Source organism: Ovis aries, chromosome 26 (genome assembly GCF_016772045.2).
Source record: "Ovis aries strain OAR_USU_Benz2616 breed Rambouillet chromosome 26, ARS-UI_Ramb_v3.0, whole genome shotgun sequence".
Lineage (NCBI taxonomy): Eukaryota > Metazoa > Chordata > Mammalia > Artiodactyla > Bovidae > Ovis > Ovis aries.
The window spans coordinates 6,545,923-7,083,550 of NC_056079.1; the positions used below are offsets into that span (position 1 = coordinate 6,545,923).

Sequence of the window (537,628 nt, forward strand, 5' to 3'; positions counted from 1 at the left end):
ACGACAACATTCCCAGGCCCATGTACTTGATGGTGTTTAGTCTATTTGCAACCTTCTGTTTTTGAATTACATTTGTTTCAAGTTCACATTTCTCACAATTACACCTATCTTTGAAAGAATGACTAGTAATTTCCATATTTTACAGAAGAGAAAATAAAGTTTAGAGAAATCAATACATGGGCTAGGCATAATATTTTCTTCCTCTTAGGCTGTACCCCACACTGATTCTCTTCAACCAGACTTCTAGGAATTTGAAATCAGGCAGTTGTAGTTTTGAATAGAGTACCATCACTTAATAATAAATTAATATCTTTGTTTTCTCATATGCAAAATGGAAATAACAACAAAAATAAACTCTCAGTAGTACCTCATGATAATAAGCATTGATATATATAGAGTTATAATTTGGATGATAAAGATGATGGCTAAAAATCGGTGCTCCTATAACTGGTCTTCATATTAACACTCCGTACATATTCTGCATTGGTTCTCTCACTGTATTAAAATTAGTGGTAAAAAGGGATTGAACTCTAATGTCTTCATTGCTCATTTAAGGCTCAACTTAATACATATCTTGTTTTATGTTTTATCACCTCGAGCTGTCCAATCTGTCACATGAGTGTGTGATGACTATTTTTGTTCATCATCAGTGAATATTACCATCAACTTTTATTTGTGCTTAGTTTATCTTCTTAAAATATCAGTTCAGTTCAGTCACAGTCGTGTCCGACTCTTTGTGGCCCCATGAACCACAGCACGCCAGGCCTCCCTGTCCATCACCAACTCCTGGAGTCCACCCAAACCCATGTCCAGTGAGTCGGTGATGCCATCCAACCATCTCATCCTCTGTTGTCTCCTTCTCCTCCAGCCCTCAATCTTTCCCAGCATCAGGGTCTTTTTAAATGAGTCAGTTCTTCGCATCAGGTGGCCAAAGTATTGGAGTTTCAGCTTCAACATCAGTCCTTCCAGTGAACACCCAGGATTGATCTCCTTTAGGATGGACTGGTTGGATCTCCTTGCAGTCCAAGGGACTCTCAAGAGTCTTCTCCAACATCACAGTTCAAAAGCATCAATTGTTCAGCACTCAGCTTTCTTTATACTCCAACTTTCACATCCATACATGACCACTAGAAAAAAAATAGCCTTGACTAGATGGACCTTTGTTGGCAAAGTAGTGTCTCTGCTTTTTAATATGCTGTCTAGATTGGTCATAACTTTCCTTCTAAAGAGTAAGCATCTTTTAATTTCATGGCTGCAATCACCATCTGCAGTGATTTTGGAGCCCAGAAAAATAAAGTCAGCTACTGTTTCCACTGTTTCCCCATATATTTGCCATGAAGTGATGGGACCAGATGCCATGATCTTAGTTTTCTGAATGTTGAGCTTTAAGCCAACTTTTTCACTCTCCTCTTTCACTTTCCTCAAGAGGCTCTTTAGTTCTTCTTCACTTTCTGCCATAAGGGTGGGGTCATCCGCATATCTGAGGTTATTGATATTTCTCCCGGCAATCTTGATTCCAGCTTGTGTTTCTTCCAGTCCAGCGTTTCTCATGATGTACTCTGCATATAAGTTAAATAAGCAGGGTGACAATATACAGCCTTGATGGACTCCTTTTCCTATTTGGAACCAGTCTGTTGTTCCATGTCCAGTTCTAACTGTTGCTTCCTGACCTGCATACAGGTTTCTCAGGAAGCAGGTCAGGTGGTCTGGTATTCCCATCTCTTTCAAATTTTCCATAATTTATTGGGATCCACATAATCAAAGGCTTTGGCATAGTCAATAAAGCAGAAATAGATGTTTTTCTGGAACTCTCTTGCTTTTTCCATGATCCAGCAGATGTTGGCAGCTGGATCTCTGGTTCCTCTGCTTTTTCTAAAACCAGCTTGAACATCTGGAAGTTCATGGTTCATGTACTGCTGAAGCCTGGCTTGGAGAATTTTAAGCATCACTTTACTAGCGTGTGAGATGAGTGCAATTGTGTGGTAGTTTGAGCATTCTTTGGCATTGCCTTTCTTTGGGATTGGAATGAAAACTGACCTTTTCCAGTCCTTTGGCCACTGCTGAGTTTTCCATATCTGCTGGCATATTGAGTGCAGCACTTTCACAGCATCATCTTTTAGGATCTGAAATAGCTCAACTGGAATTCCATCACCTCCACTAGCTTTGTTCATAGTGGTGCTTCCTAAGGCCCACTTGACTTCACATTCCAGGATGTCTGGCTCTAGGTGAGTGATCACACCATCATGATTATCTCGGTCCTGATCTTTTTTGTATAGTTCTTCCGTGTATTCTTGCCACCTCTTCTTAATATCTTCTGCTTCTGTTAGGTCCCTACCATTTCCGTCGTTTATTGGGCCTATCTTTGCATGAATTGGCTTCAAATTAGCTCTTGCTTGTAGCTTAGGGATAAACATTTTGGGACTATATACTTTGATAAAGCCTGATGTAGTTACCATAGTTGCTTTTTGTTCATTAAATGGGATTTTATACTTTCAAAACTAAACTATATAGTAGTTTTGACATAACACTATTTAACAATTCGAGATGCTAGCATTGACGTGCAGCGTTTAGCCTCTGCACATATGTCATCCAGAGCCAGAAACCAAGATTTTCTTGTTTTCAAAAAGGCTTGGCACAGTCAATCTGCGGTTAAATATTTTGTGCCTGCTTAATCCTTGTGTAATCCTTGTATAATCCAATTTCTTGAGTTAATTTGTTCATTTATAAATGTTTCCACAGCATTTAAAATTAAGAGCTAATGTAGTTCTAAAATAGAATTGCACCCTTCATAAATATAAAATGACTTTATAGTGAAGGTATATTTATATATTGTTTCAAGATTTTTCTAGTTTTAATGTAAGCAGGCAGTATTCTGTATTACACAGAACTTGGCCCAGCTGAGACCTGAGTCCGTCCTGTAGTGAGTTTTGGAATCTTTGGTGATTTCTCGCAATTTTCTTTATGGTGAGACCCACAGGTGTGCACCTCGGAAGCTCACGACACCCTCGCGGGTGACTCTCCCCAGATTCTCATTCTGTTTCTCTACACAGTGCTCACCAGTTTCCCCTGGGCTCTCCTCAGTTCTCCAGCTTCTAACTGGAGGTTCCTTTGCCTCATTCTGTCTGACGTGTTTCTGTCATTGCCTCTGCATGTGAGGCAGGAGGACAGGAAATTATTTAAAGTGCAGTAGATGATCACACCATCCTCTAAAGACAATGGTCCCTTCACTCTGCAAAAGGGCCGCCTCTGTCACGGCTGTCACTGTCACTGCCCTAGGCCTGCTGGGGAGCCGAGGTGTGAGAAAGCAGAGAAAATGAAACTAACCAGGATTTTCTCTTACGGCCTTCCCTGGTGGCTCAGATGGGAAAGAATCTACCTGCAGCGCAGGAGACTGGGGTTCACTCCCTGGGTCAGGAAGATCCCCTAGAGAAGAGAATGGCTACCCACTCTGGTATTCTTGCCTGGAGAATTCCATGGACAGAGGAGCCTGGTGGTTCTACAGTCCATGGGTCGTAAAGAGTCGAACATGACTGAGCGACTAACACTTATCACTTCCCTTGTGTGTTAGGAGATCCCCATCGTGCTCCTCAAACCAGAGCTGGAGGACTCCCCTGGAGCTTTTGGTCCATGATGATGCCACTTCCAAATCTGTAGCTGCACTGAGCCAAGACCAAAGATAATAAATAGGATAAAAAATTAGGTAAAACCACCACTAATTGAAGAGTACTTCATATTCTAGTTACTTCTTTAGTAAGCCTATTACTATTTACTTTTAAAAAATTAGACTTTATTTTTTACAGTAGTTGTTGGTTCACAGCAGTATTGAGCAAAAGATAGAGAGGCTTCCCACCTACCCTCCAACACTCAGCATATACCCTCCAACAAGATGGTACATTTGTTACAACTGAAGACCTATACTGACATATCATTATCACCCAAACTCTATAGTTCATACTAAAGTTCATTTTCAGTGCCGTACATTCTGTGGGGTTAGAAAAATTTATAGTGATACTGTTTGCCATTTTAATGTAATATGGAGTGGTTTTACTGCCCTAAAAGTCCTCTCCACGTAGTAACCCTTCTCCTCACTGACCCCCTAGCAACCACTGATACTTTTACACACTCTCTCTCTCTCTCTATGTATATAAGCATGTGTGTGTGTGTGTGTGGGGGGGTGTACACCAGAGGATCCTCTCCTCTTCCCAAATATTTTTATTAGCATAATGAAAGCTGAAAGTTGTCACTGAATTCTTCCAGGTAGAAATGTTTCTCTAAAGTTACAAAGCAAAAATTAAGATGTACACAAACTGAACAATGATATTTATAGACTACATCTCTTATTAAACACGCAAACTGTTAACATGTTTTTAAAGGAAAATAGGTAAGCCAACACAGTTTCAGAAAGCTAGTAGACAAATATTCCCTTGTAGCATATTGTCATTGGCCAAGACAAAGCTCTACCAAAGAGCAGGTGCATTCCGATATCTCTGTTGTTATGAAATGGAGACCTAATCATTTTCTTAGGCAATTTATTTGCCGTCCCAGGATCAATACTTTATATCAGAGAGTGAGCTTACCGTGACCGCGTGACATTCGAGTTGGCTCTCCTTCAAGTGCTATAAAGCACACTAAAGAAAACCAACAAGCCATGGTAAACATCCCCTCAAGTACAATTTTAGTTGAAAATAATAAGACAAGATAGAAATATAACAAAATGATATATTAATTTGATACCGCAGGTTTGCATCCCCAAGTTAGTTGCAAAATTATCCTAAGGCAGGTCATTTAAAGCTACTGATGTCAGTTTCCTAGATATAAATCTTACAAAATAATGGTTCCACAGAAAAGTGATGAGAAACGTCTAAGTACCTTTAAACTGAAAAGGGTTCTAAAGTGTAGGATTTGATGACAATGCACAGACATGCTATATTATTGATCCCAGAGGTTGAGCCATGTAATGATATGACCAGGAGCAAGCCTGAGTTTATTTCAAAGTACAGGATGGTCACAGACCTACTCTGTCATCAGGTTCTGATAGTGCCATCTTAAAGTATGAAGCATGCGTGCATACTAAGTCACTTCAGTCGTGTCCACTCTTTGCGATGCTATTAACTGTAGCCCTCCAGGCTCCTCTGTCCATGGGATTCTCCAGGCAAGAATGCTGGAGTGGGTTGCTATACCCTCCTCCAGGGGATCTTCCCTACCCAGTAAATGAGCCTGTGACTCCTGTATTGCAGGCAGATTCTTTACTGTTGAGCCACTTAGGAAGCCCATGAAGAATAATAAAAGTTAAAAAAAAAAAAAAAGCTTTCATTGAAAAGTAGCTTACATTGACATCAGCTTACCTGCTAACTCATCTTCCTATTTTAATTCACTCATCACTGGAAATCTCTGTTCTGAGGTTTAAGCTATTTCTTTATCATAAAAATCTGAAATGATGAGACAATTAAGTACACAAGGTTTTTCAATCCAAAGCATGTGACTTTCCCAATTTGTGATTTTTTGGAACTAAAGGCTAAAATACAAGATACTATTTATGCAAACAAAAGTAAAGGCATACCCTTTGGTATATATAATCCAGTATTGTATTTGGATCACCTACGAATGATTATCATTTGTAAACTCCTTTACAGAATATTATTGTTGAAAGGACCACATGATGAAGGAACTCTTTCCTTCAAAATCTGATGCTCTGTTTTTTATGTAAAATAATTGTCATTTCAAACATGACTGATTTTTAAACACTGATTTTACAAAAAAGACTGCAACTGTTTTTTGGGAGGCCAACTGTTTTGCCTTTTAGCACAAGATTATAAATTATAAACACATAAATTCCCCCCATTTTTTTCATGAACAAAATGGGAAAATGGTAAACTGCTAAAATAGTCATTTGGGCAGGTGTCTGTGAAATAGTTATAATAAAGAAACAAGCTGTCATCAGATTAATCTATTTGGTTATATTGTTCCTTTAATTTTTTTACAGAATGTTACATATTCACAGTGAAATACTGAGTCCAATGTCCTGTAGAAGTCACAGGAGCAAAGAAAAGATGACATGATGCTATTCCCTTCATCTACTCCTCGCTTCATGTGAATCATAATGACAGAAAACCCGAAGTAAAATTGAAGGTGGTTTAATAAATTATTATATTTTGGGGGCAATTCATTTAATGTCTCTGAGTTTATTTATAAATGAAAAAAAATTTTTAATGGTCTCTACCGTCCTTTTCAACCTTCAAATGCAATGATTATAGTGACATAGTTAACTGTTTAAGACATAGTAATGTAATCAGATCTCATCTGTGAGCTACTTCACACACATCATTTTACAAAACGTTTTGAAGTGGGTACTATTTTATTCTGATTTCAGTTTCACAGATATGGTTCAGTTCAGTTCAGTCGCTCAGTCGTGTCTGACTCTGCGACCCCATGAACCACAGCACACCAGTCCTCCCTGTCCATCACCAATTCCCGGGGTCCACCCAAAACCATGTCCATCAGGTTGATGATGCCATCCAACCATCTCATCCTCTGTCATCCCCTTCTCCTTCTGCCCTCGGTCTTTCCCAGCATCAGGGTCTTTTCAAATGAGTCAGCTCTTCGAATCAGGTGGCCAAAGTACTGGAGTTTCAGCTTCAGCATCAGTCCTTCCAATGAACACCCAGGACTGATCTCCTTTAGGATGGACTGGTTGTATCTCCTTGCAGTCCAAGGGACTCTCAAGAGTCTTCTCCAACACCACAGTTCAAAAGCATCAATTCTTCAGCACTCAGCTTTCTTTATAGTCCAACTTTCACATCTACATATGACCACTGGAAAAACCTTAGTCTGGACTAGATGCACCTTTGTTGGCAAATTAATGTCTCTGCTTTTTAATATGCTGTCTAGGATGGTCATAACTTTCCTTTCAGGGAGTAAGCGTCTTTTAATTTCATGGCTGCAATCACCATCTGCAGTGATTTTGGAGCCCAGAAAAATAAAGTCTGACACTGTTTCAACTATTTCCCCATCTATTTCCCATGAAGTGATGGGACCAGATGCCATGATCTTAGTTTTCTGAATGTTGAGCTTTAAGCCAACTTTTTCACTCTCCTCTTTCACTTTCCTCAAGAGGCTCTTTAGTTCTTCACTTTCTGCCATAAGGGTGGTGTCATCTGCATATCTGAGGTTATTGATATTTCTCCCGGCAATCTTGATTCCAGCTTGTGTTTCTTCCAGTCCAGCGTTTCTCATGATGTACTCTGCATATAAGTTAAATAAGCAGGGTGACAATATACAGCCTTGATGGACTCCTTTTCCTATTTGGAACCAGTCTGTTGTTCCATGTCCAGTTCTAACTGTTGCTTCCTGACCTGCATACAGATTTCTCAAGAGACAGGTCAGGTGGTCTAGTATTCCCATCTCTTTCAGAATTTTCCACAGTTTATTGTGATCCACACAATCAAAGGCTTTGGCATAGTCAATAAAGCAGAAATAGATGTTTTTCTGGAACTCTCTTGCTTTTTCCATGATCCAGCAGATGTTGGCAGCTGGATCTCTGGTTCCTCTGCTTTTTCTAAAACCAGCTTGAACATCTGGAAGTTCATGGTTCATGTATTGCTAAAGCCTGGCTTGGAGAATTTTGAGCATCACTTTACTAGCGTGTGAGATGAGTGCAATTGTGTGGTAGTTTGAGCATTCTTTGGCATTGCCTTTCTTTGGGATTGGAATGAAAACTGACCTTTTCCAGTCCTTTGGCCACTGCTGAGTTTTCCAAATTTGCTGGCATATTGAGTGCAGCACTTTCACAGCATCATCTTTTAGAAACTGAAATAGCTCAACTGGAATTCCATCACCTCCACTAGCTTTGTTCGTAGTGATGCTTCCTAAGGCCCACTTGACTTCTCATTCCAGGATGTCTGGCTCTAGGTGAGTGATCACACCATTGTGAGTATCTGGGTAATGAAGATCTTTTTTGTACAGTTCTTCTGTGTATTCTTGCCACCTCTTCTTAATATCTTCTGCTTCTGTTAGGTCCCTACCATTTCTGTCATTTATTGAGCCCATCTTTGCATGAAATATTCCCTTGGTATCTCTAATTTTCTGGAAGAAATCTCTAGTCTTTCCCATTCTATTGTTTTCCTCTATTTCTTTGCATTGATTGCTGAGGAATGCTTTCTTATCTCTTCTTGCTATTCTTTGGAACTCTGCATTCAAATGGGTATATCTTTCCTTTTCTCCTTTGCTTTTCACTTCCTGTCTTTTCACAGCTATTTGTAAGGCCTCCTCAGACAGTCATTTGCTTTTTGCTTCTTGTGCCTTTCATTCAGCTTAATTTGATTTTTAATGCAAGGGAGTCATCATGTATCACATACATGAAATGAAATTGATAGACTGAAGTGTATAGGTTCATTACTTTGGACAAATGTGTCCATCCATATGGCCCCCACCCCAGTGAAGATCTGAGTACTTTCATCAACTCAGGAAGTTCCCTCCACAGCTTTTGAAAGAAATGAGATGTCCGATGACAGCCCACAAGGAACTGAATCCTGCCACAACGCTGTGGGTGAGTGAGGAAGCTACAAAGGGGCTCCATCCCAGGCAAGCCTTGAGATGGGTGAGGTCTGCTACAAAGATCCAGAGCCAGATGACCTGGATGGTCTAATAAGCTGTGCCTGGACCCGCAGAAACATAATACATGTTGCTTTAAGCCACTACCATTGGGGTAATTTGTTAGGCAGCAATAGAGAAGGACACAGCAACAACAGGCTTGTAGTGAGAGTTGCATTTGCTTTGTGGGACTCAGCTTGAAGATACAGCCTCCAGACTGGAGGCTGTCAGAGTGAAGGCAGTTCTATGGTTGAGCATCTCAATAGTTTTTACTTGAAAGGCAGGAAGAGCATGGTGCCCTTAGAGGTCAGGTGGTAAAGAAGCTGCAGTCATTTCCATTAGCAAGGAGAGAGAGAAGCAGACTTCTTGTGAGGTTGGTTTGGACAGTTTTTGTTTTGTATTGTGCCCAAATAATTCTGGAATGCTCTTTGTTTTGTCTTGCTCCATCATCATTGACTGACTTATTTTTGATTTGCTGGTCTTTAAAATTGTTTATGTTCAGCTGGAGAAAATGTCTAATAGCCAAAACAACTACCTCCCAGTTGAAAGCAGTCAGGGTTCTTTTCTCTCTCTTTCTCAATCCATAAATATGCTCCAGACATTCTTGTACAACTCTTTTTTTGTGGACCCCCCCCAAAAAGTTCATTTCTCTTGAATAATATCTAGGAGTGGAGTGTTCATAGTCTAGGCAGATGTATAACTTCATAAGTAATTGCCAACTATATTCTTTTAAAAATTTTATTTCAATTTTTAAAAATATTTTTTACAATTTTGTGTTAGTTTGTGTCATACAATTATATTCTTACCAGTAATCTATGAGAATTACAGATGCTGTACATTTCAAAACATAATGTTGAAAAATTTTCAATTTTAGCTATTCTAACGAGTATAACAGGACTGGAAAAGGTCAGTTTTCATTCTAATCTCAAAGAAAGGCAATGCCAAAGAATGCTCAAACTACCACACAATTGCACTCATCTCACACGCTAGTAAAGTAATGCTCAAAATTCTCCAAGCCAGGCTTCAGCAATACATGAACCATGAACTTCCAGATGTTCAAGCTGGTTTTAGAAAAGGCAGAGGAACCAGAGATCCAGCTGCCAGTATCCGCTGGATCATGGAAAAAGCAAGAGAGTTCCAGAAAAACATCTATTTCTGCTTTATTGACTGTGCCAAAGCCTTTGATTGTGTGGATCACAATAAACTGTGGAAAATTCTGAAAGAGATGGGAATACCAGACCACCTGACCTGTCTCTTGAGAAACCTGTATGCAGGTCAGGAAGCAATAGTTAGAACTGGACATGGAACAACAGACTGGTTCCAAATAGGAAAAGGAGTCCATCAAGGCTGTATATTGTCACCCTGCTTATTTAACTTATATGCAGAGTACATCATGAGAAACGCTGGACTGGAAGAAACACAAGCTGGAATCAAGATTGCCGGGAGAAATATCAATAACCTCAGATATGCAGATGACACCACCCTTATGGCAGAAAGTGAAGAGGAACTCAAAAGCCTCTTGATGAAAGTGAAAGAGGAGAGTGAAAAAGTTGGCTTAAAGCTCAACATTCAGAAAACTAAGATCATGGCATCTGGTCCCATCACTTCATGGGAAATAGAAGGGGAAATAGTTGAAACAGTGTCAGACTTTATTTTTCTGGGCTCCAAAATCACTGCAGATGGTGATTGCAGCCATGAAATTAAAAGATGCTTACTCCTTGGAAGAAAAGTTATGACCAACCTAGATAGCATATTCAAAAGCAGAGACATTACTTTGCCGACTAAGGTCCATCTAGTCAAGGCTATGGTTTTTCCTGGAGTCATGTATGGATGCGAGAGTTGGACTGTGAAGAAGCCTGAGTGCTGAAGAATTGATGCTTTTGAAGTGTGGTGTTGGAGAAGACTCTTGAGAGTCCCTTGGACTGCAAGGAGATCCACCCAGTCCATTCTGAAGGAGATCAGCCCTGGGATTTCTTTGGAAGGAATGATGCTGAAGCTGAAACTCCAGTACTTTGGCCACCTCATGCGAAGAGTTGACTCACTGGAAAACACTCTGATGCTGGAAGTGATTGGAGGCAGGAGGAGAAGGGGACGACAGAGGATGAGATGGCTGGATGGCATCACGGACTCGATGGACGTGAGTGTGAGTGAACTCCGGGTGTTCGTGATGGACAGGGAGGCCTGGCGTGCTGTAATTCACAGGGTTGCAAAGAGTCGGACACGACTGAGCGACTGAACTGAACTGAACTGAATGAGTATAAAGTAGCATCTTATTCTGGAAATGTAATTCCCCTGATGATTAATGATATTGAGCATCTTTTCAATGCCTATTTGGCCATCTTTACATCTTTTTTAAAATTTATTTTTTATTTGGATGATAGTTGCTTTACAATATTGTGTGTACATCTTCTTTCTCAAGTTTCTATTCAAGTCCTTTGCCCTATTTTATTGGGTTTTCCTTTCCTTATTGATTTGTAGGAGTTCTTTGTACACGTTGAATATATTTCCTTTGCATTTTATCAAATATATGCACAATGAGTTTGTATCTTTTGTTTTCATTTCTTTGTCCTTTAATAAGCTAAGGTTTTAAATTTTGATAAGAGGCTAATCCATTACTGGCTCCTTTAGACTTTCACAACCTGTCTAAAAATTTTGCTCATCCAGGGCTCAGGATCATATTCTTCTCTATTTTCTTCTAGAAGCTTTATAATTGTAACTTTTATGATTGGGTCTGTAATCCACTTCAGATTAATATTCAAGCATAGACATGGAACAATGGACTGGTTCCAAATTGGGAAAGGAGTATGTCAAGGGTGTATATTGTCATCCTACTTATTTAACTTCTATCCAGAGTACATCATGTGAAATGCCCAGCTGGGTGAAGCACAAGCTGGTATCAAGATTGTCGGGAAAAGTATCAATAACCTCAGATATGCATATGCACCTTATGGCAGAAAGCTAAGAGGAACTAAAGAGCCCCTTGATGAAAGTGAAAGAGGAGAGTGAAAAAGCTGGCTTAAAGCTCAACATTCAGAAAACTAAGATCATGGCATCTGGTCCCATTACTTCATGGCAAATAGATGGGGAAACAGTGACAGACTTTATTTTCTTGGACTCCAAAATCACCACAGATGGTGACTGCAGCCATGAAATTAAAAGATGCTTGCTCCTTGGAAGAAAAGCTATGACAAACTTAGACAGCTTATTAAAAAGTAGAGACATTACTTTGCCAACAAAGGTCCATTTAGTCAAGGCTATGGTTTTTCCAGTGGTCATCTACAGATGTGAGAGTTGGACTATAAAGAAAGCTGAGCACCAAAGAATTGATGCTTTTGAACTGTGGTGTTGGAGAGGACTCTTGAGAGTCCCTTGGACTGCAAGGAGATACAACCAGTCCATCCTAAAGGAAATCAGACCTGAATATTCATTGGAAGGACAGATGCTGAAGCTGAAACTCCAATACTTTGGACACCTGATGTGAAGAACTGACTCACTGGAAAAGACCCTGATGCTGGGAAAGAATGAAGGCAGGAGGAGAAGGGGACGACAGAGGGTTAGATGATTGGATGGCATCACTGACTCAATGGACTTGAGTTTGAGCAAGCTCCGGGAGTTGGTGCTGGACAGGGAGGCCTGGCACACTGCAGTCCATGGGGTCACCAAGGGTCCTATACAACTGAGTGACTGAACTGAACTGATGATTTTTTTTTTCCATTGGGTTACTACTTTGGCATTTTTGTCAACAATTTGTCATCTATCTACATATGTATCACTGCAGATGGTGATTACAGCCATGAAATTAAAAGACGCTTACTCCTTGGAATATTAAAAAGCAGCATATTAAAAAGCAGAGACATTACTTTGCCGACTAAGGTCCGTCTAGTCAAGGCTATGGTTTTCCAGTAGTCATGTATGGATGTGAGAGTTGGACTGTGAAGAAGGCTGAGCACCGAAGGATTGATGCTTTTGAGCTGTGGTGTTGGAGAAGACTCTTGAGAGTCCCCTTGGACTGCAAGGAGATCCAACCAGTCCATTCTAAAGGAGATCAGCCCTGGGTATTCTTTGGAAGGAATGATGCTAAAGCTGAAACTCCAGTACTTTAGCCACCTCATGCAAAGAGTTGACTCATTGGAAAAGACTCTGATGCTGGGAGGGATTAAGGGGCAGGAGGAAAAGGGGACGACAGAGGATGAGATGGCTGGGGGGCATCACCCACTTGGTGGACGTGAGTTTGAGTGAACTCCAGGAGCTGGTGATGGACAGGGAGGCCTGGCATGCTGCAATTCATGGGGTCAAGTCAGACATGACTAGGCAATTGAACTGAAGATCCCAACTCCTGTCCATTGGAATATCTGCCCATTTTTACTCCCAAATTAATTTTTATTATGAGGACTTTACAATAAATCTTGACGTCAAGTGGTATAAGTGCACCAACTTCATTTTCTGTTTTGAGTGTATTGCAATTATAGATCTATTGCATTTCTAATTTTAGAGTTGATTTTAAATTTGTTCTTATTGTTGTTTGCTTGTTTAAAGATTGGAATAAGCCATTAGAGAGTGAAAACTGATGATTCAGGAGAGACTGGGGAGAGGGAAAATTTGCTGGCGCGATCAGTACCCTTCAGTAGGTGACAGGAAGTGGGATCTAAAATACATCAAGTGCGTCTGGCCTGAGAAACGTGAGCAATTCATCCAAATTGAAAAGAGAAAAAGCAGATATTGATACAGATAGATTAAGAGATTAGTGATGGGGATTCATGGAGATGTTCTTCTGTTTCTCAGTTCTCCCTGAAATAGGAGACAATTTCTAACTAAATGAAAAGAAGGCACTGGAAGTTTGATAAGAGAAAACTGTGATGCAGGAACCATTCAGAGGATGTAAAATGGTGAATGCTCTAGGGCAGAAATCAGTAAATTATGGACCTCAGGCTAAACATGGGCCACCATTTGTCTTTGTAAACAAAGTTTTATTGGAATACAGCTATGTCCATTTATCTGGAGAAGGGAATGGCAATCCACTCCAGTATTCTTTCCTGAAGAATTCCATGGACAGAGAAGCCTGGCGGGGTATAGTCCATGGGGTCACAAAGAGTTGGACATGACTGAGTGACTAACACACATGCCCATTTATTGACACATTTCAACTGCTCTTCTTAAATTATAATGTCAGTTAAGAAGGTACCATAGAGAGTTCACGGCCCTCACATAAATCCTTAAATATTCACTATGTGGTCGTTCACAGAAAAAGTTTCCAACACCTGTTTTAGGAAAATAGAGTTGATTTCTTGACAACTCCTGGAGCTCACCTAGACTTAAGTGATGTTGGTCAGTCTGGGCATGTGATTTTCTCTAGTCATGATTAGATATATACGTTCAGATGTGGACAGAAGATGAATTAAAGCAGGGATGGCATTTTACCCTGTGAGTTTAAGGAAGAGAGAGGGTAAAGGATGCTGAGGATTTGCCAAGGGAATGGGTACAGTGATGGGTCATGCAATTATCAGTTAGTTATTGGAGGAGTTGAGGACATACAGGAGTAAAAGGCTGTAAGATTGAGATCAATAGCTATATGGTCCCAGTAGAGTAAATAAGGTGGAAAGATAGCAAACAGGAGTTAGAATGCATACAGTTTAGATTATACGGGGTTGGCAATTATTAAAAATGATGAATTTGGGGATTGAGCAGTGGCAGTGGGTCTCATTTAATCAGGAGAAAGATATTTACATTTGAACTAGCAGCATTTTATACAGACTTGCCTACACTGACTTTGAATAATCTGTCATCTAAAAACCTTGCTTATATGCATAGTACATCATGCAAAATGCCAAGCTGGATGAAATACAAGCTGGAATCAAGATTGCTGGGAGAGATATAAATAACCTCAAATATGCAGATGACACCACCCTTATGGCAGAAAGCAAAGAGGAACTAAAGAGCCTCTTGATGAAAGTGAAAGAGGAGAGTGAAAAAGCTGGCTTAAAAGTCAACATTCAAAAAGATAAGATCATGGTATCCAGTCCTGTCACTTCATGGTGAAAAGATGGGGAAACAATGGAAACAATAACAGACTATTTTCTTAGGCTCCAAAATCATTGCAGATGGTGACTGCAGCCATGAAATTAAAAGACGCTGCTCCTTGGAAGGAAAGCTATGACAAACCTAGACAGCATATTAAAAAGCAGAGACATTTCTTTGCCAACAAAGGTCTGTCTAGTCAAAGCTATGGTTTTTCCAGTAGTCATGTATGAATGTGAGAGTTGGATCATAAAGAAGGCTGAGCGCCGAAGAATTGATGTTTTCTAACTGAGGTGCTGAAGAAAACTCCTGAAAGTCCCTTGGACTGCAAGATCAAACCAGTCAATCCTAAAGGAAATCAGACCTGCCTGAATATTCATTGGAAAGACTGATGCTGAAGCTGAAGCTCCAATACTTTGGCCACCTGATGTGAAGAACTGACTCACTGGAAAAGACCCTGATGCTGGGAAAGAATGAAGGCAGGAGGAGAAGGGGACAACAGAGGATGAGATAGTTGGGTGGCATCACCGACACAATGGACATGAGTTTCAGTAAACTCCAGGAGTTGGTGATGGACAGGGAGACCTGGCGTACTGCAGTCCATGGGGTTGCAAAGAGTTGGACACGACTGAGTGACTGAACTGAACTGAAATATAAGCATATATTTTTACATAGAGAAATGAACTTTTAATTTTTCAAAGATTAAATTATTTTATAATTATCAGTTTTTGAAAAGCATATATCATGAAATTTTTGTTCATGTTAAAGTTCTTAACGTTTAGTTCTTTATTATCTGTTGCTATGCCTAGAAGGGCTTCCCATGTGGCACAGTGGTAGAAGAATCTGCCTGCCAGTGCAGGGGATGCATGAGACTTGGTTTCGATCCCTGAGTCTGGAAGATCCCCTGCAAAAGAAATATCAACCCACTCCAGTATTCTTTGCCTGGGAAAATCCCATGGACAGAGGAGCCTGGCGGGCTGCAGTCCATGGGGTCGCAGAGTGTTGGACACAAGTGAGCACAACAACAACAAAGTTAAGCATCTCATAAATCCTGGAAAGAATAAGAATTATTATTTCATAAGGTTTGAATAGGGGATAATTTTTTTTATTGTCATCAAAGTGATTTTTTAAAACAAGACATTTTCCCATGATCTACTTATAATTATTGTAGCTATTAGTAATTTAACTTTATGAAATTTTCAAATTGTCATTTACAATAATACATAAAAAAGAATAATATAATCCCTTAGGTTTTATGAAAGTTTAGGTTTTTTAGATAACTATTTTATCATTTGTAAATTGCCATTCCTTGATTTGGCCAGAAGAAATTACATCCAAAACAAATGAAGTCTGGAAAAAAAATTTTTTTCATTTCATTGGTCTCACCTTGACATTTTGAAGCAAACCAGTAAATCATGTTTTCTTTCTGAATTGCATTAGACATTTTTGTTTCTCTGCTAGTTTATGAAACACTAAAGAAAACACAAAACAATAAACATTAGGCAAGGAAACAGCATAAACTGGGAATCGTTATCGTTTGCTAAATGGAATGGCCTCCACAGCCTCCACTTCACCCTCTCCCCTCTCCCCAGCATTCCCTCGCTGTAGGTCATGCACAGACTTCTCATTAAATTGTGAAGAGTTAGGCTCAACCAAGTCAGTAAGCATCCTAAGGAAATAGCACCGACTGAATTGGAAAGAATGCACACACAGGAAAAAGGAATAAACAAAACAAGAAAGAAAAAAACAAAAGCACACGGCAGAAGCTAATCATAAGTACAGAAAGTACACAAGTGTATTTATTACATTTGCAAGCACTTTGTTCTACATTTCAAAAACGCCACCATCAAGCTGTTGGCACATTTATGTACAAAACAGATTAATTGTAATGCCTGCTACAAAGCACTCTTTGTGAAAATACAAACTCTAATACCCGAAAAAAAAAAAAAAGCCAAAAACATCAACATCATTACATAAGTTTAAAAGACAGTTTTAAAAATCATCACAAACTGTTAAGACACAGAACCGAAACACTATAAGATAGAATGTAAAGAAGCCCATTAATACTTTTGCTGAATATCTGTAATACTGCATATATCAGAAAAATGTGGAACCAGTAAGATAACCTAAGTGTAAAAAAAAGAAGCAAAACCCCAAATTAATTAAATAATACTACAGAATGCATAATCATGCCACAGATAACCCTAGTAATACACCCCCTACCTACTACAAGAATTGTAAAATTATGGATGATGCACAACTAGTCATCGTACAAAGATTGTTTCACTCAATAAATTTTATTAGAAATGCACTTACACTGAGAAAAGATTTCACAATGGTCAAATAGTGCACAATACTACCTAGTTTTTATACACTGACAAGAAAGTCTTGTCAGGCTACATCATTTTAAAAGACACTTTACAGCATTCTTGTAGCATTAGAAATAACCGGAAGAAGAGTTAAGGTTAAAACAAACACCAAATTTGGTCCAATAATACTGATTGTTTTTTTTTTTTATTCCTTTGATATAGGTACGTCTTATAAATGAATACGAATGAACATTTGGTTAAAATGACTTACTTGAAATAAAAACACAAGATATCACTACACTTTGAAAGGATACATTGTATAGTGGCCTCTGACCTCACTTTAAAAAACACTACAGGTAAACCAACATAGATTGGAAGGCTGCAAGCAAAGCTATTATATTAATGGAAGCCTTTTCAAATATATCATACACATTGGAGGGATCGTTTACAGAGGTGCAATCCATTAAAATGCTTTAAAGTAGGTAAAACAACTTCGGAGGGGTTAGTGTGCTTATTTTTAATATACCACCTTCATAAAGGTAATTCATGTTCCACATTAGCATATTAAAAGTTCCAATCCAGCCACTGCTTAAGTCACAAAGCGATCATTCACCAACAGTCCATGGTAGTTATTTCTGTTAAAGTCATCGCTATACTAAACTTTAAAAGGTAAGCCTGGTGTCACTATCTTAAAAAGGTAACTAGCCATGCATTAGCATCACTGTTTCTACATGCTCACAACAGAAACATGAGTCATCAGAGAGAAATGCTTTTAAGTACATCAAGAAAAAAATAGTGTTAACAAAGATAAGAAGCACTTTTTTTAAACCTACTCTTACAAATTTAGAAATTGCACCTTAGATTGATGAAAACATTAACCAGGGCCTATAGTGACACGGCCACTGATCTTCAGACAGGATTTTTGTGTTTCGAGTCATGATATCATTTCTGTCTATTGTCATAATGTACAGTGGTCCCTTTGAAGGTTACCTGTAGTTAAACTAGTTACTGAAATCAAAACTAAAAAGTATAAAAAGCTACTTTTCTTTTCAAAACATAAGAAAGAATGCAAAAGGGGTAATGTATAACACATGGAGGTGGTTAAAAATCAAATCTCTGCATTTGACAATGTTAGTCTCTTTGATCTTACAGAATTAAGTGAGTTTGAGAAATTTAAAAAAGAAAAAACGAAAAGGCTGGATAGGAGCTTGTAGAAGAGATCTGATTACACCAATTTAACAAATTAGGAAATGAAGTGCTACGCAACAAAGACGTGTATTCGGGTGATTCATAAGTCACCCCTCCATATCATTGATGAGAAGCACTTTCATTTTCTTTTTCAAAAGATTGATGGTTGGATGGCCCTTAGTTAAACACCAATGCATTTGAGTGATCGAACTGGAAGGTGGTGTTTATGTGTATGCATTGAGCCGCTCTTTGGAGCGAGTAGAGTGGATGTCATGAAGCTCCTGCTCCTCCTTTGACTTGATGTCTTCATACTTCTGCATCCGGCAGGCGTCTTTCACATAAGCCCAGTTGGCAGACAGAACCATAAGGTAGTGGACCTAATCAAAGACAAAGATAATTGATGCAGGAAGTCTGTTCTGTGTCTTCACTACACCTTGCTATTAGGAAAGAAATGTTCAGATTATATACGTCTGTAGAACATGTTCATTAACAAAATGGGATGAAGGTTTCTGCTGTTAACAGAATATAAATAAAATATATTCCTTCCTCACTCCCCCAATGATGACAGTATCTTCTTGGTGCACTTTTTTCAGTGTCTCTTTCTTCTTCTTCAGCTTTGAGGGATCCAAGGGTCTTAATTCAGTATTTTAAAGCTTTTATGTGATGCTTCCTGTCCTTCTGCCCTCACTCAAACCATAGACGACACATTTTATGGTTACGTATTTATGTTTTCTAATCTATTATAGGAAACAGTCTCACATACAGTGGACTCCAGTGAACTGGGACTAATGAAATGATACACTGCCCGATGTGTAATAGAAAACAGGTTTATGGAAACCCCAACACAAACCTGTGGATTTAATTACGTTGATTTTCCATTCAATGAATTTTGCACTTTACATTGCAAACTACAAGAGAGCAAGCAATGTGTCATGTGAATCTTGTATTATTTTAATTTTTAAAAAATGTTTATTTGTTTATTTGGCTGCACCATTTATTTAGTTGCAGCATGCCAGATATTCAGTCTTCATTGCACCATGAGAATTCTTAGTTGCAGCAAATGGGATCTAGTTTCCTGAGCGTGGCTGGAACCTGGACCCCCTGCTTTGGGAGAATGGAGTGTTAACCACTGGATCACCAGGGAAGTCCCTGAATCTTGCACATTTATATACATTCATAATAGCTAGAATAGTTCAAGAAGGAAGCTCCCTATTTTTCCTGATGAATAAAGTGTGAAATAATGAAGCTCCTGGTTTTATCTGAATAGACTGAGCAATGAGATCACTTATTTGTTTTTCTTTCTTTGCTTTCCTTGTAGTCTTTGAGAGAGAAAAAGACGTTTTCCAATTGGTGGATTTTGATGGATGAATAGGAAAGAGAAACTAACTTGTCAGGTATGTACTTTCTCTGAGCCTTAAAGGGTAGCATTATTTTTACTTATAATAAAGTAAAATAGAACAGGAAAAGTTTCTATTGAATTATAGTGATATTCTATATTATGGATGTTACAGGTATACAGTATAGTGATTCACAATTGCTAAAGCTTATATTCCATTTATAGTTTTTATAAAACATTGGCTATATTCCAGTGTTGTACAATATGTCCTTGTAATTTATACATACTAGCTTATATCTCTTAATACCCTGACCCTATGTTGCCCCTCTTCCGTCCCTCTCTCCACCAGTACCTACTAGTTCTTTTTTTAATTTCTGTGAGTCTGTTGCTTTTTTGTATATTCACTATCTTGTTGTACTTTTTAGATTCCACATAGAAGCCATATCATACAGTAGCTGTCTTTCTTTATCTGACTTATCTCACTTAGCATAATACTCTTCAGGTCCATCTGCGGTGTTGCAAATGGCAAAATTTCCTTCTCTTTTATGGTTGAGTAATGTTCCATTGTATATACACCTCATCTTTTTCCATTCATCTGTTGATGGACAATTAGGTTGCTTCCATGTCTTGGAAATTGTAAATAATGCTGCTATGAACACTGGGGTTCATGTATCTTTTTGAACTAGTAATTTTTCTTTTCAGATCTATACCCAGGAGTGAAGTTGCTGGGTCATATGGTAGTTCTATTTTTAGTTTTTTGAAGAACTTGAAAATTTTGATTAGTCAAGATAGGAGCTAGGCTCATTCTAGAAGAGTAGAGATGAGCATTTAGAATGCAAGGCACATTCTAAACGGTGACTACTGTAGTATGTTCATGTTCAGGCAGTCAATAGGCAGTAGAAAGGAATTTTGACAAAATAATTTTGATACAGTGATACAGTAAAACAATGAAATTCCTCTCAAATGCTGTATTTTGCTTCGTTTGTTTAGAAATTGTAAGCCACATGGAAGTAGGAGCTCTGAATTATATTTCTTGCATTTTCATAGTGAAAGCTTAATCACTATATGTATGTGGATTAAGAAAGGCTTGTACACATAGCCAAATTTGTGTTGTCGTTGTTGCTGTGAAAATATCAAGGGCCTTGGAGAGTGCTTATCAAGCAGCTGGTACTCAGAATATTTGCCATAGGAATGAGTTTATTTTTAGATGTTCAGAAACTTTCTCTTTGAAATCTGAGAAAAATATGACCCTTAAATTATTACTAAGAATCTATGAGTGAAATACTAAAAAGAATGTCAATGTTACTGAAAAGAGTGTCAGCGTTACTCTATTTTAGAGACTGGAGTTTCCCAGCAGGTTTTCAGATATTTCACCTGGCCCTAGGTTAATGCAAGCTCCAGGCTTGTTACCGGACCTCAGCAGATGAATCCTAAACACCGAAATCTAGAGATGCTAAGTTGACTACTTTTGTCAGCAGACAGACCTTCCTAATATAATAAAAAAAATTAATGGAGTAGTGCTATGCCCTGCTTAGTCTCTCAGTTGTGTCCGACTCTTTGTGACCCTATGGACTGTAGCCGCCAGGCTCCTCTGTCCATGGTGATTCTCCAGGCAAGGATACGTGAGTGGGTTGCCATGCCTCCTCCAGGGGATCTTCCCAACCCAGGGATCGAACCCAGGTGTCCCACATGCAGGTGGAGTACAGCACACATGAATCTTGGTCCAAATCCTTACAACCCTTGCCTTAAATGACAGAGGATTTTTAAATACCTTGGTAGAGTGAAATTCATCTCAATTTTCTGACATCTAATATAGAAATAATTATGGTAGTTGTCTTCTGAGATCTGAATGAGATGTGTTGAGGTTAATGACAGTTGCTCTCTTACCAGTGCTGATAAAGCATTTGATGGTAACTTCGACAAAGTATATTTTAAAGAAATGTTAGCCAATAGCAGTGCTATGGAAGGTATATTAATACTGGGAACAATAGAAGTAGTTCTATCAGTATTTTCTGTTTCCAGAAACATAAACTTGGGATGTCAATCAATATTTAGAAGTTATTTACTTCTTAAGGAATTTATGCTTTGCTTTTATTTAGTTATCTAAAAGGATGGTTAGTACTTATGAAAGTAATCTTCTAAACTCTTGCTGTTTGAAATAAAATTTATTTATAAGTTAATTCATAAATCTATGCAGATTTCTTAAGAAATACATAACATTTAAATTTTCTATCATCTTAAAATCTTTTGATAATAGAATCACTTAATAGGAAGCATTTTTAGAGTCATTTAAACACTATTTTGTTCAGACAGGTACTTTTCACTAATGTGTGCCTGAAGGCATGTGTTTTTACACAAAATTTTACACACACCTATGTTACAAATGCTCTATTATGTACTTCTTTTCATAAAATGATTTGATAGATGTTTTATACATGGGTGTGCATTGCTTGAAGATACACGACCCTAGATTTATCCATCGTGCAGAAATGTGTGGGTGGATGCAGGTGAACAGATGTTTCCTGTTATCTCACAGCCAGGCTATTTGGGATTATGGGGTCTGGGATATCACTGCCCAGAACCTATGGATGATTCTATGTTAAGAATATAAGGCCTTTGCTTATTGTTTTATTGTGACCCCTCAATTACTCAGGCAGCGAGATCTTGTTAAGCATCTCATATTCTGAAGTGAAATTCTTATGGAGACATTTATACACCAAATTTACAATGTTGAGCAATTAACATGATATTGAATTAAAATATCTGAAAATCCACCATGGCCCTGATATGGCTATTTTTGTCAGGTATTTTTGAAAATAGGGTGGTGCTAGTGGTATAGAACCTGGGGACACAGGAGATGCTGGTTCAATCCCTGGGTTGGGAAGACTCCCTAGAGGAGACCATGGCAACCCACTCCAGGATTCTTGCCTGGAGAATCCTATGGACAGAGGAGCCCCAAAGGTGGACTACAGTCCCTGGGGTTGCAAAGAGTCAGACATGACTGAAGTGACATATATACACACTTTTGAAAACAGTTTTATAAAACAGAGTCAGGTCTTAATGCAAATTGATTTATGAAGTCACTGAAAATAACTGGTTTGAAGCAGCTCACCGGCACATTGTCTCTGCTTTCCTGTTATTAGTCTTTTACAAGAGAAAAGCACTCATTTTTTTTCCGAATGTTTCTTTCACCAACACGTTGGACAATGTATTGGCACCATAAGGAAAGGAATTAGATAGTTCCAAATTAACTCATCATTTCTGGGTATTGAAGTAGCTGTTCCATAGCTGAGGTTACTGGGCACCTTCTGGAGCTCTCTGCCACGTATATTCTAGGACATGAAAGTAAGGACAGAGGAACCCGGCTGCAAAAGCTCCTACAATGTGCAGGGTCCATGTTCATCGTTGCCACTTGGCCTCCCACTAAACAAAATGGAACTCATGGTGAGTTACAGAGAAGAGACTGGATCTGGCAAAATTCAGGTCCTCAAAACTTGGTAAAACCTGACTTTCAGGACTTGTTCTTAATATTTTTTAAGAAAGTTATATACCGAAGACATGACCAGAAACTACTAAGGTTTATGTAAAGAAAAATAAATCCTTTTTTCATAAATGACTCCATAAGGAGGAAAAAAGGGTAATGTAAGATAAGGAATTGATTAAATTATTTGAATATCCCATTGATGCATATGTGCTGCTACTGCTACTGCTAAGTCGCTCCAGTCGTGTCCGACTCTGTGCGACCCCATAGACGGCAGCCCACCAGGCTCCCCTGTCCCTGGGATTCTCCAGGCAAGAACACTGGAGTGGGTTGCCATTCCCCTCTCCAATGCATGAAAGTGAAAAGTGAAAGGGAAGTCGCTCAGTCGTGTCCGACTCCCAGCAACCCCATGGACTGCAGCCCATCAGGCTCCTCTGTCCATGTGATTTTCCAGGCAAGAGTACTGGAGTGGGGTGCCATTGCCTTAGTATATGCCAAATAAATGACTTTTTATGTTAATAGTAGTCTCACATCTAAAATGCTAAGGAATTTACTTATTTTGGTTAGTGTTACTAATATTATGGAGCATTTGAATCCTTCAACTGATTACTAAATGTCAATTCTATTGTAATGAATATCTTTCTTTAGAGTAAGCCTTATTTTTCACTTAATTATTTGCTCATTCTCCCCCTTTCTTTTTTAAAATGATGCTAAAACACATATGATTCCTACAGACTTTGGATATTAGAGACAAATGATCGTCTCTACAGGCAAAGTGAAAAACCAAGCCTCAGAGCTTTGAGGTCTTACCATAGCGATGACTGCAGCCCCAGCTCCGGCAAGGGCAACAATAAACAAGTGGAAGGTCATGTTCAGCTGCAAGAGAAACCAGAGAGAAACAGACATGCATCAGGGTTACAACAGAAGAGTGATAAGGCGTCCATAGCCTCATGAGTAGGAACTCTGCTCATCTTTAACAGAAGTGCACCTCACAATATCTTTTCTTCTGCTGCTGCTGCTAAGTCGCTTCAGTCGTGTCCAACTCTGTGCGACCCCATAGATGGCAGCCCACCAGGCTCCCCCGTCCCTTGGATTCTCCAGGCAAGAACACTGGAGTGGGTTGCCATTTCCTTCTCCAATGCATGAAAGTGAAAAGTGAAAGTGAAGTCGTTCAGTCGTGTCTGACTGTTAGTGACCCCATGGACTGCAGCCTACCAGGCTCCTCCATCCATGGGATTTTTCAGGCTAGAGTACTGGAGTGGGGTGCCATTGCCTTCTCCGTGTTTCCTCCTGAAAGTTGTTTAAATCTTTGCAACTGCACTATTTTAGTATAATTTCATGTTAAAGATGAGATCATGATTAATAATGATGGTTTCCAGTCATATTAAAACCACGAAGGCTATGGCATATCTTTTAAAATATAGCCTTATGATTTTCCAACTTTCACTAAAATGATAGTTTCTAGAAAAAATTTTTATCATAATTTTTATTGAAATATGCAGAGTATCTCATTCTTATTTATTTTCTCATCCCCCTGCATAACAACATTGCAAGTGAACTTGCCTCTGAAAGAAAAAGGCAGGAATTTGATGTCACTTTAATTATATATCAAATAACAAAATGAAGCTCAAATTCTAACAAAATTAAAGGCTGTAACAACACTCACCTCAGTGGATTCACACATTCTCAGGAAGTTCTCAGAGACAGTGCAAATTTTCTTTTCCTCTCCAATTGTCACAATCCCTACAATATTCAGAAAAGTACAGTTTAACATTTTACATATTTTCAGGATCCCAGAGAGAGAGAAAAAAAACTTGAGTGGATAAAATATAAGTAAGTTTCCTTTTATGTGATATTATAATGGAAAAACTCTTCCTCAGCTCTCGTGGCTTGATAATAATCATAAAAAATAAAACTTAGAATGGAAGATCAAGACTATTCAAGCCTCAAGCAATTTAAAACATTTTCAATCTGAATTCAATGGGATCTAGCCACCAGAATCTTCAGATTCAATTGTAGCTACTTCATTGGTTTGGTCCATTAATGTCATGGTGTAGGCATCAGAATTATTTGGATAACTGTGCTCCAGATAAAGCCAGGATCTAAAAGTATTCTGCTTGTACAAAGCCTCCGTTAGTCTATAAAAGCATACTGCCCAAAGGAGCAATTTTCCTCCGCTAACGCTGAAAACAGTGTTATTAGTAAGAAGAAATAAAAAGCTGCAATTTCAGTCCTATTTATCCTTGCTCCAGTTGGTTTATGGATCAACTGCATCAGAATCTCCTGACTAGAGATCTCTTCAAGAAAATTAGAGATACCAAGGGAATATTTCATGCAAAGATGGGCTCGATAAAGGACAGAAATGGTATGGACCTGACAGAAGCAGAAGATATTAAGAAGAGGTGGCGAGAATACACAGAACTGTACAAAAAAGATCTTCATGAGCCAGATAATCACAATGGTATGATCACTCACCTAGAGTCAGACATCCTGGAATCCGAAGTCAAGTGGGCCTTAGGAAGCATCACTATGAACAAAGCTAGTGGAGGTGATGGAATTCCAGTTGAGCTATTTCAAATCCTAAAAGATGATGCTGTGAAAGTGCTGCACTCAATATGCCAGCAGATATGGAAGACTCAACAGTGGCCTCAGGACTGGAAAAGGTCAGTTTTCATTCCAATCCCAAAGAAAGGCAATGCCAAAGAATGTTCAAGCTACTGCACAATTGCACTCATCTCACATGCTAGTAAAGTAATGCTCAAAATTCTCCAAGTCAGGCTTCAAAAGTACGTGAACTTCCAGATGTTCAAGCTGGATTTAGAAAAGGCAGAGGAACCAGAGATTAAATTGCCAACATCTTGTGGATCATCGAAAAAGCAAGAGAGGTCCGGAAAAACATCTACACGACTGAGCGACTGAACTGAACTGACTGCTTTATTGACTACACCAAAGCCTTTGATTGTGTGGATCACAATAAACTGTGGAAAATTCTTAAAGAGATGGGAATACCAGACCATCTGACCTGCCTCCTGAGAAATATGTATGCAGGTCAGGAAGCAACAGTTAGGACTGGACATGGAACAACAGACTGGTTCCAAATAGAAAAAGGAGTAGGTCAAGGCTGTATATTGTCACCCTGCTTATTTAACTTATATGCAGAGTACATCATGAGAAACGCTGTGCTGGATGAAGTACAAGCTGGAATCAAGATTGCCGGGAGAAATACCAATAACCTCAGATATGCAGAGGACACCACCCCTATGGCAGAAAGTGAAGGAGAACTAAAGAGCCTCTTGAGGAAAATAAAAAGTTGGCTTAAGGCTCAACTTTAAGAAAACGAAGATCATGGCATCTGGTTCCATCACTTTATGGCAAATAGATGGGGAAACAGTGGAAACAGTGTCAGACTTTATTTGGGGGGGGCTCCAAAATCACTGAAGATGGTGACTGCAGCCATGAAATTAAAAGACACTTGCTCCTTGGAAGAAAAGTTATGACCAACCATGACAGCACATTAAAAAGTAGAGACATTACTTTGCCAACAAAGATCTATCTGGTCAAAGCTCTGGTTTTTCCAGTAGTCACGTATGGATATGAGAGGTGGACTATAAAGAAAGCTGAGTGCTGAAGAATTGATGCTTTTGAACTGTGGTGTTGGAGAAGACTCTTGAGAGTCCCTTGGACTGGAAGGAGATCCAACCAGTCCATCCTAAAGGAGATCAGTCCCGAATATTCATTGGAAGGACTGATGCTGAAGCTGAAGCACCAATACTTTGGCCACCTGATGCGAAGAACTGACTCACTGGAAAAGACCTTGATGCTGAGAAAGATTGAAGGCAGGAGGAGAAGGGGACAACAGAGGATGAGATGTTGGATGACATCATCGACTCAGTGGACATGAATTTGAGTGAACTCCAGGAGCTGGTGATGGACAGGGAGGCCTGGTGTGCTACAGTCTTTGGGGTCGCAGAGAGTCAGGCACGACTGAGTGACTGAACTGAACAGCATCAGAATCTCCTGGGGAACTATCACAAATTTGCATCTCTGGATCCACTGGAGGACTAATCCATCAGAGTTTGTGAACGTTTGCCAGGAGTATTGAATTTTTAACAAGCACATAGGTGATGCACTGCCACAGACCTCATTTTACAGAAGTGATCAAGTTCATCCTAAAATGGGTCTTTGATTTTGTTTTGAGAACTCCTGAAGTGTTAAACACATATATACATGAAAGGAAAAATTCACAACTTCTGGGCAAACTAATACCTCAGCTTTTATGCATAACAATATATGGACATATTATTTAGTTTTAATATGTACACATATACACACATTCTTAGCTTTGAGGTGCACCATCAACTCTCCATGTTTATGGATCTGCTTATACCAACCTGCTTTGCCAATGGTTTGGGCAATTATTTCAGTTTAAAAAAAAAAATCTACTTGCAATATCTTGAATTCAGAGATCCTTCTCTGGGACCTTCCTTTTTTGCCATGGGAAGTCTAAGAGGGGTTAAAAAGAACCTCTGGAAGATGTGTCTAATAAATCATCATTAGTGAGAAATCTTCTCAGGAAAGGCTATCTTTCTCCTTGCTGATCTGTTGCAGACTTCATTCATTCACATGAAACACCCTGGCTATGCATGCATTTCTCTGCCTATTTCTTTATTTGCATTTGCAGCAAAACTTCTAGGAAGTGTTGCTTAGGCTCTGTCTGCAATTCCTTTCTTTCCATTTTCACTTAAACCCCTTCCAGTCAAATTTCACCCCAATCCGCCACTGAAACTTTCCTTATGAAGACCACTCATGCGCTCCACATTGTTCAATCTGAAGGTGAATTCTCAGTTCACCTTCTATTCGCCAGTCAGCAGTACTGGAGGCAGCTGATGACTCCCGCAAGGCTTCCCCAGTGGCTCAGTGGTTAAAGAATCTGCCTGCCAATGCAGGAGACGTGGGTTTGATCCTTGGGTTGGGAAGATTCCCTGGAGAAGGAAATGGCAACCCACTCCAGTATTCTTGCCTGGGAAATCTCACGGACAGAGGAGACTTGCATCCTTCATGGTCTCTTTATTTGGATTCCAAAATCTACATCCTCCTGCTTTTGCCTTTCTGTTCTCACCGGCTTCTCCCTCTCAGTATCTTCGTCTGGTTCCTCCAGCAAGCTAGGATCTCTTTCAGTGGTGCTTCTCAGTGTCCGGTCCTCAGTTATCTGTCTCCTTTGCTGACCTCGGCTGTTCTCAGAGCTTTCAACTTTAAACATTATCAAGATTCCTAAATCCATACAGGCAGCCCCATACTTCTCTCCTGAAACCAAGACCCAAATATCCAACTTCTTACTTGACAACTCTATTGAGTCCTCTAATAAGCACCCGAAAAACAATACTGCTGAAACTGAAGTCTCATCTTCTCCCTTGCCTGCCCCACTCCTGAGCAAGCTCTTCTGGTTGGCTTTCCCATCTCATTTGATAGCTAACCAGCCTTCCCAGTTGCTTAATCAAAAAGATGAATTTCTTCCTGAATCCTCTTTTCCTGTCGACCCCCCCACACAACCCATCAGGAAATTCTGTTGCCTCTGTCTGTACCCATTGTGATCCACAATTGGGGGGTTGGTTTTTTTCTTTTCTGATGCCCTTTGTTTATAACTTGATTGCATATGAACATTAAGGATTCTTATTAAAGATGTATTATTTGGAGGGTAAATACATGCTGTCCAGGCAGTAGATTCTTCGTTAAGAGCAAACAGAAAGCCTGTACAGATGATGTGAAAGGCTGCATGACACCTCTGCACATCACTGAACAAGGCTAAACCTGAATAAATCCTGGATGAAAGTGCAAGAAGAGAGTGAATAAGTTGCCTTAAAACTCAACATTCAGAAAACATTCACGGCATCTGGTCCCATCACTTCATGGCAAATAGATGGGGAAACAGTGACACACTTTATTTTTTTGGCCTCCAAAATTACCACAGATGGTGACTGCAGCCATGAAATTAAGACACTTGCTGAATTAAAGATTTTAAAATTTAAAAAATAAAAAACTAAAAAAAATAAAAATAAAAAAATAAACTCTCTACTAATACAAAAAATAAATAAATAAATAAACTTTATGAGATTAAAAAAAAAAAAAAAGACACTTGCTCCCTGGAAGAAAAGCTATGACCAACCTAGTTCAGTTCAGTTAAGTTCAGTCGCTTAGTCATGTCCGACTTTTTGCGACCCCATGAATTGCAGTACACCAGGCCTCCCTGTCCATCACCAACTCTGAGAGTTCACTCAAACTCACATCCATCGAGTCGGTGATGCCATCCAGCCATCTCATTCTCTGTCGTCCCCTTCTCCTTCTGCCCCCAATCCCTCCCAGCATCAGAGTGTTTTCCAATGAGTCAACTCTTTGCGTGAGGTGGCCAAAGTACTAGAGTTTCAGCTTTAGCATCATTCCTTCCAAAGAACACCCAGGACTGATCTTTTCAGTTCAGTTCAGTTCATTTCAGTTGCTCAGTTGTGTCCGACTCTTTGCAACCCCATGAATCTCAGCATGCCAGGCCTCCCTGTCCACCACCAACTCTTGGAGTTCACCCAGATTCATGTCCATCGAGTCAGTGATGCCATCCAGCCATCTCATCCTCTGTCGTCCCCTTCTCCTCCTGCCCCCAATCCCTCCCAGCATCAAAGTCTTTCCAATGAGTCAACTCTTAGCATGAGGTGGCCAAAGTAGACAGCATATTAAAAAGCAGAGACATTACTTTGCCAACAAAAGTCCATCTAGTCAAAGCTATGGTTTTTCCTGTAGTCATGCATGGATGTGAGAGTTGGACTATAAAGAAAGCTGAGCACTGAAGATGCTTTTGAACTGTGGTATTGGAGAAGACTCTTGAGAGTCCCTTGGACTGCAAGGAGATCCAACCAGTCCATCCTAAAGGAAATCAGTCCTGAATATTCATTGGAAGGACTGATGCTGAAGCTGAAACTCCAATACTTTGGCCACCTGATGTGAAGAACTGACTCATCTGAGAATACCCTGATGCTGGGGAAGATTGAATGTGGGAAGAGAAGGGGACGACAGAGGATGAGATGGTTGGATGGCATCACCGACTTGATGGACATGAGTTTGATCAAGCTCCAGGAGTCGGTGATAGACAGGGAGGCCTGGTGTGCTGCAGTCCATGGGGTCGCAAAGAGTCAGACATGACTGAGTGACTGAACTGAACTATGCTGTAACAGGGCTAAGGTTCAAAGAGCAGCTTTAATCATAGTCACGCTTCACACTTACCAGATGTATGTCCCCTACAATATCTGGGATGTACTGGACTAAATATATTGCTTATCAGAAATTCAAACTTAACTGGGTGTCCTGTAATTTACCTGGCAACCCTCTCTGTGAGACTAGCCACATCTCTTCCAATTTTAATTTTTCAGATTAGAAGAATTAAAGGAAGACATTTTAGTTGGGGGCAGGGAATGCTGAAGTTAGGGCTGTGGTTTTCCGAGCAGCTATTTTCCAGTGACCTCCAGCAGCAGGTGCCAAGGTTTCCTTTTCCTGTGTTTACATGGACATGATTCCAAGGTTAAAACTTTCCCCAGAAAAGACCTGTCCACGTTCCTTCCATCATCTTCTTGCCAAGAACCCCATGCACAGAGCAGATCATCCTGATTTTCATTTGCATCATGCAATGGGGGCTGAAACTCCTTCCATCAAGAGCGTAGGTGGACACTGTTTTGGAACATTGGGCTAGCTGGTGATGGACTGGTTCGACCATACCCTGCAGTCTGTCTACAATCTAACTTCAGAGCCACAGTCTAACCTTGCGATCCCCTCTACTGAACTGTTTCCCACTTGCCTGAAGTAGGCGGACACCCGCATTACAGAAAAACATTTAGAACACTTTATTAGATTTTAAAGGTCTTCCCTGGTGGCTTGGATGGTAAAGAATTCACCTGCAATGCAAGAGACCTGGGTTCGATCCCTGGGTCAGGAAGATCCCCTGGAGAAGGGAATGGCAATCCACTAACAGTTGTGTTTTTTTTAAAAAAAAAATCAGTTTGAGCACATGACTTTGCATATCTTCTATAAATTCTGTAGCCCCTATATCATTACAAAGGATGGGATGGAATTCCAAACAGGTTAGGTGAGATTAGACTCAACTTTCCTCATTCATAGTTCAGTACTTGTTTCAACAGTGAGGCAGCTCACTTCGAGCCAAAAACAGACTCTGAAACTGGATGGAGAGAATCCAGCGCTGTCACTTACTAGCTGTGTCACCTTGGACAGGAAGTTAACCTCCTGGTACCTCAGTTTTGTCATTTTTCAAGAGGCTAACCTCAGGATCCACCACATAGAATTACTGTGAGAACTAAACAGGCAAACATATACAAACTATTGTAAGCCCTTATGCACATAAGAAATTATTATTATTACATGAGGTTTCAGCCCTAAATAAAAATAACCTAAGAGGACCTACTGATTGATTTAGTATTTTTTGATTTTTTTTAAAAATTATGAAATGGTAAAGTTAATTTTTTCCCCTGTTTCAGAAAACAATGAAGTATCTATTTCTTAGGTGAGCTTCATAGCAGACTTCACAGACTACATAGTTTATCGGGGGAGAATGAAAATACTATGCAAATACTACACAGTTCATGTCATAAGAGTGACTTGCACTCACTCTGAAATTCCCTTAGTTTGGTTTTAAAAGAATGACTTAAACATGAAGATTCAGATGCATCTCTCTCTTTGGTCGAAGTAACGATCATTCCAAAGTGGTTTATGCTCGTTTGCTCAGTTGCTCAGTCATTTCCAACCCCTTGCGACCCTTAGGACTGTAGCCTGCCAGGCTCCTGTGTCCCTGGGACTTTTCAGGCAATACTGGGGTGGGTTTCTGTTTTCTTTTCCATTACACTATTTTAAAATGAAGCAAACCATGTGAGGTGCTGTATTTACAGCCAGGGATACACCTACCAAACTGACGAAGGTCCAGGCAGAGATTCGCTCCCTCCACTAAGGTGGTGTTTCGGCAGATGGTCCACAGGTTGAAATACATGTAAACTGGCAGTGAGGTGAATGCCGTGACTCCCAGCCAGGCCAGCATGAAAAGGTATGTCAGCATAATAAACTGCAACAGAGAAAAAGTCGAGACAGAAAACATATAATCTACTGAGAAGGAGGGATTCTGTGTTTAACCTACACAGCTCAATATTTATCACAACTCCGGTAGGTCCTGCCACCAGTAAAGAAGCTGAGAGATGGTGAACACGGATCACGAGCAGAAAGGGGCTGGAAAACTGCATCACAGAGGTTCTGATGGACAAAGGAAGAGTTCCTCCATCTGCACCTTAATGCCTGTTTCATTCATGTATTGATCTCGAAAATCTCACCACACATTTTTTAAACTTTAGAAAACATTAACTGATAAATTTAAGATGTGATCCTGCACATTGAGTTAAAACTTTGCCAATAGCTTTGTATGACAACTAAATGGGCACAAATTCACATCATAAATATTTAAGCTACTTAATCATGTTTACATTTAACATTCTAAGTACGATGACTCACAGGTCATTTTGGTATATAATGATATGAGTGTGTATTTCTACTCCTCTTTTTAAATGACTTTTGTAAACTTTAAGTCTAAATCTTCTTTCATGCATCCTAATTTCACCTTTGACTGACTGGTTGATTTATCAAGCACTGACATGCCACTCATTCACTGTGTCCCCAGCCTAGATGTCACATTTGTTTAGAAATGGGGCCTTAGAACATGCTGGTTCAAGGCACAGATTTCTGAACTGGTTTGAGTCCAGGCTGCTCTTTATGCCTCTTTGTGATTAATTTAGCAGAGCATGCCTGCTAAACTGACCTGAAATTACAATGACAACTGTAATCTACAGTTGTAATCACTGCATGACTGTCGAGAGGCTGGACTGAGATGATTCGGTGGAAGCACTGAGCATCAAACCTGGTGCATACGAAGCCCAGACAAAGTATTAGTACTTTTTATTCTAGGTAGTATTATTGTAGTAATAGTAGTAGTAATAATCATTACTACTACCACCAAACATATATCTTGCCTGAATAACAGGAATGTGTAGAAGAAGGAAATTAGATTTTATTTCACGTTTGGAGAAAATTAAAAGCATGAGAAGTTCTCAAGTCTGGGAAAATTATTTAATGAGGGCTTCTGCTGGAAGAGGAAGGCTCTCAGAAGTCTGGAAACTACCCCAAACTGAAGAAATCTTGTTAATGGAACTCCTGGGAGAAAAAATAGCTCTGTTTATTAACATTTTCATTATTCAGAACTGTAGACATCAGTGCTAATTTACAATCTCAAGCATAATGAGCATGATACTGCCCCTCCAGACCCAGTCCTCGGGAGGGTAATGGCGACTCAGAGCCCACAGAAGAGTCATCAGCAGGCCTTTTGGCTCCGTTTGGCCTTGTTTTCCTTTCTGACCCAGGGGACTTTTCAAAAGCTTCTTTTGATGGTGCTGTTCACAGTATAATGGGACTTTGGATTCGATGGGATGGGATTACACTCAAACTGGCCTGGAATTCTCTGAACTGTGTTGCTGCTGTTACTTCACAAGGCAATGGAAGGAGTGAATTCTGAAACCGTATTTGCTATAATGTCACAGCATAGTAATAAAGCTGAATTTTATGGAATCAATCTTTGCTGCAAGAACATGTTTTCATGAGGACTAGTGCATTAACTTTTGTTCTAACATACAAAAGATTTTACTTCTGAGTTGGAGTACAAAACAGTTACATTTTAGGGAGTTCATAGTCACTAAAGTATCCATACTGAACATGCTAAAAATATAAGGCTATTTTCCTACTTTATGTTTTCCCTTAGAATCTGATAATTACTAAGATTGAAAAATTATTTGAATTGATAAAGTGTGATTCTAGGTAAAAATTCTCTATATGTAATAAAATATCTCGTGATTATCATATTTCTAGCTTTCCACTGCTAGTAATATGACAGGTATTTTGTTGTCTGAGCATTAAATAAATGAGCTACTCTTTTTTTCTAAACTGAGTTATAATTGATATATATCATTATATCAGTTTCAGGTGTACAACATAATGGTTTGATATTTGTATATATTGTGAAACGGTCATTGCAATAAGTCTAGTTAACATCTGTCACCATACATTGTTATTGTTATAAATATTTTGTAAACTCTTTATTCACATGTAGTGTTTATTGCCTTGAACAATATATTTTACTTTCTAAACTAAACAGCAGTGGCCCTGTTTATAGAAAGGAGAGAGGGATGGGTCTTATGGAAGTCTGATATATAAAGTGGACTCACTGGCTTTTCCTATTTCAGCCACAGTTTAATGTATCTCTCACTTATATTAAAACACTGACCATTTCCTCCTAATTCACAAAGAAAAATATCTCAGTAAAATTTCTTTGGTTTGGTTTAGATTAGTTAACTTGTTGATCTTAGATGGTAAAAACTGTCATTTTTTAATGACATTAATGTCATTTAATGCCATTAAATGATAAAGACCTGGGTGCCAGATTCATAATTAATATCCAGCAATCTTATTAGCACATCATTATTGAGTACCATTTCATCAGAAAATGCAAATGACTTTCACAATAGGTAACTTCTTGTTACCATAGTTCTTGTTTTGTGTTTTATTCAAAATACATTTGTTGAGGGTCTAATATGTGTTAGTATTACACTCAACAATCTTGCTGTGAATTCCTTCTTAGTGGCTTAAAATTTTTAAAAATATGTATTATTGTTTTGATTTCAACCTAGATGTTCTGATTATTGTTTGAAATTTAGAAGGGAGGTTGAAATACGGAACTGCAAGAAACAAGGTTTTCTTAGTCTTTGGAAGAAGGTTAAAACAGATGATTACCCCTTGATGATGCAGCTTTGAGATTACAGTGTATTTAATTTGAGAGTGACTTGTAAAAGGTAATTCATTTTTCATCTGAGTGCCTATGAATTTAAGCTTGATGTCTAAGAAAATCACACTTGGTTGAGCCATAGACTTTCTGGGGAACTTCAGCAGATGTGTACCAGTCTGGGTAAAAATAACATCTCAGACGTTAGCTGAACTGATGAAAAAGAGCCAGCTGACTCTGACTCCAAGAGTCTCTGAGTCTAAGGACTATGTAAATGCTGAAAAAATTAGCCATATATCACATTTAGTGTTATAATATAATGAATAAATTCGGGCATAACGTAAACTCAAACTTCAGTGAAATGAATTAAATGGATCTATCAGTTCAGTTCAGTTCAGTCGCTCAGTCGTGTCCGACTCTTTGTGACCCCATGAACCAGAGCACGCCAGGCCTCCCTGTGGGTATATGCAAGCATATACCAAACATGTACTGTTGGGTTCCACTCAGGAAACTGTCTATACAGTCTCTTTCTCATCAGTTTTTTACAGCACAGCTTATAAAAATACTTAGATAAAGTATTTTTTAACTCAGAGCTCCTTCATTTCATAAAAATAGTTTTCAGTGACATTTCCTCGTTGGGAATGGATTTATAGACTATCAGTTCAATCATGTCCCCACTTGAACAGCAAGAGGAAACAGCTGTAGATTTGAAGGCAGAAACATCTCTGGGCTTATAGATCTGGTCGTCCAGCAGTCTCGCTGGGTGAACGTGAGCTAAGGGTCATGCCTCTGACAGTGGTTTCCAACCACGGACACACAGTAGGATCATCTGGCAAATCTAAGAAAGAGATCATGCTTTGCCCATGACAACTATATCTGAATTTACAATATCTTTGCAGACAATTTTAATGGGCATCTAACATGAAGAACTACTGCTCTATGGGAATCAATAAAGCTCTCATGAGTACATCTGATGTGAATACTTCTCTGATATTTTCCTTAGGCTCTTTAGGGTACTACACCCGAAGTCAGAAAAAAAAAAGCACAATTGGAATGATTTGCCAGAAATCCATGCTAATGTCAACAATATAGCCAAATGCATAGATAAGTGAGGGACTGATATGAACCAAATTTGAAATCAAGATTTCCCAGATTCAGCACTACTGAAAATTTGGGCCAGAATATTCTTTGTTATGGATAGTGCCCTGTGTATTGCAACATGTTTAACAACATCCCTGATCTCTACTCAATAGACAATAGTTATATAACCAAAATTTCTGTGTCTCCTGCGGGGAGAAGGCATCTGGTTGAGAACCACAGCTCTAACATGAGAGAATACCAAGTCACAGAAAAGCAAATGGACACCTGAATATGCTGTCATTAAGAATGCAAAATGAAACAGCACTAACAATATTGAGCTCAGTAGGCTGTGAGAAGCACACAGTGTAAAGTTTACTGAAGAAAAAATTACTTACGTTATTATGTAAATTACTTGAAAATATGCAATCATCATTATTGTCAACATTATGGCCTAAAGCTATCTTGGCACAAGTGGTGATCAGAAACTTGCTTTAAAAAAAACTATTTGCCATGTTTATACCCATTTTATCCATAATTGTCAAGACGTGGAAGCAGCTAAAATGTCCTTCAGGAGCTGAATGGAGGAATAAACTGTGCTACATTCAGACGATGGAATATTATTCAGCACTAAGAGAAATGACTTATATAAAGCACAGAAGAACATGGAAGAACCTTAAATGCATATGACTAAGTGAAAAAAGTCTGAAAAGATTATGTAACGTGTGATTCCAACTATATGACATTCTGGAAAAGGCAAAACTATGGCGACAGTAAGAGGACAGGCGGCTGCCACGGGTGGAGAGAGGAGGAGGAACGGGTGGAGCACAGGCTTTCCAGGGCCGTGAAAGTATTCTGTGTTAAACCATAGAGGCAGATGCGTGTCAGACACTTGTCTAAACACACCGAATGTGCAACACCAAGCGTGAAGTCTCAGGTAAATTGTGGACTTTGGGGGATTATCATGCATCAGTGTTGGCTCATTAATTGTAGCAAATGTACCACCGGGTGCAGGAATTTGATAGTGAGGGAGGCTGTTTAGATGTTGGGGTAGGGGATATTTAGGAAATTTCTATTAATATATTTTCTGTTCAGTTTTTCTCTGAACCTAAAGTTGCTCTAAAAAATAAAATCTATTAAAATATACTAATTGTAATGCTCTTCTTTATTACCTTGCTCTGGTCTTATTCATTCAACAAATCAAACTAAAATGCTTCAGAATATAGTACTGGATTCATCATGAGTTTGCAGTTGCCCTATCTAACACTTGGATGATTGCAGTATTCTAAACAGTTCATTCTAATTTGCACCCTTCAGGTTACTTATAGAGCTTATTTCTATTTTCCAAACCCTTGATCAAAGTCCTTTACTTTTTAATTCATTAATAATTAAAATGTCCCCTGTGTCAACAATGTGTACTGTACGAGGCCTTGGGGATATACTGGTCAAAAATGTCTTTTGAAGATTTTAATCATTCTCTGAACAAACACTGTAAGCCATCCATGTTCACCAGTGTGCTCAGCATGTGTATGCTTATGCAGGCTTTACTTTTTCAAGTGAAAGCAGAATTCAAATCAAATTATATTAGAGAGAAAAGCATCGCCAGCCCTTTTCCAACAAATATTACTATAGAGGAAATTTCCCTTTCAGTTCAGTTCAGTTCAGTTCAGTTCAGTCGCTCAGTCATGTCCGACTCTTTGCGACCCCATGAATCACAGCACGCCAGGCCTCCCTGTCCATCACCAACTCAAACTCACGTCCATCAAGTCAGTGATGCCATCCAGCCATCTTATCCTCTGTCGTCCCCTTTTCCTCCTGCCCCAAATCCCTCCCAGCATCAGTCTTTTCCAGTGAGTCAACTCTTCGCATGAGGTGGCCAAAGTGCTGGAGTTTCAGCTTTAGCATCATTCCTTCCAAAGGTGAATGCTATTTTATTGTCAGTTACATTGTAAATATCTGAGAAATGGTCTTCTGACCAAGAATCCCAATATGATAATACTAGGCTTAGACATGGGCCTTCCTGGTGGCTCAGTGGTAAAGAACCACTTGCCAATGCAGGAGAAGCAAGTTCAGTCCCTGGTGGAGGGGGGGTGGCAGTTGGGGTAGGGAATATCCCTTGGAGAAGAAAATGGCAACCCACTCCAGTATTCTTGCCTGGGAAACCCCATGGACACAGGAATCTGGCAGGCCACAATTCATGTGGTCGCAAGAGCTGGACACGACTGAGCGACTAAACCACCATCACCACCACCACAACCAGGCTTATTCATTCCTAGTGAGCTTTTGATTTTATATCCTTAATATATGTCATCTCCCTATAAAGTAATTTAAAAACATAAACTATGGTAGCTAATCTTAAAATGAGAAAAAGATAAATTGAGTCTCAAAAATGTGGTAAAATTTCATGTTTTGTAAAATGTTACTGATTTAAATGCAAAGTCAGAAAAATATAATTATTTTATTTCCTAAAAGAAATGATAAAATAAAAATCTTTTGGGTGGAGATTATTCCTAGTACAGTGGGCATGAGCCTTCTGATTGGAAAAGACAGGTATCTACTAAATAACCAGTATTGCAAAAGACCATCTGTAATCCACAGTTCTCATTGAATTCCCAATCCAGTAGCCTGTTTAAATTATAACTTTTACATGTATAGAAATATTTGGCACATTAAAATCAATTGAACCAATTAAAAAAATGTATTTCTATTTGCAGTGTCACCTGAACATATAAAATCGAGGTTACTCACAGTAGAAGCAGTTACTATCAGTGAATGGATTCAGGATGCCACATTAGGATTCATAAAGCCTATGAATTGGAGGATATTTTCTATCTATCCTTAAGGTGAATTTCTAGCTTTATTATAAAATTTAATTAAAAAATCTATATGTGCAAGTGACTTCACTTAAACTAGAATATCTTTATAAGCAGAAATTGAAAATTCATTAGTTATAGATATATCTCCTTAGAACTTTTCAGTTCAGTTCAGTTCAGTCGCTCAGTCGTGTCCGACTCTTTGAGACCCCATGGACTGGACACGCCAGGCCTCCCTGTCCATCACCAACTCCCGGAGTTTACTCAAACTCATGTCCATTGAGTCAGTGATACCACCCAACCATCGCATCCTCTGTCATCCCCTTCTCCTCCCGCCTTCAATCTTTCCCAAGAACTTTTCAGTGGGCATCAAATTCTAAGATTTAATTTTATATTAATTAAATAAAAAACTGAGGGTTTTAAATATTCTGTAAAAATGAAAATGGACTATTATCCTGCTATGTACAATTAATCTGTGATAACTGTATTTTACCATATTTTTCCCCACATTTTATTTTATTTAGTTGTTTTGGTTCCACTGTGTGGCATGTGCGATCTTAATTCCCTGATCAGGGATTGAACCCTTACCCTCTGCAGTCGAAGCACAGAGTCTTAACCACTGGACCTCTAGGCAAGTCCGTCAACAGTTTATTCATTCTGTATAACTGAAAGTTTGTACCCTTTGATCACCATCTCCCCATTTCCCTACTCTCAGCCCCTGGCAACCACCATTCTACTTTCTGCCTTTATAACAGGATTGCTTTTAACAGGACTATTTCGTTTAGGAAGACATGACTCAGAGAGTGTCACTTCATGTCTCTAGCTTCCTTTTCCAACAGTTCATTAGACGTATGAGGAATGGTGTGATGAGGAAGCAGTCTCTGTGGTGTTCCTCCCCAGAGTCCAAAGCCCCGGTCCAAATCAGGAGAAATACACCAGACAGATTTCAACTCAGGTACATTCTATAAAACGCCTAACTACTCCCCCACAAAACTTTCTAGACCACCAAGGACAAGGGAAGTCTTGGAAAATGTCACAGATCAGAGCAGCCTAAGGAGGAATGACGGGCCTGTGACATGCTATCTGCACTCCCTGAGTGGGATACTAGGAGAGAAAAAGAACGCTTGATTTAGGAAAAACCACGGAAGCCGGAACACAGCGTGGACTTTAGTCAATAGTAATGTTCCTATACAGGCTCGCTAGCTGTGAGAAATGTACCAGCTCAAGTAAGAGGCTACTAGGGAAAACTGGGTTTGATGTATACGGACATTCTCTGTACCACCTTCACCGTTCTGTACGTCTAAAGCTACTGTAAGATTAAAAGCTTATTTTTGAAAAAATGATTTAGGATTTTAAAAATATGTGTGTGTTACTAAATCATGTCTGACCTTCGCGACTCCATGGACTGTAGTCCACCAAGCTCCTCTGTCCATGGGATTCTCCAGGCAAGAATACTGGAGTGGGTTGCCATTTCCTTCTCCAGGGGATCTTCTCAACCCAGGGATCAAACCTGGGTCTTCTGCATGGCAGGGAGATTCTTTATCATTTGAGCTATAGGGAAGTCTTTTAAAAATATAAGGAGCATTTCACAAAGCATTTCATAAATGCTATGAAATTATATCCTAGGATGATCTGATGGATGATCTGATATATAGAGAAGTCTAATGAGAATGAAAATGCCACTGAATATACAAATTTAAAAAAGAACAATTTAGCAGAAGGTTATATTTCATGATTTGAATAATGAAAAGAACCAAAATGAACACAAAACAAAACCTTGGCTCAATATTTTTGAGAAGTTATTTTAATTTGAATTGAATTCCAACCACGACCTATGGTGACTGGGAAGGAAGCAGGATGATTTAGACTTTTTTTTTTTTAATTTTTGCTTTCCAGCAGTTCTAAGTATTTCAAATTAAAAATTCCAACACTAGAAGATTTACTTTTTATAAGAAATTTTCCCATTCTGTCAATGTCATCTTCTAAGGCTAACCAAAATTTTTTGTTCATTTTTATGTTCAAAACCCAAATGGAATGAGACCATGTTTTCTGTTTTTGCCATAATTTATGTACCAGCACAGCTAATAACTGCATGGTCAAACTTAGATTGGTCCACTGTCCTGTATTTAGAGTCCAGTTCTGAAACTATAAGTGCATGTGTGAGATCTGCTTCAGATACTTGCAGCAAATATTTCTAAATATTACCACTATGCTTGAAGCAGTTCATGTTCCCTATTCCGCTTTATGCCCTATTGAGAGAATGCTAAAATGCTTGCTATAATCTGAAAAAAAAAATGATGTTGCCTTCTTGAGGTTAGATTTAGAATATCCTAGAGATAGACTACAGAGAAGGCAATGGTCCCCCACTCCAGTACTCTTGCCTGGAAAATCCCATGGACGGAGGAGCCTGGTAGGCTGCAGTCCATGGGGTCGCTAAGAGTCGGACACGACTGAGCGACTTCACTTTCACTTTTCACTTTCATGCACTGGAGAGGGAAATGGCAACCCACTCCAGTGTTCTTGCCTGGAGAATGCCAGGGACGAGGGAGCCTGATGGGCTGCCATCTATGGGGTCGCACAGAGTCGGACACGACTGAATCAACTTAGCAGCAGCAGCAGCAGAGAGAGACTAAGACTTATTTGAAGAACTTGGCAGTCTTGGATCAATGGTGTTATTATTTTTAAATTTTACTTTTGAAGACACTGAATTTTAGAGATAGACTAGAATGCAGAGTTCCTTGATGACAACTTTACTTAGAGAGTTACCTTAAGATTCTTTTAGAAGCGGTCATCAAAATCGACTACTGAGTTATTTCACCTCGCACAGAGCATCCTTGTCTTATAAAAAGAGATAATTCATGATTGTGGATAAAAGCCAAGGTTAAAATGAGGACATCTCTGCCATGAAGGAACTTTCCAATCACCAATGAATTATATCGCTAAAATGTAAAACAAAAGGGGCTGGTGAATTATTAAAAACTCTCACAGCCAGATAATTCTCCTATGAAATTAGCCCAAATAAAACATAAATGACAAGACAAATCCTGATTATGAGGTTAGTGAAGGACTCTGTGCCACAGGCTTGAGTGCAAATCTGACTCCACCACCCACCATGTACTCATCTCTTGGTGGCAGATTCATCATCTGTGAAATAAAGGTAATTATTACCATTTACATCTCAATAATACTGGTACCTACTCACATAGTTGGAGGATTAAATATCCTAGTATTCTGTAAAGTCCTGTGCATAGCAACTGGCATATATAAGTACCTAACAAACATTTCCTATTATTAATACTGGATTTATTATTAAAACTTAAAGTTAGGAAAATGAGCCATGAGTTATGATACACTGTAAAGGTAATTCTACAGAGTAATATGTCTAATATACAGTCAAAATCTATAAATATCTGAGGCTAACAGAAAAGATTAAAACAATAAATATAGCTGGTCTTCCTCTTTGACATCCTTGAATTTAACCAATGATGAATGGAAAATATTTTTTTTAATATGCCAGAAAGTTCCAAAAAGCAAAACTTGAATTTGCCACATGCCAGCAACTATTTTATAGCATTTATACTGACAATTATAGAGTTTATATTGTATTAGGTATTATAAGTAATTTAGAGATGATTAAAGTATATGGAGGGATGTGTGTAAGGTTAAATACAACACTACACTGTTTTATATAAGAGACTGTGGGTCTCGGTCTCTACAGGAGTCCTGGGACCAATCCCCTCAGATACAGTGGATGACTGTAAATACATATGTTTCTTTACCCGTTAAATGAGGTAAAAAGTAACTGCCTGTTTTTGTTACTTTAAACATCGTGTGTGCTTCCCAGGTGGTGCAGTGGTCAAGAATCCGCCTGCCAGTGAAGGAGATACAAGAAACATGGGTTCAATCCCTGGATTGGGAAGCTCCCCTGGAGTAGGAAATGGCAACCCACTCCAGTATTCTTGCCTGGGAAATCCCATGGACGGAAGAGCCTTGTGGGCTGCTACAGTCCATGGGGTCGCAAAGAGTCGGACATGACCAACACACGCACGCACGCACACACACACACACACACAATGCAAGATAAACACTCTGTGCGGCATACTGTTGCTGTTTGTTATGAGTCAAAATTGTGTTCCTCTGGAATTGATATGATGAATTCCTAACCCCCATACCTCCTTGTTTGGAGACGGGGCATTTGTAGAGGTAGGCAAACTAAAAATGAGGACGCTAACCCCATGTGACGGGGCCCTTCAGAAAGGGAAATCTGAGCGGCAGACATGTGGACAGACACCAGGTGAAGATGAAGGCCTTGGCTGCGGTGACGCTTCTACACATCCGGATCACCAAAGACCACCAGCGCCCACCGGAGCTTAGAGGAACAGAGCTTCCTCACGGCCCTCAGGAGGAACCAGCCTTGCTGACACCTTGATCTTGAACTTGAAGCCTCCAGAAATGAGAGACAATACGTTTTTGCTGTTTAAGCCACTTAGTTCATGGTACTTTGTTATGGCAGCCCTAGCAAATGAATGCATATACTTTTAAATTTTTTATTGTCTTATAGAATACTTAGAGCAGGTAGATTTATGGAAAATAAATGTATTAATTTCCAAGGAAAGTAGCACATTTAAGAATTCCATTACTTCAAAGGTGTTGGGCTTAAAAATCTAATGTGTCAGAACTAGCATAGATAAAATTTGAGATCCATATTGCTGTCATAATGAGAAATTTTTAGAACAATAGCGATGGGTGTAACAGGTATCCCAAGATTTCAAGATGTGAGCCACTGAATAGCTCCCAAATTGCAACTGAATAAATGTATTTTTTGGTTTAAAAACTTAATGGAGAAGAAATTCAAAGGAGAGAAAATATTTCTGTATTTATCAAATTTAAGTTCACATTTAATATGTTCAGCAACATCTGACTTGTACTCATGTTGGTGCCATTTACTATTTAATTTAGATAAAAGTTGTTACTTAGAATAGTTAAATAAATTTTCACATGCTCTTAATAAACTAGCAGTCCTCACCCCTAAAAGTTAATACCATGCTGTTTTGTTTTATGTGCCTCACATTTAGGATTTCTAGGGACAGCATTAAAAATCTGAAATGAATCTGAAGTGGTCTTGATGCTGCACGACAGAAGTGCATAACACAGGTCAAGTTATGTTTTCAAGAGAGTCATTAGGAAAAGACAATAGCATTTAGCATCTTCTATTCAGAGATGCAATGCCGCTTTAAGATAAACTTCATTTATGCATTGGGCACAATTCCATTTTGTGAGCAGAATCAGTTACTAGTGACCACTTTACATTTTATACAGCATGAAAAAACAGGGATAGAATAATACTTTTCTTTCAGCACTAACTCTGAAAGCTGATTCTATAATATAATATGGTTGTTTCAAAAAGTTTTTTTCCACCTGTTAATATCACTCGGAACTCCAAACAGAAATTCATCAATCTATTTTCAAAAAGACATTTTTAAAGCTAAGGAAGACTGCTTAAACAGGCTAACAGGAGAACTCATAAAACAAATAATAGACTGTAAGATACAATTTACCTACAAATTGGGGGCGGGGCGGGGCGGGGTCGGGGGAAAGCACCAGAATGGAAACGAGAAAGCAAAAAACATAAGCAGCAAGACAGTGTGACTTATAAAACATTATTATTTTCCCCCTCTGATTCCACGGAGCCCTGAGTCTTGCATGAGCAGGGAGCTGGGTGTGCAGCGGGAAGAGAGGCTGGCAGGGATGTGCCCTGCGCGGGCCGCAGCTGCCACTGCCCACCTCCGGCGGAGCTGGTCTCTTTCTGCAGGCGCTGGTCCCCTGCCTGGAGCCCGTGTTGGGACAGCCCAGGCCTGACTCAGCGCCCTCCCTGCTGCACTGATGCTTCTACAAAACACACAAAGCGCAGCTCTGCTTCTGCCCTGGTTCCGCTCGTTCCGGTGCAGGGAGGGTCCTCAAGGAGCGGGTGGGCTACGGTGTGGGTCCCCGCTGCCTTGCCTCTGCGGGAGCCCACGCCGCTGCCGCCACCATTCTGGGCTGGTAAGTGTGACTGCTGACAAAATTGTTACTATTATAGAAAAAAATGTGGCTCCTGGTTTTGCTTTAAAAATCCTTATTTGAGATATCTTTGAAATGTTTGAATGGCAAGCAGATAATCATTAATGACACATAAGCAGGTGGTTTCTACCAGGACTTTTTGTTTCTGCATACAATCTTATGCAGAAACTTCACAGTCTCAATGAAACATAGTCAGTTGCCCTCTTCCTGGCACAAGGTCACTCCTCAGTGGTAAAAGTGTGCTGAGACCCTTTCTCTCTGTGATTCTAGTGCTTCAGAATGAGGGACTCTTCGAGCTAGACTGTGCCTTAGAGATAATCTAATGTCTTTATGATATGAGAGTAAACTGATCTGGAGGAGTTAAGTGGTTTGCTATGACAAACAGTGGTGTTATAATGATACTGTCCTAATTATAAGAAAAAGTCTATCATTAACTGAATTCTTCATACTCTGCTGGCACAGTATTTGTCGTTGCTTAGTGACTAAGTCATGTCCGACTCTTGCCACCCCATGGACTGTAGCCTGCTGGGCTCCTCTGTCCATGAGATTTCTCAGGCAAGAATACTGGAGTGGGTTGCCATTTCCTTCTCCAGGGCATCTTCCTCACCCAGGGATCGAACTCACGTCTCCTGCATTGGCAGGCGGGTTCTTTACTGCTGAGCCACCGGAGAAGCCCTTGGCAGAGTACGAGTGAACCTAAAATCACAGTGTCCCTTCTTAACAGAGAAATCCCTTAGGTATCACTAAAAACTGGCCCAGTGGATAGTCATATCTTACTTATTAATCCAAGATCTTTAGCTTAACTTCCTTTGGGTCTGTAATTTGATATTGTTGATCCTAACACTGAGCTATTACAATAAACAGTGTCCTCCAAACGAGCCTTACAAGAAATTATTGCAGAGACAACAACAAATACCCATAACACGGGCAAACTATTTTCTCATGTTATTATCATTGTGGACACTGAGCAAATAATACAACTTTTACAAGCTGGTGAAGAAAACGGTGTCTTCGGACTTTTCTGTAAGACTGAAATAAATTACACCATCCTTATTAGAGACACCTTACATAACAGGAAATATATGCTGTAATTAAATATATATTCTCATATAATATTAGGAAATAAGAAAAACTGTTAGTTAAAAATGGAAGCTCCCAAGTTTGTGAAAATTACTCTGCATAAAAGTACTTTAAGCCATATTACTCTTAATTTTCATCTCTTGTGCTTAAATTTTCTGCACTGCATTATCTCTTGACTATAAGTTTGATTTACCATTAAATATCAATAAAAATTTAAAACCTAACTAAGTAGGTTAGGGTAATTCTTACCTTACATCAAAACTAAACAGAAATTACAGTTCCCACCCAAATTTACAGTAAAATATGGAAACATATTTAAGGAGGAGAGACATGCATTTATCTATAAATTGCAGACGGATTTTTCTATTATTCTAAACATTGTATGGGAAGCCCAGGGTCATTTGGGAAAAACAAAATATAAATCAGTCAACAGTTTGCTGCCTCCAGAAGCAAAACGAGTTGTATTGCACACGATTTGAGAATTTGAACCTGAATTTTAACATGAAATAATCTTAAGTTAGAAAATAATATCATTACTATTTTAAATAGCCATCACAGGAGGGAATGTTACTGTGTTAAAAAATATATATTACTTCCATTCCTGGCAGATGAACACAGACACCAGAGTGCTACTGAAATAAACCCGCAAGAAGCTCTGAGCGCAAACAGAGAACGTACCCACGCGCTCACGCATCTGCCGCAAGTGGTGATTTTGAAATCCCCGTAGAGATCTTTGATAGCCCCGGTTGTGAAGAAGCCTTCCACCATCAGCAGAATGCCGTACACAAAGAAGGCAGCTGCAATTCCGTAGATGACATACTTGAAGATGTCAATCCTGGAAGGAAAGACCAAATGATTCAGTTCAACAACTCTCCACGGCTCATCCGATCCAGAGCAGTGGACACCCACGTGCTCGGGGCCCTTTGGAAGGAAAGCTATGGAATATTTACGTTCATGATGAAGGTTGGATTTTTCAGACATTTTTGCTTTATATGCCTAGTGTTCGTACATTTCCTTCTGCCACTTCCAGGATTTGTTGGCTTCTCATGTTTTTAAGTTTTTCCTCTTCCACTGCACTGTCCCCTCTCCCCTGGTTCACACCAAGGTAGCCCTGGGTGAGCAGGGGATCATACCGGACTTTGCTGGGATGAATTTGATAAGTAGGATAATTACCATATAATTTTTTAAAAATTATGACAAAATAGCAGATACAAAGGTTTAGGTATAAAACACTTGAGTTTTTAAGACATTATGACTTTACAAGAGGAAGAAAGCTTTATGGCTAATGATGCATTCATTTCTGATAAAGTAACAATCTCATATTTTTCTTATAGTCAATTGTAATTATGTTTTATTTCACACTTACTATGATGGTTTCATCATTAATAGTTTCTGTTGACAATAATGAAAAAATTATGGTTTTATAGCTGTTATAATTTTGACAATTAAACTTTTAAGGCAGAATCACTAATGGAATATTATGTAATCCAAAATCACTGTAAATGGTGACTGCAGCCATGAAATTAAAAGATGCTTACTCCTTGGAAGAAAAGTTATGACCAACCTAGACAGCATATTCAAAAGCAGAGACATTACTTTGCCAACAAAGGTCCATCTAGTCAAAGTTATGGTTTTTCCTGTGGTCATGTATGGATGTGAGAGTTGGACTGTGAAGAAAGCTGAGCACCGAAGAATTGATGCTTTTGAACTGTAGTGTTGGAGAAGACCCTTGAGAGTCCCTTGGACTGCAAGGAGATCCAACCAGTCCATTCTGAAGGAGATCAGCCCTGTGTGTTCTTTGGAAGGAATCATGCTAAAGCTGAAACTCCAGTACTCTGGCCACCTCATGTGAAGAGTTGACTCATTGGAAAAGACTCTAATGCTGGGAGGGATTGGGGGGCAGGAGGAAAAGGGGACGACAGAGGATGAGATGGCTGGATGGCATCACTGACTCGATGGACATGAGTCTGAGTGAACTCCAGGAGCTGGTGATGGACAGGGAGGCCTGGTGTGCTGCGATTCATGGGGTCTCAAAGAGTCAGACATGACTGAGCAACTGAACTGAACTGAACTGAGCCAAATAATAGAATAATTCCACAGAGAAATGGGAAAGTATTTTTTTCTCTTCTGACAACTGAGTGCCCATGTATTCAAGGGGGAGAGAAATGTATGTTGTCTATAAACTGCAGATGGATTTTGTTGTTGTTGTTATTCTAGATATTGTATGGGAACCCCCAAACCCTTTGGAAATTAAAAAATCATAAATTAATCAGTTTTTCTGCCTCTAGAACCAACACTAGTAGTTGCGGAGCCATGGTATGAGGGGAGATATACATATTAGTTGCAGTTCTGTCTTTGTGGTCTTCATATCCATTTGAAAGAGAATTTTTATTTCACTAGCCAAACTTGATTTTTACTCTCCTCAATAATTAAAGTGAGTGTAACAGATAGGGTGGCAAGAAATGAAGGACAGATGCTGTTGACTTTATACAAAGGGGGAAAGAGTGAATAGGAAGCTCGCTTACACTGATGGAGAGTTAGAAACTTTGGATGCTATGACAATATTAAAAAAAATATGTCATAGCATAAGTGAACTTGTTGCATGTAAATGAGCAAGAAGAGTTTGCTAATATTCAGTGTACCAGAGCGAAGGTTTAGCGACCGATTCCCACTGTCTGAAAAATCTAAATATTCCACAGTTCTCTTTGTCACGGACAATGAAGCAGATGATGTGAATTGTATCAGCCCATCAAGTATGTGACACAATCTGAGGATTTCAACATTCAGATCCCGTCTGACATCACTAACACTTTGAAGAGTTTAGTTAAACCAAACTTGTATGGGTTTTTTCATACAATGCTTAGGTTAAAATGACCTATTTAAAAATATATTTTTAAACGAATTCACATTTAAAAGAAAAGTTGCATGAAATGAATAGTACAAAAAATCCTGTAAACCCTTGATCTACTTTATGACATTTTCCCTCATTTACCTTGTGTTTTTCTCTTTCGGGATAATTTTATCTGAATGGAGAGAAATTCTCTGCAGTACAATGACTGATCTTAAGAAATATAATGTTGATAAAATAGACAGCCAGTGGGAATTTGCTATTTTAATTAGGGAGCTCAAACCCAGTGCTCTGTGATAAACTAGAGGGATGGGATGGGATGGGATGGAAGGTGGGAAGGAGACTCAAGAAGGAGGGGATATATGTATACCTATGGCTGATTCATGTTGATGCATGGCAGAAACCAAGAGAATATTGTACAGCAATTATCCTCCAATTAAAATAAAATTTAAGAAATATACTGTTGACAGAGTACTTGTGTCAAATCTATAATTTGTATTCTAATTTTATTAACTGGACTGACCCATAGCATTTCCCCCTTGCAACGTGGGATCCAGTCCAGAGGCAAGTACTGCTTTCATTTGCCATGTTTCTCCCTAGTGTCCTTTAGCTCAGAACACATCCGCAGCCTGTCTTTGTCTTCGGGACATTAACGTTGCTGAGAAATACAACCCACTCCCTCCTTACTAAATACACTATTCTTCATCTGGGGTTTGTCTGATGTATCCTCATGGTTAGGTTCAGATTACTCATTCTTGGCTACATACTACTAGGTAGGTGATAACTCTGTCCCTCTGATACTACAAAATTAGTAGTGATGCTGATTTTTATCATTTAGTTGGTGATGTTTGATTTCTGTACTGACTTATGAGTTTTTTTCAAACATCCTCTGCCTGTCTCTCAAAAGGATTCATGGGACTGCTTTTAGTGCCTACCAGAATACTGCAGGGTAATTTTCTCTTCCCAAGATCTCTAACTCAAAACCATTTACACCATATAAGGCAAAATTCACTTTTTTTTTTGCCACATAAAGTAATATTTATAGGTGTTAGGGATTAGGAATTTAGTGTATTTAGAATGAAGCATTTGTTTTTTAACCTATTGCAGTAGCCAAGATTGCTTTTTTCCCTCTTGTAACAACTGTTGCCTGTAAAAACTTTTTCTAAGCATAAAAATATTGGTAACTTTTAGAGATATATGAGCAAAGTAAATATACCTGTACAGTTCTTTCTGGAGATACTTCTGATCCCCTCTTTTTTCACTGTGAGAAGGATCCAGGTGAGCATAAGCAGCAACTTGGGACATGAGAATAAATAGGTGCCAAAAGGCAAAGCATCTTCCTAGATTCAGAGACTAGAGATCATTTTTACAAAACCGAAAAAGCATCCCGACAACCTCTTACTGATTGTCTTTATTTCAATCTGTGTGTTATTCCAGTAAAACTACTGTGTTCCCTAAAAAGATCCTAAGAAGTAGGGATGGGTGCATTTTTTATTAAGGAGTAAGGGTCACAGTCCCAAACCCAGGATACTACTCACTGAGGCATTACGATTCAGTCACAAGAAAACCATGAATAATCTCTGCTTCTGTTCCACACTGTTTTGGATGGACTAGCCCATCAGAGGTCATCCTGTGTTATATAATCACAAGGTCCTAGTGATCAGTGAAATGGAGATTTGGGAAAGTCAGGGTCAGATGCAGGGAGAAATCTGAAGACACTCCACGGCTGGCTTTGAAGAGGGAAGGGGGCCCTGAGCCAAGGATGCAGGTGCCCCTGGAAGCTGGAGCAAGTGAGAACGTGGATTCTCTCCTGGAGCCGCCAGATGGAGCAAAGTCCTGCCAATCCCTTGATTTGACCCCATTTCAATAAGCCCAGTGAGATCCATTTCAGATTTCTGACCTCGAGAAATGTTAAAAAATAAAAATGTGTTTTTCTAGTCCAGTGGATTCGTTGTAACTTCTTACAGCAGTAAAGGAAGCTACGCACCACTATTACAAACACCATTTAAGATAAATCCTTGGGCAGTATTTCTCTGGGATAAATTCCTAGAAAATTTTAAGGTATGTATTGTGAAATAGTGTCCAGAAAGTTTGTGCCAAAATAAAAATGCATGGATAACCAGTAAGAGGGTCTATTCTCTGTTTCCCAATACTGAGAATTACCGTTTAACTTTTCTAATAAACTGATAGTTTAAAAGCAATGCATTATCATTTTAATTAATTTTCTTGGTTTAGTGGTATGGATAAACATGTATTTATAAGCTATTAGTCATTTGCATTCTATAAGAAACATGTTTTTATATTTTGCCAATTATTCTACTAGAATATATATCCTTTTCTTGAATTTATTCTATTAAAATTAGGAGATCTTGTTAGGTAAGTGGTAAATATATTTCTCAGTTTTTAAACACCTTTTAACTTTTTATAATCCTTTAATGAGTAAAATTTAATTTTTATTATCTCAAATCTATATATTCTTGTAATTTCTTACATTGTTTACATACTTCTTGCTCCATATGAAGTAAAACTTAAATCTGTGTGTGTGTGTGTTAGTCGCTCAGTCATGTCCAACTCTGTGATCCCATGGACTGTAGCCCACCAGACTTCTTTCTCTATGGGATTCTCCAGGCAAGAATACTGGGTGGGTTGCCATTCCCTTCTCCAGGGGATCTTCCCAACCCAGGGATTGAACTTGCGACTCCTACATTGCAGGCACATTCTTTCCTGTCTGAGCCACCAGGGAAGTCCCCTTTAAATCTGTACTTTTACAGATTAGTTTACTCTTAAATTTTAACTTTAAATCCATCTGAAAAATTTCTGGTAAAAATGTGAGTTGCTGCTGCTGCTGCTGCTAAGTCGCTTCAGTCGTGTCCGACTCTGTGCGACCCCATAGACGGCAGCCCACCAGGCTCCCCCGTCCCTGGGATTCTCCAGGCAAGAACACTGGAGTGGGTTGCCATTTCCTTCTCCAATGCATGAAAGTAAAAAGTGAAAGTGAATTCGATCAGTCGTGTCTGACTCCTAGCGACCCCATGGACTGCAGCCTACCAGGCTCCTCTGTCCATGGCATTTGCCAGGCAAGAATACTAGAGTGGGTTGCCATTGCCTTCTCCGAAAAATGTGAGTAGGAATATAATTTTGTATGTAGTTACAAGTTCTTATATGTATGTCTGTGCCAACGCCATGTGGTGTCAATTATTGCAGTTTCTCAACTCTCTACTTCATTAACTTGATGCATCCTCAAAATCAGCTCAAGTACTAACTACCACTATCTGATTCATATCTATTGAATCTAATATCTAATGTTTTTGAACTGTGGTGTTGGAGAAGACTCTTGAAAGTCCCTTGGACTTCAAGGAGATTCAACCACTCCATCCTAAAGGAAATCAGTCCTGAATATTCATTGGAATGACTGATGCTGAAACTCCAATACTTTGGCCACCTGATGTGAAGAACTGACTCATTTGAAAAGACCCTGATGCTGGGGAAGATCGAAGGCAAGAGGAGAAGGGGATGACAAGAGGACGAGATGGTTGGATGGCATCACTGACTCAATGGACCTGAGTTTGAGTGAACTCCAGGAGTTGGTGATGGACAGGGAGGCCTGGCGTGCTGCAGTTCATGGGGTCGCAAAGAGTCGAACACAACTGAGTGACTGAACTGAACTGAACTGAGTCTAATGTGGATGGCACTTTGCTAACATATGTTTCCTATGTCAGTACAAGAGGAAAAATAATTTGTCTTATTCTACTTTGTGTCCCTAAAGATTAGCACAGTGACTTGCACAGAGTATAACCCTGTAATATTTGTTAAGTAAATTAATCAAAAAACAAACCAGACTAAAGATTGTCTTGAAAAAATGTGAATATTTGAAAATAAGTACATGGTAGAAGTATAATAAATTCAAGGTGTTTTAAATATATTTCCATACTTGATATTTGCAATAACTCAAATAGCAAAATAAGCACTAATCCTAAAGTAACTATTCTTGAAAAAAGAACACTGAGGTTTAGCAAGTGAATATAGATTGTAATATAGTGTAATAAGTGAATATAGACTTTATTTTCTTGAGCTCCAAAATCACTGTGGACGATGACTGCAGTCATGAAATTAAAAGACGCATGCTCCTTGGAAGAAAAGCTATGACCAATCTAGACGGCATATTAAAAAGCAGAGACATTACTTTGTGTACAAAGGTCTATATAGTAAAAGCTATGGTTTTTCCAGTAGTCACATGTGGATGTGAGAGCTGGACAATAAGAAAGGCTGAGCAATGAAGAATTGAACTGTTTTGAATTGTGGTGCTGGAGAAGATTCTTGAGAGTCCCTTGGACAGCAAGGAGATCCAACCTGTCAATCCTAAAGGAAATCAGTCCTGAATATTCTTTGGAAGGAGTGATGCTGAAACTGAAGCTCCAACACTTTGGCCACTTGACGCGAAGAGCTGACTCATTAAAAAAGACCCAGATGCTGGGAAAGATTGAAAGCAGGAGGAGAAGGGGACAGAGGATGAGGTTGTATGGCATCACTGACTTGATGGACATGAGTTTGAGCAGGCTCAGGGAAATGGTAAACGACAGGGAAGCCTGGTGTGCTGCACTCCATGAGGTTGCAAAGAGTTGGACACGACTGAGCAACTGAACAACATAGATTGTAAGCATCTCAGAATCGGAGGTTCATTACCAGCCTTGTCTAAGCACATTCAGTGACAGGCAAATCACTACATTCTAAGGAGCCCATGTGTACTTTAGAAAACTCTGACTTTTGAAAATGTACCACTTCTCAGCCACTATGTGACCTTGGATGTACCGCCTGGTTTAATCATACCCAGGAGTTACTGGTACACATCTTCCCTCTGTGTTTTCATTAACTGTTTGCCAACAGGAAGAGGGTTTTAATTCATTTGCTAGCTTCACAGGGCTTAGGATAACGGATTTTAGTTATTTGAAATATGAAAAGAGAGAACTTGAGCACTTGCTTTTATTCTGATCTAAATGGCATTCTTCTCATGCCAAAGATGCGTTATTGATTTCACATTTCACTCCCAATATAAGAGGTCAAGGTTAAAGTTCCGGAGTTAGCACATGACCTCTGATTCTCCTGCTGCATTCGCACACGTACAGCCCTGCGGAGCTTTTGTCAAGGTTTGTGATCTATAAAGGTTTGTGGTCTAAATGTCAAACATGCTGGCAACTGGTTTTCAGTAGATTTATGCAGTCAATCATTCCGTGCCACTTATTAAGCTTCTTATTTCTTGCAAACTTCTATAACTAAAAGTTAGCACTTTGGATGTAGCCTAAATATAGAGGATCTGTAGATCTTAAAGACATCTGTGGTAGCTTAAAATAATGCACAGTGAAAACATATTTTGTCCAGTGTAGGCTGAGATAAAACTAAAAAGAAAATGTCAGTATTGTCACATTAAAATATATCTGTGGAATCATTTGCTTAAGGCTCTTTGCAAACCAACATGTAATAATCCAAAGCATTTTCAGATAGTTTAATTATATTCCAAATGATGGGTATCATTCATAAACTCTCAAGGATCAATTCATGCTATATACCTGATTCAGTGTTAATCGATAAACTGTCTACTACAGGCTTAAAAAATTCAATTTAATGGATAACGTTGAATTTTCAGAATTTGTAAAATAAAGTTACACGGGGAAATATAAGCGATATAATTTCCTTATTTCTTTTTTCATTATTTTTAAAATTTGTTATTTATTCATTTCCATTTGTCAGTGATGTTGACGAAGTTCTAAATTGATGCTTCAGAGTTAGGGACTATTTTTAAATAATTTACCTTCCTATCTGAGTGTCTAATCAACAACTACCTCCTTTTTAATCATTATGTGTGTGTATGGTTTGGGGGGGTTATTATCACATACATGTTTTGTTATGTTCCTTATTTTATGACCAATTTCTCTCTAATCTTAAGTGCCAGTCTATTTTAGATAAACATGAGTTATTTCAACTTTTCCTGAAAATTTTGTCATCATTATGTCCAAGGGGACATGCTTTTCACCCTCCCTAAAAGTATTTTTTCGTCTATAAAATACTGCCTCATTTATCTCTAGACCCCTGTTTATTTAACACATAGCACGGAGCACATAGACTCTCAAAATGAGAAGCGATACCAGATTGACCTACATGGTGAAGACGTCCAGCGTATCTCCAGCAGTTCTGGCCATCTCAAAGTAGGTTTGCAGGATGTTGACAGTTCCAGAAAGTGCTTCATGACCACAGCCACAGAAAAGGGCAACCCCGGCATAGAGCAGGATGGTGGCGATCAGAGAGGCGTAAGGAATGCCGCCCAGGCATTTAATACAGCACTCAAAACACCCTGCAGAAGACCAACAGAAAAAAACTAGAAATTAATATTCCATGTTAATCTAATGAAACTTTTTCTCAAACTTAAAGGAATATGGAACATACTATGTATTGCATTTATAGATGACATCAGGTCAACCACACAAATCCAGTCCTATGGTATCATGGAAAGTACAAATCAAGTTCCTTAACTAGCAACCATCCTCCACAGGCAAGAGAAGGCTTACTTCAGCTGGGGTTTCCTCTTCTACACCAAAATTACAGAAACCCTTCCTTCCCAAATCGGATTTCTTTTTTTTTTTTTGGCTGCACCACATGGTTTGTGGGATCCTAGTTTCCCAACCAGGGATTGAACTCACACCCTCTGTGTTGGGAATGCAGAGTCGTAGCCACTGAACCGACAGGGAAGTCCCAGATTTACTATAATAATTAATATTCACTAGACAGGCGAGAATACACGGAAAAACTGTACAAAAAAGATCTTCACGACCAAGATAATCACAATGGTGTGATCACTCACCTAGAGCCAGACATCCTGGAATGTGAAGTCAAGTGGGCCTTAGAAAGCATCACTACGAACAAAGCTAGTGGAGGTGATGGAATTCCAGTTGAGCTATTTCAAATCCTGAAAGATGATGCTGTGAAAGTGCTTCACTCAATATGCCAGCAAATTTGGAAAACTCAGCAGTGGTCAGAGGACTGGAAAAGGTCACTTTTCATTCCAATCTCAAAGAAGGCAATGCCAAAGAATGTTCAAGCTACTGCACAATTGCACTCATCTCACATGCTAGTAAAGTAATGCTCAAAATTCTCCAAGCCAGGCTTCAGCAATACATGAACCATGAACTTCCAGATGTTCAAGCTGGTTTTAGAAAAGGCAGAGGAACCAGAGATCAAATTGCCAACATCCGATGGATCATCAAAAAAGCAAGAAAGTTCCAGAAAAGACATCTATTTCTGCTTTATTGACTATGCCAAAGCCCTTGACTGTGTAGATCACAATAAACTGTGGAAAGTTGTGAAAGAGATGGGAATACCAGACCACCTGACCTGCCTCTTGAGAAACCTGTATGCAGGTCAGGAAGCAACAGTTAGAACTGGACATGGAACAACAGACTGGTTCCAAATAGGAAAAGGTGTACGTCGAGGCTATTGTCACCCTGCTTATTTAACTTATATGCAGAGTACATCATGAGAAACGCTGGGCTGGAAGAAGCACAAGCTGGAATCAAGCTTGCCGGGAGAAATATCAATAACCTCAGATATGCAGATGACACCACACTTATGGCAGAAAGTGAAGAGGAACCAAAAAGCCTCTTGATGAAAATGAAAGTGGAGAGTGAAAAAGTTGGCTTAAAGCTCAACATTCAGAAAACAAAGATCATGGCATCTTGTCCCATCACTTCATGGCAAATAGATGAGGGCACAGTGTCACACTTTAGTTTTTTTTTTGGCTCCAAAATCAGTGCAGATGGTGACTGCAGCCATGAAATTAAAAGACGCTTACTCCTTGGAAGGAAAGTTATGACCAACCTAGATAGCATATTCAAAAGCAGAGATATTACTTTGCTAACAAAGGTCCGTCTAGTCAAGTCTATGGTTTTTCCAGTGGTCATGTATGGATGTGAGAGTTGGACTGTGAAGAAAGCTGAGCGCCGAAGGATTGATGCTTTTGAACCATGGTGTTGGAGAAGACTCTTGAGAGTCCCTTGGACTGCAAGGAGATCCAACCAGTCCATCCTAAAGGAGATCAGTCTTGGGTGTTCATTGGAAGGACTGATGCTGAAGCTGAAACTCCAATACTTTGGCCACCTCATGTGAAGAACTGACTCACTGGAAAAGACCCTTATGCTGGGAGGGATTGGGGGCAGGAGGAGAAGGGGACGACTGAGGATGAGATGGCTGGATGGCATCACTGACTCGATGCACATGAGTTTGAGTGAACTCCAGGAGTTGGTGATGGATAGGGAGGCCTGGCGTGCTGCAATTCATGGGGTTGCAAAGAGTCGGACACGACTGAGCGACTGAACTGAACTGAACTGATACATGCATATCATTCTATCTTGACTGCATTGTTCTCAAATTTCACATTTTGGTTTTTATTTCCATGACATTTATTCTTTTCAACTCCCTGGGCCTGTTTCTTTTACACAGTGAGTCAAAACCTCTTAGATGTGTGTGAATCCCATTTAGTGAAAGTTGCCCAAAGTGAAAGAGAATGCGGGAAGGTACTGTGCGTAGGAAGGCACATTACTCTAGAATCACTTTGAGTTTAGAAACGAGAGACCTGAGTCGTTAGGGACTCCACCCCTCTGTGTTTCAGGGCGAGGTTATTCTTCCGAATTAATTTGTAAAAGAGTGACAATAAAACGGACTCAAATGGTTCTTGTAAGCATTAAATGAGCTAACAGAAAATAGTGTATGACCTAGAGTAACTACTCAGTAAATGTTACACCTATCATATTGGATATAACTGTAACCATTATAAATATTATTATTGTGTTGTAATATGGGTTCCAAAAATGGTTTGACCACAGTAACTACTTTTGCTTTTTGAAGTTTCATCATTTTAGTCTTCCATTTTCCAAAGATGGCTTTAAACTAGTCTCAAACATCACTTAACCTTGGTTGTTGATATTCAAAATAAGTATCAGAACTCTCTGGTCAACTCAGATATGTTCTTCTAAAGAATTAACTAGAAATGCCTAAGTATATATGTGTTGCCACAAGAAATACTGATGAGATGCTGTTTCTCAGCCACTGCTGAGAAAGGGAAGTTCAGGTTAGATGTGCAACAAGCAAAGAGGAACTCTATGCAATCAGTTTCATCTCTGTTCCCCAGTGCTTCCCCACACATATCCTATTTCAAAAATTTCCTCCTACCTATCGTCTTTTGGAAATTGTGGATCAAATTTCCTTCTGTAATGCTGAGACCCCCTCAAACTCTCTCCATGTTATCGACTTTTCATCTCTTCAGAAACTAATAACAAATAATGTTGGAAAACGGATTGTTATGTACTTACTTCATGGGAAGATGTGTGTGTGTTTTATCTATAATGTGTATATGTTTATAAGCTACATATGAACCACGCAGCGATTGCAAAGTTCCTGTGTGAGGCAACTTTACATTCAGAGGGTGGTTAGTCTGCTCTTTTATTGCTCATTGAACTAACCTCCTTCAGAGAATTATGGATCATCTTATCTGTCCCAGGAGTGGTTAAAAAAAGGAGTTTGAACACCTTCCCACTTCCACAGCTCTTGCTAGCACAGGCAGAATTATTCCCTGAACATTCCTCCCCCGACGCACGTGATACACACAACACACCTGCGCACGCACGCACATACACACACAACGTGGTTAGGTAGAAAAGGCTAGAGCACCTTGCCACCTCATGCGATAGGAAGAAATTTCACTCGCAGATGCGTGAGACCAGTGTGTGCAGTATCTGAATGTCACTGAACACAGTTTTGGGCAGAGATTAACAGGGTAGCAAAAAAAAAAAAAATCTTTTCACTGTTTAAAAATAAAGAAAAAACCTAAAATTGGTACCAACCCAAAGAAGAGCTACTCTTAATTTTGGCAAGGGTCCCAAAAAGCCCCATGATCTCAAATCCTTGTCCTTTGCAGTTTCTCTCCCTATTTTTCTTGAAGGGTCTAAATGTGTGGCATTTCTACTGCAGACACTGAGGTGTCCAATTAAAGTATCTACAAAACCTTTAGGAACAGGAGTCAAATATACAGGAAAGGGTCCAAACACCGAATTCATGGATAGGAGTTACCTCTGCTGATCCCACCCCTCAAGCTTCTAACAGAAGAAAGATAAATTGTGACTGTCTCAGGACCAAAGGGAGTGATAAGCCCCCTGGTGGTCACCAGATTGTCATGAGTAACATGGAAACTCGCAGTACCATATGCAAAATAGATAGCCAATGGGAATTTGCTATATGACTCGGAACTCGAACAGGGGCTCTGTAATAATCTAGAAGGGTGGGATGGGGAGGGAGACGGGAGGGGGTTCAGGAGGGAGGGGACATGGGTGAACCCATGGCTGATTCTTGTTGATGTCTGACAGAAAACAATAAAATTCTATAAAGCAATTACCCTTCAATTAAAAATAAATAAAGTGGCAAAAAAGAATTTCTGATTAATTTTGTTAATAATTCCGGTCAGTTTCTGCTTATTTCATGTTCTCTCTGTTGTGTGTTAGTTGGACCAATTCTAGCCTACAAGCTACCAAGCCTGGCTGCCTAGACTCTATATATATGGTGGGAGGGGAGATGCTCTTTGTAGATGCCATAGTCTGTGTAGTATTAAGGATAAAGTGAAAGTGTGAGTCGCTCTGTCAACGTCTGACTCTTTGTGACCCCATGGACTGTAGCCTGCCAGGCTCCTCTGTCCATGGAATTCTCTAGGCAAGAACACTGGAGTGGGTAGCCAGCCATTCCCTTCTCCAGGGGATCCTCCCCATCCACGGATCGAATCAAGGTCTCCAGCATTGCAGGCAGATTCTTTACCATCTGAACCACCAGGGAAGCCCAAACTTTCATTGAAAAACTGCCTTTTATTTGGAAAAACATGAGCGAAATTTCAGTACTGAGTAAACCCAAATGGACAAGCCTGAGTTAACAGGCATTTCCAGATGAGCTTAAAACCTCCAAATTAAACAGAAATATTTCTTTAACTTTCTATTTAAATGCTGTCACTTAAATCCCTCAGACTGACAGTACCCTTATGGATAAGTACCAATTCCTTTAAACCTCCTTCACTGTCAGATCAGGTTATAATCTTTCCATTTCAGTCCTGTGATGTGAGAGTCGCTCAGTTGTATCCAACTCTTTGCAACCCCATAGACTATACAGTCCATGGAATTCTCCAGGCCAGAATACTGGAGTGGGCAGCCTTTCCCTTCTCCAGGGGATCTTCCCTACCCAGGGATTGAACCCAGGACTCCCATACTGCAGGCAGATTCTTTACCAACTGAGCTACTAAGGAAGCTCCATTTTCAGTCCTGATCCTCCACAAAACTTTTACTCAAAGTAAGAAACTTTTGATGCAGATTTTGCACTCGTAATGGGCTGGATTCTGATTGCCCCACTCTTCTGCGAGGCCTGAGTTGCCTATTGGCTTTTAAAGAAGGCTTTCAGAACTCCCATCCGGGGAAGCAGTGCACCATTTCGGCGTTCTCTCCAGCTGCCAGAATCCCACGTAGCTGCTGGCAGGGGAGCTTCTTTCCTCCCACAGAGAGAAGCGGCCTTGGCATAGCAGCAGAGTTACCATGGCAACTGTGCTCCGGGGCCCAGGAGATGCTCCCAACAATCATCTTCTGAGGCTGAGGATTCTGCTGCCACCATCGCCATATTTCTTACTGTGCCTCCAATGAGAAAGCACTCCATTAAATGATATCAGTGAAAGCATAGTACTTGGAGGGCTGCTACTGGCGAAAATACCTTTTCTTGAGAAAACTCTATTAAAAACAATAAAATGACTTTCCCCAGGAAACATTTTCAATATTAGATATGCTGAAAGTAGGGCCACTGATTCTCAAACAGAGCTGATGGTTGAAATCCTGAACCCAGAATTTACATGCTATAGATATACCTGTACACACAAACAAGCATTTCTCTATCTAGTTCCTGCTTTTTGTATTTTCTCAGAATGAATTAATGCTATGTTCTTACTGTCACATAGAAGAAATTACTGGACTTTCTTTTCAATACACTCTGAAATATTAGCAACTGTATCAAAATTTCAAAGAAGATAAAAGCTATATTATCTTAGTCTATAAAAATAGTCTATTTTTTTTGAGTGGGACATATGCTGCTTAATTTTCTTTCATTAAAACATTGTGAAGTAAACACAAGCCTTTTCTCACTCCACAGAGTGCACCAAAATAAAGGGAGAAAAGTCTAAATCAACAAGAAAGAGAGTAAGAGAGACAGACAGCTGAGAAGAGAGACCAACAAAACGGAGGGCCCTGGAACGGAGGCTGATGTGTGAGGCTGCCAAGAGACCGACAACATACTCACTGGTAATGCTTTTCCAGCATCATTTACCAAAGACCTGATTCTTTATCTTGCAGCCTCCCATAACACCTTTGTCATGACCAAGTAGCCACCGAGGTCTGAGTCTCTTTTCGGGCAGTCTAATTCTGTTCAACTATTGGTCTATTGTCTCCTGGTCTGTGCCCCAGCTTTGGAGCTTATCTTGGTTTGTTGTGGAGAAAATTCCCTCAACTTGCTCCTCTTCCTCATGTGTATCATGCCATTGACGGCCCTATTACATTAACATACAAATTTTAGAAATAGCTTGATTCCCCAATTTACCTTATTGGAGTTCAGGTGGGTATTTTTTATAATGATTGCATGTCTAGAAATTTTGCAAAACCTGTTTTTGATCCTCTGAATTATTTTAGTTCTGTGAATTATTTTGTGTTGATAATTACTCCATCTGTGAAAATTTTGAGCTTTCTTTTCATTATTTGTGCCTTTCTACTACTGACCTTTCTCTTGATTCTACTCTCGTTTGACCATCGAGCGTTATGTATGCTATTGGTTGACTGGTTAAAAAGGTATCTTCAGTTTTGAATTCCATAACTGGCTTTTCCCCATCTGTCGAAATAATTTTATGTTTTTCTTTTTATCTGCCATTTCAATATTTTTTTCAATTTTAAATTAAACTTGCATCCCTGAGAAAAACCCAACTGAGTCATACTGTATTTTTTAATATGTTGCTGAATTTGTCATGCTAACATTTTGTTCAATGCTTTTGTATGTATCAGTTCATTCCACAAATAGCTGTCAGGCCCTCACCAGGTGCCAGGCACTTCACGAATTGCTGGTGCTGTGGAAGTAAGTAAAAAAATAAAATAAAATTCTGCTCTAGTTCTAGAGGTGGAAGACAGACAAATGAGACGCAGAAGTAATATGCGTAAGAATGTGAAAAGTGCAAAGAAAAGCAAAATATTGAAGAGGGGTAGGGAAGACTGGAATAATTCAGGGAAGGAATAACTGAGAAGACAAATTTTAAAGGACGAGAGGAGGTAAAGGGGCCAGGCAAGAGAGTTTCAGGAGCAGAGGGCTTCAAAGAGAGGAAAGGCACATGTGAACGTCCTGAGGAAGGCGCCTGAGGATTCGAAGAGCGTCTAAGAAGTCAGTGGTGGTAAAAGAGACGGAAGCTGAATGGAAAGAACCTTAGGTGAGATGATGAGATGACCGATGTCCTGGGTGAGAACAGGGATGCTCATGTTCATGAATGGGACTGACATCTAATTTGTGCTTTCTTGTCTTATAATTAAGTTCATACCAGCCGTGTAAGATGATCTTTTTTCTACACCCTGAGGTTGTTTGCATTAGGTTTAGCCGCATAGTAAATATTTGGTAGAACCAGCCAGTAACACCATCCAGGCCACTTGCATACTTCATGGAAGAAGGTTAACTACTGGTCTAATTCTTTATATAGAACTAATCAAGCTTTCTTTTGCTTCTTAACTTTGTTTGCTAGGTTCAATGTCGTAGGCATTTGCAAACTTAGTATAAGTTTTCAAACTGTTGATGAAGTTTTATGTAACTTGTAGAGTATTTTTAACCGATTCGTCATCTGCATGTATCTCCTTTCATTTCCCCTGATGATTTCAGTTCCCTCCCTCCTCCTCTTCTTCCTGCTGGCCTTCAGTCCTTCATGCACACCTTCCTCTCACTCTGCTATTTCTACTTGCAGTCCAGTGGCTAGAAAATCACATGCCTCCCCCTCGGCCACACAGAACAAACAGCGCAATCCTACCCTGTGTGCACCGGACAGGGCTCCATAAATATTCAGCCAACAGCCCTAATTGCTGATAACTAATGTCAATTGCTTTTAAATACTACTATTAATTGTCAATTGCTAATTGTAATAAGTAATGTCAATGGCTTTTAAGTACTACTATTGGGCTTCCCTGGTAGCGCAGATGGTAAAGAGTCTGCCTGCAACGTGCGAGACTCGGGTTCTATCTCTGGGTCGGGAAGGTCCCCTGGAGAAGGAAATGGCAACCCACTCCAGTATTCTTGCCTGGAAGATTTCATCCCATGGGCAGAGGAGCCTGGCGGGCTATGGTCCATGGAGTCGCAAAGAGTTGGACACGACTGAGCGACTAACACACACACACACACACACACACACACACACACCCTTTTCAAATAACCCATTCTGCATGATTACTTTGTTTCCTTAGATTCTGTTCTTAAGTTTTCTCTTCCGTTTTTACATTCTGTCTTTTTATAGTGTGCTCCTATACGTTTCATCATGCCTAGAGGGATATGTGTGCTTACTTGCTCAGTTGTGTCGGACTCTGCGACCCCAGACTGTAGCCCACCAGGCTCCTCTGTCCGCAGGATTTTTTCAGGCAGGAATACCAGAGTGGGTAGCCATTTCCTTCTCCAGGGGATCTTCCCGATCCAGGGATCAAACCTGAGTCTCTTAAATCTCCTGGCTTGCAGACAGATTCTTAACCCACTGAGCCAATGGATGCTGAGCTATTAATCTTCAGTATTTTATCTTTTTTAACATAAACATTTAGGGGGGTAAGATGAGAGATGAGAGTAAATTGTGCTTGTGAAGAAGTTTTATACTGTAAGATTACAGTAAACAGAATTTCTAACATTAACCCTTTGATTAATGACATGATCAACTAAGGTTTTAAAGTGTCCTAGAATATAGCTCAAATAGTCATCCAATATTATTGAAATGTTAACACTTCATTTAAATATATTCCTGGCCAAACAAAGTACAGCGTTAAGGTAAATATTTGAATAATTACAAATGAATGCTTCGTCATTAGTTCAGTTCAGTCACTCAGTAGTGTCCAACTCTTTGCAACCCCATGGACTGCAGCACGCTAGTACTCCCTGTCCATCACCAGCTCCCTTCATCACAGCTTCACTGACTTCCTTCGTTACAAAGGGACAACAAAAGATCTGTAGATATTTGAGGAACACCTCCAACTTGAAAGAAATAAAAATAAAATAATAAAAAAAATAAATTAAAAAATAAACACAAAAAGAGCTCAGAGAAATGAAAGACAAAGCAGGCAGCTGGTGAAAGTTTAAATGGGTGCGGGCACACACATGCATTCACATATTCCTATGGTCTCCTAGGATATAATTAAATACGTTGTACATGGACTTCCCTGGTGGCTCAGATGGTAAAGAATCGTGCGCCATGCGCGAGACCTGGGCTCGATCCCTGGGTTGGGAAGATCCCCTGGAGGAGGGCGTGGCAACCTGTAGAATCCCCAGGGACAGAGGAGCCTGGTGGGCTACAGTCCATGGGTTGCAAAGAGTCGGACACGACTGAGTGACTAAGCACAGCACATTCTTGAAATAAGAGTGGATGCTAAACATAGGCAACTGCAAAAAAAGCTAAAAGTTCTTATTTTAAAATATGATAGCAGAAGTTTAAAATTTAATGGATGAGGTAAAAGACAAAAGGAAATCTATATCAAAGAACAAAAAGGTGAAGATGGAAATTGGAGACAGAAGATAAGCAACTTAGAAGATCAGATAAGGAAGTCCAATTTCGATATTCAAATGTAATGAGGTCCATCAAGAAGAGCTGAGAAAGCGAAGATTAGCAAATTATCAAATACTACAAAACAGTCTCTTAGAATCAAACAACACATGTCTCCAGATGAGAAGGACTTTTCCTCATGGGCTGGTTCCCTTTCTGTAGCCCTTACCCACAGCCTCATGATATCAAGGAGACAAGCATCCTGGGGTTGGCTGTGTGCCTCTTCCAGCTACAACAGCTGGGATCACAGACAACAAGTGTCTTAGACAACACTATCACCAGACAAGAGAAATGGGAAGCTATCCACTAATGTGAAAGCAGATGACTTTTCAGAGGACCGTTTCTGAAGACGTAACAATTCCATTTGGCCTTAGGATCCTTAAGTGTTTGTGAAAATTTTAGGGACAGGAAGCCAGCCTCACTTCCTCTTATCCTATTACACAATTCCTTGCCCCATGGGTAGAAACAGTACGTGAAAGAAAAAGAAAGTGAAGTTGCTCAGTCATGTCCGACTCTTTGCAACCCCATGGACTGTAGCTTACCAAGCTCCTCCGTCTGTGGGATTCTCCAGGCAAGAATACTAGAGTGGGTTGCCATTTCCTTCTCCAGGGGATCTTCCTGACCCAGGGATTGAACCCAGGTCTCCCGCGTTGCGGGCAGACGCTTTAACCTCTGAGCCACCAGGGAAGCCCAACAGTATAGCCACCATTAGGTCAGACTTGACTGTCCTAGGTTTATGTCACATGCTCATTCGTTTTTTTCCATGCTTTGCTGGCAGCACAGTTACTGAATCACTCTACCAATATACACTGGATTTTTTTAAGCACCTACTAGTTCTACATACCGAATCTACAAGAGTGAAAGTCACTCAGTCATGTCCGACTCTTTGCGACCCCATGGACTATACAGTCCATGGGATTCTCCAGGCCAGAATACTGGAGTGGGTAGCCTTTCCCTTCTCCAGGGGATCTTCCAACCCAGGAATCGAACCAGGGTCTCCCACATTGCAGGTGGATTCTTTACCAGCTGAGCCACAAGGGAAGCCCAAGAATACTGGAGTGGGCAGCCTATCCCTGCACCAGAGTATCTTCCTGACCCAGGAATCGAACCAGGGTCTCCCTCATTGCAGGTGGATTCTTTACCAACTGAGCTATGAGCGAAGCCCAAATGAGGGAGTCTACAAGGGTGACAAGAAATATGATCTCTACCTACCAGTGGCGAGAATGAGCCCACATACTACTAGGAAATAAAATTTGAAATTTCTAGCACCTTTCTACCAAGTTTTCTAAAAATATTCTACCTGAATATTTAGGGTCGTTGTGACATCTTGCGTGTCCAACCTGAGCAGCCAGAATCACCATGTTCATCAACCACCAGAAAGAGTGGCAGTGACCATGGAGTTCAAAGTCACTTGAAGGACAGTGGAAAAATGTCCTTGGTGTAAAGGATAGCATACTAGAAAGATGAGCAGTACAATGAGAGTTCAGAATTGTGCTTGTGAAGAATTTTTTATACTGTAAACTTCATAGCAAACAGAATTTCTAACACTAGACCTTTGGTTAATGACATGATGATGTAAAGTTTTAAAGCATGCTAGAATATACCTCAGATAATCCCCCATATTATTGAAATGTTATTAGCCCTTTACTTAAATATATCCTTGGCCTAAAAGAATTACAGAGTTGAGATAAATATTTGAATAATTCAGGATAAAGCGGCATTATAAAGAATACAAATGCGCACAATAGGTTTTCATGTTAAATACTTTACTCATTGATACAATACTGTGATTAGATTAGTTCCTAACTTTAAAAAGAAAATCTTGGAACAGGAAGAGAATAGGCAGCGTTTGGAAATATTCTTTATACTCTGCTAAGTTTCTGGCTAGGTACCAAAATCACCAGGGATTTTCTCAAAAACAGAGATCCTAGGACCCCCTCCATTGAAAACATTGCTGTTTTTATCAAGTACTTCAGCTGACTCTGATGTACAGATGTAAGAGCACACGGAAACCATGCAGTGTTCTATAAAATCATATTAAATGTCTCACATACCCTAAAATGAGTTGACAAACCAGATACACATGTAATACAAGGATTAAGAAGGATTTACTCTAGGAATTTTGAACAAATCATTAAACAAAATATTCAGTCTGTAACTAAACGACATCAAAAATAATTTTTTGAACAATTCCAAAGGTTCATAAATAGTGCCAAGACTTTTAGTGTACTGCCGGGTGAGTGTCATCTTCACAGTAACCCTGTGAAGCGGGTATAATCATTCATTTCTCAAATGATTATTGATGGCTGGTATTGAAAAAAGTTTGTGAAAGGCTGTGTATAAGGAATTTTCCAGAAGAATGACGAGATTTTCCTTTTAAACATGCTTTTATTATGGACACATTCATAATACTATTTGCAGCTCCAGAGTGTAAAAAAAATACCATTAATTACAGAACAATCTGTACTGGTCAACATGACTTAGCAAGAATGTTTTGATTAATTAAACTCATTTCCCTAAGGCAAAAAAATTAATTGTTTAGATAATGATTGGAGCCATACTCTTCTGGCCGTGATAAACAAACCTCAAGGGCGAGAGAACAGTCAGGTGGAGGCATGTTTCTGAGATCCAACCAGAGCAATTCCTGGAAGGAAAAAAGCTGAGCCCCCAAACTGGTCTGAGTTCCAGACACCTGTGAGGTCTTTGCAGCACACCTTGTGCTTGTTTAAATGATGTTCAGAGATCCAGTTAAAACCCTTATCTCCCCCTGTAATGCTGCTGATGCTAAGTCGCTTCAGTCATGTCCAACTCTGTGCGACTCCATAGATGGCAGCCCACCAGGCTCCCCCGTCCCTGGGATTCTCCAGGCAAGAATACTGGAGTGGGTTGCCATTTCCTTCACCAATGCATGAAAGTGAAAAGTGAAAGTGAAGCTGCTCAGTCACATCCAATGCTTAGCGACCCCATGGACTGCAGCCCACCAGGCTCCTCCATCCATGGGATTTTCCAGGCGAGAGTACTGGAGTGGGGTGCCATTGCCTTCTCCACCCCCCGTAATGAGTGAACCGGTAAACATTTTCAGTGTGGCCGTGTCCTCACAATGTTCAGATCTATGTTCAAAATGCCATTAGTTCTGGGGTTTATCCACAGCTGCCATCCCAAAGACGTATTATCTTAGAACAAAAATATATTACAATTTCTCATAATTGCATAGGTTTACTGGACTCTGATGGGCAGTTTTCCCTTGGGATCCTTCTACTGCAGCTAAAAGAGGAATGGGGACTGATTGCTTGACTGAGCTGGTTTCTCCACTTGCACTTGGCTAATATGGTAAACCAGGGATTATAAAAAAATGTTTCTAATGTCTCCTGTACAGCACAAAGCAGCTGCTAGAACTGTCCAGAATTTTCAGTGTAACAAGGTATTCTGTGTTGTGAAATAAACATGTGTTATATAATGAAGCGGTATGATATTTGGAGATTATTTTTAAATTTTAAACAGTATATAAGACTTTGTAAAATTATACCAATTACATACAGCAGTCTGGATTCCAGATCAAGTATTCTAATATCCTAATATTATATTGTTACTTTAAAAATAACAATAAGGGAATTTTAAAAATTAATCTTAAAAATGACATTTACAGTTTAAAGGTTATTTTGGTCAAAAAAATAAAAAAAAATATTGCTCCATGTATGAACCATATGACAATTTTTTAAGAGTATTGATCACAGTTTTATTTGAAACTCCAGTGAGAAAAGGCAAAATGGGATCATTTACTAACATAGTCCATGTGAATGATCAAACACATATTTTCTATAGAACTGGATTATATTTAAAAAATAGTTGTGGAATTTGAAGATATTCTTGAAAATAAAAACATACCTTGAAAAGCTAATGGTAATAATTTCAAAGTATAAATTAAAGTTGTGAAAGAAATATTATAAAGTTAAAAAAATACAAATTCTCTTTTTAAACACTGTGAATTACTTATAGAAAGTTTATTTATTCAATTTAGTTTGTAGAAATTCACTGAGACATTTGCAGAGACAGCCATATTTCTCTAAACACAACTATAGGGTTTTTCATGTAATCTGGTATTTTAAAATTTACACATTTATTCTAATTATTATTATTATTTTTTTTTTTTTTCAGAAAGGCAGGTATCAAAATTTTCTGTTTCATAGTTCCCTGGTAGCTCAGCTGGTAAAGAATCCGCCTGCAGTGCAGGAGACCCTAGTTCGATCTCTGGGTTAGGAAGATCCCCTGGAGAAGGGAATGACAACCCACTCCAGTATTCTGGCCTTGGAGAAGCCCATGGACAGAGGAGCCTGGTGGGCTGCAGTCCATGGGGTCACAGAACTGGACAAGACTGAGCGACTAAGCACACACATTTCATAGTTATTTTAAAATACAAAAAAAATTGGTATGAGGCAAAATATAAAGTCATCGTCTGAACCATCAAAATGATAATATTTTCAAGTACAATTTCTTACATCACAATGTTTCTTCAAAATATATGTGGAATAGAGAACAAAGCAAACCGCCTCCTAATAATCACAGTAAGATGTTTTACCATGAACATTAGCAGAGTTTTTAAAATGAGTATATTTTTTCCCAATTAGTTTCACAACAAGTCATTTTTTTCAGTCACAAACAACCTGTCATAATTTGTAAGAAGGAAAACTCTGCTTCCACAGTTGAAGCATTATTGAGTAAATTATCTAATGTCTCTTTGGATAGAGGCAAAATGGCAGCATTGCAAAGTAGAAATGTCACTTCTGCAAGTGCTATCTTTTCTCAAGTACCAGAAACTTTAAAAAGCTAAAATATATTTTTAAAATCAACAGAATAATATTCTTCTTTTCTCTCCCTCTCTGGCTTCTTCTCTCATCAGAGGAGCTATGGTTCTCTGCTCTGCTCTCTAAAGACCAGGGAAGTACTAGTTCAAAGTCTCTAGTAAACCTTTTTAAATGTTGCCGAAGAAATGTTGATTTTATCTGAGCCAAGCAGAAGCCCTCCATTTTGTTGCTTCTATTACAGGCTGAATGAGCTTTGTGATCACAAAATATACATGCACTGTTTTTTAATTACAGCAATTTTCATCCCCGGCTAATTTGTCCCATGCCATATGGATTTTACGTCCTTTGCTTCTTTTGATTATAACGCAAATGACTCCTAGATACTGGTGGCTGAAAAATAAAGGTTTAGAGACAGATGACTACAAAGCAGCCTTGAACATGTTATAAGGGAATCGGCCTTTTAGGTGCTTTTGTATTCTGCTCACCACAGGGCGCATCTTTAAGAGAGCTCAGCCTATGTATGAAAACCTGCACTTCACACAAATCTTTTTATTTCCTGTCAGTAATCCCCACAATTTTATGAATACAGACAAAGCTCATTTTCAGTTCCTGCCAGTCATCTCAAGTGGCTGTGAAGTTAAAGTAAGAACTGCTGCCAAAGTAATAGAATGCTCATGGAGAACTGGAAAGGCAGATATATTACACAAAACATTAGATTTTTATAATCTCGAGTGTATACTCTACACTTTGGTACAGCACTACAGTGTTGTGGTTTGCAGTGAGTTGACAACTTCTGATATCAGGGACTAAGATTTATGTATCTTTACACATCCGGGATTTCATAAAGCTTGGTTCATGCACACAGCAAGCGTGGAAAACTCCTAGGACTCATCTTCTATTTCTATTTGGTGGTGTGTTTTTTTCTTGTTTAGGTTGCCTATAAACTGGAAGGATAAGTCAACATCAATTTCAACGTGTTATCCATTCAAATTATATTGGAAAAAAAAAATAGAGTCATAGCAATGGAATCAGAAGATGCAGTTTAACTGAAGGAAACCTTAGAAGCATATTCCACAATGTAAAGGAAAACAGTCATTTCTGTCTTTGGCCAGGACTGGTCACTGCTGAGATATAACGGAAAGAACTCTGAAGAAAGTAGCAGTAGAAGGGTGACATTTTTGCTTTTTCTCAGTAAGCAGCAGTTCTCAAACTTATCTAGTGTTTGATTTTTTTCTTCTGTTTTTAATAAAGCAAAATCTAATTTTTTAAAACTCATTTGATGGGTTGTGTGGGGATACAGAATTGGTGTTATCACCCTTAAAGCTGCTGTATGAGCTCACTAGCTTGAGGTTTTTCTCTAATCATTGGAAAGTCTAAGGTAGATAATCCTTAAAGACTCTGCTTATTAAACAAATACATTGTTTGGCCTTAAAACATGGAGAACAATGTTCTGTATTTTTGATAAATACCACTGATACTTCCTGCAGTTTTGACAGGTATATGGGATCAAATTTAGATAACTGAAAAGATTATTTTTATCCAACATCATCTGTCAATGCTCATGTTAAGACTGAACTTGGACGTGAGTGAAAAGAATTGGAGTGAAAAATATTTAAAATTGTTTAATAAGTGACAGTGACTAACATATTCCAATGGTCTGGTAATTTTTACTATTTCCTTTGAGCTCTTATATGTGACCAAACCCCACGTGATGGTTTATGTAATTAAATTATGGATAATGTATAACATGTAAAGATTTCTCTCTACTGGTAAGAATAATGTATTTTTTAATCCTATTATCATTTTAAGATAATATTCTGGGAGAAGAGTTTACAGCAACTTCAGTGGTTTACCTGCACAATGAGACTCTAAATGAGACCTATATTTGCTGCCATTTAGTTACATGAACATGATACTTATGCCTAACATTATTTTCCTTCACTTAAGAAACCACAAGACCTGAAGCATTTCACAGACAGAATTGGATGAGGAAAATCCAGGGGAAACATACAGAAGTGACCTTGACCATCTCGTGACCAGGAAGCAAATGTCCCCGAGGGGCTCAGGCTCTATTTATGTTTGATCCCAAGCGGTCAGTGAAAGCAAAGTCATCATCTGTTGGTCGGGATTTTCTGCCTCTTTTTTCGGCATTATCATGACTCCCGTTTCAACCATATATTTGATTTGTATACTATAAAGATGGAGCTAACTAATTGGGAGGGCTACCCATTTAAAAACTGAGCAGGTGCTGCAATGCTAAGAACAAGAAAAGGATACAAAGAACAAGCAAAAGGGGTGCTTCTCGAGGAGTCTTGCCAGAAGACTGCATTTTTACCAAGGAGTCCTAGAATCTGAGCTGGCAGACTTATTATATTTACATGAGTTAAAACCTAAATTAAGAGAAAATATGCAACATTTATCTAATAGCTGGTTACTTTTGAAAAATGAAGATGAGTAAGACGGAGCTGACCTTTATAAAGACATGAGTTACTAAACGTCAAATCTATGTCTGGACATACAATAGCTAACTAACAGAACGTCTATGCGGCCAGATAGTAACACCAATACATTTGGAATTCTAATATTGAAAAGAGCATATTGAAAGGTACTATGCAGTATGTGTTAATGAGTAATACATATGCATGACTGTACCCCGGAGAGACAGCTTGGGGGGTCAGATAAGAATAGAAAAACAGGCAGGCCTTGTGGGAGATGCAGCTTATTTTCCTTGGAACAAAGCTAAAAGCCTTACAAAAGGGCTTGCCAGCCGCTGAGGTTCTCCCTCACCACCTCTCCAGCCCCTCCCTCTCTCAGCCGCATCTTCCTTCTTGCTGTGAGAAACACCCAGCCTTGGGCATTGCTACAAGCTACACTTTCTCCTGCAAATATTCTTCTCTCAGATATCTGGGGACGTAACTTCCTCATGTCCTTCAAGTTTTCACTTAATTTTAATCCTGACTCTCCAATTTACAAATTGTATCCTGCTTTCCTCTATTCATAGCTGTAGACCCCAGAGTCCTGTTACCCTGCTCTTCTTTTTCTTATTTCCACGTGACTTTCAATATAATACAAAGTTTACTCCTTGGTACTATCTATTGCTTACCTGTATTCTTCTCCTTGGGGCTTTCCTGGGGCTTATCAGTAAAGAATCTTCCTCTTGTCAATGCAGGAGACACAAGTTTGATCCCCAGGAGAAGGAAATGGCAACCCACTCCAATATTCTTGCCAGGGAAATCCCATGAACAGAGGAGTCTAGTGGGCTACAGTCCATGGGGCAGCAAAGAGTCAGATATACCTTAGCAATTAAACAACAACAAATTCTCCTTGAAGTGTAGCCTCGTACATAGTTGGTCCTCAATTAACATTTGTTGAATGCGTATTATCTTTTATACACATAGAAGCTTATGCTTATGATTGCCAAGTAAAAACCTACAGTTCACAGTCAACAAGGAAAACAACAAAAAGAAGTTGCTTAAAAGATAGAGTTTCTATCCAATATCCTAATGCATATGTATTTGGAAGTAATATACTTCTATTGAGCAAAGAACAGATACTTAATATATATTCCTAGTCAAAATACAAAATATAAAAATCAAATCCATAACCATAAAGGTGATAATTTCACATTAAAAACTGCACTATTTATTATATAAACACAAAGAAAAGACTGCACAGGCATTTGACTGGATCCTAGTTTTCCACACTAGCACAAGAGTTCTCACAAAGCTCCTGGAAAGTAAAACTATAGCATTATTTGGAGACATTAACAAATTTAGCAATAGAGTCCTTCCATAAAGATAGCACTGCCCAATGGCTACAGCCACTAATCTAATCAATATGGCTCATATTTCAAGAAACAGAAGTAAGCATACGATTTAGCTCTCACTCAGTCTCACTCTGTAGAACTCTTCTTCTAATAGCTTTAAAAAACCCCAAAGAAACACATCAAAATAAAAAGCCATAAATAAAAAGTTATGGCTATTATTATTGTAGCCATAAATACCGCAGTGTTTACAAAAAAAAATGGTACAGATATATTTACTATCTAGGACAATGAATTTTAAGCATATGTTCTAAATTATTCGATGGTAGGCAAGATAGAGCTTTTTAAGATTCAATGGCAAAAAGCCTTGAGTAGGGAGCCAGCAACTTGGCTGCTAAATGAGTTCCACTACAATAGCTTTAAAGTAACAGGGCAAGTCTCTCAACCTTCCTTCACTGTTAAAGGATGCAATGGCTGAATGGTCTCTAAGGTCTCATTTTGCTTCTAAAATGTTTCTTAAAATCTTTAAAAAAAATTCAGCTTGTTTTATTTTCTTTATCTGATGCTCAGTGGATCTTAACAATGTATTCAGGACACAAGGAGAAACAGAGCCTTTTTAGCCCAGAGTTATGACTGAGCATCTTGTGACAAGAAGGCGTTTCATAGAACCATCCCCACATTCAGGGGGACGCAGGCAGAAAGTGCCTCTGGAGGATAGAACACTGAGCTTCCCTTCCTGTCTACCTATGATCGCTTGTCAAGGAGCATCCATGGTTCCTTGAGGCTCCTTTTTCCAGGAGGTTTTGGGAGGATGAGGGGTGCTGATAAGGCAACCTTGGTCCACTGTTGCCACTGATTCACTTACCAGACTCTAGACAGGAAGTGTGTAACATTATAGGAGAGAGCAATGTTTTGAACTTTAGAAGTCTTTTAAAGAGTAGAGTTTGAAACTGTGTTATAGTGCTAAACGTAGCTCAGTGGTAAAGAATCCACCTACCATTCCAGGAGATGTGGATTTGATCCCCTGGTTGAGAAGATCCCCCGGAGGAGGAAATGGCAACCCACTCCAGTATTCTTGCCTGGGAAATCCCATGGACAGAGGAGCCTGGTAGGCTGTAGTCCAAGGGGTCGCAAAAGAGTCAGACACGACTTAGCAACTAAACAACAAAAAATAAATGGTTTTGCTTTGCAAATACTTGCTATTGCATTTAAAACTACAAGAAATAATTTATGTTAAATTTATGTTATGTTAAGTTTATGTTAATAATTTATGTTAATGTCCTATAAAATGTAACATTATTCTATAATGGGAAATTGACTTTCCCCAGATACTTAAACTTCATAGTTGCACGTGTTCTGTCACTTTGTAAGATCCACTCATATTGGAAGAATGAACGCTGGTAATAAAGTATCCATTTTTATATATAAAGCAATGAATGGTTACTGACAAAGTAGTCCTAATACATTAACAAAACCATGAAGTGATTGTTTGTCTTTCATAGTTATTAGTTGCTTTCATTCAAATAGTTGTGTCTTGGTTTCACTAGATTTTGAGTAATTACTTTAAAATACAGAAATGACTTTAAGGCAGAAATAAGGTTGAAAATCATGACTCACTTGTGCATCCTGAGATTCTAAGTGTTGCCTGCCTGGTTGGTAAGTTTAACACTTGAGCTCTTCTTTTTCTGTGGAGCCCTGGCCTTTTCCTTAATTTTTAATTTTGGTAGAAAGAAAAAAAAAATTCAAAAGAACAAAACATATTTCCTAACAATTCCAATAACCACTCTATACATGACAATAACACTTGTCTGTAACTGGATATTTTTTATATACATTTTATATTATTAACTATCTACATTACATTCTCATCTACATTCTAATACATATTCAAGGAATGCTTTCATAAGTAAAGGTTTGTGTGGTTCTCCAATATAATGTTATATTCTATGCAAATTCTTAGATTTCTCCTTTTGCAGTCAACATAGAATTAAAGTCTAAAACTTTATTATAATGTATAATGCAGAGGAGTAAGGAGGCCTATGAGCAAAACTGGAAAAATGTTACATTAACTTTCTGTAAGAAAAAACATCTCCCCATTAATTCCCAATTCCTAGTACTCAAGACGGAGAAATGCTCAAATAGAAAATGGATAAATGGCAGAAATTCTACACTACATTTTACATAAGGAAATGAAAACATTACTGAATGACATTATGCCATCAATATCATTGACAGAGGACTTGCTTGCAATCTGTAACACATACTTTCAAAGAAAACAGGAAGCAATACTAGGCTTCCAAAAAGCAATCCAGCAGATAGAAAAACAAACAGCTACCAATGCAGTTAGTCTCCTCCTATCAGGAAATCTACAGTGTAAGAGAAGAGGCAATAATCTTCTAAAGTTGCAAATGAAAAAAAAATCTCATTATACTTAATGGGAAAAGAAACACAGCAAAGAACAAAGTTACCTTGTTTGCAGTCATTCAATATTATAAACTTTTTGTCATGAATCTATGAGAAATCTAAGATAGAGGGCAATTTCTGGTCTTTTTAATTAAATAACTCATTTGCCAGAGTATTATGATCCATGAGGAAAATGCTAAACCAATGTGGTCTAGTTTGCTGTGGATCTAATAGTTGATTAGACAACCCACCCCCTAGAGATAGATGGCCTTCATGTTACCAACTATCCACTCATTTCTTCTATTAACAGCAGTATATAATCACAAAAAATTTCTGCAGGGTGTATCTAAGAATATTTAAAATAATTCCAGATAATATGATTTCATATATACTTCTCACAGCAATGGAATGATTCATGGTGTCAGTTCTACCTGCCAAATGCAGATAAAGATGAAAATAAAAACCACCATCACTACCATCCCAGCCACTGCGAGAAGTTTCCTAGTTGTGGCGCAGAGACCTACAGTATTCAAAATAACAGTGGGCATGTTTCTTGTATCATTGCTTTTACCTCGGCGTCACAAGCACTGTCGGTGCCCTCTTTGTAGGGTATTTGCTCTTACTGACATGATAGCTCAATTTCCAATCATTAGCATCTGCATTTTCCCCCTAAAGGTGTCTTCAGTCCCACAAGCACTTTGTCTGCCAGTTAGGTGAGCATAAGGGAAATTAATGTCCATCTGAGAACCATCCTTATCTAATGATTGACAGGAACTGAGTACAAACATCCTGGCTTCTCTCCTAGGATGAGACGACTCTGCGGAGGGGTGATCTACCCTGGCTCCTACTGTTTCCCCAGCAGGAGGAGGACCCAGCTGTTCAAACTGATACCTGGCTTGTCACTGTGTGCTTTATCAGTGTCCTTTCTCTTCCTAACTTCATTAACTGCCTCAGTTACCCACTCTTTTAGTGGTATTTCCTTTGCACATCAAACAAATAACAAACCTCAAATCTCTGTATCAGGGGTGGTTCCTGGGGGAAAATAACTTAGGACAGTGACCATTAATTTTAGTACCCCAAAAATCCCAGCTTAATTATTAATCGTACCTACATTCATTCCTCAAAGTGTCCCAGTTTGGATGACAAATTGTATGGTCATTCCGTTCTAGGGAGCACAGAAACCACTGGATTAGAACAATCTCTTCTTCCTGATGGCAATCATGCCCATTTGCCAACATCTTCACTCTTGACTCTTAATTTTCTTCTAGTTTAGATATGAAAATCCCTTCTCTATCGACAAGTGAAACGATCTCTGTACATATTTAAAGCTAATTACTCCCCCTACCCTGAAATCTACAGATTCTTATAAAATCAATATGGTTTTCTTAATGCATATTCAACTTCTTCTACACTGGGCTTTCCCACTGGCTTCCAAAGACCCTTAAATCTCTTTTTTAGTTTGAAAATAAAATTTCAGAAAGCTCTCCCTTATTTCCACATATTCTGACAGATACCATGTGGCTGCTGTCCTGGTTTCCTCCTCCCTCTCATAGAGAAACTGTTTCTAGTCGCCGCTGACATAGTGGCCTCTTTTTGTCATTTCCTTCTGCTGTGCAAGCCATCCCTCCAGCTAGGCTTCCCAGTCCATCACTACCCAGAAACCACTTCCCATGGCTTCCCACCTTCACCAACATACAGGATTCACTTCTCCCCTCAACTGACCACCAGTCACCCCTCCCTCGTTCTTGACACTGCTTTTACTTGGACTTCAGGATCCAGCAGTTGTCTGGCTGGATCAGACAGACAGTTTTCACCCTGCCTTTCTGGCATCTCCTCCTCTATTTCTTTGCCTCTGTCTTCTTCTACCAAGGTTCTCAATCCTGACAGTCTTTCCTGCCACCCTCTCTCTTTTAGACACTGAAAGTATCCTTAATGGGTCTTGCTGCATCCCACTGGCCCATCTTAATCAGAACACTTTGTTTGGATATAAATTTTATATCTTTTCTCTGCTTTATAATTCATAAATGACTTATGTCTTAGAATAGCATATTATGTTCTTAATCTTTGAATAAGGACAAACTCAGCCTGGCTTTCAAAACTCTTCATTCTCTGGTCTCTCCTTAGCTAGATCTTTATCACTTGTGGCAGCTGATACTGGGCTCCTGGAGTTCCTCTCTGACACAGGACCTGAATATACACTGCACTGCCCCAGGGTCTGGAATGCGCTCCCAAACACACACACACACACACACACACACACACACACACACACACACACTGCACCTTCATTTTCACCTGTTTAACTCCTACATATCTATGATTGTTCCACTTAATGGTTACTTCCTGAGACAACTTTCCCTGATCTTCCTGACAAGGTCATTTCACTGAGAACATGGCCTCAAGCATGTTTGACTCTTAAGCTATGTCACTCTGCACAAGGATAAAGCGCAACAGTTTTTTGCTCAATGTCATATTGTGCTTAGCACAAGGCCTAGAAGATATCTGCATGGTTTTTCCCTTTACCTCATCTCTGCTCGAAGTGTTATTTTTAGAGTAGTGCTCATCTTTTAAAATCTTATCTAAAACTCTAATTTCCCCATTCCTCAGTATTTTTTCCATAGTAACTACTGCCTTCTAGTATATCTCTAGTATACCATTTAAATTCAATACTCATATGCTCTTAGCATGAAAGATCCATAAGAACTTCTTGCAGGCTCTGTTCACTGTGGTAGCTTCAGCACCTAGGACAGTGCCTGGCACAGAGAACATGCTCAGTACCTATTTGTTGATAACACAAAAATCTTGACCATCACATTAATCTCTCTTAGCTACTAAAGCAGGAAAAGGAGTCTTAACCCATAACTGCCATGTAGATGAAATATATATTCTTAAAAAATATTATTTTTTCTACTAATTGCCATTGTAAGCCTGCCATTACACTACAATTAATAAAATTAAATGTTTATCTTTTTTTTCATAACAATAAGAAACGAAAGTCAGAACCCAGAGAAAAGGAGCTGAGACTTTATATACACATGGCACAGACCTGCATACAAAAAAATAAAGGCACAAGAATCAACAGACATACTTTTAGGACAAACAAAACACATGGGGACCCCCAGCAGAGTGTACAGACTGCAGGCATGGAAGCTAGACTTTGCTATTTCACTCGGCTCTCCTCCATAACCTCTGCAAACCACAGAACATGCACCTCAAACTGCCTTAGCTTTCTGTTTTTCAGATATAACACAAGATGATGCTGAGTATCTGTGGGACTGGACTAGAAATCAGAAATGAAAAGCATAGCAGAAGTGGGGGCTAATCAGTTCAGTTCAGTTCAGTTGCTCAGTCATGTCCGACTCTTTGCGACCCCATGGACTGCAGCACTCCAGGCCTCCCTGTCCATCACCAACTCCTGGAGTTTAGCAAAACTCATGTCCATCGAGTCGGTGATGCTATCCAGCCTTCTCATCCTCTGTCGTCCCCTTCTCCTACTGCCCTCAATCCCTCCAAGCATCAGGGTCTTTTCCTATGAGTCAACTAGACCCAGCTTAAAACTCTAGGCCAGCCACTTCCTAGGAGTATGGGTTTAAACCAGCTCCTTGCCCTTTCTTTTACAGAACACCCACCTCTGAGGTCTTTTTTGTAAGTATGAAATGTGACAATAAAATATACCTCCCAATTCAGAATACTTTCGAGAATAAGAGAGGGTGCTCTTGATAGTTAAGCCTAGACAACAAGCAATAATTGAGATTGCTCTGGATACACTGAGACTATCCTGAAAAACTGAGATACAGGGTCACCTCAATTAAAGGAGACTACATAGCTGGAAAAACCTGGCATCGATCATGTGTCCAACAAATACCCATCATAAAAAGACTCAAGGAAGGGAGGTTCAAGAGGGATGGGACATATGTATACCTATGGCTGATTCATGTTGATGTATGGCAGAAACCAACACAACATTTAAAGCAATTATCCTTCAGTTAAAAATGAATAATTTTTTAAAAGGAAAAAAAAGACTCAAATTACCTGTTACAGTTGGAACAAATTAATTGCCTAATTTTGAGTAGGTCACTTAATTTCCAAACGCTGTAATGCCCATACATTTTATAAGGGAACATTTCTTCCATGAGTATCTGTGTGTGCCTGTGTATATGTATATTTACACATACTCTTTTTCATTAAGGTTCTCCATCTAATCTGAAGCAGCAAGGGATTTTGAAGGATTTACCTTAGTTCTATAAATGACACATTTATATTACAACAGATAAGAAATATTCCATCCTGTATGTTAAGAACATATACAAATAAAGAAAATCTTTTGACATGAAAATATTACCTGTATGTAACTAACTCAAAGATTTAATACTCCAGTTTAAGTAACTGATACCAAGAGAGCTTACGTTGTTTCTGTATAGTACTCCTTTATATAATGGAAGGTTATCATTAACTGGTCACTGGTCTCAGAAATATAATGAAATAATACTGGGATTTACATATATACAGGAGCTTGAATTTTGAAGAGATGACCCATCTATTAAGTCAATGGTTACTCAAGAACTTCTGTTATTATCTATATTTTATAACCCGAGGAAACTCAGCCATGGAGATAGGAACTGACTGGCCTAAGGCCACACAGATTGCAGGGGCAGAGCTAAGTTATAAGCCACATCTACCAAGTGTCAGAACCACGTTAAGTTCAGGCAATGTAATGATGAGTGAAACTGACAGGCGACTTTCCTCCTGAAGCTTTTAGCCCAGTGATGAAATGGTTGTTTACTGAATAACATCACCTTTATAAGAAAAGTACGCTGCTTCAGAAAAACATAAAAAATTGAGAAATCAAGCTATCCAAACAGTTCATGCTCTTTTTAAAAGTAAAGCTCCATTATCCTTTGTCTTTGCTGTTGTTTTACCTATGTGGGTAGAAATGTCCTTTCACTGACTATTTATTGAATATTGAACAATCTTTCCTTTAAAAAAATTTTTTTTTGACATGGACCACTCTTAAAGTTGTTACTGAATTTGTTATAATGTTGCTTCTGTTTGGTTTTGGTGTTTTGTTTTTTGGCCAGGAGGCATGCAGGATCTTAGCTCCCTAACCAGGGACTGAACCTTTACCTCTGCATTGGAAGGCAAAGTCTTAACCACTGGACTGCCAGGGAAGTTCCCCCCACCCCATGCCATACCACAATCACTTTTTTTTTTTTTTAAGATCTTAGTAGCTTTAAAAAATCTTAATAGTTTCCACAGGAAACAAATGTTTCTTGCAAGTCAGCATGTGCTTTTTACTTTACTCATGGGATATCTAAACTCATTCATTCCATCTCTGAGAGACCTGGAGAAGAATAGGATACAGGTTAGGATAGGATAGGATAGGATAGGATAGGATAGAATAGGATAGATAGGAAGAATAGGATACAAGACCCAGGTTAGACAATGTCTTGTATCTATGTGTGTGCGTGGAGCTCAGTTGCATCCAACTCTTTGCTACCCCATGGTCTGTAGCCGGCCAGGCTCCTCTGTCCATGGAATTCTCCAGGCAAGATACTGGAGTGGGTGGTCATTTCCTTCTCCAGGGGATCTTCTTGACTCAGGGATCGAACCCGGGTCTCCTGCATTGCAGGCAGATTCTTTACCATCTGGGCTATAGTTAAAGATTTTTGGCCTGTTTGCATGTTTAAGAATAGTAGGTATACAGAGCATAGACACTTAGTTTTGCATAAAAAGTAACCTTAAACTATCTTTAAAATAGTATTTTAATTCCAATTTGAAAACTAGTTTAATTCAGATTAAAATGGTTTCACTCATTATAATAATATTAATGGCGTGCATGCTGTCTCTTCAGGCGTGTTCGACTCTGTGCCACTCTGTGGACAGTAGCCCAACAGGCTCCTCTGTCCATGGGCTGTTCCAGGCAAGAATACTGGGGTGCGTTGCCTTGCCCTTCTCCGAGGGACCTTCCCCATCCAGGGATCGAATTCATGTCTCTTACCCACGTCTCTTCTGTCTCCCACTTTGGCAGCCAGGCTCTGTACACTAGCACCCCCTGGGAAGCCCCGTATGAAGGGCATTCCTATTTAAACTTCTGGGCTTCCCTGGCAGCTCCGTGGTAAAGAATCCGCCTGCCAGTGCAGGAGATGCAGGCGACTCAGGTTCCATCCTTGGGTCAGAAGATCCCCTGGAGGAGGAAACAGCAGCCCGCTCCAGTATTCTTGCCTGGGGAATCCCATGGACAGAGGATCCTGGAGGGCTACAGTCCATGGGGTCGCAAAGAGTCGGACGCAACTGAACATATATGCACGCATTTAAACCTTCATCCCAAACATCGAAATTCCTGTGGAGTGTGCCAAGTTTGATGTTTTGTCAGACTCAAATTTTTCAAAATTGAACTTCCTCCAAAATTGCCATCTCCTCCAAATTGACTTCCATTATTCCAAGGTAGAAAAATTTAAGTATATTTTGATTAAATCTCTCTCTTTGGTTGCCTGTATTATTTTCTGCCAAGTTTTTTTTTCTTCAACATTTCCTTGCAATTTCCAGTGCTGCCATTATAATTTGTAATTCTTCAGTCCTGTTCTGCTCCCTTGCTTCAAGTCATTCTTTTTTCTAGTATACTCACAGTCATCAATTAATATGCTTTACTACCATCCACTCATCATTTCCCTATTCAAAAATGTGCAGTGACCTTCTGCTTTATGTATAATTGTCAATCTTTTTTTTTTTTTTTTGCTAGTTTTCAAGGTTCCTCAACTTACATCAAATTATTTCAAATGTGGTCAGTCCCTTACTTTACAAATTACTTTAATAGTTACCTTATGTAAACTAGTCATTCTGTTTTGGAATCTCAACTTTTTCTGGAGTTAGATTATACCTTTGAGAATGATTTACTTATAAGAACTTTTTCATACTACCTATGCTTTCCAATAAGCCAGTAAGCAATTGTTGAATACTTTCTTTAAAAATGTCATGAAACAGTATCTTTATTGAGAACAAGGCTTTCTATTCTATATTTCATATGAGTCACTTAGCTCAACCTATAGTAAATTGCTTTCAAAGTACATCCTTCTGGATTTTTCCATTGTTTAAGCATATTTTGAATTAATAGCAACACTTACACTTCCTGGAAAAATATCCTCCAGAAAAATACAATGTGAAGAGTGAATGTGGGAGTTAAACAGGAAGACCAAAAACAACTGGGTCTAGACTTTAGGAGTCCAAGATCTTTAAGGTCATATAAACAGAAAATTGACTATAGTCATGTTCAGGTTTGGTTCTTAATTCTGTCTGATTTGGGAAACAAGAAGTTGTTATTCCTAATTATTGCTATTAAGTGCTCCATTCTTAGCTTCTCAGAAGGACAAATACTTTCATCAAGCTGTAAATATATTGGATGCACATACAATATCACTCTAAGTTTTTCACAAATAAAAATCATGAACCAAAAGAATACAAATGATGAGCCTATATTACAAATAACCATCAGAACTATTTATGAGTCTGAGAGCACAAATGGGCCTGAAAAATAGAGTCATTTAAAAGTTGATTTGTATGAAAATATAAATGCAATCACATCCCTTTCTAAACTCAGTCTGGTGGATTTCACCCAAGAGTTTCCTAAGACTAAAAGATTGCTAGCTTACAGAAAGAAGTCTTAGAAGAAGGCATCTATAAAATGTGAATAAACGAATCTAGAGTCTTGACACATGAGGCTCCACCTGCTTATTTTCTCAGATTGACCATCTTGCCACCTAATGATCATTTTCTGGGGCACCAAATAGCAAAAATAATACCAACTGTGTTTTTTTTCCTGTTTGAAAATAATTTAAATGCTCTAATAAAGAAGATTTTTTTTCTCTATAAAAGTGCTTTATGTTGCTGAAATAAAAATAAATTTTAAATAATGTCGCCAGACAGCTGAACTTATCAATTGCAAATTTCTAGCAAAGCACAGCCTTCAGACTTATTTTTAGCAAGTATTGTTGGTTACTAGCATACTTGTATAAAAGTCACTTCTTAAAAGACAATTATAGATTAGTAGTAATAAGATAAAAACAAGCAAAACTATGTGAATTATTTTAATTACAAGATAAATTTCATGCTATTTTTGTTAGGAGACAGTTCTGGCATTCATTAATTTGGGGTTAAAAGAATTTTCATAAAATGAAATGTGTTTTTCTTAAAATAATATTATCAAATTACTAGCTCTATGAAAAAATAGTTACAAACATTATTCAAAATGACACTATCCAGAAACTGACTTCAGGAAGTTAAAAAAAAAAGTTACTACTAGTTCTATTTAACTGAAGGCATGTTAGTTCCTTTTGCATTTTTGGTATAAATGTGAAAGAGAAAATGTGATTTTAAGGAAACTATTTTAATAGCTGAAGAGATACGTGCCTATTAAAAGCTTATTTATGTCAAATGATGTCTTGATTTTTAAATTTTCATCCAAGAAAAGCATGGAAGGAAAGTTTTAGTCAATACTGAACAGCGTTTGTTGAGAACCTAGTGTATACTAAATGCCCAGTTTTGTATAAGACTTTATCCTATTTTATGATGTTTCTCATCCAGCAAGACGCACGCGACAGACCCTGATAACTTCTGCTACTGTCCCACGGACCTCATGTCTTCACTCATCTCCAGCCGACATGATCTCCATGGCATTGGATCCCACCCTACTTCAGGCCTTTTCACCGGTGTTCCTCTTCCTCAAATACCTGCAATTTCTGCCAAGGCAACACCCCTATTTCTACCTGCCTCAGTTCCTTTCCTTCCTCAAGCTCTTGTTCAGATGTGCTCTGCTCACTGCGATGTCCCTAACATCTCTCCCCAATTAAAAGTGTCAGCCTTGACTCCTGGGGACCACTTCCTCTCCTCGCATTCTTTTAATCGCCTACTTCTCTGTCCCTTGGGAATCTCTTCCCCTGGCGATGTGAGACGAGGGAAGCGGGGATCCTCTCCTCTTTGTTCACTGCTATTCCCCCGGCAGTACTTGATTCACAAACGAACAATTCAATCTTACAGACGATGGAAGGAAGCAAGCATTTTTAGAGACAGTGACATTTTCGATGAGCCTCCAAGGAAACCCATCCTGGCAGGTAGCCTGAGACCACGTTTTCTAGGGAGGAAATTATGTGGAATTCAGCCTGCTTTCCTACCCCTGAGGCTGCCTAAAGCAAACTAGAAAAGCCTTCTCTTGACTATTTTTAACCACATCCACTAAATATTCTCAAGTTATCACTGACATTGCTTTCGGAAAAGTCTGACTGTGGGATTCTGTCGCCAATGCCCCAAATAAAAATCATTCTAATACTCTTTCACTCATTTGGTGGCATTTTCCTAATCATCTGGATTACATCTGTGAATAAATATCACAAAGATCCATGACCCCACAAATCTTACATCCTGGAGTGCATCAAAGACACAATAAACAATAACCAAGAAAACACAATTTAAAACCATGGAGTAGGTTAAAATGTTACAAGAGTGATAGCACAGAGAAAACAGTGGAGCAGGATAAGGGCTGATCGGACGAGTGAAGGGAGGGGGAAGACGGGCCAGGAGGCAGCGTTAACAGGGCGGCCAGGGCAGGACAGCAAGCTTCACCGTGAAGGGGAGAGTTAAACAAAAGCTTGACACTTGATGGGGGTGGGAGGGCGGGGAGAGTCACATGTGGATGTTTGGGGAAGCTTGGCCAGGGCAGACAGGCAGCTCCAGCGATGCCTTTAGCAGTTCATTGAAAGAAGAGCCAGGCGGCCACCGTTGCTGAACCTGGGAAGCAAGAGAAGGAAGGGCAGGAGGAGATGAGGCCACAGGGCTCAGGGCTGATTGTACGTGACCCCAAAGCCACGATGGGAACACTGGCATTGAGTCTGCATCAACAGAGAAGGGAAGGTACTGCACGCAAGGATGAGATCATCTATCTTCTTAAAAGGATCGTTTTGGCTGCTCTGTTGAAGTGGAGGCACATCAGAGCAGGGGGGTAGCAGCAGCAATGGTGTGGAGAGGCCTGATCTGATGCATTCCAACCCTATCAGAAGGCAGGGTCATAGGGTGTCATCATGGTCTGGATGAAAGGACGTAAGAAAAACAGGAGCCAAGGATTTTACTTTGAGCAAACAGAAGGGTAAGTTTGCCACCAGCTTGAGATGGAAAGATCTATCACCAGTGGTGGGACGAGGGTCAGGAAACAGTGGGTTCCATTTCAGACAGGTTTGAACTTCTGTTATCTTTAAGATATTCATGTGGAGATCTCAGGTAGGCCATTACATAGACGGGTCTAGAGTTCAGGAGACAGAATCAGTTTGGGAAAACGTGGATGATACAAGGGGCTGGAGATTCAGTTCTGAGGCTTGCTTCTATCTGCATTCCATCAGATGCCTAACTGCATTCATCTTTCAGCACTGGCCAGGTTATAAGCCTCTGCTATCGGTAATCAAGGTTAACCTCTGCAACTGTTGATGAGACTAGTGAGAAATAGGTAATCGCTGAGGATCAAGAAGGTAATATTCTTTCCCTATGAAACATAAATCACAAATTTCATTTGGAGAAACATCCTATTTTGATGGACTTCAAAAAAGATTTGGAAATTTGTAACTGTGGAATAAAAAATGACAGTTTAGTCTGGATAAATACCAGTGAAAAGATACTTTCTTCCCTCTTGGAGGAGGAGGAAGAAGAAGAGAGTGTAACCTACAAGGAAGGACCTGCTCAGCCTTTGGACTTCATTCAGGTGACCAGGCCTTTGCAATCCTGGGCATATGATGCAAGTTGAGTTAATTTAAAAGTTGCTACACAGGTGAATGAAAAGATGGAGCCAAAGCAAAAACAACATCCAGTTGTTGATGTGCCTGGTGATGGAAGCAAGGTCCAATGCTGCAAAGAGCAATACTGCAGAGGAAGCTGATGTGTCAGGTCCATGAAGCAAGGCAAATTGGAAGTGATCAAACAGGAGATGGCAAGAGTGAACATCAACATTTTAGGAATCAGCGAACTAAAATGAACTGGAATGGGTGAATTTAACTCAGATGACATTATATCTACTACTGTGGGAAAGAATCCCTTAGAAAAAATGGAGTAGACAGCATCAGTTCAGTTCAGTCACTCAGTCGTGTCTGACTCTTTGTGACCCCATGAACCGTAGCACACCGGGCCTCCCTGTCCAACACCAACTCCTGGAGTCCACCCAAACAAAAGTCCATTGAGTCAGTGATGCCATCCAACCATCTCATCCTCTGTCATCTCCTTCTCCTCCTGCCCTCAATCTTTCCCAGCATCAGGGTCTTTTCAAATGAGTCAGGTCTTTGCATCAGGTGGCCAAAGTATTGGAGTTTCAGCTTCAACATCAGTCCTTCCAATGAACACCCAGGGCTGATCTCCTTTAGAATGGACTGATTGAATCTCCTTGCAGTCCAAGGGACTCTCAAGAGTCTTCTCCAATACCACAATTCAAAACCATCAATTCTTCTGCACTCAACTTTCTTTATAGTCCAACTCTCACATCCAGTCAACAAAAAAGTCCAAAATGCAGTACTTGGATGCAGTCTCAAAAACAACAGAATGATCTCTGTTTGTTTCCAAGGCAAACCATTCAATATCACGGTAATCCAAGTCTATGCCCTGACCAGTAATGCTGAAGAAGCTGAAGTTGAATGGTTCTATGAAGACCTACAAGACTTTCTAGAATTAACACACAAAAAAGATGTCCTTTTCATTATAGGGACTGGAATGCAAAAGTAGGAAGTCAAGAAACACCTGGAGTAATAAGCAAATTTGGCCTTGGAGTACAGAATGAAGCAGGGCAAAGGCTAATAGAGTTCTGCCAAGAGAATGTACTGGTCATAGCAAACATCCTCTTCCAACAACACAAGAGAAGACTCCACACATGGACATCACCAGATGGTGAACACCAAAATCAGATTGATTATATTCTGTGCACCCAAAGATGGAGACGCTCTATACAGTCAGCAAAAACAAGACCAGGAGCTGACTGTGGCTCAGATCATGAACTCCTTATTGCCAAATTGAGACTTAAATTGAAGAAAGTAGGGAAAACCACTAGACCATTCAGGTATGACCTAAATCAAATCCCTTATGATTATACAGTGGAAGTGAGAAATAGATTTAAGGGACTAGATCTGAGAGAGTGCCTGATGAACTGTGGATGGAGGTTCATGACACTGTACAGGAGACAGGGATCAAGACCACCCCCAAGGAAAAGAAAGACAAAAAAGCAAAATGGCTGTCTGAGGAGGCCTTACAAATAGTTGAAAAAAAAAAAAAAGAAGCAAAAAGCAAAGGAGAAAAGGAAAGATACACCCATTTGAATGCAGAGTTTCAAAGAAAAGCAAAGAGAGATAAGAAAGCCTTCCTCAGTGATCAGTGCAAAGAAATAGAGAAAAATAATAGAATGGGAAAGACTAGAGATCTCTTGAAGAAAATCAGCACAAGCTGGAATCAAGATTGCTGGAGAAATATCAATAACCTCAGATATGCAGATGACACCACCCTTATGGCAGGAAGTGAAGAAGAACTAAAGAGCCTCTTGATGAAAGTGAAAAAGAGAGTGAAAACGTTGGCTTAAATCTCAATATTCAGAAAACAAAGATCATGGCATCTGGTCCCATCACTTTATGGCAAATAGATGGAGAAACAGTGGAAACAGTGGCTGACTTTATTTTGGGGGGCTCCAAAATCGCTGCAGATGGTGACTGTAGCCATGAAATTAAAAAACGCTTACTCCTTGGAAGAAAGTTATAACCAACCTAGACAGCATATTAAAAAGCAGAGACATTACTTTGCCAACAATTACTTTGTCCATCTAGTCAAGGCTATGGTTTTTCCAGCAGTCCTGTATAGATGTGAGAGTTGGACTATAAAGAAAGCTGAGCACCGAAGAATTGATGCTTTTGAACTGTGGTGTTGGAGAAGACTCTTGAGAGTCCCTTGAACTGCAAGGAGATCCAACCAGTCCTGAGTGTTCATTGGAAGGACTGATGTTGAAGCTGAAACTCCAGTACTTTGGCCACCTGATGTGAGGAGCTGACTCATTTGAAAAGACCCTGATGCTGGGAAAGATTGAAGGCAGAAGAAGGAGATGACAGAGGATGAGATGGTTGGATGGCATCACCGACTTGATGGACATGAATTTGAGTAAACTCCAGGAGTTGGTGAGGGACAGGGAGGACTGGTGTGCTGCGGTTCATGGGGTTGCAAAGAGTCAGACACGACTGAACTAAACTGAACACATTGATAAATAGAAGTCCTTATCTCTGGACATGGTATAGAAGAAATGCTCAGTAAAGATGATCATTATTTCTGTTTCACAGTGTTCAGAGAGGTGGCTTGTAGAAATTCATAGCAGTTGGGAATGCTCACCACTCTGCTGATCTTACAGCCCAAAGCATCTCTCGGTCATCCACCTCCTAACCCAACAGCTCCTGAGAATGCCAGCACATTTTATCCTCTCATTACCATCTTGTTTTCACAGGGGACATGCGCTTGAGAAAACCACCTCCCTATCTTTTCTTGAAAGCACCCCAAAGTAACTAAATGCAGAATCCGAATCAGCACGGAAAGTCCTAGCAGTCCTGTACTCGGCACGTTGCCTCCGAAGAAGTTCATGAGCAGAGAGTGAAAATGGCAAAATGGGGCCAGAAGAAATGGGAACACAAAGTGTTCATAGATGGGAGGGAGAGTGGCTTGAGGGTATTTTAATTTTTTTTTTTTTACCCCTAGACAAGTAGTACATAAACACTTTGATAAACAAAATGTAAAGATAATTTTTCAGGAAATTCAGGATTTAAACCAGAGCAGTGTGTACATATTGGTAAAGAGTGATGTGCAGTTAAGTCAGAGAAACCCATGGATTTTCATCTCAGATGTATCCCACACTCTACACTCCCACCCTCCCCACACACCATCTGCTATTTGTTTTAGAAATACAAAGTTATAGGTGGGGTGGATATGAAATTGATTTTTTAAAACTCTTAAGAACTCGTGGCTTATTTTTAAAGCCTAGTGGTCCGTGCTGTCATTAAAAAAAAATTAACCATAAAATTGACATCATTTGTGTAGGTGGTCATATCTTGTTCTAAGACACTAGAGAGCTTTTGGTATAAGTCTAAAGCAAGTATTAAAGAGAGCTACAGCTGTGGCTGACAAGGTGCTGAATAGAAGGTATTTTATTTTAGTTTTCATTTGATAGGATACGTTCCTAATTATTCTCACTAAATTTGTTGCCTGAATTTAAAAATTGGTATATGTGTTTCTGTTAACTTTGTTCTCTCAAAATTTAACGTCATGTCATACAGTCAACTAAGGTATATTTTTTTGCCAAGAAAATGCAAATTCAACTATAAATAATAAATTGGATGCATTTTGTCAAATATCTATGGGCAGAGGTTTCTTTCAAAAGGTCTCAGGCACAAAATTCTACCATATTTTACACACACAGATACATACATACAGTCTATTCCTAGAAACAAATGTTCTCTCTAAACTTCCATATCACTAATGCCTATAGTTTAATTCTGACAATTCCCAATTTGAGAACTAATAATAAGAGCCAAGTATTATTGAAAAGTACTAATTACATGTATAGGGGAAATTCTTTATATACGAAATGCAAAAATTGGTAGACTAGCTAAACTGTTCTGAAAATATAGAGAATTTCTTTCTTAGTGAATGTCATTCATGAGTCACATTTTTATAAGTAAATGATCCTATAATATTAAACCTCTAATTCTAGGCAGTAAAACAGAACCACTTAAAAATACTTTGACGAGCCATCAGAAGCCTGAATTACCTGGTGTTTTAAGACACTGTTTCTTAAGACTTTGCTTTTAACACGTTCAGTTCAGTTCAGTCGCTCAGTTGTGTCCAACTCTTTGCGACCACATGGACTGCAGCACACCAAGCTTCCCCGTCCATCACTAACTCCCGGAGCTTGCTTAAACTCATGTCCAACAAGTCAGTGATGTCATCCAACCATCTCATCCTCTGATGTCTCCTTCTCCTCCTGCCTTCAATCTTTCCCAGCATCAGGGTCTTTTCCAATGAGTTAGCTCTTTGCATCCAGAGGCCAAAGTATTGCAGTTTCAGCTTCAGCATCAGTCCTTCCAATGAATATTAAGGACTGATTTCCTTTAGGATTGACTGCTTTGATTTTGCAGTATAAGGGACTCTCAAGAATCTTCTCCAACACCACAGCTCAAAAGTATCAGCTCTTCAGGGCTCAGTTTTCTTTATGGTCCAACTCTAACATCCATACATGACTACTGGGAAAACCATAGCTTTGACTAGATGGACCTTTGCAGCCAAGCAATGTCTCTGCTTTTTGATATGCGGCCTAGGTTTCTCATGGCTTTTCTTCCAAGGAGCAAGCATCTTTTAATTTCATGGCTTCAGTCACCATCTGCAGTGATTTTGGAGCCCAAGAAAATAAAGTCTGTCATTGTTTCCATTGTTTCCCCATCTGTTCTGAACGCCATGATCTTAGTTTTTTGATGCTGAGTTTTAAGCCAGCTTTTCGCTCTCCTCTTTCACTTTCATCAAGAGGCTCTTTAGTTCTTCTTCACTTTCTGTCATAAGGGTGGTGTCATCTGCATATCTGAGGTTATTGATATTTTTCCCAGCATTCTTGATTCCAGCTTGTGCTTCATCCAGCCCAGCATTTCACATGATGTACTCTGCATAGAAATTAAATAAGCAGGGTGACAATGTACAGCCTTGATGTACTCCTTTCCCAATTCGGAAGCAGTCTGCTTTCCATGTCCAGTTCTAAATGTTGCTTCTTGACCTGCATACAGGTTTTGTAGGAGACAGGTAAGGTGGTCTGGTATTCCCATCTGTTTAAGAATTTTCCACAGTTTGTCGTGATCCACACTGGTAGAGAATCTGCCTGTAATGTGGGAGACCTGGGTTTGACCCTGGGGGAAGATCCCCTGGAGAAGGGAAAGGCTACCCACTCCAATATTCTGGTTGGAGAATTCCATGGACTGTAAAGTCCATGAGGTTGCAAAGAGTCGGACACGACTGAACGACTTTCATGTACTTATTCACACAGTCAAAGGCTTTAGGGTAGTCAGTGAAGCAAAATAGATGTTTTTCTGGAATTCTCTTGCTTTTTCTATGATACAACAGATTTGGAATTGTAATCTCTGGTTCTTCTTTCTTTTCTAAATCCAGCTTGAACATCTGGAAGTTCTTGTTTCATGTACTATTGAAGCCTAGCTTGGAGAATTTTCAGCATTACTTGGCTAGCATGTGAGACGAGTGCAATTGTGAGGTAGTTTGAACATTCTTTGGCATTGCCTTTCTTTGGGACTGGAATGAAAACATCTTTTCCAGTCCTGTGGCCCTTGGTGAGCTTTCCAAATTTGCTGGTATATTGAGTGCAGCACTTTCACAGCATCATCTTTTAGGATATGAAATAGCTCAGCTGGAATTTCATCACCTCCACTAACTTTGTTTGTAGTGATGCTTCCTAAGGCCTGCTTGACTTTGCACTCCAGTATTTATTTAACATGTTAATCCAGCTCTAAATATGAAGCGAATTTTTAGAAATTATCAAACTTTTCATATGTTGTTTTCACAAAAAGAGTTTTGCTATTGATCATTTTAGTCTTCAAATGAATGTGAGAATTATCTAAAACTATTACAGAAAATAAGATATAAAGCAAAGTTCTTCAAAAATACCTTTAAAAGTAGTAAATAATGTTTAAGTGATAGCTTGCTAAGATAAATATATAGAAAATATTGTCTCTAAAACACAGTTTGTTCTTCTTTTTGGTTAATATAGTTAAATTTTAGGGAGTAAGGAAGGAACAGTTTAGTAAGCTTACATTATCATATCAAACATATTTGGGTTCACCTTATCTAAACAAGCACTCAAAAATTACCAAATGACTGCTGGAAACATACTTTGTTGGGTAATATATTTAAAGTAGGAATCCTATTAAAATCATTAATTATAAAAAATCATAATGTACATGTGGAGATGAGCGTCTTAAGACAGTCTACTACTACACATTTTTAGATGATACCTGGAACCTATTAAAAATTGTGCAGAATCAGCATTACATGTAAATTATGAACAGACTTCAAATAATTTATAAATTTCAGTTAAAACCATTAAAATGAGTTCCTTGGTGGAATCTAGTGTCAAAGACCAGCAAGTGTTATTGCTAACTTCTTCAGCAGAAAAACAACACTACCTTTGTTTTCCCTATGAATGCCTCTGAATAAAAAGAAAAAATTAAAACATCTCAGTATTGGTATAGTCTGGGCCCTGGAAACATTTGGAGGTGGATGAATTTTGCTTCATATATATATCTACACAGAGAGATAAGCACCTATTAGATTAGGAAAAATGCTTCATTTTTATTTTATTGTCATTGATTTTACTGTTTTAGGTTTTAGAAGAGTTTAGTTCATGTTCATGTTTCTTTCAAAAACTGTCAAATGTAAAGGGCTTCCAAAATAAGCTGAAAGGGTGGCATTTTCAGTAGTGCTACGGAAACCCAAGAAAGGCATTTTAGAAGCAGCCTTCTAAATGTCACCAGCAAATATGAAAGCATGCTCAGATAAATGCACAAAGACCCAGACTGTGAGTTTAGTCTAGTTTTCACCTTCAAGAATTCAACTGCTTAATAAATACTATTGAAGTGTCACTCACTACTTCTACTCCTTTTCTTCCCCCAATCCTCAAATTTGAATATAATTTTAACTCTACAGTTGGAGGTCACCTGATCATTTCACGGAAATGGCTCTCCAAGAGGCCAGTAGCCAGTTATCATACAGACCTAAGTGGGGGTGGTGTAGTTGCCAAGTCGTGTCCGACTTTTTGCGAACTCATGGATTGTAGCCCGCCAGGCTCCTCTTCCCGTGAGATTTCCCAGGCAAGATTACTGGAGTAGGTTGCTATTTCCTTCTCCAAGGGATCTTAGGGATCCAGGGGTTGAACCTGGGCCTCCTGCATTGCAGGCAGATTGTTTACCAACTGAGCCACCGGGGAAGCATTTTTTCAGCTCCCTCACTGGGAGATTTCCACACGTGCTTTGATGTCTGGACGGTGTACCGCAATATAAAAATAATTCCCTCTGCTCCTTCTGGGTGGGTTGGTCTGTTCCAGAGGAGCTGTAAATGCTCTATATATCATGAATTAGATAAATTTGCACAATGTCTCACTTACTTAAGATGTAAATTAAATACCCAGAAGCATTTACGAAACTGATATACAGAATACCTCAATAATACATGGTTTATCGGTGACTTTTTAAATATTCATTTCCCAAAACTGAGTTAAGCTGTCTACTTTTCTCTACATTATTTGATCCTCTTTGTACTGAATAGCTATGTTCACGAAATTCATTATTTTGATTACAAAAGCAGACACCAGAAAATAGACACTTAAATACATTTAGGACTGAGTTACTGGATGCTCAGTTCCAGTTACAAAATGTTTCTTGGAATAATCTTCCTATAGAAAACAGTCTGAAAGCTAGATAAATATAAAAGCTGTAACAAAAGCAGATTGAAAGCCTTTATAAGTAATCAAAGCAGCTAAGATGTAAGGGACCAAGATCCTGGAGAAAAGTGTATCAAGAAAAGCCCTAAATGTGTTGATTTCACAACACGAATGATAGAAGTGGAAGACAGATCTATTTAAAGAGTTAAAGAGGAAAAAGAAAATTTTTCAAAAATAGAAAAAGGGAAAACAAACTATAGGGTTTTTTTTTTTTCTTTTTATAGTCACAAAAACCTAGAAGGAAAATGATGCCAGATAGAATGAGGGCAGAGAGAGGGCAAGGCTAAAGTTGGGGGTAAATCTAAATGAACATTAACTGATTTTTAAAAACCAAAGTACTTTTAAATGTCAATTAAACTACAAAAGGAGTGAGGTATGTAGAAACAAAGAGTACAAAGTCTGAAAATCTGTATATGTTTTCTTTAAGGTAGACTTAGATAACTTAAGAATGGCATGTTGTAATTTCTAGGGGAACCAATAAAAGAATTTAAAACAGGAGTTAATGTTAAGAAAAGTAATAAGGGGGAAATTTTAAAGAGATATTATTAATATAAAATAAGGCAAAAGGAGAAGAGAATGAACAAAGAGAAGTAAAGACAAATAGAAGGGGAAAAATGGTACAGTTAGACTGGACATAAATATATTATTAATTCACAGAAACAAAAATGAACTCAGTAGCACAACCAAAAGACGAAGGTCAGAAAAGAAAATGATATGCTTCTTACAGTTAAAAAATTCCTTCAAATATAAGGACACAGAAAGAAGAAAAATAAAAGGGCAAAAAAAAAAAGAAGGTATAACATGCAAAAGTCAACAAAAAAGTCATATGATAATCCTGATATCAGACAAAGTAAATGTTAAGGTAACAGTAATCATTCAAGACAAGGAGGGACATTTCACCTGATTAGACATTTAATTCAAAAGGAATGTAAAATATCCTAAATTTCTAGATACCCAATCAAGCAGCATTAAACATTGAATGCAATAACTAATTGAGTTAAAAAGGAGAAATCAAGAAGCACAAAATGAGAGCTGAAGAGTATAGCAGACATGTTAGTAACTGAATGAACAATAACAAAAAAGCCAAGAACAGTACGCAAGAGATTAACAAATGAATAACCAAACTGACATACACATGCTGCAGGGCATACGTTATTATCAAATGCATATGGAACATTTACCAAAATAGGCCACAAAGGGAGCATTAGAGTTTCACCAGATGTCAAAAAAATAGAAGTATATTGTGTTCTCTCACCAAAGCGAAATTGTTACAAATGAATATTTTTTAAACTAGGGAAAATTCCTAAATATGTCAATTTTATGCAATATTTTCTAAATCACTTATGCCAAAGGAGAAATTTTAAAAAATTAGAGTGGTATTCTGAAATAAATAATAATGGAGACAGGGCATATCTCAAACCCTCTGGTATGCACTAAATCTGTTACAGGGAATTTACGGTCAAAAATACATACATTTTAAGATGAAAAAGTTCTCAAGCCCATGACTGCGCATTTTTATGGCAAAGAACTCTAAATTGTTCAGCAGAGTGAAAAGAAAAAGAAGGAAAAATAAGAAAGTTTGCCAGGGCCTCATCTCCTGTCACTGTTCCTTTTCTCTAAAGTAAAGCCAAAAGCTTTTCCCACACTACAGAGATGAAGACAAGAAATTAATCACCCATGAATTTTGATGAAAAATCAGAAAAGGCATGAAACATCAGATTCTTTGCCACATACACAAAGTCTTCATGTGCTAAAGCTGCTATCCTGACATACATTAAGTGTCTGCCTTTTTGAAACAGCATAACTTGAGACTATAGGCAATGCATTTATCTAGGATACCCATGGCAATTATTCATTAGTCAGCTAACGAATTTCATTGAAAAATGAAGCATACGAAGAGGGTTTTCTTGGGTCAGTTCCTCCATACTGTGTGTCAAGCTGCAGCTGTCCTTGTACTGGGCATGTTTAATGTGCAAATTAGCAAATGACAAAGAGGAAGAACATGAGCTTTGTCTGAGTCGATGCCTACTATGCTCCAAGCAGTCCGCTGGGTGCTAGAAGTACCATTATGAAGAGAAGTCCCTGCCTCGACGGACCTGGGGTAGCTGGCAGGGAGAAGGCAGTCTTCCCTCTAAGATGATATGATTGTATAGTTCACAAAATCTTAAAGAGGGAATGCCTGCCTTATTGTTATTGCATGATACATAGGAATTATTCAAGTAAAGGAAGATAAGATTGGCAGAGAGCGCATAAAATACTTAAGAAACATCACGGTACGTAGAGACAAATGCCGTCACTGTCGATATAAGCAAAGGGCTCACTGGATGCAAAGTGAGGGAAGACAGAACCCGAGTCTGGAGACGTGCGTCACGTGGGGGCAGGGAGGGCTTCTTCATGCTCTTTATTCAGAGAGTGACATGGTGAGGTTTACACTGGAGAGGGATCTCACTGACTGCTGTGTGGATGGTGAATTCAAGTCAGGGCCAGGCCTGAGGCACAGAAATTGAGTGTCAGCTTTAACAGCCTGAATGAGAGACACTAAAAAACCGTAGAAGGAAAAAGGAACCTGGGAGTGGATTTATCACCTGCTGAGTTAAAAGTGTACGTTTTGAACCGTTCTAGACAGACAGGCTAAATTTTCCATATAATTAAATGTCCACATCAGCTTCCCTCCCCAAAAGCTTTCATTCAGGTTTGGACATGTACAAGACCTAGATTCATTAAAGATAGAAAATTAGTATCTGATGGGGAAACTACTAAGAAAAACGAGGAAGGGAATCTAAACAAGACCATTATAGAAACATTTTCTGTAATCATCTTTGACTGTTTTTTTTTTAATTCCTTAGTAAGAAAGTATCTGAAGTTGTTTTGTTAATTTCTTACATACATCTTCGCAAGTCGCCTGTGCGTTAACCTGAATATGTCAGACAGCACTATGACCTAATCACTGTCAACCAACCTGGTGTGGCCTCTTGAAAGATCAGAATTAAAGATTTATATTCTTACAGGTAAGTTTCTGAAATGTGAAACCTATCATAATTAGAATCAAACTTCTGATGCTCAGAATAGACATGTCAGAAACATGATTCCATTTGGAGCATGGACCCTTTCCACACTCATTTTTTTTCCCACAAGGACTTTATGTTTATATTCCTAAACCTATGCCAGATTATATTTGGTCTGAAACGGAAGAGTTTCTAAGATTCGCTAGATGATAAGTATATCTTTTGAAACCTTAAATATTACACATCAGAAGAGCCAAAGCTTTGCAAACTGATTTAAGACTAGGCCTATGAACTATTAATATGTATCTAGATTACACAATACACCAATATCTAGAGATATGTAGATTATTAATACACTAACTGAAACAAAATCAGAAGGCCAACCTTATTCGTTTGCCCAGAACCAATCAAGTCATTCGGCAAATTGCTAATGGCGCTAGTGGTAAAGCACCTCCCTGCCAGTGCAGGAGACAAAGAGATGAGGGTTCGATCCCTGGGTCGGGAAGATCCCCTGGAGAAGGGAATGGCAATGCACTCCAGTATTCTTGCCTGGAGAATCCCATGGACGGAGGAGCCTGGTGGGCTACAGTCCATGGGTCACAAAGAGTCGGACACGACTGAAGCAACTTAGCACACATGTATGACTCAGTAAAACAGTCTGGATCATCTGTTGTCATGTAGATGGCAATGCTTAAACATTTTTAAAATAGAAAGAAGGAAACCTAGAACATAGTGTGTTTTTCATGCCGTTTATAGTATTAGACTAAACTAAATATTAAAGCACCAAATAAGGGAATATGAAGTGGGAGGATGATCGTTATGTTAAGCCAACAGCTTTCAATCATATAGTACTGTGTTCTTTAGATCCTGTCTTTAATAATTCATGTCCAGAAAAAGTTTCCTCCCTCTGCTCAAATAATGAACAGAGAGTAGAACATTATGTTTGACTCCCACAACAGCAGGGCTCTACATGACACAAAGACTTATGATAAACACATATGTAAAAAGTGATGAGTATCACCAAATCACAGTTCTGTGTTTTTTTTCTTAAACATTATGGTCATCTGGACAGGAGTTCCTCTTTTTAAATCATTCTTCTGAAACTATTTTAGGACAACTTTCCCCAAACTAATGGGCAATATGAGCTATAAGAAGGAGACAGTTGCTCCAGCAGTTTATTCCCTCCACCTCCTGGTCTAACTATTCTCTGGGACCTGCCATTTAACACGTGGCAGACCGGTGAAGTTTTCACAGCCTTAGCCATTTTAGTATGTGTAAAAGGGTCAGATCCCATAACTACACTCCTGTTAAAAATGTCTATAGACATTTATCCAAAGTACATCTGTTTCGAACTTATTTCTCTCTTGGCCCAATACACGATTTCTTGGAAATACTATGGACATGCACAACCGATTGCATTGTAGGTGATTCTGCAATGCTCCTGACTGAGTCAAGGAGGCTAGTAATCCATCTCCCCTCATCACATTAATGAATTTCTGTTTTCATTCATTAGCATTTTACACGACTGAGCGACTTCACTTTCACTTTTCACTTTCATGCATTGGAGAAGGAAATGGCAACCCACTCCAGTGTTCTTGCCTGGAGAATCCCAGGGACGGGGGAGCCTGGCGGGCTGCCGTCTATGGGGTCGCAGAGTTGGACACGACTGAAGTGACTTAGCAGCAGCAGCAGCAGCAGCATTTTACTTGATGACTTCTGTGTATCAGTCACTATGAGCTCAGAAGATCTGGTAAGTAGAATTAGTCATAATCCTTGACACCAACTAGATTTTAGGAATACAGGAAGGTGTTGGTTAGAAGGTAAGATTAAGGAAAGCTTTTCTAGAACAGGCAAACTTTGCACCGAGCCTTGAAAGATGAGTTGGTGTTTTATAGGCGACAGAGAGTAAGAGGAGAAAAGGCTTCAGGGTGGAGCGTGTCACCACCATGGGAACCAAGGTTGGATGCATTAGGAATTCAAGTTATTCAGATGATTAGGGGTCTAGTATGTTCTGGAAGACATGGGAGTTGGATGCGGTGATGAAGGAATCAGTCAAAGAAAGAACAGAGTGTAGAGTTATGTTACAAGATAATGAGAAGTCACTAAAGGATGCTTTGCAAGAATTTTATGGATGGATGTGCCATGAGAGATAGAAACAAGGGTGAACATTTAAGAGATTAACGATATAGTCCGGTCAGAGATGACAAGACTTGACTTATGACCATAGCAGTGGGGAAGGGAAACATGGCCATTTTGAAAGATACTGAGAAGTTAGGCTCCACGAACCACTGAGACTGGCTTCGTGTCGAGTCTGAAGACAAGAATCTCAAATGATTGACAATGCTTGTCTTGAGCCACTAGGCTATGGTAGAACCATTCACTGAATTTGAAAGGATAAACATTGCAAATGCATTACATAATCTTCAAACCACAGCAGAAGCATGGGGAAATGAGCAGTGTAGCCTGTCCTTGGAAGAAGTGCTGTCCTCGGGGAGGGCGGGGGACGGGGGAGGGAGGTGGAAAGCTGTCAGTCTGATCAAGGCGGTCTTCACTTCTAGCCACTGGAGTGACCCGAGGCAACAAATCTACCCTCTCCAGACTCCTTTGTTGTAAATTGTTAGATCAGGATAATACACAAGAGCTACTGTCAGGTTTAAGATATGTATTACTTATTTTAGAACACCCAGCACAAGCCTGAGACATAAAGGACAAAGTACTTAGCGAATATCTTTTACTTTCCTTTTTAAAAACTGGAAAAGCATAAGAAAACAGAAGCATTTTGCTTTCTCATCAGTAACATCTTTCTGAAAATGAATAACAATTTGTGAGAAGTCAGTACACAGTAATACATTATATGCAAAAAGTCTTTAGAAAACGCTAGAATGAGTCAAATCTGCTAGCTTTAATAGTTTAATTCCAAGCATGTGATTATTATACACATGAAATATCAAACTGGACAGCACTGTATACATGTGAATTGCTACTTAAGAGCAACTAGCAAAGGCCAGCAGCTGAGACACTAGGGAGGATATGGCAAATTACATCTAGAAATTACCATATTTGTAGATGCTAAAAAGAACATTGAGAATGTTCCTTTATAAACAAGGAAATGTATAAAAACAAGGAGCGTTTTTCAGTGATAGCTCCCAGGCTTGGAACAGGATGAAAATCCTGGTTTATAAAAATAAATATGAGATAATGAGCACACCTTCCTGGTGCTCCGTTGGGGCACAGCAAGCAATGCAAACTCCACACACAGGAAACATCCAGTTTACCTCCAGCCTGTAGGAGGCAGCCGGTTTTTTACTTTGCCCTTTAAAAGCCACCAAGACATGAAGTTCTCTTTCCAGTTTCCTGTGAATTTATAAAAGGCGGTTCATCTATTCCATTTATAAGCTGATCAAAGGTAAAAAACGGTTACACTCTTGGACAGTAGGAAATGGGTTTTGTTTGTAACGTATGACACAGAACAGACAGTTATACTATAAAAATAGTGCTGGCCAAAATGAAATCTCTAGGCCATATATTCAGTCACTCATAGTACCCATCAGACCAGCAAAGCAAGAGTGTGGTGGTTCTGCAGGCTCTTCAAGGTATGTGGGTCTCGCTGTTCAGTATCTGAAGAAAATACCCAGTTATTTAATGCCTGTGGCTACATGGATTTCCTGGAAGTGGTTATCTGCTTCTTGACAATCATTTCCTCTAAAAAAGGAGTGATTTTGTGACTTTGATGCATGGCAGCAAACAAAATAGAAGACGAAGGAATACAACATGAGAGGAAGACAAGATAATGACTTAATCATAAGTAGATAATTCTTCAAGAAAACCTAGCATTAAAGATAAAAGATCAAGATGATAAGATATCAGCTCTTTTAAATAAAAAGTGTAAAACCCTCTCTGTACCCATCTTCTCCTTTTTGAAAATAGATGGACAAATAATTTTTGCTGTGAATTTTGAGGGTCTTTTATTCTTTCCTGAAAAAGACTTCAAACGTACCCTGGCAGTCTACCTATGCCACTTTAAAAGACAACTAAGTTTACTTACAGACAGATTATGAGTATAAATTGCTATTTGTTTGAATTGAAAATTTATAGACATACATGAATCTATTAACGATCGTTATCTCAGAAATGAACCTTGGGTATTGGGGAGAATAAAAATGAGACTGTTAAATTTGTCTGATATCTTTTCTATAGCTTTTGATATTTTAACATGATTGTGCATTATTTTGAAATAAAAATTTTATTATCTCTAAAATATGAAGAATTTGAATGGAGAGAGATAGCAATTCTCTCAGAAGGAAAGAATTGTATTCTTTGGAATACAACTACAAATATGCTTTATTTCATCTAAATTTAAAACACTTTTTCACTAATCAAATTGACCCATGTGTATATTTTTATACCTTTTGACAGTTTCATAAGTAATTTCTAAGAGCAAATTACTGATACTGAATAACAGGTTGAGGATGCTCGACACAGTTCAGTTCAGTTGAGTCGCTCAGTCATGTCTGACTCTTTGCGACCCCATGGACTGCAGCATGTCAGGCTTCCCTGTCCATTACCAACTCCGGAAGCTTACTCAAATTCATGTCCATCGAGTCAGTGATGCCATCCAACCATCTCATCCTTTGTTGTTCCCTTCTCCTCCCGCCTTCAATCTTTCTCAGCATCAGGGTCTTTTCCAATGAGTCAGTTCTTCGCATTAGGTGGCCAAAGTATTGGAGCTTCAGCTTCAATATCAGTCCTTCCCATGAACACCCAGGACTGATCTCTTTTAGGATGGACTGGTTGGATCTCCTTGCAGTCCAAGGGACTCTCAAGAGTCTTCTCCAGCAGCACAGTTCAAAAGCATCAATTCTTTGCCGCTCAGCTTTCTTCACAGTCCAGCTCTCACATCCACATATGACTACTGGAAAAACCATAGCTTTGACTAGACGGACCTTTGTCGGCAAAGTGACGTCTCTGCTTTTTAATATACTGTTTGGTTTCTCACAGCTTTTCTTCCAAGAAGCAAGCATCTTTTAATTTCATGGCAGCAGTCATCATCTGCAGTGATTTTGGAGTCCAAGAAAATAAAATGTCACTGTTTCCATTGTTTCCCCGTCCATTAGCCATGAAGTGATGGGACTGGATGCCATGATCTTAATGTTTTGAATGCTGAGTTTTAAGCCACCCTTTTCACTCTCCTCTTTCACTTTTATCAAGAGGCTCTTTAGTTCTTCTTTGTTTTCTGCCATTAGGGTGGTACCATCTGCATATCTGAGGTTATTGATATTTCTCCCAGCAATCTTTATTCCAGCTTGTGCTTCATCCAGCCCAGCATTTCACATGATGTACTCTGCATATAAGTTAAATAAGCAGGGTGACAATATACAGCCTTGATGGACTCCTTTCCCAATCTGTAACCAGTCTGTTGTTCCATGTCCAGTTCTAATGGTTGCTTCTTGACCTGCATACAGATTTCATAGGAGGCAGGTCAGGTGGTCTGGTATTCCCATCTCTTTAAGAATTGCCCACAGCTTGTTGTGATCCACACTGTCAAAGGCTTTGGCATAGTCAATAAAGCAGAAGTAGATGTTTTTCTGGAACTCTCTTGCTTTTCCATGATCCAACAGATGTTGGCAATTAGATCTCTGGTTTCTCTGCCTTTTCTAAATCCAGCTTACACATCTGCAAATTCATGGTTCACATACTGTTGAAGCCTGGCTTGCAGAATTTGAGCATTAGTTTGCTAGCATGTGAAATGAGTGCAATTGTGCGTTAGTTTGAGCATTTTTTGGCATTGCCTTTCATTGGGACTGGAATGAAAACAACCTTTTCCAGTCCTGTGGCCACTGCCGAGTTTTCCAAATTTGCTGGTATATTGAATGCAGCACTTTCACATCATTATCTTTTAGGATTTGAAATAGCTCAACTGGAATTGCTCAACTCAACAGATATCTATAAGATATCTGAGAAAAGCACAAACTAGTAACGGAGCATTCCTTGGGAAATTGTTCTCTCTCTCGCACTTTTTCATATTATAGAACTCTGGACTGCTTTACAAAAACATATTTAAATACTCTGAGGTTGATGAAATGTGATAAAAGTTTTAAGATTAAAGTTAAGATTCAAAGATAGATTAAAAACTAGAGGACAATTATAGAAAAAGGACATATATTCTCTATACAAATTGATCACATACAGAATATTTGTAAAATTATGGCTTCATAAGTAGTGAATAATTTAGTCAATAAATGCAGATGAATAGATAGAACATGACAGAGATAGAGATATATATCAAGATACTTGCTTGGGGGTGAAAATATTAAAAAATACTACTCTTAAACTGGGAGGTGCTCATCTAGGTATCTTGGGAATGTAAACTGTAATGATGGAAGATCAAAATATATATGAGCATTAAAGATATTAAAAGCTTATTTTATAGCAAGGTCCTGCATTAAGACAACTTATATGCATTGTTCTTTTGTCAGTCCTTAAGTCATGTCCAAATCTTTGTGAACCTATGGACTATAGAAGACACAGCTCAATGTCCATCCTCATCCCTGTCCTTTATATGCATAAACTCTAGCAAAAACATATTAGGAAGTATTCATCCTGTCATACTGAATTCAATGACAAAATACCTCAAGGAAAGAAGTAAACAACTATTCAACAATTCAACAAATCCCACACTGAATATGGTTAGGCACTAAAATCACAAAAATCACCTAAGGGTCCATTATTACAAACACTAACATGCTTGTAGACAGCATCAGCTCAGTAATTATGTGTTGAATGAAAGAAATAAGATTACTATTATTGGGGGCTTCCCTGGTAGCTCAGCTCGTAAAGAATCCGCCTGCAATGCAGAAGACCCCGGTTCAATTTCTGGGTCAGGATGATCCTTTGGAGAAGGGATAGGCTACCCACTCCAGTATTCTTGGGCTTCCCTGGTGGCTCAGCTGGTAAATAATCCACCTACAATGTGGGAGACCTGGGTTCGATCCCTGGGTTGGGAAGATCCCCTGCAGAAGGGAAAGGCTACCCACTCCAGTATTCTGGCCTGGAGAATTCCATGGACTGTATAGTCCATGGGGTTGCAAAGAATTGGACACAATTGAGCAACTTTCACTTCATTAAGATATAAGGCCTTCAGTGTATATTTCAGATAGGCATTAATTGGTAAAGCTTACAATTTTATTTTAATTCTAAGAAATCAGGAGATTTTTCGAGGGAAACCTGACAGAAAGGAGATTTTTGACAGAAGATTTCTGAGGGAAACTTGACAGAAAGAAGGAAATATCTGACAGAAAAAAAGGAGATGTTTGAGGAAAACCTAACAGAAAGATGGATATTTCTGACTTCTGAAGAAAGAAGGAGATTTCTAAGGGAAAACTGACAGAAAGAAGGAACTTTCTGAAGGAAACTTGACAGAAAGAAAATTTCTGAGGGAAATCTGACAAAAAGGAAGGAGATTTCTGAGGGAAATCGGACAAAAAAGAAGATTTCTGAAGGAAATCGGACAGAAAGAAGGAGATTTCTGAAGGAAATCTGACAGAAAGAAGATTTCTGAAGGAAATCTGACAAAAAGAAGATTTCTGAGGGAAACCTGACACACAGAAGCAGCATTCTGATAGAAAGAAGACTTCTGATGGAAAGATTTCTGACAGAAAGCAGATTTCTGAGGAAAATCTGATAAAAAGAAGGAGAGTTCTGACAAAAACAATCTTCACACCTCTATTCAATTTTTATATTTATGTTGGATCATTAAGTCAATGGTAAAGTTCAGACTTTGGATTAAATAACCTGGCAATGTATTATTCTACAATTAATAACATAGTGATAATTTTTTACATAACTGCAATACTGGAACAATGCTTCCCTCTCCCAGCAGAAGTTTAAAGATAAGGATTATGTTCCTTACATTAATTTAACATTTGTGCTGTATTAACCTGGTAAATATCATCCAGAATTTCTGCTTCATGGAGTCTAGTGTTCTCTCAGTGCGCTTTGAGTTTCTCATGCATCTTAGGCTCACCAGACATCTAGTGTATTTGATCAGTTTGCTAGTTTTTAACTGATTCCATTTAATATTATTAACACTACCAAAGAAATACAGCCACAAGCATCTATAACTGGTATTAATAATATATGATATTTTGCTAATATATGATCAGTTTACCATGCTTTTATTTACTCACTCATTTACCTTTCATTCAGTCACTCAAAAATGTTTACTATATCACTATCATCCCCTCTATTTCACGTATTAATAGCGATGGTGTAAACTCATTATTTCTTGTGCCATTTTGCTGCTCTTTTATTGATTATTTTTCTATTAATTATGAAATATTTTAAAACTCTCATTGAAATCAATACAGTACATTCATCAGACAAAAATATAACAAAGGATTCAATGTCCAAATCTAAGTATATATTTCTGGCAGATAAAATGGTAATCATACATACTGTAAAAAGCTGCTAGATTTAAAAAACAAAAGGATTCTGGGGGAAGGAACTCCAGCTGGGGAAAACAAAAAGAGATTATATGAATATCCTATAGTTGGCTAGAAATAAATACAATTGTTTCTTATTTATAAATTCTGCATAAATGGTGCAGATTGTTTTTTCTTTCCCCACCACCTCCAGAGTGTTACCTTAATTCAAATAGTAAGAACACTAGAAATAAAAGCAAAATAGATTACCACTTTGAAACAGAGCTGCCCATATACTGAAAGAGAAAGATTTACTAGTAATTACCTAGGATTGGGCTAGTGGGAGGGGAGGAGGGTAGGGACCCCCTGATGGGTAGGAGGCTGCTTTCCTGTGTAATGAAAAGGTGCTAAAATTAGATTGTGTTGATGCTTCCAAAATTCTGCCTATATGCAAAAACCTAATGAAATGTAATCCTTAAATGAGAGAATGTTATGATATGTGAATTACATCTCAATAAATCTGTTTAAAAATAGATGCTGCTACCAAATTTTTCCATAAACAATCCAATGCCTTACAATTTATTTTGCAGTATTTTTGAAATTTTACTTCAGAGCTGTTTCTACTTCCAAAAACATGTGTTGTAAAAAGGAATCTTTCCCTCTGGATGATCATCAGTTGACTCATACACAGTCAGTTTCCTTCCTTTGATTGCCACCAAGTATTTTTTTTCTTTTAAAGATATGCTATTTTTAATAACCAATTATTTTGACTAATATTATTATAAGTTTTAGGTTTTAAATACAGCGTGAGTTACTCAATGACCTATGAAACTTAATTGCACTTTCCACTTAATGATGTGTCAAATTCTTAATATTTGCAATGTGGTTTCATTAAATGTAGTTTATCTAGCAAATAAAATCTAATGATGTAGAATAACCCCAGACTGCTTAACTATAAACTCTTTATTTAACAGTAAAACAGAATATTCTACATGTCTCAGTGATAATTTTTAGGTAATAATGTTGATTTCTTTTGGAAATAGATATTCTCAGAAAAAAAGGTAGTTTTTTCCTAAACATTCTATAAATCCAAAGAAAGTAACTCCCTTAGAATTTTTCTTCTCTGACAGAAAATTTTTAATTAAAAAAATCCTAAGATCCTGTTAATCTTAACAGAATATAATCAATGTCCACATGAAGTTCTGTAGTGAGAATTATTGTTGTTTTTGTGCAGTCTCTAAGTCACATCTGGCTCTTGGTGACCCCATGGACTACAGAAGGACAGGCTCCTGCAATCTCCACTATCTCCTGGAGTTTGCTCAAATTCATGTCCATTGAGTCAGTAATGCTATCTGACCATCTCATCTTCTGTCACCCCTTTCTCTTGTTGCCTTCAATCTTTCCCAGCATCAGGGTGTTTTCCAATCAGTTGGCTCTTAGCATCAGGTGACCAGTGTGTTAGAGTTTCAGTTTCAGCATCAGTCCTTCCAATGAATATTCAGTGTTGATTTCCTTTAGGATTGATTGACTGGTTTGATCTCCTTGCAGTCCAAGGGACTCTCAAAAGTCTTCTCCAGTACCACAATTAGAAAGCATCAATTCTTTGGCACTAAATCAAACAGGAAAAGGAGTTCGTCAAGGCTGTATATTGTCACCCTGCTTATTTAACTTCTCTGCAGAGTACATCATGAGAAACGCTGGGCTGGAAGAAGCACAAGCTGGAATCAAGATTGCCAGGAGAAATATTAATAACCTCAGATATGCGGATGACACCACCCTTATGGCAGAAAGTGAAGAGGAACTAAAAAGCCTCTTGAGGAAAGTGAAAGAGGAGAGTGAAAAAGTTGGCTTAAAGCTAAACATTCAGAAAACTAAGATCATGGCATCTGGTCCCATCACTTCATGGAAAATAGATGGGGAAACAGTGGAAACAGTGACAGACTTCATTTTTGGGGGCTCCAAAATCACTGCAGATTGTGATTGCAGCCATGAAATTAAAAGACGCTTACTCCCTGGAAAGAAAGTCATGACCAAACTTGATAGCATATTCACAAGCAGAGACATTACTTTGCCAACAATGGTCCGTCTAGCAAAGGCTATGGTTTTTCCAGTAGTCATGTATGGATGTGAGAGTTGGACTGTGAAGAAAGCTGAGCGCCGAAGGATTGATGCTTTTGAACTGTGGTGTTGGAGAAGACTCTTGAGAGTCCCTTGGACTGCAAGGAGATCCAACCAGTCCATCCTAAGGAGATCAGTCCTGGGTGTTCTTTGGAAGGAATGATGCTAAAGCTGAAACTCCAATACTTTGGCCACCTCATGCAAAGAGTTGACTCATTGGAAAAGACTCTGATGCTGGGAGGGATTGGGGGCAGGAGGAGAAGGGGACGACCAAGCATGAGATGGCTGGATGGCATCTTGGACTTGATGGACGTGAGTCTGAGTGAACTCTGGGAGTTGGTGATGGACGGGGAGGCCTGGCATGCTGTGATTCATGGGGTTGCAAAGAGTCGGACACAACTGAGCGACTGAACTGAACTGAACTGAAACCTTCTTTATCAGAAGTAATCTCCGATTACCACTTTGCATAATTTGGGAAATGCTCTTCAATAACTAGTCTATTTGATCTCTTTATGACTATGGTAAAATGCATATAACCTTTAAAATGTTTTAAAGTACACAATTCTATCTATTTAGCATATTCATAATGTTGTGCAACCATCACCACTGTCTCGTTCCAGAATTTTCCATGATCCCTAAAAGAACCTCTCTACCCATTAAGCAATAGCTCTCTCCTTCTTACCTCCAGGACCTGACAATGACTTATCTGCTTTCTGTCTCTATGGATTTGCCATTTATAGCACATAAATAAAACCACACAGCACGTGTCCTTTGTGCTTGCCTCCTGTCCCTTAGTATAATGTTTTCAAGATCCATCGATAGTGTAGCATGCATCAGTACTTCATTCCTTTGTATGGCTGCATAGTATTCCACTGTGTGTATATATCATATTTTGTTTGTTCGTTCAACAGCCTATGGCATTTGGATTATTTCTACCTTTTGGCTACTATTTTAGCAGTTCATTTTGTTTGCTTTTATAGAACATATAAATACCATGTGATATATTTATTGTCAAATACAAATTAAGAAAACATGAATATAAAATGTAGGGAAACATATTTTTTCTCTAAAGAAGAAAAACTTTTGTCCATTAACGACCTCATCCATCACATATCAAACGGAACATGGGCACTTTCAATGAAGGATGAAACCTGCTGAATTTTAAGGATATAATAAAATGCTGAGACTGATAGCCAAGAACCCACTTTTTATCACCTGGATATCTTGTATACATCTTGTACATATATACATGGCTGAATTATTTCATCTCCACATTAAATTTTCTTTGGCCGTCTTCATTTCTATGAAATGGCAATTCCCCTCAGCTAGTGACACAGCCCAAAGCCTGGTGGCCCTCCTTAGCACACTCTTCTCTTATGACCCGTGTAAATTCCACCTCCAAATCCTGTATATTTGGAGAACAAAATGGCTTGAACTCTTCCACTTTTCTTTGTTTCCACTGCCATTAACTAGAATTAGTCACCACGGTACTTGCCATCTGGGCTGTTCCCTCTTGCCTTGACTATCTCAAATTTATTCTTAACCAAAAAGATCGGAGGGATGCTCCTAAGAATTTAACTAAATTACATCATTCCTCTGCTTTGAACTCTGGAAACTTTCTGTTACCCCTAAAATAAAACCTGATCTTTAGTACAACCTATTCACCTCTAGAGCTTGGATTCTGACCATAAATTGATCTAATAGCACTCTCCCCGTTCCTTATTATACCCCATCAACACCAGGCTTTTGTCAGCACCCTCCTGCACCACACTGTTCTATGACTTTGCCTAATGCTGTTTTAATTCTCCCGCCATCACCAAATCTCACTCCTCACCTAACAACTTCCTAATCACCTTTTAGCCTCTACTCAGACGCCATGTTCTCCAAACCACCTTCCAACATCCCAGTCAAAATTAGAGTGCCTTGATGTTTTTCCTTTGAAATAAACTCAGTATTTTTTCCTAGCGTCTAATATGTTTTATTTTTTTATTGTACATTTATCTGGCTGTTTGTTTAATTTCTTATTCCCACAGTAGGCTGTAAAGTTATTGGGGCTTTATATAGTAAGAAAAAATATCTCTTTTTTAAGTAAAATAATCATAAGTCAGCTAAGTACATATTCTTTGGTTTCTAAAATAGGCCATTTATTTAAGATTTTCAAAAATGTTAGAAAGTAGTGCTTTTACCCCCTTTTTCATAGATTTATAGATGAAGAAAATAAAATCCTTGCCAAGGTAAGGATTCTGAAGTGCAGCAGGTCGAACTTTGTTAAAAAAAAAAATTGCTCATTAAAATAAGTCTCTATTTGGAAAAAATAATCAGAAGGGATTCAACTCAGATTACATGAGTGACTTCAATTAAAGCAAATCCAATTTACACTAACCAGTGGACTTCTGGTCACTTCATTTTCCCTCCCCCCCCCACTCAGTTGTATTTGATTGTCTTTAGTATATCAATTGATAAATTTAATAGAGTTAAATTCATCAGGTACATCTATTGTTGACACAGCTCTCATCTCACATTATGATTTCCAAAGGAGCGTTAGAATATCAGTGTGTCCACTCACTCTTTACCTCTGAGTCTGCCCTTCCAATCACAAAATTTCTCTGCAGTTAATGGACCAAACTAGTTGGCTTTCAGCCATTACCTTTCAGGGAATGAAGAGAAGAAGCAGTCAGAGGGGAAGATGCTGATCTCCTTTCTTTTCATAATGAATGAGTATAACACAGTTTCTTGAAATGAAATCTATCAGAACTGTTTAAATATTCTGCAGGCACATCAGTTCTCCTGAAGGCATATATCATTCTTCTGAAAGAAGTCAGAGAATTTATAGACATGATCAAGAGCTACAGATGGAACAGGTTTTTGAAAGCCAAGATTCATAATCTGCCCCTCTTTTGGCAGCAGAAGGCTACATATGTTGTGTCGAGGTAACACTCCTGTAGGGGGCAGGAAGAGGACTTCTCTGTACTTGAAGATGTCTTGCAATCCAGCCAAAGAAAATGTGTGTTCACTATGTACAGCAAACCTTTGCCCAAACCTTAAACCCCTGACTGTGCTGCTTCACAATGAGGATCTGAAAAGATCCTTTACCCAATTCACTGTCTGGTCTCACAAACCGGAAGAAAAGCATAGTTTTAAAAAATACACTTTCTCCGAACATTTTTCACATTTGTTCATTTCTTTTTTAATAGGAGATTTTTCATATTGTGCACTCTCAAATCGAATATGGGGCTACAGCCGTGGCTTCAGCCATTGAATGACACACTCTCGAGGAGCTTGTAATTTTCTATTCTGTTCATGACACAGCCTAGCTTGAAAGTTTGAGTGTGCTGAGGTATATACATACATCAGACATAGGCTTGGCACCCATGAATTTAGATGTGTGATATTGATATAGAGTGAATGGTTCACTCTAGAACATCCAAAGGTCTCCATGTTTCTACCACTGGGAGAAAATACAGACACACAGATGACGTCTAAGATGTCATACACTACAGATACAGAAAAACTGAGGCATCTGCTTTGAGATTCGAGTGGATATCACAATTTTCAAAAGTTTAAGATTACAACACTTAGTTTGGCGTTTTCCAAAATGAACGCTATTTTTATATTCACCCTTACCACTGAGATAAAAATACAACTAAATAGGCACTTCCATTATAAACAACAGCATGCTTCATGTTTATCTCGAAACAGAAAATCTGTAGTTTAATTATCATCTGATTTTGAATTACTGCTTGATTACAACATAATGGTGCTCAATTTGACAAGTATAATTTTAAGAAAAAGCTTTTACCTGATTAAGAAATGACATGAAATGCTTTGAAGTGCTTTTTAAAAATGACGCTATTTTTAGATTGAATGTTCTATAAAAGAGTAAAAGTATTCTATAAAGGAAGTATCATAGCAACTTTGTGTCACTGATTAAATACATTGTGACTTCTAGATTTCTTCTCCTGGAAGAAGACATAAATTCTATAGATGTATTAGATGTCATATATTGCAAATATAGGAAAAAGAGGCAGTCTGTTGGGGAGATTCAAGTGGCAACTCCATTTCTTGGTGATTTAGGAGTTACCAGAACAAACAGGACAGGAAAGAAACAAAAAAACTTTAGTTTTATACAGTGACTAAACTCAAAGAAGATGAGGAAGATACAGTGAAGGTAATTCAAAATTTAAAAAAAGGGAAAAATGATCCATTGCCTACAGACTTAATTTGTGACCCATTAAAAGTAGTTTGTGGATATTTAATTATTATTAAATATAATACATATATATTAAATATAATATACTCTATTTTACATTTATTACAAAAGTTGAATTTAAATATGTAGGCATCATTTATCATCTTGACTATAAATATTTTAGAAGTAAAAATCGACATTTGTGTGTAACACAAAAGAAGAAACTAAGGTGCTATTTGAAAGGTAGTTTTTGGAAATATTCACTATATTTCTAAATAATAGAAAGTTAATTAACAGGTAGTTTCCTAACTGAGATTGTGTATGGCCTTATTTTAAAAAATCCTAGGGCTAAATCTGGACTTTCCAATGAAAGTGTTCAAATGAGTAATGGTGTGAATTTGGATAAACCACACCATCTTTCTAAGCTTCATCTAAAAAAAATGGGATATGGACACCAAGGTGGCCGAGAGGGACTTGGGAGATTCGGGCTGACACATACACACTATGGATAAAACAGATAACCAACGAGAACCTACTGTCCAGCACAGAGGGCTCTACCCGACGCTCCATGGTGACTTAAACGGGAAGGAAATCCAAAAGGGGGGGGTACTTGTATATGTGTGGCTGATTCAGTGTGCTGTAGAGCAGAAACTGACACAGCAGTGTAAAGCAACTATACCCCAATAAAAAATAAAGAAATAAAAACCTTTAAAAATGGGATAATTTTCCTTACCTTATAGAGTTAAATGAGATGATACATAAAAACTCTTCTTGTAGTATTTATTTCAATTAAACATAAAGGGCAGCCTGGGTTTGAAGTTGACACGGAGCATAAGGGGCATAAAAGACAAAGGTGAGTTCATGGATACAGATGGATGGAAACTTCTCCCCAGCACCTCTCTTAGCCTCCTGAGGGTTCACTCCACCGTTGGCGATTCACCCAGCCCAGAGTGAAAGCTCAGCCAGGTCTGGGAAGCCCAGGGTGGCATGGTGGCTAGCGTTTAGACCATCAGATATAAGAAGGGTCAGGGTAGCATTTGAGGGTACACCATTTACTAAATAAATTCTATATTCCCTTATCTTATTTCACATTTGATCATTGGACCTAAAAAGGACAGGCCATGGATCACATACTCGAGAGTCAGTGCTGAACTTGCCTAATTGTTTCATTTTGTGATATTTTATATCTTTAGTTTTCCTTCCAGTGTAAAATTAACGTCCAGGAAAAAAGTCAAATTTATACATTAAAAATTAAGAAAAATCTTATACAGTCTCCACAGGTTAGCCGTCTCGGCAAAAGGCTGAGTTTTACTTCTAAGCGACAACCTGCGAGAAGCCTCAAGCAGAAGAATGGTATGGGAAATGTTATAAGATTTTAACACCTTTGGCCTATAACCTTACTCTGAGGTGCTGTGAACAAGAAAGATCTTTTTCATAGTCCTACAGCTGCCAGTCTTGCCAGCCTTTAAACTCTTAGCTCTTAATCTCATCTCTCTGCATCTCTCCAGCGTGACATTTCCAAAATGCTAACTCTCCCATATCACTTACGGTATTAAGGCATTTTCTAAGAGGTTTTCCACACCTTGAAATGAATTTCAAGCATCTCAGAATGGCTTATAACCTCCATTCTGACGAGGCACTTGCTTAACTGTCCAGCCTCATCTCTCAAACTTGCTTCTTTGCACCTGATACTCTCATAATACTGAGTTACTTTAAATTCTCTTTCTTCAGGATTTTATGTGAGCTATATTGGTGCTGGGAAAACTCGTCCCTTCAACACTTTCCTCTGCAGGTCCTGACTCTGAATACTGAGTTTTGGCACCCCTCCAAGTCCTGGTCCTTCCCACCCCTCTGAGAGCTCACACCATAGTCCCCATTGCTATATCTTTAATACCGCTCTTCCTATTGGTTCCTTAGTCATCCTCTCCAGACCTGCTCAAGCATGACCTGTATAGACTGTTTTTAGTCTCTGCACAAGGATCACCCCTCCTCTTATGCTTCTGTTCAGTACACGTGCGTTTATCTTCCCAGGTTAACCACAAGAGGAAAAGCAAGGATATTTGACTCATGAACATCTCCACACACCTTCCTGGGGCTGTAGACTCGACTCCCTTCACATGTGATCAGCATACCTGTCCATCACAACCTATTATAAGATACTCCAAGTAGGACACTGCTCCTGCACTGCTCCTCAGTAAATGCCAGGTTTTAACTGGGGAGAGAGGGATGAATGCTGAGCAAAAACCACTTGGAAAGAGGCTTTGGTGGAAATCAAATCCCCAGGAAAGGTTAAAGCACTGGAGGTTACAAAGGATGAAGAACAAGAACGCTGTGCGCTTGCAACTGCGTATCCGGGATACAGTGCTCTTTTGCATCCTGTCACCAGCTTCCCTGGAAGCTCGGTGCCAAAGAATCTGCCTGCCAGTGTAGGAGATGCGGGTGCGATTCCTCCATTGGGAAGATCCCCTGGAGAAGGAAATGGCAATCACTCCAGTATTCTTTCCATACTGTTCATGGGGTTCTCAAGGCAAGAATACTGAAGTGGTTTGCCATTCCCTTCTCCAGATGACCATTACATCTACTACTGTGGGAAAGAATCCCTTCTAAGAAATGGAGTAGCCATTACAGTCAACAAAACAGTCCAAAATGCAGTACTTGGATGCAGTCTCAAAAACAACAGAATGATCTCTGTTCGTTTGCAAGGCAAACCATGCAATATCACAGTACACCAAGTCTATGCTCCGACCAGTAATGCTGAAGAAGCTGAAGTTGAAGACCTACAACACCTTCTAGAACTAACACCCAAAAAGATGTCCTTTTCATTATAGAAGACTGGAATGCAAAAACAGGAAGTCAAGAAATACCTGGAGTAACAAGCAAATTTGGCCTTGGATTATAGAATAAAGCAGAGCAAAGGCTAACAGAGTTTTGTCACAAGAACACATTGGTCATGGAAAACACCCTCTTCCAACAACACAAGAGAAGACTCTACACATGGACATCACCAGATGCTCAATACCGAAATCAGATTGATTATATTCTTTGCACCCAAAGATGGAGAAGCTCTATACAGTCAGCAAAAACAAGACCGGTAGCTGACTGTGGCTTAGATCATGAACTCCCTATTGCCAAATTCAGACTTAAATTGAAGAAAGTAGGGAAAACCACTAGACCATTCAGGTATGACCTAAATCAAATCCCTTATGATTATACAGTAGAAGTGACAAGTAGATTCAAGGGATTAGATCTGATAGAGTGCCTGATGAACTACGGATGGAGGTTCCTGACATTGTATAGGAGGCAGTGATCAAGACCATCCCCAGGAAAAAGAAATGCAAAAAGGCAAAATGGTTGTCTGAGGAGGCCTTGCAAATAGCTGTGAAAGAAGAGAAGTGAAAGGCAAAGAAGAAAAGGAAAGATATATCCATTTGAATGCAGAGTTCCAAAGAATAGCAAGGAGAGATAAGGAAGCCTTTCTCAGTGATCAGTGCAAAGGCATAGAGGAAAACAATAGAATGGGAAAGACTAGAGATCTCTTCAAGAAAATTAGAGACACCAAGGGAACATTTCATGCAAAGATGGGCACAATAAAGGACAGAAATGGTATGGACCTAACAGAAGCAGAAGATATTAAGAAAAGATGGCAAGAATACACAGAAGAACTATGCAAAAAGATCTTCATGACCCAGATAATCATGATGGTGAGATCACTCACCTAGAGACAGACATCCCATGGTGAGAAGTTGAGCGGGCCTTAGGAAGCATCACTATGAACAAAGCTAGTGGAAGTGATGGAATTCCAGTTGAGCTATTTCAAATCCTCAAAGATGATGCTGTGAAAGTGCCGCAGTATATGCCAGCAAATTTGGAAAAGTCAGCAGAGACCACAGGACTGGAAAAGGTCAGTTTTCATTCCAATCCAAAGAATGCTCAAACTATTGCACAGTTGCACTCATTTCACACGCTATTAAAGTAATGCTCAAAATTCTCCAGGCCAGGCTTCAACCGGAGAAGGCAACAGCACCCCACTCCAGTACTCTTGCCTGGAAAATCTCATAGACAGAGGAGCCTGGTAGGCTGCAGTCCATGGGGTCGCGAAGAGTCGGACACGACTGACCAACTTAACTTTCACTTTTCACTTTCATGCACTGGAGAAGGAAATGGCAACCCACTCCAGTGTTCTTGCCTGGAGAATCCCAGGGACAGGGGAGCCTGGTGGGCTGCTGTCTATGGGGTCACACAGAGTCAGACATGACTGAAGCGACTTAGCAGCAGCAGCAGCAGGAGCAGCCTTCAATAGTACGTGAACCATGAACTTCCAGATGTTCAAGCTGGTTTCAGAAAAGGCAGAGGAACCAGAGATCAAATTGCCAACTTCTGGTGGATCATCAAAAAAGCAAGAGAGTTCCAGAAAAACATCTACTTCTGCTTTATTTATGCCAAAGCCTTTGCCTACATGGATCACAATAAACTGTGGAAAATTCTTAAGGAGATGGGCATACCCGACCACCTGACCTGCCTCTTGAGAAATCTGTATGCAGGTCCAGAAGCAACAGTTAGAACCGGACATGGAACAACAGACTGGTTCCAAATCAGGAAAGGAGTACGTCAAAGCTGTATATTGTCACCCTGCTTATTTAACTTATATGCAGAGTACATCATGAGAAACACTGGGCTGAATGAAGCACAAGCTGGAATCAAGATTGCCGGGAGAAATATCAATAACCTCAGATACTCAGATGACACCATCCTTAAGGCAGAAAGCAAAGAAGAACTAAAGAGCCTCTTGATTAAAGTGAAAGAGGAGAGTGAAAAATTGTCTTAAAACTTGACATTCAGAAAACTAAGATCATGGCATCCAATTGCATCACTTCATGGCGAATAGATGGGGAAACAATGGAAACAGTGACAGACTTTATTTTGGGGGGGGGCTCCAAAATCAGTGCAGATGGTGACTGCAGCCATGAAATTAAAAGACACTTGCCTCTTGGAAGAAAAGTTATGACCAACCTAGACAGCACATTAAAAAGCAGAGACATTACTTTGACAACAAAAGTCCATCTAGTCAAAGCTATGGTTTTTCCAGTGGTCATGTATGGATGTGAGAGTTGGACTGTGAAGAAGGCTGAGCGCTGAAGAATTGATGCTTTTGAACTGTGGTGTTGGAGAAGACTCTTGAGAGTCCCTGGGACTGCAAGAAGATCCAACCAGTCCATCCTAAAGGAAATCAGTCCTGAATATTCATTGGAAGGACAGATGCTAAAGCTAAAGCTCCAATACTTTGGCCACCTGATGCAAAGAACTGACTCACTGGGAAAGACCCTGATGCTGGGAAAGATTGAAGGTGGGAGAAGGGGATGACACAGGATGAGATGGTTGGATGGCATCACCGACTCAATGGATGTGAGTTTGAGCAATCTATGGGAGGTGGTGAAGGACAGAGAAGCCTGGTATGCTGCCGTCCATGGGGTCGCAAAAAGTTGGACACAACTGAACTGAACTAAACCAGTATTCTTACCTGGAAAATCCCAGGGAAAGAGGAGCCTGGCAGTCTACCATCCATGGCAGGCTACAGTCCATGGCACGCTATAGTCCATGGGGTCACGAAGAGTCGGACATGATTTAGTGACTGAACAACAATCCTGTCACCAGTGTCTCACCCAGAAATGAGACAAGGAGGTTACAGAAGAAGAAACTTCTGCTGACCCAAATCCAAATCACCCCTGTTTAGATGGGCTAACTTTCCTTCCTATCATTGGGCTAAGGTTAAGCACAGCACAATATTCCTAACTGGCTTCTCTCCACTCCCTCTGGGGGAAAGAGGAAAAAAGCACAAGAAAAGTAGAGATAAAGGGAAGGGAAACAGTACAGCACGGACTGCAGTCTCACATTTTCTTGGGGTTAGAATCCATCTTCCTTTCCTACTGTTATATACTGAAAAAGAAAGCGATAACGAGATTCATCATTTAGGAGAAAACACAATTATCTAGTATTTCAAAATCAGATGGAAGCAGGGAAAGTCCAATTACTCTAAAATAATGTGCTTACAGATGGAGGCATCTTGAATTTCCTCTGAACCCCACTGATCAATAAGTCATCCTAGGGCTTGACCAGGTCACTGGAATAAATCAGCATACTAAAAGCTTTTTTATATGGTTATTGAATCAACTGATGCCCTTCTGTTTGTACATCTTCATTCAAAGCCCCTCGTCCTTTTGGTGGAGATTCCACACATCCCTACAGACATTCTCTATCAGCTCATATAAGCAAGTATTTACCAGCCATCTCACACACTGAAAAACATTTGAATGGGTTTTCAAGAGATCAGTTTCCTACATTCAAGGCTTATTAATCACTACCATCATTGCGTCATGTCATGGGATAAGATCAGCATATGCCTTTCAGGATTAGTGGGAAAAAAAATCTTTGTTCTCATATACTCAAGGCTTTAAAAAGAACAAAAGCCTTGCATTGAATTTAGTATCAGACTCAATGTTACATCTTCACAATAAATATAGAAAATAGGAGACCCTATTTGGCATAGACTGATAGCCAATTAGAAAAGAGACAAAATCTTAACGTTCAAAAATTTTTTAAAATATTTTATCTGATAATAAAGAGGACAACTCTCAAGGTAAAGATTGATTGTGTATTTATCAAATTGTCTTTTCAAATAATAGTAATACTAATCCTAAGTAAAACTAATTTGATATAAAAGATCATATGTAGATTATAACACTTGTGGGAAAAATGAATAGAATTGTATCATAATGGAATTATATTAGGATTCCATTGTATTCTGGACTCCATATGAAAGAACTGAAGCCACAATTTTATGTTAATGAATTGAAGGGAAGGAAACTCTGATTGGCTATCACTGTGCACTGTTGGGCAAAAGTGTCTATACCTCAGAGTCCTGCAGTTTCCATAGAAACAGGACAGTGGCTAGTGCAAGAGCAATAGTTATCTCTAGACAAAAGACTTGCCTGGGCTTTCATTTCAGTGCATCAAAATCTTAAGAAAAGAAGCCTTTATCTTTAAAAATAGAAAGGAAAATTTTATTATGCTAAATGTCAAAATTCAAATGACATTTCATAAATGTCTTTAAAAATAAATCCTGGAATAAACAAAATTCCCTTAACTGGAATAAACAAAATTCCCTTAATTTTTTCTTTGATCCCTATCAAAATAACGAAACCCAGCTCTATCAAGTCTGTTGCCAACATAGCTTGAAGTTTATGAGCAAAATTGAAAATCCCAGTTGTCTAATGTCTATCAAGGATAATCAAGGTCTGTAGACAGAGTTCTATCAATACCACTGTTTTTAATTTAGATATTTGCTTAATAAAGTATGATCCCATTAGTGTATATGAGGGCTTCCCTGGTGGATCTGACAGTAAAGAGTCTGCCTGTACTGCAGGAATGGAGAAGGACATGGCAGCCACTCCAGTGTTCTTGCCTGGAGAATCCCAGGGACAGAGGAGCCTGGTGGGCTTTTGTCTATGGGGTCACACAGAGTCGGACACGACTGATGAGACTTAGCAGCAGCAGTACTGCAGGAGACCTGAGCTCAGTCCCTGGGTTGGAAAGATCCCCTGGAGAAAGGAATGGCTAGCCACTTCAGTAGTCTTGCCTAGAGAATTTCATGGACAGAGGAGCTTGACCATCTACAGTCCACAGGGTCGCAAAGAGTTGAGATTCGGACATGACTGAGTAACTAACAAGTGTGTATGAAGACATGGGAGGAAGAAATTTACATTTGTTTATCTCTTCTGCTTTACCAAAGTCCCTGAAAAGGTTGGCAAATAACCACTGGGTTAATAATATAGTATTTAATATAACTCTACCTGGTAATTAATTGGAAGTATTAATAAATGTTCATTTTTTCATATCAAATCTAAATTCTTCAAACAATATATCATTTGATTCCCCTCCCCACCCAATCTATAATACTAATATTGAAGAATTTGACATATGTATTCACAAAATGGGGATATTAATACAGGCAAATAAGAAAGACAATCTAATTTTAAAAAAAAGAAAAAACTAAAGCATTTTACTTTGGCATAGAATCCAACAATACACAAGTTCCAAAGAGAAAATGAAAGCAATCAGGTGCTGAAATTTTTAGATAAAGTATAAGTCATGAGTGAACATCACAAGAATTTTATACAATGAAGAGTATTACAAATAATGGTAAGATCCTTGTAACATCTAAACTATAGATATTGCAAAGAATAATTGTTATCATCAATACTGTATCATCAAACTACAAGAAATCAGTAAAAAAAAACAAAAACCCTCATGTTACAATTGTGACTGTCTAATAAAGAGCATTTTTAAAGAGGATATAACTGACAAATCGGGCTTTCCTGGTGGCTCAGTGGTAAAAAATCCAGTTGCCAATGCAGAAGCCACAGGTTCAATCCCTCGGTCACAAAGATCCCGTGGAGAAGGAAATGGCAACCCACTCCAGTATTCTCGCCTGGGAAATCCCATGGACAGAGGAGTCTAGTAGGCTACAGTCCATAGGGTCGCAATAGCATTTGACATAACTTAGTGACTAAACACCAAAACAACAACTGACAAATCACTAAAAAAAGTGCAAAATATATTTTCTATCTCTGAAATTATAAAATGACTGTGTATTAAAAACCTATGTCCTCAAATAGGCTGAGTTAGTAATAGGTTGAATTTTATTCATTTATTCATTGTTTTAATTAACAATGTTCATAAAATAGTTTTTATGTTTAAGGCAACCTGCTGATCTCAAAGTTGTGACCAAACACCATTTCAATGTAGATACAAAATAAAATCAGGATATAAAGTGAGCAAATTTATGTAGTGCAAAATTTGTATTATCTGTTTTGTATGTGAATGTGTAAAATCGACCAGGCTGAGAAGTTTCACACACATAGATGTTAGGCTAAAACCAATGGAAGCAATTACAGTCAGTCTAGAAATCTGCAAGACCATATAAAATTAGTATCACCAAAATATTTGCAGTTGAGAGAAATATCTGTGTCAAATACAGTATCAACCTCACAAAATTTCAAAAAGTTGAGGAATCTAACCTCAATCATGTATAGAAAACACATCTGAGAAGGATCCCAGACATCTTGTGGCCAATAAAAAACACAAATGAGAAAAAAAAGTATTTCCTCTAAGATTCCTACTTTAAAAAATCCATGTAAAATAACAACTATTTCTATAATGGTGTTTCTCCAAAGTTGTGACCCCAAAAAGAAAGTGAGGAAATCTGACGTTTAGAAATGTATTCAAAATTATATTAAAATCTCCGGATTTTTCCATTAACTCAAATGTTATTTCAGCCTGCTAGTAATTTTTAATCCTCTCCCACTCACTACCAAGTATGTTGTATTTCAAACTCAAGTGAAAAATATCTGACAGTGCAGAGGGAAAAAATGACTCCTTTCTTTCCAAAGTCTTGACTTCACTACCATTTAAAGGACACAAAGGACTATCTGGTGAAATTCAAAATAATCAAATTAAAATGGAGAAATACTTCTGATGATCAAAAACTATACAAATTGTTATAAAGCCAGTCTTGTGCGAAATACATGCCAAAACACAATCTAATGTCTTCAGGAAAGTGATTTAAAACCTCATGAATATAGAGTTGCTTTTTCCTACCACCTTGGATTAGCATGATGTGAAAATCTAAGTTATAAATCTATAAATCAGCCCATTGGGATGAAAGCCCAAAAAGAGAGGTTATATTTTGTTTTGTACAGAATGACATTGAGCTAGAATACCAAAGAGGAAACCTTGAGGAAAAAAGTAAAAATGTCAAGAGACAGTTATCTACTGACGCTAAATTTGAGGAAATCTTCAGATTATTAAAAAAAAAAAACCCAAGGACACAATATGCCTGGCATCACTATTAATGTGTAGTGTGAGAATCAGCATAAAATGGCAAGAAGTTAAGACAGGAGAGTTTTTTTTAAAGGGACAGTAAAGCCAATAACACTGAGGAAAGGCTTCTTCAAAAAGAGATCTGTGGCAGGAACCTTAAAAAAACTTTCTTAGATAAAAATTTCAATTCAATATTATACTAATCATTATACCAAGTGTCTATCCTGAAAGTGTCTCCCACTTTTTACTGACTTGCCCCCTGTGTTAAGTCAATTTATATGTAAATTCTATGGAGAATTGGGTTAATGTGCCTTTTTCATGTAACTGACAGTAAGAGCAAATGTATCTTTCCACTTGGCTTCCAAACAAAGACCCAGCCAAGCCTTGAAGAGAGGAAGAGAATCTAGAAAAGCAACAGAAACCCAGACTGTGAAAGAGCAAACTGTGCTGATTCGTGATGTCAAAAACTTGAGCAGCTGCCAAAAAAGTCAGGTGTGTAAGGGGTCTCTGAGCATCTTTTAACTTAGTCTCTGATATATTCAAACACTGATCTTGGAAGCACGACAAAAAGACAAAGTCTTGGTTGGCAAGAGGAAGAAGCTGCCCTGGAAAATTAATTCCATGAATAGGTGGAGTAAAAATTCCCCCTCTAAATAATTAGTTTCACTGTATATTTAATTTCTAACAAAGTTTAATTTTCTCTGGTAAAGGTGACTACTCAGTTTCAAGCTTACAATATGACTCTCACTTCCCTAAAGACTCAAAGGTTGTGTCATAAAATGAACTTAAGGAAAGGGGCAAGAAATCAAATACCTAAACCTCGTTTCTCAACTCAAAAACATTAAAAAGTGGCACCATCTACCTCATTGGTTTGTTGCAAAGCCTGGAAAACAAGAAGGCTCAAGAAGTGCCAGACAGAATAAGCATTATCACTTTTATTACCAAATTCCACTGTGTAGAGGCCAAAATGTTTAGGCTAACATCGTCCCATCATCTGGCCTTAATTTGATTTCACAGACTATTCTTCCATATACCCTGGGACAACAAAGAAAACATTCTGAATTTCTCAAAACTTTTTTTCCTTACCAACCCCGAGCTTTTTTAAGACTGTTCCTTTTTATGGAATATCATCTCACCCATTTCCACGTGTCAAAGTCTTAACCATCTTTAAAGGGTTCACAAAAAACAATCACCTTTACTTAGAAATCCCAAACAGAAGGGATATCAGGAAAGTCATATCCAGCCTTGTCAGGTAAAATTTCACATTTATGACCGTCGCCTCCTCCCAACCCCTGCCACTAAACACATGTTCTTCAGAGACAGAGATAATGCTTTGTTTATTGTTGCATTCTTGATGATCCTTTGCTAAACAACTTAGCAAATTAATACAACTCAAATGCAGTTATACTCTGCAGTCTACATAAATTCATTACATTTGATTAACCAGCAGAAGAACAAGTAAACAAGAAACAGTACTTTATTATCCCAAAATACTTGCAATTATGGAAATCACAGGTAAGTTGTATAAATACAACTTAGTATTAATAATTTCTATTCCATTATTTGCATATACCATAAGGAATAGAGTCAATTAATAAATAGTTTTCAAAATTAAATAGTTTGTAAAGATTAAATAATTATGCTATTCTCCTTTCTTCTTTTAAGATATGGTGTTCTCCTTTGAATTACTAAAATACTATTTACATTCACAAAGGAATGTTTAATGATTATCAGTCTAAAATAAACATTTATTTTGTTTTGAATTCACTGAGTAAATTCAAGGCATAACTGGTAATACTTTGTGTTTGTAATGCATATTAAAAAAATACACTGTCCTAAATTATCAGCAACAATGAAACAAAACTCAAAAAGGTAATACTAATTCTAGGTTATTTTCAAAACTTTCCTAGTTTAAAAATCATTTATTAAACTTGCTTGTGCCCTTTTTTACTTATTAAAATGAAAACTGCTTTGAATTAACTTTGTCTCCTTGCAAAGTAATACTTTTCTTTCCTTCCTTTGCTATAATAGTAATGTAAAACAAAACCAAAAATTATTAAATAATTAGGCATTGCCTTGACATTCCCACTATCATCTGCATAAGAAGCCTTCCTTGAAGTAAAATTTGTTTCAGATTAAGTCATATCAATTTCACCAATGAAAAAAATTTTTAAGAGTTGATAAAGGAACTGAACAATTGTGAAGTATTCATGGCAAGTGTCATTTCTCGATTTTAATAAAAAATTTAAAACTTCTTTCTGACTTCCTTATTCTAAAGATCCTTTAAGAAATTTGATATCTATAAAAGACCAAATTTAACGACAGAGAAAGAAAGCTTGAAAGGATGTACAATCTATTAAAGCACAGTAAGGCCTAATTCTGATTTGTATCAAATTATATGCTTTGATATAACTACAGAAGATGAATGCATATTTTGGTCATTAAGGCAGATATAGTAAGTGAAACATGTGGAGATCAATAAAATTTTGTGAATTACATATGTTGAATATGTTTTGCATTTTAACTTGTAAATAAATTACATTAGGAATTATGTATGTTGATAAGAATTATTTGCACTGTATTATGGTCCTTCATTTTGCCACATTATCCCATAGGATTTACAGACAAAAAATACTGAATAATTATAAAAATAAATTCTGTGGACTAAAAGTTCAAATCGGTGGAGAAAAATCAGGATTTTCTGCGGAGGTTCAGATTCATTCTGTGAATGGAATCAAACACATAGCCTTTGAAATATTTATTAATGCTGGCTGGCTGGTTTCAGCATGTTCACACATGTTTTGACAGCACTTCCTCTGAGGGGGGAAGCCTGAGTTGAGCTCCTTGAAGACAGGATGGACTTAATGAGTCACTTCTAACAAAAACTGCCTGAAAGGGAAGTGGCAGACAGTACAGTGTCTTAACCAAGTGCCCAAGGATGCCATTTGGTAAACTAAGAACACCAACTCTGTGCCTTTCTTCCTCAAAATAAGAAGACATTGGACAAACACAAATGCGGGAAGTTTTTAAAATACTCTACCAGCACTGTGAGCAAACATCGAGGTAACATGAAACAAGGAGAGATGGAGAAATATTCACCCACTGGAGGGAACTAAAGAGACAGGACTCAACTGAGTTTGCTGGACTAGATCTTGGAACACTGAACAGCAACTGTGAATGACATTCAAATACCCAAATAAAGTCTGTAGTTAGCTAGATGGTATTGTGTTGCTGCTGCTGCTGCTAAGTCGCTTCAGTCATGTCCGACTCTGTGCGACCCCATAGACGGCAGCCCACCAGGCTCCCCCGTCCCTGGGATTCTCCAGGCAAGAACACTGGAGTGGGCTGCCATGTCCTTCTCCAATGCATGAAAGTGAAGAGTGAAAGGGAAGTCGCTCAGTCGTGCCGACTCTTAGCGACTCCATGGGCTGCAGCCCACCAGGCTCCTCTGTCCATGGGATTTTCCAGGCAAGAGTACTGGAGTGGGGTGCCATTGCCTTCTCCAGACGGTACTGTATCAGTGGTCATTTCTAACTTTGGCTAAGTTATGGAAGCAGTCAGGAAGCTGGGTGGACCTGCACTGAAACTTTCTCCACTATCTCTGCAATGCTTTGGTAAATTGAAAATTATATCAAAACACTGAAGAAAGAACATATTCTGTGAGTGAATAAAATAATCAATGTGAACTGTAATAAACTGCAAAAACAAAGCATTATATGACTATATGACTATTAAGTAGCAACTGTGAATAACATTCACAGAATAAATGCCTATTCAAATCCCTACTATTATCATCACTGTTATCATGATCTCTAAATTTACTGAATGTGTAATATATATATGTATGTGTGTGTGTGTGTGTGTGTGTGTGTGTGTAATCACATACGAGAATGATCAATATTGCTAGAGGTGAAGCAGTAACAGGTTGTGATTAAGAATATATACTCTGAGACTCTGAGTCCTGGTTGCTGCATTAATCATCTATAAATTGAAGTTACCACTTCTTCATGAATCTATCTCCCACTTCTAAAATTAAAAAAAAAAAAAATCTAGTAGCACCCAGAAGTGAAGAGCCAATGATGGCCACTCTTGACTCATTCCCTCTCCTTTCATGCTGCTTTTCACATTGATGAGTGGGATCTAACTCCCCCTACCCCCTACCCCACCGTGAATCTGGGTGAGCTTTAATAATCCCCCTTCCCACATACAATGTGGTGAAGGCGTTCTCAGGTTTCTGAGGCTAAATTCTAAGAATCCTTATGACTACTGCCTGGATCTCTGACAGTACTTGGTCCTGAGTTGCTCCCTCTCAGAATCTAGCCGCCACACTGTGAGACGTCCAAGCCACATGCAGAGGCCATATGTGTATATGTTGGCCCTGAGTCTCAGCTAAACTCTCAACCAACAGCCAACATCAATTGAGCACTCTCGGACATTCCAGCCCAGTCAAGACCCCAGATGACAGCAGATTATCTTGAAGCCAATACGACATGGAGCAGAAGAGTAAATCAGACAACCCACACAACTGTGAAAGAGAAAAAAAAAATAATACTGTCTTAAACCACTAACTCTGGGTAGTGTGTTAAGCATCATACTTCCTACCACTGTTTGGAGTTAAAAGAGTTAGGTGCACTTTATTTTAGAATTTTAACTATTGTTAAATAGAATTTTAACTATTGTTACAGTTATTATTTTTATGTCTACCACAATTCTCCCAAAAGTGTACCCAGACTGGCGATTCACGTGATTCGCCTTCTCTTATGCAGAAGGAAAAAAGCAATTCTTTTTTTAGCACTTGCAATCATTCTATTCAGTTATTGTTAATAGATCTCACAAAGACCATTCATATGACTCTACTAAAAGAAATATTCTAGAAATTAACCTTGGAGTTTGAAAAATGCATGCAGACAAATTAGCATTGTATATAATTAACCCATTCATAACTTGGATTAATTCAACAACTAGTTACTGAAGACCTGCCATGAGCCAGTGCTGGTTGGAAAGGATACAGCTATGAACAAGATAAACATGATCCTCTCTTTGTGAAGTTTGCAGACTCAGTTCAGCAAAAAGGATGGAGAAAAAATCACACAAGCACTTATGACACAGTGAAATATATATTCTGACACAACACGGATAACAAGTATGAGAAAGCACATCACCAACATATGGTTTCCAGCCTGTGACCCAAGGCACCTACACCGCTGAGCAAACTCACAGGATACCAGTGGATATTTAAAATTGTCAACTGAAAACACCATGGCATCTTTCAGACCCTGTTGGACTACCACTAGTAAGATAACTATTTAATACATAATGTGTTAAGTATTTCTTTCAGCCTAGAAACACTACATGTTTCATCAGTTTTCCCTCATATTTTTCCCTAGAATTAATGGAATCTTTCTGACTTGCCTGCTGGCTCAGACGGTAAAGCGTCTGTCTACAACGCGGGAGACCTAGGTTCAATCCCTGGGTGGGGAAGATTCCCTGGAGAAGGAAATGGCAACCCACTCCAGTACTTTTGCCTAGAAAATCCCACAGACGGAGGAGCCTGGTGTCCATGGGGTCGCAAAGAGTTGGACATGACTGAGCGACTTCACTTTGACTTCACTTCCAATGTGCAGCCTTTTCTTGGTCCAGCCTCCATGACCTCCAATCTATAGTCAATATCCTCCCATCTGTCCTGCACAATACCAGACTTATTTCACCACAATCTCAAACTAATTTCACCAAACTGTGCTTTTCCAACAGAAATATGTAAAACCAAACACACAAAACATGATACACATACATCTTCTTTCTTTGTGTTCAAGAAACAAAATGAAACTTCATTCTTTAAATAGGGATGGGGAAAAGAATCCACGGTTGTCTTTCAGGGTTTGCTATGAACCTTTCCAGCTACACTCTAGATTTTAGCACCTCTCACAGCTGACCTCCTTCTAGTTTTATTCTCTTTTCTATTTCTCCCACTATCCTGATTCTTCACTCTTCAAATGTATATTCACATCCCTACCATATCAAAAGTCAAACAGCACAGGAAATAAGTGACATCTCTTTCATAAGATACGACATGCATGCATGCTAAGTCACTTCAGTTGTATCTGACTCTTTGCAACCCCATGGTCCATAGCCCTCCAGGCTCCTCTTGTCCATGGAATTCTCTAGGCAAGAATACTGGAGTGAGTTGCCATGCCCTTCTCCAGGGGATCTTCCCCACCCAGGGATTGAACCTGTGTCTCTTACATCTCCTGTATTGGCAGGCAGGCTCTTCACCACTAGCACCTCCTGGGAAGCCCAAGATATGACATGCTGCTGCTGCTGCTGCTGCTGCTGCTAAGTCGCTTCAGTCGTGTCCGACTCTGTATGACCCCACAGACGGCAGCCCACCAGGCTCCCCCATCCGTGGGATTCTCCAGGCAAGAACACTGGAGTGGGTTGCCATTTCCTTCTCCAATGCATGAAAGTGAAAAGTTAAAGTGAAGTTGCTCAGTCGTGTCTGACTCTTTGCAACCCCATGGACTGCAGCCCACCGGGCTCCTCCACCCATGGGATTTTCCAGGCAAGAGTACTGGAGTGGATTGCCATTGTCTTCTCCAAAGATATGACATACCAGATATCAAATATATCTTACAGCTTTAATAATATACCTCACATGGTATGAGCTACAAAGAAATACCGCAGAAAAGGTTTACTCAAGGGTCTGACTGACAATGTACTCTCCAAAGTTACCCTTGACCTTATTGGTCTTCACAAGCACGGGCTACTGCTGGCCGCTTCTGGTTCACAACTTCTCTTCACCCTCCATCAAGGGCCCCAACACATGCTTTCTGCCCACTTAGCATTCTCTTTCTTGTTCCCAGCCTCTTTCTATGAAGCTTTCCTGAAGTCTCTATTCTAGTCCCTTCTAGGTCCACAAATACCTTTAGGTTGGTTTCATCAATAACACTATCATCAATGATCCCATACGTGTTGATGACTTACAAGTGCAAAATTTCAACACAGATTTTTCTCCCAAATCTGAGTTCATGCATCAAACTGCTTACTGGACATCACTCATCACATCAGGCAAATAAATTTAACTTATTCAAGACACAACTTTCTGTGAAAAATCTTTTCCTTTTGTTCTTACTTCTGAAAGAAAGATACTTATCAACAATATAAAGCACCATTTTCTAAGCTAAGTTTTTATTCACTGGACTATAGGCTCCAGGAAGATGAGGACTCGGTGTCTTGGAGTGTGTGTGTTCTGATTGCTCCAACCTGAGCGATTCAATTAGAGCTGGCAAAATGGGGTGCTCATTATATGTTTGTTAAGTGATGAATGAATCATCTAATAGAGGATGAAAAAATATAAATATTAGCTGCAAAGTTTTAACTGACAAACTTAACGTTCCTGTCCACTGGTTTATCTATTTCCCCCCAATTTTTCTATTCATGATCTTCTCATCTTTCATTTCAGCTTTCACTTTCCTGCTCATCATTTCTCCATCTCACCCTCCTCCTCCACCCACTTTGTTTGTTCTTTTGAAGATGTTCATTAATGTGAGCTGATCTAGTCAAAGTAACTGGAAGCGGGGAGAGAGGATGGGTCTGAAAGGGAAGGGCAAGACAGGGAGAGACTTTTACAAGGACGATGAGAAAGGGCTTAGCACAGACTGAAAAGAAGAAGCAAAGGAGAATGAAAACAAAGAACGTCAACTGATGTGTCCGGGGGGGAAAAAAAGACAACGAGAGGCAAGACACATGTATTTTCAACCCTGAAATTAAGGGTCAATTAATGGTCAATGTTTTTCTCCAAGAAATATCTTTAAATTTGTTAAGATATATTCAGTTCATATTTTTAACGAAATCACAGAAATATAAAATAGAAACACACAGATCACTGAGTTTTTAAAAACACAATATTTTTGAGTCCCAGTACTTGGAAAGATCTAAGCAAAATCTCATGAAGATAATACAAGAAAGAAAACACTTGCCCTCAAAACTAGAAAACTTAAGGAGAGTGCCAATTCTAAAACAAACTGAAGCTAGAATTTATTATCAATCACTGGCTAGCAGAAAATTAAAATTTTACAGAAGTGTGTATCCATCAGGGTAATTTCAAGAGTTTATACTGCTTTTCAGAGTTAATATCTAAATACCAATGATGGATAATGTTTAGCCCTATCCATCCTTCAGTAATTCGTGAGCAAATCAGACATTTAAATATAATGAAAATATGAATATGCCTCTCTTAAGTCAAAATTAAAAAGAAGCAAAAACTACACGTAAAATAATAAATTAGAGCCCTTAGCTCTAAAAAAGGAGTTCTGACAAAGAAAGAAAGTAAGGAATTTCAAAATAAAAGAGTGTTGCCTTCTCTTATACTAAATGGACATCTCATGCAACCAGGAAGTTATTATGTTTGACCACAACATGGATGGTAGGGGGATTAGCAGGCATCACGGTGCTATAAAAAGAGCCTGCATTTGAATGAGGCCAGCAGGGTTTTAGGCCTAGTTCTATCATTAATTAGCTCCTTAATCCCACACAGTTAATTTCCTCTTGTAGACTGAGGATGATCTGTAAATCTCGCCCTCTCAAAAAAATTATAATGAATAGTGATTTTTAAAAATTTTCTTCAATAATAGATTTTTATCGTGGCCTATTATAAATTATTTATATTTATATCTGATATTCATATTTTCCATTGATTAATCAAAACATCCATACTTGAATTTTTATATAAGCATCCTAATTAAAAAATCAAATTAAAACATACAACCTTCCTTACCTCATATATTGATTGTCAAAGCTGAGTTACAGAAACAGTTTAAATCTGTGCTGTCCACTTTATCTTGTCTTTTAAACTTTATTAGCCAGATCAGAGCAAACTAATTTAAAAAAAAAAATCTTGCTAGACAGTCAAATCCTTCTCCTCCTACCACCCTAAATGTCTGTATTAGATATAAAAGAAAATAAATGGCAAACAATATGAAGTGTCTTATAAGGCATAATAACTTGCTTTCATTGACTACCTCCAAATTTCTTTTAGGTTAATAGCTATGTAGTAGCCAAAGGGGCGGAGTTGAAAAATAGATGAGAAAAAATGATAGTGAGCCATACCATCCGTCTTTGTCCAACGCTCTGTCTCTCTCGTTAATGATTTATCCTTTCACCATCTCCTCAGTCCCTAAATTTGGCTATGGTAATACTGGCCAGCAAAGGCAGTGCCAATCTACGCCATCTGTACATGTCATCTGCCATGTGCTTCATGGAACGGCTTAAAAGGGAAAGAGCTAGATAGAAATGATCATTTACAGCAATTATACTTGTTCTAAAGAATAATAAGTATTTTCTCTAAAAGAGGACTTTGTATTTTAAAGCTATTTCAACCATTTCTTTTTAAAATCCACATAAAATCAAAAATATTTTTGGTAAACATCTAAATGTTTTTTTAAAGATCTAGTTTTTGTACATACTATAAGTTGATCTTATCCATACCACATAAATGAATATGGAATAGCAGAGCCATCCTTAGACTCCTCTGTCCCTTTCACCATACTCTGAGCAGGACTCTCTTCCCACCAAGTTAACATCCGAGGAGCACAGTTTCTCCATTTCTGAGCATGTTTAATCGACCACTATGGTTGTCATGCCAACCAACACAGAGAATTCTGAGCTTACATGGGGTATTTCAATACAGTGACCTAATTACTATCTGTCAACAAATTCACCAGCAAAATAAAGGGACTAACACATTAGTAAGATTTATTTCCTGAATCTGAACTATAGAGTTGTTTGCAATAAGACTGTCAACATTTTAAAAAATAATCAGAATGCTGTAAGGATCACAACTATGATCCTTTTAATCCTTTGCCTTGGTTATTGTCTTCATGAGTTTCTCTATTAAAAAATTGCCTGAAGTCAATATATATTTAGCTTCTCTTTTATGACAAAAGCAAATGCCTTTTGACATTTAGTTATCCTCTATGTAAAGATACCATATTCTCAAAATAGGAAATTACTGAATAGCAAAATCACCTCAATTCTGTATCATAAAATGAAAATTTATGAAGACATGTGTTATGCTATATAATCTTGCTAACTATTGTTTAAGGAAGTCTTTAGTTCAAAAGCAAGAACAGCAAGTCCAAAGGACTGGAGGACTTTGCAAAATGAGGAAGTCATTAATTGCAAAAAAAAAAAGACATGTTATTCCTTCTTGTAGAGGAAAAGAAGACCAGCATAAAGGTCAACCCTGGGTTGAAAAAAAAATTCAGATTAATCCTTTAGATATAAAACATTCAAAATATTTTACTTTCACTTGACAATTTATTATATTTCTGATAGTTTGCTTTTGTTATGTGTGTGTTTATGTGTGTGTATCTGTATCTATGAGAGAAAAATAAAAAAGAAGGGAGAAAATAAATTATTAAAATATGAATGTTCCTATTTTCTGGTAAACACTTCTATATGTTTTGGACAAGAAATTATACTTTAATCATTCTATGTGTAGACTCTATCTAGTACCTAACAGAATATTGACACTCAGATGGGTTCCTCCTACATAAAACATCGGATGAAAAATGTGCTTATTTTATAAGAAATAAGTAAAGATAAATAAAATGCATCAATAGAAAATATATTCTACTTAGTAAAGCAACAATCTAACAATGTTCTTACATTACCTTTGACATTATCAGGTTTAAAGAGCATCTCTAAAATTCATAGCAGCATAGATATGGAATTCTAGTGCATTTCCTTAATATTGAAAATAGGAAATTTAAGGTCATAGAGGTGAAATGGTTTGCCACGGGCCATTCACCCATGCCACCATCTCAAACACACAGAAGAAACTTTGAAAATACTTTTTTTTTATGATAATATAAACTTGATTCTATTCATTCACAATTTCCCTCTATTTAGCCTTTCATCCAATGAGCTTTCATCTTATAGTTTTTATTTCTTTATCCCTCTCTGATGTATGCCATCTCAATTTGGCTATCTTTGGATACCAATTACTTTCCGGAGTATCTGGGGCCAGATTGCCTTGGTTTAAGACCCAGCTTCACCACTTCCTAGCTGGGTGACCATGGGAAAATCACTAAACATCTCTGTGCCTTGGGTTCCTTATCTTTAAAGAGAGAATCATAATATCTAATTGACAAAGCTGACGGGATTGGGTAAAGTAAACATAAAGCACTACTGGGAACAGTGCCCAGCAAATAGCGTGACCCTAATAAATGTTAAATTTTGTTATAATTTCTTTTAGATTTACATATGTAAGTCCCTAATAGGAACTAAAGTCAAACATTTATCTTGGCCATAGCCCTTCTTTGGAACTTCTACATTCAAGTTTTGTTTTTTTTTTTTTTTGAACACTGCAATTACACACAATAACTTAGATGAGAATTCACATATTCCATCATTATTTATTGAGTATCAATTGTTGTACCACTGTACTCAGAATTTTGAATTCAAAATTAATAATTCGTGGATTTTATTTGACAGGGAAGTCTAGGAAGTATAACTCAGAGCGCTGAGTGACATGATAGAAATTTACTGGCCCTTAAAGAAGTTCATGGCTTGTGATGAATGTGGGCATCTGGCAAAGCTTCCTGAGAAACACTGTTTGAGCTGTGACTTGAATGGTGAATGAGATTAGCAGGTAAGAAAGAGCATAAAGCAGGAAATCAGGATGGGCCAGAACACGTCACAACAGGGCATGCCATGATGAGAGAGTAAGGATTTCTGTGTGTGAAGGATGAAATCCAAAAACAAGGCTAGTGGGTTGGTTTCCCCAGTGTTATAAAGGGTCTGATATGCCAAAATAAGGATAATGGATTTATTCTTACAGGGAGTGAAAATAATGCAAGTCTTGAAGACACAGAATCCATGGATATATTTAGTGTGAGAAAGATAATTCTAAATAAAGCAGATAGAAATTAGATGAAGAAAAGCATAGTGAAGACAACTACAATAGCTTCAGGCAAGAACTGACGAAGCCTCCAGACTACAACTGAACAGATACAGATGAGGCATCAGAATTAAAAGACATTTCTCAGGAAAAAGCATACGGCGACCAATCTGATGCCGAAGAAAATGTGGAAGGGCTTAGCAGTGACCCTTTGGCTTTCAGGTTCTGACATACCAGAGTGACAGGAGTCAAGAACAAAGGAGGCAGAGTAGATTCAGAAGTAAACGGATTCCTGTAACCTGGGACATGTTGCATTTGAGGCATGATCTATGGCGTGGCCTCTTATATGGTACTCAGAGATCCAGCCCCATAGCATTCACGTCTTTCTGAAATCTCCTCCACTTGAGTAAGGGCTACATTCCTTCATTCATGGATTGGCTATATTTACTGACTTGCTTCTAACGAATAGAATACGGCACACGTGATAGAATGTTGTTTCAAAGATTTTTTTTTCCAATTCTTTTTTTAAATTTTACTTTATTTTACTTTACAATACTGTATTGGTTTTGCCATACATCAACATGAATCCACCACGGGTGTACTGCTAAGTTGCTTCAGTCGTGTCCAACTCTGTGCGACCCCATAGAAGGCAGCCCACCAGGCTCCATCGTCCCTGGGATTCTCCAGGCAAGAACACTGGAGTGGGTTGCCATTTCCTTCTCCAGTGCATGAAAGTGAAAAGTGAAAGTGCAGTCGCTTAGTCATGTCCGACTCTTCGCGACCCCATGGACTGCAGTCCACCAGGCTCCTCCGCCCATGGGATTTTCCAGGCAAGAGCACTGGAGTGGGGTGCCATTGCCTTCTCCACCACGGGTGTACACATGTTCCCAGTCCTGAACCCCCCTCCCATCTCCTTCCCCGTACCATCTCTGTGGGTCATCTCAGTGCACCAGCCCCAAGCATCCTGTATCCTGCATCAAACCTAGACTGGCAATTCGTTTCTTATATGATATTATACATGTTTCAATGCCATTCTCCCAAATCATCCGACCCTCGCCCTCTCCCACAGAGTCCAAAAGACGGTTCTATACACCTGTGTCTCTTGCTGTCTCGCGTGCAGGCTTATAAAAGCACTGTGGCTCTCACTTTGCCTGTTCTCTTCCTGTGTCTTTTACATTCTTCATTCAGAAGAACCAGCTACCCTGTCAGGAGGCAGACCTATACTAAGAAAGCTGCAGCAAGGTGACTTGTGAGCCACAAAACAAGTGTGCTCTGACAAGTCGAGCCTTCAGATGAGACTGCAGCCATTGGCCAACAGCTGGACTGCAAGCCTCTCAATTCTAAATCCCACTCTGTTCTTCTCATGGGTATATCCTTGGTATTCTCAGGTCTATTTTAAGTGTGGATATTGTTTTAGTTATAGTCTGTATCCACGTCCACATTAAAATCTCCATAATCTAGTCTGCCTTGTTCAATGACACTTAGAAGAGCGGTCGGCACTGTGTAGTTATTCTAATATAACTATCTATGTACAGTCACAAAATCTGCAGATTTGAGATGACTTTTAGCAAGGACAGGGAGGCCCTATAACATAAAGGAAAGAAAAAGTAACATATCCTAAGAGATTAATAAAAATCCACTTTGATCCCCTACGATTTATCAAGTAGTGCTAACCATTTAGATGATTTATAAAAGTTATCTCATTAAATAATTGATCAAGCTCCCTGGTGACTCAGATGGTAAAGAATCTGCCTGCAATGTGAGAGATCTGGGTCCGACTCCCGGGTCCAGAAGATCCCCTGGAGAAGGGACTGGCTACCCACTCCAGTACTCTTGCCAGGAGAATTTCATGGACAGAGGAACCTGGTGCGGTACAGGCCATGGGATCACAAAGAGTTGGACATGACTGAGCAACTAACACTTTCACTTTCACAGAGATATTGTATTTTCCTATTTTATGAATGATAAAATTAAGACTCTTGATCAGAAGCTAAGTCACTGAACCGAAAACAAAGCCAGTATGTGAACAAGTTAATATCCGAATCCATGTCTGAGCAACTCAGTTATTTCTACCACTTCCCTTCTGACAGTTGAGAGTTTTTCATTACAAACATGTAAAAGCTAGAAATGTAAGCCATTTGTCCCCTACTATTGCATGAACAAAGCTATTAGGTTGTGTTTACCAAAAACAGGTCATAATTCAGCAGAGCTATTCACATCTGGGAATTCTGGAAGAGGAGAAGCATAATTCCTAGGGGTAGTACTGATGGAAGACACAGTCTTCAAGCCTTCCATCTATGCAAGCTGTTTGCTGGCTTGTTTTTAAGCCGATGAACCTGTAATAAGTTCCCACAGGCATTTCCTTCCCCAGAGCATACTGAACTCACCCTGAAAGCTGTTCTGATCCAAAACAAGAATTTCAAGAATTTTTATAAGCTTCTGAACTACATTTTGTGTATGTTAAGCCTATGTCTTCATTATTTTATAGTAAAACAATCACCTTAGGTTCTTAAACATTCTATTTTCTGAAAAATTACCTAAATTTGATTTCATATTCCATAACAATGAGTAAAAATTGCAATTATTTCATTTATTTAAGATAATTTATGTACATTTAATACGAAAATGCAAAACAACACACAAATAACTCCATAACACACGGTAATAACTGAGATTTCAAGTCATACTTTTTGCTTTTATTTTGTCAGTAAAACATAACTTGTGATCTTAGTAATAACCAATATTTACCAACAGTGATAACCAACTGATCCAACTAAGTTTAGAGTTGGTCTTCATAGGATCTTTCATGATCACTGACACAAAATTTCATTTATATTTGTTAATTAGCTAGTGAGAATTACAATAACATTAATACCAGCAACAGGTCTTGGCAGTCAGGTGTGACATAAAATCATTCTCCTAAATGATTGAACTCTCATGCCCACTGAATACAAGATAACTGTTTTATTGGTACACACATAGCATTTTCAGTGACTGTAGGTTTCCTATCTCAGTCAATTTTGCCCATCAATCCATGATTATAATTTTCTCCTACAGTTACTGAACAATCCAGATGGAAAGCTGTATATCATCACACATTTCGCAAAACTTTTTGAAGCCTTGCATAACAAGAATTTATGCAGATGATCACAGATTTCAAAAATCTGTTTGATTTTCAAAAGCAAAATGTTTGAATTAGTTACCCAGAAAGTTCTAATGTTTAATGACTGCCATTTCTATGTTTTTATGTAGTTACCCAGAAAGTTATTTAAATGACTGCTATTTCTATATTTTTTGTCTCAGACTTCATGATATCTTTATTTGGATATATATAAATTATAAATCTCTGTTGGGAAATTCACCACGAGTTTTATCCAGTAGAAGTAATATACGAGACCAACGGCTCTCTATGTGTGGTCCCATGACTAGCCCCTACAGCATCACTTGGAAATTGCTGGAAATGCAGATTCTTGGGCCTCGCCCCAGGCTTACTAAATCATAAACTTGAGATCAAAGGAGGAGGGGCAGCAACCTATGTTTTCACACACCCCAATAGAGGTGAGCATCAAGCAAAATAAGACTGAGAACTACTCTGCTAGACTATGGTCCTGCTACACTTCCAAAGACACATAACACAAAACATAATAAAGACGCATAAATCCCAAAGGCCCCCAAATAGCACATCCACTGCAAAGTACAGTTAATAATGATTCTTCTCTTACAAGTTATTCATTCCTAACAGCTTTAGGCAAAATCCTCACCTTATCTCTCCCAAAGGCTGCTATGTATCATTTAACAATTTTTAAGGAAGCTCAGTTGTCTCAATTTGAGATTATCTTTAAACCAAATGTTCTAATGGTGCTCAGTTCACCACTTCAAGGTGAATAAAATTCTGTTTATGACATTTATGATATCATTACATGGGTGCGGATAAACATTTTCTTTCAGTGCCATTGCATCTAACTAGCAAGACAGAAGCCCTTGGTTCTGGAAAGAAGGAAACTCGAGGAGCACAGTAGATTAACAATCAGTGCATTTCCTCAGAAAAGCAGTTTTACCTAGGGAAATATAGAATGCAATTTTTACGCCGCTCCGAAAGAGGTATTCAATTTTTTTTGTCTGGCAAATCCCCAGCTGTATTCCACATAAAAGAAAATGAAGGAAATTGGAAATCATTGCCAGAGGCAACTTATAAGCAGAAAGTTCAAAGATTTCAATGGCCTCATATGTAGTCGCATTTTTTTTTCTTTCTCATTTTGCAAAATGGGAAACAACATTATGCTTTCCCAACCATGCCCTCTAAATAGCTCCATCAGGCTCATTGCCGGCCCCTGGAGACCTTAAGACAGACTCCATACTTCTCTTTCCTTAGTTCCTAGGGGCCTCTAGCCAGCTCGCTTCTCTTGACTCTTCCAGGCATCAGTTCTCCTCTGAAATACACATCATTTCTTTTTTGGCACAAACATATACCCACTTCTTTAATGTTTGAACCAGTGTCACTTTTTGGCAGTAGCACTCAACGATCTCTTGCGATGGCGTGGCCTTTTAAGTGGGATGGATTTTTTTAAATAATAAATTCTAAAAAGATTAAGAAAATTTTGCCTCAAATAATGTAATCCTGAGAGTACAAAATTTTAAGCTTTATAGATTTCTAAGTGGTCAGGAAGTGGTTAAATAATTCCAGTAACTGTGTAACTTGGGGCTTCCTAGGGGGCACTAGTGGTAAGAGAACCCACTTGGCAATGCAGGGGACACAGCAGACAGGGGTTCAATCCCTGGCTGGGGAAGAACCCCTGAAGTAGGATGTGGCAGCCCACCCCAGTATTCTTGCTTGGAAAATTCCATGGACAGAGGGGCCTGGTGGCCTACAGTCCATGGGGCTGCAAAGAGTTGGACGCAACTGAACGAGCATACAACTGTATAACTTGTGGTAAATAATTCAACATTTTCAGAGACTTAAGGGGAATTTCAAATTTTACAAAGTGAAAACATAAATAGCTACAAAGAATATTAAAAATATAAAATAGAATTTAAATTTATAAAATAAAATTTAGAAATAAATCATACTTGCACCAAAACCTTGGTTAGAGAAATAAATTGCTTTGTTTAATCAATGCATATATGGGCTTCCCTGATGGCTCAGATGGTAAAGAATCCACCTGCAATGCAGGAGACCTGGGTTTGATCTCTGGGTTGGAAAGACCCCCTGGAGAAGGGAAAGGCAACCCACTCCAGTATGGCTACCCACTTGCCTGGAGAATTCCATGGACAAAGGAGCCTGGAGGGCTACAGTCCATGGGGTTGTAAAGAGTTAGACTTGACTGAGTGACTAACATTATCACTTTCAATCCATGTATACTAACCTGAGTTCAATTTCATAACATGATTTTTAATCTTAATTATACTGAATGTAAATCACTTAACTTAGGGATGGGACTCTCCAACATCTGGGCCAAAACTGCTCTGAAACAGAATCTTTCCATGAAGAGGTCTTACTATCTGTGCTTTAGAAATGTAAGAAAGCAGTAATTTTGAATAATAATTTTTTTAAAGTTTAGGCTTCAGGTGCACGATAATGCAGGACAGCACCAGAAAACATCCTGTAGGAAGATCAGAGGCATCCAAGTCTTTTCCATCCAGTCTCACTTTTTCTCACAACTACATTTAAAAAATTAACATTCATCTGCTGATGGACATCTAGGTTGTTTCCATGTCCTGGCTATTATAAACAGTGCTGCAATGAACATTGGGGTACATGTGTCTCTTTCAGTTCTGGTTTCCTCGGTGTGTATGCCCAGAAGTGGGATTGCTGGGTCATAAGGTAGTTCTATTTGCAATTTTTTAAGGAATCTCCACACCGTTCTCCATAGTGGCTGTACTAGTTTGCATTCCCACCAACAGTGTAGGAGGGTTCCCTTTCTCCACACCCTCTCCAGCATTTATTGCAGCAGATGAATGGATAAGAAAGCTGTGGTACATATACACAATGGAGTATTACTCAGCCGTTAAAAGAATTCATTTGAATCAGTTCTGATGAGATGGATGAAACTGGAGCCGATTATACTGAGTGAAGTAAGCCAGAAAGAAAAACACCAATACAGTATACTAACACATATATATGGAATTTAGGAAGATGGCAATGACGACCCTGTATGCAAGACAGGGAAAGAGACACAGATATGTATAGCGGACTTTTGGACTCAGAGGGAGAGGAGAGGGTGGGATGATTTGGGAGAATGACATTCTAACATGTATACTATCATGTGAATTGAATCGCCAGTCTATGTCTGACGCAGGATGCAGCATGCTTGGGGCTGGTGCATGGGGATGACCCAGAAAGTTGTTATGGGAGGGAGGTGGGAGGGGTTTCATGTTTGGGAATGCATGTAAGAATTAAAGATTTTAAAATTTAAAAATAAAAACTAAAATTAAAAAATAAAAATAAAAAAATAAAAAAATAAAATAAAAAATTAACAGATAAAATTCTGTATCTACATAAACTAAAGGGCATTCCATTATTTTCCAGGGCTGTCCTGCATTATCGTGCACCTGAAGCCTAAACTTTAAAAAAATTATTATTCAAAATGACTGCTTTCTTATATTTCTAAAGCACAGATAGTAAGACCTCTTCATGGAAAGATTCTGTTTCATCCACAATAAGCTCTAGTCATGGTAGGTGAGTAGTATTTCCACACAACATTCTGAGTTACATTCAATATTGAAATGGTACACAATTCTTTATCCCTCAAGGACCACAAACAGTCCTATAAACTTATCTTAGATGATATTTTTTAAAAACTCAAAAAATGGCATTCTCAATTTGTGGGAGCTGAGACTCCATTGGTCATGCCACGTATATGGAAAATGATCTTTGGAATTTCATTTAATCCAAAGAAAAACACAGCAGATATTCCACCCACTCTCTAGAGGAAAGGACACGCCATCTACTCTGAGGCAGGCAGAGTAAACCACAGATTCAAAAGCAGTATGTTGAACAAGCCCCTAAAGTACCAAGGTCACACAACCTCAAAAGTGAGAAAAGGTTAGCTTTGAGTTACATATGAATAAAACAATCAAGTTTTAAAGCTTTGCCAATTTTTGCTTAAAAAGATAAAAAAAGCACAACAAATTAATGAGCTCACAATGATTTGGGACAAAAAAACTATTTGATAAGCTTACTGTATATTCCACGTAGACACGCAAACCTTAATCATGTCTTATCACATATTATTTTTCTATTTTCTAGATAGGAATGATGAACATATTAAAAAATTTCATTAAAGGTAACACACTGATAGTACAGACATATTGAAGTGTCATTTTTTAGAACAAATTGTCTAGTATTAGAAATTCAACATGACCAACCTAATACATCCATAATATAGTCAAATAAGTCATAAATCACCCAGCAGACACTTAAAATAATTATTTTAGTACTTAAAGACTAAAGCAAAATGAACACACATCAATAAATAGGAGGAAATGTGCCAATAATCAGATACAAATGGAATGAAGTGGCCAATGAATCTGATTTTTTTAGTAGAGCATATTAGAAGAAAAAAGTACACTCTGTGTTTTTAATCTATTTTAAAAATTGTGCATGGGACAGAGGCCAATAAATAAATAAATAAATAAATAAGGGGCTTGAGAAAACTAGGATTAAAGAATATGGGTAAAATTATACAGAAAGTGACTTACAGGGAAGGAAAAGAGCCTGTAGCAAAGTCATCTGTTCTGGAAACCCACAAGTTATTGGGGTTATGACAGTTGACTACAAAAATGACTCAGTTCTCTACATGCTTAAAGTTTATGGAGAGAATCCAAGTATATGGTCTCTGGATTCCAGATCTTATCGTTTATTTACAACTTTCTATTGTGGATGGTGGAGTAAAGGGGTTGAAAATGTTTTATGTTCAGTTATTGTATGAGTAACATTCAAAAGTCATCTTATTGTAAAAGGATGAGTTCTTTTAATTGATGAAAAATTATAATAAAATTTCTAAAGTATTAAATGAATCTGGGTTTAATAACATATGGGCTCCACTGAGGACCTTCAGAACGTCTCAAAGCCTGTTTGCTTTTAGTGGATAAATACTATTCAGTGTCATATCTGAGAGTTCCACAGCTCAGACAAGGCTCAATCCTTTCTTTTTAAACATTGATTCTAGTAGCAAAATACTGAAAGATGTTTTATCAAAAATATAAACAATTCTTTACTAGCACTGAAAAAGAAATTTCCAGTCTAAAATTCCAAAATTTGTATTTGTGCTTTTATTATGGGGGGGGTGGGGGTGGGGAATGCTTTTTCTAACTAGACACATTTTTTTTTTTTCTTTGAAATGAAGACTATCTCATTTCATTAAGTTAAAATCCTCCTTGTTCTCTGGATATTTATATAAGATTTTCTTCTAGCTCCTTTTAGAGTTTAGTTTGAATTAAATAATCATTGACTAATAGTGTCCATAAAATCAAAGAATCTTTGAAATTATTAATTAACATATACATGTTCACATTAGATACTTGATATGAAATGCTAAGAACAGTGCCTAGAAAATTAAATATTAGTTATTATATTTACTATTTTTCCACAAAAAGTAAATCATGTTAATATAGGCAGTGAGCTATGTTTCAGACGTTCCGTCACTAAATTGAAGTGCAAATTGGCAGGGTATAGACTACTATGAATGAAAATGTATAAACACTGGTACAGGAAATGTGGAAAGGTGCCTCAAAAATGGAAAAAAATGACTAAGCTTTCAAGGAAAGAGATTTGATCAGATACTATTTCTTTATTTGAATTCTTTACTAGAACTTCTTCTCATCAACTAACAATGAAAGAATATAAACAACTATAAGGTTTTTCTTCCACATTTTACATTATTAAGAAAAAACAGCTCATTCATCTTTCAAAGGCTCTCTTTAATGCATTTAAAAGAGAAAATATTTACCAAAACACTAAAATTTCTATTATTAATTAGTGGGAAATAATAACTAGGAGAACGTTTTAATTCCCTCACCTTTACTTGTGAATAAAGTAAAAACACACATGCTCCATAATAGGAGGCAATGTGAACAACATGTTTCATCTTCCTAAAATCATTCCCAGGGATCGATTCCACAAAATGGCTTTCTTTTGTAGAGGTAAGTGTACTATAAGATGATTACTTCTCTGGTGATAGAAATTTAAGTCCAAAAACATTAAGCAACTTAAACAATGTGCTCAAATGTCTTTCTTTGGGGAATTCTGGTTACGTACAGTAGTAATGTTCCAACATGTTGACATGTTTTAATACTTTAGGAAAACACATCATTTATAACAACAGGATTTTTTCCTTTTCTCTCTGATCTCAGACTTGCTCACATTGTAACTTAATTCCCCAGTAAACTATATACTCAGGCCCTACTAAACAGACTTTCATCTGCGACCAAAGGTAAATTTTCCACTCACAAGCTGAGAGAAACAGCTATCTTCTGTTTTTCTTTCCTTTTATTTTCACAGAGCAAAGAAAGGAAGTTTCTTTCAGATTAAGAAAAACCAAGACAATGGACACCATTTGAGCAGAGAACACATGGGAAAACAAGAATTATTTTTATAATGTCAGCTCATCTACAGCTGTGCCACCTGTTAATATGGATGCCATCCAAAGGGATTCTGAAAATAAGCCAGGCAGTCTGCCTTCGATGGATGAAGAAGAAAACTGCCAAACATTTTGCATGCTCGTGGCAGTGGGGGGTGGGGGAGGCAGGGAGGCTGTTAAGTGTAGAGGACAATCGTGCCAAAACTGACAAACCAGAGTCATTTCCTATATCCTAGGAATCCCACATGTACCACTGCTTTTGAGATTCAAGAATAATTAATTTCTAAGAAACAAATGTTAAGATTTTTTTTTGATGTGAACATTTTAAAAGTCTTTATTGAATATGAAAATATTGCTTATGTTCTAATCTTTTGGCCATGAGGCATATGGGATCTTAGCTTCCTGACCAGGGATTGAACCTGCATCCCCTGCATTGGAAGGTGAAGTCTTAACTGCTGGACCACCAGGGAAGCTCCCTCTAAGAACCATTTGAAGTCATCACTCTATCTACATTCTGCATCAGCATACCATACCCATGTCTCAGTCCACCATACTGTTCTCAGTTTCCTTAAATGTTTAAGATCAAGTTTCAGTTCAATTAGTTAAAGACATAACTATATTAAGCACTTTCATTTTAAAGTGAGGTCTTCCCTGGTGGCTCAAATCGTAAAGAATCTGCCTACAATGCAGGAGACCCGGGTTCAACCCCTGGGTAGGGAAGATCCCCTGGAGAAGGAATTGGCAACCCACTCCAGTATTGTTGCCTGGAGTATTCCATGGACAGACGAACCTGGCAGGCTACAGTTCATGGGATTGCAACAAGTGGGACATGACTGAGTGACTAACTTTTCTCCCCCATTTTAAAAGATGAATACACTCATTCTAATGATATGGTTGGACTATAAAGAAAGCTGAGTGCTGAACAATTGGTGCTTTTGAACTGTGGTGTAGGAGAAGACTCTTGAGAGTCCCTTGGATTGAAAGGAGATCCAACCAGTCCATCCTAAGGAGATCAGTCTTGAATATTCATTGGAAGGACTGTTGTTGAAGCTGAAACTCCAATACTGTGGCCCCCTGATGCGAAGAGCTGACTCATTTGAAAAGACCCTGATGCTGGCAAAGATTGAGGGCAGGAGGAGAAGGGGACAACAGAGGATGAGATGGTTGGATGGCATCACTGACTCAATGGACATGAATTTGTGTAAACTCTGGGAGTTGGTGATGGACAGGGAGGCCTGGCGTGCTGTGGTTCATGAGGTCACAAAGAGTAGGACGCGACTGAGTGAATAAACTGAACTGAACTGAATGATATGGTGAAAAACTGACATACATCCTCTGTCCTAACGTGATGGTGTTGCTTGTGTTACCGAGCATGCGGGTCTCAAAGACGAGTAGCACCACAGTTAGAGAAAACATAATTAGCCGCAGAATCAGTGGAAATAGAAGATGACAATTCTATTTACATTCTATTCTAAAACATTAAATCTAAACTACAGAAGTCACAATAACCAGAGCAATGCATAAGTTCTGGGAATATTTACTAATATGGGATATATACATAATTTTGCCCCCTGACAGGCATTTTATAACCACAACATGAAGTCAATTTCTGAAAGTGCAGCAAACACTAGTAAATCACAGCTGTCAAATCACAGGACACAGTTTTCTTACGTTCTTTATAAAATCTAAATCTCTAAACTTCTTTTAGCTTTTGTCCAAAGGTAGAGATGGCATCTGATGATGCTTGTTGAGAATTTTGTCCACTTGGTACTATGCAAGGCAAACTCCCTTTTTCAAGGGTCTACAAGGAGCTGACATCCAAAAGCAAAAGGGGGCTAATTAATTCCTCCATGTCTGTGACTGTTTAAAGCTTTTTGATGTTATTTTCCTAGTCTCAGGTCTATGGATTTCTATGTCAAACCACTGAAGATTCCAATTCTTTTAATAAAGCAGACATTTTTGACTCATGCTGCTTCTTTAATTTCTCCTGCAATGGTTCTAAAAATATTTTACTACCAATGTTTACTTGCTAAGTTTTAGGGTGAACTAATCAAATTGTCAACATCCGCTGGATCATGGAAAAGCAAGAGAGTTCCAGAAAAATATTTATTTCTGCTTTACTGACTATGCCAAAGCGTTTGACTGTGTGGATCACAATAAACTGTGGAAAATTCTGAAAGAGATGGGAATACCAGACCACCTGACCTGCTTCTTGAGAAACCTATATGCAGGTCAGGAAGCAACAGTTAGAACTGGACATGGAACAACAGACTGGTTCCAAATAGGAATAGGAGTACGTCAAGGCTGTCTATTGTCACCCTGCTTATTTAACTTATATGCAGAGTACATCATGAGAAATGCTGGGCTGGAAGAAGCACAAGCTGGATTCAAGATTGCCGGGAGAAATATCAATAACCTCAGATATGCAGATGACACCACCCGTATGGCAGAGATGAAAAGGAACTAAAGAGAGCCTCTTGATGAAAGTGAAAGAGGAGAGTGAAAAGTTTGGCTTAAAGCTCAACAATCAGAAAACTAAGACCATGGCATTTGGTCCTATCACTTCATGGGAAATAGAGGGGGAAACAGTGGAAACAGTGTCAGACTTTATTTTTCTGGGCTCCAAAATCACTGCAGATGGTGACTGCAGCCATGAAATTAAAAGATGCTTACTCCTTGGAAGGAAAGTTATGACCAACCTAGATAGCATATTCAAAAGCAGAGACATTACTTTGCCAACAAAGGTCCATCTAGTCAAGGCTACGGTTTTTCCAGTGGTCATGTATGGATGTGAGAGTTGGACTGTGAAGAAGGCTGAGTGCCAAAGAATTGATGCTTTTGAACTGTGGTGTTGGAGAAGACTCTTGAGAGTCCCTTGGACTGCAAGGAGATCCAACCAGTCCATTCTAGAGGAGATCAGTCCTGGGATTTCTTTGGAAGGAATGATGCTAAAGCTGAAACTCCAGTACTTTGGCCACCTCATGTGAAGAGTTGACTCATTGGAAAAGACTCTGATGCTGGGAGGGATTGGGGGCAGGAGGAGAAGGGTATGACAGAGGATGAGATAGCTGGATGGCATCACTGACTCGATGGACGTGAGTCTGAGTGAACTCTGGGAGATGGTGATGGACAGGGAGACCTGGCGTGCTGTGATTCATGGGGTCGCAAAGAGTCAGACACGACTGAGCAACTGAACTGAACTGAATTAATCAAATTATAAAAATAAAATGATGAGGGAAAAACTCACAATTACCCAGGATGCGTTCAATAGTACTGGCAAGTTCATGGTTAAGTACAAAATGAGTGTACGTTTGGTTCATTTGCCACTTAGCAGGTTAAACTTGGGAAACAGTTCTTAACATTAAGTCCCTCTATATCAGATTCCTAAAAGGATCTAGACATCTGTTTTATTTAGAGGTCCTTTGACGGCCAACAGAAATTCACTCAGATTAGCTGGGGGCTGGGCAGCATAGTCAGTGTACAGACACATGGAGGGATAGAGACTCTGCACACACCGAGAATCATCTCCTGATCTCAGGGGAGGAGACTCATTGACCCAGGCCCTCTTTCTGGAGTCAAAACTTCTAAGTCATAAGTTGCTGGCTCACCTGGGGACTAGATGCCCTTGGTGAAGCTGTTTCACATGTGGGCAAAAAAAGCCAGCGCTGGTGATAGGGAACAGCCATGATTCCTGTGCTTGGCTGGCCAGGGCAGCACTGGGCGCCTCTTAAGTGGAATCACTAAGAAGGGGGTGTGCAGGCAGGTCATGTTGGCATCTAATGCGATGCGGGGTGTATTTGAAAGTCAGATCCTGGCCTCCTCTGTCTGACTGTATTGAATCCCAGCTCTTTCCACATGCTACTCTGAGACTTTGGTCCAGTTAATTAACCTATTTGATTTTTAGTTTTCTCAGTATTAGTACCAACAAAGGTCATGGTGACGAGTCAATGAGGTAATCTATGCTAAAGTCCCTAGGCCATCGTCTGGCACTGAAATCGCAGGGTAATTTAAGTTGACCAATATCATGTAGTATCACAGAGCTGAAGCCGACTCTCTTCCCATTTATTACGGTGGTGTCTCTTCTCCACGTCTGTCTAAGGAAGTGTTCCGCTCCAACATCATCTGGCAAGGCAGAGATAACCCTAGTCAAGAAAAGTTCTGATCCAGTAGCTGCAGACAAATACTGTTTGACTCTAGGTAGGAGGTTACTGAAAGTGAAGTGAAAGTGAGCGTCGCCCAGTCGTGTCCAACTCTCTGAGACCCCATGGACTATATAGTCTGTGGAATTCTCCAGGCCAGAATACTGGAATGGGTAGCCTTTCCCTTCTCCAGGGGATCTTTCCAACCCACAGATCGAAGCCAGACCTTGGCATTGCAGATGGATTCTTTACCAGCTGAGCCATAAGGGAAGCCCAAGAATACTGGAGTGGGTAGCCTTTCCCTTCTCCAGGGGATCTTCCCGGCCCAGGAATTGAACCAGGGTCTCCTGCACTGCAGGCAAATTCTTTACCAACTGAGCTATTAGGGAAGCCCTAGAATAGTTAAATTCATAGAGTTAGGAAGGACACTGGTAGATGCCAGCGGGTAAGCGGTAGGGAAGGGGAATGGTGACTTAGTGTCTAATGGGTACAGAGTTTCAGTTTAGGAAAGTTAAAAATTTGGAAGATGGATGATGGTGAGAGCTGCATAATAATAATGTACTTAGTAACGCCACTGCAAAGTACAGCTAAATATGATTAAACAGTATGTTTTAGGTGTTATGTGACTTTTACCACAATAAAATCTTTTTTAAGTTTTGAAGATTTTATCAGCCCATAAATATAGTATACGTGCTTTTCTGATGTGTATCCTTTAATGGGGATATGTGTGCATACATGTCCATGTAAAGTGTATAATTACATCAAATATAATTGTACAGTGTTGTTAATTATGAGACAGACATTACAACTAAACTGAAAAAAAAAAAAAAAGATCTGTGCACTGTCCTTTCACTGAAATACTCCTGCTGGGTTTAGTAAGTTAAGGAGATGCTGATGCCGTATGTTAGTGGTGCTGGGCCAAGGATGAATGAGGATCATTAAACAGTGACCACATGATGGGTTGTTGAGATAAGGAAGCCGGGCTGTTCCCACCGAGTTTGATCTTCTGTGTCCTCAAGTGACCCAGTCTTTCAGGGTCACCAAGGATTGATTCTCAGAGGAAGTCAGTGGCGGACTCTGTTCAACCAGAGAAGTTGATAGGTATTAATATGCTGCTGGTTAATTATGCTAGAAAAACATGGTGAATAACACTGAGGCTGGGCTGATCAAACATTCCTGGCACATGTAATTTTAAGGCTTGGTTTCATATGATGTTCCTGTTCCAAAAGGAAATCAATCAGGTTTTGGCTGTTTGGAACAGTCCTGCCAATTTATGAAGATTTCAACTTGCTTGCTCTTCCTGTTCATTGCTCCTTTCTTTTCATCTCTATATAACCACTCACTTGCTCTAATCATTGATTCAGCAGTGACGACTTCTGTGTGTGCGTGAGAAGTACTTCAGTTGTATCTGACTCTGAGACCCTATGGATGGTAGCCCTCCAGGCTCTCCTATCAGTAGGGTTCTCCAGGCAAGAACACTGGAGTGGGTGGCCATACCCTCCTCCAGGGGATCTTCCTGACCCAGGGATCAAACTCTCATCTCTTATGTCTCCTGCATTGGCAGATGGGTTCTTTACCACGAGTGCCACCTGGGAAGCCCTGACATTCTCTGTGGCCTCTCCTAATTCATAATGTGTTCACTGAGGTTATTGACAAAGCTATGGTTAGTCACTTGGTGGGCCATAGAAACACACATTCTCACTAACACACCAACGATCAGACACCCTCAAATCATCTACTTCTCTTACCAGAGGACTGGACAAAATGTTCCAGACATAGTTAAATATCTACAAGTTATAAATGCATACCTTTTAAATCTCTGTAAAAAGAAAAACACAGGTCTTCATGCACTTTGTTCAACTGTCCATGGTAACTGAAGCCCTTGTTGCTAGACCTGGTGACCATGTATTTTGATGTTTGCTGACAGTGATGCTGGGCTTATGATGGGTGCATGTAAGGGCCAAGTTCGAAGACGCCTCTTTTGTTTTCTTTCTTGTCTTTTTTTTCCCCCCTCTGATACCAGACCACTGTTGCTTTGATTGAACTTGAGATAAAATAACTGATCTCATTTAGAGGGCATGTTTTACAAAAAACATATTAATATTTACTTAAAACAGTAGACTCACTCTCAGCACAATAAGACACTCACCTTTGGGAGGTTGGCAGACATGGATGGAGCAATAGATTAATGACCCACATTTCAGTTTCACACCAAGACAGGGACTCACTGAGCAGAACGGCTGGTGAAGTCACCCCCTTATTACTGTTCTCCTCCCGAATTGAACACATAGAGTTAAATCAGTGCAAATGTCCTAGGATTGTTTTCAGTGCCTTTTATAGAGTAAGTGGAAAAGGGAGGTCTCATTTCGAAGAAAAATACCTTTCTTATGGAAGATCTTTTTAAGTCCTTAAGTATCAGCTCTATTCTTTTTTTTCCAAACATGTTTACGAAACCATCAACTTCCGCTTCACAAGGAAGTTTAATTTGGAAGACGACGTGACTAAACATTGACACGAATGTAAGTCCTTTAAGTATGTAACAGGAAAGAACAGGTTTAAATAGTTAAGAAAGGACAGAAAAGCCTCTTTCAAATCCAAGAGAATTCTCTGATATCTGAATTACTATTTAAAAAATCCAATCTATGGGAAATAGGATAACAGTTACTGTAAAGTGTTGCCATCATTTAAGTGGATGGATCATTAAATCTGTCTACCTGAACTTTTGAAAAATCTCTAAAGATTTTTATCTGCTTGTTAAGGAACTCCAACTTAGATTTCATCACATTGCCTCCTGCTCCCACACAAGTAGAAAGAACATTTATATTCAAATATAACAGTCTAACAACAAACTTATATAGGAAAGGTGTCATAAGCATAGCTGAAAGGAATGGAAGACCAGGAATGAAGAAAATTAAACCTCTCTTTCTTCAGTAAGAGGAAAAACAAAGCTTAACCACAGATGTCTCACTTGTGTATCTCAGTATACTTATAGATCACTGTACGACGTTTAATTTTATTGTTTTCCACTGCTGTTCCTAAACAAAACATGCACACTTCTGGTAAAAAGAACCCACGGAGACAGGAGCAGGTGCTCGTCACATTACCACTACCCTGACCGCAATGAAGGAATGATTTTCAGTGGTGTTACTGGAGAAAAAAAACATCACAACTAATTACATCATTCCTCTTGGTTCCTACCTCCACCAAGGCATGCTCAAACATGCTCAGACATACTCAACCTGTTACCACAATCCATGATTTATCTCAAGGTTTCATTTAGTGTAATGAATATCATTTCTCTATTTAAAATGATAAACTTCCATGTCCTTAAATAGAATGACTGGCCAAGAAGCAATCTTCTCATGTGCTATAACAAGGTATTAACATAAGGCATTTTATTGCTAAAATAAGTTAATCAATTGAGAAGCCTTTTAAGGATGAAAATTACCAGGAAAATTTGCCATTTCATATCACTGATGAATACTTATGCTATTAGTTCACATAGTAAAGGTAGTTGAGGATGTTATTTTTTTATTTAAAAACATATCATATGATATCTATGTAGATTATTGTGTTTCTGTTACAGAGTATCATTATCAAGTGTGCTAATGTCTAAAATTTGGGTACTGGTTTATTGCCTTTCTCTATTGCTTCTATAAAACCTTTATTTATGGAATGTCTCTGGTTATACATATGTGAGTACGTGTATGTGTGTGTAAAAAAAAAACCAGCAAAGCTGAAAGCTTCAAAATAATGAAAAAAACAAAACACTGTATTTCCATTCTATTTTATCATATAAACTAAAATAATGCATTTGTGTACATTCAAAATCAAATTTGATAGCTGGATCTTTTCCATACTGCTCTTAAATATAACCTTTAAGTAGTTTTACCTGTGTTACTGTTTGCATCCTAAGAACACAAGAGTATTTGCTATAACATTACATAAGCCTTGAAGAGACAGAGGAGAAAACGCTGCCAATCCTGGGGTAAAAGCCACAGTTCACTCCAAAGCTACCCTTGAGACACACAAATGCTAGAGTGTTGGAATCATTTAAAATCGCTGATATTTGGCCATTTCAACCTCAAAAAAACTGACAATTTCACTTTAACTTAAACAGCCAGATATACCTAACAGGCTTAGAAAATGCATCTGATGATATCCTCGACAATTATTATGCAGAAGTTGGTGATAATCAACTCTATAGAAATGAAAACCTTAACATCAGCGTATGCTCTGAAAATTTATGAACCTTTGCTCCATCTTTATTAAAACTCAACTGCATCCATGCAAAGAAAAAACAGATTCTTTTTTTTACGAAGGTGCACCAGTGAAAATAAACACCCTCTCTGTCTTTGTTCTATCAGATGTCCATTCAAAGGTCGTGATTACGGTCACATCGCCAGATTTTTAACTACATCCAGCTCCCGATTTTGCATTTGTGGCTCACACCAGGAATCCCTTGACCCAGCTCGACAAGCGTGAAAACATGAAATAAATGAAGATTAACAAAGACAGGTCTAAGGGACAGCTTGCACCAACACCGCAATGCCCTCATCACTAATATTCGACTCTGCATCGGGGCACTTATATCGGAAAGATTTGCGAATAGTGACAACGTTCACGCCAGACATGACTGCAAGTGGGGAACAGGCTAAAGGGGAAATAAAAAGAAATGCCTTCCAAGAGAGAAACATTCATTAGCCTTCCTGGCAAGTGTCTAAAGCAAACAAGGAAACTGCAAAATAATGCCTTCGTTACAAATAAACCCTTTCGAGCACAGTACCTTTTTGTGTCTGCCCCTCTTCCATATTCTCTTCCATGGCTACCTTTCTTCAGTAGAATCTGGTACACGGAATTAATCAAAAGCTCAATTAGATGGAGGAAAAGCAAGTGATTTCTTTTTTTTTTTTTCCCTTGGGAAGCTCCCCCAGCAGTGGCTTGGGTAAGTCCTCGGAGCTTAGCTCAGGCTCCCTCGCGCCTCTTGTTTGCTTGGAGACAGGCTGTCAAGTGCAATTTCATTCAAATTACTCTTCCGTGAAGATTATCAATTTTTCTTCTCAAAGCTGCCCATTGTGTACCACTGTAAGCAGGTATTCACAGCAAAGAGCTTGAGAATTTTGGGGGGAAATTTGGTCTGAATCCCAGTGGCAGAGACTCTAGGACTCGAAAGGCTTGCTTTGCATTTCAAATGGGGAAAAGAAATTGAGGTTTGTATTGAAATCTGGGCTTTAAATGGGAAGCAGGCTGAGCTGGGAACAGATGGAGGGGTGTCCTCCTAACAGGAAGCAGACCACCAACCCACAATTCCCCCTCTCTGCCACCAGAGTGGGAAAGCCCAGCTCCCCGTGGGTTCTTTATGCTGCAAGCTTGCTCCTCACCCAGTCAGATACCTTGTGAAACTGCGTTTTCCTCTTCTCTCCTCCCCAAGTATCTGGTTAATTTGATTTAAAAGTGCCAAGACAGGATGCAATTATACCATCTCAGGGTCTATCTCTAAGAGGTTATGATGGAGAGAGGACTTGCAAGCTCACAGCTCTCAGATTTAAACAGATAGAGAAGTATGGTTTTCAAAAGAAGGAGTATAAACCTTTAAGCCTGAAAGATATGTTTAAGTCATTATTTCACTTCAGAGCCACAAGACTCTTAAAGGGAAGGGAGAGAAACTGAAATGTCTGTAGAAAGAAATTGATGGATGACTTTGTAATCTATCGTGACGATTTTCGCCCACAAAAACTGATTTGAAATGGGAATCTCTTGACAGGGAACTGCTTCAGAGGGTCGTCATTGGGGAAGCAGAAGGAGCAAATGCTAGATAAGGAACAACAGGATAAGCAATTTATAATGGGATTCTGCAGCCTGATTTGGAATGCAAATCACAGTGCTGCAGTCTGGCAATAAATTAGCATTTGTACTTCAGTCTAGTGAGTGATAGGGCATGATCCACCAGTCTCAATACTTCACAAAAAGTAGAGGAAGAAAATAAACGTACCCCTTTCTAGGGGGCATAAACCTTCCCAGAAGATAAAGGGAGGAAGAAGCCTTGTCTCCGTCTCCATCTTTTAACAAGCAAGCACACAGAGACGCACACATATGTGCACACACACAACTAATTCCTTACCTTCCATGAAAAATAATTTGCCTCCTAACCACCCACAGTATGTTTCTCATGTTACAGCACATATTTAACATCCATTATTTCAAGTGGGTCAGTAACATGTTCCATACCACCCTCGAAACCATGACAAACGCCACTCTTGAGAAGAAAAGCAATTCTCATACAACATTTCACTTTATTTCTCATTATTTCTCCTAAAAGACTGTTTAGCCTTCTCACTTCTACGATCATTCGCTATTTATTTTCTCTAGTCAAATAATTTTAACCCAAAGGTAAATATCATTCGAATAAATCAAAAACTCATCTCCTCCGAATAGGCTTCCATTTGTATTCAAGGGTTCATGAGAGAGCTGCTTGCTCAGGGCACGGACCGAAGAAGGAAATCAGAAGGGAAATCAAAGAGGCGAACCAGAGCAGCATCCCTGCTCCCGCTTGCCCCCAGGCTGACATAACCTGGCATACAGTCAAAACAGAATGAAGCATCACTTCTCATTAATATTCTCTATTCATTTAATACCACAGGAATCGTCAGCGAAACAAATCAGTAACAGTAACAGCAGTAGAAAGAATAATGTCACTTGAAATCTTCAGAGCACTTTCCAATCCAAATGACACACAGCACGTGCATTAGCCCATTTGCAAACCAAAGAGGCAAAGTGCTGTTTTCTCCCCCATTTTATGTTGGAAAAAACTGAGACTCAGGGAGACCCAGGGACTGGACCAGGAAACAACCAAGTAAGTCTGAGATTCCATGTCAGCAGTTCCTCGTCTAACGCTCTGAACCACGGGCGGCTTTATCCCCTCGTGAGTGTCTTCGGCACTTTCACAAGTCAGACTCAGTCCACAGTTTCACCATGTGAACCAAGGGGAAGATGTGGAAGGGAGACAAAAAGAAAACTGCAAGAAATCTTCACTGGGCAAAGGTAGATGGAAAAGTTACTGTAACTTATTTCCCTTCTGGAAACTTTGCAACAGAGCAACAAATTCCTATAATGATCAACTTTTTTGTCTGAAGTAGACTTTTTCATGCACAAATCTTTAAAAGAAGACATTGGCAATTTATGCCAATTTTTCAAATATACAAAGAAGCATCTCTAATCCAGGCTAAAAAAGCCTCTTAGGAGGAGAAACAAGCATGCACACAGCTTCCTTTAGGCAATCACTTCTTGGAGAGTGCAGATTAATTTTTTAATGTAGTAAAATAGATATAAAATGCACCATTTTAACCCTATTTAGGTGGACAGTTCCGTGGCGTTAAGTACATTCATGCTGTAGTACAACCACCATCAGCATCCATCTCCAAAACTTTTTCACTATCCAAAAGGGAAACTCTGGCCCATTAAACACCTTAATTCCTTCTCCCCCTGTTTGAGGGCAGGTGAGTTTCTGGGGCTGACTGGTGTGTTTAGAATAATTTTTTAAAGTCTTGTTTTCATTTAAACCAAATCTTTTGAACAACCAAGTAATTCAAAACTGTTTCAAAAAGAAAAAGAAACATAGTTGTCATTATTGTATTAACCTTATGAATTTGAAAGTATACTTCCATGAACCCTAAGAATTGGCAATTCTCTGTTTTCTAGATTGTTTTTTTATTTAATTTTTAAATGCCATTTTTTTAAACCATTTTGAACACACTGCATACCATGTGAGATCTTAGTTCCCTAGCCAGGGATGGAAACCCATGCCTTTGGCATTGGGAACATGAAGTCTTAACCACTGGACAACCAGGAAAATCCCTATGTTGTATTTAAGACCTACAAGTTGAGATGATGAGACATCTCATCTAACATGCTTTCCATCACATCACAGTAAGTTTGCCACACTCTATTTTCAGTAGTACCAGTCAATCCTAATATCCAGATAATATTTCATCAATGGGAGTTTAAAAATATGGTACTAAATGTTAAATATGATTTCCTTTTCAAATATTGCCTAAGAAATATTTGTGAAATATATGACTTTTTCCCATGTAAACTAGAAGACACAATTGCTCACTAAATCTAAACCTGTTGTGAGAAGATACTTCGCAAATAATACATCAGATAAGAAGTTAATATCCAAAATATGTATAAAGCTCATAACTCAGCAACAATAACAAAAGAAAAACCAATTTTTAGAGGAGCTGGATTGATGTTTTTCTAAAGAACACATACAGATGGCCAACAGGCCCATAACAAGATGCTCAACATTCCTAATCATCAGGGAAATGCAAATCAAAACCTCAATGAGATATCACCTCACACCTGTCAGACCGGTTATTATCAAAAAGGCAAGAAATAGCAAGGGTTGAGAAGGATGTGAAGAAAAGGGAACTCCTACACACTGTTGGTAAGAATGTAAATTGGTATAGCCACTATGGAAAACAGTAAGAATATTCCTCAAAAATTATGAATAGAAATATGATGCTTATGAACTGCACATGAACTTATACGCAGAGTACCTCATGTGAAATGCCAGGCTGGATGAAGCACAAGCTGGAATCGAGACGGGTAGGAGAAATATCAACAACCTCAGAAATGCAGATGATACCACTCTAATGGCCGAAAGCGAAGAGGAACTGTTGAGCTTTTTGATGAGGGTGAAAGAGGAGAGTGAAAAAGCTGACTTAAAACTTGACATTCAAAGAAATAAGATCCTGGCATCCAATCCCATCACTTTATGGCAAATAGAAGGGGAAAAAGTGGAAACAGTGACATATTTTATTTTCTTGGGCTCCAAAATCCCTATGGATGGTGACTGCAGCCATGAACTTCAGACACTTGCTCCTTGGAAGGAAAACTGTGACACCTAGACAGTGTATTAAAAAGCAGAGACAAGACTTTGCCAACAAAGGTCTATATAGTCAAAGTATGGTTTTTCCAGTAGTCATGTATGGATGTGAGAGTTGGACCATAAAGAAGGCTGAGACCAAATAACTGATGCTTTCAAATTGGTGCTGGAGAAGATTCTTTAGAGTCCCTTGGACTACAAGGAGATCAAACCAGTCAATCCTAAAGAAAATTAACCCTGAATATTCACTGGAAAGAGCTGAATCTCCAATACTTTGGTCACCTGATTCAAAGAGCCAACTCATTGGAAAAGACCCCGATGCTGGGGAAGATTGGGTGACAGAGGATGAGATGGTTGGATGGTATCATCAACTCAATGGACATGAGTTTGAGCAGACTCTGAGAGACAGTGAAGGACAGGGAAGCCTGGCGTGCTGCAGTCTATGGGGTCCACAAGAGTCGGACATGACTAAGTGACTGAACAACAACAATGATCCAAGCGATTTCACTTCTGGGTATTTATCTGAAGAACACGAAAACACTAACTCAAAAACAAACATACTCCCCTACATTCATCCTGTCATTGTTTACAGTAGCCAAGGTATGTAAAACACCTGAGTACCCACCAATGGGTGAATGGATGAAGGAAACGTGATACACGTGTACAATTGAAATGCCATGGATCGGAGTTAATGGCAGAATGATACACGTATTTCATAAATGAAACTGCAAAACAAAATGGCAAGTGGAAAATAAGCAGTTGTGTGCCATGTCTCCTTTACCAAGTGCTTGTTACAAGCACTGATTGGTATAAAGACAGATAGAAAAATTCAAGAGGAACATTATCTAGACTAAATTAATCCGTTCAAAGTAGGAAAAATCAATTATAAGTATTTATTGTAAACCAAAGTTGAGATCCTCAAAGTTAGTAACTTTCTCCGGGTGACACAGGTTGTGAATTAAGGAACTGGGATTTGAAGTTCAGTCTTTCCAATCTTACATTCACTCTCACAAGAAGAAAAATCATTCAGTACATGGTTACCACAGTCATAAGACATGTTATGTTACCATTTCTTCATTTTCGAGTGAAGTCTTCATGTTAACACTAATCACAACAGACATAAATTATACCTTAGCTGAAAGATGAATTTTTTGCTCCATTCATTTGAATCAAAGGTCAGCAATTTGGAAATCTCAGCTAAGCCCAACCTTACACATCACACTGGATATTGCAAATGACAAACCCTTAAAAATAAAGAATAAAATGGGAATTTGTGTGTGTGTGTGTGAGAGAGAGAAAGAGAACAAGGAAGACAGAGAGGCTAACATAAAGCTTGCAAAGCTCATCAGAAGTTCTGAGTTTTGAAATACTGGTTTTAAATCTTGCTCTGAATGTTCCTGCAGACACAGATGATAGGAAAAATCCTTTGCGAAAGCTGATTACACAACATGGTGTATAAAGATATGATGAGGAAAAATCAGATTCAAGTCTTCTCAGCTTCATAATGAGCACTCTGGTCTTTTTGGTTATACATTAGACTGCAAGTCCTTTCATGGCTGAAAAAAATATACTGGCGTCTTCTCTTACATTTCTGGAGAGCATCTCGGGTAATCTAAACATTCTTCTTATCTCAGAAAAAGAAGCGATGCACAGACTGACAACTTCTCTTCAAAATGTCGCTTGTCGATATATCTGAATTCAAGACTTAGACAGGGCACAACAGGCTTGTCCCAACAGGCAAATCAGGATGAAAGACACTTCCTTTCCTACGTCTAAGAGGGGTGAGTGATTTTATGCATTGTTCCTTTTTAGTGAGTTGTACATTTAAGATACTTAGGGGGTTCTTAGTCTTGAGCAAGACACCTTTGATCATGATCTACTCTCTGTGAATTAGAAGCATAGAAGTGAAAGTTGCTCAGTCATGTCCAACTCTTTGCAACCCCATGCCCTATATAGTCCATGGAATTCTCTACGCCAGAAATCTGGAGTGGGTAGCCCTTCCCTTCCCCAGGGGATCTTCCCTACTCAGGGATCGAACCCAGGTCTCCCACGTTGCAGGCAGATTCTTTACCAGCTGAGCCACAAGGGAAGCCCATGAATACTGGAGTGGGTAGCCTTTCCCTTCTCCCACAGATCTTCCCGATCCAGGAATTGAACCAGGGTTTCCTGCACTGCAGGCAGATTCTTCACCAGCTGAGCTATCAGGGAAGCCCTAACAGCTAAGTCCTTCATGCACCAGAAGCAACCAGAAAACATTCTCCCAAGAGCTTTACTGGCAACGACGTAGGGTCTATTTGGATAACATACCACGGCAATGTGATATATAAGGAAGATGGATACATTCAAGCTTTCAAGCACCACAAGAAATTTACATCCTAAAAGTTCCTTCTTTCCATGTGCACAGGTTAAATGAACCCTGGAGAGCACCCCTTGGTTCCAATCTGGTCGTGCAACAGCCACACACAATCCATCCATTTGTGACTATTCTTTAGGTTCTCTGCAGGGTGCCCCAGTCATCCCTAGCACCCCACTGCAGATGTCCAAGATAAACTCAAATCTATTTTTAGGATCTGATATTGCAGATATTAAGGAAAAACTGATGTCTTTCCTCCCTCCATTCCAATACCTGAATTTCAATATCTTTTGTCAACAACGTGTATTTGCCAAGTGTCATACATTTTTTCCATTTTTAACATTTCAATACAAATTCGACTTCAATATATATTTCTCCTGCCTGTCACTGAGAGCAGAAGCCGTAAGTTGCACGTGGTTTCTCTGTACTCTTTCATCCAATGAGGCTGAGGACAGACCTACGTTGAAGTGACAGGCTTCCCAGGGGCCAGGTTTAACACTTCTTACTCAGCTTGCTTGTTCAGTGACTAAGTTGTGTTCGATTTTTTGCAGCCCCATGGACTGCAGCACACCAGACTTCTCTGTCCTCCAGTCTCCCAGAATTTGCTCAAATTCATGTCCAATGAGTTGGTGATACTATCTAACCACCTCATCCTCAGCCTTCCCCTTCTTTTGCCTTCAATCTTTCCCAGTATCAGGGTCTCTTCCAATGAGTCAGCTCTTCGCATTAAGGGGCCACAAGCACTGTAGCTTTAGCTTCAGAATCCAACAACTATTCAGGGTTGATTCCTTTTGGATCGACTGGTTTGATTTCCTTGCTGTCCAAGGGACTCTCAAGAGCCTTCTCTAGCACCACACTTGGAAAGTACCAACTCTTCAGCACTCAGACGTCTTTACAGTTCAGTTCTCACACCTGTACATAACTACTGGGAAGGCCATAGCTTTGACTATATGGACCTTTGTGGGTAAAGTGATGTCTCTGCTTTTTAGTATGCTATCTAGGTTTGTCATAGCTTTCCTTTCAAAGAGCAAGTGTTTTTTAATTTCATGGCTGCCAATACCATCTGCAAAAGCATTTAATAAATACTTGTGTGGCAGCCACTGTATGCTAGGCACATTTTTATCTTTCTGTTCATTTGTGATCTTGGGAATAACTCATATTCCTACTGCACAGGTCATAAGATTTAGACTGAGGGAAGCAATTAATTTACAAGTTACACAGCTATGGAGAAGCAAAACTTGAATATAAAATCACTCAAAAGTTCACTGTTTTCATTATATTAAATGGCTCCACAGACAAAAGGAAGTGATTATTAACCAATTCCAGAAAATAAGTGATATAAAAAATATATTTTGAAAGTTTCTCTCATTAAAAGTCTTAACATTTGTAGCTAAATGAGTAGGATGTCCTTATAAATTTAGAAGTATTTTTTTGTGCTGTGCTTAGTCACTCAGTCATGTCCAACTCTTTGTGACCCCATGGACTGTACCTGCCAGGCTCCTCTGTCCATGGGATTCTCCAGGCAAGAATACGGGAGTGGGTTGCCATGCCCTCCTCCAGGGGATCTTCCCAATCCAGGGATCGAACCCAAGTCTCCCACATTGCTAGGCATCTCTTACTGTATGACCTATGTAGACCACACAGAATAGTCAATATAAATTGTACCAGTTACATTTTAAATGAATTTAAATTTTCAAGAGACATTATCTTAAACTACAGGATATTCAGTGGCATGTTGCCCAGACATAGGCTTTTCATTCATTCACTCATCAGCTATCTACTGAGTGCTTATCTTCCTCCAGATACAAATCTAACTTTTGGGGTAAGTTCAGTGGAAACATATGCTAGTTCCCTGTTCTTATTTACACTCTAGAAGAGGCTAAATAAATAGGCACATAAAAAAGACAGTATCAGGTTCTGATATGTGCAAAGATGAAAATAAATAGAGTAATACATTAAAGGGGTTTCCCTCATGGCTCAAGGGTAAAGAACGTGCCTGCTAATGCAGGGGATGCAAGAGACATGGGTTCAATCCCTGGGTTGGGAAAATCCCCTGGAGGAGAAACTGGCAGCCCACTCCAGTGTTCTTGCCTGGAGAATCCCATGGATGGAGAGGCCTGATGGGCTACAGTCCATGGGGTTGCAAAAGAGTCGGACAAAACAGCGATTAAACAATACACTAAAGAGTGTTCAAAGGGCTCTGTAGCTTATGCTCCCAATATATGAGGTTCTTGAACATTATGCACGGCCGTAATAATAAATCTAAAAATCTCTAGTATGAAATGGTCATCAATAGCATTTTATTAGTTATTAGTTAGGAAGGAAAACAATGAAAGGGAGGTTTGAGCAATCAGCAAAGGGCATAAATATTATGTTTTCTGTTGAAACTGTATCTTTTGTAATTGTTTGGGTGGGGTGCAACATAAAATTTTTAAGTGGAACATTTTCAAGTCAGATTGAAGTCAAAGCTATTGTTGAGAAGAAAAAGTGGCATATGCCAGTCACAATCTCAAAAACCATTTCCCAACAACCTGAATCCTGAGGCTTAGAGCAACCTAAAATGTCACGCAATGCTGGAGTCCATTGTCTGTGTGCATGTGTGTGTGTGCAAAGGTGTGTGTGCACTCCTGCGTGTATGCACACGTGTGTGTCGTGCATCAGGATCAGGAATTAGACACAGGCTATCATATATAGCCAGTTCCCAGTAAAAAAAAACCCTGCTTTTTAAATAGAATATTCAGGTGGCCATTCAGAATTTCTGTGTGGTTAAAAGATTTGTTTCAACACTATGTTGACTTCGATCACATTCACGAAAAGGAGGTAGATACTGACATCTATACAACTGAAATAGTACACAAAACTGGGTCCTAGAAGCAAGTGGTCACAAGCAGCTTCTCTGGATGGTCCAGAGAGAAGAGAATGCAAAATGTCCAATCCGTGCAGTGAAATCTAAAACACCTTTGGGAAGTCGACAAAGACAAATTCCTCATGTCTCAAAAAATAGAGCTGCACACCAGTGTTCACTGCAACAGTATTTCCAATAGCCAAGATACTGAAGCAACCTAAGTTTCCACCATCAGATGACTGGATTGAGAAGACGTAGTACATACACACAATGGAATGTTACTCAGCCACTGAAAAGAAAGAAATTCTGCCATTGCAACTACATGGATGGACCTAGAGGGTATTATGTTTAGTGAAATAAGTCAGACAAAGACAAATACTGTATTGCTTCCCTTATATGTGGAGCCTAAAAAACAGAATGAATAAATATGACAAAACACATAAAAAATAAAAAAGATTAAAAAAAAAAAAGCTTTAAATAGAGCTTATGGAGATTCTTGTTAATGAAGCCATATTATAAGCCCCCAGGTCCAAATATATCAAATCATGCAACAATAAAATGCAGAGTCGTCTTAGTCTAAAACTAATAAGCTCTCTGAGTGATCTATTGCAATACTTCTATAGCAGGCATTCTGTCAGGTACCCTTGCTTTGTGCTTACCGTACCACTACCCGCTGTATGATTTTGGGCAAGGATGGCCTGTCTCAATTTCCTCAAACACAAAATGAACGTATTAACACTTGCCCTGTTGTCTTCTGACTGCACCAAGTGCCAGATACTGTGCTAAATATTTTATGTACGTCATCTCATTTTATCCCTCCAACATCTTCATAAGATAAGGCCTTCATCAGTTGAAGCCATTTAGTAGGTGATGAAAGCAGATGAAAAAGTTCTTCCAAAAATACAAAATACTGTACAGAAATAGTGTAATTATAACCATTGCTGAAAAATAAATAGAACCATTGTTAGTAAATTGTGCTGTATGAACAATATTAGCGCTAGAGTGATACAGAAATTGCAAGTTGATAGCACATTCGTCCACCTGATACAACTCAGAAAAGCAATGCTAAACATTTAGGGACTATTATATGCCAGTCACAGTTCTTAGCATTTGGGGCCATACTTTAGCTCAAGAATCTTCAAAATAACCTCCCAAGCACACACTAATGTTATCCCGATTTTACAGATGTGGAAACAGAGGGAGAGAAAGAACTTGCCCCAGGGAACAATGCAAATGGCAGAGCTGGGCAAAGAGACCAGGCAGCCTGGTTTCTGAACCTGAGCTCTTAATTCTAGCACTAAACCACTCCTGTGAAGCAGGCTCCAGTGGGTGCAAACCAAATAGCTGTTTACTCCCCAGGCTTCAGGAACAAATGGCAGGATTACTTTTCCTCACGTAGATGGCTTTCGGCCATTCTCTGGGCTCAGTGAGGTCGGTGCGGTGCCCTGGCTGGGCTTGGCTTAGCAGTCAGTTTCCAAGGGCAGCTCTGCCTGCTCTGCACATCCTCCGTGACCTCTTTATGGTTCTGCTTCTCATTTGTAAACTGAGAAACAGAAAGTCTATTCATGGGGGATTTTGCAGGATCCAGTGCATTCAGCACAAATCTTGGCACAGGTGCGGCTGGCACTCAGTACACATGAGACTCCCTCCTTCCTCGAATGTGACATCAGTGCAACTAATTAACTCTTCCATAAACTACTTAGAAAAGAAGAGAGAAAGACCTTGGGTCATGAAGTGTTAGGTTTGAAATGAACTATTACTGTCTTGAGTCATAAGGTAATCCACTTGGCAAAAACAATTTTATCCTGACTATCTACAAATAGGAATTTTTTTTCTTCCTAAAACAGTGTGTAAAGATTTTCTCAGGGGTCAGTAGATTCCTTCTGATAGACTGGGGGACCACTCTGGTTTAGTAATCCCTGGGTCAATTCTAGACTTGCCCAGGTCATGCTGCTGCTGCTGCTGCTAAGTCACGTCAGTCATGTTCAACTCTGTGCGACCCCAGAGACAGCAGCCCACCAGGCTTCCCCGTCCCTGGGGTTCTCCAGGCAAGAACACTGGAGTGGGTTGCCATTTCCTTCTCCAATGCATGAAAGTGAAAAGTGAAAGTGAAGTTGCTCAGTCGTGTCCGACTGCCCAAGTCATAGGTCTGCCTAAACCAACTGACCACAAAGCAGAATTGTCTCAAAACTGTTATCAGGGACAGTGGGAAGCATGGTATTAGCCTCTTGCTCATAAACCATGTTGAAGTAACCGAGAACACGTGACTTTTCATACTATAAACTATAAACTGTCCAAAGCTTAGTAAAGGGCTTAATTTTGTCAAAACCTCATTTTAAAACTTTAAGATTTCCTAAAGTAGAAAAGACTAGGCCGGTGACAATCTTACTATGTTGTTTCAAGACAACAGTTATTCTCTGCAAAGTGGTTCTACTGTTCACAGACCAAATAAAATCCAACCATGCTCATGGCAATAATAATAATGAATGCTCAGATGGGCCCTTTTGCTGTGCCAGGCGCTTCTACGAATAGGATATGTATTTCCCCCATTTAATCTTCATAATAATTCTATGAGATAGGTAACATTATTATTCCCACCTTGTAGATATCAAAACTGAGGCACAGAGTGGCAGAGTTGAGAGTCGAATCAGGCAGTCTGTCTGCAGGGGCCACACCTGTCCGTCCATTTCAAAGGAATGTGCGCACATAAAGCGCTCTTTTTATGGCTGTCATCAAGGCATGCCACCCGATAGCTCAGCTGGTAAAGAATCCGCCTGCAATGCAAGAGACCTGGGTTCGATCCCTGGGTTGGGCAGACCCCCTGGAGAAGGAAATGGCAACCCACTCCAGTGTTCTGGCCTGGAGAATTCAGGACTATATATAGTCCATGGGGTCACAAAGAGTCAGACACAACTGAGCAACTTTTTCACTTTCGCTTACCACATCCCTCATCCAGCTCATAAAGGGATCCTCAGTCCCTCATGTTTATATCTTCCTAGCCAACCGAAATCTTTTGCGGAATAAGTCAAGGCAGGATCATGAAAACATGTAAGTATTTATGCGGCTGCACTTCACGTTGTTCCCAGTGGAGAAACGAAAGTGTACTACTTTCCCATTTAACAAATAAGGAGACTAAGGGGCAGAGAGACGTGAAGCTGGGCGCTCTGCTGGCGGCCCGAGGCCCCCAGGAGCCGGGGTTCGCTGAGACCCTCTGGCCTCGCTAGGCGCCAGCCTCGGATCATGGCGAGGGGCCGGCACCGCAGAAACAGAGGCCAGCGGACTCTCGGAGCCGCCCGGGCACGTTCTGAAGGCTCCACCGAGAGAGGAGTGGTAAGATCTACTCAAACGCTTGTCAGGTCTTTCATCTGAAAATGGTGGCTTGGCTTTCACACGGCAAAGCGAAGAACCTCCTAGAGCAGGTCCCCAAGGCTCCCTACCAGCTCCCAGCCCGCCGACCTGGGCGAGGGGCAAGGACACAAGGCTCCCCGGTCCCCTGGGACAGAACTGTTCAGCTGCTTTTTGCGAGTTTTGTTTTATTCTTGGCTTGTTCACTCAGGTGATTACAAAAATCTTTCAAAAGCGAGACATGGGCCGACTCTCAGTTCCCCCCTCAGGGAGGCAGCCCGCAGGGCTGCACCTCCGACCTTCACAGGTTGTTTCCCTTCCCCAGCACCTCGTGCTGAACGCTGGAGTAAACTCACCGTGCTGGTATGTGGGTACAGCGGCTCTGTTACACCTCTAATCCTGAACGGAATGGATTAAGCTATCACATTCTCTCACCTGTGCACTTTTCCTTTACAAGAAAGAAAACCAACATTCTTTATAAGCTGACAGTGACAAGAGCTGCGAGAGCCTGAATCACAAAAAATAATAATCATAGTAAATATTAGAACTATGACCGTCACTACTATAATAAAACAAGGCATGTCCCTACAGTTTGTTGAAGCTCTCATGACTTTTTTGCATCATACATCTGCCCCAAGAGAGGGAAGAATAAGAAGCATGAAGGTCATTTGGCTGATGACTTGTCAGTTTAATTCTTTTCGTACCTGAACCCTCCAAACTGGATCGGAAGCCCCCTGACTGGACCTCACTCACCTGCTCTCTCCTCTGTTCTAGCACTTTCTGCAGCTCTCTGTTCTTCCTTGGCTTTACTTGTCTCTCCTGGTCTGCATGCCCTCCCACAGGGTCCCACCGCATGTTCCCGTGCTACTGTTGAGAAGAGGGTGTTGTTAACTGTATCTTGTTTTCCTGAGTGCTTATGACAAATTGTCAATCCCTGGGAGCTCAGGAAAGCCCACCATGATTACACTGCTCAGATCCCTTTATCCTGGAAAAGCACTGCTATCATATTTCTCCTTAGGAACATATGACTACATAAATAGCACATGAGACTATGGTTGACAAGAATCCATTTAAGTGATTAGGAAGCACAAATTTCATCATATGATAGAAGAAGACAAAGAAACTGAGGAAGAGGGAGGTGAAAAACTTGCCAAGATCGCACAGCTAGTTAGGAGTAAATTCAACCCCAACATCTCTCTCTGTAGTAGTGAATTCTCCAGGGAAGTGGCTGCTGACTCATGAAAGAAAATGGAGGTCTAGTAGGAATTGGATAAATAACATTAAATAACATAAATAGCAGTGACACTGTTCTGTTCATGTTCCTCATTTTTTTCCTATATAAACTGTACTTATACAACTAACAATAATGTGAGAGTGATATTCATTTTAAACACTTGACATAGGAGCTGGATTCTGCTTTTTTTAAAAATTGTATTTAATTTTAATTGAAGGATAATTACTTTACAGAATTTTCTTGTTTTCTCTCAAACCTCAACATGAATCAGCAGTAGGTATACATATATCTCCTCCCTCTTGAACCTCCCTCTCTGGATTCTGCTTTTTTGTTTTCTTTCTTTTTTTTTTTTTCCTAAAGAAAATCCTGGTGTATATGTAATGCACACTCCTGGAAAATCTAACACTGCCCTACTCCTAGGTTTTTAAGAAATCTTATTGGGGAAAACATTGAAAGTTGGTCAAGATTGGTGTTTTTATTTAAAGAATAAAGATGCTTGCCTAAAACCAACTTGAAATGATAGAGAATCCATAAAAGGAAAGCACTGCAGATAAACCTACTTGAAAATCTTATTTCCATGACAACAGAAACAGCATTAAAGGGCCAGTACACCTCTGCACTGCTTTGTTGCCAACACATTCAATCATCTGACACATTTTCAAGAAAAGAAATAATCTTTCACATATATGCTAAATTATAACTATGTATGAACATATAAAAATGTTAGTCTTTTTTAAGAACAGAGATAAAAAGCTGATATCCTTAATAGTTACATACAGACTAGCAAGTTCTCCACTGATGCTGGAAAACGTAGAAATAAAATGCAAGCTATAAACTAACATTGCATACCAAATTAGTTTTTTAGTTTCCATATTTGTCATTAAATTTATTGCTTTTTAAAAATCCAGTTAATCTATATTGTCTTATAACACATAGTGTGGTTGCTCATGAATATATAAGCAGCCAAAATAAATTTCTATTCAGAAAAAAAATATTATTTTATAATATGAGACATACATGGTCATTTCTACTCAGTTTTTCTGAAATATGAATTTAGTTCTTTTTCATTTTGCATATATGAAACATTTGAGAAAATTATGGAAAATAACTTTGTTTCTCTAATGTAATAACAATATTTTGTACAGAACTCCTTTTTAAGATAATGTTTCCAAGACTTCCTAAATTTAAAGATTCTCCAAAGGGAAATTTAGCATTAAATTATGTAAAGTAATTTTGAATCTGCAATTTAAAATTATATGTATATTGGATTATAGATTTTAAAGGCATTGTGTGATTGAATTTGGTCTTCACAGAAACTCCCAGTGTAAAATAGAAAGGTCAGATACCATTATCAACTTACTTTTCATTGACTAGGTATTTGATACTCATAAGGATCACATGCTAAGTGGCCATAAGAAGAATAAACATAATTCTATATATTTCTATGCTAAGCTTTTTCTTTTCTATGATGCTACACTCCACACTTAATTTAAAAGACTAAAACTGTCATCATAGTTCAATTTAGTCATACTTTAGTAAGAATGAGTTAATAGTTTTATACAAAAAAAGAGAACATTCTTAATCTCCAATATTTGCTAACTTAATAAGAATGCGAATTACTTAGGTGATTTGAGGTTTATCATAATTATTAACTATGTGCCCATTCTTTATACCATCCTGTAGATACAGATGATAGATAGATCTCAGTCTTCAAGTAGGAAAGCTTTCCATCTTTAACTCTACAAAGTAAACAGGTCAATCTCTCTACACCCATGAATTCAAGGAAAATTATTTATGTGCCAAAAATCAAATGCAAAATTCCTAAGGTGAAAGTCAAGTAAAAAAATATAAAGCATGAATATTATTTCACCTAAAAGTAGAGAAGAATTGACAAATGAGAAGTTTATTAATAGTTTCTCCACATGTCTTTCCTTTCCACATTCTTTTATTTCCTGCCACAGAAAGTTCTGGAGCTGAATCTGGACCTGGAGCTCTACTGAGCAGAGCCTCCCACCCCCACCCCCAGAGCATGACACAATGACTTGGAAGGCCCACTGGACTGGACCATTTCATTTGTAATCCTAATTCTACCACTGAAATGCTGAGCGATTCTCACAAAACTACTTAAAACTACTGAGTCTGTTTCAACACACACTTACTCAGTGCTTTTTCAGATCCCACTCTCAAAAGTTGGAAGTCGGGCCAACTTCATGGATGGGCATCCGTGGGGTCACACAGAACCCTGAGCTCAGAAGAGCCAGTACTTGGTTTAGTGATCTGTTGTCACTGTTTAGAAATTGTTTCTTTTTAAATGTAAACTTTTTTTTTAATTGCTTTTATTTTTTTTATTTTATTTTTTTAGTTTTTATTTTTTTAAATTTTAAAATCTTTAATTCTTACATGCGTTCCCAAACATGAACCCCCCTCCCACCTCCCTCCCCATAACATCTCTGTGGGTCATCCCCATGCACCAGCCCCAATCATGCTGTATCCTGCGTCAGACATAGACTGGCGAGTCAATGTTTTTATTTGGACATAATTGTAGATTCCCATACAGCTGTAAGAAATAATATGTAAAGGTCTTGAGTATTAACTACTTTCTCCCAATGGGAAACATCTTTCAAAAATACAGAACAAATTCCAGAGGGGCATGATGTATTCTGGAGAAAAGGGAAAAAGCCAAAGCTTTTTTTTTTAATTTTTGATGTTGTAAATAAAAAATGAGAAGATTAATGCAGAAAAGTCATCAAAACAGAAGGTGGATCTCCAGTCTCAACAGATCCTGCCTACCTGGATCAGACAACTATGCCTTATCTTATCATAGGAACTTGCTGTGGTTGCAAAGGAAGACCACCAAATCCCACTGAATTTTCCAGCATCATATCAGTGCCTTTGTTTTACAAAGCTTCATTTTGAGCTCAAAAGCAAATGATATTCTAGGAATACTTTTGTTGCCAATATACACTGTATAAATAAGAGCCAGAAATCAGTGAATTGCCCTTTGTTGGCTTAAAGCATACTAGAATATATAGAAACAAGATACAGCAGATAATTACCATACCAAAATAGCAAACCAGTAGGAGGCATTAGTTGGCCTAATAGGGGAAAAGGAAGAGACTACTCCACTCAATACATAATCGAACAAACGAACTCAAGAATACTTCACTGGAACACAGATTTTCATTCGAAACTATCCACTGGATGATGACCTGCCTTTCTTTCTTTCTTTCTTTCTTTCTTTCTTTTCTTTTTTTTTTTTTTTTTGTATAATTGCTTTACAATGCTGTGTTAGTTTCTGCAGTACAACGAAGTAAATCAGCTATGCGTGCCAAGTCACTTCAGTTGTGTCCGACTCTTTGTGATCCCGTGGACTGTAGCCCGCCAGGCTCCTCTGTCCATGGGATTCTCCAGGCAAGAATACTGGAGTGGGTTGCCATGCTCTCCTCCAGGGGATCTTCCCAACCCAGGGATCGAACCCAGGTCTCCCACATTGCAGGCAGATTCTCTACCACTGGGCCACCAAGCAAGCCATATACCCCCTCCCTCTTGGGTCTTCCTCACATCTCCCAGGTCTTACTCCTGTAGATCATCACAAAGCACTGAGCTGAGCTCCTGTGTTATCCTGCAGCTTCCCACTGGCTATCTATTGCACATGTGGCAGTGTGTGATGTCAATCCTAATCTCCCAGTTCATCCCACCCTCTCCCTCCCCACCCCTGTGAACACATGTCTGTTCTCCAGGTCTGCGACCCTCCTTTCTTTTGATCTACAAACAGGGTTTCTACATATACATATATAAGTCCATTAAGGCAAACTCCTTTCCTGAAGAAACTCACAGCACGTTTTCTAACCAAGAACAGCATTCTGCAAATGAAATAATAAATTCTTTCATTCTCTCAAGATCATATCTCCATTTCCCTCTGCCTACCCCTTCAATTCCTAGCTTTTTTTAGTTGTTTGTTGGCAAGAAAGTTCACATCTCTTCCTCTTGAATAGTTGTCAAAACACCAAGGCTGTCATTCACCGACTCTCTGCAGCCCCGTGCTGAAACAGTGTTTTCTCGAACATTTGCAGTTGTGTATAATGTTGATGACAGCTTGTTTTGTAGTTGTCTTGCCTTCCTAGCTTCAAAGACAGCAGCCGCTAGTGCAAAGAAAAGCCTTTTCTCACATGGATACACTTCCGTTTTTTACCTCTGAAAATTCAACGAGTTAAAACTATGCCTAAATGCCTTTTAGGACCCATTAGATGAGTTCTTAACATGGGGGTCTTAAATCTTCCTTCTCATTTTATACTTAAGTTCTAAAACTAACTATCTTACAAACTTTAAAATCAAATATGCCGGAGATTAAGAGGCAAACTAAAGTCACGATTAGGACCTCTACTAGTCTACCTGACAACACGTTACAGCTTAGAGACTAGAGCCAGACAAAATGTGTATCAAATTCTAGGGCTACCTTGCACTAGCTGTGGTATTTTTGGAAACATCCTATCTTAGCTTCAATTTCCTTACATGTAAAATGAGAATATTAATAATTTACCTACCAAAGAGGAATGTTCTGAAAATTTCAAGAGCTAATATACATAAGATTTTTGGCAATGCGTTTCTAGTTCACAGCAATAAATACTGTTATTTATTAACTAATAAACATAAAACTTGTATATTGCTACTGTTTTTGGTATTGCTGTAATTATTAAGCAAAGGAGATATTACAATAATTTTAGAGAAAATAAGAAACTAGTATGAAAATAAATATATACAATTCAGAGTCATACTAGGAAAAGTGACAAATCACTCGATTTTAATTTTGGAGTTTTTGTTATTCAACTGATAAAGTTAAATGGTATGAGATATTGTTCTATGTATAGAATTCATTCACTTCAAAACTGGTAATTTTATGAGTATGTACAGTATCATAGTATAAAGAATTTTGCTATTCAGAGGTAAGCTCTGACAAAGTTAGTAGGGAAACACGATAGAGACAGTGCGTCACACATTTGCGTGAAGCTCGGTTCTTCAGGCTCTCTGCAGCTGATTGGGACCTTGTGACTGATTATGGCCAAGTCCATCCTAAAGGAGATCCGTCCTGGGTGTTCACTGGAAGGCTGATGTTGAAGCTGAAACTCCAATACTTTGGCCACCTCATGCGAAGAACTGACTCATTTGAAAAGACTGTGATGTTGGGAAAGATTGAAGGCGGGAGGAGAAGGGGACGACAGAGGATGAAATGGTTGGATGGCATCACCGACTCAATGGACATGAGTTTGGTTAGACTCCGGGAGTTGGTGATAGACAGGAAGGCCTGACGTGCTACAGTCCATGGGGTTGAAAGAGTCAGACACGACTGAGGGACTGAACTGAACTGAACTGAACTGGACTATGACTGAACCTACACACGTCACGTTTAAGCAGAAGCCTGGACAACAGATTTAAGAAACAGAAAAGTGCTTCTACTTTTTTGATTAATGCACTATTTGGCCCCATGCCCTGAGTCACAATGTGAAAATGAGTTACCCTGATGATCCACACTGGATCTGTGCCATTCGCAAAAAAATAATCCACTGATGTGTTAAACCACTAAGATTTGCAAATTAATTTGTTATCGCAGCATGATCTAGCCTGTGCTGATTAACACTGGAATGGTTTCACTGACAAAGAGCTGAAAACAATAGCTGCATGGCATTAAGATTGACCCTTGATAACTGCCTTTATCTTTAATATTTGCCAATTTTATAACCTTTCCTTCACTTAACAAACAGAGACCAAAATTTAGATATAAGCATTTGTCCTGCCCAAAGTAAGTAATTGTCTGGTAAAAAAGAGAAGATACATACATTTATAATAAAGCATAGAATCATAGTGACATAAGCTCAGATAAAGTCGTAAATGAATTCTGAGAAAAGAAATACAAGTCCTACTAGAAGATTTCTGGGAAGAGATGCTGAATGGTTTACGTCTGAAAGAATGGGATGCATTCGAACGTGTGTGGGTGAGCAAAATATGGGAAGAACAGTGAGTAGCATTCCCGTATGAGGGACCAGCAGAGAGAGGGACTGGTTGAGTGTGGAAGGAATGAAGGATGCAGGCAAATAAACCAATAAAAATTACCATCTCCCCTCATGTACTTCTGGGAAAAAGAAGAGGTAATCTAAAATGCTATTGAGGTAAACAGCTGAAGATACAGATGGGAAATTCATTCAGTGAGAAAGAAGACAACCTTGAAGGATCCTAATCAGGAGGTGAGTATGATCCTATAATCTAAGAATCTTATGCTGCAAAAAGGATGGAAAAGAAACATGACTACTATAGGAAGTTTAGTTTATTATCAATATTATTATATTAATATTCTGTATGGGACACAATAAGAAACTAAGGAAAATGGCAAGGGGCTAACACGTTGATGAACTGAAACACTGTTTAGGAATGCAGATTCAAAAAGTTCAGGAAAACAAAAATGTGAGCATGAGGGTAATGGGACCAGAAGAGAAACAGATGTGAATCATTAAGGACTGTAATTAGAATAAAAAATTTAGACATGAAAGAAGAGAAACAAATTTGGGATGAGGCAGATTTTGGATATGCTAGCTGTGATATACTAATGGCATTCAGCATTCATATAAATTTATATATGCATATACAAAAACCAGTATCTCCTACATATATATATATAGATATATATCACATACATATACATATGTGGTGTTGGAGAAGACTCTTGAGAGTCCCCTGGACTGCAAGGAGATCCATCCAGTCCATCCTAAAGGAAATCAGTCCCGAATATTCATTGGAAGGACTGATGTTGAAGCGGAAACTCCAATACTACGGCCACCTGATACAAAGAACTGACTCATTCGAAAAGACCCTGATGTTGGGAAAGACTGAAGGTGGGAGGGGAAGGGGACAACAAAGGATGAGATGGTTGGATGGCATCACTAACTCAGTGTACATGAGTTTGGGTAAACTCCGGGAGTTGGTTATGGACAGGGAGGCCTGGCGTACTACAGTCCATGGGGTCTCAAAGAGTTGGACACGACTGAGACTGAACTGAACTGAAACTACATATTTAGTTCCTCTTTCTCTTCCTATTTTTCTCTCAACAATTATTCTTACTAGAAATATCCCTGCCAGGATGCAGCCCATTTTCTCCTTTTTTCTGCCCCTGTGCTTTCTAGAGGCTGAACTCTCCAACCTAAAACACAAATACTCTTCATGCGCCATGAGAAGAGATACTCTTCAGGTTACACTAAAGAGGGATGAGCACCCATTCCTCCACCTGGTGTAAAACATGATCATGGATATAGCGGTTTTGGAGGAGGAGGAAACATGAGACCCTCCATTCAGATGGACAGTTTTTCTGCAACCACAGGTGGCTAAAGATGCAAACAAGGTCCAGTTTATACACTACAGAAATTTCATCCACATTCAAGGTCTTATTTGGGTTTAATCATGAATATACACAATATTCTGTCCTGTGTTATCATCTTTCCTCTATTATCCTTTCAGTTCAGTTCAGTCGCTCAGTCGTGTCTGACTCTTTGTGACTCCATGAACTGCAGCACGCCAGACCTCCCTATCCATCCCCAACTCCCGGAGTTTACCCAAACTCATGTCCATTGAGTCGGTGATGCCATCTAACCATTTTATCATCTGTTGTCCCTTTCTCCTTCTGCCCTCAATCTTTCCCAGCATCAGGGTCTTTTCAAATGAGTCAGCTCTTCACATCAGGTGGCCAAAGTATTGGAGTTTCAGCTTCAGCATCAGTCCTTCCAATGAACACCCAGGACTGATCTCCTTTAGGATGGACTAGTTGGATCTCCTTGCAGTCCAAGGGACTCTCAAGAATCTTCTTCAACAACCACATATCAAAAGCATCAATTCTTCTGCGCTCAGCTCTCTTTATAGTCCAACACTCACATCCGTACATGACCACTGGGAAAACCATAGCCTTGACTAGACAGACCTTTGTTGACAAAGTAATGTCTCTATTTTTTAATATGCTGTCTAGGTTGCCCATAACTTTCCTTCCAAGAAGTAAGTGTCTTTTAATTTCATGGTTGCAGTCACCATCTGCAGTTATTTTGGAGCCCAGAAAAATAGTCAGCCACTGTTTCCATTGTTTCCCTATCTATTTGCTACAAAGTGATGAGACCGGATGCCATGATCTTAGTTTTCTGAATAATGAGCTTTAAGCCAACTTTTTCACTCTCCTCTTTCACTTTCATCAAGAGGCTCTTTAGTTCTTCTTCACTTTCTGCCATAAGGGTGGTGTCATCTGCATATCTGAGGTTATTGATATTTCTCCCGGCAATCTTGATTCCAGCTTGTGCTTCTTCCAGCCCAGCGTTTCTCATGATGCACTCTGCATATAAGTTAAATAAGCAGGGTGACAGTGTACAGCCTTGACGTACTCCTTTTCCTATTTGGAACCAGTCTGTTGTTCCATGTCCAGTTCTAACTGTTGCTTCCTGACTTGCATATAGGTTTCTCAAGAGGCAGGTCAGATGGTCTGGTATTCCCATCTCCTTCAGAATTTTCCACATTTTATTGTGATCCACACAGTCAAAGGCTTTGGCATAGTCAATAAAGGAGAAATAGATGTTTTTCTGGAACTCTCTTGCTTTTTCAATGATCCAGCGGATGTTGGCAATTTGATCTCTGGTTCCTCTGCCTTTTCTAAAACGAGCTTAAACATCTGGAAGTTCACGGTTCACGTACTGCTGAAGCCTGGCTTGGGCATTACTTAACTAGCGTGTGCTGCTGCTGCTAAGTCGCTTCAGTCGTGTCTCACTCTGTGCGACCCCATAGACGGTAGCCTACCAGGCTCCACCGTCCCTGGGATTCTCCAGGCGAGAACACTGGAGTGGGTTGCCATTTCCTTCTCCAATGCAAACTAGCGTGTGAGATGAGTGCAATTGTGTGGTAGTTTGAGCATTCTTTGGCATTGCCTTTCTTTGGGAAATCCTTTAGCTTTCAGTAAAATCTGTTTCATGTCAAGGACATGTTTCAGCAATGCCTTAAGCAGAAAGAGGGCAGTGGCCACACACAGGGTACAGCCATGGGGGGCAGAGGGGGGCAGCCTCAGGAAGTGACTGGGTATGAACAGATCAGTCAGAGCAGGAATTTAAAATAAGAAACAAGGATGCCAAGGAACCCAGGTCTCAGGAGAGGGTGCTGACCTGCCTACAGTAATTGAATGGGACCTGCAGTTATCTTATTAGAAGTTAAATAAAGGGATGAGATCAGAAGGTAAAATCAATACTCCTAGCATTTGGTACTATTCCTGGAACATAACAGATAACCAGTTTATCAGGAATAAACATACAAATAGGTAGAAATACAGGAAAACCTGAAGGAGCAAATAGCAAGCAAACAGATAATGGAAAAAAAGATACCTTTTGGAAGACCTATACCATCAAAATGTACTAGTAAGTCAAGAGATGGACAAGAAAGAAGGGACGGTTGTAGAGGCAGGCAGACCTCTAAGAAGCAATGGTACAGAAGCCAGTACAATGAGACCAAATATAGACCGGTTTTTAAAAATTTAAGTGTTCTTTCAGGACACAGACTCATCTTCATTTTTTCTCTAATTTGCCCTGTATTAGAGTTGGACACGACTGAGCGACTGAACTGAACTGAGAAATGACAAAGAAAAATGGAAACGTTCCCTTCCTTGTGTCCTGTCAGAGCTTCATCCCTAACCCTCCACTCTGAAAGCTCTTAGAGTTCATATTAATAATCTTTCTGCTCCTGAATTCAAAAATCCACTTAGCCTTAAAAAAAAAAAAACTTAAGGAATGGAGTGTGGAAAATAATTTCAGAGCATTAATTATATAACATTCAAGTTTCTCTCCTACTTGTTTAATATTCTGTTGCCTTTGACATATAAAAAGGAAAGACTTTTTTTTTTTCACTCTCAGAAAAAAAGCAAGAAGGAAAAAAAGCCTTGAAGCTTTAATGAAAATTCAGAAATACTAATCAAATAAAATATTTCACAGTCTTAGAGCAAGGTGAACATCAGAAAAAGATATGCAGCCTGTTTCAAACAAGGAATACATTATGTAAGACCCAGCAAAGAGTCTGGATCAACACTCAGTAAACACTGTTTTCCTTTTGTTAACATTGTACCCAAATGGGCCATCCAGGTACAGCTGCCAATATTTCTTCTCAGGCCTAACAACCTCTTCTCCACAGTACACGAATCCTACAGAAGTCAGCTTATAGAAAACTACAGAGATAACTGAGCATTACCGTTAGCTTGCATTATTTTTCCTTTTTCTCCTCTTTTTAAGAATTTCATTGAAAGATAATTGATTTATAACATGTTAATTTCTGCTGCACAGCAAAGTGCCTCAATTATCCATTCATATCCATTCTTTTTCGCTCTCTTTTCCATCGTGGCTTATCACAGGATACTGAATATAGTTCCTTGTGCTATATAGTAGGACCATGTCATTTATCCACTCTCTATAAGCTTGCCTTATGTTTCCCCATGATTCACAACTTAAGGGAAAAAATTCAAACCACTTGGGTACAAAGAGATTAAAGCACTTTAAGACTAATTTACCACTTTTCATCCTTCATAACAAATACATATTTACAATCATTACTTTAGCTCAACTCTTGAGTATGACTGAAACGAGGCTTTGGGGGCATTATGTCAAAAAGGATTACTTTATAAAAAAAAAAAAAACAAACCTGGAGCTAAGTTTTCAAGAAAGTATTAACAAAAGAAGCTTTTCTTCTTTCCCCTGCTTTTACCTTATCTTAGCTAAAAACTTGAGTTGAAGTTTATCACAATGTTAGGAAACATTAAATAATAGTACAGCACTAATCAGGCAATAATGGGGAAATAGAACAAGCTCTTTTTTTGTTTGTTTTTTTGAGCTTTGCAAATCCTCAGAAACAATGAGATCAAAAAGTAAGAAAATCAGGAAATCTTCATTGCTCTTTACAAAGAATTAATAAGATTACAAGCAGAGGTATTCTATGCTTTTACGTAAGGGGATAGGTTCTAAGGAATTTTTTTTCAAGGGAAAGGACAATACCTAACAAACATGAGTGGGGGCAACTTGAGAACTCACATGACTTTACTTCTCAGCAGTATTTTTGTGTGAGGATATTACAGTATTAATATCACTCAGTTACCAAAAATAAAAACTTTAAGCCTTTTTAGCATGTTCAGACAATTGTTGTGAATTTAAACACTCTTAACTATTTCACTATCAGAATCTTTATGCAATGTATTTTATAACTGGTCCATATTAATTTGAACACTGGACACTCATTTACCTTGAAACGAAAAGCAAGCTCCCAAATGACTTAAGCCAATACGTCAGATTAAGAAAGAAGGGACTCTCATGAAAGGAAAAAGGATAAACCAGGGAAGCATATTTCTGACTTAGCCATGTCAACTGAAAATGTTGCTAAACAGTTCTGAGGATCTAATTTTAATTACAAAAGAAGCGGTTATTTTGGAAATATGTGTGTGTATCCGCACAAGTTAGCAGAAGGTAAGTAACTCCTGGAGAAAGACCCTGAGACCATCAATTTCTTAGAAACAATTCAAAAGCAAACCAGAAAAGGAAACAGCAGAAGGGAAGAAACTAAGAAAATTTTGAAGGTAGTGTAAAGAGGTGTCGTCCAAAACTTACCCAAAGCTTCTTGTACATAAAGATGAGTGGAGTCAGAGCCTACGTTTCATAAAGAGCTGTATTATCTGATACCACTTGGAGTTCAAGAGGTAGACATCCCAGGACTTAAGAGAAAGGAAAGTCTTAGTGATTGATTAGGGGCTTAGACTGACTGACTAGGATTGGATTTACTCTCACAGCTGAGACAACCAGCGACTGAACACAAGATTTTAAACAAATGATGCTCAAGACCAATGACCTCATACAACTATAGATGGAGAGATGGAATGCAAACGAGGTGAGCTCTGTAATTGCCCAGGTACCACCATGCAAGAACTTCAAAGGTTCCTCTCGTGTGCTGAGGAGGGGAAAGCAGGGAGTGCTTGCTGAACTCCCTGGGCTGAGGGCACAGAAAGACCTAGAAGGGCAATGGCCAAAGAGCCAGAGAGGAGACAGCGGAACAGAGAGGGGAGTCTGGGGACCCTGCACGGTCTGCCATGAGCATCAGCAGCATACTAATCAACAAAGACACGTGGGAAAACTACCAGAGAACAGAAGAAGACCCTCGAGAAGACTGGGAGGACCAGCACCACGACGCATGCAGAGCTAGGGAAGGGACTCCTCCACTCCCCGGGAAACTGAACCAGGAGTCTTCGGAGAAACGAAGACTCTGGAACTGGCAGGAAAGATGCAGTGTGAGCATGGAGCATCTTATAGTGCTGCTGCTGCTGCTAATTGGCTTCAGTCGTGTCCGACTCTGTGCGACCCTATAGACGGCAGCCCACCAGGCTCCTCCGTCCATGGGATTTTCTAGGCAAGAGCACTGGAGTGGGATGCAATTTCCTTCTCCAACGCATGAAAGTGAAAAGTGAAAATGAAGTCACTCAGTCGTGTCTGACTCTGTGCGACCCTATAGACGGCAGCCCACCAGGCTCCTCCATCCATGGGATTTTCCAGGCACGAGTACTGGAGTGGGGTGCCATTGCATAGTGCTAGAAAATCAGAAACTGCTCACAAAAACAAACATATATAAAGACTTCCCTGGCGGTCCAGTGGTAGAAACTTTGTCTTCTAACGTAGCGGGTATAGGTTTTCTTCCTGGTCAGACAGCTAAGATCCCACATCCCTCACAGCCAAAAAATACCAGAACATAAACAATAGAAACAGTATGGTAACAAATTCAATAAAGACTTTAAAGAGGGAGAAACAAACACACTGATGATGCAATGTGGTTTCCTGGAACAGAAAAAAAGAACACCAAGGAAAAAAATCAGAATAATGTATCAGTTCAGTTCAGTTCAGTTCAGTTCAGTTCAGTTCAGTACAGTTGCTCAGTCGTGCCCGACTCTTTGAGACCCCATGAATCGCAGCACGCCAGGCCTCGCTGTCCATCACCAACTCCCGGAGTTCACTCAGACTCATGTCCATCGAGTCAGTGATGCCATCCAGCCATCTCATCCTCGGTCGTCCCCTTCTCCTCCTGCCCCCAATCCCTCCCAGCATCAGAGTCTTTTTCCGATGAGTCAACTCTTCCCATGAGGTGGCCAAAGTACTGGAGCTTCAGCTTTAGCATCAGTCCTTCCAAAGAATACCCAGGGCTGATCTCCTTCAGAATGGACTGGTTGGATCTCCTTGCAGTCCAAGGGACTCTCAAGAGCCTTTTCCAACACCACAGTTCAAAAGCATCAATTCTTCGGCCCTCAGCTTTCTTTCACATCCATACATAACTACTGGAAAAACCATAGGTTTGACTAGACAGGCCTTTTTTTGGCAAAGTAATGTCTTTGCTTTTTAATATGTTGTCTAGGTTGGTCATAGCTTTTCTTTAAAAAAAAAATGACTAGCTTTTTTGGGTGAACTCTCTGACTTTGCTCTTATTATTCTAATGAGTCATAGAATAATAATAATAAATGAAGGCTCACATTCTTCCAAATGGCTTTGAGAGGTTGCTACTCCCAGGCTGGTTATAAAACACTAGTGATGCTGTATCCTATAAACTTATTCCACAAACTCATGTAAGAGAGTTCTGACATACTGTCCACATGTTCACTTTCCTAATTTCCATGCTCTTGATCCTATTTCAATATATTCTACTAAATAATTTATCTTGTTCTATGGGGTTTATTTGCTTTAAATATTTATAGGATATTAAACAGGAACTAGAATGCTTTCTGCTATATATGTTCCACCTTAATTATCCACATTTTTCAGACTTTAAGAAGGGCATTCTGGTTATTTTTTTTTCCCCCTGTTTATAATTAGTTTAAATTTAGCCTACTCAAAGCAGTGTTAGTTGCTCAGTTGTGTCCGACTCTTTGTGACCCCAGGAACTGTAGCCCGCTAGGTTCCTCTATCCATGGGATTCTCCAGGCAACAATACTGCAATGGATTGCCATTCCCCTCTCAAAAGCTATCTATTATCCAAGAAATTGTACATTATAATGGTTTTTCCTAAAACAGAAAATATGTCCTTTTCCATTTATTAAGATATATGTGTGAAGTTCTATGAAACACAGGCGTTCCCTAGGACCCTCATACTAGTCTATCAGCCGAGAAGAATCTATGGCAAGATTGTGGTTTAGTGGGATTCAGTTTGGGAGATCAGGGACACGTAACAGCGTATCCTGTAAGGTTCTCATTGCTTTGCCTACGGCACCCTTCAAAGCACAGGATTCCATCTAGAACCCTGAAAACATCCTCTTCTAATTATGAAGTCCTGTTTTCACTACATGATTTCTGATCTCTCCTAACCTCTCCTTATTTCTACATGATTTTCTCCATCATTAAAATTTGCTCTTCCAGCAGGTTTTGTCTCCTTTTTTCTGCCTAGTGACTAAGGGCTCTGTGGCTGGTCAGCTCAGATGTGAACCAATTTCTACCAGCTTGGATCCTGGACAAGTTCCTTGGTCTCTCAAAGCCTTGGTTTCTAGGTTTATAAGATGGAGACCAAATTCTTATTTGAAAAAGTTGTTGTAAGGATGAAATAAATACACTCAAGATGCAAACATCTGCAATACAAAAATTAAAAATGTTCAATAAATGTGAGTTGCTATTATCATCATTTATTATCTCAAGGGTGTTAACATCATGGTTTTAGAGCTTATTTAAAATTGTGCATCTTTTTTTCTCCATATCTCTTATTTATTTGTCCATTGATGGGTATGTTGCCCCAGTCTCTCCTTGTGATTATGGTCACTTTCCCTTTGCCTTACACAGTTTTAACCAAAATACTGAAATTTTTATTGTCAAAAGAACTCAATCTTACTAACAAAACTGGTTGCCTTTCCCCCATCTCTGAATATTTCTCAAGCTCCTTTTTTCACCCTGGTCATTATTTTTGTCTAACTTCTCATGACCTCTATTGGCAAGTAATGATACCAATCCCTACACCAACCCACACCACCATTTCTTATTTATTTTGATCTTTTTTACCCAAATATCCTTTCTTTATCTTTCTCTTTATTAGAACATTTTATGTTCAGGGTCTTTGTGTAAAGGGCTTCCCTTGTGGTTCAGCTGGTAAAGAATCCTCCTGCAACGCGGGAGACCTGGGTTCGATCCCTGGGTTGGGAAGATCCCCTGGAGAAGGGAGAGGCTACCCACTCCAGTATTCTGGCCTGGAGAATTCCATGGACTGTGTAGTCCACGGGGTTGCAAAGAGTCGGACACGACCGAGCGACTCTCACTCATTTCTTTGTGTAAAATACATAACATGATGATGGTTCTTTCGCCTTAGCCCAATATAATCTATAGTGACCATTTTATATATGAAGATCTGTGATCTACTCACAATTTTTGCTGCAGAAACCAAGCAAAAGTTTTATTTCTTTTTCTCCTCCAGATATTCCCAAAGGAATCATAGATCATTTCATTACTAAACCTCAACTAACACATTTTTCCCCTGACATGTGCATTCAGAGAAAATGTCTGGCACATTCCAAAGGGAATTTATAATTATGGCACAATTATGGCTTTTAAAGAATACTCTATGTTCTGTTTTGCTGTTGCTCTCTTATTCTCTTATTTACCTCAACTGGCCCTTCCTGTTTCTCCTGGTAAATTAGTCAAGCTAACACGCTGAATCAATAATAAAAGTTTCTTCTCAGTTTCACAGATTACATGTGTGCATATTCACCAGGTGGGGGACCTATGGCCTCGAGCTCTGTGTCCCTCTGCGGTGTCTCTGGCCCTTATTCCGTCCCCCTTCCCCGGCCAGCCTCCACCTCCTCCGCTCACCACCCTCTCCAGGCTTACTCTCTTCTCCTCTATTACCAAGCACTTCTTGAAATTGCTACAAAAGCTTCTTTGATTTATTTCTTTCTCTTTGAGACATCAACCATCCTGGATTTTGCCCAAGAAGCATTAAAATATTCCTAAAAAGTAGATATGCTGAATTGCCATACAAATTAAAGTATATAAAACTGAGGCAAAGAGAGAGACTGAAATAGTTCCAAAATTCATATACTAAAACTCCCTACTTGGCTTTCTTTGAGAATTAGAAGAAACATATATATTTCTTCTCTTACAGGGAAATCAGTATTAATACTTTGGTCTTTAAAGTTGCTTTACTATTTGAAGTATGTAGAATAAAAGTCATTCAGTTCTAATTTAGGAATACAAGGGTTAAAAAGTAAACAATGCCAAAATTGATGTGACAAAAAGTGCCAAAAAGTTAATGCATTTGAAGCAATAAATTAACATGGAGACAGATGGTATAACCTTCCTGTGAAAATAAGATTCTAAAATTCACACTTCTGTGAAACCAAAATGTGATTATCAGAGTTCTCTGTAACAAGTCTTATTAGGATTGATTGAATTATATTCCTCTGGGTTTAGAATTAACGCTAATTAACTCTCATAAAGGGCTAAAAAGAAATAGCATGTGTACTGGACAAATAGAAACCAAGTGATTTTATTTAAGGTATTTGGAGGAAGAAGAAGGATAAAATATGAAGGCATATTTAAAAGATTTTTTTGTATATATGTGTATGTATATGTATGTGTTTGTGCTTTAGCTATTTCCATTAAAGGTATATATATATATACACACACATACATATATAATATGCTGCTTTTCAGATGAAAGGGAGATGTGGTGCCATCCTTAGCTTAATGAGTTAACAATAGCAGTTTTTTTTAAATAATCATTTACGTAGGGCTCTAATTAAATGTTATATTAAGATTTTTTAAATTAAATTAATGACTTTATCATTTGTAATTTATGTCTACTGAAAACTTATCTGCAAGTGTGCAACTAGCATAGTAAAGAAAAAAAGAAAACGGTCACCACAAACATTTTGTATGAGATGCTGTTTAAATCACAGTTAAGAACATAACCACATTTTCTGCTATAATAGGAATCTGTTTACATTTGAAAATGTACATAATCACTACATTTCTTGCTATTCAGTTATGTCATTATAATTTCCACAATAATGGGAAAATATATTCTAGTAAAATTATAAAAAATATTCTAATGAAAATGTGATCAAATTATGAAGCAATTAATTGTAATAAATCAAAGATTTGAAAGATTAACACTGATTTTTCTCATCGATGACTAATAGTCATCAATGAATTAATTTCATTTTTTCCCAAAAAGCACTTAATTCCTAAAATAAACCTTTAATTTTTAAGAAATAATACAATATGACATCCCTTGGTCTCCTTTCTATGATGAACTCTCAATATGGAAACAGATCCAAATATTTGCAATTCAAAAGGCTCAGTAAATAAAGATAAATCCTGCATGATATTACATATGGAATCTGAAAATTACAACAAACTAGTGAATATAACATAAAAAGAAGCGGACTCACAGATGTACAGAACAAGCTTGTGGTCACCACGGGGAGGGGCTGGGGAGGGGAACTCAGTGATACAGACTACTGGGTATAAGACAGGCTCAAGGATGTACATACGACATGGGGAACACAGGCAATACTCTGTGATAACCACGACAGAAAGTAACCTTTAAAACTGAATAAAAATTCGAATTTAAAGAATGAAAGAACAAAAAAGTTAGTAAACAATTAGGTTTGTTTTGAATGTGCTTACATTCATAAAATTTAGTGTGCCTTAACTTCTGTTTGATTATCTAACACCTGTCTTTACTGGGCTCCACTTTCCTACCTTTCCTCCATTTTCCTTCCATTATATTAACTTATTTCATTAACTTTGCAATTATTTTTTGAGCAACTGTCATATAGTTAAAAAAAAAAGAAGTAATGAAAGAGTCCCATAAACTCCAGAAGCTGACAATCTACAAAAAAACTAGACAAATACATGAATTAAGTCGCTTGCTCAGTCGTGTCCGACTCTTTGAGATCTCGTGGACTGTAGCCCACCCAGGCTCCTCCGTCCATGGGATTCTCCAGGCAAGAATACTGGAGTGGGTTGCCATTTCCTTCTCCAGGGGATCTTCCAGACCCAGGGATCGAACCCAGGTCTCCTGCATTGCAGGCAGACGCTTTAACCTCTGAGCCACCAGGGAAAAAAGCTTAAAAAAAAAAAAAATGACATCTTTCATGAAAGCGCTGCAGTGAAATTACAGGAAACGATAGAGCACACGGAGCAGCACACCGCCATGTGGCTGCAGGTCAGGAAAGGTGGTGGAATAAGAGAAACAGAAGCGATGACAAGTCTAAGGCTATATCACTGATGAACACCCACGTGGCATTTGCTAAGCGAAACAAGACGTTCCGGGAGGAAGACAGAAAACAAGAGGCCAGAGACATTTTAAAAATAGAACGTTATGTTGTGAAGTCAAAGGAGGAGAAAAGTTTCAAGAAAAGACAAGTGGTTGGTTTCATTCAGAATACAAGGAGGGTGAGGATGGGTAAGAGGTCTTTGGCATTGGGTCAGGTCTCTGGTGACTCAAAAATGGTTCAGAAGAGAAGAAGCGAAGCTAGTGGAGATGACTTATATTTGAAACTTTCACTGAGAAATAGGGGAGGTTTGATGGTCCTTAAAGACAAGAAAAATGTCAAAGGCAATATTTTAAAAATAATTTGGAAATGAGGAGGCCCTTAAAGCCCAAGAGGAAAGAGTCAGTGATAATGAGGTCGAGTATGAGAAAGAAGGTACCGGTGATGAACAGAAAAAAGTAGGTGGGATTGAGGATGAAAGAACCTCACTTTGAAATACACAGGAAATGGGAGAAGAGGATGTGTACAGCTCTCCCCAGCGGGCATTCATCTTTCGACCGACCCAGGAGCATGGCCATCTGCCAAGAAGTAGAAGGAAGGAGGCAGGGTCACTGAGCAATGCTGTTTCCCACACTGCATCCTTTCCTAATTCCCAGTACTTCTTTTCAGCTTCAGTTTCCTTCTGTGGCACAGCCGCTGCTGCTGCTGCTAAGTCACTTCAGTCGCGTCCGACTCTGTGCGACCCCATAGAAGGCAGCCCACCAGGCTCCTCCGTCCCTACACCCTGACCATTTGTGAATGCGCTGCAACATGAAATCCAGGTGCCTGCTTCCAGTGAAAAGAGCTGAAGAAGCAGATCTTACTTCTCATCACCCCCTCCAGCCAAGAGGAGGCCACATGTCCTAAGCTCAACCAGATTCACTCCTGGGACTCTGAACCTCAGTGCAGGACTGGAGGCTAGGCAGGGGGGTACGTACTCCCCAGCAGCTGTGCCCACCTGTTCCTGCCCAGCAACCTTTCTCACAGCCGCTGCTTTCTTGCTCCCCAACCTCCTCAGTCGTGTCCTCTTGAAGGCTGTTTCTCCAGCCTTCCTGCAATTCCATGAGCTTTTGATATCAAGCCAGTACATTTCACTTGACTGAACTTATCCATAAGCAGCTTTATTTCCTGCAACCAGTCCCCACCCCCAACACACACTCAAATATAACTGGCACAGGAGTTCAAGATGAAGGGGAGAAAGAAAGCAGCCATCATTGTGATGGAGACAATTCAAGGTGGAAAGATCAGCAGCACTGAGAGTCCGGTTACAATTAAAGGACATAAACTCACACTTTTATCGTGGCCAAGTATTATATAATGACCTACATGATAACTATTTTCCACATCTTACAATTTTTATAATAAATCAGGTGATGTACTCCAAGACTTAGATGGTCAAGATATTGGCTACTGGTATAAGCATTGTGCACGGGTTTCTTAAAGACACCACTGCATTTGCCAAATTTAAAAATGCAGAAATATCCAGACACAGCAGAATGATTTATGGCACGGTGAATTTTTCAAGGCTCAGCAACCTGTAGAGAAGCAGCAGATGATCACTCAAGATTGTTCCAAGTTCCCTTAAATCCTTTTAAGAATGAATGCCTTGGAAACAGAAATAGCACACTTGTTCTCAAGAGCAGACTCTAAAGAGGATGACCTGTCATTAAGAAATATGACTCCCCTCCATGTCTTATAATGATGAAATAAGCAGTAGAAACCTACCAGCAGGTGCAAGAAAAGGAATCCCAGATTTAACAGCAAGGGCTGGTTTTATTTCTAATCACCTACTTGACTAGGTAATTCAGATATCTTTTTTTTTCTGTCTTTTATTTTCCCCATCTGCAAATTGAGATTTTTGTCAAAATTCTTCACCCAGCACAAGTCTTCCAGAATCTGTGCTGTGACTTCTCTATGTAGTTTGATTCCCATATGGTACATAAACCTAAAAATAGTATTACTGTGGGAAGAAACCTAGGAGGAGTGTGGTGACAATCCCATGAGTTTCAGATGAGCTGTTTTACAAAGTGCCTTCTAATAGATTTCTAGAACCCTGACTCTCTCAGCAGCATGAGCTACAAAAGTAACGACATGACTCACGCAATGGCCAACATCATAATAAATTCATAAAACAGATCTCAAGTAATAAAGAAATTTTAAAACTAACATTACGCTAAGGTACACTGGACTTTATGTCCTCAATTTCTGGGCAGAAAACATGGACTCTATTTTCAGGTTTTACTTCTGTTTGTGGAGAAGATGCATGTCTCTCTGAGAGCTGTTTTCTGAGTACCATGGTAACCACATCCTTGCTGTCAAGTCTGCCCTGTCGGATGCGCCATTTAAGACATTTGCAAATGCCACCTAAGATCACGTGAAACACACCGGAAAGGGTACGCTTTCATATGAATGTGGGACCACTGCTGGTGCTATTCAACATGAAATGCCAAGAATGGGGACGAGGCATGGGATTCAACCAATACAGCAACTTTTGCCACGACTCTGAACTGCTGCTTCTTTTTTTTTTTTTCCGTCTGTCCTCATCTGTTGTTTCTACCTCTCCTGGTCCTGTGCACTAGGGCTGAAGTCTGTCTTTAAAAAAAGAGAAGGACCAGAAATGATAAGATTCCAGCTAAGGGGTAAGAAAAGTATAAAAGGACCAACGACACTGTGCTGATGGGATTCTGCACAGGCGGAGTGTCTCAAGGTCCAGTCCTGGAGGCTCTAGAGGCATCACTAGAAGAAGCGCACCTTGATGAGTCCTGGCCAGCAGGGGAATGAAAGTCAGCGAGTGTCACACTGCAAATCCAGCAGGAAGTGACACTGGTCCTGAGATGAACGCGGTAGTAGACCCACCTGTGGGCACCCGTGAGGCAAGGCCACTGTGGTCTCTGCTGGGGAAGACGTCTGAGCCCTGCTTCAGCTACAGGAGAAGCAGGAGAGGGCAGTAATCAGAGTCAGTCAACACAAGTGAGTCCAGAGGTGGCAGGACAGCAACCCAGCTGCAGGGCTCTATACCTTTACGACAAAAAGGCCAGCAATGTTATGTGTGTGTGTGTGTGTGTGCGTGTGTGCGTGTGTGCGTGTGTGCGCGTGCGTGCACGCTCAGTCATGTCCAGCTCTTGGCGACCCCATGGACTGTAGCCCATCAGGCTCCTCCATCCACAGGATTTTTGAGGCAAGAATACTGGACTGGGCCACTTCTTCCTCCAGGGGATCTTCTCAGTCCAGGAATTGAACCCGTGTCTCTCTGGTCTTCTGCATTAGCAGGTGGATTCCTTACCACTAGTGCCACTTGGGAAGCCCCAGCAATTTTATTACAGGAGCATCAAAATAGTGTTAAATGTTATGTGTAAGAAGTTTGTGTTATTTTTGATGAATATTTTTGGTTAAAAAATAATGTTCCTTATTATTAAATGTTTGAGAAAAAAATCAAGATAATAAGGATAATAATAATATTGAAATAGCTTTTTCTAAACATATGTCAATCAACAACGAATATATATAAGTTGGAGTCAAAACAGTTAAAAAATATTTGGTGAAGTAGTTAATTAAAATAACATATCTGATTTTTTTAGATCAATAGTCCATAATACATTTATAAAGAAATATACATTTATCCTTGTAAATAGATGTGTAATTATAATTTCAATACTTAAACATGAATTTATTATTAGTAATGTATTATTATCAATTTAACCAATTAAAATTAGAAACCCTATCACTCAGCTTCCCTAGGAGCTTAACATAAGGCAAAAGAGAATATATATTTTCCATTTTGCCAAAGGTAGTACGCTTCTTTAATAATATCTATTATCATTTTAGTGACATAATTTGTCTGTAATATTTTCCATGAGGTCTGCTGTGTACTTATCAAAATATTTAAAAGCAGCTGACACAACTGGTAATTTAATTCATGAGTGAGCACTGAAATTATTTTATGCTTCTGGATGGTTAATAAAACTGTCAGTAAAGAATGATAAGGGCTCAATATTAATATCTTGGATTTATATAATAGTAAATGTCATATTAAATAAAAATTGAGAAGCTCATCCTTTTTCATATTATTTACCCTCTGAGTTTCAACAAACAGTTAAAATTATTCTTCCACAAATTTAAAAAGACTGCCACAGAAACTCATCTTACCACCTTTATAAACTGAAATTTAAAATTTTCCCTTTATCCATCTCATTCTGTTTGGAATCAGATGTTTTGCTTTATTTTCCTCAATCATGCATTTTAAAACATTAATATATGTATTATGCCTATAAGGAATAATTACCTCCTATTAATACTATGCAAGGAACAAGGCTAAAAAGAATTCACAGGCTGACAGGGAAACAGATTTATAAAATAAAAAATAATATGATAAAAGGTAATGAGAGAGCTGTGAGAAACTTACAGTGGTTACAGAGGGAAATTAACCTTCTACTGGGAAAAGGCAACTTCTCAAACAGGAAAAAACAAGAGGAGACTCTTGGAAAAATTAGTAGGAATTCACCAAGCATTCAAAGTGATGAAGGAGCAGCAACAATTCATACAAATGTTAAAAAACTTATGAAACTTCATGATAGTATCAAATATATTTAAAAGACTCATTTTTTTATGCATAAAGAAGTGGAAGGGGCAGATCACACTGTGAACAGGACTCAGAATCTCACAACAGAATCCACCATCTAAAAGAACTTATATAACTTCTTGATGCCCATGGAAACCCATAGGATCAAAACATAGGATAATCAATTCAGTTTGTTCTGCAACATACTGGCTTGGGGCTTTTTGCTCTGAAAATACGCACAGCTAAGCTACTACCCTACATTATCACTGCACAACAGAGATATAAAGGGAGTCACATATGTAATTTTAAATTTTCTAGTAGACATACTTTTAAAAAATACAAATTAGTGAGGAAGTTAATTTTAATAATAAAATTGATTTAATAACCTGATATCCAAAAGAGCCAAATATCATCATTACAAATCTAATCAATATTAAAAATTAAGAAGATGTTACTTTTTAAAATTAAGTCTTCATAATCCACTATATATGTTTTTACCTATATTATTTCTCAATGTGGATACTTAATTTTCATCGGAAATACTTGATCTGTATTTACACTTCATAAGGAAGTATATAGGAAAAGTAGATTCACATTTCCAAGTATTCCAAATATACTTAACAGTTTCCTAATAATTGAACTGGATATCAAAAATCACTTTCCTTTGGTTTCTGCAATAATATTAATAAAACTGATTCATACTTGTTAGATTATAGATTTGGCTTTAAACAAAAGCTTATCATGTTTCAAAAGTATACTCTTCAAGACAGGTAAATTAACTTTTGTGTCAACTCAGTATTAACACCTAATATAGAGATACTGAATGAATTGAAAAGCAACTTTAAATTTATCAAAAGTAAAAACATACTATTCCAATTTTTCTTGTTGCCTTTAGAGCCAATTTATAATTCTTTTAATTACAAACTTCTACACATTGATAGGATACTGAAAGAGGAACTCCCCAGGTCAGTAGGTTCCCAACATGCTACTGGAGATCAGTGGAGAAATAACTCCAGAAAGAATGAAGGGATGGAGCCAAAGCAAAAACAATACCCAGCTGTGGATGTGACTGGTGATAGAAGCAAGGTCCAGTGCTGTAAAGAGTAATATTGCATAGCAACCTGGAATGTTAGGTCCATGAATCAAGGCAAACTGGAAGTGGTCAAACAAGAGATGGCAAGGGTGAACATCGACATTCTAGGAATCAGTGAACTAAAATGGGCTGGAATGGGTGAACTTAACTCAGATGACCATGATATCTACTACTGCGGGCAGGAATCCCTCAGAAGAAATGGAGTAGCCATCATGGTCAACAAAAGAATCCGAAATGCAGTACTTGGATGCAGTCTCAAAAACGACAGAATGATCTCTGTTCGTCTCCAAGGCAAACCATTCAATATCACAGTTATCCAAGTCTATGCCCCAACCAGTAACGCTGAAGAAGCTGAGGTTGAACGGTTCTATAAAGACCTACAAGACCTTTTAGAACTAACACCCAAAAAACATGTCCTTTTCATTATAGGGGACTGGAATGCAAAAGTAGGAAGTCAAAAAACACCTGGAGTAACAGGCAAATTTGGCCTTGGAATGTGGAATGAAGCAGGGCAAAGAGGAATAGAGTTTTGCCAAGAAAATGCACTGGTCATAGCAAACACCCTCTTCCAACAACACAAGAGAAGACTCTACACATGGACATCACCACATGGTCAACACCGAAATCAGATTGATTATATTCTTTGCAGCCAAAGATGGAGAAGCTCTATACAGTCAGCAAAAACAAGACCGGGAGCTGACTGTGGCTCAGATCATGAACTCCTTATTACCAAATTCAGACTTAAATTGAAGAAAGTAGGGAAAACTGCTGGACCATTCAGGTATGACCTAAATCAAATCCCTTATGATCATACAGTGGAAGGGAGAAATAGATTTAAGGGACTTGATCTGATAGATAGAGTGCCTGATGAACTATGGAATGAGGTTAGTGACATTGTACAGGAGACAGGGATCAAGACCATCCCCATGGAAAAGAAATGCAAAAAAGCAAAGTGGCTGTCTGAGGAGGGCTTACAAACAGCTGTGAAAAGAAGAGAAGCGAAACGAAAAGGAGAAAAGGAAAGATATAAGCATCTGAATGCAGAGTTCCAAAGAGTAGCAAGACGAGATAAGAAAGCCTTCTTCAGCGATCAATGCAAAGAAATAGAGGAAAACAACAGAATGGGAAAGATTAGAGATCTCTTCAAGAAAATCACAGATACCAAGGGAACATCCCATGAAAAGATGGGCTCGATAAAGGACAGAAATGGTATGGACCTAACAGAAGCAGAAGATATTAAGAAGAGGTGGCAAGAATACACAGAAGAACTGTACAAAAAAGATCTTCATGACCCAGATAATCACGATGGTGTGATCACTCACCTAGAGCCAGACATCCTGGAATGTGAAGTCAAGTGGGCCTTAGAAAGCATCACTATGAACAAAGCTAGTGGAGGTGATGGAATTCCAGTTGAGCTATTTCAAATCCTGAAACATGATGCTGTGAAAGTGCTGCACTCAATATGTCAGCAAATTGGGAAAACTCATCAGTGGCCACAGGACTGGAAAAGGTCCATTTTCATTCCAATCCCAAAGAAAGGCAATGCCAAAGAATGCTCAAACTACCGCAGAAGTGCACTCATATCATATGCTAGTAAAGTAATGCTCAAAATTCTCCAAGCCAGGCTTCAGCAATACGTGAATCGTGAACTTCCTGATGTTCAAGCTGGTTTTAGAAAAGGCAGAGGAACCACAGATCAAATTGCCAACATGTGCTGGATCATCAAAAAAGTAAGAGAGTTCCAGAAAAACATCTATTTCTCCTTTATTGACTATGCCAAAGCCTTTGACTGTGTGGATCACAATAAAGTGTGGAAAATTCTGAAAGAGATGGGAATACCAGACCATCTGACCTGCCTCTTGAGAAATCTGTATGCAAGTCAGGAAGCAACGGTTAGAACTGGACATGGAACAACAGACTGGTTCCAAATAGGAAAAGGAGTACGTCAAGGCTGTATATTGTCACCCTGCTTATTGAAGTTATATGCAGAGTACATCATGAGAAACACTGGACTTGAAGAAACACAAGCTGGAATCAAGATTGCCAGGAGAAATATCAATAACCTCAGATATGCAGATGACACCACCCTTATGGCAGAAAGTGAAGAGGAACTAAAAAGCCTCTTGATGAAAGTGAAAGTGGAGAGTGAAAATGTTGGCTCAAAGCTCAACATTCAGAAAACAAGATCATGGCATTTGATCCCATCCATGGGAAATAGATGGGGAAACAGTGGAAATGGTGTCAGACTTTATTTTGGGGGGCTCCAAAATCACTGCAGATGGTGATTGCAGCCATGAAATTAAAAGACGCTTACTCCTTGGTAGGAAAGTTATGACCAACCTACATAGTATATTCAAAAGCAGAGACACTACTTTGCCGACTAAGGTCCGTCTAGTCAAGGCTATGGTTTTTCCTGTGGTCACATACGGATGTGAGAGTTGTACTGTGAAGAAAGCTGAGTGCTGCAGAATTTATGCTTTTCAACTGTGGTGTTGGAAAAGACTCTTGAGAGTCCCTTGGACTGCAAGGAGATCCAACCAGTCCATCCTGAAGGAGATCAACCCTGGGATTTCTTTTGGAAGGAATGATGCTAAGGCTGAAATTCCAGTACTTTGGCCACCTCATGCGAAGAGTTGACTCATCGGAAAAGACTTTGATGTTGGGAGGGATTGGGGGCAGGAGGAAAAGGAGACGACAGAGGATGAGATGGCTAGATGGCATCACTGACTCGATGGAAGTGAGTCTGAGTGAACTCCGGGAGATGGTGATGGACAAGGAGGCCTGGCATGCTGCGATTCATGGGGTTGCAAAGAGTCGGACACGACTGAGCGACTGAACTGAACTGAACTGAACTGACACATTCACTTCTAGTAGAAAATTGTGTAAAATCATCATTGATTTGTATTAGGAAGAATTTTTGTTTTAAAAAAATCCTCACTGTTATCTAGCTAAATTAAAAATAAATTTTTACTTTCTTTGGAGGTTCAAATTTAGGTTACGTGTATGCAGTGTGATATTGATGACAAAATGTAAATCACATTGCCATTTTTGTCTTCAATGCTTTAATATTTGGCAAGCATTATTTCTGGTTCAAGAAATTCTGAATGGAGTTAACAGAGCTACAGATTTTATAAAAAAAATCTTCCATGACTCAACTAGCAAGCATTGGCAAAGAACACAAGATTATTGAATTCATTGTCTTCTACTTCTTTCAACATTTGCATTCACTAGTGATGATTCCGGAGAAGGCAATGGCTCCCCACTCCAGTACTCTTGCCCAGAAAATCCCATGGATGGAGGAGCCTGAAAGGCTGCAGTCCATGGGGTCGCTAAGAGTAGGACTCGACTGAGCGACTTCACTTTCACTTTTCATTTTCATGCACTGGAGAAGGAAATGGCAACCCACTCCAGTGTTCTTGCCTGGAGAATCCCAGGGACGGGGTAGTCTGGTAGGCTGCCGTCGATGGGGTCACACAGAGTCAGACACGACTGAAGCGACTTAGCAGCAGCAGCAGCAGCAGTGACGATTCAAATCACTTACATATACATTCAGAACCATCTTACAACTGTAACTCTGACTCTTTCACAGAGCCTGCTTTAGGAAACTGACAACAAAAATTTTCAAAATGTATCAAGCAACAGAACCAAGCAAGAAGCAAAGGTTTAGTCTCTTGAATTAAAATTCCAATAAATCTGATATTAGACTTAACATATGTTAAGCATCATTTATTGTTGAGATGTTTTCATATCAAGATGAAACACTTCTTTGACATATGTCCTATGATCAAGAATATCAACTATTGAATTCAAGTGTCATTGTAAGTTTGCAAGCTCTTTGAGACAAAATGGTAAAATGAAAGAGGCAAAACTAAGTGCTGCTGAAAATTCTGAGCAACTGGAATTCTCCTACATCTGACAGAAACAATCTCAATTGAAAAACTCTTTTATATTAGGTATTAGATCTGAAAACTAACCAAACTGATCACATGGATCACAGCCTTCTCTAACTCATACGAGCCATGCCATGTAGGGCCACCCAAGACGGATGGGTCACAGTGGAGAGTTCTGACAAAACATAGTCCACTGGAGATGGGAATGGAAAACCACTTCATTTTTCTTGCCATGAACAGTATGAAAAGGCAAAAAGATATGACACTGAAAGATGAACTCCCCAGGTTGGTAGGTGCCCAATATGCTACTGGAGAAGAGTGGAGAACCAACTCCATGAAGAATGAGGAGGCTGAGCCAAAGGGAAGACAAGACCCAGTTGTGGATGTGACTGGTGATGGAAATAAAGTCCAATGCTGTAAGAACAATATTGCATAGGATCCTGGAATGTTCCATGAATCAAGGTAAATTGGAACTGGTCAAATAGGAGATGGCAAGAGTGAACATTGACATTTTAGGAATCAGTGAACTAAAATGGACTGGAATGGGCATATTTAAGTCAGATGACCATTATATGTACTACTGTGAGTAAGAATCCCTTAGAAGAAATGGAGTAGGCCTCACAGTCAACAAAAGAGCCCAAAATACTGTACTTGGGTACAGTCTCAAAAACAACAGAATCAGCTGCTTGTTTTCAAGCCAAATCATTAAATATCACAGTAAACCAAGTCTATGCCCCAACTACAACTGCCTAAGAAGCTGAGTTGAACGGTTCTATGGTGACCTACAAGACCTTCTAGAACTAGCACCCAAAAAGGATGTCCTTTTCATCATAGGAGACTGTAATGCAAAAGTAGGAATTCAAGAAATACCTGGAGTAACAGGCAAGTTTGTCCTTGGAGTACAGAATGAAGCAGGGCAAAGTTTTGCCAAGAGAACACACTGGTTATAGCAAACACCCTCTTGCAACAACACAAGAGATAGCTTTACACATGGACATCACCAGATGGCCAACATTGAAATCAAATTGATTATAATCTTTGCAGCCAAAGATGGAGAAACTCTATACAGTCAACAAAAACAAGCCCGGGAGCTGACTATGGCTCAGATCATGAACTCCTTATTGCCAAATTCAGGCTTAAATTGAAGAAAGTAGGGGAAACCACTAAACCATTCAGGTATGACCTAAATCAAATCCCTGATAAGTATACAGTGGAAGTGACAAATAGATTCAAAGGACTAGATCTGATAGAGTTCCTGAAGAACTATGGACGGAGGTGCATAACATTGTACAGGAGGAAGTGATCAAAACCATCCCCAAGAAAAAGAAATGCGAAAGAGAAAAATGGTTGTCTGAGGAGGCTTTACAAAGAGCTGAAAAAAGAAGAGACATAAAGGGCAAAGGAGAAAAGGAAAGATATATCCATCAGAATGCAGAGTTCCAAAGATTAGCAAGGAGAGATAAGAAAGCCTTCCTCAGTGATCAATGCAAAGAATAGAGGAAAACAACAGAATGGGAAAGACTAGAGATCTCTTCAAGAAAATCGTAGATACCAAGGGAACATTTCATGCAAAGATGGGCTCAATCAAGGACAGAAATGGTATGGACCTAACAGAAGCAGAAGATATTAAGAGGTGGCAAGAATACACAGAAGAACTGTACAAAAAAGATCTTCATGATCCAGATAACCACAATGGTGTGATCACTCACACTCACCTAGAGCCAGACATCCTTGAATATGAAGTCAAGTGGGCCTTAGGAAGCATCACTATAAACAAAGGTACTAGAAGTGATGAAATTCCAGTTGAGCTATTTCAAATCCTGAAAGATGATGCTGTGAAAGTGCTACACTCAATATGTCAGCGAATTTAGAAAACTCAGCAGTGGTCACAGGACTGGAAAAGGTCAGTTTTCATTCCAATCACAAAGAAAGGCAATGCCAAAGAATGTTCAAGCTACTGCACAATTGCACTCATCTCACACGCTAGTAAAGTAATGCTCAAAATTCTCCAAGCCAGCCTTCAGCAATAAGAGACCCGTGAACATCCAGATGTTCAAGCTGATTTTAGAAAAGTCAGAGAAACCAGAGATCAAATTGCCAACATCCGCTGGATCATCGAAAAAGTAAGAGAGTTCCAGAAAAACATCTATTTCTGCTTTATCGACTATGCCAAAGCCTTTGACTATGTGGATCACAATAAACTGTGGAAGATTCTGAAAGAGATGGGAATACAGACCACCTGACCTGCCTCTTGAGAAACCTATATGCAGGTCAGGAAGCAACAGTTAGAACTGGACATGAAACAACAGACTGGTTCCAAATAGGAAAAGGAGGACATCAAGGCTGTATATTGTCACCCTGCTTATTGAAGTTATATGCAGAGTACATCATGAGAAACACTGGGCTGGAGGAAGCACAGCTGGAATCAAGATTGCCAGGAGAAATAACAATAACCTCAGATATGCAGATGACACCACCCTTAAGGCAGAAAGTGAAGAAGAACTAAAGAGTTTCTTGACGAAAATGAAAGAGGAGAGTGAAAATGTTGGCTTAAAGCTCAACATTCAGAAAACTAAGATCATGGCATCCAGTCCCATCACTTCATGGCAGATAGATGGGGAAACAGTAGAAACAGTGGCTGACTATTTTTCTGGGCTCCAAAATTGCTGCAGATGGTGATTGCAGCCATGAAATTAAAAGACGCTTACTCCTTGGAAGGAAAGTTATGAGCAACCTAGACAGCATATTGTGTATCCATCACCAGGGAGGCCTGGCGTGCTGCAGTTCATTGGGTTGCAAAGAGTCGTACACGACTCAGCGACTGAACTTAACTGAATTGTTCCTTGGAAGAAAAGTTATTAGCAAGCTAGACATCATGTTAAAAAGCAGAGACATTACTTTGCCAACAAAGTTCTGTCTAGTCAAAGCTGTGGTTTTTCCAGCAGTCATGTCAGGACATGATGGTTGGAGCATAAAGACAGCTGAGTGCCAAAGAATTGATGCTTTTGAATTGCGTGATGGAGAAGAGTCTTGAGTTCCTTGGACTGCAAGGATGTCAAATCAGTCAATCCTAAAGGAAATTACTCCTGAATATTCACTGGAAGGACTGATGCTGAAGCTGTAGCTCAAATACTTTGGCCACCTGATGTGAAGAAGTGACTCACGGAAAAAGACCCTGATGCTGGAAAAGACTGAAGGCAGGAGGAGAAGGGGATGACAGAGCATGAGATGGCTGGATGGCATCACTGGCTCAATGGACATGAGTTTGAGCAAGCTCTGGGAGTTGGTGATGGACAGGGAGGCCTGGTGTGCTGCAGTCCATGGGTTGCAAAGAGTCAGACATGACTGAGTAACTGAACTGAACTGAACAGACTAGATTTGAGCATGTCTGGTCATGTGTGGATGTGAGATCTGGACTGTGAAGAAGGCTGAGCACCGAAGAATTGATGCTTTTGAACTGTGGCATTGGAGAAGACTCTTGAGAGTCCCTTCAACTGCAAGGAGATCTAACCAGTCCTTTCTGAAGGAGATCAGCCCTGGGATTTCTTTGGAAGGAATGATGCTAAAGCTGAAACTCCAGTACTTTGGCCACCTCATGAGAAGAGATGACTCACTGGAAAAGACTCTGATGCTGGGAGGGATTGGGGGCAGGAGGAGAAGGGGACGACAGAGGATGAGATGGCTGGATGGCATCACTGACTCGATGGACGTAAGTCTGAGTGAACTCCGAGAGATGATGGTGGCCAGGGAGGCCTGGCGTGCTGCGATTCATGGGGTCACAAAGAGTCGGGCACGACTGAGCGACTGAACTGAACTGAACTGAACTGAAAGTATGAGTCAGCAACTTCACTCATATGGAATGTATACCTGTATGCACAGCAGATGTATACAAAGTGTTCAAAATAGCCCTTTTCCAGCCCAAAGCCAAACAACCCAAATATCCATTAATGTCAGAAACAGAATGGGGTATATATTTATAATGAAATATTATAAAGCAACAAGAATGAATGAACTACTTCCATAGGCAAAAAAAAAAAAAAAAAAAAGGAAGAGGCTCACAAGAAGGTTATTAGGTGATGGAAACTAGACACTGCAGAGTTCTTACCTAATGAGGACTTGTAAATGTGAACAAGCCACTGGCAAGTTTCACAAAGAACAAAAGAGAAAAGGAAAAGACAGTTTTAGATGGAACAGACTATAACTGTAATAAAATTTTTGAAACAAAACACTAAGAACAATTTAAATATATTAAAAAAAATGTTGATGAAACATTTTAAATGTTTCAAGGAAAATAGAAAACGTGAATATCATTCAGTTCAGTTCCATTCAATCGCTCAGTGTAAAGTATCACTTTTTACATTAGGTCTTGGTCACGTGATGTTTTTTGTATGGGCAGGGTACGTAGGCGTTTGTTTGAAATAGGCGTCTGGTTTTCTTTTTGAACTACATAGTGAGTCCGTCATCCAGCAGATCTTTCCTTCTAACTGACGATGTTACCTCATTGCTCAGTGAAGTTTCCATACATACAAGGATATGTATCCAGGGCCCATATTTTCTTACATTCTTCAGTTTGTCAATGGCAATATCATCATGTTTTTGTTATTCTTTGTTCTTCTATTTCTTTAAAACAAATTTACCTATTTTGGGTATTTTATGTTTCTGCATTATCTCAGATTCACCATGCTATGCTCCTAAGGTGCCTTTGGGAATTCAGTGTGAATTGCATTATTTTTTAGAATTATGGGGAAAATATTCATCTTTAAAAATCAAGAATTTCTTCCTTGGCAACATGGTATGATATCTGAATCGTATTTATCATTCTAATGTTAAAGCTTCTCTGTATTCATATGTTAACTCATATGCAAGTATGTTACAGATATTTATATTTAGGTTCTGGCAGCACTACTGAAAAAATTATAATAGCAAATCCACATAATTAAACTGACTGTCCACATATAGACCATTCAAGGCGGCTTATTCATACAATGGGAGCCCATACACACACTAAAAGTTGGGAACCAGATGCTTCAAGATGTCATTTGTGTAAAATTTAAAGAAAATACTGAAATTATAATAAGTTATATACATATGGATTGTTGTTCAGTCTCTAAGTTGCGTCCAGCTCTCTGTAACCCCAGGGATGGATGTAGCCCACCCAGCTCCGCCATCCATGGAGTTTTCATGGCAAGAGCACTGGAGTGGGTTGCCGTTTCCTTCTCTAGTACATATGGATACATACACATATATGTACAGAGATATACAGATATCTGAAGAAAGAGCCCTTGACATCTGTGAGTAGATCTGGTCCCGTCAGCTAGGAACTGGCTGGGAGTTACCTCTATGGGTTTCACAACACGTGGCATTTACGTTCTCCTACTGAACATAAAGAATTTCACAGACTGTCTCTGTCAAACAAGACCACCCTGTGACCATCATGGATCAAGAGAAAAAATAACCCCACTATGAATCCATGTTGAATAAAGGCAAGCCAGGAATACTGAGCAAGCATTCCCTATCCTAGCTAATGCAATGGACTTGCTTCTTTATCAACTGCAGCGTTAGCGTCACCTAGTCTTCCCTCCTTTAAGGTAAGATATATTAAAGATACCCAGTAATACAATTATTCCTGCTTCCGAATAGTAAGGAATTGCAATTGTAACAATTCCTGCTTCCTAATTGTTAATAATAAACAATTCAGAGGAGAGCCCCATTTCCGGAATTCCTACCCCGAATCATGTAACCCGATTTACAGTTTCAAAGCCTTTCTAATACCCTCTGAGATTCCACACACTTCCCTATGAGGGCATGCTCCTTCACTGAAAGACACCAACGTATTCAGATGCAGGCGTGTTCCTGGTGATCTCTGGATGGCACTGACACATATAAGTAATTAATATAGAAACATCTAAAGGTCTGGTAAAGAATCTGCCCGGGTTCAAAGTCTGGATTGGGAAGATCCCCTGGAGAAGGGCATGGCAACCCACTCCAGTATTCTTGCCTGGAGAATCCCATGGACAGAAGAACCTGGTGGGTTACAGTCCATGGGGTTGCAAAGACTTGGACATGACTGAGCGACTAACATTTAACAACATAAAGAAAAAAACCATTCTAGTTTCAGGACAGCGGTTATTCCTTGGGAAAGAAGAGGGGAAAGGGCAGGTGGTGAGAACTTGGGCTACGTCTTGAGGTTATATTGCTCTCTTCTCTCTTTAAAAAAATCATCAAACAGAGAACCAAATTCAGATGCGAATAGCAGTCAGAGACTAGTCTGAAGTTTCAACTCATAATTTCAAAGCTCATTTAGATAATTACGGCCTAAATAAAGAAGAAAATGAAAAGGCAAGGCTGTGAGTCACAGCCCTGCAAGCTGTGCTTCTGCAGTGCTGCCAAGAGCAGGGACCAGCACGCGGGACTGAAACCTTCTAGGTGGCTTTCCCCGCGGCTTTACTGCCCGCTGTCTGCGAGCTGCCACTGAATGGAATCGGAGGGCTCCTCTGGGAAGTCAGCTACTGTTAAAAATTACCAAGCATGTAACTTTGCCACCTTTTGGTAACTCAAGCAAACTACAACTTCCACTCACTAAGAACAAAATTCACAAAATGGCACCTTGTTAATATGAAATCTTCCCCTCTGAGAGATGATGTCACAGACTTGACTAGGAAGTCTAACGTATACTCTTATCCCATTCCAATTTACTGTTATGAGTCTTAAAAAATTCGGATCTAGAAAAAAATGTGCTACTCATTGCTTTCTCTCCTTTCCCTGTTTCGTTTTTCAGGTCTCAAGGATCATTTAGGTCTCAAAGCTCTCTTCTCTCTGCATGTTCTACCCTCTTCTCACGTGTTCCAATCTCTCTCCTTCAGTATGTAACTCATGCGCAATTTCATAAATATTCTTGATCAGTCTTACTGGAAGTAACAGGTTGCTGGTGAGAATCCTGTTGCACTTTATTTCTGCTTCACTTGTGTACTTCTCCCTTCTTTCATTCATTTATTCAATAAATACATTTACTCACTTTGTAAGAGGTGCTAAAGAACTAATACTTTTCGACAGCGGCTCTTGCATGTACTCGATCTCCGCAGCTGTGCCCTACCCCCATCCTCGCACATGGCCTTCACCCTGTTCCTTCCCACTCTCTTGATATAACGGAAATGGCCCAAACAAAGACAGGAGATGCACCAAACCAACTCAGACCAACTAGTCTTGCTATTAGGTTAATATCAACTGTGCTCTTTTGTTAAACTTCATTACCTATTCCATCTTTTTTCTGAGCTATCCTTGCCTGGCACTTTAGATAAAAGTTTTGTTCATATTCTGGTTAATTTCCTTCTGTGGTTTGATGCTGACACTCAGATCAGCACTGGGACCCTTTCTCATGCCAGGCATGCTGTGGATGCTCTAGAAGCTCCTGGTAACCATGGATGGGCTGTCCTTCTCCTGATCAGTGTTTTCGCCCCTGGGCTTGGAAATACTGCTTAAACTTTTACTCTGACATCTGTATCATCCCTGGTGGAAGGCTTTTGTTTCACTTTGTCTCACTACTTGGACAAATGGGGTCAGAGGACAGTGGTGGCAGATCCAAGATTCCAAGGCTCCGATTCTCAGATCCTCTTATTTTCAGCCAACTGCCAGGTCATTTCAATGAATCTGTGGGTTGTTGCCCAGCTTCTTAAACTCTGGCTGGGTTTTATCATAGACAATATTGAATTTGATGGAGCATGCTAGGAAAACAATGTATAAATAAAATACTCATTTGTGCGGTTCCTTAGAAAAAAAGGCTTTGGCTTATCTGGTAAAGTATCTGCCTGTAATGCGGGAGACCTGGGTTGGATCCCTGGGTTCGGAATGTCCCCTGGAGAAGGGAAAGTGTACCCACTCCAGTACTCTGGTCTGAAGAATTACATGCGCTGTATAATCCAATGGGTCGCAAAGGGTTGGATGCAACTGAGTGACTTTCAGTTTCACTTTTAGAAAAAAGGGGGTTAAAAATGGAAAAATTCAGTGAACTATATGTATTAAACTGTTACGAGGAGGTCTTTAAAATTTTAAATTGAGTCCCTTAAAATGACTCATTTGCCTCATGAATCAGTCAGGGCTCAACCCGGAAAACAAAAACCACTGTAAGAACTGAAATGAGAGATGTCAGTACAGGGCCAAGGTGACACAGGTGAGGGGCTGGCTCGGAAGTCAGTGGACAGTGAGGGGTCCCCAGGACAAGCCAGAGCTGGAGGTTGATGTGGTCCTGCCGCCAGAGGAAGGATGCTGAGTTCCTGGAGTCCAGGGTCGGTGGAATCTACAATGGGCTTAAATGGCAGGAGCAGCAGCAGCCGTATGAGTTGTGAGAGACACTGCTGGGGTCAGAGAAGGAAGAGGATAAACCCAGATCTATGTGGACGTCAGCATCTCCCACACTCTGGGCATGGAAGAGGTGAGGACTGAGTCTTGGTGTGAACAATCCAGAAACTGGAATGTCTAGGAACTCCCACTATAACACAGGGCTAAACTACACTCAAACACTGATCAACACTTCTAGCTACCACTTCGGGTTCTTCTAATGAATTTGCATCTGCCTAACTGGAAAAAATATTACAGAGCTACTCTTTGAAATGTAAGCTACTTAAGATCAGGAAGGCATGCAATGGAGGACCCAAGAGAAAAACATAGGGCTTGGATGCTGCATTTCTGTTTATGGAACGGAACCGTACTGTGCAATATTCATATGTGTGTGCCTTTTCCGGGAGAACTCTACCAGTCCTGGAAAGCCAGAGACAGGGAAGAGCATGACTCTATAAAATATTCCTACATCTCAATAACTTAAAGATGAACAGCACATTTTAAAAACGAGCAAAAGGTATACTATTATGTAAGAAATGAATCACCAGTCTATGTTCGAGACAGGATACAGGATGCTTGGGGATGGTGCACAGGAATGATCCAGAAAGATGATATGGGGTGGGAGGTGGGAGGGGGGTTCAGGATTGGGAACTCATGTACACCTGTGGTGGATTCATGTCAATACCAATACAGTATTGTAAAGTAAAATAAAGTAAAAATAAAAAATTTAAATAAATAAATAATTTAAAAAATAAGAACGAGCAAAAGGACATGAAGAGATGATTCACAGACAAAGACAGACAAATATGAGAACACATAAAAAGTGCTCAATCTCATTAGTAATCAGGGAAATGCAAACAAAAATTATAAACAACAGAACAGTAACACCAAAAGTTAGCTAGGATATGCAGCTACCAAACTGTCAGATATTTTTGTTGGGAAATTAATATAGTGAAACTATAAGGAGATACCCCTCATCCAAGGTAAGGAGCAGCAGCTGTGCTTTGCTGGAGCAGCTGTGAAGAGATACCCCCATGTCCAAGGTAAGAGAAACCCAGGTAAGATGGTAGGTGTTGCAAGAGGGCATCAGAGGGCAGACACACTGAAGCCATACTCACAGAAAACTAGTCAATCTAATCACACTAGGACCACAGCCTTGTCTAACTCAATGAAACCAAGCCATGCCTGCGGGGCAACCTAAGACAGGTGGGTCATGGTGGAGAGGTCTGACAGAACGTGGTCCACTACAGAAGGGAATGGCAAACCACTTCAGTATTCTTGCCTTGAGAACCCCATAAACAGTATGAAAAGGCAATATGATAGGATACCAAAAGAGGAACTCCCCAGGTCAGTAGGTGCCCAATATGCTACTGGAGATCAGTGGAGAAATAACTCCAGAAAAAATGAAGGGATGGAGCCAAAGCAAAAACAATACCCAGCTGTGGATGTGACTGGTGATAGAAGCAAGATCCAATGCTGTAAAGAGTAATATTGCATAGGAACCTGGAATGTCAGGTCCATGAATCAAGGCAAATTGGAAGTGGTCAAACAAGAGATGGCAAAGGTAAACATCGACATTGTAGGAATCAGTGAACTAAAATGGGCTGGAATGGGTGAACTTAACTCAGATGACCATTATATCTACTACTGCGGGCAGGAATCCCTCAGAAGTATTGGAGTAGCCATCATAGTCAACAAAAGAGTCCAAAATGCTGTACTTGGATGCAATCTCAAAAATGACAGAATGATCTCTGTTCGTCTCCAAGGCAAACCATTCAATATCACAGTTATCCAAGTCTATGCCCCAACCAGTAATGCTGAAGAAGCTGAGGTTGAACGGTTCTATGAAGACCTACAAGACCTTTTAGAACTAACACCAAAAAAAGATGTCCTTTTCATTATAGGGGACTGGAATGCAAAAGTAGGAAGTCAAAAACCACCTGGAGTAACAGGCAAATTTGGCCTTGGAATGCGGAATGGAGCAGGGCAAGGACTAAGAATTTTGCCAAGAAAATGCACTGGTCATAGCAAACACCCTCTTCCAACAACACAAGAGAAGACTCTACACATGGACATCACCAGATGGTCGATGCAAAAATCAGATTGATTATACTCTTTGCAGCCAAAGATGGAGAAGCGCTATACAGTCAGCAAAAACAAGACCGGGAGCTGACTGTGGCTCAGATCATGAACTCCTTATTGTCAAATTCAGACTGAACTTGAAGAAAGTAGGGAAAACCACTAGACCATTCAGGTATGACCTAAATCAAATTCCTTATGATTATACAGTGGAAGTGAGAAACAAATTTAAGGGACTGGATCTGACAGATAGAGTACCTGATAAACTATGGACAGAGGTTAGTGACTTTGTACAGGAGACAGGGATCAAGACCATCCCCATGGAAAAGAAATGCAAAAAAGCAAAATGGCTGTCTGAGGAGGCCTTACAAATAGCTGTGAAAAGAAGAGAGGCGAAACGCAAAGGAGAAAAGGAAAGATATAAGCATCTGAATGCAGAGTTCCAAAGAGTAGCAAGACGAGATAAGAAAGCCTTCTTCAGTGATCAGTGAAAAGAGATAGGAGAAAACAATAGAATGGGAAAGATTAGAGATCTCTTCAAGAAAATCACAGATACCAAGGGAACATTCCATGAAAAGATGGGCTCGATAAAGGACAGAAATCGTATGGACCTAACAGAAGCAGAAGATATTAAGAAGAGGTGGCAAGAATACACAGAAGAACTGTACAAAAAGATCTTCACAACCCAGATAATCACGATGGTGTGATCACTCACCTAGAGCCAGACATCCTGGAATGTGAAGTCAAGTGGGCCTTAGAAAGCATCACTATGAACAAAGCTAGTGGAGGTGATGGAATTCCAGTTGAGCTATTTCAGATCCTAAAAGATGCTGCTGTGAAAGTGCTGCACTCAATATGCCAGCAAATTTGGAAAACTCAGCAGTGGCCAAAGGACTGGAAAAGGTCAGTTTTCATTCCAATCCCAAAGAAAGGCAATGCCAAAGAATGCTCAAACTACCGCACAATTGCACTCATCTCACACGCTAGTAAAGTAATGCTCAAAATTCTCCAAGCCAGGCTTCAGCAATACGTGAACTGTGAACTTCCAGATGTTCAAGCTGGTTTTAGAAAAGGCAGAGGAACCACAGATCAAATTGCCAACATCTGCTGGATCATCAAAAAAGTAAGAGAGTTCCAGAAAAACATCTATTTCTCCTTTATTGACTATACCAAAGCCTTTGACTGTGTGGATCACAATAAACTGTGGAAAATTCTGAAAGAGATGGGAATACCAGACCATCTGACCTGCCTCTTGAGAAACCTATATGCAGGTCAGGAAGCAGCAGTTAGAACTGGACATGGAACAACAGACTGGTTCCAAATAGGAAAAGGAGTACGTCAAGGCTGTATATTGTCACCCTGCTTATTTAACTTCTATGCAGAGTACATCATGAGAAACCCTGGGCTGGAAGAAGCACAAGCTGGAATCAAGATTGCCAGGAGAAATAACAATAACCTCAGATATGCAGATGACACCACCCTTATGGCAGAAAGTGAAGAGGAACTAAGGAGTTTCTTGATGAAAGTGAAAGAGGAGAGTGAAAAAGTTGCCTTAAAGCTGAACATTCAGAAAACGAAGATCATGGCATCTGGTCCCATCACTCTATGGCAAATAGATGGGGAAACAGTGGAAACAGTGTCAGACTTTATTTTCTTTGGCTCCAAAATCACTGCAGATGGTGACTGCAGCCGTGAAATTAAAAGACGCTTACTCCTTGGAAGGAAAGTTATGACCAACCTAGATAGCATATTCAAAAGCAGAGATATTAGTTTGCCAACAAAGGTCCATCTAGTCAAGGCTATGGTTTTTCCTATGGTCATGTATGGATGTGAGAGTTGGACTGTGAAGAAGGCTGAGTGTTGAAGAATTGATGCTTTTGAACTGTTGGTATTGGAGAAGACTCTTGAGAGTCTCTTGGACTGCAAGGAGATCCAACCAGTCCATCCTAAAGGAGATCAATCCTGGGTGTTCTTTGGAAGGACTGATGCTAAAGCTGAAACTCCAATACTTTGGCCACCTGATGCGAAGACCTAACTCATTGGAAAAGACTCTGATGCTGGGAGGGATTGGGGGCAGGAGGAGAAGAGGACGACAGAGGATGAGATGGCTGGATGGCATCACCGACTCGATGGACATGAGTTTGGATGGACTCCGGTACTGTGGATGGACAGGGAAGCCTAGTGTACTGCAATTTATGGGGTAGAAAAGAGTCAGACAAGTCTGAGCCTGAGCAACTGAACTGAACTGAATAACAGACAAGGGTTATTGACTAAGGTTTGTTATGCAAATTCCTCTCCTTGCAGTCACAGAGCTAACCTGACTCCACCCTCCCTGGTGCAAGAGACAGAGGGTTTGGGTTCACACACAGGGAAATGGACGCCCTGCTGTTAGGCAAATGGTAAGGGTAGAGAACTTTTCTGTCTGTTGCTTCTCACTTGCCTTCAGCTAAATATAATCCTTCTGCCAAAGTGGCATATTTGGAGGTGTTGTACTTTAATCTCCTTCAGTATATATCCTCTCACATTAAGGAACCACATTCTAAAAGAACTGGTCTTTATGTTACATAAGAATGCTAATGTGAGAAAAATGTCAGCTAGCAGGCATGCATTACATCGTGAAACTGCAATGCCCTTTTGTCCTTTCATCATTAAGAAAAGAAGAGCATTTCAGTGGAGCGTCACAGAGTATGAGCACTTCATTTCTCTCTAAATTAGCCTGACACAGCTGGTTTGGGCCGCATTTCCTTGCCTCTTTGCTTACAAGAAGCATTTGGAAAGTGGAAGGAGTAACTTTTCAGCAGGGACTTCTTTGGGTAATGAAAATCGCAGAACAGCTTCAATAACAGTAAACATTGAAGACCCATTAAGTCATCTCCCTTATTGTGTTTAACACCATTCGATTCAATGAGAGAATCAAGGGCCACAGCTGGATGCAAGAAGTACTGGAATTCAAGCAACTCCCTCCCTGCATCAGTGATAATGGCTAAGCAGTAGCGGGTGAAAGATAAAAAGTCATCACTGGGTTTTGAGTGTAGATCAGCAATCAGTATAAAGGAAGACTTGCTAATTCACACGGATTTGTTAAACATAACACGTGTGCTGTCTGGAGAAAGGACAGAGAGCACAAGTATTCTTGACTATTTAGTGATGAGCATTTAAACAGAAATTTATTATTTGCTTTACAGACAAATGAGATTGTTTAGAAACAATCCTGCAAATCACAGGATCTATTCATTTGATTAAAGATAGAAATCAATCTTATAAAAAAAATCTTCAAACTCCAGCGCTCTTATTTTTTCTTTTCTCGTCTCATTATTTTTATAGACTGTAACCATGGTGCTGTTCAGAACATAGCTCTGTTCCTTGCATAGCTTCGAAGCTCACAGTTCTGAGTTTCACCACCTCCGTGACAGCTCTCAACTCAGACTCCTTTGAAATCCAGCTTTACCTTTCCTTATTTCATGTCCTTGTAATTTTCATGAGTTCACTTTGATGCTGCTGACTTAGGGAGACCATCCAACACGTCTTCTCCTTCCCAGAGCTATAGGCAATGATGCTGCTGTTGACTTGGATGGAAATTTACTCTGATGAGAACCAAATGAAGCTGGGAAATCTTAGCTACAGATGTTTAGGAACATTTTCAACCGTTGAAGTAGATCAAGTGAAGGGCATTTATACTATCACTAACAGCATATATTGTCTCCCAGTATCTGCCAATCTATAAGAGCTCCTATAGAGTCAGAGCAGAAACACCACCCGCCACAAAGGCAGATGACTTGTGATTTCAGTTGAATGGCCAGCACTTCTCCTCAATCATCCTGGACATACTGTGCTCCTCAGGCATCACAGCTGACGAGCTTAGTGGGAGCTTAAGAGCGGATGTGGCTCCCGCCCACTCCAGCTCACTGTGTAAGTTCCGGGACATCACTCCACCTCTTCCCGGTCTGCCTTACAGAACACCTGCTGCCTCTTACCTGGTCCTCCTCATCTAATACCACTTGGCTGTGAATTCTGTGTCCCTCCAGAATCTGTATGTTGAAGTCCTAGCTCCCAGTGCGATGGCATCACAAGCAGAGGCCGTTGGTGCGTGACTAGGCCAGGAGGGTGGGGCCCTCCTGAATGGGATTTGTGTCCTTATCAAAGAGATCCAGAGCACCACTGCCCCTTCACCCGTGAGGATGCAGGGAGCGGAAGGCTGCCAGTGGAGAAGTGGGCCCTCACCAGACACCCAGCACGTTGATTCTCAATACGCCCACCTCCAGAGCTGTGGGGAATAAATGTGTTTTTTTCCAGGGCACCAAGTCTAAGGTGTTTTGCTGTAGCAGCACAAACAGACTAAGATGCTACTCCCCTACCTCTGAGTGTGATACACATATGCCTAAAGGACGGACTAACATTCCCATAACAATCCTCTAATTTCCTTTCTGCTTCTTTCCAGTCTCAATCCTGACTAAGCCCCTTTGCTTCTCCTTGCCTTTTATTAAATTATTACCAGAGGTATAATTTACTTGAGGGGCCCACCTGTATGGTAGGGTGAAGACCTAATTATACAACATCAATCTAAGGAGCTCACATGCTTTATCTAATGTGATCATCCCCACAACCCAGGAAGGTAGATATTGTTAAATTTCGCTCAAAGACAAGGAAATCAGATGCTCAGAGGGGAAATCCACTGTCTGACCTGATATGGAAGGGAACACAGTTACAAATTTTAATTTTTTATTATAATGGTCCTCCTTTTATATACAGCTAACAGCCATCTGCTGGTGAAATATCCAATATCCTCCATCTACCATAAGACCATAGTGAAAGCAACTAAATGTAGAGTATTTTAATACATCCATTCATGAATGGATTTTTATTAATATGTTTATCGTAAAATAAGTTTACATAATGCTATGAACATGGAGGAGAAGGCAAAGGCAACCCACTCCAGTGCTCTTGCCTGGAAAATCCCATGGACGGAGGAGCCTAGTAGGCTACAGTCCATGGGGTCTCGAAGACTCGGACACGACAGAGATTTCACTTTCACTTTTCACTTTCATGCATTGGAGAAGGAAATGGCAACCCACTCCAGTATTCTTACCTGGAGAATCCCAGGGACGGGCGAGCCTGGTGGGCTGCCATCTGTGGGGTTGCACAGCGTTGGACACTACTGAAGTGACTTAGCAGCAGCAGCATGAACATGGAATTGATATGGTGCAGGAATTTTAAAAAACCATGATTTCTACTTTCCACTACCATACAGTAGAGGTGAGGGAAGAAAAAACAGGAAGGACACAAATTGAAAAGCCATGCATCGTATTACATTACGTATTTTTCCAATAAAACACAAATACAAAAGGAAGAACGATAAAGAGAAATTCGATACCAAATGAAGTCACCTGGGAAAGATTTAAGAAACTGTGGACACTGCAGAGTTTGCAGTGAATCTTAGAAATTGATGGGATTTGGCTAGGATGACCAGACAGAGATAAACATGACTTGAATAACACAGGTTAAACAACACAGTTAATGAGAAACAGCCATATAGTCTGTTTAGGGAAAAGAGAAAATGACAACAAGATGTTTATGAATCAGAGGAAAAGGAATCAAGTATATTAAACATGAATAAGTCATTACATTATATTACACTGAACATGAATAACTCACAGGCTATAATGAAAAGCATGTGTATTTTGCCTCCTACTGCACTTTCGAAGGTCAGTGTGGCTTCTTAAGATCCAATGATGTGCTAGAAAATCACCTTTCTAGAGGGGGAAGCCCTGATTTGTCCCATTTACCAATTTCTGTGTTGTAAACACTCCCATTCTGGCCAATTTCAAGCTACTGGTGCTTTACCCACAGGCTCATATGGTTCCTAAATATTGAATTATCAACCTTCATAAGCCACAAGGTTGATCCCAAATTGCTTCTGGCTCCCCCTTCCTTTTGATGAAAATTTGCGTTTTTTTTTTCTTGTCTTCTCTGGTTATTCTGAACACCATAAAAATTCCACAATTTCTTTAAGTTGTAAAACAGTCCAATTTTAAGAATTGAAATGATGAAACCTGAAAGGGAAAGTCGCTCAGTGGTGTTTGACTCTTTGCAACCCCATGGATTATACAGTTCATGGAATTTTCCAGGCCAGAATGCAGGAGTGGGCACCCTTTCCCTTCTCCAGGGGATCTTCCCAACCCAGGCATCAAACCCAGGTCTGCTGCATTGCCCGCGGATTCTATACCAGTTGAGCCACCAGGGAAGCCCAAAAATGCTGGAGAGAGTAGCCTATCCCTTCTCCAGGGGATCTTCCCACCCCAGGAATCAAACTGGGGTCTCCTGAATTGCAGGCGGATTCTTTACCAGCTGAGCTACCAGGGAAGTCCAAGTGAAACTCGTTCAGTCATGTCCAACTCTTTGCAACTCAAAATAGTGGAGTGGGGAAGTTGTTCCCTTCTCCACGGATCTTCCCAACCCAGGGATCGAACACACATCTCCCGCATTGTGGGTGGATTCTTTAACAGCTGAGCCACCAGGGAAGCCCACGTAATAATAAAAGCTTTGAACCTGATTTACAGCTGGGCAAAGTGCCTTCCTTTTTCCCTCTTAGTGTTACTACGTCTCTGGTTGAGAACTCATTTCTAAGCTCGCCTTCCTGCTCTGGACGTGGCTGCTCTGGACACAGCTCCTCTGGCCAGAATAATAGGTTGAGTGCAGGAGAGGCTATTAAGCACATTACACACTACTACAAATTATTACAGGCTATTACACACATTGAAAGGAATTTTTAAGCTCTGCACAAGCACGAGCAGCTGCGACGGTGCACAAGCGTGGCCCAGAGGAGCCACCCCACGCCCGAGGTCAGGAGTGGCGGCTGCACTTTGCTGGAGAAGCCGTGAAGAGATACCCCCACACCCAAGATAAGAGAAACCCAAGGAAGACAGTAGGTGTTGCAAGAGGGCATCAGAGGGCAGACACACTGAAGCCATACTCACAGAAAACTAGCTAATCTGGTTACACTAGGACCACAGCCTTGTCTAACTCAATGAAACTAAGCCATGCCCTGTGGGGTTACCCAAGACGGGGAGGCATGGTGGAGAGGGCTGACAGAATGTGGTCCACTGAGGAAGGGAATGGCAAACCACTTCAGTATTCTTGCCTTGAGAACCCCATAAACAGTATGAAAAGGCAAAATGATAGGATATTGAAAGACGAACTCCTCAGGTCAGTAGGTGCCCAATATGACTACTGGAGATCAGTGGAGAAATAACTCCAGAAAGAATGAAGGGATGGAGCCAAAGCAAAAACAATACCCAGTTGTGGATGTGACTGGTGATAGAAGCAAGGTCCAATGCTGTAAAGAGCAATATTGCATAGGAACCTGGAATGTCAGGTCCATGAATCAAGGCAAATTAGAAGTGGTCAAACAGGAGATGGCAAGGGTGAACGTCGACATTGTAGGAATCAACGAACTAAAATGGACTGGAATGGGTGAACTTAACTCAGATGACCATTATATCTACTACTGCGGGCAGGAAGCCCTTAGAAGAAATGGAGTAGCCATCATGGTCAACAAAAGAGTCCGAAATGCAGTACTCGGATGCAATCTCAAAAATGACAGAATGATCTCTGTTCGTCTCCAAGGCAAACCATTCAATATCACGGTAATTCAAGTCTATGCCCCAACCAGTAACGCTGAAGAAGCTGAAGTTGAACGGTTCTATGAAGACCTACAAGACCTTGTAGAACTAACACCAAAAAAAGATGTCCTTTTCATTACAGGGGACTGGAATGCAAAAGTAGGAAGTCAAAAACCACCTGGAGTAACAGGCAAATTTGGCCTTGGAATGCGGAATGGAGCAGGGCAAAGACTAATACAGTTTTGCCAAGAAAATGCACTGGTCATAGTAAACACCCTCTTCCAACAACACAAGAGAAGACTCTACACATGGACATCACCACATGGTCGATGCAAAAATCAGATTGATTATATTCTTTGCAGCCAAAGATGGAGAAGCTCCATACAGTCAACAAAAACAAGACCAGGAGCTGACTGTGGCTCAGATCATGAACTCCTTATTACCAAATTCAGACTTAAATTGAAGAAAGTAGGGAAAACCACTAGACTATTCAGGTATGACCTAAATCAAATCCCTTATGCTTATACCGTGGAAGTGAGAAATAGATTTAAGGGACTGGATCTGATAGATAGAGTGCCTGATGAACTATGGAATGAGGTTCATAACATTGTACAGGAGACAGGGATCAAGACCATCCCCATGGAAAAGAAATGCAAAAAAGCAAAACGGCTGTCTGAGGAGGCCTTACAAATAGCTGTGAAAAGAAGAGAAGCGAAACGCAAAGGAGAAAAGGAAAGATATAAGCATCTGAATGCAGAGTTCCAAACAGTAGCAAGACAAGATAAGAAAGCCTTCCTCAGCGATCAATGCAAAGAAATAGAGGAAAACAACAGAATGGGAAAGACTAGAGATCTCTTCAAGAAAATCACAGATACCAAGGGAAAATTTCATGCAAAGATGGGCTCGATAAAGGACAGAAATGGTATGGGCCTAACAGAAGCAGAAGATATTAAGAGGTGGCAAGAATACACAGAAGAACTGTACAAAAAAGATCTTCATGACCCAGATAATCACGATGGTGTGATCACTCACCTAGAGCCAGACATCCCGGAATGTGAAGTCAAGTGGGCCTTAGAAAGCATCACTACAAACAAAGCTAGTGGAGGTGATGGAATTCCAGTTGAGCTATTTCAGATCCTAAAAGATGATGCTATGAAAGTGCTGCACTCAATATGCCAACAAATTTGGAAAACTCAGCAGTGGCCACAGGACTGGAAAAGGTCAGTTTTCATTCCAACCCCACAGAAAGGCAATGCCAAAGAGTGTTCAAAGTACTGCACAATTGTACTCATCTCACACGCTAGTAAAGTAATGCTCAAAATTCTCCAAGCCAGGCTTCAGCAACACGTGAACTGTGAACGTCCAGATGTTCAAGCTGGTTTTAGAAAAGGCAGAGGAACCACAGATCAAATTGCCAACATCTGCTGGATCACCGAAAAAGCAAGAGAGTTCCAGAAAAACATTTATTTCTCTTTTATTGACTATGCCAAAGCCTTTGACTGTGTGGATCACAAAAAACTGTGGAAAATTCTGAAAGAGATGGGAATACAGACCACCTGACCTGCCTCTTGAGAAACCTATATGCAGGTCAGGAAGCAACAGTTAGAACTGGACATGGAACAACAGATGGTTCCAAATAGGAAAAGGAGGACGTCAAGGCTGTATATTGTCACCCTGCTTATTGAAGTTATATGCAGTGTACACCATGAGAAACCCTGGGCTGGAAGAAGCACAAGGTGGAATCAAGATTGCCAGGAGAAATATCAATAACCTCAGATATGCAGATGACACCACACTTATGGCAGATAGTGAAGAAGAACCAAAACGCCTCTTGATGAAACCGAAAGAGTAGAGTGAAAAAGCTGGCTTAAAACTCAACATTTAGAAAACTAAGGTCATGGCATCTGATCCCATCACTTCATGGCAAATAGATGGGGAAAGAGGAAACAGTGTCTGACTTTATTTTGGGGGGCTCCAAAATCACTGCAGATGGTGACTGCAGCCATGAAATTAAAAGACGCTTACTCCTTGGAAGGAAAGTTATGGCCAACCTAGACAGCATATTCAAAAGCAGAGACATTACTTTGCCAACAAAGGTCCATCTAGTCAAGGCTATGGTTTTTCCAGTGGTCATGTATGGATGTGAGTGTTGGACTATAAAGAAATCTGAGCACAGAAGAATTGATGCTTTTGAACTGTGGTGTTGGAGAAGACTCTTGAGAGTCCCTTGGACTGCAAGGAGATCCAACCAGTCCATCCTAAAGGAGATCAGTCCTGGCTGTTCATTGGAAGGACTGATGTTGCAGCTGAAACTCCAATACTTTGGCCACCTGATGTGAAGACCTGACTCATTGGAAAAGACCCTGATGCTGGGGAAGACTGAGGGCAGGAGGAGAAGGGGACGACAGAGTATGTAATGGTTGGATGGCTCAACTCAATGGACACGAGTTTGGGTGGACTCTGGGAGTTGGTGATGGACAGGGAGGCCTGGTGTGCTGCGGTTCATGGGGTCGAAAAGAATCGGACACGACTGGGCGACTGAACTGAACTAAACTGAAACATCTTCATTTTATACCCCAAAGCGTTCTGTGGTTGATAGACTTTTTCCTGCCTAATACACACAAGGTTTACTTCCTGTAAGCAATCTTTAGCCAAGGACATCCTGCTAAAGGCATTCCTGCTAAAGAGATAATGTCTGTTTCTCTGGGAAACTATCACTTCTCTACAGGAATCCACTTAGCAAGGAAATGAGACGGGGTCACCTGACTGTTTACCTTGCCTTGGACAGGGGGTGGAGAAAGTCATCTTCCAACGAAACCTAGTGAATGGATCACAAGCAGCTTCTTATGGTCTGTCCTCGAGAGATCACGTTTGTCTAGGGGTCCTAACATTCAAGATGCTTTCATTTTAACCCCCTAAATGAGTCACCTCCCCCCCTTAGCACTGCCCTTACCTGTACTGCAGGACCCTTTGGAGGCTGCTGTTGACTGTATGTTGCAAAAATTGAAATATTACCAATAAATAAGCAAAACAATGAAACATTGGTGCTTAAGATAGCAAATGCATATAATCCTAACGAGAACAGGGAAATCCGAAATAGGCTGATAAGATTTTATCCTTCCTATATGAAATCATAATAATGTGGGCAGCTATTAAAAGTCTGCTGAACAGATTATTCTTTTTCATTCAATCTCCTTGATGCAAAATTTATAAAATGCAGGAGTTGGGGAAGGAGAACCATAATATACTTCAGGACAAACAGGTTAAAAACTCTGAGTTTTTAATATTATATTAGAGTTAATATTGCATTAGACTTTATACCTAGTAATATTAGAGTTAAGAACTCTAATATGTGGGAGAAATGGGTTGATATAAAAAACAGGAAAAAAATAATCAAGGGAAAAATAATAGGAAATGGTTCAAGAAGTCTCAACCCAAGAAGAGGAAAGTTTTCAAAGAACTCTACACAGACAACAAAGCAGCCTCACGAGTGGGTAATTTGTGAGGAGCTATGTACTATTATTGAAATTTTTTTAAATTGGATCCTTTTTTCCCCTCAGTTCCTTATTTTATGAAACTCAAAGCAACTATCTCATCTTAAACTTCACTGGAAAAAAAAATGCCTTAGTAATAAATCCCACCAGATAAAGTAAATTATAATAATTCTTTTTCTAATATATTATATTTTCAATATGAAGAGTTTCATGGGGGCATAATTTGCACACAGAATTTAAAATCCTGACAACTGAAAATAAAAAAAAAGAAGAATGAGAGAAAAAAAGAAACTTTATGATGAAGGGTGTTTTCAGACAAACTTGATGATAATAACCACATGCACAAGTTCTGAATTTTCTCCAAAAACACTGGACAAACTATAAGGATGTAAACTGGGCATCTGTCAGTTTGTAAGAAAGCAAAGGTGTTGCTTAGGTGCTGGAAGTAGTAGTTGTTGAGTTATGTGTGGAAGAAGCCCTATGGGGATGGTGGGGGGGGGGAACCAGAATCAAGAAGAAAAATCTTTAAAGTTGGCCCCGGGGGGGAGAGATAATCCTGCAATGGTTTCTGAAGAAACACCCATGTTACATATATATATTGGTAATTCTGAGGTAAGTATCTATTTCTCAGTTGAGACACACTAGTTGATTGATGTGAAAATAATTCTGCAATATTGCTAAAGCAAGAGTTGTAAAAGATAAAAGTACTCTGCAAATGCCATGAGATAGCAAAACTACATATTAGAAAAAAATTTAAGATTAAACACAAGCTGCAAATCATCCAGAATATGCAGGCACAGATTCCATTCAGACTAAGCTAACTTTATACCATAAACATAGTTAAATTAAAACCATCCTCTAAAAAGAGCACTTACAATAGACAGCCATGACTAATTTCTTTCCTTAAAAAAGAAAAAAAGGAGGAATGCCCAAATAGGTTATAAATTCATGTGGATAACGAGTCAGGCAATGTAATGGATTTTAATCTCCAGTCTGTGGGCTCATGGATGCCTTCCAAAGCCTGTGAACTGTCTAACGTGGAAAAGAGAATTTCATTTGTATGTGAACAGGAGAACTTCAATGTTTTAACCAGATTCTCCAAGGGAGTTCATGCCCTGCCCCGCCAGAAAGTCAAGGACCATTGTTCCCGATGCAAACAATAGGATACAAAGATGACTGAATAGTCTGCAACTCGTGAAAGACCAGGAAATAACTAAATTACCAAGGAAGTCCCAAGAACGGTACTATGTGGACCTAATTTGGGGTTCCTAGGGAGTTTAATGGGGCTTCCCAGGTAGTGCTCGTGGTAAAGAACCCATGTGCCAAAGCAGGAGACATGAGACGCGGGTTTGACCCTGGGTGAAGAAGACCCCTGAAGGAGGGCATGGCAACCCACTCCAGTATTCTTGCCTGGAGAATCCCATGGACAGAAGAGCCTGGTGGGCGACAATCCACAAGGGTCACAAAGAGTTGGACACAACTGAAGCAACTTAGCAAGCACACAGTGAGTTTAACACCTTCTGGAAACCCAGTTTTTTATGGAGGAATAGGATGGGACAGATTTTCTGCTACAGAACACATCTGAATACAATCATGATCTATCATCCTGTTTACTATACTAGGTTTCTTAATCTCCTTCTTTTGTGCTGTTTTTGCAGTGGGATTTTGCATTTACTTCTTGGCATTTATCATACCAGTAATATTTACATGATAAAATTTTTATAAACCCTTGAGCAAAATCCCTAATTATTAGTAATTTTAAGTCAGCCTAACATAAAATCTAATTGATTAAGACCATCCCTTTTCATTTTCTCTCATTCTTATTTTATTCATTTTTCTCAGTGGAAAGGGATACTGAATTAGCAATTATATATGAAAAACAGACATGAGATGATTAGATAGCATCATCAATTCAATGGACATGAATCTGAGCAAACTCCAGGAGTTACTGGAGGACCAGAGCAGCCTACTCCAGGAGATATTGGACAACATGGACTATAGTCCATGGGGTCACAATCAGTCAGACATAACTTAGTGACTTAACAGTAACATGAAAAACACATTATTGTCCACCAAAATACTGTTGTCCTATAATTTAATCCATGTACTTCTAAGTTCATCTTTATCTTAATATTGCTTTTTAAAAAACTTGTTATTTTGTACAGGGGTATAGCCAATGAACAAGGTGGTGACGGTTTCAAGTGAAGAGCAAAGACACTCAGCCATACACATATACCAGGCTGCCACATAACACTGAGCAGAGTTCTATGTGTTATTCAGTATTCCTTGGTCGTTATCCATTTAAAATACAGCAGTGTGTACATGTCCATCCCAAACTCCCTAATTACCCCCTTTCCCCATCCTTTCCCCCACCAGCAACCATAAGAAACCCTAAGTTCACTGAATTATAATGCAGTGTACACGTTATTTATCTAGGATACTACAATAATAGCACCAGACACTCTGTCTATATCCATACCACCACCGATTTTTAAACACCTTTCTCCCAGAATCAAGGGCTGAATCTCTAGCAGTGCCTAAGTTAAGCAGATTTAACACATGCTGTCAAAGGCAGTCTTCACCAGTTCAGTTCAGTCGCTCAGTTGTGTCTGACTCTTTGCCACCCCATGGACTGCAGCATTCCAGGCTTCCCTGTCCTTCACCAACTCCCAGAGCCTGCTCAAACTCATGTCCATCAAGTTGGTTATGCCATCCAACCATCTCATCCTCTGTGGTCCCCTTCTCCTCCTGTTTGCAATCTTTCGCAGCATCGGGGTCTTTTCCAATGAGTCAGCTCTCATCGGGACTTCACTTTTACTTTTCACTTTCATGCATTGGAGAAGGAAATGACAACCCACTCCAGTGTTCTTGCCTGGAGAATCCCAAGGGGTCGCACAGAGTTGGACACGACTGAAGCGACTTAGCAGAAGCAGCAGCAGCAGCAGTTCTCATCAGGTGGCCAAAACATTGGAGTTTCAGTTTCAGCATCAGTCCTTCCAATGAATACTCAGGACCGATCTCCTTCAGGATGGACTGGCTGGATCTCCTTGCAGTCCAAGGGACTCTCAAGAGTCTTCTCCAACACCACAGTTCTAAAGCAGCAATCCTTTGGTGCTCAGCTTTCTTATAGTTCAACTCTCACATCCATTCATGACTACAGGAAAAACCACAGCATTGACTAGACAGACTTTTGTCGGCAAAGTAACATCTCTGCTTTTTAATATGCTGTCTAGAAATAGGTGGGGAAACAGTGGAAACAGTGTCAGACTTTATTTTGGGGGGCTCCAAAATCAGTGCAGATGGTGACTGCAGCCATGAAATTAAAAGACGCTTACTCCTTGGAAGGAAAGTTATGACCAACCTAGATAGCATATTGAAAAGCAGAGATATTACCTTGCCAACAAAGGTCCGTCTAGTCAAGGCTATGGTTTTTCCAGTGGTCATGTATGGATGTGAGAGTTGGACTGTGAAGAAGGCTGAGTGCCAAACAATTGATGCTTTTGAACTGTGGTGTTGGAGAAGACTCTTGAGAGTCCCTTGGACTGCAAGGAGATCCAACCAGTCCATTCTGAAGGAGATCAACCCTAGGATTTCTTTGGAAGGAATGATGCTGAAGCTGAAACTCCAGTACTTTGGCCACCTCATGAGAAGAGTTGACTCATTGGAAAAGTCTCTGATGCTGGGAGGGATTGGGGGCAGGAGGAGAAGGGGACGATAGAGGATGAGATGGCTGGATGGCATCACGGACTCGATGGACATGAGTGTGAGTGAACTCCGGGAGATGGTGATGGACAGGGAGGCCTGGCGTGCAGCGATTCATGGGGTCGCAAAGAGTCAGACACGACTGAGCGACTGAACTGAACTGAACTGAGATTGGTCATTAACTTTCCTTCCAAGGAGTAAGCGTCTTTTAATTTCATGCTGCCCTCACCATCTGCACTGATTCTGAAGCCAAAAAAAAAATAAGGTCTGTCACCGTTTCCATTGTTTCCCCATCTATTTGACATGAAGTGATGGGACCGGATGCCATGATCTTAGTTTTTTGAATGTTGAGCTTTAAGCCAACTTTTCCACTCTCCTGTTTCACTTTCATCAAGAGATTCTTTAGTTCTTCTTCACTTTCTGCCATAAGGGTGGTGTAATCTGCATATCTGAGGTTATTGATATTTCTCCTGGCAATCTCGATTCCAGTTTGTGCTTCATCCAGCCTGGCATTTCTCATGATGCACTCTACACAGAAGTTAAATAAGCAGTGTAACAAAATACAGCCTTGACATACTCCTTTCCTGATTTGGAACCAGTCTGTTGTTCCATGTCCAGTTCTAACTGTTGCTTCTTGACCTGCATATCAGACCACCTGACCTGCCTGGTATTCCCATCTCAGGAGGTCTGGTATTCCCATCTCTTTAAAAATTTTCCAGAGTTTGTTGTGATCCACACAGTCAAAGGCTTTGGTGTAATCAATAAAGCACAAGTAAATGTTTTTCTAGAACTCTTGTTTTTTGTATGATCCAACGGATGTTGGCAATTTTAACACATGTTGTCAAAGGCAGTCTTTATAGTTTCTGACATGTGGTAGGGTGAATAATGTATACATACCATACAACTAGAAATATTAAGAAGGTGAGGACGTTCATTCTTGAGAAGAATATTTTACTTCCAAAGGAAGAGAGCCATGGGAATGTGGAGTGGGAAGAATATGGCACTGAAGCATGCAGGTTCTGGCCATGAGACGTAACCCTCATTGGACAGGGAGAAGAAAGCAGAAGCCTGCCACGCTCACAGAGAACACAGGAGCAGAGCCTGCTGGGGGGCAGGGAGCTTCCGAGGAGGCTGTTTTTCCTGCACTTCCCCGTCTCCCTCCCCACCCTGCTCACCTTGCTGCTTCTGAGCTGAGTCCACGGGCGACGAGGGAAGCATCCACCTCGATGCCGCAAGACGACAAGCATGAGGAGGGCCAAAGGTCACAGCGCCCAGCTTGTTGGAGGTTATTTAGGCTTGTCTGGGGGGTGCCACTCTAGTTTTTGCCCTGACACTCCTCTTTTCAGATGAACTGTCACTATTCATAACTGCACTCGAATAAGCTAAGATGGGCTGGGTAGCCCTCTCCCTTCCACTCGCCGCTCCTGCCACAGCCAGGCTAGTAGCACGTGGCACACGTACAGCAAACGGCCTCTCATTTAAAAGTCACTCACAGCCAACAAGTGTGGGGGCACAACGACAAACCACACAGTGTAAGAAGGAACGTGCCCCCTGATTAAAGGAACATGCCCCCTGATTACAGGAACGTGCCCCCGGATTACAGGAACGTGCCCCCCCTGATTGAAGGAATGTGCCTGCCTGATTTATGCCATTGATTACATAGTCTATAACCCGTGAAAGACCAGGAAATTACTAAATCACCAAGAGTCCCAAGAACAGTACTATGTGGACCTAATTTGGTTCCTAGGGAGTTTAATGGGGCTTCCCAGGTAGTGCTCGTGGTAAAGAACCCACGTGCCAAAGCAGGAGACATGAGACGCAGGTTTGACCTGGGGTGGAGAAGACCCCTGAAGGAGGGCATGGCAACCCACTCCAGTATTCTTGCCTGGAGAATCCCATGGACAGTGTTTGGAAGTGAAGAGTTAGCTCTGTCTTATTCTGGTTCGCAAGGAACCTATGTATTCCTACGGAAAAGGCAACCCTCCAGGTCATTCTACCTCAACCCCCTTCCTCTTCCTGATTTCAGCACAAACAAACCCCAGCATCTGTTTTATTTTACAGGACGAGCCGCTCACACTCAAGAGAGGAATGAACATGGACACAGAGGCAACACTCAGTCATTCTCCACTGAGCCACGATGCGCTCCTCAATAAAAAACACCCTGTAAAAATGGTTCCTCTGATTGAAAACAGCACCAGAAGTTTCAAAACAAAACAAAAACAGAGCAGTTTAGTTCATAATGAAGATTACCTCCATGTAAGTAATATTTTTACACAGGTTTTTAGATGAGCTCACATCATCAACAACAAAAAATAAAACATAAACCTCAACTTAAAAACAACTTTATAAACCTATTTTCCGTTATTTTTGAAGAACATTTCAACATGAAGTCATCTTCCTGAAATGCCTTCTAGGTAGCACAGAGTTCATTTTATGTACCTCACAAGCTAAATTCAGACAATTATACTCAACTTCGAATTAAATTTTTTTAAAATCTTTTTTTTCGCTTGGTGAGGTTCTTTTGAGTCTCTAGCGCTGAACTTTGCTTTGAATTCTTCAGAATAAAAGCTATTCAAATAATTTGAAAACTTCTATCAAGAATCCTGGCACTTTTCCTGCAGATAAAATGGGCATTCCACTCACTCCTCCCACATACCAGTGAAGGCAATACAACAATTTCCCAAACACAGCTTTTTTCCTCTCACTTAATATAATTTTGGTATGATGTATTATTAAACAGTTGGGTGTGTGCATGTGTGCTAAGTCGCGTCCAACTCTTTGTGATGCTATGGACTGTAGCCCTCCAGGCCTTTCTGTCCATGGAATTTTCCAGGCAAGAACACTGGAGTGGTTTGCCATTTCCTAATCCAGGGGATCTTTCTGACTCAGAAATAGAACCCATGTCTCTTGTATCTCCTGCATTGGCCTGCGGATTCTTTACCAGCTGAGCCACCAGGGAAGCCCACTAGACAAGTCAATTGATAAATAACAATGTGGTGCCACACATGAGATTTTACAAACCCATGGCACAGAATATGGTAAATTATCCATTGCTGCTGCTGCTACTGCTAAGTCACTTCAGTCGTGATTTTCCAGGCAAGAGTACTGGAGTGGGGTGCCATTGCCTTTTCCGAAATTATCCATCACTGTGATGGTATTTAGCTCTTCCCAGCTAATACTTTTTTTAAAATAACAACCTCCAACCAGAAATAACCCAATGCCTGTCAATGGGTGACTGGATAAACTCTAAATCCAATTAATGAATTACCATTCAGCATCTAAAAGAAAGAGACTTTTAATATCTACAAGGACATGTATGAATTTCAAAAGTCCTACGGTGAGTGAGAGCAGCCAGACACAAAAAGCTATAAACACATATTTAATTTATATTAAATTCCATAAGTTCTATATGTTCTATTGCAGACAAAACTAATCCACAGTGGCCAAAGCAGATCACTGTTTGCCTGGGGGCAGGGGAATGAGTGACAAAGAGCACGGAACACAAGCTATCATGCATGCCTCCAGGAACATTTACAAATTGTATCACAAACTGCTTCCTGATGGTTATGTTAGCCATAAAGCGTGGTCCCATTTGTTAGATTGTCACCTAAACTAGCTAACACTCTGTGTATATTTTTAAAAACAATAATGATAAAATTAAATTATTTTCAAATCCCCATCTCAAGGTCAAAGGTCACCACTAGGCATAAAATTCCAAGGCGGATATTATTTTCTTTATCCATTTTAAGAAGGAATAGTAGTCTCTCAGCCCCATGTTGATAACAGTGCCTACCTTTGGACCAGAGGGCAAAATGGGGGGGAGAGAGGGAAATGCTGTGGGTCTATGAAGGGGACTCTGACATTTGAGCTTATATATTGGGGGTTGGAAAAACAAAATTTTTGCCCAATCCAATATTTGCTTGAATTTTTCAACAAGTTGTTTTTGAAGTGCTGCATTTACAATTTCAGTGAAAATCTCAACAAAGTGAACTTTCCTTAAAAAAATAAAAGCCTTCAGTCAGCACAAAGCCGAAACTTCAAACAAACAGGCCAATTTCCACAACGCAAAACTGCATTTAAATTGACAAATGCCACTGAGATCACAAGCTGACATTAAGCAATTAGTTTGATCAATAAGGTGACTCAATAGACCAGTTTAATTTAAAAATTGTTAACCAATTATTTATATACATGTGAGTGACCTCAAGTGAACGGATAACATAGAGCCTGGGTTTTACCCTTTCACTCCTCAGGTTTACTCTCAAATCATTTTCTTTTGAAAAATTAAATAATTTAATATGCAAATTTTCTAAGTTTACTCACTAAAATTGTTTTGAAAATACTTGTACCTGAAAAAGTCAACCCTGTTGTTGACAGTAACTGCAGAGAAGTCTAAATTATGTCTGTCACATACGCATTATGGAGAAAGAAATGGCACCCCACTCCAGTACTCTTGCCTGGAAAATCCCATGGGCGGAACAGCCTGGTAGGCTACAGTCCATGGGGTCACGAAGAGTCGGACACGACTGAGCAACTTCACATATGCATTATGGTTTGAATTCAGAAAAAATTCTGAGAAGACCCAACATGGTTCCAGCAAATATAGCTAATGGCACTCAGCTGCTGCAGTCCAAAGGAATAACAAATAATCCTTTTAAAAAATGACAAGCTTGTTTAATAATCTTCATTATGTCTACAATTTCATTTCTGAGTATTTAGAATTGTGAATGATGTAATAATCTGTATTCTTCCTGATGGAAAACCTGTTATCCAAATTAAGAGCTTTTTGTCTCCCTTAACTCAATTCAGCTAATTAACAGAATCATGCTTTCCCAACTGATTTCCATTTGCTGCCAGGCAGGTTAAAAATACCATATAAAAAGCCAATAAACATGTCTTCCCCAATTAACGAGAGGCCCTTCTACCAGTTTAACTGGAAGACTAAACAGTGCACTAATTTTAAAGCTATTTCAGTTCGTAACATATATTATACCCATCATATGTGTCCATTAACTGTGTAAGACTACCAAATGGAAAAAAATCAGAAAAATTCAATTGGAAGTGAAAATGTATTCTGTAATGAACTACCAATGAGCAGATACATATCTGGATGTAGAACCAGAGTAGGATGATTTTAAACAGAAGAAAACGAATCCAGGCTTTGCAGCAGAGAAGTTTTCCTGTTTTTAGTCTATATTTCTCTGCTTCAGTCTTAACAGGCAGAAAAACATTTATAGTTTGGCAGTCGTGGGTTTTCCCATAAGCATGAGTGGAACCACAGGGCCTGCTTCCAGGCTGCGTGTGCTATTTCTGGGAAGATCACACATGCTTTAAAGAGCCCATATTAGTCAAGGTAGGAACCAGCAGCAAGCGACGGCCAAACAAGGCCAGATCAATGATGGTGCACTCGTCTCTTTATTACGCTATGATGGAAATACACTTTGTGTGATTAGGACCAATTTTATCAGTGAAATTGAACATGCCTGTCAGACTAGCATTTATGAAATACGCAGCAGCTTTAGAACCAGAGGAGTCATGAAACCCCATACGTTTACTGCTTTAGAAAAATGTACACATCAACCAGTGTATATACGATTCAAATACATTTGGGAGCATAATCACAACCCACTTAAACATTATTTTGAACCATCTAATAGAAAACATTTTCCCATAGGTTTAAGGAGAAGATATATTGTAATTTTGTGAGAAAAATAAAGCCCTTTTTGTCTGTCGAACATTTTACTCAAGGCAGAAAAGAGGGAATACGCTTGAATTAAGAATACCAATACTATTTTCAAATTATCAACAGAAAAGTCCATAAAGTAATGATATTCTAATATCGCTACTGATGATAATAATTCATTTACATTTTAAAACTGCTACTGAACTGCAAAGAATAATGGAAGTGAATAAAATGCCTATAACACTTTTTTAGTATCTGTCCTAACTAGATTGATATAATTACGGTAAGTGGAAGAGAAGCTAATGAATTTTGATGTAAACTGTCCCTTTTTTAAGAAAATATCAATGCTCAAATAGCGATAGCTGGCTCAACTGCTTAGTCACAACAACTTAATCATTTTGGTTTCTAAATGTTGAACATCATTTTAGTAATATTTTCTGATGGGAATAGAATACATATTCATTCCTATGAATTAACATTTTAAGGATAACACAAATAATTTCTCACTTGTAATAAACTGTCATCTCTCCCAAACCTTTTGTATCACTTGTTTTAACATCAATCCACTTGACAGAATTATTTTCATCTCAATAAGGATGGCAGAAAATAATAGTTTTAAAATGATGCACAAATGTCTGTTTCAGAATATATGGTATAACAAAGTGCCAAAAAACAAGCTGCTTGTGGCCTAAGATATGCAAAGAATTAATTTTTGTGCTGGCATCTACTGTAATTAGAAATGGGTCTGTGCATCATGATTAAACCAGTAACTATGGTAACGAGAGCAGGAAAGCATAAGTGCAGAAAGAGGGAGGCCGAATAAGCCAATGATAAGCTGCTTTTCATCTGTTTATTTTTAGAGTCTTTGTAATAAGCAGAACTATCTATAAAATGCATATTAACCTTATTCTACTTCCTATCATTCACTGTCAATAGATTAAGACGTGTCACTCCTTGAACTGATGCACACATTACCGGGAGGACCCTGATAGCCACCTGCACACTGCCCCTGTGACTGCGGGGCTGCATGGAGACAGCGACAGAACAGAAAAGTGAAAGTGAAAGTGAACTCGCTCAGTCGTGCCTGACTCTTTGCGACCCCGTGGACTGTAGCCCACCAGGCTCCTCCGTCCATGGGATTCTCCAGGCAAGAATACTGGAGTGGATTGCCATTTCCTTCTCCAGGGGATCTTCCAGATCCAGGGATCGAACCCAGGTCTCCTGCATTGCAGGCAGATGCTTTTAACTTCTGAGCCAACAGGGCGACAGAACAGAAGATTTTAGTAACTCCGTTTTTGGTGTCAGCCTTTTTGCTATAAATCGATAGCAAAGCCCCTTTTTTCAGGTGTATGTGGCAACACGCTCACATTAGTAGGGCACGAACAGGAACAGAAGGCAGCCGCTCGCTCCATGCCGAGCACCGGGCCTCAGCAGCTCCCAGGGCAGTCTGGGGGAGACCGCGGTCCAGACCTCCCAGCTCCCTGGAATCCCTGGCCTTTGAGTACGTTTTTTAGTCTCAAAACCATGCAGAAATAGGAGGAATATTTAAAGCAGTTTCAAAAGAGAACATCAGTCAAAACTGATGACAGGTATAAAAAATAAGCCATTTGAGAAGAGGTTTGGGTGGTTTTTTTTTCTTATAATTTATTGAGGCTAGAAAAGACTGAGGAAGCCAAGAATGTGGGTGTGAACAGTAATTATCTCTTTATGGAAGATGCAGCAAGATGCAATAGCGTAAGTTTCAGAAAAACAACTATAATTTATGAAATAGCTTCCTGTAAAAAAAATAACGTATCACTAAATAAGCTGTTAGAATCGGATGAATTTAATGAAAGACACAGAAATAAAGACATGATGTTCCTGTTTAGCACAATGTGTGGTGCTGTGCTAAGTCACTTCAGTCATGTTCAACCTCTTTGTGACCCCATGGACCATAGCCCACCGGGCTCCTCTGTCCATGGGGATTCTCCAGGCAAGAATCCTGTGTGGGTTGCCATGGCCCCTCCAGGGGATCTTCCCGACCCAGGGATAGAACCCGAGTCTCTTATGCCTCCTGCATTGGCAAGTGGGTTCTTTACCACTAGAGCCATCTGGCAAGTCCCTTTCCGCACAATAAGAACTCACTAAACATTTTCCCCACACAACTGAGTGACTCTCACTTTAAATTTCATAATTCTGGAATAGAGCTTCTGTATAAGGAATACAGGTGGGCTTCCCAGGAGTCGGATACGACTGAAGCGACAGCACCTATAGAATCACAAACCTTTTACAGCCCGTATTTCAATGGGAAGTAAATTAGGAAGTTAAGTGATTTCAAAGGTGGAAAGTCTCAACTAAGATAAGGCACCAAAGACTATTTAACGTTTCAAAACAAGCTTTAAGCGACTGGCACCAAGGAGTTGATGATAGTATCATTTTCCGTTCTTGTGTTCATTGCGTCAGCCCAGATGAGGCATCTGCCAGATGGGAAGCACTGTCCTCAGTCCTGGGATACAAGCGTGAATAAGACAGACACATCTCCTCCTCGTGTCCCTTCCATTCTGGGTAGGGATACAGCCAGGAAACAGGCAAGCTGACTAGACTGCTGCAGGAGCTCTGGGTGGCGTGACAGGGATGAACTGCTAAAAGGCTGCTTTGCTAGGCCGGTCAGGGAAGACCTTCTTGAGGCAGGGGAGGTTTCAGGGCATAGGAGCCAGTGATGTGATGAAGAGCATCCCAAGAATAGGGAACAGCAAGGCCAACTGTGCAGCATCTGAGGACATGAGATGACAGCATGTCTGGACCCTGGGGAGCAAAGAGCAGAACAGGACGGTGCTCGGCCGGCAAGGGAGAGCCTACAGGGGACCTGGTTAGGCCATGTTAGGGGCTGGATTCTTAAATGTATCAATCTTCCCAACAAATTGAAAAAAATCTGTTTTTTTTCCTTTTGGAATCATTTCTTAAAAAGTACCAGTTAGAAAGTCCAAATAGGCTTACTCACCCAGAACTTCCGTTCAGCTTCCTGCGAGGAAGCCAAGATTGCAGCTCCCTGCTGTACTGGACACAGAACAGGACAGGCACAGCATGTCAGGACCTGGAGCTGACCGTGTCCCACGTGCACCTGCTGAGTGAAGAGGGCTGCCTTCTCTATTGCTTCTTTCAAACCAGAGACGTCTCAACCATTGTCTCCATTCAAATCAATGAGATACCAGAGAAGGAGCTTCCTCATTTTCAAAAACTGCCTGTCACAAAATGTTAAAGCTCCAACTGGAGAGCCTTTTAAAAATAGCTAACATCTTCTCAATAATTCAGAGTAATTTTTATTTTTTTCTGTTCTCCTTAGTTTGTTTTCCATTTGTACCATTAGAAACTTCTAGTGTGATTTCCACAGCAACCACTAGAGGGAGAACTTCTACTGAAGAAAGTCATTTAAAAACACCTTCACTTGTTTCCTAAATCTGAACAACTCAAAAATAATGATGCCTCCCCAAGAGGAAAGATCATACAGGCATCTTGCAAATCTCAAATGTATTTTTTAATGAGTCTTGATAATAAGTAATAATATATATTCTGCAAAGAAGGGAATGGCTACCCACTCCAGTATTCTTGCCTGGAGAATTCCATGGACAGAGGGGCCTGCAGGCTACACTCCATGGGGTTGTAAAAATTGGACAAGATTAAAACAACCAACATTTTCACTTCAAAGATTTTTACATTCATAATTCATTTGCTTCTCCAAATGAATGACCAAGGGAACAGGTATTATGACCACTTGGCTAAAATTTAAAAATGCAAATGACTGAACCGAAGACAAACAAGATTTTAATTGAACAATCACATTAGGACTGAGGTCTGAGTATTTTTTTCAAATACATTATATTGTCTTCTTACAACTTTTTGTTGAGAAAATAGAAAACTTTATAGTCTCAGCTTTCCATCATATTGTAGAGTTCTAGATAAATATCTGGAAACACAAGAGACACTTAAATAACTACTGAATGTTGGGTGAGTTAACATATGAAAGAGAGTGAATGAATGAAGTTTCACTCCTTCTCTGCAGCGCTGTGTGCTAACATAGCACCTAGCCATAGGACACCTGTTCTCTTTCCAACCACACCTCATTTCCGAGGCAGCAGTTGCAAGGATGCCTAAGGATATTGCTTGCAGTTTAATAAGCCCCATGAAGAAGAGAGCTTTGTAATCCTTTCTCCAAGATCATGGAATCCTCATGTTATGGACTGAATGTTAGTGTCGTCCCCAAAATTCCTGTTAATATCCTAACTCCCCATGTGTCACGGTGTTGGAAGGTGGGGCCTCTGGAAGCTGATTAGCTCCTGGGAGTGGAGCCCTCATGAATGGATTAGTGCCCTTAAAAGGAATGAAAGAGGCATGAGAGAGATGTTCTGCTTCTCTTTGCCATGTGAGACTACAAGGAGAAGATGGCCATCTGTGAATCACAATCAGGGCCCTCACCAAGAAATCGACCACGCTGGCACCCTGACCTCAGACCTCCAATCTGCTGAACTGCACGAAATACCACCCAGTTTATGGGATCTTGTTATGGCAGCAGACAGATACACCTCTTCTTGCTCCACCTCTCTAGACTGATTTTAGAAAATTTAAACTAGGGAATTTTGATTATTCCACTAAATCTTATACAAAGCATCAATATGACTCAAATACAGAATTCCCTCACACGGGTTAACTGCAGAGGAAAGAAGCAACAGCTAACTAGAAGAAAGACTTAAAGTTGTGACCTGTGCCTTCCTTTTGCTCAGATGGTGAAGACTCTGCCCGGAATGCAGGAGACCCAGGTTCGATCCCTGGGTTTGGAAGATCCCCTGGAGAGCGGAATGGCAAGCCACTGCAGGATTCTTGCCTGGAGAATCCCATGGACAGAGGAGCCTGGCGAGCTACAGTCCATGGGGTCACAAAGAGTCGGACACGACTAACACTTTCACTTTCCTTCCTTTTGCGGGAATCTTGAAACATTTGCCACAAAGGTATACTATGGGTCTCTGCCACATCAAGTAAAACAAAAATATCAATACTATAAGTTACCAATTGCTATTAGAGTAAGTAAAGGACAGTTATTGAAATCCACTAAAGAGCCTTGAAAAAAAGCAATAATCCCCTGAGAGACACTAGACACTTCTTTTCGAGCAAGAAGGCTGCATTTGGTGGGATGTGTATATGTGGGGATAGGGTACTTGCTGTCTCTTCTCCTGCAGTTAACTTCCTCTGCACAATTAAGGAATCAAGAAACTGGCTCCTAGGAATTCCCTGGAGATCCAGTGGTGAGGCCTCTGCACTTCCATTACAGAGGGCCCAGGTTTCACTCCTGGCTGGGGAACTAAAACCCTGCAAGCCATGCAGCACAGCCAAAAAGAAAAAAAAAAAAAGACAGCCCCTCCTAAAATGAACAGATAATCCACAGTTTCATATAGTTTCAAATGTCATAAAATATTTTCAGGAGAAATCCCAAGAAGTGAAAAGTTTTTTAGTGCTTTCCTATAATTTCCATCTGCACACAATGAAAAAATGAATTAACCTTTTTAACAAGGGGGAAATATTTTTAATTCAAGTTATATAAATTTCATATCTGATCTTAAAATTATCTCTGGCACATATTTTGTGTTAAAAAAAAGTTAAGCTGTTTCCTTGTTGTTTAATCTAAGAAGATAAATAATCAAGCGCTACTAGGCTGAGTCGTACCTAGTACTCCCCGTCTCTTCTTATCAAGAGCTGAGCTTACCAAAGACTCCTTGGAACTGGCAAAGAAACAAGGGCGTCTCCTCGGGCTGGTCCTTCCAGAATCCTTCACCAGGCTGATTTCAAGCGCACAAAGAAGATAAAGTTGAACTGGTAGGCTTCCTCATATCTGCTCATTCCGCACATTTAGTACATTCCTGGAGCAGCTGGTTTTGAAAAAGCTTATTTAAAAATTATCTGATTTTGTGCATTCAGTTTTTTGGATGATATCCCATGAAACTTTTCAAACAGAAAAAGTTCTTGTAGCTTTTTGAGCTCACGTACCACGTTTCTAGTGAATTTCTAAAATCCACTACTGAAAGGAGACAGTTATTGGTAATCGGTTCATATATAAGCTCTGCTGAATGACAAACGATTTTGTAAAGAAAAAAAAAAAAAGTCAGAGCCCCCTGGGAAAATCTTAAAAGCATACAGAGTTCACCACGAAGAAAAGTAATTCCATTTACAATGAGTATCAGAGGGGAAAAGATTCAACACATTTTGACAAAGTTAACATATTTGCTTTCTACAGTACTGTGGTATTTTCACAGATCTCTTGTCCATTCAAACTCAGAAAACTAACTATATCAGTAGAAAAGAATAAATAAAGTTAGATTACCTAGGGGTCTAACAGAGCTCTGCTAAGTCGCGTCAGTCATGTCCAACTCTGTGCAACCCCACAGACGGCAGCCCACCAGGCTCCCCTGTCCCTGGGATTCTCCAGGCAAGAACACTGGAGCTGGTTGCCAATTCCTTCTCGAATGCATGAAAGTGAAAAGTGAAAGTGAAGTCTCTCTCTCAGTCATGTCCGACTCTTAGCATGGACTGCAGCCTACCAGGCTCCTCCATCCATGGGAGTTTCCAGGCAAGAGTACTGGAGTGGGGTGCCATTGCCTTCTCCAGAGCTCAGTGAGATTTAATAAATGTTTATATGTATTCAACTTTTATTCACATCATTTTAATCACTTTACAAATTAAATATAATTGAAAGTGCCATTGATACTTGAGTCAGAAAAATTCAAGCCTATAACAATACTTCTATATAACTAGGAGATAGTTTTGAAATATGAAAATAGGACAACACTTGGAGAATTATTCTTAATTCTCAACAAAATGCAAATACTCCAAGTTCAACCACAAACTCCAAAGAAAGAAACTGCAAAACAATTTCTAGTCATTGAAATGTGTTTCAGGAGTGAAAAAAATAGCTTCTGGAGCTTTTAGATACAGATCTACTCTCAGAAAAACCTAGGACACTCTGCTACAGTCAACAGACCAGACAGCGCTCACCGAAGTATTTTTTGCTGTGGTTAAGTGGGTATGTTGGGGGTTGGGGGGGGAGGTGGCAGAGGGGGCTGGAATGGGGAGATGAGGGCACAGAATCTTCACTTTAATTCTGAGAAAAAAATACTACTTTCAACGGCACATGGTAGTTTTAAATGCCTTTCCCCCGTCATCTTAAATGCTTACCAGCATGAATCTTATTATTACAGCAAAAATCACCAACCATAAATTCAACTGTGTTAATTTCCAAACTATTCAAAATATATCACGTCAGAAAGTTGAGCTCTCAAAATGGAAATATGTACCAGTGTCTCCAATAATGTTGAATTAAAAACATGATGTTTACAAGGAATTTTCTCTTTCCTATGAATATTTAGAAAGATTTTTTTTTTAATTATTGTTTCAGGCTTCTGCTACCATGAATGCCACCCCTTCCAAAAAGCTCTGAGAAAAAGATTCTCCTCTCCACCAACTAGAATTTACTACTCTCATAGGTAAAATATTAATAAATGATGGAAAACCTCCATCTCTCATCTTGCCTACTGATCTTACCATAGGACAAAAACATGTTCCTTCCCCAAGATGACTATTTGTGCAACCAACCCTTGGAGCAAGCAACCGTTTCTATTTTTAATATTTTTTATAATTTATTTTTAATTGAAGAATAATGGCTTCACAATATCGTGTTGGTTTTTGTCATGTATTGACATGAATCAGCCACAGGTCTCCATATGTCCCCTCCTTCTTGAACCTCCTTCCCGCCCCATCCCACCCCTCTGGGTTGTCCCAGAGCCCTGGTGTGAGTTTCCTGAGTCATACAGCACACTCCCGCCGGCTCTCTGGCTTACCTATGGAAGCATGTCTGCTTCTGTGCTGCTCTCTCTATCCGTACCACCCTCTCCTTCCTTCCTCCTGCCAGTGTCCATTAAGTCATTCTCTTTTTACGTATATTTGCCTGGAATTTTCAGTAGGACCAGTAAGTGGAAGAATCATACACCACGAATTCTTTTGCTCTTTCGTTACAGTAATTAAAAGCAAGTGACCACAAAAAGGGTGCCCCCAAAGGGAAGCCATTATTATGGTAGCAATCCATTATTTTCCCAATTACTGATTACAACAAGGATCTAAGGCTCTGCTTAGTTTCAGTTCAGTTCAGTTGTTCAGTCGTGGCGGACTCTGCGACCCCATGGACTGCAGCACGCCAGGCTTCCCATCACCAACTCCGAAAGTTTACTCAAACTCTTGTCCACTGAGTCAGTGATGCCATCCAACCATTTCATCCTGTCGTCCCCTTCTCCTCCTGCCCTCAAATCTTCCCCAGCATCAGGGTCTTTCCCAGTGAGTCAGGTCTTCACATCAGGTGGCCAAAGTATTGGAGTTTCAGCTTTAGCATCAGTCCTTCCAATGCACACTCAGGACTGATCTCCTTTAGGATAGACTGGTTGGATCTCCTTGCAGTCCAAGGGACTCTCAAGAATCTTCTCCAACACCACAGTTCAAAAGCATCAATTCTTCAGTGCTCAGCTTTCTTTATAGTCCACCTCTCTCATCCATACATGACCACTGGAAAAACCATAGCTTTGACTAGATGGACCTTTGTTGGCAAAGTAATGTCTCTGCTTTTCAACATGCTTTGTTAGGGTAAGTATTTTTCAAGGAAAAAATTAAAATTCTTCTACTTAAGCAACATAGAACTAGGAATATTTAGAAAGTATTAGTTCATTCACCTATCCCACAAACATTTTTGAGTACCTCTTTTGTGAAAAGTTTCATGTGAGTGCCTTTCCAGAGTCCATGAAATCATATAATAATTTGGACGGTGACCCATCTTTTCCACTAATGAGTCCAGCTGTGTAGTACAATGGCAAAGGAAACAGAAATCTCCTCATCATGCTGCTGTTGCTGCCAAGTCGCTTTAGTCGTATCCAACTCTGTGTGACCCCATAGACAGCAGCCCACCAGGCTCCTCCGTCCATGGGATTTTCCAGGCGAGAGTACCGGAGTGGGCTGCCATTGCCTTCTCCACCCCTCATCATGAGAGCTAAATAATGGGAAGGTTCTCTTTTTGACCATGGAATACAGCATGCATTCTAAACATCTACAATTCTAAATTTTATCAAATAAAGAAGGATATTAAGGGAGAGGAGATTTCATTTTCTACCAACCTGTTTCCAGAATTCTATAGTTTTTGCAGCTGAAAAACCTATAAATATATGGTGTTGGAACCCCTGTTATATCATGACAATTTTCCACAGAGAAGTATTCTAAGAGAAGAATAATTTGTGCACTAGATGTGAAAACGGCTCAGGAAATAGCACTTTTAGAAATCTAAATTTATATCCACTTTAAGATATATAGTACAAAAGGTTGGGGAGAGAGAAAATTCTAACCACAGCAGGAGCAGCCAAATGGCTGCAAAGCAGAAATAGAGTAGAAATTTAATTGATCCTTCCTTTGATTGCCATCATTCTTAGTTAGTATAGTAATGTCTCTTTCTTTACTACAACACACTACACAGCTTTGAAGCCTGCAGGACAACATGGCAGATGTATGACGTATACTACCACGGTCAATGTTAAAGGGGAGTTCGCAATATTAACCCACTCGGTTTAAAATTATCTTTTTTCAAAGTCATGATAAACACTGGCAGCATTGAAAGCTGGGGGATAAAAAAGTGTGCAATTAATTTTCCTTGGCTCGTCTTTCCAACCTAGGATGTAAATGGACTCCTCCCAGAGAGGCAGTATAGTCAGGAGCTTCACTAATACAGTAGACTAATTTAGACAGGTAATCCTTGGACAGGGAGTTCCTTGGACAGCAAGGAGATCAAACTATTCAACCTTAAAGGAAATCAACTCTAAATATTCATTGGAAGGACTGATGCTGAACACTTTGGCCACCTGATGTGAAGAGCTGACTCATTGGAAAAGACCCTGATGTTGGGAATGATTGAAGGCAAGAGGAGAAGGGGACGACAGAGGATGAGATGGGTGGATGGCATCACCAACTCAATGGACTGAGTTTGGGCAAACTCCAGGAGATGGAGAAGGACAGGGAAGCCTGACATGCCGCAGTCCATGGGATCTCAAAGACTCAGACCGGACTTAGTGACTGAACAGCAACAGAAAGTCACAGGTTTACATTTAAATTTTGTAATGGAAATATAGTTGACATACAATATTAAGCTGGTTTCAGTGTACAACATAGTGATTCAGCATTTGCATACATTATAAAGTGATCGCCATGGTAAGTCTAGCGAGTATCTGTCCCCATACAAAGCTATTAAAATATTAGTAACCACATTCCTCCTGCCGTAACTCACATCCCTGTAGCTTCCTTACTTGACACCTCTTGTAGCCTTCAGCTGTTTCACCCAATCCCCATCCCTCTTTCCTCTGGCAATCATCAGTCTGTTCTCTGTAGCTACAAGTCTGTTTTCATTTTGTCTTGTTTGCTTGTTTTGTTTTTAAGATTTCACATATAAGTGGAATCAAACAGTACTTGTCTTTCTCTGTCTGACTTCTTTCACGTAGCACGACACCCTCTAGGTTCATCTGTGTTGTCACAAAGGGTAAGATTTCATTCTTTTTTATGGTCGAATAATATTACGCTATGTATTTGCGGAAATTCTCTGTGAAAATGGACAAACGCTTCAAATAAGGGTTTACCTCACGCTCCCCAGAGAACTGGCTGTTAAACACACACCACCATGCCACTGGGCTCACAGACCCGCATGGGCTGGAGCGCTATCAGTCTGAGGGGACCCGACCCATACAAAGCCCATGTTGTACCACACAGACTGGAAGGGTCTTGTTGAGGATATTGTCAACAAATTTTAAAAACTGTTCTTGGAGAACACACTGGCCAAATTTCTCCCTTATATACCAGAAAGACACATGTTCTGGCTTGTTTTTATTCTGTGGACAAGGATGTTCATGTATCTGCATCCCTTTTGTATTGGATATTTAGAAAAATTAGACACAATTTGCAGGATACAAATTTATAGGATTTAATGATATGTGTGTGTGTACATATATACACCTTGCTTAAGACTCTCACCCAGCTTCAGTTCATTTTTCTAAATTAAATTCCTTTTGCTCTGGTTCCACTTTACCGTTTTTTAAATCTCATCTTTCTATTTCTTTGTTTACACTTAGGAATTTATATATCTCTGCAAGTTACCAACACTATCAAAATAATCTTTCAAATAAATGATTAGGCTGCATAATTTGACTGTCAGATCCAAAATTATTTCTTATTCAAATAAAAAATTTTAATTACTTAGGCACAGATTCCATGAGAGAGGAAGCTATTCCCCAGCTAATCTGTAGAAAGAGGTGTTTAATGGATTAGGCTTGGCTGGAAGGTTGATCAAGTCATCCTCTGATGAACCCATCCTAATTTTTAAATTTTTAAATATTCATTTTAACTGAATAACATATTCTTAAGGAATGTAATGCAATTTTAATCCCATTTTTATGAAAGCAAAAATATATATGAAATACAGGTGGTGGGCAGAAAGAGGACTATTTGGTACAAGTAGCAGAGTGATGGTATTTGCTTATTCTCTATTATAAATATGAGAATAAAACATTTCATGCATGCTAGTGTCAGGGGTTACTTCATGATATCTTAGTGGGAAAAACATACAGAAATGACTCAATGGCCCAGACTAAATGAACGCCTACTGAAATATACTTAATAATTGTTCATATAAATATAGGAAAAAGAGGGAAATGGAAAAAACATACTCTCCACCTGAAAGGCTTGCCAAAAAGACTAGCTTTTACAGGGCATGAAGCTTTGAAATGCTCAGAACTGAATCATCAGGCTTTCAGTCAGTCAGTTTAGTCGCTCAGTCGTGTCCAACTCTTTGCGACCCCATGGACTGCAGCACTCCAGGCTTCCCTGTCCATCGCCAACTTCTGGAGTTCACCCAAATGTCCATTGAGTTGGTGATGCCATCCAACCATCTCATCCTCTGTCGTCCCCTACTCCTCCCGCCTTCAATCTTTCCCAACATCAAGGTCTTTCCCAGTGAGTCAGTTCTTTGCATCAGGTGGCCAAAGTATCGCAGTTTCAGCTTCAGCATCAGTCCTTCCAATGAATATTCAGGACTGATCTCCTTCAGGATGGATTGGTTGGATCTCCGTGCAGTCCAAGGGGCTCTCAAGAGTCTTCTCCAACACCACAGTTCAAAAGCATCAATCCTTCACGCTCAGCTTTCTTTATAGTCCACCTTTCACATCCATAAATGATTACTGGAAAAACCATAGCTTTGACTAGATGGACCTTTGTTGGCAAAGTAATGTCTCTGCTTTTTAATATGCTGTCTAGGTTGGTCATAACTTTCCTTCCAAGGAGCAAGAATCTTTTAATTTCATGACTGCAATCACCATCTGCGGAAAGTCTGTGACTGTTTCCATTGTTTCCCCATCTATTTGACATGAAGTGATGGGACCAGATGCCATGATCTTCATTTTCTGAATGTTGAGCTTTAAGCCAGCTTTTTCATTCTCCTCTTTCATTTTCATCAAGAGGCTCTTTAGTTCTTCTTCACTTTCTGCCATAATGGTGGTGTCATCTGCATATCTGAGGTTATTGGTATTTCTCCCAGCAATCTTGATTCCAGCTTGTGCTTCATTGAGCCCAGCATGTCTGATGATGTACTCTGCATATAAGTTAAATAGGCAGGGTGACAATATACAGCCTTGACGTACTCCTTTTCCTATTGGGAACCAGTCTGTTGTTCCATGTCCAGTTCTAACTGTGGCTTCCTGACCTGCATATAGGTTTCTCAAGAGGCAGGTCAGGTGGTCTGATATTCCCATCTCCTTCAGAATTTTTCAAAGTTTGTTGTGATCCACACAATCAAAGGCTTTGGTATAGTCAATAAAGCAGAAATAGATGTTTTTCTGGAACTCTCTTGCTTTTCAATGTTGGCAATTTGATCTCTGGTTCCTCTGCCTTTTCTAAATCCAGTTTGAACGTCTGGAAGTTCACAGTTTAGGTACTATTGAAGCCAGACTTGGAGAATCTTGAGCATTACTTTACTAGTGTGTGAGATGGGTGCAACTGTGCAGTAGTTTGAGCATTCTTTGGCATTGCCTTTCTTTGGGATTGGAATGAAAACTGACCTTTTCCAGTCCTGTGGCCACTGATGAGTTTTCCAAATTTGCTGCACATTTCCAAAGTGCAGCACTTTCACAGCATCATCTTTCAGGATTTGAAATAGCTCAACTGGAATTCTATCACCTCCACTAGCTTTGTTCGTAGTGATGCTTCCTAAGGCCCACTTAACTTCACATTCCAGGATGTCTGACTCTAGGTGAGTGATTACATCATCATGATTATCTGGGTCATGAAGATCTTTTTTGTATAGCTCTTCCGTGTATTCTTGCCACCCCTTCTTAATATCTTCTGCTTCTGTTAGGTCCATACCATATCTGTCCTTTATTGTGCCCATCTTTGCATGAAATATTCCCTTGGTACCTCTAATTTTCTTGAAGAGATCTCTAGTCTTTCCCATTCTGTTCTTTTCCTTTAAGGGGGGCAACAAACGGAGATGTAACACCCTGAATAGATGCCCTTTACCCATCACTAAGCCTCTGATCTGACCGTCTGTTTCCATTAACTCTTCTCCAGCCTGTTGCCCCAACCTGCACCCATATACTGAGCAAAACCTCTGTGCTTCACAGTAAGCTTAGTGCCAAGACAGATGTCAAAGATGCATGGCAGGGCACCTGCCCTTAAGGAACTTCATTCATTCATTTCCATTGAACATGTCAGTCCATCAGCCTTGACTTTATTTTTTTTTTTAGTTTTTTATTTTTTAAATTTTAAAATCTTTAATTCTTACATGCTTTATACCTGTGTACCTGTGTATCCCTTTATACCTATGTACCTAACATACTACAAGATGATCAAGGTGCTCAGAAGAAATAGTCAATTCCTTCCCAGAAATGACCTACAGCCTGGTTGAAAAACCAAATAAATGAGTTTTTACAACAAACTGAAAATTGTGCGGCACAGAAGGAAGAAGGCTGGACACGGCAGCCAAACCAACCAGGAGAGGGATCAGAGGGAAGTTGGCGTGATGCTAATAATCATAATGACAAAGCTACTCTATAGCCATTTACTTTGCCTCAGGTATGAAGGTCAGAAATAAGTTTTAGGCTGACTAGGTACATAAAGACCCACAGGACTTGTCCAGTAATAGAAAGAAGCAAGGAAGATACTTTTGCTGTCTTTTGCAGAGTTCTGCAGAATTCAAGAATCCTAGGCGTTGTGTGCCAATGCCTGTGTATATGTTGTGCATGGGATGTACGGTAAGTACAAAGGACTTCAGGGAGACAGGAAGCCATGGGTAAACACTGCAGAAAGTTTCCAGATCAAAGCATAGAGCAGTTTAGCAGGTCTATCTGAGATTAACTGTATGAACAAAGTTATGGATATAACAAAGTAGGGAAAAAATCATCAATGGGAAGATAAACCTCTACAGAGATTCTTCTACACAGTCTCAAACAGAAAAAGAAAATATTTGGAACAAAATACTGAAGAACACTTGAATAAAAGTACAGAATCCCTTTTGGAGTTAAGTCTTAACGTAATGGAAAATACAAGCAGCAGCTCATGCTTTCAGTAATTATAACTAACCCAAAGCAAACTGAATTTGTCAGTGTCTTTTCCCTAACACCACATGAAACCTGAAATAGCATCTCTTTTAAAAATGCAGAACAGAATCAAAACCAAAACTGTTACATGTTGTTATAAAAATTTTCCAGATTCGTAAAATTTAAAGCAGTGGGTTACATCTATGTGTTAATTTTCTGCAAAGTCAAAGAAATTTATTTGTCCTGTGCAGATCTGCACTCAAAACCAATGAAATATACACACAATCTAATTTTTGTTTGTGCCTGCAGCTGTGAGAACAGCAAGGTAACTTGTGTCCCTGGCCTGTGACTACTGACTCTGAATGCTAGATCACTGTGTTTTCTTCATTTCCTATAAAAAGTGAGTTGAGTCGAACAAAACACTTGAATGGTATCCTTCACATTCAAAGTTCTTTTCAAATGATGGCCACTTAAAGAAATGAATGCCTCCTCGGAGTTCAGGAAACCATTGTCTATTGAGGCAAATTTACTGTTCTACTTTGTAGGATTGGGTTTCAGGTGTAAGAACTGCAGTTGTGCTTGAAATGTATTTTCAAAGACACTGCCATGGAGAGCTATAAAGCAGCTTTCAAGCACTGTTTCCAAATTCACTTGCTAAGTGATAGGGCAAAGTGTAAAACAATGGCCGAAGCTTTATTCTAAACAGAGATGTTGGTCTTTTTCTTTTTCTTTCTTTTCCTGACCAGAAAGACAAGCTTCCACATATCCCTGGAGATCTCTGGAGACCTTTGCCTCTGGTCACTCCGAGTGTATATCAGCAGTCCATTAAAGGCTTGCATCCCGATCACATCTTAAAATGAACTGGGGGGTTATTTGCTTGTACTTGGAATGTCTGCTTTGCCGCAGCACTAGGGTTCCCGAAAGGAGGCACGGTTTCCACTAGAAGAACGCTCTCTCGTTTCACCCACAGAGCCACAGCCACCCAATGATTGCTCCATCACAGTGAACTTCACTTTGGACAAAAAGCCACTGTGATCCACTTGCCTCCTCAATTGTAATAACTAGGATTTGTCTTCAGATCCAATCACAAGCCTGCACCTGAGGTGAAGGAATGAAGAGTGTCCCTGGCATCTGAATATATGCTACATTTGCTTAGAATTCACAGCTCCAAAAAAAAGGCTTCCGCTTAACCTACCGTCACCAGAAGCGGACAGTTGCAGGGCGGCAGAACGCCCCGATCAGCCGACGAAATCAATTCAGGTGTCAAAGAGAGACACTGCTGAAATGAAACATTAAAACAGATAAAATGAGCCACTTTCAAAATGTCTGGATACATGGGGACTGAGAATCCTGGGGAACTCTACATTCACATTCCATACACAGTAATGTCTCCGTCCTCATAGCGCCTAGTGTAATGGTCCATACGTGATGCGTGTGCACAGCATAGCCAGCCTCACACACTGTGACTGGATGTGTAGCAGGTTACCTCTGCATGATTGCCATTCCACAACCTCTCAGCACTGAGAAATGATCCTCAACACACACCCCAGACACGTCAGGTCAGTTCAGTTGCTCAGTCATGTCCAACTCTTTGCGACCCCATGAATCGCAGCACACCAGGCCTCCCTGTCTATTACCAACTCCTGGAGTTCACTCAGACTCAACGTCCATCGAGTCAGTGATGCCATCCAGCCACCTCATCCTCTGTCGTCCCCTTCTCCTCCTGCCCTCAATCCCTCCCAGCATCAGAGTCTTCCAATGAGTTAACTCTTCACATGAGGTGGCCAAAGTACTGGAGTTTCAGCTTTAGCATCATTCCTTCCAAAGAAATCCCAGGGTTGATCTCCTTCAGAATGGACTGGTTGGATCTCCTTACAGTCCAAGGGACTCTCTTCTCCAACACCACAGTTCAAAAGCATCAATTCTTCGGCGCTCAGCCTTCTTCACAGTCCAACTCTCATATCCATACATGACTACTGGAAAAACCATAGCCTTGACTAGACGGACCTTAGTCAGCAAAGTAAGGTCTCTGCTTTTGAATGTGCTATCTAGGTTGGTCATAACTTTTCTTCCAAGGAGTAAGCGTCTTTTAATTTCATGGCTGCAGTCACCATCTGCAGTGATGTTGGAGGCCCCAAAAAATAAAGTCTGACACTGTTTCCACTGTTTCCCATCACATGCGCACAGTGCAGTGACTGCTGTAATTATACCAGTTTAAAAAGAAGAGAAGAGAAAAGGCGAACGTCAGAATGTTAGTAGCACTGGCGACCTGGGGCTTGGGCTGGCTCACTCACTACAGACGCCGGGTATGCGCAACGCCTTTTAAGACTAGACTTTGCTGCCCCGTGTGGCCAAGAGTCAGTGATCAAACCTCAGATATATTCCTGCCTCACCACCCTACACACACAGAGTCATACAAAATTAGTGAATTAAAGCAAGAATTTTAGCGATAACATAGAGGAAACATACACACTACCATATGTAAATCAGAGAGCCAGTGGAAATTTGCTATAGGATGCAAGGTGCTCAACCTTGGTGCTCTGTGACAACCTAGAGAGGCAGGAAGGAGGGGGAGGCGGAAGGGAACCTCAAGAGGGAGGGGATCTACATCTACCTGGGGCCTATTCGTGTTGATCTGTAGCAGAAACCAACACAGTATTGTAGAGCAATTATCCTCCAATTAAAAATAAATAAGTTAAAAAAAATGGCCACTCATCCATCCAGGAGACTTCTAGATAGTTTTAAATGAATGCAGGCTAAAAATGCAAATCCTGAGAGTCTGAGTCACTGTCCTCTTTAATCATAAATAACATTAATTAGGAAATGACTGCCAGACATTGTTCTAGGCAATGTACGCATTCAATTTTCTGCAATTATTATAACAACACTATGAGATAGAAACTACTATCCCATCCCATTTTAAAGAGGAGAAAACTGAGGGGCCAACAGGTAAAGCAGCCTCCCCACTGAATATAGCAAAATCACCACCAAATAGTCTACTTTGGAATTCAAAATCACCCTGGTTGATTTTCTTAAATAAGCTCCTATTAGACCACACAGGTTGGCACCAGTATGTTCCAACTAAACCTTTTTTTAAACCACATGTCAGACTTGGGGTAAGTTTTCAAATAATTTGAACACAATAAAATATAAACATTTTAAAACTATAATCTATTTCTAAATATAGAATTTAGCCATTTTGTGATGAGTCAGATACTGCCTTGAAATCTCTCAGGGTTACCATAGGATCTAGCCATCATACTCCTTGGCAATTACCCAAAGGAACTGAGAATTATCCAAAGGGATGTGAGAACCCACACAAAAACCTGCACACAAATGTTCATGGCAACTTCATTCATAGTCGAAAAAAACGGAAGCAATCAAGATGTCCTTCAACAGGTGAATAGATACGTGAATTGCAGTATACCCATACAATGGAATATTATACAGCATTAAAAAGCAACAAGTTATCAAGCCATGAAAAGATAAGGAGGAATCTTTCTCTTAGATGCATCTAAGTTAAAGAAGTCCATCTGAAAAGACTACATCGTTATACGACATTCTGGAAAAGGCAAATGTGTGGAGACAGAAAAAGGTCAGTGGTTGACAGAGGTCCAGGGTGATGAAGGGAGAGATGTATCCGTGGAACACAGGGACTGTTACTGTCTGAAACTATTCTGTTTGAGGTTATAATGGTAGCTACCTGTCTATGCATTTGATAAAACCCAAAGAACATGCAATACAAAGAATGAACTCTAGTGTAAACTCTGGACTTGATCTGATAATAAGGTATCAATGTTGGCTCATCAATTATAACAAATGTACTACATTAATGCAAAACAGTAATAATATCAGAAACTGTGTGTCTGAGGAAGGATGAGGGGTAAGTATGAACTCTATACTTTCTGCTCGATTTTTCTGTAACCGGAAAACTGCTCTAAAAATATGCTTATTAATTTTTTTCAATAAATGCCACAGAATAGCACACAGTGATATTCTGAAGATGAGTGCCAAGTGATCTCAGTCGTGCCCATCTCTTTGAGACCCCATGGACTGCAGCCCACCAGCCTCCTCTGTCCAAGGGCTTCTCCAGGCAAGAATATTGGACTGAGGGCCATGCCCTCCTACAGGGGATCTGCCTGACCCAGGGATCGAACGCTGTGTCTCTTACATCTCCTACACTGGCAGTCGGGTTCTTCACCACTAGTACCACCTGGAAAGCCCTTTTGAAGATGAACAATCATTAACTATGAAAAATAAAGCTATCAGATTATTTTTACTCACAAAGCCAATTCAGCAATAGCTTTCAGATATTATTGTTCTTTACAACACAATGATACTGAAATATTCCACTGTGTCCTTCCTTTTTCCTTTTTTTCCTTTTTCATCAAAGAAAACTTCTCCTACCAAAAAGTATTTGGCAAATCCTCTGGAAATAGAAGTCTTCTGCTCATGTGCTTTGCCACCTCATGATAAACAAGTTTGTTTTCATCGGAAATCTGCTTTGGAGGCTTTTGCAAAAACACACCACACTTGTGCTTTATAACAGAGAAGGAAAGCGAACGTTGGAGGTCACATTCTAGTTGCAGTGAACACATGGGCCACTTGGCTGCTGAAAGCTTGGCAGTTATCAGAACTACAATCAGGAGACTCTTGATGGAGAAGAAAACATAAAGAAATCAGGAAAAACAAACAAAAATGCTAGAAACAGTAGCACCCAACTCTGCAATATAGTTCTTGGTTGGTTTTTGTTTGTGGATGTGTGTGTGTGTGTGTTTTCACACACACACACACATCCACTGAGAAACATTTATTAAATAGGGAGCTAAAGGAAATACACACAAAAGCCGCTGGGCAAGGTTTCTTCTCTCTTTGAAAGAAAAACCCAATTCGTTCTAAGCTCATTTCTTTTCTTATTCAAATTAGATTTAAAGGGTCATAGCAGGGTTGTGGAGCTTATCACCATCACAAGTGAAAAACAAATCCAAGAAAGCCTTATCTTTGAAGTCACAAGAGAATTCCCATGTGCTGAAATAAAAGGTCACGTTAAAAGGCAGCAATTGTAACAAACACAAGATTCTATGTCCTTTGTCACCCTTAATTCAAATGAGTAACCTGTCGGAAGCGTCTTCCGAATGGCAGGTCCACTGCATTACCCCTCTGTCAGCATCAGCTGACACTCACAGCCTTTCCAAGATGCAAGAGCAGGGCCTGCAGGACAAAGGAGCCGGCCAGCGCCTGGAGTCACATCCTGCTGCTGACCAGCATGGGGCACCCCTGGGGAATTCAGCAGGAGTCCCCAAGCACAATACAGCCTTAGTGAGCAAAGTCAAGGAGACAGACCCCAGAGAGAGTCCACTTGCTAGAGAAAGCCTGCTTGTCTTCAGCATCCATCGCCTTCAAGGATTTATCTTCAGCTCAACTTTATAACACAGAACATGTTCAGGTTTCTGTAGCCCCAAGATCTCAGCAACTCGGATTAAAACTGGCCCTCCCCTGCCACCAACTCCGATGAAACCCTGTCCTACAGGGCAGCACTGAGCTGTACTTTCCCTTCATTTGCTATGAAAACACAGTCTCTTTAAAGGAGCCTGCACTTGCCTTTAGGTTACTACTCACCTAACCCAGATAAGCCTGTTCTCTGAGTCACATTTACTTTCAAAGCTCAACTCAGGCAAGGAAATAGAGTAGGTGTGACATGCCTAAATAATGTGTAGATATGTGTTTTAAAAAATTCATCTCTTCCACATAAAAATGAGGACCAACACACTCATAAAGACATCCCACCACACCTCTCCCCAGTCAGCCTCCTCTCCCCTCTAGACTTCCCGTCTCAGAGAGAAAGCAGAACAGGATGCAGCTATCAAGAGAACCAAAGAGAAAAGGGCTGAAGATGGGCACGGTAATAAGAGAGATAGTACAGGGAAAATAAGGGCCAGAAGCCTCTGACTGAGGCTGCCTTCCCCTTTTTTTAAGGTTTTTGACATAAGAGCACTAAATGGACTTTTCCAGAAAAATGAAAGTAGGGTAGTGATGGTGTTGAAATCAGCAGTACGGTATGGCTACAATTTACAGAATGTGCCATTTTGCGGGGTTTGGGGAAGAGAAACAAATAGAGATAAAAATTTCATCTTAGGGAAGTCAGTTATGAGTTCTCTGGACTTTGGGTGGTAGAAACAGAGTTACTTCCTCGGCAAGACAAGCACAGCCACACTGCTGGGGGGCGGGGAGATGGGAGGAGCCGAGCACCCTGTTCCCTACTTGAAAAATATTTCCAGTCAGAAGAGAGTCACGTGCGCTGTAACTGACCTAAATTCTCCCTGCTGCTACTATTCATTCTCGCTTCCTTTCACATTATGATTCCCTGCATATGCTTTATTCTCCATCAGATGATTCAGAGAACCCTAGCTTTGCTCTAAAATTTATTTTAAAAGCCACAATGTTTTTAGATTTGTATCAGATGCAGCTACTAAGCTCTAGAAATTTTGCTTCAAACTTTCTTGAGCCGGAAATGCATTCACAAACAATACAATATTCCAGTGTATCTTACTGCTACTAAAAATAAAACATACAGAGAATCTGCTCAAAAACCATTTTATCTGCATTAAGATGCAAGATCTTTGATGATGGTTAAATTCATGCCAGTAATTATTTCTAGCAAGATCCACAGATAGAAACAACAACAGCAAAAAAAAAAAAAAAAAAACCTGAACATGGGATTTTAAAATATGAACGTATTCACTTACAAACTATTTTCCTTTACCAATAATCCTTTAAAATTTTCTTTGAGATCTCTGTTATTGAACACTGTCAGTTCAAAACTTTTTTAAAATGACATGGGATTTGTTGAAGACAAATCTGGAATCCACACTGCCTAGGCAGAAAAAGCAAATGAAAAAATATCTCCCTAAAACCTTCCATAATTTAAGAAAGCAGAACTGGTGTATGTATGTCTATATATTCTAAGAAACGTGTCCTTTGTATTATTGATCCTCGGTATAATCCCTGTGCCCAACAACTGCTGAATGGGTAGCTGTGTAAATGAAAACCTCTTGGGTAGAACAGACGCCTCTGTTATTCCCTTTGCTCATCTGAAAGATGAGTGTAAATGTTTCTTCACAGCTTTTCTTTACTTATTGGAAGTCTACAGGGACTTGAATCTCAGACTCAAAACCTCTCTCATGTGGTTAATTCTATTTCCTTCATAACATTTTTTGTTCAAACTAGAAAAAAAGCAGAACAGTTCATTACTCTTCAAAAGTGCTTTTATCTTGAGCTGAGACTAAAACCATCTTCAGCTGATTATACATACTTCTTTGGACACTCCAGACATAAGCCTCCACTCAACATTATCTTCAGAGGTAAGTATGTCATAGGGGTAAATGGTGCTGATCAAGGATGTATCAGAACATCTCAAACGAAACTGTGGTTTCCATCAACCCTGAAAACATCCGTGTTCTCACAAGAGCAGAGCCTTGCCCAAGGATTCACAAAGAGGAACAGAAAATATGGTATCAAAGATAACAGCAGACAGGCTTCTCCTGTCTCCACTAGGGAAGTCAGTGTGGTTAGAGGCTGAATGACAGCGGGAAGGCCTTGCTCTGCCTCTGATCAGCTGCATCACTTTGGGCAAGCCTCCTGGCATCAAGCTCTGTACTACGAAATAAGTGGTTTGGGTCTAGGATCTCCAAAGAACATTTATAGCTCGCATAGCTCTAGGATCTAACTATCCATATTCTATAATCTGATATTTAAAGAGATTGTTCCCTGATAACACAGTGGAAAATAAAAATACAGGACACTTCCATTATCTTTGCTTCTGGGCTTTTGTTTTTCTAACTATGCTAATACCTCTGCTTGATTTATTCTCACTTTTTTTTTGTAGTTTGACACACTCCTTTCCATTCTTCAAACCCTTATCCAAAGTTTCCTTCATTGATAATGAAGAGAAAATGAGTCATTCCCTTCTCTATTCTGGGTAGCAGCTACCTCTGTTAATATTGATAATATCATGAGCAATAATATCTATAATCTTAATATATTATTATCTTTGGGTACAGTTCAGTTCAGTTGCTCAGTCGTGTCCGACTCTTTGCGACCCCATGAATCGCAGCACGCCAGGCCTCCCTGTTCATCACCAGCTCCTGGAGTTCACTCAGACTCACGTCCATCGAGTCAGTGATGCCATCCAGCCATCTCATCCTCCGTCGTCCCCTTCTCCTCCTGCCCCCAATCCCTCCCAGCATCAGAGTCTTTTCCAATGAGTCAACTCTTCGCATGAGGCGGGTACAGAGGGCAGTAAACAGTGCCAGGCACAAGAGGCGTGCACACTGGGTCACGGTGGAATGAATGGACTATCACATGACCGCCACCTCGGACTATTAATGATACCAATACAATGTCCGCGAAGACAGAATGTGTACGTAACAGTGAACAGCCATCTCAAAATGATGGCAAAGCACAGAAACAGACAGTTAAAGAGCAAAATTAACAGGACTTAACTTTATACATAGAGAAGCTTCTAAAGTTACGTCTAGGATTATATACATACATATATACAAGGGACTATTACTCAACCATTAAAAAGAATGAAGTAATGCCATTGTAGCAACATGGATGGATGTAGAGGTTGTCATAGTAAGTGAGGTAAGTCAGAGAAGGAGAAACATTATGACATCCCTTACCTGTGGAATCTACAATGAAATCATACGAATGAACTTATTTACAAAAACAGAAAGAGACTCACAGACTCAGAATGCTCTTAGGGTTGCTGGGGGCGGGGGGAAGAACATGGGTAAAGGACAGTCAGGGAGTCTGGGAGGGACATGTACACACTGCTGCATTTAAAATGGGTAACCAACAAGGAGCTACTGTCCAGCACATGGAACGCAGCTCAGTGCTATGTGGCAGCCTGGATGGGAGGGGAGTCTGGGGGAGATCAGATACATGTATTTGTGTGGCTGAGTCCCTTCGCTGTTCACCTGAAGCTATCACAACATTGTTCACTGGCTATACTCCAACAAAAAGTAAAAAGTTTTTTTTTTTTAAATTTAAAGATTAGACAACATTGGGACTATTGAGCCATAGTGCCCACTCTAGCTCTTCATACCTAAAGCAATCCAACTTCAACGAAGTTTACCCCATGAGGAAATGTTTAGTCTTAAGAAAAACCTGCATGATCCAAGACAGAGTTCCCTTCTCATGTAGCCCCAAAATGAACTTCACAGAACCTTAGAACATGGCTTTGCTGCTTGCGCTTCTGTTGTTTTCAGGGCCTGGCTCACTGAAGCCGCGATTGATGTGATCAAATAAAAAATACGCAGAAAGCTTACAAACTATCACAGGAAAGAAAGAGGAAAAGTGTTAGTTGCTCAGTCGTGTCCAACTCTTTGCGACCCCATGGACTAGAGCCTGCCAGGCTCCTCTGTCCATGGAATTCTCCAGGCAATACTGGAGTTGATTGCCATTGCCTTCTCCAGGGAATCTTCCCGACCCAGGGATTGAACCTGGTTTCCTGCATCGCAGGCAGATTTACCTCTGAGCCACCAGGGAAGTAGATCACAGGAAAAAATAAGTCAATTAAAAGGGTCAAGTAAATAATTAAAATCATTTCCGACTCAATCATACATGCTAATGAGACCTTGGGGCAGGATGAATCAACGAAATTTTCAGTTAATCCCAAACCATAATTAATTGCAAGTAAAAAAAAAAAAATGACTGCTCATTCCTCAGAATGGTGGTTCTGAAAGAACACTGGGAAGGTCTGATTCAGCGCCTGTGCCCGCCCTCTTGGTAGAAGTGCTAATGAGCCACAGTATGGCTACAAGGAAGCCAGGCGGATGGAACAGCAAGTGTCTCCCAGCTGCACCACACAAGGTCTTACCGCTCCTGCTCACGCTGCGTGGCCTCTGCCTTCCGGCATGAAAATCCCCTGTTGATTAGACCCTTCGTTCTGTTTTGTACCTTTCAGATTCACCCTGCACAACTGTGACTGTGTCAAACCCCTGTTTAAAACCCTCAATGGTTCCATGTTACTCTCATAATAAAACTGAAATGGACCAACATGACCCTAAGGTCTGTGCCACGTGGACCCCATGTCTTCCTCCAGACATCGCTCCTTCCATGCTATCTTTACACACCAGTCTACTACACCGAGTTCCCCAAAGTCCACAGTCTCCCAGGTCCCCACCGTCAGCCTTCATACTTGTCTAGAATTCTCTGCCCCTCCACGACACATTGGCAGTGGGACAGGCATTAAGAAGTGGCCACTGGTCCACGATGCTTGTGTCTGAGTAAGTCTGTCCAATGCAAAACTGAGATAAAATGCCCCCTTGGAGAGACCAGCTAAGATCTTGTTCTCCAAGATCGCTATCAGTAGCGAAAGAACTAACATTTTCAGCTCCATCTCCCAGAGCATTTGTCTTCAATCCAAACTTGAGTGACTAATAAGGGTTATTCTTTACTGGATCCTGTCAAATATTGATGCCTGAGCTGCAATTATCTACCTGTGTTTCTCCCCCATAGTTCACGAATATCTGATACCACTAACCATGTTTCCTTCCACCATCATTATATTTTCAGCTCCTAGAAGACTGCCGGGCACACAGTAGGTACACAGTGTCTTTCAGTCAATATTTATTTAGTGAGTAAATGAATGAAGAAACAATATCGCAACCCAGACTCTTCAGCATTGATTAATGCCTCCAGAGGTTCAGTTCTTACCAGTTTCTAGCCAATTCTTCAGAAATAGTTAAACTCTTAAACTGCACATGAAAATAATTTTTATTTAGTTAATTAATCATTTGATCTTAGGTTACTTTTTACTTTTATTCAATGAAAAAGATTTATTGGTCAAAGATAAAGTTATATAACTAGAGTCACAGAGTCTTAGTACTTTATTAGTTGTCTATCTGGAAAACGAACTATGCAAAAACCATACTAAATTGATTTCTGTATAAAAGGTGCTGAGGTAATTTAAAATGATTCTGATTCATTCACTGAGGCATTAGAAATAGAAGATGTTTCTTTCCAAAACCATGATAACAGTTGCTTTGAAGCCCTCACATGCACTAAGAATTAAAACAGGCTATTCACATTAGAAAATTCAGTGATTTAGACTTTTTAATTCAGTCATCCAATTTTAATAAATCATCTTAAGATACTTTATACTTCTGCTTTTCACCTGTTTGGGGTTTTTTTACTTAAGTTTCTAACTTACTGTCTGTGGTTTATAATACGATGTCTCTCAAACTAATTTCTTATGTCAAAAACATCCTTTTGTTCACTGCAAGCAATTAAATAAACCAAATGTTATAGTAGGACATTGCAATTCAGAACCAGAGGTATGAACCACACAAACTCAGTAAGTAAAGGTTTACAACAAGGAGCACCAACTATTATAGAGGCTTGACTGCGTATAGGTAGAGAGAAGGGTAATGTGGTAGTAAGCTCCATTGACCAAATCCTGCCACAAGTCAGGGACCAGGCATTCACATAGAACCCACCGCTTCTTCTCATCATTGTGACCCTACAAGTAAGGCAGAACAGCCACAGTGAGAAGCTACAGCTCAGAGAACACCACCACATTACACCAACTGCATAACCAACAAGCAGAAGTACCGAGACGCACAAAACAAAACAAACAAACGAAAAAGAACGGAATAACATTAGAAAAATAAAACAAATGAACTCCTGCATTCCCTAACAGGGCTGGATATGAGGACATTTACATAATGAACCACTGGAGATTGCCTGGTTCCTTAAAAATCATTAAATAATCTGCAAACTAAAAGACTAATATGCTAATATATTCATTGAAATCAGTTTTAAATACTTAAAATAATATTTCATTCTTTGGATAAATGATTGATAGACAAATCAAAGGAGCAGATTTTTAGAACAGCTTGAATAATTAGTGACCAAAATTAACCACATCTGAGACAGAAGAATTCTTCAAAGTTAGACTTTCCAATATGACATGACTACAAAATAATCAGAATGTGCTAATAATGGAAATTTCAACCATGAATTGAGAAAATTTTCATATCTTTAATATTCTTACATAATTTAAAAAATCCACATAAAACCAAGTGTTTGTAGTATTTTATTTAGTATTCTCTCTTGAGAGTACCAAGTGTTATTAAATAAAATAAGCAACTTACTGCAATGCTTTGAATTTAAAATAAACAATAAAAGCCTTATTGCGCTTTAATAATATCTTGGAATGAGGGGTTTAAAATTTGCTTGATGAATGCATTCTATACAGATGGACTTCACATGTTCTGATTTTTAAGATCATCCCTAGACATCTTTGGAGCAATGTCTTAATCTTTACTCTAGCTTATTCCTAATACTATATCCTATCCATAAAAGCCATAGCCAATCAGTTTATCCCTAAGAAAACATATGACTACACTGTGCATTGGTTTTGAAAAATAAGCACCAAGGGCTTCCCTCATAGGTCAGTTGGTAAATAATTCATCTGCAATGCAGGAGACTCCGGTTCGATTCCTGTGCTGGGAAGATCCGATGGGGAAGGGACAGGCTACCCACTATAGTATTCTGGCCTGGAGAATTCCATGGACTACAGTCCATGGGGTTGCAAAGAGTCGGACACGACTGAGCAACTCTGACTTTCACTTTCTTTCATCCACAGTTTCTTGTATGATAGACTTAAAAAAATTACGACCAAAGACTTAGTAAGACAAACTTACTTTCACAGTTTCATTTATGTGTGTGTATGTACACACTCACCTATGTTTATATGTATTGAGTATTATCTCCTAGTCTGACCTTGTTAAATTATTTTAACATGTTGTTGTTTAGTCACTCAGTCCTGTCTGACGCTTTTGCGACCCCATGGACTGTAGCCTGCCAGGTTCCTTTGTCCGTGGATTTCCCAGTCAAGAACACTGGAGTGAGTTGCCATTTCCTTCTCCAGGGGATCTTCCTGACCAGGGATCAAACCCATGTCTCCTGCATTGGCAGGCAGATTCTTTACCACTGAGCCACCAGGGAAGCCCTTTATTTTAATAGATTGCGTCATTTATTATTCTGAACTTCAGGTAGTCCAGGGTGTTATTATTGTGTCTACAAATATCAATTAAAATAACTAACTGAAGCTCAGGGAGTTCAGATCACCTTTCCAAAGCAGTGACTCCAGGAACTGAAAACAGACTTCTCTAAATTAAAAAATGCAAAAAAGTGCCATGAATTTGCCACGAAAGTTTATTTATTCAGATTCACTTAGAAATTAATGAATTGGAGAATACAAAATTCTATTCAAGTTGATTTCAAAAGTAAAATAACATAACCTTTTTTTCTCACCATTAACCCATTTGGGAGAAGTTTAAACTTTATATGCCTCCAAAAGAGTCCTTGTCGGGAGAAATTACAAATATATATGACTTGTAAAAAAAGAAAAAAAAATTCCCTATTCATATTTTATACCATAGTAGAATTTAATACCAAAAATTAATTACTCACCTAGAAAAATAAAATAATTATAGCTCTTCTCCAGATAGCACAGTCAAGTGCAAAATGTCCTGAGTCTTTGTTGAAAATAAAACCTGAGTATCTGCTGTCATTGTAGCAAGTTCAATGAACTTCTTGTTATTGCTGGATATGTTTGTCTTTGTAACCCAAGCAATGGTACCCAACAACTTGGCACTTAATCATTTTAAAATTAAAAGATTAAGTCCACTGAAAGCCTAATTATGAAAGCTGGAAGAAAAAAATAGGGGAAAAAAAGGAGTGCAAATAATTTCAAGCTTAGTGCACAAATAAACCTTGGAGAGGAATGCTTAATTAACTCTATGGTGTTGTTCTCCAAGAAAAGAATATATTCATTTTCCCTAGGAAATTAAACTTTTCTGTAGTTAGATATTCAAAGACTAAAAGAAACTTAATTGAGATTCTTAAAAGATAGTAAGCAGGACTTGTTGCTATGACTCCAACAACCAGCATGCAGCTTAATCAGCACCCATGGCAATCACTGAGAGGAAATGGCTATTTCAGTTCTCAGTTTTATTTCTAAAGATGCAGGGATCAAAACTGAAATTTGACCTAGAAGCTGTCATGGTTCTAAAGCTGCATGACAAAAGGTTTGGCAAGTGTTAATAAGAATAGGAAAACAACAACCAACAAAGCAGTCAGATTTCTCAAACCTTCAGGACAGTAAAGTGCAGCAGACCAGCCAAGAGCCTAACAGCCAAAGATTATACCCAATGTGCCGTGATGGGCATGCTCACTGCTCTCATCTGTTGTCAGTGATCAAAGACGAGATGTTTTCTCATACTGAACACCCAGTAAATAAACAGTGAGCTACAGCCACTGGGACGGAAGAAGCAAGCCAGTGACCAAGAAAACAGAAGGACCGGCTGGACCTGAGAGCAAACAGCTACTTGCACCTCGATTCTGCCGTCTGCGCAAGAACTGAAGGATCAGAGTCAAGTCTGCTGGTGCTGCTGAGCAGTCAGAGGTAGAAACACACTGCCTGAACACACCTGCACCCAGAGCTTTGCCCACATGGAGCTCCACGTATGGAGAAAGCCGCAGTGGAAAATGACCAGACATCCTTACAGACATCCAATTAGTCTTTGGAAATTCACCTATCCAGAACTCTTTAATTATATAGTGTTTCATTTTAACTATGTTGCTTTGGGTCGGTCCCTTACACAGAAGATGGGAGAGAACTGAATGAATCTGTCAACCTCAAGGATACAGTCTTCTTCAAAGATTCAAAGGGAGGGGATATATGTACCTCTGTGGCTGATTCACTTTGCTGTACAGTAGGAACTAATACAACACTGTAAAGCAACAATACATCAACAAAAATTAATTACAAATAAAATTAATAACATTTTAAAATAATAAAAAAGATGCATCATTTTGAGCTTTAAAAGCCAAAGTAAAGCAAAAAAAAAAAAAAAAAGGATAAAACAGAGTGGCAAAAAAAAAAAAAAAGAAAGGAAATAGAAAAAAGGCCCAGAATAAGGGCAGCCTACAGGTCAGAATGTGAAACTTAAGGTGTTAAGAAAAAGGATCTTTCTTCTCTGCCCTTCATCTCATATCATGCACAGTAAGTATAAAGACATGAAAAAAGGAGACAATATTGCATAATGCTAAATAATTAGGGATTTAAAAAACTGTTAAATCCTCTCATTATCATTACTTAACTATATCACATTCTTTGGTATCAAAAGTTTCAAGTTTTTGATTTTCAATTTAATTTGAATAGCATAACTGTCCACTAAGTTATAATCTGTAATTAAATACATTGAATTATTTCATTCATAATTAAGTGGATGTCCTAACATCTCTGAGTCAAATTTTCATAAATGTCTGATTATATCACACAGTCAATGGGAAATTGGATCTTAAGAGCTTGTTTTAAGGTTCTATTTTTTGGGGAAGGAATCCAACTGCATACTCTTAGTAAAACACTCTTTCATCCGGAAAGTTTGCCATCTTGCACAGTTTCTAGGGAGGACCACCTGGGTAGCAGGAACTAACAGAGCATTCCTCTGGACAGGTAGATCCACACAGCAATCCTGAATCCCTTGGGCTGACCTAAGTCATGCCAGATCATCCTCATAGTTATTGATGTGGGATATATGAAGTTTAGTTCATTGGCAATTGCCTGAATTGAGAATATTTTGTTTGTTTATGTTTGTTCTTGATAGCTTTGTTCCCTCTCTCATCAGAACACCACCTTCCGGTTGGCATTCCAACAGAAAATTTCTCTTCTCATTATCTCTTCTGATTCCTTCCTTTCTGCTACATCTGTAACTAAATCTGATAATTTCCCTATGGCTCCCTGGCTGAAAGGCTACAGTTGCATGCTCTTGCATTAGAACCATTTTCTCAATCCTTATATGAAGACTTCCACCTATGCTGCAGTGATCCAGGCTCTTGGACAAAAGAACATTTGCAAAAGGGTGCTTGGGGTTCTGGGCTGTGACTGAATGGAAGAAGAGTAATGATGCTTACGCTAAAGCTGAAGCTCCAATACTTTGGGCACCTGATGTGAAGAATCAACTCCCTGGAAAAGACACTGATGCTTGGGAAAGACTGAAGGCAAAAGGAGAAGGGGGCAGCAGAGGATGAGATGGTTAAATAACATCACCTGACTCAAGGGACATAAATTTGAGCAAACTCCTGGAGATAGTGGAGGACAGAGGAGCCTGGTGTGCTGCAGTCCACGAGGTCACAAAGAGTCAGACACAACTTAGCGACTCAGTGACAATGATGGGCTAGCGCAGAGGGAAATCAAATGAGGTAGCCAGGGCTCAGAGGACAATGAGTGGGTTTAGAGGTGGAGTACCAGAGTGAGGGGCAGAGGGTGAGATGCTGTGACCAGCAGACCCTGCTTCGCCCACTGCCGGGCACCACTGTCAGGTGTTCTCCATGATCGGAAGCCCTCAGGGGCACAATGGGAATCACACCCTCCGGAGTCGTGCATTGTTACTGATGCTGTAGCAAGACTGGCTTTAATTTAGACACTCAGCAAATCCCACTTAACAACAAAATCCAGGCGTGAGTTATGAGAACCTGTGTGTGTCAAGGGAGGGTGGGGAGGGTGGAAATGACTAATCTCGAAAGGGTTGAAAACACTCATGAGATCTGGGGGGACATCACAGAAGAGCTGACGACGTGTTCTACAAAGGAACAGGAGTGGCAGGAAGTCAGTCAGCTGCAGCGGTCAGTCAGAAAGCGAAGCAGACAAATACCCTGAACATCAAAGAGGCAGACTTCCATGAGGGTGGCACCCCACGTCCCAGTCCAGAGGTCATGGAGGAGGTGGAAAAATTCATAGCAGAGAGCCGGAGCGGGGAAGCAGACTCAGGTGGGCCCCGAGCACCCTCAGCCCACCTCCTGGGCTCTGGCCACACCTCCACCCCTCCTTCTGACAGAATCACACACGGCCAGATTCCCTGCACGGTCCTGCATTCAGAAAACCTCCCCGGATGAATGCAGCCTCCGTGGGTCTCTCCCATCCTGGACCGACGGCTTCAGCAATCATTACATTAGTCTAGATCTCCATTATCTAGTTTTCTCAAATTCTCGGATGGTTTTCTACGCATGTGATTTTTGTATCTCCCAATTGATATACAAGTACTTTTGAAGCAGAAATGAGAATCTGGGCTTTATGCATCTTTCGCTGTCATGATGTGTAGAAGGGTGAGCACGCTTGGTCCAATCAGTATTAAAACACACTTAAGAGGCTGCTTGTGCTGGAAGGAGTAGTCTTTTTAGTTTTTTTACTTTCTTAAATTTTTTCAGCTTTGATGAGGTACAATTGACAAAGTTGTATATATATATATGTGTGTGTGTGTGTGTATTTAGCATGGTGATATAGATAAACATTGTGAATGATGACCATGATTAAGTTAATTAACACATCCATCACCTCACAAAGTTACCTCTTTTTCCATGGTGACAAGCCTAAGATCTACTCTCTAGTAACTTCAAGTATATAATATAGAGCATTATTTTACTATGGAAGTGTTGGTGGCCTTAGGTACAATGATTCTGTGATAATGATGATTTTAATATGAGACAATGAGGTTGTTGTTATGGTTCAGTTGCCAAATCATGTCCAACTCTTTCCAACTCCATGGACTGCAGCACTCCAGGCTTCCCTATACCTCACCATCTCCCAGAGTTTGCCCAAGTTCATGTCCATTGAATCAGTGATGCCATCCAATCATCTCATCCTCTGTCACCTCCTTCTCCTCCTGCCTTCAATCTTTCCCAGCATCAGGGTCTTTTCCAAAGAGTCAGCTGTTCGCATCAGGTGGCCAAGGTATTCGAGCTTCAGCTTCAGCATCAGTCTTTCTAATGAATATTCAGGGTAGATTTCCTTTAAGATGGACTGGTTTGATCTCCTTGCAGTCCAGGGGACTCTAGCACCACAGTTCGAAAGCATCAACTCTTTGTCACTCAGCCTTCTTTATGGTCCAGCTCTCACATCCATACATGACTTCGAGAAAAAGACCATAGCCTAGACTATACAGAGCTTTGTCAGCAAAGTGATGTCTTTGCTTTTTAATACACTGTCTAGGTTTGTCATAGCTTTCCTGCCAAAAAACAATCTTCTGATTTTCATTGGTATTTTTAAATTGTTTACCTCCTTTGAGTTTAGTTATCACTTTACTTACCTCCCAGTTGAACAGGATGCATGTATCATGTTATATAAAAGGAATTTTATTAAGGGAATGCAGAGAAATGGTTGAAACTAAATAATAACACTCAGTAGTGACCTCTACTTCATTTATACCTAAGGAACCAATTACTTTAAAATTGTGCACTTATATTAATAGTTGCTCTGGATTTTTCTTTAGAGACTTCTCACCCTGAGTTTAATTTCTCATCTATAATTAACAAACAAAATTATATTCTTCTTTGTAAGTTTTTCTTTTGGAAGGAAAGAATCTATCAAACAGTAACAATAATGGACCTTTGTCACACATATATGTAGCATCTCATTATGAATTTTTCTTCTTTTTGTACTATTTCATAGAAAACCTGAAGCAGGACTGCAGAAAACCCCCTTAGTATCCAACGTTCGTTATTTGTGCTTCAAACTTAGACTGAGGTAGACAGCTGATTTATCTCAATTACAGAAAATGTCCATTAAAATAAATACATTACTCTGTATCATTAGATTGGCCAAACAGTGCATTCACGTTTTCCCATAAGACGGTTAAGCATACAATGCATGAGAGGTGATAGCGGGAGGTGAAGCTGGAGAGGACCAGTGGGGCAAGAAGAATCGTGCTGGCATGGGTTGTTTGGATCATCACGTGGGTGATTTGGGAGGAGACAAAGGAGGGGAGGTGACTGGCAGTGGGAAAACCACCCATACCCAGGCTGAAGCAGGTGAGGACACAGGACGAGACAGTGTGGGCATTCAGACGTGTGATGACATCCGCTCAACAAGGCCAGGCATACTGGAGTCATCAAGAAAAACAAAGAGAAGGAAGAGGGCAAAGGAAGAGAGGAGGGAGCCAGCCAGACTCAGGAAGAATTCCATTTTGCAGGCATTGAGACTGAAGCCTGCAAGCAGCGGCTGGGGGAGACATAGCTGACCCTGAGCACATGGAGCCAGATTTATGTGCATATAAGTAACACTTGACAGAGAAGGCAATGGCACCCCACTCCAGCACTCCTGCCTGGAAAATCCCATGGACAGAGGAGCCTGGTGGGCTGCAGTCCATGGGGTCGCTGAGGGTCGGACACAACTTCACTTTCACTTTTCACTTTCACGCATTGGAGAAGGAAATGGCAACCCACTCCAGTGTTCTTGCTTGGAGAATCCCAGGGATGGGGGAGCCTGGTGCTCTGCCGTCTATGGGGTCACACAGAGTCGGACACGACTGAAGCGACTTAGCAGTAGCAGCAGCAGCAAGTAACACTTGAAATCCTGAGACAGGAAATTGTCAGTTATTTTCTGGGGGAGAGTTACCGTAAACTGGAGAGCACCGTCCCATCAACAGGCTAAGATGTGCCTGGTAGGATGGACAGAGGAGCTCAACAGAGACTTAGGCTAAGTCTCAGCAAGGCCCAGGTGAGGAAAGGCAGCAGCACAGGCTCAGCAAGCTTGATGGGGGACGGAAGCTTCTGGAAGAGCTAGTTCTCCAGGCTTCATCCTCAACACTGGTTGAACCTCATGTGAGAACTGCAGGTCCACCTCTCAAGCCCAAACTTTCTCATCTCAAATCTTGGCAGTGGGACCCACAGACCAGTACTTAGCAAAGTCTCCAAGTTATTCTACTCAGACAGTAGCCTCAGAGGCTCTAGAACAAGATGTCTTGCAGCAACAGCCAGAGATAGTGATTTTGCTATCATTATATAGTTCGGGTTATCGCAAATATTATAGAGAAAGTAGTGAGTGACCATTCTGACAGGTTGTCTTAACAAACTAAAGAAGAATTTAATTCCATGTCATCATACCTTCTGAATTCCTCAGGCACTCTTCCAGTCCTATCAGTTATACAGGTCAGGCCTTTATCTCCTGTTGAGATGTAGTTCTGTCTGTCTGCCATGTCATGAGCACTGGGGACAGAGTATGTGGCTTTGGATTATCTATCCTCATTCCCTCACCTCTTGTCAAACAGTCGAAAATAGAATGACCTCAAATCAGTCAGGTTGCAACCATCAGAATCTAATTCTTTTTTAAGGCCTCTAAGTTTCTAGGTTGAAACTAATTCTGTCCTTGACTTTAAACCCATCTCCTTTACCCTATTTTTTCTTTGTTTTTCAATCACCTAAGGAGAAAGACCTATATTTTTGTAACCATAAATGTCAGCTCTCTTTCCAATTAAAAATAGTAAAATGAAACTTACACTTAAAGTTTTAATAAACTGACAGTTACATATTTAATTTAGAAACGTATCTTTCAAAAAAAAGCGATAGTTAAGACTATACTTATTTTTAGTTGCACCATACCAACTGCATATTTCATACAGTCAACACATTCTTGAAAAATAATGCAACCTTCTGAACTGTTCACTACAAAACATTTAGTTTAGTATGACAAGAAGATATTGAATAAAGGATTTATACATTTCAATTTATGACAAACTCCAACTTAAGTAAAATAAATAGTAATTTACAATAGCCTTAGAAACTTCAAATTGAAATTAAAATAAAGAAATGCCAGCTGATTCTATTTGAAATTATTCTGAGCAGAGCTTACCCCAGCACTTCACTAGCACACTTCCACCCAGGCATGAATTTCCACACTCAAATGTTTTCCTGTGAAACTAGTGTGACTATCTGGATGTCTTTACAGCTCTCACGAAAGCAAAGATCCTTTCTCATATGTGATTCAGAAATTTGCTGTATGACACAGGGAACTGAAACCTGGTGCTCCTGTGACAGTCTGATGGGGTGGGAAGTGGGAGGGAGATTCAAGAGGGAGGGGCTATATGTACACCTATCACCGATTCATAATGATACATGGCAGGAATCAGCAAAATATTGTAAAGCAATTATCCTCCAATTAAAAAGTTTTTTAAATAAAAGACCAAATTTTCAGAGGTCAACCTGATGATGTCTCCATTGTAAAACACATCTACCAGGCATCTCTTTTAGGAATGAGCTCAAGCAGCTGGCTCCCTCAGGTCCTTCTGTCCTTGAACAGGCATGCTCCTCCCTTGATTCTGACTATCCCCAGTGATTTCCGTGAGCATTAGCATGCAGCAGAAGCGGTGCTCTAGAACCTGCGATGTTCTAGCAGGTCTTGCAGCTTATAGAGGTCTTGCAGCTTCTGCCTAGGTTTTTTCCTGGGACACTTTTCCAGGGATGTATCCCCTTGGAACCCAGCCACCATGCTGCCTAAAGTCCAAGCCACTTGCAGGCAGCCCCACCTGAACTCCCAACCAGTAGCCAGCATCCACCGTCAGCTACAGGTGGGAGCTGTTTTAAGCGACCAGCCCAATCAAGTCTTCAGATGCCTGACCCTCAGCATATACTGAACTGCAAGGCAGGAGACCTCAAAAAAGGATTGCTCAGCAGTAAAGTCCACAGAACCATAGAGATAATAACAAATTGTTTTAAATTCACTAGTTATAAGGGTACATGGTATGCAGCAAAGATAACCAAAATATTAGTTTATCTTTCTTTGCTCAGGATCAAACTTTTATAATTTCCTAGGAAGAAGGCGATGGCACCCCACTCCAGTACTGTTGCCTGGAAAATCCCATGGACAGAGAAGCCTGGTAGGCTGCAGTCCATGGCGTCACTAAGAGGTGGATACAACTGAGTGACTTCACTTTCACTTTTCACTTCCATGCATTGGAGACAAAAATGGCAACCCACTCCAATGTTCTTGCCTCCCAGAGACGGGGGAGCCTGGCGGGCTTTTGTCTATGGGGTCACACAGAGTCGGACACAACTGAAATAACTTAGCAGCAGCAGGGCATATAACATACTAGCGGGCTTCCCAGGTGGTTCAGTTCAGCTCAGTCCAGTTGCTCAGTTGTGTCCAACTCTTTGTGACCCCGTGGACTGCAGCACACCAGGCCTCCCTGTCCATCACCAGCTTCCAGAGTTTACTCAAACCCATGTCCATTGGGTCAGTGATGCCATCCAACCATCTCATCCTCTGTCGTCCCCTTCTCCTCCCACCTTCAATCTTTCCCAGCATCAGGCTCTTTTCCAGTGAGTCAGTTCTTCACATCAGATGGCCAAAGTACTGGAGTCCCAGGTGGCACTAGTGGTAAAGAACTCACCTGTCAATGCAGGAGACATAAGAGACACAGGTTCAATCCCTGGGTTGGGAAGATCCCCTGGAGGAGGGCAGGGCAACCCACTCCAGAATTCCTGCCAGGGAAATCCCATGGACAGAGGAGCCTACAGTCCTCTGGGCTCCTCTGGTGGGCTACAGTCCACAGGGTCGCAAAGAGTTGGCCAACTGACCAACTAGAGTTGGCCAACTAGAGGCCAACTGACCCTTAAAAAGTTTCAACTAGTCGTTTACCATCTTTAAAATATTCTTGGTTTGTTTCATGGAAATAGCTCAAGCTTAACTTTTTACATGTTTTTATTAATTATTACTATTATTAAATCAAGATCTGAGCTACACAAATGTATAGAATCATGAACGACCCTTCATCAAACAAAAAAGAAAACAGGATCCCTAACGTCTGCATAATCCACCTAAAGATTATCATTTGCTTCTCCGACTTCAAATCCTGCCTCTCTGTACCTTGTTCGTAACTACCTCTAGGGGGTCATACTTTCCTGAAGAAAAAAAGTATGAATTCGAGATGATACCACATGCCATTATTCTTGGCTTAAATTTGCAAATAATTTTCAGATCCTTAACCAAGATCCTTTTTACTGAAACCAAATGACATCAAAATATTTCCGTCTGATGTTCTCCTCTTGTCAAAATTTGTGGACGCCTAGATCTAACACTGAAAGTTAAAGATGTCACACTTCACTGTTCTAATTTCAGGGCACTGATACATGTTATGTGGTTGATATTTCTCTTCCTGCAGACAGTGTTTATCCTCCTTCCCTTTCCCTCAACCAGCCGTCCACATACCTGTTCACCTCCAAACAGGCAATTTATTACACGGATTTACTGCTCACCAAAGGTTGGTGACCTCCTAACCTTTATTTTCCTTCTTATTCTTGTGCTCTGATTAATTTCTCACTGTATGTTTCCAATTTACTAACATATGTGTTAACATGTTTAACCATCACCATTTAATTAACAACTCAAAAATAAAATTGATCTTCTGTCCAAAGCATCTGGAAAATAAACCATCTGTTTTATTCTTTAAAAACTCTATCAAGGGATCTACTATATCCCCACTCCTCAAGGTTTCAAATCTCCAGAAAATGCTTCTTATTCATTCTCCTCTTTATCACTTAATTTCCTAATTTTAGACCTTTAATTAGAAATATCATTCATCCATCTTTCTTTCTCCATTTCCATCAGTGCTGCTATTTCACCGCAACTGAACTAGACATGGACCATAACACTTCAGGATTATTGTGACAACTGGTTCTGCCCTAATTTATCCTTTATCTTAAACAACACTGCTCAATTTGTCTTCCTCAAACACTAATTTCACTACAATTCCTCTCTACTCAAGAATATTCCATGATTTCCTCTTTCCTATTATATACATTCTAAATGCCTCAGGTTGCTTTTGAAGGCTATCCGAAATCGAGTGTCATCCTGCCAATCCATTCTGTCAATCGTGTCTTACTGCTCCATGAAATTCTTTCAGCTCTGCTCAGGGATCCATTATTCTTTGCGGAATACCTGCCTCCTCCCCAAATCCTTCACATCCCTTCAAGCATCACCAGGTTTAGAGCCACTCCCTCCATGAAACTTTCCATAATATCTTCTGTATAATGTTCAACACCACTTTTTAAATACAACAAGGAACACTGAGTGATGTGGTGAGAGGAGAAATTTAAAATATTCCCCCACCTGTCTCACACCGGAGCCTGCAATTTCATAATTAGTGACTGTGCAGGTTCAAGTCAACCTTGTAGCTAAGAAACAAATATTCTTACCGATGAGTCAGTCCCATACTTTTTCAGTATGAAATATTTCATCATATCTTTTGTGCAGAGCAAAACTTGGGGGCAGAGAGGAAGCCCATTGCATACCTTGATAAGCTGAAGGCATCACTGAGAAAATAAGAGGAGGAAGCAAGGGATATTAAACCTCAATTTGCCTGCTTAGCAAATAATGTGTGTTTTTTTTTCTTTGAGAAATAGCCTTGTGCATTATATATATGATAACCATCGATTATTCAGAATATTTTGATTAACCAATTACTTTCATTCTTCCATGATGCTAGAGCATGGATTTCTTCTTCTGAGTCAAGCAAGAATTGATGGCTATATTCACCCCCACAGCACCATCTTCCTTTCTTGAAATGATACATTTCAGTTGTCATGACACCAGGAAAAGATGGACTTACCCTGCTGGCACAGTCAGGCATTCAGCTACACTGCCTTCCCCCTTATCCTAGCAATTTGGACTCCAGTGCTAAATCCTCACCCCCCCCCCCACTACCTCTAAATAAAAGAAGTGCTAAGTAATGAACTTCTGTGCTTTTCACAAGTAACTTAAAAGATGAGGAGAAAGATGACCTTAAGTGACCAAGTGTTTTCTCTCTCGTTTCTGGACAGATTTCCTTCCTTCCTTCTCTCATGTTGCCCGCCCCTCCTTCCAGGGCTCTTGCTATGTGTGGACTGCGCGTCTGGGTCTGTGGACTGCGCGTCTGGGTCTCTGTCCTGAGCTCTGGCCTCAGATCCTCACTCCCAGACCACCCATTCGTCCTTTCCTCTACCGCCAGGCCCGCTGGGTTCTCACCGGCTTCCTCAACCCACTCTTTCCTACTAGCCACCTGACAGCTCCATGAGCTTTTAGTGACCTCAGTCACAATAAGAAAATGCAGTCCATTTACGGCAGAAAAAGGAACAGACAAATTTCAGCTGTCAGTTTACAGGTAGGATAGAGAAGTTCTAAGAGTCAGAGGCCAAACTCAGTCTGATCAGAGGGTTCAGGGGCTAACCGCACCTCCTCTCCAGGAGAACACTCTGCTGTAACCTGAGATCCTGTCTAATTTGTTGAGGTAAAAGCCAAGACCTACCTTCTTCATTATAGTTTGGAAATGCAAGCTGGGGAAATAATTAACTTCAAAATTATGTGCACCTTACCCTTGGATAGACAGTCCACTCAAGCTTAAGGTCACTCTTCCTGGAGACTTTATGCAGTATACAAAATAGCATCTTAAATGCTTTCAGTGAAGTGAATAGATTACTTCACTGAAAGTCAATTATGTTGGGTTTTCCCATTTATGAGAGCTTTTCCTCTCTATGTGTTATTCTAACAAGAGTTTATATGACCATGTACAACAAAAGAGAGAGCCTGAAACTCATTCTGCCATGCTTGGGGGAAAAAGTGTTTTATCTTTCCCTTTTAAATGGAACATTTTCCTTCTGTTTCAGAAAACTTTTTAAAGACAGCTCATGCTGCAGATCATTTGCAAGGCTAGTTTATTCACAGGCCCTTAAAAATAGGACTTTTTAAAACTTTTCCAGGGTCATGCAACAGACTATGGATGTCTTGACCACAGTTAACATTCATAGGCAAAAATGTCCTCAGCTTTCTCTGTCCTCCTTTCTTCCAAGTTGGCCACCGTCTATAAAATCCACCGATTAGCAGTCAGAGCACCCCTACCCCTGGAGCCTGTGGGAACTTAGGAATTTCCACCCGAGCACGTCAATCCCCAAGGCCTCCCTCACTCTGGAAGAAATCCCTCACAACAAAGGACAAGGGAGAGGCCGGGGGAGGGGCGTAATGGACTTGGCCGAGAAGAAACGAGAACGCTGGCACTGAAGGGTCAGTCCGGGCTGCCCGCCGATCCCTAATCAGCACGAAAAGCCGCCGCGCCGGCGGCTCCTTGGACCGCGCCTGCGGGATGCGTGGTTCCAGCCCTTCGCCCCCCGCGCGCGGCTCCGAGCTCTTCTCCTGGGACGCTACCTCCTCCGGCACCGGTCCCGCACCGGGTTCCCCCACCCCAGCCACTCACACCCAGGTGCCGCCCCGAAACTCCAAAGCGGAAGCGGGGGCGGGGGGCAGTCGGTCTAGAAACTTGAGCGGAGCGGCGCGCGCGCACCCCAGCGCCCTGGGACCTGGACGGGGTCGCACCCCGAGGCAGGTCAGCCTTCAGCCTTAACTTGCAGCCTTTTGCGCAACGAAGGCACCCGGTGGAGGCGGAGGCTGGAAAGTGCCCCTCCTCGCCCTGCCCCGGCGCCTGACCGCACGCAAACCGGTGCGAGTGAAGTTGCGCGAAGTCCCCACTCCCCGCGCCCCGTCTCAGCGGGCTCCTGGGGCGCACGTGGGGACAGCCCCCCAGCCTCGAACTCTGCGCCCCCCGTGACGCCCACGCGCGGCGACGCCCTCTGGACCGCGGTCCTCCCCCGGCGCCCACCTCCGAGTGCCACCCTGCTCCCGCCGCCTGGCTCCCGGAGAAAAGTCCACAGGCTGTTGCGGGGAGGAGTGCAATCCCAGGCCGGCCGGCCGACACCCGCTTTCCTCCCGCGGCCGAGCCCCGGGGCGCCCCGCGGGCTGCACACTCACCCATGGCGCCGCGTCCCGCTGCCCGGCGGCCCCTCCGAGCGCTGGCGGCCGACGCAGCGCGGGCCCGAGAGCTCCGCGCGCCTCTCCTGCTCCGCGCCGCGCGAGTGACAGCCTCGCCCCTCCCAGCGGAGCCGGCTGCCGGGGCTCCTGGCACCCGGCGGCCGCGCAGACCCCTCCCTCTTCCCACCTGCTCGGCGGACAACTGGCTGTGGCCTCGCGGTTCCCGCCGCTCCCCTCCCCGGGCCCCTTTCCCGCCCTGATCACGTCCACTTGGCCGGCCACTTGCAAACACCTCCCCCTGGAATACGTTGAATCCACATTACACGCTCGCCGCGTCTCAGGGCACACGGATGACCTGGTAGCCAAGATCATAACCTGTAACCTGGAAACCCTAACCAGGAAAGCTGATTCCAGAGGAGTTTGATAGGATGATTTCCCTAAAAATCTTCTCTTGCTTTCAATACACTAGTTTTTCCCTAAATAACAATGTTAAGGTAACAGGAAGAGAAAATTCTCCCATGAATTTATATCTCTCTTCTTTCTTCTATGTTACATATGTTCGTTTCTATAACCTGGCAAGGCTGTAACGTCCCTCCCCGCCACACACACATCACAATATGCAAAAGTCACCTGGAAAATAAATGACTCAGTGCAAGGAGCAGTAGATGCTGCTAGAAAAGCACTGGGCTTGCCAACTGGAGGACGAGGTGGTGATTCCTGCTCTACCACTAATACAAGAGGACTCAGTTTCCTAATTTGTAAAATGAAAGATCTGGAAAAAGTGATCTCTAAGGTCCCTCAAGCTAAAAAAAAAAAAAAAAGAAATTATATAATTCTTTGGGTTATTGGCCTAGTTCTTACAGGATTCATACTGGAGAGTTATTTCAGTAAGTCAGTCCCCGAAGTGTCTTAAGCTACTTTTTCATACAGGACACACCCTAAAATACACAAATCTATGCCATAAACAGCAGAAGAATGAAATAAAGTGCATGGTTACTAACTTCCAGGAACATTGCTAAATAATGGAGAAAAATAATTAAGAGCATGTTTGGCAGAAAAACATGAAGAAATGCTGAGCACATCATTAACATGGCACAGAAACGTTTGCACAGCTATTCTTCACGTAATGGAAGAGACACACTCCTGGAAGGATATTGCAAATGCATTTCAGTTAAATGGAAATAGAAAGTTGTTCTTATGGGTGGGGAAAGGAAGTAGTTGATAAAAGTGTTCAATATCCCATTGAGAAAAGCATCACCCTTCTGGAAACTGACTAAATGAGCTGTGACTGCAGCAAAGAATAAACTTATACTGGATCCAAGAAAGATAAATGATGAATGTTTGGAGATTAATTCATAAGCACAGCTTTTGGGGACAACCACGATGGTGTGGTCACTCACCTAGAGCCAGACATCCTAGAATGTGAAGTCAAGAGGGCCTTAGGAAGCATCACTATGAACAAAGCTAGTGAAGGTTATGGAATTCCAGTTGAGCTATTTCACATCCTAAAAGATGATGCTGTTAAAGTGCTGCACTCATGCCAGCAAATTTGGAAAACTCAGCAGTGGCCACATGACTGAAAAAGGTCAGTTTTCATTCTAATCCCAAAGATAGGCAATGCCAAAGAATGTTCCAACTACCACACAATTGCACTCATTTCACATGTTAGCAAGATAATGGTCAAAATCCTTCAAGATAGCCTTCAACATTACATGAAACGAGAACTTCCAGATATACAAGCTGGATTTAGAAAAGGCAGAGAAACCAGAGGTCAAATTGCCAACAATTGTTGGATCATAGAAAAAGCAAGAGAAATCTAGAAAAACATCGATTTTTGCCTCATTGACTACACTAAAGCATTTAACTGTGTGGATTCTCCACGACAAACTGTGGAAAATTCTTAAGGAGATGAGAATACCAGACCACCTGACCAGCCTCCTGAGAAACCTGTATGCAGGTAAAGAATCAACAATTAGAACCAGACATGGAACAATGGACAGGTACCAAATTGGGAAAGGAGTAAGTCAAGGCTGTATATTGTCACCCTGTTTATTTAACTTATGTTCAGAGTGCATCATGTGAAATGCCAGGCTAGATAAACCACAAGCTGGAATCAAGATTGCCAGGAGAAATATCAATAACCTCAGATATACAGATGACACCATCCTAGTGGCAGAAAACAAAGAGGAACTAAAGAGCCTCTTGATGAAGGTGAAAGAAGAAAGTGAAAACGTTGGCTTAAAACTCAAGATTCAAAAAACTAAGATCCTAGCATCTGATCCCATCACTTCATGGCAAATAAATGGGGAAAAAATGGAAACAGTGATAGACTTCATTTCCCTGGGCTCCAAAATCACTGTGGATGGTGACTGCAGGCATGAAATTAAAAAACACTTGCTCCTTGGAAGAAAAGCTATGACCAACCTAGACAGAGTATTAAAAATCACAGACATCACTTTGCTGACAAAGGTCCATATAGTGAAAGTTACAGCTTTTCCAATAGTTCCGTATGGATGTGAGAGTTGGACCATAAAGAAGGCTGAGCGCTGACAAATTGACGCTTGAAAACTGTCGTGCTGGAGAAAACTCTTGAGAGTCTCTTGGACTGCAAGGAGATCAAACCAGTCAATCCTAAAGAAAATCAACCTTGAATATTCATTGGAAGGACAGATGCTGAAGCTCCAATACTTTGGCCACCTGATGCAAAGAGCCGACTAATTGAAAAAGACCCTCATGCTGGGAAAGATTTAGGGCAGGAAAAGAAGGGGGCAAGAGATGACAAGACGGTTGGATAGCATCACTGACTCAATTGACGTGAGTCTGAACAAACTCAGGGAGATAGTGAAGAACAAGGAAGCCTGGCATGCTGCGGTCCATAGGGTCGCAAAGAGTCAGACATGACTGAAGTGACTTAGCATACAATACATATATATCCTGTTAGTTTTCTCTGTTGAGCCCTGACTAATACAATTCACCAATTAACTGGTCATCATAAAGGGATCAAAACACAGTAACAGATAAAAGTTGCCAAAAAAAAAAAAAAAGTTGCCAAGGACCAATAAATGTGTACATTTTGATTGTCCTCAAAGTTAAAAGTTTTTTCATATTTAGTGTCTTTCTTCCCAGAGTTGCAAAACAAATTTTAAGATATTTCTAAGAGGATTTGACATTGATCTAAATGAAAAATTAGGAAATATGACCATGATCCATAATTTTATCCAAGAGTGATAAGTGACATAGTACATTGTAAATTACCACATGTACACCTTATATAAATAAGCACAACCAACACCATTTTTCAAAATCACACAAAAATGTTTAAGAAATCACTGAGGCCCTTTAAAAAGTAAAGTGTGAAAGGCAGAAGTTAGAATGATTTGTGTGAGAGGAAACTTAGATTCTGCACACAAAATAAGCTCATTAAACAACATGCCATTCTACAGGCCCCAAAGGATATGGGAAAAGTTAAGAAATTTCATTTTCAATCTATTGTGAAATGCAGTCCAGTTACCAGAAGCAAATGAGTCGTAATTTTTTCCACCAATGAAGCAGTTTTGTATGTTGCTCAATTTACTCTAGATATCATAAAGATAAAAATGATTTGATAATATTTTTCTAGTGTGAACAAAACTATATTTCCCTTCCAAACTCATAGTACTTTGGCAATTTTTTGTTGTTTCTTTGTTTCTAGATTATTTTCCCATATAAGGCAATACCGAGTACCGAGTAGAGTTCCATGTGCTACACAATATGTCCTTATTAGTTATCTAGTTTACATATAGTAGGGCGTATAGTGTGCATGTCAATACCAATCTCCCAATTTATCTCTCCTTCCCCTTTCTCCTTTGTAACCATAAGTTTGTAACATCTATAACTCTACTTTTCTGCTTCTGTTTTGTTAAAAAAAAAAAAAAACTTTCAGAATTCCCAGAAAGAAATGAACATATCTGAAGCATAATAAATTATTTCAGGATCTCAGAAACACAATAGTTAAAATGCAATTAAACTCAGATCTACTCTTAATGTAGAAGAAACAGACCTCCCTTACGTATCTAGCGCTCCTGCTGTGAGCTCCACACTAAGGAAGTTTGCTGTGTGTGTGTCCATGGAGCCAGCCTTCAAAGCCCCATTTAAGCCACATCACCCCAGTCACACCTCATATATTTCTTTAATGAACATAAGCACTCTCTAGTTTCTTTACTCATTTGCTTCTTTGGAGAAGCCTGGTATTATATTTTTACTGCAACATTTCAATTACGATACTATCTTTTGTGTCGATAGACCTAAATATGGTTTAAATTTACCCTGAGTCCTTTCATCTGGGCAATCAGGACAAGGAGTGACATGTGTATGAGAACATCCAAGTCTTATCAGGATAGATCTCCTGGAAAGGTCAAATCAACCGTAAAAAATAGTCACGTATAGTAGTACCTACTATGTGTGGCAGAAAGTGAAGAACTAAAGAGCCTCTTGATAAAAGTGAGAGAGGAAAGTGAAAAAGTTGGTTTAAAGCTCAACATTCAGAAAACTAAGATCATGGTATCCGGTCCCATCACATCATGGCAAATAGATGGGGAAACAGTGGAAACAGTGGCTGACTTTATTTTTCTGGGCTCCAAAATCACCACAGATGGTGATTGCAGCCATGAAATTGAAAGATGCTTTCCTTCCTTGGAAGGCAAGCTATGAACAACCTAGACAGCATATTAAAAATCACAGACATTACTTTGTCAACAAAGGTCCATCTAGTCAAGGCTATCATTTTTCCAGTGGTCATGCATGGATGTGACAGTTGGACTATAAAGAAAGCTGAGTGCTGAGGAGTTGATGCTTTTGAACTGTGGTGTTGGAGAAGACTCTTGAGAGTCCCTTGGACTGCAAGGAGATCCAACCAGTCCATCTTAAAGGAAAACAGTCCTGAATGTTCATTGGAAGAACTGATGTTGCAGCTGAAACTCCAATACTGTGGCCACCTGATGGGAAGAGCTGACTCATTTGAAAAGACCCTGATGTTGGGAAAGATTGAGGGCAGGAGGAGAAGGGGATGACAGAGGATCAGATGGTTGGATGGCTTCACCGACTCAATGGACATGAGTTTGGGTAAACTCCGGGAGTTGAGTTGGTGATGGACAGGGAGGCCTGGCATGCTGTGGTTCATGGGATCACAGAGTCAAATATGACTGAGCAACTGAACTGAACTGAACTGAGCTATGTGCTAGGTCCTTTGCATAAACATTGCATATGTAGGTCTTCCAAGGACTCTGAATTCAGTGCATTATTACTATTAATTTACAATTAATAAATTTTAATTTATTTACTACAGTTTATTAATTGTAATACATTTCTACATGTTTCTACATTTCTAAATTCTGCTAATTTCTACATGCGGAAGCCAAGTCAGAGCAGTTGTCACCTAACACAGTGAGACTCAGATCCTTCAGCAACTCACAGGTCTGGGAGGGACCTATCAGTGGCATTCTCAGCAGAGCTCCAAGGACAAGATCCAAACACAATGGAGAAATCTGAATTAGGGAAAGAAATAAGTTGTCCTGAGACCACCGAACAGTGCTGGTAGCTTTTGATTCCGTAAACGGTATGGCGAAACATCTGGACCAGACTTGAAAAAGATAACAGCATTTCAGAGCAGCATGGACTGTCAGAAGCCATCTGACTTACAACATACGATTCCCCCACCACCATTTCATCTTCTATTCAGAGGCCAAATTTATCATCCAAAACACATGAATCTGGTTATGTAATTTCTGATTTTAAATTCTTCACCTAAACGTTAAAAAAAGTAAACATTGTACAATCGATTTTTACTGGAGTATAGTTTATTTACAATGATGCGTGAGTTGCAGGTGTACAACAAAGTGAATCGGTTATACATATGTCTACTCTTTTTTAGATTCTGTTCCCATTTAGGTAATTTTCTGATTTAAAATTCTTCACCTAAATGTTAAAATAAGATAAACATTGTGCAATCAATTTTTACTGGAGCATAGTTTACTTACAATGTTGTGTTAGTGGCAGGTGTACGACAAAGTCGATCGGTTATGCACAAAGCCACTTGTTTTAGATTCTGCTCCCATTTAGGTCATTACAGCGTATCCAGTAGAGTTCCCTGTGCTATATAGTAGGTCCTTGTTACTAATAAGGCATTACTTTTGATCACTCACCTAGAGCCAGACATCCTGGAATGTGAAGTCAAGTGGGCCTTAGAAAGCATCACTACGAACAAAGCTAGTGGAGGTGATGGAATTCCAGTTGAGCTATTTTAAATCCTGAAAGATGATGCTGTGAAAGTGCTGCACTCAATATGCCAGCAAACTTGGAAAACTCACTAGTGGCCACAGGACTAGAAAAGGTGACTTTTCATTCATTGCCCAAAGAAAGGCAATGTCAAAGAATGCTCAAACTACTGCACAATTGCACTCATCTCACATGCTAGTAAAGTAATGCTCAAAATTCTCCAAACCAGGCTTCAGCAATACGTGAACTGTGAACTTCCAGATGTTCAAGCTGGTTTTAGAAAAGGCAGAGGAACCAGAGATCCAATTGCCAACATCCGCTGGATCATGGAAAAAGCAAGAGAGTTGCAGAAAAACATTTATTTCTGCTTTATTGACTATGCCAAAGCCTTTGACTGTGTGGATCACAATAAACTGTGTAAAATTCTGAAAGAGATGGGAATACCAGACCACCTCTTGAGAAACCTACATGCACGTCAGGAAGCAACAGTTAGAACTGGACATGGAACAATAGACTGGTTCCAAATAGGAAAAGCAGTCCTTCAAGGCTGTATATTGTCACCCTGCCTATTTAACTTATATGCAGAGTACATCATGAGAAACACTGGGCTGGAAGAAGCACAAGCTGGAATCAAGATTGCCAGGAGAAATATCAATAACCTCAGATATGCAGATGACACCACCCTTATGGCAGAAAGTGAAGAGGAACTAAAAAGCCTGTTGATGAAAGTGAAAGAGGAGAGTGAAAAAGTTGGCTTAAAGCTCAACATTCAGAAAACCAAGATCATGGCATCAGGTCCCATCACTTCATGGGAAATAGATGGGAAACAGTGGAAACAGTGTCAGACTTTATTTTTTTTTGGCTCCAAAATCACTGCAGATGGTGACTGCAGCCATGAAGTTAAAAGACGCTTACTCCTTGGAAGGAAAGTTATGACCAACCTAGACAGCATGTTGAAAAGCAGAGATATTACCTTGCCAACAAAGGTCCGTCTAGTCAAGGCTATGGTTTTCCAGTGGTCATGTATGGATGTGAGAGTTGGACTGTGAAGAAAGCTGAGCACGGAAGTATTGATGCTTTTGAACTGTGATGTTGGAGACGACTCTTAAGAGTCCCTTGGACTGCAAGGAGATCCAACTAGTCCATTCTAAAGGAGATCAGTCCTGGGTGTTCTTTAGAAGGACTGATGCTAAAGCTGAAACTCCAATACTTTGGCCACCTCATGCGAAGAGTTGACTCACTGGAAAAGACCCTGATGCTGGGAGGGATTAGGGGCAGGAGGAGAAGGGGACGACCGAGGATGAGATGGCTGGATGGCATCAGCGACTCGATGGACGTGAGTCTAAGTGAACTCCGGGAGCTGGTGATGGACAGGGAGGCCTGTCGTGCTGCGATTCACGGGATCACAAAGAGTCGGACACGACTGAGTGACTGAATTGAATTGAACTGAACTGAACTGAAAATAGATAAAAGTTATCTATTTTATAAAAAGTAGCGTGTATATGTCAATCCCAATGAACCTATTTGCAAAATAGAAATTGAGTCACAGATGCAGAAACTAAGCTTATGGTTACCAAGGGGAAATGAGTGGAGAGAGGGACAAATTGTAAAATTAAGGAAACATTTGAAACAGCATAGAGGGGATGTGGTGCTGTGGTGGCCCTGCACTCAGCTCTCCAGTCTCAGCTCTTGAGGCGGTCATTCCTCACAGCAGTCCCCATGTTAACCCTGCACATTACTCTACGTGCAGGCATGCTCAGCCGCTTCAGCAGCTTTAGTCATGTCCAACTCATTGTGACTCTATGAACTGTGGCCCACCAGGCTCCTTTGTCCATGGGATTTCGCAGGGAAGAATACTGGAGTGGATTGCCATGTCCTCCTCCAGGGGATCTTCCCGACCCAGGAATCATACCCATGTCTCCTTCGTCTCCTGCACTGGCAAGCAAACTCTTTACCACTGGGCCACCTGGGAAGGTATCACTGTTAAGGTTCCCGTTATTTGCATGTTTTCTCTTTTCTCAGACCTTTGAATATGCTATCCCTTTGGCTTAAAACGACTCTTTCTCCCAACCAATCTCCTCTCCTACTTTGCTCGGTAAATATCTACTGTCTGGATTTTGCAGCTTGGATTCAGGGGCAGTTCATGACATGGAGACTTGGACATACCATCTAAATGCTCCAAACACAGCCTGTCCTCCCATCACAGGAACTGTAGCTTCATTTCTCAGTGCCTGTGTCTCTCTTCAACTACAGGCTCTGGGAGGGCAGGAACCAGGAGTCTTCTCAGCACTGTGCACCCAGCATTAGGCACGTAGTGCTTGACGTATAGTAGGTGCTCAACATTTTAACAGAAATTTCACACACACACACACACACACACACACACACACACACACAATCTCTATCACAGACACACAAGATATTTTGATTTGATGATCTCTCATCCTCCAGCTTTTGTATAGGAAAACACCACTGCCCAGAAATCTTAAGTAATTTGGTTTAATGCATGTTTTATTAGTGCTTTATAAGCACAAATCTCAGTTCACAAATTCCAATGTACAGAAAAAGTTTTATTTTCTAAAAGTTAATTTAAATTTAAATTCCCTTAGAATGGATGACAGGCCACCTGACCTTGAGGGTCCCGAAGTGTCTCCCCACAAGGGTACTGCAGAAGACCCTGGGGTCTTAGTGAGTTATTTTCAGAGCCTGCACGTGGGCTCTCACTGTCCCATTCTCTGAGTCCTGCCAGCCAGCCAGCTCTGCAGCAGCCATGCCCACGATTGGCTGTGGTTTCTTTGGAGAAAGAAAGCACACTGGAGCTGAGAGTCCTGCCTCACCAAATGCACCGCCCTGTCACCTGGCCAGCTGCTCCGGCACACGGCAACACCAGATCCTAACTGAAGTCTCCTCCATCCACTCCCAAGCTCCACCTGACAAAATCTCATTTTGAATATTGGAAAAAGCCTTTTTCTCTCCATATTTCTCACCAAGGAATTCTTTCTTCTCACTCTCTTCTCTCAAAGCATTTAAACGTTGGGCGATAAAAGCCAAGAAGGGAACAGAACTGCAGACAGTTTTAGCTTTCTGCTTTTGTGAGTTGGAACCCTTCTGGTCCAGTGAACTCACAGGCGTTTTACACACAGAGAAATGAACTGTATCACAACACTGAGAAAACCCAGGTGGAGCTCTGCCTCCAGCGAGCTAGACCCAGGACTGAGTTATGTCATCAGGGTCTGGTTTTCCTCCAACTTGGGTCTCTACTTCTTGCTTGAATCTATTCTCTGACGATTCTGTTATTTCTGGTTACCGGCACCATTTTAACTTCAAGACCACTAAGGAAGAGAATGAGGCTCTCTATCTCAGAATGACCAGGAAAGCAAACTTTATTGCACCCACCCGACTCTGATGAGATCACATTTTCACTCCTGACCTCAGTGGTCAATGTAATACAATGCACTGAATAACCTAAACCCAAGTCCCGTGCATTACACTTGAGCTGGATACGGGACTTCCCCCAAAGCATTTGTATTGAGAGCTGGCAGAATATTTTCCTGAGGGAAAAATGGATATTACTACTGAAAAACGGGAGAAATAAATATGAGCAGGATTGAAAAATAATGTACCTTGCTTACAGACAGTTTCCAATATAAGTTGCCAACAATCCCTCACCTCACTGCATGCGCATGACATTAATTCCATGAAGACACGGAACTCCTGCCCTGCTGAACCAGACTGGCCTTGCCCAGTAGAATGTGACCTGCCCAATAAAGGCAGCACTCTGCTGGTTTGGGGACTAGCCCTTCATAGCTCTGGAAACTTTGACATTTGCTGTCTTAGATCCTTGAGCTTCAGGGTAAGAAGTCCAGGATGTCTTGACAGAAAAAGGGGCCAGCTGAAATTAGGCAGCAAGTGGGGAGAGAAAGAGGTGACTCCGCTGATGGCTGGCACTAAGGCCCCAGACACGTGAAAGCGATGTTCTTGGATCACCCCACCCAATACAGGTGTCAACTGAACGCAGTCACACCAGTGACTCCAGCCAAACTCTCATGGAGAGGAGAACCACCCAGTCAGCTGGTCATGAGATACAGTCGATCACAGCTGTTTCAAACTACTGCATTTTGGGGCCGACTGGTTACACATCAAAAGGGAACTGATGAACTGATACATCTTTACCTGCTACAGATAAATCACACTGAGACAAGGAAGCACAGAGCTGTCACTTGCTTAAAGGGGAAGGAGAGACTGGAAAGGCTCCCCTACTTGGAAGCACTCTGGTCTCTAGCTCTTAATTCAGGCCTCTTCTCATTAGGACTCACCGCCAACCTTACAAGTGTTCCTTACTGTACATACAGGCATTTACAGGATATGTACAGGCATATCCATGTTGCTAAGCATGGATCAGTCTGGACAAAAATGTGCCTAAGCAACTTAGACTCTGGCCAGTGAATAGACTGGAGAACAGGCAGGGAAAAAATAATTTTAAAAAAATTTGACTCTAGTGGAAGAAACACTGTAAAAATGATTTGATTATTTGTACCAACAGCAGCAAACAGCTATGATCATAAGCTAGTTCATCTATTTCACTGCAAAAAATAGAATCAAAAGACAGCCATGAGGCTATAGCGCCCTCTCATCATTACTTTATTAAAATAATATAGCCAATGCAAATAATTACTTATTACAAGAAGGAAATGATCTATAAAATGTGTGCTTTTTACCAAATGATCTAGGCAATTTTTACAGATCTCTTAAATAAAACTGGGAGAAGGAAATGGCAACCCACTCCAGTATTCTTGCCTGGAGAATTCCATGAACAGAGGTGCCTGGCAGGCTACAGTCCATGGGGTCACAAAGAGTCAGACATGATTAAGTCGCTAATGCTAGATAAAACTAGCAGTGGGGGAAAAAAAATGAGAACATACAAATCCACTAAGAAAATAATTAAATGATGAGAAGATAAAAACAATTATAGAATATATCTTATTTCTGATTAAAGCAGCACTATTATGGAACTAGAGAATCACCATTTGGCAACCCTTATAGTAATAACTGATTTCAAAAGAATCATTAGCAGATGCTAAAACTAAATCTGATGGATTAAAAAGTAAATCTGATGAACAACAGGAATTTTATGTTCCTAACTCACAAATTATCTCCTGTAATATGCTTATTTATTACAATGAAAAATATAACTTTATGCGGGGAAAACGGGTACACACCACTGTAATGAAGTCATTAAAGTCAATATCTCTAGGAATAGGACAAATGACATCTCGAGCTTCCTCATACGATGGATACACAGGAAACACCACATACTTCTACAATATTCTTGCCAAAAATGCAGAATCTACGTCCAACCATGCACTGTGTCCCATTAAAGCAAGGAGAAGCACAACCTACGAAATGGCTGGCCTATATTCTCCAGAATTTATCAAGGTTCTGAAAGAGATGGGAATCCCAGACCATCTGACCTGCCTCTTGAGAAATCTGTATGCAGGTCAGGAAGCAGCAGTTAGAACTGGACATGGAACAATAGACTGGTTTCCAATAGGAAAAGGAGTACATCAAGGCTGTATATTGTCACCCTGCTTATTTAACTTCTATGCAACTTATATGCAGAGTACATCATGCTGGACTGGAAGAAACACAAGCTGGAATCAAGATTGCCAGGAGAAATATCAGTAACCTCAGATATGCAGATGACACCACCCTTATGGCAGAAAGTGAAGAGGAACTAAAAAGCCTCTTGATGAAAATGAAAGAGGAGAGGGAAAGAGTTGGCTTGAAGCTCAACATTCAGAAAACGAAGATCATGGCATCCGGTCCCATCACTTCATGGGAAATAGATGGGGAAAGAGTGGAAACAGTGTCAGACTTTATTTTGGGGGGCTCCAAAATCACTGCAGAAGGTGATTGCAGCCATGAAATTAAAAGACGCTTACTCCTTGGAAGAAAAGTTATGACCAACCTAGATAGCATATTCAAAAGCAGAGACATTACTTTGCCAACTAAGGTCCGTCTAGTTAAGGCTATGGTTTTTCCTGTGGTCATGTATGAATGTGAGAGTTGGACTATAAAGAAAGCTGAATGCCGAAGAATTGATGCTTTTGAACTGTGGTGCTGGAGAAGACTCTTGAGAGTCCCTTGGACTGCAAGGAGATCCAACCAGTCCATTCTGAAGGAGATCAGCCCTGGGATTTCTTTGGAAGGATTGATGCTAAAGCTGAAACTCCAGTACTTTGGCCACCTCATGTGAAGACTTGACTCATTGGAAAAAGACTCTGATGCTGGGAGGGATTTGGGGGCAGGAGGAGAAGGGGACGACCGAGGATGAGATAGCTGGATGGCATCACGGACTCGATGGACATGAGTCTGAGTGAACTCCGGGAGACGGTGATGGACAGCGAGGCCTGGCGTGCTGCGATTCACCGAGTTGTAAAGAGTCGGACACAACTGAGCGACTGAACTGAACTGAACTGATGAAAACAAAGACAGACTGAGGAGTTTTCAGAGTAAACCAGACCAAGGAGACAGAACAACAGGGGGGACCTGACCCAGGATTTTTCCTCCTTTATATCCTGTATAGATATTATTGGGACAATTGGCAACATGTGAATAATGTCTGCCGTTTAGATCATAATATCAATATTGTTTCTATTTGATACTTCTACTTTCATTAAAAAGAGAATATCTTTGCTTTCAGGGAATATTTACTGAAAAATTTAAGAGTAAAAGAGCATCAAGTCTGATGCTTACTTTCAAAAAATGAAAAAAATATATATACAAGAGAGGGTGTGTGTGTGTATAGCATATTTGAGAAGGAAAAAGCAATACAGCAAAATAGAAGTAGCAAATGTTAACACGGGAATCTGGATAAAAGAAATCCTTTCCAATATTCTTGCAGCCTTCCTACAGGTCTGACATTATGTCAAAATAAGAAGTGAAAAAAGTGTAAAGCACTGCTTTTTTATCATTTTTTCTCAAGCAGTATCAGTATTATGATCTTCTTAGACATACTTTCAGTTAAAAGTTCAAAAATTTTTAACACACTCCTATTTAATCAAAGAATATTAACAAGAAAAATAGTTCTTATTCTCTGATATTGAAGATGTGCAGCATGGTTTACTCTGTATGGCCTTATGTATAAGCACCAGGTAGCCGTAACTAGACAATATCAACAACAGTAATCTATACATGGTATGCATATTTTAAAGGGCATAATATACGTACGTCTAATAATAGTTTAAGGTGTTAGAAAGTTTTAAGATTGATTTAACATCAATAGATAAACGAGAGAAGAATCTCTCACTGCCTTGAAATTCTGGTTCAATTTAATAAAGCAAAAATAGCCCCAAAGTTGCATCCAGACGCCTGTGAGTGACACGCGCTGCCAGTACCATCCTATTTTCACTTTGTGAAAATAGGTAACTAGGCCGTTTACTTTTGAAAAGACAATCTACAGCGTGACTTCTTCTAATGAAAACTTTTCTGTGCAAGGATTTATACCTTGTGTTTGGCTGCTCAGTGTCTTTCAGAGGACTGACTTTAGGCTAATGAAAAACTGACCATTCATTCAGTCATTTGAGAAACATATGTTGTTCACCTACTGCTACCTACAAGACATCCTGTTCAAGATGCTATAGGTATGGCAGTAATCAATATAGGCAAAGACCCTGCCTTTTTCTAGGGGGCATAGTGATGGATGGATCAATAGAAAGAAAGAAAGATGAGAGAGAGAGATGAATAGATTTCAGGTGTGGCTGATTGGTCTAAGGAGGACTAAAGCAGAAAGAGGATGGAAAGTATCCGGGAAAGAACTGATGTTTATATTATGTAGTCAGGAAGGACCGTCTAATGAGGTATCGTTTAATCAGAGATCTGAAGGAAGCAAAGGAGAAACGCACATAGAAATCTGGGAGAACGGTATGAAAAGGCAGAGGACACACCCGGAGTGAAGGCTAGTACTCAGAGACTCAGTTTTAAATTTACGATCTTGCTAGGCTCTCCCTCGGAGAAGGCGATGGCAGCCCACTCCAGTCCTCTTGCCTGGAAAATCCCATGGATGGAGGAGCCTGGTGGGTTGCAGTCCATGGGGTCGGGAAGAGTCGGACACGACTGAGTGACTTCACTTTCACTTTTCACTTTCATGCATTGGAGAAGGAAATGGCAACCCACTCCAGTTCCTGCCTGGAGAATCCCAGGGACGGGGGAGCCTGGTGGGCTGCCGTCTATGGGGTCGCACAGAGTCAGACACGACTGAAGCGACTTAGCAGCAGCAGCAGCAGCAGGCTCTCCCTACTGATAACTAAGAAAAACAAGGGGCCCAATGGCAGGCCTTTCCCCGCTCTGCGACTACAGCGCAGCCCCGTAAAGCCAGTCTGCAGCGTCAGTGCAGAGTGCTTCGGCGGTATATTTAACGTCGGAGGAGAAACTTTTATGTGAAGTGTATTTCATTCGGAATGGAAAATAAAATAAAAAACCTTAAAAGAAAAATCCGCCTCTCAAGTGATTGTGGCTGAGAGTACATCCCCACCAGAGGTCAGCCTAACCACACGAACGCACTGTGGAATGTGACACAAACACCATTTTCCTGAAATTGGGACTTAAATTTCTCCTTTCCTTCTTGTTTTCCAAAAGCATAATTGAAATGCTAAGCAGTGGCACCAGCTGTGCTGTCTTTGTTACCATGGCTGGCTCTTGGTGATAAATTCTGCTGCCGTCTTGGTTTGCCTGGGACTCCGGGGGGGTTCTCAGGACACTGGACCTACAGCTTTCAGTGCTGGAACCGGGGAAGTCCTGGGCAAACGGGGAGGAGGTGGTGCTCCACCGTGTGTATGTGTGTGTGTGTGTCCTCCACCGTGTGTGTGTGTGTGTGCTCCACCGTGTGTGTCTGTCCTCCGTGTGTGTGTGTGTCCTCCATGTTGTGTGTGTGCCCTCCACTGTGTGTGTGTGTCCTCCACCGCATGAGTGTGTGTGTCCTCCACCGCGTGTGTGTGTTTGTCCTCTGCGTGTGTGTGTCCTCCACCACGTGTGTGTGTGTGTGCCCTCTACCGTGTGTGTGTGCTCCACCGTGTGTGTGTGTCCTCCACCACATGAGTGTGTGTGTCCTCCACCGTGTGTGTGTGTCCTCCACTGTGTGTGTGTGTCCTCCACTGTGTGTGTGTGTGTCCTCCACCGTGTGTGTGTCCTCCACTGTGTGTGTGTCCTCCACCGTGTGTGTGTCCTCCACTGTGTGTGTGTGTGTCCTCCACCGTGTGTGTGTCCTCCACTGTGTGTGTGTCCTCCACCGTGTGTGTGTCCTCCACTGTGTGTGTGTGTGTCCTGCGCGTGTGTGTGTCCTCCACCATGTTGTGTGTGTGCCCTCTGCCATGTGTGTGTGTCCTTCACTGTGTGTGTGTCCTCCACCATATGTGTGTGTGTCCTCCACTGTGTGTGTGTGTGTCCTCCACCATGTGTGTGTGTCCTCCACCGTGTGTGTGTCCTCCACCATATGTGTGTGTGTGTCCTCCACTGTGTGTGTGTGTGTCCTCCACCATGTGTGTGTGTGTCCTCCACCGTGTGTGTGTCCTCCACCATATGTGTGTGTGTGTCCTCCACCGTGTGTGTGTGTGTCCTCCACCGTGTGTGTGTGTGTCCTCCACCGTGTGTGTGTCCTCCACCATATGTGTGTGTGTGTCCTCCACCGTGTGTGTGTGTGTCCTCCACCGTGTGTGTGTGTGTCCTCCACCGTGTGTGTGTGTGTCCTCCACCGTGTGTGTGTGTCCTCCACCGTGTGTGTGTGTGTCCTCCACCGTGTGTGTGTGTGTCCTCCACCGTGTGTGTGTGTCCTCCACCGTGTGTGTGTGTGTCCTCCACCGTGTGTGTGTGTGTCCTCCACCGTGTGTGTGTGTCCTCCACCGTGTATGTGCACACGTGCACCTGCGTTAGTTGCTCTCTGCAACCCAGTGGGCTGTAGCCCACCAGGCTCCTCTGTCCATGGAATTTTCCAGCCACAAAATCTGGTGTGGATAGCCATTCTTTTCTGCATGGGATCTTCCCGACCCGCGATGGAACCCAGGTCTCCTGCATTGCAGGCAGATTCTTTACCGTCTGAGCCACCAGGGAAGCCCCGCTATGGTGACTCCTAAACATTTGTGTTAGCAAAACTTTTTTTTTTTAATTTTGAAGCAGCTTAGCGACACAAAGTTCTGATTAGAAGGTCTACGAAACCAACTTTTAAATAAACTTGTTGGTAGTTTTGCTACAAGGAGACCTTGCTTTAAGAAACACTGCTTTTACGATTTTGTATTGAAGTTCTCTGAAAAGGATGGTATGTGATGTTAGCTCAAGAACGTAAACACACCCTGATTGAGCAGAATGATATATTACAATGACTTCATTTTATCTCCCCCTTAAAAAATTACTTTTACTTGGCAATAGCAAATAATTAATCCTCTATTACATTGATTTATATATAAAGGTAAGTATTTGTCCTCCCATTAGGATAAAAAATAGTACTTCAGAATTGATATTATTATCTCACCTATAACCATAATAGTGAAATAATGTTTAGCCAGAAATAATGTTTCAACAGCTATACAGACACCTCCTCCCCCAGTCAAGTTGATCCAGACAATGAACCGTTATACCTATGGACATAAAACTGGTGCACTAACTCGTTATCTTTGACTTTTTAGAAATCCAGTCTTAACACAGATGACCCAAAGACGCATGTTGTCCAAAGCCAGACACACTGGAGCACAAGGTTGGAGGTGAATGTGATGGGCTGAGAGGCCTGACTGCTGGATGGGTCACCTGGAAAGATGTTGACCTCTCTGACCAGAAGCAGGATGAGGGAGGAAGACCTTGTGCTGGGAGCTAAAGTCTTTAACAAATCAGGGAACAGAGAGGAAGACAGATGTATAAAAGTCAGACAGACATATAAATGGAGGGCAAAGGCTTCATAAAAAGGCAAGCACTTTTATTCACATCACTGTCTTCTCTGAGCGAAAAAGAACCCCAGAAGGTCAAGGATCCCAATACACTAGTCTTTCCTCTACATCACTAAGATTCTAAGGATTGGGGTCAGGAGAGGAAAGAAAGGAGAAAAGGAGGACTCCCAGAGGTGAGTCAGCAAGGATGCTAAGCATGGGCTGATATGAACCCAGGAGCAGAGAGTTGGAGGAGAATTTTTAGTCCTTTTAGTTATATGAAATAAATTAGAACTTCATTTTTTTTCAAACCAGGAGATAGAATTAAAGCGTTTTATGGTTCCTATTATTCTTAGATGCCCTTTCATTTCATTAAAACATTTACAAAACGATAAAATTATTGACATGACAGTCATAGTGTACATGGAAACCCAATGTCAAAGGAGCAGCATTTATTAACAAGTCGCAAGCAGTAAAAAGGCTTGGAACATCTTGTTTATGTTGCTGCACTTGCTTGTTCAGAACAGTAACTGTGTTTCTTTTCATGTTTGACTGCTCTGTGAACTAAGCTTTTTTTGTTGTTGTTAAAGCACAGGAGAAGAGGGATGGAGGAGTCACAGGCTCAAGGCTTAGAGAAATGTATTCACGGGTGAAATTGTAAATTTCCAGTAAACATACATATCTTTCAATCCAGAGAGTGGATTTTCAGGGCTGAATAAGCAACAAAGTTGTATCTGATTGTTGCTTCGAGTGGAACTTAATGAGTGAGCAAACAGGACCGGGAGAAAGACTAGGAATGGAGCCTGGCAGGAGGGAACTTGCATTGCCCTCTGGACCACCAGCAGAAGAGGGATCAACTGCCTTGCAGCCTAAGGGTACAGTAGTGCCACCTAGTGGCAACTTAAAATTGTCACTTAGATATTATTAGAAAAATCAGCATTGCCCTGTTAAAACAATCTATACGCTCTTTCAGATAACGTCAGAAACTCCGTACCTTAGCCAAAGAAAAAAATCACCAGGGTTTTGCCACTATTCACACTCCATCTGTTGCCCCTACCAAAATAATCTCGGCTATGAACAACATTAAATATGACAATAAAGATTTGGGAAAAAAACATTGGCGAGTAGATAGACTAAGATGCTCTTTTGAGCATCTTAGCATCTTTAGCTTCTTTTGAAGCCTTGATAGCTATCAGACAATCCTGGTTTACAATTGTGCCAATGCGTATGCTATTTTAAGCCAATCCTGGTTTACAATTGTGCCAATGCGTATGCTGTTTTAAGACAATCCTGGTTTACAATTGTGCCAATGCGTATGCTGTTTGAAGCCAAGCCTTAAACACTGCTTCACTTCAACTCATTCCTTGAGATTATCTTTTTTTCCCCTGTGAACCTACATGTGCTGTTTGCTAGGAATCAGTCATGTTGATGAAATTTAAAGTCTACAGCTCTTCACCTTAATGACTACACTATGGAGCCAAAGCAAGAGCCCCAAATACCACCAGCACAGCTGCTGAAAAGCCAGTGGAAATTCACGCACTGAGTATCACGCACCCTTCTGACTGTCCAGTTTGAATCCTATCTATCATTTTGAGCTGTTTTGTTCTTCTCTTCTAACTTGCAGGTAACAGATAATGTAAATACTGTTCCATCTGATAAAGTTTCAATTAACTTGCTCCTCTCTCCCCACAAAGACAATTTTTGCTTGCATTTGAAATTCATTTCAATATTCCTGTACACATCATAGGCATTTGTGATGTTTTGAAATCTTTTTGAACTGGTTATAACATCTACCTGGTTCCTTCCTATACAGGTAAAATCCTTGTAATTGGTGAGATGGCATATGACTAAACAACATATTTCTCAAAATTTAATTGTGTTTTCATGAACGAGAGGGAAAAATCCATTTGTATACCAAAAGCAATGATACTAAAATGCGCTGGCAACTAAAGCGTTTGAGAATACTTACAAATTAATCCCTAAGGATCTCGCCTCATGATCACTCTCTAAGTTTCAACATGAAAATAAAGTGTTATGCAATGCAAAGTCTTGAAAAGCTAAATATAACCATCTCCTTAAGTATTAATTTATCAACCATAAATTTAAAATTTTGAACATTCATTTCACAGAGCAATTTAAGTAAGTGGCAAATATTAGATGTCCACTAACCTGCTTAATCAAACTCTGGGAGATGGTGAGGGATGGGGAAGCCTGGATGCTGCAGTCCATGGGGTCTCAAAGAGTCGGGCACAACTTGGTGGCTGGGCAACAACAATAAGAAGAAACCTGCTTAATAGACATATAAGGCTGACTTGCTTATTTACCAAATTACTTTGGCCACAATTTCCTTTTGAGAAAAAAAATTTTTTTTCAGTATAACTCCTCCAGAACAGAACTTGGATCCATTGCTCTCTTACTCCTCTTTCACCTCGAAAAAGCCCAAACTATAGTACAGTTGTGGAGTCAGAGTGACACGGAGCAGGGACCCCAACATCCAGGTCACGGACCGGTACCCCCTGTTAGACCAGTGGCAGCATTAGATTAGAAATAAAGTATGCAATTAAGAGAATGCACTTGAATCAACCTGAAACCACCCCCTCCACCCCAAGTCCGGGGAAAAATTGTCTTTCTCAAAGTCAAACCCTGGTGCCAAAAACGTTCATAGGGACAAAGGCGTATGGAAAAACAACATGCAAAAAAAAAAAAAAAAAAGGACATACTTATTATTAAACTGTTTTGCTCCTTAGAAAAAATATTTTAGGCCATAAAATCAATCAATTTAAAAATCTGGCATTGGAAAACCACAATATATATTGTTTTCATATTTCATAAAATATATATTTAAGATTTTTCTTTTTCTTTTTTCTTTCGGCAAGATCGCTATGATTAGAAACACAGTGACACAGAAGACATCCTCTCAGGTTTAATTTTATGACTGCTCTCAAAACACAAGGCCAAAGGAAATTTGGCCAGGCACTGAACAAGACTTTTAAATGCTATATTTTAACTTATTGTTGATGATCTTAAACATTTTAAAAACAAGTGAAAAATGACTATTCTCTTCAACCTGGTGTCACTAAAATATTAAAATTGTGGGTTACAGATAAATTGTTGGCAGTCATCCCTAGAACAAAACGCTTTGTCTTAGGGGCCCAAAGTCTTCTGAGATATTTTCAGCAAATTGCTTCATGTGGGACTCCCATTCATAGCAACAACATCTTGTCTTGTTTTCAGAGCAAAACAGTCTAAGGCATGTTTTCCAGAGCCAGAAGTCTGCATCTTGCTTTAGTTTGACTCAGCTTAGCCTGTTGTGCTGTCTCAGTCTATCATATACACTTCTTCAATGCTCTTTAAAAAGCTTTGATAAATTTTATTTCAATATATAGGCAGTTTTATATACATATAAAAACATTTATATGTATATAAAACACATTTATATGTATGTAAAACACATACACAGGAATAGAATGCCCATATTAGAGAATTTTGGATTAGGTGTGTTATAACATGTATCTCAGGGTTCCCAGGTGGTAAAGAACCTGCCTGCCAATGCAAGAGACATAAGAGATGCAGGGCCAGTCCCTGGGTCAGGAAGATCCCCTGGAGGAGGACATCCCACTTCAGTATTCTTGCCTGGAGAATCCCCATGGACAGAGGAGACTGGTGGGCTACAGTCCATAGGGTCACAGAGTCGGATACGACTGAAGCAGCTTAGCACACAGGCACGTACAATATCTCAGATAAAATTTGTCTGCATCTTACACCAAAAAATGTTTCCTGGAATATAATAAGTTTAAAGCATATTGTTGTTTAAGAGGAATGGGGTAAAATTAAGGGTATAAACTCAGGTGGCTGTCCAAATAAACAAGAATAATTTTGCCTATGTTTCTATTGTGCTCAGTCGCTCAGTCATGTCCGACTCTTTGCGACCCCATGGACTGCAGCCTGTCAGGCTCCTTTTCTGTCCATGGGATTCTCCAGGCAAGAATACTGAAGTGGGTTGCCATGCCCTCCTCCAGAGGATTTTCCCAACCCAGGGATCAAACCCAGGTCTCCTGCATTGCAGGTGGATTCTTTTACTGACTAAGCCACTAGGGAAGCCCCAATATTCAATGCAAATATACATCCAAATAGAATCTTCCATTTAAAATAAAAATTGTATTCACGTAATTTTCTTTCTCTCTAGCTGGAGACAATTAGTCATGTGCCAAAGGTAAACAATTACTATTGAGAGAAAATTGACATACTATGGCAGTGTGGTTTTGGCAAGACACAGTAGTGGTGGACTCTGAGCATAGCACCTGGGGTCATCTGTCTCTGGTGTTTCCCACAGCTGGAGATGAGCGGCACATCTCCAAGTCTATGGCAGATAAACAGACAAATCAAGGGGCATGCAGACTGGTGGCTTTAGAAACACCAAGAATCATAATGCGCGCTGTGGCACATTTTCAGACACATTTAAGAACTTTTTTAGGCCTTCCCTGGTGGCTCGGTTGGTAAAGAATCCGCCTGCAGTGCAGGAGACCTGGGTTTGATCCCTGGGTCAGGGAGATCCCCTGGAGAAGGAAATGGCTACTCAATCCAGTATTCTTGCCTGGAGAAACCCATGGACTGAGGAGCCTGGCGGGCTATAGTCCACGGGGTTGCCAAGAGTTGGACGTGGCTTAGGGACCAAACCACCACCAAGTGCTTTTCAGTGACGTGCTAGTGAATGTTTAACAACAAGCTCTCTGAATAAAACAATGTGTACATACATAGGTACACAAGTTTATTACAGATTTTTCTGAGATAAAGGGTGTGTTGCGTGCAGTTTACACATAATAATAACAAGATGTTTATTTTATATTCCATGCAGCTAATTGATTTTCACATAATTCTTTCATAATTTTTGCCAAACTCTTGCATCTGTCGCTAAATCACAGCCGCAATAGGCAAATGAACATGGTGCTTTAGTGCTGACTGATATTTTCCTGTTAACGAGTCAAAAGCAAAACAAAGAAGGCTTTTTGTCATTGACTTTACCAACTTCTTTGCAGTATTGGATAATAGTTTTTGAATTTTAGAAGAATACCTCAATTTTTTGTGCTATTATATTGTGATAATGATAGACATATTCCAGTTTACAGTTGAATTGCATCATTAATATTCAGTTCAGTTCAGTTCAGTCGCTCAGTCCTGTCCGACTCTATATTATCGCCATCATTTCCTTAAGTTCATACCAGAGATTGACAAATAACCTCTAGGTCAAATACAGCTTGTTTTTGTAAATAAGTTTATGGGGTACATGGCCACATCTATTTATTTAAGTCTTATCTGATTGCTTTCACCACAATTGAGTGGTTGAGATGGAGGATGCATGGTTCTCAAAGCCTAAAATATCTACCATATGGCTCTTTCCAGAAATGATTTTTTGACTCTGGAAATAAACCAACACTTACCAAGAAGATTTTCTGTGACAATGAAGACGATGATGACGATGCTGTTTAATACAGAAGTCACTCAACTACACTGGCTATATTATTTATTTGTAATTGACAGATAATTGCTTTAAAGTATTGCGATGGTTTCTACCAAACATCACTGGCTACTGAGCACTTGAAATGGGCCTACTGCAACTGAGGAACAATACTTTTCTTTCTTTTTTAATTTTAACTAATTAAAAAGTCTGCCGGGGGCCAGCGTGAGGAACTCCGCCCATGGCAAAGGTCACGAGGAAGGAGGCTTGGCATACGCAAAGGCGTGATCAAGCCTCAGGAAACCCCCTGTTCCCGAGCATCTAACCCCAAAACCAGAGTCTGTTTTATGCTCTCACCTACACCTCTGACTTTACGGGGGGCTCTCTCCCATAACCGTTTCTCTCGGAGAAGGAGTAAACGTGCAGCTCCAAGGCAATAAAAATTCCTGGGTGTGACAAGAGTGTTTCAGCTTACGGACTCCTCTGAAGGTTATCTAGCCCACCTGTATAGGTTTGTCCTGCCACATGTGATTGTTTACAGCCTCCAAATCTGAGAGGCACGAGATGTTTTAGACTTACTAAAGGCAAATTCTTTTGGGGAGTTAGAAATTATTAGTATAGTGGGTTGGTTAGGAATTATATTGGTGAAGCGTTTTTCAATTGTTGTGTCAATAATTGCTGCTAATTCCCTGCCCTGGGTGGGACAAGGATGTCTCAGGTCAAACCTCCCTGCTGACAGACTAGCTTGTGTGACAGGATTATCCATACTCCTGCCACATGATTGTTTACTACCTCTCAAAATAAACAGCACAGAGAGTTTTGGAGTATTTTGAAAGTCTTAATTAGCATAGGGCTTTTTCTTCTTGTTGAGTCAATGATTGCTGCCAGGCCTCCATATCCTTAGGCACCTGGGAATATATTAATCAATGTATTTGGAATATAGAAAAGGAAATATAGTAGTTTTTAAGGTTAGCAATACTAGACTTTTTGAGTTAATGAATTTTCTCTTTGTAATAGATCACTGTACTTTGTTATAAATCACTGTGTCCTTGCTATGTAAAAATGTAACTTTATCACTATCTTAAGACTAAACAGATCTTAAGGGGAGCATTGGTGAAAGGATTTTTATTTGTTGGGCTGATGTTTGCTGCTAAATCTCCATGTTCCCTGCCCTTATAATGAAGATAACACATAGGAGAAATAAGTATTAACCTTTAAGCGTATAGGAGAAATAAGTATTAACCTTTAAGATTAATCATGTTAACCTTGGGTTAAATAGATTCCTTTCTTGATTGTAACTCACTACACCCTCACCCTATAGGAATGTAACTTTATTTGGAGGGTGGTGCCTGGTTTAAGAAAAAACACCCTTGGAAAAAATAAGTTTTTTGGTTATCAGAAAGAAAGGATCATAAAATGTCAGCGGGTCTCATGGCCAGAAGATGATGTAATATTCCTAAGATCTTTTTTTTTTTTTAACATTTATGTGAAGCACCTGATTTTGATAAAGATCAGGACTGCTGACCCCCGCATGACTCTGTATTCATCCCTATACGTAACAAAAGGTATATAAGCAAACCCAAAAATAAAGAAATCAGATCAGTTTCCAGAAAGACTGATACCCCCATGTCGTTTCTTTCTTGCTCCCTGTTTTTCTGGCTGAATTCCCATCTGGAGCATGGATGCTATTCCACGTAGACCAAGTTATTCAGCCTCTTTTTCTCCACTACACTATCTCCTACTACACTATCCATTTCTAATCTCTCTATATATCTGTGATTAAATATGTATTTTTCCAAAGATGCCGACGCTGTCCTCCCACCTTCGAAACACCCTGGATCCACCGGGGCTCGACCCCAGCAAAAGTCCACATGTTGCTAGTGGCTACACTAAGCGCACTAAGCGCGGCAGAGAGGAGCTACCCCACATCCGAGGTCAGGGCTGGCGGCTGGGAGCCACCTCACATCCAAAGAGCAGTGGCTGCGCGGGCACAGGAGGGCCTAGAGGAGCTATCCCACACTGAAGGTCAGGAAGGGCGGCGGTGAGGAGATACCCCTCATCCAAGGTAAGGAGCAGCGGCTGCGCTTTGCTGGAGTAGCCGTGAAGAGATACCCCATGCCCAAGGTAAGAGAAACCCAAGTAAGATGGTAGGTGTTCCAAGAGGGCATCAGAGGGCAAACACACTGAAACCATACTCACAGAAAACTAGTCAATGTAATCACACTAGGACCACAGCCTTGTCTAACTCAATGAAACTAAGCCATACCCGCAGGGCAACCCAAGACAGGCAGGACATGGTGGAGAGGTCTGACAGAATGTGGTCCACTGGAGAAGCGAAAGGCAAACCACTTCAGTATTCTTGCCTTGAGAACCCCATGAACAGTATGAAAAGGCAAAATGATAGGATACAGAAAGACGAACTCCCCAGGTCAGTAGGTGCCCAATATGCTACTGCAGATCAGTGGAGAAATAACTCCAGAAAGAAAGAAGGGATGGGGCCAAGGAAAAACAACACCCAGCTGTGGATGTGACTGGTGATAGAAGCAAGGTCTGATGCTGTAAAAAGCAATACTGCATAGGAACCTGGAATGTCAGGTCCATGAATCAAGGCAAATTGGAAGTGGTCAAACAAGAGATGGCAAGGGTGAACGTCGACATTCTAGGAATCAGCGAACTAGAATGGACTGGAATGGGTGAACTTAACTCAGATGACCATTATATCTACTACTGCGGACAGGAATCCCTCAGAAGCAATGGAGTAGCCATCATGGTCAACAAAAAAGTCCAAAATGCAGTACTTGGATGCAATCTCAAAAATGACAGAATGATCTCTGTTCGTTTCCAAGGCAAAGCATTCAATATCACAGTTATCCAAGTCTATGCCCCAACCAGTAATGCTGAAGAAGCTGAAGTTGAACGGTTCTATGAAGACCCTCAAGACCTTGTAGAACTAACACCCAAAAAAGATGTCCTTTTCATTATAGGGGACTGGAATGCAAAAGTAGGAAGTCAAAAACACCTGGAGTAACAGGCAAATTTGGCCTTGGAATGAGGAATGAAGCAGGGCAAAGACTAATAGAGTTTTGCCAAGAAAATGCACTGGTCATAGCAAATACCCTCTTCCAACAACACAAGAGAAGACTCTACACATGGACATCACCAGATGGTCAACACCGAAATCAGATTGATTATACTCTTTGCAGCCAAAGATGGAGAAGCTCTATACAGTCAACAAAAACAAGACCAGGAACTGACTGTGGCTCAGATCATGAACTCCTTATTACCAAATTCAAACTCAAATTGAAGAAGGTAGGGAAAACGGCTAGACCATTCCATATGACCTAAATCAAATCCCTTATGATTATACATTGGAAGTGAGAAATAGATTTAAGTGACTAGATCTGATAGATAGAGTGCCTGATGAACTATGGACAGAGGTTCGTGACATTGTACAGGAGACAGGGATCAAGACCATCCTGTAATGGAAAAGAAATGCAAAAAAGCAAAATGGCTGTCTGGGAAGGCCTTACAAATAGCTGTGAAAAGAAGAGAGGCGAAAAGTAAAGGAGAAAAGGAAAGATATAAGCATCTGAATGCAGAGTTCCAAAGAATAGCAAGGAGAGATAAGAAAGCCTTCTTCAGCGATCAATGCAAAGAAATAGAGGAAAAGAACAGAATGGGAAAGACTAGAGATCTCTTCAAGAAAATTAGAGATACCAAGGGAACATTTCATGCAAAGATGGGCTCGATAAAGGACAGAAATGGTATGGACCTAACAGAAGCAGAAGATATTAAGAAGAGGTGGCAAGAATACATGGAAGAACTGTACAAAAAAGATCTTCATGACCCGGATAATCACAACGGTGTGATCACTCATCTAGAGCCAGACATCCTGGAATGTGAAGTCAAGTGGGCCTTAGAAAGCATCACTATGAACAAAGCTAGTGGAGATGATGGCATTCCAGTGGAGCTATTTCAAATCCTGAAACATGATGCTGTGAAAGTGCTGCACTCAATATGCCAGCAAATTTGCAAAACTCAGCAGCGGCCACAGGACTGGAAAAGGTCAGTTTTCATTCCAACCCCAAAGAAAGGCAATGCCAAAGAATGCTCAAACTACCGCACAACTGCACTCATCTCACACGCTAGTAAAGTAATGCTCAAAATTCTCCAAGCCAGGCTTCCGCAATACATGAACTATGAACTTCCTGATGTTCAAGCTGATTTTAGAAAAGGCAGAGGAACCAGAGATCAAATTGCCAACATCCGCTGGACCATGGAAAAAGCAAGAGAGTTCCAGAAAAACATCTATTTCCAGAATAACATCTATTGGCACACATTGACTATGCCAAAGCCTTTGACTGTGTGGATCACAATAAACTGTGGAAAATTCTGAGAGAGATGGGAATACCAGACCACCTAACCTGCCTCTTGAGAAATCTGTATGCAGGTCAGGAAGCAACAGTTAGAACTGGACATGGAACAACGGACTGGTTCCAAATAGGAAAAGGAGTCCTTCAAGGCTGTATATTGTCACCCTGCTTATTTAACTTCTATGCAGAGTACATCATGAGGAACGCTGGACTGGAAGAAGCACAAGGTGGAATCAAGATTGCCGGGAGAAATATCAATAACCTCAGATATGGAGATGACACCAGCCTTATGGCAGAAAGTGAAGAGGAACTAAAAAGCCTCTTGATGAAAATGAAAGAGGAGAGTGAAAAAGGGCTTAAAGCTCAACATTTAGAAAACGAAAATCATGGCATCCAGTCCCATCACTTCATGGAAAATAGATGAGGAAACAGTGCCAGACTTTTTGCCAGATTTTTTTTGGCTCCAAAATCACTGCAGATGGTGATTGCAGCCATGAAGTTAAAAGACACTTACTCCTTGGAAGAAAAGTTATGACCAACCTAGATAGCCTATTCAAAAACAGAGATATTACTTTGCCCACTAAGGTCCGTCTAGTCAAGGCTATGATTTTTCCAGTGGTCATGTATGGATGTGAGAGTTGGACTGTGAAGAAAGCTAAGTGCCGAAGAATTGATGCTTTTGAACTGTGGTGTTGGAGAAGACTCTTGAAGTCCCTTGGACTGCAAGGAGATCCAACCAGTCCATTCTGAAGGAGATCAGCCCTGGGATTTCTTTTGGAAGGAATGATGCTGAAGCTGAAACTCCAGTACTTTGGCCACCTCATGCGAAGAGTTGACTCATTGGAAAAGACTCTGATGCTGGGAGGGATTGGGGGCAGGAGGAGAAGAGGACGACAGAGGATGAGATGGCTGGATGGCATCACTGACTCGATGGACATGAGTCTGAGTGAACTCCGGGAGCTTGTGATGGACAGGGAGGCCTGGCATGCTGCGATTCATGGGGTCGCAAAGAGTCGGACATGGCTGAGCGACTGAACTGAACTGAACTTTATTTGACAGCACAGGTCTAGTCAACAAAACCATGAATCCTGCCCTTATTTGCAGCATTTGCTGATTTGGGAGTTGTAAATACACTGATTTTGGCCAATTTCAAGTACAATATTCTATCATGGAATGATGCACTGGGAAGAAATATTATATAGTATTACACATTATATATATTATATAGTATTTCCCATGCAGGCATAGATGTAAATAGACATAATAGACATAAATAACCTCAATAGCTTAGATACAGATAAAATAATAAAAATAATTAGAAAGTGATGTTTTGAGTATTTGATTTTAGTAACATTTTAAAATTATAAATTTATAACATTAAATTTTAATAAGAGCTGTGTATAACAATGTGTTTCTAAAACCCTGAAAAACATGAGAACTGTCTCTCTCAAGCCAGTGCAATCTGGCTTCAGTCAGTGTTTTTACACACAGTAAGTTTCTAAGTAGTTCAGTCTCTACAGTTTGATCATTTTTTTTTGTCATGTTTATGTCTATTCTCTTACCATTTTTTACATTAAAAATAGTATGAGAAGGCGTTTCACTTAGGTGAAACTAAAGCCCTTTAATATAAATTTTCCTAAAATTTAAGTTAAGGAATTTCTTCACATTCATTTAGAATATTCACTAAAAATGCACTTGTCACATTAAGCGGCCTTGAAAACGTTTCCAAAGACAATACTCTCATAGAACATGTTTAGCCATTAAGCCATACTGGCTGGAATCAATAGATTCCCTAAATTACTCTGCTAGCTAAGACCCAATGTTTGCCCTGAAACTGTCAGTCAGCCTGAATGACATTAAATATTTGTTGAATAAAAGAATGAAAACCACGGTAAAAAGATGTTTTCCTTAGAAATTAGGTTATACTATTTCTTTGGGTTCTGGATCTAATTATACCTATGATTGTTTAAACCTCTCTTTCAAGACTTACAAACAAAATCACAGGAAAGGGAGAAGAGTACTGAATAGGGTGTCTGGGATCATGATATGAGTTCTGCTACTATTAATAATATAGCTGTAGGATCTTGACAAATTCTGGAATTTTTCAGGCCCCAAAACCTTTATCTTTAAATTGTGAGTGCACAATCAGATAATTTCTCATGTCTCATTTGGTTTCTGATTTTTAAATGGAGAGCTGAAACAATTATGAACAAATTATTTAGATGTAAAAGATATTTTTATTCAACCAATGGACCAAGCTAGACATCGTGATTTTTGACAAATTTTCCTTTTGTTATTGTTGACACTGTGGCAAGCAAATATCCATCGTAAGTGAAAATGACAGTGTGTTTTCCCAGAAACGTTTCTTTCCACCTCCCCTCTTTAGCATTCTTACTTTCATGGTCTTAATTCAGGCCATCAGTATCTTTTTCTTAATTCATCATGCTTTTCATTTCTCTGCACCCTTGCTGCTGCTGCTGCTGTCGCTTCAGTCGTGTCCGACTCTGTGCGACCCCACAGACAGCAGCCCACCAGGCTCCCCCGTCCCTGGGATTCTCCAGGCAAGAACACTGGAGTGGGTTGCCATTTTCTTCTCCAATGCAGGAAAGTGAAAAGTGACAGAGAAGTCGCTCAGTTGTCTCACCCAGGCTCCTCCGCCCATGGGATTTTCCAGGCAAGAGTATTGGAGTGGGTTGCCATTGCCTTCTCCCTCTGCGGCCTTACGTACCCTCATTTCGAAGGTAACTTTTCTAAAGGAAAAGCTTTGGTTTTAAAGGTTAAAGTCTAACCTAATTAGGTTGTTCAATGTTTTCTCAATTTGGTTTTCCAATTTTCTCAGTTTAATCTTTTACCAATTTCTCTCTCCCCTTGTATCTTTACATGTCTACCTTCACCTTCTCCAGAGAATGCAAACAAGCCAAAATTAGTTAAATCAATCACACATTTACCCCTTTTGTTTTTAGCCATGCTGTTCTCTATTTGGTTCTTAAATTCCAGTCCAAAATATTACTTATTGAGAGTTTCTCTGAAAACAATGAAAAAAACTTTCTCCTTCCCTCATCTGTAATTATCTCACAGAACTTTTACATAACCCTATTTTAGGACTTAACATATCAAATGTACTTAGGCATTGTCCTCTATTTTCTCTGGTAGAGTATGTGCTTATTTATTTATTTATCCATCCATCGAGCCAATATTTATTGAAGATCTGCTATTTGTTAGAATGAAGGGAACAGACCTGTAAGAACTGATTCTAGCTTTTAAAAAGCATGTCTATGTGGAGAGGTAACTTTTAAGCCAATTTTAATTTGCAAAATAGAATGTTCAGGGCCGTGGTAGGTAATAGACTATGCAGAATACTTTGGAAGAAAAAAGTTTATGGCATAAGAGGATCAGGATTAAGTCTAGGGAATGAATGTCCCTGGTTAGTTGGTTGGTTGGAGTAAACCATTAATTTATTAACTATTCAGAGTCTGACATATAGTGAAAGCTCAATAAGTGTTATTAAACACACTTCATTCCGAGTATCTGAAGGCTTATTTTCTCCTGTGTGTTTGATGAAGGCTACTGGCAATGAAGAGATTTCAGAGACATGAAGAAGAAAATGTGAATGACAGTACCATTTCCATTCAACCAGGTTCCACCAGGAAAATGTCAGTTTGCACACTTTGAGGGGAGCTCCATTCAACCAGATTCCACCAGGAAAATGTTAGTTTGCACACTTTGAGGGGAGCTAAATTAATTACACACAAACCCACTAACAGTAACAAATAGCTTTCGTAGGGGTACTGCACAGAGCTTCTTGAGCCCAATCAGACGGTAACGAAGTGCCCAAGAGACAGTATTCTGTATTCACATTCCAGGTGATGGGTTCAACTTATCTGAAGGAGGCTCAGCTCAAGGAAGCCCACACTCCTCAAGGAGCTGAGGTGACTTACGGCATACTTGACTCATTTTCCTAGAAGGTGAAGGATCCATATGTATTATGTGAAGACTCTATGTGTGTTAGGAGAAGGCAATGGCAACCCACTCCAGTACTCTTGACTGGAAAATCCCATGGATGGAGGAGCCTGGTGGGCTGCAGTCCATGGGGTCGCAAAGAGTCGGACACGACTGAGGGACTTCATTTTCACTTTTCACTTTCATGCCTTGGAGAAGAAAATGGCAACCCACTCCAGTGTTCTTGCCTGGAGAATCCCAGGGACATGGGAGCCTGGTGGGCTGCCGTCCATGCGGTCGCACAGAGTCGGACGCGACTGAAGCGACTTAGCAGCAGCAGCAGCTATGTGTGTTGGATGGTGAGAACGCCGGTGGCTCACTGCTTCTTCCCCCACTTTCAGCCTCACCAAACTCCGGGAATCCAGTCTTCAGAGCAGACTCTGGGTTGCCAGGTAACCACCTCCGGGAGCCTGGTCTCCGGGCGCAACAGCCCCCGGCCCTCCAATCAGCGGTCGGCGTGCGGGTCACGTGGGGCCCGGCCCGCGGCGCCCGCCTCCCGGGCCCTCGGAGCCCGCCGCTCACGAGAGGAGGGCGCGGCGGGGCGGGTCCGGGTGCCGCGTTCGCTCAGCCGCCGGGTGGGCTTCGGCACCTTGCACCGTCTGTCCCCTCCGTGGTCGCCGCCTCCGCCAGGTAAGCAGCGGCGGGCCGCCGGGCGAGGGGCCCGGGAGGGCGCGGGCTGCAGGGGAATGGCCGTCGGACCGCGCGTGGCGTCGTGGGAGGGTCGCGGGGCCGTGCGCGCGCCCTGCGGGGCTTCGCGCGCGTTGATGTCCCGGGAGTCGGCGCCGCACACCTGGTTACCAAGCGGTGCCGCGGCGACCAGCCGTGAATCCCCTGAACAGCCCTGGAGTGTCACCTACCACCCTGCCGAGGCTCGTTGTCTCGATTTCATGTTTTAAGCTGGTTCAATCTGTGTGCGTCTAGCTCCAGATTGGAACTCTTATTGCTGTGTCCGCGGGCACTTGTGTAAGCGCCTGTCTTCATATACAGGTTGTACCAAGAAGTCTTTGAGTTGGAAGGAAATGTGTTCTAGAAAAATAGCATTGAATGTCAGAGGCATAGAGTGTCTTAAGTAGATCATAAGATATAATCTCCTGTTTTTTAGAAATTAATTTCTGAAGTTCTTTTACTGTATTAAAAATATAGTTTATACATATATAAACTTTCTTTACTATGTTAATTAAAATCAATTGATTTGAATGAAGTTTAGTGATAACTTGGGTCATGTATCAAAAATAAATCACACATGGATTGTAACTTCCATATATGCACATCTGTATAGATACATATTTATTTAAAAGTCTCCAACAGTGGTTTAAAGAGAGAGATTACATTTCTAAGTCTGTCAGTGTATAATTCTTGCAGAAGTACCCTGCAGAAAAACTCATCGTTCTTTTAAAATAATTATTACTGTACTTAAAACTTTTGTTATCTACTAGTCACATAATAATTTTATATATCAGAAAGACACAGATTAATTTAATTTAGAAAATAATATTTTTAAATTCCTCTGCTCTCAGTAGATGGACTACTAGGGCTAAAGTGTGTTTGTTGTTTTCTGTGCTCTACCTTGAAACCCTTAGCCTGTAAGGATGAGCCACAGCAGTTTTTATATTACTCAGAAAAGAGTAGGAACAGTTTTATTTATTCATTTTTGTTTGTGTCTTTTGCCCAAATAGATACTAGAAGTCCAACACGAGTGATGAGATTGTCACTATTAGTAAAATATGCGCAAATTCTCAAGACTACCTGATTTTACTTGCCTAAATGCTATAGTGAAGACTAAAATGAAATTCAGTTTCGAAAGATTCACATTTTTTTTCCGGTATTCCAGAATTTATTTGAAGTCAGACCTAATAAACAAAAAAGGTAACAGTTTACCAGATTGCTGAATGTTTACCCAGCCATTCATGGCAATGGTGTGTATACAAACATGGCTGCTACGCTATGCAGTTCCTGAATTATCTCTGCTTATATTTTGTATATCTATTCCATTTAGCAGATTGACATATTAAGGTGAAGTCATGTATGTTGTTTCTAGTGTTTCTTCAGGAACAGAGATCTTACTGAGAATATTTTAATCCATGGAAATCCTATGAGGAGATCGAGAGGGATTTCTTAATAAATTACTAACTGAAACGTATATTAGACTAAGGGCGGCTGGCATTTTTCAACATCCAAGACTATGTGATGTTCTATGACAGTCACATGGAGGTTATTCTCTCATTGTTGATGAGACTATTCCTTAGAGATTTATGAGCAAGAAGTTAGATATGGATACCTGGAGAGAATCAGAAATTCCACAAAGAATTTACTGTGCAGAGAAGCAAACCCTAAAGGAAAACCTTTCTCTTCCTTGAGGTTACTTAAATGTTCAAGAAGAACTTGTAACTTCAGTTATAAAAATTGGTAGAAAAATACAATGATCAACTGTGATCAGTGCCATTGCATGGTGAAAGAAAAAAAAAAAATCCCCTCATGGTAAAACATGGGCTGTTGCATGAGGAGACAAGATTCAGGCTGTTGTTACTTGATCTCAGTAACTAGAGAGATACAACTTGAAATAGGCTAGACTTTGGAAACAGCAAAAAAAGGCAGCCTGAAGTTGGAGCCACAGGTGGCACATGCATCTAGATGTCACATTGTCAGCTACTTGAGAGAGAATTTTTTTAGAAAATAATGATAAAAGTCTTGCTTTCTATTACTTTACATGTACTAACAACATTGATTTTAGTAGCCTAATTATCTCCTAAAACACTGGAATTCTGTATTCTAATTTAAGAAATATATATGTCACAGAAGGCAATGGCAACCCACTCTAGTACTCTTGCCTGGAAAATCCCATGGACCATGGACGGAGGAGCCTGGTAGGCTGCAGTCCATGGGGTCCCTAAGTATTGGACACGACTGAGAGACTTCACTTTCACTTTTCACTTTCATGCATTGGAGAAGGAAATGGCAACCCACTCCAGTGTTTTTGCCTAGAGAATCCCAGGGATGGGGGAGCCTGGTGAGCTGCCATCTATGGGGTCGCACAGAGTCGGACACGACTGAAGCAACTTAGCAACAGCAGCAGCAGCAGAAACAGGAATACAAATCTTACACAATAAGATCATAGGAGATAATTCCTCAGTGTTATTTGCTATTAAAGGGATAAATGATAATTGTCATGTTCAGAAAGGCTCTTATCAAAAGATGCAAGAAATATTTTTCCATGCTTTGATGAGGATGCTACAACATTCAGAATTTGGTTTCTAAATTTGAATGCCCAGACATGGATAACTTATAAAATAGATCTTAAATAATTTTCCTTGTGCCCAGGTTCTTGTTTTCTTCCAAACTGTTTAAGTTGTGAGCATGGGCCAGTATCCCATACAGACTCATTTGGTATTACATTTAATAAGTTCAGTTTCATATCTCATACACACACACACAAACTTGCTTTCAAATTGGAAAGTAGAAAATAGCACTCATTATTGAGCACTCCTGTTTGATGTACTGTTGGAAAAACTTCATTTTGCAGTATAATATCTCAGCGTGGAGTCCTGAAAAACTGAATAGTTAGTTAAGAAGTTGTTGTTTAGTCGCTAAGTTGGGCCCGACTCTTTGCAAACCCATGGACTGTAGCCAGCCAGGCTCCTCTGTCCATGGGGTTTTCCAGGCAAGAATACTGGAGTGGATTGTTATTTCCTTCTCCAAGGGATCTTCCCAACCCAGGGATCGAACCTGCATCTGTTGCATCTCCTACATTGGTGGGTGGATTCTTTACCACTGAGCCACCTGGAAAGCCCCTTAATAAGGAGTAGGCAATACTTAATTTTGACCCATTAAGATAAAACATTTTGCATAAGTCTTAATGAAAGGAGTTATACAAATTTTATTTTTAATGTAAACATGGAAGCAGGTTTAGAGGAGTCATTTCCAAATGTACCCTAGAAGCTTTCTTAGAGACCAGTCAAATTAGCACCATTATTTTGTGGATGAGGTCACTCAGCACATAAGAATTGCGTTGCTCAAAACTGGGGACATTTCGAGGGGGATCTGGTCTACCGTCTCATGCTCTAACACTCAGCACTGTGCTGTTCCCAGAGGCGTAAAAATATGTCACCAACTTCATTTTCTCCTTTAATTTCAGGTATTCCAAAAGTTTGACAAAGATTTAGATCATTTTTGTACCTTTAAATGATTATTGTACATAATGAACAAATTCCATGTGTTTGGTCTCCTCATATAGAAAGTTTGCTTAAAAAGTTAGTGTTTTCCCCTAATCTGTACAATTTTTTGATCTAATCATTAATATGATTTAAGTATTTCTGCAAAGTCTTCTGTGACAGGAAAGGGGTCCAGTTGTGTTATAAACTCCTTATCCTAATGTACCCCAGTGAGATTTGAGTGTACATAGCCGTCACGTCTACCTACAATTGAATGAGAGAAGTAAGAAGCTTCTGGAAGTTATATCTGAAGCCTGGATTATGTTTATCATTGGGTGAGATTTTGAAGTTGGACACATTTATTTTCTAGACTTTCTGCCCCTTTGGTATCAGAGGCCATCTAGAATCATGATACTGGGCATGTACTGTAGACCAGCAGCGGCAGCATCTCCTGGGATCGTGTCAGAAATGCACATTTCCAGGCTGCGGCCCTACTAAGTCAGATATCTGAGAAAGCCCCTGGAATCAGTGTTGGCAGGAGTCTTAAGTGATTCTCATGCAAGGCAGCACTTGAGAAGTATCATAGAAGGTACATCGTGCCCTTGGACCTGACCTCCTCTGGGGCTGGTAGTGTTCACAGTGACTCCACTGTTAAAACTTCCCTTGAACTACTAAGTAAACGAACTCATTCCTGAAAATACAGTTGTGCATATGTTTCATAAACATCTATTTTTCAATAGTAGCTTTTGGAACACAGTGTCTCACTTTCATCATTAATGACATCGGTTTATCTTTGTGGGAATTTTATGTCGGCTAAGAGTATAGTTTTTGACAGGTGGCCTATTGACTGGATTAGCAGCCTGTCTCATGCCTGAGCTGATACAACTCTTCACTTCTTAAATGTTAGGATTTATTGCTGGCCTCCTTTCAATGTAAGGATGCGTATATTAAAAATGCAATTTTGGATTTGGTGACAATGTGTGAGTGATTTCTTTTCATCTTAAAGCTTGAAAGCTTTTAATCCATTTGATTTCCTTTGATGGTTTTTCTCAATACATGCCAAAAATAAATTTTAATACCTTGGACCAGAACATAAAAATGTCAGTGTAACTGACTGTTTCTGCCAAGTGAGTACCTTGATTTTCACAGACAGATAAGCGTAAAGGCCCACCCTACTTTAAAATCTCATATACAAAATCCAGGTTACAAAGCAGATTAACTAGAAAGGGGACAGGAATCCTCAGGTTTACAGAACGATTCCTGCCATAGCCTCTCAGATCTTCCTTCATGAGGAATGAGCGTGTTTATAAAAATGCTTATTTTTGCCATACCCTATTTCCTGGTGGTGCAGTGGTAAAGAATCTGCCTGCCTGTGCAGAAGACGTAGGACATGCGGGTTCAGTCCCTGGGTTGGGAAGATCCCCTGGAGAAGGAAATGGCAACCTGCACTATAACTGTTGGCTGAAGAATTCCATGGACAGAGGAGCCGGGCAGGCTACAGTCAGTGGGGTTGCAAAGAGTCAGACGGGGTTTAGCACACACACACATTACAAAAATAATCCTGTGTCTTTTTGTGATGAGTATTTACATGTTTACTTTCATAAACATGTAAGTTTTCTCTTTCATTGAAATATTTACCTCTTGGTTTATGGGTGAAAACATGTTATTTCACTCCTCTATTTCTCTTTGGCTGAGCTTCTCAAAATGGTTAATTGAAGGTATATAAGTGACCCTTGTTCAAGAAAAGTGGATTACGCCTTTGATCAAGTTAAAACACATTTCTTCATTGCAGCTCAAGAAATTCTGTAATCCTTGAAGCAACCTAGAAAGTCTGATTTCATTCATAACCATTCACTTTGGTGGTTAAATATAGGAAAACATAAAAATGTATATCTAGAAGAACGGTAGATTAAGTATATAGATGGATGATGAAGTAACTGCATTCACGTTGCCGCATCTCTGAACCAGTGTCTTGGTCTTCTTGGTCTTACACGTAATTCTGTGTTTGGCTGATCAAATGGGAATTCGTGGTGGTGTACGTGGTCATTCTGTGAGTGCAAACTGCAACCACCATAATGGCCTTGTTGTTTTCTATTTGCCATCTAATCCAGGATTTTAACGTAGGTTAATACCGTACTTGTGACCTATTTTATCATCTAAGCTTTTAAGAACATCAGGATTTGACATATGTTGGCAATGCTTAGATACAGTGTGCTTGCCCTGCCAAGCACATGAAAGGTAAGTTTAGGAATGATTGAAATTGAAGAGATTACTCTTGGTCAGTAGAATTTATCTGCTAAATACCTTTACGGTTGTTGAACTGAGCAAGTGGTTCTCATGCTGTACTGTGGTATGGTCTATACCTTATCTGGGAATGATGCTAAAAAAGCAGGTTTCCAGACTCCATCCTAAGAGTCTGATCTACTAGCTTTAGAGTATGATCCAGGAACCTGCATTTTTAGCAAGTTTCTCAGTTAAGTGTGATGCAAGAGACCTGAGAACCACACTTCGAGTTGTACCAATTTAGAGATCTTTAAAATTATATTTATCCTTGATAATCTGTGGGTGTACCTATCTGAGAATAGTGGTCATTTAGAATTAGGTCTACTAGACAGAGGAAGATCTCAAGTTGGTGGGCTAATGGCTGCTTGAAAAAAAAGAAACCTTCCAGTTTTGGTGTTTCTTTTTTTTTTTTTTTACAATTTCCAAATGTTCTCTAATGAGCACAGATGGACTATCTGTGTTCATTAGAATTTTTTTGTGTAACTCTAAGTATACAGTGTATTTAGATTTTAAAAACTAATTTTAACATGTTGTTAGGGCTTTTATATTAATACAGGCAATATATTTCTATTAAAAAAATAACAATTCTGAAGAGGACAAAGAGGAGTTCAAGAAAACTACCTTGAATTTCTGCATCGTGGTATATCTGTGACCCTGACTTTTGAATTCATATTTTTATATATTTTGATTGACTATTTGGACTCTTTCTCAAGCCTGCCAGGAACGCTCTTGTCTCAGAGTCTCTGCTTTTGCTGCTTTCCCAGCAGAGACTTTCATATTCTGTCTTCTCTTCTCTAGATCTTGTTCAGCATTACTGCTGCGGAGCGTCCTTGCGCTGACTTTTAGAAGTTTATGGTGTCAGCTCATCTCCAGAACCTGCCTTGCTCTTTCCTTGTGTTCTTTTTCTCCGAGCCACAAACTACCTTGTAATATAGTCACTGTTTACTTATTTGTTTTGCTCATTCTGATTTCTTCCTTAAGAATATGAACTATGGAAGGGCAGGGTTCATACCTGTTGTGCAGGGTGCTCTATCTTCTGTGCCTGCCTGGCACCTACTTGGTGCTCAGTGCATATTTGTGGAATGAATGGATGGGTTGAAAAATGATTATTAAAATTTTAGGAAATGTAAATAAGTCCAAGGACTAATACATTCCCTACTATTCAGTTCAGTTCGGTCGCTCAGTCGTGTCTCTTTGCAACCCCATGAACCGCAGCATGTCAGGCCTCCCTGTCCATCACCAACTCCCAGAGTCCACCCAAACCCATGTCCATTGAGTCAGTGATGCCATCCAGCCATCTCATTCTCTGTCGTCCCCTTCTCCTCCTGCCCTCAATCTTTCCCAGCATCAGAGTCTTTTCAAATGAGTCAACTCTTTGCATCAGGTGGCCAAAGTATTGGAGTTTCAGCTTCAGCATCAGTACTTCCAGTGAATATTCAGGACTGATCTTTAGAACGGACTGGTTGGATCTCTTTGCAGTCCAAGGGACTCTCAATACTCTTCTCCAACACCACAGTTCAAAGGCATTAACTCTTCAGCGCTCAGCTTTCTTTATAGTCCAACTCTCACATCCATACATGACCACTGGAAAAACCATAGCCTTGACTAGATGGACTTTTGTTGACAAAGTAATGTCTCTGCTTTTTAATATGCTGTCTAGGTTGGTCATAACCTTCCTTCCAAGGAGTAAGTGTCTTTTCATGGCTGCAGTCACCACTTGCAGTGATTTTGGAGCCCAGAAAAAAAAGTCAGCCACTGTTTCCCCATCTATTTGCCATGAAGTGATGGGACCAGATGCCATGATCTTAGTTTCCGAATGTTGAGCTTTAAGCCAACTTTTTCCTTCTGCTCTTTCAGTTTCATCAAGAGGCTCTTTAGTTCTTATTCACTTTCTGCCGTAAGAGTGGTGTCATCTGCATATCTGAGGTTATTGATATTTCTCCTGACGATCTTGATTCCAGCTTGTGCTTCCTCCAGCCCAGGGTTTCCCATGATGTACTCTGCATATTCCTACTATTAAATAGCCAGTTATTAACCTTTTGATATGTATTATTTTATTTTTAATGTGCATGTAAGTATAGGTTTATAAGTATATGTAGATATGAATTATATGTATACATTTTCCAGCCAAAACTGCTTAATTGGCATTCATTCAAATTCAGTAGGAAATATAGGTTATTTTCTACAAGACAGCAGTCAGATAAATCCAGAAGATAAGGTATTTTGTGTGACAACTAGCAGATGCTCTTCAGCAAGTTCACATCATGATAACAAGCACTGTTCTAGGTGAACAAAACCTTAATAGCAAGATTGAACGCATGGACCGTATTGGATTCTGATTTCAGCAGAGCAGTTATATAGAGGGCATCTGGCGGGTAGTTGGGGGTAAAGATGATAGATGGACTGGTTATTGGAAGTTGCTGTGTACGTAGCTCTCCCAGTGTGGTAAGCTTCTTGGAACAGTTGTGTGTGTGTGTGTGTGTGTGTGTGTGTTTTCTCTTTTCTGTTTCTTGTTCATCTAGCATTAGTGCCTAGCCGTTATATTTATGCACTAAATATTTTCTGAAATGAATGGAATAAAATGATGCATCAGATATACCTGGATAAGTACATTTTTCACTAAATAATGAGGTGGTGGTGGTTTAGTCACTAAGTCATGTCCGACTCTTGCAACTGCATGGACTGTAACCTGCCAGGCTCCTGTATCCATGGAATTTTCCAGGCAAGAATACTGGAGTGGTTTGCCATTTCCTTCTCCAAAATAATGAGGTAGGTGCATATGCAAATAATGTGTTGGGTGAGGCAAAATAGCAATAATTTAATATTCTCTGCTCTGTAGATAATAATGATTGAGTTTTAGTAATAGTGTGTGCCTGTAGGGGTGAAAACATGATAGTTAATTATATAAGACAAGGAATTATGACGGTTATAATGAATTGACGTTATTGACTAATTTAACTAGTTCTGCTTTCTAAAATATGACTTGAAATTATGTAGTCTAAAAGCCTGCCTGAGGTTTGGTTGCATGTAACAGAAATGTAAAATAATAATGGCTCAAACAAACATTAAACGAAAAAGATTAGAGGTGGGAAGTCCAGCAAGTTTCCAGGGATCTTGGCTTCTTCACCTCCCTTTTTAACCATCTTTTAGGTCCACTCTGCATCCTTATAATCCTCTTTGCCCTCAGCCTTCATCTCCACATTCCAAGCAGAGGTGAAGTGTGAGCTGAAAGGATGGGCAGCCTTTGCTAATGTAAAGAAAAAATAAGTCCTAGTGTTTTTTGTTTTCAAGTATTTGTGCAAATACAATGTTTAGTAATACACTTTCTTCTTTTTTTAATTTTCGTTTTGTATTGGAGTATAGCCAGTTAACCATACTGGGATAGTTTCAGGTGAACACAGAAGGGATTCAGCCATGCATGGTCCTGTATCCATTCTCCCGCAAACTCCCCTCGCATCCAGGCTGCCCCATAACACTGAGCAGAGTTCCCTGTCCTGCACAGTTGATCCTGTTGGTTATCCATTTTAAATAGAGTAGTGAGTGCACTCTCTTTAGTTCTAGGATTATTTTCTCTAATGCTAGATATATCTGCGTTTTACCACGCGTTTTTCAGGGGACATTTAGAATTCATTGACTTTAGGTCTTATGAAATAGCAAAAACAAAGGTTATTTTTAAACAAGGAAATGTACCACTGGCTAAAAAATACAGATATTTTGAAGAGTTTATTATACTCTTTCTGCTGTATTCACTTTCATTTAAAAAAAAATCACTTTCATTAAAAAAAGAACTCAGATGTTTTTCTTTGAATTTGTTGTGTTTATGTATCTTAGAAATAGAGTACATTTAAGAAACTAGTCAAAATAGATTTTCTTAGAAAATCAAGTAACAGTTAACTTGGAACTGCACTACACAGTTTAAAGCTAAACATGTGCCAGATATTTTAGACTTATTAAATTACCCTAGTGCAAGTCATTTTTTATTTTTAGACAAGGTCAGTTTGGAAATTTGATTTGAAAATTTTGGTTAAATTTTCAGAAGATGAAGATTCAATAATGCATTAAAAAGAATTTATTGACTGATTATTGTGAGACATAACATGATCTCTAGATTAAATCTGAGAGAATCTTTACAATATTAAATCTTCTAATCCATTAGCATCTTATACCTCTATCCCTTTGTTTAAGATTTTTACATTTAACTTAGAGTGATTCCTTTGTAATTTCCTTCCTTATAAAGTCTTAAGGTGTTTGGCAGGATATAAAGAATTAATGTGATTCCTTTTTATTATACTCTTAATAAATTTGTGTAAAATTTCTTCTTTAAATATTTGTAAACATTCACCAGTGAAATCACCAGGACCTGGGAGATTGTCTGTGGGAAAGTTTTAAATTTAGACTCATATTCAAATTCAGTCTATTTAGGTTTTCTCATTTTTTCATCAACTTTGGTAACTTTATTTATCCAGGTTATCTTGAAACTATATTGTGATTATTTTTAAGATTTTTTGTTGTTGTTCTTACACATTAAAAACATCGTCTGACCCAAGCTAAAGAGACAAATGGTCCTTTTGTTATTAGTGATTAGAGTAATGGATAACTGAAGGCTGTTGAATTGTTCTTCATTTCAGTTCATTTCAGTCACTCAGTTGTGTCCGACTCTGTGATCCCATGAACCACAGCCCGCCAGGCCTCGCTGTCCATCACCAACTCCTGGAGTCTACCCAGACCCATGTCCATTGAGTCGGTGATGCTATCCAACCATCTCATCCTCTGTTGTCCCCTTCTCCTCCTGCCCTCAATCTCGCCCAGCATCAGGGTCTTTTCAGATGAGTCAGTTCTTTGCATCAGGTGGCCAAAGTATTGGAGTTTCAGCTTCAACATCAGTCCTTCCAGTGAACACCCAGGACTGATGTCCTTTAGAATGGACTGATTGGATCTCCTTGCAGTCCAAGAATCTTCTCCAACACCACAGCTCAAAAGCATCAATTCTTCGGCGCTCAGCTTTCTTTATAGTCCAACTCTCACATCCATACATGACCACTGGAAAAACCATAGCCTTGACTAGACGGACTTTTGTTGATGAAGTAACGTCTCTGCTTTTTAATATGCTGTCTAGGTTGATCATAACTTTCCTTCCAAGGAGTAGGTGTCTTTTAATTTCATAGCTGCAATCACCATCTGCCATGATTTTGGAGCCTAGAAAAATAAAGTCAGACACTATTTCCACTGTTTCCCCATCTATTTGCCAAGAAATGATGGGACTGGATGCCATGACCTTAGTTTTCTGAATGTTGAGCTTTAAGCCAACCTTTTCACTCTCCTCTTTCACTTTCAAGAGGTTCTTTAGTTCTTCTTCACTTTCTGCCATAAAGGTGGTGTCATCTGCATATCTGAGGTTATTGATATTTCTCTTGGCAGTCTTGATTCCAGCTTGTGCTTCCTCCAGCCCAGCATTTCTCATGATGTACTCTGCATAGAAGTTAAATAAGCAGGGTGACAATATACAGCCTTGATGTACTCCTTTTCCTATTTGGAACCAGTCTGTTGTTCCATGTCCAGTTCTAACTGTTGCTTCCTGACCAGCATATAGGTTTCTCAAGAGGCAGGTCAGGTGGTCTGGTATTCCCATCTCTTTCAGAATTTTCCACAGTTTATTGTGATCCACACAGTCAAAGGCTTTGGCATAGTCAATAAAGCAGAAATTGATGTTTTTCTGGAACTCTTTTGCTTTTCCATGATCCAGCGGATGTTGGCAATTTGATCTCTGGTTCCTCTGCCTTTTCTAAAACCAGCTTGAACATCTGGAATTTCATGGTTCATGTGTTGTTGGAGCCTGGCTTGGAGAATTTTGAGCATTACTTTACTAGCGTGTGAGATGAGTGCAATTGTCCGGTAGTTTGAGCATTCTTTGGCATTACCTTTCTTTGGGATTGGAATGAAAACTGACCTTTTCCAGTACAGCCTTGACATACTCCTTTTCCTATGTGGAGGAAACTCCACTGCTGAGTTTTCCAAATTTGCTGGCATATTGAGTGCAGCACTTTCACAGCATCATCTTTTAGGATTTCAAATAGCTCAACTGGAATTCCATCACCTCCACTAGCTTTGTTCATAGTTATGCTTCCTAAGGACCCGTTGACTTCACATTCAAGGATGTCTGGGCTCTAGGTGAGTGTGAGTGATCACACCATCGTGATTATCTGGGTTGTGAAGAATTTTTTTGTACAGTTCTTCTGAGTATTCCTGCCACCTCTTCTTAATATCTTCTGCTTCTGTTAGGTCCCTACCATTTCTGTCCTTTATTGCGCCCATCTTTGCATGAAATGTTCCCTTGGTATCTCTGATTTTCTTGAAGAGATCTCTAGTCTTTTCCATTCTGTTGTTTTCCTCTATTTCTTTGCATTGATCACTGAGGAAGGCTTTCTTATCTCTCCTTGCTCTTCTTTGGAACTCTGCATTCAAATGGGTATATCTTTCCTTTTCTCCTTTGCTTTTCGCTTCTCTTCGTTTCACTGCTTCTTAGGGTGTAGCTATTTAATATCTTGGAAGTTCTGGTCAGCGCATGAAATGCTGGGATGGGAGCTGTGTGTCTCAACAGATCTCTGTAAGCATTTAGGAGCTGGCTGGGAGAAATTGCTCAGGGAATACTCCCGTGGAATAGTGGGAATTAAGGACTCAGAGGATCTGTTATGGGCATGGCATTAACAGGCATCCACTGTGAACCAGTCATGGCCAAGTCATCAGACTCTGTTGATTTTCCTGTGGCCCCAAATACACACCCTTAATGTAGCCCATCTCATTCCCCTGCCCCTTGTTTAGTAGGCTCTGGCCTTCACATATTTCCTGTTTTGAGATAATTCCTGTGACAGCCTTCCTCACCTGCTTGTCCCTGATAATTGCTTCTAAAACTACTTGTGAGTTAAATATTAGTGCATGTCTCTGAGAGAGACTTAACACATTATGAAATATAATGACTGGGGCCCATAATGGGGCAGAAAACTCCAGGGGGAAATAAAAAGATAAATAAAAATATCTGAGTGATGGTAGAAAATATAGCCCAGTTATACAATACCTACCTACTTGTGGACAAATTCATTTCAGTTTATTTTCCCCTCTTAGTTTTGTTAGTACTAGAAAGCACTGCTGTGGATTTTTAGTGTGTGATTTCTCTTTATTTAGATTAAATACCTGACGGCAGAAATGTGCACTTTACTGTTGCGCAGCCGCAAATTTGCACATTAGCATAATGAGCATAAACGAAGCAGCGTGAGCATCCTAGGTATTCCCCCTCGTGGCTCCTGTCTGTCTTGACTTCCTTTTCCCTGGAGAAAACTCTCTTGCACCTTCTAACAGTGTAGATTCGCTTTGCTTGTTTTTGAAGTTTTATAAACAGAAGCCTGTGATATTTACGTGTGACCTTCAGTCCAGTTACATTATGTGGTTCATTCATTTCACTGTGTATCGTTCATTTTAATTACTGTGCAGCACCGCTGTGTGTGATTATCCTGTGATTTTTAATCGCCATGACTGGGGGGAGTCTGGTTTTTGAGAGAGGTCTGTGTGTCTCCCGATCCCTCCTCTGAGGCAGCCAGACTCCGCTTGGCGCCTGCGGTGGGTGCTGAGTGAGAGAAGGCTTTCGCTGCCCTCCGGTGAGGGGTCTGGGTTTGACTTGGTTCGCGACGGGAGCCTGTGGCAGCTTCCTGCTCCCCGCCTCCGCCGGCCAGGGCTGGCAGCTTTTGCGTCTTCCTTCTGCCTGTTCCGGGGTTTGGGGAGGGGGCGTCTGGCCCTCCCCAGAGGCACGTGAAGTTTGCCTTTACTCCCTCCTCCTCGTCGCTGGGAGTAAGGGTGTGTGTCTCCTCTCTGAAGGGTTCCTAGCTGAAGCGTTGCGCTTCATTTGAGAGGAGGCTCCAGAGACCTAGGCCGAGTTCCACGCCTCTCAGCTCCCACGTGCCCTACCCGCTTGGGGACGGTGTCTGACTTGCCCCCGTCTTTCTCCTGGCACCGCACTGAGGCCTGAGGCGATCTTCCAGGCGAGGGCAGCTCAGCTGGAACGTCAGGGACCTCCGGTGGTTCTAAATTGATTTTCTAGTTGGTTCAGCCTTGAAGATTTGAGCATCACAATGTTACACGGTTCCTTCCTGCCTGCTTTGGGCTTCTCGTCTCTTGCCCACCCCTTGTCTCAAGGGAAGCCGTTGCCTGTCTAGTCTCTCCAGTGGCTGGGCTCCTTACTCTCTGGAATTCCCTTGTTTGCTTTGCACTCTGTTAGGTGATGTGCTTAACTGTTTGATGCACTTAGGTAATTGACAGTCAGCTAACTGGCTTTCCTCTCAACGGTGCCAGCAGGTGGAAATATAGGATCAGCCTTGTCATTGTACCCCTTTCAACCTGAGGGCTTTAATCTAGTTTTACATCCAACTCCTGATGTTAAGAATGGAACACATTTTCTGTTTCTTGTTGTTTTGTGTTTTCTTCTGGATTCCTTTCTTTTTAACTTGATTACTTTTAGAAATAGTTTACCTATTTCTTGCAAAAGTTAAATTCAAGATGTTTTTTAGACTGAAAACTGAAACCTAACAAAATATTTGACATAGCATTTGCTGCTACTATATGACATAATTATTATTTTATTTGACTATAGGTTTGCACGTTCTGGTTTAGCATTATTTTTACAGATACTGTTATTTCTAAATTATTAAAGCTGTTGCAGATGAAATGTGTTTGTACTTCTAGCTTCTTATGTTGAGCAACATTTCATGAGACAGAGTTTGGTAAACCTGTTTGGTTGAAACGCATTGTTATTACTTTAGGTGCTGACTGTTCTGATGCTGATTTCCAATTGCCTTGATTAAAGTAGAAACATTCTATGGCTTGGATGACTTACATTTCACATTGGTTTGAGCAAGATGATTGGTATGAAGGACTACAAAGAGTAAGATACATTTATGTTGTATTTATAATTTTTTCTGTGATTTTTTTTTTTTTGCCTCTCATGCAGTTGTGTTTCTATGTCATTTATATTGTGGACATTTTTGCAGTGCAGTATTCTGAGGATAAATAAGATACTTATTTGATAGATTGAACAGCAGAGGTAAGATAATATATAAGGATAGTCATCATTATATATTGAAGAAAGGGGTTTTCTTCTATCCTGTTTTCAAATGAATTCTTAATGTTTTCAGATTGTCTTTAGGCTTTAAAGATAAAATAGAATTCTTTCTAATGAGATTAATGGATGAAAATAGAAATAATTTCAAGAAAGTCTGTTTACTTAAGGAAAAACATTTCATGATAGAAATGTGCTAATACCATGGAATTATAATAATATTGTAAAAGAAAATGAAAAAAAATGTTCTGAAGAAGAGTGCCATGTTCCATTTGATAAATTTTTAGGCAATTAATTATGTTTCAGAGGGATTTGCATTGTTACTATGGCAACTTTTGCATAGCATAGCTATTCTGATGTATTATTGCAATGGCAGAAAACTGCCATTTTATTAGATACCTTATCAACCTGGATTTAGTTTAGAATAGCATAGGATTTCTCTTTGATTATGTTCACCTTTTAAATGAAAGATTCTTTGATTGTTTAAATGAAGGCAATTTGTGGATTTTACTTTTCATTCATGAGTGGAACAAAAGAGAGAGCATATCCTCATGTAGTTTTTCCAGCTTTTCCCCACCGTGGTTTGTGAGCAGTGTTAGCGCTCAGTCATGTCTCTTTTGCGACCTTATGGACTGTAGCCCGCCAGGCTCCTCTGTGCGTGGAGTTCTGCAGGCAGGAATACTGAAGTGGGTTGCCGTTTACTTCTCCAGTGGTTTGAGGGCATATGTTAACTAAAGATAGGCAGTACTGAATGTTCCTTTCTCCTTACTTCTTCAGGGTGCTATCCTAATCACATCAATCTAAGATATTTTCTCAGTATTTTATGTCTTTTGGTTTATCTTTTTAGTTGTAAATCCTCAGCAGTTTAAGCCTCTTGGGTTTTTTGTTGCAGATTTCTTTTTCAGCTGTGAAACAAGCTGGTAAACATCTCTGGAGCCAATGAATATCTAACTCTGGAGAATAGTCCTCATGTTGTGGATTCTAAAGCATTCTTCATAAGGGAGGCTGAGAGTCAGTGGGTAGCTTACTATCCGGAATTCCAGTCTTACCCGTAAATGATAGAAATGTTTCAGCGTATGAGTTTAATAGTATTTGAAGTTGCACTGGACACACACACATACCCGCCCACCAAGACACGCACACACGGAGACATGTACACAGACTGTAACTCTAGCATCCTTTTTTTGTACTGTGTATTTTAAATGTAATAGTGCATTTTGGATGTTCAGACAGAAGACTCTTTTTCAAGTGTAGACTGTATATTCCTCTGTGGAAAAGAAAAGGGATGATAGTCTAATTGTGGGGGTTGGGGGGAGAGGCTGATTTAAAAAAAAATTTTTATTTTTTACTAAAATTATGTGATCCTTTATAGTGATTTTAAGGCAGCTCATGGAGATTTTGTGAAGATTCAAAATCTTTCTCTCCACCATAACTCCAGTCTGCCCTTTAACACACTGTTGGCCTGTATTAGTGAATTTATTATTCTGAGACATATTAAAAGAATAACCTGTTCTCATACATAGATGTAGTTCAACCCTAAAATTGCCATATCCTTTTCATGAGTTTGAGCTTTTCTTGGGTCAAGTTTTAATCTGTTCTTATACAGACTTAGATGGCAGTGAAACATCTTATTATAAATAATGAAAATTGAAACATGATTATTTAATTTCTTCTAAAATTCCACCATATAATTTTTCAGATGGTATGTATGTGCTTATATAACCTATATAATCAGCATTCAGCATGCCATATTTTTCCATAGTTGTTTTTTTACTGTTTACTGGAAAAGATGTTGGTTTTTAAGAAAAAAATTATAATTTAGAAATGAGTGTTTGAAAAATCACATACAAATATGAGTTTTATCTTAAGATCACCAAATTGGCCTTTATACTTTGATATAAAATATCAGATATTTATATATTTGACATAAAATATAGCTTTTTGATAGGAAATATTTGATATATATATATTTGGTATAAATATATTTGATATCAAATATAGAAATATATGACAATATATGTCAAAATATGTATGAAAAATATATATTTGATGTAAGTATATATTCAATGTCAAATATATGTATTTGGTATAAATATATTTCACATAAGATAGCAAATATACTTGATTTGCCATATAAATTCGATATAACTAATATTTATAGCATATGCATATACTTCTACAAACACGGCACATGTATATGAACTGGATTTTAACTTAGTTTTATAACTGTTTTTGGCAGTGTTGTAACTCTAGCCAGATTTAAATTTCATGGTTATGTTATGTCATCTTGCTTGTGCAGAGATGAGCTTAATCGTTATACAGATCTAATTCTAATTCTTTTTTCTGCGTTTGATGCACTTACCCTTCACTGTAATTACAGTGTATGTGTCACGTGTTTCATACAAGATTGAAACAGAAAATAGAGTTTAGGTTGAAAACATAAACATATATCTCTGCAGGTCTGCAGTTGGCAGACTGCTGACACTCAGTTGCTTGTGAGGTGGCCGCGCTCAGGCTTTCTTGCTGAAGCCTCTGTAACCTGCATTATTCGGGGGACTGCACGGCTTAGTGCTTCATCTTTACAGTGTGTGTTTTGTTTCTGGGCCAAAAAGACAGTGTCTTCTGAAGCAGCACATGTGTAGGATGGACATGGAAATACTTCCCAAGTACAGATGAAAAGAGTACATAATCTTTATGACAAGTATAAAATTACCTGTCACATACATTTGAAATATAATGGATTACCTATATGTGTGGCATGTTTTATAGGATTTATATTTAAAATATAAATGTTTATTTTGACATGGGCCTTCAGTTGAATGTTTTCTATTTCCAGTGATGCAGAATAACTAATTGTGTAACCTTTCATGCTGATCATAATATCAAAAGCTTCTGGATACTTTGTCTCTTCAGCAATTGTAGATATCACTTAATAAAAGTGAGATATATGTGTGTATATATGTATATATAATGATACTTTTGAAAAATAACAAAAAACTTCTGAATACTAGCAGTTTAAATACATAATTTAGATTTGTAGATGTGATAGTATTCATATCTTTAATGATGCATAATTTTTAATATCTCATTCAAAAACCCTAATTTTTTAAAGAAGCTGCCATTTTGTTTTTTCCTATTTATTATTTTAATGGCTGGTTTGGAAAAGTCCTTCAACTCTGAACCCTAAAGGATTTAAGTTGTTGGCCTGTAATAAGACTTGTAAAAGCTGCCCAGGAACATACCGCAGCAGACCAAGTTGTATGAAAATATTGAAATGTTTATATTACCTGAATTAGGAACTAAAAAGAAGTGAATCAAGATACATGATACAGTAAAAATATATTCGCATGGATTTAGCAGTGATTTTTTTTTAAATAAAGAGTTAGCGGAAGGACTTAATTGTTTCTTGTTTGGCATGTGAGGAGCTCAGAAGTCCTCACTGTGGCCTAAAACAAAACAAAACAATGAAAACTGAAAAATCAACAACTCCTTCTTAGATTCCTAAGAGATTTGAAGTCACCAGGCCAACTGCTGCCCCCAAATTGGAGAGACAGGCATATGGGGAGAATCGACTGAAAAATCAACAACTCCTTCTTAGATTCCTAAGAGATTTGAAGTCACCAGGCCAACTGCTGCCCCCAAATTGGAGAGACAGGCATATGGGGAGAATCGCAGTGCGCCAGAGCAGAAACCCACCTGTGGAAACCTCCGTGGGAACCAGAGTCGGAGTGGAGAACCTCAGCGGTTATTGGTGACTTGCTGGAGGCTCGTGTATCAAGTCCCAGGGTTAAAAACTCCCGGGGGACCCAGTAATAAGGAGGCCTTCAGGCTTTTCTGAGTTTTGCCTCTAGGACCTTTACCAGGTTTTCACAGTAAATATCAGAGAAAGAACCCTGCATGCTTCTGGCAAGGGGAGAGGAAAAGGAATTGTTTTGAAATATGTCAGAGCATCCTTCTTCTTAACAAGGCTGCTCTGTTTTACCAGAGCCTGATCTGCAGAGATTATATCTGCACCCAGCCTGTCTGGGAGAAGGGAAATAGCCAGCCCCTGGTAACCATCCTGTCCCACCTTGGGGAGGAAAATCTCCAAGAGTACTGGTGAAATTCCCGTCCCATGGGCATGGGCTTATTGGAAGACAGAGAGCTAGTTACAATGATGGCACTACAGAGTCATCTTAACATCACAACACTAAAGACCTGCTACTGGCCACAGTTCTTTTAAACAGTGACATCATGTTCCCCTGGCAACAAAAAATTTACACGGCACACTAAAAAGCCAAAAAAAAAAAAAAAAAGAAAAAAAAGCAGAGTTGAAAGAGATTAAATAAGGATCAGCACCAAAGTCAGATACGGCAGGGATGTTCATCTATGTCCAGCTATTATAGTTGGAGACGTTAATACTCCTCTGTCAGAATAGAACAGACCTAGCAGACACAAATTAGTAGAGACATAGGTGAACTCAGCAACACCTTCAAGCAACTGGATGTAATTTGATATCAGCTACTTCATCTATCAACAGCAAAATACACATTCTTGTCAAACTTATGTGGGAGATTGACAGAATAGACCATATTCTGGACCAAAATCACACCTTAACAAATTTAAAAGTATAGAAATAATAGTGTCTGCTCTGAGACAATGGAACTAAACTAGATGTCAGTAACAGAGAGCTGGGAAATCCCCAAATACGTAGAGATTAGACAACACTTATCTAAATAACATAAGGGTCAAAGAAGAACTCGCGAGAGAAATTAAAATTCATTTTGAACTAAGTGAAACTGAAAATACAACAGAATTTATGGGAGGCAGGGAAGGAGTGCTTGGAGGGAAATTTATTGCATTGAATGTATTAATTAGAAAATAAAGGAAGCTCCAAAATCAGTCATCTAAGCTTCTGCCTTAGAAGACTAGAAAAGGAAGAGCAAATTAAATCCAAAGTAAGCAGAATATAAGAAATAATTAGAGCAGAAAATAAAAGGGTAAGAGACTTGAAAAGACACCTCACTGAAGATGACAGATGACATGCAAGCTTACGGAAAGATGTCCAACATCACAGGTTATTAGGGAACTGGAGATTAAAGCCACAATAAAATGCGGCTACATGCCTGTTAGACTGGCCCATCTAAACCACTGACAACAACGGTGAGAAGGTGAAGTGGCAGGAACACTCATTTTTGTCTGTTGGGAATGCAAAATGGTGCGGACAGTCTCACATTTGTTTTCCAAATATAAACTCAAAATTTGTTCACACACAAATCTTACATCCCAAGGATAAACTATAAAAGCCTATTTAATTCACATGTGGTTTAAATAATGTATATTTTCAGTGAAAAGTAATATTGCTGTAACATTGTGAAAGGGAAAGTGTGTGGTTTTTAAAATTTATTTATCAAGAATGCTCGGTGTCATTAGGGGAGGAAGAAACCAGATATTTGTAGCAGTTTCTTATACTTGTAAGCACTCAAAAGCACAGTTTTTTTAATCATGCTAATTTTCACTGCAGATTATTTACTTCACTAGTTCCACTCAGATAAGGGAATTTAATGGGGTGAAGAAAGAAAAATTGGAGTGGAAAAAAGAGATCTTTTCAGGAAGTGGGATTATGAAATAGAAGAGATATAAAGAAGAAAGTAATTTTTTAAATAAATGAGAGTTAACATAACTGAGTCTGGGCTTGCTTACTCTAAAATCCTCTGCCCTGCCATATGAACGATGTCTATTCTGTGCTTTCCAGTTTCTTCGTCCCCTCTTCACAGTGAAGGCTGCTGGTGGCCCAGCTTGTGTTCCTGCGTTATGTACCTCAGGTAGTGTTTGTAAGGATGCTAGAGGAGCTGTGAGACGTGAGTTCTGAGACAGAGGTCACAGTACTCCCAATATTACATGTGAACTTGCTGCCTTGAATGAACTGCCAGTGTTTGAAACTTGGTACATTCACATGAAATTCTGGATATTTCTGTCTCTTTGGGAAGTCATTGGTGCTAGACCCTTTGGATAGGAATGTGCATTCTACATTTCACTCTGTCCCCTGTCACTGCTGGTGGGATTCCCAGCCCTGATCAAATGTCAGTCGTCATTTATTTTATAATCTTGCTTCTCTAATAGAAATGACCTGCCTTGATGTCTGTTGCTATTTGGAGATTTCAGCTCCCATTCTTTGCAAGCATACGCTGAGATGAATAGTGCTAGCAGAAAAATTTTTCAGGGCATAGAGATAAGGATTTAGGAACACAGATGTAAAACTACGAAGAGGCGATTTATTGAATAATGGAGATGACCAGCATTCCTCTGAATTTGTTTTTCAAGGTGAACATGTCCCAGGTAAGGCAGGTGGGACTGCTGGCTGCTGGGTGTCAGCCGTGGAACAGAGATGTGTGCGCTGCCAGTGGAGACAGGTTTGCTTACTGCGCCACCCTGGCCATCTATGTTTATCAGGTAAAAGAATGCTGGCTCTTGTCAATTTTTCATTTTTTAGGGTAAGATTAATATTTAACTAAGTTTGAAAAGGTAGTGAAATGCTATTAAGTCTGCAGTTTAGTTAATAAAAATATTTAATTAACACTCGATTTGAAATTCCTGAGTTCAGTTTTCTGCATTGCGCTTAAGACCCCATGTGGGTAATTTGTAACGTCAGAGAGGGTCACTGACATGCAAAATGACTTCTTCATGCCCTTGTATTTATAGACTCTTCCGCTGAGCGGCTTTAACAGCAGTTTTTTCTATTAGATACTTTACATCTGCATTATCTACTGTTGGTAACCTAAATCACTAACCAAAACTTACAAACCTGTTCATCCCTACATGTACAGAAAATGCGTTTATACCTTTAAACAGGCTCCTGGCATTGGGCATAGGAGACTATGCTAGCTGTTAAGCTTTTACTGCAAGTATATGGTTAAAGAAAGACTGGTGGCATTAATAGATAATATAATAATGATTTGGAAAAGTATCATATAACGCTGTGAAAGGTTCATTATGTGTTCAAGGGAAAAACCAGGTTCAACAAAATGACAAATATAGTATATAACAGTATGTCATAAACATGTTAAAAATGATAGATGAATCAATCTACTAATTAATGGCACAGTTACAAAGGGAATAGGAAAATTAGGCTATTCATTTTGTCCACTTGCATATAAAAACAACATAATGCCCTTTCCAAGAAGCAGTAACATAAAACAGGTCCAAATGATACCACTGCTCTGCAAACCTTGCCCATCTTAATAATGCAGCAATGAGCAGTTGGCTTACTTAACGTACATTTTTTGATTAAAATGCAATTTAAAAACTGCAGAAAAATTATTTCAAGACCAAGGTATTTTTCCTTCATAAGTAGATAGGGCTACAGAAAATATAATAAATCTCTTAATTATGCATATTTAAATGTACATTTGTTTTTACTCCTTTTAAAATTGATATGTTTAATGTCAGTCCTCTCTTATTTTTTTAAAAAATGATCTTGTTCCATTGAATGTGTTTGAATTCACTTGAAAGTAGAGCGAGCTTGAATTGTGTTCATACCTTGTTATTAGGTGTCCCCCCCTTCATGTGTGCAGCTTTTGAAAAAATGTGATTTTCAATGGAAAGTGCATTACCTAAAAAGAAGCACTGATATGTTTTATTTATATTTTTTTTAGTTGGATCACCATTATAATGAATTCAAACTCCACGCAATTATGTCTGAACATAAGAAAACAATCACAGCGCTCTCTTGGTGTCCACATAACCCTGACCTTTTTGCAAGCGGCAGTGCCGATAATTTAGTGATCATTTGGAATGTTGCAGAACAAAAAGTCATTGCTAAACTTGACAATGCGAAAGGTATATCTCTTAACTGGGATTTACTTGTTGAATGAAGTATTTTTATTTCAATAAGCAAAATGTTATACTTCAATAAGCTCAGGTTTTAAAGTAGAGTTTTGCAAGCTTGCTAATAAGAGTCTATGTAAGAAACACATTTCACGTCATGACCCATGGTTGTGTGTGTGCATGCGTACAAACCAAAACACAATTTCATGAAGTAATCAGACTTAGTACACTGGTTAGTTAAGAACATAATCCGTACCAGATAATTTATGTTTACATATAACATTAAAAATTCAAAAATAAATATAAAAGCAATAATTAGAGACAATTTTCTCAGTGAGACAATTATGAGAGATTAATAATTAACCTTTGTATTTTGTCTTTTAATTTTAAAAGGGGTTATGTATACATCATTGTATTTTCTTGCCCTAACATTTATGTGAAACAGGTGGTCAGCTCATTTTAGTCAGATCCATGTTACAGATGAAGAACCAGGCTTAGGTAACGTGACTTAAGGCAAAACTAAAATTTAAATCTAAACTCCTGATAAGGCGGTAGTTTGTAGCATTAACTTTGTTATTAAATGCGTATAGTAGCATTTAACTTTTCATACATTTAATCCTTATGCCTGCAATGCAAGAAACCTGGATTTGACCCCTGGGTTGGGACGATCCCCTGGAGGAGGAAATGGCCACCCACTCCAGTATTCTTGTTTGGAAAATCCCACAGACAGAGGAGCCTGGTGGGCTACAGTCAGTGGGATCGCAAAGAGTCGGACGCAACTGAGAGAATAACACTTAACCCCAATTTATATTTAGTATGCTTTAAAGCAGGAATTGTACCCCATACTAACATAGAACATCTAAAGTAGGTCTTATGCGCAAAAAAACTCATTGTAAGTTTTCATTGCTTACAGTACGAATTCATTGCTTTAATATTGGGTTGGCCAAAAGGTTTGTTCCAGTTAGAAAAATCCAAATGAACTTTTGGGGCAACTCAATATATAGTTTCCTGAAAGAAAGAACTCTGTAAGTTTCTTTGAGTATGTGAAGCATATGATCGTATGAAGTAGTTTTAAACCAGAAACTAGGTATACTTTTTCATCATAGACGTACTCTCTGCATGTTCCCTGTAGTCTTTAGGGTTACTTTATAAATTAAATTCCCAAATAAGAGGTAATTTTTTAAAATAATGAACATAACCTTCTATTTTGGTTGTCTGGGAAGCGTAGGATGCAGATAATATTGAATGGCGTGGTCTTAAGCCACATCTCCCGGTTGTGTATCTGTATTTAATTTATTCCAGGGACGCCTGCCTCTCTCAGCTGGTGCTGGAATGCTGGTGATGCTCTGGCATTTGCTTCCCACAGAGGCCCGCTGTTCATCTGGACCATCTCAGGACCAGACAGTGGGGTGACTGTGCACAAAGACGCCCACAGCTTCCTGTCTGATATCTGCATGTTCAGATGGCATACACAGAAAAAGGGGAAAGTTGCCTTTGGTCATATTGATGGAAGTCTATCAATTTTTCAACCAGGTAAGAATGTTTTTTTAGTCAGATGTCTTAAATTTATTTTTCTTATTAACATACATAATTTCATATTTACATGGCATAGAAAGTTAGCGGTATTTTAATTCTTAAATAATAGTTGTGCTTGGGCTTCCCAGTGGCTCAGTGGTTAAGAATCCGTCTGCAAATGCAGGAAATGGAGATCTGGCCCCTGGGTTGGGAAGCTCCCCTAGAGAAGGAAATGGCGACCTGCTCCAGTATTCTTGCCTGGGGAATCATACGGACAGGGGTTGCCTGTTGGGCTGCGGTCCATGGAGTCACAAAAAGCTGGACATGACTGAGCACACAGACACACACAGCACAATAGTTGTACAAATATGATCCAGTACTATGCCGATTCCAAATAACCATTAGAAGTAAATTTTATTTGTAAGACATTTTAGTACATTTCACCATCTCCTAGGGACACAATTCAACCTGTAACAACACAATGCAGATTCCTTGACTTCATTATTCTGTAGGATCTTTAGCAAGTAATGTGCACAAAACATTAGTATAGTCCTGTGGTGTGTTTTCCTTACATGTGCAAGAGCTAATGGGTCATGAAGGAAGCACAACTTTCCTGCTCTGCCACTGCATTCTAAACTGTGAGTTTGAAACTCTGAGACCACTAGCATTGATACCAGCAGCGTTAGGTCTTGTCCTGAGGGCTGGTCCCCCTTCCCTTCTGAGCGACTTGTCACCACAGACGGTTGTTCTGTCCTCTGGGCTCTCAGAGCAGACTGTGATCTCAAGCTCTCTGCTGTCCTGTCTTTATCCCTCTTGGAAGAAATAAGTATTTGTGGAGGACTGGCCACAATAGTGCAGTTCATCCATCATTTGGAAGCAGTGATTTTTAAACCCTGCTTAGTGTGTCTGTGGATTTCTTTGTGTGTGTTGGGCAGCGGTGGGGTGGGATATCTTGGCAGGTAGTCCAGCTGAGGCTTCAAGCCTTCTGTTCCCTTTCAGTCTGAAAAGCACCACTTTATTCTTTATTGGACTTCATGTAAAAATTCTCATATTAATAGGGGATTCTAGGGCCAAAAGAGGGAGAAGGCAGTGGCACACCCACTCCACTACTCTTGCCTGGAAAATCCCATGGATTGAGGAGCCTGGTAGGCTGCAGTCCATGGGGTCGCAAAGAGTCAGACATGACTGGGCGACTTCACTTTCACTTTTCACTTTCATGCTTTGGAGAAGGAAATGGCAACCCACTCCAGTGTTCTTGCCTGGAGAATCCCAGGGACAGAGGAGCCTGGTGGGCTGCCGTCTATGGGATCGCACAGAATCGGACACGACTGAAGCGACTTAGCAGCAGCAGCAGCAGGGCCAAAAGAGGTGGAAAACTACTGTTTTAGCTGTTTCAGGTTATATCCTTAGACAAAAGCAGATCATTAGAAAATCTGGTTTCAAACTTCATAGTAGAAATGTTTTAATTAAATTGACTTTGGTATTATTCCAGGGATATGCACTAATCAAATTCTCATTGTTTCCTTTTGGAAATGATGTTGATGGCGTAGTGCTTATGTAATGTTGCTTTTATAATCTGATATGTTGGAAGACAGCATGTAATGATGTCGTTGCAGGAGGAGCTATGGTATCTTTCAATTGTCTTATTTTTTGAGTAAGTACTTCTTTTAAAGAAGTTTATGATACTTAGGAATAATTGGTACTTCTGTTAAGGTTGTAATCTCTAAACTTAGCTGTTTCGCTGCCTTTCTGTTGCAAACGAGTGGAACATTTAATTGCAGTTTCCATGGGGTATGTCAGCAAAAGCCTTTTTTTCATTATCACCAGTGTGTATATAATTTGGAATAAATAAGAGGATTGTTTGCTGGTCCTTTTCTTCACTTAATTTCATTTGTTTCATCTCCCTATTTTTCTGGCTGCTTATTTGTTCTGGTAGCCAGGAGTGAATTACAGTGTGGCAAATGATAGTATGGATGAGGACAGATGACTGTAAATATTGGGATGCTGTTTATCATACACCCACTTCAAGGCAATTAACTCGTTTACTCTTAAAAAAAAAAAAGATCTCTGGTGTCATCTTGTTCTCTACCATAAAATAAAAAAGTGAGCACACAGAGATTCAGTATCTTGGGACTAGGATTTGGACCCAGTTAGCCCTCCAAAGCCTGTGCTTTTAATCAGAACACAATATTCTTCCTGTTGGTGAGCATCTCCCTACCCCTATGCTACTGTAACTCAGTGAAATTGTAATTGTTGACAAGATCATGTGGGTTATTTTTCCACTTTTTTTCCCCTAACAACTTCTCAGAAGCAAATAGAGAGACCTCCAGGATACTGGGGATTGCCTAAGCAAAGCAGTTCTGTCCAGCCGCATCCTTAGTTGTTCGCCAAGTTGTGTCTGACTTTTTGCGACCCCCGTGGACTGCAGCTTCCCTGTCAGCCTTCGGACAAACTCTGAATTCCCCTGCATTCGCATGTCAGTTATGACTTCCGCATAGAAATGCCAGACTTGTATTCCCAGGACTCTTGGAATCAGTGGTCTGCAAAGAGGAAGTTCAAATGATCTCAGTTGTTAGTCTTATTCTGGAAATTTTGTTGAAAATCATGTTCCTTACATTTGAATAGGTAATAAAAGTCAGAAGCATGTGCTGAGACCCGACTCTCTTGAAGGGACAGACGAAGAGGATCCCGTGTCGGCCCTGGAGTGGGACCCGCTCTCTACTGACTATCTGCTCGTGGCTAATTTGCATCATGGGATTCGCCTAGTGGATTCCGAGTCACTTTGTTGCATAACGACGTTCAGTTTTCCCAGCGCAGCAGCTTCCGTGCAGTGTCTGGCCTGGGTTCCCAGTGCTCCTGGGATGTTTATAACTGGAGGTAACTTTACCTTGTTCCCCAGAGTTTCAAATATGTGCATATTCTTTAATTGAGTCAGGGAAATTGCACTCTTTTATCGACTGATTTTGTGTAAGACATTAATATCTCAAATATTATCATTTATTACAGTAAATACCAAGTTTACTTTTATTTCTATTGTATATCATTAACATAATGACAAATAAAAGTGAAGGCCCAGTTTTCCAGGTTTCTGGCAAAATCAGAATATGTCCTGCACGTACACATGTGTGTGCCTGTCTGGGTTTGTGTGTATACAAAAGGGAGCAGCAGTTCAGTTTAAGCCATGGCTGGATGACAATAAAGGTGCTGGCTAGAAAAACAAGTTATATGAATGAGAGGCCTCTTAGCCTCACTGGTAGTTTTGGGTCATGTTTTCCTAATCATAAGACAGTCAGCAAAGCTAAGAAGTGGTGGAGGATGGGAAGATGAGGAATTTTAAATAGTCATTAGGAATTAAATGACTCACCATTCACGTAGGTTCAGAGAAACCAAGTACTTTCAGCTGCTGTATAAATACTTCCCATATTTGCTAAGTCTTAACATAAAAAGACAAAAGAGTCTTTATCCTTTCAACAGCTTTAAAGTAGCCTTTATTCTTTAAGCACTTAAACTACACATGGAAGTGGATTCTTATTTATATATGTTAACTGACTTAATTACATATGATATAATTAACGATAGACATGGGAATTTTGTTTTTATGTATTATTATTACTGTCCTTATTATTGAGATGAAGTTTACATATCATAAAAATCACCAAGTTAAAGCGTCCAGTTTAGAGGTTTCTGTGTTCGCAATGTTGTACAACTGTAACCACCATTTACCTCCAGAATCTTTCCTCATCCCCCTGATAGACTCTGCCCATCAACAGTCAGTCTCCATGACCTCCCAACACACTCCCTAGTCACACATGTATGTACATTAACCACTGATCTGCTTTCTGTCTCTGCGATTTGCATATTCTGAATTCACAGAAATTGAATATTCTGGATTCACAGAAATTGAATCATTCAGTGTGTGGCCTTTTATGTCTGGCTTCTCTGATTTAACGTTAAGTTTCCAGGATTCATCCATGATGTAGTGTGAACGAGTACTCATTCCTTCGTGTAGACGGATAATGTTCCATTGTATGGGTGTGACAAATTTTGTTCATCCGTTAATCAGTTGATAGACACTCAGCTTGTTTCCACTTTCGTGCTGTTATGAATAATGTTGCTGTGAACGTGTGTGTGCAGGCTTTATGTAGACGTGTCTAATTCAGTTGGGGGAGTATGCAGGAGAGCAATTGTTGGGTCATATGGTTAACTGCATTCAGTCAGTTGAGGAACTGCCAGTCTTGTTTCTGGAGTAACTTATTAAGGTGGGAATTTTGGGAGCAGGGGGTTTTCTGGTTCCTCTTCAGGCGTATCAGCTAGTCCTGGTGTGGCTGCAGGTGAGCAAGGAAGCAGTTTATAAACGCTTTGAGAGAGGAAGGATTGTTCATGGCAGGGGCAGAAAGTTTTCTGTGACTGGCTTTCCTAGAGCACAATGTCACTGGGTGGTTTTCTTGTGAAAAAATCATCATATCTGTCTTTTCTGGGGGAAGCTGCAAAAGCAAGCAGCCTCTTAGCTTAGAAGGGGATTTGAAACAGAAAAAAAAAATTGCAAAACCTGCCAAAAAATTTAAGGGATGAGTATCATTTCAGCTGCTGCTTTGTATTATTATATAACGTTGTGTGAAGAATGTCAGTAAGTGGTGTTAAAACTCTGGCAAGTTGAAATTTTGTTATTACTTTTATATCTCAGCATTTTATGTTTCAAATAAAATGTGCTAATAGAATGCTTTTCTTTTGATCTGACTAGATTCCCAAGTGGGTGTTTTACGCATTTGGAATGTTTCTAGAACAACACCTGTTGATAATTTTAAATTAAAGAAAACAGGGTTTCATTGCTTACATGTACTGAATTCTCCTCCAAGGAAAAAATGTAAGTAAAAACGTTAAAATTTAATATTTAAAAATACCATATTTGCTGCTATCAAATAATATAATGATATAAACATAAATACTGAATGCTACTGAAAGGCAAAGTTTTAAAAACTACCCTTGATAATATGTGTGCTAAAGTTACCATCAAAGCCACATAATATCTAATATTGCTAAATTGAAGATATTTAGAGCAAAATTACATTTTTAAATGTTATTGAATGAGGATATTAAAATAATATTAAATTGTCTACATGGGGGAAATGAAATGATGGTACTGGTGAAAATAAGAAATAGAGTGATAGGATTAAATAAAATTGCTCTGAATCAGATATGAAAGTGAAAGTGAAGTCACTCAGTCGTGTCCGACTCTTTGTGACTCCGTGGACTGTAGCCTACCAAGCTCCTCTGTCCATGGGATTCTCCAGGCAAGAGTACTAGAGTGGGTTGCCATTTCCTTCTCCAGGGGATCTTCCCGACCCAGGGATCGAACCTGGGTTTCTTGCATTGGAGGCAGACGCTTTAACCTCTAAGATCTAATAATTTATAGTGGTATCCTTATTTTAAATTATATTTCCAAGAGCATATTCACATTCTAAGGGAAAGGTTTTTTTGAAAGAAGACAAGATATGTGATAACCTAGTGATACCTGTATCAGATCTGACCTGCAGAATTGTAAGATAATAGATTTGTACTGTTTAAGCTGCAAAAAAAAAAAAAAAAAAAGAATATATAGAAAATAACTAAGCAAGGAGACTTTTATACAAAGTTGGGGAAATGAAACTGTATAAAAAGTAAACATTGACAAAGAAGAAATTAAGATGCAAATGTATGTCAGACAGTTGTAATTGTTGATTGGGTGCTAAATTAAGTGAAAGTCGCATAGTTGTGTCCAACTCTTTTCGGCCACATGGACTATTTAGTCCATGGAATTCTCCAGGCCAGAATACTAGAGTGAGTAGCCTTTCCCTTCTCCAGGGGATCCTCCCCACCCAGAGACTGAACCCAGGTCTCCTACATTGCAGGTGGATTCTTTACCAGCTGAGCCACAAGCTAAATTAAAGTGAATAATAAATAAATCTCAAAAATAGTTATTTTCATTGGATTGAAATTTTATGGAAGAAGGTGATTAGTTTTAAAAGAAAAAACTTCATGTGTGTTTGTATGTGTAGAGGAAGAAGTAAGCTTTTATATCAGCAGTTTGAAAGAACATTGATTCCAAAATAATCTTGCTATGTTTTAATTTATGGGCAGTAAAAAATTAAAGATTCAGCACATACTGTGATTCTTCACAGTAATTTTTGTTCGTCTTGTTTCACCTGCACTCTATACATGTCTTTTCAAAATAATATCCCATTTTGTATATATGTATGTGTGTGTGTGTGGGGGGGGGGGGTTCTGCAAAGTACACCTGCGGCAGAAAATCTGATCATTGCTTATTAAGAGTTTACTGATACAGATTCTAGATAAAAGAAAACGAAGGAGCATCTATATAAATTAAGTCCTTTGACTTCATTCCAGCATGTGGAAAGCCACTGGCATAAGGGTTTATTACTTTCTTTTCTAGTTTCAAACCAGTCCCCAACCAAAAATCATTACACATCCTCCACGAGTGAAGCAGTCCCACCCCCAACTCTGACGCAGAATCAAGCCTTCTCTCTTCCTCCTGGTCACGCCGTGTGCTGTTTCTTGGATGGTGGCGTTGGACTTTATGATATGGGAGCCAAGAAGTGGGATTTTCTTAGGGACTTGGTATGTCTGTGGTTTTCCTTTCTTTTATAATGCAATGCTTATTTTGTGTATAAAGTGATGTTTACTTTTACTTATGTATTAATATTGTCCTAGGATTATTTTTGTAGGGAACCATACATTAGGAATTTATTTTGGTTGACTGAGACTTTTTATAAAGATGTCTAGAACTATTAAAAGTATTTAATTGTAAATATTGTAAACATTAAATTTCTGTTAAAAGTACTGTCTGCTTAGCTTATCGGGAATATTCTGCATTTGGCAGCGTTCCCATTACTGTGTAGGCCATGTTACCCATGTGTATAGTATTGGAAAATCATGTCATTGCTCTATATTTTGGAAGCAAAACGAGAAATAGAATGTTCTTTCAGGACGAAGGCGAAAGTCCATCTCTGCCAGTTATTCCAAGCTTTCTTGTTCTCATTCATGAAATGAGCAAGGTTGGACTAAGTGTTTTCTGAGGTTTATTTCTATTATTGAGTCATAATAATTCTGTGAGTCTACAAACTTCTGCCGGAGTGACCATGAAGCCCCTGTGTGAAACAGAATACAGTCCTGCTGAGAACTCACATTTTGCCTGGTTTTCTTCTGTGCTTTTTTACGCTGCATTCCTAGGGTCATGTGGAAACTATTTTTGACTGCAAATTCAAGCCTGACAACCCCAATCTTTTAGCAACAGCTTCATTTGACGGCACCATAAAGGTCTGGGATATAAACACGTTGACTGCGGTGTACACTTCGCCGGGGAACGAAGGGGTTATTTATTCCCTTTCATGGGCTCCAGGTAAGAACGTTTTTTATTAAAATCAGGAGTACAGTTGAATGACTCCTAACTTTTATATTCATCTGCATTATCGTCTCTCCTTCAGTGCCGTCTTGCTCCAAATGATTGTGGAGGCAAATTAGTATCAACATATGTGTTGGTACAGTTTTGGGGGTATTTAGAATAAACTCCCTGAGCAGGCACTTTGATTTCTGGGCCCTTCCGTATGTTGTAGTCATACAGAAAAGCCACAGTACATCAGGATGATACTGACCCATCTCATCTTAGCTGCATTTATATCGATCTGCCTGTAAAGTGTTAGTCGCTCAGTCACGTCCGACTCTTTGCGACCCCATGAGCTGTAGCCCACCAGGCTCCTCAGTCCCTGGAATTCTCCAGGCAAGACTACTGCAGTGAGTTGCCATTCCCTTCTCTGGGGAATCTTCTCGACCCAGGGATCGAACCCAGGTCTCCCGCATTGCGGGCAGATTCTTTACTATCTGAGCTGCCAGGGAAGCCCTATAAAGGTGTAATGTATTTTACATGATGGAAGTTTTCCTTAATATTTTCATGTGACTCAAACATATAAAAATAAAATTTTTTTTTCTAAAAATTATGCTGCCTATCTCTTTCCCTGGTACATCTGTTTTGTGAATAAGAATAATCATCAGTTTGATTATGAGCATGTAATTCTGTATAAACTCTACTTTTGTAATATTGAAGGGTTTTATGGGATACTAGGGCCTTTTCTTGGACTCTGTATGGTGGAACCTTTATACTTTCCTATACATAAAAAAGAAAAGAGATGCCTTGTGAAACTGCTGGCATTTTCTCCCAAAACATTAAATTTTCCTGTAGTGAATAACTATAAAAACTAAACTGAGTTTTTCACTTTAAAAAGGATGTAGAATGTTTTACTTATTTGTCCTAATACTAATATTTGAATTAAAAACTGACTTATAGCCAGTATATGGCTTATTTTTTTAGCTTATCTCCTCATGCACATAAATTTTTAGCCCTGAACATATATATTGGGTTTTTAAAGGCTTGATGTCTTCAGACTTCTATTTTCTTTACCCTATTTTTAGAGTAGAATCACAGGAAAAATTTTAGAGGTGCAAATAAATGTGAAAACTTTTCCCCAGTAATTTTAGAGCCCCAACAGGGTAGCAGAATGAAAATCCTAGAAAAACTGGTGAGGACTGTTTTGTAAAGTACTTACAGTCACTTATCACAAAATAATTCCTCTATATTTTTTCTCCTAGGTAGCAGGTAATAACTGTTTCTTTCTTCTAATAGAGAAAACCTCTTCTTTGATTGCCTTGTAACAAATTCAGAATCATCTACTAACTTAGCAGTAGTTTGATTTTCATAGATTTTTTTTTCTTAAAAATAAACAGCATTATGTTTTTTGGTGGAGAAAATGAATTTTTTCATGTGTCTTGCTTATGGAAATATTTACTTTCCTAACCATTAATAGTTTACTAAAATTGTTAGATGGTCAGAAAAATGTAAATGCTGACTGGATATGTAACAATACTGAGGAATTATTGATAGTCTTTCTATTTTTGATTATACTAGTTTGATCACGTTAATAAAATACATCCTATATTTTAGACATCCATCCTCAAGTGTTTATTGATGAAAGGACACAATGTTAGAACTTTGCTCCAAAAAATCCAGTAGGGGGTTGTAGACGAAAATAAGATTGACCATACTTTGATAATTGTTGAAATTGTATGATATATTTATGTACTATACTTTCTGTCTATATTTGCATGCAATTAATAATTTTCATTATTAAAAAATAAAACTTGAAGCACTTTACAAACTCAAGTCATTTTCAAAAATTACATTTTTAAAAAGAGTTGCATTTGTGGCAAACATTTCATATAATGTCTAACAAATTGTTTCCTAAGGTGATTTAAATTGTATTGCTGGAGCAACTTCCCGAAACGGTGCTTTTATTTGGGATATTAAAAAGGGCAAAATGGTACAACGATTTAATGAGGTAGGATGTATTTATTGCTAGCTTAATAGTATAATGTCTTATATGGCCTCATGTATTTTCAGTGCTTTTCTCCTACATTTAATAGTTAATCAGCAGGTTGCATTATATTTTCCTAATTAGAAGAAAGTCCAAGAGAACATGCATATGCTAAAATAAATTCTGAAAGATGTAGCTAAGTCTAAGATACAATTATTCCCCTAAAGTTGCATTAGAGGCTCAAAGGAATTTTAAGTCATCTTCCACAAAATTGTCTAGGCAAACACTCAAAAGTTAGAAAAAGACTAAGCTCAGAATGTGTCCCAAATCACAGTCCCAATTTTGTCACTGATTAGCTTTTGACGTAGAATCATTTTATTGCCTTGAGCCTGATTGTTCACCTATAAGATGGTAAAGTTGGATGTTTTAGTTCTTCTGAGTCTCAAATTCCATTTTTCCATAACACACTGTAAAGACTCCCTCTCTCTTTGCAGTGTCACAGACTGTACCTCTTCTACTTGGAGTTGAATTGTCCTTCCACTTTTTTCCTGAGTTCTGTTAATATTTGCAAAACACATATAATCTCATTGACAGTGCGTTAGCTGTGAAGGGAGGAAGGTATGAACGGGGTCTAGGATTGTCCCTCAATCTCTTGAAGTTTCATTCAAGTGATTACAGTGATTACTGTACTTAAATTGTGGCTGGTGTTAAGAGGAGACTAAAGTGACTTTTTCTCTGGAGCTTTCAGGCTGTTTTACTAAGGTGGTCTTCAGTTTACTATTTTAACCTTTTTTGAGGGGGGTCCATCTTTATAAGGATGGACACAGGAACGGAGGAGGTCTTTAGACTCATTCAGTTGAAGGAGTCGGGGTTCTCCATTAGCTGAGTTCATCCTCCTGAACTCAGTGCACTTAAGGGTCAGTAATGTCCTGCTTTTTATTTTGTGAGGCCCATGTAACAATTAATTGAAGCCGGAAGTGTTCATTTTTCCCACATTTATTATTCTAAATTTAAGCAATTTTGATACTGGTTCTAACTATGCTTCTGGACGCTGGGAAAGCCATGAATGACATAAGGGACGTCCTGGATGCTTGGGGCTGGCTGTCAGGTTGGGGCCGCCTAGTGCTAATGAGAAGGTACTTAGGTCACAAGACACCAGGATGCTGGGAAACTTGGAAATGAATTGATCACACCCATTACCTAGTTGATGAGTGACATTCCTGTGTATAGGTTGTATCCTTTGTGTTTTTAAAAGCTGTAATTATATTCCTTTACCCTTCTCCAGTCTAAGAATACAGATAAATGTAGAGATTTGTTATAATAATAACCTTAAACCTTTGTTTTATAAAAATAAAATTTAGAAATTTAGAACAATCAATAATAACAGTTGCTTGCAGTATCTCTTTTACTGTAGTTTTAATAGCATTGGGTTTGAAAACTATAAGTTATCTTCATCATTATGGGAAAGGTGGGCTTTCCCAGAAAAAGGTATAAAGCTGAGCTTGATTCTACAGATGACTGACAGACATTGGGCCTTTATCAGTGTCCCCAAAAAGGAAATAGAGCCACCCAGTTTATGTCTTAAAACAGTGGCTCTGTTTCTTAAGTGTGATAGCCTTATGCGTTCTTAAAGTGTATATTCAGCTTTCTGTCGTTCACAATAATGTCTGTAGCATCATCTAGAGCAAGTTCCTAGTAGAAAAGTAATATTAGAAGAAGTAAATAAATAAGAGAAAAAAGGGGTGAATTATTTCTTATTGATAGGTATTTTGCATTTTTTGAAGCATGGAAAAAATGGGATATTCTGCATTGCCTGGAGTCATAAAGATTCCAAAAGAATAGCAACCTGCAGTGGTGATGGTTACTGGTAAGTACTGCATATGAAATCACACTGTTTATAAGGATGCATTTGATAATGTAAGTGACTCGTGTTAGCACCTGTATTAAAATATTTGATAAGATGCTGTTTGTACAGCTCTGCCGACTATCATAAATATTGTTTACGGTGGCTTCCCAGGGGGCACTAGTGGTAAAGAACCTGCCTGCCAATGCAGCAGATGAGACCCAGGTTCAATCCCTGAGTTAGGAAGGTCCCCTGGAGGAGGAAATGGCACCCCACTCCAGTACTCTTGCCTGGAAAATCCCATGGACAGGGGGAGCCTGGTGGGCTGCCGTCTGTGGGGTCACACGGAGTCGGACACGACTGAGGCGACTTAGCAGCAGTTAGCTTTATCGTGTATTTTCAGGGCATTAACTTACTTAATAAATACCACAGTCAATCACTAAACATTTGTAAGTATAAGTTACCACCAATCCCTAGTAGCTTCAAAAGTTTTGGTAGGCCTAGAAAGATCCCCTGGAGAAGGGAATGGCTGCCCACTCCAGTATTCTTGCCTAGAGAATTCCATGGACAGTAGAGCCTGGTGGGCTGTAGTCCACGGGTTCACAAGAAGTCAGACAGGGCTGAACGAGTAACACGTTCACTTTCACATAGCAGGGATATTTTAAAAGGGTCTTTTCCAAAGACTTTTAAAACTTTGCAGTACGTTAATTTACACACAGCTTTGTGTTCCTAATGGAATTAATAGCCCTTGTATTATGGTAATAATATAGAAGGATATTGTGTGCCCAGTCATGTCCGACTCTCTGCGACTCCATGCACTGTGGCCCACCAGGCTCCTCTGCCCATGGAATTTTCTAGGCAAGAATACTGGATAGGTTGCCATTTCCTACTCCAGCAGTAGGGTCTTAAGCTTCATTTATTTTTGCATTAAAAGTGTATTTGGGGAGAAGGGCTCCTCCGGATTTCTAGTTGTATCCCTTAAAAATGTGCCATGGAAATATTATAATGACTTACATGTCTTAGACTTGGTGTAATAATACATGCAACCAACACTGTAAATGAGTTGTTTCAAACATAAATTTTCCACTGTTAAATTTTGAAGCTGAAAATCTAATGCTTGTGTTTTAAAATATATGTATTATACTATGCATTTCCTAAATGAAATATTTTCTAAATAAGAAAGTATCTCCTTTAAATAGGTTTCAGTGGGTTGCCATAGTTAATACTATGTGATGTAAATATACTTATCATAATGATAATATCATTTACATGGTACTTTTAAATGTTCCCTGTGCTTTGCAGACAAGGTCTCTACCCTAAAACACTTTTGTTTAAATTATGTAGTTTTGGCTTTCTTCCTTTGAATAACGTATTTAGAATGTTGTAATTTTCTATTAACATATTATACTTAATTTCAGTATAATTCGAACAATTGATGGTAAAATACTACACAAATACAGACATCCAGCTGCAGTATTTGGTTGCGATTGGAGCCAAAACAACAAGTAAGTATTTTTTCCTGAAATAAGTAATAATTACACTTAGCAGATTTTGAATAACCATAAAGTTTGATGTTATTCTCGTAAGTAATATTCATCACTCTTTTTAGGTAATATTCCCCTTATCTCATCTTGTAACTGCGTGTTTAACCATCTGTTTTTATTCCATGAAGTTTTTACATGATTTAGGAATATTGATCCCTACTTTCAAACAACTTGCTGCTGCTTCAGGGAAAAGCATACAGCTCACTAATGAAAATGGAAGTCAGTCCGGTCTGTGTGTGGCTTCTGAGAGATGTGGCCCTTGCTCTAAACCCTGCTGGAAATCTCTGTGGTGCATTGTCCCCGTGGCTTTCCATTGCCTCCACCTGATACGAATGCCGCGACATGGGGTGATTTCCCAAGACGTGGAACTCAGAATGGTTTTGAAAGGTCACCCTTGCTTAAGAACCTGTTATTTACCATGTAAAGATCAGCTTAGATTTAAAAATTAATACACATCAAACCTCCACTAAAATTGATCCTTTAAGCCATTGCACTTCCAAGAATATTGTGTTTCACACCTCTCTTTGACTGGATATAAATTACATTTATATGCCATCAAATATGTGGGATCAAATAAATCCCATCAAATATATGGGAGATAGTGAAGGACAGGGATGCCTGGCATGGTTCAGTCCTTGGGGCTGTGAAGAGTTGGCCATGACTGAGCGACTGAACAAGAACAACAAATTGTATTTAAGAAGTCAAACTTCTGCTTTGAAAAATGCAGATGTGAGCACAGCTTTCTGTTGCTTAAATCTCCCAGCAGCTTCCCATTGATGTTGGGATGACATGCAGAGTCCTAGCCAGGCAACCCCTGTATAACCTGGCTCCTCTGTGCCTTATCTCCTTCCAGGCCTTGCTACCTCTGCTGCTAACGTCCAGCCACAGTGGCTTTCAGCTTCTTGAACCAGTCAGCTCATTTTTGCCCCAGGCTTTTGCTCCTGTTTTCATCTGCATCTAGGATTCTACTTCCCACCCCAGTCCACCCTGACCTGGGCATAAATAACTTCTCCCTCTCTCAGCTCAGGAACCACTTCTGCAGAAAAGTCTTCCATGAGCCCCATCTTAGATAAATTTCCCCCGTAGTATCATACACCTTAGGACACTTAACATCAGAAAATTAAGTTTTAGTTGTGAATTGGCTACCTCTCTCTGAGATAAGCAATGGTTTTCTGTTTTTCGCAGTATATTCTTACTAAAACACTGTGCTTCTAACCCTCACCATGCCTTGAAAAAGCAGACGTGTAGTAAATACTTGTTGAACACGCAAATGAGTAGAATTACCTGCATCTGCTCAACAGAACCGTTCCACATTCTTATTTCCCTCCTTTATAGGGTTAATAAGAATTGAAGAATTTGGCCATTCAGGGGGAAAAAAGATATGAATGCAGTATGCTTTGTTGGTTAAGAAAGCTTTAAAAAAAAAAGTCCTTTATACTTAACTTTTGTGTTTACTGGTAAGCCTGTCTAATAAATTTCATTTTTCATTTTGACATTTCATTTTTGTTTTTAAAAATCTTTTCTAAATGTTCTAATTTCTGTATTTATATTCCACTTAGTGTCTTAGGAGAAGTGAAAAACGTCTTGAACTTATAAAAGTTTATTCATATTCCTGAATTTATAATTTGGATAGCTGTGTGTACATTTAAAAAATCTTTTTCATTTCTAAGATTTTGTATCTGTGTATATGCATATACATATATAAAATATACTCCTGTGTACATGTAAATATTTATATTATGCAAAATATATTTTCCCACATAGAGAAATAAGCCTGTTTATCAGTGAGCCTTGGGTGCATGTAATCTATACATTTACAGACCAACCAGCATGTTAGTTTAAAGATTTCTGTATTTTTGACTTACAAGCTTTAATAAATATAGCTATTATAACCGATATGACAAAAATCAGCAGTTTGAAGTTTGGAGAAGGTTTTGATGACAATTGGAAAGCTACAAAATGTGTAGCTTTCCCTCTTTACCTTTGGGCCTGGGGACTGTTTCTATGATTGTTAATGTTCCTTGGAGAGACTGTCGTGTCTGGTTCATGATTTCACAGGTCTGCCTAGTACTTGAATTCCACTTGAATTCCACTGGTACTCCCAGGCATGACCACTAGGGTCTAGCTAGTTGCTTAGCTTGTCTCACTCTCTTAAGAATAATGAGCAATGATCATTTAAAGATCATACCCACATATTATATTTCCAAAGGATTCTTCTGGATCAAACAGTTAAGCATCTCAAGTTGGGGAAACCACCAAAGAGAATTGGAAAACCAGGACTGTGACTGGCTATCAGATGAGTCAACCCTGGTCTTTGGGGAGTTTTCTAGTCCACTTCTGGGGGAAACACTGCTATTTCTACCAGCACCACAAAAAAGTCTGCTAGCAGTCAGGGCAGGTAGTAATTCATAACTTGCCTACCAGCAGTTCAGCAAATTCCAGTCAATGACCATTTGGGACCCTTTTCAAGTTCCAATAGTTGCAAAATGTAAAGGTCTGAGAAATACTCAAGTTATGAATCTGGGCATCTTGAAAAAACAAACGTAGAGAAGTAAATATACCATTATCTCTCATCTGAGGAAAATAAAGAATTCACCTGATTAAAAGGGAAGCTTGAGAAACTAACTGCACTAGAGCAGTTTCTATAAATGATGTCTTCACTTACATCAGTTTGTAGTGTAACTTCATGGAGGGAGCAGAGCATTCTGGTTTTAGAAATTAGCACAGTGTACATTTAAAAACTGTCAGTACCAGGTATTATCAACCCTTTCATTTTTTTAATGGGCCATTGATGATGTTTCAGAGACATGATAGCCACGGGCTGTGAAGACAAAAATGTCCGTGTCTATTATGTGGCCACCAGCTCGGATCAGCCACTGAAGGTGTTCAGCGGGCACACGGAGAAAGTGTTCCATGTGCGATGGTCACCTCTGAGGGAGGGGACTCTCTGCAGCGGCTCTGATGACGGGTATGTACTTTTGGATTCTTGTTTCTAGTCCTGAAACTCATAAGCTTGCAATTTTCTAGAAATGTGCTTATTTATATTATCCAACTTGTATGTGGAACTATTCTAAACATGTACTTAATAAGTAGACAGTTAACAAGTATCTAACTGCACACATGTACAAATTTTTCCTTGCTTAATGTCATATTCACGCTTTCTGTGTCCTTATTTGGGCTTCCCTGATGGCTCAGACGGTAAAGAATCTTCTGCAGTGCTAGAGACCTGGGGTCATTCCTGGGTTGGGAAAATCCCCTGGAGGAGGTTACTGTGCTTGCTGTAGGTGCTTGTTTCTGTCTTGCTAAGAACAGAGTTAACAGAAATGAAAATTGTAGAAGGGTCTGTTGGGGAAAACGTCTGAAACAGTAAATCTTTGTAAAATATAGAGAAGAGTTTATTTTTAATAATGTTCTCATATCTAATACGGAAAACAGGTGTACTCTGTTTTCATTAAGAATGAAATAAAAGATGATTATATGTGTTAGTGTGAAGAGAAGATATTTTAGAAATGAGAATGATTTAACATTTTTTTCTGGGTTTGTGAAAGTTTCTGAAATCTTGTCTGTATTTTATATCCAGATGTGTTTGCATAGTTTGGGCTCTTTGAATAGGAGATAAATTTAGGTAAGAAAAGTCTTACTTTGTGCTAGTAAAAGTTGTAATAGTAGCCACATTATCCTGTCCTAGTATAAAAGAGAAGAAAAGTTTTTTTTAATATAAAGCGGAAAGAGATATATGCCTTAAATAAAAAAGTGATGTATCTTCTAATGCTGTAATATAACCTTTGGAGTATTGATATTTTGATATTTTCAGGTTGATATAAATCTGTAACTAAAAGATGATTATGAGTTATCCAACCAGAGTTGGCATCTGGAGGTCTTAAATTGATTTTGAGTTAAAATTTTACTTTAATAGTATTTGTATGCTACACTCACTAAACTCCAGTAATAGTATGAATCCATTTGTATTTAAATTTTGTCCTTGATCTGAGAGTGATTCCACAGGCTAAGAAACTTATTTCACTGACATAAACATGGACTGTTTACTGTGCTGATAAAAGCATAGAGCTCTGTAGTGACCTAGAGGGGTGGGGTGGGGGCCTGGGAGGTCAACGAGGGAGGGGGTGTATACATGTAGCTGGTTCACTTTGTTGCACAGCGGAAACTTACACAGCATCGTAAAGTCATTATCCTCCAATAAAGTCTTTTTTAAGAAGCATAGATAGGAATTGATTTTTCAAATAATATCCATCATCATATATGCTATATTTTCATGATACAAATAGTCTGAGTGCATTTAAATGATTGTATACATTGTTGTTTGTCATATTTTTTCTTCAGCTTTATCTGCTCTGGATAATTTAAGAAAGCAATTTTTCCAAACATAAATTGTGAAGTCATATATGTAGTATCAGTAGCAAATGACCAGCAGAAGTAAAGAAGAAATATTGTAATAGCCTGGCTGTAACCCAACTAATTATTCATTCTTTCTGCTGTGGAGAATCAGCATATCTTGAAACATAAACTGCTTTTTCAGTATGCTAAGAAATAATCACTAACAATATGTGCTCTATTAAAAATATATTGACCCTTTAGATAAATTACAAGTTGAATGGTATTTATGTGTAATATTCTGTTTTCAGTTCTGTTCGAATCTGGGATTACACTCAAGATGCGTGCATAAATATTCTTAGTGGACACACGGCACCCGTGAGGGGACTGATGTGGAATACTGAGATCCCATACCTGCTAATATCTGGCAGCTGGGACTATACTATAAAAGTGTGGGACACACGAGAAGGAATATGTTTGGATACTGTGTGTGATCACGGTGCAGATGTATATGGTAAAGTGTTTTTCATGTACTTCTAAACTTTGCTGTATTAATGATTTTTGAGTTTCTGAGGAATACAGTATTTTTGAAGAAATCTTAACAGTGTTTCATTTTGAAATGACTTACATTATTAGAAAGTATGCATTCAAGAAGTTTACTATTTCAATAGCAGAATTCCCAGAAGAAAATAGAAAACACCCCCAGAAAAGATTAGAAGATAGCTGTTGTTAGCACTGTGGTGTCTCTGTCTCTGCAGAGAAGCACACACCCCCACACACACACACCCTTGCACATATTCACCTGTGAGGCTTGGGTTTTTCTCACTTTCCATCACCCCAACATTAAGTTGTAAAACAGGAAATCAGTCATAACTTAGTTATGACTTATCTAGCCATTCCTTGACGTACTCCTTTTCCTATTTGGAACCAGTCTGTTGTGGCATGTCTAGTTCTAACTGTTGCTTCCTGACCTGCATATAGGTTTCTCTAGAGGCAGGTCAGGTGGTCTGGTCACCCTGCTTATTTAACTTACACGCAGAGTACATCATGAGAAACGCTGGGCTGGAAGAAGCACAAGCTGGAATCAAGATTGCCGGGAGAAATATCAATAAACTCAGATATGCAGATAACACCACCCTTATGGCAGAAAGTGAAGAGGAACTAAAAGCCTCTTGATAAAAGTGAAAGAGGAGAGTGAAAAGGTTGGCTTAAAGCTCAACATTCAGGAAACGAAGATCATCGCATCCGGTTCCATCACTTCATGGGAAATAGATGGGAAAGAGTGGAAACAGTGTCAGACTTTATTTTTCTGGGCTCCAAATCACTGCAGATGGTGATTGCAGCCATGAAATTAAAAGACGCTTACTCCTTGGAAGGAAAGTTATGACCAACCTAGATAGCATATTCAAAAGCAGAGACATTACTTAGCCTTGTGCCAACAAAGGTCCATCTAGTCAAGGCTATGGTTTTCCAGTAGTCATGTATGGATGTGAGAGTTGGACTGTGAAGAAAGCTCAGTGCCGAAGAATTGATGCTTTTGAACTGTGGTATTGGAGAAGACTCTTGAGAGTCCCTTGGACTGCACGGAGATCCAACCAGTCCATTCTAAAGGAGATGAGCTCTGGGATTTCTTTGGAAGGACTGATGCTAAAGCTGAAGCTCCAGTACTTTGGCCACCTCATGCGAAGAGTTGACTCATTGGAAAAGACCCTGATGCTGGGAGGGATGGGGGCAGGAGGAGAAGGGGATGACAGAGCATGAGATGGTTGGATGGCATCACTGACTCGATGGACGTGAGTTTGAGTGAACTCTGGGAGTTGGTGATGGACAGGGAGGCCTGGCGTGCTGCGATTCATGGGGTTGCAAAGAGTCGGACACGACTGAGCGACTGAACTGAACTGAACTGAGCCATTCCTTTACCTGTATTCTTAGATATTTAGGGCAGTGTTTTATTTTTTAATATAGTACAAAGTTTTGTAGTATAAATGAGTTGGGAATGGAAAATCAAATTTCTTATCTTTTGCACATCACTTTGCTCTCATTTGTAGCACCCAAACATGGATGGGGTTAAGTAGTTGAATTACGAATGAAAAATGATAATTGAAGGAAGCTAACCCTAACTAACGCACTCCAGTCTTCTTGCCTGAAGGATCCCACGGACAGGGGAGCCTGGCAGGCTACTGTCCACGGGGTCACAAAGAGGCAGATACAACTGAGCGACTAACACTTCTCACACTTAGGAGGTACATATAAATAAAAATTTGTCAGCGCTTCCTTTAGTAAATGGCTTTATTTCTTCCACCAGGTTTAACATGCCACCCGCGCCGCCCCTTCACAATGGCCTCGTGCTCCCGGGACTCTACAGTGAGACTCTGGTCATTAACACCATTAATCACTCCTTTACAAATAAATATTCTGGCAGACAGATCCTGGGAAGAAATCATCGGGAACACAGGTGTTGAAACTCTGCACGTATTAGACCTTCTTTCTAAATACGGTTTGATAAGTGCTCTTTCCTTATTAGGTTGTATCCCTTCTCCAGATTCTGCCATAGAGCCGGGCGCGCCCCCTCTGCTCTGTGGCAAAGTGTCAAGAGATATCAGACAGGAGATAGAGAAACTAAGTGGAAACCTTCGTGTGAAAAAACTCAGATGGTTTTCAGAATGTTTATCTGTAAGTACTGTAGGGATTAAATGTGAAAATTTCCCCTTTAGCCAAAAAGAGTCATGATGACTTTTTGTCCTGAAATTCACGTTTACATGTGTTGTCCCAGTGTAAGAAAGCAAATGGAAACCAGAAACTGTAAGTAAGGTAGGAATCTCCCTGGTGGTCCAGTGATTAAGACTGCATGTCCCAATACAGGGGTCTGGCTTCGTTCCCTACTCAGGGAACTAAGACCCTGCATGCCGCTTGGTGTGTGGTCAAAAACACAAATAAAAATAAAGAGACACAAATTTCTTTAAAAAAAAAATCAACGATAAGGAAAATATTGTTTTGTTAATTTCTCAAGTTTTATATGGCTGCATTATATTTTTAAAGATGCAAAATGCTCTGAAGTTTTTACTTCATGTTATGTCTTTGGGTGTCCTGTATCAACTTTTTAGCCTCCAGGTGGCAGTGACAATTTATGGAACTTAGTTGCAGTGATAAAAGGGCAAGATGATAGCTTACTTCCTCAGAACTACTGCAAAGGAATAATGCACTTGAAGCATCTGATTAAATTCAGGACGGTAAGTAGCATATGCAATTGTGCTGTGCTAAAACAAAAATTACTTTTGCCTTTTTGTCATTAAAATATGAAAATTATTTTAATGTATATAATTAGATTGAAGAAGCTAAAATAAATGAACACTGAAGAGACAAATCTTCAATAAAAATTGATCACGATAGTATGAATTATTTGGTAACAGACTAAGGCAGTCATGATTTCCACAGATTGAATCTTATGAAATTCTTCAAACGTCACTTGGAAGATCCTTGAAATGCTTTACCTTTACCCTATTACCGGATGATCATGTGTGTGATTTTTGTCTCAGAGGCCTGCTAGGCTGTCTTCTGGGATATGTTTTGTTTAAAATGATCATATCTTATCCTTTAATGGATTTCAGAACACCTTGTACATGAAGTGATAGGCAGTGCCAATAGCATACCAGTCCTGGGATGAGAAAGAAGAAAAAGCTTTTATATTTGAAGTATCAGTGGTTGACTTAACTGTTAGACCATGGGGAGCATCGTGCCAGGGGTGTGGATTTGATGGTATAACAAACAGTCATTTCCATAAAGAAGTACTTCTTTGATTCAGTCAGTTCAGTTCAGTTGCTCAGTCATGTCTGACTCTTTGCGACCCCATGGACTGCAGCACACCAGGCCTCCCTGTCCATCACCAACTCCCGGAGTTTACTTAAACCCATGTCCGTTGAGTCAGTGATGCCATCCAACCATCTCATCCTCTGTCGTCACCTTCTCCTCCCACCTTCCGTGTTTCCCAGCATCAGGGTCTTTTCCAGTGAGTCAGCTCTTCCCATCAGGTGGCCAAAGTATTGGAGTATCAGCTTCAACATCAGTCCTTCCAATGAACACCCAGGACTGATCTCCTTTAGGATGGATTGGTTAGATCTCCTTGTAGTCCAAGGGACTCATGAGTCTTCTCCAACACCGCAGTTCAAAAGCATCAGTTCTTCAGTGCTCAGCTTTCTTTATGTCCAGCTCTCACGTCCATACATGACTACTGGAAAAACCATAGCCTTGACTAGATGGACCTTTGTTGGCAAAGTAATGTCTCTGCTTTGATTACAAGCACCTAATGACTATAACAGTTACCTTTGGTACTATAGAAGCCAACGAGAGTGAGCCAGTAATTTTTAGGTTTTTATTAAAATCCTTTATATATATTTTTTCCACCAGTCGTATACTATTTTATCACTCACTACCTTTTGACCTCTGGATTTCTGGTGAGTTTTAAGAAAAATTGGATTCAGCCTCTTCCCACCAGCACCAGCCACATCTGAACCCCACTCTCTACCATAACAAAATATTACGTTTAAAGAAGTGTTATACTTTTTAGACAAAAAGCAGTGGTTTTTAAAAAATATTTAATTTCCAGCTCTGTATGTTTATAGTGTGTATCCATATTATGCTTTTATAATTATCACTAGCTCTTGTGTAACAAAATTCAGGAAATTTCATTTTCTTCGTACCCAGTCTGAAGCCCAAGAACTCACCACAGTGAAGATGTCCAAGTTTGGTGGTGGTATTGGTGTCCCTACCAAAGAGGAAAGACTGAAGGAAGCTGCCCAGATACACTTGCGGCTGGGACAGGTTCAGAGATACTGTGAGCTGATGGTTGAACTTGGAGAGGTAATTGGCTGTTAAAACAAAATCAAGAGAGTTTAACACAGTATTGTTAGTTAAATACTCAATTTCAAGCTTCTCTTTCTTCAGGTCTGGTTGGTCCTCTGCTCACCTGATGTCAGGGGTGTGCCTCAGAGCGGGAGCTATTGCAGGGAGATCCCGGGGAGCGGTGTCAGCGTTGTTATCAATAGATGCATCATTAGATATGCATTTCCACCCAGACGACAGGATCAGGAGCTCCAGGGATGGAGCCTAACACGGGTGCTTTTCTAAGCAAGCCCTGGAGAAAAAAATGGCAGCCCAGTCCAGTATTCTTGCTGGGGAAACCCCATGGACACGCTGGCCCAGAGAAGCGTCTTCTCTGAGGGTCAGCTGCTGAAGAGTGCTCCTCTGGCACGTCCCAATCTTTAGGGAGCACAGAATTAGCAAAACAGATTTCTCCAGAAAGGTTAGGATGGATCCATCCTATTAAAATTGAGAACGTGGGTTGCCTTCTAGAGGTGGATGGTGACTGAAATAGAGCCAAGCAGAGGCATGGCTCCTGTCCTGCCATCTGAGAGCAGCTTTCCTGAGTGTATTCAGCTTAAAAACTTACATTATAGATTTGAGTTCATTTAAAATAAATGTCTGTTAAGTGTTAGACTACACACTCCAAATGGGTCTGTTTCTGCTCTTCTCCCATTCTAGTGGGACAAAGCCTTGTCAGTTGCTCCAAGCGTGTCTGTGAAATACTGGAAGAAGCTGATGCAGAGGTGAGGCGGACTGTCTGTGCCCAGATGGACATCTAACATTTTGTTAAAATGAAAACAACATGTCCATATGCTAGTAGCCTTGGGATTTTTGACTTTTTTGTTGTTTTAAATGATAACTGAATTTTGTATCTCCTGATACAATAAATGAATCAGTTATAAGTCATTTTGGCATTTTTGTATTTGACCTGATGTCTGATAAGAACAGTGGTTTCCCCATGTTGATAGAGGAAGGGATGGATCAGTCGACATGCTCACTGCTTAATGTATTGCAGTTGAAATGTATGGATGTCAAGTAGTGCTGATGGTAAAGATGTTTTACCACTAAACAAGGTTACCTGGATGTCCTTGAATGGAATGCAGAAAATGAGATTTTTTTCTGAGGTGTATTGGTTTACTAGAGCTGCCATAACAAAGGACCACAGAGTGTTTCAAACCACAGAAATGTGTTCTCTCCCGATTCTGGAGGTTCTGAAGGCTAGAAATCCGCTATCAAGCTGTCGGCAGGGTTGCTTTCTCTTGGAGGTTTCGAGAAGGAATCAGGTCCACTCTTCTCCTCTGGCTTCTGGTGGTTACAGCCCTTGGCACTTCGGCGGCCCCCTTATCTTCACACGCATTATCCCCCATGTGTCTCTGAGTCCACATTCCCCCCTTTTGAACGAGGATACTGGTCATATCAGATTTAGAGTTTGCCCTAATCTGGTATAACCCTATCTTAATTAACTATTTCAGTGAAGACCCCAGTTTCCAAATAAAGTCACATTCACTTTAAAGAATCAGCCTGCAATGCAGTAGACACATATTCTATCCCTGGGTTGGGAAGATTCCTTGGAGGAGGGCATGGCAACCCACTCCAGTATTCTTGCCTGGGAAATGCCATGGACAGAGGAGCCTGGTCGGCTACAGTCCATAGGGTTGCAAAGAATCGGACACGACTGAAGAGACTCAAGCACGCACCTGGGTTAGGGCTTCCACGGATCTTTTGGTGGCGGTGAGGGGGACGCATTCCAACCCATAACGTAAGACTATTCTCTATCCTATTCATTCATTCCACAAATATTTAGTCCTCACTACGTGCCAGTTACTGACGAGTACTGTTTAGTGAGTAATTACCTTGTTTCTGGCATTAAAAATGAAGCATTTGGTTTTTGTTTCATGGTTTAGAAAAAATTCAGCTGTGACTCACATGTACCAATAAAATCAATCAGAGACTAAGCATGAAATCCAGGGGGATTAACACATTAACCAAGGGAAAGGGGACCGTTTCCAGCAACTACTCTCCCCAAATAAGTGAAGCAATAGGCTGGCTCCAGCCCTCAGACTGCAGGCTCCTTATCCTAAGCTCTAAGAATCCTGAGTGATTCTCAGTTCATGTACCCTCACTGAACAATTGTAAAGTCCTTGCTCCCACTGAGACCTTAATAAAGTCAAGTTAGCGGAGGATATTTATGTCACAGAACAATTTTGTTCCAACCTGCCTATTTTTTGCTCTGCTCCTTAGTTCACATGGTGGCCAAAAAATCATCACCCTTCAGCTCCAGGTTTACGTTTTATGGATTCAACCATTTGCAGAGATTGAAAGGCAGTCTCTCAGTCCAACTTATAAATGTCCAGGAAGAGAGTGTTGTTTCTTAACAGCTGTAACAGGGAAGTCAGAGTCAGATGGTGAAAGCCTTGCTGGGAAAAACCCTAGAATTGGAGACTATTAACAGTGATCTCTTAGTTGCTCAGTCATGTCCGACTCTGCAAACCTGTGGCTGTAGCCCACCAGGCTCCTCTGTCCATGGAATTCTCCAGGCAGGAATACTGGAGTGGGTTGCCGTTTCCTTCTCCAGGGGATCTTGCCAACTCTGGGATTGAACCCAGGTCTCCTGCATTGCAGGTAGATTCTTTACCATCTGAGCCACCAGGGAGGGCAGACCGTGTGAAGTGTCTGCTGCACCCGCCCAGAGGTTGGCAATTGAAATGTAGTTTAATGCAAATGCCAGCATAGATTAAATACGCCAGATTAGTTTTCAACAAAACTAAGGTTAAACATTAAGAGTGGGGCTAATGAGGTTGGTCGTTGAGAAAGTGCGACCAAAAACAGGAAAAGAGAAACAGACAGACAGTGATGGATACAGAAAGAAAGAGACAGACAGATACGTGTATATCCTCCATAATCTCCAAACTCAGGTCCCCTTCCCCCCCAAATATCTGGAACATTATTTTTCTTTGAACTACCCTGCTTTGGCCACTAACAATGTTTTGCATTTTACTATCAATATCTGTGTTCTTGAATTATCCTTTTTAATGATTTTAGCCTGCTTGCATTTAGAGTTTGTCCATTCATTACGGTGCCATGAAAACATCTAAAATTCTCTGTCTTTAATAAAGTAGACATTAATCCAGTTGAGAGTAGATGTTCCATCATACATATCTAGGTAACAACTTATTTTCAGAAAGATATATTCCTCACTTTACTAGATAAGCTATATTGATTTAAGACCTGTTCAGTGCCTTTAAAGTAGGAAAATCTGCAATGTTTTATGGAAGAAACAAGTGCCTATAGTATTGTTTCAGAAAACTTTTATCCTCCAATAATGATGTGATTATAAAGCTAAGTCTTTGTGAATGCTGATCAAATTTTAGATATTTTCAGCATTTCAGAAAATCTGAGTCCAGCTGAGAACCTTGAAATGAGTATTTCGTAAAAAACATTGTTGTTACTTTATTAGGAGAGCTGATCAGTTAATCCAGGAAGATAAGGATGACGTCATTCCATACTGCATAGCCATCGGTGATGTGAAAAAATTAGTCCATTTTTTTATGTCAAGAGGTCAGCTTAAAGAAGCTCTGCTTGTTGCACAGGTAAAAACACGTAATCTACATGGGCTGCACAGCTTTGTGGGGGCAAGTTTGGGAGGGGGTGGTCGTGTTCACGTGATTGATAAAGTCTTAGGTGCCTTGGCCTCTGCCCGTATCCTGGCCTTTCCTGGCCATTTCCATCACCCTGCCTTTGCTCTGATCACACTGAGTTCCTTTTAGGTCTTTAAACAGAAGCATCTCTGAATTCTGGTCTGGTCTATTTTGCTGAACACTGTGTACATTTGATCAACTCTTTCAAGTAGACTTGATGCTTCGTGTTGATACAGTGTAATTTATGGGCTTGTTTGCTTGTTTTCCAAATTCTAAGGGTATCTCCAAATTGTAGTACGAATTTCAAACATGGTTTGAATATACTTTGTTCAAAATAATTTTCTGAAGTTGGTCTATTATCAACAGCCAAAGATTAACCAAAGATTGCATTAAATTCCAGGCTGCTTGTGAGGGAAATATGCAGACCTTCCATGTTTCGACACCCAAAGGACCTTCTTTTTCTGATGATATCTACAAGGAAGACTTTAATGAGTGAGCGACTCATCCTTTGCTTGGAGTCAATATTTTTTGTGGCTGGTTTCCCTTTAGGGGCTTTTGAGGTCATCCTTCCTTGTACACAGAGCGCTTGGCTGTCCTGTGTCCTCAACTGTATTTCTCACCGCAATCGCGTTTCATCGCAGCATCTGCCCCTGGATGAGAGGGAAAAGTCAGGCACGTAGACCCAGCCTGCACACATCTTAACATAGCTTCCAGAAAAGCAAACTGCATTTCAGTACAGTAATTGCATATAAAGCACCTAAATCCTTGAAAATCTGATCAAACCTGCTGGGGAGGAGAGGCAGTGAAAATAAATGCTATTTGTGAATGTCTCACGATAGACTCAGTGTGGATAGCATCTCCCTGACATCATTCACACTCTGGTGTTGGCATCTAGAATAACATCCGGGCCTCTTGACACATACACACTAGTATATATAAAGCATAACTGATAGGACGCACTGTACAGCAAGGGAACTTTACTCAGTACTCTGTAATGACCTATACGGGAAAAGAATCTAAGGAGGAGTGGGTGTGTGTATGTGCTTTGCTATACAGAAGAAACTACACAGCAGTGTAAATCAACTGTAATCCAGTAAGCTTTTTTTTTTTTTAATCTAAAAAATAAAATAAAATACTTATGTTTTTAAAAGGAATAGAAATTAGGATTCTCCAGCCTTTCGACCATTTTCAAATCTAATAATCTGCCTTTCTTTGTGTCTCCTCTTTGCTCCTATCATTGATCCAGAAAATAGGATATTTAACTTTTAGGACACTTATCAAGTGAAAAATGACCACAAAATGTTAAGCGTATTAAGAGTGACATATTCCTTCCTGGTCCTTGGCTGCTATTCCCTGCCATTTCTAAACTTGGCGTTTAATGATCTGTTAGCAACATACACTACCCCTATTCCCATCTCCACATAAATCTTCAACCTATAATGCTTTTCATGTTAATTGCCCCTATAGCTGAGGCATAAATTATTCAGTGTAGGATAGAAAATTCTTAAAATTAGGCTTTTCTGAAAAGAGGAAAAATTAGAGGGAGGTGGTTCGTCAGCTCATCTGCTAAGAAAGACTGCTTTCCTGATTTTTACCCCCAAATCAATCTCTATACCTAAACCAAGGATATACAATTAAATCTTATTTGATCCCTTAATCAGCTTATTATAAAAGAGCATCCATTCACTTTTATGATGGAGTCCTTGTGTTTCCATTGAATATGTATGCTTCTTCCTAGACTCCTGCAGGAAGCCTGCAGAGAGCTGGCAGAATGGTATTTTCAGGATGGCCGAGCAGTTCTAGCCGCCTGTTGCCACCTGGCTGTGGACAATATTGAGGTACATTTCAAGGTGGCTCGTGTGTCTTGATGTTTGAGGGGGAAAGATACGGTGACTTTCTGTGTAAGATCTGGTTTTATATGCTTTCTGAGCCTGAGCGATTCCATATTCAGTAAACACAGGTTAACTCTGCAGATTATGAAATCTTTTATTCACCTATTTTTAAATTTTTATCACAAGATACATATTTGTGACAGTCTTACTCTTTTTATCATATATGAGAAGCACTAATGTAAAGGGAAAAATCACTGCCCGGAATTCAGAATATCTGACTTTCGAAAGCAGTTATTTTTATAAACACTTTAGTATGTTCTTCACAAGTTATGTTTTTAAATTATTTTTCATTCAATCCACTAATGTCATGGGAAAACCATTAAGTAAAGATATTGGTTCTATTTTGCATGTATCCTTAGATATATTGACCGTAAGGGATAATTGATAATCACTGTACACTATTGAGGAAGACTCTAAGAATTTACTTTTTCTGATGGCCTGAAGGACATTTTGAGGCTATTGCAGACAGACCATTGTTAATTAATTCCAAAAATTTGAGCAAAGGTTCGAAACTCTTAAATTATAAAAATTACTCTATGTCCCTTTATCAGCTTTCCCACCTGAAAATTGAAAATTGTAGTTGCCCTTGCCTAAGTACCCTGTGGCTCAGATGGTAAAGAATCTGCCTGCAATTTGGGGGACCTGGGTTCAGTCCCTGGGTTGGGAAGATCCCCTGGAGAAGGGACAAGTACATTATAGAAATACTACACTCACCATCTTATAAGAATAATCGGCTCTAGGTTAATACAGCTTGATCTACTTTGTGAGCTTGGCGGGGAGTAATGATCCTGCCGATCACCTGTGAAACTGAAGGCGTTATCTTCTCATTGAGCAAGCTGGCTATGGCGTACCTGATCCGTGGAAACGAGCTGGAGCTGGCTGTGTGTGTGGGCACCGTGCTGGGGGAGCCCGCTGCACCCGCAACCCACTGTGCCCTGGAGCTACTGGCGAGGAAGTGCATGATGACCCCAGCGTGGTGAGCGCTTTTCTTTTCTAATGGGGAGTGCGATTGCGCTACAGTATTATGTTTTCAATAGTCCCTGCTGTGCAGGGGAGTGCATCGGCTACATGTACGCACACATCCTCTCCCTCTTGGACCCCTCCCACCGAGCCCCCCCCGCCACCCCTCTAGGCGGTCACAGAGCCCAAGCTGAGCTCCCTGTGTGATGGAGCGGCCTCCCACTCGCTGTCTGCTCGTGCGTGGTGGGTGTATGCCTCAGTGCTGCTCTTCCAGTGAGTCCCACGCTTTCCTTCCCCTGCTGTGTCCCCAGGTCCTTCCTCTCTGTCTTTGGTTCATCTGTATCACTTTTCTACATTCCATATATATGTGTTAAAATATGTGACGTTTGTTTTTCCCTTTCTAACTTACTTCACTGTGTATGACAGACTAGATCCCACCACATCATCACAAATGAACTGATTTCACTCCTTTTTATGTCTCAGTAATATTCCATTATATATATATATATATATATGTATGTACATGGTGAGCATTTCTGAAGTTAAAGAATAGTTTCATAAAATGCATTTTTTTAAAAGTTGCATGTGATATTTTAAAAATGCAATATTTTAAAATGTGATATTTAATAATATCGCATTTTTAAATGTCTCCTTTGTAAATAAAAGACTTCCCTGGTGGCTCAGATGGTAAAACATCTGCCTACAATGCAGGAGACCCAAGTGGAAATAAAAGATAAGATTGTGAAGGAAATGGTGCTATGAACGTGAATTAATAGTAAGAACTACTGTGAGCATATAATGAAACCTACTGTCACTTATTCTGAAGTAAACCAGTTCTAATTTGTGATATTTCAAGCACACAAAGCATCACGAAACAATAGAGCATGCACTTTCTAAGATTATCAGGACCGCACATTCCCGCGCTGTAAATTCTGCATATCTACACTCATTCTGGCTGGACTTGTGTATTGGTTAGAGGTTTAGAAAATAAAGTCTCTTTTCTGGTGGAGAGTAATAACAAAGATGGTATGACTGTACACTTGGAACCAATTTGGGTGATGCTTTAAGATAACAGTCTCCAGACTTTTGGCACCAGGGACCAGTTTCGTGGAAGATAATTTTTCCACACACCGGAAGTGGGGAGATGGTTTGGGGATGATTGAAGCATACTACATTCGTGATGCACTTTATTTCTATTATTGTTACATCAGCTCCACCTCAGATCACCAGGCGTTAGATCCCGGAGGTTGGGGAGCTCTGCTCTTCAGAGTTAGAGCTGGGAAAGACCCGGGGAGGCTGGAGCTCAGAGCTGTTCTTCCTTGTGTCTCAGAGCCTGCTCCCTAGGGTGGACCGTGCTTCACCGTGGATGACAGAGACGGTCCTGTCCCTCCACAGGGGCTTGTTGAATAAAGATGATTTTAGACTGCTGTCTTCTCTTTCCTCAAAATACGTAGAACCTTGAGAAATTTTAAATAAGCTTGCTCGTCAGGACTTCACTTCTCCGCACTGCCTGCACGCACACCCCCAGTCTGAACAGCAGATGATGCAGACGCCACTGCTGAACAGTACAGAGGATGATGATGGTGACGACCACAGCTAAGGACACTGCTGTCCCTGCATATGCAATTCACTGGATGCTCAACAGTAGCATAATTTTACCGAGACTCATTGGTCTCAGTAAATTTTATGGCCAAAACTAAAAGTTACATAAATTGGCTTTATAGTTTGTACTCTTAGCTACTATCTTAGTGTAAAATACCACAGACTGGGTGGCCTATAAACAAGAGAAATGTATTATTCACGGTTCTGGAGAGAGAGAAGTTCAAGATAAACTGGCAGATTTGGTGTCTGATAAGAGCAAGCTTCCTGGTTCTTACTAGCTGTTTTTGCTGTGCTCACAGGGAGAAAAAGGTTAGGAAGCTCCCTGTGGCCTCCTTTATCAGGGCACTGACCCCTTTCCTCGGGGCTCTGCACTGCACCCTCCCAAAGACTCTACCTCCTAATACCATCACATTGAGGGTTAGACGTCAACTTAGGGCTTTTGGGGGAACACAGACATTCAACTAACTACAGCTAAGTCAGAAAGAGAACAGAGCCTCCCAGTCTCCTTTCCTGTTGGGTCTGAGGGCTTCAGAGTGAATCGATAATCTTAGAGTTACTCTAAAATTGACCCTTATCTCACAGTGATGTAAGAGCTCCCTCCCCCCGAAGAACTGAGTGGTGCCCCACCGTCAGCGTCAGATGTGAATGTATTTTAACACTGACCTGCCTCCAGGGGACCCAGTTCCCTACTGCCTCAAACCCAACCGGAAGTGTGAGGTCCGACTCAGACAACTTACCCACAAAGGTGACTGACTGTATGCTAGAAGTCAGCATCTCATTCAAATAAAATGTGATTACTTCTTTCTAAAACCTGAAAAAGGAGCGAACGATAAGTAGATATTAAATTCTGAAGAGGATTAAAGATCTTTGAACTGAGTATACATCCTGTGTTGTGTGCATGCTTAGTTCAGCCGTGTCTGACTCTTTGCAACCCCATGGCCTGTAGCCCACCAGGTTCCTCTGTCCATGGGATTCTCCAGACAAGAATACTGGAGTGGGCTGCCATGCCCTCCTCCAGGGGATCTTCCCGACCCAGGGACTGAACCCACGTCTCTTGTGGCTCCTGCGTTGCGGGCAGTCTTTACTGCTGAGCCATAGAGGATGCTTTTAATAGAAAGCAAACTTGTTTCTTCTTAACTCCCTTCAAGAGCCCTTCCTTTATGCAGCCATAGGTATGTGTACCAGAAACCAGGATCAAGTACATACGCTGAAATACATGGAGCAGGCTTATCTCCAGGTGAAGTGTATAATCCTCGTGGCTATTAGTAGAGCTCCACAAATTTGAAACACAGTAATTAAGATAGCTGCATTATCTTAAGAGAATATGCTTTTATAAACCAAGAACACTTCTTTTTTTGCTTTTACACTTATTGGTTAAAGTTCGCCTTTTCTTGGCTTTCATCACAGATTCATGACATTCAAATGTATTTTCTTTTTAGCTTTCCATCCGTCGGATACAGGTATTGCCTAGTTTCCTGCATGCCCTTTGGTTTCTGTAATCTACATTGACAGGAATTTCATAATTAAGTAGGGAATCAGTACTCTTTATGTAAATAGAAAGGCACGGGAGATTCTCCTTCCTTTGAAAGAGTTCTAAAACGTGTCTCAGTTTTTTCCTCCGTGACATTTCCCCTTTTGTCATGTGAATAGGGATTTGGCAGCTGACCTTCTCCTCATGACTCCTGACAGTGAACTACAGTTAGTAAAGCTCTGTGCTTTCTGCCCCGGGTGCACTGAAGAGATAAGCGATCTCCACCAGAAGGTATGCTGCTGCCGCTGCTGAGTCGCTTCAGTCGTGTCCGACTCTGTGCGACCCCAGAGACGGCAGCCCACCAGGCTTCCGTGTACACATCGTTCCCATTTGGAATGTCGTGCTGTGATTTCATTAGTTTTAGGTTTGGTCAAATAGAAATTCTTGCAGAGAAACAAACATGATCCTATCATGATCCTCTTATAAAGACAACAAAAATTATAACTAACAAAAACATTGATTGAATTTCTACTGTATTTTGGGGGCTGTTCTAAATTTTCACATCTGTTGGCTATTGACTCAAGTCTCACAAAACCCTGAAAAGCAGGGCATACTGTTCCCAATTTATAAAGAAAGTGAACTCAGAGCAGGTAAGGAACTTGCCATAATTGTTTAATGTTGAAGTGAGAATATCAACGCATGTAACTGCCCATCGCAAGCCCTTTGCGTCATAAGGTGCCCACGCCCAGAGAATCCCATGGACAGAGAAGCCTGGCGGAGTACGGTCCATAGAGTCGTAGAGAGTGGGAAACAGCTGAAGCGACTTAGCATGCACACAGGCATGCTGACTTTTAAAAACTAGGATCTTGAATTACTAAAGTATAATGAAATTTGCATGCTTATTCTAAAGTGCTTTTTATAAAGTCTCCGTTACAGAATACAGGAATCTATCAAGATTACATACAAAAGTGATCAAAATATTCAGCAATAAGGAGATTGTGTTAATTATGGTACATTTCTATGTGTCAGTGCTGTTAATCTGTTTAAAAATGATGAAGTTTTGTTTTTATTGGTGGATGGCTGTAGAACAGTAAAATAAAAAGCAGATTATTAAACCATGTACACACCATGGGATTTTCATTTTGAAAATCATCCATGTACATAGTTTTACAACAGTGTTCACCTGCTGTTTTTATCATACATTCCGAAAGGGTATGATTGGACTCTTGGATCAGACTTCATTAATAACTCGTTGGAGAATTTTGCAAGACTAAAAATCCGTGTGTGTGTGTGTGTGTGTGTGGCCACAACGCACAGCTTGGGGGATCTCAGTTCCCCAACCAGGGATTGAACCCAGGGCCACAGTAGTAAACGCCTGGAATCCACTAGGCCGCCAAGCAGCTCCTCTAAAAATCATGTTTAAATATTAAGTTATACAGCTTTGAGAGTTTTAAGGTAGGCAAGAATCACAGGAATGACCCACCTGCTCTTACCATATTCTGTGTCAGAATGAAATTTCAGTGGGGACCATTCTTTAGCTCCCTCTACTCTCAGAGCACGTATCAAAGTGAAGAAACGGTTTTTCTGTCTAACCAGGCACAGTTTCTGTCATAGAGTAGTTGCTCAGCAAATGACTGGCTTTCAGGGAATACAGATGGGGAACGTTAGATGAAATGTCACGCACACACGAGCACTTGTAATTTAGTTTGTACATTTTTTGAGAGGTTGAGGGGTCTAAAATATTCCATTTGGGACTTCCCTGGTGAGCCAGTGGCCAAGACTCCGTGCTCCCAATACAGGAGGACCGGGCTTGATCCCTGGCCAGGGCACTAGATCCCACAGCCACAGCTGAGACCTGGCACAGACAAATCAATATTTTTTAAACAGAAAAAATGTGAAACTATTGAATGAATGCATTAATAAATACACAATCTTAGTAACTTGAGGGGATATTAAACAAAGAGAAGGATAAGAGTGACAGGTCTCAAAGGAGACAGTTGACCTTGTGGACGAACCACATCCCCTTCCGTCCGACACAGATGTTTCTGCAGCAGAAGCTGCATCACAGTGTTTGCAGAGATTAGTGAGACGGGGCAGTAAGCTATGTAGCCTCGCTTAGGAGCAAATCAACACACTCTTAACACCTGTGCTTCAAAAATCGTGAGCATTTCAGAAGTTTACATAAAAGCTAAATTAATCCCCACCCATGATTTGGAAGCAGAACTTCCATGAAGGAGGAGTAGATTCTCAGTTTTAACAGAAAAATTATTTGAAAAAAACGTTGCTTTTCATTTTACAGTAATATAATTTCATAGGCTCAAATCTCCACTTCATGGCATTTCAGAATGTCAAAGCTAAAAAAGAAAGCTATAAAGAGCTTGTCCTTTTTTTGCCTTCCTATTCAAAATAAAGTTGCTGTGTCTCAAGGTCAAGTGAAAGTCAGTTACCATGTAGAGGACACATAAGCATTACCTATTGTGTTTTCTACCTTGAATGTAATTTTTGACACTGGTGAGTATATTTGTTCTAAAATAATTAATTTTAGCATTCCTGCTAAATGACATTTGTGGGTACTAATCCCGTTAATCACAATCAGGACAGTTTTCTTTCACCTTTTTTATTGTGTGTTTAAAAGTATTGACTCATTAGATAATATCATATTTATTTATTGTTTTTAGATCTGAAAGATATTAACATAAATGTATGCTCCCAGTACAGATTACTTCATTTACATGTATTTTCAGCAGCTTTAATTAGAGAAACATACCAGGTATATTGAAAATATTTAGCACTTATATTATTACTATTGCTTTTATTCCTATAAATATTAGTAGCATTGTCATCAAACCAATTCTTTTCTAGTGCAAGCTACCCACAGTAGAAGAATGTATGCAGTTAGCTGAGACAGCCCATGCCGATGGCAAAATATTTGAAACTATAAAGTATTACTTGCTAAGTCAAGAACCTGAAAAAGCCCTTCCTATTGGCATTGACTTCATCAAAGGTATGTATTTAGTTGGTAGTATAATTTAAAATCTACTCTTTTATTTGGTATTTTCACTTGTATTAATTTTTTTTAAAAGGCTTAAAAATAAAGTTCTAGCCATCCTGAATTTAAAAAAGAAAGAGATTGCTAATGGTTTGGTAGCAGGACCTGACTGGGATCTAGAAAATAAAGAGGTAGATAGCATTGACCAGAAAAGAATCAATCACACAAGTTAAAATTTGAATGAACAAGTTTTAATCCTTTTATTTAGAGACTCTGGTTTTATTTTGCCAGAACACATCAGTAGTTCAGATTGGACTTTGGACACCATTTACCCCGTTCTTGACCTGTTGAGTTATATTCGTACTGAAAAACTGGTCTTGCATACATGTACTGAGTGAGTACTTTTTCCGCAAAATATGTAACCAAACTTATGCAATGTTTCAAATGGCTGTATTGTGTTCAGATGAAGAAATAAGATCTCTTGGACAGATAGGTGCACATGTAGAAAAATTACATTTTGTTTTATCCTTAAGTAAAAATAGAGTGGTCACTTTGAAACCTAAGATAAGTCTTACTGGCCCCATTTCCTAATACCGTGTGTGTGTGTGTGTCTGTGTGTGTCTGTCTGTACACAAAGACACACACAGACACCTGGTTCAAACAGAACTGCTTCAGAACTTTGGGGTCATTTTGGACCACATGTCCCCAGTGGTCTGTGTAGTGGTCAAAGCTCTTAAAAATCCATGTACAGAAAGCATCCTAGGTTGGGCAAAGAAGTGAAAGTGCTAGAAAGTAAAAAAATAGACACTGTCCTTGAATTCAGGTATCATTTAAGGACATTATTACCCCTGTAGCTAAAGTCCTGAGAACCGCGTATATTTCTTAGCAAGGCTTTAGGCTGTTTTTGTTGCAGTGCCACATGGGAAAACCGGTGCAGCAGCCTGTGGCACTTTGGCAGGAGTCGCAGGGACCGACAGGGGAGAGAGGAAAACAAGGCGGCAAGAGTTCAGGATTATTTAAAGACTTTTATTTTAAAATACAATTTGTATTATTCGGTACATGTCTGAATAGGAGTTAACTGATGAATGAATGAAACATCTTTACATTTAGAAAATTTTTAATGAGACACAAGTTCAATAACTATATAACAGCAATGTTCTGTACCTCAGATTATAGAATTTTTTAAAAATAAATATATTCTCTTCTAGAGCTCGAAATGAGTTGCTGATATTATGTGGGTACGTTGGCGCGTTACTGGCTATCAGAAGGCAGTATCACAGCATCGTTCCAGCACTGTATGAGTACACGAGGTAAAAGCAGTTTCTCTCTGATTAAGACATTAGAGAAGTGAGTGCCTTTCCCTGAGACGGTTAGCACCTAAAGTGCATTGTAGAGGCAACAAATTAATTTTGCACATGTCCATTTATTAACTAAGCATGTGCTTCATCATAAAGCAGCAGTAAGTGATACAAATTAACAGGGAGGGGAAGTATTAGTCACTCAGTTATGTCCAGCTCTTTGCAACCCCATGGATTGTAGCCCGTCAGGCTCCTCTGTGCATGGGATTCTCCAGGCAAGAACACTGGAGTGGGTTGCCATTCCCTTCTCCAGGGGACCTTCCTGACCCAGGGATCAAAGCTGGATCCTCCTCCATTGCAGGCAGATTATTTACCATCTGGGCAGATTCCATCAAGGATCTGGATTCTTCCCTTCTTTCAACTCTGACATCCTTGGCTTCCTTCCTCCTGCCTGAGTGACCCAGAGTTACCAGCTAGCTTCTTGCCCTCTGCCTGCATTTGAAGTGGGAAGGGGAGGTGAGGGTGACTGGATGGAGACCACAGCGGGCAGGAGCTTCTGATTCTGGAAGGAAGTCTTCCTTCATGGTGTGTGCCTGCAGACCACTGGCCAGGACTGTGTAATCTGCTTTTAAAAGATGAGAAACTGTGTGTTTCAAGCTTGCCCACCTCCACAGTAGAAAAATGCAAAGTAAAGAGGTTGGTCAGTGGCAGGTATTCCCTATTTCATATTTTATATTCAGATATGACCTACCTGCCAAACTCCTGTGTTTTCAGGACAGCTTGCTGAACTCAACCCTCGTGCATAAAACGTGTCATACTCAGAAATAAAACTCAGTGCCTTGTCCCCAAAAATACCATCTCTAGAGCAGGTGACTCCTAAAGATGCTGAGAGTCTGTGGTGAAGCAGTTATTCTGAGTTTCCTTCCTGTGGGCACAGGGTTCTGAGAGAAACAGAGCGCTCCCCTTCCCGACTTACCCCTCTCGTCGAGGTGGAGGGCTCTGTTACTGTGGGCCTGCGCCTGGAGCTGTCGGAAGAATCTCTGATGTCAGGGCACTCGAGGAAAAATCTATGCCAGCAGCATAACCATAAATGGAAAGCAACTTTCAACAGTATTAAGATATAAGGGAATTTCTGAGTGTTACTCAGCATTGCTCATCCTGTCATCCAGCATTTACTGATTATGTTTGACTTACCATAGAGTTACACACGCAGACCCACACACGTGCGCACACACACGTCTTTACATACACACATAGATATGTGAACAACAGTGTATATCTAAAATTGCCATTGTTTAGAATTCATTTGCCTTTTTGCTGTCTTCATCATGGATGTCAGATGTTAATTTCTTTCTGGCGTGTTTCAGTCAGCTGTTAAAACGGCGGAAAGTGTCAGTGCCTTTAAAAATTGAACACCTTTCTGAGGAGCTGGACGCGTGGAGAGCTTGCACCCAGATTGTCAACCCGTGAGTGAATATAAAATCTGATGTAAAAATTGAATGCAGAATGTATTGCTTAATATTGTAGACAGACTTGTAAATTGTTGTCTCATTATTTTGGCAGGAGAATGAACCTTGGGTTGTTTAGCACACACTCAGTAATAATTTATAACACTCCTGCCTTTTTCCAGTCCTTCCTTTTACTGTAAATTAAGTCTAAAGTTAATTTGCCATCACTTACAAAGGACTAAATTATCATTGGGGACTGTTTTTAATCTAAACCTTGACAATCCTGTGATTCTACCAAAATAAAAATGGAATATCTGTTGGAAATACAGATCATCAGAAGACTCTCCATATACGCCCCCTTCTGATTCACAAAGACTGGTTTATGCAGCTTTACTGAAGAGACTAAAGGAAGAGCCACTCAGAGGAATTGTTGGACCAGATTATGTGACTGGGTCGAATCTTCCCAGTCATTCCGATATTCACATCTCTTGTCTTACGGGATTGAAAATCCAGGTACAGCCTAATGTCAAGCATAAATTATGCATGCCCATCCTTTTTGTTTTTTCATTACTTTTTGAAATGAGAACTTAAAATAATCTGAATAAAAGTATAAAGAAACCTGAGGCCTAGTGAGAAAATATTGCCCTTAATAAGCTTTTGTATTTGATAAAAGTGGTTTCTCTCTCCTTAAATCCAGAGACATAGTCATTGTACTTTTTATCATAAAAGCAATTCATATAACAGATAGACTTAGTAACAAATGGCATGTATACTTAGTAACATATGTTTTAAACTACATCGAGATAATTTCCTTAGGGAAATTAAATAAGGGAGACAAAGCAACAGTCAACAGAGTTACAAATTGTTCTCTCAGTAGATTAAATGTAACTTAATAGTCTCCACTGGTATTTTATAAACACAAAGCAATTAAAAACTGATAGATGTATAATAAATCTACATATTATGCATATTCTTACATTGACTTAGTGAACTTCTCAGTGATTAAAAATTACAGGGCTCTATCATGAGGGATGGCTAATTCCCAAGGAATGGCCCCTCATTCGCAAAGTAACGATGCTGAACAATGCCAGGCCTGCCCATGTGGCCCAAGGGTGCCATTATCGCCAGAAAATAGAGAAGCTTTCATCATTTCAGAGCCAAGAGCAGTTGTAGGTATCCCCAAGAAGTAAACAAAGCTGAATCCCCATGAAGTGCTACTGGAGACCAGATGGGACCAAAAGAATGCCATCCCCCAGGCATCATCACGTGTCACTAAGTGGATTCTTAAATCTCTGATGCAACATAGCTAATTACATCTCTGACACCGATGTGCTGTATCAGTGGAGAAAGGTATTTGGGGGGATAACTAGTCAGATGTCTTGCTACCAATGAAAAATCTTAACTGCAGCTTGACTTGACCCTGAAAACTAAGTCTTCAGAACACACCAGTATATTCCAAACCACAGAATAGGATATGTGCTTACTATCCACTTACGTTCAGAGATTAAGAACCAAAGCAGTAAATTCAGTCATTTATAATTAATAGCAAAACCCATCTTGCAGCTTTTAGACTGTATCCTCAGTGCCACTAACTGCCCTGCATGTACCACCACTTCTAGTACTTGACAGACTTCCTGTTTCTTCCTCCTCTTCAGAGCTTTTTCTCCTTCTGAGACAATAAGTCTGCTCCACAGGTTGTCTAACCTCTCTGCACCCAAACCCACCTTAAGAAAGGATCTACTAATTACCTGACATACACTCAGGCACAAATAACTAATTCAGGGGGAGTTCTCCTCACCTGGGATATTTTTGTTCCTGCAGAAAATTAATGTGTCCTGGTTAAAACTGAAATTTCAAGTACCTGTGAATAGGAAGCTGTCTGCTGCATATACATGGATTTTTGAATATCTGAAAATAATTTGCTAACAACACGCTCTTATCACTTCAAGTGTTAGTGGCTCGGTCATGTCTGACTCTTTGCAACCCCATGGACTGTAGCCCGCCAGGCTCATCTGTCCATGGAATTCACCAGGCAAAGAACCCTGGCGTGGGTTGCCATTCCCCTTTTCCAGGAGATCTTCCCCACCAAGGGGTCGAACTGAGGTCTCCCTCATTGCAGGCAAATTCTTTACCATCTGAGCTGCCAGGGAAGCCCCTAATCATTTGAAATCAGGGTCCAAAGCCTGATAACTTTAGAACATCATGAAGAAATTAAGTTTTTATCCCATTTTTGTGTTTCTGAAATCATGCTTTTTCTTCTAGGAGCCGGGAGATACAGATTGAAAGATTTTGGGGATTTAGTTCTTCAGAACTACACTTGATATACAAAATAGCTGATGTAACTAAATTATAGATATGCTTATAAATCACATAATTGACATGACTCTATATTATATATACACATGTATATAGCAGTGTATTTTTCATCTGGAGAGCAAGTTGAGTTTCTGGTTTAAATAATTTAACCAGCTGTATTGATGTAGGCTGTATGATGAAAAGGGTGAAGTCTATTATTAGGCATGTATGCCTTTATAAATGTTAACTTCGTAGTAATTAATAGATTAACAATATCTATTGTCGTTGACAGTACTATTGTAATTAAAAGAATTCAGATGATAAAGCCAAATTCCATTTTGAAAGACACCAGAGCATTTAAAAATGTTTCTCTATTTGGTGGCAATTCAAAAAATCTAGTGTTTCTCTTATTTTTAAATTTCCTATCAGCATTGCCTAAATATCACCAGTGGTTTTTTGATGACAGTGATTCTGTGTATGGAAGTTTAAAATTCATTTAAACTTTAAATTTAAACTTTAATTTTTAAATTTTAAATTTAAACTTTAATTTTTAAATTTAATTAAATTTAAAACTTAAAGTTGCAAATTTATAATCTCATCCTCTCTTCTTGTGACTCCCACTGTGCAGGGTCCTGTATTTTTCCTTGAAGATGGGAAATCCACCATCTCCTTGAATGATGCTCTCATGTGGGCAAAGGTGAACCCATTCTCACCTCTGGGGACTGGAATACGACTCAACCCATTTTGATGGAAGGTTTTTCTCCATGCTTAATTGTTTTTCTTAAGACCTTTCGTGAGTTAGTATTACCTTAACCTCTGTTGTCCAAAAGCCAAAGGTCTGGAGGAGGAGAGGGGGGTGGAGGGCTCACAGTTGATTTTAATCATTGACTTCAACAAATAAAATATTTATATAATTTCAAGGAAAAATAGGTGTCTGTCTCCTTTATAAAATAGAATAGCCGTATTTGGGAGAAAGGTAATATTCAAATTATAAAGGACTGACAAATATAAAAGAGCATAGAAACTTTTCCCAAAGCATAAAAGGTACCAACTATTCTAGTGTTAAAACATTGAAAGGTATAAAGTAGTGCAACACCTATAATAGTGCTTGACGTGCAGTGGATACCTAATGAATATTTGAATGACCGAACATCTCCAAGTCTTGAAATGTAAGGTACATACAGCTGATCTTCAAGTTAACAAGCACCGATACTGTCCTCTACAAAATGCACGGTAAACCGCTAGTTTCAGTTCAGATTTAATCAAAGTTTTCAGTTATAAATTTAATAAACATCAATAAATGGATATGCAGTCAAAATACTTTTGAGTTTTATTTTTTTAAAAAGAAAACATTCCCAGGTTTTGTACCTGAAACTTAAATGTCCAGTTATAAAAGCAATGAGTTATATAAGCATGAAAAATATTGAGGGGTAAAAAACAAATGAAGTGAAAATTTATTTTAAAAGATATAAATACTAATTTTGATAATTTAATATTCACAATCTCTAATCATTTTATATTAACTCTAATTATAATAAACATGATTTATTGGAAGTTAGACCATGAATGCTCTTGCAGGAGATTGAACACAGAATCAAGAGAAGAAACGTACTGTTTACCCAAATCTAATTCTTTTTTCTGCATGTTTCTCCAGCTGAGTTTCAGAAGACTTGTTTCTAAAAGTCTTTCCTAAGGGACTATATTTTATGGTTTAAAAGATTATTTTCAACATTTTCTAAACTCATTCCCAAGAAGTCATCTATTTTATCAGGACTCTCTTTAAATTTCTTTTACTAAATATTATCTGTTCAGAAAGATAAAGTTAACTAAGGAAGTCTCTGGATGTCGAAATTCTTATGCAGCTGTCTAAGCCTTCAAAAATGCAGAAAAACAAATAGAGTTTTGTTGGAAACTGACAAACATATCATGAGATTCAGCCTTAGTAATACTCATCTTGGAAGTCAAGTGACACTATTAATGAGATAGCATAAAAACATGAATAATTCCACTTAATGAAAATTTTCCAAATAATGAATTTAAGATTACCAAGAATATAGGAAGTATAATCAGAATATCTGGCTGCTTTTGTTTTCCCTTTGATAAAAATATGGGGCTTCGCAGCAAGCAGGAAGGATTTTTCAGTCAAACTAAATGGTTTGCTAAACACCAGAATAAAGTTCCAAGTGAAACATGATTTTCCTTCTAGTATCAACAGGAAAGATACGTATTTTTTTTTAATTCATAGCTTAAGTAAAGCTGTTTCTAGAGGTGGGCAAGATTTTCAATGGACCAATGTGTAATAGTAATATTCAGAAAAAAATTGTATTGATGAGCATGACATGTAAATAAATGATATCAGGCAAACTAGTAGTGTAACTCTTTGCTAGTGAGGAAAACATTACAAAGTATATTCACATTACCTACAAAAGTTATGAGAAAGAATTCTTAGTCGTCAGGGTGAATCATGTTTTAACTGTACCTTTAAACTTACTTTTGCTCATTGTGGATTAATGAAGGGGCTTCCCAGGTGGCTTCTTGGTCAAGAATCTTCCTGCCAATCCAGGAGCGCAGGAGATGTGGGTTTAATCGCTGGATCAGGAAGATTCCCAGGAGGAGGAAATGGCAACCCACTCCAGTATTCTTGCCTGGAGAAATCCCGTGGACAGAGGGGCCTGGCAGGCTACAGTCTATGGGGTTGCAAAGAGTCAGATATGACTGAGGGACTAAGCATAAACATGCATACTAATAAACCGATTTTGTGTTTTCAACAGTACCAGGCAGGCACAGGTGTTGAATAAATGATTGTTGAATTTAAAAAAAAAAATATGTTCTTCAGCCCAACTATGGATAGGACACACTTTAATTTACTTATTATTGAAATATATCCAAGTGTAGATGATTGTATCCTATTAGGCTGGCAAGAGGTGGTAAAATCACTTCTTCAAAGCCGTTAGATAGGTGCTTCTTCAGGTTCCTTTTCCACATTTATGGTAGGCTTCATTGAGTCAAAAGAATGTGTTCCAGTTTGCTTCACCTCAATTTCTTTAGGTAGACTGACACTATTACCTGTATTTGGTGGGATATTTAAATAAATTGAGATCCACTGTGGTTATTAAATATGTACATAACCATCAATGTTTCTAATGTATCAACCATACACAGAATAATTAGCAAGAGGCTGGGCACAAGTTAGTCTAAAATCTCAAGTAAACAGAACAGTTACAGCATGCATTATAGTAGTTGGAAATACAAAACCGGAATACCAGCGCCTCCAGAAGTCATCTGCAGAGCCTAAAAATACCCAGGGCTTATTGGGTGCATCTGATACTGAATATGACTACTATTTTTAAATGTTGCTTCAGAAAGCAGGTGAGGCAAGTGATTTTAATAGTGATTTTAATAGTGCTTAGATTTGCAAACACAGAATTCAGAATTAGGTTTCTAGAATTCTGTGCTAAGGCATCCAAGCTGGCCACTCAGACTCTTCAGCTGACTTGGTTCGAATAGGATGGGCCAGAGATTAACTGAGAGACCTGCATTTCCTTGGCCCATTGTTGTGGTTGATGCTAGATTTAGGTAAACAAAGGAACTTCAGTGTTAAAAAAAAAAAAACAAAACAAAACAAAAAAACCTTTCTTATAATTAATTTTTACCACCCCATCAATATATTAAGAGAAACTTTTCAGATGAACAGCCTGTGATTTCAGTACCATTCAGTGCCAAGTGCCATCGTAGGTGGTAAAATAGGTTTAAATTCCTTCAGTCGAGAGTTGTTGCCGCTCCTCTTGTTAACTTCCAAGTTCTGTTAGCTTATCCAAACTAATCACTCTGCTCTTATCAGAAATGACTAAAATGGCATCCATCTCACAAATGTGGGGAGAAATGACGTAAAGCCCAGGAGAAGGGGCTCTCATCCATATAATTACCAAAGTCAAACCCACACCATTTATTAATTCCTGTTGTGCCTCGGTTGAGAGAGTCCCAGGATCTACAACAGGCTGGAGAGAAGGAGAAAGAGAAAAGCTCGCGTCTTCCCACCCTGCTCTGCCCGCCCGTGAGGGCCCCCGTCGGTCATGTTGAAAAGCAGGAGACAAGGCCACGGAAACGGAGGGGAATCGGGCCTCATGAGAGCGCAAGAAGGGGGACGAGTTATTTATAGGAGTTGGTCCATTATTAAACACCCAACAGCAAGAGGCCATGCTGCTAGGAGTCCCAGTCTGAAATAACGATAGCATACAGTTTTTTGAAAAACTCACCTGTGACTCTTGAAAGTTTCCTGAAAAGACAACAGAAATGAAGAATATTCTTTAGCAACTCAGATATCAGTAGGCAACTTTTTTTTTTTTTTAAGCATGGCACCTGACATCTGTTTGTTATACAGGCAGAAAGCCTTGCTTTGGCTCACTCCCACCTTTGCTTTCTCATCCCCAGTCAGGCCCTTTGAGCCCTATTACAGGGGCAGAGGCAGGCAGGTGAAAAGAGAGGGGCCACTGCAGTCTCCTCCCTGCCCACCACACTCCTCCCCACCCCAGCCCGCGGGGTTCCAGCTCCCGCCCTGCTGGAACGTTTACTGCAAACAGCCCTGATGGAAGGAGCCTGAGGCAGGCTGAAGGGGAGGACGTGTTCTCAGAATCTAAAGGTGAAACTATGAACTGCTCTTTTTTTCCTCATAGAAGTATTGGAATTGACTTCTGTTAGAGTCCCTGGTGATGTATTTTGAGGCACTGGCTGGCCTAAGGTCTCAATGTTAAAAAGTATGCTCTGGGAACCGTTGTTCTACCAAGCCGTGTTAGTTGCTCCGCTGCTGCTGCTGCTGCTAAGTCGCTTCAGCCCTGTCCAACTCTGTGCGACCCCATGGACGGCAGCCCACCAGGCTCCCCTGTCCCTGGGATTCTCCAGACAAGAATACTGGAGTGGGTTGCCATTTCCTTCTCCAATGCCTGAAAGTGGAAAGTGAAAGTGAAGTCGCTTAGTCGTGCCCAACTCTTTGTGACCCCCTGGAATGCAGCCCACCAGGCTCCTCTGTCCATGAGATTTTCCAGGCAAGGATACTGGAGTGGGTTGCCATTTCCTTCTCCAGGGGATCTTCCCGACCCAGGGATCAAACCCGGGTCTCCTGCACTGCAGGAAGATTCCTTACAGAATCTATCAAGCCATAGCAAAACAAAACTAAGTAATAGTGATGTGTGATCCAATTGTTGTTGTTAAGTTGCTAAGTCATGTCCGACTCCTTTGTGACCCCACAGACTGCAGCCCACCAGGCTCCTCTGTCCATGGGATTCTCCCGACAAGAATGCTGGAGTGGGTTGCCATTTCCTTCTTCAGGGGATCTTCCGGACTCAGGGATGATCGGACCCACATCTCCTGCATTGCAGGCAGATTCTTTACTGCTGAGCCACCAGGGAAGTCCCATGTGATCAGACAGAGTTTGAAAAACACTTCTTTCTACACCTCTCCCTTTTAATATTCATAATGCGTGTTAGCATATGAAAGGTTCTAAGAAGTCATTTAAAAAAAAGAAAAAAAAAATCTGTTGACATTGCTTTCCCAGAGCTTATATAAGCAAATAACTTCCACCCCATCTTGCCCAAGAAATCCCTCTTCACACTTTAAGCAGTCTGCTCTATAGAGAGCCCACAGGATAGTTTCCATCAAGGGCATGACAGTAAATATTGTATTTCAAGCTTTGAGTAGGGTTTTCAGATAAAAATGGGACACTGTTAAATTTGAATTTCTGATACATAGTGAATATATTTTTTTAGCAAATGTCCTCAACATGTCTTAAAAAGTATTGGTTATATTGCCCTCATCTTTTTATTTGCTAAGTCTGGGATCCTACGTTGTAGGCCAGACAGTCTCTGTGGCCAGTACCAGGCCTGCTGCTCTAGATGAGAAGCAGCCACAGACAAGGCACAAAGGCACAGGCATGGCTGTGTCCCAGTACAGCTTTACTTAGCAACATGGAAACTGGAATTCCATCGCATTTTCTTGTGTCAGGAGATACCGTTTTTCTTTTGATATGTTTCCTACCATTTGAAGATGTAAAAGCCATGCTTCATTTGCAGGCTATACAGAATTGTCAGGCAGAGACTGACTTTAGCCCGTGGTTTGGCTATAGTTTGCTGTGGTATACAGTGCTTTCTGAATTCACAGGACTTAAACTTGCGGATTTTTGTAAAACAAGTGATTGGAAAGTCCAGGTGTGCAGGTTGTCTGTGTCTGGCTTAGGACTGATTCATCATCCAGCTGCTAGAGAACTAAGTTTTGAGCTCTGCCAATGTACTTCCCCTGTTTCAGACTCACTTTTTTAAGCAGAAATCAGTATTGGGATGGCTCATATAGAAGAAAGTGGGGGCACCCTGGCTTGGGGGTTCCGCTCGTTTGGACTGGTTCTTAGCCCTCAATGCACTCATGCTCGCAGCACCTACAGAAAAACACAGCACATCAACCTGCGCAGTTCTAGACTGAATGCCTAGACCAGCATTTTTACTATTTTAAAAAATTTAAATGAACAAAATAAAAGAAAAACATCAATTTTAACAAGTAAAAAAAAAAAAAAACTTTTAAAAAACTTACAACACACAGGAGCGGCTTTTGCCTTTGAAATGACTGAATTGCTTTTGTTCCCAGAGGCTTTGGCAGGATGGTGATCGAGAGTAGATTCTCCCACTGTTGGTTTGACTGCAAACCATTCTATAAAATAAAAACACAACATTTTTTCTTAAAAGTTCATTATGACTATTGTCAAAATACGACACTACAATTTCATTTAAGCCGATTATTTAGACATCAGGGATTCCCTGGTAGCTCAAACGGTAAAGAGTCTGCCTGCAATACAGGTGACCCGGATTCGATCCCTGCGTCGGGAAAATCGCCTGGTGAAGGAAATGGCCACTCACCCCAGTATTCTTGCATGAAAAATCCCATGGATGGAGGAGCCTGGCAGGCTACAGTCCAGTGGGGTTGCAGAGAGTCAGACACAACTGAGTGACTTCACTTTCACTTTTGTATCATATTCCTGAGAGTGGTGTGAATTACATAGGTTAATAGCCCTCTCTACCATGGTTCATATCTCTGATGCATGGGAGAGTTGCTTCAAAAAAGGTACTTTAAAGGCAGTATCCCTGTGTTCCTATTAGTCTTTTGATAAGCTTTTATGTAATAATAATAATATACGTACAGAAAAATGAACAAATTGTATTGTTACAGTTTGATGAATTTTCGGAGTGAATATATACCTGGGTTGCCATCACCTTGATTCAGAAACAGTGTCGTACCAGCAACCCCAAACCCCCTCATATCTCTCTGTTGTTGTTTAGTTACTAAGTCATGTCTGACCCTTTGTGACCCCATGGACTATAACCTGCCAGGCTCGTCTGTCCGTGGGATTTCTTAGGCAAGAATACTGGGGTGGGTGGCCATTTACTTCTCCAGGGCATCTTCCTGACCCAATGTGCTTCCTGACCCAGGGATCGAACCCTTGTTGGCAGGCAGATTCTTTACCACTGAGCCACCAGGGAAGCTCCAGAACTCTAAAAAGAAATCTTGACCTCTATCATCATAGGTTAGCTTTACATGTTTGTATATTTCATATAAATAAAATCATACAGTATCTTTCATTTTGCAATTATTTTTATACTATAAAAATGGTGACAAAATTATTTTCCATGTTTTTGTTTCTTACTAATTCTATCAACTGCAGCACTTGGGCATCAGTTTCACTGTGCTTCCAAAGACCACTTACTCTTCTTAGCTCACCCTCACGGAGGCTAGAAGATGTGTGTGAGGTCATTTCTACTCATCAGCTGTGCCCTATGTGCGCTAAATACCACTCTGGACAGTAATATTGCACAAAACTGTTACAATCACTTTGGCCGCTTAAAATCAGCAGTCTCAGAAATCAACACAGATGATAAAAGAATTCTGTTCAATAATCTGAAGGGTTGAGGTGTCCATGGCTAAAGAGAAATTGTGTTCCAAAGCAAACAGGGATGCAGGTCAGTTTTGCACTAAAATGAACTTTTAAATTGAAGATTAAATGGAATGGATGTGTTTCGTTCCAGAAATTCCTACCAGATCCAATAAGTAGAAGTAATAGATAAATTAAATGTAAGCAAATATTAGGGACAAAAAATGATGCTTGGTTTTGTGGTGTTAAAAAAATAACTTGACAAATGCTGAACAACAAAAGAACTTAAGTGGGGGGACTTCCCTGCCAGTCCAGTGGTTAAGAATCTGCCCTTCTATTACAAGGAGCACGGATTCAATCCGGGTGGAGGAATTAAGATCCTGCGTGTCTGTGCGGTGTGGCCATAAATAAATAAAATAAAAATAAAAGGGAGAACTAGCATCAACTTAAAAAAAAAGAGAACTTAAGTGGGACGGGGGCTGGCAGGGAGTGGGTAGTGTTCTAAGGTCCTTACAGTTTGAGGAAGAGAATAAATATATTACATTTAGACTAAGATAAATATGTATGTTAAAATTTCTATGGTAGCACTAGAAAGAGTAGAAATTTGTAATTTTCCAAATTAGTAGCGGGGTCTTTGGAAAAAAGTTCAGTCCTAAAGAAGAAAAAAATAGGTAAGACAAAAAACAAGAAATAGAACACATTAAAAGCACAAAATAATATGATAGATATGAATGCATATATGACTGAATTAATAAAAGTCGAAGCAGATGAAATTACAACAGTCCATGAATCGGGTACAGCTGCAGGCTTTTCTTCCACTTGTGTTCAAGTAGAGCCTCGTTAAGCTTGGAAGAACCCAGTTGACTATTTCCAAGGAAAACTTACTTGGATTCAGTTTTCTGCTCAATTTCCTTTGCAACATTTGTAAAAGGAAGAGGAACTCTACTTTAAGTTCATTGTTAAGTTTGTTGGGATTGCCTATTAGTTCTGATAGCCTAATGTTATCTTTAATAGACTTTGAAGCTGTCGACCTAGGGACCAGGGGCAACTGCATCTGGTAACTGTAGTCTGTGAAATTCACGAGGTCATCCTGGATACTTTTAATTCTGAAAAAATAAAATAAAATATTGTTGACAAATGCCGTTTTAGTAATACTATTTATATTACCAAAAGTTTCATATTAAATTATATTACTAGAAAATTCCAGATAACTCACTCTTGATGTGTTAACAAGGTGTACACCTCCTGTATCAGTATTTCAGGTACTCCGGCTTTACAGTGAATTGTTCCATGGATTAGTTCTTTAGGTAATTTAAGTTTTTTTCTTGCCAGGAACTTTAATAGTAGAAAGAGAATACTTTCATCATAAGAAGTTCTATAAATGTCTCCAATTACTGTGAATTCACTCTAGTCTCCCTGTAATCCTCAACTAATAGTTTGAGGTTTAATGTGATAATTATTAAAAGATATTATTACTCAGCAAGACAATCAACTATTATATCACACTCCAATTTGAAATGAGTATGCCAAGTTTCATAGGTGACTCATGACATAAACCTTAGTAACCTTTTCAATACAAGGAAACAAGCTGCCAACCCAGCACATGGCCACACACACATATACAGAGAAATCCAAGATCTCAGGAATACACCTCTTCAAACAAACTTCTCAACAGTTAAAAGTGTCAGTGATTGCTAATTTACCTTTTCCAACTGTGCCCAGTTATCCAACTTGACTTTTAAAGAAGTTCCATTTTTAAAGGATGACAGCTTAAGGTCCCAGGGGTAATATGTAGTGAATATTTCTGCTATCAGGAAGCCATTTGAAAAATCTCTGTTCCATAGCAATAAGGAAATGAAATTAAGTGCAGTTATTTATACAATTTGTATTTATGGTTAATTAACACCACTTAAATATTCTATACTGACAGCAGCTAACTTATGGAGCATTCTTGGATCACTACTCTAAGGAAGCCTGCTATGGGATAGCATTTGGGTAAGAGTAGATACACCAAAGCCCGTGGCGTTCCTTTTATGAAGCCAAAACCATTATTTTGTATTGAATATGCATTTTAACAAGATCCCCATGTGATACCTGTATCCACTGAAAAGTTCAGGCATCTTTCTTAAGGAAAACTGAAATTAATAAGCCAGAGTCATTGCCTACAAAGTCATTATTTTTCTGGAATTTAGTTTGCATTCCCAGAAAAAATATTAACTACCAGTTATGTTCAGCAAGTGAAATTAAAAGATGCTTGCTTCTTGAAAGGAAAGCTGTGACAAACGTAGATAGCATTCTTTGTTAAAAAGCAGAGAGCTTATTGTGACAAAGGTCTGTTGAGTCAAAGCCATGTTTTTCCCAGTAGTCATGTACAGCTGTGAGAGCTGGACCATAAAGAAGACTCAGCACCAAAAAAATTGATGCTTCGAACTGCGGTGCTGGAGAGGACTCTTGAGAGTCCATTGGACTGACTGCAAGGAGATCAAACCAGTCCATCCTAAAAGAAATCAACTCTGAATATTCATTGGAAGGACTGATGCTGAAGATGAAGCTCCATTTCTTTGGCCATCTGATGCAAAGAGCCAACTCATTGGAAAAGACCTTGATGCTGGGAAAAATTAAGGGCAAGAGGAGAAGAGGACAACAGAGGATGAGGTAATTGGATAACATAACCAATCAGTGGGCATGAGTTTGAGCAAACTCCAGGAGATAGAGAAGGACAGAGAAGCCTGGAACACTGCACCCCATGGGGTGGCAAAGAGTCAGACACGACTTAGGGACTGAACAACAGCTGCACTTAGCAACTTTTTTCAGTCCCTGATAACTCTCAAACTAGATGCAGTATCTAACAGAAAGTAAACTGATCCTCACTAATATAAATGTCCAATGTCCCTGAAGAAAGAGCCTGGAATTTTTTTTTTTTTTTTTTAGTTACCAAAGTATTCTCTATTGGCTTAAGTAATGATTGACTGATTGAAATGCTCCATCCTATTTTTTTAGGTCATCTCCCTAAGAGAGCAAGGAGTGTGTGAGTGAGTGTGTATGTGAGAGTGTGTGTGTGTATATGAACGTATGTGTGTATGTGAGTGTGTGTATATGAAAGTATGTGTGTATGTCAGTGGGAGTGTGTGTGTGTGTGTGTGTGTGTGTGTGTGTGTGTGTGTGTGTGTGGTGAGTGGGCGGGGGCGGGGGCAGTCCCTGGAAAGAGCCCCTGCGCGGATCCTGGGCCTGCTCTGCTGGGCCCTCAGCGCCTGCTAGGCATCCGGGGGCCGGACCTGCTTCAGCACCTGCTGATGTTCCTGGGGAAGAAGGTGAGGTCGAGGCTCTGGAGCCAGCGCAGAACCGACCGAGACAAGCGGGAGCTCTTTGGGGGATGAGGATAGACCAGACACTTCTTAGGCTTCTCTCCATTGGGAGCTGCTTGACATGGCAAAATTGACCGTGACTTAGGGCGGGCTGCCGCCGGCTGTGTCAAAAGCCCTTCTCCAGGGCCGGCGGCAGCCATGGCGCTTTCTGGGTTTCTATGGCAGCACCGGTAGGGGCGGGGCCTCGGCTGGGGCGGGGCCTAGTGTGGGCGGGGCCTCAGCGCGAACGCCCCGCCTCACGGGTCCTCCAGCTTGGGGTCCTGCCGCCCTGGGTTGGTGGACGCGCATCCCTGGTGCCACTGGGAAAGGACTCGGTTCCAGGAGCTTAAACTTTGGGCGGAGCTTTCAGTCTCCGTTTTACCGTTTAAGAAGTAACCGATTTAGAACACTCTGACTCCCATCCGGCTTTCCCTTAGAAACTGACATTTTGAATGTTGTGGTTTCTGTAGTCAAGCATTTTGAGGAGATTGAGGACGTTTCAGAAGACAAAGACTGTTTTTGTTTGGAAAATGGAAACAATAGAGATTTTGTTGCAAACTGCCAATTGAAAAAAATCTTCAAAATTAAGATGAATAGATGCTTAATGTCTACAAAATTTAATGTACCTATTTCCTTAATTATTACATTGTGTTCATAAAAATTGCATAATATTTGAAGGTAACTTGTAAATTAGATCATCACACTTCACAAGGATGTCTCAGTGTGTGTGATTCATTCATTCACTGGACAAGTATTTATTGAATCCCTACTAGGCCCTGAGCTAGTCACTTGAGATTTATCAGTGAAAGATATAGATGAAAAAAGGATTGCTGACCAGGCACAATTATAAATTAAATATCTGCACATCAGAGTTATTAACATCCTTTAAAAACTTTTACAGTAAAAGATAAAATCAATGTGGTTCATAGATACATATTATTATGCAAGATAAAATATGGGATAGACGAGAGTAAAGCAATATTTTACTGAACGTGTTTATTAATATAGTAAGCCAATGTAAGTCTGTATATGGTAAAAAAGAAAACCAGAAATGGGGCTATACAAGTGTTTTTTCTTTGCCCAATATGTTTTTCATGGATAATTATTTCATTCAGTGAACTTCTTGAGGAGTTATTGTTCTATTCTTTGCTGTGTACTAGATCACCACTATTCAATATGGTGGCCACTAGCCCCATGTGGCTGTTCAGATTTAAATATTAACAAATTAAAATAAAGTGAGTAACACTGGCTACATTTCAGCTTCTCAGTGGCCACATGGGACTGGCTAGTGGCCACCACTTGGTACAGCATGGACACCACTCTGTCATTGCAGGAAGTTCCATTGGGTGGCTGTGCACTGGCTTATTTATAGAAGGTACAGAGATATAAATATCTGAAAAGCTCTGCCACGGTAAAAATATATTAGTATCAGGGAGGAAGCAAATAATTTGGCCTGAGGGAGTATAGGAATCCTCTCAGAGGAGGTGACCTCTGATGTGACTTTTATAAGGCAGTATTTTGAATCAGTTAAGACAGGCTTTGGAGCACAAGCCCTATCTTTTATTTGTTATGAGACTTATTATGTGATGAGTTATTTATTTTTATTTGTAAAAGATGGAAGTAAATAGGATATGCATCACAGGGTTATGTTGGATTAAATCAATAAATGAGTGAAAAGCCTGGAACAGTGTGCACACATCACAAGGGCTCAGTACATTTAAATATTTCTAAGATGAACATGGAAATCTGTGGACTGAAGAGGAATGGGGTCAGCTTCACATGGAGTTACTAATGTGAGCAGAAGCAGATGATATCATCTATGATAACCTCAGATATGCAGATGACACCACCCTTATGGCAGAAAGCAAAGAGGAACTAAAGAGCCTCTTGATGAAAGTGAAAGAGAAGAGTAAAAAAGCTGGCTTAAAACTCAACATTCAGAAAACGAAGATCATGGCATCCGGTCCCATCACTTCATGGCAAATAGATGGGGAAACAATGGAAACAGTGAGAGACTATTTTCTTGGGCTCCAAAATCACTGCAGATGGTGACTGCAGTCATGAAATTAAAAGATGCTTGCTCCTTGGAAGAAAAGTTATAACCAACCTAGACAGCATATTAAAAAGCAGAGACATTACTTGGCCGACAAAAATCTGTCTAGTCAAAGCTATGGTTTTCCCAGTAGTCATGTATGGATGTGAGAGTTGAACTATAAAGAAAACTGAGCACCGAAGAACTGATGCTTTTGAACTGTGGTGTTGGAGAAGACTCTTGAGAGTCCCTTGGACTGCCAGGAGATCCAACTAGTCCATCCTAAAGGAAATCAATCCTGAACATTCACTGGACGGACTGATGCTGAAGCTGGCCACCTGATGTGAAGAACTGACTCACTGGAAAAGACCCTGATGCTGGGAAAGATTGAAGGCGGGAGGAGAAGGGGATGACAGAGGATGAGATGGCTGGATGGCATCACCGACTCAATGGACATAAGTTTGAGCAATCTCCAGGAGTTGGTGATGGACAGGGAGGCCTGACTTGCTGTGGTCCATGGGGTCGCAAAGAGTCGGAGACGACTGACAACTGAACTGAAGGTGGTGTTTCCTTTGCCGAGCTGTATTAAATTCTGCCACTAGGGGGAACTAGAGAGAGAGAGAGAGACCTGGAGGCCAGAGGAAGGGAGAGGGGCTGTTTGGATGAAGGTCACCAAAGCAACAAAGCGTCACCTGGCAGTGGCAGCTGGTGCCAGTTTCCAGTTTTTGTTCCCACTCCTGGAGCAGGTTTCATCGTACTCTCTTACAGGTTTCAGCAACCACTGAGAAGTGGTGGCGCTCAGAAGTCTGAGCCCCAGATTCTACTCAGATCCCTGCTCTAAGTTCCTCAAGAATCAGCACCCGCTGTGTTCTCTGCCCCTTCAAAGAGTCAGTCTGCAGGGCTTTCCCTCGAAGTTCAAGGCTCTCAGAACTCCCGCTGCTGCTGCTAAGTCGCTTCAGTCCTGTCCGAGTCTGTGCGACCCCATAGACAGCAGCCCACCAGGCTCCTCCGTCCCTGGGATTCTCCAGGCAAGAATACCGGAGTGGGTTGCCATTTCCTTCTCCAATGCATGCATGCATGCTAAGTCGCTTCAGTCGTGTCCAACTCTGTGCGATCCTATGGACAGCAGCCCACCAGGCTCTTTCGTCTACAGGATTCTCCAGGCAAGAATGCTGGAGTGGGCCACCATTTCCTTCTCCACTCAGAACTCCTGCCCCTTCCCTTTGCCCTCCTTCTAGCACTAGAGGTCTGGCGACAACAGAGGATGAGATGATTGGGTAGCATCACCGACTCAATGGACATGAGTTTGAACAAGCTCCAGGAGGCAGTGAAGGACAGGAAAGCCTGGTGTGCTGCAGCCCATGGAGTCCAAATAGTCATGGTAAGACTGAGCAACTGAAGAACAACAAATAGGGGTCTGTCTCTGTTAATTTAATCGTCTCATTTTCATTGTTTAGCTCTTCAGTATCCATTTAACTATTTCCTGATGTTAAATTATTGTTGAATTCATGAAGTTACTGCTGTTTCCCTGATGAATGATGCCTGGAGTATGGTCTCCCCCTACCATTGGCTCATCTACATCTCACTAAGGCAGCTGAGGAAGCTGCTACTCCTAGTCATCAGATCCATGGTATCACGAATAAAGTGGACCAGCCGGATGTCCTGGGGGATGTTAAGATACTCAAAAACTTCTGCTGATCTTGTGGCAGAGAGCCAGAAAATTGCTTTGACCTAAAGCAGGATGATGAACTTGCCCTACTGCTCCTGCTGAAAGAAAGCAAGCTGCTTTTTGTGGTTCTTGCAGATTGTTACAGAGGAAAGAAAGTATCAGATCAATAGCAGGATAACAGTTGCTAGGGACTGTGGCGGTTTATTCCAGTAAAGAGCCCTCAAACAGAAGAGCAGCTGTGACTGAAGTTACCTCCTGATGAAGTTCAGAAACCTGGAGTCATCCTCCAAGTCCCAGCCAACTTCCCACATGAGCCCAACAGCTATCCAAGCCAATAATTGTTGTTGACCTCTCATATGTCAAAAGAAAATTCACAGAGCTTACTTGATATGAGTATTTTCTTGATCGAGAAGCAAAGTTGTCAGACAGGGCGAGTTGCAGCAGAAGGCGCTTAGAAGCTGACTTTCAGCAATTATAGTGCACTTTATAAAGTATGTTTGTGTGAGTACAGTCAGCCCTCAGACCCATGGCTTCCATAACTGTGGATTTAACCTGGCTCAGATAGAAAAAATGTTAGAAAACACAATTCCAGAAAGTTTGGAAAGACAAAACTTGAATTTTTCTCCTGCCAGCAACTATTTACACAGCGTTTGCATCGTATTAGGTATTATAAGTAATCTAGAGATGAGTTAATGAATACAGCAGGGTGATGCATAGCTTATAAGCAAATTCCACACCATTGTTAATAAAGACCTTGAGCATCCTGGGATGTTGGCATCCTCAAGCCTTTAAGGGGTGATGGTGCACTGTTTTCTATTGTAACTGGTTACTGGGAACTTACTCTCCTTTTCCTTGATTGTAGCCCACTAGCTAGGAAGCTGTAAGCTCTCATTGATAGGAAGAAAGCTTAAAGCTTTATTTAAGGTTGGAATCAGCATCTGGGGACGTCGGGACAGCTTAGGTTTTAGTTAAGTGCAGTGGGAATTTGGTCTGGCGGGATTGCCAAGCTGTGGTCTCAGCTTTGATTTGTCTGCGCCACACCTCTCTTCCACGGTGAAGGTGACGGGGCGCAGACAGGGGGAGCTGACTGTGTTCTTCTCAGCCAGGGGCATCTGTGCTATACTGGGTATAACCAGACCCCTACCCCACCCCGTCGGCTTCTGCCCACAGGGAGGGGAAGTGTCCATCTCCTGAGTCATACAGAAGGATCTCTTGATTCTTCTCCTGTGCCCTCCAACCTGGACTCTGTCCATATTGAAGTGACATTCGATAAAGCACCTCAGGTTATCCCTCTAGTTCTTTTAATTGGACAAGAATTACCTGAGAAAGTTCTACGTGGCTTACCTGTGGAGTCCTATCCCCAGGTCACAGGTGCAAGGCCTTGCACCAAGGCCTCAGACGTGGAGCCCAGAGCCAAGGTCACCCCTGGAACTGACCGAGCCCCATTGGAACTGCTGCCAAGCCCCCTGATCCTTACCGGCCAGCTTCCTGACCTCAAATTAGGTAAAAACGCCCACCATGGCCCCCTAACCAGTCACCTAATGCCACCCTTCCAGCAGGAATTTTCTCTGTCTTGAAGCTATAAAAATTGGCTACTAACCTATGAAAAGCATTAACCAGGTCAGCCAGCTGTGCTCACAGCACCCACATTATCTCCGCTCTTTGGTTCTTAAACCCACTCCCTTCTGCAACAATCTGTGTCTAAAAATTCCTTTCCAATCCGTGCTCGGACTGCCGCATCACCCAAAGATGAAAACGTCTCTCCACGTGGATGTTAGTCACTGGAGTATTTATAGTGTCACAGCAGAATCGGAACAGAATCGGAATAAAACTGTGGGGCCCACTGTTGAAAAATTAAGCTTTCAAGATGACCATTAAGCCAAGCATGGGATGCTGTGAGTGTGGGACTGTGGAACAGAGTCGAACCCAACGTTCCTAAAGCTGGCATATGTGGCTGGGTTGACCATGTACTTTTCCTCCTATGCATAACTCAAGAAGAAAGTTCGTGAGGTTCCTTTTAATACCTTCAGTTTTTTTTTTTTTTTTTAAGGACATTGTAACAGAGTCCAAAATTACTGCTTCCCTTTCCCCAGACTGAGACCATTAAATTGAGTCCTTTCTTTCAAAAGAATTTCGTGCCTAAGGCCTTATGCCTTCCTGTACATAATGGATATGGATCTGCATAATAATTTGAAACATAAAAATGTAAAATGCTGACTTCACTTTGAGAGGGAGGCCTCAAAAATTATGAGCTAGTTAGGAAAATACTTCTGTTCCTCCTTATGTGTTTGAATGGTCTTGTCCCTGAGAATTAATATTTGTCCTTGGGAAGTGTAGAACTGTGTGTGTTTGTATTTAACTTACTCTCTGGGCAGTGCTAGGTCCAGAAAGGACAGATTCAGAGCTGAGGCCCACCCTCATGCTGTGTGGGTCAGTCACTGCTCTGGGGGAAGGGGGACCAGTGATGATGGAACCCCTCCTCCTTATAATGCGGGGGGAGTTGGCAATAAGAGGGGCAGCTATTGGAAGACTGAATCCCAGCCCCAGACAGAACTGCCTTCACTCTCAATAGTCCTGGGTTCCCTGAAGTCCAGGGTCTGAGAGATAGTGTCAAGTCCCAAATGCTAGCTTGTCCTTTTTGAGGAAGGGACAAGCTAAGAATCCTGCATTGGGCACAAGAATGAATGATACAGAGAGATGGAGTCACCATTCTCCCCTGCCAAAGAAAAAAAAAACAAACTCTTTAAAAACTCAGATGAGAAGGCAATGGCACCCCATTCCAGTACTCTTGCCTGGAAAATCCCATGGACGCAGGAGCCTGGTGGGCTGCAGTCCATGGGGTCGCTAAGAGTCGGACACAACTGAGTGACTTCACTTTGACTTTTCACTTTCCTGCATTGGAGAAGGAAATGGTAACCCACTCCAGTATTCTTGCCTAGAGAATCCCAGGGATGGGGGAGCCTGGTGGGCTGCCATCTATGGGGTCGCACAGAGTCGGACATGACTGAAGCGACTTAGCAGCAGCAGCAGCAGCAGGGTGTTAGTTCCGTCTCGTCTCTGGGTGAAGGAGGATTAGAAACAGGGTTTTCTGCACGCCTTTTCTCCTTGGTCTAGTGCAGGATGCTGGCACCACATTGCCGTATCCTCCAGCCCAGCCTCAGCTCCCCCCTGGGGAAGAAACCCTGTTCCTCCTTCTGCGCAATTCACAGATTACCTGCCTGCACGCCTCACCCTGCTGAGGTATGATTTTGACAAGAGATGACCTGGGGAGATGGATCTTCCCGACCCAGGAATCAAACCTGGGTCTCCTGCCTTGTAGGCAGATTCTTTACCAACTGAGCCACCAGGGAAGCCCTGAGGGGAAATGGTCTTCCTGTGACGAGCTGTCCTGACAGCGGATGTCCCGACTCGCTGCATCTCCCACCCTGCATCCAGGAAATCCTCTCCTGGTTGTTACCAGGGCCTGTGCCCCCCAGAAACACGGCCTTTCTCTCCTCGAGCCTTTGGGAACCTTCATGGTCTGAGGGGTGAATCACTGGCATGATCCGTTTACGTTGGGACTCAGAAACACTAAACTCTCCTGTTTCTAGCAGGCGGACCTAATCTGCTGCTCTTGTATGACACAGAATGAATGTTTCCATTTGCCATAGCAATTCCAGTGGATGTTTCATTTCATATATTTAGGTCATTTATATTCCCCGAAGGGCACCCCTTTTTTTTGTTGAAGCCCTAGATCAGATGGAGAGGTAACAAGGCCTGAATTTTCTGAACAAAATTTGCTCCCCCAAAAAGACTGAGAATGATTGTTAAGGCTTTTAATAGAGAGGGCAAATCTTAAACCAGTTATAAATAAGAAAGTAGAGAAACTAGAGTAAAAAGGTGGGGATAACCCAAGGGAGTGGATCATTTGTTTAAATTGTTGGTAGTAAATGGAGAACCACTCACCTGGGTTCAGGGCTGTCTAAGGAAACACAGTGGATACTCTTAGACCTTTTCAGAAGAGGCCATCTTTTCACACTGTTTCTATTTACTGATTTCTGAGCATCTGTACTCTGTGGTTACAACAATAATAGAAAGTAAATACTTTTTTCCTACAAAAATAAATGTGTTCAGCAGTGCTTTACTCCAGCATTTATTTCACCATATTTCTTTAATCTCTTATCAAATGCAGATGGCCCCCGATCTACTGGTTTTTTGACTTTAGGGTGGTTTGAAAACCATATGCCTTCAGTAGAAATCGTGCTTTGAGGACTGCATTTGGGTCTTTGTCCCAGGCCAGTGGTAGACTGTCCCACCAGATTTCTTGATGTGGGGCCGGATCCTACTGCTCCCAGGCAGTCCCCTGACTACAGAGCAGAGCAACTGATACATGATTAACCATTCTAGACCCAGACTTTTCACTGTCAGTACAACATTCAGTCAACTGCATGGGACAGTCAATGCTTTATTATAAACTAGGTTTTGTGTTAGATTATTTTACCCAACTGCAGGCTAATGCACGTGATCTGAGTACATTTAAGGTGGGCCAGGCTGAGCTCTGATGTTCCATGGGGAGGTGTATTAAATGCATTTTTAACATATGATATTTTCCAGTGGTCATGTATGGATGTGAGAGTTGGACTGTGAAGAAAGCTGAGCACCGAAGAATTGATGCTTTTGAACTGTGGTGCTGGAGAAGACTCTTGTGAGTCCCTTGGACTGCCAGGAGATCCAACCAGTCCATCCTAAAGGAGATCAGCCCTGGGATTTCTTTGGAAAGACTGATGCTAAAGCTGAAACTCCAATACTTTGGCTACCTCATGTGAAGAGTTGACTTATTGGAAAAGACTTTGATGCTGGGAGGGATTGGGGTCAGGAGGAGAAGGGGACGATAGAAGATGAGATGGCTGGATGGAGTCACCGACTCGATGTACATGAGTTTGGGTGAACTCTGGGAGTTGGTGATGGACAGAGAGGCCTGGCGTGCTGCGATTCATGGGGTTGCAAAGAGTCGGACACGACTGAGCTACTGAACTGAACTGATTTTCACCTTATGATGGGTTGATCAGGAGGCAACCCCATACTAAGTATGGTATAGGACTATCTGTAGTATTTTTTTATTTTGCCTTTGTATAATTTTGTCTTTGGACCTTTACACATGTATGTAAAAAGATTTTGATTAGAGGAACTTCACGGTGTCAGTCGGCATTATGCTACTCTAACTGCTCCTGATACAGTGATTTGAAAACCAGTAGTAAATAAGGACAACTGAATCATATTCTCCATTACCTTCCATTATAAAATCAAATACTAATTAGAACAGAAAAAAAAACTGGTTTATTCCAGGGATAAACATCACACTTTAATATAGTAACATACATATGATATGTTTAAATTAGAACAGTTCTTTGATACAATAATCATACTCAAACTAATATACAAGGTACCAGCACTCTAAAACTTTCCAAGTGTCAATTTTTATTTTAATATTTGATATTTGTTTCTCTTACTGACATAAGACCAAATAAGAGGGATGCCTTGCACCATAAGATGACTTCTTGCTCAGGAAGAATACTAGTAGACACTGTTTTACTGAAAAGCAATTTTAATATGTGATTATGTTTCATAGGGTTACTCTATAATAAAAAAGGTTAAATGCATATTATTCTGAGGATATTACAAATTTATTAAACTGAGATATTTTGTAAAACAGACTAATTTAAAAGTCTCTAGCCACATTGAAGACATTTTTTTTAAACAAACATGCCACAACCTTATTTTGACTTTTGAAAATCTAGAATGATTCTTTAAAAATGTAGTCTTAATAACTTTGGGGATATATACAATGATAGTTTATCTCCCACAGGTCTCTGGCAGTCAGTCAAGAATTAAGTAAAAAGGAAAATAGGCCCCTGGTTATCAAAATGTTTTATCAAAATTTGATAAATTTATAGGACTCATCCAAGTATTTTCTTCTACTTTACACAGTGTTATAAGTATTTTATTATCTTATAAATTCAAATAGTTTACAAAGTAGGCACAGAGAGTTTTTTTTAATGTTTAATTTTATTTTTTAATTACTTTTTATATTGCACTCAAATACATTAAGCAGAAGAGAATAAACCCCACAGAGGAAACCTTCTTATGTACAGCATCCCTTTACAGTATCATCTATGCTGAACCCTTGTTTTGTGCAAGAATCAGAAACACCGCAGTGAAGGTCCACAGATGGGGGACATTTCCTAAGGTTTCTGTGTTTGCTAAGTAATACCCTTTTTCTTTTTCTTTGAAAACCCCACATTTTAAGGCATTTTTTATCTTCCACCTTTTACAGCCTTGGGCCCCCCTGATCCCTAGAGTGTAACCCAGGGCCTCTTTATCAACTAGATATGAAGTTCATTTTCCTGGTCCAAGTCTCACCAGCTCCCGACAGCCTCTGAATGGAGGAGGCTGGGGTGATATGTATTAAAGCACAGAATAGAGACCCTGAGAGACCACTCTTTAGTAGGAAAGGGTCTTCAATTACACTGAGCAGGTGTGTAATGTTCCAGACTTCTCAGGGTGAGAGAGCTGTAGTGATCATTCTAGTCCTGCCAGTTTCTGAAACAGGTTTACCTAAGGCAGTGAAGTGACCACTGGGACCTTTGCAGGAAAGGGGCGATTCGTCTTTTCTTTACTGAATTGATCATTATAATGATAAGCAAACATTTAACATAGTGGGTTTCCTGAATGACAGTCATCTTTATTTCAAAAAATATATGAGCCGCTCTTTTCTAAACCATACTCATATTTTGTATTAATGTCAACAATACAGAAATAATCAATTACAGAGGCCAAAACTTAAAAGCATAAACATTAATCGAAGAATATAGACCTTCAAAAATATATGAATACTTTTAGTAAGGGTTCACATAGATACTTTAAACGTATTATAGTCCAAAAACAGTAAAAATGCAGGAAACATACTACGCACTAGTACACTTTAACTAAAATTGCTATTTCACTTCTTCCCGGGTATTCTCATATCTCTACCATCGCTTTAGCATGTTTTAACATGAAATATACACTATGCAGATGAAATAGAAACTTCTGATTTTCAGACATTTAGGATTACTTTACTCCCTTATCGATACTGTAAGAAAGTCTGCAATAATGTTGGCAGCTGGAGCTGTGGGATCAGGTGTAATCTTGGTCTACCGATGTAGTTTCTGATACAGAGTCTGCAGAGCTGGCATAGAGAGCTTGGGGTGGCTGTAAGAAACGTGGAAGTATTTGTTCATTAAAATCAAAATGGATTTTTCTGTGTTGTAAGACACATGAAATCAAACCACATAAAACAGACAGTGCTTTGCAATAAATTAGGGCAGTATGACCATTGCGTGTGTGTGCATGCTCGGTTTTGTCTGACTCTCTGCCACCCCACGGACTGTAGCTCACCAAGTGCCTCTGTCCATGGAATTTCCAGGCAAGAACACTGGAGTGGGTTGCCGTTTCCTCCTCCAGGGGATCTTCACAACCCAGGGACTGAACCCAGCAATGTAAGCGTATACTTTACCTCTACGCCACCTGGGAAACCCATTAACCTAGGGAAACTTACATAAGCATATGTATTGCTTTTATTTGTAAGACTTTATTATGATTGAGATATCCATGCATGTTCTTTAAAATATTTTAATCTTCAGGCTTATGAAATTGTTGTTGTTTATAAAGCCTCAAAAAAAGCCTTTTTGCTTTTTGAAGGAGATATAAATCTCCTGCTTTATGAAGGACATATAAATCAAAAGCTCCAAGAAGTGTTAGGCACTAAAAGGGAAATTAAAAAAAATTTTTTTCCTCAAATTAGGTTAACTATTTAAGCCAAAGCAATTCTATTCTAGTGTCTAGACCAGGCTTTAGAGTTTCTGTTTTAGAATAAAAATTCATGATTATGTTTCTATAACACACTATAGATGATGCGTATCCTTATAAAATGGGGCATATTTCAAGATATATATTAACAAATATATATTTAAACAGAATCAACATATTGTTTACTGTCAAAAATAATATATTTAACTTAAACTGAAGGAATACAGAATTTAGGCAAGATGAGAACAAAGAAAATCAAAATCCTCATGATACCTTCTTTATGAATGCAACTCAAGTTAAAAAGTTATCTTCCTTCAAAAAATATTCCAAATGTTATGCCATTGTTATTTTACATGCCAACAAAAAGTCTTCTAATTTCATCTATTTCAAGCCCTTCAAAATGTTTTTAATGCCCTCATAGATTCTTCTTACCTTCATGTTGAAGCAATAATCTTTCCACCAAACTACTAGAAGTCGCTACATCGATAGGTCGCAGAAGATCTGTGTTTTTGGCATTGATATCCGCTCCAAATTCTAGCAGTAAGTTTACAATTTCTGTACAGGACTGTTGAGCAGCAGCGTGTAATGGAGTATCCCAATATTTGCCTTTTTGTACATCAGCGCCTACATGGAAATGAGGAGTGATGGTTTGTGAGACGAATCACCTACCTCAGCAAGGGGAGGCCGGTGTGTCAGCCACAAAGAGGACCTCAATTCTCTATAATAAGCTACTTGTCTGTACGCAATATATATGCACAATGCAGATTTCACAAATATGCTTCATACATACATGTATTAAATCTTAAAACGCAATACACCTGGATGGAGAGTTCACACTTTTGTTAAGTCCTCTAATATTTTTCTCTGTGCTTGAAAAATCTCATAATAAATTATTTTTTTTAAAATTTTAAACAATTCCCAAAGTAATCATATTAACTAGTATTTATAGTGCACAATTAGGTTGACATATCCATTTGCCTCACAATGGATCATTCTTAGGATTATTCAAGAGCTTATTGTTCTTATTCTTTTCATTTATTTTAGGGCAATAGAGCTCTTTGGTTTCTCGGAAAACTTATGACTGTAGATATGTGAGTTCTTTGGGTAAAATGTATACAGATTTGTCCCCCTCTCACTCAGGTAGTTTAATTCAATAAATATATAAAGGAACTGAGCCTTTTAAGTAGAAGAGCACATTATATTTCTGCATTCAAAGTAAGTTTTTAAAATGCTTATATTAAAATATCCTTCCATGTTAAATTACCTATTACACAGTTATTTTATCTTGGTGCAAACCCCTGGCACATGGTGGTCATTTGACACACGTGCAATGAATATATGCTGCTTAATACTGTAAAGAATAATGATCCCATTTTCCAATACATAAAAAGTTACAACACCAAGACAGGCCTGTTAATAAAAATCCATTAAGTCCTTCTCAGCTCTGCTTTCTGACACCATCAATAAAACCGATGATGTTTATAAGAAGCAGCACATTTCATGAGTCCCTTTATGGCCCTCCTGATACTCTCAAGTTTCAGTAAATGTATTTGTTTTCAATATTTTTAAATCAAATGTAAAAGACTTAGTGAAAAACATTATATTCCATAACAAAATCTCCACAGAGAAAGCATACATTTCATTGGTTATACCAATTTTATGGGAGATCAGAGTCTGAAAATAACAACTAATCCACAATTACTAACAATACTGCTTCAGGCTTTTTTTTTTAACCCAATATAAAATATTGGGAAGAGAATAATATTGCAAGCAAAATAAAGCAGGTTGTAAAGAATAAACTCTTCTGGTTATACAAATTTATGGGTGAGCATAGCCAGAAAATAACAATCTGCCAGCCATCGTTAGCAGAACTCATGTTTAAGACTCTTACTAGGTATAAAGAGAAAGAAATAGTGGATACAGACACTGCTTGAAGAAGCGTATAATTTAGCCAAGATGAAGTGAGTAACACATAATAGGATTACTAAAAATATATGTGACTTCCCTGGTGGCTCAGATGGTAAACAATCTGCCTGCAATGTGCGAGACCCCAAGCTCCATCCCTGAGTCGGGAAGATCCCCTGGAGAATGGAATGGCAACCCACTCCAGTATTCTTGCCTGGGAAATCCCATGGACAGAGGAGCCTGGAGGGCTACAGTTCAAGGGGTCACAAAAAGTCGCACACGACTGAGTGACTAACACTTTCACTCTCATATATCAGAGTCTGAATGAGTGCCATAAACAAAAACCACAGAAATCCATTTACTCATTTTATGTATATTTTGAGCACCTGCCACATGCGAGGCATTGGGCTAGAGGGAAGAGTTGATGGAAAAAAAAGATATAATTCATATCTTAAAAGGGCTCGCAGTCCTAGAGTGGAAGATACCACATGGTCTCAGAAGATTATGAATAGTTTCTTAGGGTTGAAGATGAACTTTAAGGAATTGGCTTGTTTCAAGAAAGTGAAAGGGTATTAAGTCTTTTTGGGGAAATTACAAAGTGGGGCAAAGTCTTGAAAGACAAGATTACCTAAGCAGTTATAATCCATAACATTTGTTTTGATAGGTTTGCTCACAGAGATAGAGATATTGGGCACCATTATATCCAACCTTGAGGATTTTAATTTTATAACCTTTATAGGTAGGACTTTTGGAGTTTTGAGGTCAAGTGGAGTTACCACAAATGTGCTCCCTTTTATGGATTTTAGAGTTATAGGTGAGGATGCTTAGAATAAGAACATTTTTATCCGTAAGGTGTAATTTTTAAAGAAGCTTATTTAGAGAAGTCAATAGGAAGCTGAAAAACTGCTTGTGTGTACAGACAGAATGGAAGATGGTATAGAAAATTACCAGCGTAAAGAAGCTTCCGGACACAATGGAACTGCTGGGACATGCAAGCTACATACAGAGGGGTTCCCAGATGAGGAATGTCTTGGTCAACATCTACACCCCAGGATATCAGGATTTCCAGACACTCGTGGTGACCTGCCAACACAAAGTACAGGTGAGTTTGCGTCTCCTGAACACTTGTTCCCCCACCTCCAACACACAGCTCCCCCCAACACCCGCCCCAGGCTTCTCCCTGCAGCCTTATTCACTATGCCTGTGGCTGAAGGCGCTTTCTCGCCTTGTCACTTCACCCAGTCACAGTCACCTTTGCTGGCTGCCTCGTGCGTAGGGGAAGGAAGGCAAGACTCCAGCTGGGGTTTGGCGCCGTATTCCAGGAGCAGTTCTGTGCAGCTGGTGCTGCCTTGTGAGCATGCGTTGAATAAGGGGGTCACGCCGTCTATGGTGAGCGCGTTTACCTAAACCAAACCAGAGCTCTGAGAATGAGAGTCACAGAACCACTCGCCATTCCTGGCAGGTATGTGCGTGGAAACAGGTATTAACTGAGAAGGTGTGTGCAGCAAACGTGACAAAGGCTATTTAAGCTCACACACACATCCGTAAGCAGAGCTTGAAAATGCTAAGGGATAAGCAGAAACATGATGTGGTGGATAATCTACAGGAGTGGGCATGAAACTAGTGGAATTCTGAAAAAAAAAAAAAAAAAACAACTCTAGAATCAAATACACAGAAATGAATTAAATGATTAGGTACTTTGTAGTTAGGGGGAAAAAAGGTACAAATGTAATAGTGATGAAGCCACTTTGCTGGTTGGCAGCTGAAATGGGAAATCCTATTTCTGAGAATTTATCTAAAAAAAAAAATTCAAAAGATGAGCACACATTATAGCTTAAAGATGTTCATCTATTGTTATTTAGAATCGCAAAAGCAGGAAATAGCCTAAGGGATACTCCATACCCTGCAGCGTGCTACCCAGAGTGCTAGTGGGCAGTTTGAGAGCTTTCTTTTTGTTCCGCTTTCGAAAACTACTAAGAAGGCAAGAGATGCAAAATGAGGCCTTTGCCTGCTTCTCTCAGTCAGCCCATGTGGGACGGGGAACGCTTTTCGGGGCACTTACGTTGGCTCCGGCTTGCAGAAGCGTCCTGGCACAGGCCACATGATCTCCAAGGCAGGCTTCGTGTAACGGCGTGACATGGTCTATGGTCACTGCGTTGACATTATAACCCTAAATATGACATCAGTAATTTTGAAACGTGAGCAGAAAGTCAGAGAAAAATCCCCTGTGTCAACGGTCATTAGAAGGTGACGGCAAAGACCAGAACATCTCAGGAAAATGGGTTTCAGTTTAGCAGGCATGACCAGTTCAAACCCCCAGAGCCAGGCAGCTGTCAGATCCCCTGAACCAAACTGTTGTAACCATCATATTGCATCCCACACAGCCTTAAGTGGTTTGTCCAACAGATTCTGAGCCACCTTGACGTATTTGGGGCAGTCCTCTCTGAGCCCCATCAACTAGCTTATATGCTGCTGGTTAACAAGTCTCAATACAAAGTCACTTAGATGTGAGTTTGAAGTGCCATAAGGCAGTATTTTTTAAAATTTGGATTGCAACTCTAACCTCTAAATATATTGGTACAATTAAATGAGATGATACATGCAAAGCAATAATGATTAAAATGCCCAGCATACAGAAAAAGTCTTATTGTATTATTCAATCAAAATTAAGTAAAATCTAAATATTTTCATTCCAAATAAACTAATGATATCAGTCTAAAATATTTAACTGTTGCTAGGGAAAAAAGGTTCCTTGCCTTCCTGCTATATTTGATAATTCACTCTTGGATAATCATACTACCATCATCACAGGAAGATTTTCGTGGTCAAAGCCCCACAGCATCTTATAGGTTACCATGATCTAGAATAACACCAGGAAGGACTTGAAGAATCTTGAAATGAAGGCAAGAAAATAAATATCACCCTAAATCTTTGCTACTAGTGAGTGGCAATTTTTTAAGATCCCTTGAATCACCCTGTCAGAGGTTTCAGATTGGCTGGTCTGTAGCCAGACCTGGAGAGCTGATTTCTAGCCACTGCCCATGAGGGTGACCGATGACAGAAGCCTCTGAAAGGTCCAGGTTCTGTCTCACAAGGGCTCTGGACACAGCCTCTGACCCTCTCAGCTGGCCTGTCTGTGGACATGCGCTTACAAATCTCCTAAGACTCCTCCTCTCCAAGAACTGTGTGACCCTTTCAGAGGGGTTGCCCTTCAGCAGTTAGTGACGTTTTGCAATTTTTATTGTATATTTCATCAGGTGATGAGCAAACCACATAGTCACTGGATTATCCCGGAACTGGAAGGCCCTAAGGAGTGTCTTGTTCTGCAACCTCAGTTCACAGGTGAGTAAAAGGAAGCTCTGACATGCTGTGGTTCACCTCAAGTGCCAGCCAGGAGTTCAGATGACCAGAGCCCAGGGCAGTGTTACTTAGAGTGAGTGACACAACCCTTTCTCCCCTCGTAGTCATCTGAGAAAACTCCTGTCTCCCTGATTCTGAGAAGCACCAGGGCAAGGACTTCCAGACCTGGGTGTGCATTCATATCCCATTGGCCAAGCCTGAGTCCCTTATACTTCAAAAAGAATCTGTGCTTTTCTTTTTCCCTCTGGTGAGTCTGATGATCAAAGAGGTGTAAAAATGACTGTTCTGTGGCGTTCATAGGCAAACCCCCATAACATACTACAGATTACCATAATGGAAAAAGCATTGTTACAGCAAGCATCTGGTCTGATTATCCTTCCTTGGATATTTTATGACCGAACTAAGCCTGCAATTAACTGCACACCATTGTACCGATGTAAGCATATTTAAAATGTGTGATGAATAATACATATATCCAATTACTTCCTGCTTAAATATGTCTATCAATGAACAAATGTACTGTGTGAGGAATCTGAAATACTAAGGCATAAAACTATACCAAAATATTTTAAAAGATGTTTCAAAAGATAAATGAGAAACTATGGATAACTATGGATAACTCTACAATATGAGTTAAAATAAAAAGCTAGTAGAAGTTATCAAGCAATTTTGTTGGTTTTGAGTTGATTAATATTGATAATGAATGCTGTATGCTCAGGGAAGAGAGACATATTTTAAACTATAGGTTATATCATAAATTTATGTATTATCTTACATTATAAAATTACATGTTATATTTTACCTGTGATAATAATGTTCTCAGAGCTAGAAGACGACCTTGACTGGCTGCTTCATGTAGTGGTGACCGATCTGCCCAGGAACCTTCCAGAAAAGAAAGAAAACAAAAATCTGTGCGTTAGAGCAAACCCTGATTGTGGTGGTTGCTGTCAACTCTTTTTAACCCTATGGAAATGGCAACCCACTCCAGTATTCTTGCCTGGAGAATCCCATGGACAGAGGAGCCTGTCGGGCTACAATCCATTAGGTCTCAAAGAGTCAGACACAGAGGGGCATGCACGTACCCGGCACCAACTCTTTGAGATACGTATCATTAGTATTTCTGTTTTAAAGTTAAGGAAGTAAAAGCTTTAGAAGAAATGAAAACATTTAAAAAGAGTCACATAGTCTAATTCCAGAACTGAATTGTTACAACTCCACTGCCATTGTTTTGCCTTTCCATCCAGCATTATTTCCTGCTTATCCAAAAAATTAATAAGCCACAATATCCAATTCTTTGAATTATCAACTGAACAAAGAGTTATCTTTCATTAGTTTGGGGGTATTGTTTCTTTCCAGGATGCAACACTCCCATATCATATTAAAAGCAGAATTGAATTAGTATACCCCAATAAATATTGGTTAATAGGGCAAATCTGGCAGGAAAATAATAATTTATAAGAATTGAAGCCTTATATTCTCACAAAATAAAATGCTAAAGTCACCATCATAAGTAAGTCTTTGGGGGAAACAGTTATGTTTCCAGTTCCCATCTATGAAGATAAAATTCAATGCTTTCAAAATCATATGCAATTGTTTATTTTATCATTAAACAACTTGACTGCAGAGCACAACTCTGGAGGACGTCAGAACATATATCAGTTTTCATGGTGAATGTTTAAATAAGCAAATTATTAACTTCCCAGACTGCATGTGTAAAACCACTGTGTTCATTTATTGAGCACAGTGGTAGCAAATTAACAAGGTTTTGAGTAACCAATGCTTAAATAAATGTTTGAATTTAAATATTCATTTATAATATTTGTAATGATTTATAATGCTCCCTCCTATATAATGGGTTAGTAAATTTCATTATCCTTAATTTATCGCTGTACGCTGTATGCTGAATTGTATGAGGCTGATCTGTTATCAATTCTTCCACCGTCACTGGCTAATGTGGCAATTAACCAGATGCTGGCACTCAGAACAGTCTACAGAAATGGCCTTTTGGATTCATTTTTGGACTCATTTCTTTCTAGTAAACTATTAAGACTGTAAGGGGCAGCAAAATTAATAACACTTACAACTGAGGGGTACTAGATATTCCTATTTTACATACAATTTATCCATCAAAATGATTTCATTAGTCTTCTGGACCATTCAGCATTGCTAGCTGTTGTTCACAAAAGGCAGAAAAAATGGAAAAGCGTCATTCAGAAAATAGGCCACATCAGGGCCAAAATAAAGAAATGTTAAGTGTTTACTGAAGTTACCACCCATCACAGTCCCCTATTCTCCTCCAAGACGGTCACAAAGCTTTCTGTACCCACTGTCATTTTCTTTATCACCAAGCCTCAAGTCCTTTACGGTGGAAGAAAAAAAAAAAAAAACACTGAAGCCAGAGTTTTGTCTGTGCATTTGCTATCATCTCTATTCATAGGACCTCCACCGGCATGAAAGGGGAGTTAAATGTCACACGGTCTGCAGGAGAGTGTGGGTGGTGGTAAGTGAGAAACCCACCGGGAATAATTGGTGTGGGCGAGGGCTCCCTTGGCCTGAAAGGCAGGGGTCAGTCTTCTGAGAGCCACGCCCTATTACTAATATTTTCCTGGATGAATTCAGCTCTGCTCACCTGCCCAGGAGCCCAGCTGCTTGTGGCCTAAAAAGCAGTGGGGTGAGCTAGAGGAGGAGGAGGTGAGAGAAATGGAGACCAGGAGGAAGAGAGAGATGAGATGCAGGTTGGAGCCCAGAAGGGTCATGGAGGAAAAAGACTGAGGGACTGGGCAGGCCTGGCCTTGAATCCCAGATTAGGGTGGTGGCCTTCAGGGAGGACCTAATCTCTCTGCGGGTCAATTTGCTCATAAAATAGGAAAAATACCACCTGTGAGACAAGATTGAGAGCAGGCTAGAAAGGAGCATGCTAAGTACATGCCTGCCACCGTAAATGCACAAATAATACCTAGCATTCTTAGTTAAATATGAACTGATAAACACAGGAGGTTTTTAATATGAATTTAAAGGAACAATTCTTCTCCAAAATTAGGGGAACTCAAGCCATAAGTAACAGCATCTATTGACCAAAATGATTTTCAGTGCTTTCAGCTTAATTAAATAAACCATATAAAGCAATTGAATGATTCATAAATGTATTTAAGCCAGTGATCAACACTGTTGCTATCTTTCTCTTTCCTAAGTAAGCGCTGAGAAATAAAGTCATAGCAATCCATTACAGGAGTAATTTATAGTACATGCTGGCGAGTCAGGGAAAAAAGTTATTGTTTTGAATTCTGCTTACTTAACTCCCAAGCAACCCCACCTGGTCTGCTTCCTTATAATTCCTTAGATGAATTTCTATAATTAATCTGGTAACATGTGAGAATCAGAGGATCCATCATGCTCCAGTTTCTGTTTTGAGCTAAACCTTCATCCCTCCCTGCTGCTCCCTTTCAAAATCTGAGAATCAACTGCAAATTTCTATTCAGATATATTCAATATTAAATATCTTACTTTTCAATACAGATATGCTTTACAGTAGAAAGATTTATAAGCTTTCTCAAGACCAAACAAAAGATAAATATCTTCATTTACAACTTTTTAAACTCTACAATCTTGTTAGACTTTACATTGGGTATCTAAGATTTAAAAAATAAAAGTTCAGTTGAACTCCTTAGGATAAATTATTCAATGGGAAAATGTTTTACAAAAAGTCTGTAACTTTCACCAGCTAATCTAATGCCCACTGCTTCGGTCTCTCTGTAGCAACACAGGAGGCCAGTGCCTATATTTAGAAATAACACTCGTTCCAGGGCATCTGGTATATAATTTACAAGGAGAGAGCCTGTCGTATTCTGTAAACAACCACCTTACCAGAGCAAAAACATTCACGTTCTCAGATATTTATGGGTCCGTAGGGGTCTATAACATACCTAAATCACCATCTCCCCACGGCACTTCAAGCCAGCCACTGTTGAGGTAAATCCGACTCATATCTTTTTTTTGATCAGCATTAAAAAAAAAAAAAAGGTCACTTGCCATGTATGTGTTAGCTCTGTTCAGCCATTTTATGCAGCTCTAAGCTCCTTGTAACGTGACCTTTTACCTCCAAAAAGAAAAACAGCTTTTGGAAAATCAGATTTCTTTTCAGAATTGCCTCTTACTATTGCTCACTGCTCTTTGAGAATCTGACTGTTCCCAATTCATTTTTCTCCTCTCCTTACATTATGTGCTCTGCAATGAAATAAAAGTATTACACTTGGATCTCTGCCCAGGGTTATGATGAAACCATTTTATTTTTCAGAAAGTCTTTGCCTTCTGCCCATCCTAGTCCCATCAGCAAGCAGGACTCATCAGAGAGCAAATTTAGGAGCAGTACAGGGGGCTCTCTGGGTTTGGGTCACACCGGATTTTCCTAAGTGGTCCCAAACAGGAATGTCAGGACGGTCATCTCAAACAGGAGATGACAAGGAGAGGTGAAAAGCAATGACATCTTCATATATGAATCAGAGAGCAAACTACTAATACACTTTACAGACTGCAGGTCTTAAATCAATAACCCTCCTTGTGATGGATGTGGATTTACTGTGAAGTCGAGAACCTGGAACTTCCACGGCCACTTTTTAAAACTACGCAATTTCATGTTATTTGTCTTAAAGAAGATCCAAAGATGTGGCGAAGTTTCAGACTCAACGACATCTAACGCATCCCTATCCACAGATTTATAAAATACTTTTAAAATCACCCGGGATTTACTGACCCTTACTGAGTACTTTTCTGTTGAGCAGATTAATAAAGCCATACAAATCCTTGAGGACGTGGTTGATTAGGGAAGTAACATGTTGCCAAAACCAGTCTCTTCAAAGACTGAGACTGTCCTTGTCTTTCCACTCAGATTATGTCCTTGTCGTTCATTTCCTGAACATAATGCTAGTCCGGATCTGAGACCACCAGAGCGAGCTGTACCTTGGAAACTTCGAGCACATGTGCGGACTTGCATGGACCATCCTGCCACTTACTCTGATTGATTTCCTGCTCATGATCCAGCAGCCCTCTGTTATCGTACAAGAATACAGGGTATGGGCAGGAACAGGAAAAAACAAAAAAACAGAAACACCCACACAGATAAATTAAAGCATTGCTGCAGTTTGTCTCAAGAAATAGGACTAAATGTTTAAGGAAGTAAAGATAGTAGTTCTCCTGTGAATATCCAAAATCAAGGGAGAAAGACTATTAAACACACTTCATAAAAACCAGTGACCATTGCTGCTGTGGACAGAGCCTGCTGGACTTCATCACAGAGACCTGAGCTCAGAGGCCAGCACAGATGGACTCTTGAGCCTCAGTTTTCTCACCTTTAAAGGGAGGGATAATTCTGTTTCCATCATAGGATTGTAGTGAACGCGAATGTACTTAGCACAGTTGTACTAAGTGCATTTGAAATATGACAATACAATCCAAATTCCATTTTGAACAAATACCTCTGTATGTCTGTCCTATGAGCTTTTCACTGCATCTTCTATACAGGAAATAGAGTAATTTAATTTATTTAAGATAAGAAAGGACTTCCCTGGCGGCTCAGAGGAAGGACTTCCCTGGTGGCTCAGAAGTTAAAGCATCTGCCTGGAATGCAGGGGACCCGGGCCCGATCCCTGGGTCGGGAGGATCCCCTGGAGAAGGAAATGGCAATCCACTCCAGTACTTTTGCCTGGACAATCCCGTGGAGGGAGGAGCCTGGTAGGCTACAGTCCATGAGGTCACAAAGAGTCGGACACGACTGAGTGACTTCACTTTCACTTTCTAAGATAAGAAGACTTTAGCTCATCTTATTCCTCTTACATGTATCTGTAGGAGATATAAACGGACAGGGAACAGTCAAAATTCAGAGACAGTGGTCACTTCCACACAGAGAGCTCTTCAATTTTTGTGACATGTTACAAAATTTAATTCTGGACACTCCTGTAGATATTTTGCTGGCATCTCAAGACATTTCTAAAAGGAAAGTCATCACCTTTCTCTCAAAACCAACTATTCTTTTTGCTTCTTCATTGCTTTAAGACAGTGTTACCATCCCTTCTGTCACCTGGCACTAATAATACGGCCTTAAATTTAAGCACAGCAGTTTAAAGGAAAGCTTCATATGTATTAACTATTTCCTTTGCTTTTTGCAGGGAGGCAGTTATTATTAAACCAGTTACTTCTCCTCACTCATTTTTCGTGGATCCGCATCTCAAGCTCAGTCCTTGCCTCATCTACACTCACTCTTGGGAGGATCTCTTCTAGTCCCATTGATGTAAATATTATCTACATGTTGATCACCCCAAATTTGTATTTTCAGACCAGCTCTGCCCTCTAAATCCAAGATGTGTATTTCCAACTGACTCTTCACCTTTTCCGCTTGGCTATCTAACTAGGCCTTGCAACTGAACACGCCGAAGACTGAACCTTGGCTGTGATCCTTCCCAGCTCCCCTTCCTATCAGTAAGTAGCAATACCATCACCCAGGTGCTTCAGCACCAACAGCCTTTGTGTATTCCTGAGTTTCTATTTCTCACACCCCACAGTCAAACACGGGTAGGTTCTTTTGCCTCAACCATTCAAATATAATTCAGCTTCGACTATTGTCATAACCTCCACTGCTACTACTCTAGTTCCAAGCCACCATTATGCCCGCTTGACTTAATGCAAATGCCTCCTGACAGGTCTGTGTGTTTCCACCCATGTGCTTCCAACAGACTATCCAAAACATGAGGATCCTTGTAAAGTGAGAAACATTCCAATGACTTTCTTTCTCCCCCAGAGTAAAATCCAAGGAATTTCTGACCAGTGTGACCAGTTCCACCCCTCCCCTACACCCGTGGTCCTCGTTCAGCCATGCTAAACATCTGGGCTTCTGGGCCCTCTGCCTGCGACGCTTCTTTCTGAGAGACGCACATGGCATCTGGCCAGCTTTTATTGTCCACTGGAATCGCCTCACAGGGGAGCTCTTCTCTGACCGCCTTTTATGAGACCGTCCTACCCCTACGACAGTACTCTTTCTCTCTCATTTTCCTGCTCTGTTTTTCTTCGTAGAACTTTTTGCTACTGCAGTGGAAGATCTTAGAAAGTGGGACTTGCTACAGTTTGCTCACTGCATATCCCGAATACCTACCACGTCAATAATGTCTACTGATGGATGAATAAATACTAGTTGATTTGTTAAATTATCTTTTTTGCAGTCACCTTTTTTTTAATCCATGCTAATTTGTTCTCAATCTTTATTGATCACCATATTGTTAAAAAGTAATGAAAAAGAAATACATGTTGGGCTGGGTGGTTTGTCTCAAGAAATTGGGGGAAAAATCAGATTGCTTTCTCGGCCTATTAAAGAAATGAGTATTTTATCCTATTTAAAAATACGATTTGCATGTTTTACAAATTTATAACAATTTCTCAACAACATCCATCAGACCCCAACCATTCTATAGTAAATGCAACTTTTACATTGTAGGGGGATAGGGGGGTATTTTTATCTCTAAATCTGCACTTCCCACATTAAGTCTATCATCGACCATATTGATGTTTTACAAAAGTGTACGCTTGTTCTTTTAAAAAATAACTCCCTTACACAGTTCCTTTTTGGCACTGTGCTCATTCTCCTCCATGGCTTTCATATTTTTATTATTAAATCTAAGAGCTCTATGCCAGGGCACTTTAAGGAAGTGCTTCTGTTCATTTTCTTGCCTTCTACCTTAAATGTTTCGAAATTCCCATATTTAATTGCTTGGAAATACTCTTTTCCTGCTCAATAGCAGCTTTCCTGGCTCCCACACCAACTTAGAAACACCTGCTGAACCGGAAAGGTAAGCAACCCAGGGACTACTGAGCTTACCCGGGTGTTTAATACACAGTCCTAAGAATGAGTCTGCAGGGGCAGTTTCCAGATGCTCTAAGGTGAAGGATACAGTGCAGCCCTTGGCCATGCCATACATTTCCAGGTCAGAGTCCACATTCTGGAAAGCACCCACAGCTTCAAGTTAGTACTTGCAAAGACAGTATCGTTTATTTCAGGACACCAACAGACTTGCAATGGCCGCTCTACTAACCTTGACTGGTCAGAATACCCCAGCTAGCTTTTCGCTTAGAAGAACATTCTTCTACGCTCGCTAGCCTTCTTTTCGGGAGGGTCTGCTTAATGCAGTTCCCTTCAACAGAAGCACCGTCTGAGGGCATAGTGGGGCTGGCGTTTCTGCCTGGACAGCCAGGGTCTCGAGGCAAGGCTCCAGCCAGCAGCAAGGTCAGCAGCTGGATTTCTAACTACTTTCTTTCCTTCCCTTCTTGCTTTCACAGAGATTCCTGCGTGCTCACTGGAGGAGGGCCTCCACATTGAACTCTGTGCAGAAACACGGGGAGCAGGGCTGGCAGGGGTGGGGGCTGGGCCAGGAAGGCAGTAGCTTTTCTATTTTTAAAGTGGAGACCCAGCTGTCGCCAGGATTTAACTATCTGCGTGACACAGAAAGCAAAAATGTGCAAAAAAGTCACCTTCCCTAGTCAGAAACAGAATAGAAATGTGCTCTCTCTTGCAAGCATGAAAGCCTGTGTGAAATCTCTACAGATGCATCCAATGTAAAGTCGCCGGTTGATAACAGCAGTAAACAGCCTTGCAGCCAGAAAGCTCGGTCGTGACGGGTGACCGGCAAGCCTGTCTCCTCCATCCTCAGGAATAAACAGCGTGCATGCATTAGGGTCAGCTGGTAGCGAGCTCATGTTCTCATCTTGTAAGGATCTAAGTTTAGAATTGGCTTCTGTACAAAATCAGTCTTCCTATTTATATAGGCATAGTTCCCTATTGTGATTTTTTTTTTTTTTCTGGAGGTCATTTCTAGACCAAAAGACGTCAGGAGTCAATTTAAGTACAGCTGAGATTTTTCACCCTAAAAGGCAGAGGATGGAGCAGCTGGACAGAAGAGAGGAAAAAAGCGAACATGTGCCTGGTATTTTTTTGTTGGCATGTAAAGCTGAACAAGGAGCATGGTCCACGACTGAGTCAAGAGCAGTGGCTGAACCATGACAGGGTGCCAGGGATTAACTGAGCTGGTGATCCTGTTACATGGTTTTAACCTACTGAGATGGGTCTAGATGAAAAATGGTTACAGATTCCATTATCTCTATTTTTCACCCACTATTATTAGGTTCTTTCTGTTGATATAATGGGAAAAAATTATTGGGGTACTACTTTCTTATAACAAGCTGGATAAGGGGGAAAAAAAACATCTCATGAGTAAGATTATTTCCCCTGTTAATATCTGCTGCCACATTGCATTGCCAATATTTACTTCAAAGTTATCGTGAATGAATACCAAGAATATCTTTTCCTTATCTCGGATTAATTTCTAATCCTTGGAACTATGTGACCTGGGGCAAATAGCATGGTGATACCTCAGTTTCCTTTTCTATAAAATGAGAAGCTTGGAGGAGATGGTTCCCTTCTGGCTCCAACATTCTTTGATTCAGAGTCTAGGACTGATATAAAAGGGCAGGGTGGTTATGTGAGCTCTGGGCATATGATATCACTACACAAGAGGCCAGACATTTCCAATAAAACTGGAACTTGTGATCAGCTTAGCTGAGGCTATTTGTATGGGGGAGACATTCCTAGATGGTGAGAAAATCTTAGAGGGTGGTCTGGAAAGGGGCTTTTTGAGTCCATCGTGGTTGCAGAAGGCAGTTGTTACAAACCACTAATTCTTCATCACAGGCTGGTGCCCATAAACAGAGTTCAAGGATCTACACAAGATGAACAGTAAAAGTAAATACTGATCTTTGTTTCTAAAAACAAACTTCCATTTTAAGCTTTTGACATTTCGGCTTTGCACTTTTCTTTTGTTATTGTAAAATAAATATAGAATCCTTTATTATAAGAATTGGGGCAGCTTTTGGTCTTAACAATTTTGGACTTCTGGTCTTATAAGGATCTATTTCTATGTCTGTCTCCTCTACGAGGCTGTGAACTCTGAGTACGTATGTCTGTCATTCGACAGGTCCACCACTGCACCTCTTATAATGGGCAATCAAAAAAAATGCTAGTTTAAAAGAGTAATTTGAATATAGAATTCCCAAGAAGCCTCAAGAAGGGCTTTCTATAGTCCATATTGGGGAATAAGCAAATTTCCAGTGCAGTGGGGAGAAAAGTCACTGGATTTGACTGTAACTACATACTTAGTTAGATGAGATGTGTGTGGCTTGCGGAATACCTATAATAATTCACATAAATAATTAGGAGAACAAAGGAGATCACAATTACTTCTTTCAAAAACTTTACATACATCAAAAGTATAAGTAATTTTTTAAAGCAACTCTATGGAATTGAAGGAAAATGTTTCAGTTAATTTGCTGGAGAAAATAAAGGATGAAAGAACTGATTGCGCACAGCTGTATGATTTCATTAAAATATGCACAGTGAAGGGGATATGTTTGGGACAGCATCATTGAAATGCTGGGTATCTATGATCATGTGAATAAGAACACACTGTGAAATCTTCAGACGTAGCATCTTCCCAAGTGTAAATAAAAAAGTGGATTAGATAAACCACAGGATATTTTCAGGCTCTGAGTAGGCAGATGTTTTAAAGCAAAGCAGGATTAGATAAAACACTAAGGAAAAATAAGAAGAATTATATTTCATAGATCATATTGGGCTCTGAACATGTGTCTCAGAAAAAGTATCTGAGATAGACTATAGATTGGAGATGGCACTCTATTACTACCCACGAAGACTAAAATGAAATTTTACACCTTGTAGGAAGGACGTGGGAAGTGAACCAGGTCAAGTCTCTTCCCAGGAGTCATTCTGCTCCTGTTTTAACAATGCTAGTGTATCTGAAAACACCAGGACCTATGTTTGGTCTGGTTACCAGTCCTCAGTGATAAAGCGACAATTAAAGTTGAAAATCAAACTAGTCAATCCTAAAGGAAATCAACCCTGAATATTCATTGGAAGGACTGATGCTGAAGCTGAAGTTCGGATACTTTGGCTACCTGATGTGAAGAACTGACTCACTGGAAAATACCTCAATGCTGGGAAAGATTGAGGGCAAGAGGAGAAGAAGGCAGCAGAGGATGAGATGGTTGGACGGCATCACTAACTCAGTGTACATGAGTTTGAGCAAAGTCCGAGAGACAGTGAAGGACAGGGAACCCTAGCGCGCTGCGGTCCACTGGCCTGCAAGTAGTCGGACATGACTTAGCAACTGAACAACAAAGTTGAAAAATCTTCACAGAAGGACACTGAAAATCATCATAGAGATGGACGGGCTTCTGCAGGAGAGAAATCTTATTACTTTTAGATACTTCAAAATAGAAAGTTGGAATCTAAGAGGGATTATGATAGAAATCTACATAATCATATAAGCCGCAGTTAAGTGTGAACAAACTTTTTCAAGACATTCTGAAACACTAGGAAGTTGGATCATGTTCTGACAGTTTTAAAACCTATATCCAGGGGACAAATGTAAACTCCTTTTTTTAAGTTTACACAGTTACAAACTTCAGGAGCTCGCTGCTCCAGAATGGTGGTATTTAGGTAAACTAATGAATGAGTCAGAGGTTAAAGCGTAACCAACAGGTAAAGATTTTTGAGGGTGTATTCCTGAGCTGGGGGGCTTAGATCATTGGAGTTCCTCCACAGTCAGGAAAAGATGATTAAGATGAACAGACTCCTGCTTGGATTGGGGTTGACACCTTCCCTCATTATAACCACAAAATATTTCAAACACACATGCCATCCATCACCCAGGTTCAGTTACCAACTCACGGTTAGTCTCATTTCAGCTACAGTCGACCCCTGTCCCTCCCCATCTCTATTCCTATGATTACTTTGAAGCAAACCTCATCATGTCTTTGCACCTGCAAATATTTCAGTCTGTATCTTTAAAAGATGCAGGCTCTTTGTAGTCATAACTACTATATCATAATCTCACAAAAACATGATTTCCAATATATCAGCTTCTACAGGTCAGCAGTTCTCATTTTCTAAGGAGCCATCCAGTTCATAAGCTGCCCCCATGCCTAAATTGATTAAATCCTTTATTTTGGGGCAAAAATCTGTAGTCTCTCCCCTTTCTAAATGTCTTAAAAACGTAAAATTCCTATTCTTAGGAAAAAAAAAAAAGAACGCCTGTTTTCTCTAGGGTACCAAGGGTTCACTAGCTACAGGACACTATCATCACCTTAAATCATCACCAAAATACAGCAGAGTCCCCCTTACCTGTTAGCGTCAAATTTCCACCTTTGCAAAGTTGCATCTGGAAAAGGCCATTATTCAGTTCTTGGTGGCTGCCTTGCTGTGGGCTTCGTTACAAAGCTATGTGTACATATAAGTCTTAAGCGTCATTGCTGAGCCCCATTCTTGCTCCATTTTACTTTTCAGTGTTTTTTCTAAACATGATTATCCACATCGAACGACTTAGTGATGGGGATAAGGGCAGATGGGGTCTGAAGGTAAACTTGATCAAAGTTTCTTGGGAAAAATAGAGGGGATTGTTATCTAACAGTCAATCCTTGTTTCAGGGGTCATCCACCTCTTATATAAAGGTTGCTGGGAAACCTACAGTGACATCTTGTGGTCCATGACAGCTCCTGTCTTAGTTGGAATTGAGTGGTGAGGAGAGGCCAGGGGTCAGAGAAAAATCCCAATTACCAAAAATACAGTTGGTGTCATTACAAAACACAGCAGTGCCTAGATGCTGTGGTGAATGATACTTTCTGAGTTTGAGTGCATAAGAGTTTGAGAATAGATGTTATATAAGAAGGTCTTCCCAATTTTACCAACTTTGGGGGCTATGATTAAAAAACTTAAAGCATAATTAAAAATTCCAATTAAATATAGTTTGAAACAGTAATATATACGCACACACAAAACATCTTTTCATGGTAGATCCTGAAACAAGATGGTAAACGGCTTCTATTGAGGAAAATATACCTGTCTCCATTGTCCAGGGAACTAAGCAAGGAGGAATCATTCTCCCTCAGCTGTTCTTACAGGCGATTTCCACCAAACTCAAGTGTTTGTTAACACTGAGAGCTAAACATTTTGAAAACACCTTGTATAACATTATAAGTGAAATATCAGCAACACAAATCTAGCATGAAAAAAATTTTTCTAAGAAGTCTCTTACAATAAGGTTTCCTGTTTTTAAATAACATCCAGGCCCATAAACAGAGCAGAAAGATAATGTCCTGTTAGGAGATCCAACCTTGCTTTTGCAGAAGCACACAAAGCTGCCAGAGTTATCTTGGAATGACTCTGAAGCAGGTAACTAAGGCGACACCCAGCAAAAGTGTCACAGGTAGCACGGCACTGAGTCCATGGGATGAGAGGGGCTAGTTTCTCGGTTTCTCTACTGTCAAGGTTCACTTATTAGAAATATTTCTGTTATTATCTACGATGCTTGGTAGAAGTCATTGATAAAATCATCTATTCTTAGAGATTTTTTTGAGGAAGTTTAAAAACTAGTGATTATATTTATATTGTGATTTTTGGACTATTTAGGTTCTTCATTTCCCAAAAATATCAGCTTTGATAAACTGTGCTTTTTAGAAAATGGTCTATCCCATCCAAATAGTCAAAATTATTGGCATTAAGTTGTTATGTAACAACCACTTATTGAAAAATCTCAGTAACATCTGTTATTATGGTCTCTAATTCCATCTATTATTTATCTGTAGCTCTGATCCGACAGAGGTATGCTAATCTTAGTTTTTCAACAGACTATCTTTTAGTTTTGTTCATAGTTTGTTTATAAAAAGTTACTTTATTCATTTCTATCTGCAGCTTTATCATTTTCTCCCCTCAGTCTCTGGAAGTGGACTGTGTTATTCTTTTCATAATTTTGATTACTTGGCCTATGAGTTACTTAAAGATATTTTCTCAGTCTCCAAACATAATGAGCTTTTTGTTTCTCTAACTGCATTCTGTTAATGATTTCTACATTAATTTCACTGAGAGCAGTGGATGTGTTCTCTGTCAGAGGTCAGCACACTGTGGCTCCTGGCCCAAGTCTGACCTACCATCTGTTTTGGTAAATAACGTATTATTGGAACAGAATCAAATCCATTCTATTGTACATTATCTGTGTTTACTCTAACACTATAACTGCAGAACTGAGACTGCATGGCATAACAGTAACTAAAATATCTCTTCTCTGATCCTCTGCAGAAGAAGTTAGCCAATCTCTGGCCTATATAACACTAGACATTTGAAATTTCTTGAGACTTGCTTTATAGTCCTCTGTATACTCAATTTTTGTAAATATTCAAAATATACATGAGAAGAATGTGAATGTAGAGTTCCACTTCTTAGTAAGATCTGTGTTTTAAATTTCTGCTATAGCTATAGAAACTAATATCACATGGTTTAGATCTGGGGCAAGTTCACAAACAGAAAGGCATGATAGACCCTAAGCTTATTCAGAGCGGGCCCTGTAGCAACTGTAAATCACAGAATGTATGGCTGACTTCCCACTAAATGATGTGAATATAATTAGGCATCCACTTAGGAAAAACTGGACTTACATCATTCCAAAAATCAATTCCAAGTAGATAACTGGAAAGGAAAGCTTTAAGAAGAGAATATAGGAAAATACTTTCATTATCTTGAAATACACCAAGATTTCTTAAAAATTAATTACAACAAATTATTAACCAAAATGGAAAAGATTTCTAAATTTGACTATTTTAAAATTAAGAGCTCCTGTTCACCAAAAGGAAAACCTCCAACAAGTGAAAAGTCAAGCCATGAAAGATACTTATAAAGAGCTTCTTCACATTGTCTTCATTTTCTATCTAATGGTTAGAGTATAAAAATAACTTCTACAAATCCATGAAAAAAGGAGCAGACAACATAATCAACTGGATAGCAAAATATTTGGAAGGCACATCACAAAAGAGAAGTACAGATGGCTAATAAACATGAAAATGGCAATACTAGAGAAATGAAAATTAAACCTGTGTGTTCACTAGATTGGCAAAATTAAGAATATTGGCAATACCAAATATCAGCAATAATAGGAAGCACCACAAATTTATATGGTGCTGCTTTCACTATAGACACAACTATATTGGAAAACAGTATAACACTATCTTAAAAAGCCAATGATATTCATGCTGTTTGACCTGGCACTTCCTGTCCTAGAGCCATACCAACTGATTAGTGCTGGACATTTATAGCAATATCATTCTTAATTACCCTAAACTGGGAATAGAATTTATAGCATTGAACATGAATAAACTTCACACATACACAGATAAATCTTCCCATCATACTGTTCAGTGAAAAAAAGCAAGTCATGAAAGAATACTTAGAGAATGATTCAATTTACATAAAATTTATTATCAGGCCAAATAAAACCTTATCAATTTAGGATGCACTCAGAGGAGTGAAAAGTATAAAGGTAAGAAAATGATTACAGTCAAAAGACAGTCACTCTCTCTTTGGGGACAAGGAGATGTTGTGGTTACAAAGATTCACCTGGAGGGCTTCCCGGGTACCAAGCACACTCTACTTCTTGACTGGGTTGGTGGTTTCATGGGTTTCTGCTTTGGTGTTTTATTAAATTCTGTAAATGAGTTCCCTGATAGCTCAGTTGGTAAAGAATCCGCCTGCAATGCAGGAGACCCCGTTCTAATTTCTGAGTTGGGAAGATCTCCTGGAGAAGGGAAAGGCAACCCACTCCAGTATTCTTGGGCTTCCCTGGTGGTTCAGCTGGTAAAGAATCCGCCTGCAATGCGGGAGACCTGGGTTCCATCCCTGGGTTGGGAAGATCTCCTGGAGAAGGGAAAGGCTACCCACTCCAGTATTCTGGCCTGAAGAATTCCATGGACTTGTATAGTCCATGGGGTTGCAAAGAGCCGCACATGACTGAGCGACTTTCACTTTCGCTTCATAAATGAGTTCTATTCATTTTTTATTTGATATAGTTTACCTTTTGATTGAGAAGATGCCAATTAACAAATAGAGGCTAGCCAAAATAGGTTGTAATATTGAGGGAGTGGTGGTGGTTGATGCTTAGTTGCTAAGTCATGTCTGACTCTTTCGAGATCCCATGGACTGTAGCCCACCAGGCTCCTCTGTCCATGGGATTTCCCAGGCAAGAATACTGCAGTGGATTGTCACTTCCTTCTCCAGGGGATCTTCTTGACCAGGGGTTGAACCCGGATCTCCTGCACTGTAGGCAGATTCTTTACCATTGAGACACAGGGGAGCTGGAGGAGGAGGTTAACAGAAAACAGAACCCCAGTAAGAGACGGGGAGGTACTTGGCTCCTCTCACCCTGGTGTCCTTTACTCTAGGGGCCTCCCCTCCAGCCCCCACCCCCGACAGCCTAAACCTGCTGAATACCTGCCCTGTGACTGAGGGAGCTTCAGATCCTCTCCTAGGTGTGCAGACAGGTTACCGCTCACCTCCAGGGGACACACAAAGATGACCCAGGGACTTTCTCTTAGCACAGAAAGTGCCCACTGTGGAGGAGGGAGCAGCGCCCCAGCGTGGCTGCGGGCAGAACTGTCAATCATGTGGGCATCAAATGACCTCGGGTGACCGGCAGAGTGAATAAGTGAGAACGTTTGTCTCTTTGTCTGCAAGAGCAAAGAGCCGGGTCTGCTACTATAAAATCAGGTCGTTCACGTTACTTGGTGACCCACAACAGTTGTTCTGAACAGCTCAGTTGAGAACATTCTCCGTGCTCTGGAATAAGGCAGGTAAGGTTATGGGGGTGATACATCCATACAGAGTAGCTTGGGTTCTGAGTGCTAAAAGCTTCTCCGGTACAAAAAGGATTCAGCAGTAGTCAACATAACGTGAAAGAAATGCTACGTGTTTCAGAGCTACCCTTGGACTTCAGATACCATCAACTTCCGCTGCTAACAAATGGCTTCAAAAGCCCTGTGAGTTCAGCAGAGCCACCTCGAGTGTGTTTGCAAAGCGTGAGCTCTGTCTTCAAACAGTCTTGCTGCCACTCCACCAGCTTTACAATTTGAACTTCCAGACTGACATGCACACACACACACAGAGTCAATGGCTTAAAAATAAAAGGTCCAAAACCCACCCACCCATCTTGCCTAACTCCTCCCTCCTGCAGATGAAGAAGCTGAAGTCGAGAGAGGGTAAGGGGTGTCCTCGGAGTCACCTGGAGTGTTACCAGCAAAGCAGGACTGAAAAGGAGACCGTCTGCTCCCTACGTGAGTTTTCCCAACCTGCAGTGTTGCTCCTTAACCACAGGTGGGCAAATCAAAACCAGGGAACATAAAATAAGCCAGGGGAAACAAGACCTAATTACCAACGGCACCTAGATCCTCATGTTCTTGTCGAGATTCAAAGAGTTTATGACTATACCTGAATATTCATTGGAAGGACTGATGCTGAAGTTCCAATACTTTGGCCCCCTGATGTGAAGATCCAACTCATTGGAAAAGACTCTGATGCTGGGAAAGATTGAGGGCAGGAGGAGAAGGGGGTACAGAGAATATGGTTGGATGGCATCACTGACTCAATGGACATGAGTTTGAGCAAGCTCTGGGAGATGGTGATGGACAGGGAAGCCTGGCATGCAGTCTATGGGGTTGCAAAGAGTTGGACACCACTGAGTGACTGAACAACAGCAACAACAACGTAACTGTGCCTGTTTAGAACAGCCCCTGGCAGGCAACCAAGAACTGGGGTGTTTACTGTTCTCATGAAATGACACTTTTCTTATCCTTTCCATCTCTTCACCCACTTTGTTAACACACTGTTCTGGTGCTACTAAACATCAGCGTGATGTTTCAGAAAGGCCACAAACCCATACGAGGAATGCAACCAGCAACCTGTGCTCTCCAGTCAGAGGACAACAGCTGCTGGCAGGGAAATCTGATATGCATCCGGACAAGAGCAATGCAAGAACAATCTTACACACAATCCACTCCTCCCTGTAGTTCCAGCCACAAATAGTTTCTTCACCACTAACCATGTGCTCATGGCGGGGTTAGAGGCTGGCAGTAGCTGAGGAGCTTTATCTTGATATTTTTCATGAAAACTGAAGAACGGGTGCATTGACGTGTTTCTGCCATGTTGAATATACTTGCAGAAGCAGGTCTTAGAGCAGAAAGCATAGAAAGTCGAGGGCCGCAAGTGTTCTGGCCTCAACTTTGCCGGGGAGGGCAACATCCCAGACACCTGGGCAGAGTGGCCCGGTGTCCCAAGGCTGTCTGTTCTTGCCCATCCACCTCCAAACAGGAGGCCACCCCACGCTGGGGGCTGCGGCTCTGTCTTGCCCTTTTGTTGCCTTAACCACGGAGAAGGGAGTTCTGACACTGAAACGGATCATTCCTCCTACTGGAATCCTCTAGCTGCCTGTGCCTGAAGAAGCCAGTTGAGTGCCTAAGCAAAAGCAAGATTTTTTAAACATTTATTTTTATCATTCCTACCACTGTGCTAATTTAAAAAAGTGAAAGTCGCGCAATCGTGTCTGACTCTTTGCGACCTCATGGACCATACAGTCCATGGAGTTCTCCAGAGCAGAATACTGGAGTGGGTAAGCCTTTTCCTTCTCCAGGGGATCTTCCCAACCCAAAGATCGAACCCAGGTCTTCCCATTAAAACAGATAATAAAGAATTTGGGGCCTGGGAGTAAGATACAGAGGCTTTCCAGGTGGCTCAGGGGTAAAGAATCTGCCTGCCAATGCAGGAGATGCAAGAGATGCAAGAGATGCAGCTTCAACCCCTGGGTTGGAAAGATCCCCTGGAGATGGGAGGCTACCCATTCTAGTATTCTGGCCTGGAGAATTCCATGGGCAGAGAAGACTGGCGGGTTACAGTCCATGGCATTACAAAGAGTTGGACACCACACACACACACACACACACACACACACACACACATGAGTAACATACAGACTGGCCTGAAGGGGAAGAACTGAAACCTGGAGGACTTGTTCTAGCAGGTATTGATTCACGGTTTTACATCAGCCAAATTCCTTTCTGCAACATCTAAGACCCGACAACTTCCTGGTCTGCTTTACAGACAGAAAGAGCGATCCCCTGTTGGTTCAGTTCCGGTATCTGGTTTCTGGTATGTTTTCTATTCACAGTGCATATTTTGAAGTACCATGTTCAATTTTAAATGAATGGAGAAGAAAATGTTTAATAACATTTGAAGATTGGCTCAGAAAGTTTAAAAGATTAAGAGTAAAAATGCCTTTGCTTAAAGCGAGAAATCAAAAGGTAAACAAGTAGCGTTCTTCTCCAAAAGGCAAGAGGTTTTTGAGTTCCTACAAGGTGAAGAAGCTACTTGAATATATTAACAAACATGAACTGATCCCAGTAAACAAAATACACATAAAGGATTTGTTTGTCTAATGCCAACTCATGAGGTTAAAAGGAAACAGGGAAAAGGGACAGTATGTCTGATTAAGAAAAAAAGAGGAGTGGGTTAAAGTTATAGATTTGACTTCTGGACAGGATGGATTTCCTGTCTTCATTTGTTCCCCTGGAATCTCCAGATTAACATTTACTCAGTGCGCACAGGGACCACTCCACTAGCCGAGGCAGGATTATAATAGGTGATGCCTTACAAAGGAGTGTGATACCCTCCAGTAGTTGGGAGAGGACAGTGATGATGTGAAAAGGGATTGTATGTATGGAAAGTCTTTGTGGACTACACCAAAAGCATGACATTATCATCAGAAAGGGCGGGGTAGGTTTTATATGCAACATATGAAGCAAAACCATGCACATACTCTTGTATATATACATTTGATTGGTATTTTGCCAACTTCCAAACATAGCTTTCAAAGCTTCTGCATGAGTGCTAAGTCACTTCAGTCATGCCCAACTCTCTGGCACCTTATGGACCATAGTCCGTCAGGCTCCTCGGTCCATGGGATTCTCCAGCAAGAATACTGGAGTAGGTTGCCATGTCCTCCTCCAGGGGATCTTCCTGACCTAGGGATCGAACCTGCGTCTCTTACTGTCCTGCATTGGCAGGCAGGTTCTTTACCATCAGAGCCACCTGGGAAGCCTCTAAAAGCTCCTACGTTCAACAGCATTGCTGCTGGACTGTTATGATTCTGATATTACAACAGAGAACTGGATCTCCATCATCTCATAAGAGAAATGGCCAATATTCTATCAGAAGCATGACTCCTTAAGTGTCTGTGAAGAGTGGGCTAGCCTGAGCTCCCTTCTGATAATCTGGGAGAGTCATCACGCACTGCTGTAGTCTCAGAAACGTACTCTCCAGTTTGTGGGGTGGCTGTTAAGACGCTGATTTGAGAAAGTTCTTTGTCCATCAACATATTCCAGCCAAGCTTGCGGGAGTAAAGCTGGTTTCTGACTTGAGCCTCACCCTGATCGTAGATGCTGCAGGAGGACACTAGTCCCTGAGAACTCCCAACCAACAGGCTCAGTATTCCTGCTGTTTATATTATCACTTTGTTCCCCATTTACAATGTACAGTTTAATGCTCTCATTCTGAAGAGAGAAGACTCAGTCATTATTTGGGGTTCATTTTCTGAGCAGAGGCTTAGTCACCTTCATATAATCTTTACAGTAGCCTAATAAAGAAGCAATGATCCTAGGGTGGGACGAATTGAGACAGTAGTACTGAGACATAGGCACTACTGTATGTCAAACAGACAGCTGCTGGGAAGTGGCTGCATGACTCTGGGAGCTCAGCCTGGTCTCCACGACAACCCAGAGGGGTGGAGTGGGGTGGGAGGTGGGAGGGAGGGTCAAGAAGGAGGGAAAATATGTATACGTATAGCTGATTCATATGGATATACTTCAGAAATCAAGACAACATCACAAAGCAATTATCCTCCAATTAAAAATAAATAATTTTAAAAATAAAATTAAAAAAGAAGCAACAGTTCCTTAAAAGCTCTTGAAGGGGTATTTTGCAAACATGTGTCTAGGTTCCCAGATAATTTAAATACTGATAGACTTTGAAAGTATTCAGTGATTCTGTGAAAAAATTCTGCATCCTCTTCCCAAATACAGTCCACTCATTTTTAAAAAGGTTTACTTTTCTCTTTCCTCATAAGAAAAAAACCCACACTTTTTTGTAAGACATGTCCAGTGAAAAGCTGTTTTTCTGGCTTCCTGGAGAGACCAGCTGGTAGCAAAATAAGCAGAGAAAATAAAGGGAAAAAGTCAGCTTCCTAAACAGGCTGACTCAGCTCTTCGGTGTTAGTGTTGACATGATTGCTTTTTTTTTTTTTTTTTTGTCTTCCCTATTCAGCTGCCAGGAATTAAGAGAAAAAATAAAAGCGTGAGAAGGACAGTTCAGTGGAGGAGGTCAACATCCAGGGTTTTGCGATGTTGGAGGTTCAGAAGCATCGGCCCCTCCTCTGGGGGATGCCATAACAGAGCAGCGGAAGTGTGGTGACTGTTACACACCACTGCACACCACTGCATCCTTCCAGAAGAACCTTAGAACCCTTCCAGAAGAACCTTGGGAGCCTTCCAGAAGAACCTTAGGACCCTTCCAGAAGAACCTTAGGACCCTTCCAGAAGAACCTTAGGACCCTTCCACAAGAACCTTAGGACCCTTCCACAAGAACCTTAGGACCCTTCCAGAAGAACCTTAGGACCCTTCCAGAACCTTAGAACCCTTCCAGAAGAACCTTAGGACCCTTCCAGGAGAACCTTAGGATCCTTCCAGAAGAACCTTAGAACCCTTCCAGAAGAACCTTAGGCCCCTTCCAGGAGAACCTTAGGATCCTTCCAGAAGAACCTGGCTTCCTACAGTATATTCACAATCAGGTATTTGACCAGGATTGCCCAGGAAAACATTTCTGTTCAAAGAATTTCTGTCAAGAGGAGTTTCTTAGACAAGGTAATAAGAGGGTAGGAAAAAAATGTCTGCAAGTCATTGAAAACTGTGAACTAGCCTGCCCACACCACAACATCCCCTCCAGGTCCTCGTCATTCTTACCAACCTGCCGACACCTGGGCTAAGATCCCACATGACAGCTCAGAATGTCCTGCTTTTTCTGTGGAGCCTGCCAGAGAAAAATATCTGAACAAGAATAGCTTGAATCCTGAAGGCACATAACCAACTTCTCATTTTTGCTTATAGTTGGGGGAAATTTTACATTTTCAATACTTTTTTTAATTTTTAAGAACATTTATCTATTTATTTGGCTGTGATGAGTCAGTTTCGGTACATGGGATCTTCGCTCTTCCTGGTGGCATGCAGAGGTTAAGACTCTGCGCTCCCAAAACGAGGGGCCCAAGTTTGATCCCTGGTCAGGGAACTAGATCCCATATGCTGCAATGAAACACTTTCTAAATAGTTAATATTCTCTTTGGAAAGAGCCAGTGGAAAAATCCCATGGATGACACAGACACCTTACAAGCTAAAGGCTTGGCGTCCTGCAGCCCTTGGGGTCGCAAACAGTTGGGCTGTTTGACTCAGTGACTCAACAATAACAACAAAATCACTGTGTTGTCTGCAATATGATTTATGCAAAGGTCAGGAAGCCCAAATTATAACTTCCTTCTTCAGAACAGCAGCAGCTTTCCCATAAATATTGAGCTTACTTAAACAGACCTCCCTGTCTGTCATGTTCCTGGAAGGTCACACCAATTAGATATGCAAGCATGGTTTCAGGGCTTAACATTCACTATACAGGGAGCGATTCTCTCCAAATCAATTCTGTCTTGTTTTGCTCCTTCCTTTGAGTAACGGTAAGGATACATAAAACTTCATTCCTTTACTAGATTTTAACAGATGAGCAATTTCATCCTAACTACAGGGAACAGAGAGAGAGAGAAAACCTCAGAGCTCATGGACTGTAGCCTGCCAGGCTCCTCTGTCCATGGAATTTCCCAGGCAAGAAGACTGGAGTGGGTTGCCATTTCCTTCTCCAGGGGATCTTCCCAACCTAGGGACTGAACCTACACCTCCTGCATTGGCAGGAGGATTCCTTACCGCTGAGCCATCAGGGAAGCCCGTGAGGTTCTATGTACTTGCACTGTAAGAGAACTGGTACATTTTCCTGTCCAAATTCCGCATCCTGACCATGGCTCAAGAGGGAGATAAGACACAAAGCTTTCAATGCAGAAACGCCTTTGGCGCACCATTTCATTCCCTAGATTACTTACTACTTTGACTTGATGGATGATGGGGATCGTCATTTCTCTAGCGAAGGAGGCAGAATTTGGAAAACAGAAGGGCTCATCAATCTTCTCAGTGGTTAATCAAGGATGTGTTTGGTTGTTCCTGAGGGATTCACTCATAGAGTCATCATGATTTATACGCTCATTATTTAACTGCTATCCTGTCTCTGGATGCTGAGAACTCTTTAGAAGATCATCTGTTAGCATTTTGAAGGCGGACTACCTGCTTTAATCGACTCGCTGCAGTGTTACGATGGGAAAGAACAGATTTTCAATGTACCAGCCTCAACTTTAACTGCATCCTTGTCAGTTTTCATTTAAATCAAGCTGCACACTTGATGACAGAGATGCACTGATGTTGCTATTTAAGAACATCAATGGCATTTCCGTATTAAATGTCAGTTTGTTTGTGCTCTGCCCATAGCTTAAGACCGTAAGCCTTCTGGAAAGAGTGTATGTATTTCTGAATGTTTCTGTTTTGGTCAGTAGGGGTGATGGTGACATGGAAATTTTAGCTCCTCTGATGGAGAGAGATGCCGTCGTGCCATTGGACATACTTATGCCCATTCCTGACGGGCCCCAAATGTTTTCTGTTGTTCTAATCCCTAGGAAAGAATGTTGGATGGATACTCAGTTATGACTCATTTTATAGAGTGGTTAGGGTCTGTAAAGATGTGTGTTGCTGCTGCTGCTGCTAAGTCGCTTCAGTTGTGTCCAACTCTGTGCGACCTCATAGACGGCAGCCCACCAGGCTTCCCTGTCCCTGGGATTCTCCAGGCAAGAACACTGGAGTGGGTTGCTGTTTCCTTTTGCAATGCATGAAAGTGAAAAGTGAAAGTGAAGTCGATGTGTGTTAACTCACATCATATTTTAAATAAAACGGGACAGTTTAAACATCAAAGAAAAATTCCTCTTGCAGTCCAACATCTGAAGATTCATAAAAGTCAAGCGGTTCTGTTCACGAAGGAAAAGGGGCCATGGGAACCTGTCCCCTCACATTGTCCTAGCTTCTCAGTCATTGAGGCTCTTCTAAAAATCTCCTAAATCTTCTTAGAGGACTGATTTTAAAAATCTTGTCCCCCAGTTGTCCATGAAGAATTACAGGACTGAGAAAAGAGACCATTCTAACCATTACATGTCCTCCTTAACCTGCATGTCACAGAGTACGCTTGTTTAACTACAGGCCACCTGGAAGTGCTAACAGTTGAACAGTTTTTAGAATCCTTAAGCCTCCCCTCTCATGACCTGATATTCTTGGGGTGTTTCCAATCTGAAAAGCCAATGGTCCGCTTTGTAGCGTTGCTGTGAGAAGGGTGGGAAGAATGAAGGATTTGTTCTTTGTGCAGCTGGTGAAGAAGAAATGCCAAAAGCTCTTCATAGGCTGTGAGTGGACACTTTCTTCCTTTAAGAAACTATTTGATGGTGGTTTCGGAAGAAGAGGCATTCCAAATAACCCCCCTTGCTTTCAATGGTGTGGCCTGTCACCAGGGATCAACTTTCTTCTCTCTTCCCCAGGTTAGAAAATGAGCTTCCTGTGCTGAGATGAAGCAGGAGTCCAGGAGCCTCCGTGGGTCCATTCTGAGGATGTGCAGAGCTGATTTGGCACCCAGGAGGTATTCAACCTCTGAGACGTAGTTCACGGACCACACATAATAACATGTTGACTCATTACACCTGGGATTTTATAAAAACACTCATGGTGGTGCTGGTTTCCCTCATGAGTCAGGGGCTGAATCCATTGGAAAACTTGTAATAGAACTTGTGACTTTAGGACATGCAATCTGAGGATACATGTATTTTTCACTTTGGCATGACTCTTTCTCTTAGCAAATATTTATCCTTCAGCCTCTGGCCCCATGAACCAGGCTTGCTCAGTTCCACATCTAAAAGTTTTCTTTTTTTTTTTTTCTTTACATGCAGCTTGGTTCCATCAGCACTTATACATAACCAGGTAGATTCTGCTTTTGAAGTTTTTTCCTTCAGCTCCACCTTCTTTAGGATCTGATACTCTCAACGGACTTCCTTAGGGAACATTCATTGCAGAACTTGACGTTGTTCAGTGTAGCACTTTATGAATTTCCTATGTGCTTGCTGTTTGCTGGTATTACATGGACAAAGTTTGGCTCCACTGACCCAAGTTTCCTATGACTCAAAAGCAACTCGTACACTCTATGTGTTAAATACATGTATGTACAGCCACATATATACACATATATGCATTCATCCATGAGCACATAGCACATAATACGGTGCCAGGCGCAGAGCAGGTATTCAAGTGTTTACTGAACTGAATTAAATTCAAAATTGTATCAGTTATGTCAACTAATAAGAAAAGTAGCTTATTTTCATAATTTACCATCCTCTGAAAGAGAGTGCAAATTGAAAAGCAGAAGGTCTAGACCTAGTTTTCATTAACTACAGTTATTATATAAAAATTTTAGAGTTGACTATAACCATGCCATCTACATACAAAATTCAATTGTAAATTGTTCAGCAACATACTTTTTATTCTTCAAAAGGCTTAACAGATAAGCAATAAGCACACTGGCTCTTGTCTAAAAAAATTCTTTTGGCAATAAAACTGTGCACTCTTACAGGTAAAGATTTAGGCAGGAGATAGATGAATTAGAGGGCTTCCCTGGTGGCTCAGACAGTAAAGAATCTGCTTGAAGAGATGTGGGAGACCTGGAATCAATCCCTTGGTTGAGAAAATCCCCTGGAGAAGGAAATGGCAACCCACTCCAGTATTCTTGCCTAGAGAATTCCATGGACAGAGGACCCTGGTGGGCTATAGTCCATGGGGTTGAAAAGAGTTGGACATGACTGAGCAACTAACATACACACATATGAGTTAGAGGTAATAATAGGTTGAGAGATGAAAAGGTGAACAGGGAGGGCCGATCGGGAACTGGGAAGCTCTGGAGCATGATGAAATGAGGATGCATGCATGATGATGGAGAGCAGATGCCTGTGGTTAGCACAGCTTTTGTTTACCTGACGAACCCCAGGCAGAACCTTCTTATCTCCACACTCTCTCCTCAGTGCTCCCCGAGCACCCCTTCAACCGTGCAAATCAGCAAATTACTTGGTCATCAGTTTGTCTCTCTCACTAGACTATACATACCTTTAGGAGATAGACAGTGATTTGTCCGTATATTTCATCCTTAATGCCTAGCACTGTGCCTTTGATACAGAATACACACAAGTAAAAGGTATGGAAGAATATTCCCAGGAAACCAGTCCCCTCCTAAGCAATAATGAGCTATGCTGCATTCTTTAATTCCAAAAATCTAAGCATTTCTCCAAATACAGAGGAGAGGAACAATATTAATACATTAAAATATGACAAAGCCTTTTGCACCCTGGAAACTTTGTTCTCAGATTCCTGTTTAAATTCACAGTATTATATTCGTCCCTTCCAAAAAAAGTGCTCTGGCATTTCAAAAAAAACAAAAACAAAAAAAACGTAGAAATGTGGGCAAAACAAAAGTCTCTTAAAAACCTTTTTGGTTTGATTATAACGTCATGTTTCTTGCCATAGAAGAACTGTTCTATTTATTTCAGTTATTCTTATCTGGTGATTCTCCATTAAGTATAGAAAATGTATCCCCAGACTCTCACATCTTCAAGGTATTTTTATACCTTTATACAATGAGCACTATAAAAGAACTGAGCCTACAGGTTGGCTTGACATTTTTCAATGCTGAGATTCTGAGAAATGTTCCCAACATAACTAACCTCACAATCAATACAGTAGCACCAAAACTCACAGGAAACAAGTTGTTCCTGGGGAACAGGTATAATGGGCATGCCTGTTGCCCTTGCTGGCATCAGCTGTAAAGTTAAATCCCTTAAGTTGTTTTTAAACCTGGGATGGATTCTATTGATGGAGAAAAAAGTTACATCATACAAAGTTCTAGCTGCTTTTCCTACCCAGGTTCCAGTGTTCTCCAAAATGATAAGTCCTTTGTCATTGACTCGACTCAGAGTGCACGTTTATCCTGTATCCTATTTCCAAGTGTCAACAATAGACTCACTGGAAAAACAAAACAAAAGAAAACAAAAAAACAACTGCATGCTTAATGGCAACCCTGAAACCAAATTTCTGAAATCTCAAGCACAAATATTCTACCAGACTATTCCTCATACATTCTATATTCTATATCAAGCCTCAACTATGAAAGGAGTGCTGAGGAGGCTCGGTGTCACGAGATTGTTTTTCAGGCAGCCTCATGGAGTCATTACCTCGATGAATTTTCCACACTCTAAAATTTGGTCCATGGCCTTGCAGGCTTGGAAACCTGATCTGTCGGCAAAGCTGGAGCAAAGTCACATCTCGGAGGTGGACTTACAACTCAAAGAGCACAGAGCACCAAAGAGTGATGTCAAGATGCAAACATATTAATTTACTGCGAGAACCATAAATGTCAGATGAACTGAAACCCTCCCAGGGCAAGCCAGAACATTCTCTCTCTGTGGACAGAGGCAGAGGGGGAGCCAAGTCACAACCCGAAGGTTACTTGGTGACGAAAAAGTGAAACAAAGGGAATAAACAGTAAATAAATCAAAGACAAGACAGGAATTCAGAGTCTAGAGCTATGATTTCCCGACTCACCCTGACATTTCACACTAGAAAAGGTGACCCATCAGACTTGCCAGGCAGCTGAGGACCCAGCTGTCAGGGGTGGTATTACCTGGGAACTGCAGACCTACATGGGTGGGTAATTAGTTCTTCTGATTGACAGACTTTTCCTTTAGGTATGTCACTGTCTAATTCTGGGAGACCCTAAGGTAACCACTACTCTCTCCACTGGTGTATTTAAAGGTACCATCAGGTTCATTCATTTCTTCTTTTTGTTTATTTTTTGTTGTCATTCTTTTCTTTCCATTCAGACCACCTCCACCACCAGAAAATCTGGGGCCTCATGTCCTGATGGCGGGGTCTACCTGATCTACCAACCTCAACCCTGTCCCCTTACCCAACTCCAAAGACCACTACTGTGTAAACTGACCTTAAATTAGCTGTTTATATGTTTTCCAAACTTCCCTCATACCAGACACTCCCAGCGACTCCTACTGCTGCCAAAGTTAAGTTGAATTGCTTAGCTGCTATTCAAATTCTTTCATATCTGTGCCCAATTTATTATCATTTTTTCTATCGCATGAACCTTTAATTCCAGGCAAATCTACTGTCTCTTAACATCATACGTGCACCCTAACTCCTGTCTCTGCTCCCTTCTGGGTTCCTGGAAGTCAACTCAAGGTCTTCATCCTCCATGAAAACATCTCTGAAGGTCCAAATCTGAAATTGACCTTTCCATGCCTTAGGCTCATTTGGTATTTAGTGTATCGGGAAAGTAATTATTATACATAATACCAAAGGACAGGGGAGCCTGGCGTGCTGTAGTCCATGGGGTCTCAAAGAGTCAGACACAACTTAGTGACACAGATATCTCCTTAATTAGAATAACCTGCTTACAGTTGGGAACAGTACATTTTGCCTTTTTTATATCCTATTTCTCCAATGCCTTGATACCAGGGTGCTCAGTAAACAGGTATTTAGAATTGACCTTGTCTACATGTAGGTTAAAATGCTGAACTCTCCTAAGAGCCTAAGATAGAACTTGAAAGGTAGACCCTTAGCTGTTTCTCCAGGTGTCAGTGGCACATGCTTCTTCCACACCTTTAGAGGGATTTCATAAAATCGGCATTCTCCCCAGCATCTCACTTGCTCTCTGTACTGTCTGATGTAACAGCTGGAGACACCTTTCAACTTCTGTTAGTTTCACTGAATCAGCCTCAAAGTAAAGTACTGGCTTTAAAAATAGATTAGACCTCGGATATGTGGAGACTGTCATCAGGACATTTAACAGCAAGAACCTTATGGAGAAATAGTTACATAGAAAAGCCTCCAGTATGATGGCGCAGTTGGTAAAAGGGTGAAAAGTCAGATTTCTATGGCTTATTGGAAAAGCAAAGGGATCAAGAAGGAAACAGTCTTAAGCAATTTTAGTGGCCATGTTGCTTTTTGGTATTCTTACCTGATCCTACCAGGTCTCCAGCCTGATTGGAGAGTGCATTAAGAAAGATCACCCCTTATCTGTCTAAGACAATGAGCTGATTTGCAACAGTATCTGGGAAGACAGAGTTTCTTTTATTTCCTACCAAAGAACTATTGCTCACTGGGAGGACATCCAGACTGTTGTCAACAGGGTCTTCCGTGATTATGGAAGACATGAAAATACACACACCATCTCATATTTCATGGAATTTGGCAGCGCCCCATCAGAAATGTTGGGGAACAATCTGGCTAAGTCTTGAAAGTAGGAACGAGAAACCTAACTCAGAGTGGAACAGAGGTGATAATCTTTCCTAGGAAGGAGGAAATTGCTAGATTAAGCAAAGATAATTAAGCCTGATTGGTTAATGATAAAAACATAAACACAATAAAGATAGTTTAATCATAGTAAATAAAAGAAAAACCTATATTAAAACAGAGTATAATTTCTTCCTAGGCAAGGAAGAATTAATTCTTAGAGGTAGACCAAGAGTTTGTAAGGTTCCTCACTGTCCTAACATTAAAATATAATTGGAGACTGATTATTCTTACACTGAATACAAATTATAATATATTGTATTGGTCAACATATATGTGAATGCAAGCTATAGGAAGTGAGAATCTTGTAAACAGGTACAAAATTATAAGCAACATATAACAGATTTGAAATTTTGATGTTCCCCATTTATATTCTCAGAAAAAGTATTTTCTATTAGTGAGTGTTAATTTCTTTCTCTCCTTTTTGGAATATAATCCTAGAGTTCTAATATATCTTAACACAAACTCATCAAAACAGATGGGAACATGGAAGCCCTTCCCCAGCTTCCCGGGGTGGGGGGTTCCCAGCGTGAGCAGACTGAGATCAGGCTAAAGAGTGAACAAGCGTTTCTTTCATTTGTAAATAAGTTCAAAAGGAGATTTCAAAGCTTCCTCTAAACCCTTGTCAATTCACGAAAAATGTAAGATTTCTAGCCAATATTTCAGTTCTTGTGTACAGCAGTTCTCATAACACGTAGATGGGATTTGATGATCAAGTAATGAGTTACGGGCTTCCCGTGACCATAAACTTTATCACCTTATGCCTGCATCATCTATCTAGTCTTATATATAAAAACACGAGGTTTACTTTAAAATCTAATCTCTTATGTTTGCTAGTTTTTTAAAACAGAATATTCCCTTTACCAACACGGTATATATCACATTTAAACAGTTATCCCTTTTCTGAGCTGGTGGGTGAAAGATAAAATGTTGCCTGTTTCCTCTAGAGCCCACCTTCCTTGTCCGGGTTTCATCCTGGCATTTAGATTTTCCTCACTTTGAACGAACACATAACTTTCTCATTTTGCATAAGAACGATCTTCCTTGGGGGGAAAATGTACTCCTTATCTACCACATACACCAAAAAATATTTTCTACCTTTGTTCAATTTTACATATACCTACAGAGTCACCTAGATTTTTAAAATAAGTTATTCCACAAATTGAAAAATAAAGAAAAGCAGATACAGGCTTTCTATTCTAAGCATTCTTAAAAAAAATACATTCTCTAATTATGTGGTAGTATATTTTGATTACAAAAATTTAAGTTACTTTAGAGATATTTGGGGCTCTAAAAGTGCATGCTTGCCTGATGATTTTCAAACCAGAAATAATCAAGACTTTAAGAAATTGAAATGCCACCTTGAAGCCCACCATAAGAATTGCTTTTGTTGTGCAAAATAGCAGTCCAATAGAATGTAAATTGCTTTACAACCTTTCAAGTCTATGGTTAAAATGATTGTTTCTCACTTAATTTCAAATTTCAATTTCTTCTAAGAAATATAGATGGATGTACTTGGCTGCATACATACAACATTTGTTCATTCATGTTCCTGTCCTTTTGTAATCAATTTCTTACAAATTGAGCAAAGTGACAAAAATTCCATCAGGAAAACCCATGCCGTAAATCTTAGTGTTTTCCACAGTGTGCTTTACTTTATAATGAATTAGCTAATCTCAGTCAAATAAAAACTGTGAAAAACAAACAAAACCTTCAAATCTTCTCCTGTAACAATCATTCTACATATTCCTAAAGATTTGATTTAAAAAATCATAAAAACTCGGGTATATTAAGGACAACTGAAGTGCAATCAGCAGTTGAACCCTGTAAAAGTATGGCTTGGCAAGTGAAACGTTAAAAGTTTAAAAATATTTATGATTAAGAAAACATCTACCTTAGAGTACGTTCCCATTAGGTTATTTTGCAACCATACCTCGATTTCATTAAACCCAAAAAAGGAATTTTATTTTATTTTATTTTATTTTCTGAGGCCAGGAAGTGACTTAAATATTTTCCATGATGAGAAGCTGGCAAAACAGTCACTTTGAGTCGGTCCCTAGAGGAGGAAACCTGGGGTGTTTTCTTGGGTTGTGGATGAAAGATAAAGTCGGCGTGAAACCAGAACGCAGGCCGGACACATACCTCGTCCTTGGGTTACTCCGTAAAACTCGGCCGCTATCCGAGCCGCTTCCTTGCGGTTGCCTTTCACTATGTAGAAGTGGCTGAGGATGGCCAGGCTGATTTTCACAAAGAGCTTGAAGCAGAAAAGGGAGAGGATGGTGAAGTAGACATTGGAGAGCTGCTGGGCGAACGGCCGGTTTTCCTCCACCACCGACATCGCTGCGCAGGCTGGGCCGCCGGGCCGGTCAGATCCAAGTCCTGAATGTGCTTGGCTCCGGTCCGGGATGCTCCTGAACAGCTGGTCCTGAGGAAAGAAAATATCAGCTGGTGGCGATGCCTCCAGCTCAAAATATTTATACTGTCCATAAAAGTGCCTCGCACACGCCTATTGGTCTGACAATATTCCGGGGGAGCGGCGGCAACACGTGCCGAGTTCTGAGACGCCTGACTTTCCGAGCTGGGTATAAGATGACCCTCCATCTCCCTGCTCTGAGTTTCAAAATCCAGGTATTGACGTTAATGTACAGAGTGTTTCCTTTTTGTTGTCTGTTGTTTAGTCGCTCAGTCATGTCGGACTTTTTGCAACCCCATGGATTGTAGCCCGCCACGCTCCTCTGTCCATGGGATTCTCCAGGCAAGAATATTCCAGTGGGTTGCCATTCCCTTCTCAGGGAGATCTTCCTGACCCAGGGATCGAACCCACCTGCTTTATCAACTGAGCTAGCCAGGCAGCTTAGTTTTAGGGGAGGAATAATTGTCCTGAGAGCTTTGAAGGCTTTGGGTAAGGGGTTCCTGCTGTGAATGTAAAGCAAAACACATGATATCAAGGTAAAATGAAGTCCATCACCTTAAACCTTAGAAATGGTCCTATTTGTAGACTATGAGCTAAATTATCGAATAGTTAATAACTTGTGGATTTAATCACCGATCATCAAATTAGCCAATTATGTGGCTTCCGTTATTGTCAGGAAAAAAAAATGTATAAGTGGATAGACTGGAAAGCGACAGGGTCATAACTTTAGGCTATTTATTCATCCACTGAACACGTTTCAAGCACCTGCTATGTGTCGAGCATTTAGCTGGATGCTGGAGAGGCAGAGAATGTCACAGCCACAAAGAACTCAGAGTCTAGAGGAGGAAAGAGAAATGAGATAAAATACAAGTGAGGACAGGGCAGCATAAAGAGGAAGGGTCTGGTCCTGGCAGGATACAGTTCAAAGGCTTCCTGGAGGAGGCACTGTATCCAGAGAGTTTCAAACGGAAGTGCTTCATCTTTACTCTCGCAAACCAAGCAAAAATATATTTTTTTAGGCTGACAATCTTTGTTGCTGCTGCTGCTGCTGCTAAGTCGCTTCAGTGGTGTCCGACTCTGTGCGACCTCATAGACCGCAGCCCACCAGGCTCCCCATCCCTGGGATTCTCCAGGCAAGAACACTGGAGTGGATTGCCATTTCCTTCTCCAGTGCATGAAAGTGAAAAGTGAAAGTGAAGTCGCTCAGTTGTGTCCGACTCTTAGCGACCCCATGAACTGCAGCCTACCAGGCTCCTCCGTCCATGGGATTTTCCAGGCAAGAGTACTGGAATGGGGTGCCATTGCCTTCTCCACACAATCTTTGTTAGTTCAGTTCAATTCAGTCACTCAGTCGTGTCCGACTCTTGGCGACCCCATGAACAGCAGCACACCAGGCCTCCCTGTCCATCACCAACTCCCAGAGTCTACCCAAACCCATGTCCATTGAGTCTGTGATGCCATCCAGCCATCTCATCCTCTGTCGTCCCCTTCTCCTCCTGCCCCTATCTTTCCCAGCATCAGGGTCTTTTCAAATGAGTCAGCTCTTCGCATTAAGTGGCCAAAGTATTGGAGTTTCAACTTCAACATCAGTTAAACCCTATCTTATTTAGTTTAGAAATAAAATGCCACTATTTATAAGGGAATCCTTAAGCAAGCTATATTTTAAAAAGCAAAATAGAGTAAATTATTAAGAACAGTAATGTAGAGTGGCAGTATTTCGGCATTTAAGTAAAAAATAATATGCCGAGATACAAAATGACATATCATGAAAAAAAATGACCTGGCTTGAAGACTGTTCGTTGTTGTATTGCTTCCCGATTCTTCTGAGAAGTTCCAAAATCACAAATAATAACAAAGACATAAGAGAACAGAAGTGGCTCATTTTGGAATAAAGAAGCGTGTCAATGACGCGTCGTGCTGGGCAGTGTCGCAGGCTTTTTTATGCTGCATGTCTTATCCGGTTGCACTGACGTACACAAAACATCCCTAAGACAAAGGAGGTGTAGCTGTAAAAAAAATGTGCCAACAAAGCAGGCTTCTCCTTTCCCCAGGGACTGAGTGGTTCCCAGAAAAGTAAATTAGGTCAATGTATTAGAAAGCCGCCACAGCCCTCTTTATGGGAAAGCCCCCTGGTCTTGTTTTCAGAGGCAGAGAACTAGACTAAGTGGCTGTCCATGGGCCCCTGTGGCGCGTTCCACATGTGCTTTGGGAAGCGATGAAAATGAACTGCAGACTCTTGATGGTGGAGTAACTGACTGTGAGACTGTGGAGGCTGACCCTCCCGCTAGTCTTCCCCCTGGCACGGGGAGGCATGCCCGGGGACAGCTGGGCCATCACAGCGCTCTGAGTCACCTGCACCCACTTCCGTGCTGTGGAATCGGAAATAAAACCCACCTGAGTCACGCCTCAGCGTCTTCTCAGGTTTCACTCCTTCCTGTCTACCAGTAAGTGCTATTATAAATAATTATCTCCACATCAGCTCATCAGGGGACTGGATTCTTTGGGGCTGAGGAGCACTTTTATTTCAATAAGGCTGCTATCATTGGAACACTCAGTTTAACTCCCTACAGTTTTTACTAGTAGGAAAATACTAACTCTCCAATATCTAGGACTTATGTCAAGATGTCATGCTTCATTTTAATGAATTCCTTGATTTCCCACCTTTCTTTTGTTAGCATAAACTCTCCTTTGGCAACTTTTACCGTCTCTATTAATCACTAAATAGAAATTAAGGCTAAATAGAAAAGCTCATAGTATGGGAACTCATCAAATATAAACTAGATGCTGTATTTTTTACATTATAGCTCCTTCCAAGCAACACCATGTTATTGATACTTTATTAGTATCTAAAGGACACATGAAAAATATTGTGTATTTTCCTGGCACTCATGTTTTCTTAAAAAAACAACATGTTGATTACTAATTTACGTGATTTATTGAGATAAATACTTTTATCACTTACCATGTTCAGAGGATGTGGTAGAGTGAGGCAGGTGATTAGCTAGCATATCCTAACCCATCTAATCATGTCGGTTTTGATCAATCAAACTGAAACTGAGCTCAACAATTCTGTTACTAGAATGGGAGGAGAGTTAAAACACAGGGAGAAATCCTTTATTGAGAGTTTACTATCAGCCACATGTTTTATGTAAACCTCATTTACGATCTTATTCTATCCCAGAGGAATATCTATTATAGTCATTTACATTTGAAAAGATGAAGAAAGTGGAGTTCTGGGGGCTTTGGTGACCTATAAAAAGTCCATCTGAGCAACAGCACTATTTGAACACAGTTATGACTCTAAAATAGGTGCTCAAGTTACTGCCCGTATTTTCTATTTTTAAGCACTTACTGTGGGAACAAGCAAGTACGATTTGTGCATATGGAGAGTGAGACAGAGTCACACAGAAGTGCACACACAGCAGAGAGGTCAGACAAAGACTGCATTTAATCAGGTACCTAAATTAGCGTCTAAATCAGGGGGTGAGCCAGCCAGGCTCTGATGACTCCATGAGATGGAATCTCGTGTGTGCTTGATACCTGGGAGCCAAGGAAAAGGGGATTGTTTGGTGGCTGGGCTAATACTTCTGGATTGTTCAAGGCTGGTGAGCAGCTCCCACTGAAACAGCAGAGAGGAGGCAGATAGGGGGGCAGAGAATAGGGCAGTCAAGATGCAGTACACTGAAAACCACACCGAGTGCTCAAAACAGGGTCAAATGACTGAGGAAAAGCAAAGAGAATGAGGACCAAGAAAAGGACAGGGGGCATCACTGGTGAGCTTCAACTCGCTATTTGGTAGGTTAATGGAGGAGGACTTTTAGGACATCCGAGACCTGGGGTGATCCTCAGAGCATCTTTCAAACAAAAAAAAACAAAGAAAACAAAGGCCCCTGGGCTTCCTCTTTCAGGCACCTTTCTGGGTATGATCTCTGCTCCCTCCACCACACAGGTGTCAGAGATAAGACCACTCCCTGGGACCCTGACCTTTCCTCTTTCAAGTCTCTCTTTCAGCTTCCTTTAGCATCCCGAGTACTACATGCATGAGTTGACACTGTGTGTGTGATGTGTTTTCGAGACTTAATTTCATGTCATTCAAATGTCAACTATCATAATAAGTTTCAAATATGACCAGATTAGTCTATAAATTTCCAGAGCTAATGAGGCTAAATCCTTTTGACTTAACTACAGCATTGATTCAAATTGTTATACTAAACATGTCAAGAGGATATAATAAAAATTGCCTGTTTCTAGTGCTTTCCAGTTGTTAAATCTTAGCATAAATATTTTTTATGTATGGGAAATAGAGTGATCCTATTGAAACCATGATTTCCTTGTTTTCTTTTTTAAAGAAATATGATCCTCTTCTCTGGTAGAAATCTTAAGGCTCTAGTTGACTTTTTATTCATTAATATATTATTTTTATGTGAATATTAATAACTACTTCAACTGGTTGTCAGGACTATAATATACGTTACTGTTTATTTTATTTTATTTTTAAACAATTTTTATTTTTACTTTATTTTACTTTTACAATACTGTATTGGTTTTGCCATACATTGACATGAATCCACCACGGGTGTACATGCGTTCCCAAACGTACCCCCCTCCCATCTCCCTCCCCATAACATCTCTCTGGGTCATTTGGAACAGTGTCTAGCACATACTAAGTGGTGCTTTATAAAAATCTGTTGAATAAATTAATTTAAAAAAAAAACCAAAAATATGGCAACTGAAACAAACTGATGAAGATGAGGTTGGAAGGTGTAGCTTGGTGTGTAATGAGGTGTAAGAATATCCAATAACATACAGATGCCCTAAATTTCAATATAAATGCCCTATCATTTTCCATGTGAAATAAAATGCAAAAGATATGAATGAATCCTAAAAAAAGTGTTCAAAATAGATATATTCATAGGAATCAAAACAGGAAAAAATCCAAGTGTCCATCAATAGGAAGTGGATAAACAAACTGGGATATTTATAAAACATAATACAGTTGAACAATAAAAGGATTAAGCTACTGATATGTGCAAAACATAGAAGATTCTTAAGAACTTCTGCTGAGCAAAAGAGTACATATTGTATGATTTCTTTTATATGAAGTTCAACATTATAAATATCATATAACAATATAAATATATGGTGATATGAATTAAAAGGCTGATTTCCAGGGATAGGGTTGAGGATTGACTGGAGAGAGCAATGAGGTATCTTTCCAGGAAGATAGGAATATTATCTGTCTTTATCTGGGTGATGGTAACATGTGAGGGCAAAAGGAGAAGGGGGCGACAGAGGATGAGCTGGTTGGATGGCATCACTGACTCAATGGACATGAGTTTGAGCAAACTCCAGACATACTGAAGGACTGGGAAGCCTGGCGCGTTACAATTCATGGGGTCCCAAAGAGTCAGACACGACTTAGTGACTGAACAACAACAACAACATGGAGTATATATTTTAAAATAATCTTATCAAGTGTACACTTAAATCTGTGCATTTTACTGTAAGTGAATGACACTGCAATAAAATAAAAATTGACAAAATAAGTGTTGGCTTTTGGTAATGGCAGGCTAGTTAATTCTCCCAGCGGAGACAACAAAAATTTCTGGGTGAAATATTGAAACCACATTCCTAGTAATATCCACGAAGTATGAAGAAAGTGAGAAGTCACTGGCCCGAGAATGTAGGACAAGAGGAAAATCCAGAGAGGGATTTCAGGCCACGCTTGCCCCAGGGACCAGAAGAGATGGCAGAGAGATTAAGCAGTCCTCCTAAGAGTCCCTGGGGGAAAGGACACATAAAATGTGATGTATATAGTCTGCCAAGATTGAGGCCCATGGTACAGGGCTCACACTTACAGCTGATGTCCAGAAGAGGCAAAAGAGGAGTGAACCAGAGGTACACCAGCTACTTTCAATGACTACAATCTACATGGTCTAGAAAATTTCTATCCTGGAGATTGGCTTAAGGTGATTCAAGATTGCTAGCACCCATAGGCATCTGTCAGAAAGAAACAATGAAAAGCATGCTCTCTGGAGGAAGATAATATCACAGGCCTTAAATTACTTCTATACATCTTTTTAAAGATATATGTAGCATTCATTCAAAAATAAGGAAACACACAAAAAGATGTATCAATATGAATCAGAACCAGCACAAACGAAATGACAGAAAGAAGCCCATTAGTATTGGGCACAGTGAAGTTTCCAGAAATCTAAGGCGTGTCGCGTTTTTTTTACTAAGCTTATGGAGACGGAAGCCGATGTAGTCCCTCCACCAGGAGCGGGGGTGGGGGCATGCCCAAGGCCATGCAGCGCCCCTCTCAGGAGACAGAACACGGGGCTAACGTCCGCTGCAGCGCTGGCCTCTGCCCCGAAGCTAGGCTCCTTCCCTTTGCCAGTCTGTGGTGGCGGATGTGTTACTATGTTCCGTGCCATGATGGATGCAGGCAGCAATGATGCCAATCGGCTGGCGCAGACAGCAGCTTGGTCTGGTCTCACCGGGATGAGCCCTTTCCCTGGGCATCCAACAAGGGACCCAGATGGTTCAGGTGGTACCGCGGTTTGCTATCATCGTGTGTGGCCTCCAAGAGGAGGGTCTTCAGTGTGTGAGCTTGCAGTTTTCCAAGTGGAGACCGAACAGCTAGGCCATTGGCGACAGCCCCAGAATCAGTAAAAAGCTAACGAGGCTCACCGAGGGGCGTGCTGGCTGGAAGTGTGAGAATGGAAGGGGATTCCACCGACCAAGCGGGGAGACTGCGTCCACTCTCAGCTCTGCATCGCGGGCACTGAGGCTGAACAGCTGCCGCGGCGCAAGGACACCATCTGGTTTCAGCTTGGCCAAACAGGCAGTGAACCAGGCCCCGGCTTTCTGTTCGTGAGGAAAACAAACAGCAGCTGTGCACACCCCCGGCTCTCACAGACACGGTGCTGAGAAACGACTCCCTACCTCCCCCAAAGTACGGACGCTTTCCTTTATATGAAATTCACACAAAGGCTTCCCAGGTGGTGCTAGTGGTGAAGAACCCCCATCAATGCAGGAGACATAGGAGACGGGGGTCCATCCCCGGGTCAGGAAGAGCCCCTGGAGGAGGGCATGGCAACCCACTCCAGTATTGTTGCCTTGGACAGAGGGGCCTGGTGGGCTGCAGTCCGTGGAGTCAGACATGACTGAACGACTGAGCATGCACACACCAGAATAATCTCACAATATGCAAGATAATCCTAATAGTTTAATATATACTAAATAATTATATGTATGTGCTATTAAATCCCCTCAGAGGAAGGCATGGCAACCTATTCCAGTGTTCTTGCCTGGAGAATCCCATGGACAGAGGAGCCTGGCAGGCTACAGTCCATGAGGTCACAAGGAGTCAGACCTGACTGATGCCGCTTAACACAAACATCATACAAAGGCAGGTCTGAACCACTGTTTTTAGGGACACATACTTAGGTGGTACAGAGAAGGCAATGGCAACCCACTCCAGTACTCTTGCCTGGAAAATCCTATGGGCAGAGAAGCCTGATGGGCTGCAGTCCAGGGGGTCGGGAAGAGTCAGACACGACTGAGTGACTTCACTTTTACTTTTCACTTTCATGCACTGGAGAAGGAAATGGCAACCCACTCCAGTGTTCTTGCCTGGAGAACCCCTGGGACGGGGGAGCCTGGTGGGCTGCTGTCCTTGGGATTGCACAGAGTCGGACACGACTGAAGCGACTTAGCAGCAGCAGCAACTTAGGTGGTAAAATGAAATGAAGAACAGCAAGGCCGTGTTTACCAGGTTAGCGGTTATTTTTGAGCTGCAGGAGGTGTGACAAAGAATGTGTGTGTGGCAGGGGACAACATCCTGTGTCTTGAACTTGGGTTACCACTTTATGTATTTGTTTTATGTATTTTTCACTATTGTTGAATTTCACAAATTTTAAAAAGGGCCTAAGTCCCTTAGCATGTTAATGTGTAACAGAGTTGGAATCTACAGTTAAAATCACTTGCTCATGTGGGTTACCAGTTCAAAGTTAAAAACAAAAACAAAAAACAAAAAAACTCAAGCTAAATTAAGATCCAGATCCAGACATGATTCTACAATTTCTTATTCAGCTCAGAGGAGTTCTCACTCAGGAACAGGGTAGAGGTGGTGTTCCTGCACCTTCTCCAGCCAGGATTCTCACCTGAATGACAGTCAGCGCAGCAGGAGCCCTACCAGCTCAAGGCCAGGCCTCCAGAGTTCCTCGCTTATCAAACAGTTCAAACAGATACTAGGTCGGAAAGGATTGTCCACAGCCCTAGCTCTCTACCCAACAAACGCAAAAAACAAAACCAGTCCTTGCTGCTGGCAGTTATCCCAGGAAAAACTAGATTCCTGAAACGCAGTATTAATATTGCCAAAACCATGGTAGAAACTCAATGGTATCTGAGTGTACTAGCTGAGGGAAAAAAAGAAAAATCTGGATTTATTGACCAGATTGCCTACAAAAGGACGAGAACTGTAGAACATCTACATACTGGGCGCTTAGAAGCGATTTCTCAGCAAGAGCTGAAGTCGGGTACTGTGTAAATTACTAGGTCTTGGGAGGAAACGCCCACCCAGACACACTCTCCTCTCTCACAGTGACATTTATGACACTGAAATCTTTTTGCAGAGATTTTGAGCCTGCGACGGAGAAGGCTCCAGTCATCGGACCTTGTTTGGGGTGCTATGCCGGCCACAGGTAGTACTTTGCATTTCCCCTGGAGCCTCGCATGTGGGCACTCGGGTCTCTGTGCAGGAGCCCCACTTGGCTGCTGGCCCCTGGGTGTCTTCTGAGCAGACCCTTCTTGTGCCCTAGAGGCTGCTGCCACTGGCTTTTCTGGTGGAACTGCTTGGTTTTAAGAAACTTGTGTCCCGGAGACAGTTTCCATCAAGTTCTCCACACCTGTTCCAACTGGAAAATCAGCCTCAACAGACTGCTGAACTGAAAGCTACTTTTGGAGATTTTTTAATGCCTGTTCCTCGAGGGACCTTGGGAGGCAATTATGAATCCAGATGCTTTGTTTCCCTGGGAACTCTAGAATCCCAGTCTGGGTCACGTGCGTTTGATCAGCAGCTTGCTTCCAGTCTTCTGTCCCTTTGAAGCTTATCTGTTGAATCTATGAGTGTTTTTATATTCGATCCCATGGATAAGTCAGATGAATTCAAGGATATTGTTCCTCAGCCCAGCTTGCACCTAAATGCAGATTGCTGAGCTGTGCTCAGGTGTGTCTGACTCTGCAATCCCATGGACTGTAGCCTGCCAGGCTCCTCTGTCCATGGAATTCTCCAGGCAAGAATACTGGAGTGGGTAGCCATTCTCTTCTCTAGGGGATCTTCCCGACCCAGGGGTTGAACCCAGGTCTCCTGCATTGCAGGCAGATTGTTTATTGTCTGAGCCACCAGGGAAGCCCAAACCTATTTCTCTATAACCTGGCAAACACTTGTAGAGAGTGGAGCCTCAGTGATGCTAGTGTGATGAGCTGGAATGAGCCTTCCTTATAGCAAAATAGGTGGTAGTCGAGGATTTTGATTTCCCCAGACCTGATAGAGGGCCAGTGTGCCTGAAGCCAGGCATGAGATGGTGCTGAAGGAGGGAACATGACCCTACTCTTGAGTGTCGGATACTGGACACTGTCAAGTACCTGCAGACTCTTGTCTAGAATGTCTTCTCCCAGCTGCTGACAGTGACGCCTGCCGACTGCCCTCACTGTTGGTCCCCTTGGGGACCACCCGTGATGCTCCCCACACGCCTGTGTGCATGCAAGGCTCTGCCTCGAGATACCTTCTCAAAGAAGCCAACTGCCACATCGCAAGTCCATGGGACTTTATTCTAAATTAAATGGAAGGTGATTGAAAAGCTTTCTTAAAACCAAGGGAGGAGGATTTTAACTGGTGTATACAGAATCACAGAGGACAGGGACAGAATCGGAGGACCGGTGACGGTGTTGCTACACGGGCCAGCTGAGGTGACGCCTGGAACTAGGGTAACGAAGTGAAAACTGAGAAAAGTGGATAAAATGCGACACATTTAGGGATGGAGTCGACAGAAACTTGGTGACTAATTGGGTAGTGAAACAAAGAAGGCATCAAAGAATAACATCTTTGAGATGGCACAGCACAATCCTGGATGTGCAGGGGCAGAAAATTCAGAGCACCAGAATTCCATGTTGATTTGTGAAGCGTTACACAACCGCAGAAAAGAAAGTGCTGAGAAAAGACTCCAGGGCTAAACATCTTGTGAGACAATACGTGGGCTTCATTTCAGAAAATTGTAGCCAGAGAAATATGTAATTGGTGTAAATTTTAAAACATGGCCACGGATGATCAGCATTTCCATATTCTAGCACTATATATTACATGGTGTTTTTATTTCCTAATAAATTACTGGCAATGAGTTGCCATCTGGCACTTTGTAACTAAGCTAAGCATAAACACTGTAAACTGAATGACAAAAATGTAAGAAAACATGGTTCATTGTGATGTACCAGTTTTAGGCTCAGAGGTCAATCATGGCTTAATATTCCAGAAAATAGATTTTAATGATAAGTCTAACGCCACATAATGTCATTGTTGAATAGGGATTTGTTTTGTTTCGTGGCAAATTATGCTTGCTCAGAGACCAAGAGTGTCTTTGCCAAGAATTTATTTAACACAGGTTCCCTGTGGGGATTATAAAAATTTCATAAACCAACAGCATACAGGATAATGTCTCTTAATAAACCAATAAAGAAATAACAGACTCAAGCCAATAGTAGATTAATTATACCATCACTCCAGACAAGGGGACCTGGACATTTCTATGAGCTGGTTTTCAGGGAAAAGGCTTGACCAACTAGAGCTAATGGCCAGCTGCCAGCACAAGAATGAAAAGTCCCCTGTTGGTAGAACCTATGGCTTGGAATGATTGCAGTGGAGTTGATAGGCAAGAAGACAGTCCCTCTTGGGGTCGCTGCTGGTAACAGTTGCCTTCACAGCAGGAGCTAATGCCCAGAGATCTTTGGAGAGCTGTCTAGATCAGCAACGGCCAGCCTTTGCCTGGATGCAATGCTCTCCAGTGTTTGTAACCTAAGTGTCCCCTTGCCCCAGCTGCCTCCCACACATTCTTAGTGATCAGCCCCCAGGGACCCCTCAGCTGCTGGGCAACTTAGTGCTCAGCAGGGACGTGGCTGATGACATCCTGACACACAAGTTCACTTTTACATCAAAACACTAACTTCATTGGGAAAAGAATCTAAAAAATGAGTGGGTCTATAAAGCAGATTGCCATATGGCAGAAACTAACACGACACTGTAAAGCAACTATACTCCACTAAAAATTATTAAAGAAAAACTTTGTTCTTGAAAACCACTTCACTCTTAAAAACAGCTTCCTTTTATCATAAACAAGTAGATTTGAAATCATAACAAACCACTAGAAAACAGTATTAAACAAGGTAAGCATTTGGGTGATGACTGGAGTAAAAGAAAGCAGAAATTAAACAGCACAGATTTTAAAAAACAAAGAAAACCCAGCAGAGATAGAAGGGATCTTTCTTGGGATGTGTCATATGCATGGGACTGGCTGGCTTATCTGACCTTAGACCTGTCCTGCTTCTACCACCAATGACCACTCAGCTACACTACCTCTGCTGTGACTCTCCAGGCTGGTTCACTCACCCTCAAACTTAAACACCCAGGCCTGAAAACTTGGATGTCAGTCTCCTGTTTCCTTATATTGTCAATCAAATCGTAAGTTCATTAGGGTTTATCCGATTGGTGAAATCTGAGTCAGACGTCTGTACCTGGCAGCCAAGTGCTGGGAAAAGCAGTTATTTTTTGGATTCTGCACTGGGAAGGAAGAATGCACACAGTGCGGAACTACTGATATTACCATGTGGAGAAAGCACTGAAAAAAATTTAGGTAAACATGAATGACAGATGTCCACCATAATTAACATTCCAAAATCTTCACTGGAGTTTAAACTCTATTGATTCTATCCTCAATGTTCTCAGTTTCTGAATTTATTTTTTACTAAATAATGGCCAATGCAAGAGATGTAAGAGACATGAGTTTGACCCCATGGTATGTGAAGACTGCCTGGAGAAGGGCATGGCAACCCACTCCAGTATTCTTGCCTGGAGAATCCAATGGACAGAGGAGCCTGGTGGATTACAGTTCATAGCGTTGCAAAGAGTTGGACATGACTGAAGTGACTTAACAGCAGGACCACTGAAGTAATCAAAAAAAAAAATTAAGAACCAAAGAATTCTGGATGCCTGACTTAGAACGTTTCTTATGAATAAAGATTGTTTGAAAACTGACACTAATGTCTTTAGGAATGGATCAGCTGTTAGCCTGCTTTTTGGCAAAGTCAGACATTAAAAAGCATCTCTCTCAGTGGAGCTATAATTGATTACTTGAGCTCACTGGAGAGGGCTGCTGCTTGAGAGATTTATTTATAGTGCCTCAGATCTACACACTGGATTGATAGTCTAATGAAATGCTTCTTTTATAATTCCAATTATAAATGGGTCTTCAAATAATTTACTCCTAGATGAATCAGAGGCAGTGAGGACATGCATGGGCACCATTCTCAGGAGGCGAGCTCAGAATATTGGCCTTAGGGTTTTCTGTTTGCTTTACTTTGAGAGTTCATCTCTCTGCATAGGAATTTTCAGAATTAGGCTGACTGGCATTGGTTGTTGTAGTATCCTTCTTCTTCAAAGCAGATTTTTGGTTATCTAATACAGTTTCTGGTAGGAGTCTCTCTTTGTCTCCTTTCAATAGTATCAGCGAATTTCCCTGCTACTGTTCAACTTAAAAAAAAAAACAAAAAACAGATTCTCTTCTGTTACCAAACATTCTTGGCTTAGGCAGGAATAAAGCAGTTAACGAACACATCTTCTTTAAAGCACATCTTCTAAAGACACACACACTAAAAAACTTCTCAATAAAGAAGGAATTAATGGATACTTCTTTGATATCCATATTATACACACAGACATCTCTGTATCGTGCAACACAGTAGATGTTCAACAATTCATTGCTTCATTTAATTACTGTGCTGCCTGGAAGATAAAAATTCAGCACTTAAACTTAGATAAAGATCTCTCTTTAGTTTATAGCTTGTTTGGTTTTCATTACTTGGCCCTACTTCAATTTAGCAGGGGCTTTGTCTTATTAGTCCTGTTCTCTTAGAGCCTGCTGTACCTGGCATACTAGGCATTTAGTAAGAATTTTAACTGTATGGCTGTATGGAAATTGAGTGATTACTGAGTAGTACAAAGAAACAAGGGCTCAACAACAGATCAGGTAAAACAGCAATAGGGTCAGAGTATCATTTTCTGGTCTGCAGGCATCTCAGGTGTTCGCACTGTTAGTTTATGGACTCAAAACTTTTTAAGGAGTTAACTTCAGCGGATTACTGCTCATTGAATCCTATTTTTTAAATTACACACGCACACACAACAAAAACCCAAAACAAAAACCCACCCTAGCTGCTAACACAACAAAGGTGTCGGCAGTTTAAGCTCAGGGATTGACAGTCTGAACCCTACGGTCTCTCAGGGCCAATATGTACTGATGGCTTGCTAAATTTACACTATAAATTTATATACTTTATAAAAATTTAAACTATCCTTTGTGTGGCATAGCAATTCCACAGCGATCACCTTCTTTGATCCTGAGAGCCCAGTGAAGTCATCCTTTCAGTTATCCGATACATTTTGTGCCCCACGCCCTCCCCAAAAGCTGATGTTCTAACTTTGATCAGGCTTGACAAAGGGGACAACTGAGCGCTGTAAAGTGCTGCTTTCAAACGCGACCCGTCAGGACACGCACCAAACGATCTTGCCCCGCCGCTGATTTTAAATGCAAAGTAACGGAACGTAAGCACCCAGGAAGCCACAGTTCCACACAAGCTGACGAAGAGGCGGAGAAAGGACGCTGGGCAAGCAGACCCGGGCCGGGCCAGGGGACGTAACACCAAGCAGGCGGACCTTCCTCGGCGAAACTCCGCCCCTCCTCGTCGCTGATTGGCGGAAGGGCAGGGGGAGGCCCCGCGCGCGGCTCAGGCTCTCGGGCTCTGCGCGCGCCCCGCCCGCTGGTGGGTGTGTCCGGGCAGCGGGGACGCGCGCGCTCGATCGCGTCCGGGACCGGAAAGGAGGCGGGGCCGCGGTGGCGCGCGTCCCCGGAACGCGCGGCACAGGCGGCGCGGATCGTCGGGAGCCGGTCCGCTGCCGGAACGGGGTCCCGGCTGTGCCTGTGCCGCGGTGCGTTCTCGGGGCGTCGGCCGAGATGAACACGGTGCTGTCGCGGGCGAACTCGCTGTTCGCCTTTTCGCTGAGCGTGATGGCGGCGCTCACGTTCGGCTGCTTCATCACCACCGCCTTCAAAGACAGGAGCGTCCCGGTGCGGCTGCACGTCTCGCGGATCATGCTGTGAGTGCGGCCGACGCCGGGGGGCGGGGATGGGCGGGCAGGGCGTCGCGGCGTCGGCCGGGCTGCGGGGCCCCCTCACGAGCAGCCGGCGCCCCCGGGCGGGCGGGTCGACCCCCGGCGCCCCCCTGCGCCGCGTCTTCGCCGCGCCTTCGCGGGCTCGCTCTTCAGTTTTTCTGTGGAGCGTTGCTCCGGTCGGCGTCCGCCCTCCCTTCCGGTTCCTCACTTCCGCGCCCGCGCGCGGCCAATGAGGGAGCCCCACGACAGCGCGGCGCGCCCTCCCCGCACCCCCAACCGGCGCGGGGTCCGCGCCGCTCGACCCCCGAACCCTCACTCCCCGGGGTCGGCTTGTTCCTGCCGCCGCCGAAGGTGCCTGCCGACTGGGCCGGAGGGGTGAGGGTGCCTGAGGAGGACGCCACACCCCGGCGCTGAGCGACGGCGTGCTTTGAATTTAAACATTTTTGAAGGGCCAAGCCGCTTGAATACACTCTGCAAATATGCCCCCAAGTAGAGTTTAAAACGACATGGTCCTTCCGCGAATGTCCATTACCGGGACTACTACTTCGATTCGTAGCTTTTTTTTTTTTTTTTTTCTTTTCTCCTCCCTGGTTCTCCTATCCTTCTCTATGCCATCTTTCAACAAGTGCTTTCTCGTCTTCACCCTTCGTTTTATTTCTTAAGTCCGAAACCCGGACCAGCTGGTCATCTGATAGCTATCCCCCCACTATTTTTTTTTTCCTGCCTATGTTGACGTTTTTTAGTAAATGGGTTTTTTTTACATGAAGATAGACCCTGGCTGAAACTCCCGAGTCTGTTCTGCTCTGGAAGAGTTTAGAAAAGCCTGGCTCATGGTAAATCCTGAACTGTTAGCTCCTGTGTATCTGGAGCTAGCTTCTTACCTTCCTTGGTGTTCATTTGCTTTTTTCTGAAGTGGAAGTAACACCCAACCCATAGGCATGTTGTGAGCATTGAGATGATTGTCAAAAATACATAGTGGACCTGACAGACACATAGTAATCGCTCAATAAATAGCAATTATTCATTTTGTCTTGGTTTCCTTATAGTCGTCTGTAATTTCTTCTTCCAGATCACTTGACATAAAATCTTTCACATTCTTTGAGCACTTTTTATCTCCCTCTGGGTTTTGTTAGGGATTCTTTTAAGTTAAATGGAAATAGCTGAAGACCTGCTTTAATAGTGAATTAGAATGTTTGTTGATACACAAATTTCTCTGATTTTTACTTGTTTGTGGGGTACAGCTAGACCGTCTTTCACTTATGTAAGGAACTTTGTGAATTTTGTATGCTGTTAAGTTTGAAGGATGGTGAAACTTAACTATTTTTTGCTTCTAGAAAAAATGTAGAAGACTTCACTGGACCTAGAGAAAGAAGTGATTTGGGATTCATTACATTTGATATAACTGCTGATATCCTTTTGAAAAAATATACTTCGTTGCTTGTATAATGATATACATATTGTTCAGTGACTTGGGGGGCAGTAAATGTTTACCCACTGTTATCAATCAAACCTTGGAAATTTCTGTGCTTGTGTTTTCATCAGTATAATCGTGCTAATGTCCCCTCATTCATACCTTGAGAAAACTTGTTTATAGATTCATGAGTTAAATCTAAAGCTACAAGAGTTTGAGTATGGATTTCAGAAAGAAAATAAAGTTAGATCATTTAGCTTAAAGGAGGAAGAATGTTAACAGTACTCAGCCTACCTAGATGCAGTGTTTCATGTACAGTGCCAAAGAATATGTCAGTATTTTGTGATAGCAGAGAGAAGCATATGTTAAAAAAAAGTGAATTGCATGTGCTGTGGTTCAGAAGGTCATTATCAGATGATTATTAGTAAAAATGCTAGCATTCTGCCTTATAGTTCTTTTATAAGTACTTACATAGTAAGAGAAATCTTAATGAAAACAATTACTTAAAGTGGAGGTGATTTCAGTATTTTCTTTTTATTTTGAATTTCCACCTTTTGACTCCTTTTTGGCCAGTTTAATCTTCTTTTAGGGGCTTAGATTACTATTTTGGCAATATTCTTCCCAGTCACTTCTAGGAAGTCACTTGCCTTTTTAGGACCCCAGGATTAAAACTGAATATGGAGATTGAACTGTCTGAATTCGTGTAAAGCAGCTCTCTTCCCGGATTGTGTACCTGGGAAGTTTACCTGACATGCCCCTTTACTACCCTGGAATTACTTTTAATTTCATTAAAAAAAAAAATTGTGGGGTTTAGAAGTAGACTAGTAATTAATTCTTTAGGCACTTTTTTTTTTTTGAAGGAAATAGAATACACCATCAGAAAAGTCCTGTGGCAGACTTCTGCTATTAAGTCTTCATATCTTTTTTTTTTTTTTTTTAATCTAAGCTAGTGAGGGAGTTTGGATCTAGTGTAAAAGTAGGAATTTTGTGTATTGGGCAATTACAGTGAAACTGCCTGATATTTCAACTATTTTATTTATTTATTCCCAGCCTCATCATTTGTAGTTTAGATTCTCTTAACATGGCTGCTGAAAGTTGAAATTGTACCTGTCCATATAAAGAGATATCCAAGACATCAATTGTAAAATAGTGATTCTTAGTGGACACATATGCAAGAGAGAAATGTCATGAACCTGTTCCTCTTAGCATGTAAATGGATATAATGAAATGACTCACTTAATGTATGGTGCTGAATAAAATCCAGACGTTAACTCAGCTCGTTTCTTAGTGCCACTGCGCGTAGTCGCTCAGTTGTGTGCTACTCTTGTGACCCCACGGACTGTAGCCCAGCAGGCCTCTCTGTCCATGGGGTTCTCCAGGCAAGTGGGCTGCCATCCCTCCTCCAGGAGATCTTCCCAACCCAGGTCTCAGTGCCACTAGTGTTGTAATTAGTCCTGGTGAGTGTTTTCACTCTTGTAAATCAAATTGGTATTCATACTCTCCCTTTATAAAGCACATCATGGGTTGAGACATTTTGATCTCTACTGGCATGTGTCCATAAACAACATGTCCTGTTTACTGTACTTGGTTCCGTTCAGTTCAACTTGTACAGTTTACTTGGTTTAGTTACTTGAGCCTATTCTGTTTTGCATAACATGAAGTTGCCTTGTGATCATTGGTTATACTCAGAACTCCAGTGGTGTCATGTATGTTTAAGATACTAGGTCCTCTTTCTTTTAGACTGAGTGGGTTGATTTTACAGAAAACTGAATTTTTATTTCTTGGTTAATTTCTTTTATTAATTGAAGTATCTCAGGTAGTAATGCTTAGAGGAGCAGGGAAGGATGCTCTTAATCTCACTGATATTTTTTGACTTTGGAATGAGCTGGATTTTACACTGTATTATCTTTTATATGTTTGTATTAGCGCACCAGTATGATTCTGGGCCACCTCTTTTTTATTTTAATTTTAGTATCAATGTTGCTATGAATTATCAATTTAAGAATAACTAAAATCTTTTTAGGGTTGTATGCTGCTTTGTGATTTATATACTCCTTAATTTATGTACATCTAGAAAATATATTTGATTGGAATGTTAAGCAGTTGTTTCTGTATTTATCAGCTGAATATTCAACAAAAAATAACGTAAGTACCTGTGTGGAAGTATGTTTGTAGCTATTTAAAGCCTCATTCTTTAGGAAAGAATATAAATTTTATATATTTGAAATATCTGACCTGAGTAATTTGGTAAGCCCATGGAGATGGTGACTCTACTAAGAAAACTTCTCTTTTGTAGCTTCGGTCTTTTTTACAGATGTGTTTTTTCTCCATTTCATGTTCTTAATTTCCCAAACTTGTTTGTGATCTGTCAAAGCAGTGACTTGAAAGGATTGTCTGACCCCTAGGATTTTACCATAGTGAAATTTCTGTTTCTCCTAGGGTCTCGCTCTGAAGAGCACAGAAGTCTGAAACCTTGCATTGAGCTTTAAGGGCTCTAAATAATAGGGTTGTCTTAGCAAAAGAGGTGATTTTCCTTAGGGAAATGTCTTTTGTCCAGGAGAAGTTGGCCTCTTGTGTCTATCTGCTTGTCTGCTTTAAGATTTTAACAGTTCCCTCAAAGTGAGATTCGTTCATATAAATAAGACTTTATTTACCAATACATCTGCAGTGACGGAGATGCTAATTTCTATTGAATTACCTAATTAATTTTTATTTTAATGCAGGCTCTGAACCAGGTTGTCCTTTGGGACAAGATTGTTCTGAGAGGTGATAATCCGAAGCTGCTGTTAAAAGATATGAAAACAAAGTATTTTTTCTTTGACGACGGAAATGGTCTCAAGTGAGCAACTCTTTGTCATTTTTTACATGCATTGCTACGTGAAGGGGAGAGAAAGACGTGATGTGTTTTTAAAGAAAAATGTTACAGGCTAAAAAGAAAAGTTGAGAGAGAAGAAAAGTATTTACATAGCTCTGAACTGAAAGATTGAGCAGAAACAGTGCCATGCAAGCCGGAGTCTTAAGTGCTCGGCTCTCTTGCCTTCTGGGAACTGAATAGTCAGACTAGGAGGGCTTGGGGCTTCTGCCCTCAGGAGTGCAGCGTCCTGGGCTGCTGATCCCGGGGTGGGAACGTTATCCCCAGAGGGCTCCTCTAGGGGTGTCAGAGGAGCTGCCAGGGAACCTGAATGAGGAAGCAGCCTGTTGGTCCAGGGTTTGATACTGAGGTTCCTGGTTTTGGTTCACTTAACCTCTCTGAACCTCAGCTTCGTTTTGTGCACAATGAAGGAATTAGAATGATTGATCTTTTGGGTCCGCTTTGACTCTAGTCTCTGTGGGTCAGCTTTGGAAAGGATTTTAGGGAAGAGCTATTTTAACCAAACCTGTTTTTGCGGATAAAAATTTTCCAGCATTGAGAGATTTTGATCAGTTCAGGTTTGCCCATGTGGATAATGATAGAATTAAGTTTCAAATCATTTCACCCTGATTTCTAGCTCAAATGTGTTTATGTTTCCTGTGTTTTACACATTTACATGTTTTGGTTGATGGCTTGCCTGACTGTGATGCTTAAGTAACTTCAGGTGGGTCATTACGGGAAGCCTACAGTGAGAATGGTGGGGTTTTCCAGCATTGTCTGAGATTTCAAAAGACTTGAGAAAATGTGTTTGTAGATTAGAATTCCACTTAGAGCTGGTTAAAACATAAAGTATCTGATACCACAGTGCTTGAATTAAAACATTTTTATTGAACTACAAATGTTTCTGCTGATGTCTGTTTATGATGTCTCGTTACAGGGGAAATAGGAATGTCACTTTAACCCTGTCCTGGAATGTTGTACCAAATGCTGGAATTCTACCTCTCGTGACAGGATCAGGACACGTATCTGTCCCATTTCCAGATACATATGAAATAACGAAGAGTTATTAAATTATTCTGAATTTGAAACAACATATTTTTATACCTAATGAATTGTATCTCGTTTCTCTCTTCCTTGCATCTTCATTTGTTTTGCGTTGTTAACTTTTTTTTTTTTGGTATAAGAATGAACATCAGAAGGCATATTTGAAGGGAAAGACTAATGTACTACCTAATTTTCCAAATAAAAACAAACCAAGGCCACCAGAGTGGAGTATTATAAGAGAAAGACAGCCACATCAGAAGAGTCTGTGAAGTACTTGTATTTGAAGTCTTGCTGTATGTCCATTATTCTGGATGGAATATGAGTGATCATGAAGGATAGTCAATACTTTCAGGTACCTGTGGAGTTGGGAGAACTCTGTTTAAGCCTTGCATTCATGCAGGCTCACATTGGATGTGATTTAGAAGCAGATATTTTCTTTTATCTCTTTTAGGGTATATTTCAATACTGGAAAAATTAATACTAATGAGAAGCCTGGTTTACAAAACAGCCAAACATGATGGAATTTTATTCCATTTGTCTTAGGAATGCCCAAATGCTTGTTTTTCTGACAGGTGACTAGCAGCTTTCTCCACTTAAGACTAAATACCTCTTTGTATGCAGTAAATCATTCTCAAATCATTTTAAAGTCACTTAAGTCTGTGTCTTTCAGTGCTTTCTCTAAAAAAGCTCCTTGGTATTATGTCTTTGTGTTTTTTTTTTTTTTTTTTTTTAACATTGCCATAGAAAGTTAAAAATGTTTGCATGGTTTACTCTCTTGAGTTTGTTCTCCTGAGCATGCCTAGTGCCACAGAGTGGTAATTATTTAAATTTTTTTCTAGGTCCACATTTTAAGAATTATTGGGGTAATAATAATCAATATTGTTGGTGTGCTTTTCTATTTACAAGCGCTCACATATATTTGACTGTATGTGATTCTCAATAATCTAATGAGGTAGGTAGTACAAATGTTAGCTCTTTGCAGATAAAGAAAATGACCCAGAAGTTTATTGAATTGCTTCCAGGTTATTACATAGCCAGCAAGGAAGGGCATTGACCCTTGAACTCAGATCTCTCTCTCTGAGCATGTCCTTTCGCCTATACCTCAGATGACAGACTAGTTAAAATTCACTTCTGTAATTTTTAATACAGCTTTTGTTACCCTGGATGCCCTTTCTATTAGTTAGAAGAGTTCCTTTTCTAAATGAAAGTGACTGGTTTTCAAGTTGCCAACAATTTATATAGAGGTAATATGTCACTCATTCTCTGCATAGATTAATTCTTCTCATGTTAAAAGTAAAAGAATCCAAACGTATGTAAAAATAATTTAGAGATTGATTATATGATCATATTTAACCATGTTTTTTTCTATAGTGGACAAATAAACATCCTCAAAGGAAGCAACTGCAGATCAATCATCCCTAAAAGCTAGACCAAACACTGCAGGAACAGTGTCAGCAGTAACCAAAAAGGGCTAATGTTTTCTAAGCATCGTTTACACCAGTGGCTGACGTTTGTCATGAGAAACACATTTCCATTTACTTACATTGCCTGGAACAGCTTGGCTTGTAAGGGCATGTGTTCTGTGGAGGCCAGAGGTACAGTGTCATGAATACTAGACTGGGTTTGGCTCGCAGCTTTTTTGTTAAACTTTTCAGGGTCTCCGTTTCTTTATCTGTAAAATGACAGAGTTGGACTAGTTAACTTAAATAGTGATTCTTTTATACCATACACATCTGTAAAATTCATTGTATCTCTTTGGCCGATTGAACAGAAAAGCACCTTAGTAATGAGAGGGCAGATGTAATAAGATGACTGAAAGATAATTAACATATAATTCATACTGATCTGACTTTATTTCTGTTAGATTTTACACCCAGAAGATTTAACTTTTTGTATAGTTTTTGTACAAATAACTAGACACAAACTTAACATCTGTCGGCATCAAAGCTTAAAAGGGTGTGTGCTCCTTGAGGAGGGTGCTCTCAATGGGCCTGCAGCCCAAGGCAGACCTAGGGCCAGCTGTGAGGTTCGGATGCCTCTGGACACCTGGATCTGTGTTTGCTGCACATGAATGTGGAAATTTACTCCAGCTACTGTTCAGTCCAGGCTCACCCCCTTTTTGGAGTTAGGTGAGGAAGGGGAGTAGAAAGGCCTACTAGCACAATAGAGTTTTTGCTTTCATTCGAAAGAGAAACTGCTCAGGACAAGGATGATCCAACACAGGAATACAAAACCTTCCTCAGGAACTCATTTTTGGGTTTGCACAGCTTTGTAAGTCCACTGTAACTGCATGAAAAAGTTGGACCTGTGTTCAGTTGATAACATTGTCTACCTGAGCATCAGTGTTTTCAAAAGTCTTGCATTTCCACAAGACTGGAGGCTTCACACTTTGAATTAGAAACATTTGAGTCCCGGGATCATCCTGGGAAAGATTATTGCAAGACTCTCCTCTAATGTGCTCCCATCCTCCTTTCCTCCTGCAGTTTAAGCTGGACCAGCACATATATCTTGTTTTTCATGCCCAACATTTGATTACATTTGGTTTCTTTGTGCCTAAAGGAAGATAACAAGAGACCAGAAATCCTTTATGGTGTAATAGGAAAAGGGGTTAGTTTGAGTTTCTGTTTTTGTAATTATCTTAACAGCTCTGGTGAGTCTGGCCAGCCTAGTGATAGCACTAAGAGAGGCTTTAAGGCTATAAGAACTATCTAAACCTTAAAGCTTTGGATCTTTGGGGTACAGGTTAATGGGGCTGTATTTTATAATACTTTGAATTGACATGAGTTTATGGGGGGGAAACCGTAAGCTGTGAATTTTGATAGTCAACATCTGTCCATTTCAGAAGCCTCCCTTGCTTTTAGCAGACAGCCTATGTACCTTTTATGTGACTGCCAGTGGTTTAAAAAAATCTGTTTCAAAAAGTTGTTGCATGTTTTGATGCAATTTGGGAAACTGTTTACTTTAAATTCATAAGAAAAACATGTCGATACTGAAGAAACATTTGAGGCTTTTCTTAATTGCAATAAATACTCAACGTTTTTCTAATGAAAATGAATTTTGTTTATGAGTAAAAGGTATGCATTTAAAGGACTTTCAGATGCTTTTTTTAAATGTGAAGCTGCTGAACTAAAAATGGATGAAACCAAGTCTAGTAAACTTGAGTTTTTTTCTTTTTTCCTTTTCTCTGTCTTTTTCTGGGGCAGGTGTCGGGGAGGGTAGTCACACCTAGCAGATCTCCAGAGACTGCTCCTACCCTAGACTGTAAGCTCTTTGAGGGCAGTCTTGTGGATTTATCTTTGTATTTTCCCCAGCACCTAACACAGTGCTTTGCACAAAATAGGCGCCCAATAAATACTGATGATGAACCAAGTCACTGTCTCTCTAATGTGGCCAGACCGTGGGGACTATTTTGCAGGTAAGTGCTCCTTTGTAAAGGCTGCTGTTGTCACTGTTGAGCTCCCGGTGACGTTAGATCTGACCCTTCCTTTCATACCTTGGACATTGCCCAGGCCAGGCAAGCACTGCGCTCCTGTTGCCAAGACCGGGGTTCCCCCAGTGCCAGGCTTCTGATAAGAGCCACGGGACATTAACCGGGAAGACATAACAGTTGAAAGTCACCACACAGACCTGACTTTAAATACTCAAGATGCTGGTTGAGCTCATGAAGAAATGAACGGGTCAGATTAGACAGGTGACTGCATTCGATGGCGTCCAGCCTCCCTCACACTCATGGCTTCTAGGCCCACCCTGTGAGCCCACCGAGCTGTGGGAATCCTATCATTTCCATTTCTCAGTGTTTCCCAGTGGACTCAAGACAACTGCAATGATAGAAATAGTCCCTCAAAAGAAGAGAAAATCGGATTCAGAGGGGAAGTTGGGTTTTCTTTTTTTTTAAACCAAAGTATATTTTTCTGGGATGATACAAGAGGTCAGCTGGGAGTTCTCAGCCCTGCCTTTACGATTTATCCAGGTACAGAGTCAATAAGTAAAACACTAGTCATTATTAATGACAGAAGAAAAACGTCCCCTGGAGGAGGAAATGGCAACCCCTCTGGTATTCTTGCCTGAAGAATGCCATGGAGAGGAGTCTGGTGGGCCATAGTACGTGGGGTCATGGAGATGGACACAACTGAGTGACTAACACTCCAGGGTAAAAGGTGAGTTGCTTTATCTGGTTGGGGTGACTCCAGGAGGCCAAAGAGACCCATTCTAACAAGTCTTAAGTCCTGTTGACCAGTTCCCTTCCAGGAAGACACATTGGGTGAGAAAAAAATCTCCATAGCAACCTGTGACAGGCCATGGGTCTTGTTCAGTTCAGTTGCTGAGTTGTGTCTGATTCTGCAACCCTATGGGTTGCAGCACGCCAATACTCCTGTCCATCACCAATTTCTGGAGTTTACTCAAACTCATGTCCATCGCATCAGTGATGCCATCCAGCCATCTCATCCTCTGTCGTCCCCTTCTTCTCCTACCCTCAATTTTTCCCAGCATCAGGGTCTTTTCAAATGAGCCAGCTGTTCACATCAGGTGGCCAAAGTATTGGAGTTTCAGCTTCAACATCAGTCCTTCCAATGAACACCCAAGACTGATCTCCTTTAGGATGGACTGGTTGGATCTCCTTGCTGTCCGAGGGACTCTCAGGAGTCTTCTCCAACACCACAGTTCAAAAGCATCAATTCTTCAGTGCTCAGCTTTCTTTATGGTTCAACTCTCAAATCCATACATGACCACTGGAAAAACCATAGCTTTGTCAGGACAGACCTTTGTTGGCAAAGTTATGTCTCTGTTTTTCAATATGTTGTCTAGGTTGGTAATAACTTTCCTTCCAAGGAGTAAGCGTCTTTTAATTTCATGGCTGCAGTCACCATCTGCAGTGATTTTGGAGCCCCCCGAAATAAACTCAGCCACTATTTCCACTGTTTCCCCGTCTTATTTGCCATGAAGTGATGGGACCAGATGCCATGATCTTCATATTCTGAATGATGAGCTTAAAGCCAAGTTTTCCACTCTTTTCACTTGCATCAAGAGGCTCTTTAGTTCTTCACTTTCTGCCATAAGGGTGGTGTCATCTGCATATCTGAGGTTATTGATATTTCTCCTGGCTATCTTGATTCCAGCTTGTGCTTCCTCCAGCCCACCGTTTCTCATGATGTACTCCGCATATAAGTTAAATAAGCAGGGTGACAGTATACAGCCTTGATGGACTCCGTTTCCTATTTGGAACCAGTCTGTTGTTCCATGTCCAGTCCTAACTGTTGCTTCCTGACCTGCATACAGGTTTCTCAAGAGGCAGGTCAGGTGGTCTGGTATTCCCATCTCTTTCAGAATTTTCCACAGTTTATTGTGATCCACACAGTCAAAGGCTTTGGCATAGTCAAGAAAGCAGAAATAGATGTTTTTCTGGAACTCTCTTGCTTTTTTGATGATTCAGCGGATGTTGGCAATTTGATCTGTGGTTCCTCTGCCTTTTCTAAAACCAGCTTGAACATCTGGAAGTTCACAGTTCACGTATTGCTGAAGCCTGGCTTGGAGAATTTTGAGCATTACTTTATTAGCGTGTGAGATGAGTGCAACTGTGCAGTAGTTTGAGCATTCTTTGGCATTGCCTTTCTTTGGGATTGGAATGAAAACTGACCTTTTTCAGTCCTGTGGCCCCTGCTGAGTTTTCCAAATTTGCTAACATATTGAGTGCAGTATTTTCACAACATCATCTTTTAGGATTTGAAATAGCTCAACTGGAATTCCATCATCTCCACTAGCTTTGTTCGTAGTGATGCTTCCTAAGGCCCACTTGACTTCACATTCCAGGATGTCTGGCTCTAGGTGAGTGATCATACCATCGTGATTATCTTGGTTGTGAAGATCTTTTTTGTAAAGTTCTTCTGTGTATTATTGCCACCTCTTCTTAATTTCTTCTACTTCTGTTAGGTCCATACCATTTCTGTCCTTTATCAAGCCCATCTTTGCATGAAATGTTCCCTTGGTATCTCTAATTTTCTTGAAGAGAGCTCTAGTCTTTCCCATTCTGTTGTTTCCCTCTATTTCCTTATATTGATCTCTGAGGAAGGCTTTCTTGTCTCTCTGCTATTCTTTGGACCTCTGCATTCAAATAGGTATATCTTTCTTTTTCTCCTTTGCTTTTTGCTTCTATCTTTTCACAGCTATTTGTAAGGCCTCCTGAGACAGCCGTTTTGCTTTTTTTGCATTTCTTTTCCATGCGGATGGGCTTGATCCCTGTCTCCTGTACAATGTCATGAACCTCTGACCATTGTTCATCAGGCACTCTATCTATCAGATCTAGTCCTTTAAATCTATTTTTCACTTCCACTGTATAATCATAAGGGAATTTATTTAGGTCATACCTGAATGGTTTAGTGGTTTTCCCTGCTTTCTTCAATTTGTCTGAATTTGGCAATAAGGAGTTCATGATCTGAGCCATAGTCAGCTCCCGATCTTGTTTTTGCTGACTGTATAGAGCTTCTCCATCTTTGCTGCAAAGAATATAATCAATCTGATTTCGGTGTTGACCATCTGGTGATGTCCATGTGTAGAGTCTTCTCTTGTGTTGTTGGAAGAGGGTGTTTGCTATGACCCTTGCCTTGGCAAAACGCTATTAGCCTTTGCCCGGCTTCATTCTGTAACAAATTCATTCTCTATCAGTACCTGTGCTTTTGTGACAACGTCATGTCGCACACACGTAAAATTGCAGTTGAAGTTTCACAAAGTAATACCTCGGAATATGAAGATAGGCTGGCTCCAAAGTCCAATACAATGTCCACCAGCAGGACAGATGCCAGTTACTACTCACTCACTGTGTGTTACCTATCCTAACTGTGACACTCGCCTCACATTTTCTGGTGAACTGCAGGAAAGGAGTCAGGTACCCCTGGCTAGAAGTCACATACAATAAAATGCTTATTAATAGAAGAAAGTCACCTAGGCCCAAGAAGCTTTAAGATGACTAGGGGAAAGAAGCAAATATATATCCAGTGTATCACTGTTTTACTTATTTAGTGAGATGGCACAGGAGAATTGTTTTCTCTATATATTCATATGTATATTTTCATGTAGACTTTAATACAATCCAGTCATGAAATTTTCTATATATACATTCATATTCTACATTATGTATTTTAAGTTCAGTGGAACCTATAAAATCACTAAAAGAACTGAAACTGAATGTCGCTCTGTCGTGTCAGACTCTTTGTGACCCCATGGACTCTAGTCCATGGGCTTGTCCACGCCAGAATACCGGAGTGTGTAGCCGTTTCCTTCTCCAGGGGATCTTCCCAACCCAGGGATCGAACCAGGGTCTCCCACATTGCAGGTGGATTCTTTACCAGCTGAGCCATCAGGGAAGCCCAAGAATACTGGGGTGGGTGGCCTATCCCTTCTCCAGCGGATCTTCCTGACCCAGAGATCGAACCAGGGTGTCTTTCATTGCAGGCAGATTCTTTACCAGCTGAACTACCAGGGAAGCCCTAATATAAATAAATCAGTCACTAGAGAGGGAAGTACTTTTCATCAATACAGTTTTCCTAGTTTCCTGATTTTAAATTTTAATTTTTTTACAGTGAGAAGCTTTTGTGTCCAACTATTTTACCCTCCTGAAGTGGAAGTTCTTCCCCCTGGCCAGATGTGTTCTTAGGAAAAGCTGTAGAAAACGGATCCACCATGGTGCTGTTTTTCTGAAATGTGCCTGTTTTGCTGAGTGGAGCTTTGGCGCCCTCTGGTAGCAGAACTGAGAAAAACAAGCGACAGATCTCCCGCAGTTCATGCTATGTAGTGTTGCTATGACTATGGACCTCTGCCCTCCAGAAAATTCTGAATTTTGGGTTTGATTACTGCTCACATTTAGGTTTTAACTCCCTGGTCTTTTCCTCCTTCCCTTGGAGCTTTCATATATGTTCCTAAGAGCTAGGCATGGTGAACACTGTGTGTGTGTTCACTTCATCTGGGGGCTGGTTGAATGGCTGCAGGAGTGTTTTAGAGTCTCGCGTGCAAGATGATGCCAACACAGAAGCTGAGGCATCTTTTTGCTGGGGAAGAAAACAGTCCTTAGCAGCTTATACAGAGCGATCGATTTGGTAAACATTTTTTTTCTTCTCTCTTTCCTAATAAGAGAGCCAGAAGTTTGCTTTTAGAAAAGCTCAGGTAGATTTTACTGTCTTGCATCCAGGCATAAATGCTTTGCTTTCTGCTATAATCTAATGAGCAGGGAGCCTAATTCTACCCCATCTCACAAAATGTAATGCTGATTTAGAACTTTGGGGCCATCGTGTTGACAGAGTTCTATGAGCAGGGTGTCTATTAATATACATGCATACCAGAGGATGGGGGTCTCTTTCCCACAGATTTCAGGGACCTGCCACTCTACTGTGAAGTGTCCAGAGATCAGACATTTGGGGTGGAGATAGAATTTCACTTTTAAAGGCGGATGGCGACCCCCTGTGCCCCCTACCGCTGTACAAATTCTACTTTGTCCTTTTATAATTTCTTTGACCCCCTTTTCCAAGTCTCTTGCTCATTTATTAAGGTCCATCTTTTATTTTTAAACATTTCATATGTTGTCATATTGGGTTCAAGAGACACCCTATTGCGGTGTCTGCTCCAAACCAAATGCTGAATCACCTGGTAAGTCAAAGGCTGATGGACTTGAATGGGGCCCAGAATAAAAGAAGAGCCTTCAGTTCACCCTGTTTGCTTTGTGAGCAGTTCTGCCAAAGTCCTAGTGGGTCCAGGGGTGCTTCCTGAGTCTGCACCTGACTGGGGTGCTGGGAGAGCCCAAAGAGGGCTCTGACGGGTGAATCAGAGCGAATGCCCTCAGGGTTTTGGGGCAAAGCCGTGCTCTCTTCAGAAAGTAAATATTGTTCTGAGAATAATTCTTGGCTCACTATGAGGCCCTGAGATGCCAGTAATCATGAAACTTGAGAGGCAAATCAAAATAAGTTTTGTCTGATCTCGTAAGCCTCAAGTCATCACAACTCTCGGACATTTAAGTGAAGGGATTATATGAGATCAGGCAGGCCTTGAATGAACTGGCAAACCCTGTCATCCATGCCTTTCTCAATTTACATCTCTGACCTTACGTGGAGTTATATGGAGACAGAAAAACCGAGATTGGCTTATTGATGGCTCCCTGTGACATCCTGTGTTAGGCAAGAGAGAGAAACCATAGAACCATAGTCCTTGGGGGTGACTTAGGAGCATCTGATATGCTGAGAGACTGGTTATTAAGAGTAATAGCTCATAGTTAGATATGTGTTTTTATAATGTCCAAGTAAGTGTTTGCTATATTCCATAAATGGAAGTTTAAGTTATTCTCAAACAAATAACATTTTTGTTGCAAAGAAATACCTGTTGCAGGAAGTCTCTCACCATCCTTTAAAGATGAGACTGGCTGCTGTTGCTGCTGCTAAGTCGCTTCAGTCGTGTCCGACTCTTAGCGACCCCATAGACGGCAGCCCACCAGGCTCATCTGTTCCTGGGATTCTCCAGGCAAGAATACCGGAGTGGGTTGCCATTTCCTTCTCCAATGCATGAAAGTGAAAAGTGAAAGTGAAGTCGCCCAGTCGTGCCGGACTCTTAGCGACCCCATGGACTGCAGCCCACCAGGCTCCTCCGTCCATGGGATTTTCCAGGCAAGAGTATTGGCTTAGCTGTTGCTGGAACCTGGGAGGAACTGCAAAAGAAAACAAGCATTTCTGGTTTATTTCCGCTAGGTGGAGCTAATGAGTTTAAGAGTCAACCTGCTGTATCTTTTAACGCAATAATTGAACTAATTATAGAAGATATTTATATCATGTTACTTTCCCCTTTCACAATAAAAGAAGTAGTAAGATCACTTTTATTCATTGTAGAAGTAAAATAATCACAATTGTAACCTCAGGAAATTTGAAAACCCTGTTAACTTCTTAAGGAGCTAGGATGATATTATCTGATATTTTTGCTGTAATTCATAGAAATGATCTTTTATTAAAAACTGTAGTTTTGGGGTCATTTTTACATGTGTTGTGAGTTTTGATCATAGCTATTTTCCTCTTTGGGCAAAATGAAGTTTTAATTTTCAGATGACTTAAAGAAAAGGGGCTGTTTTCAATTTCTTTTTTATTGGGCAAGAAAATACCTTGAAAGCCTGTGCTTGTGAGTAAAAAGAGACTACCTTTGAGTGCATCGTTTCACTTGAGTTGTCATTAGACATTGTAAACAAAAATAAAAGTTTGAAAAAACGAACAGCACTTCTTTCAATGACTGAATAGTAATTTCCATTACTGATTCTGTGGGTGTTTAATTGCAGAAAAGGAAGGAAACCAGCAACTTGGTTTGGGTTTCTGTTCTGTGAATACACAACTGGGAGAGACGTTCGGAATTACCTAATCCACGTCCAGTGCTTTAGAAATCAAGAGACTGATAATCCAGACCACATTTAAAAATGCACCTGAGAAAGACAGGAAAGATGCTGAGTACAACTTGACTGGCCTTCAGGTCTTAACGAAACACTTGCTTGTAGACAGTGTCCAAGGGCAAGACCACGTTATGAGTAAAGAATCAAGCTCTTTGGTGAGTGTATACGGATCATTATCTGTTGTCTTTAATGAAAGTTGCCCAGTTAATGCATGAAATGGCATTGGCGCTGGCATTTACAAAAATTACTGTGTCCCCAGAATCAGCTTGTATAGTAAAAAGGGCAGGCCTAGGAGTCATCTAGAACTGAAGAATGGCAAATTCTTCCCTTAGAGCCAGTGTAGCCTCGGACACTCAGCTTTGCTGTGTTTGTGTGTGTGTGTGTGTGTGTGTGTGTGTGCTCAGTCGTGTCTCTTTTGTGACCCTGTGGCCTGTAGCTCACAAGGCTCCACGGACTATAGCCCTCCAGTCCATTATCTTTAGTTAGTCCATGGAATTCTCCAGAAAAATACTGGAGTGGGTTGCCATTTTTTTCTCCAGGGGACCTTCCTGATCCAGGGATCGAACCTGCATCTCCTGTGGCTCCTCCGTTGCCAGGCAGATTCTTTATCACTAAGCTACCTGCGAAGCCCCCAGCTTCTCTATAACAGGAGTTAAAATAGCTACAGTATGGAGGTGCAGGACAGCCTAAATGTAATAACATGGTAGGCTCTTAATAAAGAGATATCCTGTTACCTCATTAAGAAACAGTTTTTAAAAACAGAAAAAATAAGTTGAACTTAAGGGATGAATGAGAAATGTCTGACATCGTGGATCTGCCCATTTAGGTGCTCAGCTATGTTCTGATCCTTCTCATGATGGTTCGGATGAATTTCTTGGCCCTGGATTAGCAAGGCTCATTTGATTGCTTACACAGATCCAGCCTGAGTCAAGCTGATGGAAAGCTGCAGATGACAGAAATCAATGATGAGGCGTAGCAAGCCACAGGCAACAGAAGCACCAGAAGCACCGTGTTTATAACAGTTGCTCTGGGGCTGAAGCTACCTTGATTGGACCCTCAATACCCACTCCAGTGTTCTTGCCTGGAGAATCCCAGAGACAGTGGGCCCCCGTCTATGGGGTCACACAGAGTCGGACACGACTGAGGCGACTTAGCAGCAGCAGCAGCAGCAGCACAGCAGCACAGAATGAGCCTCCTATTTCCTCTCATGGCACCCCATTACCCTTTTGTTCCCTAGGATTTATGTCAACATTGTTACGTTGTTACAGAGAGCAGACATCACTGGGTTCTAGGATGGTGCAAAGTATTTACATAACTGGCTTTTTTTCTTTTCATTTCTCTTTTTATCCAGCAGATGTCACTCGCTATCTTTAGTTAGCCCATGTTTGGCCTCACCTGTCTAGGACCAGCTGAAGAGAAATCACCTGTAGTTATTATGTCAAAGTGACATGTTTGTTGAACTGGAACAATAATCCTTCTCCCCATTAGTCTATTGGGGACTCAAGGCATCACCATACTCAAGCAGTGATGAACTTTTATTTTCTCATTTAATTAAAAAGAAAATGTCTATAACAGGCTCCAAAATGTGTAACTGGGAAATAAATGAAGGAAAAAAAAATAACAGGGAAGACATGTAGGGAATTTAAATTTGCCTTTGTGGTAAAATACTTTGTAGGTTCATGAGAGAGGACAAATCTATCATTGATGCCAATGTAAGGTTGTGATTTTATTCTAGAGTTTAGAATAAAAAATGCAGTTTATGCAGTTCATAGTGTGTGTCTGTGCAGATGTGTGAAACAATGTGCTTTTTAATCATTCCTGCTGCAATAACAAATAATCATTACATTCATGCTGGCTTTGGGCTTGGTAACTGGAGCTAATTTTATAAAACTGGAGTAACACAAGCTTAACGTATAAGAGGTAAGTTTCCTTCAGTTTCTAAAAGTAACAAAGTGCCTCTTAAAAAAAATACATATTGCAAGCAAGAGTCTATGTATCCTGTTTCTCCAACTACCTCTGTGTTTTAAATCTACTTTTTCCTCTTAATAGGGATTGGTGGGTGATCCTCCAAGTATGTTCATTAAAGGGAAAGACATTGCCGGTCTGTCTTTGTCAGCAAAAGCTGAATTTATTATGGGAGAAGAGACCATCTCTCTGCAAGCCTGTTTTTGACTCTTGTACTTCCAATTGGCCTGTTGGAACAGCTGGACTGGATGCGAAGCTTCAGTGCCGGCGTTTATGTTCTTAGGTGATGGTGCTTCCTGACGGAGGTGTTCTCGGGGGGGTGCGGTGCTTTGCTGGGTGGGAGATGGGGGCTCAGCTTAACCTGCTTCTGCTCCTGGTGCAGCTTCTTGTCTGTGGGCCATTTGCAACCAGAGAAACAAAAAATACCCAATTTCTCTTCATTTTACTTATTCAGAAATTTTTGGCTTCGGATATAATTTATGCAGTTTTTAGATACAAAAAGCCAGTTTGACAGTGTCTATTAAACAGCAGCTATTCATCAGGAAACACAGAAACAATCGGTGACAAAGATATGCCAAACTAGTAAAATTCAGGAAAGAAGAAACCGACTTGGATACTGAACAACTATTCAATAACTTTATGGAAAAAAATAGTACAGCTTAGTAATTTGAATAGGAAAATAGGCCACTATTCAATTTTGAAAATCTGATATGCAAAGTTTTACAACATAACAGTAGCATCCAGAATAGATAGCAAAGATCATTTTTATACTAGACATTTCCTCATGGACCCCAGTGATACCCTAAATGTTACATTACTGATGCATACGTCAGAATTTATAAAAACAGTCCTCTCCTGTCTCCTGGACTCACACTTCATTCAGTTTTTTAATGATGTAAAACATTAAAAAATTTTTTATTTTTTAAGTTTATTTATTTATTTTTGCCATGTGGCGTTGCTTGTGAGAAAGACCAGGGATCCAACCTGCACCCTGGGCAGTGAAAGCTGAGAGTCCTAACCACTGGCCATCCAGGGACCTCCCATAGCTTAGAGTGCAGGCACTCAGTTCTCCAACATAGGCCATCCATGTGGGAAAGGGAACAAATGATAGCAAAGGTAGAAGCAAGAGAATATCATGGAAATGATAATGCAGGTCCAGGACAAGATGCAAACTGCAGGATGAAGCGGGGGACGGGGAGATGTGTGCTCCTGGGAGAACCTTGTGCTAATGAGCCGCTAACATCCAAGATACACTGATGAGCTTTTCTGGCAGTTGCTCTGCAGCCATGTTCCCATGAAAAATCACAAGTGCTATCACAGTATCAATGCCCAGTGAAATACACACACTACTTTTTGCATGAACTTGAATATTCAGTGCCAGAGACGGGTACAATGGAGGTGAATAAACCGTCTCCTTCCCAGATTCCCGCATCTGCACGTTTAAAGAGACGTCCCAGCTGTAGGAGGCTTTAGGTCCCTGTAGTTTATTATTTTTCAGGACCGTTTTCAAAATGCAATAGAGATCTCTTGAATTTGAATTTACACTACAAAGGCTAGTGATATGAAAGTTTTGTTCAAATGAGTCCTCGCCATGGAATATATTGTGTATAAATGTGACAATTATCTTTCATTTGAAATACGGTGATGATTGTTGTTTACAGAATTAATTGAAAGCTAAACTTTATATGTTACTATACTTTCCCCAAACGTTCTGCAAATGCAGTTTCTGTTTCAGGTGGCTGAAAATGTAGGATAGATGCTTAAAACAAGAACGCGGCCAGAACCAGGGGCTTGTCTACATTCGACAGTCTATTAGGATTTCCCTCTACCACCTGTCAATCACTTATAATTGGGCTTGAAAGTGGAGATAGGTTTCTGGCCAGAAGCTGGACTCTCTACTCTCATCCTACTTCAGGCTGCCCATCACCCATTTTGGGATTACAGGTTTTCCCCTCTGTCTGAAACTAGAGTGTTCCTATGAAACCTTTTCGAAGCTGACAAGGCATAACATCAAGACTTTAAGACAAGGCATGAAGCAATGAGTTTAGGACACGCCTTGCTAACGATTAAATGGAGGTAAAGCACAGATGCTCACACAGCCAGAGCCTGATGCTGAGACGCTGGGCACGGTTCCTGGAAAGGAGCTGGGAGGGGCTGGCAGGCCTTCCTCCTCACCATGGCCTTGTGTGTCTATGTCCTATTGTGGTATCTTCCTTCTGTTAGAGATATTTTGATTTGACAACTAGAATGACACTTTGATTTCTACTTTTCCATCATAAGACTTAAAATGATACATTTTTGCCTCTCTTACAAGGAGCCATTAAGGTATAAGTGTCTATATTTATGCAGGTCAGGAAGCAACAGTTAGAACTGGACATGGAATAACAGACTGGTTCCAAGTAGGAAAAGGAGTATGTCAAGGCTGTATATTGTCACCCTGCTTATTTAACTTATATGCAGAGTACATCATGAGAAACGCTGGACTGGAAGAAACAAGCTGGAATCAAGATTGCCGGGAGAAATATCAATAACCTCAGATATGCAGATGACACCACCCTTATGGCAGAAAGTGAAGAGGAGCTAAAAAGCCTCTTGATGAAAGTGAAATAGGAGAGGGAAAAAGTTGGCTTAAAACTCAACATTCAGAAAATGAAGATCATGGCATCTGGTCCCATCACTTCATGGGAAATAGATGGGGAAACAGTAGAAACAGTGTCAGACTTTATTTTTGGGGGCTCCAAAATCACTGCAGATGGTGATTGCAGCCATGAAATCAAAAGACGCTTGCTCCTTGGAAGAAAAGTTATGACCAACCTAGATAGTGCATTCAAAAGCAGAGACATTACTTTGCCAACTAAGGTCTGTCTAGTCAAGGCTATGGTTTTTCCTGTGGTCATGTATGGATGTGAGAGTTGGACTGTGAAGAAGGCTGAGCGCCGAAGAATTGATACTTTTGAACTGTGGTGTTGGAGAAGACTCTTGAGAGTCCCTTGGACTGCAAGGAGATCCACCCAGTCCATTCTGAAGGAGATCAACCCCTGGATTCCTTTGGAAGAAATGATGCTAAAGCTGAGGCTCCAGTACTTTGGCCACCTCATGGGAAGAGTTGACTCATTGGAAAAGACTCTGATGTTGGGAGGGATTGGGGGCAGGAGGAGAAGGGGACGACCGAGGATGAGATGGCTGGATGACATCACGGACTCGATGGATGTGAGTCTGAGTGAACTCCGGGAGTTGGTGATGGACAGGCAGGCCTGGCACGCTGCGATTCACGGAGTCGCAAAGAGTCGGACATGACTGAGCGACTGAACTGAACTGAACTGAACTGAACCCAAGCATCACTGTTTGTTTATTGATCATTCTTAAAGTCATAGCCATTACAATTTGGGAGTCAAATAAATAAGTAATAGGGGACTACCTATTTCTTCAAGTGCTGGACACTTCTTAAAATATACCAGTGCTATCACTACCCCTGTGATTTAAGAAGTATTCAAACATTATCTTCATAGCTGTGGTTAGTCGCTCAGTCATGTCCGACTCTTTGCGACCCCACAGAGTGTAGCCCACCAGGCTCCTCTGTCCACGGGGATTCTCCAGGCAAGAATACTGGAGGGGGTTGCCATGCCCTCCAACAGAGGTTTTTCCCAACCCAGGGACTGAACCCAGGTCTGCCGCATTGCAGGCAGATTACTGTCTGAGCCACCAGGGAAGTCCTATCTTCATTGCAGATCTACAAAAAGATTCAAGCATATACATTCAGTAAAAGCAGAAATGAGGGAAAAATCTAAAGCTCTATTCCCAAACCCTATAAGAGGGGGAAAAGAAATGAAAATGTATCAATCATCTTATTATGTGAGTCATGTCATTCTATACTTGAAATCAGTTATGTATGAACTTCAAAATATGCCTTAATAAAAAAGTCGAAGCAAAATTAGTGAATTTATCTTAGTGTGTTTCTCACTCTGTGTTCAGTGTACATTTTAAAGCGCTGGCTTTTCTCATTACTGCCTTTTATTCTTGAGAAAAGGGAAGCGATGCAGGACGAGATGGTGAGAATAGTTAAAGGAAACGACAGTTATGAGTCACAGTGTGAACCTGGCTCTCCTAGATTCCCATGTTAGCAAAAGTGCTTTGTCGAGGGAGATGAGAGGAAAAAAAAATCCCAGCTGTTTTTAAAAATGTTAGAGTAGCCAAGAAGAAAGTTCAGATTTTAAAAAGCAAAATGAACGTCATACCTGCCGCCCCATTTCCTTGAATTATGGCCGTGTGAAATTGATTTCTGTGTAGATTGGGCTCACTGGCAGTTTCCTTTCCTACAAGGCCCTGTAGTTCCTTTTCCTTTTTTTAAAGAGCAAAAGGACCCCTCAGATTTGTTATCAGCTGGAATGTCCATCCTTCTAACGCAAACCACACTGATAGGGCACTTGCTTTGCTCTACAGTGGTGCGCTTTTGAGATTTCCACTTTCCTTTTTTGCTGGCCTATGCCTGATAAGAGAGGCTGCCCCGCTTACAACAATGCAGCCCCAGTTTACACTGGCAAGTGGCATTTCCTGGTTGGTGTGGAAATGCAGCTGTACTCTTCAGGGTTCTCCACCAGGAATCTCTGCACTGCGGCCTCACGAACAAGTATTTCTACAGATGATAAAGGGAGAATTTCCTTGCGCTGGAAAATGAAAGTGGGCTTTATCTCCTTGAGAACCTGACCTTGACAAGTAGAAATCTACCTGACAAGTAGATTCGCTTTTTCTGTGGCTAACCTTTCTGCATATGGATCTTGTTAGGGAGAAGCATAGCATTGGAGACATTTATTTTCTAATAAGTACAATAGTTGTCATGCTAAAAAGTAGAGTTTTGAAAAATTATCTTTCTCATGTTAGTCATTTTAAAGTGATTATGAAGACGTATAAGCAGGCCTGTCCTTCTTTGTTGGCTAAATGTACCATCAACAAGGAACAGATGGATCCGCCATTTTCCTGATAAAGAAAGCATCACTGCTGCTGCTGCTGCTAAGTCGCTTCAGTCGTGTCCGACTCTGTGTGACCCCATAGACAGCAGCCCACCAGGCTCCCTCGTCCCTGGGATTCTCCAGGCAAGAACATTGGAGTGGGTTGCCATTTCCTTCTCCAATGCATAAAAGTGAAAAGTGAAAGTGAAGTCGCTCAGTCATGTCTGACTCTTAGCAACCCCATGGATGGCAGCCTACCAGGCTCCTCTGTCCATGGGGTTTTCCAGTCAAGAGTACTGGAGTGGGTTGCCATTGTCTTCTCCGAAAGCATCACTGCTGTCTCTCATTCTTACAAAGCAACGTGGTTATTTTAAGAAGAGAGAAACGATTCTAGCTTTAGCTATAGGAATGTTACTGCTTGCAGGCCTGACTCTACCATTGGCTGGGTCTGGGGCAAAAGTACAAAGATAGGTCTACGTAATTGGCTAACTATCTAGAAATTATAAATCAAATTAATATTATGTTAAATATTTTCTATTATCCTTTCTTAACAAATTTACTTTCATTATAGCTTGGACATGCACGTCTGAATGAAACGTCTTGGACCACTGCAAGTTCTGGGGTGGAGACCAATGGCAGGGGGTCCAGCTGACCTCTGGCTCATGACCAGGCATTTCTTTCTCCATCCTCAGCTTTGTCTCCCACCTGAGAGGCCTCATCTGCACAGATGCGGATACTCCATCTTCACATTTCAGAGGAGGAAAGTGAAGCAAGGAGAGGTTTTAAGGCACCAAAGTTTGCATAGCTGATAAATAATGGAGCCATGACCACAAGCCAAGTCTTTGTCCAGTCTCTGAATTTTCACCGTGATTTCATTCTTTCCTCTAAGGAAAAGTGCATTTCCTGACCCGAGGTAAGAGCTAAGGACATCGTATCATAATTATCATAATTGAACAATACAAGGAGAGTCAGGAAAGGTACATCAGAAGTACTGGGTAAGTCTTGATGGAGGATGGATAGACAAAGCTTTCAGACAGAGCAAACTAAATGCAGTGGGTCAGAAGAAGGAGTGGGGAGTGTTGAAAGGCCACCAGGACTTGAGAGAATGGTAGGGAGTAGCAGGACATGGGGCCTGAACTGTGGGGACCCCAAAAAACAAACTAAGGTGTTGGGGTTTGACTGTGTAAGCGATGGAGGAGAGGGTAGATGGACAAACTTAAGCCCTGGGGGTATCGGGTGACTTCCTGGCTAATGTGATAGTCTGCTTTTGATAATGAAAGGCTAATTTACAGATCCACAGCTCAGACTTAGGGGACCCATTTAACTCTAAATGTTGAGGGCAGTGATTGCAGTCCAGAAGTCAGCCTTCCGCTAGCAGAAACCAGAGACTCCAGCCGACATGGAGGTTGCGTCTCCTGTGATCCAGAGGCTATGATGACAGTGTGACATGTTTTTGTTTTTTTGCTGCCTGAGTATTATATCCTAATACATGGTTTCTTTTCTTTATTGAAACCCCCCAATGCTGATGGGATCCTGAAGGTGAGCTTCCATGCTGATCGCTGGTTGGATTTTTACCCTTTCTCATATTGAAATAGATTAAAATAAATATCATGTAAGTCTTACAGTGGACTTCCTCCAAGTAGACAGGAATGCATTTCTTGGTGTAGCATATTTCTCAGTTATTTCTGAGGGTATTTTAAGTGCAAGTTAATGTCATAAGTAGTGTGTAAAGAAAAAAGATATAAAAAGCTGTAAGTTAAGTAACCACTTCATTAAATTACACAATTTTCATAATTCAAATGGATTCTGTATAGTCTATTTCATCCTTAACTCAGACTTTTTCTTGTAATAATTCTGTAAAACAATTTCCCAGTCTTTCCAAGTATGTATTTCTTCCCCTATCTCCCATGTCTAATGTAAAGCTAAGTTGTTTATCTAACAATTATGAGTGGATATGATGGATTAGTATAACAGTGTAAGGCTGGTCCAACTATTTCCCTAAGGGTATGTATCATAACATGAACATTTTGGCAGAGTCTGTGTAGTGCTACTGTTTTTAAAGACCATGTTTTGACTTTTAGAATACTGTATTCCAGAAATCCTAGTATTATCATAGAATGATTTAAAAACTTTCTATATGTGAGAATTTTCACTGAAATCAAAATAGTTAAAGATCTAGACTTATGTGCTTCAAATATTAAACACATGTCATGTCAATACGTCTGCACAGTATTCATTTATATGCATGGCCATGGTAGAATGGGGTGGAAATATCGGTTTAGCAATTTTGACTGAATTGTTCTAGGCAGTTGGATTGGCCTTCTTTATGAAGTCCACTATTCTTTAACTGAGTTAATTTTGTTGACTAATTATCGTAGTGTCGTGAATAAATTCTTGCAATATATTTTTATACTTCGTGTTCAGGGTGGAGACAATGAAAGCCGTATATTAAAACCGTCCTAATAGGGTGCTACTACACAATTTTCCTTCTGCCAAATGGACTTCTGAGTCTCTTCTTATCAGTGCTACAGCCAAGACCCGCATCTGGTGATTATTTGAGGTCATTTCTTAGTAATCCCCTTAGTCATCATATCCCCTGACTTTTCCAGCAAGACGTCTTGCAGGGTCTTGTTTGCGGGTACAGTTTACAAGTTTTAGCGATATATGACTTGATTAAAACCCAAGAAAGACTTAACCAGTTTACAGTTTACAAATAGCCAGTGACTGTCTTTTTAAAAGCAGTTAATCAACTATAGTGAAAAAGAATATAAAAATGAATGTATGTATATGTGTGTGTGCGCGTCTAGCGGAATCACTTTGCTCTGCAGCAGAAATTATTACAGCATTGTGCACCAACTAAATAAAGTAAAATTTAAAAAAGCAGTTGATCAAGCTGATGGCTTCTTTCTGGTATTGTAGTAATAATGATGATACTACTATTATTACTATTATTTATTGAGGAATTGGGGCTTCCCTGGTTGCTCAGATGGTTAAGAATCTGCCTGCAATGCAGACCTGGGTTCAGTCCCCAAGTTGGGAAGATCCCCTGGAGAAGGGCATAGCAACCCACTCCAGCATCCTTGCCTGGAGAATCCCATGGACAGAAGAGCCTGGCGGGCTACAGTCCGTGGGGTCACAAACAGTCAGACATGCTGCTGCTGCTAAGTCACTTCAGTCGCGTCCGACTCTGTGTGACCCCAGAGACGGCAGCCCACCAGGCTCCCCCGTCCCTGGGATTCTCTAGGCAAGAACACTGGAGTGCGTTGCCATTTCCTCCTCTAATGCGTGATAGTGAAAAGTGAAAGTGATGTTGCTCAGTCGTGTCTGACTCCTAGCGACCCCATGGACTGCAGCCTACCAGGCTCTCTGCCCATGGGATTTTCCAGGCAAGCGTACTGGAGTGGGGTGCTGTTGCCTTCTCCCGTCAGACATGACTAAGCGACTAATACATACAACACACTGAGAAATTACTGTGTTTTAAGATCCATGAGGAATATGTTGCTTATAAAGATTAAGTGTCATGTTCAAGTCACACCGTCAGTAAGTGGCAGGATGAACATTTGAACCTCAATTATTCTCAACAACGAAGATTAAATCCCATGCTTGTGATCTGTTTTCTCCTTGTGTCTGTCTTTTCCTTTAGCTAGAAAGATTTACATGCCAGGTAGGATTTTAACACTTTTCAATATTTTAACTCCTTAAATCTGCACAACAATTTATGATCTACTTTTGATTTTACATATGAGATGCAGACTGGTTAATTAAATTGGCTGATATCCACTTAGTGACCACGAAAGATATCCAAGAATGACACCACTTCTGTTGTTTATATGTCCCTGTGATGGTGAACTGGTTAGTCATCATTCTAGAGATATAATTTCATGATATTTCTGCAGAGCAAAAATGAGCTTTATCTTCCCCCTGTGGATGTTGTAACATAGAAAACCCAGAGAGCAGATGCAGATTACAGTAAGCTTACATAAAAGGCAATGCCCAACTTACAGAGAATCACTTTTAAATTGTAATTATTTAATTGAATAAGAAAAAATTATATTTTGGTCAAAATCATGTGAAAAACTGTTATTACTAAGACTTTAAAGGTTAGACTTTAAGTTGTTTGTGAAATTCAGCAGTCTTGAGGTTTTGTAATCCTCAAATCGGCTTTAATTAATTTATCAAATCCTTTTAGCAGAATTTGTTTCAGTGTTTTTGTGCAGCTACCAAAAACAGAACCTTATTAGTTTTCTGTAATCTTTAAATTAGATTTGCTCATATGACCTAATACTCCATATGAATAATCTAAGTTATAGAAACACCAACCGAAAGGGGAAACGTCAATCCTTTATTTTGGTTTCAGTGTGACCTGTGCCCTCTGAACTACGTTGTATTCATACACATTTTCTCTCACTGGCAAATAAAAACCATTGATGTCATGAATTTATATGAATATCTATGCCAAGATTAAGATTTGATTGCCACTTTACCCAAGAAACATTGATAAAAGCTGATGCTGTTGCTTGAAATGGAGTCCACTTCAGTTCAGTTCAGTTCAGTTGCTCAGTCGTGTCTGACTCTTTGTCACCCCATGAATCGCAGCACGCCAGGCCTCCCTACCCATCACCGACTCCCAGAGTTCACTCAGACTCACGTCCATCGAGCCATTGATGCCATCCAGCCATCTCATCCTCGGTCGTCCCCTTCTCCTCCTGCCCCCAATCCCTCCCAGCATCAGAGTCTTTTCCAAAGAGTCAACTCTTCGAATGAGGTGGCCAAAGTACTGGAGCTTCAGCTTTAGCATCATTCCCTTCAATCTCAGGGCTGCTCTCCTTCAGAATGGACTGGTTGGATCTCCTTGCAGTCCAGGGGACTCTCAAGAGTCTTCTCCAACACCACAGTTCAAAAGCATCAATTCTTCGGTGCTCATCTTTCTTCACACTTAGGGTTGTTTTAATTTTAATCTTTCAGATTAATTCACCCAACCATGAGGGTAAGTTTCTTCTCATGCTGTGATTATGCTGATCAACTCTTTCTTCATAAAAATGAATAGAGAATGGTAGATTATATTTATAGTCAAACATATTAAATTACCCCTAGAAAATTCTCAAAACAGTTAAATAGAAAGACAAGTAAAAGGCTACATACAACTTATTTAGATTTTTCTTCTAGCATCTTAGACTCACTAGTCAAAATTTAGTTAAAACTAAGCTTTTTAAAAGATTGTATACTTACAGTGAAATAGTACTTTACATGAGCTGATTAAACTTCAAAGGTTAAGTGGTATTTTCCATATAAAGAAAAAAGATATTTCATGTAAATAATATGGTGAAACATTGATTTGATCATATTGAAATATTATGGCTCATTCGAGAGTTATTTGTGCATTTGTTTGAAATAATGGGCTATGGTTTCTAGACTGAAAATCACGGAGTGATGACTAGAAGTGGACCTCTTGACAGAACAGGAAAGCACTGAAGAACTTACGGTCGTGTGAGGTTTAAGAACGTCTTTAGAGAAAGCAAAGGGCCTAAGAATTAGGAGAGGAAATTATTTTGAAAGAGTGCAATTTCAGAGTATGCCATTGGGCTGATACTTAGCACTTTGCAATATCCTATTCTCCAGTTTCTCTCAATCTAAGGGCTTTCATATGCATTGTTTGACTAAATCATTGATCAATAATAACTACTGATTATTTTCACTGAATATTTTTGTTATTTGCAGTCTGAAGGCCATTATGCCAGTGAGAGGACAACTGAATAAAATAAAAATCTAGGAGGTGTTTTTATTTCTTTCTATTATTTTGACACTCAAACAATCGTCTCAGGTAGGATCTATCATTTTCTTCATTTTCTCCTTAGTGTTTAGTAGTGTAAGTCCTTAGCTGTCTTGAGGAATTCACCTCCTTGACCTGGCTGAGCCGTAATCTTACATTTGTCCTCGGCTGTGTGCTTAATCCTCCTGCTGTTGTACACATCTATTATGACCTGAATTAACTGAGAACAATCTGTGAAATTCAAACAGTGTTTCCATTTACCTGTCACATTTCTACCTCATCCGAGTAATTAGTTATTACCTAGATGATTACATTTTTGAAGCTTTCACACCCTCTTAATCCATCTTTCTTAAAAAAGACCGAGAACAAAGAATCAAGTTCTTCCCTTTGTATCTGAGGCTTGTCCCAAAGAATTACACAAAGGCAGTTTTCTCCATTCCTCTCAAACCACTTACCTGTTTTGTTTCCCATGATAATTTTCCATTGCCAATACATTTCTCCCTGATGGTTGGGATGAATTCTGTTGTGACAGTCTCTGTCCATGCTTCTTCCAACTTCAGATCAATGAAGGTAGCAGCAAGGCCAGAGCTTGACAGGTGTTCCACTTTGAACAATGAGTCATTGTCAGCTCTCCGAAGGGATGCAGTTTCCCATCACTGCTGTGTATTAATTCCATGTCAGCTTTACTGTCTGTCTCCCTTCTTTAGCTTTACCCAGATGTACTTTAGTAATTTCCCTTCTCCCCAAAGTTTATCACTTTCTAATTGGCATCCTCTCTCACTCAACACAGTATATCTTCAAAAAAAAATTCTGTACACTTAAAACCATGTGAAGAGCTGACTCATTGGAAAAGACTCTGATGCTGGGAGGGATTGGGGGCAGGAAGAGAAGGGGATGACAGAGGATGAGATGGCTGGATGGCATCACTCACTAGATGGACGTGAATCTGAGTGAACTCCGGGAGTTGGTGATGGACAGGGAGGCCTGGCATGCTGCGATTCATGGGGTCGCAAAGAGTTGGACACGACTGAGGGACTGAACTGAACTGAGTATTGAGTTGGCCAAAAAGTTCATTTGAGTTTTTTGGTAACGTCTGACAGGAAAAGCCAAGTGAGCTTTTTGGCCTACCCAATATCTAATTCCAATAAAATCATATCAAGATATCGAGGATCTGCTTCTATATTGTGGGTGACATTTTAAAAAGATGATACAATCTTACTGGAGAGTTCTCTATATATCTGTATCAGTATCTGTATCTTATCTATACATCACATTTACTAAAATGGTTAATATACTTCACTTCCAGAATTTATCCAAAGCAGATTATGAGAGATGCAGACCCAGATATTTGTAAAACTATTTTTCTCTTTAGTGTCATTTATAATTTTGAAATTATAACTTAAACAATCAGTGACAGGATAATGGGTTATACTATTGCAATATAACAGCCTACTATAATTAAAAAATAGGGGCTTCTCTGGTGGCTCAGGCAATAAAGAATCTGCCTGCAGTGTGGGACACCTGGGTTCGATCCCTGGGTTAGCAAGATCCCCTGGAGAAGGGACTGGCAACTTACTCCGATATTCTTGCCTGGGCAGTTCCATGGACACATAGCCTGGTCGGCTACAGTCCATGGGTTTGCAAAGAGTAGGACACGACTGAGTGACTCTTTGACATAATTAAAAATATATTCTTCCAACTTATTTTGCCTTGACAAAATAACTCACAGTATGATATTAGTAACAACAAAAGGATATGGAAGACATTAAAAATGGTGTCAGTTTTGACTTTTAACCAGCTTACCTATGCTGTGAGCTAGGTTGCACAGGTGAACGTTTTTGTCCCTATTCCTTAAAACACAGAGTATAGTTTTTGCTAAGCAGTCCGTTTCCCATTTTCTTCCACATTCCACCCTAGCTCCATTGGGAGTTTTGGAAATGAGGGCTTACAGAACTGACCCAATGCTCCAACCCACTTTATTTTCTAAAGAGCACACGCGAGTGACCGATCAGGCAGTAGAGGAAGGTGTGGATCCTCCTGACACCGTCGTGTGTCCTTAGTGACCAGAGCTACACGCCACGATTCTTCTCTGAGAAAGACGCTAAACGAGTCAGAGGAGATAATTTTTCGGATGATCTTCAGAGTGAAAAATTGTCCTAATACTAGGGTACAGTATAGTTTTCTCTTCTTTTTTTTAAAACATGGATTTACCCCTACCGTCATAGCTGCCAGGAGCTGTCCACAGGATTCCATGTGTATGAATATGCCATCGACACGGCAGAAGAGGAGAGCCGCGGCGTGGTACCAGCTCCCACGGCAGCGTTCTCTGGGAGTCCTCCCGTGATGAGTGCGGCAGTCAAAGGATTCCCCAGCTTCATCCTGCTCTTACCCTCAGACTCCACTCTGCAGCCTCGGCACTGCCCTACGCATCACAGAAGAGAGACGGACCCTCTTTTCCTGGATCATCAACTATTTCTCCATCCTTCCTCAATACCCACTTTCATGATCATCCTCTAGAACTTCTTACTAACATATCTGTCACTCTTCATAAGCTTAACTTAGAGTCTCATTTTCTGAAAACCATATCTTATGCTTCCCATTCATTTCCCCCAAATGTCTAAGGCACCGAGAACTCATTAACCTCACAGGGAACTCTGATCGACCCTAGTGCTGTCCCAGAAGCCCCTCAATCTTTCCTTAAATCTTGCTGTGAATATTCTCATCTAGGTAGCAGACCAAGGTTGGAGAAAACACACAATCGTGACAACTATAAATAAAAAATAAATTAATGACCACTAATCTCAAGTGGAATCTTAGCATTGTCAGGAAACACATTACTTCTCTCTCCTGCCTTCAGCTTCCCTGGTGGCTCAGCAGTAAAGAATCTGCCTGCCAATGCAGGAAAGCTGAGTTTAGTCTCTGGGTCAGGAAGATTCCCAGGAGAAGGAAATGGCAATCCATTCCAGTATTCTTGCCTGGGAAATCCCGTGGACAGAGGAGCCTGGCGGGCTGTAGTCTGTGGAGCTGCGAAGAGTCGGACATGACTTAGCAGCTAAACAACTGCCTTTGTTCTCCTATTCCGTTAGGCCATTGTTCTACAACTTTCCATCAAAGGCCCAAACCTCCTTCTCGATAGTTCTCATCTGATGATCTTGCTGGGAATTTCCTTGGGAAAACTGAAGCAGCCAGCAGAGATCTCCCGAGTGTTCTCAGCACCCCATCCCCTGGGCCGCCTCTCTCTGCAGCCTGCAGTGCTCCCTCTTAGACCATTCCTGCTCACTCTGCCCTCTTGGCTGTGGCAGCCCTTCTTGGGCGCGGCACCCACCCCCTATAATCTGCTCTAGGAATGTTCTCTGCAAATCCCTCCCCTTGCTCCTGCGTTAACATTTCTTTTCTGCACAACCACATTTAATATTTTCCACCTTAAAAGAGCCCTCCCTCAATGCCACAGTCCCTTCCACCTCTGACCTTGCTTCTTTTGGCAGCAAATCTCAGAAGTGATAATTACCCTTACCGTCTCCACATCCATTACTTTTCTCCTTTCTTGAACCAGCTCCAATCGACATCTTGTCCCGCTGCTGAACTGAGACAGCTGAAGGCTTTCATAGACGTTTACCAACCCAGTGGTCAAGGTTTTAGTTCTCTTCTTAGCCCCTAGGCTGTCTTCAACACAGCTCAGGTTCTCCTTCGCAAGTCTCCTTCACCGGCTTCCAGAATGCGGCTGTGTCTCACTCCCTCTGTATCCGTGGACGTTTCTTCTCCTTTGCTCTCCTCACCTTAATTTTTGTGGACTCCACAAGCATGAATTTATATTTTTCTCTCCAGCTACTTCTGCTTCCTAGGTGGACTCATCTTCCAAGGACTCTTGCTCAGCTCAGATCTTATATATTCAGTGGCCTATTTAACATCTCCATCCGGATGTTTACCAGGCTTCCCCAAATGTAACACTCACAATCTCCCATCTTTCGGAGAGGTAGAATCTTCCAGCTTCTCAGGCCCAAATCCTCAGTTACTCTTGCCGCTCCTCACACCCAGGTCCAAACCTTCAGCGCATTCTGACAGTTCTTCCTTTGTCCTACGATTCAAACAATCTGACCACCTCTGACAAATCCCGCTTCTATGACAGTTTTTCAGCTCATCATAAATTCTCCCTTGGACTTTCCCAATTGTTTCTTGTTATCCTAGCATCTGAACTGGCCCCTTTATGGTATACACGTCACACACAACCAGGAGGATCCTTTTAAAACACAAGTCAGATCATGACACTACTCTACAAAAGAGACCTCGAGGGTTCCGTCTCAAGCAGAGGTGTCTGGCCTCGTTTCCCATCGCTGGCCTCTCTGCTCTGTTTACTCCTCTGAGCTGAGGATGCCGCAGGGCCTTTGAATGTGAGCTCCCTGTCTTGCTCTCATGCCATCAGTTATCTCCCTGCTTCGTTCTTCTCCACAGCCCTTTCTAGCGCCTGGAAAATCATATATTCTTCTCTTTATCTGTCTCCCCAAGCAAGATGCAAGTTTCCCAAGGGAAGAAGCTGTGTTTTGCTCCTTATTATACCCTCAAGTCCTGGAACAATGCTTGGAAAATGATAGACATTCTGAAAGAATGTACTTAATTCACAAAAATTAAATTATCCACACTTTGTAACAGAAAATTAAGATGTTATTGGCTTACTTGCCTTCAACTTATTCTACATTCTTACTCCCCCAAATTATAAACACCTTATAAATTTCTCTTATTCATACAATCTGGTGGCTAAGCTGAAGCCTGCAGAATATTTGTAACTTTTTGAAGGTCAAGGATGAAGGAAAGGCCTAATTTAAAGATTTTCCTTATTCAACCTAGTACAAAACTCTTAGCAATTCGATATTTCTGTTTAGTGATGACACCATCTTTATGTGAAGAATATAGCCCGTTATGTTGATAGGCAAATTGAAAATGGGCACTGCATTTATGAGGGTATAAAAATAAATGTAATGCTTATTACCTTGAAATGTGTCAGCTACCAGTTTTTCAGTTTTACAAGAAATGTAGGAGACACAGATGTTCTATTACCTACTCCAGTTAATTTCCTCTCTTTTTCAACATCATTAGCTTCTTCTCAGAATTATAAGCTGCTTCTTGGGGAAGATAAGACAAGAGTAGCAATTTTGGTTGAATGCTCTGCAGTTAGTTTCTCAAGGTGATCAAAATACTGAAAACGTGAGGATTCAAGGAGAGTGGGTGCCTGGGGAAGGGTGTCCTTTCCTTATACCAGCTCGACCACCTGGCTGCTCTGAATTCTAGCCTTTCATAGTAAACCAGTGATCTTACAGACCATAAAGTAAATATAAATATACATATATACATACAGTTGTTGTTTAGTTGCTAAGTCGTGTCCGACTCTCTGCAGCCCGCTAGGCTCCTTTGTCCATGGGATTTCCCAGGCACGAATACTGGAGTGGGTTATCATTCCCTTTTTCAGGGAATCTTCCCGACCCAGGGACTGAACCCTCATCTCCTACACTGCAGGTGATCCTTTACTGCTGAACCACTGTGGAAGCTCACTAAGTGAAAACTGCAAACTAATACAGCATAATTTTTAAGTATTCATCTTTTAAATCTTTATAAAAGCCTAGTAACGTGACTAGGTAAAGAAACTTGCACATGGATTATAATAAGGGTAGCCTGTTTCCATTTCACCATTCTTTGACTTCTACAAGACAAAATACATACTAGAGAATATATCATTGATTTTACAGCATGATGTGTAACAAAATGAAATGGGAAAATGATCCATTTGCCATTGGTAAACAGGAATTTATTAAAAGACAATGAAAAATATGATATGACTTGAGACAAAGTTTATCACTTAAACTAGACTATCCAAATGAAAATTAAAAGATTATAATCTTCACAATGCTTATCAAAAATAACATTAACAATTTTACTATCTATATTAATATTTGCTGTGCCAGAAATTTCCTGAGAACTTGACATGGTCTGATAATCTGGGCTCTGGAGGAGATTTTGTTATTGCTCACTGTGTATGTGTGACCTTAGGATTATCTCTTAAACACTCAAATTCCTTTTTGAAAAAGTTTCTATGCAAATGATATTTTTGAAGGAAGATATCAAGTAACATAATGCAACTGGTGTAGTCATTGAAATTACTACCATTATTGGAAGGTAATTATGTCATTTGGTTTTGGTGAAGAAGAGTTTGCCATAAATCGGTTACTCTCAACTTTCTGTCAGTGCCTGGGTTATAACACTGGGGTGATTCAGACAAAGTTATATCTATGAAGATATGCATTATTAGCTTTCTTAAACAATAGACTGAAATAAGGAAACACATCACCCTAACAAACACGGTATTTGCTCTCTGAGGTCCCATTATTAGAATTGAATGTAATTGTTATTTTTAGAGGACTGATATACACTTAATCCTTGAAGCCTTTGACAGTTTCATGATTTAGAAATTAAAACTTGCTGGGCAATGCCCCCAAGGAGCCAGGTCTGATACTTGTGAGCCTGCCATGTCATGTTAGTGCTTGAAAGGCCACACCAGACAGCATTCATAAAGCAACACAGAAGGGCTTCAGCCCATGAACCTCCCCATCAGCTCTTGAAATTCAAAAATCTTTGTTTGCTGTCTGTGAAAGTATTAAGTGCAACCAAAGAATGTGTTTACCTGGCTGAATTTCCCATTGATAGTATAATGTATCAGCTATTTTAGTTCATGAGGGCCACCACTGTGGCCATAATACTGTTGGATTCATTGGCAAAATAGAAAAATTAAAGTTACCTAAGGCCAGTACTCTTGCCTGGAAAATCCCATGGATGGCGGAGCCTGGTAGGCTGCAGTCCATGGGGTTGCTGAGAGTTGGACATGAGTCAGTGACTTCACTTTCACTTTTCACTTTCATGCATTGGAGAAGGAAATGGCAACCCACTCCAGTGTTCTTGCCTGGAGAATCCCAGGGATGGCAGAGCCCGACGGGCTGCTGTCTATGGGGCCGCACAGAGTCGGACATGACTGAAGTGACTTAGCAGCAGCAGCAAGGCTTCCTTAACTGCATCCCATTTATAGTTTGTTTGCTTCTTTGTCCTGATGTAGCCCTCACTTTATTTTATATTTTATTTAATGTTACTTTTGAATCTAACATTAGGCAACCAATAGTTTTGATTAATATTTTTCACACCTGAAGTTCCTTTTTTCTGTTATTATTTATCAGAGAAATACTCCATGATATTTAAGAATAAGCAAAGCCTTGTTTTGACATTATTTCTATTGGTTTAGCAACTGAAAGAGCTTGGCAATGACTGGCTTGTATACACACACAGTTTTGTTTTTTATTTAAAAAACATTAAATCAAATATGCAGAGGATTTATGGACTAGACAGCAAACAATTTACTTGTTGGATATTTGGATAGAAATAACACCAGATATTTTTTGGAATATGTAAATGTTTATAAGAATTTTCTTGCAGTTTAAAAGTACTGTGATTATTGGCAAGACTGAAGAGGATGTAGTTAAAGGTATTTTCATGGGAGACCTGTAAATATGCTAAAAAGGACTGACCCTACAAGACCTTAAACATTTTTCCTCTTCGAAATAATGCTTTAAACCAGGCAAAGTGATTTTCCAAAAACTTTAAAGGGATTGGCTTATAGTGAAATTTACACTCAAAAATAAAGATTTAAACTAAGCTGTTCAGCCATTTTGGATTTCAATAATTGATTCTCGGTTTCAAGAGCTGATTCTTCCAGATTTGAAGACTTGATGGTGTCTTTCCTCCTGGTGAAGGCTGCGCTGTTGTATTATGACATTGGAGGTTGCTGCCTATTTCATCCAGAAGAAATTTCCCCTGGGACCTATGGATGAATATGAATAGTCGTGAGTCATTTTCCTGTGAGCCTGAAAAGCTAAGACAGTGAAAATAAGCTCCATGGATAAATGACAAGCAAACTGACAACCAAATTTAATGAATGCTTGTGCTCAAAACCACTTCCTGAGGGAATTTTAAAAGGTCTTTGCAAGGGATCCTGTGCTATTTTTGCTACAGAATAAGATTTTGGGGAAAGACAGTGAGTAGCAGCACTGGTCTGTTAGTAATGGCAAGGAAAGGAGCCGGACGGGGTTACCACAGTTACCATAGCTGCTAAGCACTTGCTGATTTAAGTATCCTTAGAGCTTAATGAAAATTCCTACTCAGTAGATAAACAGTATTCAAAGCAAACTCTGGGTTTCAAGTTATAGTATCTTCCTTAAACAATCCTTCCATAACTGCTAAGTATTTGCTGATTTAAGTATCCTAAAATCCCATGGACAGAGGAGCCTGGTGGGCCGCAGCCCATGGGGTTGCTAAGAGTCGGACAAGACTCAGCGACTTCCCTTTCCCTTTTCATGCATTGGAGAAGGAAATGGCAACCCACTCCAGTGTTCTTGCCTGGAGAATCCCAGGGACGGGGGAGCCTAGTGGGCTGCTGTCTATGGGGTCACACACAGTCGGACACGACTGAAGCGACTTAGCAGCAGCAGCAGCAGCAGCAGAGCTTAATGAAAATTCCTACTCAGTAAAACAGTATTCAAAGCAAACTCTGGGTTTCAAGTTATAGTATCTTCCTTAAGCAGTCCTTCCAGGGTTTTGGATATTGAATTAAATATTTAAGTATCGATAAAAATGAACTTCTAATTCTTCTGGAATATGTCAACATTTTCAATGATGGCGCTTTAAAAGACTGTTCATAGCACAGACATTGGCACAATTTAATTGAAATTTAGAACCAGGAAGGAGAATTGTCTAAGAAAGTCTTTTAGAATTCAGATTTGCAAAAACTAGTAATTAGAAAAATGTGGTTTTCCTTGTAAAGTCTTTCTCTTCTAAGTTGGTGAAGCTGAATAAGGTGACTGTAATCTCAGAAGATGCAGAATTTCTCAAATTCTATTTAATTTAGGTTGGAGAATCAGATAGCAGCACCACAGATTGGATCATCATGGGTAAGATGGTAAACATTCAGTATTTATGTTTAGAAGTAATAGATCAAAATGACAAGCCATTGAAAACATAACTGTCTACTAAAAGTGAGGCAGTATGTCACAGTCCAATCAAACCAAACCAAATACCGGAAGGCATAGCCTCTGTCTTCCAGCCTCATGACCTATCACCTTCTGCTGATGCATTTTCTTGGCTGTAAAATGGGAAAAATACAAACAGTTTTTCATTCTTCACAGTATTAACTATCAGAGAGAATGATTAGCCCTGTCCCCTCTCCCGATACTCCACTCCAAGTTCACTTCCTTCTGTGGAGTATGTTTCCACGGTAACCTAGTGACCTCTCACTCTGGCTCAGTTCCCACTCTACCATTTCTAGGCACTTCCCTCATCTCCCTCCAAGGTTGTCCAGGACTCTCCCAACAGCATCCCACAGGCTGTCCTATGTTGAGTCCCCTCCAGCTCCTTATGGTGACTGTGAGCGACTGGCGGCATCCACAGCCACTCCCGGTTCACAGAGTCTGGTGTGGATTCTACCTAAATCTTCATAAACCCAGACTCTAAAAGCAACCCTGAAACAACAGCAAACCACTATACTCTGCTTTGTTTCTTTCTTAAACTCCCCTTTCCACCATCAGTGATGACTCGTGTCCTCTTTCATCTCTTGAAACTCATATTTTCTTCTAAAGATCTTTTATACTTCCTTGAAACCAGAATGGTTTAGATGGTTTTCTATCGTATGGATATACCACATTTTGTTTATCCATTCATCAGGTGATTGTAATTTTGGAGTATTTCCAGTTTTTTTGGCTATTGTGTTTCATGTGCTTGGCCATTTGTATATGTTGTTTGATAAAATATCCATTCAAACATTTTGCTCATATTTGTTTTTTTGTCTTATTATTGAGTTGTATTTTTACATATTTTACATTCTACTCCTTTGCCAGATATAGGATTTGCAAATATTTTCTCCTAGTCTGACTTGCCTTTCTTGATAGTGTCTTTTGACCATTTTGTCTTTAAAATTTTTTGATGAATTTCAATTTATCAAGTTTTTAAAATAATGGATTGTGCTTTTGGCATCATGTCTAAAGAATTCTTTGCTCAGTCAAAGGACATGGAGATTGTTTTCTGCATTTTATTCTTGAAATTTAATAGTTTTTCTCTTTCAGTATTGAGATATAGCTGATATACAGCGCTGTATAAGTTTAAGGTATAGGGCATAATGATTTGACTTAGATACATCATGAAATGATGACCATAATAAGTTTAGTGAACATTCATCATCCCATATATTAAAGAAATAGAAAAAAATATGTGATGAGAACTCTTTGATTTACTCTTTTAACAATTTTCATATATAATGAACAGAAGCATTAATTACATTTATCATGTTGTACATTACATCCCTGCTATTTATTTATCTTATAACTTTCAGTTTGCAGGACCTTTGACTGCTTTCACCTAATTCCCCCTCCCTCCACCACCCATTTCTGGTAACCACAAATCCAATCTCTTTTTTTCTCTTTCTTTTTTTTCGGGTCTGTTCAAATCTTTTTCTTACTTTTAATTTGCTTTCTTATTGAACTTTAAGGGCTTTTTATATATTCTGATATAAGTCCATTATCAAATATGTGATTTTCAAATTTTTTTCCCCCAGTATGTGGTTTGCCTTTTTCTTATTTTCATTTTTAATTAAAAAAAATTTTTTTTTAAGCTCTTATATTTAGGTCTCTGATTCACATTAGAGGTGATTTTTGTGTATGGTATGGTGGGAGGCCCTTAAGTTCTGTGTTTTTTCTTTTTCCTTGTTGCTGATGCCACAAAGAAAACACAATAGAATGTTTTTATCTGAAGTTCAAGAGTTTTGCAAGCAAAAATGTGTGTCAATTACATCGCAATAAAACCAGTTGGGGGAGGGGAGGAGATCCTCCTAGTTGAGCTAGGCCAAATATCTGACCTATACAATTCTAAGCAAATAAAACAGTTGTTGCTTTAAGCCACTTAATTTGCAGTGGTGTGTTATATAGTGACTGATAATCAAGACAATATATCATACTCACTTTAAATTTTCTCTGTAAACAATTATGCCTGAACAGCAAATCTTAAAATAGACACTATGGTAATTTTTACTCCAAAATTTTAAGCATATCTCATATCAGAAAGTACAGGGCTTCTTTGTGGCTCATTGGTAAAGATTTTGCCTGCCAATGCAAAAAACACAGATTCCATCCCTGGTCTGGGAAGAGCTCACATGCCCCAGAGCAACTAAGCCTGTGTGCTGCAACTATTAAGCCTGTGCTCTAGAGCCCAGGAGCCACAGCTACTGAAGCCCTTGCACCCGAGAGCCCCTGTTCCAGTAGCTTAGAGAAGCTACTGCAGTTGGAAACCTGTATACCGCCACTAGACAGTAGTCCCTGCTTGCCACAGCTAGAGAAAAGCCTGCGCAGCAAGGAAGACCCAGCACAGCCAAAAATAAATAAATAAACAAATAAACAAGAAAGTAAAGACTTTCTGATCTTTTGTATCGACGTATATCTTTTGTATACTTTTTGGCACAGTGGTCCCTCCTTACCCACAGGGGAAGCATCCCAAGACACCCCCTGCCCTGTGGATGCCTGAAATCACAGATAGCACTGAGCCCTTTATATACTGTATGTTTTCCGACACACACACGTCTACAATAAAGTCTAATTTATCAATTAGGCGCAGTAAGAGGTTAGCAGTAACTAATAGTAAATTACAACAGTTATAGCAAATACTATAATGAAAGTTATGTGAATGTCACCTCTCTCAAAACGTTTAATTGTTCTATACTCACCCGTCTCCTTCTTGTGATGATGGGAAAGGAAGTGAGGTGAATGACGCAGGTGCTGTGATGTAGCCTTGGGCTCATATTGACCTTCGATGGCAGGTGGGGAGAATTATCTGCTTCCAGCGATCCTGGATCCTCAGCCATGATAAAGCGGCTGGTCGGATATCAGGAGCAGACAATGTTGATGGTTGGGATCCCAGGCAGGTCAGAGCTGGATGGAGAGGACTTTAATCATGTGACTCACAATAGACGTGCAATTGACAACTTATTCATAGTTTGCTTCTGGAATTTTCCATTTAATATTTTTGGACCTCAGCTGACTGCAGGTAACTGAAACGTTGGGAAGCAAAACTGCAAATAAGTGGCGAGGGGACTAAATAGATGCATATCTTTGGTATACATCTTTTGAACTTGGGTTTATCAAGTATGACCTTTATGTCAAAGTTAATGAAATTGGTGTTGTTTTTATGGGATTGCATGTGACTTTAAAGCTGTTGGCTATAAATGTATTAGTTTCATGTTTCCAGTTAAAGGATACCAAAGTGGCATGTTTTTTTTTTTTGGCTTTTGTTGCCTGCAGTTATCTCTGAGAAAAATGCAATTTTTTGGAAGAAAGGAAAAACTGCTTTTCATTATGGATTCTTTAATCAACAGCATCAACTCTTTGCCTTTTAAAACCACTTACAAAGAAAATGATTCTTAATTTCCCATTTCCAAAATGTCCAAATAATAAATTTCTAATTACTTGACTGCAAAAGTAAACACCTTCTAAGGTTTGCTCAGACATTAGGGTATATAGGAGTGATTACCAAATGTGTCTGGTTTCCTAGACACCAAATGGTAAATCTATTGGTATTTCCTACTATTCTCCTGAATTTTGAATACTGTTCATGTAAATTGGAAAGGTCAATGTATAGGGACAATTCTGTAACTTTCTCCCTCTTAAAATTATAAACTTGACAGTAAAATGGAGTAACAGAAAATTTTAAAATAAAATTCATGCACAGTTCAAATCTATAATTTCTTTTTACACTACAAACAAGTTATTTTTGCTATAGTTAGGTAAATAAAGATATGTCCACATAATTGTTAATAGAATATAATATTTTTAACTTGTTTGAGGGAAGATACACATTTCATTAGTCCAAAGTTAAATTATCTAGTTTAATGCTTTACTACATAGCCATTTAGATTCTAGGAGCCCAACGCCTCTATACAAGCTTGAAGAGGATTTGACAACTGATTGTAAGGACATGTTTTAAAAATAGTGTAGTCCAATGAATATTACCTTTGTATTTTAAGTAGCAAGAATCTGAAAAGGCCATCCAATGGAAAATACGCGAATTAAACAATTCTGATATTCATTCCTACTTGGAAGCAGCTTTGGGGTACGATTTGTTCAGTTATAACTGTGTTTCATCTTAGCATGTTTCTGGCTTGAGCAAATTTTTAATCTTGGCAGATCATAGAGTAGAAAAATTCCTTTTTGTACATAATGCAAACATTAGACACTTAAGGAAGGGAGTGGAGGAGGGAAGTTCAGGTTCCAAGTTTCTTTACAATATTCCTCCCAAATGGACTCTGTAGAAACTTAAGAATATTGAGTCTAAACCTGGTATACAGTCTTGCTTGTCCTCAAAGATGTGATGGTTATTCCTCTAGGCAGACAATTTCACTGGAAAGCCTGGCTATCCTTTTATTTTAGTCTGAATGAATCAACTTTTTTTTTTTAAACTAAATGTTCATTCTCTGAAGTCAATTGAATTCCTCCTTTCAAAAATATTCTGTATTCACACTGTTCTGAAGTTATGTCTTTACTGACCTGCTGCCTTGAGGTTAAGTGAGTTGAGGAAATAAGAAAACATGTAAAAAAGAAAGAGAATTTCCTCTTCCTTTCACCTAGAATATAGCCCTAAAGTGAGGTTCACAGACAAGAGTCATCTGCATCATTTGAAAGATTTCTCAAAATGCAGAATCTAGGGCCTCACCTAAGACCCAGAGAATTTGAATCTGCACAATGACAAGAGCCCACATGACCCCAAAGTTGACATGTGCCACCCTGGCATAGAGCACTAGGTAAAATCCACCAGGCTCCCCTCCTCTGCGCCTCAGAAGGACCTCTCTTCTCTGGGGTACCACTAAGAAAAAGCACGCAGAGGCAAGGAGGAAATAGTTTCATTTCCACGTTTCTGTTTGCTCTTTGTCAAATGGTCTAGTATTTTCTGACATATCGTATCTCATGTGGGTTAGCATGTGACTTACTCTTTTCTGGTAACATTGAGCCCAAATCATTATATAGGAAGAAGTCTCCTCCTTTACCCAGGAGACAAGTGTTCATGTCATCAGCACATTCTTATCATAGTCCAACTTATGCCAACTGAATTAATTTCATTTAATTTAAGCTGCCATACACTGATACAAATACAGTTGCCAGAGAAATATATTCTTAGGTAAAAATAACCGATCATTAATATATTGGTTGATTCACATATTTCTCCAAAGGAAAAATTGTAATGAACTTCTATTCATTACAGTTAGACTATATTGTCTTTAGTTAGTTGGCTTCTAGAATACTGCTTGAGATTATACTATAAACTATCTTTCTGCTGCAGATATATAAAGATGTACATATATAAATTTATCTTTAAATTCAAAGAAGAATGCTAAAAATAAACATACACTTTGGTTTACAGATTTACAAAGCTCTTCACCCACATAAGTTCATTAAAATAAGAAGTCTGGGACTTTCCTCGCAGTCCAGTGATTGCAGCTCTGTGCTTCCCCTGCAGGAGTGTGGGTTTGCTGAAAGAGGAACTCCCCAGATCAGTAGGTGCCCAATATGCTACTGGAGATCAGAGGAGAAATAACCCCAGAAAGAATGAAGGGATGGAGCCAAAGCAAAAACAATACCCAGCTGTGGATGTGACTGGTGATAGAAGCAAGGTCCAGTGCTATAAAGAGCAACATTGCATAGGAACCTGAAATGTCAGGTCCATGAACCAAGGCAAATTGGAAGTGGTCAAACAAGAGATGGCAAGAATGAACGTCAACATTCTAGGAATCAGCGAACTAAAATGGACTGGAATGGGTGAATTTAACTCAGATGACCATTATATCTACTATTGCAGGCAGGAATCCCTCAGAAGAAATGGAGTAGCCATCATGGTCAACAAAAGAGTCTGAAATGCAGTACTTGGATGCAGTCTCAAAAACGACAGAATGATCTCTGTCTCCAAGGCAAACCATTCAATATCAAGGGTTATCCAAGTCTATGCCCCAACCAGTAACGCTGAAGAAGCTGAAGTTGAACGGTTCTATGAAGACCTATAAGACCTTTTAGAACTAACACCCAAAAAAGACGTCCTTTTCATTATAGGGGACTGGAATGCAAAAGTAGGAAGTCAAGAAACACCTGGAGTAACAGGCAAATTTGGCCTTGGAATGCGGAATGAAGCAGGGCAAAGACTAATAGAGTTTTGCCAAGAAAATGCACTGGTCATAGCAAACATCCTCTTCCAACAACATAAGAGAAGACTCTACACATGGACATCACCAGATGATCAACACCAAAATAAGATTGATTATATTCTTTGCAGCCAAAGATGGAGAAGCTCTATACAGTCAACAAAAACAAGACCAGGAGCTGACTGTGGCTCAGATCATGAACTCGTTATTACCAAATTCAAACTCAAACTGAAGAAAGTAGGGAAATCCACTAGACCATTCAGGTATGACCTAAATCAAATCCCTTATGATTATACAGTGGAAGTGAGAAATAGATTTAAGGGCCTAGATCTGATAGATAGAGTGCCTGATGAACTATGGAATGAGGTTTGTGACATTGTACAGGAGACAGGGATTAAGACCATCCCCATGGAAAAGAAATGCAAAAAAGCAAAATGGCTGTCTGAGGAGGTCTTACAAATAGCTGTGAAAAGAAGAGAAGCGAAAAGCAAAGGAGAAAAGGAAAGATATAAGCATCTGAATTCAGAGTTCCACAGAATAGCAAGAAGAGATAAGAAAGCCTTCTTCAGTGATCAATGCAAAGAAATAAGAGGAAAACAACAGAATGGGAAAGACTAGAGATCTCTTCAAGAAAATTAGAGATACCAAGGGAACACTTCATGCAAAGATGGGCTCGATAAAGGACAGAAATGGTATGGACCTAAGAGAAGCAGAAGATTTTAAGAAGAGGTGGCAAGAATACACAGAAGAACTTTACAAAAAAGATCTTCATGACCCGGATAATCACGATGGTGTGATCACTCATCTAGAGCCAGACATCCTGGAATGCGAAGTCAAGTGGGCCTTAGGAAGCATCACTACGAACAAAGCTAGTGGAGGTGATGGAATTCCAGTAGAGCTATTTCAAATCCTGAAAGATGATGCTGTGAAAGTGCTGCACTCAATATGCCAACAAATTTGGAAAACTCAGCAGTGGCCACAGGACTGGAAAAGGTCAGTTTTCATTCCAATCCCAAAGAAAGGCAATGCCAAAGAATGCTCAAACTACTGCACAATTGCACTCATCTCACACGCTAGTAAAGTAATGCTCAAAGTTCTCTAAGCCAGGCTTCAGCAATACGTGAACCATGAACTTCGAGATGTTCAAGCTGGTTTTAGAAAAGGCAGAGGAACCAGAGATCAAATTGCCAACATCTGCTGGATCATGGAAAAAGCAAGAGAGTTCCAGAAAAACATCTACTTCTGCTTTAGTGACTATGCCAAAGCCTTTGACTGTGTGGATCACAATAAACTGTGGAAAATTCTGAAAGAGATGGGAATACCAGACCACCTGACCTGCTTCTTGAGAAACCTGTATGCAGGTCAGGAAGCAACAGTTAGAACTGGACATGGAACAACAGACTGGTTCCAAATAGGAAAAGGAGTACGTCAAGGCTGTATATTGTCACCCTGCTTATTTAACTTCTATGCAGAGTACATCATGAGAAACACTGGGCTGGAAGAAACACAAGCTGGAATCAAGATAGCCAGGAGAAATATCAATAACCTCAGATATGCAGATGACACCACCCTTATGGCAGAAAGTGAAGATGAACTCAAAAGCCTCTTGATGAAAGTGAAAGAGGAGAGTGAAAAAGTTGGCTTAAAGCTTAACATTCAGAAAACGAAGATCATGGCATCCGGTCCCAAAACAGTGGAAACAGTGTCAGACTTTATTTTTTGGGGGCTCCAAAATCACTGCAGATGGTGACTGCAGCCATGAAATTAAAAGACGCCTACTCCTTGGAAGAAAAGTTATGACCAACCTAGACAGTAAATTCAAAAGCAGAGACATTACTTTGCCAACTAAGGTCCATCTAGTCAAGGCTACTGTTTTTCCTGTGGTCATGTATGGATGTGAGAGTTGGACTGTGAAGAAGGCTGAGCACTGAAGAATTGATGCTTTTGAACTGTGGTGTTGGAGAAGACTCTTGAGAGTCCCTTGGACTGCAAGGAGATCCAACCAGTCCATTCTGAAGGAGATCAGTCCTGAGATTTCTTTGGAAGGAATGATGCTAAAGCTGAAACTCCAGTACTTTGGCCACCTCATGCGAAGAGTTGACTCATTGGAAAAGACTCTGATGCTGGGAGGGATTGGGAGCAGGAGAAGAAGGGGATGACAGAGGATGAGATGGCTGGATGGCATCACTGACTCAATGGACGTGAGTCTGGGTGAACCCCAGGAGTTGGTGATGGACAGGGAGGCCTGGTGTGCTGGGATTCACGGGGTCACAAAGAGCTGGACATAACTGAGCGACTGAACTGAACTGAACTGGGGAACTAAGATCTCACATGCAGTGAGCCATGGCCACTCAAAAATAAATAAATAGAATAAAATAAAATCGGATTATCTGTCTTTTAAAAAGTATGAAATCTGTGCAACTTTCAATTTTAAAATTATATGCATTGTAAACTGACTTTTTTTTTTGTAAACCTACTTTTATTGTAGATTTTGTAAATACCTTTGAAATCCTTCATTTAAAGCATCACAAAAGTGGGTTTATTGATATTTACTATGCCATAGATGTGTCTAGGATAATTATTTTATAATTGTTCCTGTGTGTTGGTGTTCTAAGGGTTTTGGTTAAGAAAATCGCTGTTTTTCTAGAATTCCCTCCCACTACATATGTTAAGTTCAACATGTTCAGTCTGAGTTGACACAAGGTGCAGACACTGAGGTACCAATCCGCCAACCTGACAGTACTTAAGACTGCTATTCTTATTCAATATCTCACATCAAGATATATGAGACACTGTAGGCTTTAGAATAAGAGTGCCAGATTACTCTGAGCATCTAACATGATTTTAGATAGCTTAGTGACAAAAGGTGATGAAGGATTTAGGATAAACATTGCAAAAAAAAAAAAAAAAAAAAGCTAAAATTGGCCCTGGGAACAATGTGGAAGGCATTTAGATACCAAGAAGTGTCACTTCTTTCAGGATAAAAGAAGAGAAATCTGAACACTCTTTTCCATTCAGTTCAGTTCAGTTCAGTCACTCATGTCCATTGAGTCAGTGATGCCATCCAGCCATCTCATCCTCCGTCGTCCCCTTCTCCTCCTTCCTTCAATCCCTCCCAGCATCAGAGTCTTTTCCAATGAGTCAACTCTTTGCATGAGGTGGCCAAAGTACTGGAGTTTCAGCTTCAGCATCATTCCTTCCAATGGACACCCAGGACTGATCTTCTTTAGGATGGACTGGTTGGATCTCCTTGCAGTCCAAGGGACTCTCAAGAGTCTTCTCCAACACCACAGTTCAAAAGCATCAATTCTTCAGCGCTCAGCTTTCTTTATAGTCCAACTTTCACATCCATACATGACTACTGGAAAAATCATAATCTTGACTAGACAGACCTTTGTCAGCAGAGTAATGTCTCTGCTTTTGAATATGCTGTCTAGGTTGGTCATAACTTTCCTTCCAAGGAGTAAGCATCTTTTAATTTCATGGCTGCAGTCACCATCTGCAGTGATTTGGAGCTCAGAAAAATAAAGTCTGACACTGTTTCCACTGTTTCCCCATCTATTTCCCATGAACTGATGGGACCGGATGCCATGATCTTCGTTTTCTGAATGTTAAGCTTTAAGCCAACTTTTTCACTCTCCTCTTTCACTTTCATCAAGAGGCTCTTTAGTTCTTCTTCACTTTCTGCCATAAGGGTGGTGTCATCTGCATATCTGAGGTTATTGATATTTCTCCCAGCAATCTTGATTCCAGCTTGTGCTTCTTCCAGCCCAGTGTTTCTCATGATGTACTCTGCATAGAAGTTAAATAAGCAGGGTGACAATATACAGCCTTGATGTACTCCTCTTTTCCATAATGGACTTCCCTGGTAGCTCAGATGGTAAAGCGTCTGTCTGCAATGCGGGAGACCCGGGTTCGACCCCTGGGTTGGGAAGATCCCCTGGAGAAGGAAATGGCAATCCACTCCAGTACTATTTCCTGGAGAATTCCATGGACAGAGGAGCCTGGTAGGCTACAGTCTATGGGGTCGCAAAGAGTCGGGCACGACTGAGCAACTTCAGTCAGTGAGTCACCCTTTTATTTGATTATGAGATAGATCAGCAGTCTTTTTCATAATCCCTAAACATACATCTTTTTTCAAACACATGTTGGTAGTTAAAAACCCACCACAAGCAAAAGCTTAGGTATAAGGACCAATCATTGTTAAATATAAAATAAGATATATATATATATAAACATATAATAAATGATAAATATTTAATAATGACCAATCACTATTAAATGTTACTTTTGATGATTAATTTTTAAATAATCAATAGACCATTGAAATGAAAAGTACTTTTTCTCTAAGAAAATGCCCCTATTAAATGAAGAACAACTAAAAGCTTACCTAGCTGTCTTTCCTTTTTTTTCCTTTTTAAAATAAATATTTATTGCATCTCTATTATCTGTTAGATGTTGTATCAAGATTTGAAATAAGACAAATCAAATGCAGTTTATGTAATTGAAGATCTTAGATTTCAGGAAGATTGAAGAAAAACCTTAGGAATGATAGATTTGTTACTTTGTTGAAGGTGGAATTGCCTTATAATTAATTTATAAGAAGTTGAAAGCATAGTGATTAATATGGAATAATCATGATTCCATGTGAAAGAATGTCAAATCTTTATTTTAATGTCAAAATCCTATGTGAGTAATATTTTTCAACAAAGATATATGTCACCAAGTGTTATGCTCTGGGCCAGGTTTCAGGGATATAGGGAAACAGACAGACCTGGTTCCTGTTTTTACAGGTCTTATGTTCTAGGAATAGAGTCAGATGGAAATTAAGAAAGTTGAAAAATAAGTACAGTAACCACAATTAGCAATAAATCTAAATGTCACCAACAAGGAGCCATGATATTGGGGTAAGGGTAGGAAAGATTCACTGAGGATTTGAAACTTCAACAGGGATTTACTCCTAAGCACACACCCTTTCCTACATCTGGACTATGTTTTCAGGAAATCACAAGCTGTTGCTGGGTATCATTTATTATCAGATGAATTGAATTTGTAATGGGCATTGGAATCATACTCCTCCTCTTTTTTATCTTACTCCCTGGAGGCGGCTCTTTATTACATACCAAGAAGTCTGTATATGTGTATCATTTAAGTTGACTATATTCTTTATATATATTTTAAAATTTCTTACTTTGGGCGACAGGGTGAAAAAATTCTCCTATAAAGAGAGAGTTCATTCCTCTCTAATTCAGCAACATATTTGTTCCATATCACTATGCAATTTTAGAAAACCAAAACAAACTCCAACTCACATTGTTTGTCTATTGACAGACTAAATTGTTGTTTAGTCACTAAGTCAGGTCTGACTCTTTTACGAACCTGTGGACTGTAGCCCACCAGGCTCCTCTCTCCATGGGCTTTTCCAGGGAAGAATACTAGAATGGGTTGCCAGTTCCTTCTCCAGGGGATCTTCCCAACCCAAGGATTAAACCCACAATTCTTACATTGACAAATGGATTCTTTACCACTGAACCACCAGGGAAATCTACTTGTCTGTCTGTCTGTCTATCTAATCTGATCCAGAGAAAGGCAGTGGACTCTGATGAATTAGGGATCATTTCTCACACCTCGCCTTTCCCTCCAGAACCTAGCCCGGTGCTTATATGCAATACCAGGAATGCCTGAAGTTCTCAGGACTTGGTTTCTTCCTGAAACCTCACTCAATAGATGCTCTGCCTCTGTAACCCATTGTCTGGTGTTAATTACCAAGGTAAGAACATTCCACAGGATATTAAGACATAAGGCAAGAAATTTGTTGATTAGTCCATTTAAACTACATGAATTTAATCCTTTAAAAGTACTTCAGATGCCAAAATGTATGATGTTTTTCTTCATATCTGAGCAGGTATTTATAATTGTGTTGCACGTTGGAGGATCTGAAGGTCTGATAGAATGATGAAGAGATCATTATGACCAAATGATTAATATTGAGACTTTGAGAAACAAGCAAAAAGTGGGGATCAGGGAAATAATATATATTGTGGGAAAACTTTGTTCTTATGAAATTGGCTATAATTACCATAATAATTAATTATTAATGTGTCCTCTAACAGTAATAAAGATTTGGCAATTTCTCTAAATCCTACCTATATTTTTCCAAAGGTACTTCTAATATCTCACTTTGTACTGCTTTTTTGATCATTTGATTAACTTTCTGCTGCTGAAATTTGCTCTTTTTCAAGTATTCACATCTCCCTGGAAGGCACCACCATCCGCTTGGTAGCCCAGGAAATACTATGAATCGCCATCCTTGAATCTTCCTTCCTTGTTGCCCTGATGTCCAGATAATCTGAACGGCTGTCGGTTCCATCCATCTTTATCTTAAATTGGCTCCTCCTTTGTATCATTTTCCATCACCTCTGTTCTCTGGCTGAGCCCTTCTCTCTCTTCCTGCTGTTTTCTAATGGTCTCTCAACAAGAGAAATCATTCCTTAATCAGACTCTAGAATTATCTTTTAAATGTAGATGTGGCTACCTTTTGAATCCTTTCAATGATCTCATTGTCCTAAAGACAGAGCCAACACCCTCCGGATGTAACTTCCAAGGCCACTACTCTGGATCCCTGATTTCACCTCAGTATTTGCATCCTCACCTCTCCTCTTGCGTTTCCCTGCCTCCCCTGCCACACAACACACTAGTCTATCTGGAGTCTTTCAAACCACTTTCAGTTCTCAGCTCTCTCTTAACCCTGACCTTCTCTAGTCCTGTTACTTTCCCATGGAATGCTCCATTTACCCCTCCCTTTCCTCAGAACCAGAACCAGATCACTTTTTTCTTTTATTGGAATTGCCCATTTGCTATTAAATTTGCATCCTACTCTACAGGTTCACTTTATCCACACGTGGTGAGGCTGCTGGAGGGTTGGACACTGCCGAGGTCACTGTTACAACCTGTAACATCAGGAAGATGTTTGATAAATGCTAAGTTAATCAAACTTCTCTTTGTAGATGGCTTTAAAATTCCTTCCACACACATAACCCTGTGAAAACCAAGTGTGTGATGGGGGTGGTCTTGGAGAGGTAAAGTATGCTGGTTTTCAGTGAGATGGATGGGAGTCTTGTTTTCCATGCAGTCTGCTCAGCATCAATATGACTTGAAGATCTAGCGTGGAGACCATGGTCTAGGTTTCTGGGTTGCTGTTATTCTAGCTAATGGCAGTGATCATGTTGTTGCGCTTCTGTTGATATTTAATAAAACTCAGAGAACAGCATGCAAATGGCAGTACTGATTCCTGCTGAGAGAAAAAGGGAAGCAAGTGAACCATCTACCAAGCAATTTCAAATGTTTCTGCTGTAACCTTAATAGCATAATTTTAACTTCTTGGCACTGGATGAAGTCAATGTTGGTGTACTTTGGACTAATGCATTATACTGGAAAATTGGATCCAGAGGTAAAGTGGAGTTTTCTTTTCTTAGAAGTTGTTTAGCCAAGATACACAATCCATGAACAAGAGTAATTTGGTGAGAATACTAGAAAAGTGTATATCTGGATAAATACTTGTCTTTCCCATGTTCTAAAATATCAATGCTTTCTTCCTTCAGGTTATCATTTATATTTACTATTATTTTTATTTTATATTATTTTCATGTATTTTAAACTGCAAACTAGTCTAATTTATTTTATTAAGAATATTTAGAAATCTGGGGAGTTAAGAGTATTTCACACAGTTGGATATGACTGAAGTGACTTAGCAGCAGCAGCAACAGAAATACCCATTTAAATTGAATATTTCTTGCATGAATAAAATGTTAACAATTATACGTGATTGTGAGGAAATAAGGGTGTATTTAAAGCTTCTAGTATCTAAAAAAACATGCTTAATTTTTAGTTTTAAGAAAGTGATGACAACTTTTCCTTTTTAATACTTCCAGACTCTTCAAGGGTCATTCAAGTCAATTGTATGCTAATAATTGAATTGGCATTGTGCTGGCTTGAGGTATGACCAAATCCATGTTCTATATGGATTACCAATCACATTATTAGCAATTTAGGCAAATTAATGACTAATATTGCATTGGGTAATGGTAACCATTTTCAGATCAATAAATAATATCTAATTACTAATCAAGACAAGAATATAGCTAAAGAAAGATTATATGAAAGATGATAGATTCACAGTAAGTAGTTTTTAACTGAAATCCAAGTATTAGTAAGAGATTACTGGGATGGGATTTATGTGAGTAACCCCCCATAATTTAATGTTATTTTTCTTCTGAATGTTATTTGACACATTTCACTCTCTGGAGTATGTAACCTGGGCTAGAACTCTCTCAGGACCCAGCTCCCTCACAATCTTTCTGGTGTTTCCTGTATGAGCCATGGTGGAACCATCCCAAATGGGCTCTGTTTTAGGGATTTAGCCCTTTGCTTCCATAAGGAAGAGAACCAAGAGATTAAAGAAACAAGAGAAAGGCAGACACACCATGGTTTTGATTTTTCTCTTTCTGTTTAAAGAGAAAGATTGATGGATTGTGATCTTCAACCAGCCGTTATATATAAAACAGTATTTAGATGCCTTCTTTGCTTACTAACAACACCTCACTGACTGTAATTCCATTACAAAGTGCTTGAGCCAGGGCTTGGAAGATTTAGACAGAGGCAAATCTGGAGCTCTGCAGGCAGAGCAAGGGTGACAGCACCATAGTTCTGTGAGTGATAAATCTGTGGAAAGAAGATGCAAGTGTGTTACAAGGAAGATCAGATGGTTGGGAGTAGATTCAGACAGTAATGTGCTGTCACTTTGGGCTAGATATTTCGCCCCCCAGGCTAGATGTTTCAGGGTGCTGAGCTCAATCTTTTCTTCCTTCTCTCCTTTTAGCTGTGGTCATTTAACTATGTAACCTTAAGCAGAATTTCAGTTTCTACAAATATCTGTTCATTCTGTCATTTGACAAATACTTACTGGGTACCAGCTATGTGTTGGGCACTGTTCAAGTGGCTGGAGCATGACAGGTAAATCAGAGTAGAGATGATGAGGTAGACACAGAGCTGAGGAGCAAGGATCTTGTCTTCTTAGATGAACTCCCTGTCACCGCCCCCTCCCCCCGAGCCTGGCAGAACATTCTTCTCTGAATCCTAGTTTTACTGGAGCACAGTCTGAAGATCATGGAGATCTCCCTTATCCTTCGAATAATTTCTGGTTCCACAAACAGATGGTGCACATTCATTCGCCACTGCAGTTGCCACCACAAATGCACCCAGATTGCTGCAGTCAACTTCTTGGTGTAGTGACTCATCGCAACTGACATTTCCTTTCTAGATGGTACCCTACTTTAAAAAGAAAGAGGCAAAAGAGTCACATTTTTATTTTATTTTGTGTTTTTAACTGGAGGATAATTGCTTTACAATGCTGTATCAGTTTCTGCTGTGCAACAACATGAACCAGCCATAAGTATACGTACATCCCCTTTCTCTTGGGTCTCACTCCCATCCCCCCCACCATCCCATGCCTCTAGGTCATCACAGGTCACTGAACTGAGCTCTCTGTGCTATACAACAGGTTCCCACTAACTCTATTTTACATGTGGTAGTGTGCATATGTTAATGTAACTTTCTCAATTTGCCCCTACCCTGCTCATCCCCCTGCTCTGTCCACAAGTCTGTTCTTTACATCTGTGTTTCTATTCTTGTCCTACAAATAGGTTCATAGGTACCATTTTTCTAGATTCCATATATATGTGTTAATGTACAATACTTGTTTTCCTTTTTCTGACTTACTTCACCCTGTTTGACAGACTCTAGGTTCATCCACATCACTTCAACTGACTCAGTTTCACTCCTTTTGATGGCTGAGTAATATTCCATTGTATACGGGGGCCACATCTTCTTTATCCATTCACTTGTTGATGGACATTTAGATTGCTTCCATGTCCTGGCTGTTGTAAATAGTGCTGCAATGAACATTGGGGTACATGTGTCTTTTTGAATTATAGTTTTTCTCAGCATGTATGCCCAGTTGTGGGATTGCTGGATCATATGGTAGATTTATTCCTAGCATCTTAAGAAATCTTCATACTGTTCTCCATAGTGACTGATTTTAATGAGATTTTGCCTCTCCATTTTTTGCTTTCAGTGCTGAGGTTCATTTTTATTTCAGTACAGAGGTCATTAATGGCCCATGATCTACCTTTTTTTCTGCAAGACTATTAAAGGAATTCTTAACCATGTGTTCCAGTTTTAACAAGTAATGGTTCCCCTTTGAGGAGAACTCGCGCATCCTGTTTGGTACTTGAGTAAAGTTAAACCAGGGCCGAAATATATTCTAATTTCTTACCTGGGTATTAAAAAAAAAAAAAAAAGGCCAGAGAAGGAGGGGCAGAAGAAAAGCAGTTGCCATTCAGGATTTATGAGGAATAGTTACATTTGACAGCTAAAATATAAAACCACTTATCTTCGCTGCCAGTCAAAGATAATTTCCTCTGGTTCCTTCTATTTGAATTCATCCAATAATGGACAAGGTGTTTTTCTTTTACGAAGAGAAGGTAGTCTCTGAAATTATATGAAATTTAAATGATTTAAGTTCTAGCTAGAAAATTTAGCTTGAGATCTAATGGTGATCATCACCTTCTATTCCAATCATATTTCATTTCCCACACCTGCCTTCTAGAGCTGTTTCAATCACGGGTAACAGTGGGGGAGAGAAACGCTGCACATTAAGTGTGCAGCAAAGGTCTTAGTAGTTACGAGCCAAGCTGGAAAGTGGGACAACTGTCACCACAGGGCTGGACCTGCAGGGAGCCTGGAGTTCTGCCCTGACAGCGCGGAACTCGGCAACTTCACTCTCTGATTTAAGAGATTCGATCTTTCTAACAGTCCAGTCTGAAAGCCAGCTTTACAGATACTCTATTTCTGGAGAGCCATGCAGCCAGAACTATGGGAAACCCTTGTGGTGGTGGTTGTGTGTTTGATGAAGGGCAAAGCTCAGCGGCGATGTGGCTGGTCTGCGTGAAGTCTCCGGATCCACTGACAGGGGGCCTGAGCGGAGTCCCCTTTATGCCGCAGGAGAGGAGGAGCACCCTCTCCAGCAGCCGGAAGGGGGCTCGGGGCGTGGCCCACGTGCCTGGCGTGAACCCTGGAAAGTCAGCGCAGGGTTTCGGTGAAGGAGGGAAGCTGAGCTGGCACTTGCCCGCTCTGGAGCAGGGGTGAGCCCGGGTACTGTGTCCCGAGAAGAGAAAGGAGGCTTCGTGGGCAAATTCCCCGCTTCCGTCGTCTGTCACATTATCCTGCAGAGCTGAGCACATCCTGTTTTCCTGATTCTCATCACTGAACGCCTGGTGTTTAGCACAAAGAGTTGCGGGGGTTTCTTAGGTTTCCTTTCCCTGTACCCCCAGCCTTCCCCCACCCCGACTCAATTCTCCTCGCTTATTTTTTTCCAGAAAATGTCTGTAACTTTCTACCTGCCCCTTGGTTCCACTGCTAACTGTATCTCTGAAGGCTCATGATGGATCTCTGCTAAACCACGGGCTAAGGGTCTCCTCCTTTAGAGGTACAGAAAGGGCAGGATTTTAAAGTCGTTCTTCCTGCTTTCCTTTCCCACACATTTCAGATAGGAACTGAGAGGGGTGTAGACACTTGTGCCTCCAGAGGAACTTCCCTTCCTCTGCAGCCCCACCCCAGGTTACAATGCAGCGGCTACAATGAGCTCGGCTCTAATCACATCCCCTTCATCCTCTTTGTTCCAGAGCTGCATTTCTTTAACACGATTCAGTTCAAAGTAAACCGTCACGTGCCCCTGTATGGCTCTAATCAAAGATCTCTGCCAAGTGATACCATCTCAGGTCAATAATCATGAATTAACAGTCCACCCAGAAAGGTTAGGGACCTGTCCAGAGCAGGAAAACTCATTCCCCATAGAAAGCAGTTAGTGTTAAATGCTGAGTGATGAATCAGTGATATAGAATATATGAGCTCTGCTTTCTCAATATCCTGCACTTCCTCACAGCCTTTATCGCAATTGTCATGCAAGGTTTATCTGGATAGTATTTGTTTAACATCTTGTCTTCACGCTGCATCATCCCTTTGGTACAGGGTCCTTGCTGCACTTTGGTTACCAGCGCATCCCAAGGGGAGAACCGTGAAGCCAGAAATTCAGAGAGGAAAGCACCTTGGTCAGTTGTGCTAGCTACCGGCTGCGGACCTCAGGGAAGCCTTCTCAGAGGTGCTTCAGATTCAGCAGGAAAGTCCAAAAATTGCCAGGGATTTGCCACGTCAGCCTGAGCCTGTGTCTACACCACAAAGCTGTCATGATACACTTCTGTATCTGGGAATCCCCAACCTGTGGTTAGAATCAGAAAGTGGTGGGTGTCTCCCCTCCTGGTGTGGCTTGGACAGACTGCCTGTGTCCTCCTGCCTGACCTCCCCCATGTGTGGCCCAGATTCCACTCCCCACAGAGACACATCCAGTTTCCACGGGTCTGGAGTGCAAGAGGGCATCCGGGGCTCCAAGGCCGCCACCACACCCGGGCTGTTATGATGGTTTCCATTTTGAAAGATGCTCTGGGCAGCAGCAGCCCCCTGAAAGCCCTTCCTGTCTTCCCTGTAGCAGTTCTCTGTCTTTCATTCTTGGTTCCAACTCTCCTGAGATTTGGAAGAACATAAAAAAGAAAATGGCAACCAGCCTTGCTGCGGGGTTCATAACTTTGTGTGCAGTGTGGTGTGAATAGGAAGAAATTGTTCAACCATAAACGGTGAGGAGGGGCATGCAGCTGGTGGAAGACTGGTCTCCATCACCTCTGCTCAGCGCCTCCTCCGGAAGAGAACGGGGCATCTCTACTCAGCTGTGCTGTGGTCCGTGTATGAAGATGCACAAACGGCAGTCTAGCCTTGGAGTCTTTCTTTTCGTATTTTTCTAAGCAGCTTTGGTCCAAATAAGGCTCTTACTCCTCCTGAGATAATTCCTAACATTTCTAAATGGGTTTCAAATTCCCTGCTAACTCCACTATCGGTAATGAGCACGACATTTCACAAGTGGGCTGGTGAGTCGTACACATGCATTATATACTTGTACTTCGTTTTGCTTGAAACCCTCTTAGGAACTATGGGAAAAGACTGCTTCATTTAAAAATCAGGGGTAAACAGAACCTTACAAGTGTCACGAGAATATGGGGGATTCAGTTCAGTTCAGTCGCTCAGTCGTAGGAAAAATTAAAAACACCACCCAGCAAGATTCATGCTATTCCGCTCTCTCTTCGTGCCTTGAAATATTATGCATTTTGCTCCACTCACGTGATTTTGGGCTCCATTCAAGCAAATCACTTCAAGTGTCTTTTTCAGAAAATGGTGACTAGAATTTGTTGTTTGTTCTTTAAGGAAACAAAACAGAACAAGCCCAGTGAATAAGAGGAATGATCATGGTACATGATACCAATTCAGTTTTAAAAACAAAAAAAGGAAACTGAAAAGGTTTTCTTCATTTAGTTTTTTACACTATAGCATCTACTGGCAAATACCATAACCTTACCAAATGCCTTTTTTAAGAGACTGACCCTAGACTGATAAGCTTTCCGCTCCCCCCACGACGACCTTCTTATACAGACTCTGTGTATTATGATTTTATTTATGCTCCAGTTTGCATGGAATTATGTCCCTAGGTAATGCCACTGGAGCTTAGTCTTACAAGCTTCCTGGAATTCTAGTCCACTTCAAACAAGTGTTTAATATTCCAAATTAAGATAGTTAAATTGTGCTTTTGCTTTGCAGCACACTAAAAGCAAAATAATTTCTATATTGCCAAAACCATTTTAAATGCTTTGGGAAGTGTTAAGTTATCTGTAGGTGTGCAAACTAGATACTTTGTTCAAGGGCAGATGGTTCCTTACTGTTTTGGTCACTCCTAGGAGGGTGGATTCAATTAAAGTTGCCTGATGGGAAAATCAACATTCTCCAAATATGCAGGCAAAGCTTTCCTCTGCAGGGCAGAAGAATTGCTGTGCTCCTTGGCCTCGACCACGGATTTGTTTTCACTTTTCTTCCCCACCCCCGCGAGTTCACACTTAAGGCCCATTTTAGTGCTGTGTGTCTACCACCTACTTCCTGTTATTGTGTTTGCTATTATAGGCTGCCCTCCTCAGAACGCTTATCTTTCCATCACCTCCTAGACCTTTTCGCTGAGATGAATTTGCCAGAGGCAGAGAAAGACTGGTTGGACTCAGTTCCTACCTGAGAGGGGACCTAACTGTAACCTGTTAAAATAAAGGATAACTGTCTGATGCACTTACCCTTGTGTTGTGGCTTTATTATTGTTTGAACTGCAACCCGACTGTAACTTTTTTAAAATTTCAAAGACTTTATTTTTCCTCCATGTCTTTTTTTTTTTTTAATCTAATTTTGAACCTTAATGTGTCGACAGATCTCTTTTACGTTATTTTTGGCTAAAGCCAGAAACAAATTGTGTTGAAAAATATTATGAGAATACCTCGCCTTCTAAAATTTCTAGCCCAGTATAGTAGACTCCAGAGGTTTGGATTAATCAGATAAGCCTTAGAGAAACATCCACTGTTGTAGATGATCTGCTTAACCAAATCCCAATGCTGAATGGCTGGAGGTTTTCTTATCTATCAATAGAATGAACTAACTGTGTATTAGGGGAGTGACTTAATGAACTGCAATTTATATATGAAGGGAATCCAAAACCTCATAGTGACACTTTTAATAATGTGGCCCAAAAAAGTCATGTTCGTGTACATTTTGAAGGCTAATATATATTTTGCAAGATGCCTATCTCTGACATGAGTAAATATGAAATATACAACTGATTAACCTGATTATTCCATAAGAAAAGCCAAAAATACTATTTTTATCATACTAGTCATTTTGAGATTATTTAAAAACACATTTTACTGGTGAAAATTTAATTCTTATGTTTGGAGGAACAAGCAATTAATGTCTTTTTCAGTTTATGAGCAGTGGAGTCCAACGGACACTTTCTGAGAATCTGCCCTGTGTTCGGGCTATGACTGTCAGGGATGAGAGCTGGGCGAGAAAACAGTGTCCCTGTTCGGGAAGACTCCATCTCATCAGAGAGACAGAGAAGCAAACACACGTTTTCACTGTGAATGTGCTATGAGCGTTAACACAATTACGGAGAGGGCTCGTGAGAACAAACGGGTTGACACACTCAGTGCTGCAGGTGACGCCTTACACCACACATTGGTTGCAAAATCCTGAAGGTAAAGTGCTAATTTCTGCCACAGTGCGTGGGCTGAAATGAGTTTTAGGAACTGTATCAGGCAGTGAGTTTTAGGAACTACATCGTAGGCCAGGTGATAAGTTAGAAAACCTGATGCTGTTATTCATTCTGTGTGACTTAACTTATTCTCTTGTACCTACATTGTGCCATGTTCTATGCTAGAAACTATGCACTCTAAGGGTCTTCGTTTTTCATATGCAAAATTGCGACCATGTTAGGGCTTCCCTGGTGGCTCAGCTGGTAAAGAATCCACCTGCAAGGGGGAGACCTGGGTTCACTCCCTGGGTTGGGAAGATCCCCTGGAGAAGGGAACAGCTACCCACTCCAGTATTCTGGCCTGGAGAATTCCATGGACTGTATGGTGTTGCAAAGAGTCAGACATGACTGAGTGACTTTCACTTAGGTTTCTCTGACAGTTAAATGTATTAATCCACAGAAAGCACTTAGAAGAGTGCCCAGAAGATACTAATACAGTAATAATAAGTTAAAAGTTATTAGCTATTATTTTCAGGTATCTCCATTCTAACTGATAATGCTACCCAGCAAGATGGCGAGATGGGTGATCAATTCATTCACGTATTCATAAATATTTATTAAGCACTTATTATGCACCAGGCTTTGGAGATTCAAAAGTGGAATGAAAAGCTACTTGCATGTAGGTTCAGATTCCAGTGCTAAGATGAAACAAAAGCAAGTTAATCATCAAACAAATAAATTAATTCAGAGGTCAATATGCATGGAATGAGTATAACAGTGTTTGGGGTTGGGGGAGGCATTTCATAGATGGTCACTGTTGAAAGCCTCCTGGAAGAAGTGACAACTTGAATGTTAAAATGGAACCAGCCCCGCAAAGACACCATGTAGGAATATACTTGGCTTGTTCCAGAACAGACAGAAGACCACGGGTTTGGAATAAAGGTAATAGAGGGACACAAACAGGGGATGAGGCTGGAGAAACAGGTTCATGCAGGGCCAGGCTGGGATTCTAAGAAGCTCGAATCATTTCATGTGTAATGGACACTCTCTGCAGAAAAAGTTACAGCCAGTCTTTCAAACACATACACACACTTTTTGTTTTGCATTTACACTTCACTATGAGTTACCTAGATTTAAATGAAAAGAAAGTGAAGCAAGGTATCAAATATATCTATATTCTAACTCTGCATTTGCTTCTAGGGAGCTCAATGCCAAGAAGGGTTAACAGACATATTAAAAGACATCAAGACATGGGCCAGGAAGTGTAGTGACTGTGTTGAGCTCAGGGAGAGTGTGTGAGAACTCCTGGGAGAAGCAGTACATGTGATCTGAGATGAAACCAAATTCCCAAGTTTCATTCAAACTCTGTTGTTTCTACTTCTCTTGATCCACACTTGCATAACTGGCCACTACTGCCGTTGCTGTCAATCTGGTCTTCAATAGCAGTGTGAGTTTTGGCAAGATACTGACTTTGAATATCAGTCTCTCCCCATTTAAAATAGGGATGCATAGTTATATATCAAGGTGAGAGAGAGAAATCCATACCTTACCGGATGGATTTATAACAAGTATATGACATATAATATATACTATATATGATTAAATAAACCTCATGAGGATGGATATTGCTAGCAGGGAATCTGGCAAATAGAAAGTGATCAATAAACATGAGCCTAGTTCTATTCCTCGGGTGTCTTTAAGAGAATATATTGATTGTTCAAATCCCTCAAAACACTACTATTGCTTCCTAATACATTACTTATTAAGGAGCTTTTCATTCTTTCTACATTTTCCTTAAGCTCTCTGTACAATTTGACCACTCCTGTCCACATCTTGTCTATCTCCCACCTCAACTAAAACTTGTGCACTGACTCTCTTTTGAAAGCACCCACTTTCTAAACCGAAACCTTCTCTCAGGCTTACAAAGTCTTATTTACCATATCGTAAAAGTCTTTTTCTTCCTTCAGTATCCTCTAAAGGCATTTTTCTATTGATGTGCAATGGAAAGAGAAACTGCAAATTCTCCCAGAATATAACTTCTTTAAATCTGACACTCCATAAATCAACTCTGATAAGCCCTTCCTTTTCGGAAAAATGAGATTGAGATATATTTACAATTTTCCTTTTGTCTCCATTGTCTAACTATTTTGATGATTGAAATGAATAATACCCCTAGAATTATTCTTCTTATTTCCTTTCTTTTCCCATCAAATCTTTGAGGAAATAAAAAATAAAACAAGGCCACCTTGGGCCCCAGTTTACTGATCAAATACCTATGCAGTGATTGTTTTGGTGCACACCCTGTATGAAGCTTTGTGGTTGAAGAAGGCCCTGTGCTGAATTTCTGGGTTTCCTGGGAGGAAGCTGGAGGTAGATGAGGTACAAGCTACAGTTTGAGACCATTCAACTATCTGTTGAATTGGAAACCATCTGAGATAAGCTAGCTGAATTCTACATCATAGAGTCAAACTAAGACATTACTAAGTTTAATAACATTCCAAGAAAGTTCTTCTGTTCTCATGACCTCATCTCACCAGCTCCTGCCCTTATCCCATTTAGCACAAAGATTCTAGACACACAGCGCTCCAGACCTTACAGGAAAACTGCTGGCAGCAAGTCTCCCATTCAAGAGCTCTCTTGTCTCTGGAAATAGATGATCCTTGTTCAGCAGGTGTGAACTGAAGGTATCTGAATTTGGATGTAAATGCCACATTGACTTTTCCTCTACTTTGACTCTCAGAAGATGAGCCCATGTTATACACAAGGAGCGAAGGAAAATCCTGCCAAAAGTACCAGTGAACCTCATTTAGCAGTTGCACTCATCATATCTTATTCCTCCTTTGGGCCCAAAGGATCAAAAGTTTCATTTTCACCTCATTTTAGGGAGCTGGTTTGGATTGAAGTCACATACAAAATGAACCGTCTCCAACATCTACATCAGGAAGTAACTCAAGCTCAAGATAAAGGTCACTGGCGGGGCAACAGGCTTGTGTTGCTTATTCTGGCTTCTCTCTCCTGTCTTGGAGATCGTCTGGAAGAGCCACCATGACTTATTCTTTATAAGCTTTACAAGTTGGAATGAGAGCTCTTGCATGTTGATGAGCCCTTGATGATGTACAAAGTGTAATGTAAAACAAAATGGACTCTGCTCATGATGGATTCGAACGGTCATTCCACAGAGGTATCCTTGAGCCAAGACCACAACACTTTGGCTCCTACTTACTCATGGAAACTTCTAATTGATTGCTTCAAACCACTTGCCAATTATTGCTCTGAAGAACAATCCTTCGAAGTAGAACTTATGAGGGTCCACACATCTCTAATGCGAAAATTTATTTTAACTCTATTGTGTCTAGGATTTTACCCACTGAATTTATTTGGAAACTTCATGAGATATTTAATAGGAGATTATATTTGGAGAAGTATTAGTATAACATGTGAAATTCTAAATACATCATCTTTTAAAATGATCATTTGATTACACCATTTGAAAGTCATTAAAACAATATTCATAAGAGGGGTATTTTTCAGATGTAGAATGTTTAATTATTTTAAGTGACTATAAAAAATATCTAATGATAGTTAAATTGATTTTAAGGTTACTCAGTGAAAATCCTTAAAATAGAGCAGTTTATGTAGGTATTAAACTATGTAATTAAAAATCATCTTTTTACTTATATGGTAATATGTTTGATTCTCCATATTTTGAAGGAAAAATATATAAATGGGCTTATAACATTGGTCAAAGATGTAAGAAATAAATACTAATCTGGAATCTATTCTAATTTGTAAAATGTTTGTTCCAATGTCCATATATTCCTATAATTTCAAAGAAATGAATTCAAAACATTTATAAAAATTAAAAAATATCAATAAAAATAAACTGAACAAATAAGTTAACAGAGATCAATCTAATTTCTTGGTACCTACTTGAACCAAGAATTTTTTTTAAATCATGAAATTCTATGGAATATTTTTTTAAAAAATCAGATAAGCAGTAGTATTCTATATTTTTAATAAAATTTATATATAAATAAAATATTATATAAACTGCTTAAATAAAGTTTGTAGCTATTTCACTACTCAGAATACTCTGAGTATGTTTTGTGAATATGGGCTATAAGAAAGTATTTCATCTGTATCTATATTGATTCAATGATTAATTTTTATATGTTCACATATAAAAGTTTTATTTATCATATAAATTTTTAAGAATATATGTAAAGAAGAAAACACTGCTAAGATCTTTCACCACTCTCACCATTACGGTTTAGAGATTTTCAGTCTTTTTAGATGTATACATCTGGCTCTAGATGTTCTGTGTAATAGCTGAAAGGTTACTTCTCAGAGAGCTCTTTACTGTGTAGCTAGGTCTGACCTGTTATCATAGTAACCAGATTGATGCATCACATTCTGAAATTTTATGTGTTTGTGTGCTCTGCTAACCCTCCTGGATCCTCTCAAAGACTCAGCTTGGATTCTATCACACACAATAACCTTCAATATTGATTGCTTGGAGAAGTAGAGAGAAAAAAATTGTGCTCCTTCTTTGGGTCAGTGGAGTGGAAAAGATGCCAGAGCTGGCTTGATGTGAACGGGATTGGGATTTCACGAGGATAGAAAACTGAAACAAGTGGTGACTATGAGATCATGAAAGTGTTCCTCCCTCCAAGCCCCCTTTACGAAGGACTAGGGCTGAAGACCTATGTGCTCTCCAGGTAGCATGGCCTTTGCTGACATTTGATTCACTCTCAGCCCACGTGTTGTGTTGTTGAACTTTAAATTTCAGCTCCTTGACAGCTTCTCTAAAAAAATTTCCCTTGCTGCCTTTTGATCTTAATCAATCAAAACAAAACCTTCATATTTAGTTAAGCCTTAACATACCACATTTAGTTTAGCTTAAAGCAAACTTATGGAAACTTCCTCATCAATAAAAGGATAGATGTACTAATAATATAAGGTGTACAAACAGGATTCAAGAAATTTGAAGAGTTTTATCTGCAAGTGTTGAGGATAATCAGAACTTGGTTCATGTCTCTGCTCTGCCATTTATTAGCTTTGAGACTCTGGGCAAATTTCTTAACCTCTTTGTGTGTCTACTTGCTTATTTGTAAAATGACACCAACAGTACCTCATATGGGTGTGCACTGAGCTTTCGATGAGAGAAAGAACATAAAGCGTGCAGTAGACTGCTGGACACTGCTCTGTACTCTGGAAAAGTCGGTTCATGTTACTCTATCTGGACTAAATATAGTTGCTGTTGTTTTTTAAAAATATATCAACAAGAAGTAAAATGAGATTGGCAGAAAAAATAATCAACTGTGAAATTCAAAGTTATCCCGCCAGATATCTCATTAGGAGTAAATGGTGGGCAGAGAACAGAATTAGAGAATATAAACTCTAAAATATGGGTTCACATTATTTATGTTTTATCGTCGTTGCTTACTTGCTACATTATGTCCGACTCTTTGCGGATAATGACATTTAAAAATCAAGGTCTAATTTTCTACTCAGATGTACGATGTATGTATTATTGTATTCTGAAATATAAATTTGGCACTTCTGACAAACTTTGTTGCTTTCTGTTTTTTAAAGTGAAGGGCAGCGAGACCCAGTGAGGACAGCTCCTGCTGACAGCTCACACGGTCACTGCCCAGGCCCGGCCCAAGGCCAGAACCACGCGTTCGAAATTCCTCTTCTTCACCATTGCTTTTTCTGGGCTTGTAAACAGGCTTCTTCCCCACAAGACTTCATTATCTGCAAAATGTTTTTAAGTCTCTATTTTTAAGTTTTAACTTAAAAGATTTTCATAAATATAGGTCGTAATCAAGTTGTATAATTTGTTTATATTTTATTGGCTTATTGACACAAATATTTAAGCTTTACCGCTGAATGTGTCATCATCAACCAGTGTTGAGATTTTTCTTATAATTATCTCTAAAATGATCATTTCAGCCAATAATATAGTTATATTCATTCCTAAAGGAGTCAATACTGATGTAACGGGCAGACACCAATATGTCTTATTTTGACAAATAACATGCAAGATCTTAGAAAACAGAAGTGTCATCACTTTCACCGTCCAGATCAAATAGATATAAGTCTTTAAAATAACTAAAATGCTTCTGTACTAAGAGTGAAAACACTCAGAAAATCAAGAGCCATTTGCCCACATGCTTATAATAATCCAGATCAATGTGTCTCTACATTTAATTTATAACTTTCTTTTCAGAGCTTTATGTTTTTTGATTTTTATTTTGCTTGAAATCCTTTTGACACCCAAGAGGTTTCATACATGAAAAAATAAATCAACTAAGACTTGTAAGAAGACATACACTGAGATTTTCAATTACGGCTTTTCTAGGATGAAACACTGCTTACTTCTCTTTTTGGAGCAATTTCTCCATTCATTCCTATTCTTTAATTGCACATATTTGAAAAATCAGTCCCCAAAACACTATGTCAGCTGTCTCTCCATTTATAACAATGGTTGTTATAAATGAAATAACATTTTCCAGATGGGCAGCTATTCATTCTTTCCTTTATTTAGTATTATTTAATATTTTTAAGGGATGGGACTTTCGACCTTTATCTGGCCACATTTCATTTTCAAAAGATTTTGGATTGAGTCTTCACAGAAAACGGAATAAAAAGGCTGTTCTATTATTTTCTCATCAAAGTATCATCTCAAAGTTAACTACCACTGGATTCTGGGCACAACTGTAAGAAAAGGAAAAGATCTGATATTATCATTATCTAAGAAGAGGTAGAAAACAGCCTTTACAACAGATATAAACAAGAAAATTGAAAATTAATTTCTTTATACTGCCTACTACTCACTTTCTTTTGGAAATGTACATTTAACTTTTTCTCTTGCTATATGAGTTTTTCTCTCCTGAGTTCTTTTATTCTCATTAATTGCCTTTCCTTTTCATCACATGGATTAGATTGCCCCCAGCTGCTTCCCCCTTCCTCCCTGATGTCTTTCTGAGCCTTCAAATTCTGTAAATGAACTTGGATAATTTATAAACAATGACATAGAAAAAAAGACATAGTATGTAAATCTTTTATTTCCCATGCAGCTCCACATTTTACCTACACGACTTATTCCCATAGATGACACACATTATTTTTAACCATTTCCACTGCTTTAGGATAGCGTCATCAGACTTTGTTTTTGTTTTTTTTTTAACAAAGAACATTTCAATTTAAGATGCACCTGCACAATGCGGGCAGGTACTCTCGCATTCCACAGTTGATCAGTGCTCTGATTCATTTGGTGCTAAAATTTTAAGCCACATGAAATATTTCTAAGTAAGCAGTTCCAAAACATTTGTTCTAATTTGGTGTTTCTGCCCAATTTAACAGAAAAAGAGAGGCTGTGGAATAGTAAATCCTTTCGAATCTGTCAGCAAAGGAGAGGACAGTCGGATCTCAGGTTCACTTAGGCCGTCATGTTGATGGATTAGCTTATATTATACATGTGTTCTGTGCCAAATGATGCCTTTTGATTCTGATTCCAAGGAAAACAGCAGGGATCTGGGGCCTTGGGAGTCCTGAAGGAGTTGTTATTTCTGGCCTTTTGATAGAAATAACGGGAGACCATGGCTAAAGAACATCAAAGTGTCAACAGCAACTTCACATGTAGTTTACTCCGCTGATGACACGTAATGTGAGAGTGAGAGCTGGTCGTGATTCAGTGGAGCTTGACAAAGTTTTCCCTGTGTCCCGTTAGCTGAAAGGCGTCTTTCTCTGTGTCTCAGGTACTTGGGATGTCTGTGCAGAGAGGTACAAGGTCTGCCTCACAGTCTCAGGCATCTCCCTGCAGCCTGGGCAAAGCAGGCAAGCATTCCCACCCCCCGTCCCCAAAGTCTGCAGAAGGGGCTGAACAGACAGACAGACAGAGAGCTGGCCTCGAAGCTGAGGAGCACGTTGGAACAGGGGCCTGATGACTGGAGGCTGCGCGTGGATGTCACCGACAGTAGAATAGGCCGCAGGCCAGGGGTCAGGGCTCAGCACCAGAGGCACAGGCCTTGAGAGGCCTGTGTGGGCGCGGCGAGACAGGGCCATCTCCCAGCCTTGTTACAGGGCAAGGGACATGCCGCCCCAGCCACCCAGACGTCAGCCCGGAATTAGAGCCGCCAGGAGGGCGCTTCCTGAACTGATGGGTACACACCCCGGAGTGTGTGACGTACACCTAGAGGAGAAGGCGTTTCACTGCCAAGCAGCCCTGGAGTCCCATGAGCTGAGTTTAATCACAGAGAAATAAAGCTACGTGTCTGTACACAGGCGTGTGTGACCATCTAAAATGTCAATATTATACTTCACTATGTGCTACAAATGCAGGAGGCAGATTTTCCATTCATAGTGACAGAAGCTATTTCTTTATTAATCTAATACCAGTCTATAAGTTTATAACAAGAGATGGCTTTTTGTCCTTTGATTTTCTTTTCTTTTTTTAAAAATAGGATACACAACACACATTCCTTGGTTTGTGTTTCCATTTCACTGTTAGTTACCTAGATTTAAATGAAAAGAAAGTTAAGCAAGATATCAAATATATATATATATGTCTAGTATATACATATACAGTATATACTATACATTTGTATATATATATGTGTGTGTGTATGTATGTAAATATGTGTATATAGTCTAACTCTACATTTTTAAATATGCTCTTTCATGGTGTAATTCTTACTTTCCTTGGTGATACTGCTATGAAGATCGGATTTACTGAGAGGTAGCATTCACTCTTTGAGGCATCACCCACATGAGTAAGTAGGGTCTTTGTCCACTAATGAGCGTTCTTTCTTGTTATGGGTTTTGTAAAGCCTTGAACTGTGAATGGACCCTCAATCAACTCACAGCTGCACTGAGGCTGTCAGATGGTCGTATCCATGGCAACGGGCCAAAAATGGCGACACAAATTAATCCACTTGTGTGAAATTCTCAGTGAGAGTGCACTTTCATCTTTCAGAGACTCCTGTTAGGAAGTGGGGTGGTAATGTGAAATACGGAGCAAAAGCGAAATAGTGATGGACTAGCCACAGGACCTTCTCCCCGCAAACAGTGGGGCTCCTCCTCCTTTTCATCTGCCAGAGATGACAGAGAACAGTTGGGGATTTGACACTGCCACCATAATGTTCTTTTTAATAAAAGTGATATTAATTTAATGCTCACACGTAAGCTCTTTCTTTTTTCACCTTCTCTCAGCAGTGCCATCCAATCAGCCTTGAAAATAAGTACAATGATTTTCACAGTGGTACAAAATTAAAAAGTAATCTTTTATCTTGCTGTTTTATTGCTAATTGTATTCATGTAGCAGATAGCATGGAAGATGCCTAAAATATCAGATTTGTGATTGTTAGCTTACTCTCCCCTATGAATAAATGAAAAGTAAAAAAAATAGACAAAAACAAAAAATCATTGAGTGTCTTCTTTGCCTTTTTAGACCCAGATAAGTCTACTCTTGAGTTACATCTTTGGAAACCATATTATCTTGCCTGGTGCTAGGATGAATTTATGTAAAGCCAAATTGCACTGTCAAAATTATTTGCTGCACTGTTGAGGCAGGATAACTTTTTGCAAACTGAATACATATAGAAGATACTGCCTTTTAATTGAAATTTACCTTCATTATTTAAAGATATTAAAATGACAAAAGCAAAAAGTAATGGATTTTATGTTTTCTTGTTACTCCTTAGCTTGGGGACCTGAACATTAGTTGATGAAATACAATCAATTGGATCTTTGACAAAGGAGCAAAGGCAATGAAGGACAATGAAGTCAATGAAAGTCAATGAAGGACAGAACTTATAACAACAACAAGAAATCGCTTGTCCAAAAAGAAAACGAACCTAGACAGAGACCAGAGAGGCGTCACAAAAATTAACTGAAAATATATCATGGACCTAAATTAAAAATACCAGACAATAAAACTTCCGTACGAAGACATAAAAGCATGGCCAAGCATCTGAGGATGTTCTTTCAAGCATGATCTTTGAAAGAAAAAAGTGAGTATGTTGGACTTTGCTAAAATACAAAACCTGTTTTCTCTGTGAAAAAAAAAAAAGCTGTTAGGAGGATAAAAAGACAAGCCAGAGACTGGGGGGAAATAGTTGCAAAACACATATCTGATAACTTGCCTCCAAAACATATAAAGAACGCTTAAAACTGAACAATAAGAAAACAAACAACCCAATCAAAAAATGGGCAAATGATCTGAGAAGATATCTTACCAAAGAAAACAGATGAATGAAAATTAAACACACGAAAAGGTGCTAAAATCATTTCTCACTAGAGAATTACAGATGAAAATAACAATGAGATGCTACTACACACCTATTTAGTATACCTAAAATCCAAAAACCTGACAATACCGATGGCTGATGAGATTGTGGCGCAACAACAGTTATTCAATGCTGGCAGCAAGACAGAGTGGTAACAGTCTGGGATACAGTCTGGTTGTTTCATGCAAGGTAAAAATGATCTCATAAGGTCCAATAAGCATGTTCCCGACTGAGTTAAAAATGTGCAACCTCACGGAAATCTTCACGCAAATGCTTATAGCAGCTTAATTTTAACCTGGCAAAATCTGGAAATGGAGACATCTCTTAAAAGAAGAATGAATAAACAAATTGTGGTATACCCATGCAATGGAATATTATTCTGCAAGAAAAACAAATGAGCTATTAAGTCATGAAAAAGACATGAATAACTTAAATGCATATTACTATCTGAAAGAAGCCAGTCAATTCACTGTATGATTCTAATTACATGACATTCTATAAAAGGACAAACTTCTTATTATGGACATATTCAAAAGATCAGTGCTGCCAGAGGTTCATGGAGGAGTGAGTGAGCTTGAACAGGTAAAGCACAGGGTTTGTCTTTAGGATGGTAAAAATTCTGTGTAACACTTTCACTCTGAGTATGTAACTCTACACATTTGGCAAAATTTACAGAACTTTACCACAGAGAACAAACCTTGATGAATGCAAATTTTACACAATCATTTTGGAAGCTGGGAACTCTCAGGATGAAATGCAGAATGTGACAAAATAATCTGTATTTTGTATGAATATATGTGTGAAACAGTCTTACTGAAGGGATGGGGACCAAAGTACTTTGGAAATGAATAGTGTGTAATGCTAAAAGCGAAACACAAGCACTTTAGTTGGTAAAGTTGGTTTCCTAGGGCTTACCAATTCAGACGCTGTTACGCATGTATACTAGAAATGAACAGTTAGTAAATGGATGAAGGATTTTGTAAGTTATTTTCATCTTTGGCCAAAAGATCATCATTCTAACATGGATTGCTGTATTGTTTTCTAATAAATCAGTTCCAGAACCATTTAAGATATTTGTAAACTCTCAGTTCAGTCACTCAATTATGCCCAACTCTTTGTGACCCAGTGGACTACAGGATGCCAGGCTTCCCTGTCCATCACCAATTCCCAGAGCTTGATCAAACTCATGTCCACTAAGTCTGTGATGCCATCCAGCCATCTCATTCTCTGTCATCCCCTTCTCCTCTTGCCTTCAATCTTTCCCAGCATCAGGGTGTTTTCCAATGAGTCAGTTCTTCACATCAGGTAGCCAAAGTATTGGAGTTTCAGCTTCAACATCAGTTCTTCTAATGAATATTTAGGACTGATTTCCTTTAGGATTGACAGGTTGAATCTCCTTGCAGTTCAAGGGACTCTCAAGAGTCTTCTCCAACACCACAGTTTAAAAGCATCAGTTCTTCAGTGCTCAGCTTTCTTTATAGTCCAACTCTCACATCCATACATGACTACTGGAAAAACCATAGCTTTGACTCTGTGCACTTTTGTCAGCAAAGTGATGTCTCTGCTTTTTAATATGCTGTCTAGGTTGGTCATAGCTTTTCTTCCAAGGAATAAGTGTCTTTTGATTTCATGGCTGTAGTCATCATCTGCAGTGATTTTGGAGCCCCCCAAAATAGTCTCTCATTGTTTCCATTGTTTCCCCACCAATTTGCCATGAAGTGATGGGACCAGATTCCATGATCTTCATTTTCTGAAGGCTGAGTTTTAAGCCAACTTTCTCACTTTTCTCTTTCACTTTCATCAAGAGGCACTTTAGTTCTTCTTTGCTTTCTGCCATAAGGGGGGTGTCATTGCATATCTGAGGTTATTGATATTTCTCTCAGTAATCTTGATTCCAGCTTGTGATTTCACATGATGTATTCTGCTTATAAGTTCAATAAGCAGAGTGACAATATACAGCCTTGATGTACTCCTTTTCCTATTTGGAACCAGTCTGTTGTCCAGTTCTAACTGTTGCTTCCTGGCCTGCATACAGATTTCTCAGGAGGCAGGTCAATTCATCTGGTATTCCCATCTCTCCATAGTTTTAAGAATTTCCCTTAGTTTGTTGTGACCCACACAGTCAAATACTTTGATGTATTCAATAGAGCAGAAATAGATGTGTTTTTGGAACTCTCTTGCTTTTTGATCATCCAACAGATGTTAGTAGTTTGATCTCTGTTTACTCTGCCTTTCATAAAACCAGCTTGAACATCTGGAAGTTCACGGTTCACGTACTATCGAAGCCTGGCTTGGAGAATTTTGAGCATTGCTTTGCTAGCATGTGAGATAAGTGCCATTGTGTGGTAGTCTGAACATTCTTTGGCATGGTCTTTCTTTGGGATTGGAATGAAAACAGACTTTTTCCAGTTCTGTGGCCATTGCTAAGTTTTCCAGTTTTGCTGGCATATTGAGTGCAGCACTTTCACAGCATCATCTTTAGGATTTGAAATAGCTCAGCTGGAATTCCATCCCCTCCACTAGCTTTGATCATAGTGATGCTTCCTAAGGACCACTTGACTTTGCATTCCAGGATGTGTGACTTCATATTCAGAATGTAAACTCTAGGCATGCTTCATTTTAGAATCTGTAATCCTCATCCTATCAGCTATGTTAAAATATTCCCACATCTCACATTAGAAACAATATTTTGCTTCAGGAATAGTTATTAAAATTTGTTTATGAAATTATTTGGTGGTAAGCTTTTACTAACCACCAGATAATTTGTTTTTCAAATATTTATTTACTTGGCTGTGCTGGGTCTTAGTTGCAGCATGTAGGATCTAGTTCCCTACCAGGGATCGAACCCAGGCCCCTTGCATTAGGAACTCACAATCTAAGCCACTGGACCACCAGGGAAGTCCCACCACCAAAGAATTTAACCAGTTAATAATTTTGAGAAAACTTATGGTTGCTTATTAGAAATTATCATATACTTAGAACTTATAAGTGAAGAAAACTAACTCTCAAATTGTTTTTTTTAAAGTTTTTTAAGTCTAATAACATTTACATTTAAGAGAAAAAAATTTGGTTTATTATTTTTACAGACATTCAATTAAACATTTGTTAGTTTTGTTGTTGTAGCATTCTTTTTTTTATTTATCAACCTCCTTTTATTTTATTTTATTTTTTTTAATTTTTAATTTTTTTTTTAGTTTTTTATTTTTTAAATTTTAAAATCTTTAATTCTTACATGCGTTCCCAAACATGAAGCCCCCTCCCACCTTCCTCCCCATAACATCTCTCTGGGTCATCCCCATGCACCAGCCCCAAACATGCTGTATCCTGCGTCAGACATAGACTGGCGATTTAATTCTTACATGATAGTATACATGTTAGAATGTCATTCTCCCAAATCATCCCACCCTCTCCCTCTCCCTCTGAGTCCAAAAGTCCGTTATACACATCTGTGTCTTTTTTCCTGTCTTGCATACAGGGTCGTCATTGCCATCTTCCTAAATTCCATATATATGTGTTAGTATACTGTATTGGTGTTTTTCTTTCTGGCTTACTTCACTCTGTATAATCGGCTCCAGTTTCATCCATCTCATCAGAACTGATTCAAATGAATTCTTTTTAATGGCTGAGTAATACTCCATTGTGTATATGTACCACAGCTTTCTTATCCATTCATCTGCTGATGGACATCTAGGTTGTTTCCATGTCCTGGCTATTAGAAACAGTGCTGCGATGAACATTGGGGTACACGTGTCTCTTTCCATTCTGGTTTCCTTGGTGTGTATGTCCAGAAGTGGGATTGCTGGGTCATAAGGGAGTTCTATTTGCAATTTTTTAAGGAATCTCCACACTGTTCTCCATAGTGGCTGTACTAGTTTGCATTCCCACCAACAGTGTAGGAGGGTTCCCTTTTCTCCACACCCTCTCCAGCATTTATTGCTTGCAGAGTTTTGGATCGCAGCCATTCTGACTGGTGTGAAGTGGTACCTCATTGTGGTTTTGATTTGCATTTCTCTAATAATGAGTGATGTTGAGCATCTTTTGATGTGTTTGTTAGCCATCCGTATGTCTTCTTTGGAGAAATGTCTATTTAGTTCTTTGGCCCATTTTTTGATTGGGTCATTTACTTTTCTGGACTTGAGCTGCATAAGTTGCTTGTATATTTTTGAGATTAGTTGTTTGTCTGTTGCTTCATTTGCTATTATTTTCTCCCATTCAGAAGGCTGTCTTTTCACCTTGCTTATATTTTCCTTTGTTGCGCAGAAGCTTTTAATTTGAATTAGATCCCATTTGTTTATTTAGCCTTATGAGATGAGTACTATTCTTCAAATGAGAAAATCAAAGCACAGCTCTCTTCAGACTGTGCAGTTAAGAAGACGCTTTAGAGCCAGAACGTGAAACCAGGGACTCTGGTGCCAGAATGTCACTCTAAATCATTACCATCTTCTGAACACTCCAGGAACTTTATTCTCTAGGCTTTTAGATAATTTTTGTGGCCCAGGCCCATAATTTTTGTGCCCCAGTGAATTGTTTTGTGAATATGTTTGCTAAATAGGTGATTCTGACCAAGGATATTAAAGTAGAAACCACAGAACCTGTGGCAGGAAAGTGGAGAAAATTCGGAACAGAAAATAATCCCAGAAGAGTGATTCTGCACTGTGCTGGGACCTGAAGTAGGAATATTAAGGAATCTTTGGGTTTGGCTGTTTTCACATTTCTTTTTAATCCTTGAAAATGCTATCTAATAACACAGAGACAGCAGTGAAAAATAATTTGTTTTACTTCTCTACAATCTTTGTTCAATGATCTTTTTTTTTTTTTTTTTTTTTAATAGGCATTACTAACCTGGATGCCTATGAGCAGGAGACAGGTAATGAAGATGGCCAGGTGAAATATTTGGCTTTTTTCCTTAATACAGGAGAAAAGGGTAAGTGTGGTGGTAGGTGACAAGGGGGACTCAGATGTGGTTTCAGAGGGGACAGGGCTGAGGCAGTTTCTGGACTGCTCTGGACCTGAAAGGAGCCAGCAGTCACCCAACTCCACCCATCTTGCCTTATTGGACTATGGCTCACATTGCCTGATCTCACCGAAAAAAAAAAAAGGCAAAAGTCAGACTTTTTTATCTCCTAGTTTTAAAATTAGGAGCTTCCAGATGTTCAAGTTGGATTTAGAAAAGGTAGAGGAACCAGAGATCAAATTGCCAACATTAGTTGGATCATCAAAAAAGCAAGAGAGTTCCAGAAAAACATCTACTGCTTTATTGATTATGCCAAAGCCTTTGACTGTATGTGGATCACAACACACTCTGGGAAATTCTTAAAGAGATGGGAATACCAGATGAACTGACCTGCCTCCTGAGAAATCTGCATGCAGGTCAAGAATGAACAGTTAGAACTGGGCATGGAACTGACTGGTTCCAAATCAGGAAAGGAGTATGTCAAGGTTGTTTATTGTCACCCTTATTTAATTTATATACAGAGTATATCAGGTGAAATGCCGGGCTTGATGAAGCACAAGCTGGAATCAAGACTGGCGGGAGAAATGTCAATAACCTCAGATATGCAGATGACACCATCATATGGCAGAAAGCAAAGAAAAACTAAAGAGCCTCTTGATGAAAATGAAAGAGGAGAGCGACAAAGTTGGCTTAAAGCTCAACATTCAGAAAACGAAGATCATGGTAACTGGTCCCATTACTTGATGGCATAGATGAGGATGCAGTGGACACAGTGAGAGACTATTTTTTGGTCCAAAATCACTGCAGATGGTGACTGCAGCCATGAAATCAAAAGAAGCTTGCTCCTTGGAAGAAAAGCTATAACCAACTTAGACAGCATATTAAAAAGTAGAGACATTACTTTGCCAACAAAGGTTGGTCTAGTCAAAGCTATGGTTTTTCCAGTGGTAATGTATGAGAGTTAGATCATAAAGAAAGTTAAGCACCAAAGAACTGATGCTTTTGAACTGTGGTGTTGGAGAAGACTCTTGAGATTTTCTTGGACAGCAAGGAGTTCCAACCAGTCCATCCTAAAGGAAATCAGTCCTGAATACTCATTGGAAGGACTGATGTTGCAGCTGAAACTCCAATACTTTGGCCACCTGATGGCAGAGAACTGACTCATTGGAAAAGACCCTGATGCTGGGAAAGATTGAAGGTGGGAAGAGAAGGGGACGACAGAGAATGAGATGGTGGGATGGCATCACTGACTCGATGGACCTGAGTTTGATCAAGCTCTGGGTGTTGGTGATGGACAGGGAAGCCTGGCATGCTGCAATGCATGGGGTCTCAAAGAGTCAGACACAATTGAGTGACTGAACTGAACTGAATTTTAAAATGTTGGCATATCCTTCACATTTTTTTGAAACACTGTGAAGGCCAATATTAAGGCATAGCCAAGCAAAACAGGGCCAAGGACCTCATCTGACTCAGGGCTCCCAGTTTACCATTGCTCTTTTAGGTTGCTGAGATCATGGGCTGCACTCAACAGCCTGCTTTTTTCCATTAAGATTAAAGCACAATAGGATTATTAGGAATTCAATGTGACATTTTTTTAGTATGAAAACTTTTTTAATACACAGAAAATGAGATTATATAATAAATACATATATTTACCACCTATACTTAATTATTAATTCTTTATCTTGTTTTAAATTTACCTTTAAAAAAATACTGCCTCACTCACTAGATGAAACCTTCTTTGCACTCTCTCCAATTATGTTTTCAGCTCTCCTTCACCAGAGATAACTAGTCAAAAATTAATATGCTTCATGTTTATATTTTAATAGGCAATGATTTGTATCTCTATAAAAGAATTATTCTTTGTGGATTTAAAATATTTAAATCAAAGGTATTATATTTTATATTTCATTCTGCATCTTGTCTTTTTTCTTACCCAATACTTTATTCTAGAGAGATTTAATTATATTGGTTTCTAAAGATTAATTCATTAATTTTTGTAGCTATATAAATTAGCATTGTGTCTGTTTTTATCCGATACATATATGTCTGTTTTTATCCATTTTCCCATTGATGAGTATTTTTTTCCCCAATATTTCCCATGAAAATGCTGCTGCATTGGGCATCTTTCTACTTGTTTCCTTGGGCATATATGTTGTTTTGTTAGAGTTTATACTAGAAATATGATTTCTCTGTTCTAGCGGGTATCTTCAACTTTAATGGATGCAAATTTAAAAATTGACATTAAGAATATCCAAATGGACCTCCCAGAGAAGCTGTACCAATTCACCCTTCACCAACTGCCTGCTATTACTTTTTCCCTTTCTTCACTGGGATTTACTGTTTCTTGAATTTAAAATTTTTACCAATTTAATGAGTGAAAAATAAGGTATTAATGTGGTCTTACTTTGAATTTCTCCAAAAACTAGTGAGCATTGGCCATTTGGGTTTCCTTTTCTCAGCTCAGTTCAGTCGCTCAGTCGTGTCTGACTCTTTGTGACCCCATGGACTGCAGCATGCTAGGCATCCCTGTCCATCACCAACACCCAGAGCTTGATCAAAGTTATGTCCATCAAGTCCATGACACCATCCAACCATCTCATTCTCTATCGTCTTCTTCTTCTCCTGTTTTCAATCTTTCCCACATCAAGGTCTTTTCCAATGAGTCAGTTCTTCACCATCAGGTGGCCAAAGTATCAGAGTTTCAGCTTCAACATCAGTCCTTCCAATGAATATTCAGGACTAGTTTCCTTTAGGATTGACTAGTTGGATCTCCTTGCAGCTTCAGAGACTCTCAAGAGTCCTCTCCAATACTATAGTTCAAAAGCATCAATTTTTTGGTGGTCAACTTTCTTTATAGTTCAACTCTCACATCCATACATGACTACTGGAAAAAGCCATAGCTTTGACTCTACAGACCTTTGTTGGCAAAGTGATGTCTGCTGTTTAACATGCTGTCTGGGTTGGTCATAGCTTTTCTTCCAAGGAGCAAGCATCTTTTGATTTCATGGCTGCAGTCACCATCTGCAGTGATTTTTGGAGCCCAGGAAAATAAAGTCTCTCACTGTTTCCATTGTTTCCCCATCTGTTTGCCATGAAGTGATGGGACTAGCATCACTATTTATTAGTGACTATTTATATCCTTTGGCCATTTTCTTTAATCTTCTTGGAGTTTATTTTATGTTGTGATGTCCATTGTTTCATCCCTGTTTCTTGCTTAATCTCCTTTCCTATCCTTCCAATTGCTCTCTGCCTTGTAATGTTTATTGTGTCTCCTTTCTATCCACTTTTCAAGCAAAGAAGTATAAAAACTCAAGACATGTTTGTATTGCTTGATACCCAGCTTATAGACATCAAAGCTGTCTAGTTTAGGATGTTTACTGGTTTTAGCTCATGGACAAGTAGTCACTGAAGTACAGCAAGAAAAAATAAAAATAAACTTTAGTGGAACAATCTCAAGACATTATAGAAGTGCAGCAGTTAAGAATTTAAGGTTTCCTTTGATTAAAAATTTTGTTCCAGCTATTTGATTTTAGGTACTAAATCTCAAATTAATTCTCCTCCCCATCAAAAAAGGGGAAAAGAAGTTTTTATCTGTTTATGTTAAAGGCTTCATAATATGTCAGCATCTGTACTATGAAAACACTTAAGTAAAATATTTTTATTAATTGCAATGGCTATATCCACTGCCTCTTCTAAAAGCGCTTCATGGAAAAATGAAAAGTGCTCATCTTTATAGTTATTGCCTCAGATGACGTAAGACTACCCAATATAAAGCTACACATAAGCCTAGAGCAGAACCATTAAAGAAGAAAATAGTTCAAAATTAACTATTTTGAACAGAAACAATAGAAACATTATCTTTAGAGCTCTTAAGTCAGGAATTCCTTCAGTTATGACATACTACAATGCTGATCTCTTTCTTTCCTTACACCCTACAGATGTCAGTATTCCTCTTTCCATTGCTGATATTATTCATTCTCCTTGGCTTGTGAATCTATGTGCTCCGCCTGCTCTGGTCAGTGGACACCTACACACTACCTTTCTTGTTCATCCACCGTCTCATCATCTGGTGGATTCCAGATCAGTCTTCTTCATCTAGATCGTTTTCACATTCTTTCCAGTCCTTCAAGTCCATATAAAGCTAACTGTTGTGTGCTCAGCTGAAATCAGATTCTCTTTTTTCAATCAACATAAGATAGAGAGAGGTGTCCATTCTTTTGTACTGTGGGTTATTTGACCCATAAATTGAAAAATGCTTAAATGTTTGAATTAACACCTCCTCCATGGAAGCTTAACGTAAGTTTGCATTTCTCCAAACTTATATTAACAGCTACTTTTTCTTGACAAAATACATTTTCAAAGGGCTGGTTTGAATTGATATATGGTGGAAGCCAACACAGTATTGTGGAGCCGCCTTCCTTCAACTGAAAATGAATAAATTAAAAAACATGTGGTCCCTTCAAGGTGTATTTGTTTATTTGTTTCTCTCCTTCTGTCCTCTCCCTTCCCTCAGGCAACAGCCTGGGGTAATTCCCAAGAAATGCGGAAGCATCTCTGTAACCTTTCTCTCCAGGCTCAGATCCGCTTCTCTAAGCTGTGAGGTTCACAGTGACAGATGCTAGGGGTGAGCTGGCAGGCTTTGAGGGGAGTATATTCAATTCAGGAAGCTGAAGTGATTTCCTGCATTTTGGGCAGGAAATGTTGAGATGTGGATGGGAGGAAACCAGGGAGTAAAGCAGTTAACGGCCTTGGCTGGAGCTCAAGCAAGACCTGGGTTTTCACCTGGGCGCTTTACCACCAGTCGAGTTGCATAGAATTTTCCTGGTAGTGACCATGTCATCTTGAAATAAGGACATTTTGATCTCTTTTTATTTAAATAAAACCACATTTCTATCTTTTCCTGGTCCTCAAGCATCTTTAGAGATATCCAACAATGTCCTCAGCAACAGCACAGTAATAACTGGTATTCCTGACTTGATCTTGACTTTGAGGGAAAATAATTTAGATGTTTCCATTAAATATGGTGATATCTTGTAATTTGTTTTGCAGGTGTGTGTGTTCTCAGTAGCTCAGTCATATTAGGCTCTGCAACCCCATGGGCTACAGCCCATCAGGCTCCTCTGTTCATGGAATTTTCCAGACAACAATACTAGAGTGGGTTGCCATTTCCTTCTGCCAGGGATCTTCTTGACCCAGAGATCGAACCCATATCTCCTGCACTGGCAGGTGGATTCTTTACCTCTGTGCCACCTGGGAAGCCCAGGAAGTCTATATCAAGTAAAGAAAAATTTCATTTATTTCTATTTATAATATAATTTCATGATAAGTGGGTGTTGAATTAAAATTCTTATGATTTTCCTTCAATTATGTGGATGGTAACAGTTGTTCGCCCATAAACAATGTGGTGAATCACATTGGTAAGATTTCTGCTACTAAATCATCTTTGTTCTCCAGTAATAAACTCAAGATGGAATATATTTCACCTAGAATATTATGTGAGATACATAACTCAGGACTTATTTAGGATTTTGATTCCATACATATAAGATACACTTATATATAATATTTTGTGTGCATACTGTCTGTAGCTGGGTTGGTTACAAAGTTATGTTCACTTTATATATATATATTCCACCTCTATATTCTCTATTTTTATAAGTTATATGTTCATCTGATCCGAACTTTCCAATTTATATATAGTCATGAATAATTATTTATAATTTAAATGTTTTATATGTTATTTATTCCATCACAACTTAAATCTTTTTCCTTTATTTGTCTTGTAAAGATTACCTTATTCATCTTTTTAAAGATCAAGCCTTTGTTTTGCCAGTATTTTGTAGCTATATTCTATTTCATTCCTTAATGCCTTTTCTGTGCACCCTTCCCCCTTATTTCCTTTATCTTTCTTGAACCTCAGAATGAGATTTAAGTTAATCATGTTTCTGGGGTCAGTGTATGCATGAGCGCTGAGCCAGACAAGTTTCGCTTGCTTGTCTGCCTATCTGAGCCTGGTTTTCCAGGAAACAGAGCTGGGGGAAAAGTGTTGATGGTAACGTATTATTAGGAGATGCAATCTCAGGGGACAGAGTGGGGATAAAGGAGAACAGGGCAGGGTGGGGGGAAGAGTGGATAGGAGGCATTAAGGAAATAGGCTGCCTGGTTTTGTAGACTATATCTTCGAAGAAGCCGTATAAATGGCTGTTTCTCATAACCGTCCTTGGAGGGAAGAGAGGAGAGAACTGAGCAGCTGGCTCACGCTTCCTACTGGTCAAAGCGAGTGGCGACCAGCCCTCACTGAAAGCTGCAGCTGCTTTGTACCGCTCTGTGTCAGTGGGGTGGAGAAGGCAATGGCACCCCACCCCAGTAGTCTTGCCTGGCAAATCCCATGGACGGAGGAGCCTGGAAGGCTGCAGTCCATGGGGTCGCTGAGGGTCGGACACGACTGAGCGACTTCACTTTCAATTTTCACTTTCACGCATTAGAGAAGGAAATGGCAACCCACCCCAGTACTCTTGCCTGGCAAATCCCAGGGACGGGGGAGCCTGGTGGGCTGCCGTCTATGGCGTCGCACAGAGTCGGACAGGACTGAAGTGTCTTAGCAGCAGCAGCAGCATCAGTGGGGCAGCTCCCGGGCGGCAGCCGGTGTATCTTGGGGACGCGACAGCAGCCGTGCGGTGGGCGGCTGGCCCATCCCGTGTGACGGCTCTGCAGCAGCAGCTCACCCAAAGTGCCGGAACCCAGCAGATGAGGCTGAGCGGGTCTGAAATGTCGCTGGAGAAGTGACTGAAAATCCTTTCCCTCCCCCTCATCTCTCTCTTCTTTCGTTTCTATACCTATGAAGTCACGTACTCTGCATTTAAATTAGTCCCTAAAAGTTTTTACTTTTTCCATTTAGCACTGCATTTTTTGATCTTGCTTATTATCCGTCTGATTTTAAAACAGGCTAATTCTAATATTTCTCCGTTAACTATGAGGCTTGTTGAAGTTTTGGGTTTACGGCTATGTCATTTGTGATTCTCTGTGCCATGGCCCCCCACTCCAGTACTCTTGCCTGGAAAATCCCATGGACGGAGGAGCCTGGTAGGCTGCAGTCCATGGGGTCGCTAGGAGTCGGACACGACTGAGCGACTTCATTTTCACTTTTCGCTTTCATGCGTTGGAGAAGGAAATGGCAACCCACTCCAGTGTTCTTGCCTGGAGAATCCCAGGAACGGCGGGGCCTGGTGGGCAATGGTCTATGGGGTCGCACGGAGTTGGACATGACTGAAGCAACTTAGCAGCAGTGGCAGACCATAGATTCTCTTCTAGCTAATTTAAGCAGGAGAGGGTTTATAGAACATATTATCTGCAAGGAAGTCAAATACCTGGGCTTGGAGCCTGCCTCATCCGGAATAGATCAGCAGAAATGACCAGCCGCGCCGCAGCGGTGCTGTGGGGAGCAGCACCCTGGTGGTACCTGCAGTCAGTACCCAGGCCTCTTGGGACCTGATGCTCTGCCACCTGCCTCAGCTTCCCCAGAAGAACCACACCTTCACCGCCACAAGCCAATCTCTCCACCACTTAGCTCCAAGTCTCCTGTAGTATGTCTGTTTGGCAGAAGCAAGGTCCCATACAGAACTCTGGCTGCAATAAAAACATAGAAAACTAAGCTTTTAGCTGTCTGACCTTGGTAGTTCAAGAATTCTACCAGAGTGTATTTAAACGGGCACTGAGTCAATGTATAGGATACACCATGAGTTCAGAAATATCTATATAAGTAAATACTTTCCTATTCATAATATTTCAAATAAAAAAATTAATTTCTACTGGAGTACAGTTGCCTTATAATGTTGTGTTAGTTTCTGCTGTACAGCAAAGTGAATCAGCTGTTTGTGTACATATACATGTATCCCCCCTTTTTTTTTGGATTTCCTTCCTCTTTAAGTCACCGCAGAGCACCACGTAGAGTTCTCTGAGCTATATGGTAGGTTCTCATTAGTTATCCATTTTATACATAGTATCAATAGTGTATATGGGGCTTCCCAGGTTGCCCAAGTGGTAAAGAACCTGCCTGCCAACGCAGGAGACTCAAGAGGGGACACAAGAGAAGTGATTCAACTCCTGGGTCGGGAAGATTCCCCTGGAGAAGGCAATGTGAACCCACTCCAGTATTTCTTGCCAGGAAAATACCATGGACAGAGGAACCTGGGGGGCTATAGTCCATGGGGTTGCCAAGAGTTGGACACGACTGGTGCAACTAAGCATGAAAGGGCACGCATGCATGCAGAGAAGTTGCTCAGGCTTAACACACATCCATATGTAGAACACTACAGCCAACAACAGCAAAACACACATTCTCCTCAAGAGCATATGAAACAATTTCCAGAATCGGTAGTGCACCTTAAAACAAGTTTCAGAAAATTAGAGTATTATACTGAGGACATTTATTCTTAAAAATTGATATTCTTCTCCCTTGCCATTAGAATGCTTATTTGTGGTGTAGAAATGAATTCCCTTCTTCTGCAAGTATACCTTCTATCTTTTTTATCTTTTCATTTAAAAATTCACTTTCTCTATCTTATTCTAAAACCAAAATCCCACTTCAATGACAATGTCACCTAGCTAAAAATACTCAACTTCATTTTGGTTCTTTAGGATTAATTTTATCAGCTGATATTGGTTTTGAGCTTTTGGGAGCTATTTTATGTTATTTTCTCTTTATCACCCACTTTTTCACTCAGTAGGAGCAAATCTAGATTCTGGTCTACGTTATTTCAGTATTTAGCTACTGTTTAGGGAAAGTCCTTGTCATGTACCCCAAGTGTCTGAGAATGCCATCTGATTTAGAAGGCACACCTAAAACCAAGGAACAAATGACTGATTTCCCCCTCAGCTCACTGTGACTAAGAGGGAGTGTTTCATCTTCACAATAAGAGGAAATCTCATTTCTTTGGAAAAAAATTTATCAGTGTTATCTCTACTCACATTGCCTAAGAAGAAATTATAATAGCAGATTATTTTGTTTTAAAAGGAAGGATGATATGACGTTATGAAAAATTGTCTTTAAAAAAAAAAGATCTCTGAGTCAGCACTAAGGACAGATTTATTTGAAATGGCAATGCAATCAGAGAAGCTTGAAAAGTTCTCAGCAGTGTGTCCATGGAGTGTTTATAAAGTCCATTTCAAGTCTCATCTTCATGCCCTACTGCAGAGTTAAAATTTCTGACTAATTACATTCACTATCTGAATTCATAGAGTTTAATTTTTAAAATTCAAAGCAGTTTGATTACTTTTGTCTTTCTTAAGACTCAAAAGAAAAAGAATGTTCATATGCTTAGTGTTTTATAACAGGACATTTTCTTGTAACGAACTGAACTAATAGGCTTAAGAAACTATTATAATAAACAATTTCTCAGTTAGGTGGCTTTTATGTGAAAATGATAATACCTAACAATTTCCTTTAAATGATTGTTTTTCTTCCCAGAATGGATCACAGACAGACATCAGTTATTGGCATATTCATGCATACTGATATATTTTTGCCTGATTGGCTATAGTGAAATTTGTCAAATATATTTATTGTTATACATAGGGTTATATTTTGAGAAAGCATGTAAGATAGAAAGAGAGAAATTATGTAGACAAGCAAAGATAGAGTCAACCCTCAAAAGAGTAATATGATGAAAAAGCTAACGTAATGGTAGCTTAATATGTTAACTATGACCTAGAGAAAAATAACGGGAAACACAAGCAAATTCACTAGATAGCTGGGTTAGAAATAATAACACATATATTTGTGTTACATGAATAACATGACTGAAATAGTCACTTTCAACAAGTGGTGCTAAAATTGCCAAAGTGGGAAGGACAAAACACCCTTTAAATTTTTTACTTTGTTTTTTAGCCAATATTATCTGGAATTGCTCATAGAATATTAATTATAAATTAAGCACTTACAAAATGAATGATAAGGCCATTATGCACAATTATTCTTTTTCCTAGAGGAAATTTTGTTTATGGCATCAAACATAGATAAATCACACCATAGTACAGTCAGCAATCTTTATCAGCACTCTGAGGACCAGGAAATGAAGCAACTCAACACAATTTGGGCTTTAGGATATTATTCATGTTGAAAAGCACGTTTCTCATATTTGGTTGGAAAGAAAACTGAGGTAGCCCTACTTCTTATTTATTATAATAGCATGATGCAATTTCTTCGCCCTACAGGTCTATTAGACTGCTGGGGAGGACTCACAATTCAAGGTGCAAAGCAAGAAGAAGCACACCCATTGCCACCTATAGATAAACCTGAGTGGGGAGTCATCTATTGTGCATCAAAGGAAAACAATTATCTGCAGGACATCAGACTCTAGACTCTAAGATTTGGGATGAAAGGACTTGGCATAGCCTGTGTCAAGCTAAGCGGAAAGGCACTGCCTTTTAAAAACTTCATCGTGTAAGACTTGCTGCTTACCTGAGTGGCTGGCTGTTCTGGGTTGCAGTCTGTTCTGGGCTTTATAAATGTGATCACAATTTTCAGTTGAGATCCAAATGTCTATCTCTAAATCTATCAGGAGGGGCTCTTTAACTCAGCACCCTGTAGAGACAGCAGGAGTTCACAGGCTCAGATTTTAGTTGCAGCTCTGCTACAAATGACCTCGTGCTCTGCGTGTGCCACTTGGTCTTTCTCTTCTGTGTCCCATTTCCTGAGACCTTTTCACATGGGCAGCAGTTACGTGCTCATTATCTGCCGATAGACTGAGCCCACTGTCTGCTTCCTTCAGAGTCTATTAAAGAATGTCATAATCGAAGGCTGAAGACAGGGTCTGGGGTGAGCAGCTCTCTTGTGTGGAATTTAGGCTATGTTCCATAGCTAGCTGTGGAAACCTGATTTCTTAGTGTGTTAACTGACGTGATTGGACAGGCTGCTATGTCTTTCTGAAATGCCAGTGCTAGCTTATATAATCCATCATCAACTCACATATAATACTCATCAGAGCTTTGGAGGGTCTTTAACTCTATTTTTTTTTTTAAGATGCCAGGGAGTGGACACTTATTTATTTTTTGGAGTAGAAGCAGGATTAGAATGTTCTGTTTTTAGCATTTGAAAATCAAACCTCTTAGCCTCCACAGAGAGCAGGCAAGGCAGGAAGCTCATGGGGACTTCTGGGTGGAACGGGAGTCACATTTGAGTAGCGGGGGATGACATTGTTTAGTCTCCTGCCTCCTTGTCCTCTGTCTTTTAGACCTTGAGATGGAAATATAAGTAAGGGAGCACAGGCCCTAAGAGAAAGAATAGGATGGAATATTCTCAGTCACAGTCCTTGAAGGACAACCCATCATTGCCAGAAAGTTCTAAGGATGAGGTGTAAGCTGTGCACTAACCACCTTTTTGTCCTTGGCTCCTTGGACAGCTAGCATTCAGTGGTAAAGTGTCTTATTTCCAACCTTTGTGAAATTAGATAGTAATAAGATAAAAGAAATTGTCTTCTGAAGATGCTACTCCTGACTGCACATAGTGTAGCATTTGCTATCTTAATCCCATAATTTCAAATTCTGATTTTAAGTTAGAGTCCATGGGTTTACAAAGAGTTGGACGCAACTGAGTAACTGAACTGAACTGAAAAATGTCCTAATTTTTCACTCTCTCTTTGGGAATTTGGTGAGCTTACTCTCTAATATGGCACTTCCTGTGGACAGCTGACTGAATTCAGTGGGTGGGTTGGCCCAACCGGGAAGGACATGAGGACCGGTTTGGTTTCTGCCTCCACAGAGCACGGTGGATGGTGATTTGTTCCCTGACCCAGGCAGCAGACCTAGCTTAGCGGTTATCTATCTCCTAGACGCTTTGGCCCACAAAGGGGTGTGGGCTAATCGTGAGAGTCCATCACTACCCCTGGGAAAACAGAATTCCTAGGATGGGTCAACACATGTATATGACCAACACAGCATTTGAAATTCCAAAACTGGGGGTACTCTAAGTTCACTGTATTGCTGATAGAGTCCAGAGTCTGTGAAAATGTAAAAAGCATGTGGTTTATATTTTAAAGACAGAAGACAATGTGTTTGGTTGGTTTATTTGAGTGTTTTTTTCCTTAGAGATTTGTCCGGCTAAATGAGAATTTTGCAGTGGGAGAATAGCATGTGTAGGCAAGGTACATATGGAACTTCATATTTCTGAATTAGCTGTAACAAAGCATGCAATTCTTTCTAGGCCTTCCAGCATGGTTCTTTCCAAATTTGGAGCCCCAGGAAGGATAAATTATGCATGAAAACTACCTTCATCTTCTCTAATTCAGTTCAGTCAAAAACTCCATTCCCCCAGTCACTTTGCTGTTCAATATACTGAAGAAAATGGAAAGGAAAATAGGTCACACTCACGATTTCCAGAGGTTTACGTGACACTAAGGCAGGGGGAATGCAAGAATTAAAGGTAATAGAAAGCAGACCCGAATAACAACGCACAGGGAGGTGCAAGGGAGGTTAGCTCGCCAGGGAAGGCGTGACCACTTCCACCTGGGGCTGGAGATGGCTTAATGCCAAAGTTACTTAGCTTTCAAAGAATGGGGGATTCTTTCTCTCCTCCTTGCTTTCTCCTTTCTCTATTCATTTATTCAACAAATATTTTTGAATCCCTACTATGTTCCAGATGCAGTGGTAGGTGCTCCACTAAAGGATGAGGAAAACTTCTGGTGGAGACAGACTTTAAGCAAATTATCACATTATTTACTATGAACTGTCATGTTTTGAGGGAAATAATTGGCTAGATGAGCTCAGACACAGTGATATGTGCTATAACAGAGAGAACAGACTTAGACAATAAGTTCAGGGAATGCTTGACCTGAAATCTGAAAAATGCTTAGGTGCTGAGTAGTGGTGAAAGGCCAGTGGGACATTTTTCAGTTATAGGGACAATTAGGAATATAGGTGAGCCCATGCTAGTGAAAATAATAATTTTTTTTTCAGAGACAATTTGCTATGTAGGGAGAGAGAATATACTTTTTAAAAGCACATAGTCTCGAGTCAGAGTGCCTGTACAGTTGTCCTCCAGAATCTGCAGGGGACTGGTTCCACGGCCCCTGTGGGTACCAAAGTTCCAGAATGCTCACGTTCTTTATATAAAATGGGATAATATTTGCATGGAACCAACACATCTCCTACCCTGTTGTTATTACTATGTAAATAGTACTAGTTGTTGTAGTACTAGTTGTAAATAGTAACTAGTTGTTACTGCTAGGTAAATGTTATGTCACCTGGTCTTGGAAAATTCAGGCTTTGCTTTTTAGAACTTTCTGGAATATTTTTAAAAACTATTCTCCATCTGAGGTTGGTTGAATCCTCCATAGATGGAGAACCCACAGATATGGAAGGCCAACTATTTTAGAATCCCAGCTCTGATCCCTACTGACGGTGTGGTCTAGGCACTTCGTTATCATTGGTCGGCCTATTTTCTTCTCTGCACCCAGGGATAATCATAGTACTGAACTCAGAGATTTTCTTTAAGGATTTTGTATATATACATAAGATTTATATACACACTCATATAGTATATATAGTATGAATGAATTAATCTAAACAAATAAATATATTAATGTACGTTACTATAATAATATTAAGGATTGAATATATATATATAAACCACTCAGTCCGTAAAATTACATCTTCAAGTAATACACAAAGATAAACTCAAAATGGATTAAAGGCCTAAATGCAAGACCAGAAAGTATGAAACTCTTAGAGGAATACATAGGCAGAACACTCGATGATATAAATCAAAGCAAGATCCTCTATGACCCACTTCCTAGAGTAACAGAAATAAAAACAAACGTAAACAAGTGGGACCTGATTAAACTTAAAAGCTTTTGCACAGCAAAGGAAACTATAAGCAAGGTGAAAAGACAACCCTCAGAATGGAAGAAAACAATAGCAAATGAAACAACTGACAAAGGATTAATTTCCAAAATATGCAAGCAGCTTATGCAACTCAACACCAGAAAAACAAACACCCCAATCAAAAAGTGGGAAAAAGACTCAACAGACATTTCTCCAAAGAAGACATACAGATGGCTAACAAACACATGAAAATATGCTCAACATTGCTCATTATTAGAGAAATACAAATCAAAACTACAATGAGATATCACCTCACATCAGTCAGAATGGCCCTCATCAAAGAGTCTACAAACAATAAATGCTAGAAAGGATGTGGAGAAAAGGGAACACTCTTGCACTGTTGGTGGGAATGTAAATTGATACAGTCACTATGGAAGATGGTATGGAGATTCCTTAAAAAACTAGAAATAAAACCACCATGTGACCCAGCAATCCCACTCGTAGGCATATACTCCGAGGAAACCAAAATTGAAAGAGACACATGTATCCCATTGTTCACTGCAGCACTATTTATAATAACTAAAACATGGAAGCAACCTAGATGTCCATCCACAGATGAATGGATAAAGAAGTTTGGTACATCTACACCATGGAATATCACTCAGCCATAAAAAGGAACACACTTGAGTCAGTTCTGATGGGGTGGATGAACCTAGAACCTATTATACAGAGTGAAGTGAGTCAGAAAGAGAAAGAGAAATACTATATTCTAACACATATATATGGAATCTAGAAAAATGGTACTGAAGAACTTATTTACAGGGCAGCAATGGAGAAACAGACATAGGGAACAGACTTATGGACGTGGGGAGAGGGGAGGAGAGGGTGAGACGTATGACGAGAGTAACATGGAAACCTGCATTACCGTATGTAAAATAGATGGCCAACAGGAATTTGCTGTATGGCTCAGGAAACTCAAACAGGGGTGCTGTATCAACCTAGAGGGGTGGAGTGGAGAGGGAGACGGGAGGGAGGTTCAAAAGGGAGGGGATCTATGTATACCTATGGCTGATTCATGTTGAGGTTTGACAGAAAACAAAATTCTATAAAGCAATTATCCTTCAATAAAAATAAATTAATTAAAAAATTACTTCTTCAGGTAAATCCTAAACTATATATACTATATAGTTACATTAGAATATAATAGATATTATAGATATATAGTAGAATATATATTAGAATCTGATACTTACATGAGAAGAGTATGCACTTCTTCTTCTTATACTTTGGTCCAAATTGGAAATATAAAACTCTCTAATTATATAATTCTGAATTTGGCCATATATTCCTTTCCCCTTACATGCCACCTTTTCAAATCTTAAAATGATTAGAACCTCTGAGTTTTCTTTCACCTTTTTTCCTAAAAGAGATCATTCATGGGACATAGTCTCATCATAACTATTTAAACCATGTTGAAGCAGAATATTCTTACTCAGTTGAAACACCAGGCTTCTTTTAGAGAAGGCTCATACTTTGAATGTGTTTTATGAAAGTGGGTTACATGATAGTTTTCCTTTTTTACAATTATCTTTTTTCCACAAAATCTTTGCACTCTTATCCTTTTTTGCAGGTTGGCCCATCTCAAGATCAGTATCATGATTTTGTGGTGCCCATAATTTTACTCCTATCTGTTGATATTTGCAAATTCATTTTAGTGGCATGTTCCTGAATTTTTGAGCCACTGTGCCATTTCCTTGACTTTGTTTTGATTTTGATATCTAATCTCTTACAATTTTAAATAGTAGAACATCTTACTTTATGCTTTATAGTTTCAATACTCGTAACTCTAATTCTTTTTCTATAAAGATTTCCCCAAGATTTAAATAAATTCCTGTCCATTGAACAGGAATTCAAGCATACCATTACATTAGTTTACGTTCCAGCACCACACAGGGTTCTCAACACATAAACCTGTATGAAGGAACCATGCACGTGTATGCTATGTCTTTCTATTTAGATTAACCTTTGAGAGTAGGAGCCGTGCTCATAATCCTCCTATAATTTTCTGGAGTCTCCAGCCGTGGAATCAGGAAATCCTAGTTGAACTGAACTGAAATACCTCTGTATCAGAGCTTTGCAGGATTTACTTGGGAGCAGCTTCCTCAGCTTGTAAGTGTAAATGAGAACTTAAGTGACTGTGAAAGAAATTATCTTAAATCAAATAAAAATGTCAATAATGTTTCCGAGTTTCCAATTTTGTTCGAGTTTTTAAGGACGAAAGAAGACTTGCTCATTCTCCACAGCTAAGTTGTCATACAAAGAGATATCTGAATAGAACAATGAGATGGTATAGTAACATGCTGTCCATATTGAGTGAAATTCAGCTACTTGAATTCTGAAAGTAATTTTAGTGGGTTAGAGAGATATAAAATGGAGAGCTATTGTGTTTTTACAGGAACTAAGTTCAGTGCATGACTATAGTTATAAAAATATGCCATGTGAAGTTATCAATGTTACATCATTTTCTGACAGAATTGGTGCATACGCTTCATTTCTAAATCCATGACTTGAGGATAAAAGCCTGTGACTGAAAACTGTCAGCTCAATCACTTGGCTTTCTGATACCTTAGTCTAATAGTTTACCGAAAATTACTACAGGGAAAACTCAGTCATCTCCTATGAGTGACATTATTCATACCTCACTGTGCCAACTGATTTAGTTATATTATAATGTGAACATTTAATGACCCACCTATATTTCCAACTATAAAAAGACTAAAGTTTTATATGTGAAAAAAAAATCACTTGGAATGTATAGCGCCTTCGCTTATACTATATAATTTGGTTTACATAACACCATATTTCTAGGTATCAAATGCTTCTAATTAGTTAAAACCACATGAAATAAAATATGTTAAAATCAAATTAAATTCTTTGACGTTTTCCTTTTTGGTTTGCAACCTAAGTGCATCCTAATCCTTCCACCACATGCCTTTCTACTTCCTAATTCCTTGCACCTGCACGTTGACTCTTTTCTTCTTTAGGGAAAACATCTTATTAATGAAATTAATTCAGATTTTGAGTGGGAGCAGTGGAGCCAGTCCCATCGTGGAAGTAGTATGACATGATATGGAGAGTTCAGACTGTTTTGCATGCCTTGGGGGTGAACATATTGAGAAGAGTTGGTAACAAGAAACTCAGGCAGATAAGCCATGGATAGGATGCAGACTTCATCTTGTAGGAACAGGGAGCCAAAGAAGCAAAGATAACTTGGCATTAACTTTTAAAATCATTTGCTAATGAGTACTTTATTTAAATGTCCATATTTTGGTCATATGTTTGAGTTTTCTAAAACTGTGTAATATTTTAATTATTCTTGTCTGTATTTCTCCTTCTAAAAATTATTTTGGGAAAAAGCAAAGAGAAGAGAGTAATTCTTTTTCTCCTGCAATTCATAGGTGTTTTCCAAAAACACTATGGTTTGTTGGGCTAAGTCATAATATAAAAGAAACCACCTTCTATCTAAATAACATAAACAATCCAAAACTCTAGTTCTCCTTAAAACCTGGAACAGTGCAGAAAACTAGTATAAAGTTGAATGAGTAAAAACTACAGTATGTTGCGTCTTGCTGCAGTAATTTGTTTTGCCAGGTGCTATGGTAGGTAAATGAATATACCTCTCCTTGATTATGTCTGCAAAACAAATGATATGGCTCTCACTCATCAGATTTTATCTCAAAATGAGATAATAGATTGTTGATTCAGAGCCAAAACGTCAATCAGGCTAACCTCAATACCAGACCTGAAATAATAAATCTATCCATTGTACAGGAGGAGCTCATATTTGGCTGATGAATTTATTTTAATCCTTTTCATACTTTATTTGCATTATACCCTTGATTATGGCTATCTGGGCAGTAATAAATGGCTTCATTAAACAAGCAGCTAATTAAATACCTGCTGCTGCTGCTAAGTCGCTTCAGTCGTGTCCGACTCTGTGCAACCCTATAGACAGCAGCCCACCAGGCTCCGCCATCCCTGAGATTCTCCAGGCAGGAATACTGGAGTGGATTGCCATTGCCTTCTCCAAAATAACTACCTAGATACCAATAAACAATTGAACATAGAAACCAAAGATGCTAACATAATTTAAATAAAGGTAGAGTTAGTATCTAGTTTCTCACAGAACATTAATTACTTATTTTATACATACTGGAGTGGGTTGCCATGCCCTCCTCCAGGGGATCTTCCCAATCAGGGACTATATTGATACCAGTTCTAGTTTCTATTTTAACCTGAATGGTACCTTACTTTTGGGGATTAATTCATAAACATCCACTGAGTTACTGGCTACTAACATATTACTTACTATGGTCTTAAGAACTGGGCTGATTCTTCATACAACTGTTTGTTTTCCTCCCCAGACTTCTCCTTATCAGGAAGAACTGTATGTCTATTTCTAAATAGTCTTCTTAACTTGGTTTCTGCTTCAAGTAGCTGCACATTTGTTAATTCATTTGTTTACGCATTCCCTTGTAATTAAATTAATCCACAAATATATGAAAGTGGTAGTGGGGGATGAGGATTGCAGCTTCCCTCATAGGGTGGGTAGCTCATATCTTCAAAGAGCTTCCCATTTGTGAGAAGCCATTAATTATACAGTTGCAACAGACGTATTTAAACTCAGATCTTATGTCTAAGATCAGATTGATGGGATGTGGTTGAAGGGTTATATCTCAGAAAGAGTAGCAATCTAAGATGTACTTTGCTAGGAGTTAATAGCCTAGGAATGGTGAGGGCAAGGGGAGTTATTGCTAATGTTGGAGAAATAAGGAGAAATCAGAAGATGAAGAGAAGTTCATGCCAACCTCTTGAGGTTCAGTTTTATCCTGGAAACCAGTTTGGAGCTTGGGAGGAGTAGTCTTAAGGATTTCCAACAACACTGTGATCAGGTTTGAAGTTTGGAATGATTTGAGATCCTGTTAAATAAATAATAGTTGATTAATTCTAAGATTAAGGGATTGATTTGATCACATTCTGCTTCTTTTGACCCGATGCGAGTGCTGACATTCTGGTTAGGTGCAGCCCCACTGTCGTCTCATATCATGTCACCATCTCATATGTTTGAAAGCAGATTTAAATGGCAGTAGAAAGAGATACACAGGGAATTTGAATTATTTTACTTCTTGTGTCCCAGTAAATAAAAGACAAGGTGAAGAAATTGGACAGATAAGTGAAAAATATAAAAGAAGATAATGCACCTGGTAAAGAATCCTCCTGAAATGCGGGAGACCTAGGTTCAGTCCCTGGGTTGGGAAGATCCCCTGGAGAAGGGAAAGACTATATACTCCAGTATTCTGACCTGGAGAATTGCATGGGCTATATAGTCCATGGGGTCGCAGAGAGTTGGACACGACTGAGGGACTTTCACCTTCACTTCAAAAAACAAAAAAGACCAATAATAGCAAAACTAAGAAACCAACACAGTTTTAACAATGGATTAGTCAGAGCTAGCTAGAATTAGTGAATGAATGGGTAACCAATTGACTTAGCTACTTAACGATGACTTTGGTGTAGCACAGAGCAGATGTCACACCTCTTTACTGGCTGCCTTCTGTGATGGAGCCCACAGGAACAGGGGATGTGAGAAGCAGCATTGTGATGGAATGAGGTCCAGCTTTGGCTTTATCATCAGTGAGCTATGTCATCTTGGCTAACTGAATCCATCACTTTGGATCTCCATCCCTTATCTTTAAGATGTTTATTGAGATAAACGCTTATTTAGGGATAAAATAAAGGATAAACTGTGTCAGAATTTACATGGTTATAGAAACCACTGGTAGAAAAATCAACTCAATATAGCGATAACTTCTCAAATGGGGGTAATTTTGTGCCTGGCATGACCAGGGGAACTTTGGTAATACTTGGAGATATTTCTGATTGTCACAACTTGGGATGGGAGTGGGGATGAGCTACTGGCACTTAGTGGTTGGAAGCCAGGGATGCTGCTAAATATTCTACGAGGCACTGGACAACTACTGCTACTTCCAACAAGGAGTTCAGTTCAGTTCAGTCGCTCAGTCATGTCTGACTCTTTGCGACTCCATGGATTGCAGCATGCCAGGCCTCCCTGTCCATCACCAACTCCCGGAGCTTACTCAAACTCATGTCCATTGAGTTGGTGATGCCATCCAACCATCTTATCCTTTGTAATCCCCTTCTCCTCCCGCCTTCAATCTTTCCCAGCATCAGTGTCTTTTCCAATCAGTCAGTTCTTTGCCATCAGGTGGCCAAAGTATTAGAGTTTCAGCTTTAGCATCAGTCCTTCTAATGAATATTCAGGGCTGATTTCCTTTAGGATGGACTGGTTTGATCTCCTTGCTGTCCAAGGGACTCTCAAGAGTCTTCTCCAACACCACAGTTCAAAAGTATCAATTCTTCGGCACTCAGCTTTCTTTTGGAGAAGGAAATGGCAACCCTCTCCAGTATTCTTGCCTAGAGAATTCTGTGGAGAGAGGAGCCTGGTGGGCCGCCGTCTATGGGATCACACAGAGTTGGACACGACTGAAGGGACTTAGCATGCATGCATGCATGCATTGGAGAAGGAAATGGCAACCCACTCCATTGTCCTTGCCTGGAGAATCCCAGGGATGGAGGAGCCTGGTGGGCTGCTGTCTATGGGATCACACAGAGTCGGACATGACTGAAGCAACTTAGTAGCAGCAGCAGCAGCAGCAGCAGCAGTTTTCTTTAACAAAGAGTTATCCAGCTCAAAATGTCAAAAATGCTGTCGTTGAGAAACCTCAAGATAGAGTAAATCACGGCTGCTTGAGTGTCAGGATGAGGCCGAAGGAGAAACACACAGAACTTGATGACAGGGGCTACTAATAAAAAGTAGAGATACATCCTATTCACATGGCAGAGCAAAGATGACTATCTTTTGGAGCACTGATGGGATTATCAACACAGTGGGTGGCATCATGCTTGAACTTGGAAGGCACTGACCACAGATGGACATGAGCTTATCTAAGCATGCCTCAAGCGAGTGTCCCTAGGGCATTTTGTGATTACGCACATCCTGGCTCATTTGTCTCTAATTGCAGAAAAGACCATGCTCTGTTATATCACTAAGGTGAAGATCATCAAATTTTACAGGAAATAATTTCACAAGATGCTCCATAAAAGTAATCTCTACTTTTTGGCACCCAGTGCATCAAGCATTGATGAGGCAAGCAGGAAATCTAATGAAAATAATACAAGGAAATCTTTTCATCAACACCCATCCCTAACGTCTTGTCTCAGCTATCGGGTCATTGTTTTTGCTTCTCCATCGGAATCTGCACGAGCAGCCAACATAGGAAGCTCTGATTTTAAACATAGCTAAGTAGTCATTTTAACCACATGACCAAAGCCAGCTAAGTGGTGCCAACCCTGCCTGAATTAAGATGTAGTGGTTTTTAAGTGTGTTTAGGTAATAGTTTCTCTCTCTTTCATGCACAAGCACATACACAAACACTCTTGGAGATGCTGGGATAGGGCTTTCAGTGTTTGTGATGTAGCCATTTAGATTTTTTTCCCCAAAGGAATATGAACAACAAATTTATGAGTCTAAATATCTTTGCTTTATTGGCAAGGATACAATGGAATTAATTTGGTGTTTTGCAATGACTCCCTGTGTCTCTTAATGTGAGTAAAAACTGGACATTTTATAATGATATGATTGCCTTATTTTATCTGTAAAAAGGGTTAGAGATGAAAATGACTTTCTACTATGCTCTCTAAAATATTGTGGTGAAGTTAATAGAACCCTGAGATAGAGGATGAACCTCAGGATGTAAATCTCAGCAGGGTGTATTTGTTGAGGCAAACAGAGCTGCGTGTGAAGGTGGGGACAGGGGGCAGGGCGGGGACAGGATATCCTCCTCATCAAACATCATACATCGCTTCCCTCATCACCAACGCAGCAGAGTTACACAAAGTGTCCTGGCTCAAACCCTTGGAGGATCAGAAACTGAACCCACCCTTCCATTAGGTTCAAAGTGAAGTGATCACACAAGGAAACTTGCAATGTCCTGTCTAGAGAATGGGGCCAGATAATGAGGATTGAAATCATGGCCTGGTGGCACTGGGAATAGGTTAACTACTTCTGCAAGGTGCAAAGGAAACGTAAGTGATCTAAATGCTGGAAGAAAATAAAGCTTGTTCACAGGATTGTTTACACTAGAATGGACTCCATCCTTTCTAACTCTTCAGGTAGAATTTCCATCTTGCTTCCTTGAATAGAAAGGATCAGAATATGAGCAGGCATTTTACTGATGCTTAGGTGCTTAGTAGGAGTTCAATAAATAATTATATTTAAAAAAATCATTGAATAAGCACCTATGTTATGTCAGGCACTGGCTAGGAGATATAAAAATACAACAAAATAAGGATGTGGTTCCTGACTGCCAAGGGTTTAAAATCGAGTTTAAGATGATAGATCCATTTATTATAATTTGCAACGGTGGGCAAATAATGGGCCATAGGCCAAATATGGACCACTACCTATTTTTGTAAATAAAGCTTTATTGGAAAACAACAGTCATGCCCATTCACTTGTATTTTATCCATGAGTATTTTCACATTACAGCAGTAGAATTAAATACTTGCAACAGAGACCATATGGCTGTCAAAGTCTAAAATATATACTCTCCACTCCTTTATATGAAAAGTTTGCTGAATCCTGGCCTATAATGTCATATACATGGAAATAAACACTTTATAAACTTTCTTGAAGTTACTTCTCACCATTGTCCATTCAGATAACTACCCTATTATCCCCTGTAGGTAATAAGACTGTAGTTTAAAAGATTAAATATTTTAAGTTCTCCATGCTACACAAGCAGTAAGTTGCTGATCTTGAATCTGAAACCAGGCAGTCTGATCTTACAGCCCATGCGCTTTACTGACTTACTCTATAGACATAGTTATACCCACCCAAAAGGAGCAGGTATATCTTTCATAATATTCATGTCAAAATGTCCAAGAAATTAATTTTGCTTATTTTTCTGTAACAGCTAAATGTCTCACTTGTATTTCTCTTTTCTTGCTGGCAGAATTTTATTCGACTTTACCAGTTCACAATGTGCCCTCTTCATCCTTCAATGAGCCGAGCTCTGCTATGGCGGACTGATGGCCATAATGGTTTCAGTCTTCACACTGCCACGTCCATGCCCTTTGTCACATAACTTTGCAGTGTGTTCTCCAAAGTCCTCTGACTTCAAAAAGATGTCCGTAACCATTATGTCCCAGTTGCCAAAGAGCTGGATAAATAAAAACTCACAAGAAAGAACCAATGGAACTTTTACTTCTTATGTTAATATAGATGAAAAATAGTTTTGAAAGAATATCTTCAAGACTATGGATTGGTTTTATTTAGCCAGATCATAACTCAATCATGTATTTAGGAATTTTGCTTCCAATCATGGTGGAGTAACTGGTACAGGATTTTCCCTCTCATCATAAATTATTAGAGAAACAGAGAAAATATAGGGAAAAGTCTGTTTTTAAATATTAGACAATGGGCAGCACAGGACTGTAATTCCTGACAACACAGGAACACATCAGATGAGCCCTATAATTGCTCCTTTCTGCTGAAAAGCACTTGTCTGCCAAGAAAACAAAACTCTACACTCTAAAGGAAAACAAACAAAGCATATTCATAACATCAATGTCACTTTATTAATGCTATCTACCACCCAACAAAAAAATTTCCAAGAAGAAAAATTTGCAATTAAAAATGGGAAGAAGAGAAATATGAATCATAACCTGTAGAACTAATGAATCAGTATAAATAGGTCTGGAGATGACAGTGAAAACAAGGACTTTAAAACGGTTTTTACACATATGCTCAAGGGTTTAGAGAAGAATATGATCCAAATAATAGGAAAAGTGGAATATAAATTTAAAAAAAAGGAAATCTGGAAAAGAAAACTGCAATGTTTAACATGAAATTTTAAATGTATGGGCTTAATATAAGATTGGACCTTGAGGGTGAAATAACTAGTGAAACTGAAGGTATTTTTTTCAAAAGCTGCCTTTGGTAATAGGAATGAGGAAAATAGTGGTGAGCAGAATAAATATTCTTGCCCTTGTGGCTTATTTAACACAGAAAAGAAGAAACAAAAATCAGAGTATCACCAAAGCATCAGTGTAAACAGCATAAGCATCATAAATACATTAATGCTGAAAGATATAAAGGAAAACTTAGGTTAGATTTGTAGAGGGAGTGTGTGTAGAGATGGTAGAAAAGACATTACTCAAGTTAATCTGGAAGTTTTCTCATTTGAATTCTCTGTTACTCAAACCACAGTTTAATGATTTTGTAGCTCAAAATAATTTTGGCCATCTTATAAGTTGGAGAATTTAGGAGGTTCTATAACACTTTTTTTTTTCTTTCATATATTATTGTGCTCTGGTACTATTTTCTGGGGAAGTTTCTGGCTTTGTCTTTAGATAGCCAGGTGCCTACGTTAATATGGAAGATCCTTCCCACTCCACCATGCTGACAGATGGGAAGGGATAAGTTTACAGTTGAGCCCATGGTTTCACGTCCTGTATGGGTCTATATGTAGTCATCATGTAGAGTCCACATTAGCTACAGTTTGTTGAGCACTTACTATGTCCCAAGAGCAAATGCTTTCAATAGTAACTGTCACAACACACAGCTGAGATGCACACTACTCTTACTTTCATTTTAGAGATGAGGAAACTGAGGTACTACGAAGGTTAACGACTTGCTAAAGATTACTTAAACTGAGATGGGAATCATGGCCTTGTGACTTCATACTCCTAACCTTTCCATGGCACCAAGGCACAAAAGTTATGGGGCACTTTGGCTGATCTATAAGCTGAATTTAGTTCCTTTGCCTTCTCTCATAGTTCCTCAACATGCCTTGTAGTCTATGACAGTTTTAAAAATAGTACATTGTCTTGAATGACAAGCATGTGGCATTAAAAATCAAGGAAAGAGGGGAATGGAATGGAAAGAACAACTTACAGGGCCTGCTACTGGGTTTAAAAGCAAGTGATTGGATGTAGTTAAACATTTTAAAGTCTTAGTCCCTTTAATATACAAAAGGCTTGAAATTAAATTAAGAGGTTTATTCTTAGCACCAAACATGGAACCATCTTCAACATTTGGGTTCATGTTATTTTATTAGAAATATTATTTTATGTGGTAGTGAGTAAATGGAGTACAGAATGAAGCAGGGCAAAGGCTAATAGAGTTTTGCCAAGAGAACACTCTGGTCATAGCAAACACCCACTTCTAACAACACAAGAGAAGACTCTACACATGGACATCACCAGATGGTCAATAGCTGAATCAGACTGATTATATCCTTTGCAGCCAAAGGTGGAGAATCTCTATACAGTCATTAAAAACAAGACCAGGAGCTGACTGTGGCTCAGATCATGAACTCCTTCTGCCAAATTCAGACTTAAATTGAGGAAAGTAGGAAAAACCACAAGACCATTCAAGTATGACCTCAATCAAATCCCTTATGACTATACAGTGGAAGTGAGAAATAGATTCAAGGGATTAGATCTGATAGACAGAGATGCCTGATGAACTATGGATGAAGGTTTGTGACATTGTACAGGAGATGGAGCAAGACCATCCCCATGGAAAAGAAATGCAAAAAAGCAAAATGGCTGTCTTAGGAGGCCTTACAAATAGCTGTGAAAAGAAGAGAAGTGAAAAGCAAAGGAGAAAAAGAAAGATATACCTTGAAGATTTGAATGCAGAGTTCCAAAGAATAGCAAGGAGAGATAAGAAAGACTTCCTCAGTGATCAGTGCAAAGAAAGAGAGGAAAACAATAGAATGGGAAAGACTAGAGATCTCTTCAAGAAAATCTGAGATACCAAGGGAACATTTCACACAAAGATGGGCTCAATAAAGGACAGAAATGGTACGGACCTAACAGAAGCAGAAGATATTAAGAAGAGGTGGCAAGAATACACAGAGCAATACAAAAAACATCTTCACGACCCAGACAGTCATGATGGTGTGATCACTGACCTAGAGACAGATATCCTGGAATGCGAAGTCAAGTGGGCCTTAGGAAGCATCACTACGAACAAAGCTAGTGAAGGTGATGGAATTCCAGTTGAGCTATTTCAAATCCTAAGAGATGATACCATGAAAGTTTTGCACTCAATATGCCAGCAAATTTGGAAAACTCAGCAGTGGCCACAGGACTGGAAAAGGTCAGTTTTCATTCCAATCCCAAAGAAAGGTAATGCCAAAAAATGCTCAAACTACCACACAATTGCTCTCATCTCACACGCTAGTAAAGTAATGCTCAAAAGTCTCCAAGCCAGGCTTCAACAGTACATGAACCGTGAACTTCCAGATAATCAAGCTTGTTTTGGAAAAGGCAGAGGAACCACAGATCAAATTGTCAACATCCATTGGATCACTGAAAAAGCAAGAGAGTTCCAGAAAAACCTCTATTTCTGCTTTACTGTCTATGCCAAAGCCTTTGATTGTGTGGATAACCACAAATTGTGGAAAATTCATAAAGAGATAGAAATACAAGACCACCTGAACTGCCTCTTGAGAAATCTGTATGCAAGTCAGGAAGCAACAGTTAAAACTGGACATGAAACAATAGACTGGTTCCAAATAGGGAAAGGAGCACGTCAAGGCTGTGTATTGTCACTCTGCTTATTTAACTTATATGCAGAGTACATCATGAGAAATGCTAGGCTGGAAGAAGCACAGGGTGGAATCAAGATTGCCGGGAGAAATATTGATAACCTCAGATATGCAGATGACACCACCCTTATGGCAGAAAGTGAAGAAGAGCTAAAGAGCCTCTTGATGAAACTGAAAGAGGAGAGTGAAAAAGCTGGCTTAAATCTCAACATTCAGAAAAGTAAGATCATGGCATCTGGTCCCATCACTTCATGGGAAATCGATGGGGAAACAGTAGAAATGGTGACAGACTATTTTGGGGCTCCAAAATCACTGTGGATGGTAACTGCAGCCATGAAATTAAAAGACTCTTGCTCCTTGGAAGAAAAGTTATGACCAGCCTAGACAGCATATTAAAAACCAGAGACATTGCTTTGCTGACAAAGGTCTGTCTAGTCATGGCTATGGTTTTTCTAGTAGTCATGTATGGATGTGAGAGTTGGACTATAAAGAAAGCTGAGCCCTGAAGAATTGATGCTTTTGAACTGTGGTGTTGGAGAAGACTCTTGAAAGTCCGTTGGACTGCAAGGATTTCTAACCAGTCAATCCTAAAGGATATCAGTCCTGAATATTCATTGGAAGGACCGATGTTGAAGCTGAAGCTCCAATACTTTGGCCACCTGATGCAAAAAACTGACTTATTTGAAAAGACCCTGATGCTGGGAAAAATTAAAGGCAGGAGGAGAAGGGGACGACAGAGGATGAGATGGTAGGATGGTATCACCGACTAAATGGACATGAGTTTGGGTAAACTCTGGGAGCTGGTGATGGACAGGGAGGCCTGGCGTGCTGCAGTCCGTGGGGTTGCAAAGAATCGACACGACTGAACAACTAAACTGAACTCAGTGAGTAAAAATGAAAAATGATGATGACACAGATTTACTAGAAATCTGTCCTAAAATCACCAGAATTTTCCCTAAACATACTATTTCAGTCTAGTTTTTATTAATTCCGCAAACCACCATTTCACCTCCCAATTTTTGCTGTGGTGGATAACAAAGGATCATACTACAACAAAGCTTTCTGATTTATGTGCTGCTGTAACTATTATCTCATGCTTATTCGGTCACCAGACAAGCCAGCCTGCTAGGGATGGCACATCTTTCGTGGGTTATGTTTCCCTGTAAGGAAAATCATGAAGAATTTGGTGACTTTTCTGTACTTTGTTCACATTTGGTATTTTTCTCACATGAGATAAGCTTTCTGAAGCTTGACATGAACTCTC

General features: G+C 40.0%; 5 protein-coding genes and 1 long non-coding RNA gene across 25 annotated transcripts; 3 read left to right on the forward strand and 3 right to left on the reverse strand.

Moving 5' to 3' along the window:
- Positions 1-16,377: 16,377 nt before the first annotated feature.
- Positions 16,378-266,054, reverse strand: GPM6A (glycoprotein M6A). 7 transcript variants are annotated; one of them, XM_060407199.1, is made up of 8 exons: positions 265,946-266,054; positions 230,430-230,592; positions 54,813-55,005; positions 46,490-46,646; positions 31,874-32,027; positions 24,585-24,661; positions 23,729-23,794; positions 16,378-18,478 (listed from the first exon to the last, which is right to left on the reverse strand). In XM_060407199.1, the coding sequence occupies exons 3-8, from the start codon at positions 54,851-54,853 to the stop codon at positions 18,326-18,328; spliced, it is 648 nt and encodes a 215-aa protein (XP_060263182.1). In that variant the 5' UTR covers positions 54,854-55,005; positions 230,430-230,592; positions 265,946-266,054; the 3' UTR covers positions 16,378-18,325. The 7 variants fall into 7 exon arrangements, with proteins under 7 accessions (XP_060263182.1, XP_060263184.1, XP_011961072.1 ...); XM_060407201.1 differs by lacking the exons at positions 230,430-230,592; positions 265,946-266,054 and adding exons at positions 240,518-259,380; positions 260,024-263,821; XM_012105682.4 differs by lacking the exon at positions 230,430-230,592.
- LOC132658720 (uncharacterized) lies at positions 44,268-49,131 on the forward strand. Its single transcript, XR_009598685.1, has 2 exons — positions 44,268-44,713; positions 46,420-49,131. It is a non-coding gene; the product is annotated as an uncharacterized LOC132658720 (long non-coding RNA).
- Positions 266,055-297,432: 31,378 nt separating the features above from the next.
- WDR17 (WD repeat domain 17) lies at positions 297,433-362,250 on the forward strand. Of its 12 annotated transcripts, XM_042241232.2 has the most exons (31): positions 297,433-297,564; positions 312,173-312,294; positions 318,772-318,900; positions 320,103-320,286; positions 321,577-321,807; positions 324,415-324,666; positions 326,531-326,653; positions 328,220-328,404; positions 329,017-329,185; positions 331,084-331,175; positions 332,936-333,018; positions 334,413-334,499; positions 337,342-337,506; positions 339,182-339,384; positions 341,176-341,325; positions 341,413-341,543; positions 341,975-342,100; positions 343,572-343,727; positions 344,409-344,473; positions 347,188-347,320; positions 347,769-347,860; positions 349,107-349,206; positions 350,097-350,236; positions 353,262-353,282; positions 353,473-353,584; positions 356,156-356,297; positions 356,574-356,676; positions 357,491-357,592; positions 358,948-359,046; positions 359,358-359,541; positions 361,952-362,250. In XM_042241232.2, exons 2-31 carry the CDS (start codon positions 312,229-312,231, stop codon positions 362,069-362,071), a joined length of 3,945 nt encoding a protein of 1,314 aa, XP_042097166.1. In that variant the 5' UTR covers positions 297,433-297,564; positions 312,173-312,228; the 3' UTR covers positions 362,072-362,250. The 12 variants fall into 12 exon arrangements, with proteins under 12 accessions (XP_042097166.1, XP_042097162.1, XP_042097167.1 ...); XM_042241228.2 differs by having other exon boundaries at positions 341,176-341,543; XM_042241233.2 differs by lacking the exon at positions 353,262-353,282.
- Positions 362,251-364,219: 1,969 nt separating this feature from the next.
- Positions 364,220-372,757, reverse strand: SPATA4 (spermatogenesis associated 4). Its single transcript, XM_027962559.3, has 6 exons — positions 372,520-372,757; positions 370,936-371,065; positions 370,449-370,567; positions 370,118-370,338; positions 367,901-368,016; positions 364,220-364,399 (listed from the first exon to the last, which is right to left on the reverse strand). The coding sequence occupies exons 1-6, from the start codon at positions 372,735-372,737 to the stop codon at positions 364,274-364,276; spliced, it is 930 nt and encodes a 309-aa protein (XP_027818360.1). The 5' UTR covers positions 372,738-372,757; the 3' UTR covers positions 364,220-364,273.
- Positions 372,758-381,570: 8,813 nt separating this feature from the next.
- ASB5 (ankyrin repeat and SOCS box containing 5) lies at positions 381,571-421,319 on the reverse strand. Of its 3 annotated transcripts, none has more exons than XM_004021684.5 (7): positions 421,012-421,319; positions 390,172-390,251; positions 388,072-388,179; positions 387,262-387,412; positions 386,958-387,092; positions 384,537-384,728; positions 381,571-383,507 (listed from the first exon to the last, which is right to left on the reverse strand). In XM_004021684.5, exons 1-7 carry the CDS (start codon positions 421,205-421,207, stop codon positions 383,380-383,382), a joined length of 990 nt encoding a protein of 329 aa, XP_004021733.1. In that variant the 5' UTR covers positions 421,208-421,319; the 3' UTR covers positions 381,571-383,379. The 3 variants fall into 3 exon arrangements, with proteins under 3 accessions (XP_004021733.1, XP_011961082.2, XP_011961084.2); XM_012105692.4 differs by having other exon boundaries at positions 397,445-421,319; XM_012105694.5 differs by having other exon boundaries at positions 393,293-421,319.
- Positions 421,320-435,427: 14,108 nt separating this feature from the next.
- On the forward strand, positions 435,428-444,400 carry SPCS3 (signal peptidase complex subunit 3). Its single transcript, XM_015104550.4, has 5 exons — positions 435,428-435,710; positions 437,060-437,133; positions 439,205-439,281; positions 439,860-439,975; positions 440,925-444,400. The coding sequence occupies exons 1-5, from the start codon at positions 435,568-435,570 to the stop codon at positions 441,055-441,057; spliced, it is 543 nt and encodes a 180-aa protein (XP_014960036.2). The 5' UTR covers positions 435,428-435,567; the 3' UTR covers positions 441,058-444,400.
- The last annotated feature ends 93,228 nt before the right edge of the window (positions 444,401-537,628 follow it).

Excerpts from the sequence above, each read along its gene's own strand:
- WDR17 (XM_042241228.2), top strand. The coding sequence starts at position 312,229 with ATGGCTTGGATGACTTACATTTCACATTGGTTTGAGCAAGATGATTGG. Across the intron at positions 337,507-339,181 it reads TGCAGCGGCTCTGATGACGG|TTCTGTTCGAATCTGGGATT; the intron begins GTATGTACTTTT and ends TTCTGTTTTCAG. Across the intron at positions 353,283-353,472 it reads TTTCCATCCGTCGGATACAG|GGATTTGGCAGCTGACCTTC; the intron begins GTATTGCCTAGT and ends TCATGTGAATAG.
- SPCS3 (XM_015104550.4), top strand. The coding sequence starts at position 435,568 with ATGAACACGGTGCTGTCGCGGGCGAACTCGCTGTTCGCCTTTTCGCTG. Across the intron at positions 437,134-439,204 it reads TACATTTGATATAACTGCTG|ATCTAGAAAATATATTTGAT; the intron begins ATATCCTTTTGA and ends TAATTTATGTAC. Across the intron at positions 439,282-439,859 it reads AATATTCAACAAAAAATAAC|GCTCTGAACCAGGTTGTCCT; the intron begins GTAAGTACCTGT and ends ATTTTAATGCAG.
- GPM6A (XM_004021679.5), bottom strand. The coding sequence starts at position 152,086 with ATGGAAGAGAATATGGAAGAGGGGCAGACACAAAAAG. Across the intron at positions 55,006-152,049 it reads AGAGGGGCAGACACAAAAAG|GGTGTTTTGAGTGCTGTATT; the intron begins GTACTGTGCTCG and ends GGTCTTCTGCAG. Across the intron at positions 46,647-54,812 it reads ACGCTGGACGTCTTCACCAT|GATTGACATCTTCAAGTATG; the intron begins GTAGGTCAATCT and ends CTTTCCTTCCAG.
- SPATA4 (XM_027962559.3), bottom strand. The coding sequence starts at position 372,737 with ATGGCTGCCGCCGGCCCTGGAGAAGGGCTTTTGACACAGCCGGCGGCA. Across the intron at positions 370,568-370,935 it reads ACTGGGCACAGTTGGAAAAG|TTCCTGGCAAGAAAAAAACT; the intron begins GTAAATTAGCAA and ends CTACTATTAAAG. Across the intron at positions 364,400-367,900 it reads CAAAAGCCGCTCCTGTGTGT|CCAAATACAGGTAATAGTGT; the intron begins TGTAAGTTTTTT and ends TTAAATATCCCA.
- ASB5 (XM_004021684.5), bottom strand. The coding sequence starts at position 421,207 with ATGTCGGTGGTGGAGGAAAACCGGCCGTTCGCCCAGCAGCTCTCCAAT. Across the intron at positions 390,252-421,011 it reads CGGAGTAACCCAAGGACGAG|GTTCCTGGGCAGATCGGTCA; the intron begins GTATGTGTCCGG and ends CTTTTCTGGAAG. Across the intron at positions 384,729-386,957 it reads CCGGAAGCTTCTTTACGCTG|GCGCTGATGTACAAAAAGGC; the intron begins GTAATTTTCTAT and ends ATTTCCATGTAG.